This window comes from Dermacentor variabilis, chromosome 1, assembly GCF_050947875.1.
Source record: "Dermacentor variabilis isolate Ectoservices chromosome 1, ASM5094787v1, whole genome shotgun sequence".
Taxonomy (NCBI): domain Eukaryota; kingdom Metazoa; phylum Arthropoda; class Arachnida; order Ixodida; family Ixodidae; genus Dermacentor; species Dermacentor variabilis.
The window spans coordinates 112,821,414-113,398,129 of NC_134568.1; the positions used below are offsets into that span (position 1 = coordinate 112,821,414).

General features: G+C 47.5%; 6 protein-coding genes and 2 long non-coding RNA genes across 11 annotated transcripts in view; 3 read left to right on the forward strand and 5 right to left on the reverse strand.

Annotated features, from left to right (window-relative positions):
• Nucleotides 1–72,725: 72,725 nt before the first annotated feature.
• LOC142583106 (uncharacterized) lies at nucleotides 72,726–368,348 on the reverse strand. 2 transcript variants are annotated; one of them, XM_075693431.1, is made up of 5 exons: nucleotides 363,600–368,348; nucleotides 208,451–208,528; nucleotides 98,155–98,307; nucleotides 96,552–96,833; nucleotides 72,726–74,194 (listed from the first exon to the last, which is right to left on the reverse strand). In XM_075693431.1, exons 1-5 carry the CDS (start codon nucleotides 367,999–368,001, stop codon nucleotides 73,017–73,019), a joined length of 6,093 nt encoding a protein of 2,030 aa, XP_075549546.1. In that variant the 5' UTR covers nucleotides 368,002–368,348; the 3' UTR covers nucleotides 72,726–73,016. The 2 variants fall into 2 exon arrangements, with proteins under 2 accessions (XP_075549546.1, XP_075549555.1); XM_075693440.1 differs by lacking the exon at nucleotides 72,726–74,194 and adding an exon at nucleotides 93,717–93,788 and having other exon boundaries at nucleotides 363,600–368,342.
• LOC142583118 (putative peptidyl-tRNA hydrolase PTRHD1) lies at nucleotides 105,917–106,447 on the forward strand. Its single transcript, XM_075693451.1, has one exon. The coding sequence runs from the start codon at nucleotides 105,950–105,952 to the stop codon at nucleotides 106,328–106,330; it is 381 nt and encodes a 126-aa protein (XP_075549566.1). The 5' UTR covers nucleotides 105,917–105,949; the 3' UTR covers nucleotides 106,331–106,447.
• Nucleotides 368,349–388,581: 20,233 nt separating the features above from the next.
• On the reverse strand, nucleotides 388,582–398,468 carry LOC142580410 (beta-1,3-galactosyltransferase 4-like). The gene is made up of 3 exons (XM_075691150.1): nucleotides 398,445–398,468; nucleotides 392,958–393,336; nucleotides 388,582–389,184 (listed from the first exon to the last, which is right to left on the reverse strand). The coding sequence occupies exons 1-3, from the start codon at nucleotides 398,466–398,468 to the stop codon at nucleotides 388,811–388,813; spliced, it is 777 nt and encodes a 258-aa protein (XP_075547265.1). The 3' UTR covers nucleotides 388,582–388,810.
• LOC142580568 (beta-1,3-galactosyltransferase 5-like) lies at nucleotides 398,286–427,045 on the reverse strand. Its single transcript, XM_075691160.1, has 4 exons — nucleotides 426,662–427,045; nucleotides 416,166–416,404; nucleotides 414,572–414,800; nucleotides 398,286–398,765 (listed from the first exon to the last, which is right to left on the reverse strand). The coding sequence occupies exons 1-4, from the start codon at nucleotides 427,043–427,045 to the stop codon at nucleotides 398,502–398,504; spliced, it is 1,116 nt and encodes a 371-aa protein (XP_075547275.1). The 3' UTR covers nucleotides 398,286–398,501.
• Nucleotides 427,046–430,607: 3,562 nt separating this feature from the next.
• On the reverse strand, nucleotides 430,608–443,336 carry LOC142580727 (beta-1,3-galactosyltransferase 5-like). The gene is made up of 4 exons (XM_075691169.1): nucleotides 443,242–443,336; nucleotides 440,596–440,895; nucleotides 438,563–438,889; nucleotides 430,608–431,030 (listed from the first exon to the last, which is right to left on the reverse strand). The coding sequence occupies exons 1-4, from the start codon at nucleotides 443,334–443,336 to the stop codon at nucleotides 430,682–430,684; spliced, it is 1,071 nt and encodes a 356-aa protein (XP_075547284.1). The 3' UTR covers nucleotides 430,608–430,681.
• Nucleotides 443,337–453,978: 10,642 nt separating this feature from the next.
• On the reverse strand, nucleotides 453,979–569,108 carry LOC142583127 (uncharacterized). Of its 2 annotated transcripts, none has more exons than XM_075693461.1 (3): nucleotides 568,258–569,104; nucleotides 464,966–465,373; nucleotides 453,979–461,161 (listed from the first exon to the last, which is right to left on the reverse strand). In XM_075693461.1, exons 1-3 carry the CDS (start codon nucleotides 568,516–568,518, stop codon nucleotides 460,967–460,969), a joined length of 864 nt encoding a protein of 287 aa, XP_075549576.1. In that variant the 5' UTR covers nucleotides 568,519–569,104; the 3' UTR covers nucleotides 453,979–460,966. The 2 variants fall into 2 exon arrangements, with proteins under 2 accessions (XP_075549576.1, XP_075549585.1); XM_075693470.1 differs by having other exon boundaries at nucleotides 460,983–461,157; nucleotides 568,258–569,108.
• LOC142583143 (uncharacterized) overlaps nucleotides 538,722–576,716 on the forward strand; it is a 92,472-nt gene continuing 54,477 nt past the window's right edge. For both annotated transcript variants that reach the window (XR_012828555.1, XR_012828554.1), the window contains exon 1: nucleotides 538,722–538,820. This is a non-coding gene — a long non-coding RNA (uncharacterized LOC142583143). The remainder of the gene's footprint in view (nucleotides 538,821–576,716) is intronic.
• Nucleotides 568,246–576,716, forward strand: part of LOC142583138 (uncharacterized) — a 10,497-nt gene continuing 2,026 nt past the window's right edge. Inside the window, exon 1 of the long non-coding RNA XR_012828553.1 lies at nucleotides 568,246–568,359. This is a non-coding gene — a long non-coding RNA (uncharacterized LOC142583138). The remainder of the gene's footprint in view (nucleotides 568,360–576,716) is intronic.

The window sequence follows — 576,716 nt, forward strand, 5'->3', positions numbered from 1 at the left end:
GTCGAACACTTGACTAGACCGCCTAGTATTATATCCAGGATACAGACGAACACAATTTAATAGGGCAAGACGTCCTGGGTTACCGTGAATAGTGTTGCAGGAAAGCACCAGGTGCACAGATGTAATCTTGCGTGTATTTACGTAAGATAGAAGTAGATGTAGATGTAGATCCTTGTGATCTTCTGGCACGCACCCATTCTAGGGGATTGGCCAAGAATCAGGTACGTTATAGTCAAGTGTAAAATGAGTTCAAACTTTATAATAAGTAAGCTATAATCGAAAGATAGAGATTGTAGAATCAGCATGATTTTAGGAAACTGAAAATTCTACCATGGACCATGAAGTAAAAACAGTTCAAGTTCAATTTTGGTAAAAGAAGAAGAGGCTAAAAATTTTGTGCTCAAGAGTTTAAATCCCATTGATCCGAAACTAAAATTTTGGATGGCAGTGCTAACCTTCCTCTCTCTGTGCCAAGTATAGAGGCACCCAAAGAAAACACATTTAGAGCAGTTAAATATAATCCAAGAAGTCGAAGGTGTGTTTCTAAGGTTCGTTTTCTTAAGCTAATAAATCGTCGACAAAAGATTTTAAAAAACGTCTTATGGTTTCATCTTTCCCTAGACGCATGACAAAACCGTGAGGGTGCGAGACCACCCCTGTAAAAACAAAAATCTAAGGTATGTGAAAGCGAAGCCTACTAATAGTTATTTCAATTTTTCTCGATTGGCAAGGAGTGCTTTTCCAGGGGTACAATAAGTTTTTAAAATCCGAGGAATTTGTTACAGATGGCACAGAGAATTCTCGCATTATCAATTGCCTCCGAAATCTTCGAGCTACGATCAAGGCTGATGTGGGGAGAATCTGAACGGCTGGGCCAGCTAGCGGCGCTTTCGCCAATGAATCAGCCGTTTCAATTAGAACTATAAGCCTGTAAGGCCAGCTACCCAGACTAAATGGATATTAGTTAAGTGTTGAAGTACTAAGGATTAAAACACCAGCAGAACCCGAGATTCATTAGGTGCTAGCTGTGAGTTAAGTACACAAGGACAAAGAATCAGTTACAATTACTACATATTCTATTGTTGGGCTCAATTTACGAAGGGCCAGTACTACTGCTAAACATTCTCCAAGAAATATGGGTACAAAATCTGGAAGCCACAGGGAAAATGAACAATCGAGAATAGGGCTGAATATACCAATATATACCCCATTTTTTCTTGGTTCTGCGTGGCATCAGTCGCTATGACTATATTTGTTTGTGATCTTATGAAATAATCTTGTAAAGTAGCACTTAACACACGGTAAGGTAGGTGTTTTGCATTGCTTGGAAAAATATCGTCAAATTGTATGTTAAAAAAATTTGCCCCGTCACAAATGGGCTTTACCTCTCTGATCCTAACGTTCAACGAACCGAGAAGCGTTTGTACAGAATTAACTTGAGGAGAGTGGAATCGAGACCAATGTGCATCGACTATAGGCTGGGAAATGAACACGGTTTGGCAACGTCTTGTTGGTGATTCGTGCGCCCTTAAAATGTTTGTGCCACGAGGACACTAACTCGAGTTAAAGAGAAGAAATTCTTGCTTCTAGATACAAAATAGTATTTGCTACAAATTTAGGCAGCCCCATGGATAGCCCTAATGCCTGCTTTTCTAGAAGAATAAGGGGGCGAAGCTTATAGGCAGGCGTCCCAGAGTACAGTACACAGCCGCATTCCAGAACAGGGCGTACATACATATAAGGTATATAGATAACAAGGTGGCCCTGCACATCTCTGATCGACTGTTGCTCAGTTTGTGCAACAAACCCACCACTCGAAAGCCCTTAGTCTTAGCTGCAATATAATATATGTGCACATGCAATGAAAGAGAGCTGCCGTATATAACACAAAGATACTTAACAGCGTCTATTTGTGAAATGAAACCGAGCTGGTACGACTGAGATATACGTACTGGGTCCTTCAGAGAAAATACGAGCATTGAGCACTCGTTCACGTTTAGAGCCAGACGAATGGAATTTAGCCAAGCTTCTATAACAGATAAATACCGTTGCAGGTTTTCGTAAAGTGTTTGAATATCCTTTCCCGTTGTGAAGAATGCAATGTCATCCGCTTACACGTAATTGCACACGTCCTCTTGGTATGGAATGGAGCTCAGTAAAATATTGAATGAAACCGCAGATAGAACTGAGCCCTCTGGAACTCCTTTCGTGTGTCTACACACACACACACACACACACACACGTATATATATATATATATATATATATATATATATATATATATATATATATATATATATATATATATATATATATATATATATATATATATATATATATATATATATACGTGTGTGTGTGTGTGTGTGTGTGTGTACTCGATGAAAAGCCGTTCCGGAAGCAATAAAGTTCTATGCCAATTAAAAATTGCGTAATTCATGCTTGCAAATATTTGGAGAACTTAAGTTCTCGCAGCCGGCTTACCGATGTCTCATGTTCGACGCTGTCATATGCCTTGGGGATATTAAGCGTAACCGCATACTGACCGCATAGCCGCATGACCGCGTAGCCGCATACTGACCTTGGCGCCGTGCAAATTGTATACGACTTTCCAGGTCAATATGCGCCTGCCATATGGAGCACCCCGGCCTGAATCCAATTTGACGTGGACTAAGAAGCATTCTTATAATAATAATATTTATAACGCAAGCATATAAGGCTCTTTCTATCAACTTTACAAAATTTGATGTAGGGGCGATTGGTCTAATGTTGTCTAGGGTATAACCCTCTTCCGGATTTTTGGGGGGGTAACGGCATAATCTTTGCAATCTTCCATTCAGGTGGAATCCAAGGTTCTCTGACTGAATAATTTATGATCTTTAGTAGATTGTCTTGCGACTCTTCATATAAAATTTTTAACATGGCCGAGGTGACTCCACCAGGGCCTGGAGCCGCAGTCGGAATTTTCTATAAGACATATGACAATTCACCTACAGATATTTCCGTAAAATCCTCATCAATATGGGAAATAAGTGTAGGGGGACGAACATTAGAAGAAAAGCGATGCTCCAGCCCTTAAGCTAGAACTTCCAATGACTCTATCATGTCATGTGGGGATAAAACTCTAGATTCGACGCTTACCGGCAACAGAATCATTTTCTGTATCTAAAAAACCCGAATAGCGCTCGTTTGTTATTGGGTTTTGCAAGAAAATCAAAATGCTTTATGTCGTATTTATCTTTTGCTTTTGATAAAGTACATTTAAATGTAGCTGCAACAAATTTATGGTCTGACCAATTTTTCGGGCACTGGTTATGTAACAATTTCTTCCGGGAGGCTTTTCTTCTTCTATAATCCCGAGTCATCATTAAACCAGCGCGAAGGGGATTTATCCTTAACTGAGTGAACCTCAAATTCAGCTTTTCTGCGGGAGTACTTTAAGAGTGAACAAATGAATTAACAAACAAATGATAAATCTGTGGAAGCTGCAAAAATGGAACGACAGTTCCACTGTAATACTTTTAAAGAACCTATGCTGGAGATACTGTGGTATAAAGTTTGTAAACAGGGATGAAGTGCCTCAGACAGGCTGGCCAACGTTTCGATAGGAGGACCTATCTTCGTCAAAGGCGGCCTCGTCATCCTCGGCGTGTTAGTTTTAAAGGGTTAGTGCAGTGACGTCACGTGCGGGTGTTGTCGCTGGCGGCTGGTTTTAAAGAGAGAGATTACAAGAGTAAACAAGCGCTGTCGTCCGACGTCTGTGAGCTTCATTCTCAAGACGAGGGGACAAGAGCGTGAGAGTAAGCACGCGGGGAGAAAAGAAAAGAAATAGAAGCAGAAATAGAAGCAGAAATAGAAGCCGCGTGCCCACTCTCACGCTCTTGTCCCCTCGTCTTGAGAATGAAGCTCACAGACGTCGGACGACAGCGCTTGTTTCCTCTTGTAATCTCTCTCTTTAAAACCAGCCGCCAGCGACAACACCCGCACGTGCGCACGTGACGTCACTGCACTAACCCTTTAAAACTAACACGCCGAGGATAACGAGGCCGCCTTTGACGAAGATAGGTCCTGCTATCGAAACGTTGGCCAGCCTGTCTGAGGCACTTCATCCCTGTTTACAAACTTTATACCACAGTGTGCTATTCCATCTGTCAGCCCCTTTCTTGTTTTATGCTGGAGATAGTATTCCACTAGCAACAACCATCTCCAAAATAAGGTTCTTGAGGACCTTATTAGGCGGAGACGTTCTGGTTCTTATTCTGGGGCGACATGGAAGAAGCACGGTTTAATGGTGACCGGCTACGTTTTTGAGCTCAAGCATCGAGTTCAATGTCAGTAGTGACGTGCAAGTCCAAAGTGTTAGTTTGGTCAGAACTCGCTGAAGATTTAGGTGTCTCACGGCTGTCATCTGATGGAAACAAGCTCCATTTATTGATGTTCTTTACTTCTATTGGAATTGGTAGGTTCGAAGCTACAGAAGGATGAGATGGAGTGCTATTTACCAAGTTAGCCATCTGAGTAATTATTAGCTGGCATAAACATTCTGAGAGAATGGCGACTAACCGATCCATCGCTTTTGTCATTGCCTTTTCCACTGAAGCTTCAACTGTCTGCGCAAAGGTCGTATCCGCGAATGAAGATTGGTGAGCGGTAACTACAGCGTATCCATGAGACATCTTGACAATCGCCATAGCGTCTCTCCTAGAGCACCTCCTCTTGTCAATAATTTCTAACACTTGTGTTTCTTGCACACGAACTAGACAATCTACATAGTCCGCTGTGTGTGCACCTCCACCGAGGCAGCACTTGTCATTTTGTGCAATGCAGTCAGTATTAGAGTGGCCCTTTCCACATATGCAACAGCGCAATCTAGATTTGCATCCACCTGCACTATGTCCGAATCTCCAGCAATTTCGGCATTGTAGGGGACGTTAAGCGAGAGGTTCAACCCTAAAAACAAGATGCCATGCTTTGATTTCTGATGGAGTGATGTACCAGCAAAGGTGTCTATAACTTATTAAGTGGGGAGACTTATATTATCCACAATGCGATTACAGCGGTAAATCGCTACTACTCCGGCCATGGCTAGCTTCTCCAGTGTTTCAGATGGGGTTAGTTGAGAGTCAACTTCGCGCACAAGTCTCTTGGTGCATGCAAGATGTGGTGGTATAAACGAATTCGCCGGGACAGAGCCAAATGACGAGCACTTCAGTAGATCCGCTACGCAAGCCTGGTCTGGCGACCTACACACTATGCCACCGCGACCGAACTGCCGGACATCGGTGATATTCTGGTAGTGAGGTGTCACAGCATGAAGTTGCTCCTGGATTGCTTTGGGGTTATTTAATCTCATTGAGCCATTACCCAAGCGCACCAGCGCGACGGGAATGCTGCTAATGCCGCTGCGGTGAACGGTTTACAATGGTAATGCATCAAGTTTGAGAGGGGCCATCCAGGCGGAACGCCCCTGCCTTGGAGAGTTCATGGACGTCACTGCGGCCTCTCATGTATCACTGCAAATAAAACTGATTCAAGCTTAAATCGGAAAGGAATGAAAACAGGAACCAAAATTAACCAAATACTACCCGATACTTAACCAATCCCGCTCAGAGAAAGGAAAAAGAAAGCAGAAGCTGGCAGGGAAGGCGTCGAACGGCAGTATTCGATGGCGCAGGGGATGCGACCTGCAAGAAATATTGTCTAATCAGCGGCTACACTATTCGTCGTCGTCAGCTAGAGTCAGCTGTTTCGTTCTCTTCACTGCAACACCCCCTCCCGGCGGGGGTAGCTGCGTCCCCGTGGAAGTTACAGAGCAGCACTACAGGCACGTACGTAGGGCTTGAGTCTGGTGACGTGAACAAGTTGGTTACTCTGGGAGGCAATGAAGACTCGCCTGCCGGTGCAATCTCGTACATCACGTTCAAGATCTGGTACGGACCAGAGTAACCAGAAAGCATGCAGTTTTTCGGGCTGGCCGACCCAACGCTAGCGGTATCCAGAGTACAAGAGAACCAGGAGAAAAATGGGTGTCTTGGTTTCGACGACTGTGACAGCACTTCCGGGAAGCTTGCAAGAGAGTGAGGCGATGAAGAGCGATCTGTGCAGTCCACTTGTTTCCTCTCATGGAAATATATGAAAAGGGCTAAGGAAGTCGAGCCCCACACGGAAGAATGGCTCCGTGGGGACTTTAGTAGGTTGAAGGAAACCGGTAGGGGCAAAGCAGGGGTCTTCCGGCGCTTGCAGAGATCATAAGAAGCGACATAATGGCGCACAGAGCGATAAATGGCCCAGGGATTCGAATCGAGTATTTCCCGCATTCGAGGCAGATGCGGAGCCTCTAGGCCACCTTTGCGCTACTACAAGGGTAAACATCCTTTTACTAATGCATTAGCATTCTTAGGGTACTTCACTCACTTTCAGGGGGCTATGTATTTATCTACCCATCTATCTATGCTTGTATGCCTGTATCTAACCGTTTTCCCACCTACGTGGGTCACTGGGTAGTCAGTGGTCGAATGAGTAGCTCATCGGGCTGCTGTGCTGGAGTAAAAGGGTTCAAAACAAACCATCCGACCAACTTGGATCACTGAGTAGTTGGCAATGTCTACATACGTGCCGCTCTTCAACGAACCTCTATAACGCCAGCATGGGTCACTGTGGACGCGGGACTGGGTAGGTTCCAAGAAACTCATTGACGCCGACTTGGAATTCCGGGTATGTGCCACCCGGGCTGTGCTGGTCTACAATGGGCCTCTTTGATGCCAACTTGTGTCACTGCATATGCACCAGTAGGTGTGCAGTGCTTTTAAATGAACGTCTTTGACGCCAACTTGGGTAACTGGTTATGTGCTACTGGGAATGTGCCGCTCTACAATTACGAGAAAGATACCTTAAATTTATCCATTGCTGAGCGGAATCGAGCCCACGTCACAAGTGTTCCTCAAGGACAGCAACTCGACGCATCTGCATACTGCGCTACAAATATGCTGGGTATGTGTCACTTTTCAATGTGCCTCTCTCCAACTTGGGTCACTGGGCATGTGCTACTGAGTGTGCGGCAATCCAGGGAACAATTCTCAGCGTTCGCAAGCACCGGCCCGCCAAGTTTCTCGCCTCGGAAGCCACGCACGGACTTCTCAGCAGTGCCACGAGATGTCACAACGTGTCCAGAAAGAAGCGCGAGAGAAGAACCCAGTTGCCGCATGATGCGTTTCTCAGAATTCGCACGAGCCGGCGCGCCTTGAATTTCGGAGGCCACGCGTAGGCTTCGCAGTGGCGGCACTAGATGGCGCCCTGTGTTCTTAAGGAATTGCGAAAGAGGAGTCCCGCCCGCAGTACACGCCTCATACACAACTCGTTCCGACGGCGGCAATACGATGGGTCACTATATTGATTCAATGCTATAACGCATTACCGTCTGCAGTCATCGTGAGATGGATTCTTCGGCATTTTTGTCACCTTGTTAAGGTCATGCTAGTCAACGCATAAACACCTGGAGTTGTCCTCTTTCTGGATGAAAACAACCGGGGATGCGCACGGACAGCTCGAAGGTTCAATGCGCATCATCTTGCTGACCTCTGCAGCCCGTCCTGCTGCAAGAACGCGATAATGTCGCCTGTAAATGAGTCTGGCGTCACCGGTATTGATGTGATGGGTGAATACTTGTCCGAGAGGGTGAACTTCCGAATAAAAAAGTATCTCGATAACAAGACAGGAGGTGACGACGAGCGTCTGTGTGCTCGGAGGCAATATCGAGAGAAATCATCTTCCAAACATCGTCGGCATGCGAAGAAGACGAACTAGAATTAAGACGGCAGCCTGGGCCGCTATCTTGTAAGCGTCCTAAAAGCCAACGTTCGGTTTCGCCTCACACGATTTGCCTAGATTGGCCTAGATTGGCTTAGGCCGCGATATCGCCGCGGCGTGGAGAATCGCGTGAGAGGAAAGCGGACGTCGGCTTTTCGAACGCGTACAAGATAGCGTCCCAGGCGCCCGCTGGTCCTGGGGTGGGCATCTGAGGCCAATGAAGAGATCTGAAATAGTTCTCAAAGGGTGATTTAAGCCAGGTCAATTCTGTGGGGAAGTGCTTGCGTCACAAAATAAAAAATTAAGATTGGGTAGGCAAGTACAATTCTCGAGAATTCAGATTCGGGAGTGCAATATTGCACGACAAAACCCCGTCAGTCGACAGGAATACGACGTGCTCGCTGTCAAGAACGAGAAAATAAGATGTCAAGAGGACATTTTTAGCGGCCTGTGGAGACAGCTGAGTGAACTTTGCGGACCAGAAGCGGTGTGATGCACTGGGAATGGCGTCGGTATATGGGAAAAAGCAGATCCAACTGTACAACACGCGCGTAACAGTCAATTTGGATGGAGTGTGGAAAGAATGTCAAGGCCGAGAATGAGTCCATGAGGGCATTGTTCGATGACAATAAATAAAACAATCGTGTAGTGGCCATCAGTTGTCACTCTTGCTGTGCCTATTCCCATGATAGATGAAGTGCTGCTGTCAGCGACTTCCACTGTACACGACACTGCGGGTGTCAGAACCTCCCTGAGTCTTCGGCGAAGAGCAGCCATCATAACTGAAAGCTACACTTCTGTGTCGACAAGAGATTTGACAGGAACACCATCCACTTCAGCGTCCAGTAGGCTTCTGCATTTAGGCAGGGACAACAAAGAGAGAGAACAAAGCATTTGTAAGCCGGGTTGTAGTTGCAGCGCCAGCTCCTGTAGCTGAACCGCCTGAGTTAGAAGTGTAGTGACGGGTTGCAGATGGGCACGAATAGCGTTGAACGTGAGGTGAACGGGCCTTACCGCCCTGTAGAGATGGGCGTCTGGATCTCGTCGGAGCTCCTTCGACGTTGGGGCTCCGGGATGGCGTATAACACGAAGAGGGACGAGTGCCTGGCGCGTTGTGGTAGCAGCTCGGCAAATGCCATCGATGGTATGATAAATGGAGCGACGGAAGAGCGCAAGAAAGAAGGCATAAACTCCGTCTGCGTGCCCCGCGCCACCACGCTCTTTGAACCGGCACGCAGCCCGAGGACCGGTGGCGAGGCAGGCGACGCCTGGGGAAACAACTCGAACGCTGGGTTCCAAGCCACATTCCTTACCCGACAGTGCTCCAGAGAAGAGTGGAATGTCACGTATACCTGTACTACCTATAGAGGAAATAAACACAGTTAATTCCCAGTTTAATCCAGCATCCTACAATTCATTCGTACACTTAAACAGGCGACGAAGGATGGGATTGCTTGGGTTCTACGTGGTGTGAAATGTGACTATGGTGATCTGGACTGGGACATCACAACGACGGAAGGCACAACTGAGCCACCCTTAGTTCCACACCCAAATTTAAGCCTACATGTCACGAATCGGGACAATTGGTGAATTTGAACAAAAGGCAGAGTCATGGGCATCATACGGGGAACGACTGGAGTCGTTCTTCGTGGCTAACGACCGTACAAACAAGTGAATCAAGCCAGTGTGCATCTTGCTGCGTTGTCGGACGCGAAACGTACGGGCTAGCACGTAACCTGACAGCTCCAGACAAGCACGCTATCGTCAGCAAGCAAGACATAAGCAACTTCTGCATTTGGGGTAACGGCATGTTGAGCCAAGAGTCAATGTGGCTTTGGAGAGTCCCAAATTTCACCACAGGAAGCAGCTCGAAAACGAAATCATAGTGGACTACGTAGCGGAGCTGAAAGGAGGGTCATTGAAATGTAACTTTGGGGACTCTCTGGATACCAGCCTTCGAGACAAATTTGTCGAAGGCGTTAGAGATACCAGCGTTCTCTAAAAGCTTCTGGCGAAACCTCAATTGACCACAAATGGGCAGTAGACTTCGCGACAGAACATGAACTGGACATAAAAGACGCCAAGGGGGTACAGCGAGAGAATGCGCAGCACATAAATCGCCTGCGAGAAAGCAATCCCAGTAAGAAAAAATAATAAAAGAAGAAGCTTTGGATCACTTTGGGTTTTCCAAATGGTACCATTTGACTACAAATGGATTTCAAATGCTTTAAGCGAAAACCAATTGGTTTTGCGGCAACCAGTTGAATTGTCCAATTGGGTTCGCGTAACCGAGTGGCGTGTCCAATTAGGTCCGCGAAACCGATTGGGGTGTCCCATTGGCTCTTCAAGTTTCAATTTGAGTAACAGAACATTTGTGCTTTCCAGGTTCCCAATCGGGCCGTGAATATATCCGTTGGCAGGTTCATTAACAAAAGTGTTCGTGCAAAATATGTTCTGAGAGCGTAAGAAATTAAACATACGTTGCCTTGAAAAGCTTTCTGCGACATTATTTTAACGAGACTATTTCGATGTAAAGTAATATTTTTGCTGAATTTGTGCGTCGTTATATCTCGTCAACTGCTCTTCGTTTTCTGGAGGTATGTACAACTGATAAATTATCCTAGCTAAATATGTCTGAATGCGTGCTGCACGGAAAAAGATGTTAGGCTAGGCCTATAGAGAATACTTTGCTTGCCTGTTCTTCTTCATTAGACATTGCAAGCCGCCTGGAGCTTCGCGAGGTGCGGAAACCATATGAAGGGGCACTGTTCAATCGCAAAAAACACTGCAAGCGCTCTTTTCTCCGCGTTGACAGTCCCCTACTACGGCGGGACTCATAAGCAGATTGTGGTTTTGGCACGTAAAATCCCAAAATTTAATTTTTGGGGGGTCCATCATTAAAGGGGACGCTGGGACTCGTAGCCTCCGTTGGGTGCCACCGCTGAGCCTCGACAAGAGCGGCAGCTTCGCGTAGGTGCAGCGAGTAACGTGATATGATGCGATATCGCTGCGTGTTGAAAACGATAATGAAGGAAGCGGCAAAGGATTCGTCACGGACTAAAAAAAATCGCGAAGATACTCGCCTGCAAAGCCGCCTCACATGCACCAAGAAACACGATTTTACCATAATAATAATAATAATAATAATAATAATAATAATAATAATAATAATAATAATAATAATAATAATAATAATAGGGGATCCATCTGCCGCGCCGGTGTACGGGTTGCGCGACCATGCAAATCTTTTACCAGGGAAGGCACCTCCCACATTTATTCAGCATGTTTACAGAGTGCACATGGAACGGGAACGTTTGGCAAAATAATTTAGCGTGTGATCCATTTGGGCTTAAATTATACAGGTCAGCGTTGTGTAATTGACGTGGCTCCTCCAGTAGCTTTCATCGCACAAGAAGCCGTGTTCAGCTGTCTCTAATTACACTGTTATCTGGTTAGTTAGATAAGTTACTTATATCTGGTTGGTAAGTTGGTTTAGTTATTATTAGATTAGTTGGCAAGTTAGTTATGTTCGTTACATAGGTTAGTTATGAGTTTATTTATATTGTTTAGTTAATGATCAGCTATAAATTGCTAGTTAGTCAACTAATTTAGTTTTCTTGTTAGTCAGGTTAGTTATTTAAGGTTGTAGTTATAGTTAAATTTGGTTAGTAGGTTATTATTTTGTTTAGTTAACTTATTTAGTTTGGTTATTCAGATGGTAACTTAGCTTAGTTAGGTATTAGTAAGGCATTAAGAGACAGTCAGTTTTGTTACATTAGTTACATCCGAAGTACCAAGGCTTCACCGCAAGTTCACGCCACTTACTGGTTTTTTAGACATTATTCGCCGATCTAAAGTTATAAATCCTACGTAAATCGCCAACAGCGTGCTCGATTCTGTAACTACTAATCACGGGCATTTCATTTCCATCAACGTCTCACAACACATTCTGGCCTTGTCAGTTCCTTTAACATAGTTATTATTCAGTTAAGTTAGATAAAGTAGTTGTCAGTGGGTTTAGCTAGTTTAGTTACTTAAGTTAGTTATTTATCGTTGGTTATAATTGATTAAATAGTTTACTTAGCTAACTAGCTGAGTTATTAGGTAAGCAATTACTTACTTGGTTCAGTTAGCTTTGTTAGTTTAGTAGTTAATTAACTACTTTAGTTAGTTCGCTTATTTCATTATTAGTTATGGAATGACTTCATTAGTAAGTCCACTTTTCAATTACTTAGCGTAGTCCAGTTAGTCAAGTGGCTACTTCAGTTAGTTAGTTAGTTAGTTAGTTAGTTAGTTAGTTAGTTAGTTAGTTAGTTAGTTAGTTAGTTAGTTAGTTAGTTAGTTAGTTAGTTAGTTAGTTAGTTAGTTAGTTAGTTAGTTAGTTAGTGTTGCGCGGAAGTTCCGTGGTCAGAAGACGAGTATTGAAGGAACCCTGGCTGTAGTAATTGTGTTCGTCGAAAACTTATATGCATCACCTGTTAGGAGTGCTCTTTAACGATTCCTTTGACTCTGAACATGAGGACACCAGCACTCCCTCACAGCGAAGGTTGTTTTGGTTGCGTGCTTTTTCCTCAAATAATCTTGCTCACACAGTACGGGAGAATGGCCAAGAAGCCCGCTGTTGGAGGGTTCTTGTATGCGAGGTGCGGTCGAAGAGTGATGTATGAACTTGAATAAGATGGTGAGTAAAAGAAATATTTGAAATAATATTTAAATTATAACTATAAATTATGTGATATTAGATGTAAGTGCTCTTTAGATAAATAAGTTCGGACTGCCCTCATTCTGACGTGTGCAGGATCCTTTAGTTAATCTATAGCTGTGCGTGTTGTGGAATTCAAAATATATTGACAGACTTCACCATGAACTTTGACTCCTCATGTCTAAGTTTGTGTCCTCATGTAAGTTTATGGAACCTTATGATCGCAGCTGTTTAGGCAAAGACTTATGGAAAAATTTTATTATTCAATTCAGCCCGACATAGCATGTGGTCCAAATTTTACAGTTTGAAAATATTTTAATTAAAGAATTATGGTACATCATAGCTATTATGTTTTTTGTGTGTGTCATCGTATGGTGGAGGTTGCCTTGAGGTCACAGTAATAAGTTTCTACAAGTTGTGTAAAACAACCCTATTTGCTGTTTCAGTCATTCAGTAAAAGCCAACGTCGAACGACCTGCCCGATGTGTCGGCAGCGTGGAATTCGAGGTAACCGTTAAACACAAAGTTTCTTTACACCTTCCTTTACCCCCTTTGCCTTTTTTTGAAGTGCACTGGTTTTGTAACTCAATGTTTAAGCCTTCACTGACGAGACAGTCGCTGTGTTAAAGGCTTCTTGCGTTTTTCGAATCGATGAGTCGTCTTGAAGGTCCTGGCTTTGGATTATTCAACCTTTGAGGCCAGAATATCTTCTGCAACTGATGTCACGAGGACGTAGTGCCACCAAGGAGATTTGAGCGAAACCTCTTCTTTTTTCGTTTTCTATTTATTTGCACTGATGATACGAGGGCGAATCAGAAAGTATTTCATTCATTCAAATAACTTTATTAAGTGCGTTGCAATTCGGTGGGGTGGGCCTGGACCGCGCCTAGGTTTCGGCCAAAGGTTGTTGGCCCTTGACGGCTTCTTCGGCTCGCTGGACGGCCCATATTTGGTGCTGCAGGTCCGAGATGAGCAACGCAAACTCCCAGTGCGCGCGGAGGCTGTCGCTGTTTGCGGCTGCATCTCCGTTATTGTGTATTGCACGCGTACATTCCCATAGGATGTTCTATAAGGTGGCTCCAGAATAACAATGTCTGCACTTGTCAATCGTGTATAAATCTGGGTGTATTAGGTGCATGATAGCTGAACTCGGATAGGATCTGGTTTGTAACTGCCGCCAATTTTGGGTGCAGCGGCGGGAATGTGCGACTCTGCAATCTATGGTGTTGTGTAATTTCGTGAAATCTGGTCATTCGATCTTCCCACTCCCACTCGTCGGTAGTCGGCGAGGCGGAGCTAAACGAGGCTCGGTCCGTGAGCTCTCGAGCCATGCGGTACGTCGCCTCATTGCTACCGTCTGGTAGTGTGTGAGCGGGTGCCCAGATGAGATCTACACTGTTGTGGTGGTTATTAGCTAATTTTAGCAGTCGTAGTGCCTCTGAGGAGATTCGACCGTTGGTGAAGTTTCGTATCGCCCTCTGCGGATCGCTGATGATTATGTACGCTTGTGTTTGTTCTATGGCTAATGCGATAGCTATTTCTTCTGCTGTTTCTGCGTGTAACGTGTTGACTGTAGCGTTCTTCATGCATTTCCCCTCGTAATTTATCACCACTGCTCTGTAGGCGCGCCTGTATCTGTATTTAGCTGCGTATACAAATGTGGTGTCCTTGCTGTTACCGAATTTCTTCTGTATATGGCGTGCTCTGCTTTCCCGTCAACACTGATGGTGGGTGGGATGCCTATTCTTCAGCATTGGAGGGACGGTTACCATGTCTCTGATGTGTCTGGGCATATCTACTTTGACGCCATGTTGGGTATGATACCCTATACCTAGGCGATCCAATATTTGCCTACCTGTTTTAGTTTTGGACAGACGTTCGTATTGGGGGGGGGGGGGGGTGAGGGGGGAGTGCTATGCGTTGTGGCTCGATTAGTTCATCCAGTATATTGTGTAGACCTAGCTGCAGTAGTCTATCGTTGCTGGTGGTGATGGAGAGTCCGATTGCTTGCTTGTAGATTTTTCTGATTAAGCAGTCTAATTTGTATTTTTCTGACGGGTACCACGTAGGTACGATGCCACGTATACTATTCTGCTTATTACAAACGCTTGAACTAGTCTAAGGAGATTGCCTTGTTTCATTCCACTATGTTTGTTGGCTATTCGTTTAAGTAGCCGCATGATTTGAGATGTTATATTGTCTAATCTGCGTATGGTCTCTCCATTGTAGCCGTTACTTTGGGTGATGAAGCCCAACACTCTGATCTCGTCAACCTTGGGTATGGGCGTACCATCTGCCGTAGTTAGATGAATTTGCCCATATTTTATAAATCAAATTAGAGCTGTAAATGTGAAGTCAACATATCCATTCCAGCGATGGACTTTTCTTGGACCGGCCCGGCCTTATCTGCCGGTAGCTCTGCGGTACGGCGCTGCTGTCAGTTGTTGAAGATGACGGTTGTGCTTCACACACTCACGGCCTACGAGGAACGAGAGTGTGATTCCTTTTCTATAGAGCAAGGGGCGAATTCCCATCGAAATCCACTGGGAAGTGCAACCCACGTATGGGGAAAGGTGTCTCGCTTTGAGAAGTGTGAGGTGGTGGCATTGTGAGTTCGCAAAAGGCCGGGAAGACTTGCCTGACAATTAGCGTTCGAGGAGGCCGCGTGCATTGCGGACTGACGACACAGGGGCATTTCAAATTTAGTGCTGCTATGGGACAAATGGGGGGGGGGGGGGGGTCTGAACCAGTGTGGAAAAATAGTGTAAGGTACGTAGAATAAATAGCACGTATATTTGTAATTACCCGTATGTACCTTATTTTGGCTAATAAAATATAGGGGCAAAGACTTTCTGATTCGTCCTCGTATATCGAACATTTGGCGACTGCGAATCGTGTAATATGCTATATAAAGGCTATGAGGCGTTGCCGTTGTTACGGCATTGTTGGCAGTGACACCGTCAATGATTTGGGCTTCGTTTTCCCACCATGTTTTCCACCAACTGCCGCATCCCCATCGGCGGACTATGTTTGGGGCTCATCGTCATTGTCATCTGCGCCTCTTTTGTACCGTGGACGCTGTTTTCAGGAGCATGGCGACGAATAATTGCACGCCAGACGACGCCATCTTCTCAACATCTTTTGTGCGATGCACACAATGCAATCCTACTCCGCTACAGTGCTTTTGGTTCTGGCCTCCGAAACACATGCACAGACGCTGGCACTCTCTGTTTGTGTGGAGCGCAATATGTACCGTGCACTCTTTTCCCGCTGAGGTTGTTTGCGCCTTAGCGCAGTAGTTAGCAGGCCAGACTCCCGAATGCATATTCTGGAAAATACTTGGGCTCTAAACCCAGCAGCGGTGTCTGCGGACAACGTATTCTTTCTGTAGGCCCAACATAAATTGTAAAATTGAGCATGACAAGGCTGCCTGAAGACGACAAAATAGAGTTGATGACGACAAGGTCATCGTAACAAATGCTCACGAGGGATTTTTAAATTTATTTACTGCATGAATTATCAGTAAACAAACGTAGAGAAAAAGCACATCACGCAGTCTCGTCCCCAGCTCAAGTAAAATGTGCCGCCAAAATAACATGAGACGACATCTGTGGCGCCACCTCGGAGCGTTTCAGTAAACTTGAGGAGAATTATAGCTTTCGCGGCTCGTTCGATTGTGTATCTGTCGCCGAATGGCCACAGCTGCGCTGAAGAAGCATTTGGCCAGCTGACTACTCCGTTTCAATACGGCATAACAAAGGTTTTTTTTATTTTTGTGGGGTTTCACGTGCCAAAACCATGTTCTGATTATGAGGCACGCCGTTGTGGAGGACTCCGGAAATTTTGACCACCTGGGGTTCTTTAACGTGCACCTAAATCTAAGTACACGGGATGTTTTCGCATTTCGCCCCCATCGAAATACGGCCGTCGTGGCCGGAATTCGATCCCGCGACCTCGTGCTCAGCAGCCTAACACCAGAGCCAATGAGCAACCGCGGCGGGTACATAACAAAGTCGAATCAGAGCGGGATATTCGTTGCTTTAATTAAAGAAGGATCCACTTTATGTAGACGCTTTTGGATCGGGGTATGATTGATATCATTTACAAAACCCTACTCGTTCGGTCAGACGTGGGTACCCAGCGTCCTCGCTCTCACTGCCCTCATCTGACTCAGTCAGGTGAGGTCAATGGCGCAACAGCTATTTCTCGGGTGGGAGCGAGGGGGGAACCTCAAACCATCTGACCCCTTTCTTTCTCTCTCTCTCTTTATATATATATATATATATATATATATATATATATATATATATATATATATATATATATATATATATATATATATATATATATATATATATATATATTGCAAATTGCTATTGCCTAAAGGAGCCTGGAAACACATGTCAGTATTTTTTATAATTCACAGACATAGGCTAAGTTATCAATCACACATGGTGAACTATGGGGGCTCGCACAATTATTTGAATTTGCATATATTTTTCGCAACTATATAGAATCTCAAGATGATGCGGGGACGAAAAGCAGTGAGTGTCTGACAGAGGTCCCTAATCCCGCCCAATAGCAGCAGTACCGGACACATAAAGATTGCACATTTGTTAACAGACGTATCTATTAGGGGGGCAGGGGCAGCACTTGCCGCCTGTCCCTCCACCCCCCACAAATTGAGGGGCAAAGTATGCGGTTTGCCCCCCCCCCCCCCCTCACACGCACACACACACACACTTCTGAAAGCGCGTGCTTTTGGCCGCGCGCTGGGAAGTCCAAGGAAACAACAGCTGAGGCCATATTTTATTTCTGAATACATTAGCCATGTAAGTAATGGCTTTCTTTATTACTTATCCCCTGTTTGGGTAGAGACGATTGTCGTTCGTGCCTCGCTGCAAAGAGCTGTAGCAGACGACGAACAGGGTGCGGCATACACGCTAGCATTGCGGAGAAGACTGGCGCTGGGCAGTTCCCGCCATAAAAGATATTACGTTGCGCTTCCATCATGTCGAGTTCTTTGGAACTGCTTAATCATATTTGAAAACATAAAATTAGCTTGCTATATTTAACCTAAGGCCGAGGGAAGGGGTCCGCTTAAAATATTATAATCAACCGCACTCAACGATGGGGTGCCTGGCATGAAATTGTTAGTCTATCAGTAACCGGCACTCTTGAATATATATATATATATATTTGTGTGTGTGTGTGTGTGTGTGTGTGTGTGTGTGTGTGTGTGTGTGTGTGTGTGTGTGTGTGTGTGTGTGTGTGTGTGTGTGTGTGTGTGTGTGTGTGTGTGTGTGTGTGTGTGTGTGTGTGTGTGTGTGTGTGTGTGTGTGTGTGTGTGTGTGTGTGTGTGTGTGTGTGTGTGTGTGTGTGTGTGTGTGTAGAGGCTGTCGAATTTCATTGTCTACTGACCGTTTATCCCAGATATCTTGGTGAAAGCGACCTTCAAGAATGTCGACAGTCCTGTGCGGTCTTTCTGCTGTTTTGTGTCGTGTTTTGGTTCTTGCTTCATACGTAAAAAAAAAAAAACGACATTTTCGAGTGTGCACAGCCATTACAATATCATTACAACGCAGCCTTACATTATTTTTATCTAGATGTGTCACCTCTGACGTCTGCCCATTTTATTTTTAGGCTTTTTCAACATAAGCGTTACACTAGCACACATTCGCTGGCAGAAGCGTTAGAAGTATATATTTCATATTTTGCGGAAATGGGGACCACTCTGAAATACGTAAGTTACTTATGGGCTTTGAAGATATTTACAAAATACGTGCCTTTTCTCTACTTTAATACGTTAACGAGGCGTTTAGTTGTTTTTCACAGTTTCCTCGGTAAACTATGCGAGGCACCGTGTTTATATTTCGTTGAAGTAGGAACCGTGTTCTCAATGACGAGCGATAGCTCTTTAATCTGTGTGGGCTCATTGTAGTCTTTGTAGAAAGTTACTTATTCAAACATTCCAAGGTGTCATACTGCCGTTATTCGAGATGTTTCCGAGAGTGCTAAAGCAACTGCATGAGCTACACACTTTAAGTTCCGGGAAAATAGAGAGAATTTTTAGTGTAATGCGTTGCGAAATTTTCACGTACTTGCTTTAAATGTAACTTTCTAAATAATTAGTGAACCCTCGTTTTTTCCCCTATGTTTGTTCGTCATACGAGGCTCGCAGTTGGTTTCTCCGATGTCTTCGGTTAACTAAACAAGGCACCTTTTTCATATTTGTGAAAAATAAGGGGCATGGTATGGGTTATTTGTAGGCAACGTTCCAAATAGGTGCATTAAACAGGTGGCCTTTGTAGTTCTGCTAGGGAAACGGGCTTAATTCTGCCCCGTTCGTTAGACACGCTCATGACGCTCTGTAGCACTTCCATAAGTAATTTATTGTCAAAATACCGATTAGCCATACGTTTTGAACTTTGCCTACACATCAGCCATTATCTCCTCCTTACTCTCACAAAGCATAAAGAAGCTGCCTCGTTTAGTTGAATGAGGACACCAGGCGAACCGAGTATTTCATGTACGAAAAAATTAAAACAAAAACAAGGATTCAATAATATTCGTAACTTAACGCTTCTAAATGAGCCAGAAAAGTTAAAACTTCACGGCACATTGCACTAAAAATGCCACCTGTTCGTTCTAGGTATAAAATTTCAGAAACGCAGAGTCCGCTTGGGACATTGGGAAACGTAGCAGCTTGGCACTTGCGAACACTTGCTAACATTTTGTTAAATTTGTATTTGATCAATACGCATTTGTGAGGAATCGCAGTTTGTGTGCGACGCAATACGTCCTACATAACCTTGGCGTAGCGTTCCCCCTACGTTCACATAATTTGACCTCATTTGTGTACTTGTTATTATATCAGGGTAGCAGTCTAAGTTTCACACCACTCGTAAAATACACTAATAATTCCCTGGACCACTTGCATACGTATTCTATTGTGAAAGGCGCATTTAACCCGCCGATTTGGAACATTGCCTACATATTACCAATACCGCTCCGCTAAGTTTAATTCCCCAAATATATGAACAAGATGCATTGTTTATTTCGGCGAAGGCACCGGATAAAAAAACTACATACCAGGCTTCCAGCAGAAGATACTGACATGGATAGAAGGGAAGACACGATATGTCATGTGGGTTCTTTCCTTGCATATATGTCAGTGTTTTATGCTGGAAATGGAAACCTGTTCTTGCAATGCTATAATCGCTCCGTCAGTGTCTGCCATTTTTGCGCCGCTGCCTCAGCCGACTCTACAGTGATACAGACGTCAGCTGGCCCCATTGCACATGGATGCAACAGGATATCTGTGTCAGCAGCAGGCTGAATTCACTATTGGAAAGCGTAAGATTTAATGGTTGTTTGTTGTCGTGCGCCCGTTTTGCATGTGCACCCGCTGAACTGCTTCTAAGGATGTTGCAGTGTTCTAGTACCCACTGGAGCGTTATAACGTGGTTCCTCGCACTATATATGTCTTCGGTGTACATCTTTGACCGTTTCATACAATAAATGTGTACTCAATAGATTTTCGTCTGCCTTTTAACTGAAATGAAAATGAAAGAAACAGATTTAGTAAACCTATAATGGTGACGGCTAGTCGTTTTCACGCAATAATGATAGTAACGAGAAAAATATTGTGCAATACGAAGTAACGCCACTATATAAACGTATAAATTTCTGCAAATCTTGATCGAAGTTAGGCAAGAGAGTAAATAAAGTCTACAGACAGTATTACGCGTATGAAAACATAAACAGACAAAAGGCGAGGACAGGTTACACCCCACACCATGCTGAGTCCCGACACATACGCGCATAAACTGAGTTCCGAACACGTACACGAGGCCGCGATGCAGTCCAAGGGGACCACGCGTACAGATGAAAAAAATAAATATGCACGGATGAAACAAGAAACGCACAGGGACACGACAGGTAAGAACAGGCTTCATCGCACAAGGCGCACAATGATCAGTGTGACGTACACATTAAACAACTGCTAGTGCCGCGGCCGCCAGAAGCCGTGAGCTGCGCTGGCTAACACTCCCAGCTAACCTTGCACACGTGCACAAATCCAACAAAGTCAACGGGAGGATGGCACTGCGGTAGCTTGATTAAATCAGACAGGCTAGGTCACTATTTGTCTCCGCCGCGTTTCATAAGGAATGCCAACCATCATCATCATCATCATCATCATCATCATCATCATCATCATCATCACAGTGAAGCACTGCGTGCGGAATGTGGAGGATGCGGACTGAGCTACCATTTGAGACAAGTTATCTTTTCATCCACTTTCATTTCCTTTTACGTTTTTATACATTTCAATTTAACATGGCAATTAGTTTCGCCTGCCACTTGCTTCATTGCCTGTTTCTTCGTATGGTTGTGCCAAACAAACGATCGAGCCCCTTGGATCCGGCCTATCTTCTCGGTAATACTGGGCAACAAGCGCGCACAAATGCAAACTATGGAAGTGGGATGCGCTTACATAATTCTACCCCGATGCGACTCGTAGAAAAGTTTAATATTCCTGTGTCTTGTTCTCTGTGTTTGTCTATGTTCTGTAGTTACACGCGGGCCGCTTCAGAGTGACTATAACCAATTTTTGCGCGTTCTCTACTGATATCATATAGCGCAGCGCTAACAGAGCAGCAGTAAGTTCAGCGATGGTCGATGGCGTCACTTGGCGATAACCTAAAGGTTTTCTTTAACGTCAAAACCGCTACGATGAATGAGGTAGCAGCGGAATTATTTTCGCATAATTCGTCTGTATACATGTGAATATACTCAGGATATAAGACGCAAATCGGACGCGATGTGCAGCTGTGCTGTGTGCCATTTTATGCGCCTGTACGAATAATTTATTCTATTTAGGGAGGCAAGAGCTAATCGAGCTTGTTCCCCTTGCCTCCGCCTCCTCGGTTATATTACGATGTAAATAAAGGTATTATTATTATTATTATTATTATTATTATTATTATTATTATTATTATTATTATTATTATTATTATTATTATTATTATTATTATTATTATTATTATTATTATTATTATTATTATTTACATCCATCTGTCTCCCGTTACTTCAATATGCCTCAGTGGTGTGTAGTGTTACAAGCAATTCAAATAGCATTTTAGTTTAGTGTGTGCAGAAAACGTTAATGAGTACACATAAACATCGTTTTCTGACCTCACGCACCAGCAAATTTTCCAGTCTGAATAATCATCCTACACTTCCATCACTTAGCTGCAGACGTAGTCTTACCGACGTCCTCCTTTTATGAAAAATAATTCATGGAATTATTACGTGTTCGGATCTACTAGTTTCTGTTTCACTGCGGGTTCCGCACAATATTGCCAGTGAACATAGGCCTTTCCACGTTCCTGCCTCTTTCAGCAGGCACTCTCCTGTCCACAGAATGTAAAATCTTTAAAACTGACTCTTTCACCATCTTAATATCCTTCAAAACATGTTGTCTACTTTCTGTCCCGAGCTTCGCCCTTTCTCTTGAGCCCTCTTTCTAGCTGCGCTCATCTCCTAACTTGTCATAGTTTCTCTCTCATTCCGTACTTGTTTTCCGTCTCTCAATTCCTTGTTGCTATATTGATATTCATGATAAAGCAGTTTCTTGCCGTTCTTTTATTGCTTTTTGTGTTTTCATTTTAATTTTTTATTCTATAACTTCTGCTGTCTCACTTTTTTTTTACATTTTTACCCGTTCTTGTTTTTGTTTTTCTATGCACCAACACCCAGACCTCTGTGTTATTCCTCGGCACATTATTAAAACATTGATTGATTGATTGATTGATTGATTGATTGATTGATTGATTGATTGATTGATTGATTGATTGAAAATGTGCTGTGGTGCCAGTTGCTGCATGCGCGGCCATCGTGAACATATATCTCTCTTACGTATCATTCCCTCTACCGGTAGTTCTACTTTTTTCCGCATCCAAGCAGGGTAACTTATATCTACTGTGCATAATTCAAAGTTCGCCAATAACGTTATATGGTCCCGAACAACCTTTCGAATTTCATTTTTTATCTATTCTTTAATGGCGCGGTTTAGATGCTCTTCATGTTGCGTTAAAATGCCGTAAGCATGTCGACAAGTTTCAACTGTTCTTATTACCGTGAAAGGCGGATGGCGGGCCTCAGCGATAACAAGAAAACTTGGGGATACCTGCGGACGCCATAACAGAATAGAGAGTTTTAGAATAGGGGCCCCAATAGTTTGGGCCTCCAAAGAGCTTTGCGGGTGTTAGCGTTGTGGCATGCAGGAGTGAAGAGTTTTAGAATAGGGGCCCCAATAGTTTGGGCCTCCAAAGAGCTTTGCGGGTGTTAGCGTTGTGGCATGCAGGAGTGAAGAGTTTTAGAATAGGGCTTTGCGTTTGCGGATAACGTCTTGCGCTGAGAGCGCCACTACGGCGTCAAAGAAAAGCTATTAGAAATAATTAAATAAAGTATACCATTTTCTGATAGCAATAGTAATTTTGACTTGCGTGCATTCGCGTTTAATTACAATTCAGAGGTTATTCTGTAAGCAGCAAACAATTAGTTGCGCTTAGTTTTGAGCAAACCAACTTTACGTGCCTTCAGCAGCCAAGCTAATCCGTGTTAGGCCTACGAGCCATAAAATCCACAATCTAATTCGGAATCAGCGGTGTCTAATGAATCAATCTTCATAACACACGCTAGTTGAGAGAAAGCGATAATCGCAGTCACTTCTCCTAGCTTGCAAATTTCACGTGTTACCATGCATCGAACCCAGTTTTGTGCAAAGTTAGAGCCGTCGCTTCGATGGGTGCCGCCATATTTGCTGACGCAACGCTTTTGGGGCAGCTATTTGGGCTGCCGCTAAACCGGTGAAATAGCGTTCCCAACGCAAAACCCAAACGCAGTTAGCGTCTCGCGCATGCGCAGTGGCTTCGATGCTATTTCTTTGGGGCCCCAAAACGTTTGGGACCCCTATTCTAAAACTCTCTAATGTTCGATCTTTAAAGCCACAATAATCAGCGAAGTTGACCACCGCTAGGTCTTGCTTGGCACTCTGCGATAACTCGGTTGTACGGCATGGGCGAGAACGAGCGTAATAAGAGCAACATTGGTTCCAGCAACAGAGTATAAATTGCATGCAAGACTCGCATGCAGATCAGAACTCAGAGCTCATAGTGCCTACTAGAAAAAATCACAAACGGACGCACGCCTATATAAGCACAACAATATCGCTTACCAGGAAAGGAAATTATTGCTAGTCGCATTGTAACCATGTTTCACGCTAGTGCACGTTACGTTCACGCACACAGTAAGAAGTAGCGGAGAAAACGCAACTGATCTCACCAACCAACGCTTGAACTTTCACGATTCTGCCTTACGGATTGCCGAGAAAAATACTTGGGTTAACTGGATTGGAGTTCCACACCACGTGCCACGTATGCGCGTGAGACCATTCGGCAAACGGATCGGCGGACTTGCGATAAAATGTTCAATGTTAAAATGAAAGCAGAAAGTTCACTCGAATCCTGCGCCGATGCCGCTCCTCTTTCTCCGCGCCTCTGCACACTACACTACGACCGTTCTGTCACTTCCTGCTCGTCTACACGACACCGAATCCGTTCCCACGCTCACGGCGAACGCCGGTGTCCGACAACCAGAGGCCAATTGTTCCTCCGGTGCTATATATACCGATGGCTAACCGTATGTCCAGGTGCCCTGTTGAGAGATCCAAATGCGTTGCTCACCTTACACATTCGTGGCACGCGGAACGCACTTTGCTGTTGTTTCCATCATAACAAGGTCAAATTAACGGTTACGGCCAAGGTGCACCTGGAAACACCAGGCGCGTATTTCCACGCTCTGGCCTAGCGAGTGACGTCGAAACAGCTGTGCACAGAGATTCCCGACGCACGGTTCAGTTTTGTGTCCCTCTTCGTTTCTCTTTCACTCTCTTACGCGGCGGAATAGTAAGAATCTAGTAGCAAAATCGAACCAGCGAACTCGCATTTAGGGTTGCCACCTGGCCAATTTTCTACCAGCACAGACGGTGACGGCTCCGGGTTCAACACCGGCATGCCATTTGCCAGTTCACTTTAAGTCGGCACATGGCATCGCAGGCGCCGTTTGGGGCATTCATACATAGCAAACAATTGAACTGTCCCAAGTGGATTCATTCCTAATTCCTTAAACTGCTGACAGTCGTGTTATTCATAGAACTCCATACAATATTTACTAGAGGGAACTCTAGCGTTAGTGTCTACGGGGCTGCAGGCGGGGTAGCTCAGCTCAGCCAGCACGAGAATGATGTGTAGTACATCCATGGATATACTTAAACTTGGTCCTTCTAGACTTGAAAGGGCTTCATAACTTTGTAAACTCGTCATTTTCATCAAATTACTGTGTAATAAACAATGAAACAAACAATTTTACAATTGTCCAGCGGTATGATTCGAACACAATTCCTCGAGCACAGAAGCCCGATATCGAAACCATTGCACTCGCCAACGCATGCAGCGACAAGCGGCATAGCGCCCTTATGAATTTCTTGCGGGCAAGCCAGCGCGTTGAGACACATGGCGCGTTTCAATTTTGCCGCCTCGACAGGCAGAACCGCAGCGAGCATCGATTATGCGTGTTCGCACAGTCTCCTGCCCTTAGGAAAATATATATTGCTTTAAAATTTATGACATGCAATGAAGGCAGATAAATTGTAATAAGACAGACCATAAGAACGTCTCAAGCCACAGGCACAAAGATTAGACAAATCCGTGTGCTGCCTATCATTTCCATAGTGGCTGAGCGATTGCAGCGCCCGAGTTCCTTCTAGTAATCATTTTAGGAAACTCTATGGTGTTATCCGATTTTCTGAGACTCAGTGGTCCTTCGTTTCACTACTATTTTTCCTCTTCGACCTTTCTTCTGCTTCTCCCCGACACACCATTTCGGCATCCGCCCACTGCTGGCACCTATCGCGTGATCTGTCAGAATAGTTCGGGCCACATGCGCGAAATAGACGCACAGTGTATGTTCTGCCCCTACACATCCCTGGTCCATCGAAACGACGCTGAGTAGGCTGTTGGCTTAAGCCGCTTGTTTTATTATTGTTTAAATGTTACACGTATATCATTGTGATGATGTGGATTGTGTAGCCGTGACACGAGGAAGAGGAAACGCGTGGCCACGAGAGCGAGAGCGGCGTGCAGCCTTTAACCCTTTTGGTATGTTGTTGGGTGTATGTTTCAATCTATCAAGTATGGCCAATCCCCCTCGTGGGCTCGAGCCAAGTGTTGAGGGAACAACAACAGCTCGAGCGAATGGAGCGTGGAACGACTCGAATGGCGGCAGCTCGCTAACCGGCGGTTCGAGTCACGGCCGTCTACAACCGGGCGTCCTGCAGCCATGCGTACATGGTGAGCCTGATAACCGCTCTGCGCTCGCTGCTGACCCGGCTACTGGCGACCTGCCGTCATAGCGCCCTGGTGCCGTATTTGATCTGAGGGCCTGGAGGCGCGGCCTGGGACCAAGGAGGCACCCGGCTGCGGACCAGCTGATCCGATGCGCCCGCAGCCTGCGGCAACAGTGGCTGGCTATTGACTTGGCAGCGGCCTGGTGCGCTGCCGGCCTGCTGTACGCTTCCACTACTGCTGCTGCATAATGTTCTGGTAAAAGCCACCTGGGGTGGTGCTGGACTCCCGACCGTCTCGCGGAGCGTCCACGACGACAACCGCCACGGCAACGACGGCGACAGACCGGCGAGTAGGACGGTTGATGTGTGCTATATAGGCGCGTTAGGAATTCCAGACATTATAGTTTATTGTGATTGCCATTGTTCTGTTGTTTGTCGAGCCTGTAAATTATCGTGTCCCTGAAGTATAGTCTGTGTTGTCCGTACAGAGCACCTGAGTGCCGTGTCAATTCTTATTGATCCTGGGCCCGCATTATCTATCATATCACAATCATATTTCATATGAAGCCTTTCAATAAATTTAACTCATGCAAAGTTTGTGCTCGATTTATCGCCAAGTTTGTTTTCATGTTGTTTGTATTTTAGCGTACAGTAATCATCGCAAAAAACGGCCCCCTTCCCCGGTGCCAGTAGATTTTTTTTTCTCGGCTAAGGTGTTTACCTTATCGCAAGTCAAGGCCCGCGGTAATCGCAACCGCTCGCTCAACGCTTACGCGGGTGGCACGGCTCGTGCAAAGGTCGTAAGAGAGATTAAATTTCAGCAATGAATGAAGTCATATGCACTAAAATAGCCCAAACCAAAAGTCTACTTTTTACAGTTTATCCATTGTCAGAGCAGTGTACTTCGCACAGCGAAAGGCAATGGTGTGCACGAAGTTAGGATAACTTTTTTTGTGCTTGTGTGGAAAGGAGTGTGGTAGAATATTTAAGAGCCGATTCTCTCTAATATGTCAGATCTCAACATATTAAACAATGGTCAAAGCACGTAAACATGGGTAAAAAGCTGTTGTAAGCAAACTAACTAGCTTGCCTATTGTGAAGCAGAAAAGCTTCGTCTTAGGTTGTTGGTTTTACTGATGCATGAGCTGCATGAGAAGTGTTATAAACTGAAGAAAGACAGAAATCACCGCCCAAACACTCTGTGCCGATGGTTAACCAGCGAAGCTGAAACGTGCAGCCCTGGTGTTTATCACTGGGTTAATCCCGACGGTTCATTAAACTACGGCTTGGTAGGCTGCCGGATCATCGGCACGGCGTAGACGAGCTCGTTACCGGTTCTGCTCGCGTCGTTGCCGAAAGAAAGCTGCCTGCTACTCAGGAGTACGAATGACGCGTGGCCTAGCCTTTTCGGAGCCGGAGAGAAACTGCTGCACGCGCGCTCGGCTGCTACGGAGAGCAATGACGTCACTACTGCGATAGCTAATCCAACACCACCTAGATAGCATAGGGTCTTTTCACTCCGATCCATGACCCCATGTTACCTGGCCCGACTGCTATAGAATCTAATAGGGATGCTCCCGAGCAGGCAAGAGTGATTTTGACTTCACCGCTTTCATCACGCCAGCCTTGTCAATGGAAATTTCGGGCCAAGTAGCGTGACGTCATGGATCGGAGTAAACACAGGTCAACAAGCCTTGTGCTATTTAGGTGGGGTTGGCTAATCGCGCGCCACTCATAATCTATCTATCTATCTATCTATCTATCTATCTATCTATCTATCTATCTATCTATCTATCTATCTATCTATCTATCTATCTATCTATCTATCTATCTATCTATCTATCTATCTATCTATCTATCTCTTTTGTTGCGCGCATGCGCATGGGGTCGTGCCGGAGGGGCTTTCGGCGTAGACGCCACCGACAGACGTACGGACGGACGGAAGAATCGGCTAGCCATATAAAAAAAAAATGTGCCGAAGTCATCGACGATGATTGTCACTGTAAGCTAATAAATGAACGCTTCTAGAAAGCTATTCACTTTAGTAAAGGAATGATGCACTTGAAGGTGTATGTTGCAGTGAGTATATTTAGGTAGCATTTCTTTATTTGGTTGCGTAATTTCATAGATAACAGAGCTGTTGACCAGAACATCTGCAGCGGTAGTATAGGTGGCTATACGCGTATGCATATAAGCCGATTCTTCATATTCGTGCTCTGGCGCTGCGTTGCTGAGCACGAAGTCGCGGGTTCGATCCCGACGGCGGCGGCAGCATTTTAATGATGGCGGAAAGCAAGAACGCTCGTGTACTGTGCATTTGGTGCACGTTAAAGAACTTCAGGTGGTCAAAATTATAATCCGGAGTCGCCCACTACGGCGAGCCTCATAATCAGATCGTGGCTTTGGCACGTAAAACCCCAGAGTTTTATTGTGTCAACTCCGGTGGCGCAAGCTCCGGCGTGAAAGGAGACTGCCTTTCTACTCTCTCGCCGCCGCCACAGGGGTGAGGGCAACGGGAGAAGAGGAAGGATCTCCTTCCCGAACGTTCCGCCACAGCATCTGAACCGAACCTTCAAACGCCTCCAAAGCTTTCGCGCTACAGGACGTGCATCGTATAGAACTACAGCAGAGTCGGCGCTCGGCAACCAACGCGCTCCGCAGCTCTCTTGCGTGAGAGTGCGCGGCCTTTGCATCGGTGACTTTGTATCAGCGGTGAAAGTCCGACCACCACCAATCACCGACCATTACGAAAACGGGCGAAAGTGCCAAAGAAAGCTATTCGTTTTAATAGAAAAATACGGAACATTCGCCCATATCGTGTTTCGCTTTCGTGTCCCATATGCTTTGTGGCGCTCGAGTTAAGTGTGCAGAAAGCGACAGGCTCGGCGATCAAGGTCACTGAACATCAGGTTCCTAGACAACTGTATGGCAAATTATTCAATTTGGGCGTAAGATACATTATTCAAGTTACTTCCAATGCATAAATTCAGGCTGATTGAAATTAACAAAACTTGTACTCAAGGAAAGGTATTGGAGCCAGCTCGGAAACTACTATGTTCTATAAATCCCTTAAAAGCGATTAACATTCACCTGCACCGCCAAAAGGATTACTGCGTTCTATAGGAGTAGGCAAATCTTTCTTTCTTTTTTCCCAGTTTCCATATGGCACAAATGCATCAGAGGATAATAGGTCTATTCACATAGACATTTAGCATCTGAAGCAACTTAACGCGGTCAGTTTGAGCTTAACCAAACTTTGGCATAAAGTTAAAATGTGGCTTAACTTTAATGGAAGAAGTAAACCCCGAAGAAGCGAGCATTGACAGCTATAGTAAGGTTTAGCGTTTCGCTTGAACTCCTCGGATGGTGTCTTAAATATACGCGGTTGCAACACGTTGGCGCGACGCAGCACGCAAGGCAACTCCTGCTGGACGTGGAAGGAACAGCGCCCTGGCAGGTACCAGGCGTCTCACAACGCTGGAGTGATGAGGAGCGCCGCCAGCGGCGTTGCAGGCGTCGCATCTCGATGTTGCACGCGACGAGACCAACGGGAAACCGCCGGCGTTTGTCGGCGTCGCGTGATGTATTAGATAACGTTAGCTTCACGTCTACCGACTGTTCTGCTCAGACCAGAGCATACGCACATCAGCTTAGCAGTAACTCTCGTGTATACTTATAATGTGCGTGCGTACAACGTTTATGCCCTCAGCGGAAGGCAGAACGGTTCCCTTGCGCCGCCGCCGCGCTTGAGCGTATGGGCCATTTTCGTGGCGACCCCGTGGGCGCCGTCATGCTTGATCACGTGATCACGTGCCCATTGGTTACATCAGCTGCCTCCTTTTCCTCCGTGTTTACAACAGATTTACATGACGCCCCGCGGCGGATCAGAAAACCTCTGTTTCGGCGGTTATCGTGGACGGTGAGTGGCCATAGCTTCGGAGGACATGTAAGCGCTTTCTGAGCTCATTGCGCCTTGTCCAAACGAAGCGAGCGGCGCATACGGTGCTTGTACTAAAACCGGCGCTTGAAATGTATTCCAAGCTGTCCTAACTACCGCTTACGAATTAAATCATGATCAGTGTGTCTTGCTCTTCATTCTTTATTTGCAAACGCTTTGAAGCAGAGGATAGTCATGTTTCTGATTCAGTAATGTTCCTCGGTGCGGTCACTACCCGATTGTTTATTTTCTGCCTAATTGCTCGCGGGTGTGCTTAGTTGCGATAGATTTGTTCTTCCTGTGCACAAAACTCGGAACGTAGATGTTCTGTACTTTGTCGAAGCTTGTAGCAAAGACGTATTATCGCTAGTCACTGGCTTACTCCATGGACCGTCACGAACCGTTCAGCACAGTGGTCTTTTGATTAACGTTTTTTTTAATCAGCACTCGATCAGGTTGTTAAGTTTCTTTCGGTTACTTAAAATACTTTATTTGTGCTACCATTTATTGTCGTTTTGCTTTTCTTTTTATATAAGCGTTACTTTATTGTGGGTTTTGTTCGTGGGCTTGTTTGTTTGTTTTTTCCAAAATTCAATTGTGATACTACACCGTATCTTTTTTATATGTCCCACTACAGTGATTTCACTTTGGTACCTCTTCCTGTGTATAGTTTGTAATGTCTAATGATTCACATTGTTTATTGCATAAGCTTCCCTTCACTCTGCGTCCCGGAAAAACCCCTCACAGACCGCGCGCATGCCCCGCATACGCTGTCGATATTGCTGCACAGCACGAAAAACGGTGGCGGTGGTGCCGATGGCGCGAATGCACATCGAGCGTCCGTGTGATTCCTATCGCGAAAAAAAAAACTACACAGCTTGAGTTCACGTACTCTATTTTTAATATTGCCCTGTTATAAAATTATTCCAGAATGGGGCACCGAAGTCATGCCGAAGTGCAGGACATTAAATGTTGTGCAGGGAGTTGCATGTTCGTGATGTCATTGCTGAATTAGGTTAATCGTCGTTTAGCTCTTATTGAAGCCCTGGGCGCTGTGACTTCAGAGTGCGTCTTTTATTCGCTTCTTTTCCTTTTTCTTCTGATCAGACTTTATTTGCTTATTATTTACGGTGAAATTAATCAAAACACAGTAATGAGGTACGCGATACATTATGCTGTCTACAGGATATATCTTTTAAACTTAAAAAAATCAAGTTAGTAAACGTTGACGCTTGCGTGACCCCCATATTATATTATAACTTTATATCACAAGAAACCTGAAAGTTGGTGTTGAACATATAAGGACGCTTTAGAATAGAATCGAACACACATATAAGAGGAGAAATGGCTTCGATTATGGAATCAAATGCCGAGTGTTTCAATACGTCTAAAAGGACGAAGGCACAGTGGCACATAGGAGCAAAGAAATCTGATTTATATCCTTCAATACAAGCACTACCGCCTAAAAGTGAGAGTACTATAGGCGTGACATCTTGTAAACGCGCTAAAAAATCGAAAGATCATTGTTTCATTATGAGAATGACAATAATAACACAAGGAACTATACGGTGCGAGATGCCCGGTTACAAAACTGTTATATGTGATCGAAGAACGTGACTCTTGATATTCCCCAGCAAAGGAAATCACTCTTATAACAGAAAACTGCGCTCTTAAAAAAACACGATAGTTGTTACTAACATAAGTATACTAACTACATATCCCATAAGTTGTTTTAGTAATGTGCACATCCAGCAGTCAGTATCTAAGGCAAGTAAACTGTTTTTTATTGCTAGAAATTTTAAATCAGCATCCAAAGAAATTAAAGAAAGTTTATTTTTTGCATGTCACATCTATCCTCGATTATGCCTGTATTATTTGGGACCCATATAAGGACTATTTGACACATGTAATAAAAAAACTTCGAAATCAGGCTGCACGCTTCGTCTCCAATAATTACAACCCTTTCGAAAGTATCACTGAAATAAAAGCATTGCTGGGCTGGGAAACGTTAATCACCAAAAGAAAAAATTTAAAACTGAAATTCTTCCACCGTATTTTCTACAATCAAACTGCCATTGATAGCCCCAACTACCTGTCGGAGCCAACCTACGTCTCGACTCGACTCGGCCACTCAAAGAAGGTGCGAGATTTCAGCAGTAAACGCACCGTTTTGCGAAATCCTCTTTTCCACAAACTGTGACAGACTGGAATTTGTTACCGGAGGAATGTGTTTCAATATCTGACAATAGCGATTTTTATTCCCGTTTGCGTTTGTCACAGTGCATTACTGTCCTAACATTGTTTTAATTTTCTGTTGCGCTTGAAAATTTTCACTTATTGTGTACTCCCAGCTTGATGTCACTTTAATTTGTACATTCTTTACTTATTTCTGTGAACGATTTAATACATCTTTTTCTAACTGTCCCCCTTGTGATAATGCCTTCGAGGCGACGCAGGTATTCTGCAAATAAATAAATAAATAAATAAATAAATAAATAAATAGGGATCCAACAAGGGATACCACTGCAGCGAGCCTTTCAACAAGTGATGGCGTTTTAATTGTCGCGTCCCCGTCGTCGCGAGTACTTCTTCCTTGTTTGGACACGTTTTTAATAGGTTATTAGTGATTTGCAGCTACCAGCGCATGAGGTTAATTCATATAATTAACTTGCCAAGCATTCCTTCTGCCTCATGTAAACAACGCCAATTAAAACAATTAACACAGCCATTTTCCACAGACGCCGAACGCTGTCTATTGTATTTCTAAATATCGTTGTTTAAAAATGCATTCACGACTGCTTAGTCACTAAGATCAAAGAAATGGTACGTCATATCAATAATGTCTTCAGGTATGCTTCACACAGAATAACAAATGGAAAGCCGAGGCGGCTAGTGGCGTTTACTAAATGATCGCATCGATTGTTGGTCTCTTGCGCTACTGGGTTCTAGGTATAGTCAAAGCCCTTTGATCACAAGGACTCTCGTATGAGGTTAGTAACATATAGAAAACTTAGCAAATGAAGAAGTTACTAGTACTTTTCCACAACCATTTTTTGTCTAAGAGTGCTGCAGTGTATGTCGATCTTTAAGAAGTTAACGTACTATGCACGCTGACTGTTTTAAGAAGCTTACGAGCAGACAACGCTGTGTGCACAAAATGTGAAACGAATAATTCATTCGATGCTCGATCGAGTAAGGAAGATGTATGTCTCACTGTGTAAAGAGGACCAGGTTCCGCAGTGCTCGCTGTAGCTCATTAGCTGTGCGGCTGCCAGGAACGGTGGATTGGCACTATGAAACACATGTCAGCATAGAGGGCCTCGTTCAACTTCGTCTTTATCCTGAAAGCGTTGCTGTGTGTTCAAATGCCGTGCTTCCAGGTCTTAAATTGAACCCGCACAGGACGTCACTCTTCAGAAACTACAGAGCACTCGTAGGTTGTACGTGGAGCGCTCTACATTCGGAAAATATCGAACAAACTAGGACACAGGTGCCGAAGCCCAGCTGGCATAGCAGGTAATGCTTTCCCGACACAACGAAACCGCTTGTTCAAATCAAGAATTCATTCATGCATGCAATAGCGCGAATCACAAGAGGGCCAAGGAGGCGGAGGCAAATGTGTACATACAGAAATGCACTGTGTTGAGCCTTACAAAAATAATAACAATGTATGTACGGGACACTACACACTTTACACTTTAGGAGAAGTGGGCTTCAGGCACGTACGAACGTTCGGGCTCAGAATAATACTTGTCATTCTATAGAACTAAGCAATGTTGTGCTTAAGACAAGAAAGTCTGGCAGCATGCTTTTTTTAAGGCGACACAATCTTTTCCTCTTGCCCCCGCTTTACAGGTGCTGGCTGCAACCTGCTATCTGCTGCTGTCTTGCACGATTGGCCGGTCCCAGGCATAATGCAGACCGGTACCGGATGTAGTGTAAAGCGAGGCGGCCCGGAGTCGCGTTGATCTACGTGAGCCCAGACGTGAGCTCCAACACAAACACGCCTGCGTCGTCACGCCATCTTCGTCATTTTTTCGTCGTCATTCCTTCATTGAATTCACCTGGAGTAGCTTGTTAGGTGTGACTCCACGCAATCTTATCCAACCTTTATTAGAGAGCCTCTTTCTCTCTTTTGAAAAGGTCCATTACTTCTAGTTCGTACATGGTGGCAGAAAGCATAGAGGGTAAATAGCCATGCCTGGAACGGTATTTGTTCGGAGCGTACATGGTTGTCGGTTTGCACTGTCTTCCCAGAGCATGCACAGTGACTTGATTTGTATTCCATGTTTTCCGCTACTTTTCGATCTTTCAGCTGAAAGTCGGTGTTTGGTTGTCCTTTTCGCTCCTCTCCTCATGTAAGCGGTTTCTACACCTGACTTTTCAAATCGTGAATCCCATAAATCCTTACCAAGTATTGCAACTCGGTGTCGAGGACTCTCGGAACAGACGAAGAGGAGACGAAAAGCTTTACACACTATGTACAGATATAGCAGGTAATAGCATAAAAGTGGCGGTGCCGAAGAGCCCACCAGACCAACGGGGCGACTGGTGGCGACTATCTCTCCTAACAATGGGCCAGTTCTGCCTAAAATCCCTTTGGCGACCCATCGTCGGCAGGAAGGAGGCAGGCGGGTGCTGGCATCAACCGCGTCGCCTTCCTCTTTCGTCGCGGGAGAAGTCCAAGCTGCATGTCATTGGACTCCACGGCAAGGGGTTAGCAGTTCCGTATTGTATGGTATGAAGAACTTTATTTAGGTACTGAGGAATCAATCTGGGACTGATGTGACCCGCTCCCACGTCGGAGTAGAGAAGTCGGGCCCTTCTACCGTCACACGGGCCCTCTGGACAGCCCCGAGTTGGTCCCCCAGCACTTCAGTTTACAGCATCCGCTGCCACCACTGTTCCCCTTGAGAACCATCACCGGGCAACGCCAAGCAGCGCCAAGACGTCTGCTCTAAGTCTAGAAAGCCCCCACACTTACTAAAATATACTGGAGTCCCGCATTCCGGATTAATTTTATTCGTTCGTGTCTGCAGAAGCATTAGTGTAACCGCCTGTAGCCTATTTATATTAGAATGTGGCAGGGGGAATGCCCTGCGCCCTAAGTAAAAGTGCTTGGTGGTCTTGTCGCAGGTTAATAGCTGGTCCCTGAACTCAGGAGAGGGAAATCCAGCCCCTTCAGGGAGTACACGGCACACTAATCCTCGTGCTTCCCAGTGTGCCACCTCGTTGAGGTTCGCGGAACTCCCTCCACTGACCCCATGTGCGCCGGGAACCAAGTAACTTTATGCGAAGTGATATCCCTACCCTGCAGCAGTCTGTTAGCCAGTTCCGCCACAAGTCCCCTCTAGAAGGTTTTAATCGCAGATCGCGAGTCACTAAACACCAAAACTCTTCTTGAATCAATTAGTGCTAGTGCAATAGCCACCTGCTCGGCGACCCCCGCATCTTTGGTATAAATGGAAGCGGCATTTATACCGCTCCCTTTGTCATCTACCACCACTACCGAATAAGCATCTTTCCCATTAATCCATGCGGCGTCAACAAACACAGACTCCTCCTCCTGATCGCCTCTCGCAACAGAGCCCTCTCCTCCGGACGCCTCTCGCAACGGAGCCCTAGCTCTCGCGACCCGCCTCCCTACATTGTGCACGGGGAGCACATTCCGCGGAAACGGACGAACCATGATATTGGCCCTAAGGTTCACGTTCAAATCGTGTAGTCGCGCGCCATCGCGCGACACAGCCACCGATTCTCCAACTGATTCTAATATATACCTACCCGCTGGTGTACCTAGCAACCGCTCTCTGTGTCGTACGCTGAGAGTCGGCAATTTCACCTAAAGTATTATGCAAACCGAGTTGCAACAAAATATAGTTTGACGTACTCACAGGCAGACCAAGCGCGGCCTTAACGGCTTTTCTGATTAAACGTTCCAATTTATCTTTTTCCCCTCTATTCCAATTTAGCATAGCTGTCACATACGAGAAACGACACAGAATAAATGCGTGAACTAACCGCATCGCACCTTCTTTTCCTAAACCCATATGCCTATTAGAGATCCTTCTGATGAGTCTTATGGCCTCCTCCGTCTTTTGGTAATACGCTGAATAGTTCTATTATTCGATCCATTCGCGTCAACTACAAAACCCAGGACCCTGATTGCCTCAACTTTGGGTATCAACGGCCCTTCCCTTGTATGGATTCTAACGCAAGACTGAACTTCCGGTAACCAATCCTTCGGCCTACGACCTATCTTCTTAGATTTGAAGATCAACAACTCCGACTTTTTAGCGGGAACACTTGAGCCCCATAAGACCCAAATACTCTTCTGTAAGCGTTACCACCTCTTGCAGCCTAGCCTCAAGCTCTCCGTCACTACCACCGACACTCCATATAGTAACGTCATCCGCATAGATAGAATAGTCACTACCCTGGACAGTGTTCAGTATATTAGCCAAATTCGACATCGTCAGATTGAATAACATAGGCGAGAATACGGATCCCTGTGGAGTACCACAGCAACACAATTTAAAGACTTCCGACTTTATCCCCCCAAACCTGAGGCATGTCCTTCTATCCGTAAGGAAAGCCTTGACAAAATGGAAAAGCCGCTGCCCCAGATTGAAGTCCGATAGCACCCGTAGAATGGAAGAATGTCGGAATTTATCGAAAGCTTTTTCGACATCAAATCCAATTAGTACCTTGTATCCCTTGTTTAAGCTGATGCTTAATCCTGATCATAGCATCCTGAGTATAGAGACCGGGCCGAAATCCTATCATCGAGTGCGCAAAGACCCCATTGCTCTCAATATAACGCGTTAGCCTATTTAAAATTATATGTTCAGCGAGTTTTCTCAAATACGATGTCAGGGAAATGGGTCTGAGATTTTCAAGCCCTATGGCCTTCCCCGGTTTGGATATCAGAACAGTGGTTGGAAGTTTCCACTCTTCTGGGAAACAGCCTTCCTTCCATTGGCTGTTGATCTCCCGCGTAAGGAACTCAATGGACCTCTCGTCTAAATTTCGTAACATCTTATTTATTCGTAACATCATCCGGCCCTGATGGCGATCGACCATTAAGATTCTGCAGCATCATCCTTATATCACTTTCAGTGAATTCCTCATCCACAACTGTATTCTCATCCCCACTATATTCCAAAATCACGTCAGGGGTATCGGGCCGGGTCTCCAATGGAAGGTATCTTTCAGCCAAATCCTTCAGCAACTCCTGCTCCGTGGAGTCCAGACATGCCTGATGGACCAGCTTACCCATCAAAGTCCTTTGATTAAATTTAGTGTTTGTCTCATCTAGTAAATGTCTGAGCAAACTCCAGGCGCCTCCCCTCTTAATGCGACCATCTATAGAATTGCCTACTTCATCCCATTGCTGCTTGAACCATACCCGAAAATGGTCTTCAATTTCCCGATTAACCACTGGTATACGCTTTCTAAAACTTCTATTCAAGCCCTGACCCTTCCATCTCGCTAACATTGACTGCTTCGCTTCCAATAAATGCGCCAGGTTACTATTCATTTGCTCTGTGTCAATATCGGTCTTAACCTCCTTAGTGGTCGCTTCAACGTCACGTTTAAGTTGACTAGTCCACTGTTCCAAGGTCAGCTCACTTCCCTCATGTTTGATTCTCTGCGCTTTTCGTTTCCTAAATGCATCCCAGTCAACCATCCTGAATGTGCGCTCTTCTTTGTTAGCCCCTGCCAAAGTAATCATGAGTACGTAATGATCGCTACGAAAATCTATATTAGATTTGGACCAGGACGAATCCACCACCCCCCGAACAAAAGTGAGATCTGGTGTCGAATCTCTACATGTCGACGTGCCGCATCTGGTGGTATACGAAGGGTCTGTAATCAGAGTTAAATTCAAGTCTAGTACCCGCTGCCATAGTCTCTCCCCATTAATAGTGCTCTAAACATACTTATACACATGATAGGGTGCATTAAAGTTCCTTCTAATAAGCAACGGCGCACCTTTAGCCAGATTGGCTGCTTTGATCAAGAGAGATTTGAAACTCTGCTTCATGTCCCGGGGGCTACTGCACAGGTTAAGCAGGTAAACGCTCCTTTGACAGGCTCTTTGCCGGCATAAAATTACCTCCACCATAATATATTCATTCTCGCAATCCGCCATGGGAAGATCATGCCTAATATTCATGCCAACTTCCTATTAAAGAGTTGCGAGTCCTCTGCCCTGTTTATTATCCTTAACCACTGCTTTGAAACCCGTTAATGTCATGCTAGACGTCAGTGTTTCCTGTAACATGATAACTTGAGGTTTCACACCATGCGTTCTAACAAACTGCTGCAGGGACGCCCTCTTACGATTGAACCCCCTACAGTTCCACTGCCAAATACTAAATGGACTATTTAATAGAGCCATCTTTGCCATGTAAATTCTGTGAACTTGTTTTGAGCTTGAGTCCACTCGGCGACTTACCCTCCTGGGCTAGCAGCCGAGAGCACTCCCGCTCCATAACAGGGATCACCGTCTCAGTATACATATACTTCGATTTTGTCTAATCTCTGATCCGTGATATTTCCCCGCTCTTTTATCCGCTCCAGCCTACTAATGATCTCATTTACACTTGCCTGCAATGGCGCCATCATTGCTTTAAGCTCGGAATCGACCTTGCATTGAATCCACACCATCCAGGATAGGGCCCTCTTTTTCGGAGCCGGCGTCTCCTCGTCAGCCAGGTTCTCTTCTGCAACCTCCACAGACATCGGTACCTCAACCGAGTCATCATGTTTGCTAGCCTGTCCTAAGCTACCACTGTTACCGGACGGTAAGCCGCTCCTAAGTTCAGCTACCTCGTTGATAAGCCCGTCAATGGCTGCTTGTAAGCTATGATACTCTCTCTCCAATTGCGCATTCCTATCCTTATCCTTATTACCATCCACGTGCTCCTGGTGCTGTTCACGCACTTGGCCGGCGCTGATGCCGGCCTTGGCCTTGTCAGCCCAGATGGTCCGGCGCCCAGCTGCGCCGCCGCCTCCACCAGCTGCATGAAAGCGCACTCGCGCCTCTCTAGAAACAGAGGGGCTACTGGTGGCTGGAGTCCCAGACGACGGCCGCTGCCTCGAGCTTGAACGGCTCCTAGAGCGCGAGCGCCGCTTTTAGAGCATTGGGGGGGGGGGGGGGGCTGCGCCATCTAGGGGCTTTAGCGCCGTCTCGGCTGCCTCCTGTTCCGCCGCTAGCTCCGCCCTGGCTCTCTCCTGCCGTCGAACATGCACGACGTAGGGAAGCTGGTACCGTTGTCTGCATTGTTTATCCGCAGTCAGATGTCGGCTGCGACAAAGCTTGTAACAAGGCACACAGTTATGATCCTCTTCAGTGTTCCGAGCCCCGCATCCTCGGCATTCAAGACAATCGGGCGCCGCACAGGCATCCGCCCGATGTCCAAGCTGGCCACACACATAGCATATATCCACCTGCTTTCGATACAGGAAATACCGTACCAGGGTTGGCTCATATCTGACAAAATTGGACACTCTTAACCCATCGCCAATAATGATAACGGATCCTGTATTCTTGATTCTTTTGACCGCCATAGCCAGCGGATTGCGTTCATTAACGATGCTGTGCTCAAGTGTCGCAGGGCCATCCATAATGTGTGTGTGGAGCCGTCTCTTACGCACGTACTTCAAAATGCTTGTCCGCCATTCTGATTGACCTGAGTCTCACATATCATTCAGCGTTGCTCCTTTCTGGCGTACTAGCCACCGAGATATTTTGCATAAAGTTAGGGCAGATGGCATCTTCCTTAACCTGCTCAGAACTGAGGCCTGCCGCCTCTATGACAGCTTTGCCCACCGCTGTAAGGCTAACTTTCTCCAGGTTAAGTCTACCCCGTGGGCGAATGACTATTTTGATGTGTTCTTCTGGCATCGGTGGCATACGCGATGCCCTCACAATGCGATTCTTGATTACAGAGCCTCCGCGCCGTTCACCTGCGCCCATTCATTCAGGCATCTCGCTTTGTGAACCACCATCACCCAATCCAGGTTTCGTCATAACTCTAGATTTTCAGATGTACACTGTCCGCCATCCCAGGTCTTCAGTAAAGTCCTCCGCCAGGAGCACTTCCGCTTCGACGTGCATTGCTGCCATGCCAGACGTGCGCGTCCCGTCACGTTAGGTGTACCAGACGCTAGCTCTCGGCGAGCTTGACTTTAGCATAAAAGTTCCAGTAAAGTAAAAAAGGGTGGCCCACCTCAAAATCAGGTATCCGCCGAATCCTCTTGTCTTGAAAGATCCGATGATATCAAATTTGCCCCACGATATGACCTAAAAAGACGCGGAAACATTCCAAAAACATGGACCCATAAAAACCCTCAAGGCTCCTTCAAACTTCGTCGTCGTCTTTTCTCAGCAATTCTGTGGAATTCTGAAGGCTGTCAGTGGATTCTTCGTGGTGCTCTGTGCCCCTGGACTCTTCAGTTCGACCCACGGAAAGGGGCTGGCAGTTTCGTGGAACTTTGCAGGTTCTCGCAAGCGAACCACTTTAAAAGAACGAGACGTGAAGGGGGGAGCGCCCGTTGCCCCGATGATAGGCACGCAGTGTCGCCCAACACGCCACTCAAATTTCTATCGTTCTGTATCTTCGCTGAGCATATATTACCGTCAAGGGATGTCAGTTCAGGTTTTTCCTTTCTTTGTTTGTTAGGAACTGCCAAAATTTAGCAGTATTCGTGCAACCAACTCAGCTGAGAGTTACAATGAATACCCTCCTCCGTTTTATTTGATAATTTTACTTTTAATGACATTTACAGATCAGCCATAAAACAAGGTTAGGCGACCCTTGCTTTCTGTTACGTCTTGGTTCACATTTCACGTGTCTTATTTCTGCAGTTCAATAAAACTTGCGCTCAGTTAGTTGGTTCATTATTCTGAAAGAAAGATGCAGAACAGCATAGATAATGACGAGAAGAGAGAGAGGGACGAACTGACGGCAAACTTTTAACTGCTTCTCATTCGTCAAAAGCCGTCAATTTAAGGAAATTTCCACACATGCACAGTGAAACAGGAAATGGACACTTTGTTGAGCACAAAAACAAGTAAAATTTAAGAACCTCTCCTCGCTGCTAAACAAAGAAATCGACGTCGGTATGCGCGACTTTCAAAATGGTTATTTTATTCATTTTAGTTGTCGCGTCGACCGGGAAATGGGCCCCTCCCGTTGTCGCCCCCGTCTCGATTCGTATGAAGCTTCCATCCCGTAAAAATAACTTCTTTACGACACAACTTTTGGCTTTAGTTTGGCTACTTTCTTTTTCTATGTAGTTCATTTTACAGTCATTATGGAGAGAAAGAGAGAGAGAATTTATTTGAAAGAAGGTAGAGGGATCGGCCTGAGCTAGCGCGCTCTAGCCTGCTACTCTGCGTAGGTCTAGGGGGAATGGGGATATAAAGGTGTGATGAGGGATGATGATGACATAGAAAGAGGGATGCACAACGGTGAAAGCAAGTTCAACATTCTGATGGTAAACATTCAGAAATACCATCCATGAAGCCGCTGCCGGGTTCCATATCTTGTCTATTGTCACTAGTTCAAATAAACTATCAGATAAAGGCACTCAGACGAATCTGATGTGTGGGCCTCTCCTGCGTGAGCCGCACAGGCGCCAAGCAAAAGCGTTACAGCATGTAAAGAACTGTGATAAGCGGCTCCAGTACGGCGAGCACATGCAGGGCACTTTTAGCGCTTGGATTCTTGAGACCACAGAGAATCACGTGCATTGACTCTACCAAGTGCTCCAGGATTTTCTTAACTTTATCCTTGTCATTGTGTCCATCTCCTTGCTTACCCGCTGTGTCATCGGTTTCAGTGGCCCTATCATTCTTGGCTTCATGGCGCAGAGGACCACTAGGGCCCGCTGTCATAGCCGTGCATCTAGAGGACAGCAAAGGCCCCTCAGTGTCTGTATCAGCTGGTGGAGGCGAATATTTGGCGCTTGCTCTTACCGACCTTGAATCAGCAGTAGGCGTGGTTACCGTCCTCCATGCACTTACAGGCAGAGGTGGTCGGGGCACCTGCGCCCCGCTATGCAGTTCTTCTGAAATGGCTTTGTGGCGCTTCTTTCGCGAGTGGTGGTCACTTTGGCGAACAGATTGAACAGCTTTGTTACGGGAAGAGTGGTCTGTTGCCATTTTTTGCAGAATACGAACTTTTTGTTGCATCTTCGGGAATTCCTTCGAAGCCGCTTCGTAAGAGCCAGTACAGTTTGCACATTCAAATGAAGACGCATCACAGTCGGCGGTATTATGCTCTCCGCCGCAACGCGAGCAGGTGACATCACTTCTACAAGCAGCGCTCACGTTTTCGATCTTTAGAAATTTCTGGTACTGAAGTAGCCTCGGAGCGAATGATCGTACACGGTGTATCACGTAGCTTGCTTTGACAGACGCTGGTAATGTCGAAGAAGCAAATATTAACTTGATGCAGCGGGAGTGCCCCAAGCGGTGAATCTCAAGAATGTGCACCAATGACTCAGAAGACTAGAAATCCACATACTTGATTTCAAGGACCACGTCGGACATCACATCAGTCGTTGTCTCCTTCCCTTAAGTAATAAAGGAGCGAACGGGGATTGCGCTTAACTGCGGAATGATCGTTAATTTCTCCAGTATTGCTGAATTTTTCGCATCTATCGTCAGGATGTTCTTGCGAGCGTTGATCCTGATCTCGTTGATTTGCCAGGGGCCACAGTTTCAACATATTCGGTTAGAAATTGCCTGCTGAGGGGGTTCATGCTGTGTGATGTCGAGAACGGTACATAAGAAACCATGAAGGACTCCTGCTTACTCTGATTCGACAAAGTCACTTCAGACAACGTATGGCGCATCTTCTTCATCCGGCGGCCCATGGTTATAGTGTACTCGCTGTCAGAGTCCATGACTTCCGGCATTGAGCTCTCCCAGAAATCGAGCTGGTGCGAGCTTCCAAAGGCACGTCGTCCAAAAATGAGCGATGAAGCAGACGACTGAACTTGTTCAGGTGGTTTTGGGAGCGTCTTCTTGCTCATCTTTGGTGAAATACCCGTACCTCTCACGAAAATGGCAAACCCATAAAAAATTGCATAACAACGACAGGCTCAGAGCACCGGTGAGTCCTGGGCACTTCTTTTTCTTCCTCTATGGAGGAAGAGACATTATGGAGGTCTCTGTAGCTCCAGTGGGCTCCTACTTTGTTTGTTTATGGTGGTGCGCGCTCTTCAGAAAGTATACCTTGCTTCTGTCAAGGATCTATTTCGTGCCTTTTTCGTTGTTGCTGATGCCCAGACAACGTGACAGCATCCAGACATTCGTACATCCTATGGATGCCCTGCAGTAATACTAAAAGGCGCCTGATCAAGTTCATTTGTCCGTCCCAATTAGATACTGAGAACGTACCAGGAACATAATTGGAGGGCCATATTAGGATGATATCAGGATGATCCAAGGCGCTACTGTTTGACACCGGAATTCAATGGCAATTAAATATTCATACATAGGGTTATAATATCTATAACGCAGCTTGGATATCGGGACCTATATTGTAGGGCTATGTTTTTATTTTTGTGTGCTTTCATGTGCTCTAAAAGCTCATAAAGTTGGCATTATTGTTTCTCGCCACCACCAAAAAGAAGTACGGTATCAAAGGTCGCACGTTTATCGGGTAAACATTAACCTATTCAATGTTTACCGTTGCGAACACTGCCTCAGTCATGGGACTTAGTGAAAAATTATAAAATTTTAATCTATGCAGGTAGGGCCAGACGTGTCCGCATCACGCAGGAGCTCGATGATATCTGCAACGTATCAGGATAGTTCCAGCAGGCAGGGCTAAGTCTCTTTTAATGAGTGACTGCCTTGAAATGCAACGAGTACGTTGTCACAAGATATCAGAAAACACTTCAGATCCGCAAAAATTATAAATTATAAAATTTATAAAAATTATAAACATTTTATAAAAAAATTTTAAAAAATTTATAAAATTTTTACAAAAATTATAAAATTTTAATCTATGCAGGTAGGGCCAGACGTGTCCGCATCACGCAGGAGCTCGATGATATCTGCAACGTATCAGGATAGTTCAAGCAGGCGGGGCTAACACTCTTTTTAATGAGTGAGTGCCTTGAAATGCAACGAGTACGTTGTCACACGATATCAGAAAACACTTCAGATCCGCAGTTATTGACACAGAGACTAGATATAGACGTGTTGCGGAAAGTTAACATTGGAAATATGATACGACGAGAATCTCGTCCTTTCGTAGAAGGGGCCATTCTTCGGCATGGCTCAGTGTTAAACAAGTTTAAACCTTATCTCTGCCCTCGTTATTTACATCTGAGCTGAACTGTAACATACAAGACTTCCTCTTCGTATCTTGTCTTTTTGCGGAGCATCTTTTGTAACATCTCATCTACCAGAGCCTGTATTTTGTGACCCAGTGACCACATAAGTTCGTGCAGCAGTGTCAAAATGGGCAAGAGATCAGAGCCGGGCATGATGGCTCAATGACTGAATTTTGCTCCTCATTCTTTGAAATACTCGGGGAATATCCAACAGCACTCGGGACTTGGCAGATTGTTGTAGGTCTAACACCGCCATCCTTTAAAGGAAGGCTGCATCGTTCTTGTTACACAACCTAACGCTTTACGTGCGGACACCAATTCGTGGCGTTCAGTAACACTTCTACGTAAATACGGGCTATGAACTTGGAGTTACCATTGTAAGCAGATGTTTAGCTTACTTCCAGAGGATTTAATCAACCCTTATCAAGCAGCTACTGCGCCCGGTCGAACATTTTTTACATATCGCTACATGTCATTTGTCTTCATCCCTATTAACGCTGTTAGCATTCCTTGGGAAGTACACCCAGTTTGCCTAACCTTTTCCGGCCAAATTGTGGCACTGATTCCAATTGGGTCCACGGTCAAATGAGTGGATCATCGGGCTGCTGTTCTGAGGGAAACGAATTCAAAACCAACTGTCGCACCAAGTTTGGTCACTAGGTTGTAACACTAGATATATGGTGCTCCTCAATGGCCCTCATTCATGCCAACTCGTGTCAATGGGTATGTGCTACTGGACGTGTGTCGCTCCTCAGTGAGTCTCTCTGATGCCACCTTGGATCATTAAGTATGTGTCACTAGGTATGTGCCACTCTTCGATAAACATTTTGGACACCAATTTCAGTCCCTGCAGGTTATGTGCCGATCTTCAATGAACCTGTCTGACGACAACTTGGGTAATTGGGTGTCACTGGGTATGGCCAACTTGAATGAAAAACAAATCATTAAAAAGTTTCTCTTTTCCAGGGCGGAATCAAACCCGCGTCGAAATATGTTCAGAGAATCTTGTCTGTATATACACACAAATGCGCCAACTTCGCGGCGGCGTTCCTAAATGCCGCAGCCTGTCGAGAGGGAAGGGCGAGAGAGGAACTTTGTGCATACGCACCTCATACATAAAGCGTCACTACGGCGGCAATGCGGTGTTTCTCTGTACTGCTTTAATGTTGATAGCATAAACGTCGGAATTCAATGCGATATAAGTTCTGCAGGATTTTTTTTTATCACTAGCCACTCTAATACGTGCAGAAGCTTCATTTTCCCGTATATAAGGAGTTTTCCCACATCTGTGGAAGACACTTAATATTTCTGCATGTGCTGTCGACATCTCTTTGTTCCTCTCTAACACCTTAAGTTTCGATTTTTTTTAAATTTTCAACGATTAGTGAGCTATCTCAGGAGCTGTGTTCCAATCTGTCAATGAGTTAACTTGATGGTTTGGTGCCTTCCAGATTACACGCACAGGAGAAGTCTCATTTCTTGAATGAAATTGCTCGGTATTATATTTAAACCAGATGCCATACCACCTAGAGCTTATAATGAGGCTCTTTCAGGTTAAAAAAAACTATAGCTTTTCGGTGTTTAAAAGACATAAAACTAAGCCTAAGCACACCAAATCTTTTGCGGCTGAAAGCTACGCGGAAGCTTATGCGTTTTATGTCAGGCCTGGAACATTCGTGCATTTTCTGTCGTGCTTTTATACGTTCTCATGCAGCTTGCTAAATGAATTATACATATGGATGAAGTTCCGTGGAAGCCACCTGAGTAGCATCGACGTGGCTGTAGTGTGACGCAGTATGCAGAGCATCTGCTTCCACCTGAAATTCGCATAGTTGGCACGAAGCTGTGGAGATTATCAAGCAATTTTTATCTTTGCGCTTTATTCTCTTTAGGGCTCTTGAAACGTGTTCGAAGGGTAATCGACCACCATTTTGAGCATCAGAATTGACAACGCAGCAGAGTGTAGGGCTCACAAATGTTAGAACCACGATTGCGTGTTGTTAACATCCGCCAGCGCAGGTTAATTGACACCCTTTCCACTCGTTTTGAACTGCTCAGCTATTCAAAGTGACTACGCTACTCTCCTGGTCTTTGTTTTTTTACAGGTTTGACGCCATGTTGATTGACAAGGTTTGACGGGGTTTCACGTCCCAAAAAAACAGAGGCTTTATGAAATACATACTAAGTAGGAGGGAGTGGGTAATTTTGACCACCTGACGTTTCTTAACGTGCGGTAAAACACGGCACTGCAGCATTTTTTCATTTCGTCCCATGGAAATGCGGCGGCCGCCACCAGGCATCGAATCCGGCACCTCGTTCTCAGGATGTTCTCAGGACGTTCTCTGGCCGGACGTCCTAGCCGGAGGTCATAGACGAACGCATAGGCGCCGACTACGCGGAGGCTTCGGGGCCCGAGCCCCCTCAAAAATTTTCCTGGGGGGGGGGGGGGGTTGCCCCGGCGATGCCGAAGCCTATGCCCCCCACAATGTGTCATTACCAGAGTTCTGTCACCCACATCGTTTAAGATTTCTTTTGAGTTGCATCTACCTTTTCTTTTAAAATTTCGTTGCGCCTAAAAGCTTACTGCATTATTGTTGGCGCGGACGTGCACGGCGTTTAATTGACTTCGCTTTATTTCCGCAAATCCTGACACCAGCAGGATAAGCACCAGTGGCGGGTACCTCATCCGTTTTTTCTCAATTTAAACATTTTTTTTTAAATTTCCACTTTAGACACCCTGCATAAGCACAACACATTTAAATATATACGCAGGACAATGTTTATTATAGATTTAAACAGAAGAAGGCAACCAACTAACAATTATCTTTAATGGCATGAATAACCTATGCCTATAGAATGAATATGTTGTTGTATGTTCGCCTCACTTCAAATTGCTTTGCATGCTTTTCTGACCATGAAGAAAAAAACATGCATGCTTCAATGACCCCTTCGGCAGAGTCTTCTATCAACGGCGTGTGAAATGCACGAGAATGATATGTGTCCTCAGCGTTGCTTCTCTTCCCATTAATAAACGAGAAATCAGACATCCACCCATTCGTAACAAATGCTACAAAGGAAACCCATACGAATTCCTCGAAAGAAAAGCCTCGCAGTTGAAGAAAAATTCGTCCTGGTGATACTTTCAAGTATCCAGTTTCCAGTGGAAACATAGCCACTTGCATACAGAGGTTATAAATATATATAATTCACTCAGTAACTGAAATGAGGCCAAGCCCGATTCACTAGAAATCGGAATGAATAGCAATCATGCACAGCAGCGCTTATACTCGGACTCAAAGTAAAAAAAAAAAAATGGGGGAAAGAAAAAAGAAAGAGAGGCTGCAGTTTCGCCGGAAAGGTGAATCAGTATTAGTAATCGTGAAGTATAAGACAATTACATGCCGGAAGATTACACCAGCGAGAGACGCCAGATTCTTGGTGGTGCGAGAGGTCTCTGGCTGTGAAATAGAACTCTCTCCTACGATAAGGTCATGGAAGTACTAATATATGGCCGTCACTTCAGTGAACAATTCTTCGAGCTCACAGGAAGTTTATTCAAGTGCAACTGCTATTAAAGGGTAATATATATATATATAGGGGTTTTCTTCAAAGTTCAGCACGCAGGACCCGACGTAACATACGCAGGAAAGAGACGACGAACTTTTTGGAAGACTTCTTTTTCTTAACGTTTTCGGCTGGTGGACCAGCCTTCGTCAGAGTACAGGGATATATATATATATATATATATATATATATATATATATATATATATATATATATATATATATATATATATATATATATATATGTGTGTGGGGGGGGGGGGGGGGGTCGAAAAGCAGATTGGGCCCCAGCCCCTCCCCCCCCCCCCCACCCGGCAAAATGAAGACTTTGCGCCTACGGACGGACACCATAGCACGATGCCATAACCGCTGAAAGCCCGTGGCGGGTGCAGAACTTTTGCCTAACTGTAAGCTTTACAGGTCGTAAAAATGTTAAGTACCGTGCAGCTCCATAGAAATCAGTGTCAACTGTCGGCATGTGAACATTGCTGCATTCAGTGTTCACATGCCCACAATTGCTTCATTTCTTGCCCTTGTAAAAGTGACGAACACTTGCTAAAGAACTATAGCGTGGTTTTGTGGGACCATACTATCCCCCCTAAAGGTGTAATAGAAAACCTATCTGGCGCGATCTTGCTCCAATAACAGTGCAAACGTCATCGATTCCGAGCATCCCTTGGTACTGATATGGCGAATGGCTATGATAGTTCGGCCGCACCTGATATATTGAACATAAATTATAGAGCAACTGCACTTACCAAATGTTCTTTTATGAATCTGTTCTTTCATGTGCTCTAGAGCGGAGAGCCTCTAAAAGCAAAAGAAAAACATATGTACCAACCAAATTAACAATTATAACAAATTAACAAATTTAAGTCGACCAAGACAACAGGGCAATGACTGAGGTTTAAGACAAAGCTGAATAACAGCGAATGTATAGCCGTACCTGTATGAGTCCGTTCCTCCTTCTGCAACGACCGGATCCACATAGAACTTGTTTTCAAATTTCGTGACGCTAATCGTCGCTGCACCCTGCGTGTACTGCGTGGCAGGCGACACCACAAGACGCCAGGCGCCCTCTCATCGACGAGCAAGGACCACACTTCAAGCCAAAGATGTGGGAGGCGTTAAAGACGCACTTTTCGGCACTTTTCGGGGCTGGAACAAGGTATACGTGACCCGAGAACCTTCGAGCGCCAATGCACGATCCCTTCGTGGTGTATCACACCGCTTCCAAACAAAGAGGTGCGCAATACCTCATGAACCGGGGGCAACTTGATAGCGCTGCCCTCTGCAAGCCGAATGCGGGGAGATGATACGGATGCGTTCCCTCGGAGACGACCCTGGCGTGCACCCTAGCGTGCACAGATAGTCTCTCGCCAGGGCCGCATGGAGGATACGCTCCGCTGAGCCCTATAGCGCGGCGCGAGCACGTGTTCGTCTGTGCATGGCAAGGGACAAAGGAACCGAGCAGCAACTTGCACATATGTATGACTATATACCGCTGTACGACCTGGAGGCACGGTGACGTCGATAGCCGGGCGAAAAGGCATGTACTGTACGTGTAGCGTATTGCATTCGCGGCGTTGTACTTGTTTGCTTGTGATTTTGCCCGGCATCCTCGGTATCAATTGTAAGAGCGCAAGAAGCTCACAAGGTGCACACGCTAACTTCGCTGATTAGCAAGAACCATCATATATCCTTGTTAGAAGGTGATGTTATTCAAACGGTGTGGACAAAACAAACCCATATGTCACCGTAGGCGTCAATGTCTTTTAATATACCACGCTAATGAGTTCACTAGCGAAGTGAATAGAAGCTTCTTTCGAGTTGCCTTCGAAGGTTCAAGCTGCTGTTCAGCACTGATTACTGATTACTGATTCAGCACTGATTTTACTGATTACTGTCGGACTATGCTATGACGCCATGGGCCACATTCTGCTATGCTATGAATACATTTTTATGTATTCATAGCATAGCAGAATGTATGAATACGTTTTTATGAATACAAGTTTTTTAGGAAAAAATAGAAGTCAACAACGCACTGCAGCACACCCATTCCACACGCAGTCTCTCTGCTACATCTGCAAAGACACCATCAAGTCGTAGCAGCTGCTTTCACTGTGTGCTAGGCTTTCCTCTCATTAATTAGTAATGTGCCATTTCAGGTGCTGGCACTAACAGCATATTTCGCTATTTTGGTTGCAAAAACCCTATTGCAGTTTTCTTGCTTGCTCGAAGTTTGCTTACTACATCTTTTTTATTATTTATGACGGGCAGACAAGACGCTCTGGCTCAGTAGCTTTCGCGTTGCGTTGCTGAGCACAATGTCGCGAGATCGATTCTAGGCCACGGCAGCCGCATTCCGATAGAGACGGAATACAAAAATGCTTATCTACCGTGCTTTTGGCGCACGCTATAGAACCGCAGCTGGTCAAAATTATTGCGGAACCTTCCACTACGGCCTCCCACATGACCTACTGTCCGGTTTCGGGACGTTAAATCTCGTAAAGTTACGTAAAAGACTGGCAGGTTTCGGAGAAAGCGTGTGCCTTTCCAAATGCGTGCCGCACGAGCTGGACCGGTATTTTGTAGCGATGCCTTTTTCGATGGACCAACGCTGTCTCTTTTCGCGCTTTGTCGCTGGTCATAGCAACGCTCCGGCCCCGTTATCAATGTGAACAGCCGGTCGTGACCAGTAGATCATGCGAATGGCATAGAAACGATCGGAAAACACTTGTAATGGTATGCCGCTTCTGTGCGTTTGTGTTGTCCGGAAATTTGGCTGGATCTTATTTTACGGGCCTCCTACACACAAGGTCCGACCGTTGATTCTTTTGGAGCGAGAAACATAGCGCTTTTGTTTGGCCTGTGAAAATTTGTGGAAAACATAGTATGCCGGTTTTGCCTTTTGAACAAACAATGTTTTTAAGCTCAAAGACTTTGTGATTCATTTTTTAGACACTCACAAACAATCTTCATCCAGAAGCCCGATTTTTTTCTTTCTTTTCATTGGCATCGATTATATATGGCCCAGTGATTTTTGTGCAATCTCCAAGTGATGCACTAAAATTCAATATTCGAGCTATATTTCCAACTAATGATTATTCTGGTTATATTAAAATAATACTGAATAGTGTTTTTACACATTTAACACCGTATTTTACTACCCGGAAGCGCTTGAATTCGGCCTATTTCGTGCCGGTGTTGCCTTTTGAACTAACAGTGCTTTTGAATTTTAGGACATTGTGATTAATCTTTAAGCCACTCGCAAACAGTTTTTATCCAGAGGCCAGATTTTCTTTCCTTTTCATTGGCGTCGATCTTATACGCCCAAGGTTACTATGTGCAATCTTTACAATATCCACTAAATGTGAAAATTCGGGATATATTCCAACTAATTATTCTTTTGATACAAAAATAATACTCAACGATATTTTTCCAAGCAATGCTAAGATACGGCCATCACCATCATCATCAGCCTATTTTTATGTCCACTGCAGGACGAAGGGGTCACCCTGCGATCTCCAGTTACACCTGTCTTACGTAAGCTGATTCCAACTTGTGCCTTCAAATTTTCGAATTTAATCACGCCACCTAGTTTTCTGCCGCCCTCGACTGCGCTTCCTTTCCCTTGGCATCCATTCTGTAAATCTAATGGTCCACCGGTTATCTACCCTGTACGTTAGATCGCCTGTCCAGCTCCATTTTTTTTTCTCTTTATGCCAACTAGAATATCGGTTATCCCCGTTTGCTCGCTGATACACACCGCTCTCTTGCGGTCTCTTAACGTTACGCCTAACATTTTTCGTTCCATCTCTCTTTGCGCGGCCCTTAACTTGATCTAGAGCATTTTTGTTAACCTATAAGTTTCTGTCTCATATGTTAGCATGGATAGTATGCAATGACTGCACACTTTTCAACGACTGTGGTAAGCTCCCAGCACTGACCTGTACTATGTTTTGCTGGATGCTTCGTCGCTCGCCGAGGCGGGTGCCGGTGAAGCCATCGGAAATGCGGCGTCGTGCGGCGGCTTGTCCCGGAAGTAGGGCGCATCTGCTTCACTCACGTGTCGCTTGGTCGGAAAATACTACAGCCGTAACAATTTTTCTTCGTTGTTTACAGCGCTTTAGGGATGTTGTATTTTCATGATTGGTAAGGGCTTTTATGGTAATCAGAACCCGTATGCGATATTTTTTTTTACATAGTGTTTTCTCAATCACCGTGTTTCCAGCGCGCGCTGCTCATGATCGCGACGCTGTCAGCACGGCCATGAAGAATTTTAAGCATGAATTGCGTTTAGCTCCCGTTGTCGACGACCTTCCAGTGACCTTGACCCAAAAGCCAGTGCCGTTATCTGGGCATCGTTGCGAGAACAAAGCGAGATCATCCGGGCAACCATTGAAAACTTAAGAAAACGCGGTCTCTGGCCCCAAACCATTTGTACAGGACCGCATCACATACGCTAACTGCTACCCAAACAAGTCACAAAAAATATTGCTTCTGATTTCTTCCTAATATTTGTTCACACTATAGCTGAAGCTGCATCTTCAGGTACGCTGAAGTTTTATTTGTCATTTCCTATAGGCGACGTTCAAAAGGTGAATACAGGGCACCATACACTTGACTGTCATCTTTTGGCGCTGAGACAGGGTTGTCTGTGCTATTTTCAATGCCGGCGGTCCGTGAATTCTGCGGCGCAGGTTTTGCGCCACCCCCTTCGAGAGATGGCGCCACGCTGCGTGACCAGGCCGGCAGCGTCCGGCGCGCCGCGGATGGTTGTGAGATGGTTATGAGTAGTCGTTGTAATTATTCCAACCAATCTGCTTTGCCTGTAACCATTTCATTCATGCTTGCATCTCCTCTCGATTACGGGACAGCCAGCGTTCTTTTCTTTTTTTTTGTCTACCCACAAGATATCTCCGGCCTTCTTGGGCAGTTTACGGCACAATAGGCATGTATATATATATATATCTTAAGGTGAGAAAAAAAAAGAGATGCCGAGCTCCCGGGCAACTAAAGTGTCGCTAGAAAGCATAAAACTGCCGGCTTCCGGCACAAGGGAACTTACTTCCGGTGGCTTCAGTTCAGGGCGCTCGATGCGCTATCCAGCCCCATAAAATCGACATCAGTGGCTTCCAGTCAGAATTCCGCATCTAATACCTGCTATATTGCCATGGCAGCACTTAACCGCTAAAAGCTGCGTTTGCTGTGTCCACCCATTTGTCTTTTGCCCAGACAAAGGGGTGTGCTTTACTGAAAACTGCTGAGTGCATTTAAGAGTTGAACTTGTGATCTTTCTGCAACTGTTTTATTGAAATGAATGCTGAATTTTTAATGAGATTGTCAAATGATTCAGCAGCCTGTAGAACATAGTTCTATAGCTTCGTTCCTGTTAGTTATCATTGAATTTACAAAAATTTTGAAGTTAATCCAGGACTTGAAACAGTCGTCTAGCTGCGGCGTTGAAGAAATAATTCAAAGCTTTTGAAAAACACTGCAGTATATTCATCTGTCTTATTAATGTACCTATTCACCCAATTTCTTAAAAGTGCATCATTACATGCAGATTGGAAGCCAGGGAAAGTAGTCCCTCGTTTTAATACTGGTAATCCACATTGACCTCTTAATTATATACCTATTTCACTAACAAGCATTCCCTGCAAACTTCTTCAGCACGTAATCTACTCGAACCTTGTCTCCGTTCTAGACTCATTTTTCACTCCTCAGCATGGTTTCCGTAAAGGTTACTCCTGTGAAACACAATTAATATTCTTCATTACCAACTTAGCTTCCTCTTCAGACAAAGGACTACTAGTTGATTGCATCTTCCTAGACTTTACCAAGGCGTTCGGCAAGGTTCCACACCAACTGCTGCTGCTGCAAATCAGTGCCCTAAATATATATCTATAGAACATATAGAAGTGGATTGAATGCTTTCTTACTAACCGTACGAAATTTGTTACTGCAAATGATTCAGTGGCGCAGCATTGCGCAGTTGAATCAGGTGTACCACAGGGCTCCGTTTTAGGACCATTGCTATTTCTAATATATAATAATGACCTCCCCGGTGCAATTAATTCTTCAATTAAACTCTTCGCAGACGACTGCATCCTTTACCGTGTGATAAGAAATTCACATGACTCGTTTCATTGTATTTCAGTGTATTTCAGAGGCTACATCAGGCAATTCAGTAGTGGATGAAGACGGTGTGTGTTTCGAAAATAAGTTGTTCTTCAGAAAAATTGACAGTTTATTGCTTTTTTGCCAGTAATTTGCCACCCTGCACAAAACATTCCTCTAATTTCTATAAAGACAATTAGGTTTAACTTTATCAAGCTCAAACATCTTATTGTCCAGTGCACATCAGTTGAGCGCAGCCATAGTATCATGGGATCATTCTATATGCTCTCCACAAGTTCATTAATGCATCATCAAGATTAAGTGGCCAGGGAGGCTGTGACGAGGAGCGTGTGTTGTGCGATTTCACACCTTAGGAGCTAATAGGAATAAAGGTGGCTCGTGACGTCACGCTTGGGCGCTCACAGCTGGCAGTCCACCAGAGGAGTGGAGGGAATCGCACTGGGGGGGGGGGGGCACGCTATGGCGGACTTGGCAGATTGGCTGTGGCGTTTGACAGGTTCAGACGTCTTGTGAAGGCGCGCGTCTTGGAGTACAGTTTAAAGAGGATGCAGTGCTGTCAACGAGCGGCTTGCGAAGAGATAATGCACACGTATTTCCGTCGTATCAACCAACATATCGACCAATAAGGTTTTGTTATTTTCTTTTTCGTTGTGTGTAGGGTAATACTTCTTTCTGTATACCCAATTCTCCTTGTGGGTATGAAATATGTTTTGAGGCCAAAGACAAAACTAACAGTGCCAGCTGGTTCAACAGTCCATTGTAAGAACCTGCTTCTGTCGCAGTAAATAAGCTCAGAGCCAGAAGACTCGCTGAAGTTCGCTGTTTTTTTTTTGCAATATCAAATATGTGGACGCTCCAGGCGCATTTTTGCCGTCGCCGTGATGTTCCTTATAAAGTCCAAGGGCAATAAGAGTGTCGCCGCGCACCGCAGGCTGTAGGTGCGAGTGAAAGCACGCGAGCGAGCCGACGATTGCGGCTCAATCTCTCGCGCGCAAGGGAGGAAAGCAGGGAAGAAACGCGACGTCTTCCGTCGCGCGAAAGGCCCCGGGGGAGGGGAGCAGCGTTGCAGCGACTGCGTATTGTGAGACCACGCACGAGGGGCGCCGACAATCGCGGCTCAATTTCGCGCGTGCATGGGAGGAAAGTGGGAAGGAAACGCGCCGTCTTCCATCGCACACAAGGCACCGGGCGATGGGAGGGAGGGTGGTGGTGTTGCACTCCGGCAGCAACTGCGCCCAAACTGCTATCCAGTCCCCCATTAAGCGACCGCGTACACCCTAGCTTGAAAGCGATCTGTGTCGGGGGCTCAGTCTAGGTGCGACGGCGACTCATACCTTTGCGCGTGGTACGTTCTCGCCGCTCTTGTGTTGAAGCGATAGACAGCACGAAAGTTACCTCGCTCTCTGCTGATGCCACGCTTCCTCAAGCCAGCGTTTTGGCAGCGAGTGTCCGCGGTCATCGAATCTAATGTGTTCATGTTTGCCTGTGCGCGCTGACACCATGGTTTTTAATTAAGATAGTAAGCGAATGTTTGCAAGTTTATACGGCCGATAAAACTACTATCCTTACTTCACATAGCTGTCTACGTATTTGCTATCGGAATCAGTGGTTCGCCTTTCGGGCGAGACTGCGACACCACTCTTCCAGAAGGGATAAGAGTTCTTCAGGGCGCACATTTAATATCAGAGCTTTCAACATTTGTTCCTTGGAGTAACATAGACAGAGCACTGCCTACTTATCATGCATCCACATAAAGTATTAGTGACATATTGTGTCTGGCTTTCCTTTGGCTGTTCTCTCTGGTATCGCAAATTTTGTCTGGCGATTATCGTTGTGCTTTTCCACACTTGACATGTCGTCAAGGGCCAGTACGCAACGTCAAGGCGTATGGAGGCCCCGGTTTGGGGGCACTGTTTACGGTATATTGACGCCAGCGCTGCTGGTGTCAACATTCCCTTCGCCTGGGCGGACACTGCTTCTGATCTCCGGCCTAGTAGATTCCTCTGTAGGCGCACACAGTTTCGGTATAGCGAGTTTCCATATAATTAGTGACTCCATACAATTATTGACCTGGAGTTTCGAAAAGCAAGCGCTATACAGTCTTCAGAAATTGTAGAATCCTAGCCAGCTCGTCGCAAAAAATAGCAACGGTATACAAAATGGTGACCACGGAGGCTACCCACACTGGGATATAACCCAAGAAGCCCCACAATATCCTGCCGTCTCAGCCGTCGCTCTGAAGCTCCCGTGTTTCTGGTCTACAGACCTACTCTTTGGTTCGCGTAAGCGGACGCACAATTTTCAACCTGGAGAATAGTGTCCGAAGAAACGAAGTTTCATCACGTTATTGTGGCCCTAACACCAACCGAAGCAGACGAGGTACGTGGTATTATCCTCGCCCTTCTAAACGGGCATCATTAGGAGGCGCTGAGACGCGAGCTCGTCCGCCGCACCACCCTCTCCGAGTGGAAGCACCTGCAACAGCTCCTAACGGCGCAAGAGCTGGGTGACCGCAATACCATCGTGGCTACTACGCAGCATGCGGCAACCTTTAGGCGAGAACGCATCGAAGATGGACTACACCCTGCTCCGCCAACTGATCCTCAAGCGTCTCCCTGCATAGTGTGCATGGTTCTGCAAGCGGCGGGGGACTTGCCCCTCGATTATCTTGCAGTTATTGGAGGCAGGTTGTGGCACCGGTGATTTCTGCTTTTTACAGCACCGCAAAAGTGAGTGAAGCTTCTTCCAATTCATTGTCTGAGAATGTCACTGCAGGAGTATGTCGCTAAATGTGGAAGTCGAGCGGATTCAGCGCCTTCTTGAAGCACTCAAGAATCAAAGCGAGAGACGCCCTCCACCCCACGCAATCACGCGTCATCTTCTCCTGGCACTGCACGTATCTGCTGGTACCATCGCCGCTTTAGAGAAAATGCAAGAAAGTGCGTGGTGCCCTGCGCCCGTAAGGAAAACATGCCGGCTACGCACTAAAAGTGGCTGGTGCGCAGGCCCAATGTCACGCCGCTGTCGGAATTTCCACTTCCAAAAAAGTTAGTTTTTAACAGATCAGCAGACACCGTCTAAAAGCTAGAATCCGCCAACTTCACAGAAGAATTTGCCTGAAGTATCTGGCAGATCCAAACCCCGTTTATTTTATGTCGTGGACACAGGTGCCGAGGTCAGTGCAATTTCGGCGACGCGTGTGGATCGCCAAGGCCACGCCACATACATTTACAAGCCATGAACGGCACGCGAATTGCAATGTATGGAGAGCTAGCTCTAATGGTAGACTCTGGGCTGTGCAGAACCTTTCGTTGGGTATTCATTGTGGCGGACGCGGAGCAGACGATTATTTGAACCGACTTTCTTCGCCACTTCGGTCTTATTGCAGACGTCCGGAATCATTGCAACGAGATGCTACAACGCGCTTGAGGTCCACGGCATCACAGCCTTCACGGAAATTAGGACGTCAACGCTCCTTCAAGCGGAACGACCAAATGTTCACCCCGTCATCACGGACTTGTTGAAAGATTTGCCCTGTCTCACATTTCATCTGAACAACACACGCACTTTCAAGCAGAGCGTGGCACATCATACCGGGACGTCGGGACCACCAGTGGCGCGCTCGTCCTTGCCGCCTGCCACCCGAGAGGCTGAACTTTGCCCGACGAGAATTCGAACATATGCTAGAACTCGGTATCGTGCGCTTATCCTCAAGCCCATGGTCATCCTCGCTCCACATAGTCCCAAAGTGGGCCTCCAGGTGACTAGTCCCCATGCGGAAACTACCTTTCCCTCAACAAGGTAACGCACCCCCAAACTGCTATCCAGTCCCCCATTTGCATGGCTTTGTCGGAACACTACACGGAGCTGCTGCCTTCTCCAAAGTTGAAATCAAAGCTTATCACAAGATAACTGTGGAAAAGGCTGATAATCCAAAGACAGCACTCACGACAGCCTTCGTTTTATTTTAGTTCACCAGAATGCCTTTTGGACTCCGTAATACATCGCAGATTTTCCAGCAGTTTATTGCGGAGGCGACCCGAGGCTTGGATTTCTGTTATGCATAGGTCCACGACATCGGTTAAGTGATTAAATGAAAGCCGCTGAATGACCTTCTCTCAACCCCTGGACGAGGCACAGCACCGCCTTCAACACAATCAAGGATCATCTGATGACTGCAGCTCATCTCAGTCATCCGCAGCCTGACACATCGACCCGCCTCATAGTGGTCACTTCCAGCAATGATATGGGTGATATTACAGCAATGCATTGGTGATGAATGGAAGCCTTTCGCTTTTTTTTCTTCGAAAACGCTCTCTTCTGCACAAACCGAGCACCGTATCTACGGACATGAGTTACTCGCTATCTATATGGCAGTGAAATATTTCCGCCACTTTCTGGAGGGTAGGTCATTCTGTATTCTCAGTGGTCGCAAGCCACTGACCCACAATTTCACGACCCAGTCAGGGTGATTGTCAACAAGAGAAATTGGAGAACTGGCACTCATTTCAAAATTCTACACTGATATTCGCCATGTCAATGGCTCTGAGAACGCCGCAGCTGACGCACTCTCACGTGCAAAAATGAGCACTTTCACTTTGAACTCAAGTTCTATCGACTTTGACAAATGGTATTAGAACGAAGAGAGGGTGAATAGCTCCGAGCGCTATGAAATCTTCAAAGACTCGTTTTTCAAGACGTGTCCTTGAAGACATGCACGCGGATACTCACATGTGACATGTCCCCTGGCACACCACGCCCACTTGTACCGAAATATTTGCGCTACTATGTATTCGACTCTCTCCACTCTTTTTCCCACCCGGTAATCCACGCAACGCAAGCCGTTGTGACCACGCGATACCTGCTGCCAGTCATCAGTAAAGACGGGCGAAAATCTTCCCGCACATGCACTCACTGCCAACGGCTGAAAATACATCGTCACACTGTGACTCCATTATCAACCTTCCAGCTACCAGACGCCCGACTCAGAGAAGTCCACATCGAAATAATTGGCCCTTTGCCACTTTCCCAAGATTGCTACTACGTTCTTACCGGTGTCGATCGCTTCACTCGCTGTCGGGAAGCCGTTCCGATGCGAGATATATCTGCCGTGACCGTCGCAAAGGCACTCCTGCAGACATTGATTGCACGCTTCGGAGCACCATCCACCATTACAGCAAACTGTGGACGCCAATTTGACTCTTCCCTTCTCAAGTAACTTCACGTCTCCTTGGCACACATCGTATCCGCACCACCGCATACAATCCAGTAGCTAACGGCCTGGTTGAGCGAACGCATAAACAGCTGAAGTCTTCTTAACTACCTACGGAGAACCATCTCGATGGACCGAAGTGCTGCTGATTGCTCTTCTCGTAATGCCCAGAACACTGAAAAGTGCCTTGCGATGCAACAGCGCTGAGTTGCTCTATGATACCACCTTTCGCTTTTCCTGGCAAGTTTGCAGAAGCTAGCAAAAGCGAGCACTTGCCCGACCCTCTCCAGTATGTTTTACGCTTGCGGACTATGATGGGCAGCCTCCGTCCCCCACCGACTCTAGTGATGGAGACTGCTCTTGTCTACGTGTCTAAAAACCTATGTAACTGTACCCACGTTTTCCTGCGCCGCGATGCTGTGAGGAAACCCCTTCAGCCACAATGCCACGGCATATTCAATATACTTCGTCGCAACCCGAAAACTTTCACAATTGAAATTCGTGGATGATCTGAAGTAATCTTCGTAGACCGAGTGAAACCGGCGCACGTAGAGCAACAGCTCAACGAAACCGCTACCAAGCCATGCCTAAAGCTGGAACCGCATGGCGCGTTTTTCGCGAGCGAAAAACGCGACGGGCGGCAAACGCCCGCGTTGCCGCCGACGCGCGAGCACCCGTACGAAAAAAAGGAGCGGCGCGAAAGCGCCGCGTTTTCCGGGTTGCCAGATAACATAACTCTCAACGACATGTATTGTCTCTGTTAGCGCATATATAATATGCCCTTAAACTTACAGAACACTGCAATAAAAATAATCTGAGTGTAATTAGACAGCGACATTTCTTTCCGAAGTGTATTTATCAAGCTTAATTTCACGCAGCAATATTGTGTGCGAAACTGCGACTATGTACCGTCCGCATGCTGAGAAGCCACTGCTTGTTTACAACTTCACATATAAAAAGGAGGGCCGGCCGCTTACTACCGAGCAGAAGAGGCGATTGCTACTATTAAGGGGGATGCTGATAATGAAGCAAGAAAAAAGGCGGGTCAGGAGGTACATGTGGGTGCGGCCTGCCTGGTTGAGAAGAGAGCGAGCACCACACACTGGTAATATTATTAGCAAATTGTCTTGCCAGTATTAGCGATGAGACGCGACGCTTCTCCACTTTAGTTATTAGGGCCTCGTTGAAGGTTGCTTTGTTCATTTTAGGTGAACACGATGCGCGAACCAACACGATGCGCGAACGAAATCACGGTAGCACACGTTTTCCTTGACGCGCGCGCCAGTTCTGCCGAGAGAAAAAAAATTCCGCCAAGGAGGTTCCGTCGAGGATGGATGGATGGATGGATGGATGTTATGAGCGTCCCCTTTGGAACGGGGCGGTGGCTTGCGCCACCAAGCTCTTGCTACTATGCTGCCTAATATCCTACCTAGGTTAACCAATGAGAAACAAAAAAAAAGACACTATGAACTACCACGTCCAAATTTTCTGATACCCTATTGCGAACTGTGCTTTTGTACGTCTCCGTCTTTTGTCGTTTCCCTACTTTTCTTCCACCAATCCTCCAATCGCCTCTTACTGATGTCTATTGCGGACCTGTTTGCTTTACCATTGCTCCCGCTGAACCCAAGGGCTTCAAGGAGGCCAGTGGTGCCTAAATCGACCGCTGGATAGACGTCTTCACATTCTAATAAAATATGCTCCGTCGTTTCCCTAGCTTTACCGCAGCAAGCACATGCTTCCTCTTCCTTCTTATATCTCGCTTTATAGGTGCGTGTTCTAAGGCATCCCGATCTCGCTTCGAAAAGTAATGAGCTTCCCTTTGAGTTATCATAAATGGTTTCTTTCCTAATTTCGTTTTTTCCCCTTAAGTAGTTACTCATGGCAGGTTTCTTTTCCATTGCCGCCACCCATGAGATTAATTCAGCCTCTCTGACTTTCCGCTTGACCTTCTTTGTTGCTGTGTTGCCCACCCCACAGGCCGCATACTTGCTGGTAAGCTTCCTAGTTCTTTTCCTCCACTGTGAATCAATGTTTTGCCTGTACAGATACCTGAACACTCTCCCAGCCCATTTACTTTCCTCCATATTCCTCAGCCGTTCTTCATACTCAATTTTACTGCGAGCTTCCCTCACTTCAAAACTAGTCCAGCCCATATCCCCTTGCACAGCTTCATTTGTAGTCTTCCCGTGAGCGCCCAATGCGAGGCGACCCACTGACCTTTGGTTCCCGTCGAGTCCTGATTGTACCCCTGATTTAAAGCAAACAACCGCATTTCCAAAAGTAAGTCCTGGAACCATTACCCCTTTCCACATACCTCGGAGGACCTCGTACCTATTGTATCCCCATAGCGCTCTGTGCTTCATTATGGCTGCATTTCTCTTCCCCTTGACTGTTATGGTTTTTTCCTGTGTTTCCATATATCCGTTGCCTTCGTTTATCCATATACCAAGGTATTTATATTCTGTTACCCGAGGTATTTCTTGGCCCTGTATCTCCACTGTCTGTTCACTGTTTTCATTGAACGCTGTCGAGATGCGCAGAGAGCAGGGCCATCTGGTGGCAAAAAAAGAACCAAAATGCCACGTGACCAAACGCCACGTGACTTACCTGAACTCTGATTGGTGGACGCGCCGCGCGACGCGTTTTTTTCTACTCCGAGCAGCAGCACGCGACGGCGCGATTTCGTGACGGAACATGCTGGGCACGCGTCAAAATGACGCGCGCGTTCCACCATCCGCGCGTCAATCGCGCCTGAAATCGCGCCATGCGGTTCCGCCTTAAGACTTGCACATCCGTGCGTCACGCGTTCAGGAAGAACTTCGCGCCAAACTATGCAATTTGGAGCATGAATGACTGTTCGCCTATACTTGTACTGCTTACATCCTTGCCTAATATACTCGCCTTTTCATTTTACAAGGAAGGGGAGTGGTGTGGGAACACACAGTTTCAGTTTAGCGAGTTTTGGTTTCGCTTACGGCCTCTCGCAACCACGAGTGGCCCCGGAATCCCGCCGGAGAGAACGAGTAAAATAAACACAGAGAACGAACGAGACGCTTCCGGCCTGGTAACAGAAGCGCTTGTGGGGCCTCCGCTATGCAGTCATGTACATCTACTGTAATAAATAGTAAAACAGTTCAATGCGACCATATAATCATCCTCTACACCTCCTTTCTCTTTCTCCTGCCTTAGACTCTCTTCCTTTTCTTCGATCATTTAGCGCAAAATTTGTGTACTGCTATTTTTGCAAGGCCGGACGTATACGAAAGACAAGTATGCGAGAGAAAAGACGATAGGTCATTGTGACCATGCCAACATGAGTAATGCGGCGAACTTTGCACAAAACGCGACCTCATTAAACTGTGCATTGAACTTTGCTTCGTATCTGCAGCTGAAAAAGGCACGATCCGCCCATTTTTGCGCTTGAGAGCACGCAGTGTCACCGGCGTTGCAGGAGGGCACTGTGTAGGCTGAATGGCTGCTGCTATATGCCAGTGATAAATATTCTTTGCCGCTTATGTACTGCCCTGCAAAGCCAGAATAAACAGAACCTTAATGGTACAGCTGTATCAAACAAGTCAGCACTCTTGTAATTCTTGTTCTGTCTTGCCAACTTATTCATGTTAACATGGCTTATCCGAGCTCCAGAACTTGAAGCTAGAATGGTTCAATGAAAAAGCTTGATAAAAGCGTGGTATATGATATAAAAGGCTGCACCATATCGCATTTATGCTATTCTAAGCACAAGAAATAAAAGCAAAAATGTTGACATCTACTTTTTTATAAATTCTGGGGTGGAAGGGAAGTTGAAAATAGCTATTTATTTCCTATACGAGCCATGACAGCATGTGACATCTTAATAGAGTGGGTCCACCACGATCTGTGTACTGGTGAAATTGTCTACTGCTTTTCGACGCCTCTGTGCATCACGATATCACAGTCCACTGAATGTCACCCTCTTTATTTTTCTCAAGGAAGTTATTATATATCTACCTGACACTAACGAAAAACAATATGTCTGTTTATACAGATAAAGTATTCTTTAAAGACGATATTTTTGTTCATTTGACTGTAAGAGATTCATTACTACGAGAGACTGAAGGACGAACTTCCTTTTTTTTTTCCTTTGACACCGAAACGTCGGTGCCGGTATGTCAGTATGACGATTTGGAAATCAAAGCATTTTGTCGTATAGGGGCCATTTTGGCAAGCAAACGTTCTCGAAAATTTCCAAGTTCAGTCTTTGGCTCCTTGAGGATACAATACAGTCCATCTACCGATAAAGAATCGAGTAGGCCCAAGAAGACACCAGTAAAATTCATATCACAGCGAGTTGTTGCGGAAACTTAAAAGCAGCATCACCCCCCGTCTTTTTTTCGTGCATTTTTGCGGCTTATCAAGCCTCCTTTCATGGCAGAGCCGCTTTATTGGCATTGCAGAAGCATTACTAACACAGTTCTCTTTTTTTTCTATGATGTCTAATACACAAGCAACGACAACAAAGTTGCTCACGCCAAAAGCGTAATGTTTTGTTCCAGGTGAGTATGCTATTTGGCAATCCAACCCACCATATGATCTCGTCCACATTAAGTTTTAGACCTCTTATAAAAAAGCCAGTTGCCAGACCTCTCACTAAGCCCCGTGATAAATTTTGGTTACACACCAGAGATAGAGAATTTATTGAGGAAACGCAGAATATCCTCTAGCTTGCTACTCTGCTCAAAGGGGAGGGGAAGAGGAGAAGAAAAGACACATTAGAAGTTGTAAAGCACCGTCCAAGGTGCTTTACACCTTGGCGTTATACCGCAAGAGTCTTCAAAAAGAATGAGTAGTAGCCGAGATATAAGCAAATGAAACGCTGGGAGGCCATACTGCGATCAGTGAAGCTACTTTCCTGCATCAGAGGCTCTCTCCTGTTGAAAAAGACGTACATCGACCAAGTAAAACTTGTTAAAAGACAAGGCGTTTTGGCTTCCATACGGAAGCCTTGTTCACAATCGGGCAAGAAAGGTTGAAGTGCCTGTTTAAATAGGCTTCAGCACGTAGTACAAGCACCGCACGTAAGAGGGGGGGAGGGGCAAAGGCGCCTCACACCATGACTACGCACAATACTGACTGGATAAGTCTACTCTAATCAGCCAGGAAAGAAACAGGAAGTCGCGTCTGTACCTGGAGTCCCGCGAGATACAATCAACAGGACACACGCTCAATCGAAACGAAGGAACCCTCCCACCGTCTTACGCCCGGTGCTTGCGCCACATGCTGAAACCTATTTAAACAGGCACTTCGACCTTTTTCGCCCCATTAAGAGCAAGTCTTCTGTATAGAAGTCGAAACGTCTTCTCTTTTAATAAGTTTTACTTGGTCGGTGTACGTCTTTATTTGTCATGTCTTATTCCGACCAGACGGGCTTCCGTCAAACTCTCGATTACTCTCTCCTGTTCCCTCGACCAGCGCCCGCAAGTGACATTACTCTCCTGCCTTCTACGACCAACGCTGAAGACCCACCTCATTTTGGTCCCAATTTTCGCCTACTTTCTTTTGTCTCCCTTCTTTCCTTGCTACACAGTGCACTTCCAGAGGCGTCTTTGTGTGTTCTGCGCTTATCGGTAATCCCCGAGCTGTTCGTCCTGCTTCTTTGTTCGCTGCAGGCGCTAGCGCGTGACGCGGAAGTACCATACATTTGAAGTCATCTTGTGGGTGGGCCGAGAGGCTTCTTTGAGATGAAGAAGCCTGGAATTCTGTGTGAGCTTTCAGCTGTTGTCACGGTGTACAGCGATGTAGTGCTTTGCAGACATCATCACCGTCTTGTGATTTAAGCACCGTGTTTTATTGTTTGCGATCTCCATACCTGGTGGAGTGATTTGTGGGAAAGGTCGAGCGAATGGGAATGGAGAATGAACAAGCACATATTATCCTTCTTTTTTACATCTAAATGTTTGCACTGATGACAATTTATTAGCATGAACTATCTAGGCTAGAGATTACCCATCTTTTTGGTCACTTAGGTTACTTAACGAAGTGGATAAGATGATTGCTGCGGCATGTGACTACATAAATATTAGTTTACGTGCGAAATCAATACTGGGAGCAGTAATTAGCGATTTCCATGACATTGTCCAATTTATTACGTTTTCACCTTGCGTAGCAGTCCTGCACGTATTTCTCGAGTTGGTGGTACCAGGCCATGGACTAAGCATAGTATGTCAGGATCCAGTGGAAAAGCGGTGCATTGCTAACAAGTTCTTAATGGGCATATTAAACAACGCCTTACCTGTCAGTGGTGTGCCCAGCAATCACATATATTTGTCGTGTTTGAGTGTAAACTAAGAAACATTTGTAGGATACCATGAAGATATCCTTCTGTGGAGGAAGAACACTCTTCCTATCAGAAACATGAGATATTTGGTGTTGTCCAGGAACGGTCTAGACACAGTTTTATTTGAAGAGTCCATACAAAAGGAGAGGGTTCTAAGAAACGTTCACAGTGGAAAAGGTCACACCAGCATTTCATGAATGAGCAAATGAGGGCTGCTCGAAATGCATATGGGAGAAAATTTTTTATACACCTCTTGATAGTGTTGCAAATTCTCAGTAACTGCGACTGTCCGCCATTCTCGAAAAATGTAACTTTGGTAAAGCTGCATCTATTTTCTGCGTGATCACTTCCCAGCCAGTAAAAGTTATTCAATTCGCAATTTCATATAAATTCTTGGGGCACACAACACCCACTTAAATGAACGTGTAGTAAGGCCCCTAATCAAATTTACTTGCAGCGATAGGCGGTAATGCTCCGATCCTTGTTCATATAAAATGTTTGTGCTTGTTCATTTTTGTCGTGCCAAAAGAAGCCAAAACCGCAACATTGAATTGTTCTGTTGCGTTACCTCCTAGATGCAGTAATTTCTTGTGAAATGTCCAGATATGTGCCCGTTGTACTTGCTGTGACTGTCACTCAGCTAATGCAAATTTTATATTTTATATTACGCGCATTCTTGAAGTTGACATTTCAGCATGTGAACAGAAGCTTTTCTTTTGTACCAGCTACAGGACTACTTGACTTGAACTTTTATGTGTATTTTTCATAAAATGTCAACAATATTCAGAGGGGCTCAAGAAAAGCAAATATCATTTTTGAAGTAAATGCTTGAAAGCTGAGACTAGCTCAGAATGGGCAATCTGCAGTAAGGGCATTAACCTTTTGCAGTCATGAGCATTGACCAGTTTTGTTGTCGTTCTGGTCAGAAACTATTTCATGCATTTAGACACATTCTAGAAGGAGCACTAATGTGAACAAACTGATAGTAAGTTATCTCAGATGCTTTCCTTTGTTCCTGAGGCCCTCGTAAAGTGTGCAGTCTCCAGCCAGCATAACATTGTGGGTGATAAACAGAGGACTTGTGTTCGATAGTATCCTCATCATCACTTTCTTCTTCAGTGCTCTCATCAGAGGACGCCTCAGAGGAATCCTATTAATATTCACCAAACGCATAATAGTCCTTTCCATAAAACACGTGCCAGGAAAGCGTTCCCCTTAGGTGCACTGTGGCCCCCAAAACTGGATAGGAATCTCGTGAAGTGCGCTGTCAAAAGAATTCTGCCCTCACACACAGATATTCCGAAGTGACAGTTGAAACGTTCCCCTAAATGCACCGCAATAAACACAAAAGACCAGCACATACACACATCTGGTTCGAACCAATAAGTTCGCGCGTCAGGAGAGGCCCGATACGTGACCACAAAGAGATAATCTAACAACATGCCTTAACTGAAGGATGAATGAGCCAACTTGCTTACTGAAAACACAGTTACTTGAAGCTAACACGAAAACACAGTAGTACTGTGTAATTCAATGCCCATAACAGGTGCTCTTTCTGAGTATATCCCGCCTCTTTTTACAGCATAAACGAAGTGACTAGCGTAAAACATTCTCTGCATCGTTACTAAGCAGATATATTGCGTAAACAAACTACAACGGAGTTGATAAAATATAACCGTTTATAACCGTATGACGTACCTTATGTCGATTCACTCAAACAATAATAATTGAGAGCAAGATAACAGAACAATCAATCGGATAAACTGCCAGTCGCATGCTGCCAGTCACATGCCCAAATAGACTAAGGTAATAAAACAGAAGTTTTCAAAATTCGTTTATAATCTTTTTCTCCTTGGTCACTCCCATGGCTTTCAATTCTGGCAGCAATGATCGGAAGGACCTACCCTAAAGAATCAGTACGTTTGTACAAAACCGTCAAAATCGTTTCAGGGTTCCTTTGAGCTTGATTTATGAACACGCTAAAGCACTCAAAATGTTTTCAGGAGATCATGGTAAAGTGGCACTGGAAAGAGGAATGAAGAATTTGGGATTCTTGACTCATGTTTCCCATCCAATGGCAGTCATGCATCACTCGCATGAGCACAAAATGCGCAATGGGACACACTGTAGCTGTAGTTCTTGACGATTGTGGAGCAACAATAGGCAATGAGGCCAAAAAGAAATATGTCTAATTAGTTATTTGTTGTCATTTTCATTGTTAGTTCCATTTGCTCTGAAAAAATCATATACATGTTTCAAAGAAAATCAAAGCATTGGGAAACACTTGTACATTTAGTGATGACAATGCCAATGCTTAGTTTGTAACAGAGGGTGCACTATGGCATTAATATTTAGTATAAACTTTCCTGAACAACCTGACACACAGTATGTCACTGAATTTGTTGAACGTCTGTAAATGGGAGAGTCAATCTGTTCTGGGGCTGATGTAAATGCCATTGAGTACTTTTCACAATAAATTCAGCTCTTCAACAACTTACAAGTAGAAATCTTGATTTCCAGCAGAACAGTCATTCGTCTTCTTCTGCTCTTTGGTGTTGCTTCACAGCATTCTTCCTAGCAATGGCCTTAAAACAGACAACAAAGCCTAGTTCTATGTGTCCCACAATAGGTACTTATAGCTTAACGTTTACAGTTCGCTCCACTCCGACCAACGTATCCTCACAATTTGCACACAGCCACCCAGTAGGAATGCTAGAACACATGCACACAATACTCATGCCATCAGCAGAAGGCAGAAGGCTGCTTGCTCCGCTGCCGAGCCAATAGGGTAGAGCATGACGGTGTATCCGCTTGGCTTCTTTATCCTTTGGAACAAAACTGGCTGCGTGTCACTTGCATCTCTGGGAGACACGCTTACTAAAAATTCAATACCAACGCTGTTCTTTACACTCTTCTAGTGAGTGACGCGTGAGCAGAGTGGACCGTAAGCGACGCGTAGCTAAAACTGCCTTATATTTGCAAGCGCATCAGTGCCTAAGCGCATTGACAGTGTTACCGCTTTGCAAACAGTGACTGTGAAAAATACGTCACCTTCATTCAACATGAGCAGTCATTCCCAAAAATCTTATAAGCTGGTGCATAGGAGACCAGAGTCCTTTTCAGCTCCTATGGCAGGACTCCTGTAGCACTCATTGTAGTTGATTTGAAGTTGAAGTGCTCCACATGTTACAAGAAGTGCTACAGAAATCTCAGCCAACCCACAGCTAACACTCAATCTTCACACCAACATTCCTTCTCAATTTTATAGAGCTTCGGAGCAAGGAAAGTTTTTAACGAGCTACATGAAATGTAAATGAATAATCAAGAAACTTCCCGAAATGACAAGGACACAAGAGAAACACCGACTCAGTTAACATGTGCACACATTGCATACCTCTAAACATCTATTGCGAGCCTACACTGTGTTGTATTTGTCTCACTCTTGTGTCATCAGTTGTCATCCAGCACATTTAGACATTCTTCAGTTGAATGCTCCTGGCTCAAACTGAAACACTTCCTCACAGTAACCTGCCTGGCGATAAAAAAACGTTTTGGCAAAAGCTGCACATGGTTTCCATATAGAGGCAATGTGCCTATTTGACGAACACGTAGCTGAATTCAACAAATGTGCGCACACTTGCTCGGTTCTTCGTAACAACTCTATTCCAGGCTAATTACTGCACACGTTTTAAAACAAGAAAAATTAGCTTGAACGTGCAGAATACATATGTGTATTGGAAAACATGTATATGGCATTCAAACAACAGAGTGATCTATAGCACAACCACACACAGATGCGATAACCCTTATACAAGTCACGGATCAAAAAGTGGCTTTGGGGCAACTAATTAAGCTAATGCCTGCAACAAATGTTTGCTGTAATAATACCATTGCCAAAGGTAGACTTATTTCTACCTGACTGACGTGGAAAGCTTTTAAAAGTTTAGCGCATTTTGTTGATGCGTTATTGTGAGCCGAATGAACTAGGAGGCATCTTCTGCAAAACATGTGTACAAACAGCATGAATGGTGTGTGGGAAGTACGAAGAGATGGCAAAAGTACACATAGGTTGATCAATGCTCTCAATGCTCTAGTGAACAGATAATGAGTGGCACAAAAAATAATATTACACACTGCATACATTGAATGTCACTTCAACCACAAGACAGAAAATGTGCGTTTATACAACTGACAACTTTGATCCCAGACTCAAAAAGAACAGTCATAAAGTGTTGTGCTTAGTTAGCAATTACTGAGTGCCAACACATATTCCCATATGTGGAACCACACCACCACACTTTGGCCACAATTATGACTGATATACACTTTTCAGAAGAAAAAGAAAAGCACAATATTGGCTAAGACAAACATCACATATCTTTGTTGAAAATGCTACATTTGGCACCGGGATTTTCAGACCACAAGGTATGGAACGAGCTTTCTCTGCTTACGAAGTTCTCAACGAACAGCATTTAGGGTTAATCATGACTTCTTCCATCATAAACAGTAGCCTTGTCTGTCAGCACCACACGGGTGTTAATGTCCAGAACTCCATAGCCACGTCAAACAGAAGAATACAGTCACTTACTGCAGAGTTACTCTGCCTCCTTAGTACAGCCATTGTTTCTTCATGCTGGCGTATTTTGCACTAGTAAGTTTCTCCAGACTGGTGCCGTATAAAACTGGTAAGAAAATTGAAAGTCATCTCCTCACCAAGTCTGCGTTGCGCTTTCTGACATAGAGTGCTTCCAATTCCGAAACGTAGCTAAGTGCATGAAACAAACATAACACAGCCTTATGGGTCGCAGGAACAATGACAAAACACAGTACACAAGACATTTCTTTTGCAGGTTTAGCTGCAGCCAATAAAAAAAGGTGTTTCTGCATTAAAATGATCCTCATAACCACATTTGGTTTTGAGGCTTGGTGCATCATCTTTTCCTCTGACGGAACTTGCCTTTTTTGGCACATCTGTGACCTTTGGTCACCAAAGAGCCAAATGTTGATGAAACTGAATGACAGTTTTTTAAATGTCTGTTGTAGATGCACATAAACAATTGGGAGTATTCCTCTTTCACATGCATGGATTGGTGCAGAAATCCGCACAAAGGCACATGCATTACATTTCCCTTTCCGTGATATTATAGCTAAACTTTCTGGAGGCAAAGAAGCTACTGTATTCAAATGTCAGTATGCTGATTTTGAAGCAACATCCCAAAATGTTTACTGGTAATTCAGTCTATTCACAAAGCTGATCTAGCATTCATATCTTTTTATTGATAATTTGCCCTGATCATAATGTACTAAAGCTAACGCAATAACCGGTCATATGTGCAGCATGTGATGCCTCCGGCTACTGTTCATGAATGTTCAGCAACAAGAGCGCATAGCCAGAAACAAAGCACCATATGCACGCAAGTAACACCCCATTCTGTCGACGTAGAAATCACAACTACACATGTACATGTTTCGATTGAAAGCAACCTTCATTTACAACAGCGGAATTGATTTCCCAAGAGGCTTGGCCGACGATGTAGCAGCATGATGTAACTTTTGAAAGACAGTGCACGTTACGCATTTGCTGTTTGCTGCCCCACTCGAGGGCTCTGGCCGATATGAGAATTACGTACCAGTGCAGAGCCCTCCTGCACTTTATCTGGGATTTTCAAAGATATATTTCTGCTATTTGTAATGCAGTGCAGTCCACCTATAACAATAGCATTGATATCAAATCTCAGTAAAGGAGGGTGTTGTCACATAGTACGAGGGGGTGCGAAAAAGTAGCGAGAATCCTTTACTGAATTAGAAAGGTAGGTAATAGTGACCCACGCCGCTAGGCACACGCGCTACACAATGTCCCGCATCAGCTGGCCAAGCAGCGTCCTTGTGAAAAGTTTTGTCTGCTCATATCGTTGCTGTCTTTTGAGCCTCTGTCACCGTCTTCGTCGGTTTTGCGATGGTGGACGTCAAAAAGCAACGTGTGTGTATCAAGTTCTGTTCTTGTTTGGGAAATATTTTGAATCAGATAAGTTCTTCATTTTAAATTTGTGTAGCAAGGTCAGACAATCAACCAGCATTTTTAAGTTAATAGCCAAGCGGTTGCATGATGCAGTTCGTAGGAAAACGATTAAATCTGTAGGACTAAGGCCAGTGGCTTGCGCACTATGACAACACTGCTGCCCACATAGCACTGAGCATGCTGCATTTCTTCAGGAAACTTCTAAATAACGCTACCTTACCTCACTCCACTCTAATTCTCAAAACTTGCCCCTTGCAATTTTCTAATTTCCAAGATTGAAATAAGAGCTTAAATGAAAGCATTCTCAGGATCTAGAGGAGATAATGAAGAAAATGACGGAAGCACTGGGGGTCACCAAAATGCAAGAGTTGCTGAACAGTGTTGAACAACGAATAGAGCGGTTCAACAAGTCCATTGTCTCGGAAAAAGTGTAATTTTAAAGCATTTATCTTTTGAATCATTTGAAGAAATATCAGAATTATAAAAAACAATTCTCGTTACTTTTGGGTCCTGCCTCGTATATCTATAAGGCACAGAAAATCAGCTCAGAGATAACTGTACAACTATAATAATAGAATTTCGACTTCAAATTTTTCATCAGTGTTATATGTAGACTCTGTTATAACGGGTTCAGCTGCATGCAGTGTGGACAGAAGAGGACATGTCTTGATCATTTTGTCATAAGTCAGTACAGAATCATGATGTGATTAACAGTGTCGTAAAGACGACCAGAGAAACGAATGGTGCAGCCCGGGATATTTTTGGAGGGGTGGGGAGCTCGCATTTGTCCACAGGAAGGGGGGGGGGGGCATATCCACGGTGTGCCCTCCGTCTGGCTACGCCCCTGAAAGAAACTAGGAAAACGACACGCGCACACAATGCCAGTGCTTGTGTTGTGTTTATCACTTTCATGGTTTTCTCATTAGACAGTTAATTATATCGCATTTGCTAGCATACACCTTTCACGCTAAAAAGAGCAGCAGATAGAGTTAGTATGTATTCTTTAATTTTGCATTCCTTGATGAATGCTCCGTGTTATGGCATTGCAGCACTGAGGTGTCTCCTTGTGCTGACAGCTGTTCGCATGTATTAGATATATCAGGCTACTCATTGGCTGCTGCAAACACTAAAATATATTCTTACTTTCAGGGGCTTTCGCCCATATCCTCCGAATGAGAGCCAACCCTTGACTCTATACTTGAGTCATGTAATGTCAGTTGTGCATCCTAATTTATATAACGCATCCAACTGCACACTCGAGAAGGACAGCCCCTTAATAGTGGTGTCCTTATGCTGCAAATACGAGCGAAATTCATTAAGTTTGCTCAGCAAAACATAGCGACTTGGATGTTTTATCGTGTGCAAAACAGCAAACCATTTGCAACAGCAAGTCTAATTGTTTAAATCTATGGCATAATCCTCATGCTAACTTTGTCACCAGATTACAGATTTCATAATGCCTTTCCAGAGGGGTACGCGACATACTATGACCGCTCGCATGAGTCTACCCCTTACTCACATATTGAGACGTACACTGACCCATTAAAACATCCAGCGCTTCTTAGCCTTGACAGATGCAGCACTTCGAGTACCAGCCATCCTGTCAAGCAGCTCTTGGTCTGCCAATGGCAACACAACGCACATGAACACCTGGCCTGAGCGTGAGTCCGTGGGGAACATGCACACAGGCGAGAACATCTCTCCTGTGTCAACGAATGCGCGTATCTTGGCATAGAGCTCTGGATAGCAGGCACTCAGGTCGATGCCCCTGATTTCCAGCTGCCTGATGACGTGGTGTAGCCCTTGAAGGCGCTGCTTCTGGGGCGGCAGCAGGCCGTTGGATCCTGCCGTAATCGGCGACGCCACCGGAAGGATAAGCGTCTGCACGTCGTCTTCGGGCAGCGGCCCACTCAGTCGAAGTTTGACCGCCTTGACGACCATCTCGCGCGAGATGGCTCCGGCTCCAGAGGGCGTGACGGCTTCGTACGTCACGCACACGGCGACCAAGAGGACAAACTTGCGCTGGGGATCATACTCGTCGCACAGCGCGCGCACACGCATGTACACGCGGGGTCCCATGTCGTGCGGCTGAAGGTCGTCACGAGCGACGTAGAACATCTGTCCACGCACGCCGGCGTCGCTCCAGCCGCGTTCAAGAAACTGGGCGGCCCTCTGTGCCCCCTGAAAGACGAGCCGTATGACGCCGCGGCCACGGGAGAGGAGGCCTCGCTGTGCGCACACCGACAGGTGCTGCCGCGATACCTGATCGAGGCGGATCTTCTGAAGCACCTCCTGGCACAAATTAGAGATGCGAGTCAGCGCGCAGCGCTTTGCGTCACGGTGCCGGTTGCGGCAAGCACGGCTGCAGAAGTAGCCGTAGCAGGTGGGACATGTGTGAACTCTGATCTTGCCCACTCCCGTCTTCGGGAGAGGCTTCTGGCAGTCGTTCCACTGGCAACGCAATGAGGCGGCTGAAGCAGCCGTGGCGGAAGCTTTGTCGCCGACGCCGCCAGCAGCCGCGACGGCGCGGGGACCGACGGTAGCGAACGATACGGACTCTTGGTCCGACGTGGTCGTTTCGGTGCCGTAGCCCTCAGTCGCCGTAGCACTCACGTAGAAGCCCGGCGGCGGAGGGTTCTCGGAATCCGAATCCCCGTCACCTGTCGCGTCGAATGATATTCGTGCGTCGTCCGCTTGGCTTTGATGTTCGGCCGAAGCGTCTAGAGGGCAGTTTAGGAAGGACGTGGAGAACAATAAGAAGATCGTGTTAGGAGCCATTGAGAGACATCGGCACCGCGCACACACGCGCACACAGACACATACTATACAGTATGTTATAAGGCATAAGGCTAAGACAATGCACGTCCTGTGCAAGTACGCTGCTTTCCCTGGTTTTCTTCTGAGTATTACATTGACAAAATTGCACTGATATGAGCAACAATGTGCAGCTTTAGACAGCACTAAAGTACTAGCACAAATTCTCGCGCAGCTAGCGAAATAAATCGCTTTGTCATCCATTATTCGTAACGCCCGAGCTTACTTGGGACTGGAAAGAAATTCTGGGGGCTTGTTAAAACCTCGCTTTTATGTTTTTGAATTCGTTTTAATTTCAAATGCAGTGTGTCCGTAAAGTCATGGTGCACTTATGACCGGTCACAGGAAATCAACGAAAGAAGATAGAAATGTGAAATCTTCACCAAATAAAACTCTCCAAGTTCCATACTTGTTCAGTGCAGTTCGTTGTGGCCTCCATTTGTTGCCCTATATACACGCATCTAAACTATATTCAAATTCTTCCAGCACACGAAGACGAAGACAGCGAGCGATAGGCTCGCTTCCGAACGCCCGTCTGTAATTTGAAGTCTTTTTTTGCAAGTGTAAAGCTCACTTTTACTCTTTGTGCCTCTCTTTCACCGAACGCCGGTCTGGGGGTCACCGTCCTGCGAGAGAAGCAGAGCAAGCGGCTCCCGAAGCGCACCGGACCGAAGCAGCGCGGCGAGCCTGCGCCGTCGGCCGCCCTTCGTGATGCTCTGATGGCATCCGTCGCAAGCAATTAGCAATCAGGTCAGCATGTTGCTTCTGTAGACCACAGAGAAGATGAGCAAGCAAGGAGAATTAAAGCTACGTGAAGATGACATTGACACAAGGGAATCTGCAGGAGACAACGAAGAGATGGACCAGACAGCCTTCACTGTTGTCTTTTACAAAAAGAAAAGAGCCGCAGGTGTTCCTGTTATATTCAAGCCAACTCAGCCTGACAGCAGCTTATGGAAAGTAAACCCAAATCCTCTGGCTTCTGCGGTCGTGACAACAGCCCAAGAAAACATACTCAGCCATCGTCTCAACAAGGATGGCAGCCTCATGGTGACAGTGTCTACACTTCCTGCAGTCAATCGTCTCCTCACAGTGACAGATCTAGCGGGTATTCCTGTAGAAGCGCGAGTTCCATACTCCTACTCTGCCACGTACGGGAGGATACAGGACGTTCCTGTTGAGTACTCAGATGACGACCTCAAGGAGTATTTGAGCGAACAAAGAGTCATATCTGCTAAAAGGCAAGTTTTGTACGTCCCTAACAAAGATGGCATAGTAACGGAAACCCGAAGATGCTCGGTCATCCTGGAATTCTCTAAGGACGCCCCTTTATCAAACCGAGTGTCGCTTGGGTTCTGCAGTTATCCCGTGACGGAATACATGGGGTCTGCTACTCAATGTTTTAGATGTCAAAGACATGGGCATATAGCGAAATATTGTAAAGGCCCCATCCGCTGCAAGATATGCGCTGGTCCACATACGCATAAGGAGTGTACGTCACGTTCCCAGCCTCGGTGTGCAAACTGTGGAGCTGAGCATGCTGCGTCATACGGAGGGTGTCCTAAAAAGAAATCAGCCACTCTTGCACGGACGATGGAGCGAATCCAAGGAAAAGTGCGGAAACGACGAGAACCACCACCGAATCCGGATGTGATGTATACATCTACAAACCAAAAGCAACACGACACGATGCAGCGCAAGCGACACGGCTTTGAAAAAGTCCTACGCCTCAGTCGTGAAAGAAAACCAGCAAAGGCCTTCAACTGCAAAGAGTCCATCAAAGCCCTCAAGTGATATAACCTCAAGCCCACGACAGCAACAAGTGTCCTCAAGGTCGCAGCAGAAGAACAGGAAGAACCAAGAAAAGTTGATAGATGGTAGCACTGCAAATGAGATATCAAGTATGCTGATTCCCATGATGCTCGCCGAAATCAAGGCTATTCTCCGTGCCAGCCCATCGTTTAAGAGTATCCCTGAGGTAGAGGCCGTCCTGGCTTTGGAACCGCTAGTGGCGTCTTCTTTCACGGCGCAAAGCCGTGATTCTTCGCAGTAGCAACGATGGCTTCGCCAACAATCGTCTCACAAGCGGTGTCCACCAACAAACACTTCCACACATGTACTATATTCCAGTGGAACGCTCGCGGCTTGCGCTCGAAGTTAGCGGACATTAAGCATCTTACGCGAGTGTACCGATTCCCTTTTATGGTCATTTCCGAGTCTCGCGTCGACGAGCAGTTTAGGATAAAGGGTTCTTATTTTCATCATTCAAGGCGACAAAATGGAATTAGCCGACTGCTCGTTGGATTTCGCAACGACATACCTGCCTCTGCGATTGACGTAGCACCACATGACAAGAACGAATATATTTGCGCAACCACAGTGCTTGCATCCAACGTGTTTACCCTGATCGGCGTCTACTTGGAACCAGGATCACCTTTCGACGTGACAAGATTGGAAAACTTGTTGACAAACACTCAGTCTCCACATATTATTTGTGGCGATTTCAACGCACATAACGAGATCTGGGGCAGTTCACATACATGTGCTCGGGTGCCAAGCTGGCGAAGCTTCTTGAAAAATACAATATAGAGCCCTTGAACGATGGCAGCATAACATACCTGAAAAATCCAAAGACTGTTAACTGCATTGACGTCACATTCGTATCAAGTCAAGCGGCCCCTATGTTCGGATGGTGTACAGATTTCGGGACTCGAGATAGTGATCACTACCCGATCCTAATTTCCGCCCCTTATTTTCGGACGTCGCCCAGAAAAGTGAAACTGAAGTCGGTAGACTGGGAAGCTTACACAGCAGCCGTAGACAAAGGAATCACAGCCTCGACTACGAATACAGAAATAATGCCGACAATAGCTCATTGCCTCAAACAAAATACCCACTCTGCCACTAAGCATTGTAATGTACGAACTAACGACGAGGAATTTGAAACGTTATGTGCCATTCGAAGGCGTGCCGAAAGGAAGGCTCTACGTACTAAGAATATCGAAGACCTCAGAACTTGTCGACGGGCACAAAGACATATGCGACGTTACCTCACCAAACTGGACCGAAAAAGGTGGAGGGACTTTTGTGGGACACTGGACATACGATAACCGCTGAGCAAAATCTGGCGAGTCGTCAGAGGCATTCGCAAAGAGCCGCAACAGCTTTAGCCTTTTATCGCCCTCTCATTACATGAACGCGCATCCCGGAAAGAGGTGGCAGAGCAGTACTGCAGGCTCCTTTCCAACGGGGCACAACCTTTGCGGCAAATTGCAAGTCATCAGCCTAGTTCACCTCGAGTTACCCTTCCTGACTTAGAATTACCATTCACAATCGAAGAGCTCACGGCAGCAATCGGCGACGTAAACAAGCGATCATCACCTGGCCACGACGGCGTGAGTTATCAAGCGCTCGCAAATCTATGCCACACATCTCGCCTACGCCTTCTGGAGTACTACAACACCTCATGGGGGGGGGGGGGGGGATAACTGGGGAGGTTTCTACGGAATGGAAGCTTGCGAAAGTCATTCCTATATTGAAGCCAGCGAAGCAGCCAACAAATTACGCCTCCTTCAGACCCATATCTCTGCTTAGCTGCGTAGGGAAGCTATTCGAAAAAATGATCTACAAACGACTAAATTGGTTCCTGGAAACTGCAAAAGTTTACCCGGAGGAAATGAATGGCTTCCGGCAAAATAGGTCCGCAGTTGATAATGTCATTGCACTTGTCTCATCAATTGAAGAGGAATTGGTCTCTAGAAACATACCTACTGCATTATTTTCAGACATTAAGGCAGCATATGATTCGGTCTATCATAAAGCAATACTTGACGCTTTGGAAACCCTTGGTCTTGGAGGACGGCTTTACGCATGGATTGAAGACTATCTTCAAGGACTACAACTTTTCATGTGTACCCCGGATGGCCCCACGGCGCTTTATGCCGTCGAGAAGGGAGTGCCACAAGGAGCTGTGTTAAGCCCGGTATTATTTAATTTAGTCCTCATCCATCTGAGAAGAATCCTGCCCCCTGGCGTCAAAATCACACTGCACTGTATGCGGACGACATCTGCATTTGGAGTGCGGCGCGTACCCGCAGTACTACCCAACAGCGCCTCCAGAGAGCGCTAGCAAATATATCGACCTGCCTAAATCCAAGGGGTCTGAAATTGTCCCCCGACAAAAGCGTTGCCATGGCTTTCACGCGGAGGTGTATGGAAAAATACCCACTAGTGTTGGGTGGTCGTGCCCTTCCATACGTCAAGACGCGAAGGTTTCTTGGAGTGACGATCGATAGGAACCTCACATGGTCGCCCCAAGTGAAAAAACTGAGTGAGAAGATTTCCTCGGCGTCGCACGTGTTCCGGTTTTTAGCCGGATCACAGTGGGGCAGCAACTGTCGATCAATGGTGCTCCTCCATAAGGCCTGCGTCGACGGAACACTACGATATTACCTCCCGATCCTGCACAAAATATCTCCCACAAGCAAGAGAAAACTCGAGGCAGCACGAAACAACTGCCTTCGCGTATGTCTTGGCTTTCCGAAGGGGTCGTCCCGCTCAGGAACTGTAGCAGAAGCTGGATGCCTGCCTCTGGAAGTGCTATGTTCGCAGGAGACACTCCGGATACACCTCCGCCACGTCATTCATACGAAGACTCACTTTTTAAAGGATATTTCCAGAACCCGTGCTACATCTAGCTTTGGACAGGCCGTCGGAAGCATATCTGTTTCGATTCCTGCTCAGGCGTCACAAATTATGCCGCGAAATATTTCACCATGGACACTGTCCCCACTGGAAATCGTGCCATATATACCTGGAATCAGTGCGAAAAAGAAAATGCCTCAAGCAGCGACTTATGAGATAGCTTTGGAATATATGCACAAAGACTACGCAGCCGCAACGCACATTTTCACAGATGGCTCTACAACTCCACATCGTTCATCATGCGGACTTTTTGTTCCCTCTACAGGGCAACGATTCTCGTTTCGTCTTGAGCGAGCGACATCATCTACTTCAGCGGAGCTATATGGCATAAAGGAGGCCCTTGTGTATGTACTTCGACAGCAGCCGCCAAAGACATGGGTGATTTTCACAGATTCAAAAGCAGCCCTACAAAGTATGTGGAACAGGCACAAGCGTCGCAATAATCAACCAGCAGCATTTGACATTGCTTATCTTCACCACAGGGCTAAGATTGCTGGGCATTGCATAAAGTTCCAGTGGATACCTGGTCATGCCGGCATTTCGGGAAATGAAAGAGCGGACGAAGCTGCCAGAAATGGACTCCAATACCGCAAGTTCAAAAGAACATTTTTTACAAAAGCCGACGCTTCACACATGGAAGAAAAATATGGCTATGAAGAAAAAGACCGCATCTTGAATCTGCCGCTTCACCAAGGTAACTTCCTGCGTTACATTGACCCAGAAACGATACCGAAAATTCCACTACCACTTCCTCGACACTTAGAGACATTTACCGTCGTCTTCGACTGAACGTGGCATACACGAACAATTATCTGTACCGCATAGGACCTACCACTAACCCATACTGTGATAACTGTCGCAACTTAGAGACAATTGAGCACATATTACTAGAATGCCCCGCGTACTGCGACGAGAGACAATTTTTTGAGCACCAAATGGACATGATTTGCCACGAACCGTTAACGTTACCGAGCATCTTAGGTCCAATGCCCGGCCCTTCAAAACAGCGACGGGTTTTGGATTTATTGTTCAAATACCTGACAGAAATTGGTCTAATAGGAAAGCTTTAAAAATTGCACACTTCCTATACAAAAGCCTAAATTCACCCGCCATGTCACCTGTAAATATTAGTATCAGGTCCACTCGGACATTTCATATTTATTTTTATCCTCTTTTTCTCCCACACTTTTCTGGAATCATTTAATCCCATTCCCCATCCCTATACAGAGTAGCATGCCAGCGGTTATATACGCGCCGGCAAAATTCTCTGTTTTTCTAATAAAGAGCCCTCTCTCTCTCTCCCGCACACGGTTAAGGACGTCTGGTGTAACAGAATGAATAACGTCTGTGATTCTCTGGTTTAAATCATTAAATGGCGGCGCTTCGTTGTACACGTAACGATATTCACGTTGCACTTTGGTCACGGGTTCGAATTTAGCAAGCCACAGAACACACTGAACTTTCCTCTGTACTGTCCACATCTCGAGTGGTGTGGGCGTGGGCCGATCAGCTGCTGCGCAGTTCGTGGTGCTGCGTCATCACCTGTGTGCGCACACCCTTGCACATCACACTACGGAAGCTTGGAGAGTTTTCCATTTATTTGATGAATATTTCACATTTCTTTCTTGTTTTGTTGGTTTCCTGTGACCGGTCAAAAGTGCACCACGACTTTACGGACACACTGTACATGGCCGGAATATGATGATATTACATTAACTGGTTTGTTCCCCAGCAAACACGATAATCCTAGTAAAACTGCACTGTTTCCCGCAGGAAATTTCGATATAGTTAGAATTTTGTTAAAGTAATTTTCGTCCGTTTTAAATGTCAAAACTTCACAAGCCCTAACGAAATACTTTCGCAAGAAACCGGAGCGACAGTTTCGCGATCAGTCGTGCCAGCCGTCGTTTTGCATGTTATGAGTATGACGAGCGACACCGTCCGGTAGCGTGTAGAAAAGCTAGCTCTGGTGCGCCCACGACCTCCTGCTCGAGCGCGCCGTCAGGTGGAGCTGCACGTGATCGCCAGCAAGCCTACGCCAAACTTAGATTTCTTGTTTGTTTGCAATGCTCTGGCGAAATATTTAGCACTCTAGTAAAATACAGTAGCGGCACGCTAAGCGGCAATATAGGTTACAGTGCTACAAAACGGACATGACGCCATCGGCGGTAACGAAATAAGGAAAGGGTCCCTTCTCGACTTTGCCTTCTGTGGAAAAAGAAAAATCTTTTCCACCGCATGCTGCACGCCAGGCATTTTATTCCGTGGGCTCCAACAGCCACTTGCTTGCACTCGCCGGCAACTTTTGTATGCGGAAATACTTGTGCATATAGTCAAGCCTGTCTCAGCCAAAAATAATCTAATTTCGCATTTTTAACAAGGCCCGGGCACGCACCGCTACATACGCAAGGCCTAGGACTCATTCGCAACAAAACTGTCACGCAGATCGGGAAATAAACATAATAAACAAGAAAATAGTTTAGTAAATTGTGGTTTTGGTTAAATTCAGGTTCGCAGCGAAAGTCGCCACTCACCATCGCATGAAATGAGAATTTCAAGCGCTCTGCACCTTGCCACAACCATCACAAATGATCATTTCGGCTTTCTGCTGACGAATCAGGAAAACGATGCAACCCGCAAATTTGTAATTTGACATGAGAAGGAGTGAAATTTTGTGTATGCAAGGCCCGAGAGGTTAGACTAGCACAGCGATTGAAGCGAATAATTTTTCTTTCTTGTGTTTTTTCGAATACATTTAAAACACCTTTTCTTCCGGCACAAAAAGAAACGTGAACAAAACGTAACGCCCACATCCCCACACCCTGTGCTGGAGGCAAAACGAGTGACACTATAAACAGCTCTAAAGTGCGGCTACGCGATTGCACATTATACGGTATGACTTTACAACAGACGACATATACAAGGTTACGAAAAAAAATTACTGGGGATCTTTTTTGTTCACCGTTGCTTCCTGTGCTTGAAATATGCGTAATAATTTAAAAAAATATTCAGGCAGACGGCGCAGCGGTCTGCGAGTTTGTCAGTCCTTTCTGTAAAGAGAGGCACCTATGTCATTTGCAAAGTTCCCTAATCTTTTGCCTGCTTGAACTAATTTTCAAACACCCTTTCACGGATCCATTTCTAATCTACTCAAGTTGCCTCATCAGATAAAGGCCTTTTTGTTTGCGTAATATGTTTTTCTGTGCCGGAAGCGGATTCTGTCCACTGCGCATGGTAAAACGAAGAAAATGCAGGGATATATCAGAGTGCCAGGCAATACCTGCGACTCGGTGTTTCTCTGAATGAGCAGGACTATTCTAGTGAATAGAGGGCGGCCCCTTCCCTCTGCATAGTGGCAGGTTGTAAGCAAAACACGCTCAGCCAAGCTAAGCAAAGCATCTGAGTGAACTGCTACTGACGCTGTGATCATGTGAGCGCTCGCAATTGTTCAGCCCTGCTAAAAGCAGGCAGCAGGAAGCAAATGGACAAACAGGACAGACAGTGGTGATGACGCTTGCACATGTTACAACAGGCACGCCAACGGAACGTTCCTCACCAGACACGCACCGACGCCTTTTCGATATCAATCGAACTACACTAATGTGCGTTGCGTAAAAAAATAGTTTTAAAAAATTAAAAGGCGAACACTGAGAAACGAAGCTGCCCAGAGAACTAACGACGTCAGCTGCTGACAAGCCTTATGCAATCCAGAGTGCGACAGAGTGCGCATGCCTGCATTGTGTGCTCAATGCAGATAAAGAAGCACTGTGTATGCCATGCAGACACGTCACGGAGCAAGACCTCAGACCTCCCGACACTTTACTGACCTTCCAGCAAGCTACTTTTCCTTTCACGAACACCTTTCGTTTAGTTCTTATTCGGGTGAGTTAAGGGGGCACTAAACAGAAAACTAATCAAGCCAGTTGAGACTGATACAGTATTCTTTAAATATTATGTGTTCATTCGTTTGGTAGAAAGTGGTTGATCACTAATAGAGAATAAGCTAAGCCTTCCTTTCTTGAATTTCGCGTCCGAACCGCAGCAGCGATAGGACGCAAGGTATTTTCTCGTTCTCGCGCTGAAAATTATATCAAAACTTCGAAGGCAGAGTATTTGGTTAATTTATAATGCAATGCATTTGGCGAGAAAACGACATCGATATCCATGACGTCATAAGAAGCTGGCGCAGGAAGTTCAGGGAGGCGTCGATCGCCATCCGTATTTTTTCATTCTTGCGTATTTTTCTGGCTGACCGAGCCACCGCGCAGGTAAAAGTGACCTTTTTTGCTATTGAGAAAGTGTAGCTTATTAATCCAGCTTAACTTAATGCTCCTCTTTAGGGTTCCTCTGAAGTTTCCAACAAACCGCGCTCTTATGCGCGTGCCGACTACGTGTGAATTCGTCCTTAAATACATTGACCTGCGTGCAAGATTACTGACATTCCTGCAACGAGCGTTCCTCAAGCTAAACCTCGCGAAGGGGTGGCACCTTGCTCTGACCAAGAGAAAATGTGCCCACCGCGCCGAATCCTGGCTCTACCACGCTCAGATCACACCGTATATGGATACCGCGCGATGCGACCACCTGCAGATCGCGCTGAAGACGGGAGAGGGGAAAGTATGGGGAAGAAATGGCCTTAGTGTTGGTTGGCAACAACTTTATTTATAGTACTGCAGAGCTGTCGCCTACGGGGCCTTAGGTCTCCCACGTGGGGACGTCGAGGTGTTGCCTCGCCGCCGCCTCGCGGGCCTGCTGGACGGCCCAGAGTTGGTCGCCGAGGCTGGGGCTGCGCAAGGCAGCGGCCCACCGCGGCGGAAGGGTTCCGGAGGTAGCACCGTGCGGGCTTTTGTTACAGTCCCAGAGCAGGTGAGTTAAAGTGGCTATATCAGTGTGGCAGACCTTGCATATATTTGTCGGGTATGTACCGGGGTAGAGCCTCTGGTATTGTGCCGGGTTAGGGTACGTGAGCGTCTGCAGTTGTCTGAGGGCCACCGCCAGCACCCTGTCCAGCTTGTCGCTGGGCGGAGGGAAGGTTCGGCGGACCAGGCAGAGGACCTTGGTAATTTCGTTGTAGCTCGTCAAGCAATCTTTGGTGCTGTCCCACGGACGATGGTCGCCGGCGCGGTTCGCGAGCTCGCGCGCCTTTGCGTGTGCCGTCTCGTTTCGGTTGCAATGGCCTTAGTGTTTCCTGCAAAAATTACTAAATGGAACTCTGGCGATGCGAATGACTGGCATTAGAATGGATTATGTATAATATTCCTGCTTGTGCCGTCAGACATTCTTGTGTTGCTATTTATTGCGATCTAACTTTCTAAATTTCCAATAAATCGTGTTTTTGTATAACCATGAATAACAATAAGTTTCTGCACACATGCATTATCATTGCGGATCGTTGCACGTACAACGCAATATTTCATTCAATATTATCAATTTACAACGTCACAAAGTTGTGTGAGGCTAGAGGGACGTAGTAAGTGAAACCAAATCCACGTACTGACCATCATTCCCATGCTGGCTGAACCACTGTGTTTGCAATTTCTGTAGCGCCAGAGTTCCCTTTAGTAAAGTTTGTAGCAAGCTCTGTGAGAACTGCTGTGTGTCCGAAAGCGACGCAGCACAGGTGAGACGTCTAAAACCAAGCTAATGTCATTTACCAACCATTCCACTCGACTTCCTACCACCTACTTTCTCAATAATGCTAGAGTAGAACTTGCGCCAACTTACAAGTATCTTGGCCTTCATCTTCAGTCTTACTTAACTTGGCATTACCATGTTAACACAGTCTTAGCATCAGCTAACCGAGCACTCGGTCTTCTTAAGCGTAACCTCAAGCACGCACGTTCACACTTTAAAAAACTTGCTTATATCACGCTGATCCGCCCAAAAATTGAATATGCTTCTGCCATATGGGATCCCGATCAAGCATACATAATCAACAACAATGAATCTCTGCAGAACCGTGCTACTCGCTTCATCTTTTCCGATTATTCACGCTTCGCCAGCGTCACATCGTTAAAACAACGTGCCGAGTTGGAATCACTATCACGTCGACGCCAGTTTGCTCGCGTAACCTTATTTCATAAACTTTATCACTATTCCACGCTTCACGATGACTTCTTTTCACCACCCCCTGCAGTTTTCCCGCGCCGTGACCACGCTAACAAAGTAAAACGCATAATGTGCCGCTCATCGCTCTACGCAACATCATTTATTCCTCGCACAATAATAGAATGGAATAACCTACCATCACGCATAGCTACTGAAGTTAACTTACCATCTTTCCAAACTTTGTTGCAAGAAATCGGTTAGTGGTAGCAGATTAGATATTACTTCTAGTTATATGCACATATTAACATATTATGTAAAACGTTCTTGTGTTTTCATGACTAAGTGCATATACCCCTTGTTCATATTTATTTATTTTATGTTCCTTGTGTGTATGTTTATTTGATGCAGTTTTTTTTTTTCTTGTGTATATTTCATGTTTGTGCCCCCCCCCCCCTATGTAATACCCTCGTGTGAGGGCCCTTAGGGGTAATGTAAATAAATAAATAAATAGATACCGGGCCAACAGCGGACACGTTTTGGTATCGGATGAGCTTTATATTGCTGTTGCCGTAAAATGCGGACAGAAAGCTATGTATGCTGGTTACGAAAGCCGCATGATGCAGACAGAACTGGTGGGAATTCACAACCAATTAATTGATCATCAAAGTTCGTTAGCTTATCAACAAATGAGGCGAACGGTACATTGTTCACACTCGTCTAAAGTTGCTCAGACTATTTTTGTCAACTGTAGTTAGTTAGCTGATGAAGCTCAATTATGCAAAATTTTAAATACCCGTTTTCGGGCATGAGCCGCATTTCAAGTGTTGTGAAGCCTGCTCAGAAGCAACCAATGTAGTTGTTTCCATGACATTATCATTAACGTGGTTCTATTTCCCGAGGGTCTAGAGAAAGCACGCGAAGGATAAAAAAAAACGGAAGTGTGCTCTTACGTATCTACGCTCTTACTCTTACTGTTATGCGCTCTTACTCGCCACAGATGCGTCACACAACAAATCAATACGTGGTCAGCTGCGATCAATGCCAACGCCACAAGCGACTTTAAAACGCTCCATCAGGACTTCTCCACCCACTGATTCCGCCGCATACAGCCTTTGAACAAATTGGTATCGACCTCCTGGGCCCCTTTCCGCGGTCATCAAACAACGACCGAGGCACCATCGCATCTGTCTTACTCGGTACGCAGAAACAGCAGCAATACCCTCATCCACCCCTGCTTGCGTCGCAGCTTTCTTGTAGCGTTTCGTCATTCTACGATCATAAGTGACCGCGGTAGGCAGTTCGTCGCCGACGCTGTAAAAGCACTGCTTCGTCTGTGCAGTGCACATTTCCGACACTCAACGCCGTATCGTCCACAGACCAACGGTCTTGTTGAACGGACGAACCGGTCTGACGAACATGCTGGCCATGTCCTTTCTAGCTTCTTTATGCCAGATCGCTGCGGGCCGGCCTTTTCACCATCCTACCATTTTCTATATATACCGAAGATTAAATCACCAAGACACTCTGCCTTGCCGAAGCCCGACGGATAGCACGTCTTCGCGCGGTGGCATAGCAAAACCACTCAAAGCAGCGGTACGACAACACTCATCCATCAGTTTCTTTTGAAAATGGCGATTCAGTGCGGCTCTGGACGTCGCCGCGCAGGCGCGGCTTGTGCTGCAAGTTTCTGTCGCATTATGTTGGCCCGTTCGCCGGTTCAGACCGTTTGAGTGACTTACGTGGTCGCATGCCTTTTGTCTACAGGTCGGCGGTCTAGCAAAACCCAACTTGCTCAGGTTGCGTCCCTTAAGCACTATGATCCCGTCACTGAAAATGACTCCCCCGGCGGGATTCGACTTCGAAACGGGGATCGTAACGCGGCGAAAAAAGGAGCTTGAAGAATAGGAGGACGACGACGGTCCCTCGCTGTGGCGAGCAGCAGCATTTCAACGGCTATCTTCACGATCGATCATTTCTGCCAGCCTTCATGTGTAAATAGACACACAATCATCCGTAACAGCGTTATGCCCGAATGGATTTTCTGTCCATACATCTTTTCCTTTTGCTTTGTATCTTTTTTAAGCTGGTACGATATATTTTTGTTCGGTTACCTGTGCGCCAGTATCAAAACCTCATGGTTTTTTTCTGGGCACATAATCTAAAGCCGGGATTGATTAATTTATTTTCATTGACACCGACGCATTGTTCGTGTTTTTCTCCGTCGTCGTACGGTCGTGAATTCACCTAGGCTTTGATTGATTGTAAAATGTTCCGTTAGATAATTTTCGTTGTCTATTTCATGTTTTTTTTTTCTGTATTCGTACTTCTGTATCAATGTTTTTTTACCGTGCTGCAGCATTCAGACCTTAGGCTATTCCACGGCACGTTAAATAAACATTGATTGATTGATTGATTGATTGATTGATTGATTGATTGATTGATTGATTGATTGATTGATTGATTGATTGATTGATTGATTGATTGATTGATTGATTGATTGATTGATTGTAAGGAGATGTTGGACCCTTGTAGAGACGCCAGCTACTCCTCTGTTCCGACGTGCAATAAAAAGAGGAACAGCGTGAGAAGAACAAAGTCATCGCGACACAAGTTCCCGCAAGTAGTTCCCAAGTCACGACAGATAAGTCACAAGTTCGAAATTCAAGTTCGCAAGCTAGGATACAAGTTCAATGCTGTCCATGGAATGTCATACATCGCGGGTTTTTCTTTATAGCCCGAAGAAGCGAACCAGATAATATATAACGCCTTGAAAACAACTTCTTTGGGTGTTTCTGAGCACTCTGTACAACTTTTTCAAGTGCATCATGTGCCATAAAACGGATGTTTGAAATTTTGCGCAATTACACTTAACAAATTGGCGAACTAATCGCAATTCAAGAAATAGTCTAACTCAAGACGACCACGAACAATATACCGTTGGTTTCATTCGTCAAAGGCGTGAAGCTCTATCTTTTATGTTTCGTTCTAGCTACGTGAACCAGAGGCCTGATGTATAAAACCAAAGCAATCCTTAGCCACGGAAACTCATTTCACTGAATTCTAACTTGTACAAGACTTTGTAATGTCGTGCGCCAAAATTAGCGGTCGATATTTATTTCGCCAATTCTCGAGGCGCTATCTTCAGCAGAGGCTTGGCGCAACCTAAGAGACGAACAGATACTGACCCAATGCGAGGGTATAAACAAATCGGCTAAAGGGAGCCGCGTGCTCACCCACGCGTTGATCAGGTCAAGGAGACAGGATTCGCTACACAGTTCCCCCAGTTACATAATAAGCCGAACTTGAGGCATATTTAGAATAATGCAAAATCAGTTTCCCTGGGATGAGGGTCACGTTCATTTCTGTAATACCAGCAAGGCCTTCAATTGGAGTGACACTAAAGAAGACCGTTGACTTAGCTGTATCGATGAATTGCACTTCTGGAATACCAAAAACCACTATCCCACCGTGAGAGGAGTCTTGCTAGGCCATAAAAGATGCAATAACGAAAGACGAGCTTAATGTTCCCGCACTGGCTTCTCGTAACGTCGTCTTGTTTAGCCAGAGTGTATATGCTGCTGTTCCGGGATATTTCATAGTTTATCCTTAAACAAAGCTTGCATTGCATAGCTGCGTTCTGAGGGGGAAATTCAAAGAGGCGTAATTTGCCCTTCGTTTTCTCCAGTATTATTCAACCTTTTTTTCTAGCCATCAAAAAAATCCCTCACTAGGCTAAGCAAAGTTTGGGATGCTCTTTACTGTATATTTGAAAGGACGCTATAGAGAAACAATGAATAAGTTTAGATTGATAAGGCATTCTTTCGCAACACTTTATTTTTCGCGTAATATAGGTTGGTTGTATGAAAACAAAATGAAAGTCATAATTTCATCTCCTAAAATATCGCATCGAGACCTCAATGCCGGTATGTCAACGTGACGTCACGGATTTCAAGAAAGCGAAATAAATGAGATGCGAAAAGCGGGTTGGTAAACCGGAAGATAAACATAGTTTGCTGTCCTGCTCTGGGGAAGTAAGGACTCACCAAAAGTTTTTGAAGTTTGCTGAGATCAGTAGAACTTGTTGGCTGGGCGAGTTGGTTGAGATCTATTGAATACATTGTTGCGCTAACAGGAAAATAAAAACTTAGGAGGGCAAGTAAGAAACGATAGGTCGAGCGCTCAACTGATTTTACTCTTACAGCAGAGTATGGAGAAGCAACAAATGCGCATGCGTACATCAGTTGTGTCTAGAGCGATTACAGGGACGTTTTTAACACTTGCATCTCGTTGTCAAACAGAAAAACAGACTTATCACTAACGCAGCTCGTGCCTCTCTCTTTTATGTGATATGCCTCCAAAAGTTCCCTTGCTAACGTATCACCACTCCTGCCGATTATCTTAATCTCACGCAGTGGTGGCTGGCATTTGCCTGCCAAGCAAAGCATGCAATGCGCAGGTAAATGCGCATTACCTGTGTTAATTATAGACAATTCATGCTCCCAGGTCCGGTTATTTACACATGTCCCCGTTTGTCCGACGTAGGACTTCCCGCATTTCAGCGGTATCTCGTATACAACGCCCACCGCACATTTCACGTACGGTCTAGCGTGGTTTTTCTGGCATCCTGACTTTTTGTTAACGCGGCTTATGCGCGGACACAGTCGAGCCAACGTGCGTCGCGGGAAAACAACTGGCACGCCAAACCTAGTAGCGACATTATTCAAGTTGTGGGAGAGTTTGTGGACGTATGGCACCACTGCGGGTTTGAATCCTTTTTTGGTCAGAGCTAGGCATATGCTTCTTTTCCCGTCACCTTCTGGAGCAATGTGTTTTTGACACCGCCCCTACGACCGATCTCGGGTAGCTGGCTGTGGTAGCCTCGCCGATTGCTTATCAAAGCTAGCCTGCATCACGTGAGGGCACGACTTCATGAGAGCAAATTCAAGGCAAAGAGTGGCTATTGCTCTTTTAACCAACTTTGAATGTGCCAAATCGTACGGGAGCAGTTCCTTCTGGGCACATGGGCTTTACTGCCAACAGACGTGACTTTTTGTCAAAAATTAAAAATAGATCTAAACACTGAAGAGTCACATGGGAAGGGATTTCATGCGTAAAAAGCATGCCCTTCCCATGTAGTCTAAAAACTCCTAAGGCCTCGTTAATGCACTGGTCAACGGTAAAATTATGGTTATTTTTAAAAGAATTAAAAGAAAACATGGACATGTCTAAAAGCCTTAAGGTAGAATCTATCGTCAAAGGAACTGTGCAGGTCGCGGTCAGTTGACGCCAAGAAAATGTCACACAGCACAGGAGCGACACAGGAAGCAATGAAAATTCCTTGCCGTTGAACATACAAGTCCTCGTTAAAAGAAATAAAAAATCGACTTTAAATAAAATGCCAATAAACCATAATATTGTCAATAGACATACCCACAAGATTCTGAAAATCTACTGGGCTGTTGCGGTCAGTGCAATCCCCAACAAAGGCACACATTTCCTGTTGAGGCACTGAGTAAAACAAATCAACTACGTATACAGAAAAATCGGGTGCGATAGAAGCGTTTCCTTCAGGAATTGAATTACATCTCTAGAGCTTTTAGTTAGGGGGGATGTGTCAATGATCGGGCCCGGGAACATGAATTGTCTACAATTAACAAAGGCAATGCGCATTTACCTGCGCATTGCATGGTTTGCTTGGCAGGTAGATGCCAGCCGTTACTGCGTGAGATTAAGATAATCGGCAGGAGTGGTGATACGTGAGCAAGGGAACTTTTGGAGGCATATCACATAAAAGAAAGAGGCACGAGTTGCATTAGTGGTACGTCTGTTTTTTCTGTTTGACAAAGAGATGCAGCTGTTTAAAACGTCACTGTAATCGCTCTAGCCACCACTGATGTACGCATGCGAATTTGTTGATTCTCCCTGCTCTGCGGTAAGAATAAGATCAGTTGAAGTTCAGCGCTGGACCTATCCTTTCTAACTTGCCCTCCTATGTCTTTATTTTTTCGGTTAGCGCAACAATGTATTCATTGGCTAAGATCAGTCTTTGGATCTTTTTAGAATAAGATATACTGCAGCTTTATCAAAAAAAAGTAATGAATTAGGCCCAAGCATGTAAGACGCGTAAAAATCCATGACTCCGCGGCGAGCTGGTGCGGGAACATAAAGGCGGCGTCGCCGCCCGTCTTTTGTTTTTGCGTCTGTTCTCGTAGCCTCTTATCCGAGACAAGAGCGTTCTTTTTTCTTTCTTTCTTTTTCTGTTAAACGGCTAATGTACTCATACAGCTCAATATATTTTTTATCTTCAGTGTCCCTCTGACGTCTGCACATTGTGCCCGCATGGCCAGATAATGAATCTGGATTGATAGTTTCTGCGTCTTCTATTGCTTCCGCCTTTTCCAAAGATTTAATAGTTTGTCGTTGAACTTGATTGTTGGCATGACGTCTGCTCCTTGGACTGCTGCGAGCTGGGGCAGACCACTCGCGCTGCCCTTCACTCCAAATTTGCACGCGCTTGCTCGGGAGTCGCAACAGGCAACCGGCCGTTCACCATAGCAGCGCATGTCGAGCTGTTTGTGGCTGTCTAACGCTTCTTTGAAAAGGAACTATCAGTGTTTTCTCGCGGTGGGCGTCAGGCCATTAGCACGAAGCAGAGGAAGTGGCAGCGCGAGCTTTATTCACATGTCTGCGACAGTTCAGTGTATTCGTGTTTATTCGTGTTTAACACTGAAAAGGTGTGGAGAGAAGGGAGCATATTTGTAACTTTGATATCTCAGTTCTGTGACATAAATAATAGGTACGAAATATCTACTCAGTTTCTTACATGCGTTACTGAATTGTCTGTCATGAAATCTCACTGTCCTGCATGTACGAGGTCGTCCACACTTTGGACGAAGACCTCATCAGCTAGTATTAAATTCATCATAACTTCGACATTTCTCCTTATTTGTGACAGAGAAGTTGTTTCTATATGACTTCTAATACCGATATCTATCGACGAAAGATTTTTCTACCAGCCTAATTTTAAGTTTAGCTGCTAGAACCACTGAAGTACTATTGATGTGTTTCCCTTAACGGTGAACGGCCTAGAACGCTACAAGTACCATCAGTGATCATAGTCGCTCCGCACGTGACTGCAACTTATGCTCGCGCTTGCTTTGGATGATGCCTCTGACGTAGATGGTGCAGATAAACGCCTGATACAAGCTCTCTGCCGAACGGTATGTTAAAACTGGGAATATTATTATGCTGCCGCTTCATTATTTTCCTGTGCACACTTGCTTCAATATTCAGCTGACATCAGTCCCCGTATTTTTCTCATTCTGTTAATACGATACTTGTATTTTACTACGCGTACTTATTGTAAATCTGCTTAATATCGTCAGCGGGGTACTCTGCATGCGTGCAGGGCCCGTAGCCCTTGACCTCCCTTGATGCCTATCCTATGCAATGCATGCCAGAAAATGCTTTTTTAATTGTCTGTTATTGTTATGCCTCACTAAAAGCGGACAGCATTGCAGAAACTATATGGTTGGGGTCAGCTGTGGCCAGGGATGCCGCCATAGATGACCCCAACTATATAGTTTCTGCAATGCTGTGCAATGCAACAGACTCTAACCACATTCAGTCGAATGGCGACACGTGGACGATATACCTGTGAAACCCTCCCTTGCCCTCGCCGCTTTTCGTTTTTTTTTTTTTTTTTCAGTGGATGTACTTTGCTCTCTATCTCTGTTTTATGTTGGTAGCTCCCCTTCCCCCGTTCTCCAGTGTGGGGTAGCAAGCCGGATATCCTGTTCTGGTTGACCACCCTCCCTTTCTCGTTTTATTCGTCTGTCTTTCGAACCACGCACTGGGCGCTCATATAAAGCGTACTAGCCAAGAAGCTACGGTAACGGGCTTTAACCAGTTAACGCGCAGGGACATTTGCGGCAGCCTGAATGGCAGTGTGCCGCAGCACTGGTTCAGGGCGCGTCTATTTCTTTTTCTTTCCCCTACACAAGTAAATTAACTACCCGCACCATTGCGTCTCTGTGCACCAACTCGCGCGGAGCTTCTCGCGGCCAATTGCGATTGTTCCGGAGCAGTTGTCACAACAAAATGGTGGCGCCGGCGGGCAACGAGTAAAATCATTACTAAATCGATTGAACGATTGCCTACAGCCGATATCGTATAACGACAAAGCGCCAGCAGGAAATTCAGAACTTCAAGCAAGTTGGGCTCGTTTAGGTCATATGTGAGCAATATCTTCACGTCATTTTCGCACTTCTAACACGACCGTTATCTACAGCGTTTTTTGTGACGACGAACGTGTTTCGCCTATTCGAAGCACGGAGCTACTAAGACGCTAGCTGTTTCCTTCGCTAGTTATACATTCGTTGAAAAGAAGCAGCTCTGCTGGAAAGTATCACTGAAGCATTAAGAGGTCGAGCGTATGTGCTGTGAACAACAGGAAGCGACACTCGCCACAAGCAGAGCGAACATCGATAATGCAGAGGGTGTATATTTACAAACGGTGCTCTCTACGCCACGGAAATTGACTTGCACACCGGTGACAGCGTGGGGTCGCACGTGGTGGTGGTGGTGGTGGTGGTGGCGGTGGCGGTGCGACGAAAGCGCAACACAGGGGAGAACATAAAACAAAGGAGAAAAAAATAAGGAACGGGCAACACTTACTCTCCGGAACAAATCATCGGAACGGAGACTTGAGCATGTGCAAAGCGAAGTCACTGAGTCTGGTCAGTTTCGCTGACAGCCAGAAAGAGAGGAGATTCCACGTTAGCAAAATCTGGGAACAGTCAGATGCCCTGCGACAGCTTGCCATGTGCGAATTGTCGCGCACAGAGCACAGACACCAACAGCACTCACACCGCGCCCTTCTTTGTATGCACACCTAAAGAAGTACAAAAGAAGCCTCTCGGAAGAGTATTGCTTGGAAAGCCCCGTTCTCACCGCTGATTATACGCTGCGTGTTGGACTGCTAAGCACGAGGTCGTGGGATCGAATCCCGGCCACGGCGGCCGCATTTCGATGGGGGCGAAATGCAAAGACACCCGTGTACTTAGATTTAGGTGCACGTTAAAGAACCTCAGGTGGTCGAAATTTCCGGAGTCCCCCACTACGGCGTGCCTCATAATCAGAAAGTGGTTTTGGCACGTAAAACCCCATAATTTAATTTTTAATTATACGCTGCGGTATATGTATACAGACACACGCACTGCTCGCACTAAAATACGGCGCGAAGTGCCTTCATGCAGAATCTCCATTCAAGCTGTTCCTGTGAGGCAAAGGGCACGCAAGAGCCTTGCAGGCAAGATGGTATGCAGATTGTAGGAATGGCTCACTAACCTAATTTGGCTCACACAATGGCGTAGCATAAATAAAGCATCCGAATTAACATCAAAATGTTGCGAGCTACATGTCAACGCACAGTCTGAAAGAACGCTGGAGAATCCTTTAACGTGAGTATCTTCAGCTGTAACGTACATATCACACAAAGAGCTTAATGATAATTCTCTTTAACGTCATCCTTTAATCTACAAAAAGCACACATGGTGATCATAAACGTCTAGGCCTTAACAAAGAAAACTCCTCTGGTGAGACCGTAGTGATCGGGTTCAGTTCCCACCCCTCTCTTCCTCTCGTCCTGCCACGTGACTGCACGTTCCACCCTGTTCTCACCTAATCTGTACAAAAAGTTGTACGCAATATGGGCACCTGTGTCTCAGGACTGCATATAAGATTATTCTGTTCCAACTCCATTTCAGCTAATTGCTAATAAATATACTACACCAAGTGGTTTTCTTGGTACGTATTATCCGCCGACATTGTGATCGATAAATAAAAAGAAAGAAAAGATTCCACAAGTCCTAAACTGAAGGAAGGCGAGGCTGTGACTTGCGCTTGACCACGTGCGTCTTACCAAAGTTTTCTTCTTTAGGGGTGCATTTCAACTGCCGGGAACGCACACTCTGCGTTTGTCGCGACATTGTTTTGTACCATCCAGACGCCTGCATGCTAGGCTGTGCTCCTGTTACATTCTTCCTCGCAATTCTTTCCATTCACCAGAGCACAGATAGGCCGAGATAGAATAATCGCGCGTAACTACATGTACACGAAGCTCGTTATATTATTGTTATTAATAATTTTTTTGTAGTACCTTGCGAATGATACGCAAAATCGTGACACATGCTACTGCTGTTCACTTAGCCGCGAAGCTAAAGCATGTAATTCCTTCACATAACGGGGGAACATAGTTAAAATAAGCCTCATTGAAAGCTTTAGCATATACCAGGTGCTTCCTTTTATGCGGAACAAATTTTTTGATAGAAACTGTCATCTCTAGGACCACGCCGGTCTTGCAGATAGGCTTGAAGCCAGCTTGTTCTCTTGGTTGATTGAAGGAAGTATTGCCCTTATTCTATTAGAAATTATCTTTGTGAATATTTTGTACAATACTGAAAGCAAGCTAATGGACCTATGATGTTTCTATTCTTTAACGTCTCCCTTCTTATGGATTAGTATAATGTTGTCATCCTCTGGTGTACTTCAAGTCGTGAGGCACTGTCTATCATATGTGTCTTAATATGTGCTACGAAATACAGGGTTGTCCTGTTAACCATTTGCTAAAAAGCGCGCCTCTAACAATTCCGCATCGACGATCCTAACTGGAACATCGACGCATTTGTTTCAACAGATATGGCAAACAGATATTTCGGAAATGAAGCTAGTCTTAGAATTTCTGCTAAGAAGCCATGACTTCAATAGTCTACGGCTTAAATTTCGCAAATATGTGCTTTAAAGTTAGTAACTAAGAATTTAATGCGTATATTAGTCAGTTAGCGAAATTAACGTTGATATCTTTCTTCCTACTAATGTTCACTTAGCAACGTAGCCTACCTGCAAGAAAGGCAGAGACCTAGGTATAACAGTTTATTTTTTTAAGTGATCCGCATAACAACAAATACCTAATATGGTGGAACCTAGAGGCATTGTTTATAGGTGTGTCTTTCGTAAGCTATCTCGGGTATATGGAAGGACATTACGAACATCCACTTTGAAACAAGCTGTTGGCGCACGCCGACAAGCTCATTTCTGTTTTCGCTTGCCATTTCTATCCCTGTCTAGAACCTTTAATAGCTTTCGTACATTTGGTACAAACGTCACAAATCTTCAAATCGCTCTTTTTTTTTATTATTGTCTGTACAACGAATGAGGTAATGTTTATTCCTCGACCTTGGATAACTTTCGTGTCTGAGGCAGCCGGCCCTTCGGTGGCGCATTTTTTCCAGGATATGATCACTTAATAAACAACAAACAACGACTTTGACAGCATCTATTCTCAGACACCCATACCTTGATATCACGACATTCTAAGCTTCCAGCTGGCAACCCGATTACTGCATGACACTGCATCAAATCGGCCTCTCCGTCAGCATACACGGAACGTGCACACGAGTACACTGCTTCATAGTTATGTGCTATACAGACGCCTTCAGCGCGTGCGCTCACCTTCCTTCGCTGCCGGGTCCGGAGACCTGTCAAGCGACGATGAGCCGCTGGAGAGCGGCACGGTGATCTTGACGTCCCCGGCCGATGCCCAGGCCGTCTGATGGGCTAGCGGGGCGGCCTCGGCGGTGGCCGTAGCAGAGCCCATCCAGCGGTTGTTCTCGGGCTTCAGGATGGAGATGGGCGTGGCGGGACGCGCCATGCCCTCGCTGCAACGCCGACCGTAGGGGTGGCCTGCATCAGGCAGCAGGCCGCCGGCGCCCTTGGAAGGGGACAGCGCGAACGCTGCACGACCAAATACCACTTAGGTGACATCGGGCACGATTCGAGAGCGAAGACTTGTTACTTATGCGCGGTTATCCTGAGCAAACCATCTTAGAACTAGATGGAATTCAAACCATCGTGTCTGTTGCTTGCAATCAGTTGAATCACTTGTGATGAATGCCTGCATCCAAGTGGTTATGCGTCTCGATGCGACCAGGCTCATCGCGTAATTCTGGGAGCTAGGACGGCTCGTGTAACGCTCGAGACAAGGCGACATCGTTTTACGGCGCGCAGACAGCGCTTCTGTCAGGGCCAACGAAGAAGGCGACACATTGATTCTTGCACGCGCGGACACTCGGTGCGTGAAAGCCCGCGAATACACACAAAATTGCCGCGCGTCTGGCCGCTCGAGGCACTTTGCGTGTATTCGGGGGCTCCTTTCAGGCCCGGAAAAACACTTTTATGTAGCACGTATTGAGGAGCAGAAAGCTGTATCGGGAGTTTTTCGTGTCGCTCTACAATTTTCTCATTGACACTTTTCATCTAATTATAATATTTGAGAAGTTGATTTATTAATTAAGACTAATTATCTAATTAGGAGGAATGAGAAAGATAGTTTGAGTATCTCCAAGCGACGGCAAGCAGCATTACCTTTGGTCTGTCCAGCTGCATGGCATTTGCATATTTTTTTTACTCTGGTTAAAATTAGCTGGGACACCCTGTATATGGTTCTCAGCAACAGCGGTTGCGAGACGCACCACAAGATACGTACCAACCAGGTTGTCAACAACAGCAACGCATGCCGGGAACTTGGGATTCCGGAGCACGTGCAGCAGCGCAGTGGTAAGGTTCTTAAGCGAGAACAAAGCAGTGAGAGCTAACAGTGAACATCGTTAACAGGCGCATACACTGCCGTAGTATGGCTTTGCGTCAAATAAACCTTTAAACACCTAGACAAATAATAAAGAGATATAAGTGCAGAAAAGGAAATTCAGGAAGGTGAGGACTGTCCAGTTGGCTCTACCGTGGACGTGGAGAGGGGGAATGGAAGTCAAAGGAACATAGAGGAAAAACAGAAGACGCACTTCAACAGCTCGCGATGCCACCTGAGCGCTTCTGCAATCGTCGGAAGCAATGGGCTTGTGTACCAGTCTATATGCTCACTGCACCTTGTCTAGTTACATAGACTAGCGTTAAAGGATCCAGCGCCCCCCTAGAGGAGCACGTATTCATACCTTAATCTCTTGTATAGTGCACTTAAAGTAGTAAGGAAGAAAGGCACTCGCCCTATAGGCCTTGCTTGGAACCATTTGGTTGAGCCTCAGGTGTATACAGTACTCACAGACGTGGCGTATGTCAGGTGATACGGGGCTGGCAGGAGGCTTCGAAGGCGTGCCGAGGCGCGACTGCGACGGCGACGAGTCGGCTAGCGCCAGCAGTGACGACAGTACGTCCTCCAGAGTGACGTCTCCCTGGCAACTGGGACGCTTCTCTGCTACGAGTACAAAAAAAAAAAAAACGGGAATGCATGTATATCGGGTGGCCATTTACACTGATACGGGGGGGGGGGGGGGGTGTTCTTTATTGTTTATTTTAATTTAATTTTTTTACGTATGTGTATAACAGAAGTTGGGTTGCGAGGGAATCGCTGGTGCGAACAGTAACCATAATCTTCAGAAAATATAGCATATGCGCACTTCTCCACGCCGCTGAATGGCTTCATTTTTACGAAGTAGAGATATGCGAGATAACGCGCACAAGGATCTCACAACATATTTTCAACGGTTATGACCAGGCTGCCGCAGCTACACTCCGCATGAACCCATCGTGTATACAGAGGTTTATTATTATTATTATTATTATTATTATTATTATTATTATTATTATTATTATTATTATTATTATTATTATTATTATTATTATTATTATTATTATTATTATTATTATTATTATTATTATTATTAATGCAGGCACTTGTAACGACGCTTTTAGGCAGGACGCTAAGTCTCCTCTCAAACAATTTCAAACTAAGAACACGCAACCTTATCCAGGGTGTTGCGCGCCGATTAAAATTATGTAGAGCGCATGTACCAACATTCCTGAGCTCTCGCAAGGATCATATGAACCACTAATTGAAACCACGGCTGTGTGTTGGTATTATCTTGCCTGCCCACCCAAGCTTAATTTTATAACTGTAATTCAGACTGTTCATGAGCCCGTCTGTTCCCTGTCTACATTTCCAGTTGCGGCTGGAATGAGTTAACTGGTTCGCGCCTAGGGTATGGTCTATCGGCAGCGTTTATAACTGCTTAACTGATTTCAGCTGAAAACTGCAGATCCATGCAGTTTTTGGTTCGTTCAGGTTGAAAACTAGATATAGCTAATTTGTAACTTGACCCAGCGCGTTTAGTGGGAATACCGTTGACATGGCACCAGCCGGCAAAACCAAAAGTGCCTCTCTGGCCACATTTAACTTGCGACGCCACATTGAAGAAGTCACGATGGCGCGTTTAGGTGCAAATTGTATGTCTGAGAATACTGGTCTAGTGCAAATTATTTAGCAGGTATTGGCTACAGCGGCGTTAAAGATTGTGTTAATTTGATATCATAACCGGGAGTGACGGTTTAAACACTCATAAAGCTTTAATACTTCGATCTTCTTAGGCATACAAATGCAATTCAGGCGTGCTGTGACGGTGCAGTGTGCAGCGGAACACAACGCGCGCGAAACTCAATCAGCATCGCATCGACAAGTCGTTTGCAAGCGGGTGACCGTCGCGATCACGTTTTGGGCAACATCAGGACGGTATACGTGGGGAGCTTGGTACACAACAAATTAATTCCACCCGGAAACAGTTATGTTCCTGGTTTCCCCAATTAACAGCCCTTTGGTATCAGTATTATGCTAATTAACTTTTTAATTACCAGCTTTATAGGAACACATTGTCATTGCGAAATTGAAGCCGAGGACTAGTGAAGCCATGTCTGCTTAGCAGAAATCCTAGAGAGAGAGAGAGAGAGAGAGAGAGAGAGAGAGGGATGCATGGAGGGAGGGAGGGAGGGGGGTAGGAAGGAAAGGTATGGAGGTTAACCAGACTGAGTCCAGTTTATTACCCTACACGTTGGGAGGGGGAGAGGGGAGTAAAATAGAGAAAGAGAGAAAAGACATGAGTCAGTATCGCACTTTCACGTGCGCTAAGTTAGGTGCAGGATGTCTACAGTCGGGCACTTAAGTCTGTTGCCTTCAGGCGCTGAAGAAGCGCTCGAATGGCTTTCTGGGCTAATGAATGGTGAGGCCAGGCGCTCAAGACCTTTGTCTGTGGATGGCCTATCGTCCAAGCTGTTCAGGAACACTGGAGAGCCTGGTGTTGGTTATCCATGAGAGTGACAGTGGCACAGAAGATGACTGATGGTCTCTTCTCATTTGCACTTAGCGCACACCGGTCAGTCCGCCATTCCAATACGATAGTTGTAGGGGTTAGTGGATGCTACTTCTACCCACAGCCGACACAGCAGTATTGCACTACGTCGTGAAATGTTTGCTGGTAATTTCAGTTTCAGTGATGGGTCGAGGCTGTATAAACGACGGTTAGAGTTCTGCAGTGTATGCCAGCCACTGAACGTGATGGTACGAGCGAGTCTGGGAAGCTCTCTTGCAGCGTCGACTCTGGATAAAAGTATAAGAAGTGTCGGTGCTCCAGCCTGGGCACGTCGGGCAGCGTCATCGGCGAGGTGATTACCAACGATGCCAAAATATCCCCGCAGCCACTGAAAGATTATATTATGTCCTCGTTCAGAAGCGCAACGGAAAATTTCGTTGATTTGGGACACCAGCTGTTCGTAATTACCCTGTCGTAAATCTCGCAAGCTTTGGAGGGCTGATTTCGAATCGCAAAGTATTGCCCATTTGCTAGGCAGTTATATTTCAATGTATTCGACAGCAGCGCGAAGAGGGGCCAGTTCGGCGCCTGTAGATGTCGTTACGTGTGAAGTAAGGACCGACTTCATGACGATCGATTGAGATGGTATAACAATGGCACCCGTCGAACTTTCCGAGACCGAACCGTCCGTGTAAACACGGATCGGGTTAGCGTACGAACAATGCAAACGTGCCAATGCGATCTGCTTGAGAGCCATGGTGGTCAGACAAGCTTTCTTCACAATTCCAGGAACAGCAAGGTATACAGGAGTCTTTTTCAAGCACCACAGAGGGCGTGGCGTTCTTGTAGCGGGCGAGTATTTCAATGACAAAAGTCCTGGTTAGCCGCAACTCATCTGGAAAACGCTGTTTTGGGTCTTCTAATTCTCAGGCTAGCGAGCGAGATGGTGGTCAGGGACTCTGCATATATGGCGAACATGCGCCCGGAATGCATCGAAAGCTATATAAGTCGTTATTGGGTGGTCTCTCGCGATGGCAATTGTTGCTACGGTTGAAACACGTCAAGGTAGCTCCATACATTTTTGAAGCAATTGGTCCTGAATGCTCTGTAGGACACGGGTGTTAGTTTCGTTAGCATTGGACAGCACTGGTGTGCTATATCGAAAGTATCCCAGGAAGAGCGCCCTGTATAATTGAAGCATAGATGTCACTTGAAGCCTCTCCTTCAAGTATGAGATGTAGGGGCTCCATGAAATGACTCTGTGAATAATAACGTATAGGAATCGGTGAGATTTTGCATATGAAATTCTTTGGTGGTCAATAGAAATGGGGTACAAGGTCATGGGCTTTTGTGTAAACGCAACTAACACGCACTTATCGGTCGAAATGCTGAGGCCTTGAGCACGCAGCTACGACGATGTTAGGGTCACTGCTTTTTGGAGCCGTGCAAGCACCTGGGGACGTGTCACTGCCGAGGCCCATATGCATATGTCGTCAGCATATATGGAAAGGTTGACTGTATGTGGTAGAACGTCGGCAAGTCCAGGAATTGCAAGGTTAATTGAACAAAATGGGGCTAAGAACTCCGCCCTGCGGGACGCCACAGCAAATGTAAGGGTCAGTGGTCCGGCCATTCGCACTTTGCACAAACAAGGATCTTTTAATAGATAGCTCCGAATCCACCGACACATTCGTCCACCAATTCCATTATATTTTAGGGCATCAAGGATGGCTTCATGCGTTACATCACCATAGACGCCTTTCACATCAAGGAAAAGTGCAACAGATATACGTTTGAAGTATTTTTCTTGTTAGACAGACGTCACGAGGTTGATGACGTTGTCAAAAGAGGAGCGGCCTCTTTTAAACCTAGCCATGGCCTCGGGGTACACTGTAGAATAATTTACACCCTCAAAAGTGAAAAAGGGTGTAAATGTGTCTAAACTCGCACCCTTAGGGTGTGATTTATATAACTGCCACCCTAAGGGTGTGAGTTATGAACACATTTACAGCCTTTTTCACTTTTAAGGGTGTAAATTATCTTACGCAGTATACGCTGTGGCGCTCAAGATGAAGAATGGTTCTCTAGGCGTGTGAGAACCATTCTTTCCAAGACCTTACCAACACAGCTGGACAACGCGGTGGGTCGGTAGGATGCTATAGGTCAAGTGACGACTTTCTAGGCTTCAGGAGTGGTATCAAGCGGATGGTCGAGGTCGACTTCTGGAATATTACAATCATTCATGGAATGATGGCGTCGTTGCTGAGTAGAAATCCTATAACTAGCCGTCCAAGTTATGCGGCCGCATTCAAGATATTCAACCTTAAAATCAGCTACGAAATATACGGGCGTTGCAGTAAACTGTTTCCTAAAAGCGCGCCTCTAACAGTTCGGGATGATCCTAATTAGAACGCCGAGACATTTTCCAGCATATTTTGGGAACGGATATCTATAAAGTGGTGCTAATTTTGGGATTTCTGCTAAGAAGGCAAGGCTTCACTACTCTTCGGTTTCAATTTCGCAATTACTACATGTACCCTAAAGTTAATAGTTTAAAAGTCGATTCGTATGTTATTCGCAAGCTCTGCCGAAATTCAAACTCCAATTCAGGTAGATGCACAGTGTGTAAGCCGTATACGCAGCCATCTCGCGAGGACGGAGGCGCTTAATGATGTTCGTCGAGGAAAGGCTGATGGCAGATGCACGCACAGCAAGCTACTACACGTATGAAGCAACATTTAGCGTTTCTGCACCTCATGTGTCGCAGTGGCGCATACCCATTCTGGAGGATTGGCCAAGAACAGGCACACCCCCAGTGGCACATACCGACTGGCTAAATCAGCGAAAATAAAGTAAATCCAAGAATTCGTGAAATGCAATTCACCATTCTATTAACAGGTCAGTGTGCTTTAGAGATGCCTGTAAGCCGAAATTATATGTTCTGGTTTCATGTAGGAAGTCTCTTTTTTTTTTTCTTTTACGCAGAGCAAAGGTGCACATAGTTGGTAAGCATACATTTGTTTTATGCCATTTCTCTGGTACTCTGATTCGGCGCACATATAACCTTTGTATATAAATATCCACAAATGCGTACGCTGAGATAGCGACCGACCCAATAGCAACCCGGCAGGCGTGCCAAACCAGGGAACGTATATATGCAAAGAAAGCGTCGCTTTAAATAACTGACCAGATTGTCCAAACGTTGGCTTCCACTTTTACTTTGTTCTGCTCATCGTCTTCAATTTCCATCTCCCGCCTTCCCCGCGTTCGACCAGATTGACAGATTGAAGTCATCCGGTCCCAGGTCAAGCTATAGCGTGTGCCAAACTATAGTGGCAAAGAGGTACCACTAGAGGTTTGCCCAACTGGTCCCGCATCAGTTTCGTTAACGGCCAAGTAATCACATTGATGACGTTAATTAGGCCCAGCGTAGCCCCTGCTATAGAATCAGATGACTCCATTTGATCCCAGCTGAAACCTGTTTTAATTCCAACAGGCCTTGAAAACAATGTTTCGTTTAGTAGCGAAGTCTATAACTCCGAATGGATCCTGTCCGGAATCGCCGCCTTTCACCACAACATGCAAACCTATGACATCACTTTACAAGGTACGTAAAATATACGATACGAAGAAGGCCACGGAACAAACTGCTGGCGTCGAACTTACTTTTAATTCGAAAGCATAATATGCCCCATTAGCCGAATGATGGTAGCGAAAATTGCCGACTGCAAAGCCTCATCAAATAATTCTTGAACTGACGTCCACTTCTCAGGGAGGTTCCTGCAAACGAAGTAAATTAATGTTATTGAAAAGAGCATTGGGTAGATTGCAGTCTAGTTGCGAATCGAACCCGGTGGCGAAACGAGCACGCTTCCCCGACGCCACGGTAGCTGCGCTGTTCTGGTTGACTAAATGTGTGCCGAGTGCGTGCGTCGTTGGGCACGTGACGGCGCAGCCAATGGGTTGGAGGTGGCCCCACGTCATGAGTACATAAAGCACTACTGTCCAATTAAATGCCACTGAGCGGTCCTTCGATGTGTGAACTCCTCGCCGGCAAGCGAGCGCGTTGAGACGCTTGGCGCTTTTGCATTTGGTCTTACCGAAGCGCAATTGAAACACAGGCGAGAACTTCCTCGGACAAGGAACGCGGAGAAAAAATAAATAAATATTCACCAAAGCAACTATAATGCTTTCGCATTCCCACGCGTAAGCAGCCTGAAGTGTCTCTGCCAATTCTTTTTTCTCTGTCTCCGTCCTCCCTTTTTTCTCCCTCTCTCTTGTTTGTACGTAGGTATTTTGCAACATGAAATGCCAAGAGTCCCAGCAGTGTACCCGCCTGTGGTGTTGCATCCAATATTCATTCATTCATTCATTCATTCATTCATTCATTTAGTAATACCCCTAAATGGGCCCTAGGCTGAGGGTATTACATGGGGGGGTCAGAATTCATGCAACCTATCACATATATTCACAAAATTATACAATCAGTAACACAGATAACATAAAAGCGTAAACAGAGAACGTATACTAAAAATCTTTGTTGCAAGGTCCTAGGAGCGATTTGCAATACATAAACAAAAGGCAATGTGTTTAGGCCTTCGAGATACATTCATCAAAATAATTCAGTGAAGAAAACCTCGAATTGTAATTGGCCTATAGTAATGGCGAGGCAACCGGTTAAGGGGTTTCGGCTTCATACCAGTGTCTGCTTGTCAACAGCCTGGCAAGACCGCTGAATTGTACGGCACGTGCCGCATTCTTTCCTTATTTTTACAAGCCGGGATGCTGCTCCGAACACCGAACTCTCCCCGCATTCGACCGCTATCAAAGTGGCGGACTGTTGCACCAACGTCCGCTGCAGTATTAAAGTGACGAGCAACACTCTCTTAACTATTCATTTGTCACCATATATGGCGACTGCGGCAAGCTTCTGTGGGATATTGTGACATATTGTTACGCGTAGAAAACTATTTGCAAGATGTATTTACAAATAGGGAATGTTCGCAGAGACTGACGAGACACCAGTCAGACTGTGTCGGCCTTTCGTCGTCTTCGGGACCGTCGTCGTTCTCTTCTTCGCCTCACCATAACACGATCTCCGGCGGAAAAAGCAACGTCCCGGTGCGTCAAACGGGGCTGTCAGAAAGGGCGCTGTAAGGTTCTAGCCGTGCGACCTGAGCGACGTTAGGTAAGGTTGTGCCAGATGACATGGTAGAGCTGACGTAGACTATATCATAGTGACATCAGTCACTTGACGTAGGACGAGATAAGGGCCCGTGTCATAATATTGTCACATTTGCTACGTCACACCCACCACCACATTCGTTTGGCCCCTCCGAATCTCATGCGCAGAACCCACTAGCTACATGGTCAGTTATATTAGAAGTGGTGCATATATAAATTGTACAAAGCCGTTTACTTTGAGCCAAAATGTTACCCCTCGAAGCACATGGTCAAAGTCTTACGGGCTGGCGCACTGACTGCTCGCAATGTTCAAACAGTGTATAGCGGAAGGTATCCATATAAGAACCGCAGAATAATTCACCCAAAGCAAGGTTCTTTCATTCAACGCGTGCCAAACTATGGCGATCTAGGCGTATTTAAAACGACCGCTCGCTGCCGTATTCGTTATAGATTCCCGGCCACCCGAGAGATGGCGCTGCAGCCGCGTCGACTTGCGGGCGCCGTTCGTTCATGTTTAGACGATCTGACGCTAGACTATCCGAAGCCAGCCAAATCCAGCAGCGTTTCATCAAAATGGCGGCGCCCGTGAGTAAAAGCGGCGGAGTGCTCGTGCAATACGTGGTAGTTAGAAGCGATCTGCTCACGGAACTCTCCTGGCCCTTCGGTGCTGTAATAGCGCAGGCGTGTCATGCTTGCACCGCGGCCCTGCACCTCTTTGGAAACGACCCGAACACCATCGCTTATACGGAAAACCTGGACGGCATGCACAAGGTGGTACTGGCGGCCCCGACCGACTCCAAGCTGCTCGCTCTATCTCAAGCGCTGCAGGCAGCCAGCATAGATCACAAACTGTGGACCGAGCAGCCAGAGAACATCCCCACCTGTCTCGCGACCAAACCGTATGCCAAAGCCGATGTTCAGAGTTTTTTCAAGGACTTTAAGCTGTTCAAGTAGCGACAAGTGTCCTGTTACGTCGCAACGGTGCTGACAAACACCCGCCAGCCGGCCTGTGATATGTCGAGCCTGAAATATTTTTCAATACAGGGGCAGTTTGCTGTGTGTACAACAACAGTGCATAGTTTTCTTATTGTGCCTGCGTCAGCACGAGTATCTCTAAACTGACGCAGAGCTTTTTGCCAATTATTGCTACCTACGGTGCATGTCAAATTACGGAGACATTTCTGTCTTGCCCGGTTAATATTTAACCGCTAATGAACGGAAATTGCTTTTAAGATTGTCTAGTTTTATTGCCTATTGTGAAAAATTTGAGGGGAAAAATAAGATAGAGGAACATTGGAGCCGTGCACAGGTAAAATTTACAAGAACCGAGGCTAAACGGTATTTTGGAAGATCGCAAGCATTCTTTCTTTTTTCTTTTTTTCATTTTCACGCTTAAGTGAGATAAAACGTGGCACAAGCGTTCAAGGAAATGAGAGGAACAAATGTCATTCGCAGTGTTCCGTTTCCACGAACCCGCACCAGTCAACAACGAGGCGGCATAGGGCGTGTGTTGTTCAAAGAAAAGGTGGAGAGGAGGACGTGCAGTCTGGGATGGGCGTGGACCACGGCTACGCGTCCGAAAGGGCACCCGGCCACTGGCGCCGCGGGGTCAGGGTGCGTGCGCCTGCGTCCGCTCGCTGTCGCTCGCGCCCGACGCCGGCGCAATCGATACGCTGCCGACGACCCCGGGTGCGGCAGGCAATGCTCTTTTCCCGGTCGCTGGCATTTAGAGGTGATCGGTGCGCTGCCCTTTCTGCTGTGCTGACCTGCCGAGTCGTCGCGCTAGTCTTGCTTTGCGCATGCTCACGCCATGCCGTGTATTTCTTACTTATTGCCAAATAATATTGCCATGCCATATTGCCATGCACAAGCTTTATATGGTTTTGGGAAGGGAAGGCGGGTGGACTTTAGCAGGCACCTCAACGGCAAGCCGACGGGCACTGTTTCTGACGTTGGCTATTTAACCAGTTTCCATTACTTGCTGAGGGTGCCGACACGATTCAATAAAGAGTTTTAGAATTGGGGGCCCAATAGTTTGGGGCCCCAAAGAGCTTTGCGGGTGTCTGCGTTGGGGCACACAGGAGTGATGTTTTAGAATAGGGCTTTGCGTTTGGGGATAACGTCTTGCGCTGACAGCACCACTACAGCGTCAAAGAAATGCTATTAGAAATAATTAAATAAAATATACCATTCTACGATAAGAATAGTAATTTTGTCTGTCGTGTTTTATCGTTTAATTACAATTTCGATAATTTAGACGTTATTCTATTAGCAGCAAGCAATCAGTTGCGCTTAGTTTTCAGTAACCAGCCTTACCTGCCTTCACCAGCGAAGCTAACCGTGTTAGGCCTACGAGCCATAATATGTACAATTGAATTCGAAATCAGTGGCGTCTAATGAATCAATCTTCATAACACACGCTAGTTGAGAGAAAGCGATTGCCGCAGTCACTTAGCTCGCGAACTTCACGCGTTACCAAGAATCGAACCCAGTTTGGTGCTAGGTTAGAGCCTTCGCTTCGATTAGGGGCTCCCAACAACCGAAGGAAGCAAGTAGACGTAGCGGTCTGCGCATGCGCAGTACTGTCGCCCCTAGTTCTTGCGTACGCAAGCCGCTTGCGTCCCCTAAACTAAACCTCTGTACTCTCTATTATGTCTGTCGACGTTTCTTTATTATCCGTTTTCTTCCTTCTTCTTTTCTTTTTCTTTCTTTTTTTCTTTTTAATTGGAAGAGAGGAATGCGATCTGCTGCTTCCGTTCGCGCTGCCATCACGTCCGTCAAAACCCCCGTGATTTGGACTCCCTCCCCATCCTTCTCTCGTGAGTACTTGGTTCGCCATTCGCAAAGCCAGGCAGGACCGTAGCGGCGGTTGCTTGATGGCTTGGACGCACTTTTGGCCAGACGAGAAGGCTGGTGTCACGGTTGCCGGACGATTTTCGGCGTGGCGAATTTTCTCCGAGTCGACGCACCGCTTTCCCTCTTTCCGCCGTGCCCGCGCGCAGTCTCCTGGTGAAGTTCGTCGAGCGCGAAGCTGGCTGGCAAGGCGCCCCGCAGCAGGAAGCCGCGCGCGGTCGGGTGGAAGAGCGAAGAAAGCTTCTCCATCTCTTCACGAGCAGCAGACTACGAGGGTGGCGGCGGGAGATCAAGTGACGAAGGGAGCACGTCGTCTGCGAAGCGTGCTTCCATACCGTTTACAGTGGCTGTACTTCTAGCCCGCTGGCTGTGCGCCCGTGCCGCCGGTGTGTGCACGTTTTCGCCTCGCCGCCGGTGTTTTGCTTCCGTCTTTCGCGAAACATTTGTTTACTTTCGTCGGATTGCCAGTTTGGGTGTCTCTAGGGTCTCTACGTCTGGAAAAAATTACGCGCAGAATCTCCTGTGGGAGTTATTTAAATGATGCGTAAGCATTTCCTACTAATCACCTGCTGTTTCGTCGTCGTATGCTGCTGTGTTTGGTATAACTGCGAGAAACACCGCGAAAGAATCGTGAAACGGAGGAGTGCGGTTGCAACACCGAAATGTTAACCAAGACCAGCCAGCATGAGACGACGAAAAAGCGGCGAGTAGTATCAACGTTCACCTGACCAGACCTGTGAGAATTTTATTCATCTATCCCCCAACATTTACGCCTTATCCGTTTGGTATGGGTACCAGGACAAATGGGACTGACTTTAAACTAGTAAGCAGGCTCACTAGCGGTGGCATCTCTTAAAAGCCTTGTACTGAGGATCCTAAAACCTACGGCTTACGTCATGGCTGCAAGATATTTAAAAAAAATTGTTCAATATGAACATGCCAAGGCTGGTGTATTAAATAACACCAGTTTTCAGCACATTAGATTCCCTTGCCACAGGAGGTGGTGTTCAAGGAAAAAATGTGAAGTTTCATTCACGAGAATGCGTTGCCGAATACCAATGTTTAATTTTTATTCACACAGGCCTGGTTTGACACGTTCCCTCAATTTGTTTATTGCAACGAACCTGAAACTATGGAACATTTCTTTTTGAGTGTCCTAGGTTCGACGTGCACAGAAAACGACTTCGAGAAGGTCCCCTTCGCCAACTTGTATGGTCATTACTCTTCCTATGATACTGTCACTGCAATAGGAACGTATGAGATTCCATATTTAATTTTGTTAGTGAAACAAAGAGACTGCCATGTTAATTTGATCGCCTTACTTGCCTCAATATGAACACAAAAATATTAACTTCATATTTTAAAATAGTATAGCCTTAATATCATTCTTAAATTGCAATATTTTGGGAAAACGCGGGGAAGGTAGGAGATGGAAATTCAAGAGGATGAGCAAAACGAGAAGAAGGTAAAAGGGGAACGTTCTGACTAGTGAACTTGTCACTTTGAAAAAGACAAGTCCACTTGTCGAAACATTGGCTCCCGCTTTTATCTTGTTCTCGTTTTGCTTAGTTATATTTAGGTATTCTTCGCTCTTTACCTACTGGCACCCGTTTTATGGCTGATCTCCCGCAGTGGGTTGAGTCATATACTTAGACAACAAACCTGCAGACCTGTGTCGCGCATTTGCATCATTCGCGTCGTTGCCGGTGAGTGCCTTCATCTCTGCTCACCTCGCTTGCACTAAGGAAATAAAGGTGTCGATGCAGATCTATCTCCATCAGAAACACTAGACAGATTCTCTGGTACTGGAGTAATTGATGTTTATTGATGCAATCGAGTGGTAGACAATAAGAGAGTGCCAATAAAATCGGTGATTGGAACATTCGCAGGAACTTCCTGCCCGTCAGAACTATAGGTGTGGCCCCTTGTGTTCAAAGTTGAACCTCTGTCATCGCGCCCGTTACAATGTCGTAATTGCTGGCGATACGGCCACAGTAGTGCAGGGTGTAAGTCAAGTTAGCGTTGTTGCACATGTGGGGAAGTGCACGCCCAAAGTGATTGTAGTGCCCAAGATGAGCGATGCTAGCTCTGTGGTGGAAGTCACCCAGCCGATTATTCTAACTGCTCTGTTAGGGCTCAAGAATGACAGGTAGTTGAAATAATTAACAGACGCGTTGCTCTACGAAGGAGGCGATAAACATTGTGAAATAAAGGGCGCTTGGCTATGCGGGGCTTACAGATAGACAAACGCTTACCTCGGACGTATCGCGTACTGCAACTATACAGGCCGCTGTGGAGAAGGCAGTTACAAAAGGTATGGAACGGCTGGCAATGAGCCTTGGGGAATGTGCATCACAGGCCTTCTCTAGTCATTTATCTCAGTAGATGCAAGCTACCTGTCTAAGTCCTGCAACAACCCAAACAGATAGTCCTAAGCAACCAACTAGTGATCGAACCTCAGGTACCAATCCTTCCAATGATGGTACCGAACCTTCGACTTCCTCTTCCGTGGGACCTGTTTTGGCAAGCTCGTCGACAAAGATTTGGAAATGACAGAAGTGGAACAAAACGCTCGAGCGTATAAAAGAACAATGTCATCACTCAATGAAGATTCCGCCTCCGGTACTCTCTCAAAAGCTATAGTCCAATGCTATACCAAAAGAAAGCATTCTACAGAAGGCAGTTTCGGCTGCGGCACTTTCTAAACCATAGTGTCGCTGGAAGTGCTTCAGTGGAACTGTCGCTTTCTATATTCTGCTTCAGTAGAGTTATCTTGTCTAACTACTCAACTTAAACCTGATCAATTTCTTTTACAAGAAACGTCGTTAAATTCTGCAAAATAATTTTAAATAAAGCTTTAGAGATCATTTCATCTAGACTTCTACTGGAGGTGGCGAATTAATTACATTTATATCTCAAATTTACCAGAAGGCCAAAATTTAAGCTTTCAACTACTGCGTGTGAAATCCTAGCGATAGTGCTGAATCTACGTGGATGTTGCCCCTTTACCATTGTAAAAGCATATTTTGCTTTTTGGCGCACAGGACACACGCCACTGGATAGGGTTCTTAATTCTTGTGGACGGGACATTCTACTGTCATGCGACTTCAATTCTCACAATATATCACGGAGCTTAAGAACACATTTGTGCGGCACCCCATCATGGAACTCGTCGTTGGACAATGAGCTAACGTGTGTAAACTCCGGAACTATTATGTTTATGCGGGGTCGATCTTACTCTGCAATAGATTTTACATTCTGTGGCCCGAGTCTTTCCGTATCTTCTTGGTCGATTGTATAGTGTATGCGACAAGCAGCGATCATCTTTCAGTAGTTTTTGAAGTAGCACGACCTGTAGCATTTATGAGTGATCAAGTGCGAACTTTCATTAATTACAATATCTTTAAACAATGCTTACGAAGTGTTCTCATCTATGTCTGATGCGTGCACGGAGCAAAAAACCACGAAACCAAAAATCCACGAAAAACCGCTTTGGAAACTTCTCGTGAAAAGTCTGAATTTGAGATTCGACTGAATAAAAGTACCTCATACAGCGCTTGGTGGAATGAAGAATGCGCTCGTGATTACAGAAAGAGAAAAGCCACTTGGAAAAAAATATTACATACTTAGAGTCCCAAGAATTGGAACAATTATAAATTTTTCCGAGACGCCTTTAAATATACAGTCTCAAAAGCCAAAGACGAATACGACTGCAAGCACTTTGATTTCCTACCCAACAATCAAAATAAACGTGCGTTCAGTTTTCTCCGTAGTAGAAAGGTTCTTCCGCGTCCAGTCAATATTGACTCTATAGTCTTAAGCAGTGATGAAATGAACCAATCACTAGAAGAAATCGCGACTTGATTAGACATTAGATTTTCTATAGTTCTGGAAAATTGTTGTAGCTTACGAAGTGCATCAGATGATTTTACAGAAGTTACTGTTAGAATTGGCTGAAAGCGCGGATTCCAGATTCATCTCCCCGCGCAAATTGGGTAACCTCCGCCGTGATCAAATATTTATTTAAGGAATCTCCCGATGACCTTTTAGCTGTTATAAATCACTCAATTAGGTTTCCATGGATTCCGTCTGCGTGCGGAAATTGCTAAGATAATCCCAATTCTTAAAAATTATGGGAAAGGATACACAATAGATAACACTAGACCAGTCGCGCTAACCTCAAGTTTAGTGATATTAATTTTAAAAATCCTATATGTCTGATTAACTTTGTAAAGAACAAAGACTTGCTTAGTCCCTGCTAAATTGGATTCCGACTGGCATGTTCAATCTGGAATGTTTACGTGGACTTAGAAAGTAGAATAAAATTGGCACGGCGTCAGAGGCAGATAGGTGCTATTGTGACAGTAAGACATTTCCAAAGCCAACGATAGTGTAGAATACGTAATTTATTGGATATATTACAAAATCTAGAGTTTTCAAATTATCTTGTAAATTGGATGTGTGAATTTGTAATTGAGAGGGAATTTTACTGCTCTATGAGGCTTTCGAAATTTCGAGTATACATAAACAATTACGTGGTGTACCGCAAGGAGCTGTCACTCCGCCATTATTATATAACGTTCTGATGAGTTCCGTTCTTCGGCATCAAGATGTACAAACATGTGTATATGCAGACGATATTGCTTTCTTTGCATCAGACAGTGATATTCACTCCCTCTTTTATCGACTACCGAACTACCTCTGCGCCGTAGTAACCTGGTTAAACAAGATTCCCCTATCACTTAACGTTAGAAAGTGCTGGATACTAGTTTTTCCTCTTAATAATCCCGTTAAAATATCGCTATGCTACCGCTTCGAGACTATACCTCGAGTGGGGTCGGTGAAGTATTTGGGTGTAGTCTATGACGGTTCCCTCAGCTCGCTTGGCCATATTGACCATACGGTTAAAAAAGTAGTGATAGCAGTTGGCATGCTACGTAAGCTATGTAACAGTCGGTCGGGGATGCGGAGAGGCCCACTTCTAATGATATATATAATGTATGTGCGGCTCATTTTAGAATTTGGATGTGTACTATTTTCTGGCGCGCCAGCTTCTAAATTAAGCCCCTTGTTCTGATTAGCGAGAAGCCCTGCGATTGTGCTGTGGATTACAGAAATTTGTGGCTAATAACGTCTTACATCAAGAAGTCAGGTTGCCCTCAATATTGTGCAGATTTCGTTTGCTGACGGTGAAAGCATTCGTAAATATGTATGAATCCTCTGCTAGAAGATTGGAAAACATATTCATTTCTTCGCCTGCACTATTCTTCGGAGTACACTGGCCTCAGTTTTATACACCGCAGGTGGTCTTGGTACAAACACTAATTAATTCCTTAAATGTACGTATCTGGGAGGTGCCATCTATTTGGAATGTGCGAGAGAGTCTACAAATCATCCATGATGACATCTACCCAAACAACGAAAAAGTTATCTCTCATAATATATTAAATGGACAATTACAAGACCATTTATTGAGCTTAGCTATAAATATAGTCACTGCGACAGACGCCTCACAGTGTGGAGAAAAATCTTACATTGGCATTTTCGCTCCTCAATCATTCCTCCTCCTCAATCGACTGGTCATTCTCAATCAGAGCTCCGGACTACTTATCCGTATTTCTGGCTGAAGTTCTAGCGGCAGTGTTAGCCTTATGCAAACTAAGTTCATCAATATTGACGGTAGTCATAATAACGGATTCTTTATCTTTATGTTCATCGCTCACAATAAATGGTAGGACTAACCTTATACGTACATCTCGTTTTCTAGTGCCTGCCCAGATAAATTTAATTACTAGATTACTTTGAGTGCCTAGACATAAAGGATTATTCCTGAGTGAAATGGCTGACAGTCTCGCGAGAGCGGCCCTCAATCGCTTTGTACTATCATGACTTCCTACATCCGCTTACCTAACTACTACTAGATTCAGGAGATACGCAATTGCTCAAGACTTCTTGAAGCTATAGCTAATTTTTCATATTATCGACACCTCATATTCCTTTGGCATAAAAATTCCTTTCGCACCAGAAAAATTGAAGTAACTTTAGCCGATTACGTTGTCGAACACCAGCACTCAACTTTTATCGTCACAGGGCTGGTCTGGCGCTTTCCCCGCTGTGCCCAATCTGTGGAGAAGATGAGGCTATAGATAATATTTCTTATTCTGCCGCCGTTTTTCTTCTTTAAGAAAAACATTTCAGAATGAACATTAAGACAACTTGGTTTAAACTTTTCCATTCTGAATATTCCTTATCTAGGAGCCTCCTCTCTTGGAAACTACCACAGGGATGTTTGCTCAGCCGTAGAGGAATTCAGTTGTTTCACGCCGATTCTCTTAAATGCTTCATACGTTATTTTTATTCATTTTAGTATTAACTTTTAGTATTAACTTTTCTTTTAGTAGGTCTTAGTGGTAGCAGCATCTTCCTAGTACCATTTAAATCTGGGCCAATCCTGCGCGGTTGGTATGCGCCATCGTAGAAGGAAATCCAAATCCAATGTTCACTCATGTTATATAATGGTACGTTTGGATGATGCCGCTGCTTCGTGGAAGATGAGCACTGGTCGATACATGGTGTAGTACGTCACGTAACTGAACAGTGTCACGTTTGGTAGACCTCGTACGTAGACGTGGTCGATGACGCTGCCTCCTCTCGATGCGAACCATTATCAACTGCGATCAACCGTACTTTGGAGGCGGCTGCCTATGGCGCGGCCGTGCGGGCCCTATATTGAAGTTCATCTTCCATGGGGACAGAGTTCACCGAGTGCTGATAGCTTCGAGAGCCCTGTGTTCGCACTACTTAGTCCGGATTGAAGCGAGAGGCAGCACCAAGGTCGATTCGCTCGCTGCTGCGGGCCCTATTTTGAAAGCGATTGTCTTACGTGACGAACGGACGGGTTTCCTCGTTGGGCATGCATAGAAATGGTTACGCATCTAAAACGCGAGGAACCACGACACTTCTCCGCCGTCTCCCTCTGCGTCGGCTGTGCTGTTTTCTGTGCGGCTCTTCCAACCGTCGCTGCCCTCCCTGCAAGCGGCGTAGCTCAGCTTCCCAGTCATGCACCGCTCTCCTACACGCGCCTCTCATTTTCCGAGGTTCTCCGCGAATTCTCGAGGGACTACAGCTAGAACTGAGAAAATATGATGAAGCTACTTACTTTGGCCGTGATCCCGATGCTGCGAACGTTGCTGAAAGTTTTTCCGGCATCCACGTGCGGCGCGTATCATGAGCTCGTAGGACGCGTTTCGCGTAAGGATGAGGTCGCGCTGATGTACTACGTACGTGAGGACTAATACGCATGTTTTCTCTAGCAATGGCCTACACTATCAATCATTTGCTCGCATCATCACGTCTATGAAAGCAGTAAGGAAGCGGGAGTACTTTGCGTCGAACTGCTCGCCGACTGCCTGTGTGCGCAAGGAAATGGCAAACACCTTGTATATATATATATATATATATATATATATATATATATATATATATATATATATATATATATATATATATATATATAGGATGCGGTTTAGCCTGCCGTTGATTGCACAGGATAGTGAGCCGCCTATTTTCTCACGGCGTCCGTATTCTTCCGAACAGTAACCGGTAAGAAGCACGGAAGAAACACACTGAACACGAACCGACAGTCATTGTCACCTGTATGAGCACCGCAGAATTAACGAAGCAGTATATAGGTGTAATGTCATCTATAGAACGTCGGCGTGCTCAAGCAACGTCACGCTACATTACAGCACAAAGCAGTCAGATTGTACAAGGAGAGCGTTTCAGACCATGTGTACGTATGCGCACACCACGTCCGTTCACAATGTGCAATGTTGACGTGTGGTCTCATGGCGAATGCCACAGGCCGAACAGGAAGACCTTTAGAAGTGTTCTCGCTAAGGCTCGCGCACGCTGGTCTCGGCGTTTACCTACGATGCTGGGCCAAAGCCTGTGTAGGTGGCGTCGGCTGGGCAAGCCCTCCCAAGGACTTTTTGAACACCTAAAACTCCTTCTGTTCGTGCAGTGGAGTTCACCGTTAAATATGTCTTACCAAATCGCGCATGTATAACTTGGTTTTCGATTAACTGACTAGACTGTGCATCAACACTGTGGGATACGAGAATGCCAGAAGTGAGCGCTTCTCATCGTTGCGCAGCGCATCCATTTACTGTCGCCGCTCTTGCTGGCTGCTGAGTGCATTACACACACGACCCACGCACAGATCCACGCACATCAAAAGTGATTGATCGCACAGCAGCGATGCATATTCAACGGGCTGGGAATGGGTCGTCGCTCACGGGGGGTTGCTCTGAATAATATTCTCTCGCAGTGGCCACGCAGCGCTCGGGGTTCCGAGAGTTTCCGGCTTAGGCCTCCGCTCTTCCGTGATCGTTTTCTGCGGCGATACCTGTGCTCTCGCGCTGTCAGTTTCCGAGACGTCGTGCAGGAGTGCGCTGGAAGGAGCGCATGCGAGTGCGTCACATTTGGTATAGCGCCCACAACATTGACAGATAGCTCCTACGTGCATACATTCCGCAGCAGCAAACCTCATCTCATTGACATTCTGGCAGAGAAAAAAAAAGGCCTCTTTCATCGACCTAACGCTACTTGCCAAGGTGCAGTTGCGTTAACCTCTCTGTTTCGTAACCTGATCGCAGATATATGTGTTGCACGGATAATTATCTCGGGCGTGGCATCCCCTGTCAAAGCAACATCGTTCCTGTCTGCCGCTCCCCCCTCCCCCTAGCCGTCCGTAATATAAGATACCCGTCCCCGCCGCGCGAGCGTTCGTCTGCTTATCCGAATGTAATACCGGTGCTCTCGACAGGTGACTCGATCCATTTCAGAGATGGTGACTTGTCGTTGATGAATGTAAGGATGGCTATGAAAGGGGGAACGAAATTATGGGCGGAAAGAGCGGTAAAAAGACAGCACGTTGAAACGCGGAAGAAATATATCTCGAAATCGTAAAGATTCGCGCTTGTTGGTACGGTATGTTTGGTATTGAGCAGCGCAACATTTGATGGAGACGAAATACTCATCTCGTCTCCCTCTTAAGTTACCCTGCTCAATGCCAAATGTGCCAGAATTGCATATCAGTCAGTAAACAATAAGATATATTCCTTTCGTTTTATCGTGCGCGTTGTCCGAGGCGGGCGGGCAGAGTCCGAGACGGGCGTATCCGTACGGTGTATTCATGACTTCCCTTCTGGATCAGCCTCTCCCAAAAGTCACGCGAGCGATCTTGAAGCGGCGCAATCGCCTACACGCGAAACAAGCAGGAGGAGACGATCGTGGGAACATGCATGCCGCCGAAATCGCGTGATGCTGGCACATCATCCGTTTGGCAGTTCCGTTACTCCCAGGGAGTGCGTGCACTTCCCTCTCGCCCTCTCTCGGCGCGATTTCATACTGCGGCGAGCAACCGCGCCGATCGGAGGCTTTCGTATACGGCGCCGAACACCTCGGACGGAAAGGCGCTCACTTGTAAAAAATCGGTGGCACCCCGTTCCGCCCTTGGCCAGCTCAGGCGAGGCAATGTGGGATGAGCGGCGGAATTTTACAGCTCGTACACACTGTCAAGCACGTGCACGCAAACATAGACACGTATGCGAGTTTATTACACGCACACAAAGGTATTCTTGCGCAAGTTGTTGAGCAAGAACGCGGTAGAGTTCGCTACAGTTCGAGCGCGGTAGAGTTATGGCTACACTCCTGGCGCTTTAGCTTATCAAATTCTGATTTTTCGAAAATCACGGGGTTTTACGTCCAAAATATACGATCTGACTGTTGGAGGCACGGTAGTTTGTTTTTAGGTAAGCTTCATTTTTGTAAACAAGCGCAGACGCAAGAGATAAAAAATATAACTTTTGTTATATATTTTTGGTCTTGCCGCTTCAGTTCGTGGCAGCAATAATCAGCGCCTTAGGCAGTTTTCCTGCCCGGCGACAAAAAGCTCAGCCAGCTAAGGACCAATAGAATCCCGCGCGCCTGCCAGAACCAGCAGGTGCATGATAGTGTGATCTGTACGACGTTATGGCCTGGAGGAGGTCTATAGCCTCCTCAGACCAAACATAATCATAGTGGCACACCTCTTTAAAGTGAGTCCTTACTGCCAACCGGTCTGTTGCGATTCTGAAAAAAAAAAACTTATTTTCTTCATCAGATTGCACGGGGACATGCTCGCATCGGCACCTCTATATATGTGGATAGAGAGTCCATTGCTCCAGTTCATTCAGATAAACGCGTCTATTGTGTTCCTGAAAACATAGATACAGGTTCAACACACAAATGGCAGTTCCTCGCCTTTACTTTTCATCTTGAATTGCCGCGACATCTAGTTGCATTTGTATTGTACAATAGATTGGTTTTTAATTGTCGACGACGATGCATGCAGTACTAGTACGTTTCACAGAAAGTAACAATTTCCTCGAGAACCAGGGGCAACAAAATTATTACATGCTTGACATATGGTGTTGCCTCCCTCTATAGCGTTGTGTTAGACCAGAATATTTTAGCTGATCATTCCTTCTTTAACTTGAAAAATGAAAAAGAAAGTTGTTGCCCACGCGGGTGAGCACAGGGTCTGAAGAGGATAGAATGAGCAGGTGTGCACGTTTACCTTACCTTCGATTACTGCGATTTCGGCGTTCGACAGCCGACAAGACGTCCGCCACTCATTTCGCGGCCGGAAAAAGAGTGCAATAGATGGGGCGAACGACGAGAAGATAAGGCGCAAGGCGCCGTGTTTCTGCTGTTACGTTTCGCCTACGACGCGCGGTAAAGCCGGCGAGGATGCAACAGACGCCAGGGCTTCGTTCAAAGCGGCAGACATTTTGGCCCGTTCGGCGCCGCCGCTACGCCTCCCTGCCAAGCGCGTCCAGGCATGTCCCAATGCCACGTGTCTTCATGTGCGTGTGTGAGTGTATGTGCATGTTGGTGCCCACGCTTGTCGAAGCGCGGCAGCCGGGGAGAGGAGCTCCCAACAACTGTGAAGCGAGGGGGTCTGACAGGCGCCGACACGACGTATGCGCCACCTTCTCTTCCCATTGTGCCCGAACGGCGCCGGCACGACGGCTGCGCCACCTTATCCCATTGTGCCCGAGCGGCACAGTCACGTGCTCGTCTATAGAGGGGTTCCTTCTTGCCCTCAACTGCGAGAGTATAAAAGCAGCTGCCCCCGGACGCCAAGAAGGGGCTCCGATTTCTTCTGTTGAGTAAAGTGCACTCCCGTCTCTCTACTTCGGTCAACCTGACCGCCAACTCTTTGCGATGTTAGAATAAACAAGTTGTTTTGTTGTTACCAGTCGACTCATGCTTTGCCGGGACCTTCGGATGCTTCCAGTTGTACCCCAGGCCGCCAGGCCAACGCTACCCTTGGGGCTTGCGACCCAGGTGCAACAACGGGCGTCAGCGCCGAGTTCCCAACAACTCGCGCCAGCGGTGCGATTACAACACTGCACGTGCGTCGCGCACGTTTTCCTTGAGCAGAAAGAAAGGGCGCATACACAGGACGCACGCGGAAGGGACAGCCAACGGCGCTAACAACCAAATGTTTATTCTTTCGAGCAGCATAAGGCAGAGTATCCACTCGAAAAAAGAAAGCAAAGAATTAAATGCAGGAAAGAGAGAAAACAAGCATGCGGCGAAGTGATGAGACGGAAGCACTCCGACAGGAATTATACCTCTCGCGGAAGAAGTGCCATCTCCTTGGGAAGGAGCGTCATTGCCCGCCCATTCCTTACGTCCTGTACATTGCGCTGTTTTCTAGTCAAGTCATGAAGCAACCAGCCCAAATGCGTGCGCGTCATCAGTCCACGTTTTGCTGCCTCAGCGTGAATAACCAGCTCGGTTATTCGAACTCTTCTCACGCTATAGGCTGTTCACAATCTAACCGAACGCGTCTATAGCTACGCTGCTGCGCTCCTTTGCAAAATGCCGAAGATGCGAGAGCCGCACCAGATGGGGGCCGCGGGTGCGTCGCTGCACGCCACTCCGCGAACCTCTGGAGCGTGGAACCGGACGGGGCCAAGACCAGGTGCAATGCGGACGGCGACCGGAATTTCGGGGAGGCAACCACGAGCGCTTCCCCGCCGCCTTGCGTATACGCGCGCCGAGGGCAGCAGCAGCTGTTCTCGTGGGTTTCGAACCGTGACGCTCGACGCGCCAGCGGTCCTTCGCAGTCTCTTAGCGCGGTGAGTCTCTGCGTGGTGGCTGACTTTCGGCTGCACGCGGCTCGCCGCGAGAGGGCCCCGTGTCACACGAGAGAGGTGAACCCCGCGACATCAGGCGAGAAATATTCGCTGTCGCGGTTTCGTTCTGTAATAGCCAAAGCCAGCGCCGGCCGCCCCTGTTTTTCACTTCGACTCTGACTTACGCTCTCCCGGGGTCTCGCCCTCCGCGGCAAGGATGCTCAAGTAACTACTCTCGCAAGCCGCCTGGTCGACGGCGCGCAACCAAAACCATGTCGACCGAGTGCAGGGCGCCCCTTGCTCGCTTGGAGCTTTACGTAAGCACACCCGTGCGTGATCTCATACGCACGAGGGAGACTGGCCACACTGGAGGTAATAACGAGTACACACACAAAAAAAAATGAATAAATAATAATAATAATAATAATAACAATGGCAGAAAGGTTGAGGAACACAAGATCAGCGAAAATTTTCATTACAAAATTTTGAAGTACACAGTCGGGCACCCCTTGCAGTGTCACATTCCGGACGTATACGCTTCAATGAACTTAGGCAGATCAGCTATAATTAAAATTAAATTATGGGGTTTTACGTCCCAAAATCACTTTCTGATTATGAGGCACGCCGTAGTGGAGGACTCCAGAAATTTCGACCACCTGGGGTTCTTTAACGTGCAACTAAATCTAAGTACACGGGTGTTTTCGCATTTTGCTTCGATCATGCAGCTATAATGGACCTATGCCTGGTACCAAACTGACACTCACCAAGCGACAACAGATTTGATGTCGATAAATTTAAGCCGAGATTGTTAGTTGGAAATACATTCTACGGAGGAGGAGAAGCAGTGGCAAGAAAAGAAGAATGGATAGTTTCTGGTACGTTAAAAAAAGAACGGAGGTTAAGTACAGAGAAACCAAATCGGTGAAGGTAAAAATTTTGATGCAGAACTCTACAGCGGAATCTTGATAATACCACGTCGCTGCTTGGGTTCCACAGAAATTGCAAGTGTTTGAAATAATCAGACGAATTATCAGGAATGACAATGCAATGCACTTTAAAAATAAAAGGCGTTTAAATATAGAGCTTGCAATAAACGTGTGCCACTGCTATGTCTTCTTCTTTTTCCTTCCTGGGTACCATGGCTGTATTCATGGGCCCTAAATGACAATTTACATTTTCCGCAAGTGGCCCAGCTCGCTGTTCAGTCGTAAGCTTTGCGGTCTCTCAACACCAGACGTTACTGGAACCATGCTGTTTACTTAGCAGCACCGAGTTCATTTGAAAAAAAAAAGAAGAACAGTATAGAGCTGGACCCATTTCTGGGCCATGCAGATGTAATCTATATCACAGACGGAAGAGGTGCGTTCCGTTAATTGCGGTTAATTTGAACGAATAAGCTTCGAGTGTTCAACATATAAATCCACCTAAACGAGGACAGCCCATCGAGCGAGTGAATCTGGCCTTGACGCACAGTCGGCAAGCGTGGAACTTCCTCGGCGTTTCCATTGAACCAGTGGGCAACGTTGCTCGTAAAGTTCCGGTGCGCTGCCAGAGCGCAAGCGCGGCTCTCGGTGCGTCCATTGACGACCCTATCCTCAGATGGCGGGCACGTGTCTCCGCAGTTCGCGCGTCGCCGTCGGGGCCCCGTTCCACGTGAACGAGTGGCCTTCTCGGTGGGCTTTTCCAGCTGGCGGAGCTCAGCCCACCCGCACTGCGGCAGCTGCCGCAAAGACGTGCCTGCTGAAACCCAAGCACAAGGCATGCTGCTGTATCCTGCCGCGGAGGCGCGCCAAGAAGACGGAGAGCGCTGGCTAGGTGCGAACACTCGCAGTGAGAAGCCGCTGAAGGGGGGGACCCGTCCACCGCAGTCTCCACGAAGCGCGCGTAATTCACGGAGGTAACACGTGACCTGGCCCTGTCGCACGCACGCAAGCATTGCACTTCCGTGGCTGAAAGCGCGCGCACCTTTGCGCTCGACGACCATCGTCGCACTCTCCTACTATTTTTGGTAACAGGGTGTCGCGTGCCATGAAAGTTGAATCGGTCCAGTTGGCAGGAGAACCGGCGGTCGCTGGGCAGGTCGGTGGGCAGGAGAACCGGCGGTCGCAGTGCGCGCGCGTGGCGCAAGCCCGCCACGCGCGCTCGGGCGTTGCAACCATTCTGTGCGATTACGACGTGGGCATTTTGCGTTCTATGTGAATGCGCCATGCGCTTAAATCTCCATGCTGGCTCGCAAAGTGCGCCGCGGGCTGATGCGACGGCGCAGAATATGCGCATTCTGTTTTGTGCCGTGTCGTATAAATTGCGCATCTCGTGAAGCTGCCGGTGGTCGCCCTCTGCATCTTGAACGCCCGATTCGCATATAATTAACAAAATTTATACACATTTAAGCGCGGGGTTCAGTTTCTTGCTGAGTGCTATAAAGTTTGCCTCTGACAGCCGGCAGCACCGCATAATGCGGCATCGAACAACGCCGCTATATATTAACTCAGATCCTGTTAACATCAACGGGCAAGGCTCGTACACTCGTCTCCAGAGCCTTTTTCCCGGCTGTAATAGCTAGAATAGTTAGGCGCAGTTAGCATTCGCAGCATCATGCGTGATTGCTTTCTTCTGTCTTTCTTTTTCCGTTAAGTGAACATTCCGTAACTTTCGAAAACCTCTACAGCATAATCTCAGTAAACGGAAATCGCCTAAATGGAATCGCCGATTAAACACAACAGCCTCTAAATTGGTTGATCTTGTATCTGGATAATGCAAAAGAAAGAAGGCTTTCGTTATTCGGAATCAAAATTTACATAACTCTGTGTAAGTGGAACCACAGAAGCAAGCTCTAAAGGATTTTGTCAGCAAAAGCCATTTACTGATTTTAAATGCTAAGCATTTCTATGCCTACCCAACGAGGAATCCCATCCGCCCGTCTGTCAGGTAAGACGAATCGCTATAAAAAAATGAATGTATAAAATAACAGTATAAATTGGAAAGGAAAAACTTTGGCGGTGAGTTTCGAACCTACGCTCAGGAGCAGAGTGTCTTGTCCTCTGGACTAAACAACCACGCTTGCATTGTGAATGTATATGAACCACATGAACGTCTTGTACCGGCGGTACAAAAAAAATGGCAATGACGAACAGTTTCTGTGAGGCTTCTTTGAATGATTTGGTGATGGTGGAATAAAATCCATCTCTAGGACCACATGTAGACGACTTTGAGCGTTGTAGACATTAGAAAAATTCCGATTTTGCGAAAATTTGATGCCAAACACGCCACATCGCCGATGCGCTTCAGTGGTCTCGCGATGCGCCTTCCGTTGGGTCGTTCCTTCACCGACCGAAGTGCCACCGATCTCAGAACGCTCATGCGCTTCGCGTCGCCCAACACACACAGGTAAGCAGTCAATGAGTTGATAAGGATGATAAGGAGTGATGGGTAATGCTTCGGCGCGGATGAGTAAGATGCTAAAGAGCGATAAGGGCTTATAATGGTCGAAGCAATTCTGATAAGCTTGATAAGGACCGATAAGGATCGGGTCAAATACAATGAGGTTGATGAGTATCGAATCACTTTCGATAAGGTTGATAACGACCGATAAGGGTTGATATGTGTCGGATCGAGCCCAATAAGGGTTGATAAGGTTGGGATCTACTCCGATAAGGTAGATAACGACCGATAAGTGTTGATTAGAATTTATACTGCCGCATCAAATTTGATAAGATTGGTAATGGCACCGGGCTGCGTGGAGATGAGCAAGTGGCACAATGCTTGCGCATACTTGGACAACTCCAGTGGAGTTTCTGCCGTAATTATTATTTCCATTTCTTTTCCTGCGCGGCATTTGTCTTCTATATATAGAGGAAACCATCCTTATAGAGCCCCTCACCAGGTCACATAAAAAAATTTCGGTTATACACTAGAAGTTGTTACATGCCCTCTAGGGAGCGTTCTATGGCAAGAATTTTTCAAATTGGTTTGTTAATAGCCGAGATAGAAATAGTTCAGCGCCGCGAACCCATGATTTCACGAGGCGAGCGCCACCGTCAACATAGGCACTCTCTTCACTTGCCCCGTCTAGCCTCCGCAAGCGAAATTCCGTCCCTGCGTTCTCCCATACCAGAGCTTGAAGATCGCGTGACGCATCCGTCACAGGCCCGGTCTTCTTCTTCTTCTTCTTTCTCCCGTTTTTGCTGCGCCTTGCACTTCCACTGACGGTGTCGCGCGCGAGCTGTTGCGTTTGGCTCGTTTCACGCAGCGCACGAAGTTTGCGCGCTGTGCACAAGAACAACTGACCAGCAGTACAAGTCAGTGCTACACGAACACTGAGGGAGAGACAGGCGGATCACAGAGTATGATCGCGCTCTGGCACATGGTAGAAAATGACATAGTTTCGCTCTCCGTGCGCGCGGCTGAACGACGTGGGAACAAGCAGACGAAACGGAAGTACATGTATCTCTGTTGCTACGGTACGAATAAAAAGAAAAACACTCAGACATTCAGTTTGTGTGTCTTCTTATGTCTCTATACTTTAATTCGTTTATTGAAGTAACAGTTTATGCAGACAACAGATGTTATCTTGAATAATTTTTGAAGACACGTGTCACTATGAGCGCCGTCGCAGCACAGACATGTACGTGGGAGCACTCCTGCCATATACGTCCCCTCTCCGGCTGGGAGCGCGGCGCCCGCGAGAAGGGCGAACGGCGTTTGGTTTCAAATTTCAGCTCTTTCTGCAGCGCGTAGCGATGTAATACTTAGCAGACACGATCGTTAGCGCGCATTGTATGCACCGCGCTTGTCAGCTCAGAATGGCCAGACCTGGTGAGGATGGATGGATGGATACAACTTTCTTGTACGTCCGGCAAGGTTTAACGCGACCCGGGCTCAGGTCTCCCACGGGGGAACGTCAAGGCCCTGCCTCAACGCCGCCTCACGGGCATGCTGGACTGCCCACGTCTGGATTCCGAGGTCTGAGCTGCGCAGAGCGGCGGCCCACCTCGACGACAGGGTCTCCGGAGCAACTGCCATCCTTCCTATAACTACATTGCACTCCCACAGCATGTGTTTGAGTGTTGCTGGTCCTTCCTGGCACAATTCGCACGTGTCGTCCTGATGCTTATCTGGGAAGATACGTTTCAGACGGAATGGTTTAGGGAAGGTGTTCGTCTGGAGTTGTCTACAGGCGACGGCCTGCCTCCTGTTCAATTTGGGACTCGGCGGTGGGTATATCCTTCTGGCGTTTAGATATGCACTGGTTATGCCTGGTGAGGGGCCCTTTAAAAAGCAGTGGCAAGGACTCGAGCAAACAAAAATTGATCGATTCTTAATGCATAGCATGCGCAGTCCGGACAGCTTGAAGAGGCACTGCCACTCGCCCCTCGGACTGGCGAAATAAGAATGACCGAATTTCGGATGCCTTACATCGCCCCCGTTTGATAATTAGACTCCACCAGCACGGCCTCGTGCTAGTCCAGCCACCGAGTCGAGCAGTACGAGCAGCTATTTTTGCTTTGATACGTTGCCGGTGCCTCCTTGAAACCAAAACTAACGAAACATAAAGTCAATCCAGAACCCGCCTACCGCGCCCAAACCACGGGGCTAACTAGGTGCTACATTCACATCTTGATGCCTAACATTTCTTACAGTCTTAAGACGCTATATGGCATGTATGCAGTGCTGCCCTTCTGTACATTTTGCTCAGTTAACGGAACTCTTGTTAAACGGAACATATGTATCCGTCCCTTGAGGTTCCGCTTAACGAGATTCTACTGCTGTACTCGAATGTCCGTCATTGTGCTTTATCGTAGTTTGTATCAGTAAATATATCCCCCATCCCTCATCTTTACATGCACCCGGTACCGCTGTTCCGGGAAACCCACATGCGTACGATGAAGTTGCAAACAAGAGGCACATAACTGACTTGGGTGCCACCACGATCGTATACCGCATAATTCAACATTGTTGTTTGCAGACAAACTTTTGTCTTTCGCTCTGTCGCATGTTCAGGACAGTACTCAGTGGATCACTCGTAGCAAGCTTTTATACAAGCTACAGTGAGTGAATATGTAGTTTGTGAAATTTTTCTTTCTTTCTTTCTTTTTTCTGTGAAAGGAGGGCAGAGCGTCGACCAAGAGCTACAATGTGCCGGAGTAGACTTATAGAAGTTGATGCAAATGAGTATGGATTGGCCTCCGTTGTATATTGAATATTTCTGGTTGCAGCGCCAACCGTGCTTTCTTTTGTGTTTGGACTACGCGCTTTACAAGAAGTAGAGCGAAAACACACTTACAATTGTTAGAACGTTGCATAGTAAAAGTGCATGCACGCGATATTGAATTTGCAACCGAGTTATAAATGGCGGCGCATACGGATAGCGCTCTCAGTTCAATTTGATGAGCTAAGTTTGTTAAATATTTATGCTTTTCGCTCGTACATACGGACACGCACACACAAAATCTTGATATATAAAAAAATTCACAAAGAAAAATCACACACACACACACACACACACACACACACACACACACACACACACACACACACACACACACACACACACACACACACACACACACACACACACACACACACACACACACACACACACACACACACACACACACACACGCATCGGAAAGACAGGCACGGAACCCCGAATAGGAGGGCTTTAGGAAAACTTAAACAAGAACAGATGTTGATAAACGGAAACGCAAAATGTAATTAACACAGCGTATAGGACATATTATTGCACCTAGATATATCGTTTCAGTCTTATCAAGCTCTCTCTCTCTCTCTCTCTCTGAGACATTTCCAGCTCTTCACGGGGAGAATGAAATACCGTAGAAGAACAGAGAAAAAACGATGGGAATGTAAGGCCGTCTTCTCAAACCTCTTACGGTATTTCTTTGTTTTCTCCGAAGTGATGGAAATGTCTCAGATACTAAGTTCCAACTTGCCCAGCTTTCTCCCTCTCTATGTTTCTTGAAATGGGTTTCAGTGAAACGACAGCTGTGTCAAGGAATAAACAAAATCGGCGTCCTAATATTTATTTCATCAATCATTATATCATGTAAGACTAGTTGATGCAAAATATGCTTCCAAAGGAGTTAGGGAAGCGCTGTGTGTGTCAAGATCCAAGCGCTGAAATTATTTTTTTAAAAAAAGAATGCTGGATGCAGACTTAGGTAAAGAGCGCATAGTTGAGGACAACGCTCAAGTTACACATGTGGCGGCCATGTTTAGGTCAATACATTAAATCTCACGCAGAAGGACAGGCGCAGGCACGCGGCAGCCAGAACAGCCGCGCCGACCAACAACCGTTGGCTAGAAAATAGAAAGGAAAATAGGAAAAGAAAATAGAAAGGAACGATTTCTTGTTAGCGCATTTCTCATTCGCGCTGTTTTTCAGATGTTTAGCAAATATGCAAACTCGGCCGTCCGTCTCTTCTTATCCAAACGCTTTGGATTGAAAGCTACGCTCTTCGTCCAGCGTGGCATTCCAGCATGGCAAGTAGAAGTATTGCATTTGATGCTCAAATTGTTATGATTATTCCTTTTCCTTCGTTAATAAATCATAACAGATTTCTTTATTATTATCCGTAAGTGTAAATGTCTCTTTCTTTCGCATAATTAAGGGGTTTTCAGCTTGGCAAAGTCAATGCAATAAATTTACAACACCTTTCTTTGAGCTTAGAATCCGCAACAAATGCCGGGAACACGGTGGACGCCGAGCGTTAAGGGAACGCCGAGCATTTGGGAAGGAAAGCCGATCTGCAAACTCAACTGCGCAAATAACGGCTCGCGGTCACCAGTTGCACGCAGCCAGCCGCGGCTCTGCTCTCTTCGCACCCTTCCTCCTCTCCGCCTTCCTCTTTTGATCTTTCCCAGCTGGGGGTTCGGATCTGAGGCTACCCCGCCTGCTGAGACGCGTATATAAATAGAATATCCTAGAAAAACTAATCCCGGCAATTTTGGCGACTATGGAAGCAGCGAGCATAGCGGTTCAGGCAGCAAGGGAATGATGGGCAGTTCGTGAATTTGCCTAAGCTTCATTCTTCTGGCTTGAAACTGCTTAATGACTTTGCAAATTCATCATATTCAATGAAAAAAATGTGCTATAAGTGCAACAAGGGGCATTAATTATGCATGTGCACCAGAGTCGTATTGCTTCCTGCATTCAGGATAATAGGATTGCTTCGAAGTTTAGGCCAGTAAAGGTATGTAAAGCGTAGTAGATAACGCCACAAGAACGTTGGAAGCAACAAGCACGCAGATCAGGCAAATCTATGTATTACTAACCGCCCTTCCCGCGGAAGCTGAACGATCACAGCGCCAGTGTTCCCTCTGGTAATTTTAGTAGGAAACTCTATGCGTTCGCGATCCCCATGTTGCATGCGTGCATGAGCCTCGGCTCTTCTGTCTCCGCCCCCCCCCCCCCCGCCTCATCTATCCGGCGCTGCCGCCGGCTGGTGATACGGACCTGAGAGCACCACGCCTGCTGAGGCGCGTATATTAAGCCAGCGCGTGACTAAGCGCCCGGAAGGTGTGCGGGGCTATACTTGCCTTGCCCCGCTTTCCACGCACTCGCGCGGCGTCATATTTCACGCGACAGCGCGGCTCAGCCGGCTCGGTGCTTCTGGTGCGCGCGCTGGTAAGCGCTGCCGTGCATTTTGGGCGGAGCACGTGCGACGATTCGATCGGCAGCGCCCGCGGAAATCCGGCCGCCTAATCGTCCCACCGCCGCGTCAGGAACTCGCTATTTCGAGCGCCGAAAACGTCCAAAGAAAACACGCTGGCTCACGGAGAGAACGGTGACTGATCAATTGATCAATGAGCTGACCAACTATCACTGGGTAATTGATCGATCGATTTGAGTGACTCAAGAGGGCGTAACACGCTCGCAAGGGTCTTATTTCGTTTGGAACGTGGATACTCGTTCGAAGAGGGGCTTTGCAACAGCAGTTTGCAAACTCACATAAAGAATACCAAGTGAAGTCTATCCCGCGCCTGGAAGAACGAAAGCGTCGCTTCCGCTATCCTCATCTTTCTCACCGCGACGGAGTGTGTGCTTAAGCACCGTCGTCGCCTTTTTCTTCTTTTGTTACCCTCGTGTACAACGAAGCAATTTCCTTTTTGACGAAGTCATTTCTTTTCGCAAGCAGCAGTAGCTCCTTCGAGCACTATAGGCAGAAACGATAGCGGGAATGAGTAATCCTGGTTCGAATTGCCGACGGCACCTATAGCGCATATATAAATGCTGGGTGTTTCATCGCACGCCTTCAACATTTTTTTTTATTAATTGCCTGTGGCAGATAGCACGAATGCTAGTCCGTGAGCTGGCCTAATCGAAGAGGCGGACATTACTTGCAAAAAAAAAATTGAAATGCACAATCGTCTAATTAAAAATTCACCAATTAAGTTTTTAACTAATGACCTTATGGCGTCTATTGTAATTTACAAATTCTAGCGGGTGAGACTGCAAGGCATATCCACTTGAAAAGAATTGTGTGGATGACACCATTTACGAGATATGCCCCGTCAAACTTGCGGTAAAAATTTAGTGCCGTTCCATTTACTTTCTTAACAAAACGTTGTTTTAAGCATTGAAGCGCAAAAGTAACTGGAACGCCAACGCATTTCTTCGCAAAGTTCGGGAATTAATATTTCGAGGCTGGTGTCATCCTGTGAATTCTTACCAAGTGGAACCACCTTGGGAACTCGCCGGCTAGAATTTGTAAATTGAAATATGTGCCATACGGTAATTACTTAAAATTTAATTGGCAATTATTGTTATTTGTCGATTATGCATGTGCGCCTCTTCGAGTAGACCAGCTCATGAACTAGAACTGTGCTATCTGCCGCAGGCAATTAAAAAAAGAAGTTCAGAAGTGTTCGCTGAAACATCCGGTATATAGCTTTCGGTCCTTCTTTCAATGCTTTACCTTTGCCCTGTTGTCGACGCCCTCTGACGATGTGTTCGGCGCCACTTTCCTAGTTCAGTGGGAATCGCCCAGACTGCAGCGAGGCACGATAGCGGGACACTGCTAGACAACTTTGCTGCGCCGCTGAGCGATCGACTCTCCGCCGCGTCTCCAGATATTTCCCGCAGCGCCGCAGCGAAGCGCGTCAGCTTCTCCCATTGACGCGAGCGCGGCCCAGCTTTATGCGCAAGATGAAATAAAGTACAACCAATTAGCACGAAGTCAGTGAAGTGTGATGCGTACCGTGTTTTCCTACCTATATCATACAGAGCAAGTCGAGAAGGGGAGTTAACGGCCGGACTAGAAGTTGGGAAAAGGAAAAAGAAAACGAGAGAGAGAGAGAGAGAGAGACTGGCGAAATGTGAACCCCAGGCGGCTTTGAAGATGTATGTGGCAACAGACCACAACCTTTGCACGCGGGCCCCACGGTCGGCCTCTTTCTTGGAACGCACACGCGCGCTAACACAGCGCACTAAAAGAGAGGCACAATAGCCGCTGGCCCCCGGGCGAGTGCCGGGCGCCGCCGACAGCTATTGGCGAGTCGGTCTGTGAGGCTGTACTTCGTCGGGTGCGAATGAACCTGACCCCTCCTCGCTCCACTGCGGGCAGACGTGACTCGGGGATCGCGCTGCGGAGTTCTCGCGGAGAAGGGAGCAGCAAAAGCAAAGCGGCCGCCGGTTGCGTGCTCGCGAGTGGAGCTCGGACCGAAGAATGCGCTGCATCCGCTGCGCAGGGCTGCCGCGGCGTTATATATCGCCGACTGGAGCGGGCGCGCGATGCCCCGTCGGCTCTCGCAACGAGGTTGATCGCCCTCTCATCTCTGCGTGCCGTTTCGGGTATTTATCGCCGCTCTTTTCTGAAGCCAACCTTGACCCGGAACGAGGCTGTGCGAGAGCACCGCTGAATGCCGTGGCGTCGAATTCGCCGACACAATGTCCCGTCGCGGTCCCTATTTCTTTTTCGCCTAGTTCCTTCTTTTTTTTTTCTTTTTCTCGTCCATTTCTTTTTCCTTCTTGGATCCTGCCGTTAAGGCCTTCCTTCATAAATTGCGTGCGCGCCAGGATAGAGGAATTACGGATCTCGTGTCGAAATGGGACTGTGACGCTCGCACTAAGAATAATTCTTGCATTGTTACGACGCTGCACCTATCCCTTCCGTCCAGGCTGAAATTCAGCGCTGTATGGCCTTTTAAGGGGGGTTAAAAAAAAAAACAGAAAGAAACCCGGTTACCAATTCGGTCCATTCGTGAAAAGTGCCCAAAAGCGGACTGAACCACGGGTGAAAATAGCTCGGCAGTTCTCTGTTCCGAATAGAGTATAATTTTTGTGTGCGAAAAGACAGACTGATGAAGTTCCTAACGTGCTGCATTCCAAGTAGGCCATGTTTAATTAAGAAACAAACGCTTAAAGAGACACTATAGGGAAGTAGGGACTTGCTACTATAATTTTTCAGACCCAATCAATTACGAATTGAATAGTGCCAGAAGCGAATCGAATCGAACTTCGAATACTGTCGAAATAAGAAACAGCCGTTTTCACTTATAATATAAAACGATGTTCACATCCTATAGTTCTCATAACGTTAGCAAGTTTATGTTATTACATTGGTCATTATGAAGCGTTGTTTATGATGGGACATCAGGAACAAACAATCAGATTGTTCGTATGCACATCAAGTCTGGCTCCCTGAGCGTAAGTTATCGTGTTCTCATATTTTATCTTTGCCCGCTAGAATGGAATTCATTGTATTTTTGCTTCAATTTTATGCTTGGTTAAGCGCACTTGACGTTTTGAAATATTGTGAAGCTATCCGAAATATGGAGAAGTATGGGAGAGGCCTTTGCCCTGCAGTGGGCGTAACCAGGCTGATGATGATGATGATGATGATGATGATCCGAAATATATTCGTAGTTACGATTAGTGACTAGTATTCCATTCGAAGACGGAATAGATTAAAATACTATTTGATTCGTTACTCGGAAATTTCGACTATTCAGTCGAGCTAGTCTATAGTAGATGGTGCTTCTGGAATACAAGATAGGATATAGTTTTACCGTCAGCGAATGATGACGCATTCTGCGTGATTCTGTTCGCCTTTTTCATTGGTGGCGCGTAGCTATAGGTGGACCTACCAGTTGCGCACCTGAAAGGCGGCGCTTGGGCGAAGCAATTGCACGTCGATGCAGCCCTTGTAAAAAAAAAGTTTAAGTCCGCCTACAGTCAGCAATCTCTCCCTGCTCCTCGTCCTCATCCATGCAAGGACACCAAAATGAAACAGGGCTGGTCCGAAACCTTTGCATTCTTCTAGCCGCGTATCGTGATTCCATGAACTCTCGCAGCCTCAGCTGGGGCCTAGGTATCCAGCTGGGGCCTAGTTATCCAGCTGGGGCCTAGCTACAGTTAGCTGGGGCCTAATTGCTAATCATTAGATAATGAACTAATTAATGCTGTATCTTAAGCTCAGCAAAAACTCAACCTGGCAACTTTTGGAAACTTTCCTTGCACAACAGCAGCAGCCCGAATACCCAACACCTCGAAAACTGACGCCACGGACCTGGAATAGTAGTCTGGTGGCTTCTTTTGTTTTTCGCCGATTTTAAATTTGATAAATGAATGTTTATTTCATCTTGAGTACAATTTCAAGAAAGGTGCAGGAGCAAAAGGCGCACAGCGCCTGACAGGGGCCTCTGTACCCGCAAAATACACGTGTATTATACAATATTTAGTGCTAGTTCATTGGCAGTGGGCGAACACTCATAACGTTACATGTTTTCACACATTGTACCCGAGTTTAGGCAGAAACTTAGAACAACAGAAATTGACAAATTATTTGGTTACAGTTGGTTTACTAATATAGACGGTGAAATAATAAGTGTTCCCCTTTTCTCCCTCTTCCCCTGTCCTCTCCCTGTCCACAAGCAGTAAAGTACAGGTTCTACATGTAAATTACCATAGCACACTAAAGGCAGCATATGAACATGAACATGTATATATGTATCATGTAAAAGAGAAAAAAAAAGGAAAAAATCGATTTATAATATATTTATGTTGCAATAATCACTCTCTCAAATGCTGTGTTAGTAACAATTCCTTCACATGGTTTTTGAAGGCGTTTCTAGTCATATTGAAATCACTGTTATCTTCTAGCTTATTACTCTTTAGCATCCTTTTCAGAAGGGCATGGAGTATCGGAGCGGCTAGAGGTGAGGCTAGACGTCATGGACGTCTTCTTCATCTTGCCTTCATCGCTCCGGCACTTGTCAGTAGGAGAGCAACACGTAAGTGTTTGAGGAAGACTGTGACGGCCGCAGTGCCTTCATCCATATGCCGTTCCAGAGGTGCTGATAGGTATCAAGTTGTTTTCAATTAAACAAGGGCGCTGCTTTGTACCCGATTGTGTGCGAACACGCTACGCGAACTAATTGGCGCACATAAACCAAGCTGGTGCGGCTGCAACGGCACGCATTCAAGAAATAAAAGGTAATTATTGAAAAAAAATAATGGAAGCGATAGAGGCATGGCGAACAGCGCAGATTATAGGACGGGAAAGACGGAACAATGACGAGAACGACACGTTTAGCCACGTCACTGATCAATGCGATTCCTTTTACGTTGTCCCGACGTTTCCTTATTTCCGCCGCCATATACCAAGCATGCTCCGTTCAGGCATGCTCATCGTTTCTTCAAATAGCAACACGATTCAAGGCCCGAAGTTCGCCCTCATCTATTGAAACCGTCCCAACGAGAGCCGTTACAGCACGCAGGGATGTCGTTCCAGCGATGCCGCCGCAGACGCGTTTTCCCTCCCCATTCTGACCGCGGTTCCGAAAGCGAAATCTCTTGCTTGTCGGCGCACCTTGTAGCTGGAAACGGAAAGGAGAGAGAGCGAGTCACGCGACGGCGGCCACGCGACTCGTCTGCTGCCGCTGCAGGGGCGCCCTTCAGGCTACAGCGCGCACGCTCGGTCATTCAGCAGAGCCATGTACCTCGGGCCGAAACGCATTTATATGCGCTACGCGTTGCCGCTAATTCCGTGCTGCGTAACCGCATGGTCGCAGCCGCGACCCTCTCATAGGGAGAGAGTGCGTATTAGGACCACGTAGCAAGCTAGCATGCTGCCGCGACTATCATGTTTTCCTGTCAGAGCCTGTTCGTTGCCTGCAGCTCTCTCCGCGAGCTTGTGGTGATGAGGAGTGGTCAAACAGGGCGGTGAGTGATTCCGCTCCAGAGCGGCAATGTCGACGGAACATCTCCTGCCCGATCGCTCACTATACAGCAGTGGAGGTTACGGTCATCAAATCCGACAAGCGCGATATATGCGCGAAACACGAGGATAGAACGCAGAAAAAGGCGATTAATTCTGAGTGGAACAGCACAAACGTGACGAGGGCTTGCGGGGATGCGCGAATGCACGGCTGCTCTTGCGTGTATACACGTCTGTTCCAGGTGACACCCGTCTCGCTTCTTTTAATTCTAGCGCAATATGCACGCTATACTATAACACAACGACACAACGCGGAGCATAACAGTAATCACGGCAGAACATTTATCGGAGCAAAAGTACACTTTGAAAACCCATGTGGCAAGTTCATTCGATTCGCTTCTGTACGAGCTGTCGCGAACTGGGACATACGCAAGAGATACAAAGCTCGAGGAATACGCGCTTAGACTCCAGAGAGCATATCAAAAATGCTTCTAGAGCAGGAGTTATTTCTGTTTGGAAACATTATCTTGGGCACTGTGCACGGAACAGAACGAGGGCTCGAAGCCACCGCTCTGGCGAACTTAATTCGTAATTCCCGATTGACAACGTCGATGTCGCATTACCCTTTACAGAGCGCGGGCAGACGCAAGTGCTATTCGGGGCAATGTGGTTATCGAGAAAAGAAAAAAAATATATAAAAATGATGTACACAGAGAAATCCTTACAGCCGCCGTCCACGTTCTGTAGTGGAGGCGGCGGTGGATGTCCGACGCCCAGAGCGTGCGTGTCTCTCGAAATAGAGCGCCGCGTTTGGCAACATCCGAGGCTGAGCCTTCGCGAGCAGCAGAAGCGTTTTCAAGGCTGCGGGGTTGTCGTGCGAAGGGTCATTTACTGCGGAATCCAAACGCGTGCGCAGACATGTAACAGCAAGAGGACGGCCTTATTCACTTCCACCAAAACTTTTCGTGGTCACCTCTGCCTCGCGCGGAATGCGGCGACAAAATAAGCTCAGGCCCTGTGGGCCCCATTGAATGTCGTCGACGTCATTTCCTACAACTTATTTTCGTCTGCCACTAGACCTATTCCAGATGACCGCGCAATGAGTGGTACTTATACAGGGTGTCCCAAATATCATGCACCAAGACTTAAATATATGCAAATGCCACGTAGCTAAACAGAACCAAGGTAATGTTGTTTGCCGTCGCTTGGGGATACTCAGATTATTTTTCCTAATTCGCCTAATTGTGTAATTGGTCTTAATAAATTAATCAACTTCTCAAATATTATAATTAGATTAAAAATGTCAATGAGAAAATTGCAGAGCAACATGAAGAACTCCCGATACACTTTCTGTTGCTCAATACTTGTTATATGAAAGTTTTTTCGGAGCGTTGAAGGAGCCCACGAATACACGCGAAGTGCCTCGAGCGGCCAGCAGCGCGACTTGGAGAGAGATGGGCTCTTCAGCCAAAACTGTAGAGATCTGCCTGGCGGTACGCCTGGCAAATATACTACTCTAGATGTGAACGATCACAAATGAAATGATACAGACGGGACATGTGATACACAGCACACGTATTAGGCAACATGCAGAACTAACATCTCGGAGAAAAATTAAAAGCACCTTCGTAGCGTGGGACGCGCAGGCGGCACTGTATGGTGTTTCAGCGAACGCTTTCAAAAATTCGTAAACGTCGCCCCTGTGGCAGATAGCACAATTCTACTTCATGAGGTGGTCTACTCGAATCGGCGGATACTACTTGCACAAAAAATTCAAATGCATATTCGACAAATTAACAAAATTTCACTAATTAAGTTTTAAACTAATTTCCTTATGGCCCATATTGCAATTTACAAATTCTAGCCATGGAGTTCGCAAATTCTCAGGATGACACCAGTTTCGAGTTATTAATTCCCGAACTTTGCGGAGAAATGCATTGGCTCTCCAGTTACTTTTGTGCTTGAATGCATAACACGACGTTTTGTTAAGAAAGTAACTAGAGCGCCAATGCATTCTCCACAAAATTCGGGAATTAATATCTCGAAACTGGTGTCATCCTCCGAAATCCTTCGACGTGGGACTCCACGCACTTGCCCACGCCACGGCTAGAATTTGTGAATTGCAATATGGACGGTAGGGTAATTAATTTAAAAACTTAATATCTTTTTTTAATTGGTCATTATGCATTTCAATTCTTTTTGCATGTAATGTCCCCCTCTTCGAGTAGACCAGCTCATCAAGTAGAATTGCGCTAACTGCCGCAGACGACCTTTAAAAACATCTGAAAGTGTTCGCTGAAACACCCAGTATAGAACCCGGCGCAAATAGCGCGAAACCAGGCGCAGATGGACCTTGTGCTCGCCCTTTTGCAGCCTGTGTTATGTCTGGTTTGCGTCTCAAAACTGTTCTGGTTGTGCATCAGACCACTTTGCAGCTCGTACGCTATTCCATGAAGTCTTCGAGGTCTGTTTTGTTTCAAGAGGAGAAGGGCAGCTCCTGGTAACAATCCAGGGTCAAGTTTCCTAGTCAATATGCACGTATAAACAAACGTACGCGTCCGGGACAGAACGAAGCCGAAGTTCTTGGCTTTGTGCAAGTGCGACTGAGCGCCTTACACGAGCAGCTAGAGAAACAGAAGACGAATCAACAAAGCTTTTTTATACTCATTTACGTGTACTGCAGCCTAAATTTAGGGCTATATCAGGAGGTTAGTAAAAACTGTTAGTAATTAGAGGCGCAGCCTTCGCTAATAATAACTTCGCTACCACGACCGGCTCAATCCTGTTCTTAGTAATAACAGCTTCAGCTCACGGAATGTTTCAGAAGTTCGCGCCCATGGACCGAATTTACAATAGAAATAGAAATAGAATCTTTGTTGCAATGGAAAATATTTGAAGGAAGGGTGGTCGGAGCCTCTCAGTCCAGGGCCCCACTGGCCTCTGCCGCCTGCCTGACCTGGCTAATTAAGGACTTTTGTCCTGTCAGGTCGGAGCGGGCGAGCTGTGCCTCCCACTGCTCCATTGTGTTGCTGGTATTTCGCCTATGAGGGTGCTTAGTACACTCCCAGGTTATATGTATTAGGCTAGGTATGCCACCGCTCCAAGGACCGTTGGCCCTATAACGAGTGGGATACATGGCGTTTAGCAATTTTAAATGGGGGAATACCCCGGTCTGTATTTTACGCCAATCGGTGGCCTCTTCCCCGCTAAATTGTGGGTGAGGCGGCGGGTATTTTCTCTGGACTCCGCGCTGATGAGCAAGGATGTCTTTGGCATTTAAATTTGTGGAATTTTGTGAGGGATAGTGCGGGTTGTTGGGGTTAGAAGAAGACGCCGTCGCTCGGTTAGTGAACCCTCGAGCTAACGCGTTAGCCTTTTCGTTCCCCTGTACCCCCGCGTGGCCCGGGCACCAGAATAGGCGATGAGGGTGGTTGAAGGATGTGGGGATTATCGCGAGGCTAGCCGCAATCACATGCCCCTTGAGAAACATGCGACATGTCTCGTGGGAGTCCGTGACCACGACCGAGTCCCTTTGCGAACGCTCCGCGTGAGCGAGTGCGATCGCCACTGCTAATATTTCAGCCGAGGTGGGGGATCTCGCCGTGGCCGACGCGGTAATTTGCTGTTGGCTGATCGCGTTCACGACTGCCAGGGCGTACGTCCTTTGGTAGCGCTGCCCGGTCGCTTCTGCATACACAGCTGCGTCCGTGTAGTACGTGTTGTACCTATGGTTATTAGAGTACGCTGATTGAATGTGTTGTGCGCGTGCTTTGCGCCTTTCTTTGTTGTACTCGGGATGCATATTCTTTGGAATTGGGGCTACTGTAATTTTGGATCTCATCGAAGGAGAAAGAGGTACGGCCTGCTCTGTGAGATAAATGGGGTATGCTGGGATATTGAGTCTAGCCAATATTGCCCTACCAGTTTTTGTGAAGCTGAGGCACTCCCTCTGTCGCATCAAGGTGGCCTGCCTCAGTTCGTCGAAAGTATTGTGCACTCCCAAAGCTAACATGCGCTCCGTTGAAGTACACTTAGGCAGGCCCAGAGTAGCTTTGAAAGCGGTTCGGATTATTGTGTTAGCCTGCTTTTCCTCCTCCCTGTTCAGGATTTGGTACGGTAAGCCATACGTGATTCGACTAACCACTAAGGCCTGTACGAGCCTTAGGGTATCGTCTTCTCGCATTCCCACTTTTCGATACGTCACGCGACGTATCATTTGGGCTATGTTGTGGGCTGTGGATTTGAGGGTCTTGAGTGTCTGTAGTGCTCTCCCATCGCTCTGAAGCCACAAACCCAGGACTCACATCGTGGGTACCTCTCGAACTGATTGGCTCTCAACCACGATGTTAATCGATCCTCTGGATTTGTAGCCTTTCGCGTGTATCCGGATGACCTCAGATTTTTCGGGTGCGCACTTCAGACCACTCCATGTAGAAAGTTTCTCCACCGCTAATACTGCGCTTTGGAGCGTATATTCCTTATCCCCTAGTGAACCTCTGCTCGTCCACAGCGTGATGTCGTCCGCGTAGAGCGTGTAACCTAGGTCGGGTATCCGATCCAGATCGCGCGCGAGGCGACACATCGACATGTTGAAGAGAAGAGAATATAGCTCCTTGAGGTTACAAGATTTTGTTTGTGGGAGCTGTCTCTCATTGACCGTCCATCCTCGTAATGACACGCTCGCCGTCACGATTGTTCTGCGCCTGTTTTTTTGCGAACCGCTGTGCCATTCGAATTGATTTGTGAATATGAGCTCACATACCCAGTTTTATTTTTCACGCTTAGTTTCAGGCCACTGCGGGCACGTCATGACTGATAAAAAAAAAGAAAGAAGAAAACTGCTTCCACTCGTAGATGTGACGCTATCTATACAGTACTGTATAGGGACGGCTATCGATTAACTTCGAAGCGCACCGAATTAACTGACGCGCACCGAAATTTCTTATTCGCATCCGACCCCACCCGAAATCGTCCGCGGGTACCCAACCCGCGACTTGACGCTCAGCTGGCACCGTCGACATAGCGCGCGCGTGTCCCGCAGCGTCAAATGGGCCCTTTATGGGCTGACGTCTCGGAAGACAGGTGCAGCGCTTCCTGAAAGGGCCACGCACCCCCATCGAGGAGATGCGCTTGTCTCGCTGGTCGCATATAGTGCACAGTTTCGCCCGCCGCACGTGCGTGCGTGCGTGTATATTTATACGCGGAGAGACGCGTAGGCTGCTTGTTTTGCTCTCGGCGGAGAGCCCAGGGTCGGTGCCTGTGGCGCAGACGGCGGAGCCGACACCTTTATCTGGACTCCGCCGTCGACGAGGAGGCACGCGGGACAGTGGACCCGCGCCGAGGGCGCTGACTGCGCGTCAGGGTCACTGACTTGACGGGCAAGGGCGTCGGCGCGCGCTGGCTGTGGATCAAGGTCTGCGTGCAGTGAAGTAAACGGTCGTGAGCAGCCGTTCCTTTTTAAAGGGACACACAACCGCCAGGAACATGTGATTTAACCCCGCCGATGGAAAGATTGCCCATGGTATTGGCTAAAACGAGCCCTGTTTTTCTCTTTAAACGTGAATGTATATTTTTGTTCTTCACTGAAAGTCGCGAAAAGTGACTTTTGGCGCCCCACGCGGCGACAACATGATGCATAATTGAGCTATCACGTGACCTTCTACTGTCCGCAGTTCCAGGTCACTTTATAAGTATTGAAATGCAGTCCATATTTTTTTATTATGAGCTTTTTTTTTCGAACCTAGAATGTGCAGATAAGCCTTCATTTGTAGTAAATAGAAAAGTGGCGCTGCATGTCTTCGCCTTCGTTTTCGATTAGTTGCCTTGGCTCGTCTATTGACAGAATAACGACGCCAGCCAGCCATGACGTAGGTGTGTACTTGGGGGAAAACGCGGCACAAATATAAGGAAATCACCCCCCAAGCACTGCGTACAGATGGTCAAACAGCGAAGCTGAAACGTGCAGCCCCGGTGTATAACACTGGCTTAATCCTGACGGTTCATTAAACAATGGCTTAGTAGATTGCAGGATACTCGGTACGCAGTTGCTGCTTGCGCTCGGCTGCAAGAGGCTGTTCTTGTGCCCGGGCTACATTCATATAGGCACGGCGTAGACGGGCTCGTTCCCGGTTGTGCTCGCGGTGTTGCCGATCGCCGTATTTCGCCGTATGACGCGGTATTTCGTATTTCGGAGCCGGAGAGAAAGTGCTGTGCGCGCGCTCAGCTGCGACAGAGAACAATGACCTCACTACTGGCGCAGCTAATCCGACACCACCTATAGATAGCTCAAGGTCTTTTCACTCCAGTCCATGACGTCGTGTTACCTGGCCCGACAGCCATAGAATCTAATGGGGATGCTCCGGAGTAGGCAACAGTGATTTTGACGTCACCGCGCTTTCTTCACGTCAGCCTTAATTGTCAATGGAAATTTCGGGCCAGGTAGCGTGACCTCATGGATCGGAGTAAGCAGGCCTTGTGCTACCTAGGTGGTGTTGACTGATCGCATGCCTCCCTTTTTCTCTTAATTTCTTTTCTTCGCGCATGCGCATAGGGTTGCGCCGGAGCACTTTACGGCGTACAGGTGACCGACAGACGGACGAACGGACGGACGAATCCGCTAGCCATATACAACTTTGCTGTAAAGGTCGGTACAACAACGCAAACTTATTGTACCAGCTTTTCATTTACAAAAGTAGTTGAAAAGATCAAAATATAGGTGGTTAGCCACAATTTCCCTCTCTTCTGTAAAAGCAGAACGATGGGCGTCTTTCACAATTTGCGAGGCGGGCTATCGGCATCGCTCTCACTTCTGAGCGATGCTGGAGTAAGGACTCTTTCTTTTTCGAGGCTGCTCAGATCGTAAAATTCTCTTTACAAAAAATCCACGCGCTTTTGAAAGTAACCGCTGCAGGTGTAAACACTACCGAGGGTGAGCCTTTCGTTTCACCATAAAAAACTGTGTCCTTAAAAATTGGTCAATTGTCAATCCCTTTAAGATCTGTACGTGCCATTCGCGTTAGTTACCACTGAGTTCTAGGTTTTCGTATTTTTTTTCAAACACTGAGTGCGATATAGTGATTGTGACAGGCTTCACGCACGTACCGTGAGGCTCAATATAAATTTATGGGTGAGAAGGAAGGAGCAGAGCATTGAACGGTGAAATAGACGACAGAAAGTAGTGAATCTTGATCGCCGGTAGTAAATGGCGTACAGCTCACAGTTCCGAAGGTAGAAGGTATGCGTTGTTCGCGGAAACAGGCAGGCAAAGATGATTTCAGATACCCGCCGCGGTCACTCTGTAGCGGCGCTATGCTGCCGAGAACCGAGTGGTGCGTTCGATTCCCGGCCGCGGCGGCCATTTTTGAGGTGGGAACGGAAGCAAAAAAAAAAAAAAAAAAAACACTCGTGTGCACGTGCTTTGCGTGCACATTAAAGAACCTCAGGTGGTCAAAATTAATCTGCAGTCCTCCACTGCGGCGTTTCTCATAGCCCACTGTGGAGCTTGGAGACGTTAAACCCAAGGCTTTTTTTTTTAATATTTCCTTTCTGAGGCAAAGATAGCCGGACCGTCCTCATCCGTCGCTGCTGCAAAAAGCAATTCGTGCACTTGTGCAGTTCTCGAAGTACACCGGCCTCAGTGACGGACTGTAGTCTCGCTGCGAAAACTCTCGCGTGCACGCAGTGTTCGCTCTCAACCTCTTTCTACTCCCCTTTCCCTTACGCCCAGTATAAGGTAGCAAACCGGAACACTCCTCTGATTGACCTACCTGCCTTTTCTCTCCTTGTTTTTTTTTCTATCTCTCTTTCAATCTCTCTCGAATGGAGGTCGGCAGGAACGCACTATGTCTCGCCACGTGCGCTAAGATTACGAATGCTGTAGAGTGTTCGCATGAGGAGAATGCAGGTCACAAAATTTCTTATATGTCGGAGAGAGGGCGCCAAGGGTTGTATTCAAGAACAAAAAGAAAAAGAGAAGTGAACGCTGCTTTGCACAGTTATCTTTCATTTCTATGTCTGGAGGATGAAGGCTAAAAGTCACCTTACTTCGGACATGACCTTATTTATTTGGCAGCGAAAATCTAGTTTTTCGTCAAGTGTGACACCAAGGAGTCCAGTGTGCGTGCATCTGTAGATCTTTGACACCTTGAAGAGGGTAGGGGTAGACGTGGATGTTGCCGCTGTGCGAATGAGGGCATGATCGTCGCTGAAGAGCAGGGGACGCTGAAAAAATTGCCATCCCTTCGGGCACGCCTTGATGTATATGGGTGTAGGATAGAAGAGTGGGAGTTCCGAATAAAGTTATAAAGTTATAAAGTTATAAAGTTATGTAACTTAGTTAAAATGGATCCAGAAATTGGTGTGAGTTCTATCTTGGATAAGAGACGAATGTAGTGGATGCAGTCAAAAAAAGGAAAATAAGTGGCAACAGGCGCGATTACATTGTAGAAAAGCGCAACAATGAGTTCGGTTGCAGGCAAGTAAAGATAAAGAGAAGGAACAAACAAACAAACAAACAAACACCCACGAACTCCTAGAGGAAAACCCATCTGTTACATTACGCGCCGTTTACACTCGACAGGACCACCAGGTATACCGTTCAGTGGACGTCGTCCGAGAGGCAATGGGGTACGATATATAGCATGCGTACTCGCAGCACTGAGTGAGATTGCGAATGAAAAGCCTCGAGTTTCTTTTTTTCTCGCGCGCGTGCCAGTGTTTCTCGCACGCCAAAGAGCCCGAAGCATATTTTACAATGCCTCTCCGGAGCAGTATACGGGGATGCGGCTCCCATCTGCCGGTCAGTGCCCTCGAGGAATCGAGGAAGCAGCGCTGGTGATTGAAAGGAAAGTGAAGGCTCGCGAAGGAGAAGAAAAAAAAAAAAGAAGAGCGCAGGTCCGAGAGCCTCCGCACCTGTCGACTTTCCATATCGCCTCCGTCGCCGCTACCGCTGAGCGCGCGCGCGGCAGCTACAGCGATTACGAAACGCCCCCAACACGTCCGCGCGCACGGGGAGAAAAAGATTTACTGCGAGGGGAAAGAGGGGGGGGGGGCAGCTATACCGCATTCCCTCGGAGAGAACGGGCCCGCACGGCCGAGGACACTCCCTCGTTCCTGGACGCCCATAAGGCTGTCCTGGTAATCGCTTGAAACTAGGCGTACTCTACCTGAAGATGATGGCACAATCAGTCAAGCTCCGAGTTATTAACGTGGTCAGTCCGGTACCCGGTATAGTAAACAATGCGCAACGATATATATATATATATATATATATATATATATATATATATAAACTGTAAAACTATATATAAGCGAAAAAACTGGCTGTCGTGTATCTTTCAGATCACTTTTCACACAATATGATACTCAGTGAAGCTATGGATGTGCGTGCATGAACTTAGTGAAGGGCACAGTGGATGTTAGTGGCACGCACGTGATCTGAAATATGTGGGTTACTGCTATAATGTGCAAGTGCGTGGTTTTCAGTGCACCAAGCGCGCATGCATGTGCTCCCGTTCACTCAAAAAAAAAAAGGGGGGGGGGGGATGATAAGTGCTAAGAGGCTTCACTAACTAAGGAATCCCCCATAATAGTAAATTTGCGCCATGTGTATACTTCATCGTCTACTCGATTCCCACGTCACGCGGACCTGCTTACATTGGCCATTGGGACGCTGCTTGAAAATACAGTTAAGGAATCACGAGAAGAATTTACGCGCCAATTATGGGTCCCATGTTGCTGCACATTGCAACAGTGGCGTAGGCAAGAAATGGCACGTGCCTTCCCCCCCCCCTCACTGCAGAAATTTGTATGTTAACACTGCGCCGGATCCCCCCCCCCCCCCCCCCGCTTCAACCTCCTCGTCCCTGGTCAAATGCCTGCCTCCCCCTGTCAGATATTCCTCGCCACGCCACTGTATTGCAATCTGTGTCTGGTTTTTTATACGGCAGTTGTTTTGTACAGGCATAAAGTAGGTTAGCTGGATAATTGTGGCGGCGTACTTTGTTTAAAAAGCTTATGAAACGTTCGCCAGTGTATCTCGGTGATTATTATCGCGCAGAGCAATGAATTTCCCACGGGCGTATTAAGCTGCTTTTGTTGTCTGTATTTTTGCTTTTTCCTTTCCTTCATACCCTGTTTTTTTTTTTTCTGAGATTGACATTTATCAATACGGAATGATCCACTGCGATTAGTCTTTTGCGCATTGTGCAGTACGTACTCGCTGCATTTAAAATGTCTTTTTTGGACAAAATTTTAGTTGCAAGAAGTTGTCCTTGTAGTGTATCTTCTTCCTTCGTCTTCGTCTGTCGCGCTACCTTTAACTTAACAGCCACTTTTTACCCGCCGCCCGCCTTTAGCCAACCAAATAAAAAAAAAGGAGGAGGGGATGGTGGAAGGTGGGAAAGAGTGCAAACAAACATCCGCGCGCATGTGCAGGACACTGTCTGTGGTCCGATTCCTTCATGTGTTGACAAAATGCGCCGTGTAGTGCCCTCGGCGGGAGTGAACCTTGCACGCGTCGCGGTTTTCAGCCTCACAACACCGTTGCTGAGGGAAAATCTCGGGACAGTTTGCTTCCATCGTTCAGTGTGCGTGTGCGAGCATCGACTCGGTGCGGGTTTGCGGCATGTTTTGCGCCTCGCTTGCTTCTTTATTTTGCAAGCCTGGCTGCTGGTAGAGCAAGGGCCCATTTCCCGCTTGGCGCCTCTCTCGTCGTTCCCGTTTCCACTAATGCACTCCCTAGACGAACCGTGCCCGAGCCGGCTCTGTCTCTCTCAATTCCCTCTGCTCGTCGCTCCGTGACACTCGGAAGAAGGAGATTTGGTTGTCTCTGCTGACTTCTAGCCAGGTGATGGCGAGAACGCACACGGCCAGTTCACAGTCGGGGAGACACGCTCCTCGAGTCGAGAATGACCGAAATAAGCTCCAGCCTGTGCTCGCGGTGCCACGGAGCGCAATAAGGCTGCGCCGCTGTCCAGCTGGGCCCCGGCCGGCGCTCAAACGATGCTCGAACGTTCCGCGTCGTGCTCGAGTCAAACGTTTCGCTATATACGAGAGTAAAAGGCTCAAATTAGTGTCGTATATGTTGACCGCCTGTGGCCGAATTCACAAAGCTTTTCGTTCGTAATTGCTCTTTGCCATCGGCTGGCCGCCTTCGCTAATTATGCTTACAACATCATAATCGGCTGGAATTTGCTGTTACGAGCAATTCTTTAACGCAGGAGTTTACTTCTTTACTTTGGCGAAAAAAAAACTAAGAAAAAAGGAGAGGGAAGGGGTCAGGCGAGCACAATGATGCACTGAAGCGGCCAGTGCTATGCGCTCATTTAGCCGTGTTTCTTATTGCCGATCCCCAGTAACTCAGTCGACGCAAAGATTGCAAGTTATCTTTGTTATAAGCGGGTGGCGTGACCTTGCTTGCTTGTTCTGTTTAATTTTTTTTGCGACACTCGGACGCATTCTCCAGTCACTAGCCACGTGCAGCTTCATTTCTTCCCTCTCTCTCTCTCCCTCTCTCTCTCCCTCTCTCTCTCTCTCTCTCTCTCGCTCTCTCTCTCTCTCTCGTCAACTTGGCTTCTCCCGTGTCTGCGGGTGACGCCAGGTTGCGAGCTCTACACTGCGACAGCAGTTTAGTGCCCGCTGTAGTGTCCGTCCATCCTTTCAGTTACGGCGTCAGGTCGCCGACGTCGTCGTTGTGTCAGTGTTGTCTGGCCGCCACCCATAAGCCATCCTCAGCCTTAGGACGAAGAAAAAACAAACGACACTGGTCACCGCCGCAGCGGGGGATCGTGCTCGTGCCTCTCTGATGGAAACGTGCAATAGGGAACCGGGCGTGTTATACAACTGGGCTATCGCGCAACTTTTGCGCTTCGTAATTTATGCTATGAAGGTGAGACATTTCTAAGCATCATCTCTGACTCTCTCTTTCTCTGGAAGATATTGGGCCACGTTATACATCCAACTTCATGCCATCCTACTCCCATTACACTACAAATCGCCCCGTTGTCTATGGAGTTAAGCGATGCCCCGCCGCATCATCGCAAAGCTCGCGCACTCGGCACGTATCAGGGCACAAATAATATTGGATCAAGCGCGAAATCAGAATGATAAAAACTTGAAAAAGTAGAAGAATGAAAATAGAGCATGATCCAAATTTGAATAGTGAGAATGGAGCATAATAAACAGCTGCAACAAAACGCATCCTTGTTACTGCAAACGAATGTTTTCGGCTACTTCTTGGGTTCAACACGGGCGAACGACGAGCCCGCGTGCAATTCTGCACACCAACGATCTCGGCGAGTTTCTACCCACAAAGAGATGTACAAGCTTGCGCAAGCACCAGTCGCTCGCGACAGTTACCACACCCATACTGTATGCTCGCGATAGTCTTCACGAAAAAGAGAGTATTTGGAGCAGCTCTAGACAAGTTTTATGCAATTGGAACTCCTGCAATGAGTTATGAAACCGACTTGAAACTCCAAAATTCGCGTCCCGTGTGTGTGTGTGCGCGCGCGCGTGCACGCCTGTAAGAGAATGCATGGAAATGTGACTCAGATGCTGCTCCGAAATGAGGAACAACGGTATTTTGCTGCAGATCCACTACTTCTGCAGCATAATCAAAAACGTGTCCGTAAAATCATTCGTTGAACCACAGAACACAAGTACTGCTGCGGCAGTCACGCCACGCTGTATAGATGCCGCTTACGCCATTCATTGCTTAGAAGTGTTTGCCAAATGCACTTCAGCACGTTTTTATTATTCTGCAGATTTCCGTCTCGTGATCAGTGCGCCTCACAAAGACGTTCTTGCGCTAAACTTCTTCCTATAATAGCACATGCCAGTCAATCGTGATGTAGCTAATTTTAGTAGCGAAGGCGGCCAGCCATTGACAAAACAGCACTTATTTCAGCGGCTATATATGAAAGAAAATCTTCGGGAATTCGGCAGCAGCTTTGCCCTCGCTATATGGCGAAGAAAGCTTTGCCCACCACGTTCATAAGACAGCGATGGCCACCATGTCCGCTTTGCGAGCCAGCTGCTGTCGTGGTGTACGAGCTCAGAGTCGGAGGAAGTGGCCTAGTCCACAGCAGAAACTGCATGCTACATTCGAGCGAAGCAGCGGCTGGCTGTTCTTTGCGACGGCTGCGTTGTCACAGCAGCACGGCGTCAGCTTTGCTGCGTTCGAGTGATGCCGTGAGCCAGCAAACAGACTTCCCTAGTACTTCCGAAGGGTGCGAAAAGTCGCTTATGCAGCTTCGCTGCCTTTCATGTATGAGTTGGCAGAGCGGCATACATCTGCGAATGATTTTGTTTGTCTGGTTTACCTGAAACCGACGAACCATTGTACAACACAGTCGAAAGCCTCTACCGCGAACACATTCACAGCGAAATGACCCATATAACTAGGTTGGCTTCAGAGGCAGCAATTGAAGTGGGAGGCAAGGCACCAAGGCAACCAGTAGGCAAGCTCCCCCAAGTACGAAAGACCTAATAAAGAAACGACAAAGAATGAAAGTGTCCAACTCAAGACATAATGTAGAATTCGTGGAACTGTCAAAATTGATCAACAAGGTGAAAATGAGTAATATCCGAAACTATAACGTGAGAAAGACAGAAGAAGCCGTAAAAAATAGACGCAGCCTGAGATCAGTGAGAAGGAAACTTGGCATAGGACAAGATACCAACCATGACAACCAGCCACCAACCATGCGATGCACTAAAAGATGCACCATGCACCATGCACCATGCACCATGAACCATGCACTAAGATGTATGCACTAAAACATAAGCAGGGTAATATCATCAGCAATCTCGAAGACACAGTAAAAGCAGCGGAACAATTCTATACTGACCTTTACAGTACCAAGACGACTCAGGAGAGCTCTATTCAAAACAATAATGAACACTACGCAGAAACTCCTCCTATAACTAGAGATGAGGTCAGAAAGGTCTTGCAAGGCATGAAACGGGGAAAAGCGGCAGGAGAGGATGGAATAACAGTCGATCTGATCAAAGATGGAGGAGACATAATGCTAGGAAAACTGGCGGCTCTCTATACGAAGTGCCTATCGACTGCAAGGGTCCCAGAAAACTGGAAGAACGCAAACATTATACTAATCCACAAAAAGGGCGACGTTAAAGAACTAAAAATTATAGGCCAATTAGCTTACTCCCAGTATTATATAAAATATTTACCAAAATAATCTCCAATAAAATAAGGACAACACTGGAATTTCGTCAACCAAGGGAGCAGGCTGGCTTCAGGAAAGGTTGCTCTACAATGGATCACATCCGTGTCATTAACCAGGTTATCGAGAAATCCGCAGAGTACAATAAACCTCTCTATATGGCTTTCATAGATTACGAAAAAGCATTTGATTCAGTAGAGATACCAGCAGTCATAGAGGCATTGCATAATCAAGGAGTACAGACCGCTTACGTAAATACACTAGAAAATATCTACAGAGATTACACAGCCACCCTAATTCTACACAAGAAAATTAGGAAGATATCTATAAAGAAAGGGGTCCGACAAGGAGACACAATCTCTCCAATGCTATTCACTGCATGCTTAGAATTATTCAAGCTATTAAACTGGGAAGGCTTAGGCGTAAAGATTGACGGCGAATACCTGAACAACCTTCGGTTTGCCGATGACATTGTTCTATTCAGCAACAATGCAGAAGAGTTACAACAAATGATTGAGGACCTTAACAGGGAGAGTTCAAGATCGCAAGTCAGCCTCTAAAGTCTGTGGAGGAGTACGTTTACCTAGGTCAACTAATCACAGGGAACCCGGACCATGAGAAGTAAATTCACAGAAGAATAAAAATGGGTTGGATCGCATACGGCAGACATCGTGGACTCCTGAATGGGCGCTTACCATTATCATTGAAAAGGAACGTATACAATCAGTGCATTTTACCGGTGCTGACATACGGAGCAGAGACTTGGAGGCTGACAAAGAAGCTTGAGAACAAGTTAAGGACCGCGCAAAGAACGATGGAACGAAAAATGCTAAGCATAACTTTAAGACACAGAGAGAGAGCTGTTTGGATCAGAGAGCAAACGGGCATAGACGATATTCTAATAGACAGTAAGAGAAAAAAATGGCGCTGGGCAAGTCATGTAATGCGCAGACTAGATAACCGTTGGACCATTAGTGTAACAGAATGGGCACCACGAGAAGGGAAGCGCAGTATAGGACGGCAGAAGACTAGATGGAGTGACGAAATTAAGAAATTTTCGGGCGCTATTTGGAATCGGTTGGCGTAGGACAGGGGTAATTGGAGATCGCAGGGAGAGGCCTTTGTCCTGCAGTGGACATGAATAGGCTTATGATGATGATGATGATGATGATGATGATGATTGCGAACGCCTCGGCAGCGAAGATCGCTACAACACATTTTCCTGCTCAACGAAGAAATGCAGGCGTCGCCGATGTCTGATTAGCTGCTTTAAAACACATGCACGTTGCGGCGCCGCCACTGCCCTCAGTCGCCACCGATGAGCTGCGGCGCTCATAGGGAGCGCGAGCAGTAAAGAAGTCTGCGCTGGAGGGTGCAGTAGCTCACTCCACTCGAGTTTTTTTTTTTTTTTCTTACAGACAATTCTAGCGTAGGAGGCTTTTGCGAAAACGGGCCTGTGATCTGTTTTACGGAGGATTTCGGAGATCCCAAGCGCTTCGTCGTAAAGGTGTTAAGTGCACGTGCAGTGCCATGCAAGTCGTGCCCACTCCCCAGGCACGCTTGCTGCACTCGTCAGCCTTCTTCCGGCGGCGCTCGCGTTGCGGCGCGCCATGCGGCTTCCCGTTCCGCGCAGTGCGCTGCTGCGAAAGTGCGCCGGCGTTCTCGTGCTCTCCGCTGCGATTCTTTTCATCCACCGCGGGGTCGCCGCTTCTCTTCCATTATTCATCCTCTCCCGCCGCGCCGGAGCGCGACAGTCCTCGCCGTTCTGCTGGCGGCCCTGTCACCAGGACCCGCCCCCCATGCATGCTATATAGCCCCGCAGTCAAGTTTTGCGTCCGGCGGCGCTGCTTTACCTCCTTCTCACACGCGCTCACTTTAATTTTGCATAATGTCTTCGCGATACAGCCTCCTTCTTGATATGCCTTTAATAACCTCACACGCCTTCGTAAACTTATTTGTCATCGTGCGTAGCTAAGCGAAAGTGCTCTTGAACTATGCATGTCGTTGTCGTTGTTATGAGAATTTGACTATTTTTTAAGCGCTGAATTTTAAAGCGAAGCTTTCTTTGCCTACTTTCCCGACTGTTGGGTCGGTCGCTATCTTGCCGGATGTATAAATACGAAGGTTATGCGAAAGTACCCGTCAAGTAGCTTATATAGCCCTTGTACCAAGTACGCGCAGATTTGTTTTGCGTAACCAAAAAACTAAGCTCCTGCGTAACACCTGAACATATAATGTCGGCTCACAGGCTTCTCTAAACAATACTGAACTGTTATGGGAATGGTGAATGATATTTCACGGATTCTTGGAGGTACTTTATTTTCTTCGCCTTGACCACTCAGTATGCGGCACTGGGAGTGTTCCCGTTCTTTGCCAATCCTGAAGAATGTCCCACTACGATTCCTACACAAAACTCATCAAACAGAGCCAAACCAGTCATTGTATAGTATCAAATATCGGCATCACCATGCAATCAAAAGAACTTTGTTTCACATGGATTCCACCAATTGCGTTGGATCTGCTCAATATATTTCTTCAACGCTCTGTGCTAGGTGTACAGCATCAAGAAGTGCTTGTTTATTCTACTCATGCTCGCATTGCATGCGTGTGTGTGTGTGTGTGTGTGTGTGTGTGTGTGTGTGTGTGTGTGTGTGTGTGTGTGTGTTTGTGTGTGTGTGTGTGCGTGTGTGTGTGTGTGTACAGGCACGTACACACGCACACACACCCGTGCACACGCTAACGCGTCCTTGTGCGCCTTCATTCTAGACTACAGACTCACTCACGCGCAAGCTCGCCAGTCTCGCTCGACCCGGTGAGTGAAACGAGAAACGGGCCATTTTTAGGCAGGCGCACGCGCTCCTCGCTTCAGCTTTGCGAAGACGGCGACGAGTTCTTTAAGGCGCGTCCCTTCACTTCCTACCTTCCTCTCTTTTTGCGTTTATTTTCTTTCTTTTTTCCAGCAGAGCCCTCCATAGGTGCCCCTTCTCCCCCCTTCCATTTCTGAAGCGTCACGAAAAAGTCATTGCCGCCGCGGCCTGAAAGCGTCGCTGCGGCGACGACTAGCGCGCCAGCGCTCGGTATATATACGAGGCGCACAAGACGTGGGCGAATCCACCACGGTGGAGAAAGCGTTCGTTCGGCCGCCCCGCAGAGAAGAACCACTTTGAGAGAAAGCTCTCTTTTTCCATCGTTCGCCGCGTCCTTTCAGAGCCTCCTGCCTGCGCACGCACGCGAGCTGCGGAACAGAGACTTTTGTGCCGGCCGTGCGGCACATATATACGCCAATATAGTCAGCGTGGGCCATTATACTCCACCGCCGAGCGCGGGGCCAAGCGAAGCGCTTGTCTCCAGTGGAGGCCATGGAGGCGCTGAGCGGAGCCCGAGCGAACGGATTTCGTGGCGCTCTGCGTGGCATGCGGGTACGCGCGAGCACGCGGACGCACACTGCACTGTGGGCCACTGCACTGTGCATGGGGCAGTGTCAAAAGCACGAGCATACTTTCGCCAGCACTCCTGCTGCAGCGAAGACTCGGCTAACTATAATACTTTTGTTCATAGCGAACCGCGCGCGGCCGTTCTGTTTGTTTGTTTGTTTGTTGGTTTGGTACTTCTTGTTACTTCTAAAAAAGAAAAAAAGGGAATGGTGCTGTTTGAGAGAACAACGGCAGAAGAAAGCAGACGACACACAGCGGGCAATGAAAGGGAACTGCGCTGACTGTTCGCAGTCTGAATCGCGGATATATCGACGCGCACTGCGCGCTCTCTCCGCGGTCAGAGCGCGCACGAATATAGCTGTCTCTCTCCGGCTGTCTAAGCCGCGTCTCTGAAGCGAGGAACGCATAGCTTCACGAGCTGTGCGGGCTGATGTACGACGAGCGCTTTGAACACACAGAACTACGAAAAAAATATGTTTCTTTTATATATATATATATATATATATATATATATATATATATATATATATATATATATATATATATATATATATATATATATATATATATATATATATATATAATTTGTGATGCTTGAACCTGACATCGCCAGCGAAATTGCGACCACACGACGCACGAAGGCCTACTCAAAAATAAATAAATAAATAAACATGAACATAATTACGCTATGCATGCCGCCGAAAATTGTCGGTGCACATCGCGGATGCATAATATGAGAACGGCGCAATATTTCAGCCTTAAAAATGAAGCATACATAGTTATTTTCGTCGTTATTGTTTTGTTAACGCTTACGCTGAAGGCAACGGTGCGTAACCTTTATTAACGTCGAAGGAATATTTCCAGCGAACAGAAACGTCAGGAATATCGTACGCTTGGCGCCAATCGGGGACGCACTGTGCTATGGTTTCTATAGCACAACTATAAGTACTCGTGTATGCTTTTTGCTCTCTCACTGTACAGTGCACAACAACTGGCAACCGCCGTGGTGGCTTAGTGGCTATGGCAGGGGGCTGCTAAGCACGAGGTCGCGGGATCAAATCACGGCAGCATTTTGATAGGGGTGAAATGCAAAAGCGCCCGTGTATCATGCATTGGGTGCATGTTGAATTACTTCAGGTGTTCAAAATTAATCAGGAGCTCCCCACTACGGCGTACTCTATAATCGTATCGTGGTTTTCATATCGTTCAGAATCATATGGCGCGCTCGTAAAACCCCAGAATTTGATTCCCTACAACTGGAGTGCTCGCGCTGGCGGCTGAAAACGCAAAATCCTCGCAAGAATGGTATTGGTTGCATCAATTACAATTTTAAGCCTTGATCTGGTGCTCGACATGAACGGAAATTCTGGACATGAGCAACCAGCGCCTCCCGCTGCCGCGAGCAAGAAGCAGGCGCTGCGACGCTTTTCTTCGTCAGTGCCTATAAACACGCGAGACATCTGGGCCAGGAAACAGATTTCACCGCAATGCATCGCAGATGCACAGGTTTCTGTGGTCGAATCCAAGCGCTTACACTGTTTTAACCACGTGATACTGCGGAAATTTATTTGATTTCTGAGTTTTTATGTGCCGAAGCCCCGATTTGATTACGAAGCTCGCCGTATAGTGGGGGCGCTCCGTAGAACAGTTTTGACCACCAGGGGAACTTTGAGGCGCCCACCCGGTTGCACGGTACACGGGCGTTTTTGCGTTTCGCCCCCATCGAAATGCGGCCGCCGCGGCCGGAATTTGATCCCGCCACTTCGTGCTTAGCAGCGCAGCACCATAGCCGCTAAGCCACGTACCGCGGCGCGTACACGTGGAAATGTAAACAAAAATAACTCTATGCGGGGTTTTTACGTCCCAACTCCAAAATTAATGGTCGTAGAGTGGGGTATAAGTCCGGTTTAATTTTGACAATGTGGGGTTCCTTAAAGTGCACCAAACACTCAGCGCGCATGCGTTCTCGCACTCCGCCCCCATCGAAATGCAACCGCGGCTGCCGCAAGTCGAACCCGCGACCTGGCACTCAGCAGCAGAACGCTATATATAGCCACCAACCCAACGTGGCGGGGACTGCTTCAAGTTTGCAAGCTTCTTGTCACTGTCTATGAAATTGTCACGTTGTTTACGCGAGTTTTGCAAAAGTCCAATTCACAAATTATTATGACTGTATAACATGTCAGTTTTGTCCGCTTCAGATGCCTCTATAGAGGCAGTCTAGGGAATTGTAATGGAATTGTTTATTGTCAGTGTTATGGAGTTGTAAACACGATGCCTCGTTTCTTACTTATTAATTTTTTTTTCTGACTCTCGGCAATTTTGTGAAAAAAATGTGATGACTTATATAACAAAATTTGTTTAACAATCGGCGGGTTTTAACATTATCTCTTTTTTTTTTCTTTCTTTCTTTAATGCAACAAGTCCCGACCATCAAGCTCGGTGCAGTGGATTCGGAACAAAATGATTTCTCCATGTAGGCTTGAACCAACCCGACACTTACCCCAATAATGGTGAAACAATCGCGTGAGTTGTGCTCTTTGACTGGACCGCACTGAACATCGCGAACTTTGCACACTGGAGCGACGTAGACGGTGGCTGAGATGTTGAGATTACAAGGCATCACGCTGACGACATAACTTGTCAACTCTCGAGGCTGAGACGGCGCTTGACGATTTGTGACAACGCGCTTGAGTCACTCACTGCATCGGCGCTGGAGCATTCCCTTATACTAGGGAAGCCAGTTGGTGGCTCCCTCCACATCCGCGCGTCAACTCCTTGCCGCGTCGCGGTTTAGGTAAATACACTCTGCACACCACTGGCTGCCGATCTCCATTTGCCACCGTTAGTGAGTGATTCATTGACTTGTGAACGAGCCCCGTGGGGCTCGCTCAGGCGCGCGAACACAGCGCCTAGAGTGTCCGGATTCATTTAACTTTTCTCCTTCTTTTTGCTTCTTCTTCTTGAAGCTGATTACCGTTCCACGTCCGCTTAAAGAGAGTGAACGGCGTAAAAATAGAAATAAAGCACGACGCGTTGACGCGTTTCTCCGTAAGCATCGTCGACTTCGCATCGAAGGCGTCTTTGAATCGTGTCATTGCTTTATGATGTTTGGTGTGTCGCTATGTTTCCGAAATATTTCTTTTACACCTAGTGGTAACTGTGGCGTTTGCCTCTCTCTCTCTGTATCCATGGCTCACCATAGCTCTGAGTGGCGCTGGCTACCACTCCTAGGGCTAGATCTAGTGAACATAGATACCAATGTTAGTGGACGAACTGATAGCCGTCGCCGTAGCATAATTGTAGTGCAACGCACGCGTAATGCGGTGGTTGTGGGTTCGGCTCCCACCGGCGACGAGTTATCTCTTCGTCCACTTTCATTTCCCTTTTCTTCATTATTTTCTACATTCCACTTTCAACCAGTTAATTTCCCCGATTTCCCTTGGCTTCATTGGCTGTTGGCTTTATGCGGTCAGGATTTATGGTCGCGATTTAAAGAAATAGTCTTGGTATGCGAATCAAGGCTCATTCCTTTAAGAAAAAAAAGAAACTCATACGTAAGGAGCATCCGTGGATGACTCGCCATATAGTTCAGCTCAATATAAAAATAAAACATCAGCGCAAGGGAGGAAATAACCTTAACCTCCAGAACCTTGTATGCGAGAGTCCATGATAAAATGCGCATGGCGAAATCGCGATTCTATGCTATCACCTTACCTTCTTTTATGGCACACAGCCCAAACAAATTCTGGCGTTATTTAATTATCAGGAGAACGAAGCTCAATTTCACAAATAAGAACGTCAAGAAAAATGGTCAGTGAACCTGAAAAGATAGCTAATCATTTTAACAGCTTTTTCAAATCAGTATTTCGACGATCAACTTCCCATGCTTCAATAGCCCGTAATCCTTTAGAGCATCACATTACAGAATGAACCATGACTGGTAATAGCGTCCTTAATCTTTTAAGAAACCTAGACTGCGATAATTCTCCAGGACTCGGTGCCATTACGAACACTTCGTTAAGTAGTTACGCAATCTCGGTCTCGAAATAATTCTGTACAATATACACAGTGTTCAGGTGAACCCAAGTCAGCCTGGCGTACATCAAAAATAGCGACGTAATTAGAGTAAATTTTATTGTTTTCCTAAATAAAAAAATGTGTTCGCAGTAAACGAAGAGAAGAAACCGCACTTGATAATTATGTAACAAGAGTTATTGAACAGAAATTAATTCATTTTCATTCCACAATCTCCAATTTGTTCCATCACGGACAGGATCCAGCCGGACGTTCTCTTACGCGTCTCGAATGACCAAAGAAAGCTTAGCCTCTTGCCCCTCTCGGCTATCGGGCACTTTAACACTGGGCTTCCCGAGCAGTATCCGACCCGGTTCCGCATGCCACTCGCATGCCGGGCACGTCCTCAGCAGAAGCGAAAAAGCGCAACCTGCGCCGACGTGCGGGCACGACGCCCGTGGACTGCCACAGGCCGTTATATAGATGCTGCATCCATTATGCATGCGGACGTTGTCTCGAAACAGCGGATTTCATACACAATCGACACACGCAAGGCGTCTGGCGACAGCTGCTCGCTCACATGCGTGGGTGGACGCGCGCCTTATTTGCGGCCGAGCAAGTCTTCAGTGGTCGTCCACCCCTCGCCACTGGACAGCTTCGCAGAGCGTGATACATACGATCGACCGTCCGTGTGTAACAGACATGAGAAGGCATTTAGTTACCGAGAGAACGCAAAGCTGTGTTTTACGCCGTTAGAGAGCAGCTGCGCTCAGAGGAAAGTCGATCATCGTTTCCGCTCTTTATCTGTTTCGCTTATTCCGCGTTTCTCTCTTCACTCGAGACCTTACAGCAAAGTGCAGTGCCCGAGAAGATAGCCGGAGCAAGTCAGCTGAATGAGAAAACAACGGCGGGAATGAACCCATCTAGGGAAAGTGAAACAGGATGCCGCCATAGCTCTTCGAGGCGATCAGGGGCGGGAGGGGGCGGAGCATGGCAGTGGAGCGGCGGGAGATGTGTCGGAGAGACGGGACGGGGCAGCGCAAGAAGAGGGAGAAGGGCGAGAAGGTTTGAACACACCAGCGCGCGAATGTAGAAGCAAACACAAGAAACGAAGACGATGCTTCGAATGACTGCCGCGCAAAATCGCAATCCCGCAGCTCCCCCACTTTCCCAGCTTTCGCCGATGCTCAATTTGAGCCCGCCATTGTTGTCGCGCTCCGTCGTCGACGGCCGGCCGACAGACGGACGGCGCTTTGAGCAGCTCCCACACTTTATGTGCTCTCACAGTTCCGAACAGCGTGAGCAGCGACATTCACCATTGCATCGCGGGATGGCATTGCGGAAGGTGAGCCTTCCGTTTACCAGTGCCCTAAGCGAAACCCTGTGCGCGACACATATCGTACACAGGGCCAGCATTCACGCATGAAGCGACTTCTTGCGTTAAAACTGTTCGTAGAGCAGGTGCCAGCTAATCACGATGTCAGACGTATTATTAGCGAAGCTGGACCGTCAATGGCAAAGAACACTTGCGAACAAAAAGTTTCCTGAATTCGGCACCTCTTTTCGTGTTTGCTGTACATTCCGTACCGAGACAGCAGAATTGACAATACCACCCACATAATCAAGTAATGATTCGAACGCTCCAACAATTCATCTGCCGCAGTAAAGGAGTTGGCTGGTTGTCTTGTTTATTTAACGATTCTGAGAATATCAGCTGGGATATTTAAGTGCATGTATATGAGTCAGAGGAGCTCGACAATTCGAAAATATGACCCGTATTCAGAAGACACTTCGTATATGTTAGAGCGGTTCGTTAGAACAGATCGCAACCAATCGTCTTTGCGAACGTGATATAAACGAAGACGGTCATCCAATGAAGAAAAGCTCGTAAGAACAACAACAACAAAATTTCCCTCAGAAGTGTCGCGCGGAGAGTGCATAATCGTTGTTGCACTGAGTGCGTCATGATCATTGTTCTGCTGGTTACCCAGAACGCCGTACGTCTTATGTACTATACAGCGTGGTCAAATACTTCGGGGAGCAGGCTCGTATCCTGAATTCGAAAAGCTACAAAACAAAAGGACGCATACATCTTACGACGGGCTTAGGTGAATTACAGCAATTCCTCTCTAACGCTGCGCTGCGGCAAACATATGCTGGCACAATAAATTCGATGGCCACAACTTGAAAATGCGTTGGTTCGCGTTCCACCAGGTTATGAGGGATCTTGACGGCGTTAGTTTATTTATCCGCCGTGCTTCGATCGCGGCCGTAAGCATATGTCTGGCTCATGAAAGGCAGATATAGTAGAGTTTAAATGAAGCCCACACGCACAGAAAGAAAGAAAAAAGACATTACCGCAGCTATTGCAAATATTGATTACCAATGTTTACCACAAACATCGTCAAATAGATGCCGCGCCATTTCTCATCGAAGTTGCACGTGTGGCCTTCGGGTAAACTCTTGCACGCCAGTTTTTCCAGTCCACGGTACGTGGCCTAGGAAGACGGCCTTGCTATATACGCGTGCACTTCGGGGCCTATGAGGGTCGCGTCCTATCGCGTAGGTCAGACCAACGACCTTTCAAGCACACCACCTGACTTAAGCGGCACTGCACGCAACCAGCAAGACGCGGTCGGCGTCCGTGAACTCCTATACTTTCCTTCAGCTCGCGCGGCCGGCAAATCACTCAACCGCCCAGCCAGTGATGATCTTCTCCAGTTCTCCCTCCAGAGTCGGACCCGTTGTGTGGTCCGCATACGTCGCATGGTGGAAGCGCGCATTACCATTTTAAGAAAGAGTCCAGAGCGTGCGCCAGCGCGCTTGCGGTTATTCGCGTTACAAAGGGAAGGGTTCACTGATCGGGCGCGCCATGCAGCGCGCGTATGCCCTTCCGAAATAACCGCTAGTCGCAGCGCTTATTCGCACCGAAACCGAAAGGCACGCTCTGGTTCTCGAAATTGAGTTCCTTTGGAGCGTTGTTCTATGTGGTTCGGGGTGCGCGAGCTGTCAGCGAAGACCATTTGGCCGAGGTCGCGGGAGGCTCTCAAATTGGATTTCCTTGTGTGGCGCAGGGGGCTTTCACGCAGGCGGCTACTTACTTGTACGCTCCACGAAAATAAAGGAGGAAAAAGTCGGTGAACACAATGCCTGTCGACAGCCAGTTTTCGCGAAAAAGCACTGTAGTACAATGTGAACGGGAGAAAGGTTTGGTGTTAATTAAGGCGAAGTTCATTAAGGCACTCGAACGAACGACCGAACATGGAGATATGGGCGAACCGGCCATATCTCCAAGTTGGATTCCAATTGACGCCACGAAGGACGAGAGTCGAACCCACTATCTTTGGTGTTAATTAAGGCAATGTTAATTACGGTGCGGTTAATTAAGATATGGTTAATTAGGGCACTCTAACCCACGACCTTTGGTGGCAGAAAACAATAGGAAGTAACAACGCATTAGAATGAAAATCTCAAGTAATGAAATGCTAAACTGACTCAACTTTTCTTCCTAATCATCACATCGTCATCATGAACAGCAACGTCTTCTTCTTCTACTTCTTCATATTATTATTATTATTATTATTATACTTCCAGGCACCAGTCCCTGCGTCGTCCAGATGTCCAAGCCAGCAGCATGGCGGCCGGAAGTGCTTGCTCGAAGGGGCTGGCGAGGGCGGAAGCCGCCAACGCAGTGCCGAGGCAGACACTGCGCGGGAACGGTCTGTAAGGAAGTGGATGCGCGTGACCACACCCCCGCCCATCCCCTGGCCCCTATTTCCCACGCCAGCCAGTGCCACAGTGAGTGGTGCGTGAGCGAGCGAGAGAAACTGCGCCATTGAGAAGTTTTCCGCCACTCCACAAAGCGGATACCTTCGTTGAGCGCAGAAGAGAATGTGAGCCTTCGTTTTGTTGTGAAATTCGCGCGAAGAGAGATAGAAGCGGCTGCGCTTGCAGAGAGAGCGATCGCAAGTACTGTAATGTTGTAACTTAATTGACGAGCCATTCAGTTCGAAATCAAGTGGGAATCGCCAGTATCCTTCTTTTTCGCGCGCTTTTACTGACCAAGACAATATCGACATATTCGAGGCCTTCTCAATGAACTGTGAAAGAAACATGTGTGAGCGCACCTTCAGTGGCATTATGTAAGAAAGAATTACTTTGTCTCAACCAAGGCTTGGCAAGTGTACAGAGGAATGTATGACTGTGTGTGTCGACATAAATTTCCCCATTTGCTCGCCCCCTCCCTCCTTTTTGACCTTCTCCCGCGCCAAGGTGTAGAGTCGCAATAAAGAAATAGCTGAAATTCAGCACTCGTCCTGTTTGTCTACGTTCCTTGCCCAGTCTATCGCGCTGCCAGAATCCGTGAAAAAGTGGGAATCGCCTCGCGCGGTTAACAAACGGAGACTTATTCGGCGGATTTATTTGTAGCATAGTCGAAAAACACAAGCGGCAACGCAATACTAATAAAAAAAGCACCGGGTTTAACGTCCCAAAGCAAAATTACGGGCTATGATAGGCGCCGTATTGGGGAACTCCAGATTGATTTTCACCACCTGGCTTTACTTAATGTGGGCCCAAAGCAGGTTACACCAGCATCTCTGTCTTCCGTACCTATTGGAACGCGGCCGCCGTTGCCAAGAATCGCACCCGCGACCTCCTGCTCAGCATCAGAATGCCGTAGCCACTGAAACATCGCGGCGAGATAAGCGAAATGGTTAAGCCAAATTTTCTGATATGAGGAAATGTGTGGACATTTGGTTGGTTTTACATTGACCCAATTCAAAAAAAAAAAAAAAACACCCGCCGTGGTTGCTCAGTGGCTATGGTGTTGGGCTATTGAGCACGAGATTGCGGGATCGAATCCCGGCCGCGGCGGCCGCATTTCGATGGGGGCCAAATGCGAAAGCACCCGTGTACTTAGATTTAGGTGCACGTTAAAGAACCCCAGGTGGTCTAAATTCCCTGAGTCATCCACTACGGCGTGCCTCATAATCAGAAAGTGGTTTTGGCACGTTAAACCCCATAATAAAGAAATAATAAAACAAAAGAAAATCTCTTACTTATCATGGACCGATAATTCGGTTAAGCCGAACTTCAGCGGCCGTGACTGACGCCTGCTACTCGGCTTATTGAGTGGTCCCGATGGCCGACTTGGAAGATGCGACGCTGTTACGTAAGAAAGAAATGGGTTACAGTGGCCACAAACTACGCCACTGTCTTAAAATGACGTGGAAACAAGCAAGGATGGCACCATAGAAACCTCGAAGAGGTCATCGAGGTGCCTCTGTCGGATGATAATTACAGGTATGGTGAATGCATCGCCCGGGCGGTGTTCACACATGATGCACCTGATAGGTCCCTGGATCCTTTGATGTATATATTTTTTTAACACGAGGACACTGAACATTTTTGAGTGAGCAAGGTGAAGGTGCCAACTTCGTGATAGCGCACAGGTTTGCAAAGCGCGTGAATCAAGGCAATTTAATAAATGCCTATTTTTATACCTGTCGTTTGGTCTTAATGCTGCTTCATTTATTGGAAGCTAAACATATTTTACAGAATTGCCTGTCTGGTTGGGATACTTATTTAAGAATTTAGAAACGCCTCCAACAAAATAGTAAATTTATCGTGTTTTGTCGCGGATACATGACTGCACCAGAAATAATAGATTAGATTTCTTGCATCACTTAGGACGAACCTACGATACAACAAATATATTTTCATGCTCCCTTCGAGTTTGCCTCAAGGCGAGTGAACTGTGCTCGATTGTTTTTATGCGGACGTGTGACTACGAACGTGTAGCTACTTGCCAGTCTTCTTTCTTTCTTACGCAAGCCTCAACGTTTCCACAGCTTTAAAGCAGCCACACACACACACACACACGCACACGCGCACGCACGCACGCACACACGCACGCACGCACGCACGCACACGCACGCACACGCACGCACGCACGCACGCACGCGCACACACACACACACACACACACACACACACACACACACACACACACCGGGGGCACAGAACATAGTCAGTTAAGACAGTTCTAGATTTTTATCGAAGTCTTGTTGGAAACGAGAAGACTACCTCTGAGTGCTCGAAGCCTTCGAATGAAAGGTACGTACATAGACATACGCGGCGGCAGAAAAAAAATACAAATGCTCTTTTTATAATGCTAGTCTGCTTTCACCAAGCAATCGCCAATGTTGTTCAACTTGATCCTGTGTGCAGACCGTGTCCACTTGATTTCCTTTTCCACAGACGTGTACAGCGACTGACATGTCAGCTCGACTAGGACAGCTCGAATCAGCTGAACAGATGGAACGTGTGCGTGCGTGTGTGCGTGTGTGTGCGTGTGTGTGCGTGTGTGTGTGTGGAGCTTCGCTTATACGCACCTGCAGGGCAAACACTGGATTGCGTGCGGCAACCCCTGACGCCGTCCTTTAAACTTGCTTTGCGCGCCGGCTAAAAGAAGCCGTTTGATTGGTGCTGACAGCCGGGACCTGCCAAGCGACTGTATATGCTTGCGTATACGTCTGCCATGGTTCAGTCAGTGCGCAGTCTTTCGGTTCCGTTACTTAGCTTTTCTTGATTTCAATCGATCTTTTCTGATGAGTCCCGGGAAAGCTCCTCCCCAAAGGCTGCAGTACCGGCGGTGTGTCAGTCTCTGTGCATTCTGAGCACTATTCCGGCTGAGATGTTTACATCACTGCGTGTGTCTTTGATGGTGTCCATTTTCTTTTCTTTCGCGCACCTCATCAAACCTTGCTGTGTGCTTGGCAACTCTAATGCCTAATTATAGTGCACGGATATATTGTTTTCTGCAAAATGATTACACTTTATTCCAGCTCCCGATGGCCCACCTTCGATCCGGGAGTAAACGGAATGCTGCCTGTGCTACCGTAACGGTCGAGAGGTCCAGCTCTGTCATCTGTGGGGAAGGCACTGCTATGCTATGATCACTGCTGGGGACCCACATAAAACACGTAGCTGTTAGCGCGTTTTGGACTAGAGCAGTGCAGATTATTATTATTATTATTATTATTATTATTATTATTATTATTATTATTATTATTATTATTATTATTATTATTATTATTATTATTATTATTATTATTATTATTATTATTATTATTATAGCCGGCAGCCTGAGAACGTGAGATAGTGGGCACAGGGCATACTAGGCATTTCGTTGCTAGGGGTGCTGAACTAGCGGAAGAGTTCGTGTATCGCCGGGGTGTTGCTGGTCTCTGAAGAACAATATCCCAGAAGGCCAGGATAAAGAACCGTCAAGGTGGAAAGAGCCTGAATTTAGGAAAAAACTATATGTACTAGATACAGGAACAGCGCGTGTGATCGCAAAGTATGGGTGCCCGTCAACGAAGCTGTTGAGCCAGGACAGAACGACTCAGGGCTATATAGGAGCGCCATGCGGAAAGTATTCGACGAGTGCAGACCGCTTATTTACTACAATTACCAGCCGCCAGGTGACGTTGCGTCAGGTTGCAGGCGTCAGTAAGGTTGCAGTAAGAGGCGATTGGAAGACTGGTGGAAGAAAAGTAGGGAAACGACAAAAACGGAGACGTACAAAAGCAAAGTTCACAATAGGGGGTCAAAAAATTTGGTTCTGGGAGTTCATCGTGGTTTTTTTTTGTTTCTTTTTTAACCTAGGTGGGACATCAGGCAGAGTAACGTTTTTCTTCCTCTCTCTTCCTCCGCCGGGTTCTTCTTTCTTGGTGTTTTCGTTCGTTCTCGGCTTTACCTAAGCCGCTGCACTGTTCTCTGCTTCGGTATTCCGGGACTGAAGATGCTGGATGGCAATAATTTGAACTGAATTTATTTACGGACATACATTAGCGGGGGGGGGGGGGGGTGGGCGTTTACACTGATTATATATTAAACATGGAAAACTGGTTCATATTTACGAATGCGGCTGAGCAATTAAGGCCTCGGTGCAGTCCGTCGCTCCGATCGGGCACTTGACGAGATCGGTCCGTTGTCTCTCAAGCCTCGGGACCATGTGTCCGGGCTGCGTAACTCTCACCGGCGGTGGCCGCCGCTCGAACAACGCGAGCCGCCCCCGCCGACCCGGCCCGACTCAAACACTCCCCAAAGACTCCCTTCTCCAGATGCCGCTACAGCGCCTCGCATGCGCGATTTATGGCGCTCGCAGAACCAGTGCGCGAGAAACGCTTCCGCTCCCGGCCGGCCACCGCCTTCCCAAAGCAGGCGTTCTCTGGAAGCGGCCCGGGTGCGAGCTAACAGCACAACATTGCAATGCAACAGATACACAAAACACAGAGTGGACCCCAGAGAAGTCGAGCAAGCACGCACTGCAACCAAACAAAAAGAATGCACACATGAGTTTAACCAAGGCGAACATTCACAACGACCTTACAGGCAGTATAATAGCAAGAGCTTGGTGGCGCAACCCACCACCCTGTTCCAAAGGGGTCGCTCATAACATCCATCCATCCACCGGTATACGCGAGTGGTTTTTTTCATTTGTAGGAAACACCGGTTGAGACGAGAAGCTATTGCGGCCTTAAGTGCGCAAATGGAAAATCGTGTTGTGCGCTCTCAGATCCCATAGCAACGTTTGATGTACAACGTTCCACAATTCATGTTTCGTAAGCGATACGCACCGTGCGTATATTTATTTTGTATATCCCTAAGAATTATTTTTTCTTTGTAATGTTCGGGACACTATGAAATGGCATAAAAAAAAAATATGGAGTTTACGTGGCAAAACCACAATCTGATTACGAGGCACGCCGTAATGGGGACCTAAATGACATCAAATAAAAGCTAAATTAGTTTAACTGCAATCCAATGAATTTGCGACGGAAAATTATTTTCAAGAAGGTTAAGCTCCCCAAGGCTGTTCAAAGGCAAGAGGGCGACGAGTTGAGGTACTAGTACATGTAACATACCCACCATTCCCATGCAGGTTGAACGGCGATAGTGGCGGCTCCCTGAGGGGACTAGCATCATATTTCTCTCTAGCAGTCTTTGTGTAAAACTTTCCCTCTTACCAATCTCTTTTAGATTCATTTCGTCCTTCTAACCGTGCAGGGTCGCAAACTAGACTTTGTTCTGGTTAACATTCCTGCCCTTCGTGTCTCTATTTCTTATTGGGTGGGAATAATTTATGCGCAGAAAATTACGTGAGAAAATGACTTCATTGAGTGTGAATGTTACGCAATTGACAGCTCTAAATAAGCGTTTCCAAGATAGCACGGTATACATTTGAACCAAAGTGAGCAATAAAAAATACCACAGTGTGATTTATTACCGACGCCTAAATAATCGAGAAATACATGTACCGCCCATTATTCCCATGGTGGTTGAACGACTGCAGCGCCAAGTTTCTCTGTAGTATCATTTCCATAGGAGATTCGGCGCGCGAGGCTCTTTACTCTTGTCTCAAAGAATCGCACGCTTACCCTTAAGGTTTGTCGTTTAGCTTTACTCAGTGCGGTAGTTTTGCGGTAAGTAAGATCGCATGGGTTGATAGAACGTTTATAAGATGTACCTCAGACCGAAACATATAAATGCCGAATTTACTGCGTACACTTTAGCTAACTGTGACAGCACCATGAAGAGACTGAAGTAAAGGCGAGCATTAAGACGATCGAGAGAGAGCGGTTATGCGGTTCGTAACACAGTATACGCAAATCCGAGAGAGTATAGTTGAGAATGCCGTGAGACGTTTAACGAAACAAAGGTTACGGCGAGGGAGAAAGCACCAAATGACGTTTTAAAAGCAAGCGTGTACTTTTCCACCCGTGTCCCGAGTGCGACGCACCTTTATATATATATATATATATATATATATATATATATATATATATATATATATATATATATATATATATATATATATATATATATATATATATATATATATAAGCAGAAATCATCACGCAATCGTATTATAGCGGCGTTTTCTTGCGACCGCGAAAGCCTATATACTATAACAAAGGAGAGCAAGACGCACGAGGAGGCAACAACGTGCACGTAAATAAAATAGTGTTCCCGGCCCCAGTCACCGCGTCAGCAAACGCGTGGCCGATCCGCAGCGCGCAAAAACTGCGGATCGTTCAGCGTGTGTTCCTCGGGAGGGCCATAAACGGCGTTGCTGCGAGGCGATAGGGCGCGTGCGCGCAGGCAGGTGGCCTCCAGGGGTCTGGGAAACCGTACGAGCAGTGCACAACCCGACGCGGCAGATCAGCCGATGGGGAAGCAAATGGGAACAGCGGGAGGGGAAGGCCGGGAGAGGGGGAAGAAAAACTGGGTCGCCCGGAGAGGACGGCAGCGGCCCCCGGGCACCTCTCAAGGTCGCGCTCCGCTCCGCGGCCACCGCGGGGGCTCTCGCGCAGGTGGTGCAAGCGTTATGGATTGTCGCGGAAGCGCGCTGAGGGGAAGCAGGTATGGCGGCGATCGAGGTAAGGAAAGGGGGACTGTTGGAGGGCGTTGTTTTCTCGGGTGGTTGAGGTTAATGCGAGGAGAGGGGCGCACACTTTCGGAGCAGCTGTCTCACTAGAGCACTAATGCAAGATAGGATTATGGCCTCTCCTCATCTCTATTATGACATTTGTTTTCTCCTTGCTTATGAGTCACGCGCTTAGCGGGGTGAATGCGTTCTCTAAAAGAATGTGTGCTTTCTTCGCCTACTTAAAGCTGATTGAAGTTGCAACGAAGTGGTGTATTTTGCGCTTCTTTATTCCTTTCTTTTTGCGCGTTTCGTCAGCATCAGCGCACACGCTCAGCGTTACGGCAATATATGGCGCCGAACACTGCGGCACCACAAATATTCATGTTCGGTGGTGGCTAAGCATGTTTTCGCGACTAATGTCTGGCGCCCTTTCAGTACGTCCCTCACAAAGTTCAGCATCGCACTCGTCTATTCGGCTGTTAGGAGTGCTTCTGACAGCTCCAGCTTTCACAAAGAAATTGGAGACCTTCATTAAACCCTAAAGCTTCCAAGGAAAAGCACAGGATAAACTATACCGCACAATATCATACGGCGATCGCCGCCCCCTCTTGCCATCGAGTTCAGTTTCCGTTTTGGGGCTCGTCGAAGCGCTGCAGATAATTTCCCGTGGCAATCAGCCTAAACTTTTTGGGAGAGAGGGTGTAATATAACGGTGTAGTTGGGTAAAGGAAATACTTAGGCGTGAGCTATAGCACAGAGTTTCATGCAATTACTAGAGGGAACTGTGGCGCTAGTGTCCACGGCAGCTAGCTCAGCCAGTTCAACCAGCATGGGAATGATGGATAGTACATGGCATAAACTTCGTCCTTCAGGCTCTAAATCGCTTCATGACTTTGCAAGGTGATCATTTTTATAGAAGTAGTGCGCTACAAACAATGAAATCAAGATTATTAAAATTGCCCGGGCAGGATTCGAGCACAGTGCCTCTATCACAGAAGCCCACTATTGAAACCATTACACCACGGACGCATGGACAAGCGGAACCACTGCAATTAGCAGCGACTATACGTTGTTGCAGAGTCTTATTACCTTCTGCATTAATGAAAGTATAAGTTTCTTTGAAGTTTAGTCTAATTTAGACCTAGATAAAGCGTGATAAACGAAGCCACAAGCACGTCGGAAGCCCCAGGCACGAAGATCCGACTACCGTTCATGAACTACCTATCATTCCCGTGGTGGCGGAATGATCCAGATAAAGCGTAATAAACGAAGCCACAAGAACGTCGGAAGCCCCAGGTGCGAAGCTCGGACTACCCATCATGTACTACCTAGCATTCCCATGGCGGCGGAACGATACAGATTAAACAAATACAGATAAACAGATACAGATAAACGAAGCCACAAGAACGTCGGAAGCCCCAGGCGCGAAGATTAGACTACCCATCATGCACTACCCATCATCCCCATGGTGGAGGAACGATCCAGATAAAGCGTAATAAACGAACCCACAAGAACGACGGAATCCCCAGGCGCGAAGATTAGACTACCCATCATGTACTACCCATCATTCCCATGGTGGAAGAACGATCCAGATAAAGCGTAATAAACGAAGCCACAAGAACGTCGGAAGCCCCAGGCGCGAAGCTCTGACTACCCATCATGCACTACCTAGCATTCCCATGGCGGCGGAACGATCCAGATAAAGCGTAATAAACGAAGCCACAAGAACGACGGAATCCCCAGGCGCGAAGACCAGACTACCCATCATGTACTACCCATCATTCCCATGGTGGAGGAACGATCCAGATAAAGCGTAATAAACGAAGCCACAAGAACGTCGGAAGCCCCAGGCGCGAAGCTCGGACTACCCATCATGTACTACCCAGCATTCCCATGGCGGCGGAACGATCCAGATGATGCGTAATAAACGAAGCCACAAGAACGTCGGGAGCCCAAGGCGCGAAGACACTACCCATCTTGTACTACCCATCATTCCCAGGGCGGCAGAACGATCGCAGCACCAAAGTTCCCTATAGTAATTATAGGAAACTCCGGGCTCTATTCTCGGCACACATGACGACTGCACGGCCGCCATTATCCGCGATTTGGCTCTCTGACTGGCTGTCGAGAGATCAGGTATATTAATGTTTATGCCAAGATGCGGAAGTATTGCAAAATGTAATATTGCGTTTTCATCAAGACGACGAAACGTGACATAGAGCTGCAAATTTTATTGACTAATACTTTTTTCTGGTCCTTCGCACCTATATTGCCACGTCAGCACTTCGCAAAGAAAGTGGACGGTAGCGTGCAGAAGCCCGGAATGCATCTGCAATTTCGCGAATATGTGTTGGCGGTCCAAGATAGCCGCCATGTCAGCTTGCCGACTGGCTGAAGAAAATTCCGTGAGGATCGTCACAGAAAGTATCGCAAATGTCCATTTGTCGTTGCGTGACGTTGCGCTGGGCCACCATTGTAAAAATATTGCGCCATAAGTTGTGGTGCAACAAGCCGAGCTAATTATGCTAATTAGCGTCCATATGCAATGGTGGCCAAGAAGCACGCGTGTCGCCGTATTTTCCCCGTCCTTTGGGGTTGTGAATTTTTTTTTTTTTCGTAACGCGTGCTCATAGAGCATTACAGAGCATAGAGCACGAGAGCATTTGCATCCTCTCGGGGTGTTGGCATTTCTGTTTTGGGCCATCATTTTTTTTTAAGAACGACACGTTTATTTGAAATAACATTGGTTGAACAATACAAACCTTCTGCGACTGTATGCACTTTTTGCTGCGATCGTATTGTAACCAAGATTAATTACTTTTCATATCATCGGATATGACAACGCCGGCTTTTTAATTTATAAAGAAGTCGAAGTTATTAGCTATACAAAGTAGGGACAGTAGTATGATCGGCCGCCCGAACTTGTAAAAAATTATCTTACTAACTAAATTAACAAGCATGGTGTCGCGCGCGCACAAGAAAACGTGAACACACCTCACTCGATGACTGCGCATCCTCGCTGTGAAAACGCTGGCGTCAGGAAGCGCAGCAGCAGTAGCGAGCAAACTGACCTTCATGCTGCCTCTCGCTCCAACGTGAACTAAGCGGCGAGAACACAATGCGCACGAAGCTATCAGCACTCGGCGCACTCTGCCCCGATCGTAGATCGCTTTCAAGATAAAGGCTCAACACACCAGCGACTTGAGGAGCTCGCGCGATCATTTGCAACTGGCGACAGAAAGCACTAAAGGCGACCGGTGCTCACACCTGCAAGCCCGGTTCAGCACGACCTGCGAGTCGCATTTCCGGAGATTATCGTTTTCAGCGAGAACTCTAGGGATCTACGCAGTTCGCGCACATTTCGCTGGTTTCGCGGTCCTGCATGACCGTGGTCCTGCATGATCGGTTGCGCGACTGAAAAATCGAACAGCGAGCGACTGGCCCAAAATAGTCGGTTTTCGAGAAAAGCGACCATTTGCGACCAAGTTGGTAGCGGGACCGCTGTCAGTCGCCGGTGTGAATGAGCCTTAAGGCCCGCGCGGCCGCGCCACACGCAGCCGGCGCCGGTGTATAACCTCCCCCCCCTCCCCTCCGTACCTTGCGCGCGATAGAAGACGGCGCGCTTCCTACCCGCCTTCCCCCCTTGCGCAAACGAGATCGAGCCACTATCGTCGGCTCACATTCGCACACTTTCACTTGCACAAACAGTATGCGGCGCGCGGCAACGATGTTATCGCACTTGGACTTTATACGGAACCTCACGGCGACGCCAACGGCGGAAATGCGCCTGGAGTGTCCATATAATTGCTATCGCAATGAAATAAATGGACACAAGGCGGCGCCTTGAAGTTTCCTCACGCGGCGCAAACAAGCACTGAAGTGAACAAGAGATGGGAGCGCCGGCGCTTGCGTCGCGCAATCGGATACCTCTGACTAGTGCAACGCTATCGGGGATATTCGGCCGCTTTTCAGCCAGCCGTGTCGGGCTGAGTTACTTGCCTTTCACAAGATAGTGATAACGCGGTCTAGAACGTGCGCTCATCAGCACATGATTTGTCGCGCATGCTACCTCAAGGTAGAAAACAAGCCCGTTGGCGCCAATGCACGATGACTCATTCCGTTTCTCGGGGACAAGCATCCTGGCTAATGAACTAGACAATGGCTTGTACTTAGCTACTTAGCAGTCGACGGAAGCGAGAAGCATTTTCGACGGAATAATCGTAGGGGTTAAGCTAGCTGCTTTATTTTTACTGAGGAGGAAAACTGTTTTGCTTTATCGAGAACGTTACACAACAGCTTCTTAGGCGAAACGTTAAATTTGTGTTACTTTACGAAAGCAAAACCGGGCCATGAGCGCCATCTTGTAAGCGTTGCGCCTACGTCACGACTCAAAGAATGTGGCGGAATGTCCAGAATAGAGCCGTCTATGCGCTATAGAAGCCATATGCGCGTGAAACTGCTGCAAGCATCGATTGCTGAGTGATAATGCTGAGACGTGAAATGTTTGTCCAGCACAACAACAACAAAAAAAAAGCGCAGTGAATAGAAATAGTAGGCTATGGCAATGCATTCCTTCATACGTCTTCCTTTATTTAGTATTAGTTTATTCTCTCATAGTCATCGCGTGCCATCCTAATGCTTTCACAGGACGGGTATTGCGAGTAATTCTGTTGGTTGCGAGCCATGTACTAAGCGTCCCTGATATTATACAGGGTGTGTGCGGAACGCATTAAGACTATTGCGGGGAATTAAACAAACTTTTTTTTTTACTCTTGGCACACAAGCAATCCTTTTTCACAGCGTCTTCTTTTGTCCCCTCTCCCTTTCTCTCGCCTTCTTCCATCATCACCGGCAGCCGAGGTCCCTGGTACGCAATTTCTCAAACTGCCTGGTGCGGCTCCTCACTCCTCACACGTGGTGGTCTTACTCCCTCACGGCGATATACATCTATAGCCGTCATTCCAGTCCCGTATCGAACACGCTAACTCGCCGGGTCAAAAGGAAAGCTCCTGCTCCACTGCGGGGCCTCGCCTCCCCCTTTCTATGACTTCCTGTTTATCCCTTCTCGCTTGAGAGATGGAATGAGGCGTCAAATCTTCAGTCCCACGCTGCCCATCAGTCTCATGCCTTCGCAGTCGAGGCGCCATATTTAGCAACCATAGGCGTCATATTTTTATGAGGTTCTTTACGCCCTTCGTCATTGACTCCCACGATGCCACGTGCCCTCACTATCGCTCTCATAGGCCGTTCGGTGGGACAGATGATAAGAAACGTAAAGAATTGGACGAAAACAATCCTCGCAAGATATGGCCCCAGTTCGCGAAATTCGCTACGTTCGTTTTGATATATCGGTGATGTCAAAGCGTTTCCCTATATTCCACTTAACCGGGAGAAGCGGTCATAGTGAGTAGGTGAGAAAAGAAAGTTTTTCTAAAAACGAAGCACTTACAAGTAACTGGCTTTTGCGTCACAGAGTTACACGCGGAGCGCCGTAGTAAAGCTCTGAATGTTAGTTTAGCTACCTGCGGTTCTTTGACACGTGAACCTGTAAGTATCAGTACATCGGCGTTTTATTATTAATTTTCGACGCTTTCAAGTTGCTTATACTGCAACCTTTCATCTGGGTCGAATCCCTCTATACTGCTGAAATATTTTTTATTGATATGATATAAGGAGATGTTGACGCCCAATTTAAGGCGCCGGCTACTCCTTATCTCTTGAATGGTTCCATCATACAACATACAGGGTACAAGATTAGACATGAAATAATCTTTTCACGGAAGCACCAGGACTTATCCCACAACGTTTTCACAGAAAGACTATGACATAATAAACACACGACACATACAATATACAAGGTAAATGTCTCCACAGTTATGTAGGTGAAAGTCTCAAAAATACAAACGATACTGTCGCCTAATAACGCAGTCTTTAGTCAGCGGGTGATACATTCACCGTGTAAACGCACTATCACGCGTAGTCACAGCAAAACAGTCAACATAACATAATTCACAAATACATGCATATATGCAGCGACAATCAAATGAAAGGAAAAATAAAAGCGTCAATAACGTCCAACAATGCCGCTGTCTTCAAGAAAAGTCTTTAGTGCTTTTAAAGCGCTCTTCTGCAAAGACGTTGTTGGCCAAGGACCCAACAGTTTCTTTAAACTGAAAGGTCTGCGGTCTAATTTAATTAGGGTTGATTTAGGTCGGCATCTTGATGTGTCGTGACGTGGGCAATCTAGAAGGAGGTGATATATATCTTCATCTACAAATCCACAGTCACATTCGGGGGTTTCCGCACGGCCAATTCTGTGTAAGAAATGCTTTGTGTAGGCAGTGCCTAGCCTTAATCGATGAATAAGGGTTTCTATTGTTCTGTCTAATGATAATGAAAATTTGATCAATATGGTATAAGTCCGAGCTCTTGGAATTCTGGTCAAACCAAGTGTTTCTACACGTTTTGAAAGACGTTGTCCTTATAATGCAACGCTGAAATTCATTCATTCATTCATTCATTCATTCATTCATTCATTCATTCATTCATTCATTCATTCATTCATTCATTCATTTTCAGTACCTCTGGAATACAGCCGCTGCGGCCGAGAATGGAAACCGTGACTTAATTGGTGCTCCAAGGTGAAAGCCACAGGCAACGAGGCTAAAAGGAGTGGGAGAAGACGGAAAAGAAAAAGCGAGGCAAAGTTGTTGAAAAGACGCAATTCAGAAGCTGCCTTCACCAAGTTCAAGCTATATTAAAGCGGATCGAGATTACTGACAGCTATGTACTTTTATTTGAAACTTGTACCATTCACTCTTTCTGGAAGAGCTTAATTCACCCTAACAAGAGTTCTCCAGGCATATAGAATATCACCACCACCAGCTGCAGTACATACAGTGCGTCCCAGCTAACGAGGGACAAGCTGTTTAAATTGATTAATGAATTAATCAAAAATAATTAGGCGAATTAATAACTACAGCTATAGTTGCGTGAGGTCAAGCGTGTGTCGGTGTGTTGCATTCCAATACATCACTTTTAACAGTTCTTTTACTCGCTACATTCCCACTAGTTATTTTTCCCGCGTTTCGAAGTTGTGGCCCAAGAAGAGGAAAAAGAACGCGAAGTGAGCGCATGCAGGACCGCGTGCCCCGATCGCGCGACAGCAGCGCCCTCGAAGGAGGTTTCACAGAACTTGCACCACTCAGTGGCTGACTTGATGGCCGCGTGAAGGCGAAAAGGCGGAGGTGCAACAGCAGCAATCAGTGAAAGTGGTCTTTCTGTTTTTTTCCCCTTCGCTTCAGCCGTACTACTTCCCGCCGCCTGTAAGCCGGTACGCACTGTTTCAGAATGCAGCGTCACGCGGCTTCTTACTTGCGGCGGCAGCCATCACCATCTTGCATGTCACTTGTTTTCGTGGTCGCCAAGTCGGCCATTGAGTAGAGTTGGTTGTTTCGAACACCTTCCGGTGAGCGCTGCTGTCGCACCAAGGCTAGGGACCTCGATTCGCGCCCGCTCTTTTATCAAATGTGCATTTATCAAACGTGCAAATGAAACAGAGGAACAATCAACGCAGATATCATACAGACAGTCACTATAAATATAACCAATTACGCTTCAGCCATCAAGAAGGGATGCGAAAGCTGACAAAGAGTCTGCTTGAACGATGCAGCCGCTCAGGTTATTCCAGTCTCTGACTGTTCGTGGAAAGAATGAATACTTTGAAGAGTCCTTATGAGAACGAAAAGGTGTTATTGTTAGTTCATGTCATAGGCGTGTTGAATGACCGGCATAAAATGTAATCCATTCGCTAACATCGACGTTATATTGCCCCTTAACTAATTGATATAAAAATTTTTGACGTCATGAGCGCTTTCTATCGGGTAACGGGGTTAGGTTAGCACGAACTTGTAGTTCAGTCACTGAGCTGCGTCGAAAATTGTTATAAGTGAACTGTACGGCTCTTTTTTGGACGTTCTTTAGTTTCAGAATGTCACCTTTTGTATAGGGGTTCCATATTATAGCAGCATAGTCTAAGACTGTTAGGACAATGGATTTGTATGCTAATCTTCTTACAGCAGAGGTGACCAGAGTTAACATTCTTCTTAAAAAGAATAACTTCCTATAAGCATTAGCTGTAACGTAATGAATACGTTAATTGCACCTAAGATTGTTTGAAATCCATAGCCCAAGGTATATGTATTCAGACACTTCAGACAGAAGCACATTGTTAAAATTGTACGGAAACGTTAAGGGCCTCTTCTTTCAAATGATCCGCATAAAAACAGTCTTGTCGAAGTTTATACACGTCTGCCACCGCTTACACCATGAAGCAACACGCTGAAAATCATTGTTTAACAATGCCTGATCCGATTGATCATTAACCTCCGTATATAGAACACAGTCGTACGCGTACAATTTTATTTTGACAGAGATGTCTTATACCATGTCGTTTATATACATAAGAAATAGAAGTGGCCCTAGGACCGAGCCCTGCGCACCTGATTTCACTGGTAATTGGTTAGACTGATGGCCTTTAAATGCAACAAACTGGTGGCGTTTTTCAAGCGCGCTCGAATCCAATTAACAAGTTGAGAGTTTCTAAGCAGACTATGTAATTTAAATAGCAATTTACCGTGTGACACCTTGTCGAAAGCTTTCGAAAATTCCATAAAAATTGCATCGATTTGTTTTACGTTATTTACAGATACGGCAAAATCATGGATGGTAGCAACTAGCCCTGTACAAGTTGAGTACCCTTTCCGAAATCCATGCCGGAATTCTCTTAAGATGTTATGTGTATCTAAGAAATCCACGATATGTTTATGTATTATGTGCTCTAATAATTTGCAAGTGTTAGAGGTTAAAGCGACCGGACGGTAATTCTTTATACACTGTTTGGCACCGTGTTTATGAAGTGGTATTACTCGGGCTGTTCTCCACTCATTCTGGAGTTGACCTACTTTTAAGGAACGTAAAAACACAATGTGCAAGTATTTCGAAACCCATGCGGCATACCTTTTTAGGAAAGTGGTGGGTATATCGTCTGGGCCTGAACTTTTCTTTTCATCAAGTTTTAAAAGCATGTGGAAATTGTAAATAGAAGTATTATATGGCTAATAAAAATCGGGCCCCTCGGTTTCCTTAATTCTCGCTCATATATATATATATATATATATATATATATATATATATATATATATATATATATATATATATATATATATATATATATAGTAACTTTGTGTGGTGTCTTTCGTCTTAGGCGCTATTATAGAAGGACACTATTTTCTTCTGCAGAATTATTATTATTATTATTATTATTATTATTATTCATTGTGATTTTTGTTTATTTATCCTCCCCCTGTAGTTCTTTTCTGTATTCTTCGTTTGTCCGTGCGTGGCTCGGCCGAACGCGTTCATTCCCGGGATCTCTATATGCAGAGCAAACATGCGCGCACCTCCTCTCCACTCCTTCGCTGCCCTTCCTCCGGCGCTCTGCCCAGTGTCTTCGTCCGTGGCCCGGGCAGGTTAATATCCGGCGGACAGCGTTGGCCCGGACCCGCATCCCGCCCTGCTCGCGGTCGATAACGGGACGCGGTGCCTATGTCGGCGGCCATCTTGGATTAAGCACTGCTCGTTGCACGACGCAGACCCAGTGACGGTTGCTTTTATCGCTACTTTATTCTGTCCTCTTGTTTATTGGCCCGTTATTGGACAAAGACAGGACACTCTTCAGGGTTTTTCCTTTACTGTGTGCGTGCGTGCGTGCGTGCGTGTGTGTGTGTGTGTGTGTGTGTGTGTGTGTGTGTGTGTGTGTGCGTGCGTGTGTGTGTGTGTGTGTGTGTGTGTGTGTGTGTGTGTGTGTGTTTGTGTGTGTGTGTGTGTGTGTGTGTGTGTGTGTGTGTGTGTGTGTGTGTGTGTGTGTGTGTGTGTGTGTGTGTGTGTGTGTGTGTGTGTGTGTGTGTGTGTGTGTGTGTGTGTGTGTGTGTGTGTGTGTATGTGTGTGTGTGTGTGTGTGTGTTTCACTTAAACGGCCGTGACGAGCGCGCGTCTGAGTGCAACAAGTGCCTTCGCCGTTCGCGCATTTCGCTGCTTTCATTATGGCGGGGCTGGTTGCACGGGCAGTTAGAAGTTTGTATCGTTTGTACGCGGTTGCGGAATGCATAACGCCGCGAAATTAGAGAGTACTATCGCGGCGAGTTCTCAGACCTGTGTGAAACCATAGGAACTGCTGAAAAGTACGCTGCTTCTGTGTTGGGATCCATTTACTTATCTTTTTTTAATTATCCTATCGAATGTCCACGCTCGCCTGAAAAACTGCTTTAAAGCTGTAATGCGTTCATTTCAACTCCGCGCGACCGCTCTTTCATCATTCTACAACTTCTAGATTATGGACAAACTGGTGAAGAATCGTTCCCAACATTTACAGTTGCCATACAAATCAATCAATTCATTCGTTCTTTCATTAGCGGCCTCCATGCAAGGTGCCCCTGCTGCGGTAAAGAGTTGCACGCGCGGCCAGGAAATGTATAACTTCCTGCGGAACGAAATGGCAGCCCTTCCCGTTCATCACCATATGCGCTTCGCATAAAGAAGAGAAAGAAAAGGCGGGGTTTTATAGGGGGTTTATACGTGACAGCAGTTAACTGTGCGACGTTTGTTAATTTCGCATGACAAAGGCGCTCGCACTCTCCTTGCCACGTACAAAACTGACAAAGAGGTTCGTGAAAAAGTAGAACTCCAAATCCGGGGCTCCTTATTCACACATGCCTTTCTTTCCCACCCAGAAAATTATCTATTATTCCTAGAGAATGAATCTTCCTTACAGCTTTCGTTATCGACAGAGGGAAAAGATCATCTTAAGGATAGACGGACGTTCTTATCGACCTATACGTTCAGCATCCTCCCTTTGCTTTCGCACTATTCTGTCATGAGTGGTCATTGCAATATAATCAATCGGTCAATCAAACCATACCACAGTGCATTTTTCTCCTAAAGTCACTTTTTCACCTTACTCAAAGTGTCATTGCCTCGCATTTTGAGTGCTTGTTTTACCACTTTGCGTTTGCCAACGCGTTGTCTATTATAAAATATTACTTTATTTATTTTATTTTGCAAGCTGGTCATCTCGTAAATTCCATTTTCTGCTCTCCCCCTCCCATCGTTCTTATTTTTTTATACGTAGCACTTTCAGTTTTAAGCTGGTCATACACTAATGTGCCAAAATAAAATCGGTGACAAAAATCAGCGACGCAAATAAAGGCGTATACCTACAGCCTTTTCCCTGTCGTGTCTACGAGCAGCGTTAAACAAGCCACAAAGCCACAGGTGACGGCGCAGATATTATACTTCCGCGTAGATATTAAGGATTAGGAAGATGTGATGACTTGCGTATATGCTTCTTGTTTTCAGTAACTCCCCCCCCCCTTTGTTTCTTTAGTTTGCGATCGTTGTTTCAGAAGCCAAAGCTGAGGGCCAACGTTATTAAGGGAGCTCTGGAAAGTTATTTTAATAATGACTTATTCTTTGAATTTTTTGCACCTCTTTCGGATCAAACGTGAGGGAAAACATACTAAAAAGCTAATTTGTCTTGAACAGTGTAAACCAGTGCCTGAGGGCCAAGGAAGAATCAGCCCCACGTGAAATTGGCGTTTGACAAATGGAATTACGATCAAAAGGTGCTTGGCATAAAGGAGAAGAGAAAAGGACGAAGGATAGAGGCCTTGTTAAGCTGCCGCCTAATGGATCTGAAAATGGATTGTTTAACATAGCTTCACGTACGGGGAATGCGGAGCCCTCTTCATTATTCATTCAGGGTAGATACAAGAAAAGTGTCAATCGTTCCAGAGATCGTTCCAGTGGCTGAAGGAAGGAAGGTACGTGGATGTGTGGGAGTGGCAATTGCTCCAAATATACTTATAGCTGGTATTAGCCCCAGTTGCATGTATGTATGTATGTATGTATGTATGTATGTATGTATGTATGTATGTATGTATGTATGTATGTATGTATGTATGTATGTATGTATGTATGTATGTATGTATGTATGCATGCATGCATGTATGTATGTATGTATGTATGTATGTATGTATGTATGTATGTATGTATGTATGTATATTCTACAACGGTTAAGAATTAGTTCAGTTTGCGCCACAGCTGCTGAAGTTTGAAGCTGAGCTACCTAGCAGCGCATATATTTCCCACCGAAGGGCTGTAAAAAAAAGAAGACACCCAAAGTACGCTTGTCTGCAATGAGAAATCACTTTGCTATATGATAGCGTCTTGTCTGCAAAATACCATAATTATGGTACGGCATAATGCTCAATAAAGGCTTTCTTTCTTTAAAGTATTATACGGACTTCGAAAAAGAAAGCGCTTTTAAAGTGCCGATCCCAATGAATTGGCACTCTTTGTCATTCCTGGCTCTTGCGCCGAAAGAGCCCATGCATCATCAAGATCCCAATTAAATCCGTGGGTTGTTCTGTAGCGGGAACACCGATACAGTAAACAACCAGAGCTTACCAACCCTTTCTCCAAGCTCCAGAAACGCGCGCAAGGGAAGCAAGCACCGACCTGAAATAAACACGACCCGTTGTCAAGACGTATGCGGTGATTTTTTTAGTTGATCGCTATAGCGGCCGATTTCCATGCCTCCCTCAATGCTCGGGAGGCATTTAGTGAAGATATAGCTGTGGCGGATCAACTCGGGTGCGCGTTTCGTAGTCGGAGAGCTTTGTTAAAAAAGTCACAGTTTGGCCTGAAAGGCGAAGCATTAATTGCTATAGCAAATTAGTGGACAGCTAAACGAAGTAAGGATAGTAGTTTTATCGGCCGTGTAAACTTGTAAACATAGGTATACTAATTAAATTAAGCATGGTGCCGCGCGCGCACAAGCAAACATGAACACATCTCACTCGATGACCACGAAAGCTCGCTGTCAAAACGCTGGAGTGAGAGCGCGGCAGCAGCAGCGAGCGAATCGACCTTTGTGCTGCGTCTCGCATCAACGCGAACTAAGCCGCGGAAATACAGCGTGCGCGGACGGTGTCCCCTTCACAATGGCTTTCAAGGTACAGCGGCCCGCACGGGCAGGCGCGGCCGCCAGGAGTTGAACGCGCCCCCCTCCCCACCCTCCCCCCGGGGCCTCGCGCGCGATGGAAGACGGCGCGCTTCCTTCGCGTTTCCTTCCCGCTTCCCTGCCTCGCGTGCGCTGTATTGAACCGCAATCGCCGGCTCACCCTCGCACGTTCTCACTCGCACATACAGCATACGGCGCGTGGAGCCGCATGGCATTGGGCTTTATACGGAACCTCATGGCGACGGCGACGGCAGATATGCGCCTGGAGTGTCATATAACTGCTATCGCAATGAAACACGGAGGAAGGAAATAAACTAGGAGGGAGCATTCCGTCGAGAAGCCAGCCTTCACGAACCAAATGTCCATGAAGCCATCCCCTCGGACGATTGGCGGCTCCGATGGAGATGTTCAAGACACTCTACAGGCCGCAGCAGACGCCGTCGTGGCTCATGCCCGGGCTATGAATCTCACATGCTCCCCTCAAAATTCCGAGCTACTTCTTCTGCCATCCCACCGGGGGGCCGAGAAACACTTGTCTAGTATACAGGTCATCCTAAACCACATTCCTGTTACTAGAGTGGACAGGCCCCGGGTGCTCGGTTTACACATTCAAAGCAATCGGCTCAACACATATACCCTACATACACTCCCCACCACACTCTATCACACCCTGCGCCTTCTAGGGCGAGTCTCCAATAAATATGGCGGGCTAAAAGAGGCCGAACTTCTCCACTTGATCCAGGCCTTCGTTATCAGTAAGATTACATTCGCAACACCATATCTACATTTCCTTAAATCAGAATCAGATAAGATCGACACTCTTTTACGCAAAATATATAAATTCGCTCCGGGGGTCCCCATACGTACCTCCACATAAAGGCTAATGCTTACTGGCACCTTCAACACACTTACTGAACTCACAGAAGCCCACCTCACATCCCAATATAACAGACTTTCTAACACCGCAACAGGGCGACACATTCTACAAACTCTTTCTATCACTCCCACACCCATCAGCAAGACTAAATACACCATTCCACATCACATACACGAGAACCTCTGCATCCCCCCACTTCCTAAAACATGCACCCTGTGCACCACAAACAGCGCAGGAGGCAGCGAGCAAAGGCTCTCCAAAAATAATTCCCCGCCTCAAAAGATGTGCTCTCTGTTGATGCCGCCGAATATGGGAACAGAAATCATTATGCAATATCAGTCATTAACTCTCATGGCCAGGTCGCTGCGGCCGCCTCCATTCCTGGCTCTTCCTCGGAGGAGGCGGAGGAAGCGGCCCTGGCCCTCACAATCCCAAATTCATAAGTTATCGTTAGCGACTCCAAAGCAGCCATACATAACTTCGGAGCAGCGGGGTCTCCAAGCGAGCCCTTTCCCTCCTCTTGGCCCATCCTTTCCATCAAACTGTGGCATTAATCTGGACTCCCGCACATGCGGGCCTTGCCGGAAACGAGGCGGCTCATGCCAGTGCCCGCGGATTTACAGTCCGTGCTCAAGCATCAGATGTGTCGGACCTCGCAACGGAGGAGGCGCCGTTTACAGCGCGGGATCGGTTTATTACCTAAAAGATATCTGTACACACTACCGATTAGACCGTTTAACCTTTCCGCCACTCACGGGCAAATCCCCGCGCAGGTGTGAAGTTCTGTGGCGACAGTTGCAGACTCGCACCTTTCCCTCCCCTTACCTCCTCCACCGCATTCATCCCTCCATTTACCTTTCTCCCTCTTGTAAATTCTGCGTCTCTCCCAAAGCAGACTTAAACCACATCATGTGGGGGTGCCCTAAGCACCCCCTTCCCCTTTCCTCAAGCAACTAATATCTAATGAGGAGCAGTGGGAGGCAGCCTTGCGCTGCTCGAGGCCCGACCTTCAGGAGGCCATCCTGGAGTGGGCTGAGAGGATAGAGGAGGCCTACTTCAAGCAGTTCCTCCCCCCACCCCCTATTCCGTTGCGCCCTTCCCTTTAAAGAGGAATAAATGAAGTTTTTCATCATCATCATCATCCCCTCGCTTTCTTTTGCAGTCTCGAAAAGTTGGCCCAACACGTGACCCTGCCATCGGCCCATTGGGCTTGGTTCCCGGTAGGTTTTAATCGGCGCGCACTTGTTCGGGTGTTCCGAGAATCGCTCTGCGCACATTTTCACTTGATGTGTTTGTTCAACTTGGGTTGTCTATTGCAGCGTATATACATTTATCGTCTTCGTTGCAACGCGCAAGTGCGCAGCCGTCCGTTGCTGTCGCATCCACTGTCTTTTCGGAAGAGGGTGCCGCTAGCGGCGGTGAAAAGCACTAAAACTTACCGCGATATCACCACGTGTTCGGTCGACGATTTTGTGGATGCGTAGTTTTATCCCGTGATGTTCCCTTCTAGTTCTTACTTTCCTTTATGGCTGGAAAGACAGCGAAAGCTTCCGAATTTTTTTGCCGAATAATTACGTAATGTTTGAAGTAAAAATAAAGGATTAGGGGAAAGGAAACAACGAAATGCAGTTCTTTCTCAGCAGTCTTCCCACTTTCGCATATGCTCGTTCGCAGCTAGGCAAAAAATGCGTGTTTTGAGGCAGTTCCTCCCCCCCCCCCCCAAAAAAAAATGCAAGAAGGGAAACAGTGGAATTCAGTCAACCAGATCCATCTCAGGCGCGAGCGCTTTTACGAAGCGCGGTGGCACGAGGAAGCGCGCATCAACGTGTGCTACTTAGCGGGGCACATGCACCCGTTCGAGCGCTGCGCAGTTATTCCGGTCGCGCTCAAAACAAAAGGGAAGGTCACCGGGGACGTTCTTTCGTCCGTCGTTGTGTCGTATATCAGCGAGGGTGTTCGCTTGCATATATGAGCGACGCCAGTGATGGCCCTTCGCCTCCCCCCCCCCCATGCCCCCCGCAAGGCATGCAAGGCGTGCACGGCGACGAAAATGACGCAGTGGGCGACAGCCCTCGCGCGGTGCACAGCGCGACGTGGCATTGAGGGAGCAGCGCAGCGCATCCCCGCGTAACAGGGGGTGGCGCAGGGGCTGCAGGATGAGTGCGGATGAGCTGGAGCACGACCCTGACTACTCGCTGGGCGTATGCATGGCGCACGGCGACGCCAACGGCAGGAGTCTTTCAACTATTGCCCCCCTCTTCATGCGCGCCAACTCTTGAAGAATCTTTGAAGGCGTTAGAGAGAAGAAAAAAAAACAGTAAGGAGCAGACAGGTGCGGACTTTATCTCCGTTTATCTCCGCGCGGGACAAGCATAAAAGTAGGACGAGAACACAAACGGCGGTGTTTGCGTTGTCCTTCTACTCGTGTCTGTGTTTTGCACTCCTATCTTTCCGCACTACTTTATTTCCGTCATACAAATGGGTCATGTTCCGCAACTCTAAGAAGTTATTGTTAGACACATACTTGACACAATAGGCGCATGACGCCGCATGTCTAAATATTTCTACCACAATAACTCTACCGGAAAACATGCTACATATATACGTGTGGTGCCCAGCCCGCTCAAGTTAAAAGGATTCCACACTATAACCTAGCGAACGGTGGAAACAGCCTTCAGCAGCACATGATGGGATTTCGCGTCATCAATTCCACCACTCATATTGAGGTAGTACATGTGTCCACATTCTGTCCTGACTGGGAACTGGTGTCCTAGAACGCATAAGCGTATGCGCTTCTTCAACGCGCATGGATATGGTCCATAGAGTTTCATACAATTGCTAGAAGTAACTGTGGCGCTGGTGTGTACGGGAGCTAGCTCAGCCATTTCCCAGGTCAGCCAGAAGCAGACAACCTGATTAGGGCGGTGGTGCAGGCGCCTGCCATTGGTCCGCTTCCTGTTCCTTAATTTGCGATAGCTGGTCGAAAATCGTGGCTGCGTGAGACGGATTAACCATCCGTCTCACGCAGCCACGAAGGCCACTAAAACAGATCCTCAGCGAAGAAGAGTTAGCAGGTGGTGTTGTATGTGTGGCCAAAAGGACTCGACAACGTTAAACTATCACACAAAAATTCAGAGAAATTCATTGTCCCCGGCAGCTCGCAGTAGCCAGTGCCAGAGTGATCGGCGGTCAGCCATCTCTTATTCTATTCGGAACGGGGCGGTCTCCGGCTGTTCCGGAAAAAAAAAAAAAAAAGAAGAAAGAAACAGTTTTGCTCGGCATATTACTGCAGCTATAGTGCGTACACGTCACTTTGACGTGGGGCGTTTTCGCGGTTTTGTGACGTCTCATGACAGACAGGCAAAGTGAGCGCAGCACGAAAGATTTTGACCAATAGTGGAACAGTGACAACAACGGCGTAGAATCGCAAATAATTATTTTTCTTTTGTTCGCCTAATCATGCATAATCAGTGTGTAGATGCCATATCATATGGGGAGTTTTCGCGGCTTTCGTGACGTGACAGACATACGAAAACGTTTTGACCAATTTAGGAGGGCTAGTAGCAGAAATGGAACAGAAACACATAAAAATAGTTCTACGTTAATAAGGAGTAAGCACCATATATTCTTCATTCTACTTTGACGCCAAGCCGGCAGTTGCTTGCTTCACTTCATCCTCATATACTATTTTCCTGTCTCTTAGCGTGTTCATCGTCTTTAGCCCGTAACATAGAAACAGACAGCGCTGCGAGTGTGTTCACGCATACTATGATACTGGCATTCCTGACAAAGTATCATATGTCTGCTCAGTTTTTCGTGGAACTGGGTGCATGCCAATTTTCGCTTTCACGATCCTTTATCCACCTTGCAGGCTTTCGGAGAAATGATTTGCCATATTCAGTGTCCCTTTTCTCCGTGTTGTCGATGAATACCCTCTCGCTCTGTGATCTGCTAGCTTGATTATCTCAATGGTAGAGCGACCGCCCTGGAAAGGCGTTAATCCCGGGTTCGATCCCTGCAGCGGGACGAATTTTTCTTCAAATTTTTCTTCCTGAGAAAACCGTTTGGCTTTCCTTCGTAGTTTAGTTCTATACATTTAGGTGGATGCCAATCTCCCTTTCAATTTTTCTGCAACAATCAGAGCCCACAGTTCGACAGACTTTTCCTAATAAGTTCCACTGGACCTCCTCACAGCACGCGAATGGACATTTCTCCAAAAGACTATCCTGCTGATACTCGAGGCGACCGTATCTCGTTCGGAAAGTGGCCAGGGTGGGGGGCTGTTTTCTAGACTCAGTATCTTCCTGCCTAAAGAACGACCAATCGCAGCGACCTTCGCGGACGACGTCGGCTAAGCAAGCCGCACAAGGCGACACCAAGTGCCGTGCACTCACAGGCAGATGAGGACGCGATGCATGGCGCAAGGACGTCGCCACCGATTCCGCTGCCACGGTTCGTGGGCTCTCACGTAATTGGAAGTGTGCACCGAACCCGCTCTCGCATTTACGCGAGTCAAGCGCAACTTTCTATGCATGCAATGGCAACTGCGGGCCGTGTATGCTACATCTGTCGGTGGCCCACGCGCCGCATTCTTTTTTTTTACCCGCGGCAGATGTCCCAAAGGCGCGTTCCTCTTGGACGGGCGCGCGCCGCACACGCGCGTCGTCTACGTGCCCGGGAAACTAAAGCTTTCAAGGATACGGGCGCACGCTTTGTACTCGACAAAGATCCAATTACCGGGGATGCGGGAAGCGATAGCGACACGACAAGGAAGGCGGCGCATAAAGTTTCGGTGGCATACTCGCCTTTCATTCCTTCCTTCCCTCCTTTATTCTGCCTTTTCGAAGCTCGCCTTGCTTTGCAAACGCGCATAGGACAATAAAAGAAGGACGTGCAGTGCCTTTTACGCGTATCCGAACGCAAGAGTGTCGAGGCGCTGCAGCGTAAATCGCAAGACGCACTGATTTGCAAATGAATAGGTTGCTCCGGCTTCTTTGGTAACGCACTTGAGGGCTCGGACAAAGTGACGTGCCTGCTAGTTCATTTGATTACGCGTCAGTGAACATTTACAGTGCAGTACGTCGCTTACGCGTCATTCGCAATTAGCTAGGATTACTAATGTGGATTTCGGGATGTAAGGCGCTCTTTTGTTATGTTGTGCCTTATAATGCACAGGCTGTCGACGAGTCGGGTTCCCCGCTTAATCTGTACCTGTGGGGACGCTTTAATAACATATTTCGCAGTGCGTCAAATACCTGCTTTAGTTTCACTTTTTTGCTCGTTTACCGACTAGTTTATGGAAGTTACAAAGAATTAAAAATTGAATTGAATTCTCGAGTTTTACGTGACAAAACCACGATTTGAATATGAGGCACGCCGCAGTGGATGACTCCGGATTAATTTGGACCACCGGGGGATGTTTAACGTGCCTCCAATGCACGGGGCATGGGTGTTTCTGCATTTCGCCCCCAACGAAATGCGGCCGCCGCGGCCGGGATTAGATCCCGCGACCATGTGCAGCGCAACACCATAATCGCTAAGCCCACACGGCGGATAGAATTACAAACATTAATGCGGAGAGGTGCACCCATATCTACACAGTTTTTCGTTGCACTGAGTTGGCTTTATTATAGTTAAATGATTATACGCTTGCTATCGTGAACTCTTTATTTCAGGCACCGATTTCATTTTTCTACCTGCTGTTCCTGGATTATAGTTTTTATTTTAATTTTCACATAAACTGATGTTTCTCAGGTCAAGCAACCTAGTTGAACTGTGACGTTCCCACACTCCTGTGTGCATGTTCTCCCCCCCCCCACCCTTTTTTTTTATCTTCCTCTCTTTCCCTGCGTGTGCTTTCCTTCTTTCTCGTTCTTTCTTCCCTCTTTCTCTTTCCCAATGCAGGGTAGCAAACTGGATATCGATCTTCCGGTTAACCTGTCTGCCTTTGGCATCTCATATATATATATATATATATATATATATATATATATATATATATATATATATATATATATATATATATATATATATATATATATATATATATATATATGCGCAAAGCAGACTACGATTTCAGAAAATAATTCCTCAAAGAGTATTTATCGAGACAAAATTCATCAAAAGTCCTGGTCTGGATGGCCTTTTTCGCCAATTACACTTCGTGTGCCTTGTACATTTAGTATTTTTTTACTGACTTCGACACAACTAGCGGCCTGATCCCCAAAGTTTGATAGAGCTAAATGAGGGTTCCCACCCCGGAATACTGGCTTCGAAACCGACGGAACTTTTATTCCTAAACTATTTGTCATATACTTGCTTGTACTTGCGTACTTGCTTGTGTTTCTTGTTCTTTGTCTGAGTTTATCAAGATCAAACGACTACACTTTTTTCATCAGATCTTTTCGAGTAAAATGTATTCGCGGGAACCTTTTCTTTTGGAAGCGGATTTTCCCACTTGCGTCTCGGGTCGCGTACCATGCATGCAGCCTTGAACGACGGAATTGAGCGAAATCGTGCCCGTATTCTGCACGTGTCGCCTGTACTGCGCCGTTTCCCATTAAAATGCGTCACGCTAAGCCCGAGACCGTGCCTGGCGGCACGTCCGACACCTTCGTAAGCCAGGCGAGGGCCAAAGGATGCGCTCCATCACCGCACTTGTACGGCGCGCCCGCGGAATAACTTGCAGGGAAAGCAAGAGTGTAGAGAAAACCAATGGTGACTACTCCGCACAATTGGTTTGCGCCCCCTGGAGCTTAGTACAAGGCGAAACCATATATGCAACTGCAGAATGTCGAAGACGTCTCATTCAACGTGATGTAGTGGCATGACGTGACGTGAGGTGACCTATCAGTGCAAACGCAGTCCGGAGCATATTCCCTTATATTTCCGGGGGCTCCGCGAGTGTCAGCCATTCGTCATAGTTGTGAACGTCCGATGGAAAGTGATATGCGATCCATATTTATGAACGCAGTGACTGGGTATATGCGCGTGATCACGTGACTCGATGACGAACCATCAGCAGAGCGCGACCGGTTCGGTCACTCGGCGCTCGGCCAGTTTGACCGGTCAGGCGCTGATTTTCGCCACGTTCCGTAGGCACGTGGTGCGTCCATGCATATATATGGCGTTAACGAGGTTGGCTTCGACGGTTTCCAACAACGCTGTTAAGCAGGACGCTCTTTCTGCAGCGAGGCGGCGTTGTCGGGCGCCTTGAGAGCCCATCCTCGGGCCGATCAACGATGATTTCTGTTTCCTTTCTTTCTTTTCTTGTTATTTCCTTTTTTTAAAAGACGCCCACACAAGACAAGCGAAAGAACTAAAGGATACACCGCTGCGCCTTTCATTTTTTGGTTGCTTGTCTTGCGTGCGGTGCTTCTAATCATGATGAACCCTCCCCAGCTAGCTCAAATGTCGATCCTGACAACTATGAATTTTATCGGCTCTTATTTCTGACTTTCCGGGAGATGATCAGATTGGTCGACATTTATCGCTCATTGATTTCATAAGGACGCAAAGGTGTTCCGGTGACTCGGCGGAGCAAAGCATTCTGCTGCAGAGCGCGTACGTGATCGTTGGTTAGATATAGAGAGCCGGAGCAACTGCGTTGCAGTGCATGGGTCCGAGGTGAAAGAAACAAAAAAAAAAGGAAAAGAAGGACAAAGAAGATAAATAAAATAAAGACGGATGAAAAAAGAACGAAATTTACGCGTGCTGACGTTTGGGTACAAAGTAAGGAACTGCAAGTTGGCATGCGTATTCGTCTTTATGGCTGTCGTTCTTGAGTCCTGTCTCAGTATAACCAGAGTCCTTCCATGTTTCCATAAGTGCTGGGCTTACTGACGCTTCCAAACGACTGCTTGCTAAGGCAATTGCCTAATTACAGTACAGCTAGTTTCAACTGCGCAGGTCCTAACATTTCACGTTCGCCTTAATCCGTTGCTAAAAGCCGCACCGAAGACATTTAGTAGCGAAGTTTGTCTTGCATTAATCCTACCTAAATCTCATTCAGAAATGGCATTGCTTTGCAGAGAAATCTTAAGCGCACGGAGCAGCTCAATTTCCTTTTCTTTGTCATTAAGTATTCTACGGTAGCAGCCCTTTGCAATAACAATTTGATTCTTTTGATCTCCTTATAAGATACTGCCCACAGTCAGAGTCCTTCTCTGCCACAGTTTAACAGAAAGTTAACAGCTGTGCTCGGCAAACAATCTGGCGCTATGCGCAACGGAGAGTTGGCGCTTACTTACTGGTAAGCGGGGGTGACAGCCCATATGTTTGGATCTGGTGATAAGTGGGACCACTGGCGCTTTGTTGCGAATGCGCGGTGTTTAATTTCAGGCAAATATTAAAAAGCGGAGCCCACTGAAGTGTTGAGGCGAACGGCGATGATATATGGAGATCTGGATCGAGACCACCCGGCCATGTACAGAGGACGCATTTCGACGAGGGCGAAATGCAAAACACCAGTTTTTTTTCAATTTAGGTGCATTTTAAAGACATTTAGTAGCTAAGTTTGTCTTGCATTAATCCTACCTAAATGCCACACAGAAATGGCATCGCTTTGCAGACCTTTAGGTGCATTTAAAGACATTTAGTAGCGAAGTTTGTCTTGCATTAATCATACCTAAATCTCATTCAGATATTTATTTACGTTTATTTAAATTTAGGTGCACCTTAAAGGATCCCAGGTGGTCAAAATTAGTCCTGAGTCCCCCACTACGGCCTGCCTCATGATCGTATCGCGGTTCTGGCTCTTAAAATCCCAGATTATTATTTTTTTTTTTTTTGTCTGAGACCGCCGCAAGCTCTAGGTTATGTGCGGCTTTTCTTTCGTCCCAGGCGCTCATATCATGGCAGAAGACGCGCTCAGGCAGTAATTTAAGCATATTCAATGTTAAAAATAGTTACGTGAAACTAAAGCGACGGTTGAGGAAGTTGAGAAAGCTAGAATACCGAGGCTGCCCCACACACAACCACAGCGGTAGCGGCGTTCGCATGCCCTCTCATGCACGGTTGCGCCTCTAGAGGCGGGCGCTGGCTCTATATGAAACTGAGGCGGCAGTTTCGTGACCAGAAAAAAATGGAAGGACTCTGGTATAACTTAGACATTATAATAAGACCGCATTTACAGCTACTGAACCATAGGTCTATAACACAAATGTTCGTCTCTTCTCAGAAGAGACGAACATTTGTATTATAGTTCTTTATACTTATTACAGAAGACTCCCGAAGAGTCTTCTGGAGTCTTCCATGCGACGTCCCCTAAAGGCCACGGTGTGTACAGCGTCGACATGATAGTACATGTTACTATGGTAAGAATAATTTGCTTGCGTGCTTCAGTAACGCTGATTGTCTAGTATTTTCCCTTCCCGCGCATTTTGGAGGCAAAAGCAAAATAGTACTCCTGTGTATATAGGGTGTCCCACGTAATTTGAACCAAACATTAAAGATATGCAAATGCCACGTAGCTGGATATGAACCAAGGTAATGTTGTTTGCCACCGCTTGGAAATACTCATGGTATTTTTCATTACGCCTAATTAGATAATTAGTCTCAATTAATTAACTTCTCAAATAGTATATTTAGATGAAAAGTGTCAATGAGAGAATTGTATAGCGGCATGAAAAACTCCCGATACAGCTTTATGTTGCTCAATACATGCTGCATAAAAGTGTTTTTCTGAGCGTGAAAGGAGTATGCAAAAACAAGCAAAATTGCTGCGCGACTATATATATATATGGCAGTTGCCAGTAGCCTAAGTCGGGTGTCATGGGGAACATGTAAAAGATCTGAACACTGCTAGTGATTAGGGAAGTGACTCAGCGAATGCGCGCTGAACAACCCTCTTACCAACGAGTAATCTATTTAGTCCCCGGCTCGCCCCCACATTTTCTTCTTCGTCGCCTTCCCCGCTTTCGTTTTTCCTTTTTTTCTTTTGGCGCCGTTCTTGCTTTGCTTTCTTTTTCTTTTCTTTCTCTACTTACATATATGAAGAGACTGCGTCAATGTAGTCCTTGAAGAAAGGTCGGTCCCCCGACCGAAACTGTTGGGCCAATAAACCTAAGATAGCCGCGAAGCTGTGCTTCTCATATTTCTAAATACGCTTGGCCCATTAAAAAATCTAGTCACATATAGATAGGTATAAGTCCCGTCAGGCATTGCGTCATATCTTGGACCCTGGCCACGATTCCCTATGTAGAAGATGGAGACGAATTCAGTCCCTGAGACCAATATTTTATTTCTAAATGAAGATGTTCGCACATCCACCTAAATACGCTTCCGCAGCACGCTGCAGAGCGAGATCTATGCAGTTCTCTGCAGATTCACATGAAAAAGTTAACACGCATAGTTTTTCCTCACGCGAATGAAAATGAAAGACTGAATGTGCTGCTAATACTAATAATAAACAAAGCAATTCGCCTCACGGGACTGCGCAAATACGTATGTATACAAGCATTTCGTTTCCTGCCAAAACTACGGGTACTATAGCCGCGACGCCGTTTTATATACGCGAAGGCAAGGCATGTGGCAAGATAGAAGGCCAATCGTATGTACGATATCCAGCGCGCGCATTGTTGTCTGCATGATGCGATTCCGGAAAGTAGCTCAAGTGTGAACTGTCACCTCGACGAAACCTCGGCCGCCGCAGACGAATAGCGCGACAAGCGTCGTCATGCGGCAGGGTAGTCCACGAGTGGCGTTTGATTGACGAGGCGCACGTTTATTATTTACGACCGTGTCATTAGGAGATGAGCCGTCCGCCCGACTAAGACGTCGTCCGCAGCGCGGGGAAGCCGTCGCAGACGGCCGTTCAGTTTTACGGCTTTCCCCTTCGACGGCTCTCGGTGTCACTGGCACGCGCGTGCTCCATGGAGCGTGCGTCTCCGCGCATCGATCGCTGCGCGAAGCAGCAGCATGCGACCGCGTCCGCCGCTCGGCCTCCACGAAGAAGTGGACGCCGAGATTTGCGTCGTTCGCGTAGCGGCGGGTGTGGAATACAACGTTGCTCTGCTTGACGCCGGCCGCCGTGGTTCGCCGATCGCACCGTTGAACGGATTTTAAGTGCGATCAGCGTCGACAGGCCGAGGGGTCCGGAGAGGTGGCTCCGCTGCCTAGCGCGTTTCATTTGACAGCCGATTTAGGCAGGCACTATTTAATGGTAACCCAATAATTAATCGCCGAGGATGCCACGCTCTGAGTTTCCGCCGCTCATTATACAGTGTCGTCGTTTGCATCAACCCGACGGTCGGCTCGAGTCGGGTTGCCAAACCGGCCGGAAATCAAATGATCTTCGGGTTCGCGGAAACGCTATCTAGCAGGCCGGGCCAGCGACCGTTGGGGCAGCCGCAGCCTGCTCTATAGGTGACTGCACAGTTACTCGCTCGACTCCCTGGGAAAGGTGCACGAAAACGCGGTCGGGCCGGTCTCGCGATCCGGCTCTCGCTTGTCGGCTTCAGGTAAGCGAAACTGATGTCCTCTTGACGAGCACAGAGTCGCTCGTAAAAGTTTACCGAATATGAACCCGGGCAGAATTACTGAATACATGTGAGTGAATACGGTGCAAGGTTGTGCGAGACTAATTTATTCAGATTGGTTGTGTCGGAGTAGATACGTAAAATTCAAAAACACAACTCTCCCTCTCTCTACGGCTTAACAGTAAGCCGCTGTTTATTCGCCGAGTGTATTGTGTAACGTCGCCGATCTTCTCTCGCTTCGACAAGAGAATTTCACAGGGATCGATATGAAACTCTCTTGTCAGATATTTCTTTGCGCCCAAGGCTGTCAGAATAATTACCTAGTTTTCAACTACGTCTTTTGTCATCGCATGTATGGTTAGAGCTCCGTTGTCGTCCTCTATAAATTTTTGTAAGGCCCTAACGGTAAGGGTGTTACCAGTGCGACATGAAAACACCCGTAAGGGTGTAAACATTTTTACAGTGCGCAGTGATCATTTCGAGAAAATCAGTCAACAAGAAGTTTAAAAGTTCTCCTGTAAAGTATACACCCCATGCAAGCGATCTCGCTCGCGACAGCGACAAGCGACGCGATGGAGGTGGCTGTCGCGTTCGCTCGTGGCCTACAAGTCGTACCACATGCAAGCGACGACTTCCAGCGACGTCTCCTCGGTGTTGCCGGTTTGGAGGCAGCAAACACGTGTCGTAACTGGCGTGACGCGTGCTTTATTTATTTGAGTTGATGTGTTTTACTGTAAAAAGCAGCATAAATTATTTCTCAAGGTCTTGCAGTACGTTCTCATCATTGCATGTGTAAAAATTAAATCGTTTGCTCGTTCCGTGCGACAATCGGTAGTACTTGAGTGATATGTAAATCCAGTGCCGGCTTCGCGCCATTGGCTAGTCGCTAATAGCACTTCCGGGCGACGAGCGACGAATTCTAGATTTCCAGAACCGAGCGATCGCGCGATCTGTTCAAGCGACGACCCGTTCCGCCGCTTAAGCCGTCGCTCGTCGCCGTCGCGCACAAAATCGTTCTCGTGGGGTTTATTTAGCCTTTATGATCGTCAACAATTTCGGGCTCGTTGCCATCCGCGGTGAAGTTATTTATACTAATCAACAGCCAGCTTATCGATGGGATATATTTCCCTCGTTCGAATCTAGCGCTGCATGTGGGATCAAGTACTTGTTTCAAATCTGCAGGTAAAAAATTGATTGCGCTAAATACCGTTCGTGAAATCAAAACTCATGAGAATTCTTGTCACCACCATGGTATTTTTGTTCCTCTTTGAGCGCATCGAGGGAAATTTTCTAAGCAAAGCTTTATTTAATAGTTATTAAACAATGCATTAGGTTGCTTGATGCTAGAGCAAGAGTACACTTAATGGTAAAATGGTAGAGCGTCATTATTTGACCACAGTGCATGTCTGTCTTTTTTCGAATCGTTTCCGTCATATGTCGGTAACTTTCGCCCTTTCTGCGTCGCGTTTATTTTGTTCAGCTTTGCTTAAGTGCTACATGAAAACTCAAAGCAGTTCAGCAACTTTTTTTCTTCTTGCGTTAATGGCCTGAACAGGGCTGCCAGTGTCAATATATTGAATAATTCGAAAAGAAAGGTATTTCTTCTTGGCCTCAACCGGCAGTCTGTATTTGATTAACGCGTATTGGTCATGAACAGGGATTATTTGAGCAGAAATACTTCGAATATTTCAATTGCACCATGTGAGTAAGCTCGAGCTTCGCCCTTGGCAGAGGCATGCAGCTGAGCGCGCACTTGCAGAACTGGGCCCGTATTTACAAGAATCTCTTAAGTGAGAATTGTTCGTATAAGAGAAAGCTTCAGCCACCGAATCATAATGCTAGACATATTATACGCAAAAGCGGCTGGTCAATGGCAAAGAGCACTTACGGACGAAAAATTTCACGAATTTGGCCCCAGTATCCCGAATAAGCCGCATGCACGTTGCATAGCGCCAATGGAACGCCTGCACGTTTCGTTAGGCACGGTAACTTATTACTGCAACTGAGCTCGAACAAATGAGTTGGCGTAGACTTTCAGAGTTACCATAACGTACGGCCTTCTGCCTCGGCATGTGCGCGACCATATGGTACGCGTGTATCGAGAGCACCCATTATGTTGCGCTGGCAGTGGCAGCACCTTGCGTAAAGCATTTGAGGCCACGGTTGCGCTCAGAGGAGAAGGGGACACAAACTCTGCTATCCTAATTGTGCATGCTTTTGAAGTAGGTACGGTAGTGACATGCTGCGCTATTCGCGTTTCAGTTTAAGCCGATAGCACATGTTCACTTGAGGGGCGTTTGTGGAACAGTTGTGCGCCTCGGTGGTTTCTGTTGCAATACGCGAAAACGCATGTAGCTGTTCATAGCGGTTGCCTGCTGCCGGGAACAGTCGGTATCTCGAATGTAAAGATGAGCCGATACCCAGGGGCAAACCACTGAACTCGCACGAAGAAACAGCAAAATGGTCACAAGAATATATATGTATACAACATAGCGAAGGCGGTCGGCCAGTGGAAAATAGCCATTACGAACGAGTAGCTTTGTGAATTCGGCCCCTAGTCATTAGGTCAAAAAAACGCAGATGTCAGGCACAGGCAGAAAGAGGCTCAAAAGAAATTATTTTGGGCAGAGGAATGGAGCTACTCCTTTGGCCGCCATGCAGGAAACGGCAAGGTATAAGAAAGCGCAGGTCAGCCATTACGATATCGCGTCAAGCATAGAGAGTTGCATCAGATTAAGTTGCAGCTATGTTACGGAACACCACGATTGAGAAGGGAAAGGGAGAAACCTTTATCTGTGGCAGCATGACTTCAAGGCCGTAATAGAAATGAAGCTGTCTCTGGTAACATAGAAGGGAACGCGAAATTTCCGTGGGGTACTGCAGATACCTGGCTGAGCAAAGTGTCTTTGTTTGTTTGTTTGTTTGTTTGTTTGCTTGCTTGCTTGTTGTCGCTCCCTTTTGCAGCTGCTCGTGAAGATCGTCGTAGTCGCCGTTATCGTCTCCACCTTCTCAACTTTCACGTGGTTGGCGGGGTGACAGAATAAGAATGAAATTGCTGGGATTAAAACATCCCGAAATTGCCCAGTGTGTTATGCGGGACGCCGTATAGTGGAAGTCTCCGATTAAGCATTTTTTGCACACCGCCCCATCGGAATGTGGCCGCCGCGGCCGGGAATCGAACCGGCGACCTGGTGCTTGACAGCGCATACGTCGTACCACCACGGACTTGCACGATATACTTTCTTTTTTGTCACTACTGCGCTTTCTTCTTCCTCGCCGACGAAAATGTAAGTTACACGCGGGAGCAGTCGAAAGTGTTTTCGATGCCCGCTTCTTCTGTTCCTCGCTCGGCAACCTTATAGCGCCGCGACAATGCCGGACACTGCAGTGGTCTCTCTGCCTTCTCCCGTTGGAGGCGGCGAGGAGATCCGCAAATGAAAAACACCATAAGTGCTGCTACACACGTCGTATACACATCGCGAGCTATAGGCGCCATAACACCACGACGTAAACCGCCACAGAGGCAACGCGGTTATAAGGCGGCTTCTGTCCTCCACCGCGGCGGTAGGATTTCGATGGGGACGGATAGCAAAAAGTGACCCGTGCACTGAGATTTCGGCGTAAGTTATCAATTAAACCCAGGTAGCCGAAATTATTCCGGAGCCCTCCAAATACACAGCTTTTCTTGCGATCGAGCTGTAGTTATGGGACCAGCCCCCATTATATACCTGCATTCTCCTGTGAAAAAGTTCCTGCGTGTTCCCGTACGGCATGAAAGACTGTACGCCCGATGAGTACGAGAAAGGAACAAAGCGGGAGCTTCAGGATCAAAAACGTGTTCTTTGCGTTGAAAGGAGCAGCGCTTTTGTTGCGCTTGTTAACAGTTGAAAGTAGGAAATGTTGTGCCGTGTCATATTGTACGTTGAATTATACGAATAATCAGATCAGAACGACGTACACAGCAAACGTCAACTGCAGCCTACGCTTCTTGCTTTCGAAGGTATTTTTAACTTAAATCTATAATTCTGCGAAAATGCCATTTTAACGTCTACATCTTCCGCCTGTAGCCTTTGGTGTTCTGTAGTAAGCCCAAACAAAGTATTACTGTGTAAAAACGATCCTATAAACCCTATAGGGGATGATAATTCTTAACTTTTCCTGAATTTTTAATAATGTCGTGTGGCAAAAGAGGCGGACATCACTAGAACGAGAAACCTAAACACATATTCAACTAATAAACTTCTTAATTAATTACGTTACGACACGTATTGCAATTTATGAATTGTAGAAGAAATCCGAGTTGAATAACAAGAAATTTATCTTCAGTAGTTATCTTCGAAATTTAACTTCGCCGCGGACCTGAGGCCGAGACGCAGAACATAAATTTGTTTTGTTTTTCAACGTGGATTTCTTCAAATAAGTATCTGGGGGAAATTTATTCAAAGTGGATACGCGTCGCAAGCTCACCGGCTACAATTCGTAAACTGCAGTATGTGCCGTAAGGTAATTACTTCAAAAGATACTTAGTGTATTATTATTAATTAGTTGAATATGTGTTTAAATTTCTCGTGCAAGTAATGTCCGCCTCTCTGAATAATCCAGCTCAAGGACTAGAATTATGTCATCAGCAACAGGCTATTTTTAATAATAATATTTGGGGTTTTACGTGCCAAAACCACTTTCTGATTATGAGGCACGCCGTAGTGGAGGACTCCGGAAATTTTGACCACCTGGGGTTCTTTAACGTGCACCTAAATCTAAGCACACGGGTGTTTTCGCATTTCGCCCCCATCGAAATGCGGCCGCCGTGGCCGGGATTCGATCCCGCGACCTCGTGCTCAGCAGCCGAACACCATAGCCACTGAGCAACCACGGCGGTAACAGGCTATTTTTAAAATTCCACAAAGCTTAAAAATTATCGCCCTGTATACTTCATGCTGAAACGTACGTTTAGGAAAAGAAAAGTTTCGACGATTTTTTGAAGAAACCTCAAGGTCTCTGCGGTACTTCATTAAAGTTCGATGATACCGCTATTTCCGGCAGATAACTAACTTGACCCAGCTGCAAAATTTCACAAATGAACGGACGTGTAGCATTTTCTTGGAATGAGATATCAAGTTGTTCTAAGACGTATACGCCGAGTGTCCGTTCCTCCATGGTGCATATATATATATATATATACACGCACACACAACACAGGCAGGTACCCAAAGGAGGGGGGGCGGGGGGCCTGCTCCCCGCTCCGAAACTGAGACGCATGCCCCCCCCCCCCCCTTCCCCGCCCCACTCCACCGCTTCTCACACACATTCCTAAAGCGCCGCCAAATCAATGATGAAACTTGACAGCTATTGAGTGGTCAACATTTTCCTGCCTTTTTCATTCCTTTTGGATGGCGGTAGTTATATCGGCACCTCCTGGGGTGTGAAGGCCGGTTTCTCATCGATTCGGTGCCCGCGAGATTAACTCGAGATGCATTCAGTTGTCACCGTCTTTTCGACGGTCACGCGCATCGCTGTTGCTTTGTTAGTTCAACCTTGTTTGTTTAGACTGACCCAGGGACCAGGAAAGGGATTCGGTTCGTTGTCAGCTGGTCTGTATGTACGTGGAACGAGTTGCGGCCAGAGGAAACGCCAATTGCGTTTGACTTTTCCTTTTGCTTCATTATTTCCTTGAGTGACGGCTCGCCGCGACGCTGGCAGATCCTCGGAACCATATACCCGTGATATGGGTTAGATAAGGTGGAAAATAAAATAATGCGAGACAGCATCCATCATCAAACCTTGCAATAAGCCTTAAACTCTTAGGAAATATGACTGTCACCCCTTAACTCGTCTGGTTTTTCACTAACTGTAGAGCTCTTTTCGTGCAAAATTGCCAACTGGAAACAAGAGTCGCAAGGAGTTGAGAAATTTAGCGATCTACTAAGTGAGAGAGCCAAGGCAACCACCAAACAGGAAAGAAAAGCGAAAACTATCAAATTTAACTGTTGTTTATGAAAATATTTATGGATCAACATCTTTTTTATTTAAAAAGGAAGTAGAACAGAAAAAGGGAAGTGGAGAACAGTTCCGTGTATTCTGAATGACGCTTCTACAGTTATCATTCGAGCCGCCTAACGTAGCCACTTCTCTGCTGTGCTTATGTAGGTGTTTTTTCTAACCTTCCGCGGTGGGCGTAGTACGGCTAGAATCGCAGCGTCCTGCGCCCTACGCGGTTGTGCGGGACTGGCTGCCACGCATCGTTACGTAACTTCCCAAATAACAATACCAGTCGGTTGTGGCACTTGGTAAAGCATAAACGAGGGATCCAGAAGAACTGTGATTGTTCAGCAAATATATATTTCTGTATAATTCTTCCAGAGCTAATTCAAAAAACGCTACTATAGTCGGATACAGCTTAACCCTGCAGTGAAGCCCCGCCCACGCCCTCATAACCGCCAGCCACTGTTCCTCCGCGATTCTGCAAATATTTCGTACTTCAAACTTTTCCTGTTACCCAAATAAAGCGGTAACCACAAAAATAAAATTATTAGCGCTTAATTTTATATCTTTTCCCTCGCCTATTATAGTGAAATGGCCAAAGCATAATTCATTACTGGACTGAAATAACATGCTTGCTTTGCTGCAACTATTTATTGTCAAGTTTCACTTCAGTTCCCACTGAAGTTTCATCAGTACAACGGGTTCAGCAGTGAAATGAACGGCACCGCAGACTTTTGAAGAGTGAAATGCTGAGACTACATACACTTTGTCCATGTCTGTTGAACACCTCATTGCTTCCGCCGATGAAAAGACTCTTCAAGAACAGCAGACGCTCCGGAGGTAGCAAGTACGACGCCATTTTGAAAAGACCGCATGACGACGATTTTGTTTGCTTCTGTGATTGGCTGGCGAGGTAACACAACTGCGCGCGGTTTGTGTGCCTTGGTTGCCAACTGCTGTTTCTTTTTTTTGTATTCTACTGAAGTAATCTTTATTTTACACTTTGGTTTCTTTATTTGTTTTTGGCAGTGTTCCTCCTGCGCTTCTTTCCTGCGCAAGTCCATTTGGCGCAGTTCCTTGTTTGCCAAGTAAAGGAGAGGTGTATCGCACAGCAGTGCCTGTAAAATGCACCTTATTTCATTTCTCTTTTGAGGGTTTATGCCTTTTTATGGAGAATGGTGGACGTTATTCACATTTTTATTAGTAAAGGTAACCCCCCCCTAATTTGCATAGAAGTTACCTTGGGTTGCCCCCCCCCCCCAAAAAAAAAATATCCTGGGTACGTGCCTGATACAACATATTCAACATATCACACAACATATTCGATACGTTTTCTACGATTTAAGGGCCATGGCGGCCTTCCATGTGGTAGGTTCATTTTATTGGCACTACACAGTATTGGCACTACACAGTCCGATGTGTGACAGAAACACTGGAGCTCCCAGGTCTGCGAGGTCATTTTTCCTTGAAGCTGCAGCCCATGTGCATAGTGTATGCTGCGCAAGAGCAGCCGCCAGAGCGGATGTTTTTATGGGACGCTTGTGTTTGTCCGCCTGAATATTAGTGTCTGTTCGTGTAGAGCTTTGCAGGCCTTTACGTCCGATTTCCATGTACTTAAAAAAAAAAGGAAAAAGAACAATGTTGCGCGACAGCACAGCGTTTTGTACAATGCACAGAGTTGACTGCGCGTTCACTCCCAAATGCACATTGTGTTACTGACATGGACTCAAATCATGTGGCAATGACGAAGCCGAGGATGACAAGGTGGCCTAACGACGACAAAAATTACGTTGCGTGTCGTCGATGACGACAACGGTCGCCATCAGCGTAACGGAATGGACGGACGGGACAGAAGGATGGACAAGGCAAAACCAATGTTCAGCGTTGGTTGCTGTCGCAGTAAAAAAAGCCGGCTCGAACGAAACGTTCTCGCGGTTAAAACATTCACTGACAATTACGCGATGAGCAATGAGCGCTCTGCGCGAGCTATATTTAAAGCAGTGGTCAACGAGGCTATACCTCCATAAAGTTCAGTTGTACGAGTCTGGACTCCTGCTCTTTTGTCCGTCGCCACTAGCTTTAATTTGAACTTCCCGCCGCACCAGCTGCCGCACCCGGAAAGAACACAGCCGCCCCTTTGTCTTCGTTGTAGAGTTGAACGCACTGTTCACCGACGGAAGCGTGGCCTTAATTAACCAGTCTCGCAGAGGAGCTCATTTGTATCTGGCGTCGTCGAGAGGACAGAACTAAAGTGGACAGCGAGGGAGACTGGGGCGAGGGGGACCTCTCTTTGTCGCCATTGAAAACAGGCGCGCCGAAAGTCACGAGCGGCCGCGCACAAAGGCATCGAAGAGGCGTCAATGAGCCGCCGAGCGCTGCCGAAAGCAGGTCAAGCGTCGCCACCGCGTTTCCCCTCGGTCGCAGCGACTCGGTCGTGTGTGTGGACCGAAGAGAGCCGGCGCACATCCTTAATGCGCATATCTGCAGTGCAGCCAAACGCGCCGCTTCTCCTCCTCTGGCCACCAAACGGTGCGAAACTGCTGATAGAGCTAGGAGAGGTGGAAGGGGTATTGGCTCTTTATGGGGTGTGTGCTGCGCACCGTTCGTTTTTTGTTTTTTTTTTCCTTCGAGTTTGTCAGGTGGCGGCGCGTGACGCCTTCTCTCCAACCTCGAGTAGCACCGTGTGTCAATCTTGCGCTGACGGGAGACCGCGACCAGCAGACAGGCTTGGAGGCCGCGCGCGTGGAAGAGAAGCGCGACATGCAGTCGGCGAGGTGGAAAAGTTTTCTCACTGTAGGCTGTGCAGTCAGACAGACTTAACACTACCCTGGATGTTCACGAAAGCGTTTGTGATGAGAACACACAAATAATAGAAAAGGGGGTGAAGTGTTGTGTTTGTGTGTGTGTTGGGGGGGGGGGGAGTTAGAGGGGAGTACTTTCCGCGTGAGTCAGCATGCATCGGAGTGAAGAGGACTGCTGTTTTGTCCCCTACAGCAAACAGCGCCAGACAAGACAGCGAAAACGACCGGCTTTTTCCGGTCCGCCTCTGTAATTCATTCATATATTCCGCTCGATAACACGTATAAAGTTAAGTTGGCTTTGTCAAAAAAAGAAAAAAAAGCGTCCACTGCTCGTCTGACCGGAGTCGCTGCCAGACCGTGCGGTAGCGCTGCGGTGGCGCTCCGGTTAGCTCCGGTGGCACTTGACTTCCATGGCAGCAAAGCTGTGCAGGGAGAGTTCTGCTCTGCCCTCCAGTACTTTCACTAGGCACGGGAGACAGCCGCAGAACCACTACCCGCCTCGGAGTCAGCTTTGGAACCACGCACTTACGGCACATTTTGTTTCTTCGAGTTTGTGCACGGGTTTCTATTAAAGGACAAAAAATCGATCAGCATATCTATACCGGAAGAAGAAGCACTCGCCCACCTGCTTACGAAGCCCAGTGTTGCAAAACGCTGTGGCGTCAGGTTCCTTCACGAGTAAAAGCTCAGCCGCCCAAGAATACTTCATACAGAACACCGCCACGCGCGAGCCGCGCCCGGTGTGCTGAGCCGCCGGCTACAGTCGAGAACTTGCAAGCAACGAACAATACGTGGCACAAGCTCGAGAAGCGAAATTTCCCAACATTAACCGCAGCCTATACGGTATACAGGGTCTATTTGCGGTAATGGTTCCGTTTGCTACGGGCACCGGGCGCGTTTGCCGGTCGAGAGGAGCGCGCCTTGCGCGGAACTAACGAACGCACCCGGGTGCATATCTCCTCATCCGCGTAAGCGGATGCAGCGTTCATTGAGGACGACAACAACGACGTGGGTAACTAAGCAGGAAAAACGCACTAGGAAGAAAATGTATGGTGAACGGTTGGCGCAACAGGGCGACCCTGATGTCGACGTCCGACGCTCGCGCGCCTCCTGTGGGCACGGACTCGGCAAGCGGAGCTCCACAATGAAGCTCGAAGGATGCGGCTCTCTTTATTCGCATGCTCGCATGCATTGCCGTGGCGCGCTCGCACGCGCGGTTTGTTAGGCGCGCGCTTCCTGCCACTCGCTGTGCGCGCGAGATGCGCTGCCGCCGCTGCAAGCCGCGGCTGTGAATGTCGCAGCGGCGGCGACCGTCGGGCTCGAAAAAGGGAGGAGCGGAGCGTTTTTATTTCGTGTCCGAACGGGAGGAAGTCGGATGCTGGTTTCTCCGCGCCGCTGCCTCCGCCGGCCAAACACGCAACGCGCTCCGGAAGGAGCGGAGCATTGTGCGGGCATAGCTGCGCCTCTCTGCTCAGAGTGCGAAAAGTGTTCGGCGGATCATGGCGCCGCAATGGAGAACTAACAGCGCATGTGCGGCGGAGCTAAATGGCTCCCGCTGATGTGGCACGGAAAGTGACTACGAGATGGCGCGCGGGCGTTCGGACTATCGTCGCACATGCAGTGACTCAAAAATGAAAGGTCCGACTGACCATTCCTCTGCTCTTACCCTTCCCCTTGATTTGCTTTTCACTCGTCAAAGCCGTTATTTCCCGGGACCTTGTGGCAACTTCCCCTGACAACACTCCTTCGACGCAAGAAAGCCTGCTTCGAGCACCGCGCGACTGCAGCTGCACAATACTGCGGGCGATGTATATCTGGCCTGTGGGCAGGTCCCCTGTACTATACCCGCTATTTCAAAGCGATCTTCGCTCGTTTAACTGCCGGCCGATCGACGACGTAATAACCGAGTTGGCTGCCGCGGTTTCGTTGCCTGCTTGTTAGTGAGGGTTGCGGTCCCCGATGTGCCTCGATATGCTCGCCTTGGAGCGACGAAGTGGAACGAAGTTGGCGTCGGCAGCGGCAGGAGGACTGCCGAAAAGCTGCAGAGACGGTGTCTATAGGCGGAGGCGGGATCGAGCAGCGTTTATCACTGAGCGCGCGAAACAAAGTTCTGAGGTATTTTTGGCGGTCGGCGCATGCTACACCTCTCATCGGTAGCCCCGGCGAAGCATAGATTAGACGCGTAATATCGCGCTGTCAGCTATACGACGCAGGCGCTATCGGTGCAGTGCCGCCGCACGAAGCGAGTGTGGCCCGCTAAGGTCCCGTGTTGCGCTCCAGTTTTGGGCTGACAGGGCACTCTAACTTCTGTTGGGATTGAAGACAGTTTGTTACGCAAAGCAGGCTCGATCATTACGTCGCTAAAGCTAGAATTTTCTAGGCTGTTCATAGCAAATTTCACAGTAACTTCAATTATTATTATTATTATTATTATTATTATTATTATTATTATTATTATTATTATTATTATTATTATTATTATTATTATCAGCGTCGTCGTAGTCCCCATTGCTGATGTTGTGATCACTGGTTGGGTTACAGCGAGTGTCTTTTCTTTTCCTTCTTTTCTTTTTTTTTTTCTGTAGGTTTCTTGCATCCTGGAGCGGTTGTAATGGTCGGAGACGCCGTGATCGAACGAGGCGGAGCATTGATTTCTGCCACCTGGTGCCATTTGGCGCGCACCGAAATGTGATCGTGCAAAATGCCTTGCTCTATTCCGCTTGCGCAGAAATACGACCAGAGCAACCGGCATATACACCCGTAATCCCTCAAGCTGGCGCAGAGCACTGGACCACCATATCCGCTGAGATCTCGCGCAGCGGGTAAGCTAAAGTGAAGCTATATACTGCAGTTGATCCCTCCGTACTTTTTCGATGTCCGCTTATTTCGAGGTAGCTCGAAAACTTTGATCCTCCGTACCTTTTTCCAGGTATCTATCTCGGAGGCCACATCAGGCACTGCTATAGCGGGCGAAGACCACCACGTTGTGTGCATCGCCAAGAAGTTCTCGAGAAGTTGTCTGACATGTACTAGCTGATCTTCCTGAGCATCACGATCCCTTTCGCATTAAAGTGGAAAGGTGGGCGAGTTGGTATGCGTTCATAATGGTAACAGCGTGAACAAAACGACGGACGGGGTGAGCGAACACAAGAATTAAGAGCGCTGTTCTTTCACCCCGTCCTTCGTTTTGTTCGCACTGCTACCATTATGAACTCTTACCTGGTGCAGTGAATTTGCCGACCCACGTAGGTTTTAAGTATCCCTCACCAAATTAGGCTGCCGCATCGCCATCTTAAATTTCTACCTACGCAGGTCCGGCCTGATGTACCCCTCACTGTTTTTCTATTTCTATAGTGAGGACATCACTTCTTTTTTATCATTCACCGCCGCCACATCACTGCGGAAATAGAAAGAGAAGAACCTTCCAAATTAAATTTCGCGAACCTGATCTGAGACTGACACTTCCCAGTATCCTTTCATTCGACTCACCGGTACGGCCACACGGATGTTTGCACCGCCGTCCAGGACTTTATTATTGAGTCCAAGCGATTAGCACGTTAAACTTGCTTTCTTTTGAGTTATTATTATTATTGTTATTATTTTAAAGCAAAGCTTTCTCTTTCGAGTATTTCCCACCAAACACACACATTCGTTTTGTTTTTCGTTTGGCATATATATATATATATATATGCAATAACTGCAGGTAAACACACAGTTTGTTGTTTACATGCAGTTATTGCGCGGAGAGGAAAAGCAGGAAGAATATTCATAAGAGAAACTACATTTACAAATGAATAATGACATGTCGCCGCAGAGGTCCATAGGGAGGTCTCCCCGGTCGCATGTGTGGCGTAGCGGGGATGATTGATTAATCACGTGCTCGTCAGAGGTGTTGAAGTATTAAGCACGCATCGCCGTTTCATACATCTCAATACATGCACCTTGGTTCACAAAGGTTCCTTCACCACCCGCTAAACACTTTGCATTAGCCTGCAAGCCATCGCTGCATCGCCAAGACATACCATGAGGCCAAGTAGAAATAAAAATACGAAAAATTGCAAGCATCATTTGTCTCTTTGCAAGAAAGCTTCGCTTAACACAGATTGTAAAAAGTGGTTTAGTATGCCGTGTTTTTTTTTTTTTCTTTAAAGGGACACTAAAGGTTACCAGAAACTCAAGTTAAAGTGGTAGAGCAATGTTCTAGAACGTCTAAGGCGTCAATATAATCGCGAACAGAGCTTTAGTAACCGAGAAATTGAGGTAAATGCATGACACGATTTGAGACCCCCCAGCGACATTCCGGTACTAGCCCGATGACGAAAGGACTCCTCATAATTTGTGTTACTAATACTCAACTACTCGTATTAAAAATATCATTTCATTCGATTGTAAGACGGAAAAAAATGTTACTTGTCCACGTCTATTCGATTCTAAGAAAAAATAACATTTTGACGTTACCCTTCAGTAATATGGGTGTTCGAAAGGTTTCGTTTTCGCTCGACTCTGCGCGCTCGACTCTGCGCCGCGCACGCTTTGGAGTTTCAGTAGTTTCGTTATCGCGTCGTGCTGTGAGGGTTCTGCTCGCTCGCGAAACTTTCATTTGGAACAAGCAGCGAGAATGCCACGTCCATGTGATGTCGTGGGAAGCCCTCGTTGCTTTCCCGCTCCGGAGAGCCGGTGTCGAGGCCGCCGTCGTAGTACGCAACGACGCCGGCAGTGCGAGCCCTCAGCAGCAGGTCGCGCTCGTCGGTGCTCAAATCGCTGAAGTTGAGCCCACCATCGCGAGCCAATCTGTCGGTGTCAGGGTCCATTGCGACGAGCGTCGAAGTTAGCGTCATAGAATGAAGTACCAGCTTATGGGCGTCTTGCGCTGGAGTTTGAGGTATAGTAGCGGCGCCTGGTGGCGGTGCGGGAAACGACATCTGGGTCGTGCCAGCTTGGGTCGTATTGAGCCCTGGCTGTGGCGAAGCACGTTTCTAGGCCGAGTTTTGCGTCGATTCGCACATTTTTATGCCCTGTTGCGAGTGCGAAAAGGCTCGTCGCTTCTCATAGACCACAACGACCACGCTGCGATCTCGCCGCAGCCTATAGTTTAACGAAAACGCACTCTCCGTGTGCCGTGGGACGTAATATGGGACGTAATTCGTTTCTCCTTCCGCTAGCCACCATACTCCCGCTTTCGCTCTGCTGTCGGCTCTGTCTTGGCTCTGTTTCTGGCCGCGCGTTCGCGTTTTGCGCAGAAAAGCCGTAGCGCCGTCTGCGGACGCCGTTCTACTCACCGATGGCGCAATGTCACTATGAGACCATGATGTCAGTACTCCTCGATCGGAGGGCGGGCGATTTGAACTGCGCTAGAGGTACGCGGACGCTTCAGAACGCATTTTCTCTTAAAATAAGTCTCTCCTTGGCACGAAACAAACGTTTCGAGGTTTCTGTGATGGTATTTCAACAGTCTACGTTGACTTAATAGTAACCTTTAGTGTCCCTCTAACTAATACGGCACGTCGGCACACTATACACAAGAGGAGACTGATTCAGTTCCGCGCCTGGATGGACACTCGGCGTGTGAGCTGCAGAGCGCCGCGACAAAACTGCTAAACTGATTTCGCGACCCCCGACCGATCGAGCATCGCGGAAACCCAGACACAACTGTCGCCGCCTCACGCTACCATCTCGCGGAGCTTCACGTGCTCACTTGCTGCCTGCGCGTGGGTCGACACTCATCTGATCGCCAAACATTGCGGGGTGGCACAGGTGTGCAAGCGTTCAAGTATGCGCGAGTGCCTCTCGAATGAGCGTCCCCGCCCACGCGGCGCGTCTCGCACCGTTTCGACTGTTGGGTTTCTGTTTTACGCGAAAGGAAAACGAAAGGCGACTCGAGTACAGCACACGGGTGGTCGGCGCAGGCGCCTATGTGCGCGTGCCGGTATACCCTTATGTTCGTGGCGGCAAAAGTTGTGGGCGGCGACGGCAGGATGGAGTCAGCAGCGTCTCCGGCGTGGGCGTGCCACCGACGAGGACGGCGCGCACGTTGGCAGCCGCCCGTCCCGAGCTCTCTGTCACCGCGCGATTTCCAGGAAAAGAGCGGCGCAGACGCTTGCTATCCTTAGAGCTCACGGTAACACATCCCCGCCCGGTCCCCGGCCCGCAATTGATCGCGACGAGCGAGCTTTAATTGTATTAGCGAGGCTTTCCGATCGCTGCGAATCCGGAGCGTAAACAGAGATGGCGCCGTGCATTTTAATGTGTTCCTACCCGGAAGATTTCGTTAACTTATCTCGAAAATATTTTATTCGGGCTATAGCTAATCAGTGACTGCTAATGGTAACGAAACAGCGCAAAAACACGAGGCTTTGAGGCCGCGCAGCGGCCCTTAAACACACAAGGTATATAGGCCCATATAGCACTGTGTTTGTCTCATAGGGTACCTATATATACCGTATTACACGAATTCGTCTTGTTTTAAGGCGTTTCGTAAGCGTTAACAGTTCAGTCTGAATTTTAATTACGGCGAAGTATATATAACCTCAGGCACCGTTTTTGTTTCTGTCGTATGATGTGCCGGTATCGTATGTCCCTTCTTATCTTGTTTTGTGATGTTTCCTCAACTATAAAAGCTCAACATGAATTCTATAGTCACGGCACGTGGCAAACATCACAAATATAAGGGATGAGCAGACGATGTATTATTATCGCTATGTACATTAGAGTCCATGTCTTTTTACGTATTATAACAAACACAAAAATACAGAGAGAGGAAGGGAGGAAGGAAGGAAAACAAGAAGTGAAACGCAGTGCTGTTAACCTGATTAAGTGTCCGGTTGGATACTCTGCACAGGGGGATGGACAAAGGGGCAGAAAAGGTACGAAAACAAGAGAACGTTAAAAATTAAAGAAAAAAAAAGACAGCGACCAATACAGCGTACGGGATTGGCTCTATCTATAGAAGCTCGTCATCACGGTAATATAAGGTAACAGCGCTTCCACTAGTATAGAGTGGTTCTACGTAGTTACCTTTCTTCCATTCGTCGCATGGCATTCGGACAAACTGCGCATGCGCTACTTCGCCTGCGACGTCGCCGCTAGAGAATATGCTCCGCGCGATCCACGCGTCCCTGGGTTCACGCTTTCTTTCTGAGCAATGAGCGAGGCAACTCGTAGAACTGCTTCATCTGCCGCTGCTGCTAAACTAGCTGCCCGAGCAGGCGCGCAGCGCCGCTGCCGAGAGGACCCTGCCGTTAAGAATCAAATTATTTGCCACAATATGCCGTGAATTCAAAACACCTAAACAGTTGCGCTCAAAATTCGCGTTAGGGAATATCGTAATCATAGGTCTCTTTTTTTTTATGGTTAGACATATGAAACAAAAGTGGTTTCGGACAGCATCAGAAGAATCAATGCAAACATTAAATATATACCACGCTATCGCGTGCGAAATTTTGCATCCCACATCTCGGAGGCACGTATCACACACAATAGGATTAAGACAAGAGGCTTCACGAACCTGTGCAAACTATAGCTTTCTATCGCAAGTAAAAACAGTCTCTTTGCGTTGCTCACCATGTCCTTGTGTCGCCGCCTTGGTTGTTTTCTCGAGGCTCGTAGCCATTTCCCCCTTGCCAGTTCCCGGTTCACCAGCTACACGAAAAAAAAAAATAAAGGAAAAGTTAGATATACTGTACCTGCCAATCCCATCGAACTGTTTGAAGAAATAGAATAACCCTGAAATCAGCACGCTCTGAAATGTTATTCAGAGCAGAATGATTATGTAATGATCGACCTGTGTTGACATTTTAAGAAACGTATGACGTTATTGGTACAGCTTTGCGCGAATGCACTAACGGTGCCCTTTCGGAGGGTCTTAGAAGTAGCGCCCGTGTTGGTCAAATAAATTATTGTTGTGGAGCTTGTTTAGCATGTTACAGCAACAACAATTTAAAGGGCAAGTCAGTATAGTCAGGCGTCTTTCGATAATTTTGCATAGGGGCATAGCGAGCAACAGAGAAGCGGTTAATTTGGAAAGTACATAAGCTGATACGCAATATAAGAATCTCTGTTTACTCTGTCAGACGTTAATCGGTCATCAAGCATCAACGGTCTGGATAAGCCTGAAAACATCGTGATTACTACTTATACCTTTAACATATTACGCGAAAGACACTTGAATGAACACTTGATTTATGCAAGATTTTGAAGCAGGCTAGGAGACGAATTACAATTAAGACAGCGAAGAGGAGCATTGAAACAATGACGAGAAGAACCGACTCGCTATATTAGGCTTAAGTAACGGACTGTATTTCTAAACAAAATAATTAATTACGCCTTTCTGCTGACCGCGAATGATCTGCTTCAAGTGCAGACCCTTGATCTGCTGCCAGAGGTTGAACATTTCGTTGCTTTAGTAAAATATTCTTACGCGAGTTCATTGATCAACACGAAGCAGCGATGCGAGCAACACCAAACTGACATCAATAGGCTTAGTTCATACCTGGTGGGACGCCCTGTGCACCATACTTTAACGTTTTGCATTCACAGTAGCACCGCAGATCACCATGCACCGCAACACGCATCACGAAAACAATGGTCAGCTCAGCTGCGAACTACGCGCCGATGGTGCGGACCAATTGCCGTCACCCCCGCATGGGTATACAGCTCAGACCAGTCTATGAAGGCCACGACATCATCACCGCCACAGAGCACCACTGTGAGTGCAGAACGTGACCTGAATAATTTAAGCCACTAGAGCGTTCACAGTCAGACAGGCAGCACCCGTTTCATGGCCTCGTGCGCCTGTCGATGCCTTCGCGTAGCAGGCGCCGCCAGAGGAAGACAAATCATGCAGCGATGTAAAGCAGTGATTAAATGCAAGAAGGAAGCTTCATCTACTGGTTTCAGCGAAGCAAGAGCACAGTGCGATACGAAACAGATGACCGCGCAATTATAAACAAGCACGGACGAAGAGGCCACAGAATACTGGGAAGGTTTGCATTCGACTGCAAAGATAATTTCTCATTCACGGCTGTAACTCCACGCGTATATATTGTTGGATCTGGAGGATAAACCCAATTGCTGTCCCCCGGATATTGGACCTTGCCGTTGGTTGCGGGAGTTGGCCGAGGTTGAGGAGGACTTTGAGATGAAAACTGGAGGTTTACTTACATTATTTACAAAGAAATTAACAAAGAAAGAGTACAAAGAAATTAACAGTCATAAAGTCATTACGGGCCGGCAGCAACTCGGACGCTGCGGCCCGTGGCAAGAAGCTCGAAAGAGATGAATGAAGGAATGCTCTCTTGCTGCTCCCGGTCTCTAGCTTTTAAGCCTTTCGGTGTCTCGAAGTCACGTCACGTTCGGCCAATCGGCGAGCCCGCTCAGGTGGCGTCATTTTTGGCCAATCGGCGAGTCCGCTCAGGTGGCGTCATTTTCGGCCAATGGTAGGCGCCCGTGCGATTGCGTCACACCCAGCGCAGAGGGTCGCTCCTTGGGCCCCAATTGTCCGAGGGCTTACTTCTCCCTGCGGTATTGCCTTCCTGGCTTGCAACTGTCTTCACAAAGGCGGACGGGGCGATTGCTGCCAGGGCTTCACGGCGCATTACAGCCGTCTTGCCTTGGGACCCACGTTACCTGGAACAGTGCCAGGCTCCCGCTACACTTTCCGGAAGAATCAAGCAGTGAATAGCTCCAGATGCGGCGCACGAGGTGGGGGCCGCCAACTTGTTTGCACGTGCCGCGCCTCGGGAACGTGGTGGATGTGCTTCTGCGCTCCTTAATTAGCTGTGACGCGATTCGATGTGGTCTGGTGAGCTCGAAGGAGACTCAGGAAAAGGTCCCGTATCTAACAATATCTGATGATCATCTCAGAAGGCAACATTGTGTTCCGAGGTCTCCATTCTCGCTATGTGCCAGACGCCTCAGCCTGACTGGGTTCATTCTCACAGGTCCTAGAACGCCTCTTTGTACAGGGAAACGCAGGCAGCGGGCTAATTATTCTGCGTGGTGCTCGGCGCCCCTGGACAATTGCCCAGACAGTTCAGTTTCAAGCTACTTCAAGCTACTACTTATAGGTAGTATATTCTTATAAAAAACAAGTAATTTTAACTTTCAGCTTTCAACAATGCAGCCGTCGCCTTCGATGGCAGAGCACATGCCGTGGGCCGCTATTTTGTAGCGATGATTTGATGTGAATTTACCGAAACATTAATTTCAATATATCATATTTTCGTTCCTCGTGCTCGCTTTCATCATTCCTTGGCACGAATGAGCAATCAGGAAGAAATTTCATATGTGAATAGCACATCCTAATTCATCTGGCAGCCCTGTCGAGCATACATACATACATACATACATACATACATACATACATACATACATACATACATACATACATACATACATACATACATACATACATACATACATACATACATTTATCACAGTTGTACAAAGCAATGACCAGCCTGCATAAGCATAATTACTTGTGTGCGAGGCTGCGCACTACAAAGCGTCGTACAGGCACAATAGTTAAGCCTTAAAACACCTCAGTCTTTTCACATATGTCAATAACAGAAACGAAAAAGAAAATCAACACATTTTCACCGAATGGCTTCCGAAGAGCCGAGAAACATCCACCACTGCTGTCACTCCGTGAGCTGCAACCAATTTTGTGTTGCAAACATGTGCGTCAAAAAGCAAAGTAGAAGCGCACTGTCCAAACCCCTCGAATACAGCAGCTGCGAGCAATTTGCTGTAATGATCGGTGAAACACCGCTGGCAGTTGCTGCAAGCAACTCCGAATACGTAACTCACTCAAGTTGCCTCTCAATGCTGTGGATTAATCTTTACGTGAATGCTCACATGCCAGTTTCGTGCGGTTTCTTGGCTACCTCACTGGGGAAACAGTTGTCGCAAGACTTCTGGAATCACCAGTTCCTGTAATCTCTTGTAACCCTCTTGCGCAAGCCATGAAGCGCGCACTAAGAAACATACCCAGTGCCGCTCACTCATGGTGCGGCCGATGCCGCTGTTGGGCGTAACACTATAGGTAAGGAGATTATCGGCTCAAGGGCCTAAACCCGGGTGCGCCCTTCATCTTGTGTGCCACCAGTTCCGCCAATAAGACCTTTTGTCGTATCGATCGATAGTGTTTGCTCCGCGGGGAGTCCGCTGCTCTCAAGATTCCGTCCCACGTTCTCAACCGATGCGCTGAAGGGCCGAGAGGTGGAAGCGGAGGGCCAGCAGCGGTGTACTACAGAGAACTCGATTGAAAATGCGAGTGGTGGATACGCGACCTACGAACGAAATGCAGCAGTCGAATACCGCGGCTGGCTCCGGCCGTCTGGCAAATCTATATCATCCACATTCTGCAAAGACCCGTAACCGGCATACACAGCTGACGTTCGCACCTCCGAGGCGAAAGCCCGTGAGAGTTGAAAAACAAGAAGAGGTCGTCGCTTTCGCCCGCCTCCCGAATGCGGAAAGACCGCGAGGCACCCTCTGAAGAGGAAGGCGCGTTCGACGGTAACGGAATAAGATGGGAGGTGGTACGGAGTAAGCTGTGTACCGTATGCCCCGAGCGCGACCCATCGGTCAGAGCTTTCGCCAACCGAGCTCTGGTCGGCGGTTAGGGAAGTGCGTCCCGTTCGTTCGCTCTCGCTGCAGCGCACGCAATCTTGCGGCTGACTTGCGGAAGACGTACGTTGCTTCACGCCTAGCTCCTCCGCGTGCCTCTCATCTCAGGGCACTTCGGTTCGCGCTGGCCCCGTTTTCGCATTTCATTGTGTGCTGGCGATGTTGTTGCCGAGGCATAAACAAGCGCGGGCATTGATCTTCCTCTCCTGCAGGTCTGCGAGGTTGTGCCACATTCCGGAGTGTTAGTACACAACTGAGGAGTACACGACCCTTAGAGCCACCTCGTTTAAAAATTACGACAGGTAATATATATGAGGAAACATTATATCTCGTATATAGAGCTGACGTTTTGTTGATAGGCTTTGCCCCCATCAAGGCTGAGGTCAGCTTGTTGCGTCAACATAAGGCCAAGCTTGCGACAGACGTTTCGTAACTGAAATGTGACATTTTTTTATAGTTCGTGCAGCAAAAATGTATCCCGCTGAGACAAAAGATTTTGATCGGACGCTCGCCACGGCGCATGACGAACTGACGACACATGTTTAAATTTGAAGACAAATATGTTGGTTTTGCCTTCGATTCAAGACAAGATGAAATAGTGAGCCAGCGTCTCCTCTGACGGAGTAAACAGTGGAAGAGTCCGCCAAATGATTAGTCTCTCCGTTCTGAAGCTCTGCTGGTATCCACATGCAGTGAGACGGCTGCAAGAGCCTGGTTTGTGCCACTGTAACGGTGTCGTGGTCACGGTGACGAACGCCTGGCCATGAGCAAAAGGAAAAAGGAAAATGTTGGATACGCGATTTGACACCACTGCAAGCAATGCGCGGATGCACACTCGGAAGTATAGTAAAAGGTGGCTGCTTAACCCATCGGCCTCGCAAAATAGAGACTTTGTGGCAGCACACTGCGGTTGTGGGTTGACAACTCCGACATAGGATCAGCCTCTCAGAGCCAACCGCAGACCCGCACCGACAGGCAAGCTGGGCTATCGGCGACCACGAACTGCACAGAAACTGTGTTCCCAAAAGCATTCACATAGAGCGAAGCCCGCCTGAAGTGATGGAATTCGTTGACATTAAAAGGTAACAAGCGGGCACCACTCGCAGGGCCGAAGCATCCTGGAACCCATAGGATGATACCGTGTCCATTAAAGATAGCCTGGTAGAGAACTTCTGTTTTCTCGGATTCTAAACGCTCATGAGTCCTCCGACGCAGGGCTTACTGCACGCTCTGAAGAGCTGTCTTGGAGTCAAAAAACAGGACCAACTTCCGATGTTGTGATTGCAGGGTATAACATGGAGAAGCACGCAGGGCTGCAAGTTCTGTTGCCCTGTAGGAATTGTCGCGTGAGACACCTGAATTTCTCCCCAAACAGAACAATTAAGCAATGGGCGTGCTTTAACATTTGTTTGTGATCCGGCATCTTAATGTGCCTTTGTGCCAGGAGTGCAAGCAACCAAAAAAGATAATAAGAAACTGTACAATTTATGTGTGATTGCTGTCGCTATACCACCCAGTTTTTGTTGGCCTGGGCATTGATGTTGTGGACAGTGTCAGATGACTGATCTTGAACGAAATTTATAAAGGATCTGAGCCGCTATACGATTTACACATCTCCTGCTGGTTTACTCACTCCAGCCGATATTAATACCCTTTGTTACTGTTCAACTGCAGCACGCACGGAAGCCAAAGGAAAAAGGCGGAGTTAACAAACAAGTGCTGCCTGTATCATTCATCTTATATGCGCGCTGCAGTTCAACAATAAATTAATTCCAACTAGCCCAACTTTAAGTTTTATTGCAACCCTTTGACATTGCTGTACTTTTACTTTTTTTGTTGTTTCTTTATTAGGAGGACTTGCCAGAAGACACAATGGAAAAAAAAAGTTAAATGTGCGCCTTGACATCGTGGAGGAACTGCAACTATGTACGAGAACTTAAACTGTTTTCTGTCACCAATCGGGCTTCAGTCTGGCCTTTCAAAACATCTTTAGCCTGATAGCACGCATGGACAAGGCCAAAGCAAGTGTCTAGCTTCTGCGGTAGCTACAGAGAGCCGAGCACTTGGGAAACGTTCCGTCCCCACGACCAGTTCACGGATGGTGTGAGGGCCATCCGAGCCCGAATCCTCGGAAAAGACACGTTCTCCCCGCGTTCGCATAAGGTTACGGGGACGGCATCAGACACACGGGAGGATTAAGGCGAGTGCGTCCCGTATGAGGTTAGCTCGTAGAGCTTAGTGGAGAGCGCGAGCATCGGACGGAAGGGAAACGGGTGCCTCGGATGAAGGACGCGATCGAGCCAATTGGTCCCGCCATGTAGCTGAAGCGACTTCTGTCGTGCTCATGTTGCCAGTGTACGAAAATACTGAGGTGTATGATGTTGAGCCTGTGAATTTGGCGGCAGGCATTCAACGTCTTAGTGACTAGTTTCAGGTCACTGCCACTAAACTAGTCATTGTACATTTTTCACTACTGTGATAATAACTAAAGTGTGGATTTGCAGGCACCCTGCATCGCTTGCAATTCAAGTAGTAGCGGATGAGGCACTTCGGCCTCGTAGACGCCAATATATCAATTTTCCGGCTGGGGTGGGCTCGAAATACGACTCGTCCTTCCCTCTAAAGAGCCGTGGCATCTGTGTACACGATACGGTGACCCTCAGAGACGGTAGTCTTATTGTAGTTCGTGAACTGGAGCACCAATATGGGCTTGTTGGTATTGCATCACAGAGAACTCGACGTAGCGCTAAACGACGCAGGGACAGAAGAACAATCTTCTGAATTAGGGGAAGAATAACAAGGGCGACAGACACACGCAGCAGCCCACACGAAGCGTGTGTGACTCCCTTGTTCTTCTGTTCCTGTGTCGTTTAGCGCTGCAACTAGTTCTCGTTAGTTCTTCAACCTTGCTTGTTCGCGCTGTGAAACCAGATTTGTTATGATGTTAAGCTCAGCGTTCTCGTGCAGTACTGGGGCCGAATTCACGAAACTTTTTGTGCATAAGTGCATTTTGCCATTGGCAGGCCGCCTTCGCTATAATGACATGTCCAGCATCATGTACGATTGGCTGGAATGTGCTGTTATGAACAATCCGAGCGAAAAGCTTTTTTTTTTTAATACGGGCGGTGTGAGACGAGGAAGTGCAGTGATTACTCTCATGGCGTTTCGGCTGACCACTTCCAGACTGGCCCATGGCTGTGCGGCTGTGAGTCTGCGGAAAGATGCCTTATACGTAAAGCGCGGCCGAAGGACTAAATGTACAAGCCTGCGATACATCTCAGTCGGTGCAACCATGCGTAGCCGAGTGCGCAGTCGTGGATGTAGACGACGTCCTGCGTACCTTTAGAAGCCGAAAAGTGTCTTCGTTTGACGGTCAACGGTCAAACGGTGACTGACGGTCAAACGCTGACGGTGACGGTCAAACCCAAGCACCCGCATGCAGTGCTTTAGTAGCCGGTGTGACCGTCGTTACACTCTTGAGTGCGAAAGCAGCCCGAAAGAAAAGTCTCCTGCCGGATGAATTGCTAAAATCTAACAGCAAGACTTTTAGACTGAGATTTATATTATGGCAGTGTGCGCGTATACATGAAAGACGTCTATAGGGCATCGTGTATAGGTATCGGCTCAGGTTCCCATGGATGGACTACAGCGTGACATCATTTGGGCAGATGAGAAATCGGATGCGTTGTATGTCCTGCAGTATTCATACCGACGGTCAGAAAGTGATGTTGAATAGCAGTGGTTCAAGGACAGAGCCTTGACGCACTGCGTGATTCAATGTGCACGATCGCAATCGTACCGATCTTTTTGTCAACTCATACTGAATACACCAATGAAGACGTGACCTGGTGAACAGTTTTCGCCACTTGTAGAAGCATTACAAGACTCTCTGTGTGTCTGGGAAGACTCACACGTTCGATGTTGTCGTGTGCCTTGCCGATGTCCGTAGCACCCACAGTCTGCCCGAGATGGCTCTGAGGCAATACTTGCGAAACCTTGTCTGCTAAGACGGACAGACCGTGCTCCGTGCCCGAGCATGGCAGGAATCCGACCTGAGCCGGTTGGTATTTCTTGCAATATTAGAGCCACCCTGAGAGGAGAGTGGCCAGCGTTTGCTCAAGCAGTTTGCTGAAGGTTGTCGTGAGCGAAATTGGCCAGAGCACCTCAAAAACCTGTAGGACTTCCTCTACTTTGGAGATGGGTACCACAACCGAGTGCCTCCTCTCAGCAAAAAGGCGGCCTTCGGCCCATAGGGTTCGGTTATAGTTTGTAGCAAGGCGGTAACTGCGTTCCCTCCAGATCCGTAAGGAACGTTGCCGTAAACCAGGGGCCGTGTGTCCTCCTCGTTCCTTATATCACCGTGATATGTTTAGCCTGCGTGAAGGTATCAATGAGGACCGGAGAGTGCGCTTGATTTGAGCGCTTGATTTGTCGCTTTTATGGTTGAAACTACCAAACTTTCGTTTTTGTCCCTTTCGTATCCCCTCGATTATCTCGATATGAAGTAGCAATTCTTGCATATGTCAAATCTGACAACTTCAATGTTCATTAAGGTGCTCCCCTCTCGCTCTCGTGACTTAGCGCGGAGGTGTTTTCCTTCGTCGGTCTTGCGTTCCGAGGTGCTTATTAGACTGTTGAGCGGGTTATACGACGAGTAGAGATCGAAACGGTGGGTCACCGGAGACGAAAACTGATCGGGATGCGGAATTATAAATGCGTGGCATCATGCGCACGGCATCGTCCGTTGCTGCTACACACGCATTAAGCGGCGCCAGGCATGCACTATACGCAGGGGCACATGTATTAGCACCCGTGTTTATTTCGGTATGTGACAAGGGCGCAAGAGGCTTGGATTGCGATGCAGATAACCCGGTTCGCCGCCTGTGAGCTGGAAACTGGGCCGAAGTTAGAAAACAATGTGTCCGGAAAGAAAAAAAAGATATACACTAGTATATAGACGACATACGGTTGACACCTCTTGCACTTTCAGTCGCACAATTCCCTTACTTATAACGTCGTTCGCAGGCGTATAGCAGCTTCCGGTGCAGAGCCGAGCACAACTCTGAACAAAGCACAAATAACCATGCTTATCGAAACAAAGCTTATTGCTAGCTGACTGGAACCTGATAATTGTGTTGTGCGCGCCGATTCAAAGTCAGCACTCGGACTTTCGTGAAACACTCAGGCAGTAAAGCACACACAGCTAAGTCATCCTCAATGTCGTGGAGCTTGCTCGCTCAGCACGAACGTGCAGTTATGAGATCGGTGGGCTTTGGGTAGCCAACCGGAACTACCTCTGGTTAACCGCCTCGTCTTTCTATGCATCCTTTCTGCATCTCCCGGTGCACTTTTCCGCGATTCCACGGCGGGGGACGCGTCCGACCTGTAGCTTTCGCCTCTTGACTGTGACGCGACATTTCAGTGGTTCAGGAAATAAGTGACGTCCGTCGTAGCCAAAAGAGCGCGCCGGGGCATCGGCAAATGCTTCATCGGCCCTGTCCGTGACATGAGGCTGTTAAAAAACGCCGGCCAGCCGCGGTCGGCCGGTCAGCCAACTGACGCGCCCTTCTCACATTACACAGACATACGCCCTCGCAGACGTGCTCTTTATTTCTCCACTATGCAACACGTTTTCCCGCCCTCTGGCCGAACCGCACAACGGTACATACGGCAGCGCGAATCGATGTCCCCCTTCCCCTCGGTTCGGACAAGCGGCCGAGCATTCTATGTGCTACCCACGCCCAGAAAGAATCGTGACCTCAGGGCAGCAGCCGCTATATGCGCGGTTTATACCGTTTTGGCCAAATTGGACGACGTGAGCGAAAAAAAGAATGAAAAATACTAAATAAATAAATAAAGGAAGCAAACATACGTCCAAGCTGTGTCCACACAAGCGTGAATTTAATCACTGGGGTGTTTCTCTGCGTTCGTTCGCGTTGATATTTTTCGTTGCAACGACGGTACACAGCATAACCGCTGTCGCTTCATGTATGACGCAGTTTTCTACGTAACTGAGCTGGCGTAAACAGTGGGCGTAAAGCTAGCTTTACAACAGCGCTCAGTGAACATGGTGGAGAAACTACCGCGTTGTTCAAAACCTAGCTCACGCTCAGGCCATGGTGTCGCAGCTCCGTATTGACAGATGGCGAGCCACTGTAGACCGCGTACTCGGGTCTTTTCCGGTAGGTGCTCGAACTCATCCTGTGAAGCAAAACACGCTGGCGTATTGGTGTCATTCAATTGGGCTGCGCGCACGTCATCGCTGGTTTTGCGCCGACTCGGCACATTTCTTGCGCCTGGGCGGCTGTTCTGGAAAGTACGTGGTGGGTAAGTACGCACTGCGGAGTTAATGAAAGGGGGTACAGCATGCATCAAACGGCTATAGCATGCTTACAGTTGTCTTTAGTGAGAGATTTCTTTTAGCATGTATAGTTTTTAAATACGCGTTGTCTTATGCTATGCGCATAAGCTATATGTCCTGTCGGGCATTTGTGCATTGACCGGCTTCAACTGTGCGATTGCAATACGAACCTTAAAATAGGCAACATAAATATAATTAGCAAGACTGTGTTAATTAGACCGATAATTGTGCGCAGCTTGCATTTTCCGACACCCGCTGTTGAAATAGCAACGCATTGCCCCCAAAATCCCCACCTGTTCTTTTTTTTCTTTTTTGTCGTAGGTTCTAAAAATTCCTTCGTAGGAATTTTTAGAAGGAAATACTTGATTTGCAGTTGTCTAGGCTTGGCTCAGCGGGCTTCCCTGCTTCTTTGTCAGTTTCAGGGAGCTAGAAATAAGGCAGTTATATTACCAACTAGCAGAGAAAGAACATGAAATCCCTTTTCAGTGGCTCCAGGCCATTGCGGCATCAAGGGCAACGAAAACGCCGATGAAGCTACTAGGAGGGCTCACGAAGATGCCGTGAATGGACCCATCTCCCTATCAAGAACTGACGCAGCGGCAAAGCTTCGCATACTAGCGCGTGATGCCACAGGATCCATGTGACATACTCGACTGCACCGCCTGGACCATTCCCTCTGACTACGCATTCCATCTGGACTTTCCCGTCTTTCATGAATGCATTTGCTTGCCGCATCGGAATGACTGACAGTGCTACCTGTGATAGTTGCAGAGACAGTCGCTCGTGACGGCGTTGGCATGCCTCGATGACCGGCCGTTATCGGAGCAGACAATCTTGGAGTGCCGGTGTCTGTGTGTGTGTGTGTGTGTGTGTGTGTGTGTGTGTGTGTGTGTGTGTGTGTGTGTGTGTGTGTGTGTGTGTGTGTGTGTGTGTGTGTGTGCGTGTGTGTGTGCGTGTGTGTGTGTGTGTGTGCGTGTGCGTGTGTGTGTGTGCGTGTGTGCGTGTGCGTGTGCGTGTGCGTGTGTGTGTGTGTGTGTGTGCGCGCGCGTCTATGTGCGTGCGCGTGCGCGTCTATGTGCGTGCGCGTGTGCGTCTATGTGCGTGCGCGCGTGTGTGTGTGTGTGTGCGTGTGTGTGTTTCTAATTTTTCCCCTCTTCCACTTTTTTCATGTGTGTGCATTTTTTAAAGGTCCTTCTGTCTCCCCTTACCCCAGTGCAGGGTAGCAAACTGGATATCTATCACCCGGTTAACCTCCCTGCCTTTCTCATCTCTTTTATCTCTCTCTCTCTCTATGAGCGAAGGTTTGTTGAATAAATTTGGGCATGAGCGTAACAATGCTTCAGAAGAATGCGCAAAGAAACGGAAAACGCGTCCTGTTGTCATTCCGTATATATACAAAGTTGCTCGAGCAATTTGTTAAAGAATGCTGCTTCTTGGTACGATGTACGGGTAGTGTTTTCGGCTTCTCGGAAACATTCTTACATTTGCCGTATCACTGCAGAATGTGCAAGTGTGAACCTTTGCTGGAAAACACATGCATATTACGAAAAAGTAAAGATACGGTGACACGGGAACTAGCAGAGGCGATGTATATCAGAGTTTGGTGACCAGTGTACAGCGTTCCGTCATTGTCTCTTCACGAGAATGAATTTAGTTTCCTGGTTGATAGGATATGATTAGGTTTGGTTTCTATCTCATGTGACCTCACCTGTGCATGTTCCTATTGGCATGCCAGCTGAGGGTATATAAGTTAAGCATCGTGGAAAATAAAAATCCGTTGCGAGTATTTGTAAAAATCCTACGATTATATTTCTTACAGATCAGCCACAGATTACGACCAGCCGATCCCGATAATAACGCAGGCGGGGCACCGCTCTAAATAGTGTCGAAGCGCGAAAAATAATGGTATTGGAACAGAATTGTTACACTATCCCGGCCCATGTTTCCGCCTTGACCAAGGCTGTTACGGCGTCCGTGGTAGGAGATATATCCCAGCGTTGATACAAGCACAATATTTAAGGGCGCGACGGGTGTTTTTTTAATCTTTACTGCTCTGTGGGACGACGACTGAGGGGAGCCTAGAGAAGGCCTTAGAAGCGCAGCATCAGCGGTTGGCAGCGTGTGTTGCAATTTGCTCGGGCACCTTGTAGTCTTTGATAGGAGTTTAAGCCCCGTGGCTCTCTCTCTCTCTCTCTCTCTCTCTCTCTCTCTCTCTCTATATATATATATATATATATATATATATATATATATATATATATATATATATATATATATATATATATATATATATATACTTTTGCTCCTTGGCCGCCATTCCCGACTGCTCCTTTGGCCTGTCGTGAATGGCGGATGATAAGAATGGAATATAGCGAAATGAATCCGCGCATTACACCCGCCCTGATTTATCGTATATATTAGTGACAGCTATATGTGAAAACACACACACGCGCGCACGAAATAATCTGATTTGAGCACGTAGTAGGAAAAAGGACACACAAAAAAGAGCACACGACTGTTCCTGATAGGCGTGTTCATGCATACGGAGACCTTGGTCGTGCTTAAAATATACGCCGCGTATATTTTGTCCTAGATTGTTGGTGGCATGTTCTTCAAATCATTCCACTGAGTCGTTCGCGCAGCAGTTGCTATATGTCTACACGAGTTGTCTCGTCACTGTGCTTCATATGCGAGGCTTACGCGGAATGCTTATGTCCTGTGGATCCCGCGTACCCCGTGTGGATGCTACACGCGTTGGGATAACTGCGACGACTGTCGTTGCGTCCTACGATCGCGCGCAGGCTTGTACACTACGGACGGCAGCGCGCGCGGCCGTCCGCGACTGTGCAAGGCGATGGAGCGCGCTGTACCCGGTTGTGCCGAGCATAAAAGAGAGGGATGATGCATCGGCCATCCACCAGCGCTCGCGTCACTGGCAGGGCGTCGCAGGTCGACTTCTTCGAGCGCCTTTCTTTTTCCGCCGCCGGGGCCCCGCATGGCAGCTTCTTCCGTACACACGCACGCCGCCTCACCGCCTCGAAAAGAAATCGCGGCGTGCATCAACATGCGCGGCGTCCGTCTTTTCATTCGCGTTTGCTGCGTGCCTGCTGGCCCCGTTCTCTCCTCCCGTGGCAGAGACGCGTGTTTGCCGTCCATCGCCGAGCTGTTGTTGCGCCGCGGTGTTCGCTGCGGCGGCCGGCTTGAGGCTGACCGCTGGCTTGGTCGAGCACGCCTTTTGGGCCACTCTCCTCCGGCGGCGGGGCGTGAGGCCGCGGCTGAACGGGAGGAGTGGCCGGTTCCTTTTGTCTTCGGCATGCCGCCCGAACGGCGCGTGCCCTCCTGGCTCAAAAGGCGCCGTGGGCTGTCATGCCTTGCTCTGCACGGTCGGCTCTTCTTAAATGAGGAAAGGAAGCGAAGTAAACGAATAAATAAAGTACAGTACGTGGCGAAACCCCCCAAAGAGCCGACGCGAGGTGTGCTGCTCGGGACATGTGGGGCAACGCTGTGGCGCATGCGTAAGAGCCGGCATACGGAGCATCGTGGAGCAGATTTTGCTTGCTCCATGGCGAAACTGTGCTTCTCGTGCGAGGTTACGGAGGCAAGTTATGCTTACGATGCTTGCAGGCAATAGGGGTGTATCTTGACACGTTCTCTCGACTACGGCGCCTGCACGCCACACCGTTTGTGGCGCCAGTGTTGACACGTGACGCCAAGGCGCGCGTAAACATGCTATAGGCGGCTTGTGCGGCCCTTCCGCAGAGAAGCTTATGCTGCGACTCATAATTCTGCACTTGTACTTATTTCGATCGCTGAAAAGTGCAAGGAGTGCCACACGTTCGATAAGCTACACTGGACAATGCGTTGGCGGGCTAGTTGGTGCGAATCCATAAATACTTTGTTTAGCGCAAAACAACGGACACAAGTCGCCTTTCTTGTGTCCGTTGTTTTGCGCTAAACAAAGTATCTATGAAGCTACACTGGGCTCCGGCTTCCTTCGACAAGAGAAAGAGAAAAATGAAGGAGGCAAAAGCCAGGGTGGTCAAACAGATGAGCATCCGGTTTGCTACACTACGGAGAAGGTTAGGGAAGGGAAGAACAGAAAGAGGAAAATGGGGACAGAGAGAACACTGCGAGCACGCGGGACGATGCACTGGAGGGCCATAAACAGTCGCTCAGGCGAGTGTACTTCAAGAACTGCACTAGTGCGCGAATAGCTTTTTATGCCAGCGACAGATGTGGCCACGGTGCGAGTATCTTTGAGAAAGAAAATGGTCTCGAGTCCAGCCGGTTTGAAGTTGTCCGGAGGGAGACGCGTTGAACGTTGTAGTGAGGAGAGATACCCAATAAGTACCCAGTGGTTTCCTTGCAATTACAGGAGTCACATGTAGGGCTATCGGCCATTCCAATTGAAGGAGTTTTAGATTTTGCGTACGCAAAGTTATAGGGGAAGCAAACCAGCGGGGCTTTCAGAAGAACGCGAAAAGTTATACAAAAGAACCCCAAAGGAAAGAGATAGAGAAAGAAATAGAAGAGACGAAAGACGGGGAGATTAACCAGAGGCACGTCCAGTCTGCTACCCTGCACGGGGGGAGGGGTTTAGGGAAAATAAGGAGAGATAGAGAGTAGTTTCACCCACATGTGAAGGTTCGCACATAGTCGACTCACAGTCGCCAAGACCTGTTGACTTGAGTTACTGCAACAACGTCTTCGCGGCTTCCTGTGCCGTCGACGCGTACGGCTGTGGTCCAAGGATCTTCATTTCCGAAAATGGTCAAGAGTTACGCCGGTTCACTGCTGTCCGGGGAGCTTCACGTTCGACGTCGTAGTGGGGACAGAGACATAAGAGTAGGAAAATAACGAAAGCCGCGCGTGGCACTTTGCGTACGCAAAGGTACCAAACCCGTTTGCGTACGCAAAATCTAAATCTTCCTAATACGGTAAAAGTAAGCATTCTCAAACGCCACTCCCAGGCACAAGCGGCACAGCAACATTACTTCGCAACGGGAAAGGCTAGATGGCAGCTGTAGACGTAGCGAGGGGTCCAGCTTAGGCATTAGGCAATTGAAGACACTCGTAGAGCTCCAGAAAACGTGTTTTTTGACAGGCAAGCAGACGACTTTCCCTGGCAGCGTCCGTCTTTGCCAAAGGTATTGGAAGCAACGGGGTGTCTTTGCGAACAAACCAGGCAGCCTTGTCAGCAAAGTCGCCGGCTACGACGCAATGAGCCGGAAGCCACTGAGAAATGGTGTGGAGCAGGTTCCAGAGCCTGGTGGCGTATTTTCCTAATGTTGGATGCCATCTTCTCGTATGTTCTGTGACATAAAGCAGTCTAGAGGCTGTGAAGAGCTGCTTTAGAGTCAGAAAACATGACCCATTTCTGTGCCGTTTCATCGGAGAAGTAGTTCAAGGCAGCACCGAGGGCTGCAAGTTCTGTCTAGGTGTCGCTATGTGTGACACCTTGAACTGAATTGTGATCTGATTCTCCGAAACCACGAAAGCTGCTGCTAAGCTGGTAGGTGAGGTTGAAGCGTCGGTATAAATATGTATGTGATCTCGGTATGGCTGGTGGGCAGTTGTTCCTGGTGTTGAGGTGCATCGAGGTAGCCCCAAACACGTCGTAACCTTGCATACTCTCCAGCACGAATGTTGGTCTTGCATCTATTTGACAAGAGTGGCACACTGCAACGTATTCGAGTTCCAGAAATAATGCTCGGCACAACGGCAGCATAGATTGCACCCGTGTATCCCAAGTTTTCCCTCAGAGGAATTGCAACACCTAAGCAATGGCAGATAACGTCTGCAGATAGGCGCATTGGGGGCTCGACAAGAGATTGCGGTCGAAGATGACCCCCAGTAAGCGATACGTCTTAACTTATTGGACGCAGGTTTACCATTGATTGAAATGGGATACGGTAACATAGATTGGCGCGTCAAGGTAACCAACGTGCACTTTTCTGCAGACACACTGAGGCTTTGTTCTCGTATGTGAGATGCTGTCGTGGTTGCAGGCCGCTGAAGCCTGGCCTTTACTTGAGAGCGAGTCACCGCAAAGGCCCATGACGCAGATGTCATCAGCGTATATTGGGATATTGAGTGTCCACGGCAAGTACTCAGCAAGTCCATACAATACTTGCTGAGTGCAGACCACCCGCAAAGGCGTTGGTCGCGAGTTAGATGCCGCAGAACAGGACGAGTTTTTCTCCAACTGCGAAGCTTGCTTTCTGAGAAACCCGTATGGGTTTCCTAAAATATTATCTTTTTGATACAGTCGGGTGGGTGAAATTTTTCCTTTGATGAGCCTTCCTACACCTTGTGGGCTTCCGCAGAACTGATCTGCTTTAAGCTTGGCGTCATTTCGGTTCCAACATTGCGTTGGATATGCGTGGCGTTCTTTTTATTTTATCCTCATCTTTTTTAGGCCGCAAGGTCCCCTGTCCACAAAAAAAAAATTGCGCTGTAGCAGTTTCTAACAAAAGGTTCTAGCCAATCATGAGCGTGTTATTAGCGCAGGCGACCGCCCACTGACAGTTCTTACGCACGATAGCGGCAGTATTGGAAAAGAAGAACTTCCTGCTTTGTGCTCCAGGTCCTTTAGCAACATAATGGGCAGGAAGCGTTCAAATAGATGGTGATACATTCGCACGAGAAACCTTCACAAGTTCATGCGACACATTACAACAACTACAACGACTTTGCAACCATGTCATTGCAACTGACATTTCCGTCGGGAAAATAAGTACCTTCACATGTAAAGACATCGTTACTCCATTACTTGCTAAACCGGCAATTAATTACAGTGTCGTTACGGGACAGCTTTTGGGTGTAATTCGTTTATTACACCCAGTTTTTCTCTCGGAGCTGTGCACAAAGCACACACGTGCCCCTTCTCATGCACATACACACGTGCATTGCATTCTGTAGCAAAGGTTTGTGCAAGAACAGGCGGTTTTTGCAAACGTATACGTTGATAATACGCTTCAGCGTTTCGAGAGGCTTTTCTGATGGTTTAGTTTGCGCCATCTGTGCACCACAGAACGCAAAGCCGAAAGCGCGCGTATCGATCCTTTCCACTTGCCAACGAGGAAAGGGCCGCCGATATGACAGCTCTCGGCCCGCCCCTGCCAGATGGTGGTCGATAGTGATGAAATGATGAGGCGCCATATGGACGCTTATCGGGGCCAAACGCCGCCTAAGCATCGGCCTGCCTATGCGGCCCTTCGCGGATCGAGCATATATCTCGCGTATACGTATACTACACGCGCAATACACCATAGGCGAGTGCCTGCTATTAAGCGCGAGTGCTCGTGCGTGCGCGTTAGTGCGCATGCGCTTGTGTGTCATGTATTTGCGCGTGCCCGCGCGCGGTCTTGCTCCTCGCGCGCGGACGCGAGTGTCAGGCCCCATGTCTAGCTGGCTGTTTTGGGCGCCCTGGTTCTCACTTGGTTCTCTGTCCACTTCAAGTTCCTTATTGACCCCTTCATCCATACAGAGGCCAGCATGTGCGCTTACACGTCGCACTGTTTGTGGGAGCGTGTGTGTGCGAGCGTGCTTGTGTGTACTTTTGCTGCGCTGATCGTTCCGTAATCGCCACTGCGGCGAATGGTTGCGCTGTATAACTGCCGTGGCGTGGAGCGGGTATCATTTAACGCAGGCCCTGTGGCCCACCGGCGGCCCCTTTGTTCCCGTTGTTCGAGCCCCTTTGTCTGCACCTCGATCGGCTTCATCTTTTGGGCGCCGTAGTTGATGCCGTTGGCCTTTGGCGCATCAAGGTCAAGCGGCTGAAAGTGGACGCTCGTGAGCGTGGCGGCCACCCAACCACGCATACATCTTCCTACCGGCTCCTTTGTTTCTCCGCGACGTATGTACACAGGCGCACAGCAGCCGCATGAATATGCATATGTACGCACGCTTAACACACGAACTTTGAGGTATGCAACGACTCTGATGCATGCGTCTGATTTGTGGCTGCTACGGATACATAAAGAGGAATCAGCGCTAGCATCTACTTCGGTCACTGTATGTAGCGTCAAAAAGCGACAAAAGAAAAAGTGTATTTAGGCAGTTAATGATACACTTTGTATCAAAGCACCGCGCGAGTTCTAGAGTTTGTTAACGCTTCTAAAGGCCGACGGGAGTCGGACCCTCCATATACACGAAGGCGCAGTGGCTGGGAACAACATGAAGCTGGTCAGGCAATAATTCACCGCATTCATCGGCTGAGGCCCTCTCACCACCGCCTTGAGTAGATGACACCGCGTGCATGCTTGAAAGAGCGTAATGCCTCGACAACGTATGACCCGTGACACGCTATCACCCGGAACATCGGTGATTCGCTTTGTAAAAGCGATATATAATAAAGAGCATTCCAAAAACTCAAATCACGTGGCGATGCGCAGCTCGGATAGTGCGCTTATTTAACAAGTGGTTTAGTTCACCCACGATCGGCAGCTCAGCAGAAGTACATCGACTTCATCTGTTGAAGCACGCCCGAAGCACGAAGCTTATATAGTGCTCATATGACCGAACCAATCAGCTATAGAGCCTGAACAAAGAGAAATTTAGAACGGCGAATTTCGCGTTTTTCCTGAGGGTCTCAGCGTAAGACATGGCGCTATACGTTTAGAGCAAGAACGAGGCTTATACAATATGGGAAGCCTGATGCAGCGCATTCTTTCGATGTCAGGCCTTCCAGAGCCGTTATTTCCAGCCACTAAAAACAAATGCTGCTATCGTTGTCCGATTAACCAGGGCCCGCGTTCACAAAATTTACATTCGTAAGCGGTATTCAGCATTGGCTGGCCGCCTTCGCTATAATGATGTGTCTAGCACTACTACTGGCTGGTATTTTCTATTACGAGCGATTGTAGCGTAAGAAATCTATTGTGAATAAGGGTCCAGATTGTCGACGACAGCGTCACGCTGCCTGCACAAATGGTGTATTGCTGAGGAAAGCGGCGCAGCGGCAAAAGAACGCGAACAGAGATAAGGGCGCATATAAATGCGCGGATTTAAGAAATGTGTCATGTGTGATCCTTTTCCTTGTCTGTGCCAGAGCGGTACAGTCTAGAGCTCGCATTCACAAAATCTTTCACGCTAGAATCGGTCCTAAGAGCAAATTCGACCAATCGTATTGTTGGGCATATATTATTAGCGGAGGCGGCCGACCAATGGGAAAGAGCACTTACGAACAGAAAGCTTTGTGAAGTCGCTCCCAGGGCCTCATAACGTGAAGCTATTCCAATATGTGTTTATTTTAATCGCCTGAAGTCAAATTCACGCAATCCATGACGCAAGCATCGGGAGGTGACCCACAGCGTTGTTTCATCAGGCCAATGAAACGCTCTCCTTGTTTATAGGAGGTTAATTTTATTTGCATTTAAAGCGGATAGCGCTGCGTTACATGACAGGCTTTTCTTATCTAATTGACTGACCAGAGGCGAGGATCACGCAAAAGTGGAGAGGGTTTCGGTAGAGCTGGGCTAGCGCAGTGAAAGTAGATAACTTGATGAGGAGGGTGGTGCCGAAGTTTGCGATTGGCCCGCTTCTTGCTTAGAGCTTTTGGTGTCTGGTAGAAAATCTCAACGGCGTGCAACGGAAGGGTAAAAATGCAGCTAAGACACATTTTCAGTGAAAAAAATTTGGTAGAGCGATGTCATGTGCAGTCAACCACGATATTTTGTGGAACACGAGATCTGAGAAACAGCTGAATAACCTCGCAGCCTCACAACGCAACTATAGTATTCGCATTTACAACCTATATCGTCCCCCATTCCCGTGATTGCCGCATGGACCTTCCTTTTACAATGGAGGAGCTCGAGGCAGCACTAGCTCTCTGCAGGCGCTCATCATCTCCGGGTCCAGATGGTATATCATACCGAGCCTTGTGCTATCTCGGAGAATCCGTACGGACAGCATTGTTGAGTCTCTACAACACCTCATGGCAGGAGGGAAATGTTCCTTACGAATGGAAAGTGAGCCGCCTGGTGCCAATCTTGAAGCAGGGCAAATCCCCGCGAGAGCTCACCTCTTACCGCCCAATAGCGGTGGCCAGCTGTGTAGGAAAGATAATGGAACGGATGGATCCTTGGTCGCCTGGAATGGTACCTTGAACACTGCAAGATTTATTCGGATTCCATGGCTGGTTTCCGACGTGACCGCTCTTCTATCGACAATGTAGTTGATCTCGTTTCATATGTCCAGCACGAAAGGTCCGTAAACGTTTATCTGCAGCTTTATTCTTAGATGTGAAAGGGGCATACGATAACGTATTACATGAGGCCATTCTCGACGCTCTTGCGACCGTTGGCCAAGGTGGTCGAGGTTTTGTGTGGATTGCAAGTTACCTATCTGCAAGATCATTCTGTGTGTTAACTGACGATGGCCCAACTACCCGACGCTATACCAGCAAGGGCGTTCCTCAAGACGGTGCTCTCAGCCTCACGCTATTCAACCTCGCTCTTATTGGGCTTGCTGAATACTTGCCCAACTACCACCGAAATTTCAATATACGCAGACGACATCTGTGTCTGGACTTCGGCAGTCACACGTCCTCAGATAGGTGCACGGCTTCAAAGAGCGGCTACTTTGACAGCGAGCTACTTGTGTGAACAAGGTCTCAGCTTATCACCAGAAAAATGCGCCCTAGTGGCATTTACTCGCAAACCAATGACGCCGTGTGTCATCTCAATCAATGTGCGGACCATTTCCTATGTCAGAACCCACAGATTTCTTGGCGTAATTATCGACCGAGACCTCTGTTGGAGGCCGCACGTGGCCTACATGAAACGGCGCCTGACAGCAACTTCCCAGTTGTTTAAATACTTGACAGGAAAGACGTGGGGGATGTCAGTAGACGCAATGCTGAGACTCTACAGAGCTCTCTTTCTCGGTCTTTTAAGATATAGTTTACGTGTACTGAACAACACCTGCAAGACAAATATTCGTGTTCTGCAGGCAGCAAAGCTCAAGCACTCAGAGTTTGCCTTGGTTTGCCCAGATGCACGTCAACTGAGGCAACTATTGCGATTGCTCGGGACCATCCAATGCAAACTAACATCACGGTGGAAGCCCTGAGAACGCACATCAGACATTTTGCACGTGCCCCCTATCAGCACCTTGCAACACTACCTTCAGACAGGCACCAAGCATCATTCTCTAAAACTATCGTCAAGTACAACGACAAATTTCCCTCTGGCTTCACCGCTGCATCTAAACCATCGATACCCCCTTGGTGTTTTGTCAGCCCCACAGTTCATCTCAGCGTACCAGGAATCGGGAAAAAGTCTGAGCTGTCGTCGCCTGTGCTGAAACAACTGTCGCTGCTTCTTCTGCACGAGAGGTACGCGGACAGTGCACATATTTATACTGATGGTTCCACAAACATCCAGTGTTCGTCCGGTGCTGTGGTCGTCCCTGCAAGAGGTATTACCATCAGCTTTAGGACTGACCACCCAAAGACATCTACATCTGCGGAACTAGCTGCTCTTCGCGCTGCACTTTGTTTCGTCAATCGGGAACCACATCGACAATGGCCAATCTTCACTGGCTCAAAGGCAGCCCTGCAATATGTGCTATCAGCTCTGCGTCGCGGGCCATTCGAACATGTGTTCGATATTAGATGCCTACTCCATGCATCACATGAGAAAGGACATAACGTGACGCTTCAGTGGCTGCCAAGTCACTGCGGCGTCATAGGAAATGAAGACGCCGATAAAGCCGCTCGAACAGCTCTTAAAGACACACAGGAAGAGGCCATACCACTTTCACGGTCCGACGCAGCCAGCAGACTTCGAGTGCTTGCACGCGAGATCACGCTCTCTCTATGGTGCACACCAAGCAGCCAGACCAACCGGAGCAATCGTCAACACGACCTGCCCTCCTTGATGCATCTGTATGCCAACTGGACTCTGCCGAAGTGCGGCCACCCTGCTTTATCGCTTATGGCTAGGGGTGGCCTTCACGAAATCTTACTCGTTTCGCATTGGAATGGCCGACAACGCTCTCTGCAATGCCTGTCTTTGCGAGGAGACGCTGGAACACATTCTGTGCGACTGTCCTGAATATAATGTTCAGAGACAGTCCCTGGCGTCCGTTCTAGCGCACCTTGACAATAGACCATTGTCAGCTGCAACTATTTTCAGATATCGCCGACAGAAGACATCGCAGCTGAAGGCGACGAAGGGACTACTTCGGTTTATGAAGAAGACGGGGCTTGGACAAGCGGCTGTGACAGTGATGTCACGTACCGCGCAAGAGTGACAGACTGTAACTAACGATGTGTGTGCCGTGTTATGTGCTCTCTATCTCTTCTCCCCATATAACATTCCCCCCATCCCGCTCCCATGTGTAGGGTGGCGAACCGGTTAAGCTAAACTGGTTAACCTTCCTGCTTTCCGTCTCAACTTTTTCCTTCCTTCCTTATATGTGAACAACATTGTGATAGGCTTTACTGACTACTGTTACAGGCTGCTCGTAAATTAAATGTTTTCTGCGTGAACTTCTGTTGTTGACTGTACCTTCCGAACCGGCTCGAAAACTTAATACTGCCATGCAAATTTCTTTATTTTACGCATGTAAATCCATTCTCCCCGGTAGCTCCGAGTAGCCAGTGCCAGAGCGATCGGCAGGCAGCCAACTTGTATTCATTTCGGAACGGGGTGGTCTCCGGCTACTCCGAAAAAAAAATCAGTTTTGTTCGTCATATTAATGGCATCTTTAATGCGTACACCTCACTTTGACGCAGTGAGTTTTCGCGGTTTTGTGACGTTCAGTGACAGACAGGTGAAGTGGGCGCAGTCCGAAAACTTTTGACCATTTGCGGAGGGCTGATGGTGAAAAAGGCACAGAATCGGAATTAATTATTTTTCTTTTGTTAGGTGCAATCATGCATGGTAAATGTGTACACGTCACATGAGATGATGAGATTTCGCGGTTTTCCTAAGGTCACGTGACAGACAAGCGAAGTGGGGGTGGCCCAAAAAATGTTTGACCAATCATGGAGGGCTGATATCAGAAATGAAACAGAAAAGTTTGGTATAGCTCTACGTTGTAGCGCCCCTAGTTATGCTATCTTATAACCAACCGTTCTCGCATGCGAGTTGCCAACTATGCCCCTAGTTGGCTCACGCCAGCTATATATAAGAGCGTTTTCAGTAAAGTAGAACACCTATAGCAATTTCTAAAGAACGTCCTCAGCATTGTGAAATGTCGCATCCTTTTACGAGCCATCCGTTTATGTCCCGGCAGAATCCAGTTCACCGGCTTTGATCCTTGCTCGTTATATCATGAAAAGGTATTTAGCCCTTCCTATTTCAATGGAGCCCGTTCGTACCGAGCAAATAATAAAAAAAAAGAAACGTGGGGCTTTATAACGTCCCGAAACTGCACACCAGGTTTACGAGTGACATCGTATAGCGGAGGGCCCCGGATTAATTTCGGCCACTTGGTGCTCGTTACGTGCACCTAATCTAAGTACACGAACGCTTTTGCATCCCGCCCTCCACCGAATGCGCTCAGAAATCGAGACCGCGACCTTGCGCTCAGCAGCCGAACGCCATAGACAATGAACCACCGCCACGGGTTTTACACCATACCGGCAGAGCAACACGCTCGCAATTAGCTCCTTTTATACGTCCGATGTTCTGTCCTGCGATAGCGGATATAGTGAAGTGTAGTCGCCTCTCTTAAGCCAGAGGCGACTCCCTTTCCTTTGCCCTTCCCTCTAACTGTCTAACGATGTCTAAGCGATAGCTTGAGAGCTGAGGCCTCCCGAAAAGTGAAACCCCATGGACTCCATGAGGCTACTGGTCAAGAAGCCGCTCCGACGCTATCTTCTCTAACTTATGGTACCACATATGTTCTGCTACGGTTCAATTTGTGCGGCCATGAATGCAACAGATGCCAAACGCCTGAGACACGACGTGTCAAATCGTCACGGTCGTCAACGTGCAAAGACTTGTCCGTCGGGTGTGCGCGACGGGATTATGCACCAGTGCAAATCCTACTCTCATCTGTCCTCCGTTCACCCCCACTACGCAAGGGAGCGGTTTCTCTCCGAATTCCTCTGTGTGGGCTGACCCGACGTGACCCGTCGCCACATCCAGGAGACAGCGCCAACTGGCCGCTACTTGCTCACGAACAAAGAAAGGTGATTCTCCGACTGGAGTTCTCATTAAACTTTTCTTCCGTCCTTATTTACTGCAGCCCTTCATATTATACGGTGCCTACGCAAACGCTGAAGATTACGCCCAGAGCGACCGAACGTGTGGTCTGTAAACTAGTGTCGCGCACTTCTAAAGCCGCTCAGCTGAGACAAGCCTTTGGCGAATTGAAAACAATCAAAGCAAGCCCCTCAACACTAGCACGGTCTCTGTCTCTTTTGTGCACTGCAGCCAAGGTTCTGACTCGTCGCGCCATGGGTTGGCGCGGAGCGTCGTTTAAAAGTGTGCGAAGCTAGCGCAGTGTCGGTGCCCTCGCCTGAGTCGAACAAACAGCCAACAACGGCCGAGGCCGGCGGCTTTGTTTCATCCGAAAGGGTTCGCGAGCCGCCTGGATGTCACTGGGAGGCAATTTGGCAGCCGACAGCAGTGCCTTTCGTGCGCCTGTACGCAGTAGCGAAGACGAGCAAGGACCGATCCTTTCCCCTCATCCCCCCCTCCACTCTCGGTGCGTGGGTGGCCACGTGTCGCTAGTGTGAGGAGAAAAAGGAACAGGGTGCGCTGTGCTCGCGGTTAGAGCCCACGGGTCGACAAACTTGGTGGGCGTATACGGCAGAGGATATAACCTGATCGTCTGGCGCGGATACCGTCCTCTGCCGTCTTATTCCTTTCACAACTCATTCTATATGTTGGTGTCCTTCCATTATTGTTGTTGTTGTTGTTGCGTCTGTAATCTTTCTGTTAAGTGACTTCAGTCACTCGAGGGATTTTGCAACTTCTTCGATCCTGGCCTCGTCCTTTCTTCTCTTGTCCGTTCGTCGAAAACATTCTTTCTATTGTGACACTTTTTACGTCTCTCTTATTCGTCCGCCTGAAGCCCGGCCTCCACGCTGTTAAACACAGGCAACATCTGTGGCTCCGAGCCAATCTCCACAGGTATTTTGCTCTTTCAGGTTTGCCTTTGCATTCATTCATCTTCTCTTTTTGCGGGTGCATGGAGCTAAAGTCTGTCACACTCCTTTGTCCGGCACGGCACTTAACGAAGTATTCAATGTCGTTTTCTTGATACATTCTTTCTCTTTTTTTTTCGCAGCGTGTTTGCGTTTTCATGATTTTCCGCGCTGGCTCTAGAATGGCTAGAAACTATACTGCAGCCTCTCACCACGCCGAGGAGGGTGCATCTAGTTGTCTTTAGATAACCGGCCGACTGTGGACTGCTTAAGCCTGGTTAATACAAATGCAGCTCAGAAGTATACTACATACACACGCATTTCACAGAAAAGATCAATGCAGGACTAAAATAAATTTCTTCTCCTATCCGGGACACTTGTTCTCGGTATAGCGGCATTCACAAAACGTTTCGCCACAAGACACCCCACAGCCGTCGTCTCCACGCGGGTGGAAGGTTTCCACCGCTTACAATTAACGAAGCGAGGACGAAGGAAGATGAAGGAAGGAAGGAAGGAAGGAAGGAAGGAAGGAAGGAAGGAAGGAAGGAAGGAAGGAAAGACGAAGGAAGGTAAATTATCGAAACGTATGTTCCGTTTATTAGGCACTGGTGTGTGCGCGCGTGCGTGCGCGCGCGTATTCTTGCTGCATCTCAAGCTTTCCAGTGCTGCATGACTTTCGTCAATCATTGTGTCCCTCTTGCAAACCTAAATGTGAGTTTAGTGCTTATTGCCTTCCAGTTTTCTCGCGCAGTTCTGCCAGCTATCGCACTCTTGAACGTCGAGCTCCGCCGCGCGTACGGGAGCGCGACGCGGAAGTCTCAATCAGAGATTCAGAGATGCGTGACGTTTCGCGGATCACTAATTCTCCCTCTCCTCGTCCCTTTTTTGTTTGCGTTTTCTTTCTTCTCACTCACGTCCGACTCGACAACTCTTGCTCGATCACATCGCTTCTCGTCAGCACCTAGAGACCACCATTCGTGATTTTAAAGTCCTAGTTTATCTGGCACTAGCAACGCGTTCGGAGGCTGCCGTGAGAGGAAATGCGCTGGCTTCACGCGTATGCTGCCCAATGAGACCGAATTTCTTTGTTTCTTTGTTTCCATATAAAAAGAAAAGAACGAACTGTTCACGCTTGATGGCGCAGTTTTTAAATACAGGTAGGCACTTTTCAATGAATAATCAGAAATAACGGATTCTTCTTTGGCGGATTGATTGATTAATTGATTGATTGATTGATTGATTGATTGATTGATTGATTGATTGATTGATTGATTGATTGATTGATTGATTGATTGATTGATTGATTGATTGATTGATTGATTGATTGATTGATTTAGAACACCATCAAGGAGCTGGACTCTGCCATCTGGGTACTAAGAAATCTAGGAAGATGGCCGTTAAAAAAATTTAGGACTATTTTCATTTCTGAACCAAAGTAGGTTACCGCAATAGCTGCGACCGCTCAGTGCCACAGGAACAGTACAAGCAGTCACAAATAAATGTGCATGTAAATAGAGAGAGAGAGAGAGAGCAAGAAGTGAAAAGAGAGAGCGGTGAACGAGATTAACTGTCCTGTTGGCTACTCTGCACAGGGTGATGGGGCGATCTAGGGCAGAAAAGAAGAGGAGAAAAGAAGACAAGATAAAAAATTATCTGTCAGCGCCCACTATGGTCTTTTATTAATACTGTAAATGAGCAATGAAATGTGTGTTAGCGCGTTAAATCTGTTGATTAGATCTAAATCGCTTGAACAATTAGCCCGGTCCCAGCGTCCCTTTCTCGTTTTGAGGGTCCTACTGGATTGTCAGCTATAGGCTATATCTAGTGGTGCAACCCAAAGCGCTCTGTTAAACTCAAACCCAAAGCGTAGCGAAAGTTTGCAACACCATTCACACACCGTGAATAGGGCAAACGGGTTAGAGACGGCTACCAGGTCGGCCTGAAGCGAGCCAAATGCCGCCACGTCAGGAAATGACGTGATTTCCGTTGTATCCGGAAGTCTGCGACAAAGCTCCAGAAAAAAACGCTTCTGTATTTTAAAAAATTGTAGAATATGAGTTCGTAGGCGAATGTCTACCGAGCATGGATACGCAGTGCTTGAAAAAGTGCTGCGGTTCGTTCATTGCCACTGTGCAATCGGGAGACAATGGCAAGATTTCGCAAGACAACGCTCAGCGCGACCCAACCAGCCAGCGTTTTCCGATCTGAACTGCCACTAACTCTCCGATGCTTTTCTAACGCCTTTCCCTTCTTGAACGCTAGGGTCTAGCGAAGGAAGGTTCCCACTGTCTGGTGCACCAGTCCTTTCCAATGATTGTTCTATAGTCTCCGGAAACACGAGCCGAGCGTTCGATAAGCGGCGTGCTGCCCGTCCCACTGAGCGTACCTAACTTGGATAGATGATCAACAGCGGCATCGCTACGCCTCGGCAAGCATGGTCATACAACGAATGAGGACGGGTTGCGTCCTTCGCGCCCGAGAAGCCAAAACGGACCTATTAAATAAATTTCCCGTTGACAGGCGACTGTTCGGCTCTTGAGATCGCAACTGAAGGGAGGTGCATTCACTAATTCACACTTTTAATGCGTTACCATTACCATAAGGAGTGTCAAAGTGGAATAAATTACTGCAGAAGCTCTCTAGTGGGACTGGTCATTGCGTATATATTCTTCCCAGTCGCTCATATATATATATAGTCCCACAAGTCCCACTAGAGAGCTTCTGCAGTAATTTATATATATATATATATATATATATATATATATATATATATATATATATATATATATATATATATATATATATATATATATATATATAAGCGCCACTGAATTTTTCAAGCCTTTGACGAGCATTATAACATGACGTCATATTAACATGAATACGACGTAAGGCCCTCCAGGAGCCATTTCTTTCTTTCACATTTGGTTCCGCTCTTCCTGCCAAACGTGTCGCCTAGGGATTGCAACTCACACCACAAATCTGGGTCCGTGCTTTGGCCCCCTGAGCAAGGTCCCTTCGTGTGTGTTTAGAAGCAAGTTCGGGTGCGTCCATGTGGCACATAGTTTGCACCGGCACAGCCATGCTCCGGGCACTTCGTGCCCGGCTTGTGGATCCTGCAGTGAAATGCCGGAGTACTTGCTTTTGCAATGCCTAACTTTTAGCATTGCATCGATATGTGCTACTGAGCGAGTTCCAGGAGCTTTCCCAAACTTTCCTCACTTGCCGATCATTAACCAAACGGTCGAACTTGAGGTCGATACGAGGCTCACAAAACTCTCATAGAATTCTTCTAAACTTCGAGATGCGATTCTCGTCTGTATAGTGCGCATACTTCGCCTCTGATGTGTTGTGGTGTGCCTTCCTCTTTTCCATCTTTATTACCTCCTCTTCAAGCGTTTGGGCAAGGTGTTCCTTGAGGAGCCAATTGCTAGCCTGTTTTTCTTCCTCTTTATGTAGTGTTTATATGTTTCCATGTAAAATAACGAGAATTATTAATGACCCGCCCTAAAAAAAAAAAAAACGTTTTCTCCAAGGTTAACCACTCGGAATACAGCCACAACAGGTGCGTGTTTCAATATTATTATACCGTTATATTTTTACTGTACCAGGGAAGTTCGCACAATATTACTTTACGAAGGGAACTTCCGACATGTGCCTCGAGGCTAATCTGTATATATAGGCGCGCCGATAAGAATGTTTACTTCTTATTCCACAAGAAAAAGGAGGTGAACGTGGACTTTACATGTAAGCGTGTATAGGACGCATGGAGGTAGTTTGAATGAACGAAGTTGAAAATGCGCGGCAACTAAGACCCATACCAGTGACCACGTACATTTCTTTAAAGGCGTTTTATAGTCGTGACACGCTTATGAGGTTAATATTAACGCCCGTCATTCTTTCATGATGACAGAAAGAGCATGCAGCGACACCGCCGCTCTTCATTGACATGCCGGGAAAAACAAATTTGACGTGCAAGCAGGAAAGCACACCCGTCGCCCATATCGAGCTTGAGTTGCTTAAATAACATTCACACCCTCTGTGGCTATATATGCTGCGAAGTTCGCGCCAGTTTAGGGTATCTCGGAAAGTCATCAACCAGTCTCTGGAAGCCAATACTGCCCACACGACTGACCGCGGTTTTGCGAGTGCTGGTTTGTTATCTGTCCACGTAGTTCTTAGTCGATATGACCAGCGGTAATTGCACAAAAACATTAACAAGCCAAATTATATTACTTCACGCATTTAGCATGTGTCAGTTGATGTGGATGAGTCCTTTCAGGGAGCCATATATATATATATATATATATATATATATATATATATATATATATATATATATATATATATATATATATATATATATATATATATATATATATATATATATATATATACGCAGCCCAGTACCTAAGCAAGCTAGCGCATGAGGCGGCGCTCACCTGACTTCCCTCACCATCGGTTGCATTCGCTCGACCCTTGTATGCAACTGCGCCTATTACCTGGCTTTCTCCGAAGTGAAGCAGTACTGTGTCGCTTACGCCTGGGAGTTGCATTCACCAAGGCATACTTATTCTTGATTAGGATGACTGATGCAATGCCTGTAGTGGTGAAGAAACTATAGAACACCTTCTGTCCTAATGTCCCTCCTTTGAAAATGAAAGACAACCTCCGCACCCATCTAAACCAGTTAGAGAGAAGATCTTTCTCGTTGGACAAGATCTTGGGACTATGGTCTCGCATTTCACAGCTGCAGAAATTCACAAAAGCACTGCTGCGATTTCTGTAGGTTAGTGGAGCGGGTGACCGTCTGTGACACAGGGCATATCATTTTGCCTACGTCAGCGGTATGAGCACTGGACTTTCTCTCCTACAATTGATTTTTTCCTCCTTTTTTTACTTCCCCCACTGCAGGGTAGCCAACCTGGCTCAGTCCTGATTAACCTCCATGCTTTTGATTTATTCGTATCTTTCTATCTCTCTATTGCACTCCAGCATGCGGACGACGAAAGAACGACGATGGTATGATGACGACGATATGACGAGGATGGTGTGACGACGACGGCATGAACAATGGCATAGCTGTGATGCCATCATGACGAATGTAAGGCGACAATGGAATGGCGACGACAGCATGACGCCGGAGTGACGAGAACAAATTGATTTCGACTGCATGACCAGGACAGCCTGATCACGATGAAATGATGACGATTGCCTGATGACGACGATGACGTGACGACGGCGGCATAATGACGACGACGGAGTAACCACGCTGATGGCGCCATAGTGACGAAGGCATGGTGACGATGGAACGATGATGAAGGAATGACGACGCCAGAGTGACGAGGACGGCATGGTAAGGAAGGAATGACGGTATGACGATGGCTTAATGACGATGGAATAACGACGAAGGATTGATGACGACGGCATAATGACGAAAGCGCGACGACGATGGATTAACGACGACGCAACCATGACGACGGTATAGCAGTGAAGGAATGACGGCGATGATAACGGAGGCGACGAAACTACGACGAAGGAATGACGACCACAACGAGGCGTCGAAGGCGTGTTTGTGTGGCAGCTCACGTCTGCGCTTACATAGGTCACCGACGCGCCCCCAGGCCGCTTCGCTTTGCACTCTATCCGGTACTGGTTTGCACTATATCTGGCGATTAGCCACTCGTGCAAGAGGCCAGCAGCCAGTACCCGAAAAGTCGATAGAAGAGACGAAAAAAAGTCCTGCTTTAAAAGAAAACTAAACCTGCAATTTTCAGCGTGGTGCAGTGCCGACTCCTTTCTTTCTTGCGACAATTAAATCAGGCGTGAGAAATGTGATACAAACGAACGCTTAGTCTATTGCCAATATGACTAGTAAGCGCGGCTTTGTTCCTGATCACGGTAAACTCACGAAACTTACCTTTAATTGAACACGCTGTGTTACGTAGGCATCGTCTTAATCTTTTCAAGATTTCAAGATTTATTTATTTCGGCCATATTGTACAACATGCCCCCGAGGAGAGTCTAAAGGAGGCAAATAAATCATCCCTTCTGACAAGGCCTTTTCCCCGGATTACAAGTCGTGGCACCGGTGGCGAACAGGCAAAGCACATAATTCTCAGGAACGCTGCTCACACAAAAGACAACAAAATGTACACCAACACTAATGATAAAGAACTGCACAAAATATTTAGCAGTAAACGAAAAACAGAAAACGCTGCTGCGAAAACAAAAACATAATTTGTAAATCAGTAAGAACAGAACAAACTAATTCCTGTCAACTTATGTTTTTGTGATTATTCAAAGTGATACAGAAGGAAAAAGCATCTTTACTTTTTTCTTAAACATCGATAATACACTAATACTTTCTACAGCTATTTCCCCAATCGATTAGTACGTATTACACAAGGTTGCGATTTGGGGATGTAAACATTGTTTTCCATGATTGGTTCTAGATCTAGTGGAAATGCGACAATGCGACAACACGTAAATCATATGTTATATCCCTCGACAGATAAGCATTACTGAAAGTATCGAAATCCTGCTTGATTTTATAGAAAATGTAAACTGCCAAACTCAAGTTATAGGAATGAAAAAGATTGTGAACATGACAAGTCTCGAAAACATTTGCTTCGACTACTGGGCCTGCACACAGCGCTCGTAGGGCTCTTTTTTGAAGTGAAAACAATTTAAAGGAATCAGTTTTATTGCAACTATAGACCCCATATTAGGTTGCAGTTACAAGATGGGAATGAACGAGAGCAGAATATAATTTTTCCTTAACTTGTTGTGTGAGAAGATACATCATACGATAGATTACACAAATAGACCTGGCCATATTCATTCTAATATAATTCCCATGATCCGTACACCCTAGGCGGCTGCGGAAGCATACACCCAGAAACCGGCAACTATGCGCTTGTTCAATACGCGAGTTATTGAATTCTAATTTTATATGATGACATAATGGTTTGTGTTTTGGTTGAGAGAACAAAAGCTTCATAAACCTGTAACATTCTACCCACTAATAAAAAATAAGAATGTCTATGAACACTCTAAAAGTGCCTTTTCGTAAATCGGTCAGCCACGATATTTCTTAACGCAAACAATTTCGTTTACTCTGAACAAGGATTTTTTTTTTTGTATAGGCATTTGTTCAGCTATCTGTACTTTGCCTTCTCCTTGTAACCGTGGCCAAAGCTAGTTTTAGTTGTCAAACTAACTCTCCGTGTCATATGAGAACGTAATTTTGTTGTTGTTCCCACGGGGTTGTCATACAGCATATTATAGTCAAATGCTTGCAGGCCTCCGTGGTAAATAAGCAACATAAATGGCCCGTAAAACATAATTAACCATTCGTAACCTGTATACAGGTCTGCCCATATGCCGGCGCCTTTAAGTACTTTCTGTCGTGTGGCCTTTGTACCTGGACACAGCCGCAGCAGGTGGCGAAGCTCCTCTGCAGACGCGGGGGCAGAGTACATTGGGCACTTCACAAAATGCATGGGCTCCAGGTTGCGCTAAGTGTAAGGGCCGCGCACACGCGCGCGGCTTGCCTGTCCTAAGACGTGACAGGACGGTGACAGGATAGCTCCAGCGACGACATCACGAGAAAATAGCAAGCGCTACATGCACTATAGCACGCGCATTCGCACCTACGTCATTACCTTTAATAGTGACGAGTTCCGTGGCTAGTTTTCCAAAAGTTCAACGCAGGAAGGCGAACCTAACAATTAGGATGAGGTTCAAGTGGCCAGCACCTGCGCGAGGACCATGTTTTGAGCGTGCGTGCTGCAAGACGTCGTTCCATTGCCGTGTGCGCACCTAAAGCGCACGCGTTTTCACGTGGCGAGGCAGTGTGAGCCGCTTGTACTTTCGCCGCCTTCGTAGGTGCTAGGAAACAGACTTAACATTTGAGGTACGGTATTTGAGGTACATTTCAGCTTGCAACATTAGTTTCAGTTAGTCTTTACCCGTAAAGCATCTGAGGACGGTGGGAAACTATACGTGAAGAATACCAAGACGATCCCGAAAGCTATACTTATAGCACGCAGCCTCCTCCGTGCCTCTTATCCCGTTTCGTATTCGGCCGCCGCGGGCAGCGCGGGTGCGCGCGCAGATCGGCCCATAACAAAACTCGCAGCGCTTGAACGGCTGAGAAAACAACCGTGCACAAACACGAAGCGGGTTCGCTTCGTCCACTGACGAAGGCGTCGTGACAGACGTCGTCTGTATAAGATGCCGTTGTCCCCGCTAGCTTCCGCGGGCAGACGATTAGGCTCGCCGGGGGTGGAAAAAAAGCGTACGATCCGCCGGAAAGGAGGCAGACGACAAAGTAAAAGTCTGTAGGAAGACGAGGGCTAAGCTTGAAACACGGGTCCACCGAACGACGGAAATAGCTCCGGTCGACCCACGAGGGAGAAGAGCGCGATGAGCGACGCGCTGCATCCGGAGAGGCCGATGCTTTGCAAGCAAGGGCGCGTGTAGTGCGTCCCCCGCGCCGCTTTTTACAGAGGACCTCCTCCTTCCCCACTTCGAGAGCCTCGGTTGCCCAGCCCGCTCGTCCGCGCTTCCTGTGAACTCGGCATCTCCCCTTCTTGAGCATGCCGCGTGACAAGCAGGTGCCGCGCAGATTGATCGCGCCCTGTTGCGCCTTACTACATAGGAGGGAGGATTTGGACGCGTGGAGAGACGCTGGCCGGGCACGTTATAGTCGAGCGGTATAGCTGGCTTTCCGGAAACGTGCCGCACCGAGGAGGTGACGCTCTGTTAGAATAAAAACCATTTCAACGCATTATCTGCTGCGGTGACTGCCTTCGTTTACAAGCGCCTGCAGTCGAAACTGTCATCACCAGAATCGTACACCAGAGAGTGTGCTAGAATGTTGCTGTAACTTCACCGTGAGTTGCCCAACGTTGTCGTCGAAAGTACAAGCGTCGTGCCGTCGTCGGGGTCGTTGGGTCAGCTGATGTTTTTGCGGTTTTACTTACAGATTCTATCAGGTGGCCAATATTGGAGGAACTTCAATATACAGCTTCTTCTTCTTTTTTTTTTTTTTTGAGGACCTGGTAAATCAAATCGGCTGGTCGGCATGGTTACATGTTGGAAACCTGTGGTCCTGAGCGCCTCGTTTTCATCTAATGTTACGGTGAACTTCTTCGCCACGGTTTCCAGTAAATGTAAAAATATTCTGTCCGAAATATGAATACACAATTGCTTCACTTGGTATGAGCGTCAAAACGCTGCGCGTCGTTCGGCGCCTTACGCAGAGTTCGCCTTGCTCTTCCAAAAGATGCGACAACGTCGACGGGGGCGGCCATTAATCAACCCCGTTTGTGCACCATCCGCGCGCGCAAGCGCTCAGGCTCCTGACGGGATGCCGAGCAAGATCCCGGGAGCGCCTGCATACACGCGCATTGTCTTCGGCTAGTTCACCAGTGTTGGTCGCAGAGCGCCAAAGCCGCGGCGTGCCTGAGCCGTTGTCCCGCTTAAAGGGACGCTAAAGAGGCGCACTAAGTTAAGTTAGACGCGCAATGAATAGAACTGCAGTGTTATGACTCGCAGAGCAACGATGAGGCAGCAAAAGCGCAGGAATTCCGAAAGACAGGTGACGACGCAACGCCTCGGTCCCGTACTAGGGGCCCGTAACGTCTTGGATTAGGACCCGGCCACGTGGTCGCGGTGAATTAATATATTCTTCAGAAAGAAACGATTACATTGAAATGAATCAACTCCAAGCTAGCTTTGAGAACTTTCTTCGCTCAGTAACGGCTCAAATAAACGTAAGTACTCTGAAATCTGCGACTTAACAATGACGTAAGAGTGCCGCAGTTTACGCACGAAATTCTAAATGGGAAACGTTGACTTTAATTTTCTCCGATCATAATCAGCCATTCTCCGCCAAGTAAATGGAAACAGCTACTTCAAAGAACACTTCACGATTCCAAACTGACTTCGTGTTGATTTTTTCGAGGCCCTCTTTAAGACATATTTGCGTTCCTCACGCGGCGGCGCTCACGGGGACAAGCGTGCACGAACAGGCACGATGCATTCTCGCGTTCAACGCACCGTACGAAGAGCGTTTGCAAAGCCTGAAGCATTGCGGGCGCCGAGAAAAATATAAGCAAAAAAGAAAGAAAAAAAAAGGGCGACCGTCGGACGGCGATTTGCGTGGCGCGTCGTGCGTGAGTGGAGGCAAGAATGCCGAAGGGAGGGGCACGAGAAAGACAATCCACTGGCAGGCGTGGCACGCCACGCCGCGGGCCCGCTTTGCCACGGGTTCGTCGATCGCCAGAAAGAAGCCCGTGGCGGCGGCACGCGCCTTTTCCCAAAATAGCGGCACGCGACCGACCGGCGGCGGGGCCGCGGGTGCACGGAGCCGTGTCCGCGCACGCGCTTCCGTCGCCCCTGCGCTTGGACGACGAGGGAGCGGCTGCTGCAGCTGCGCTCTGAGCGGCAGCGCATAAGCATCTCGGAACAGGTCATCGTTATCCGCAGTGCGCGGTAGGCCCAGGCGCGTGGCCGCTGTGTACTTCAAAAGAAGTTCGGCCGGGAGACGACACGGCCTGCGAGGCGTATTCGCAAACCGTCTCCTATGTGCCTGTAAGAGCGTTTCCTCATTGGCTGGCATTCAGGCGTCCGGCGCTCTTGATGAACAATTGGTGCGACATCGATTTCACCGTCGTGTCGAAGGCTAACTGCGGACGGAAATTGAATAAGGGCAGTTCGCTGACTGCAGGTCCGAATTCACGGAAAGTGCTTGAGTGCTTGAGTACGATTAGCGATTCGTTGGCGTCTGGCGGCCGTCGCCTTGCTGTCGTCTTCATCGCCGTCACATTTGACGATTTTCATGGGCAGCCAGTAACAGTTGCGTAAGATCGTTGAATAGCAGCTGTGTTTAAGCTCGTTGCAGTCGCAGTTCTTTCAGGAGCGCTAATCGCCTGTCTACCCCAGGTTCCGTCCGGAGAGCGAAATGGGTTTTAAGAAATGCGGAGACATTAGCCTTGTCATAGACATGGCGTTCTACTTGCTGAAAACAAATTGTAGCATGAACAGCCATCTCACTAACATCACATAAAACGAGGTGAAAGTGTTTCGTCCACCAGATCCACCATCAGGATCGACCTTCCGAGCCACCAGCTTTGACAATCCTGTCTCCAGGATGGAATCAGTTTCTCCGAGAGAGGCAGTCGTCCACGCAAAGCGAGGGTGAAGAGCTAAAGAAAGCTTCGCAAAAAGAAAAAGAAAGTAACCTATCCAGCTCAAGTTGCAAGTTCGTGCAAAACTGACCGTCGACGCTACGATAATGAAAGCACCACGCGAGCCTTTCTAGAGAACTCAAGAAACGCTTAGGAATGACGTATTGGATTTATCCAATACGTCATTGAAGCGTTGCAATGTGTGATTGCGGGAATACGTCATCGCACAGTACGTCATTGCAGCCTTTATCCAGTACGTGACTGTGCGCATAGGAATTTCGTCCGAACTAAACAAATTAATTAAATTGCGGGGTTTTACGCACCAAGAAACCGCGATCTAATTATGAGGCACGCCGCTGAGGGGACTACGGATTAAGCTTGGCCACCCGCGGTTCAATAAAGCGCACAGAATGCACGGTACACGAGCGTTTTGCATTCCGTCCCCACCGGAATGCGGCCGCCGCGGCCGGGATCGAACACTTGATATCGCGCTCAGCAGCTGAACGCCATACCTGCAGAGCTACCGTAGCGGCTCTGCGTCCGAACACATAGGTTCGTTCGTTCGTTCGTTTGGCAGTTAACAGAATCGCCCGTGGCAGATGGCGCAATGCTTACTCACGAGTTGGATCACCTTAGAAGGCGGACATCATTTGCACGGAAAGTTGAAATTCTTCATGGAATAATTTCCGAAATATAACGAGTTAGCTTTTTAACTAATTCTTTTAGGGCATGCGTATTGAATTTTCATATTTGCGGCTGGTGAGTTCGCAAGAAATTTTCACTTCCAACGAATTCTGAGGATAACACCTGTATCGAGATACGCGTTCCCAATGTCGGCGACTTAATTCTTTGGTCTTCCAGTTACTTTTGTCCTGCAATTAATAGGCATTTCTTTCTTCGCCATGCGGCGGGGGTGAAGCTGAGATTTACGAGGTGACCCGACGACGGCGACGTAGCAGAAGAGTGGCAGATCGGCACCGCGAACTTACCCACTCAGCTTCTAGCTTTTATAACTGCTGTCTGAGTTAACAAAGCGGGAGGGAGAGAGAGGGAGGGGGGGGCGAATCGGCGCACAATGACATGATAAATGTGCCGCACCGTATGCTAGCTGATATCGTGCATATTTCGGCTCCCTCACTCTCTGATGTCGTCACGGCGGCGATAAGGGATCACATTCAGTAGCTGTGAGAGCTCGGCGAAACCCCATCAAGAGCGCCGCGATATCGGGGTCTCGCCACCGTAGGCTTCCGCTTGCCTCGGCTGTCTGCATCATCCGTTCGTTCGTTGTCGGCGAAGAGGCCAACCGGCCCTTATCAGGGCATCGCAAACGAAGTACTACGCAGGCCCTCTGCTCGCTCTCGACGTCCTCTTTTGAAGGGCAGATCACCGTAAGTATTCGACGTCATCAGACTTTGAAAAGGCACGCAACGAAACGCTTGCGGGGGCACCGCAATGCGTCGGTTGCGCAATTAACACGCTGGTTAGCAGGTCTCATTGTCCTATTTGCGTACCTCGTATAAGAACGCTCCACGTATCGCTGCATCGCGTCACACGTTTTGAAGTCCCGTAGATAGAGAGCACACTGCATTACTGGGCCCATATTGCGAAAAACATCTTGCGCTAGAATTGTTCGTAAGAGAAGACGTCAGGCAGTCCTGATGGTGGACATATTAGCGTAGCTGACCGGCCAGTAACAAACACCACTTACGAACAAAGAGCTTTGTGAAGTGGGCCCCTGATTCTTCGCTTCATTTAAAAGGAACCCTGTATATAGGCTGAAATTGCTGACCAATCAACTAGTGGCCGTAAGCGCTGCTCCGTTCTGCGTAACAAAAAGAAATAAATCCCTGTATAGAAGACCTGAACGTATAATGTTGGCTCACATCTTTATAAAGCACACGGACTTGTTAATACAGACGCAAACCGTTTATTTAACGGGTTAATTCATTTGATTTGCTTTATTTTCTTGGATTTAATGCGGTATGTGGCCTATTGCCATTCTTGGCAAATTCTCCAGAAAGAGTATGTGCCACTTTGACACGAGAGATAAAGAATTCTTAAATGTAGCCCGATACGTACCGTGCTTCTCTGCGCATAAATACCCCTCATCGCCATTCTTCCTTCGACAAGCATTACACATCGACTTCGTCCTCGTGACATCGCTGCGTTGAGATGTCACACTGTGTTGCTGTTTGCGTTTTTAGCATAGCTTGTGAGCGGTGCAGTGCATGGACATAAAAACTGCACTAGGATAAAGTTGTGAACTTTGTTGTGGACAAACGTAAGCATTGTGTTAGATTGCGCATTGCATAGGATGAACGTACAGACAATTTCGCGCATCGGAGTAATTCGTTTAATTAACCTCTCCGCATAGACTCCCACATGTGCGCTAGACCTGCATAATTTTTGACCGTCTATTACAGACCGTACGCGTCCGAAATTAGATAAGCGGTGACTACGCCTCTGCAATTTTTATCCCACAGCTTTCCTATAGTAGCCGAGCAACAGGACGAGGAAAGTGCGCCATTCGTGCAGAAACCCATTACTGCTTATGTACTATAGGTTTGTTAGTAGGAAAATGGAAGTTACGTGGACCGTGAATTTAACCTCCACACTGACATCTATTTTCGGCAATTTCTACAACGAAAAAGAACAAAGAAAGAAAAGGCGGCTAGAAAAAGCTGGGCCGTTTATTTTTGTAGCAGCTATATGGGCCTTAAACTAAAGGTAAGCAGTGAGAAAGTATGCGTGCGTGCGTGCGTACGTGCATTAGAGCAGGCTGAACAAGATTGCCCTCCCTTCCAACCCGCGCCTTCCCCCGACATCTCTTTTTGTTTTCTATATAACAGATCGCGATTACACATAACCGCGGTTTCGTGGAGCAAAATTTCACGGCGTTATAGAAACGTGGAGAGGGCAGCGCCTTGTAGTCATGCTGTTCCGAAGTTGCTTCGAGTGCGCCGTGATCCTTAACTCACGCGCATGCGATAGATCCACCGCTGAAGCCACACTACGGCCTCGATGTCAAGGCGAGTAGAAGAGCGGATAACTGGGCTAGCCTTGTAGATAGATATGGCCTTAAGCACAAAATGAACCGTTTCTGTTCCATCTGCGCTTTAAGCCCGTGAGGATCCCACGTAATCCACTTTGCTATCAGCACCCGCTCGCAATTAGTGACGGGCGAAACATTAATGGCCTGGGAGCCTCTAGAAAGACCGACACGTGGGTCATGGAACACTCCCATCGCATTACGTATATATATATATATATATATATATATATATATATTGTTTGGATCCGACTGCTGGTACGATCTGTTGGGAACTCGGCGCTGACGCCCGTGGTTGTACCTGGGTCGCAAGCCCCAAGGGTAGCGTTGGCCTGGCGGCCTGGGGTACAACTGGAAGCATCCGAAGGTCCCGGCAAAGCATGAGTCGACTGGTAACAACGAAACAACTTGTTTATTTTAACATCGCAAAGAGTTGGCGGTCAGGTTGACCGAAGTAGAGAGACGGGAGAGCACTTTACTCAGCAGAAGAAATCGGAGCCCTCCTTTTTGGCGTCCGGGGGCAGCTGTTTTTATACTCTCGCAGTTGAGGGCAAGAAGGAACCCCTCAAAAGACGAGCACGTGAATGTACAATGGGCTAATGGTGACGCACACTGTCGTAGCGATGCCGTAGCACCATGTCGAGCACGATCTCGTAGCACCCTGTCGTGGCGCTGCCGGTCGGACACAATGACTGTAATGAGAGGATGGTCCCTGCTTTGGCATCGCCTGTTTCGGGCACAATGACTGGAACGAGATCCCTGCTTTGGCATCGCCTGTTTCGGGCACAATGACTGGAATGAGATCCCTGCTTTGGCATCGCCTGTTTCGGGCACAATGACTGGAATGCGAGGATGATCCCTAGGCGGTCGCATCGCCGCAGTCGCGCCTGGAAACACCTGGCGATGAGTGTTGCGGCGACGACGATCGGGCCAAAATGTCTGCCGCCCCGCCGCAGTCGCGCCGGCAAAACCACGTGTCGCAGGCGAAACGCAACAGACCGCCCCGCCGGGGGAAGGAGATCCCGATGGACAGGGGACTGCATCCGCTGTCCGGAGGGATGTCGCTCGATGATGCTCATAACCGAAGTCGGGCGTCCCTCGACGTTTCTTGAGCGCAGCGCACAGAGAAGGCCTCGTTCTCTTGTTCAGGTTCGCACGGGACACTGCAAAGTGACTTCGGGAGAGTTCACATTTTTGTTCTCGTTCCCGGCAAGCGTTAGAACGACGCTGAAACTCAACCGCTCAGTCAGCAAGCACGGCACAACCCTCACTAAGCCCTGCCAGGCTCTTTCCCCTTTTTATACCACTGCCTAGTTCCTTACAGTAGTCTAGCATCACTCAGAACGCGTCCACAAATTGAAAAATTGCACTAGAAAGCATATCATCACTTTGAAACACTAAACAAAAGCAATATGTTAAAAAAAAAATCCTGCCTCAGGAAGAAAACATCAGTAACAAACAATTTTGAGGCTGATTCCTACGTTAGGGGCTTCGACTTAAGCCATCGGCGTTACCGTTGAGACTCCCCTTTTTGTAACGCACCTCAAAGGAATATTGTTGTAAAGCGAGGCTCCAGCGCAGGAGGCGGCCATTTTTGGGAGAGATGGTCTGCAGCCATTGGAGAGGGCAGTGATCCGTCTCAATGATAAACCTCGAGCCGGCTAGATAGCATGACAATTTCTGAACGGCCCACACGAGACATGCACACTCTTTCTCGGTGGCGCTATACGCCTGCTCACGACTGGTCAGCTTACGACTAGCATACAGGACGGGGTGTTCTACTTCTCCATTTTCCCGTTGGCACAGTACAACGCCCATGCCTCGCTCACTAGCATCGCACTGAACAATGAACCCTTTTGTATAGTCTGGCGATCGTAGCACAGGCTGGCTTGTTAGGGCCCTCTTTAGGGCGCTAAAAGCTCTTTCCTTGGTCTCGTCCCAGACGACTGTTTGAGGCTCTGTCTTTCTTAGAGCATCCGTCAGGGGAGCCGCGATATCAGAGTACCTAGGGATGTACCTCTGATAGTAGCCGGCGACACCTAAGAACGACCGAATATCGGTCTTTGTGCGCGGTTGCGGAAAGTCTCGCACAGCGGCCACTTTTATTTCAGAGGGGCGGCGACGACCCTGACCAATCACGTGACCGAGGTAGACAACCTCGGCCTGTGCTATCTGGCACTTAGGAGCCTTGACTGTCAAGCCCGCTTCGCGCAGGCGGGTTAGCACTGCCCGCAAGTGTGTCATATGCTCAGACCAGGATGCGGAGAATATCGCTACGTCGTCTAGATACGGTAAAGCGAATTCTTGCTGTCCCCGCAACACTTTATCCATGAGACTTGAAAAACAGTATGGCGCGTTCTTCAAACCAAAACTCAACACTTTAGGACGGAATGTTCCCATTGGTGAAATGAACGCCGCATACCTACTAGCCTCTTCTGTAAGTGGAACCTGCCAATAACCCCTGACAAGATCTAGGGTGGAAATAAACTGAGCGCTACTAACTTTCTCAAGGCGCTCCTCGATGTTAGGGATCGGATAAATTTGATCCTTAGTGATGGAATTAAGCCTGCGGTAGTCGACGCAAGGACGAGGTTCCTTGCCCGGTACCTCAACTAAAATCAAAGGGGAGGTATAATCACTCTCACCTGCCTCAATAACACCGAGCTGTAGCATTTTCTTTACCTCAGCCTCCATAATATCGCTCTGGCGGGGTGACACCCGATACGCCTTGGATCGTACTGGCTCTGTGGAGGTAAGTTCTATATCATGAGTAAGTACAGAAGTCCTACCAGGCCTCTCAGAGAACAGACCTTGAAACTCTTGTAATAGCTGGTGTAGTTCGGTTTTCTGCTCGGGCGACAGCGGTGCTTTACTGATAAGGTCACTAATGACTTGACCGGTGTCTTCCCTGTTCGTCACTGAGCCTAGTCCTGGAAGCTCGACCGGAAGCTCTTCAGGAACGTTTACCATCATGCACACCACTGCTTCCCTTTGTCTATAAGGTTTGAGCAGATTACAGTGGTAAACTTGCTGTGCTTTCCGCTTTCCTGGCAGACTTACCACGTAGTTAACGTCCGACAGTTTCTGAACAATTCGCGCTGGGCCCTCCCACTGCACGTCTAGTTTGTTGTTTAGCGATGTGCGCAATATCATGACCTCATCGCCAACCTCAAAACGACGGGCCCTGGCTGTCCGATCATAATAAACCTTGGCCCTCTGCTGGGCCTTTGCCATTGCTTCACCTGACAACTCCTGTGCCCTTCTTAAGCGTTCGAGGAGCTTAAGCACGTACTCCACCACGACTGGGTCGTCGCCCCTACCTTCCCACGATTCTCGAAGCATGCGAAGCGGAGATCGAAGCGAGCGACCGTACACCAGTTCAGCTGGCGAAAACCCCGTAGCCGCATGCGGCGCGGTCCTTAAAGCAAACATCACCCCAGGCAGACACAGCTCCCAGTCAGTTTGATGTTCAAAACACAAAGCTCTCAACACGCGCTTCATGACGGAGTGGAGCTTCTCAACGGAATTCGACTGTGGGTGGTACACTGAGCTGTGTAGCAGCTTTACCCCACACCTTTCGAGAAAAGTTGTCGTCAAAGCGCTAGTAAACACTGTGCCCTGATCTGATTGAATTTCTGCAGGAAAACCAACTCGCGCAAATATGGACAGTAGTGCATTAACTATCTCAACTGAGCTGAGTTCTTTAAGCGGCACTGCTTCAGGGAACTTTGTCGCTGGGCAGATCACAGTCAAAATGTGTCTGTACCCCGTGGCTGTTACCGGCAGAGGTCCCACAGTATCAATAACGAGCCGTCTAAAAGGCTCCGTAATGATAGGTACCAATTTCAACGGCGCCCTCGATTTGTCCCCTGGTTTGCCCACCCGCTGACAAGTGTCACATGTCCTCACGAAATGGTCTGCGTCCCGAAAACACCCTGGCCAATAGTACTCTTGCAAGAGACGGTCCTTAGTTTTCTTAACTCCTAGGTGTCCGGACCACGAACCCCCATGTGACAAGCGCAACAGATCCTGACGATAGCATTGAGGCACGACCAGCTGATCGAACTCCACTCCTCGGCGGTCTAGATACTTCCGGTACAGGACTCCACCTCTTTCCACAAAACGCGCAGTTTTCCTGGCGATACCTTCTTTGACATTGCAGCGTACGTTTTCCAGGCTGCCATCCTTTTTTTGCTCGGCTATCAAAGCCGACCGGCTGACTTTTAGCAACCTATCAAGTCCGTCTGACGTAGGCGCGATGAGCAAATCAGTAGATAGCTCTTCTAACTTTCCCGAATCGGGATTTTCCTCTCCAGTATCTGGCGCCTTCAACGCTACAGACTCAATTTTATTCAGTTCGGGCGTGCTCTGAATATCAGCTTGCTGCGCCTCTGACCCTTTTTCGTTGTTTGATAACGTTGGCCCCGCAACTACCGCCTTTGCAGCGAGCTCCCGAACCTTCGATCTGGTTAAGGCCTGAACACTAGCTTCACCAAACAAAAGCCCCTTCTCGCGCAGGAGGTGATCGGACCTGTTTGAAAATAGGTACGGGTACTGGGGTGGCAGCATAGATGACACTGCCGCCTCTGTCTCAAGCGCTCCGAAAGGTCCTTCAATAAGCACCTTTGCTACTGGCAGACACACGCTATGAGCTTCCACGGCTTGCTTGATCCATGCGCACTCGCCCGTGAACATATGGGGTTCTACGTAAGATGGGTGAACTACATCCATCGTAGCTGCGGAATCGCGAAGCACTCGGCACTCTTTCCCGTTCACGAGGAGGTCTCGCATGTAAGGCTCGAGAAGCTTCATGTTCTCGTCAGTGCTGCCTATTGAAAAAAACACAACTTTTGGTGTTGTTTCCGGACACTGCGCCGAAAAGTGACCCGGCTTCTGGCACGTATAACAAACGCCCGCTCGCCTCATCTCGAACCGCTTTCTGCGTTCGGCTTCGGCTGCCGCCGTCTCCTTAGGTTCGGTCGCACTGCTTCCACTCGCATCCGCACTACGCGTGTTCCCCTTTGCTCTCATGGGTGTGAACTTCGGCCTCTCAAACTTCGAGCCAAATTCACCCTTTTGACCGTCCTTAGCTCCGCGAGCTCGACGCGTCACAAACTCCTCGGCTAGCTCAGCGGCCTTAGCCACCGTACTCACGTCTGGCCTATCCAAGACCCAGTATCGCACGTTCTCAGGTAACCGACTATAAAACTGTTCTAGCCCGAAACACTGCAGAACTTTATCGTGGTCACCAAACGCTTTCTCTTCTTTGAGCCACTCCTGCATGTTCGACATAAGCCTATACGCAAACTCTGTATATGACTCACTTTTGCCTTTTTCATTTTCCCGAAACTTCCGACGGAACGCCTCCGCAGACAGCCGGTACTTTTTTAGCAGACTCGATTTTACTTTGTCGAAATCCTCTGCTTCCTCTCTATCCAAGCGAGCGACTACGTCGGCCGCCTCGCCGGGTAACAAAGTGAGCAAGCGCTGTGGCCATGTTTCCCGAGAGAACCCCTGCTTCTCGCACGTTCGCTCAAAGTTAACCAGGAACAAACCAATGTCCTCTCCAAGCTTAAACGGCCGCATCAGGTCAGTCATTTTGAACAATACTCGTTCTCCTGCACCGTGTGCCTGACTTCCATTACGAGCGCGTTCCATTTCTACCTCAAGACGCTTCATTTCCAAAGCGTGTTGACGGTCACGCTCTTGTTGCTCTCGCTCTTTCTGTTCTTTAAGTTCGCGCTCCTGTTTCTCTTTTTGCTCTTTAAGTTCGCGCTCCTGTCTTTTTGACCTCTCCTCAATAGTCTCAAGGCATTCCGACAGCTCGTCATCCTCAGCCTCTAACTCAAGAATAGCCTTTATCAGTTCTGGTTTTCTGAGTTTGTCCGAGACATCCAGACCCAACTCTCTTGCAAGCTCCAACAATTTCGGTTTGCGCAACGACTTCAAATCCATGGCTGCTCTGAATGCTGCTTTCTCTACTGCTTACTATTGTCTTGCCGCAACTAACCCGGCAGCAACGACAACCACAATTACCAGCTCTGTTTCTGACACTAACAAAAGCCTGGCAAAGCTCAGAAGAAGAAAGTCCCGCACTCACCAAACCTCGCAGCCAAGAGTCCAGCGCAGTCGTTCCGCTGCAGGCAACCAGTCATCACACAGGGCTCGTTGCACTGCTCCCGGATCGTCGTTGAGCTGCTCAGCATACAGTCAACTGCATCTCTTCGCTGCTGGCCTCCGTTGTCGCGATCTCACCGCTGGCAGACAGTTGTTTGAAGTCGGAGGTGATCTCACCGCTGCCAACCAGATGTTTGGATCCGACTGCTGGTACGATCTGTTGGGAACTCGGCGCTGACGCCCGTGGTTGTACCTGGGTCGCAAGCCCCAAGGGTAGCGTTGGCCTGGCGGCCTGGGGTACAACTGGAAGCATCCGAAGGTCCCGGCAAAGCATGAGTCGACTGGTAACAACGAAACAACTTGTTTATTTTAACATCGCAAAGAGTTGGCGGTCAGGTTGACCGAAGTAGAGAGACGGGAGAGCACTTTACTCAGCAGAAGAAATCGGAGCCCTCCTTTTTGGCGTCCGGGGGCAGCTGTTTTTATACTCTCGCAGTTGAGGGCAAGAAGGAACCCCTCAAAAGACGAGCACGTGAATGTACAATGGGCTAATGGTGACGCACACTGTCGTAGCGATGCCGTAGCACCATGTCGAGCACGATCTCGTAGCACCCTGTCGTGGCGCTGCCGGTCGGACACAATGACTGTAATGAGAGGATGGTCCCTGCTTTGGCATCGCCTGTTTCGGGCACAATGACTGGAACGAGATCCCTGCTTTGGCATCGCCTGTTTCGGGCACAATGACTGGAATGAGATCCCTGCTTTGGCATCGCCTGTTTCGGGCACAATGACTGGAATGCGAGGATGATCCCTAGGCGGTCGCATCGCCGCAGTCGCGCCTGGAAACACCTGGCGATGAGTGTTGCGGCGACGACGATCGGGCCAAAATGTCTGCCGCCCCGCCGCAGTCGCGCCGGCAAAACCACGTGTCGCAGGCGAAACGCAACAATATATATATATATATATATATATATATATATTCTGAAAAAAGATTAATGCCCAGACGCGGCGTCAGGTTCCCGCGGAAATGCAATCAATCAGGAGGCCGAACACCGGCAGGGACCAACGCCAAGGGATTCGATTAACTCTCCGGCGTTCTTTAGGTCTTCTTGCCTGGCTATATAGCTGTCGCGCGATCGCGTGCCCTAAGATCCGTCGCTATAGTGTCACATTTCATGTCGCACAGAGAGACATTATCGAAGGCAACTGAACACGAAATACACTATTGCAGCTTGGTCCTATTAAGCGAGATAAGGAGCGCCATTTGTGGCTTAGGTCGGTCAAGGCGCTATTGAAGATTCTGTGTTCGAGTGGCCTATGTTGGAGAGACACTGAAACACCCAGGCGTGCCCCATCCCTCTATTATTATTTTTTTTTGCGCGTCTGCTTTCTTAATCCGCTATTATATTTCCGTATTTCTCTCCCTCTTCCCCTTCCTCCAGTGCAGGGTAGTAAATCAGAAGCTTCTCTTTTCCCTGCTTTTCCCATCTCGTTTCTCTCTCACCATTTGTCGGAATAGCCTTCCGCTGCGTACGACCTCTTGAAACAAGGGTCGAAAGTCAATAACGCACGCGAGAGAGTTACCTGTTATGTGAACACAGCCTGGCTTCATTTTAACAATATGGTTTCCTACTGCGTAACTAACTATGCTCCGTTAAAAAACAAGCGACACAAAGAGCAAGCCCATGGGTAACTTGGGAAGACATCCACGCAAAGCGTCATGTAAAAAGGATACGTAACTCTATTAAAAATCATGGATAATGCCCATCCAAAACTAACAAACTAGCATGCGCAGTAGCACATTTTCGACAGACAGCCGAATAAGCCAAGGAACATTATTTTCATGTAACGCTGCCTAACTTTCTGACAAATAGCCCACAGCGATTCTGGAACCATTTCCGCCCTACTAAAGACACGTTATCGGACTTGTCTTCTGAGGAAAAAACTAACAACGCTAATGCGTACAATAACTGTTTTCACTCGAACTTAACAAAAGATGACGGCAACCTTTCAGGCTTTAGCAGCAGTTCAATATCGCGCATCGATCCTTTAATCACATCTGACGCGGGTATCCTTAACATGTTGCTCACCCTTGGCCCTCAAAAATCATGCGAACCAGATGACATTCCAAACCATTTTCTAAAGAGATACGCAGACTGGTGCAGTCGATACTTGGGCCTGATATTTCCGAAAATCCCTATTGCAATCATCCTTGCCCGACGACTGGAAAAATTCGAAAATCATACCAATACACAAAACAGGAGATGCCTCTTTGCTCTCTAATTATCGACCAATATCTCTCACTAGCACCGCTTGCTAGATGCTCGAGCATATCATCCTTAAGGACCTAACAAACTTTCTTGACACTCACACATTTTTTAACGCCGCACCAGCACGGATTCCGCCATGGATTGTCAACCTTCATGCAGCTTACGGAAGTTGCGCTTGACCTCGCATTTAACATCAGCTGTAGCCATAAGGATATAATATTATTAGACCTTTCGAGAGCATTTGATCGCGTATGCCGCAGTAAATTATTAACAAAATTACGAGGTTTTATTGGGAATGGGGAAATTTTAGACTGGGTAACAGATTTCTTAACAAACCGGACACAATTCGTACTATTTCAACATACGGAACCTGCGACAGTGCCTGTCACATCAGGCGTCCTCCAAGGATCCGTGTTGGGGCCAGTGTAATTTTTAATTTTCATTAACGACATAACCAGAATTATTGACTGTAACATCAAACTGTTTGCTGATGACTGCATCATCTACCAAACTAACACCTACGAAGATCATGCTTCGCTTAGCAATTCACTAGACCAGCTAAATTAATGGTGCAAAAAATTGCAAATGACGATAAACACAACTAAATCAGTTTGCATGACGGTAACAAGAAAAAAACAACCGTACAATCTTCCATACTTTATTAACGGTACAATGCTAACAAAAGTTCACCAGCATAAATACTTAATCATCACTCTAACTTCTGACCTGAGATGGGACGCGCACATTGCCAACGTGACCTCGAAGGCATTACGCAAGCTATCTTATCTCCGAAGATGTCTCCCCCTCGCACCCACGTCGACTAAGCTTCTCGCGTATACTGTTTTCGTTAGACCGGTTCAAGGAGTACGCTAACACAGTTTGGTTTCCCCACTCAGTAACTAATATAACGAAACTGGAAAAAGTACAGCGAAAAGCGCTGTGGTTTATTTAGAAGTATAAGCGCACAGATTCACCCTCTAACCTTGCGGCAATTTCGGGTTTAGCGACACTATCGTCAAGAGCGAAACAAGCACGGCTCAAATTTTTATTTAACTTGATTCACAACTATTATAAGATAGACCTAATAAAATTGATGTTTTTCGCAGTCACGATCATCGAGACGTAAGCATGTACACGCTATAACAGAATATTCATGCCATAACGACACATTCATATATACTCTTATTTCCCCCTCATGATAAGGGAATGGAATTGCCTCGATCCTTCAGTCATTTCTGCAGACTCATTATCTCAGTTCACACCACGGTTAGAATCCATATCAAGCAATCAGTAACGCAGTCTTATTCACATAATATGCTTTGAAACTCTTGTAAGTCATGCTGATTATCCTGAAGGTGTTTACTGTTATTTTTGTTCCTGTTTGCTATCCTTTTCATGACGTATTCTCTGTATTGCTGCGCATGACTCTTAGACATGTGATATCTATATTTGTTTTTGTTTTTATGTATTCTTACCTTGTTCTTTTGCGTTTCTTGTTTGGCTTATTGACACGCAATTTGTACCTGCACGTTTATTACCATGTGTTTCAGTTTTGTATGTTCACCTGCTATGGTCCCTGATGGGACTGGCAGTATTGAATATAAATAAATGCGAAAGCAATGCTCGCATTGCCTCTTACCGATGCTAATAGAAGTTAGGTGCGTTCATTGACATGCGCGTGGTCCGAGCGTGTTTAGAAAGAAAGAAACTCGCCAGTGGATTACATCAATGTGTCATATTTTTATTTTTATTTTTTAAGTGTCCTTTGACTTCGCAAAAGTCGGTCATTGGCTATACTGTAAGCTTCTCTCATTTTTTCCCAATCCCTTCTGTACCAATGTACCCGCAGATGGCGCCGAAACGGATGTATACAATAAAGAAAAAGATTATGCTTTTCTTAGCGACATTAGCATTGCGACATTGGCACTAGTAACAAACCTAAGCGTCGTAGAGAGTACGAGAGAGTGGCCAGACAGGGGCCTCACGTTGCCCCATAGATGATTACGAGGTTTAGACTCACAGCTGTATCACGGCCGGTTGTTAGTGCATAGCGTGTGTAACCGTTCGCGTGAATATCGCCTACCAGTGACACACATTCGAGCGAATTGATTATCAGCTAGCTATTGACCGCCATTTACCATGGACAGCCAAGCAAATCTCTGGCGAATCGGTGCCCACTGCCCAGTCAGCCGGAACTGTAGTATAGTATGCCGCACGACAAGTTGTAATACAGCCCCTTTGGGCATGCTAGCATGCAACGGGCGCATTCACGGAAGCACACTACAGTCACAGGCAATGCGCATGGAACTGCATAGACGGTAATTATTTAACGAGATTCTCCGATTCCTATTTTTTCCTTTTTTTCCTTGTTTCATTTTGTTCCTTTTCTTTTACGAGGACCGATACAAGGCCCGACGCTGACAGCGGACGAAACAGATCCAGTTTTCTGATCTGTTTCGCCATTACAGGTAACCGCAGCAGCCGAAGGTATTGTAATCGAGAGCGAGTCGAATGGTCGGAGCCATACGGAATTACTGCGGCCGTGCTATAAGAGCGTGCTCTCATTCCAAGAAGCAACGACTATATTATAGTATAGTGACGGCCGTGAGCGAAGTACCGCCTGCGCTCACGTTATCACCAAAGAGCAACGATCGATGCGTGCCAAGGGGCTCTGCTGTTTGCGTTCGCCTGCTGGCGCAGCCTGTGGCTTCCAGAGGAGAGCAGCGAGAAATATATATATATATATATATATATATATAATGCAAAGAAAATACAGTCGCCGACGTCGTGGTCCACGATTCGGTCGTAAATATTACACGTGGCTCGGTTCTTTCGGCGCAGCGGGAGCCGTTCACGCTATGCGCGGAATCCATCGCGCGTGCTATTACGAGACGACTCGCGAGAGCGGCCAAACCCATGGGGAGTGCGCTTCAGCACGCTTCGCTTGGTTTGTCTGTGTGTCATTTTTCTGCAGCTGTAACAAGTAGGCCACCATAGAAAGCGCCATAGAGAGATTCTCTGTCGATTCGCACTTTCACTGCTCTCACGAGTGTCTGCGTCGTTGAACGGCGGAACATCGGGCCACAAAAGATTCCGGGGCAAGGTGGTTACGAAAAAGTTGCTCGCTCGGGACTCGTATGGCTCAGCATAGGATACGCGGGGTGCGGAGTTTCGAGCCTGGAGAAGAATGTATAGACGTTGTCAACAATGGCGTCCATAATCACAGCCCGCAGGGCATGCAAGGAAAAGACTTAAAATACAGTAAATTACGAATCTACTACAAGAGAGATTCACACGAGGATGGAGGCCTCAAGTTATTAACTACGGTAGAGAAAGGAATGTCACTGAAGCCAAGGCTTCGACCCCGGAACTTGTCTTCAGCAACGCTGCCTGCAGCATTGCTGCCCTGATGAACCCAAGTCTCCTTGTCGAACCGTTGGCTTCAGCGACATTCCTTGCTCTACCGCAGTTAATCACTTAATGCTCTGGTAGGGTTAATGCCACTTGGTCCGTTCATTTCCCCACTTCGGCTCCTTGACTTTGAAATCTTTCGTTCTGGCGGCTTGCCACTTCTTCCGACATGGCCCTGTCTCTAGTCCAAAAAGGCAGCGCCGTCGCCTTACTGCTGCTGTACCTTTGGTCACCGCATGCATGCTCACTACGTTGTTAGTCAACACAGCTCCGTCTTCGCTCTTGACTCTTAGCTGCTGTGTCCGTCACCTCGACCATTTCTGGGCTGTGTTCTCGCACACTGTCTTTCCTACAGTAATAAAACGGCGCATAAGTTTAAGCAGAATAAGCGGCTTCTGTTCGCAAGCGTTCAGCACACCTAGCGACTACGCGTTGCGTATTTTTCTACATGTGTCAGCACAACAGGCGGATGCTCAAGCAATCTCACTCCCGAACAGTTTTGTAGCCCATGTACCCACTCACCTGCACTCACACTCGTCGTCCTCACTCGCGCTCCTATACCCCTTGCTCACCAACACTCATTCGCTTGCATAGTTGCTTCCACTTACACTTACGGGCACCCATTGACGCTCATACTCGGGTCGACTCCAACGCACCGGCACTCACTCACGTACGTGCATACTCGGTCCACTGACGCTCGCCCACAGTGACTCACGTTGATACTCGCGACCTAACTTGCAGGAATGGTTTAATCAGAAGTGTTCTAAGATAGTATATGCCAAAGGTCTTAAATGTCAATATCTTCAATAGTATTTTTCGTTTTGTGCGATATCTTTGCGTGCACAATCGAGAACAAAGCGCTTGAAGGGGTTATTAAAGGAGGCAGGATACATCATCTAGCGGTGGCCGATTATAGGCTCGCTCGCTTCCCCCACCTCATCCTTTAAATATGAGTGTATTCAAAGGATATACTTCAGATTATAAAACTCTGCACGTCAGCAGCTAAGGCAACAGCTTGATACCAAACTAACTGGAACAAATTTACGGGCCCGTTGAGCTGCTTCATAACAACTCACACGCAAAAGGCGAAAAGAAACAGGCAACCCGAGAGGCCCAAGTTTTTTTTTTGTTATTAACAATTGACTATAACCACAAGTAAACAATGAAACCAATGAAAGCGCTAGGGAAATTACCTGTCTTTTCAACTAAAGTGTACAAATAACGTGGAAAAAGGAAGGAAGTAAGCTTTGTCGCCGGCGAGAGCCGAACCCGAAACCTCCCCATGAAGTATGCGATGTTCTGCCATTCGAGCTACACTGCGACGGCTGTCCTTCTGTGGGGCGACAGCGCCACACGACGTGGCTGTCGCACCCATTGTCTGTGCGGAAGTGGTCGCGCTCAGCCCTGAAGCGCCAGACACTAAAACCTACCACGACATGGTTGGGAACTTCCACAGCCTATAGATTGCTGCTGTAATCTAGCATGGCGGTCGTTGAGATAAAAGCAACGCTACCTAGACGTGCACATGTGATGAAGAACGAAGCTATTTGCTCTGCAGCTATTCAGATACATTTTATTGCGCATGTACTGAAGCGATGAGGTTTCTTTTTCCGTAAGAAAAAGATGTCGAGTATATATGTAGCTGCGTAGGAGACTTGCGCAAATGTGTAAGTACTGTAAACGCAGCAGCTTCTCGATTCCAAAAGCGTTGAAAGGCGTTTGTCACTAATAATAATAATAATAATAATAATAATAATAATAATAATAATAATAATAATAATAATAATAATAATAATCAAGCATGCAGTCCAGTGCAATGCAATAACAGGCGAGCTTAATAGTGTTTGATTGCGGTGTATTCCACATCATTAATACTGTTTAGTTCAGTATTAGTCGACGGATGTCAGATTAGACGTGTTTCACCACCAAGTACCTATACAACGGTTCTTCCTTTCTGCATGGCGTGAACTCTGGCGTGGAGAGTGCCGGACCTCCCCAGCAAAGCTGTAGCCATCCGTATACAGGGAGCGCTGAAGCTTGAAGTTGCAGGAACGGTCACGTGAATGAATGAAATAAGCTGGCATCTTAGAAATTGGCTACCCAATAGCTCTACCTTTGTGTGTCTGCATCGAAGCAAGTGATTACATAGTGATTACAAGCAAGTGATTACAGCAAGTCCTTCCTTCTATGAGGCAACGGAAAGTGAAGCGCCTGGAAAATGCCCCGGCGCTATATCGGCCGCTTTTCTGATACAACCACATTATTTGTAGCTTGATAGACGTTGAAAGAGGGAACAACTGCTCAAAGGAAAACATGTCGGGAAAGAACAAAAGCTTTTAATGGGCCGGTACCCCAGCTGCGCCACTCTTTCTCCCGCATTTCTTGATTTTCTTCGTGTGTATGTTGCTGTTAAAATTTCTTTTTTCTTTTTATTTTCTGCCTCTTAAATGCCTCGAAGCGCGCAACTCAGGTCATAAACGCTCAAGAAGCCAGTACTCTAGAGAGAAAGAGAGAGGCAGGGAAAAAAAAACACGTGTGAGCGCCAGACACCGTGTATAAATAGCGAATGAAAGTTCGGCCGGCTGAAAGGGATGGGGCTGCAAAACGACCGGACCATATTCAGGGCGACCAGTTATGGTTATGGCACCTCGGATCCTGCGAACGACAGGGGTTTTACTTTCGCCTGGAAACACTCGCGTCAAGCGTCTCTTTCTGCGCGTTCTAAATTTTTTTTCTCTTTCTTTCTTTTGTTTTTTTCCTTGTTTCAGTTACTTGTATTTTTTGGTACTGTTATTTATTGTTATTTTTTTTCTTTCCCAGCTCGTTTGCCGCACGGTTTCTTTCAGGGTATGAGGGGCAATACGGGAGAGGGCGGTGAGCAATGCGAATACTTGTTGTTTTTTTTTTTTTCGCCGCTTCCTTTCTAGCGCGTCATAAGAAAGTGAGTTTAGCAGGTTGGCCACGCATGCAGCGATCTCTATAGGCGCTCCTTCTTACCCCCCACTTTATTCTCGGGGCGCAATAAACGCGAGTAACTTGTCTGGCGATTCTCCTCGACGCATTGGCCCCTCGATTAAAGAGCTGAGAGAGGAGCTGCATAGGCGAGGTTGAGCGGCCATTGAAAAGGCGGCGACGAGTGCCTCGCCTCGTTATGTGCGCCGCTCGGGGAACGAAAGTGTAGAATTGTATAACATAGCGAACACGTAAGGAAAAAAAGAAAGGCAAGAACAAAAGTGAGTAAAGGAACAGTGCGATATCTTACGGGACAATAGCTAGCTCTGCCCTCCTGCAACTCGACTAAATGCTCGTGTTACCAAATACCCACAGGCCGCAAAGCCTTATGTCTTCGTCCGCAGCGACTTTCCACGCTTAAATGCACTGAAAAAAAAAAAAAAACTGAATCTGGTCAGTCCGGCGAAATATTCTTTCAAAAGTCTGTTTGCATTCCTCGGGCGGAAATGTTGATTGCTAGCGATGAACTCACTGTTTCGAATTTCCCTCCAGAGCTACCAGGCCCTTATACACGTCAATATATATATATATATGCAGACTTCCAATTACGTTCCAACAGTTGTGGCGTCAGAAGAGAATACGGACCTTGACATGTGCTCTGATAAACCTTGTTGTCCCACTAAAACAAAGCACACATCACAGTATCGCCTCAAAGCCGCATTTCCTCGGTGGCTCGTTGTGGGTTTATGAGACGCACAAGAACCCTTGACGTTCCTCAACACCGAATAGCGGCAGTTTTTATTATACGCGGTGTGGTTTCTATTTGACTGAACGAACTTGTGCAAAGCCTCTCTTACTTTCGTCATCGCCGACCGTGCTCCTCTGTGAACTCTCCAAACGACGCGACCGCGAATGCGACGGCCAAATCCGCCACTTTCGCGCCGATGGTTTCCCCCTGACCAAGTCGGTCACGCTACTTTTCCCCGCCGCGATGTGAACACTTTCTGGCGCGCGCTTCGGCGAAGGCACGGCTACGCCACAAGGCGACGGAGAAAACAGCGCAAAAGACTGCGCTAGCGGGGGCCTTTCCTCCGAGGCAAACGTGCGCATGATCGAAGGAGCTACCATATAAACATAAGCACATTGGTGCCTTGCTCCCCAACCAAGCGTCGCGATTGGTTTATCCCTATGGAGGAGGAGGAAAGGAGAGTTTCCAAACTAGACCCGACGACAGCCGCGCTAGGCGTTATAGCGGTTCGGCACTCTCGCTATCATGTTCTGCTGTCTCTCTTTTTACAGCGAAGCTGCATACCTCTACCACCAACGCATTTGTCGTGTCCGTCGACAAAAATAATCTCTTTCGTGGGTCGATGCTGGAGGTCATGAAATACCGGGCCGACCCGCGGCTGATGTGATGTAGGCTTCAAGCACTACGCCCGTAATAATAATAATAATAATAATAATAATAATAATAATAATAATAATAATAATAATAATAATAATAATAATAATAATAATAATTTTCATGTAATTCTCGTGTTGGTGCGTCAGCAACAAAAAATGAGCATGTGGGCCGATCCCGGAGATAGTGCAAATCCAGGCCGACCCGCTGCGAAGGTGAACCAGGTTTCAAGCACTCCGCCCTTAATAATAAAAATAAATAATAATAAACAAAATAAATAAATCAAGATACATTGTTTCAAATAGATGAGTATACTGGAATAGTTTGTGAACACCTTGTCGCGAAGAGAGTGTACCGCGGCCCTCTTTGCTGTTTTTCGGGGAATTTTGTGGGGTCCTTGACGCGGGGCAAACCTTTGTACACAAATGACCTCGACGGCGCCGCGGACAGTGCTGCCGCGCGGCCGCCGCGCCTGACGTCACACCTGCACATGTCGCGTCGTCTTCCCACGCTCGGCTGTCAAAAGCTGATTAGGTATGGTCAGAGCGCTTTTGTGCACAGAGTGTTGACGCGACCATTTCTTGACCCCTTGAACTCTGCCGCTTATTGGATGATGTCGGCTTGCCTGATTGGTCGGAGTAACGAAGTAGCCCATGGGTGGAGAAAAGTGTCTCTTGGATGCTGGGGAAACTTATTTAAGGAATAGTTTGGGGTAGTTTAGAGTGGGCAAGTAGACAGCAGCAGACGGCGCATCTTCACCAGGGGAGAGTCAGGCAGGCCGACGACGACGGGTATGACATCGTTCTGTTTGTAAATATTTTTGTACAGTTTAAACTTACGGCAGATGCCAAGTGAATAAACCTAGTTATTTAAATGTTACTCTCGTCGTCGTACCTGCGGATTTGGACTTTCCCCTGCCAGAGCTCATCCCCATTCATCTTCCGTCTCCCTGGTGAGTTGATGCGTCTGATATCTCACGGCTGCGTCACTTCGCTACAAAGTGGTGGAGTGTGCTGGGTACCGAAGGCCACGCACTAATATCATCGGCCGTGGCAACAAACCCGAAGAACCTAGCTCTAACAGCTCGACCATGACCGAACCCCCTACTGTCCTCGCTACCATGTCCATCCCTCAAGCGGAACCTTTCATCGGACCGCCAGTCTTTAGAGGCACGCCCGAAGAGTCAATATGCGAGTGGCTGCTTTGCTACGAATACGTAGCCTCCCTCAACAACTGGGATGAAGGGACGAAAGTGAAATTTTTATATTTGGCATTAGAGGGCAATGCAAAGAAGTGGCACACCACGCAAATTTTAACGGGTGCCCCTAATACATGGAAAGAGTGGGCGACGTTCTTAAAAACGTCTTTCACAAGTCGCCACTCAGTTGAGATCGCATATTTGCGGCTCCAAAACCGAACGCAGCTGCCATCAGAATCTCACGAAGATTATTATTATGACGTTGTGCAGCTGTGCGCCAGAGCCAATCCATCTATGACGGAAGAGGAGCGGATGCGGCACCTCATGCGCGGATTGCGTCCAGACGTGCTGGAAAAAATTCTTATTGCAAACCCGGACAGCTGCTCTGCTTTCCTCGAAATTTTTCGCCGAATTGATTGGGCAGCTTTTTTGATGGTGCGTGCGTCGCAACCAGAAGCGACCGGCACCTATTTCTCTGCCGGCCAGCAGTCGTGCTACCCATTCGCCTCGGCACCTGCCGCCGGAGTGACACCCGCTGGAGCAACAGTGCAGCCGCCTCCAACATGTCTCGCCACCTGCGCTGCGGCAGAGCGTCACTGCCCGCGAGAGGCCACCGACCGCGACAGGGACTTGAGGACGATCGCGGACTCTATAGCCTCATTATTTGACCGCCTGAAAGGTATCGAACAAGATGTACGTCGTCCTCCAGCACCTTGGCCAGCGAGAAATACCCGTGACGACGACGAGCGACCACGCTGCCAGCTATGCGACCGCATCGGCCACTTTGCGCCCCAGTGCCGGCAATGGCTCCAGGAAAACGGACCCCAGGGTAAGGAGCAGCGCTCTAACTTTGAGCAAAGCAAATCCGACACTCTTTCCCGACTTCCGCATGATTCCGCACCAGCAAGCGAAGAAAATCCCTTACCGTTGCTCGTGCTGGATCATGTGGACATCGGGGAAAAACAGAGAGAGGATTCATGGATGCGAGAAGTAATACAGCACCTAGAGCAGCCGAGTGCGCCCGTTGCCAGAAAAACGAAAAGAACGGCACGGAGCTTTCGCTTGATCGGCGGTGTGTTGTATAGAAAAGCGAAAGGCTTTCAAGACGGTCGCATGGCACTTGTTGTCCCAGGGTGTTTGAGGTCGGAGGTGTTACGGCACTGTCATGTCGATAGCTCGGCGGGCCACCTCGACGTCAGGCGCACCTGGGGGAAAGCTCGCCGCCGTTATTTCTGGCCAAAGATGTTTTGCCACGTCAACAAGTACGTCCTATCCTGCTCCGACTGCCAGAAAGAGCCGCTCGCCCACAGAAAGCCAGCCAGTGTCGCCCCCTTTGTAAGCTCGAAAAATGAGCGTCTACTTCAGGTAGGCCAAGGAACTCAACGCGAAGCCCAGGACGCCAAGAAAGTGGCCCACCGAACAGAGCCTCCTCAGATCTTGCTCGACCAAAACGGCAAAAAACGCGACGCTTTTACTGTTGCGCGATTAGAACCGTGCCACGTCAGACAGTGCTCCGATGATGACGACGCAGACGGTGAATCTGATAACGAACGTCCAAAGAACAAGAAAATGTGTTGTGTTCCTCGCGTTGTTCACCAATGTAGTTCGCGTGGTGACCGGAGGCATGCCCCGTGTGATCGTGTGTGTGAAACGTCGACTAGTGATAGAGGACAAACCAAGAACGCGGACCTGACTGAACTTTACTCCAACTGGAGTACATTTAACTGGAGGACATTTCTTAGGGAGGCTGAGCCTCGAACCATCGCTCCGTACGACACGGACACTGATGTCTATTAGAGCTCAAGCGAATAATCTTCATTGTTAATTTTCTTGTGTAGCGCGCGCGAATGAACTTTGATGTTTCTTGTCTTGTGCATTTTTGTTTCCATTTTGTCAAAACTTGTTTGTTTTGTTTTACGTGATGCTAAATCTTCCTTACGGATACTTCAGTATTTTATATGAATCCCTAATGTGCGCGTTTAACTTCTTGAGCCATGTTTTATTTTGTAGTAATGATTTGTAACGAGTGGGACACTCTTTTTCGTAGGGGGGAGGTGTCGCGAAGAGAGTGTACCGCGGCCCTCTTTGCTGTTTTTCGGGGAATTTTGTGGGGTCCTTGACGCGGGGCAAACCTTTGTACACAAATGACCTCGACGGCGCCGCGGACAGTGCTGCCGCGCGGCCGCCGCGCCTGACGTCACACCTGCACATGTCGCGTCGTCTTCCCACGCTCGGCTGTCAAAAGCTGATTAGGTATGGTCAGAGCGCTTTTGTGCACAGAGTGTTGACGCGACCATTTCTTGACCCCTTGAACTCTGCCGCTTATTGGATGATGTCGGCTTGCCTGATTGGTCGGAGTAACGAAGTAGCCCATTGGTGGAGAAAAGTGTCTCTTGGATGCTGGGGAAACTTATTTAAGGAATAGTTTGGGGTAGTTTAGAGTGGGCAAGTAGACAGCAGCAGACGGCGCATCTTCACCAGGGGAGAGTCAGGCAGGCCGACGACGACGGGTATGACATCGTTCTGTTTGTAAATATTTTTGTACAGTTTAAACTTACGGCAGATGCCAAGTGAATAAACCTAGTTATTTAAATGTTACTCTCGTCGTCGTACCTGCGGATTTGGACTTTCCCCTGCCAGAGCTCATCCCCATTCATCTTCCGTCTCCCTGGTGAGTTGATGCGTCTGATATCTCACGGCTGCGTCACTTCGCTACAACCTCATGGTCTCACGAGCAGGAGGCATTGCCATATACGCGAAGGACAAAAAGTATGTGTCAACCATACACACCTGACTCGCAAGAGGACAATGCCACCGACTGTGAGGTGGTGTGTGCCGTACAAACGGAAGACATAATTGTGATATCCACTTTGTATCTATCTCCCGCCACACCCAAGTGTGATATCGAGAAGGTCATGACCAGACACTTTCGCATGGACGTCATCACTGGAGGCTTCAATGTGGAAATTTCAAAAGCAGACAAGAAATGGCTCACTCAATTTGTGCGAGGATAGTTTGGTTTGTAGTGCCACACCAATCCAAGTCACTCAACTACTCAACAACGGTCGTGTATAAATTTAACCTTGGCCAATATTTTATCCAAGCTTGTAACCAAAATAAGCATTATATATTACAGTAATCACAAAGCTATCGTCACCACCCTATCCAAATGATGAAAATAAATACATATACACTTGTCTAACCCTCTGTGATGTGCTACAGCTTCCTTGGTCATCCACCTTCACAGAGTGGAATGGCTCCTTTTTTTTTTCTTTGCAAGTATTTCTCAATGCAAGGCTGGTCCTCTGCGCTTTTTCTATCTAAGGCCTTAAATACCGCATCGTTCCTGATCGGTGTTTGCGACATCAGTGTGACAGTCGTTTCAATCCGGCTAACCGTTTGCAGAGCCGTTTAACGGAAAGCACATGACAACGGACGCCGCGGAAACTGACGACTTATATAGTCGCGGATATCATTTTGCTGATTTTCACTTTTTTCTATTATTATTATTATTATTATTATTATTATTATTATTATTATTATTATTATTATTATTATTTGTCCTTTGCAGGTCATGCTGAAGCCACCATACGAGTCTGCATGCGGAGAGGCTAAAAGATATCACCCTGCAAGAGAGAGAAAGCGAAATGGCTGGGAGCCTATAACTATAGTATTGCAATATATTTTCTGCCAAATGTACACCGGGAGAAAGTTAGGCGGAGCACGGAGGAAAGGACGAGGAAAAATGACGTCAAGCGAACGCGTGCACATGTGAGCATTTGCCACTCAGTATGCAACGCTCCATGTGTGGATGATGGTCGATTTAAGGGTGCCAGTGTCTCCTATATGTGTTGTGCGAACGGCCTGTCGACCCGCTAACTTAGGCACAACGGAGAGAACGTCAAAAGTCGAGAGAATTGTTCGTTGAGCTTCAATGGTACATGGTATAAACGAAAACTGCGAGAAGGAAGAGAGACAGACATGGCGCTAACTAGTAAGTTGGGCGTTGAAGCTCACGAAATACAAGGCTACTTATAAGTAGCCTTGTACTGGTTTTGTTCTTTCCTTCTTTTTTAACAGTTATTAATAGCAATACTGGTACATCACGTTCCGCCTTTTTGCTCACATCTGAAACAAGCCACACCATTCAATTTTCATAAATCATCAAAAAACTAAACTAATATGCTTCAGGAATCCACATAAGGCGCTTTCATTTAACATGAGTGCATGTTTGCATGTCCCACATTGCAACGCATGTATTTGTCAACCATTACAGTTTGAACGTGTGGTTAAGTATTTAGGAATTTTATTTTATCAGCATCTTACCTGGAATAACCATGTCTTAAACGTTTGTGTAAAGCTAAGATCTGTCGCGGCCATGATGTATAGTCTGCGTGGGAAAGCGCCTATCAGCTTAAGAGTTACTATATATAAGGCATTAGCAGAATCAGTAATTACATATGGTAGAACGTTATATGGTACATGTTCTGACTATAAAAAGCAAGCTATTGATCGCGTAGTCAAAAGAATTGTCAATAGCATAACTTATGGAACCGGACTAGAACAATCCGACAGAGAAGAAAATGATAATATTCTAGGAATACTTCCAGTACAGGAGCTATTTAAGTATGTGGTTGTAATACGCTATTATTATTCAAATTCTTTTAAAGTATTGATAAAAAAAGATGTTGCGTTACGAAAAACAGAAAGGTATGTTAAGCCAACGGTGTTAACAACCTATGGAGAGAAAACAAGAAATTATTATGTCCCCGATATTCTTTAATAAACTTGATGCAAGACTGTACGATATAAATTCAAAAGGTAAAATGAGGAAACAAGTGAGGAAGTGATATTCAACTGTTTATTGTAATATGTGATTTTTTATTTGTATTCCTACGTGACTGGAAAACGTATTATTTATTCTTTGTGTGTTAGAATATTTACTTGGAAGTTGTATAATTTTGAACGGTAATTGTATAATGCTTCATATCTCTATTGAAAGCTGTACCACCTGCTGCTTGGTCTTCTAACAAGCACGATGTGCTTAGATTGACCAGCAAACATGATCTGTCAAAATGTATTTGAAATAAACTCTGATTTGATTTGAGTTGAGTTGAAGTGTCGTTATTCTTATGAAGCGAAAAATTACCCCCTTAAGAAATGTAATTGTTCTGCCGTGAAAATGTCTTACGTTACCTCGCCACCGAAGTAGGCGTTTGGCGATGTGAACAATGCAGTTGAGGGAACGTTTAATTCCTTCATTAACTGCGCGTGTTTGCTCTGGTTCCACGTCAGTTTCTTTTATTTCTCCCCCTTTTCTTTCTTTTTTTTGGTTCTCAACTCCGGGTGACAAACTATAATGCTCGCCTACGGTAAGTAGCTAATCTGCATATATTTTTTTCATTGATTAGATAATGAATTGCGCTCATATCTAACAAAAATTGTGTGTAAGAAGGTTATTCAACTACAATTTAGCAATAGTGTTTTAAAAATTGCTTGATTCCCAACTGACCTTTCAATACATTTAAAGTATTTGCCTTAACAATGCGAAACTTATAATTTAATAATCAAATTATAAGGTTCATTATATATTTAATAAGGAATTATAATTTTTGTTACCATCCGTTCGCACTAAGTACGGTAAAAAACACACCTACATTCGCTGCCATTACACTCTGTAATCGTTTTGCTGCTTCACTTAAAATACTGCCTGCATTTCCTTGTTTCAAAGCTTCGCTAAGATATCTTCTGCTAACCTCTGATAAGCTTACCTAATAAATATTTGTATTTTCAAGTAGGTACTATTACTTCTACCTCATACCCCCCATCATCTCATTGTTTTTTTTTTTTTTTATTGCAATGTTCACACTGCGCCACATTCTTTTTCTTAGTTCATTCTGGTTTGTTCTTGTGCCTTTAAAAATTGTATAATTTTTTACGCTTCCGTTGTTACTTCTGTTACACCACACGACATTAAAGCATTCTTTGTTTGGTTTTCTTTTGGTTTTCTTGTATCTAATATATTATTACGTCATTCACTGCTATGCTGTCAACAAGTGTGCAGTTCTGTTGTAGTTTTTAACCGAGGGTCCCGTTTTTCAGTATTGATATTTTGGGACCCTCGTCTGTATACTAGATTCACATATTTGTTTTGAGTATGAATAAGCTCAAACTTCAAACATGCCTGCTGCACGCATTCGTAGGTATACTCGCGCTGCCCTTTCCGCTCCCGTCAGGGACGGTCATAGCAAGCGCACGTTTAACATTGTGAATGCTGCGTGGTGCTGTATTATATAGTTGGTTCCTAGTGCTTAACCGTACTTCTGAAACTGCGCCCTCGCCCTCCTTTGAGCCGTTTTGCTCTTTCCTTTTTTTATTAATAGTTATTAAAAGCAATACTGGTACACCACGTTCCGCCTTTCTGCTCACATCTGAAACTACAGTGCGCGGCCCGCAACAACTGACGTGACGATATCTGCAGCGCCATACACCGCGGTTGTACGCCGAAGCAAGGAATTACCGCGGGGTGGGTGGGGGGGGGTCAAGACAGACGGGGCGCGCGTTCCGGTCCACGGAGCACGTGGCGTCGTCACGAGCGCGCCAGTGTGGCAAAACCAGCGATGTCGCTCGTGGAGATGAGAGACGACGACGGACTGGCGACTCCTCCGCCGGCGGGTGCATCCCCGCCGCCGCCGAGGCGTGATGGCTGCCGGCCCCGATGAGTGGCGCGTCGCCCCTTCCACGCCTGACTCGCAGTGGCTGGGTCGGCGACGCGGTGCGCGGCGAGGAAATAGAAAGTGGCCCAGCAGTCAGGCGAAGGGATCGACGACGGCGCCGGGACGCCGACGGAAGGACCGCAATCGCGGGGGAAAAGGCAATATTGAGGAAGAGCGAATTACTAGGAAGAGGGGCGGCGATCACGGGGACGGCGTAAAAAGAAGATCTCACGAAAACAGCATTAATCAGCGGCCTCGCCGAAGTCCTAGAAGCACCTCTATTACAGATAAGATTGACTGTCTCGATAGAGGTTAGAGGAGAAAAGAATCACTGCCATGGGAGCTGTAATAACAAGGCCTCCTCGGACGGAAGAAGACGGAAATGGCGGCCGAGAGGAGCTACGAACGATTGAAGACAGCCAAGTGGCAAAAAGAAAGAAGACCACAGACGTCGTCGTGGATCGTCCAATATAGCAAAGCTCCACAGGCAGGGCAATGCCAGTGCTCCGAGCGGAAGAGCAGATCTTGAGGGGCATATACACGGCGCAAGCCGATTCGCGGCGAAGACAACGAGCAGGCATCCGCAGGAGCGAGGAAAAAGAAGCTCTCGGCGCCACTGCCCCCCCCCCTCACTTCCCTCCTCTCCACCCTCAATGTTAACCCCTTTCTTGTTCGCTCGTCGTCTCGAGTGGCCGCGAGCTATGAGCGGTCAAAACAATGGCAGGATGTACGGCTGGTGGTGTATGTATGTGTGTACAGTAAATGTACACACACACGTGCAGAGGTACGCGGCCCGCTTCTCTTGCGCGCAGAAGAATGAAGCCAGCTCAGCAAGGAAGAGCGGCATTGGCCTTTATCACCACCGCCCCTTCGCTTCGACGGCAGACGCGGCGGGCGTACACAAGTCGTCCCATGGAACTTGAGCCAGGATTCAAAAATGAAAGGCACTTCGGACGCGAAATAAACCGAACGTATAATGTTGGCTATAGCCCAGAGTAACTCAGGCTATATCTTATTTTCAGCATAACTGCTTAAGTAATTTCACGTAATTACGCAGCTCGTTAATTACTGGCTTAGCACAACATGTGTGATACGCAAAGTTGTAGAGCACGTTCAGAAAGCACTGGATGAACAGTTTTCTACGTCATATGTCCCACGCAGTTCATTTTTCCGCGTGCCAAAGAAAGCCCGCGAAATACGAAAAGAAAAAAAGAAAAACCACGTGATGGGGCGCTTGCGCACCGCTATTGTGCTGCGCTCAAACGTGCAATAGGTGAACAAGCAAGTGGCCACGGGGAAGTGACAGGGGGCTATATACGCCGGTTGTAGGCATACTGGGCTTCCAGCTACAGCAGAGTTGCGCCTATCGGCGCAAATGCATGCTACTGACCGAGCGCTGCTGAAGCGATAAAGCGGTGATAAAGACACAGCCGGGCTGCGGCTGCACGCTTGAGCGCAGCACAACAACAGCGCGCAAGCGCCCGATCACGTGGGCTTTTTTTTTTATTCGTATTTCGCGGGCACGCGTGAAAAGGAACTACGTGGGACATATCGCGTTCAAAACAATTTATTATGCGTTTTCTGAACGTGCTCTGCAAGTTTGCGTATCACATTTGCGGTTACTCTAGGCTAATGCCAACACTATACGGTCGGTTCAGTTCGCGTCCGAAGTGCCTTTCATTTTTGAAGTCTTGGCTCTTGGAGACAACCTGTATAAGCAGGCAACCCGGGAAACTGAAAGAACACAAACTTATATAGCGAAAACGCCAGCGCTTCTGATTCACATAAGGCGCGCACAACGTCGGTATCGCTCTGGAATCTCGTAACATGCGAGCAGCGTCATTCGCGCTCGAAGCTGCGCAGTCGTGCTTGTCTCACGCAAAGTCTTTCGCTGTGCGACCTTTTCATCGACAAACTACCGTTAATGCCGCGGCTCGAAAAAAACCGCGCGTCGCTAAAGCGAAGCTGGCGTATGAGTCCGTTCTTATATATCGTGTTCGCAGGCGCGCACTAAGACGCGCACTTGGAACCCGCAGCGCGTGCGTTCGCGAGCTGTCACGCCCCGCTCACCCCGCGGGTGGGGTGCACCCGCCCTTGGCACAGCCCGACTTGAAGTGCTGAAAAGCGGATCGACAGCTTTAGACTGACCTAACCAGCGACAGGAGCACGTTCTACATACGCAATCGTTTTGCTTATCCGCAACCCTCTCGACAATCAGCAGCACGCGGGCTGGATTGTGTACAACTCGGCCGACCGGGCGGCCTTCGCGCGAGAAACCTCCAGAAGACGCCGCCAAACTCGGGTTTCTCGCGCCCCTTCATCGGCCTCCTTGCGGGCCGATATACACTCGCGTCTCGCTCTCACGCTGACCGTATTATACGTTAAAGAACGACGGCACCCCTGGCTATCTCAGTCGAGAGAGCGCGGAATTGAATTTCAACCCGATAGGCCGCGGAGCGTGGAGGTCACTATGCGCGCAGCAAAAGTACAAGGACCTGCTTTTATTTTTTTGTCCGCTTGTTTGCCGAGGCAGCTATGCTTCACGCGAGATGCTTGCTGCGGTTGCAGAAATGAAACCGAGATACCACTAGTCGGCAAGATGTGAAACGCGATCATTACTTGCGGCTCTGGTTTAGATCATGCTCCACTGCAACCGCGGAGACGCGTATACGGAGCACGCACACACGTCCGGCTGCTGTAAAAAGAACGCGAGTGGCCCGTGCACTGCGCGGAACTCGCTTCATAAAAAGAAGAGAAAAGATTATCTCGGCACGCCATCACACTGCGCCATCGCACGTGCCGAAGGCCGATCGCATAAGTTATTGCCTTTCATTCGTTGGAGACTGTAACAATGTAAGCTCAGTGGTAGGCGAAAAAATAAGAGTACAGCGGAGGAGTGAAAGGGAGCTGTTTTGTTTAGTGCTCAATGGCGGCGAATAGGCGAGACCCCTGTCGAAAACGCAATGAGCGGAAAGGGAAATGGGTCCTTCAAGGAGCACCCTCGTCAAGACGCGGTCCAGTCACGGAGATCTTAAAACGTTCTTTCGCTGCAAGCCAGTCACTCTGGCCATAACTTTAGTAGGGTAGTCTCCGCGGGGCTTAACTTTGAAGAGATACTTAATCGGAATATCATGTTGAGGTACATGTTTAGGCCGAGTTACCTTTGTAAATTACCGAAATGATTACCTCTACCGCGCGTGGAAGCTCCGTAAGTCAGAAAATACACAAAAACCAAAGTTCATGGCGACGCATTTTTCAATTTCCCGCATCAGCGTTTCTTGACGTCGTGAATCTTGGCAGCGTCTCTGCCTGCCCAGAGGATCTCTTATCGATAAATAAGAAGCTCGCACTGCGCTCTAGAGAGAGGGGAATGAGAAGCGATGGGTAGGGAGGTTAGTCGGAAGACAAAATATTCACTTTGCTGCCGTGCACATGGGTAACGTGTATATTGTTTTCTAAGTGAACCAAACGCTCAGCCGTAGAAGCTTTCTGGATTATTTATTTATTTATTTATTTACTTACCTATCCCTACTTACTCACTTACTTACGTACGTACTTACTTACTTATTTTAATTTTCTATTTTCTTTCCTTCGCTCACATGGTCAGAGTACGAGCGCTTGTGTTTGGTCGCAATATTGAAATAATGTAAGACTCACCTTAAGTTTTTCCGTTAACAGTAGACTGTTTTTTCCATCGAAATATTGAGAATAGAGTTTTGAAATAACATTCCGTGAGCTTCAACTGGTTATGTGTTGCCCCTTGTGTCCCTGTAATATGTGAGAAGTTTGCTGAAGTGGGTCATGTGGTTTAGTATCGTGAAGTGCATACAGTCATCGTCAGACGTTTACGGACCACGAGATCTGAGGCAGCGTTGAATGCACGACATATTGTAACCGTAGCCACTATGGTTGCTCCCATATACGACTATATACAGGTTGTAAGTGCGAACACCGGGTTGCGTACCCAGGCTGCGAAAATATTCAGCTTTTTCCTCAGGTTGGATATTACACTTACTGCGGCATGCCTCAGGGAGGAGTATTGAGTCCCACGTTGTTCAATGAGACACACATTGGACTAGCTGAAGTTTTAGCTAAAATAATCTACCTCTCGATATACGCAGATGACATCTGCCTTTGGACTTCTGCGGTCACTCGCCCTCAGGTTCGCTAAAATAATCTACCTCTCGATATACGCAGATGACATCTGCCTTTGGACTTCTGCAGTCACTCGCCCTCAGGTTCGCCCGCGATTGCAGCGGGCAGCAACTTTGACATCAACATACCTTCAAACACAAGGCTTGACTGTATCGACCGAGAAATGTGCATTGATTGCATTCACACGTAAACCTATGACACCATACCCAGTCTCCATTAATGGACACACTATCACCTATGGAAAGACCCATCGATTCTTGGGTGTAATAATCGATTGAAATCTTTCCTGTAGCCATCATTGCACGTACCTGAAGAAAAAAAAAACTGCTGTCGATTGCTCAGGTACTGAGATTCATGTGCGGGAAAACATGGGGCACATCTGTACGCTCCATGCTTCAGTTGTAGAGCTTTATTCCTAGGGTATCTGCGCTACAGCCTTCCAGTGTTGTCCAGTACGTGCAAGCAAATATTCGCTCATTGGAGAGCTTACAGGGCCAAATATTGCGCACGTGTTTAGGACTTCCTCGCTGTGCCTCAACAACTGCAACAATCATGCTCGCCAAAGATCATCCCATCCAAACATACGTTGTTGTGGATTGTCTCAGGACGCATATTCGTCATCTTTCACGCGCCCCGATCGTCACTTGGCGTTCTTGCCCTCGCAGAGACCTCGTGCAACGTTTTCTGACGTCATAATCACCCATACAGATTGTCTTCCATCAGGATACACACCAGCAGCAAGGCCTTCAGTCCCCCTTGTGGTGCCTCCAACAGCCTCAGGTGCGCTTAAGTGTTACGGACGTAAAGAAGAAGGTCAATTATCTAAAATAGCTCTGAAACAGATGACGTTGCTATTAATCAATGATACATACGAGGACCAAATACACATCTATACCGATGGTTCGGTCTCATCTACAAGCTTTTCAGGTGCCATTTTCATTCCGGCTACGAAAACTACAATGAAATTCAAACTGTCACACATGACAACATCAACGGCGGCAGAGCTTGCTGCCCTGCGTGCTGCTGTCAAATACCTCCTGCAAGAGACACCTCAGAAATGGGTAATCTTTTGTGACTCTAAGGCAGCACTTCAGAGAGAGAGAGAGAGATGAAGAGGAAAGGCAGGGAGGTTAACCAGATACTATTAGTCTCCGGTTTGCTACCCTACATGACGTTGGGAGATAGGGGCTAGAAAGCGGACTTCATAGTCTGCATTTTGCCCCATATCACAGAACTCCATGAGCAGCTGACATATCAAATAAGAGAAGGCCACCATCAAGATGTCGCTAAAGGCCATGAAATTATATTCCAGTGGCTACCTGGACATACCGGCATTGCTGGTAATGACCTCGCCGACGAAGCCGTCTGGTCTGCCCATCTGGATGCTCGACCAGTTCTAATCACCTTATCCAGAACCGACGCTACAAGAAACCTTCATGTCGTGGCTAACGCTATGACACACAAATAATAGTATTTTCCCAACTTCCCGAAGTGTCACCTTCATAGACTTGATCCATCCCTAATACTACAAGTACCATCAAAGCATAAGTCGGTCAAGGCTTTGTTGACCTTTCTACGTGACAGTGGCCTATTAGAAAGACTATAATGGCCCCATTTCATCCCTTTTCATATTTTTTTTTCTCACGCTTTTATTTTTGTCACGCTCTTCTTCCCGTCTTTACTTCCCCTTTCCCTTCCCCTAGTGCAGGGTAGCAAACCGGAGGTTTTAAGTCTGGTTAACCTCCCTGCCTTTCTCTCATTTGCATCTCTCTCCAAGTTTCCCGCTCTGAGGCGACAGTATTGTGCAGCCTCTGGCTCGGGGTGACATTTACGAAGGCCTACTCGTTCCGCAGTGGAATGGGGGATACGCTCATGTGCGACTCTTGTGAAACTATAGAAACAATTGCCCATTCTGCCTCTGTCCCCAGTACAACGTCGAGCGTGAAGCTCTCCGGACAGCTTTGAACCGGCTGAACTCTAGACCATTTTCGGAAACGAAGATCCTTGGACCATGGCCCTTACGCGTCGATGTTACAGAAAGCCACGAAAGCGTTGTTGTAGTACCTCAAGTCGACAGGTCTTGGTGACCGTGTGTATAGGCTCGGTGCGAACCTTTAAATGTGTACGAAACTGTGCTCTCTCTACCTCCTCTCCCTCTTTCGCTCTTTTCGCCCCTATGCCCCTTCTCCCAGTACAGAATAGCAAACCGGATGCGCATCTGGTTGACTTCCCCTGCCTTTCCTCTTTTATATATCGCTCTCTTCCTCAGCTTGAGCAGTCCATAAGCTATTGACACCCACTGTGCAGGCACATCGCAAAGAACGAGACGTTGTTTTCTGCCGCCCTGTCACCGTCGACAACCCAAACGTCTGAGCGCCCTATATAATTAACTGTAATACTCTATAATACTTGTTTTAACAACCAGTTTTGGTTTCGATATACCCAGGAAACTGGTGCATCATGACGTCATCATTAACTGGCTCGTTCCGTTCCTGCGATCTCTTCAGCTGCCACACGCGAGCGCAGCCAGAAAGAACGCGCGCAGTAACCTCTCTCTCTCTCTCTCTCTCTCTCTCTCTCTCTCTCTCTCTCTCTCTCTCTTTATTTTTTTGTCAAAGAATAACAGCGTCATATCCACCCTCATTGCTACACCATGTCAACATATTTTGCCCTATGTTATGACATCACGATAATGCCGGTGAAGGCCGAGCGGCACTTCAAGACCACCTTTACAGTATAATAAATTACAATATCCTCTAAGCGCTTCCCAACTTTCATACCTCATTATCATCATTTATTGTTCCCTTAAAGGTCCCTTCGGGGACATTACATAAGGGGGGGGGGGGAAACAGCGATGTGAAAGTGCCATACATCAGCTAAAAAAAAAGAAGCAAACAAAGGCAACAGAAAAATACATAATAAACTGTAGAAAACATCAGGTGTAAGCAGAACAATGAAAATATCTCAAACTGAGTAGCAATAAATTAAAAGAAAAGTGTACACGTAAATGTGAAACATGCTAAACATTAGTGGTAAAAAAGAAGAGAAGGAAAAATAGGCGATGACACAAGCAAGTCGGATTGCTGGGAGAGGAAACGTGAGGAAAAGTGGCTATTTTGGGTTGAAATGGTCTGATAGTAACTGTCTCAATTTGGAGGGATTTGACTCTGAAGATTGTTCCATTATTTTATGGCAATGGGGAGGAAGGATTTGTTGAAGGCGTTGGAAGAACCACGCAAACGCTGTATGCTAAGGGAGTTAAACAAACGGTGAGATGGAGCGTATCGGAGCATGTAATAAGTTCTCGCGCAGTGCAGGAAAGTTAAAGTATAATTTGTGAAAAAGACAGAGCATTGCAAGTTTCCGGGGGAGTGCTAGGGGTTCGAGTCCGAGAGTCAATTTCATGTCAGTAACGCTGTGCAAAGGTGAGTACTGGGAAGTTATGAAGCGGGCTGCCCGGTTCTGAATGGCTTCGAGCGACTGAATCAAGTAAACCTGGCGAGGGTTCCATGTGGCTCAGGCATACACAATTTTAGAGCGGACGTATGTTTCGTATGCTAGTTGCCTGATGGATGGAGGGGACATAGCCAGAGATCTTCGGATGAAACCAAGTGTTCTGGAAGTGTTAGCACAAAGTTTCGTGATATGGTCCACCCAAGTTAGCTTGTTAGTTATTTCGACTCCTAGGTGCCTGTATGAGTTTGTTACAGATAACGCCGTGGAGTTCAGCGAGTACGGGAAAAGGGTAGTGGAAAGTTTACGTGAAATGTGCATGCATTTACATTTTGAAATATTAAGCTGCATAAGCCAGTCAGAACACCATTTCTGGACTTTGTTTAGGTCGTCTTGTAATGATTCCTCGTCGGTATTATCGGAGAAGCGGCGATAAATTACGCAATCGTCCGCAAAAAGACGGACGAATGACGAAATCCCAGATGGCAGGTCGTTGATGAAAATTAGGAAGAGAAGCGGAGCAAGAACGGAACCCTGGGGAACTCCAGAGATAACGTCAGTAGTTTTAGACGCATGGCTGGCGATGATGGTGAACTGTGAGCGGTTAGTTAAAAAGCAGCGAATCCAGGATAAGATAAGAGGGTCGAGTGATAAGCATGCAAGTTTACACAATAGACGTTGGTGAGGAACGCGGTCAAATGCTTTTCAAAAATCTAAGTAGATGACGTCTGTTTGGAATGAAGAACCTAAATTAAGGTGAAGATCGGTTGTAAATTCGAAAAGTTGGGTTTCGCACGAGAAGCCTGCCCTGAAACAATGCTCTTTGGGAAAGAAGAAAGAATTGTGATCGAGGTGATTCGCAATGTGGGAGTAGAGTATATGTTCGAAGAGCTTGCATGAGATGCGTGTTAATGAAATGGGACGAGAATTAGAGGGGTCAGCACGGTCGCCGCTCTTAAAAATTGGCACAACCTTGCTTGATTTCCAGTCATCCGGAATTTGACTGGTATTGAGGGACTGGGCGAAGATGAGTTGCAGGATTTGGCTTGTGAAATGTTTCGTGCCTTTAAGTATTTTAGCAGGAAAGTTATCAGGTCCGGGTGAAGTGGACGGCTTGAGGTTATCGATGAGCTTTGAAATTCCCTCAGATGTGATGGTTACGGGTGACACTGGAATAAAATTTAGGCTCGGTAAAGTGATGCTCTTATCCGCTGGCTCGTGGGTGAAAACTGAGGTGAAGTAGTAATTCATCGCGTCTGATCGCTCGCAAAGCGGAACGTGCAGCGGCATGCTTGCAAAGTGTGAACCTTTTACGTGCGAGAGTCCTATGGCGAAATTTCTACTATTTGAAAAATACGTTGCACTACTCATTTAGATATCCTGCTTGCACACATTCTTTTTTTTTTTTTTTTTTTTGCCACTGCAGGCAGCGCGCGGTCACCGCCGCCCCAGGTCTGTTGCGTCTACGTAGTACGCAGCGTCTTCCGGCGCACAGAGAGCGGCGTGATGGCGATATCGAACGGAACGGATCGAACGGCGTGAGCGCTAGGGCGGGGTGGGTGGACGTGGTGTGGAAGTGCAGCAGCGGCGGCCCCGCAGCCGCCGCTCGGAGAGGGCACGGGAAGAGGCATGTCCGTCCTCCTCTCCTTCGCTCTGATCTGGAAATTGGGGGAGAGCTGCGTGTCTGCCGGGGTCTTTTATGAGCGGCCGCTTATGGCGGGAAGCGGCACACACGGCGATGCGGTCAAGGCTCCTTTGCCGGGCGCGATCCAGAGAGGGGTGCGCGAGAGCGGACTGGAAGCCAAACAGGAAGCCCAGCACGATGCACTGCGCGCATATATGATCGCCGGCGGTGCTGTTATGTTGCTCGCGGCCGAGAGTGCTGGGAACATGCTGTCAATGGATGCCGCCCTGCGGTGACAGAAAAGGGTGTAAGTGCATGCACGCATACGTGTTCCTGTGTGCGTGTTGTTGCGAATTGGGTCTCAGGACCCCTACGATGAGCTCGACGTTGCGACTTTGGAGTCTTCAATACCCGAGCTGAGACCAATGTCGGGAGGTGAGATACGGAGTCTAGGACTTGGAGAAGACGAAGAACTTTGCACCTATTTATATACAACATACAACCGTGTGTGAGGTGCCCTGATGACAGGAGACCTGTTTAATGCCGCCCCCACCCACCCCGCCTGCCCGAAAATGACGTGGTTGCAGGGGGCAGAAATGGAGGGGGGGGGGGGGGTTGCACGCATAACTATACACATATACAATATCACGTGTAATTTTTTCACGGCTCTCTTCGCGAACCATTCTTTACAACCCTTAGTCATTGTTGGCTCACGCGGCGCAATTATCGTTGGAAACGGCAACTTGCCGTAACAGATGATAAGAAAGGATTAGAATCGAATGATAAGAATCACTACAGTATTGTACCAACGAAATTGGAAGATTGTGGTGAAGGGAGGTCACATGCCAAAATACGAGCATTCCAGCTATCAATTTGTCCAAAAGAAGCGGTGCGGCGTCGCTCACGTAGCGTCATTTGGCCGAAAACACGGATGGTTGGTCATCATGATAGGCCTGAAGGATGCGTCGCTGCATACCCTCTCCGTCGTCCGCGCGGGCGAAAAGGGAATAGATAAAGGAGGTACCGAAGTATTGACACAAAAGGAAAGGAGATGATGGACATTATCAGTGCTTACTTGAGCGTTACGCAGAATTGTTATACGCCAATTCTGCGTCGTTTTTCGGCTGCGCAAAGTTTGTCAAGAAAGCGTCGAAACCGTGTATAGATGTTTAGAGCTGCAGCAACAAACCCGTTTAAAAGGGTTGCACAAGATAGGTTCTGGAGTGAAGAAAATGCTATTTGCGCAGAAGGAAAGAGCGGAGGAAACGAAATTAACTAAGAATCAGCAACACAGGAATGCAGCTGTGCCGACTCCGCGCGGAGAATAGCGGTTATTGCGAAAAGAGATAGCACGAAGATATTGGTGGCTGCGTGGCCCGATGGGACGGTGCCATGGTGCGCTGAAGGAGAGACAGCTGAGCTCTCATATAGATTCGTTTCCTTCGCGTGAAAACACCTGACGAGTGATGGTAAACACAAACATAACGCGGGTTTCTGTGGCGACTGTCGGTGATTATTAAAAAGTAAGCATTCGAGATAACCTAATAAGGAATTCTTAATGGCCCCTCTGCATAGCATTGCCGAAATATTAGAATTTCCGTGATAATTATCAATGCAGTTATTCATAATAAAATTCATCGAAAAATTTTTTAAAAATCGCCTTTGGGGCAAGTTGTAATTGCGAAATTGAAGCCTGCCAGCAATAGAAGCCTAGCCTAACAACAACAACAACAACAACAACAACAATAATAATAATAATAATAATAATAATAATAATAATAATAATAATAATAATAATAATAATAATTATTATTATTATTATTATTATTATTATTATTATTATTATTATTATTATTATTATTATTATTATTATTATTATTATTATTATTATTATTATTATTATTATTATTATTATTGCCATCAAAAACACCAAACAACATAAACACGCCGGTCCAAGCCTCAGTTGGCTTGTAGAACCGTGCCTATGAATAAACTACACATGGCAAAAAAGAAAAAAAAATGCATAAATTGATGAGACATGTAGAATAAAAAAATATAATACAAATGATCAATCGGTCCATCGATCAAAGGTGTTTATTAAAGTGCCCAGGAACAAGCTCGCGGGTCTTGGTGCCGGCGCACTCAACAAAAGAATACACAGGAAGAACAATGCAAGCTCACACACACGTACACACGCGCGCACAAATAAAAAAGGAATACTAGTTTCGCGAATACAGATTTTAACAAAGCATAAAATGTCTACACGAAGAGAATACAAAGCAAAAGTGGAGAAACAGAAAAAGGATTACAGTATGACGGAACACATAACGGATATGAGTGTTTGTTCAGTTACTGAAATCCCTCTGCAGCTCCTTTTAGAAAACTATTAAAATTAGGCCTGAAGATATCCAGGCACCCTGAATAGGCGTTATATGTCGCCTGCACTCTAGATCATCATCATCATCATCATCATCATCATCATCATCATTTGTTATGTCCACCGCAGGACGAAAGCCTCTCCCTGTGATCTCCAATTGCCCCTGTCCTGCGCCAACCGATTCCAACTAGCACCCGCAAATTTCCTAATTTCGTCGCACCACCTAGTCTTTTGTCATCCTCTACTGCACTTCCCTTCTCTTGGTACCCATTCTGTCACCCTAATGGTCCTACGGTTATCTACTCTACGCATTCCATCACCTGCCCAGCGCCTTTTTTTTCTCTTCATGGCAATTAAAATGTCGTCTATACCCGTTTGCTCCCTGATCCAAACCACTCTCTTTCTGTCTCTTAAAGTTATGCCTAGCATTCTTCACTCCATCGCTCTTTGCGCAGTCCTTAACTTTTTCTCAAGCTTCTTTGTCAGCTTCTTTGTCAGACTCTAGATAGAGGGTCACAAAACTCTGAAGGCTGAAAGGCGCGCTGTTTCCTTGTGCCTTTATGCGGAATGTAAAAGCACACATTCGAAAGCAAGTGCGAGCAGCAGATTTTTCCATATATTAATTTTTGGAGAAAAGCACATCCGATTTGTTGCGTCTACAGGTGAGGGTAGGTAACGTGAGTGTCTGTGTTAGCTTTATGGCGATGGAAGGCTTTTGACAGAATCGATGTTTAAATATAGATGTAAACGTTTTTTGCACATTTTCTAGAACTTCACAATTTGATCTACAAGTGAAGCCCCAAGCCACAGAGGCGTACTCAAGAACTGGAAGGGATACGCTATTTTATAAAGTTACAAATGGTCCAGGTTGTTTGAAGTCTCTTGTCACCCGAAATACTGCGCCGAGTATTCGAAGTGCACTTTGCTTCGCCTGTTTAGCGTGGGGCGAGAAATTCAGAGAGCTATCGAAGTACATACACTCCAAGGTCCTTCGTTCCCTGAGCTCTTGGCAGGAGAACATCTTTAACGCCATAGGGAAATGAAGTCCTGTTAGTCTTCCGCGTGAAGCTTACAGCTTTCGTTTTTGATGAATTTATGACCAGCTTGTTTTCAGCGCCTCATGGCGCAAAATTTGTAATGTTCTTCTGAAGAGCGGCGCAATCATTGACATTCTTTAGCGCTTTCAAAAGTTTCGCGTCATCAGCATATGAAAAAAATTGAATAGCTTTAAATGACTGCCGAAACGTCGTTAATAAACAGCGAGAAAAGAAGAGGCCCCAGGACGGACCCTTGAGGAACTCCAACTGTAACCGCACAAAGTTCTGACGACTTACCTTTTACACTAACGTAGCAGTACTGGTCGTATAGGTGGCTTCTTATCAGTGCTGTGACAGAGTGGTGCAGATCAAGTTGTGCCAACTTTTGAAGGAGAATTTTGTAGCATACGACATTAAACGGCTTAGTGAGGTCAAAATAAATGACATCCAGCTGTCCTTTCTTATACACTGCTTGAGAGGCATGCATCATGAAGCTAACGAGGTTGGTAGTTGTGGAGCGCCCCATATGAATCCATGCTGCTGAGGAATGATAGTATTTTCAATAGAGGATGAAATTATTGAGCGCAGAGTTGACTCGAATAATTTAAATGCTGCGCATAGGAGAGAAATAGGCCTGTAGTTACTCGCAGCAGCTGTAACCCCTGACATAAAGACGGGAACGACCCACGCTATTTTCCAAGCCTTTGGGAATGTGTTCATCTTTAAAGCTGAATACAAGTAAGCGCTGGAACAAGCAAGGACCGTACGACTTAATCAAAGCAAGCGGAATGACATCAGGACCACACGAAAAAGGCGGTTTTAAGCGTTTGATGCTCTTAAAGACAAGTTATTCTGAAACCGATAGATTTGAATCCAGTGAACGTTGATCGGAAAGCTCACTAACGCCATCACTACACCTTTCACCGTACACAGACCCGAAGTGTAGGGCGAAGGCGCCTGCGACATCTGGGACAGGTGGGCTGTCGCCGCTAAGTAGAGAGATATCTTGTTTCGTATTGTTGAACGACTGTTCACGAATGTGTCTCCAAAAAGACTCTGAATTTTTAGAAGTCGGAGCTTACCCATGCGCTATATATATGGAATGATCACGCTTGTAAATACATTTATAGAGTGCCCTGTACATTTTAAAATGTATATGCCAGTGTTCCTGGTTTGTACGCTGTGAATTCCTGTGAGCACGCTCTGAAAACAGCTGTAAAGCTGTTTTCAGTTCAACAGAAAACCAGTGGGGAAATTTGGAGTGTTTAGCACCTTTAAGTGTTACAATGTTCTTCATTCCATCGTGAATAATATTCGTGAATGCCGTGACTTGGTCATTAACATCTCTTAGTTCCACTACTGAAGACCAGTCCGCATTACTAAGATAGTGGTAAATCAGATAGTGGTAATCTGCGCTTGAGAAATTAAAAGATTGCTGTATCATTTTATCACCTGCTACTAGGTATCGCGAATTATAATTAAATACGAAGAGGGGGATGGTATTTATCTGGCTTAACAAGAGGAAAATCGCCACAGGACAGATTCACAGCTTCTGCGTTACTAAGGTATAGGTCTATAGTACATTGTCACAAGAGTTCAGAATATTGTTAAATTGGCGCAAATATGTAAAACATATAAGATCAAGTAACGAGTTCCACTTGGCAAATAAGTAAAAAGAATGGGTTGAAATTTTACCAGTTTGCCAGGAAATGCCAGGCGTATTAAAATCGCCAATTATGAGTATTTCGTGGTTAGCATGGCCGATATAACATTTTCAATAGTGGCTAGACTTGTCATGTACATGTCAGCGTTCATATCAGGCGCAACATAGAAATTCCCTTCTAATAGTCTATTGCTATATAAGCACCAAAAATCTCCGCCCAGACATATTCCGTTGCAAATAATAATAATAATAATAATAATAATAATAATAATAATAATAATAATAATAATAATAATAATAATAATAATAATAATAATAATAATAATAATAATAATAAAAACATTGCGCTTATAGCATGAGTTCCGAGAAATGCCTTTGCTGTTCCTGTTACCCTTTTTTCCGTAGAACGTTTTTCCACAGTGTGGAAACGTTACAAGTGGGACGGCAATGCATTTCGACGCAGATTTCGAGTAATTATTTCTCAAAACTGGTGCAAGACATAGAGTTTCAAGCAATAGCTGACGCGGCGTCATAGTGGCTAGGCGGTGTGCTGCTACGCACGTGGTCGCGGCGGCCGCAATTCAATGGGGACAAATTGCGAAAACGCGCGTGTACCGTGCTTTGGGAGTGCACGTTAGAGAACTCTGGATGGCCAAAATTAATCCGGAGTCCCCCACTACGGCGTACCTCATAATGGGATCGCGGATATGGCACGTATATAACCAAAGAATGCAGTTCAAGCGAAACGGTATGGTTCGAATAGTGAGTGATTTCAACTCAGCGATTATACGCAACATGCCCCCTAAAGTCGTCAATTTAAAGTTTTAATTAAATTTAAATTTGCGCAGTTGATAAGCTTGTTGGCGATTATCGCGCAAATTTTTATGCTCGCCTCTTCCGCGAAGATGGGTCAGCAAAAATTATCGTTCTGTCTCGAATCCCCTATTTTTAATGACCACCGACAGTTGTCGTAGGACAAAGGCGCGACGGCGAACACAAAGATGCAGGGACCGATACAACGTACGGATTCCTTTCTCTCCGTTCTATTACATTCTTATCATTAACCACTCACTACCGGCCGATTGCGGTGTAACGTAGGCGAAGCGCCACTCGGGCCATCGACGAAGCACACACACACACACACACACACACACACACACACACACACACACACACACACACACACACACACACACACACACACACATATATATATATATATATATATATATATATATAGTTGTAATAGAATCATAGCATTGTCCCGACCCTGGTAGTTTTGCGTGGCTTTCTTGCGAGTATGTGCGTATGTCGTGCACGAAGCAGCAGAGCAGCAAAGCCGCGAAAACCTTTTGCGGTCTATGGGTCATCCGAACAGAGCATCACCGAGTGAGCGCCTAGCAGAAACATAGCAGCGACTGTGCTAGTGCGAACTGTAAACAGTGTCGAGCTGAGGACCCTGCCAAGCTGCCGGTGAAGCCTCACGTGATGCGAGTCGCGATACTGAGGAGGAATGGTTTCAGGGGCCTCAACGTTCCCGCGAAAATTGCGAACGCGAGCCCAACTGCGAACTAGAAAATTGGAATCACCGGGAGGGGGAAAAAGAAAGACAACAAAGAAATGAAAGAAAAAAAAAGGAAAAGAAAGAGTTACGGAGCGGCCGCATTGTCTCGCGGCTTTCAATTTGTATACCGCCAGTGTCTCCGTTCGCGAGTGCTTGTTTACTTAACCCCGTCGCAGAACAAACTTCATTATTAAAAAAAGAACGTTCCAGCGCCCCCCCCCCCCCCCCCCCACCTCCGAATGTATACAGAAATGTACGCAACAAGGCAAGAAGGGAGGGAGAATGCCACAGCGGGAAAAAAACTCCATGCACAACGAACACGGTCCACTTCGTGGTTTACTGCATGGCGAGGGCCCGGCAAGGCGGTCAGAAAAGAAACGAAAATAAAAACTGCAAAACGGGGTCTACACGCCCCACACAAAAGAAGACGAAGGAGCGATAAGAAAGGTCGCTCTGGGGCAGGAAAAATAAAACAATAAAACAAAGGCGGGGGATCAACACGCCCCTTTAAATACGCGCCCCGCCAGACGATGCGCGAGTGTGCAGGCGTGGAACTCTTGGAGAGAAAACAAACCAACGAATGAACAAAGCGCGGCGAAAAAAAAAAAGAAGAGAAAGAATCTACGAAGGTGAACAATGCACGCGTTTCGTTTCCACGGCCAAAGGGCAAGCCCACGTAATGGCGCCGTACATTCGACTCTCGGTGTGAGGGGAAGGGGGGAGGGGGGGACGCGAGCTGGTCCCTCATTCTGAGACTGCGGCTCCTCCAGCAAGAACGTGCTTCGGCGCGCAGTGGGAATGAACTTTTGCGGCGGTGCGTCGCGTTTAACATCGTTGCGTGCGCGGCGACGTCTGCTCTCCGGTAGTTAACTCACTCGCCGATTCTCGCTATGTTCTTTACTTTTGACGTGTGAACGCTTCTGTATGCGCCAAGTAAGCGCGATGATAAAGGAGCTCCCCAGCTGACCGAGAGAGATTATACAAGCCTTAACATGCGATCCTTTTTGTTTCTTTTTTTCCTCGCTCTCTTCGTCAACTTCATTAGACAGACCGCGGTGGCAAGCGCTTGCGTGCCTCTCGCCAGTGAGCGTGCACGAACTACGCGCATACACGAGTTTCGGGTCGCGGAAGACGATGCTCAAGTGGCCGCAAACTATGCGGTGCTAAATTGAAGTGGTCCCGCTTCAGACAAAGGACGCTAAGCGGCGCGCCGGGAACGCGCAGTCAAAGGTCTTCCTGCACGTGAGCATTATATACACTGAGCCAGCGGGGGACGACCAGAGTTAAATTTTCGCTCGCTGTTATCGCGGTGCTACTACATCGTTCACACTGTATAGGGAGCCTTCGTGCAAGCCGCCGTGACACGGCGACGTTGTGATTATACTGCGAGTTCCAAGCGAGCTAGACAACGTAAGAAAAGAAAGAAACCGTGTCATCGGACTGCGTTCCGAATGACAGAGACAAGAAAAGCAAATCAGAGTTCCCAGGAAACAAAGGCCACGGAGAAATGCGATCACGGATTGCATGAAGACACGCACGACGCACGTCCCTGCGAATTGTTCTTGTTCTCTCGATCTATTTTTTTTTTTCTATTGTATTCGAAGTTTTCCATCTCGGGTATCATTCTCGCGCGTTTTGTATGAAGGTGGAGTTTGAACAAAATGGAAGCCGAAAATACTGGAAATTTTTACCGCACATGAGGTACCTTAGTACCTTCAAACGAAGCACATATTCAGTTTTGCGCCTTCAGTATTTCAGCATTAAATGACTCCTGTTCGACGGCCGGGTCCCGCGTTTAGTCACAAAGACAGACAGCACGTTTGATTAAATTTCTGTGCACCCGAAGTGCCTCCGGAGGTTCGTATACGCCGCCGGTGCCGGGAACATTCACGCCGCAGATTTCGAAAAGGCCAGACGCCGTATTTCTTCTTTTTTTTTCTTTACTGTTCTTGAACTTTTCTCATACTTTTAATTTTGCTCCGGTGACTGAGGTGGCATGCCCCCCGCGACCGAACGAAAGTAAGAGCACTTTTTCTTCCTTCTTGTTTTTTAACACTTGGATAGAAGTACACGCCCCCTGACCGAAGCTAATTCTTCAGCGCTGTCGACACCCAAGGGCAATTGTGTGCGCTAAAAAGCACCTTCATTCCTGCCGTAAATTGAATTTAGATTTTGAACGAAGCAATGGTAATCACCAAGCACATGCGCACCTTCGCCACCCTGGAAAGGTTCCAAGAAAATAAACTACCACAACGTAGAATATATGTATATATATATATATATATATATATATATATATATATATATATATATATATATATATATATATATATATATAGAGAGAGAGAGAGAGAGAGAGCAAATGATAAGGAAAGGTAGGGAGGTTAACTAGGACTGAGCCCGGTTGGCTACCCTACACTGGGGAAAGGGAAAAGGGGACGGAAAGATTAAAAGAAGAAGAGAAAGTCCACCGGGGATATCGTTCAGTCACTCAGTCCGGATCATAGTCGCTGACTCAATCCAGTAGCCTATATATATATATATATATATATATATATATATATATATATATATATATATATAATATATATATTATATATATATAATATATATATATATTATGGGGTTTAACGTGCCAAAACCACTTTCAACTCCGGAAATTTGGACCACCCGGGGTTCTTTAACGTGCACCTAAATCTAAGTACAAGGGTGTTTTCGCATTTCGCCCCCATCGAAATGCGGCCGCCGTGGCCGGGATTCGATCCCACGACCTCGTGCCCAGCAGCCTAACACCATAGCCACTGAGCAACCATGGGGTATATATATATATATATATATATATATATATATATATATATATATATATATATATATATGATATATGTTTCTTTATGATATGATTAATAAATATAGAGCACCCCAGTTTCCTTTCTTCTCGTATATATATATATATATATATATATATATATATATATATATATATATATATATATATATATATATATATATATTGCTTTTACTTCGACGCGAACGTTCATACCGGGGCAATGAAGTTTGATTTCTATGGCTCACCCACCTACTTCCTTTCTTTCTTTGTTATTCATGCAATGTCCAAACAATTACACAATATTTGTTTGGACCCGTAGTAAGATGGCTCGTGTCGGTTCAAATACAGACTATGGTATAAGGGTCTGCAAACAAAACAGCAACGGCTGACAAGACTACATATGATAAGAAAGGCTACATATGATAGGAAAGACTACATATGATAGAACAAAATAGCAATGGTTCTCGGAGGTTGGTGGCCCCAGCAGGAACGTCATAAATGAAAGTGCAAATGCCCTTTTAATTTTTATGTCATCAGGAATTGCATTCCAGATTTGGGCACCATTAAATTCGATCAGTCTTCCACTATGGGTGCCATGACTATGGGTGTTATGACTATGGGGGTTATGACTATGGGCATTATCACTATGGGTGTTATGACTATGGGTCTTATGGTTAAAATTGTGGTTGGTTGCAGCTCTCGTGGTTCTGGTGGGTAGTCTGAAGAGGTCTAACGGAACTGGGTAATGTACTAATGCTGCAGTTTTTAGTACGTATACAGAGTTTGAGGGCAGCGATGTCTGCGATTTGAATAAATGCTCTGTTGAGTTAGTGCACCTCGCGAACGTAACAGTCCTAATTGCTCGTTTTTGCATGCGAAAAGCTGAATCTGGATATATATGAGTGTTACCCCAAGATTCTACACAATGCCTAAGCGTAATGCACGTGGTCACGTACGAAATCCTTCAAAGGAGGTGCAGTTAAAGGCCTCCGTGTACATAAAGCGCGCCCTGAAGGCGGCAGGGCACAAGCGGACGAGGACACAGAAGGGTGCAACGGACGAGACAGCTTTATATAGTGATCAGGCCATGAAAGACCGACTAGTCCGGGCTCGTTTCCACATATAAAAAATAATAAAGAATCCTACGCTAGAATATTTTGCAATATCAAATTCCAGCCAATCCTGATGCCGGACAAAATATTAGCGAAGGCGGTTGGTTAATAGCAAAGAGCACTTAGGAACGAAAATTTTTGTAAATACGGGCCTCGATTCTTTACTAAGTAAAACGGCTGTTTTGTTGTTTCCTGCGCGTGTAAAACAAGATCTTTTGGCTCGCTCTGAAAATGCGTGAATGTTCGAAATTTACACGTGGTGTCATCCGCTCCAGAGTCCTTCTCCAGAACGGGATGTACCGACCATTTCAGGTATCTTCCGGTGTCGAACGCGGCAGAGCCGTGACCAGCGACGACATTGGACTGGCGTCTTCCACGATTTCCCCTCATACCTGCATTTTCCTTTCCTTAAGTAGGCCACCACACAGCGGAGATGAGCGGCAGTTTGTAGAGCTGGAATGGAAACGGACGGTTCTCCCTCGCTGAAGAAACGGTAGAGCGCGGTGTATACCGCAACTGAAATCCTTACTTCGTTCCCTTTCCCCCTTCCCAAGTGTAGGGTAGCCAATCGGCCACGTCCTTGGTTACCCTCCGTACATTTCCCTCTTCGTTACTCCCTTGCTTCTTGTGTATATAGGCACCCATCATGCCCGTGTGTGCGTGCGCATTCACCTGTTCGTGGGCGTATGCGTCAGTGCACCTGCACCTAATGCTCAGAGAGGAAGGAGGAAGAGCGAGCAGTTCCTCTTTGCTTCATTCACCGCACCCACCTGAGTATAGCATCTAGCAAAAAGGCGATGCAAAATCTTAATAACGTCAGTGACTGTAAACATCGCATCAACATTTGCTGGCTCTTCCATTTTTTGTTCTACCCTGCCTTACGCTTACGTTTGCGTTTACAGTTCCCGTTGTACGCTCGCCAAACCTGGATGTGGAATCCCTTCCCGCTCTTTCACTCCCCTCCTCTTGCATCGCGCGCCCTGCGCAGGTCGGGAATCAAACGCGCCACTCCATACATGCGTCTACAGGAACCCGACAATTTCACGTCGACTGTCTAATGCGCCGGACCCACAGGACTCCTAGCTGGGCCGGCTGGTTAAGGCCCTTCTGCATTTGGGCTTGTAGGGGGGGTTCGATTCTTTCTGCCTGCTTGGCGAACTGCACGAAGGCGCCGTCGGGTCGGTCTTCATCAGTCTGACTGCCGACTCGACCCACTGTAGCGTCGAGTTCGTGTAAACCGAAGCTCCCACGAGTGGACAACAGCAGCCGCTGAGCCGCGGCAAGCAGGTATGTCTTTCGTGCTTTGCACGGCTTCGTACAGTACGTGCCTAAGAAAAGGCGGCGCGTGCCTTGCAAAGCGTTACTTCGCAAGTCGACACTCATCTCGTCCGCAGCCCACACAACCGCTGAGTGAACCGGACGCTGGAAGCTGCGCAGGCTTTCATCGTCTTCGCCGGCGCTGACCGCAGGCTGGCACGGCGCCAGCGGGCGCGCTCTTTTGTTATAGCGCCGCTAGCTCCTCTGCCACCGCTCTTGATATCTCTGCGGGGCCCGAGCTTTTGTCTCCGGCCGCCGCCGCATACACCCGTCACATGCATGAGCAAGATGACCGCAGGATAGGGAGGGGGTGCTGTTAGACCTGTTATGTCCCAGCTGGCCATTCGTGCTGTTTCGCAGTTCGGCACCGCGTCTTTGTGCCCGCGCGCGCCATAAAGGGCGCCTCCTTTCGCGCGGTCAACACGGCGGCCAGGTGCTGGCAATCTCGCGCGGAAGTTGTTTGTGCCACGTGTTCGTGACACGGAATACGTAGTACACTATATGCGGCGTGCTGCAAGGGCTTCGCTCGACAAGTGCGGCTGTGTGTGCTGCGGCGCTCAATTAATGCACTCAGTCGGAGGCGCGCAACATTGCAAGTCAAATCGCTCAGAGTAAGCTATATGCGCAAGTGTCTCCGTGCATACGCGGGTAACGAAAGCAGGAAAGAAGAACGGAAAGAGCAGACAAATCAAGAGTGACCTGTTGTTTTGTCTTAGGCCACGGTTGGGAACTCTGTTAACGGTGGCCGTATCCAGGAAAATTAATGCCGACGGCTTGGCCAAATATGTACACTGCAAGCTAATTTAGAAATTGTTCGACGGTAGGACTCCACGTGAGAAACAAAGCGGAACCTGCAGAGGCCGGTGAACTCTTCGTGTATGCGTATAAAGGGGAAACCATGCAAAACTATACGTATAGCTTCGTCCTGAGGTGCAGGTAGCGTTGGACTGTCGCGCTAAATAGCGAACGTGAAACGCAGAACACTGACGAACGGGCGCCGCTTTTTGTGGCTCTTCCTTGCCACTGGAGTAGACGGTGATTTCGTCGACTGCATGATTTCGCACGCGTGCACATGCGCTACTTTTTCCTGACGGTCGTTTTGCGCGTGCGTTTAGTTTGCAAACACCCCGTGTCCTCAAATGCATACAAGCTCGGTCGGCGCAACTCGATGCCCGTTGAGTTGTCTTGCACCAGCGTCCCGCTAACATCGTTTGGAACGTACATTCCCCATTTTGAAGCGGCGGTACAATTTTACTATATCAGGCTTGTTCCTCTACCTAATGGCGAGCGTCGAAACTGCGCTGTGTTCAATGTACTGCGCTGCCATGGGTTTTGCCTAAATGCTCAACATCCGACTCCTAAGTGCGCCTTCATGTGCACACGCACGAAATCTTTTCCTGAACCATCAGTAGTCCCGGCTTCAACTTTTACCACGCCTATCAACAAGCCGTTGCTTTTTTGCACTTCCCCGCTAGCTTGCAGGTGTGGTAGCATTTTTTTTTTTTTTTTTGCGCCTAGCATACCACATTTCATCAATCCTATACGGTGATCTGTGATCATCAATTCCAGGTTGATCCTCTTACGAGTCGCGCGATAATGAACTTCAATTTCTTCGTCGCCCCCCCTCCCCTCCCCCACCCCTAAAATAAAGTGCCGATTGAAACCACCTCCCAGCCTGTATAGCGTCGATAACAGAAGCGAGCGCATTCCAGGCTGTGCTTTCTGATATTTTATGCAAGAATGGTGCTTCGTTTGCTAGACTCTCGTATTTTGTACACTGTTGCTGTATTTTATATTTCTTGTTTATATTTGAAACCCCACTTCTCTCGTTAGTGATTCGGCACTGTGAGTAAATAAATGAAATTAAATGAACCTGCAGGAACGGCACGCCTCAACAATTTTCTGTGCGGTTCTCGGCGATGATGCGAGCGCATTTAGCTCCGATGCAATATTTGGCGACGCCAAAGCCCAGTCGAGTGAACGTAAAGCCTCTCTCCTGAAAGGTACCCACTGCAGCCGCAGGTCGGGGTTCTGTTTAGAATGATGCTCAACGCAACATGAATGACAAGTTCGCGCTTTCCGCTTATTAGCTGGGGACAACACGCAACTGCCTATACGTCCCACAGGTTCTTTTTGTTGAGTCGTCTGCCATACAGCGTGCCCGCGGTTTGCTGCGGTGCACAACCACCCAGACCCTAAAATACTACAGATGGCATGCCAGTAATCTGGCTGAATTAACGCCGTTGCATGAGGCACTATTCATTGCAAAGGAGTGCATCTGCTGCGTCTGCCTTCGATTTCGATCAAGGATCCCTCCACGCTCAACTTTGGCACAGCGCATGACAGCAGTACCAACATATGCTTAGTCATTCAGACATGTGACCAATGTTCACTTCGAAGAATATGATTCCACAGAAGCCCGCAGGCACTCTAGGCAAGCCGTTGTAAGAGGTGCACCTTTCAAGAATAACATTCGTCTTGTGTGCTCATTGAGTATACGGGTCGTCTCTAGCATGTTTGCTCATGCGCCGCAAACGCTGTGATAAAGTGTGCTCGAAGCTTATATAATATCGAGGAAGTATTCTCCGAAAAGTCGGAACTACACTCGAGCGGTGTTATTTAGGTATTAAATTCCAGGCCACATTTAACGGTCACGAATGGCAAGCGCACAGAAGGCACAGTTCAATGTCCTTCTGCTGGAACGCAATGGTTGTGAATAAAAAAAAAAAATGGCGCCCTTCGGTTTCCCTTCTTCGCGCTCAGTGCAAGGAAGGATGTTTCGTGTCTGCCTGTCGCCTCAGTTTTATAAATATTTCATGAATTGTTAACGCATCCTACATGCATGAGCTTCTCGTGGCTAAACCTTATGTTTGAGTGACGTGTGTGACAACCTTGCGTGCTTCCTGTCACGAGCGATGGATGCGTCGACGGTGAAAAATTCAGTGCGCCCTATAAGTTGCACCGCCAGGAGAGAGTGTATAGCTAGCTGACAATTCAGCAGTACTTTCTAAACGAGCAATGGGAACTCCGGAAACGTGCTAGTGGCTCAAACTATGCAGATTGGCGACTACGCGCTGAACACATTTCAATGCCACATACTATGCAAACTTATTCGTGACTATTTTCACGATTAAAAAAATGTAGACCGAACACATAACCTTGATATCTGTGCATGAAATGGATCTTTGTTCTTATTTTTTATTTTTGAAGAACGTTTTAGATGTCCGTATCCGCGAGGTTTTTCGTGTTCCTTCCTTTGAGGAAAGCATAGGGAATATAAATCAAGATCTGGGTAGCAGTTACTTGCCGATGGATGCCCGCACAAGGTGCAGTATGGCTCACTGGCGCGCATTCAAAACCGCGTTTTCAATTATCGCAATCCTTCTGGAATACTGGAATACGAAATACTGGAAGATATTCATAGCGGCTCCACAGCCACCGTAGTCCTCCATAAAGCAAGCAACAAAATCCCAATAAAGAAAGGCGTCAGGCAGGGAGATACCATATCTCCAATGCTATTCACAGCGTGTTTACAGGAGGCATTCAGAGACCTGGATTGGTGTGAGAAGACTCAGGCTGTGAAATTGAACTGTCTCCTACTACGAGGTCTTGTAAATACTCATATAAGGCCATTACATCAGAGAACAATTCGTCGAGGTCACACGAAGTTTCTTCAAGTGCAACTGTTACTAATGTTATATATATATATATATATATATATATATATATATATATATATATAAACGAGAAGAAAGGGGGTATAATAATATATATAATATATATATATATATTAGGTGTAACATTAAGGGATAAGAAAAGAGCTGATTGGGTGAGGGAACAAACACGAGTTAATGATATCTTAGTTGAAATCAAGAAAAAGAAATGGGCATGGGCAGGACACGTAATGAGGAGGGAAGACAACCGATGGTCATTAAGGGTTACGGAATGGATTCCAAGGGAAGGGAAGCGTAGCAGAGGGCGGCAGAAAGTTAGGTGGGCGGATGAGATTAAGAAGTTTGCAGGAACAACATGGCCACAATTAGTACAGGACCGGGGTAGTTGGAAAAGTATGGGAGAGACCTTTGCCCTGCAGTGGGCGTAACCAGGCTGATGATGATGATGATGAAGAATCCTTCTGGACGTTTAAAAAGTGCGCACGTCCTAATAAAAACAGCCAGGAGGATTTTTTGCCGTCTACAGGGAGTACTCGTCAAAGCGAAATTTCGGTTATGCGGGGCGATATCGACGGATCAGCAGAATGATTTACCGCAGGCGTCGTCCAGTATTGAGCAATGCTGAAGAGATTTATAGTGCATAAGATATGAGAAAGAAAGAATTAAGCGCAACAAATTATTCCTTGATAAATGCAACGCTTTACATTTAAGACGGCGTGGATACCGGATTGCGAAGGTACATAAACCAAGCGCATAAACGAGGTAAAATTGAAGTTGTGTGTGGATACAGGCTCATTTGATCATGTATCGAGCAAGACATTATGCGTCACTGTATAACTGCTGGTAATGCATAGCCGGGCAGATTAAATTCATGATTGCCTGTCGGTGCCCTCCTTCAGGCCGGAGTGCACACGCTCGTGCAAGAGCTCAATAAAGTGCACTCATGCGCGCCATAATAAAGCACAAATGCATAAGCAATAGCAATAATTTTGGGCAATAAAATCCTGGGTGACCAAACAGAATGCCAGACAGACAGGCAACGGCTTCCAATTGCGGACACACGTACGGTGCCTGCCGATGTCGTGACGTTTTTGTGTGTCTCAGCGCTTTCTCGTACGTATATCAAGAAGTATAATGTATGTCGCCTGCTTTCAGGAACAGGGCGGCTTCCATATTGACCAGGTGCGCGCTGTTCAAGGTGACAAAACCTAGCCGGTACCAGAAATTGGCTGTATCGCCCAGTAAGATCCAACGTTGTGGAAGCTAGAGCGACTTGGTACATTGCCCGCATCCCCGCGAATCAAAAGTAGTGTGTCGAATATCGGAAAAAAAAATAGCGAGAGTGAACATTATTTACGTGAGTCAATACTAACACCATATGTTGGAATGAGAATGCGGCAAGTTATTACGTAGATAGTAGCCTAATTATCTACAGGTTGCATTGTTTTGTTTTCGTTTGCTGTATTTTTCTCCGGGTTCATTTTACCAGCGTTTCACAACTTATGACGTACATGTAGTGGATGTCTCAGCAGGCGCTACGGTTATTTTGCATTAGGGGATGGGTCTGCGAAATCAGCATACAAATGGCAAAATAATTCTCGATGCGTCTAGGGTGTGAAAGAAATATAACAGCTCAAGACAAGGCGTCAGGAGGCAGCTGAGAGCAAGCGAGCACATTACAGGGGGGCCATTAAACGTCTCTCTGTCCATGGTGAGAATGCCGCACCGACACAACTCGACGCATCCGTAGTGACGACGAAACGCAGTCTGCCTTGGACGTGACTCTGAGGCGACGCGAGTTGCGTGCTGCTGGAGCACAGCAAAGATGTCTACTCCACAATAATCTGTCTGCCACATGCGCCTACTGCAGTGTTGCCTCTGGTTTCACAAATATCTCTTGTGCACAAGAGGCGCCGCGGGGAGTTCGCTATATGGGCAAACTGTCGAGACATTTGCCCATAATAAAGAAAAGAGATATAGAGAGAGAAGAAAAACAAAATACACGCAGGGTGCCGGAACCACGCCGTGTTGATTCATAGATGGATGCCTAAAATCACTTGACCGCTAAACGCGTGAAGTGATGAATTTTGATCACTGTGCTTCTTTCGCTGCTATACCACAGCGTTGCACGTTAGGTGCGAATGGTGGCCAATATTGGGCTCTTCTGTCTACTTCATGAAGTTAGGTTTGCAGTACACAGGACTATAAGTTCGACCCGCGTATGCCGGCTCGAAATATCAAGAGACGGTGCTCTGTAATGTCCTCCACGAGGCCTGAATGATTACTTTCTTTGACCGTCTATAAACTAGGTAGGTAGCCATAATTACCTGCTCCGCTCTTTTCCGCACCAGGACACTAGCAAAACTATCTGGTCCTAAAGGTCGTCGTGCTCCCTCTTGTAAGTCAGCTTTCTTTCCTCTCACGCAACCGCAGCTGATTCTGGCATTAATATCCCCAGTACAGATAACGTGACACCACCGGCCGCTCGCCTCGAACGGCTCTGCGCGCGTCTGGCTGCGGCCGGGCGACAGCAGCCGGCGTGTACACAGGAGGCATCCAAGGCAATACAGGGCGGGGCAGGGCCATTCATACGCTCTGCGCCGTCCTCGTCAACGCGAAAGAGAACCGCAGTGCCCAGAATAAGTGACCTCCGGACGGCCGCCACCACGCGTGCAGGTCGCCATTGTGTCCCGCTGCGCGTGCCAGCACGCAGCCAAGCCAAGACGAAATGGGCTGGACAATGACACCCCACCTGCTCTTGTGCCTGCCTCTGCGGTCAGCGCACGCAGCGGCGGTCACCACCGGCGCCGCCGCTAAGAACGAGCAGAGATCGGCCGCAGCGATCTCCGCGCGGTTCTGAGTTGGCTTCGCGGTCCGCCGGCGGCGCGGAATGCCGGCGTCGGATGCGCACGACGACGCGTACGCGCTGTGGATGCCCGGGCGCATTACACAGGCAGCGCCGGACCAGGCAGCCGCCGGCGTTGTTGTGGCTGTGCTTGCCGCTGCTTCTGCGGGGCCACGGTGTCAAAGGATGAAAGGGGATGCACAAAGGGCACACGCAACACAACGGCCGTGCCCGCGTCGGAAGCGATCCGCGCGCTCTGACGATGGATGGGGTGAAACTGTGCGTCGGCTGCGCTGCGCCGCCGATGTATTGTACCACGCGCGGGACCGGTGTTGTTGCGATTACGCACGGGCCCGCAGCCGATGGTCCCGCGCCTGCTAAATGTTTGGCGCAATGTTTCGTGACAGAGATCTACTGAGAAACGGGCAAGATGGATGTTTCCATTCTTTTTTTCCGCAAGAATTAACTACTTGGTACTGGAAGTGTACGGTTATGAATCGAAGGTCGCTGTCCGGCTAAATTAGCAGGTAGAAATAGATCAGGTGGGAAGGCTCGTGGTCATGGCCTCTACTGGAAATGCTGGTCGCGACAACTTTCGCATGAGGGGCCGAATTCACGAAGCTTTCTGTGCGTTAAAGGGGTTGAGACACCAAATTTTGAGGCTATAAAAAGCATGTTGTAGGCTGCTTCCGTATGCAAGGACACCCAGAACGAGGTATTGGACGCTGCAAACATTTCAAAATAATTTTAATTGAGCTCCAAAGAGTCATTAAAAACTCCTTCTCGTATTCGAGACCCATCGCTAGCGCGGCAGTTACTACGTCACAGAGGAGGAACGAAAATATTGACGTCATAGCACACCAGCACAAAAACGTGACGTATGATGAGTAGCGATGAAATGCCGATTACGGAGCCTGCTGAGCCGAGCAACCGAGCATAGCCTCCACTACGACCGAGCTACAGGCATATAGAAATCCTTTCTTAATGCAAAGAAGGGGCAAGGCGTCCAGACACGGACACAAGAGGAGAGAAGTGCACAACACGAACGCCGCACGCCGGCCCGCGAACGGCAAACTGCGTGCGGCGAGTTGCCCTGCGGACGGGCCTTTACACGTTTGAGTGTAACACTAGCCGGCCGACTCCGAAAGGGACCAGGATATGCGGCGTTCGCGTTGTCTGCTTCTCTCCTCGTATAGTCGCGTAGTTCGGCAGCTCGGAGCGGATTCTCCTTCACTTGGCCTTTCCACGTTACCGGCCCGTCCACGTTCCCGGCACGGAAACTCGCCGCACTCCGTTTGCCGTTCGCGGGCCCCCGTGCGACGGCGGTTTTGCTAGCGAACGGCAAGATTTCCTTGCCGTAGAGAGGACGGGCCCGGGACCCATTTGTGCGGCAGCCGTACGGCGAAGCGGCCAATCAGCGACCGAGGAGTGGTCGCTCTGGCATCGACGGCAGCTTCACCGCCTCGGATCGTTCGGCGCCGCCGATATCGTCGCTAGGCCTTTTCCGGTTCACTTCAAAGCTAATGCTTACGGCGCTTCGGAATGAATCACCGACTCTCACAAGCCGCAATATTTTCTTACCGTTGTTGTCGCTCTTCGAAATAATTATAATAATCGCGACATGCACTTCGAATCGCCAGTGGTTGACCTCTGCTGGCAGAGCACGCATATGGGCGAGCAGACGACGCAGCATAGTTTTACGTCACTACTATTTTTTGTGGGCCACGTGACCAAGCCATGTTGCGTTTCCTCCTCTGTGACGTCATAGCATCCCCCGGAGCCCAGAAACCGAAACCGAAATCGCTCGGTATAATAATGCTATTATTAAATTATTTATCGGATATATATGAATCCCGCTGTGTGTATCGTGCTCCCTGAAGCATGACGCAACGTTTGAATCAACAAACGCATGAACGAAAATTTTGATGTCTCCACCCCTTTAATGTTGTTAGTCATTGGCCCGCCGCCTTCGCCAACGATATGTCCGACATCACGACTGGTTGGCTTCTGCTCTTAAGAACAGTTCTAGCATAACAAATTTCTTATGAATACGGTTTCCGGCACAGAAGAAATAAATACTTTGTGCGCTTGTCCGCAGAAAGCTTGGAAGAATCTGGTAGCGGGTCGACCGCGCCTGACGTAACAGATGTAACGTCACACGAGCTATGCTTGTTGTCTGCAATTGGCCTTCGGCCGTCGCATTTGTCGCAATCGTCACGGATCACACTCGCCTCTGCCACATTCGTCAGAGGAGGAGACCAGAAAAAATTGAAGCTACGCCTCAATCGTGTGTAGGTTAAATCATACCTGCCACGGTCTCCCTAATTTTTCTTAAGCTTTACGAATTTGGGCTCGTTTTACAATTTTACGAAGGTTGCGTTCAGTTTTGTCCAAAGTAAATTCTGTCCGCAAACAAGTTGCGTTCGTCGGTCTCCGACCGTATACAGGCTGTCCCAACTATCATGCACCAGAGGTTTAAAAATATGCAAATGCCACGTAGCTGGGCAGAACCAAGGTAATGTTGTTTGCCGTCGCATCTATGTTGTCACGTGGTAGTGACGGTAAAAAAAAAAAAAAAAAACAGTCAAACTGGGAAAGACGAAACTAGCGTTTTATTGGGCGAACCTGTGCCCACAAAAACAAGCTAAACTTAAAGAACGGCGACAACGGCGAACACAGTAGGCGACCGTCAAAATCTGATCAGCGGGTCAAGCGCGTCGGCTTTTATACATCAGTCGTCGAATGTTCCAGCTTAACCGCTGTGACTGGCGTGTCTTCCACAAAGTTCTACACTATTCGCGTCGCGCATACATGCAATCAGATTACACAAGTTGCGGTGAAAGACAGTGGACGGAACCATCGGCAACATTCCAGAAACTTCTTTTACATGCAGGCGCGTCCTGTGCTGTGCGATAACATTTGTTAGGCGGCGAAACGTGGTCGCCCGATAAAGATAAGTACACGTGTCATTACCACCCTCTTAAAGAGCATCGACCCGATGCTGCAAAGAAACGAAAGTAATAAACAAAAGCACTCGTAGCAAAGAAAACAACAAAAATAAGGAAGTTCGTCAGCGTCCGTAAAAGGGTTTAAGGCGCACCACGTGGACCACTTCAGATCGTGCGCGGCGCCGCTGTGAATGCGAAATGCCGTCTGGCACGACCTCATAGTCCAGAGCGCCAATACGTCGGATGACCTTGTAGGGTCCGAAATAGCGTCGGAGTAGTTTCTCACTGAGTCCTCGTCGGCGTATCGGGGTCCATACCCAAACACGGTCGCCGGGCTGGTACTCGACGAAGCGTCGTCGGAGGTTGTAGTGTCGGCTGTCGGTCCTCTGCTGGTTCTTGATCCGTAGGCGGGCGAGCTGTCGGGCTTCTTCGGCGCGCTGGAGATAGGTAGCGACGTCAAGGTTTTCTTCGTCAGTGACGTGCGGCAGCATGGCGTCGAGCGTCGGGTTCCTGCCGTAAACCAGCTTCAATTGCGTGAGCTGTGTTGTTTCTTGCACCGCCGTGTTGTAAGCGAATGTTACGTACGGCAGGACTGCATACCACGTCTTGTGCTCGACGTCGACGTACATTGCTAGCATGTCGGCGAGGGTCTTGTTCAGGCGCTCAGTGAGACCATTCGTCTGCGCCTTCGCCTTCGATGACGCCTTCTACGTCAGCGGGTGTTTCAGTGCCGACCGAAATAACAATGCTGGAGCAAGGCGGCATGCTCACTTGATCTTCGAGCACACTCAAGGCGTGGTGACTACGAGGGCTATCCGGCGGTATCGCTTTATCTTCCGACAGCGTTATTGACTTCGACTTGAGGTCGATGATTGCGCCGTGTTGGTTCAGGAAGTCCATACCGAGAATGACGCCTCGTGAACGCTGTTGGAGGATAACGAAGGTGGCAGGGTAAGTCCGATCATGAACGGTAATTCTTGCCGTGCAGATTCCAGTCGGCGCAATGAGGTGTCCTCCAGTGGTTCTAATTTGAGGGCCTTCCCATGCAGTTTTAACTTTCTTCAACTGGGCGGCGATGTGTCCACTCATTACGGAGTAATCGGCCCCTGTGTCCACTAAGGCGGTAACTGCGTGGCCGTCGAGAAGCACGTCGAGCGCGTCGGCTTTTATGCATCAGTCGTCGAATGTTCCAGATTAACCGCTGGGACCCGCGTGTCTTCCACAAAGTTCTACACTATTCGCGTCGCGCACACATGCAATCAGATTACGCAAGTTGCGGTGAAAGACAGTGGACGGAACCATCGATAACATTCCAGAAACTTCTTTTACATGCAGGCGCGTCCTGCGCCGTGCGATAACATTTGTTAGGCGGCGAAACGTGGTCGCCCGATAAAGATAAGTACACGGGTCAATATACTCAGATTATTTTTTGCATTCCGCCTAATTACATAATTAGTCTTAATTAATTACTCTCTCAACTTCTCAAATATTATAGTTAGATCAAAAGTATCAGTGAGAAAATTGCAGAGCAACATGAAAAACTTCCGATACAGCTTTCCGTTGCTCAATACGTGCTACATAAAGGTGTTCTTACGCGCGTGAAAGCAGCCCGCGAACACACGCAAGGTGGCTCGAGCGGCCAGTCGAGCGGCAATTTTACGTCTATTCGCGGGATTCTTTCACGGTCGGAAAAACACTTATTATGTAGCACGTATTGAGCAACGGAAAGCTGTATCGGGAGCTTTTTCATGTTGCTCTTCAATTTTCTAATTTACACTTTTCATCTGAAGAAAGCGAGTAACAGCGCTGAACAACAGGACGTGACTGAGACAGACGAAGTGCCGACTTTCAACCAATGCCTTGTTGCGCACACAGCAATAGTCACGCCTCAGTCACGTCCCGTTGTTCAGCGCTGTTACTCGTTTTGTTCACACATGTACCAACCAACCCAAGTTTGCATGTTATCGCACTTTTCAATAATTATAATAGTTGAGAAGTTAATTGATTAATTAATTAAGACTAATCATGTAATTGAGCGGAATGAAAAACATAATCTGATTAGCTCCAAGTGACAGCGAACAACACTACCTTGGTTCTGTCAGGCTACGTGGTATTTGGATATCTTAAATGTTGGTGCACGACAGTTGGGACACCCTATATACACCACCTAAAAGGTGGCGTTGTCCTATACCATCGCAACTCTTCTGATGGGGAAAGGATGCAAAAGAGTACGTTCTCAAATGATCAATCAAGTTCATACACACAAGGTCCTGAAGCAGGCAAAATCGGTATCCCCAATGTCCCTGGAAAAGTTGCTGCACTCTAAAAACGTGTTGCTTGCCAAATGAGCTTTAAGAAAATGCGCATGTCTTTCTGAAGATATGTCTCCTTAGGGGGAACTTTACAGAAGAAATGTTTAACTCACCCTCCCTTTCTTTTTCTCTCTTTAGTTGTTGTGTGCGTATAATTTTGAGAATTTTGGAATTCACAGGTTGGCAGATATGATTAAGTCAACCGAAGACATTAAAGGTGCAGAGTGGGAATGTATTGAGAGGATAATAAAAGGAGGAACATGACTGTCATGGTCGTTGTGCCGTAAGTTACATACTCTTGCCGCAGGCTCGTGCTCTCTTAGTGCCCTACGGTGTTTTCCTAAATCCCCCCCCCGACCCCAAGAGAGACAGACAGACATTCAGACAGACAGACGCGCGCACAAACGCACAATGATACAGAGACAGCGAGCAAAGCACACAAAGAACACGAATTGACGCGAGAAGGCAGGAAGGAGGCGAACACAAGAGGTGTAATGAACGCAGTTGTAAAGCAACACTGCAGTGACTCGGTACTCGAAAGCTGATCACGAGCTATTCATAACAATTAGCTTGAATGGCCGCTTTGTTCATAGCAGGCGCATGCTCCTGCGCGCTTCTATATAAGACAGCACGAGCTACATCCCGCGCAGTGGCCACGTGCAAAATACGACTCTTCAGGCGTTCAAGCCCGAGAAAATATCGCGCCTGCAGCAGACGAGACTATACAGACACATAAGGACCTCTTTAAGGCGAGCCACGGCCGTATATCTGCGTCGACGCGTGCACCCGCACGGGTCCGTCCTTTTAAATTTTCCTCTTTCTTTGGGGCCATTCTATTTTCGGGCACTGCTCGCACGAGCCGCAGTCTCTCTGCTTTAGCAACGTTCCTCCCGCGTGGGTGCAGCAGAGCCGCGGAGTCTGAGTTTTGAAAGAAGCCGCAAAAAAGCGCGCCGCTCTTGTGCCAGCTGCGGTCGTTCTGCCGCGAACGCGGTGACAAACGGCGGAAGTCGCTTTTCTCAAGTTCCGCGCGACGGTTCGTGCCCTTTGCTTTGCTCTGTGCTTCGTTCCGCCTCCTCCTGCTGCTGTCGCCCCTCGCGACGCGAACGAGGACGACACGATGATGCACGCCGCACGAGAATGCCAAACATTGCGGGGCGCGCCGCTTTCTCGGGCTAGAAGGGGTACGGGGCGTTTTTGAGCTGGAACGTCCGGGGCACCGCGAATCCCGACACTTTTGCGATTGAGTACGCGCTTTTTGTCATGTAGTCTGAGCTCCTTCTCTCGCTCTGTCATAGCTGGCAGCGAGATCCGCAGAACGTTGTAGTTTAATAATAATAATAATAATAATAATAATAATAATAATAATAATAATAATAATAATAATAATAATAATAATAATAATAATAATAATAATAATAATAATAATAATAATAATAATAATAATAATAATCTAATTATGGCTGCGATAACGATGAAGCGATTGAGGAAGGGATGCCTTAGAAGAACATTTGTTGAGTGGTGAAGGGTCATTTATATTACTTTGCATATCAATTGGTCAAAATTAAGAGCGACAAATTGTTCCGACACTTCGTCTGCATTCGTAGAAAGCGAAGAGCTAGAGAAACTGTTGATAAAACTTTCTTTAACATAACCACATCGCAACGGCGGAGATCTTGAACTTCGTCAGCACACGTATGGATATATTTCTCGTATTTGCCGTGGATCGGGCTATAATCACAGTTATATAGGAGATAGAGAGATAGAAAGAAAAAAAGAAACGTCTGAGAACCAGGCGCGCATTCCGACAGCCACGTAAGGAAGTCTACAGCAGAGCATCCGTCAGGTAGCCTCTCTTTTCAGCTTCCGGCTCTCAGCTGGCAGGAGACACTGCGCCCCGTCCGCTCGTCGATCAGCGCAGCGCTTTCAAGAATGCGCCGATGATCGCTGAGCTACCCTCCCACTCACTCTCACCTTATTCTTCTCTGTAAATACACCCGTAAACCATCCTCGCAAAGCTTCTTATATCCCAGGCGCTCGCGCAAACAAAAGCCAGGCATATCGCATGTCGCATGCATACTACCTCAGAGACAGCCGGTGAACGCGAAGGCCGTGGGCACGGGACAAGCGATCCCGCATCCGTGCAATGTTTCTCAGTGTGTATACACGCACGCCTCGTCGAAGCATAATCACGCATAGAAGGGCCATGGCGCAGATTATACGAGATCAACGCAGACCAAAGGCCTCACGTGGCAGCCAACGATCAAAGACGATGAGATTGTATAGTCCTACGTCTCGACGATCAGCAGGCTTCCGGTAATTGGAAGGACTGCGTGTTCATACGCCAGACCCGTCCCGCCTTCCAGACCACGCAAAGACAGGGAGGAAAGAAAATGTGAGAAATTATTAGGGCAGGTGACGGTAAAAACGTTGTCTGGGAGAGAGATTATTCTAGGAAAGGGCGCGACGTAACTGTCTCACTAGAAGGGAAGAAAGAGAGTTGAATTGGTTCGTGCCCGCGGGGCGTCGCGAAGTTCTTGAAGGGAGAGGAGGAAGGAGCGCAGCGCGCCGTGGTAGCCGAGCTCGGCAGGGCGTTGCGCAACCCTCTCCGCGGCCGCTGAGGCTGGAACGTGCTCGCTCTCGGCTTGTCAGTCATTCCGTCATTGTTGCATCGCAACAGCTGTGTGGCGCTCCGCTCGCCCTTCGTCCGCACCGGGGAGGGGACGCTCGCGACGCTGGCAGGAAAGCCTCCTATCCGTGCCAAACATAGAGATATGGGTTTCAACATTCTAAGTATGCGAGGCACGCCTGTTGCATGCGTACTGTACGCTTAATCTTCGCGGCGCTGTCGTCTAAGAGAAACTGCCTGCGATGCTTCGCATAGCAAATCGAGATCGAGCGAATTCCTTGCTCTCTTTTACACCCCATACAGCTGTCGTGAATTCCTGACTCGCAGGGATACGTCCGGTCGTCTTTCGTAACACGTGCGCAGTTACACCGCGTCTTTCTGCAACGATAGTATTGCCACGATGAATGATAACTTTTACTCACCAAACTTAGCAGTGATGACGGATATCAGAATTTTCGAGATAGCCGCCAATATGACTGTTTAGTTCAACACGAGTGAACTAATTAACATTAAGTTGATTTTACGGAACATGTAATTGCAGTATTGAAGTCAACCAGTACTCAAAACATTAAATTTTGCTAGAAAACTTTGTGCCTTTCGCCAGTTTCGAGAAATACGGACCAAGCTGCAGTTCAGATAAGTTTGGGATCTTTCAGGCTCGTCCTGCGGAAGTGTTGGGGGAGGATGGGAGGGGGTATTAACCCCTGTCGACGCTAAAATAACAGCAAACATGCATTTCGTGCGGTTACGACTTTGGGTGACGGCCACATGAAACACATTTCTTGCGTGAATTGTCACGCGAGAAATGGAAGAAAAGCAAAGTGGAAAAAGATATTCAGACCACATCCTTGGTGCCTGTTCATGTCAGCGAAGCTTTCTTAGTTTTGGAGAACGGTGCACTGAAACGCACCCATGGTATGTACAAAATGCGCAGGTCCCTTTATTGACGACGTTGTATATGGTTTCGGGTCATTTATGATTTCTTCTTGATCCGCAGCTCGTATTCTGTAGTCTCTTTTATATACGTCCAATGACGTCAATTGCCTCTTTCTGATTGGCTAGTAGTTCAGAGTACTTTTTTCCTGTTATTGACGAAACACAACTGCTCCTGCTGCTGCCGGAAAGTCCGTGCTGACCTGTGAACACACGTAGCGCACAACCTATAGTCAAACGCCACAGTCGACCGGGGCTGATTAGATATTCATGAGAATTAAGGATGCGGAAAGGCTGCACCGTAAGTGGACTGAATTAGGCACTATATATATTAACTGATGCAAGATTATATGACATAAGTATTGACCCCGCGTAGTCGATAGAGGTTAGATGAAGAAACGGACACCAAAGTGCCGGAATGATGCTAAGAAATATTTGATTTAAAAAAAATGATACGAAGCAGAACTGTCAAGCATGGATGTAGACACCCGAACTCCGGTAAGCAGAGGGGAGGGATGGACGCAGGTCGAGAGAGTATCAGGTAGAGTAGGCAGAAAAATGCAGATGTAGACGAGAAGCGGATCACGCGTACAGCCACATGCACAAATCGAAAGCAGTCAGGCTCGTCATTCAGCTCTCCTTTAATGCGAGCGTCAATGCAGGACGGGCATTCCGAGCCGTAAAACGTACTCAGCGACACTACGCTGCAAATGGACCGGAAGACGTTCCGCGCGGTTGCCGCTCTGTACGCACGAACGAAGTTTGTAAAGTTACGCTCCAGTGCGTATACGAAACATTGCCGAAGGCTTGCAACGAGTGCAGCCTGAATTGGTTTTCGTCTTTGTGAAGCTAGCGCACCATCTTAAATGGCGATGGCCACAACACGAGCATAAAGGCCGCCCTCGACCAGAGTGTCGGCTTCTCAACAGCGAAAGACCGTCTGCACCCCTCCCCCTTAGAAAGGTTCATATCCTAATATTCAATAGATCGAAAGTATTTACTAAATTCCGACAGACAACTTTCACAACCCTAATTTTACTTTGCTATACTACCTAGTCAACCTTGTGTCCAACGAATTTGCCTCCGTGGTCGATCGAATACGAATACGTGAGAAAATACACGTACTTACGTTGGTTTGTACCAGCCACAGAACAACATGGAACATCCGATCAAGTGACGGAATATGCAGTGGGAGCACGTTGCGCAGGTCGACGAACGTGCGGCACCACAGTGAGACGCACTGCTTTGCGCGTGCTTCGCTGAGAGCTAAAGCGTGGCGGTGCAAGCAGTGGAAAGCTATGCGCCACAGTGAAAAGGCAAATTTCGTTGTGTGTGCAGCCAGACCCCTCGTGTCATGAATAAGCCTGAAACCCTTGCCATAGGGAATGAAAGTGAGGGAAGTCTCTACACATCGCACTACACATCAGACATTGTAATTGACAGCGACGTGTTGTAAAGTGCTTGCGCAAACGCATTCATCAGAGGAAGTATGGCCTCCCTAAGGCTATCGCCGTTACATCTCATAAACTCGCAAAAGTGAAGTGTATCGCAATTTCTCTCGTGCCCTTATTTCTTCATGCTGTGTGTCGCGCGTGGCGTTAGATCGCCTGACGTAGCCTCATGCAAACTCACTAAATTATTGAACGGTGCGCGCGCGCGCGCACACACACACACACACACACACACACACACACACACACACACACACACACACACACACACACACACACACACACACACACACACACACACACACACACACACACACACACACACACACACACACACGCGCGCGCGCGCGCGCGCGCGTGTGTGTGTGGGGGGGGGGGGGGAACTGGGAGTTGGGACTGCTAAACCTAACAGAAAAAAGTATGTGACTGGGAACACATGGCTAGACGAGACTAAGAAATGTAACATAAAGACATCTGCGGACGACATCGGCGCGGGTTAAGGATGTGCAGACTGCGCGCTCGTATATCACAGCCAGCGGCGGCCACGGACGCATACGAGCGTGCGGTTAGCTCCTCCTGTTCCCGGAGGAGCCCGGCTTCAGTCTGCTTCGTCCACGCGGCATGCAAAGGCAGAAACAGAGAGCGCGGCAGTTACGAAACTAGGCACGCCGCTGGTCTTGGGGACAGTGAGCGTACGCGGCTTTTATTGTTGGTGGGCGGACGAGTGTGGTGCAGGCTTGGACGGCGTCTACTTCGCGCTGCTTCTGCCAGAGCGGCCAGACAGCCATTATATTCCTTTACCGTTCCTGGGTCATGTAATGTAGCGGTAGATTTTCTTAATTCTCTCCTTAGCTTTCTCATAACGTGAGAGGAATTCTGCTGGGCTTGTTTATTTTTTTTTCTGGTGTACACTTGCTCTCCTTCAGATACAGAGTAACCTTGTAATGATTAGCGGGGGGGGGGGGGGAGGTTAGTATCCAAATGTGCTACAGAAACTTAACAAGGATGCCTGAAATGTAACAGTGGTTGCCGCCCTATGCACTATATTTGCACGTTTTACACTGGCACTTCCTCAACCGATGTAGCAATCGTCGATGTTGATCCTGTGGCGACTTTGTCAGTGGACGCTCGAGGTGTGAACGACAGGCGCGCGGACCGACAGTGTGCACGAAACGACTGCGAAATTTTGTGTAGACCACGATGCTCGCGGCAGTGCTTGCGGTATGTACTCTAGGCGCTACGCTTCAGCTGACCTATAATACATTGAAAGCCGAATCATTAAGTTATATGAATCGTGGTATAGTACTTATTTCTGCTACAAGATAAAAGGAACATTTATAAAAGGAGATGTGCCACCACATAGGCTTTTGCGTTGGAGGTGAAGGTCAATACGAAAGAGCCGGTATTTCAATACACCTAGGTCTTGAGTATTAACGTAATGGACGTAAGACATAATTGAAGGCATCTCTTTCTCCCCCTCAAGGACTATAAAGAATATCGCAACATTTTATCTTCTCTGTTTTGACTTGACTCGTCTTTCAGAAAAATCGTAAGGTCATCATTCACACCGCTTAGACCCTTTTCTTTTCTTTCCGTTAATGAACCTCCCGCACAAACCAAGGTTAAAATCACTGAACTGCGCGTTTTGCGTAATTGCGAGTTTTCCATAGCTCTTCCGCAGACAGACACGCGTGTGCGTGAATCGTACAGAACGTTGGCCGCACCTGAATTACATTCCACGCGTCGTCGCATTAGCGCGGCCATTTCACCCTCGAAGCCAACGCTTGAGCACCCTCCCTTTGCCCTCCCCCCCCCCCCCCATAAAGCACGCACACATCCGTACGCGCACCAGCCTCTCCCCATAAAAGGTCTATTCGCAGCCATTTCGGCGTTATAGAGTGACTGCAGGCGACCGCTGTTGGCGAATATCGATGGAGCAGTGCTTTGGCTCCGTGCTTGTAAAGCAACATGCGTGAACTCTGCCTGGGCTGCAGGCACGCTGTATACGTAGTATCCGGACGCGTTAGGCGTGCGCCGAGTCGCTTTTCACTTCCCTTCCCTTTTACCATCGGCGCTTCCCAACGGTATGCAGAGAAAGATGTGCGGCAAGCAAGCAGCAGGGACGAGCGAGCGATATTTTCAACGGGAGGCGCGTGGCGAAATCCCGAGATGGAGAATAATGAATTCTCTCGGGCCGTACACGGCATCACCGGTCAGGCGCACGCGGGCGGAACGACGGTAGGGCCGCGTCGCACGAGTTCGATCTCTCGCCAGCGAGCGTCCGCGTGCGGAGGCGGCTGCAGCGGAGCTTTTAATTAACCGCCAATGCCGGCAACGGCGGCGGCATCGCGACTTCCCCCAACGCCGCTCGCACCCCCCACTCTTCTACGCACGCGCAAGGCACGCGGTATTGCAAGAGGGCTGATTAATTAGTCACCGTCTTCCACGCCGCACCGTAAAGCTCGGCACGACGGCCGCTACAAATGACCCCTTTTGCCTATACAGCTCACTTTCACGCCCCCCTGCCACTCTTCTTCCTGACCTTCTGTGGCGTCTTCCTTCTGCCGCGCTCTCTGCGCTCCTGAATAGAGAAATCGTGTGCAAAAATTACTTATAGGTAAAAACTTCCTTCTTGCCTATTCTGCTTTTTTTTTTCCTGTCTTCTTTTTCTCGCCGCGGTGGCTCAGTGGTTATGGCGTTGTGCTGCCGACCACGCGGCCGCGGGTTCGATTACCGGTTGCTGCGGCCGCACACCGATGGGGGCACATTACAAAGAAAACCCTCGTGTGCCGTGTTTTGTTTGGGTGCACGTTACAACGAACCCCAGGTGGTGGTCAAAATTAATCCGGAACCCTCCACTAAGGGGACCCCATTACCCACTGTCCAGTTCCGGGACGTTAAACCTTAGAATGAATTGAAAGGGATGTGCGTGATGAAAGCGCACTCGCAGTACGCGTTGTAACCGCGTTTAGCGCCGCATTTACAGCCAACACCTTTGCTGCGCCTAATCTTGCGAGTGTGATTCCACATTGAAACGCAGTGGAATCGTTTGCAATCACAGCCGTTTTTTACCTAAACGTCCTGGTTAGTCCTGGTATCCACGGGCAGGCTGGCGCAAAGTTAATACAAGCGTGTTTGTCGAATGCCTGCGTTCGAACTCGTTTTACGGTAGCGGTACCGGTTTCCATATCGCTTATGCCGCATGTGTACCTGTCCAAAGCAGGGCGGGTGTGGAGGGACGAAAAAAAAAAATGTTGTATCTCGCTAAGAACGCGCCAGCCCCATTGGAACTACAGCGTCACTCTATACAGAGTGCGCAAAAGGGCCGCGCGACTAGTCACGCGGCACTTCTTCGTGTTTTGTGGGCTCTCTTTAACGATTGGAAAAAAACTTTTACGTAGCACGCATTGAGCGACAGAAAGATGGATCGGGAATTTTTCATCACTGCCTACAAATTTATGGTAGCCCGCCGTGGTTGCTTAGTGGCTATGGTGTTGGGCTGCTATAGGCACGAGGTCGCGGCATCGAATCCTGGCCACGGCGGCCGCATTTCGATGGGGGCGAAATGCGAAAACACCGGTGTACTTAGATTTCGGTGCACGTTAACGAATCACACAGGTGGTCCACTTTTCCGGAGTCCCCCACTACGGCGTGCCTCATAATCAGAAGGTGGTTTTGACACATAAAACCCCATAATGTTCTGAAAATTTGCTGCGATTATAATGTTTGAGAAATTAAATAAATAATAAATAATTGTATAATTAGGCTAAATACAAAGAATAGTCTGACTTGCTGCAAGCGACGGCAAACAAGATTACCTTGGTTTTGTCCAGCTACGTGGCGTTCGCATATTTTTTTAATTTTGGCGCAAGTTACGTTGGGACACCCTGTATTATAAGCCAAGAGAGAGAGAAAGGATGCATAGAAAGACAGGAAGGTTAACCAGAGGTACTTCGGGTCGGCTACCCTGCACAGGGAGAAGGAGTAGGGGGATAAAAAGAGAAAGAGAGCGGAAGGGGGAGAGAAAGTGCAAGAGAGCCGAGCACAAACAAAGCGCGCACACTATAGAGCGGTAGGGGGCGGCGTTCTTAAAGCCTAACGTGAAGGCCCGTAGACCGCAGGGATCTTAGTAGCGCGAATGAGGCCTTTTGTGCGGATGATCTTAGGGAGCACTGGCCTAGAGCTTTTGGTTCTAATAGTAGACGATTGTCCAGTTGGTCCAGCACTCTGCTCATCACTTAGCACGGGCACTATAGCACGGGCAGACACAGACAACGTGTGCGAGCGTCTCATCACAGCGGCATGTGTCGCACGTACGTGGCGCTGTTGGCCCTTTTCCAATATCGAAGGCATAAGAATTTGTAAATGGTACGCCTAGCCAAAGAGGGTATAGCATGGTCTCCTCACGTCCTGGTAACCCAGGCGGTAGATGCATATGTATACTCAGAGGCTATTATTATTATTATTATTATTATTATTATTATTATTATTATTATTATTATTATTATTATTATTATTATTATTTGATATGGAAACATAGAAGCACACATAGGAAACAGGGAGGGAGCAAGCTGACAACTGCCACCGAGAGGGGCACAACGCCTGCCTGCTCTTCGGGAGGAGGGAATGAACAGAGGAGAAAAGGAGAAGAAGATAGGAAACAAAGAAATAGGAAATAAACAAATGACAGAGACACGGACAAAAGCAAGTAGGAACACGGAGAGAGAGAGAGAGAACAACTTTATTGTTTGCCAGGGATGGGTTCAAGGGAAGGGGAAGAGGTGGGAGATCCTCTTCCGTATTCTTCCCCCTTTAGGCGGCAGCCAGGAGCCCTTGGGCCCCGGCGGCGTCTTCAGCCATCCGGACGAGTCGGACTTGCACTTCCGGATCGGAGCTAAGCAGCGCGGTCTCCCACTGCTCCACAAACCTGACTTCTAAAGGACAGTGATATTTCTGTTGGGCCTGACTACGTTTGAGGGGGCACGACCAAACCATGTGCTGAAGGTCTGCCCTGCTTTACAGATTTTACATTCGGCTGTATAGAGTCCTGGGTAACAGCGGCTGTAGGCTACAGCGTTAGGGAGGGTGTTGGGCTGGAACAAACGCCCTGCCAGCGATTGCCACTTAGTTAAAGTTCTGTGTGCTGCAGAACTTTAACAAATGTTTATAAATAAATGTCTATAAACGGGAGGCCAAATCAGTTTTCTGCATGAAAGTTAGCAAGGTTCTGTGGGCCTGGTCGCGTTGAGCAGCATTCCTTCTCGGAAGCATGCAATCGTCAAGGGTCGCACACGTGAGTACAATCAGTCCATATTCCTTAATTAGCAGTGTACGTTGCGTGACGAATGCGGGACACTCCAGTATAAGTTGTTCAAGTGTCTCACAGGAGCCACAGGACGTACACAACACGGGGAGGGAACGAGCCGTTTGCAACACAGTGGTCTGGATGCTGCTTTGGTCTGGATACGGAGGTATCGGCGGATTAACACACGGGCGTTGCCAATCATACAAGAAAATTCTGGGCAGTCACTCTCATTGTGAGCACAAGTTGAAGCGAACCCACCGTGGCTGCTCAGTGGCTATGATGTTGGGCTGCTGAGCACGAGGTCGCGGGATCGAATCCCGGCGGCCGCATTTCGGTGGGGGCGTAATGCGAAAACACCCGTGGTACTTAGATTTAGGTGCATGTTTAAGCTCCCCAGGTGGTCAAAATTTCCGGAGTCCTCCACTACGGCGTGCCTCATAATCAGAAAGTGGTTTTGGCACGTAAAACCCCGTAATTTAATTTTTTTTTAAGTTGAAGCGAGGCGATCAGCTTCTTCGTTTCCTGAAATACTCACGTGCCAAGGTATCTACTGGGCAATGAGGGACACCCCACGAGAAGTAATTTTGTCGGCGAACTCTATTATACTGCGTAGAATTGGGCTATTGGCATCATTTCTCAACAGCCTGCTAAGGGCAGCATGGGAGTCTGTAAGGATAACGAACTTCGATGTGTTTATTTCTTCCTGTACGTACTTCAGAGCAACATCAATCGCTGCCAGCTCCGCAGTTGTTGATGAGGATGGATGAGGTATTCGAAACACCCTTCTTTTGTCAGTCGAAGGGCAGAAGAAAGCTGCTGCCATGCCTTGAGCGCCGCTGCTTACCGACGTCCGTAAATACTTTAATATGGCCTCCATATTCTTCAAATAGGTGCAGCTGGGCCAACTGGAATAGTGCTGAAACAGGCTGTTCAGAATTTTCGTGTATCTTTGGAATCGAAAAATGAATAGGCAAGGGAAGTGTTCCTTCGAAGTTGTCAGTGAGGTAGTATCGTCTGAACTGCCAGCAACGGCAACGAACAATGGCGCCATTTTCCCCATGCGGGAGAACGGTCGCTGAATCAGCCGTTTAATAAATGCTTGTCCATGTGATGCTCGATGCAAACGCTGTACGTGATGTAACGCTCCCTGGTCTGCTTGCAGCCTCAGAAGCAGCTGGTATGCTTCAGTGAATAATAGAACAGACTTCGCCTCCCGAGGTAAGCCATGAATGGCTCGGAGGGCGACACGATGGTCCCTTTCCAATTGAGAGATCAAACAAGGTGGCACGTACAACACTGGCAAGGCATACATCCCGCCAGAAAGTACAGATGATTGATATACCTGTAGTGCTATCCTATGATCACAGCCGTCACCCTTAGCAGTCAAGGCGGCCACATGTCTGAGTAGGGACTGTGATTCGCGCCGCACCGAGGTGACGGCAGGGCGCTATGATAGGCGATCATCGATAATTACGCCCAGGTAACGGTGTTGCTGTACCCAATCTATCGGTGTATCTCCGAGGTACAGCGGGCTCATGGTTCGACGAGCGCGTTGTCTAGGATGATATGCAATTGCGGCTGACTTAGCGGGTGAAATCTGTAGAACAACTTCATCCATGTACTCTGATCTGACATTCAGAGCTATCTGCAAGATTCCACGAAGACGTGGACCGTTGTGCGAAGGACCGCTGATCCACAGTTCGATGTCATCGGCATAGATTGCTATACCTATTGGAAGGCCACATTCTTGCGGCAACCGGCTTGAAAGTCCAGCAAGCACGCTGTTTGAGAGAAGCGGCGATAAGACGTTGGCTTGCGGGACACCACACTTAACAGTGCGAGATTCACTTGTTGCTCCTCCAACGCGCACTTTCATTTTGCGCTCCGACAGAAGATGGCCCACAAAACGAAGCAAACGACCCGAAATTCCCGCAGTCATAAGTGCGAAAATAATCGCCCTACGTGGTAACGAATCAAATGCTTGCTGTATGTCTAGGAATAGTATTGTTACGAATGATGTTTATTTACAGGGATGTTTACAGGATGTTTATTTATTTATTATATGCAGAGTGCTTGTTTTATCAAGCAGATTCAAGCGATGATACAAGGTCTCCAATGCTGTCGAGCGAGGGCTGAACGATGGCGACGTAAGCCGCTCATGACATCAGGAATGAAATTCAGTTCCCGTAATCTGCTATCTAAACAGTACCATTCGTTCCATCAGCTTGATAACATTAGATGTTAGTGATATTGGCCGGTATGACGAGGTGTTTTGCAGGATGTACGGACATTAAAATAGGTATCACTACAGGTGATTTCAATTCGTTGGGGATCAGACTCATTCGCCACACTCCATTATATTCGTCCAAGATAAGCTGATGAAAGGCCTCATCGATGTTTCGTAAGGCTTGGTACGTGACGCCATCTTCGCCTGGGGCAGTGCGGCATTTAGAAAGGCTAAGCGCATAGCTCCTGGAGAGTAAACTCTGCTTCATCCATCTCGCAAGCAGGACCATAGCGAAAGGTTCTCGTACCGTGACTTGTCAGAGAATTAAGGCCGCCGTTCATGTTGTCTCCTGAAATAGCAGATACGAAAAGGTCGGCAAATGGTTCCGCGAGAATTTTCGGCGACCGGCCGGTTGTTGTGCACAAAGCAGCAGTTGGATTCGTGCAGATCTCAGGAGTTTGGAGAGCCTTCAGTATGCGCCATGCACTTCCGAAACCGCTTGCCGTATGCAGCGAACTACAAAGTGCAGCCCAGCTCTTTCGACGAAGTTGTTTTGTGTGCCGCCGTATAGCTGCATCTGGGCGGTTATATACCGTCCAATCAAAGCTTCGTCTACAGCGCTGTGCCCTCCTGTAAGCGCGGCGTCGGCAGGTGCATAGCCTCCAGAGCTTAGGATCAGAGCTTGGTTTATCTATGCGCCGCCATCGGCGTACTGTAGCTTGTTGTAGACACTAACTCACCAGTTTGAACAGCTTGTCGTGTGATGGCGCCTTTGAAGTCAGCTGGCGGAACTCGTCCCGATTTGTCACAGCGTAGGCGGCAGTCTGGCGGCTAGGAGGATTTTCGTGGACCAACCAAATTGGTAGGTGATCTGAGCCCCATTGGTCAGCTTCACATGACCAGGCCAGGCACAGATCTCTCGTTGATATCGCAAGGTCGATGGTGCATTCCTCCTTTCCTCTGCCGACAAATGCAGGTGAGCCGTCATTGAGGGTTTGTAGATCATGTCTAACAATAAGTTCATTGATCTCCACGCCACGACTGTCTTGTGGAAGATAACACCAGCGAGGATAGTGAACATTGAAGTCTCCGCACAGCAGAAATGATTTGCCGCAACGAGAAGGAGAAGAGAAGGTAGAAGGGAAGAAGGAAAGGCAGGGAGGTTAACCAGACTGAGTCCAGTTTGCTACCTTACACGTGGGGAGGGGAATGGGGAGTGAGAGAGAGAGAGAGAAAAGATGAGTCTATAGCGCACTTGAGAGACTAAGCATACCAGTAATGTGGTGTCTGAAGACCGCGCCGGTCGATAATATATGCTTGCCACAGTCGTCGTTGTATCTCTGAGACTTACAGCAACAGCCGCACATTCAAAATCGGCGTTGCAGGTGTCACCTGTGTTAATAAGTGCGAAATGTAGGTCAGCTCGTACGTATAGCGATGCTTTTGAAGCATTTCGTGGATGCGGGACGTCCGTGCAGTGGAAAGTACCGCATGCTGGCAATATTCATCGAGTGTTACTGTGGACGCCTACGAAGCCTGGAAGTCTGAATTCTTCTTTTCTTACATTGGTTTTTTGAAGCGCTATAACATCTCGCGAGATGTTCATTGCGAGGAGCTGAAGGACTAGATCAGCATGCCGCGGTCGTGGGGACCTGACATTCCATTGCAGCACAAATGGACGAGGCTTTCGACAAGTGTTCATATTGTTTCTAGTGAAGGCCGTTGAGAACTGGAACGAGAGCCTCGAGAAGTTGCTCTGCGGCCAATGCTGTTGGTGTCTGACGAACGGCAATCCGAGAGTGGACAAGCGTCTTAAGAAGGTTGATAAGCTGGGTATCATTGTTGATTGAGACCGTTTAGGGCACCGTATTTACAGTATTTTCTGCTGTAGACGCGGCCTTGGCAGAAGCTGGTTAGGACGCTTTCGGAGGCGTGATCTCTGTAGAGACAGGTTCTGATGCTTTCGATGGAAACGCCGCTCACGATGTCGCTGAGAGGCAGAAGTTCCGCCTCCCCCCTTCCCTCCGATGCACGGTGTCTGCGCTATTCTTCGAACGTGCGGGTACCTACTCAGTTGTGGCATTTGCAACCGCTGGATGCGTGCTATGGCTACGTGTCTTCTCTCATGATAACTTCTTTTTAGCTTTCTTTTTCAGAGCTTTTAGTTTTTCCTTCAGTGTGAGACAGTCTTTGTCTGTTGCCAAGTGTTCATCTTCACAGTTAGGGCAGCGAGATGTGGGACTGTCGCAAGAATGTACACCGTGATTTTTGCCACATTTGGCACAGACCACAACACTTTTTCAGTAACCCTGTACATGACCAACCTTTAGACATTTACGGCACTGTAAAGGCCTTGGTACAAAAAGTCGAACTGGGCATCACACCAGTCCAGCCTTTATATGGCTAAGTAGCTTTTCTCAGTCAAAGAGTATCTTCGCACCCTTTCACGAGCCGAGCCTTAGAGCGCTGATGATTTTGCATGGTGACGTGCAAACGATCATGCTTTTCAAAACGTCGTCTTGAAGTTCTAGGTCAACATCAGATATGACACCAGCTGTTACATTCGCGCCCTGTGGTATACAAGTCCGCGTGTTGACACCACAGAGTTCAGACAGGCCAAGTAGAGTTCGCACCGTCTTCTCGTCTGTTGTGTCTACGGCAATAATATTTTCCATGGTTTCACTCGAACCTCCTGAGTAAGACCAGGGGCGAGCTTAAGCAAAAGTAATGAAGTTTCTGTTTGGAGATGTCATTCAAGCTTACCACAACATCGACAGACACGAAGGCTACTGTCGTATTCAAGATGCTGTTGTATATGATGGTTGCTTCACTTGAGGACGATGTCGAGGACTTCAGTCTTGAACGGGGATGCTTAGCAGGTATGAAGGTATCCGAGCTGTCCGACCTTGCATCAGACTCAGAATCGCCAGCTTCTGATGCCACTGAATAGCTGAGGCGCTTCCTTGTAGCGGGAGGCCTGTCACTACCGCCAGACGGGTACACCACCATCTTCTCCATCGCAAGCTTTGCAGGGAGGGTCTCCCAGCAAAGCAGGGGTCTGGAGGGCCAGTACAAACAGCTGGAACAGACTGCAATTCCCTGCCTCATGACTCACCTCTCCTTGCTTCAACTTTTTTAGAGCCTATATATCTGACTGTATGGTTAGAAATGATGATTACTTATTAACTGTGCATATTGCGCTTCTTTATCTATGTGCCTGTGTTTGGGGCATGTACTCTCACAAAGTGTGTTTGCTTTGTAACCTTGTTTAGTTTAATTATTATATTTTCTGGTTGTAGATTGTAACATCACCATTGTTGCTGACCCTAAGGCATAGTGCTTATTAACAAATGTGTGTACCCACTCCTGCTTGGACCGATTCGGTCTGCAGTATTCTGTAAATAAATAAAAATAAATAAACATTGAGTGTTGCTGATACAGGATGAAAAACAAAATTTGAAAAAGAAACTTCAGTATCAAAAGAAACAACCATCTGAGTGCAAGAACTTCGTCGTCGTCACCCCTATATACAGAGACAATGAACGCAAACGACACATGGTGAAAACGTTCCAGTCCCACAGGGGCAAAATACATTCACGCGGACATCAATCGCAGCCCATTCGCAGCGTCTGTTCGCGAAAGTGAAATCGACATATTGACCAACTTCATGTGCAGATCGGGCGGCTTCGTCGCCGTAGTCATTCCCGCTGATGTTTCAATGTTCTGGAAGCCATTGAAAGATTATGTTGTGTCCCTTGTTATGGCTACGATGATATACCTGCCGAATTTCTGAGGCCAGTTGTTCATTGGCTCCGTGACGCACTGGGCTATGCACTGAACGACTGCTTTGAAATCACTAAAAACTGTCCATTGTTGCGGTGGTTCCTGATTAGTAAGATCAAGTGCAGCACCGAGTGCCGCAAGAGCATACGCTCAAGCTTCAAGTATCCCGCAAGGGAGTGGCGCGAGCAGAGGCTGTCTAATATCGTCTTTACAGAGTGCCCAGAAGACAAACAATTAGGCGTTACATTGTGAATATATTTACGAGCATGTCGCACATTTGTGGAGAGCTCACTGAACTTATTTCTGAGAAACAAAGTTATGTGTGCAGGCGATGAACTGCGCCGAAGCAAGAGCGTATAGACTCCTCTAGCGTTCCACAAACGAGATTCTGCACAGTCTCTGTTCTTGCAACAACCCGAAACCGTCAACGGTCTCATCAATGTAGTGCTGAGGCATTGCGTTCATGAGACCACTTCCATTCTCTACAGTGTAGCTCAAAGCGCCTCAAGATACATTACGTGAGCTAAAATCCCCATTTCTTTCTTAATTCAAGCACAGCGTTCGTCAAAGATACACGGCCCAATTTCCGCAATACCAAAGCTCATGAGCCCTAAGCTTTTAATCAGAGTTACTATTGCACCCCAGCACATGGAAAGCTCTGTAGGGTGAGTGGTGCAACAGCTTGCAGTCACGTGTTTTAGAAGGAAAGCTGGTTTCAAGATATGAAGCCACCGTGTTGATAATAATAATAATATTTGGGGTTTTACGTGCCAAAACCACTCTTTGATTATGAGGCACGCCGTAGTGGAGGACTCCGGAAATTTTGACCACCTGGGGTTCTTTAACGTGCACCTAAATCTAAGCACACGGGTGTTTTCGCATTTCGCCCCCATCGAAATGCGGCCGCCGTGGCCGGGATTCGATCCCGCGACCTCGTGCTCAGCAGCCCAACACCATAGCCACTGAGCAACCACGGCGGGTAAGCCACCGTGTTGAAGGCATTTCCAACGTGCTGTGATTGTAACGCCACTAGGCGCCTGTGCGTAAATTTTATACTATATCAGGGAATTCTAGCCGAAGTGTGTTCCGCGCGGTAATGTGACTGTGTCCTGTGAATGCGGTCACACCGGCGTACAGGTTACGATCTGCAAAGCGACGGTGCACGATAGTCTCCGTATTTTTCTGCTTATCTCGTGAAGTGAATCGAGCAATACCACAAGCGCGTGCGTGCAGGCGCTCGAGTGTATAATGGCCGACCAATCGAACGGCGGCGCCCAGACGCTATTCTGAGATCCAGATTGATAACTCGTACAGCGAAGCTGTTACCCTCTAGTTGGTCGGTATCTTTCGTGGCGTCATCCTCACGAAAAAAGAAGGGGAAATTTTCAGCGATTGAAGTGAAAAGAGCTTACATTCTTTGGTACATTCATTGAAATCACCCACAAAACGCACACAACAGCATACGTTTCAATAAAGAACAAGCTCAAAACGAGCATCCGAACCAACAATAAAGCATTGCATATCCAGCATTGCAATAAAGCCCAGCAAATGTAGTGGTGGTTTCGCAACAGCTTCGCTAAATTGATCTTAATTCATCTTAATTAACACCAAAGGACGTGGGTCTGAGTGCCTTATATAAGTATATATTAATTAGCTGTGTCTAATTAAGTTCACCCTATTTAACACCGATGTTCATGGGTTCGAGTGCCTTAATGAACTCTACCTTAATTAAACCTGCCTTATTATGTTTCCTATCGAACATGATAACCGAGCGTGGATGAGGGTTCATAAGGGTTTATACTAGTCGTATCAAGTTCCATAACATTGATAATGACACCGGGCTGCGTAGAGATGAGCAAGTTGAACAATGCTTACGCATACTTAGGCAACTACGAGAGGAGTTTCTGCGGGAATTTTGTTTTCTTACCAACCCATTTCCTATAGTGATATGTGAACCTAACGTGTCAAAAGCGATAATTCTCTCTGGCTACGAAGACTTTATGTCGTCGACAGGCTTACCGCTATCACCTGTTGTACTAGTTGGGGTCGGGCATGAAATAAGTGGTAGCTGGCCCATGCCGTCGTCTGTCTCATCCAGGCTAGGGACGTTGTTGAAGGGAGGGACTTGTTCTCATGGAGAACGAGGAATATGGGATTTATTTACAGTATCTACATGAAGGGTGGAGAAAGTTACATTTCATCAGTCTATAGCATGACTGAAAAAGAAAAGCACACGAAGCAGCCGTAAAGGCTGCTTAAAAAGCCTCTGCCCTCCCAGATCCCTAGGTGAGGGAAAACTGTCGATCAACTTTCGACCAAGGGGAGCGTCCAAAGTCATCGTAGTCGACCCGACTTTGAGGGGGAGGTGTCATACACTCACTTCCGCACTTTGGTTTCACTGAACACACCGAGGTGAGAGGGTTCTCGTAGACAGGGGTCAATACGCTTGACCCCAAGCAGGCGCGTCTTGATCGCAGAGCTGACCCCGCAGCTAGCCGCTGCACCTGTCCATTGAGTGTGACGACTTCTGGGGCTCGTGAGAAAGCACCGCAAAACACCATTTTCTAGGAGTTATCTTGCTCCAAGAAAACCATGAAGGCAACAGCGAATCAACTAACAATACTCGGTCCACCGAACGTGGCTAGACATGCCGGCGCCTTTCGGCTGTTGAGGAGGCGCATTGTTGTCTTTACAAAGCGAGTCGTCGCAGCGGGCTGGGAAGGGTTCGGAGGTCGCTTCTCCGAAGATAGTCAGCCCCTGCAGGCCGATCGTAACACCGTATACTAAGGTTTCTCGCCGATAAAACGTGGGACACATCCGTGGCATCTATGCTTCAACTATACAGGACGCTCTCCCTAGGATACTTGCGATATAGCACACCAGTGCTGTCCAAGGCTAACGAAACTAACACCCGTGTCCTACAGAGCATTCAAGGCCAAGCGCTTCGAAAGTGTCTGTGGCTACCGTTATGTGTTTCAACCATAGCAACAATTGCTATGGCGAGAAACCACCCAATAACGACTTATTTAGCTGTCGACGCACTCCAGGCGCATGTTCGTCATATATCCAGAGTTCCTGACCACCATCTCGCTTGGTTGCCTGAGAAAAGACTCAAGGCAGCTTTTTCCAGATCAGTTGCGCCTAACCAGCACTATTTGTCAGTGAAATACTCGCCCGCAGCAAAAACGCCATCCCCTCTGTGGTGCCTGAAAAAGGCCTCCTGTGTACCTTGCTGTTTCAGGAATTTCGTATAAGGATAGCCTGATCTCTGCGGCTCTCAAGCAGATCAAATTGGAACTTTTGCATTGTTCGTGCGCTAACCGAATCTATGTTTACACGGACAGTTCGGTCTCGGAAAGTTCGACGGGCGCCATTGTTATAGCATCTCAATCGGTCGTCATCAAGTTTAAGACTTCACACGTAACGAAATCTGCAGGTGTCGAACTGGCCGCTCTTCGCGCCGCTGTCGAATACATTGAAAAAGGACCGCCTAACAAATGGGCAATACTTTGTGATTCGAAAGCAGCCCTCCAAAGCTTGCGAAGTTAACGACAGGGTAATTAAGAACAGCTGGTGTCCCAAATCAACGAAATTTGCCGTTGCGCTTCTGAACGAGGACATGATAAAATCTTTCAGTGGTTGCCGGGGCATTGTGGCATCGTTGGTAATCACCTCGCCGATGATGCTGCCCGACGTGCCCAGGCTGAACCACCGACACTCCTTATACCTTTATCGAGAGTAGACGCTGCAAGACAGCTTCGTAATCTCGGGCGTACCATAACGTTGAGCTGCTGGCATACCCCGAAGAATTCTAGCTGTTGACTATAGAGCCTCGACCCATCACTGAAACTGCACTACCAAAAAACCTTTCACGACGCAACGCTGCTGCGTCGGCTGTAGGTAGGAGTGGCCTTCGCTACTCACTAACTCCTACAACTATCGTATTGGTATGGCGGGCTCACGCATGTGCGCTAAGTGCAAGTGAGAAGAAACCATCGATCATCTTCTGTGCCACTGTTCTCGATTCGCTAAACACCGCCAGACTCTCCAGTGTGCCCAGAATAGACTGGGCGACAGGCCATTTACAGAAGAAAAGGTCTTGGGAGCCTGGCCTCACAGCTCATCAGCCCAGAAATCCATTCTTGAGTGCCCGACATTAGATATGCTGCACCTGGCTTAGTGCATGTGGAAGTGCGACCAAGTCTTCTCTCTCTCTCTCTCTCTCTCTCTATATATATATATATATATATATATATATATATATATATATCCCACGTGTAGGTAGGGTAGCAAACTGGACAAAGTCTGGTTAACCTCCCTGCCTTCCTTCCTCCCGCTTCTCTTTCCTTCTCTCGAACTCAGCATCGGACTCATGTGCTGAGGGACCTTGGTTCAATCCCACCATTGGTCAGCTTTATTATTATTATTATTATTATTATTATTTTGTCGAACAGGCCCGAAATGAGGTGCGGATAGGAATCTATTGACCAAACTGGCGCAAAGAGCCTGGGAAGAGGCAAAGAATGTTCCGCATTAAAAGAAACACACCTTTAGCAGCGTCGGTTCACATTTTTCAGATTTTATTTACCAACCGATCTACCGCAGTTCAAGGTGTCTGTACTAACGTCGCATCGACGAGTGGGACTGCGTGGGGCCACGCGGAGCAAGTGACCTCGTTAACTGAAGTTCCGCCCTGGGCATCCGCTTCAGGCAACCGCAGGTCCTGCAGGCAGCGAAGAAATGCTCCTCGCTACGGCGGAGCTCTCCACGGATCACGTGCCGGCTCTTGGCGGGCGACGACCACCGTGATTATACACGCCGGTTTTGAAAAGCACATCAACGAGAAAGCAAATTAGTGCTCCATCGGCAAGCCCCGATGTGCCGTGCGATGCATCGATGGCGATCTGGGGCTGAAAGTGAAGAACGCTTGTACCCTCGCCTGAGACTTCAGAGATCGTGGTGTTGGATAAAGGGAAGGGATGAAAAAGAATGGAGGGGAGGGAGAGGCTTAAGGAGGCGTGTCTGTGCACGCGGACCCAGCTGCCGGACACGGCTGGCTTCTTTCCACTCGATTTGTGCGAAGCAAGATGCGGTGGTGGCAACGGCAGGAGAAAAATAAGGGAGCTATAGAAAACGATATACAATGTAAAACACGGGAGAGGGAGCGTGCCGCAGATAGTGCGAGGGAGAATGGGCAGGGGAAAAAAAAGCGTTCGAAGAGCGAGCGCGGCACCTTCCGGGATTCATGTTTGCTCTCCACTTTGCGGCCTCTTCCGGAGAAGAGGAAGCAACAGAAAAAGAAGTGTTTCGGCACGTCACGACTTCGATTTCTTAGCTTCTTTGTCTTCCCGCGCACTTTTCACGCGTCTTCTCTTGCTTATTCTTTGATGTCTCACCGCTTGCGTTTCGCTTCGGCTACTTTCCTCGAACGAGCACTGCGGGAAAGTGCTCTCCGTGTATATGGCGATTGGCTGCTTGAAAGCGGCCGGCCCGGCCGGCGAGTGCTATACGGACGCGCTATCTGCAGCAGACGTCCTTATACGCTGCAGTGGTGGCTCGGGAATCGACGTTAGCCACGCGCTCCCATCTCCCGTGCGCCACGCTGCGATAGGCACTTGCTCTCCCCTTCACACTTTTTATTTCTCTGAAGAATTCGCGTGGAGAAAATTAGCGCCACCACCGGCACCAATGAGCACCAGTGACAGGCAGGAGTTCGTCGATACCAACTGAGAGAGAAAACCGCTCGCATACTTATATTTATGTACAGGTTAAAGAACCCCAGACTATCAAAATTCACCCGGAGCATCCCACTACGGCGTGCTTCCTAATCAAATGGTGGTTTTTGTACGTAAGACCCCATAATTTTAATAATTTTATTTTATTGAACTCTAGAACTGTTCGTAAGAGCAGGTGCCAGCCAAATCGCAAAGGCGTACGCATTAAGGCTAAACTCCATGAGAGCGATTTTGTGCGCGACGGCGACGAGCGACGGCTTCGAGCGACAAAACGGGCCGTCGCTTGAACAGATCTCTCAGTCTTGTCGCTCGGTCGCTCGGTTCTGGAAATATAGAATTCGTCGCTCGTCACCGGGAAGTGCTATGAGCGACTAGCCAATAGCGCGAAGCCGGAACTGGATGTACATCACTCAAATACTGCTGATCGTCGCAGAGAAGGAGCAAACGATTGAATTTTTATACGAGCAAGGATAAGAAGCTACTGCAAGATCCTCGGAAATATTTTACGCTGCTTTGTACAGTAAAACACATCAACTTAAATTAATAAAGCACGCGTCACGCTAGTTTCGGCACGTATATTGCTGCCCTCATACCGGCAACACCGGGGAGACGTCGCTCAAAATCGTCGCTCGCATGGGGTACGACTTGTACACTGTAAAATAATTTACACCCTAAAAAGTGAAAAAGGGTGTATATGTGTCTATAACTCACACCCTTAGGGTGTTATCTATATAACGGACACCCTAAGGGTGTGAGTTATAGAGACATTTACACCCTTTTTCACTTTTTAGGGTGTAAATTATTTTACAGTGTAGGCGACGAGCCAACGCGACAGCCATATCCATCGCATCGCTTGTCGCTGTCGCGCGCAAGATCACTTGCATGGGGTTTATACTTAATTAGCGAAGGCGGCTGGCCAATAGCAAACGGAACTCACGAACGAAAAGCTTTTAGAATTTGGCCCCTGCTGCGTTCTCCAGATTCTCGCTATCTCTGAAGACGCCTTGTGCCTGTGCTTCTGTCGGTTTAGGGGCATATCGATAGGTCTTTTGTCTCGTTTTTCTTTTTTCAGGAATGAAGCAAGCAAGCAAAGCAAGAAAGCCTAAGAAGAAAATAATAGTATGAAAGGAAAAGTAGGCGGACGCCGACCGGGTATGCTATTGGAGCTCACGATGCTTCCATGGAATCTATCTGACCGATGAAACCTTTTCTCCGGCACATGAAAGGGGTCGTAGTAGACGTGCGCCGAACAGTTTCTTCCTTCGCGAGGATGGCCTGAAAGAACTAGGAAGGCTTTTATAACCGCTGACCTCCTGTATCCTTCGTGCTCTCACCTGTCCTTTTCAATCGCGCACTGTCTGAATTGCTGCCGATTTGAAGCATGAAGTGTTGTGTAGTAATTCATGTATATTGGAAAGAGCACCGTTTATTGAAATCCAGATCACCATTTGCTGGACAATTTCACTCGCCTCAGTACATTATATATGGCACGGTACCTCTTAGTGCACCTCGCCTGGGAGCCGCTCTCTGAAACTCCCAAAGCGCAAAGCGTTGCTCTCCAAGGCGCTGAGGACTCCCGACAGGCTGGCATGCTTGCTCGTCGAACAGTTGTGCCTGTTGGCTTTAGTGTGCCTCGAAACAAGATATAGAGGGTGAAGAGAGAAAGAGAGAGAGACAATGCCCGTACCAGCTATTCTACTACGCCCTTAAAGCAAATTTTATTTAAAATAAATAAAGACGATAGAGGAATTCAAATAATTACTTTGGTGGGACATTCCATATGGCTGCTGCTGCTGCTGATAACGATCTAGGGCCGTATTCGTCGCAGAAAGCCATTGCAGAATAATTGTTCGTGTGAGAAAATTTCAGCTATTCCTGATGCAGAACATATTATTAACGAAGGCGGCCGCCCAATGGCAAAGATCTTTCACGAACGAATAGCTTTGTGAATACGGCACCTGCGCTTCAGTCTATATTGGGCTTGCCTGAAGAGCCGTGCCTAGATTCTTTATCGCGATGGCGCAGCGTTACCCTGAGATAATGGCAATTTGGCCCCTCATTTCGTGTGACGCAGTGACAGGCTTACTGAGTGGGCACAGACGTAAGGGAGGAATTTAAGAATGCGCTTCGTCTGTCTCGCCGTTTCAAAATCGAACTCGAGGGCTACTATATGGCAAGAAGTGGTATATAGGAGATGGGCAGGGCTGCATGGTTCTACATGGACAGACGTCCACACGCTTGCCTGTAGAGAGAGACAGACTGCAATAATATATTCACGCTGTAGATGTACGCCTCGCTGATGGCCAGAAAGGCTATATACTCCAGGTGCCGGGTGGTAAATATGGTATACACAGTGATCACACTAACATCATGTATGCTATACGCCCAGAGACACTCTAATACACAATAAAGCTATTCACCAAACTTCATTAAGGTCTGCAGACCTTATAGAGACACCAGCAGCACTTTCGTAGCGCGGATCACGCAGGTGGTGCTTCTGCATGGGCAGAGAATGCCCTGCAGCTCTAAACTCGAGCCGCGGTGCACTTGTAGTGCGGCCTTCTGGAGTTGTCTCTCTGACGACTAACGGCATCAGTCACATAAAGCATGCTGTAAGACCTCAGGTACGTCACACACGAAGAGCAAATTGCCGGTTCTGTCCACGGGATAGTTCGCGTTGGCCGGATGATACCTGATGCGGTGAAGACATGCTTGATCTCGCCTATTGAGGCTTGAAGGTACGTGAAAACGCTTGAATAGTGAGCCGCGAACCGAAGACAACGATATCCTTGCGTTGCTGCCTTGTTCGAAAGACTATGCTTGTTGGCAACGGTATAGTCAAGAGACATTTTAGCGCGGTGTCCTGAACCTATTGCGGCTGCTTGAGTATTTCGTTTTATTTGCTTTGTAGCGCGATGCTCGAGCGTTCTAGGCGAGTGTTGCAGCACAGACGTACGAAGACGAGGACACTGCTTCGTAGGAGAAATATATAAAGATGATCGCCTACGAATGTTTCTTTCTTTTTTTTTTCCTAGAGAATTACTTGATAGGGATGAACGAGAAGAAAGGGGGTTAACCGAGGGGCCCGATAGGGATGAGGTATACAAGCGCCATTGGTATATTCTTCGCGCCATCAGGGCCCCAGGAACGCAACAAAAAATCTAACCTTTCCTTGCCCCCAATATCGTCTTTGCTTCGTCCGAAGCTACTGAGACTTTGGGTTGACATCCACGATTGGAGTAAAACTGTGCTGGCATTTAAAGCACGACTTAAGAGGAATATTGAATTCGGTTATGCTAGTATACTAATCATGCTTTCAGAATAGGAGAGCGGCCCCACTCATTGTGACGGAGTCTTGATATGCAGAAAAGACGCGAAAACGAAATACCGGTGCCGACACCCCGCTGCACGCCGTGAAGTGATCGATTTGGTAGCGCATGCTCGGGTATAGTTAACGGTTAATCAGCAAAGGACCAACAACGCTTTCTAAAAGAACCACATACACAACTTCTCAAGTTTCGGTAACATTCCTTTGCTGAAAGCGCTCCGATCGCGAAACGAGAAAAAGGAGGGAAGGATTGAAGGAAGTTTAGCTTTCGTTTTCTGCAGCAATAATCAACCTTTTTTCGCTATTTCGATGAAAATACAGTGGTGTAAGAATACGCATGTACCAGTATAGACGTATATAATGTTGCACTTTAGTGTAACCTTAAAAACTTTCTTTCGACCACAAAAAGAAAAGAGAGAAAGAAGCTAAAAAAAGAAACGATCAATACCAATGCGTTTGCTCATGTATACACGCACACTTACTGACTTCAAGTGTGCCTCACGTGAGTGCTTAAACGTCGTAAGTACGTCGAAGAGTAGTTGCGTAATAGCAAATTTCAGTGCAGGTTGTGTAATACTTTCGCAATGTACGCGGTGAGCCTAGTTTATGCTGAGCCCGGATTACTCGTATATTACAACGCGTCCATGGACTATGCAGATTACGCACATATTTTCATCCCATATTAATAACTTTATTTCTTCATTAAAGAGCAGTGAGTCGCTCTCAAAGCTTACATATTTTCCAGTGAGCGCCTTCCGTCGGAGGAGTGCATCTGCTAAATTTCTAAATAGTCTTTCCCTCTCTAAGGCTCAAGAATGCCAAGCAACTGACGCAAGAATTCTCAGACAGACTGCTGGAGGAGTGACAGGGAAACGACTCGGAACGGTCGCGCCCGAAGTCAAGGTCAAGGTTACGAACACAGCAGTCAGCACTCGTGAGGAGCAGATGGGCGGCTTAGACACGTTAATGAGGCGAGACGCGGATTGCGTCAGCAGTAAGTCAATTAAGATGTATGTCAGAGAAAAAGGAAACGACGGGAATCGGTGGGCGATAGCGTACAGTGGAAGAAAATATCGGCAAAAACAATCAGTATATAAGAATTACCTCATTAGAAGGATTGGGTCCCTGTAACAAGGTGCATCGCCAGGGCATGTGTGCGAGATAGCTAACAGCCCCACAGTCGGAACAAGTAGAGCTAAAAGCCTCTGGAGTGATCGCATGGAAAAGGGCCAGGTTTGGATAGCACTTAGTCTGAAGCATGCGTAAAGTGGACGCCAGAGGTCCAGCCAGTTTGCTGTGAGGGGTGCATAAATCCTCCTACCCAGTTGATGGTGCGTAGTGATTTCGCTTAAAGTAGTGAGTGTCCGTTACAGGGACCCAATCGCATCACGGAAGAAGAATGGAGCTCTGCCATCCAGAGCTCAGAACTTTCACGTCAGACTTGGGCTGTCCAGAGAGCCCACGATGCGGCGGCTAGGCTCGGCCTACCAGTCCCCACGTGGGAGCGGCCCGCAGCTCTGCCCTAGGGCAAAGCGCCTCAGGACCTTGTAATTAAAGTTCTTTGTCTGTCTGTCTGTCTCATTAGAAGGGAGAACTAGAGAAGGAGATAACCAGAGCCAGCAGTATTCGCAAAAAAGTACTTACGCTAGAATTGTTTGTAAGAGCTATTAAAAGCGAGAGAGAGAGAGAGAGAGAGAGAGAAAGAAAGAGAGAGAGAGAGAGCAAGAATGGCCACGGTTGTTCTTGAGAAAAAGGAACACTTTGGTTCCAGGTACTTTCCGCCGAAACGCGTACGCTTTCTGGTAGTTCAGCTTAGCCGCAGGATTTTTCTCGAGCGCAGAAGAGAGAGAGAGAGAGAGAGAGAGAGAGAGAGAATAAAAGAAAAATTACGAAATCAAGAAACAGATTCAGTTACAAGTAATGGCTTCACTCACAAGGCTCTGCGTGAACAGATCCTCCTATACTTACCTCCCGACTTCACTCAACCTCGCTGTAAAATAATTTACACTCCTAAAAGGGGTGTAAATATATCATTCAGCAAAAAGGGTGTAAGGGTGTGAGCTACAGACAATTTTACACCTTTTTCAGTTTTAAGGGTGCAAATTATTTTACAGTGCTCTCAGGACAATAACAAGGAAAGCGCGAAGCGCCGTGTTTCCCACGATTTACGCATTCTCGGTGCAACACTAGTTTTTCGAAGAATCTTAATACGCATACAAGCTCGTCATCGGAAGTACAACAGCATGCCGCGACGGGAAAACGGAGATATGGTTCTTCGTTCATCATCAACGGCATTACGTATTAAGTGCGCCTCAGTGCCCCTGTCTTGTCCCGCACGTTCCGGAGCGTCATCTGTCTTGTTAATCGACACTTCCATCAACGGAAGAAGGACGAAAGCTGAAGCGCGCAGGGACGTGGTTGACTGACGGCAGGAAGGACGGAGATATTTTCAGTTTTCTGACTCCTCTGACGTCCGGACGCCATCCTTTAATAATATCGCTCGCGTATCCAAGATTCCCCTTTTTAAGTTCACATCTGTTCATGGCTACGTTTCTTCGTTCTTTCTTTTTTTTTCTATGACTCAAGCCGAAACTGCAATTTTAATGAGAAGCAAAACGCCCGAAGCATGCTTTGCGTCAGAATTTTCTTTTTCATTTTTTTTTCCTCTTTGTATAGTGGCCTCAAATTTCTTTTTTCAATACGCGAATATGTTCTCGTCTCGAGTTCGGTACTAAGAGGACGGAAAGAGCGCCCTTACGCTTGCACACCGTCGTGATTCGAGATTGAATATAAAGCTAGCACCGAGGCTGGTAGATGACTGACACCAATAAGATATATTTAGCGTACTAGTGTACTGGCAGCCCTCTTTCAATTGCCTGTGGCAGTTGCCTATAGTACACTGAGGAATTCGGGCTTTGCAGCTGCATTATTCGGACAGGCGGATACAACCTGTAAGGCCTGCACGATCTCTTGACTGATAGAAAATTAACTGAGAACCTTTTAATCACCGAGTCCATCGCACGTGCTTATGTTGAAACTTTTAATTACTTAAAGCCCAATTTTTAGTGACGTCATTGCTTTCCTAAATATCAATCAGAGCAGTTAGCGCCAGCTCAACGGCAGATACCACGAGGACTGCGCGCTCTGGCTGCTACATCTGAGTAAGTCTAGCAATTGTTTCTAAATGGTTGACCGACTTCGCTGTTTGTACATTCGCTGTTACGATTGGCCGGCACCTCTTCTTACTAGCAGCTCTAGCGCACGCGGCAGGAACTGCTCCGTGAATGCGGGTCCAGGGGCACAACTCGCAGAACTTTTCGTTCATAACAACGGTTTGCCATTCGCCATCCGCTCGTTGTACCACCGCCGTGGCGTGTCCTTACAAAACGCTCTGCTACGCACCAACTATTCCTGAACACGAACGAGCCCTGGAGCCAACTTCCCAATTGGATTTATGGATTCATTTTGCTCGCACTGTCGGCTTTATATTATCTCCTGCTTTGTGAGTTGAATACCAACGAATAAAGCTTAGTTCAGCTTTTTCCTTTGGTTTGTCCACTTTGTGTAATTTCATAATTTTCATAATTTCATAATTTATTTATTTATTAGTAAAAATACAGATAATTGCATGTGCGTAGTATACATAAGGAGGTCCCATAGTCAAAGACTGTATCGGGACCTCCTTACTCAGGTAAATTTGACTTTGAGCAAACTATGAAACTTCTTGCAAGAACTGTCCGTCATAAGCCGGTAGTATGTGCTAATAATGTGCCCTCCATACTAATATTTCCAGCATCATAATTGGCTGGAATTATCTCTCACGAACAATCCTAGCGTAAGAACGTTTGTGTGTGCGTGCGTGTGTGAATGCGGGGCCTGGGGCAGAATTCATAGAGCTTTTTGTTCGTAAGCGATATTTGCCATTGGTAGACTGCCTTCACTAATTATATGCCCAGCATCAGGATTGGCTGGAACTTCTTCTTATGAACAACTCGGGCGAAAGAGTTTTGCTTCTCTTCTTTTTTTTTACATACCAGTCTAGATTCGTGGCTGGCTACAACCAGTCGACGTAGGCCAACACATCGACAGGTCCGATCCAGCTGGTCGGGCCTTTAGTCTGTCCCATGCGGGCGAGTTGGGCCTGACCCGATTAGCCCGCCCCGCTAGTATTTACATGGCAGGCAAGCTCCACCAGGGCCGCAAGCCTATTCGACTCGATTTTGTATGCGCCACGTAAACGCCCTGCGCGTCGCGGAGCGCCGGAGCTTATCGCTTGTTTCATCGAGACCGGTTGAAACGAAACGCCCGCTCTCTCCCTCATCAATCAAATCCAGGAAGAGTGCGTTGTGCCGCGATTTGCGCCTCCGTATCACGTAACAAGGCGAACTGAGCGCCAGCTTTGACGCCTGATGTTATGAAGCACGCAGTACGTGCTATAGGATAATTGTCCAGCATCCGCTTGCTTCGTATACGGATTTTCCATCAATTTTGTAAAACTAATATATTCGGCAATGTTTGCAACTAAAGCTGCTTTGCAAAATTTGAGCCTGCAAAATGTATCCGTCTGGCAAAATGTTACGGCTGCGACAATTTCAATTACCAAGTAGCTATCACTCTGCGACCTGCTATAGCTTCCTGGGGCCGAATGCATGATGGTTTTTGTTCGTAAGTGTTCCTTCCCATTGGCCTGCCGCCTCCGCAAATATGTTCAGCATCAGGATTATTTCGAATTAGTGCTTACGAAATATTATATCGTAAGTGTTTCTTTTTCTTCTTCTTTTTTTTTTAATGAATAGCTCGAATGGCCGAGGCGAGGTTTCCGGGTTCGATCCGTGGACGCAATTTTTTTCTTCAGCTGCGAAGCTTCCTTTCCGAGAAACCCTCGTGGGTTTCCTTTTCAGCTTCGTGCTATTTGCCAGGTGGATGACCGTCATTCCGTTTCAGTCATATATATCTCCATAATTTAATTTGAAAACTTAACTTTACATACGATGTAGGGCAATAAGAGAAGGTAAGCTTTTGCTTCTGTGCGCACTAAGTACGAAAAGTCCTCCTGTCTATCAACTGGCTCGCACTTCAACTTTCACTCTTGCATGTCGGGATCTTTGAGGCGATTCCAGCACGCTGAGATAAAAGCCATCGGGGGAATCTTGCGTATGGTCAACGTGCATTGGCCTACTAAAGAAACCTCAGATCTTTAACCAGCAGCGCATAGGAAACCGAAGATGATCAACGAAGCAGCTGTGCCATGGTGCGCGGCGGAGTTTGAGGCCGCGATGACACTGTACAGCGGTACACATCTGGGGCCAAATTCAGAAAGCTTTTCGTTCGGAAGTGATGTTTGCCATTGGCAGGCCGCTTTCGTGAATGATATGTCTAGTATCAGGATTGGTTGGAATTTTCTCTTACGAACAATTCTAGCGTAAGTGCTGTTTGTGAATAAAGGCCCTGGTTTTCCTCGTTAAAACCTGCCTTCCACTAGCGTGCCTTCACTCAGACTCATGGCGCCAGGCTGTTTTGTTTGATGAACACTGCATCTAAAAACGGCTAGGAGGACTTCGCCGTCTTCGGTCGAAAGAACACAAATTAGTGGCTCAAATTGTGACGCACTTGTACGCGTTTGGGTCACCATTTTCCACAGCACTGATCTGCCGCCTCCGTTAACACTCTGAAATGTGTCGCAGCCCGTTTTTATACACGTGCAGCTTTGTAATAAGAAAGCTATAGGAGTCACCGCTATCGATAGCACCTTATTTTTTCTTATTTTTTAGTTACTGTGTGCAATATGTGATTCAGCTATCATTAGTGCTAATAGCATGTGAACAGCGAATCGAAGGTAGACAACGTGCGCTGCACGTTACCTAAAGGAGGTACACTTCGAATTGACGCTGATTATTACGGGAGAAATGCGCTCGAAAGAAGTAGCATCCTGGTTGCTCTAGCCATCTTGATTATCCAGCAATTCTATATGTACACCGGAATGTACTGCAATTCTCAATGCTTTGGAGGCAGACGACGCTATAGCTCAAACTACACTGCACAATGACAAGGCCGCAATGTTTGAGAGCGCTTTTGTTTAAAGAGAGAGAAAGAGAAAGTTATAGTCGGCGGAAACATATTCTCTTACGCGCGTTTAAAGAAAACAAAATAGAAAAATATGAAGAAAGAAAGAAAGAAAGAAAGAAAGAAAGGAAGGAAGGAAGGAAACGGAAAATGAACGAGACGATCATCGATACTGATGGGTAGGTTTATTTAATTGATCCTGCAGCAAACAGGGCAGCACGAACGCTGACTGTAAAGAATGGCAAACAATTTTTTTCAGACCTTACCGCGGCCCACCAGAGTGCAAGTTGTAACACCACAGATGCGTGTTTCTGTCCACAGTGGACAGAAACAGAAACAACGATCGCACGTTGCGCATTGGGACGCGAATGTCACACCGGTTCCTGCATTGCAAGCCGCATGTACTATTATAGGTGTACACTGCAACTTGCGCGTACCAGAACATGCAGCAAGTGGTATTCGCTTATACATACTAGCTCATTGGCGGTTCGCGGCGCTAATGCATGTCCGGCATGCCTCCAACGCATGTGCCGATTCCCCTGCAGGTACATATATACACTTCCATAAGGAAGACGCCATGTATACGTCGGTGATCTTCACGTTATTAGCACCTACCGTATACTTACTGTGAGAACACCACTTCGGGAAACTTGAGGGTTTCAGCGGGACGTGCAGTACTGTGGGAGGCTTCAGGGTCTAGCAGCCGGTGTCTAAGATTACAACAAAGCAAGTAGCAGACTGCGAGCTTAAATTAGGAGGCGCATACTATACTCTTCGCTTGATACGACGTGCTGCGTGTCAGAGAGATGGCTGTTGCAGGTTGTGGAACCTTTTGGATCCGCTTCGTGTTACTAATTGTAAGGCGGATCGCACACGGAATAGATTGCCATGTGCCTCCTGCTTAACACTATACTGTTCTTGGCGCAAGTGAACCACTGCATGATTTATTTCCTACTCGTAGGCTTTAACGAGCATGGCGTACGCGTCATGCCAAGCTTCACGCACAGATGACGCCGCCGCCGTTTCGGGCTGTTAACTCGAAAGCTTAACATTAAGCTCCGTATTATTGACGGCATTAAGGCTATAGTGTGCAGACAACAGAGTATAGTGACGATGCCCTGTTTGGCGTTGCACGACCCACGTGCTAACTTGGACCCCTTACGCTCGAGAAGAAGGGAATCATCACGTTAACAGCCGAGTGCTTCCAATAAGGCTGCACTATAGCTCATAGGCAGAGATTAACTCCCTCTCACCCCTACTCTGTGCAGTGCACCGAAAGTTATGGGTCGCGTCAGCCAACGTAAAAGAAAAAAGAAGGGCACCTCCACTGTCCGCCTCTGGTGGCCCTCCGCACGGCTTCGCATGAATGGAAGCGTCACGAAAGGATCAGTAACGCACAGTGGTTGAGCTCTCTGCTCTTCTCGGGAACACGCAGTTGGATCTCGTTATCGATGGCTAACAGGAGCTCTATAGCCTTCGCTGCATCTGATTCAGTTAGTGGGCGGGAGTAGGCTAATTGCAGCATACATTTATTGCTCCGCGCTGTACCGCTATGACGGTCTCCGCTAAACGGTCACTGCGCACATGCATAAGAAGGCACGCGCAGCTATGTTACTTGGGTATAGGCAGTGCGGCAGCGGCAAGGCGATAAACGGTATACTTCACGCTAAGCGTTCTAAAGCTGCTTCAACTAAAAGGGTGCATAGGGCTATCTCCATCATCCACTTGGGCTGTGATTAATGCTCAAAATATGCAGGCGGCGCGGCCGCGGCTACATGACGTCGGGGGAATCATGTTGCAAAACATGTCGCGGTGTCGCAGTCCAACGATGATGGTCGAAGCCGCAGCGCCTGCGGAGCCAGTTCTCCGTCGTGGAAGAAGGGATTGTCGGCTCAAGCAGGCGTTAGAGGAGGAGACGGACCAGGTGACACGGTCCTCTGGAACCCTGATGCGTTTATGCGGGGACTGCCAACGTGCCTAGGCCCTGCCATCCGTCTGTATGTCCAAACGTTAATCATGCCGCGGGGTTAGTTCCTCTGGCCACTCTTACCTTCTGTATTCTGTCGTTGAAGACCAGACGTTCGGGCTTCCTGTGGCCGGTGGTCTTGGACAGATGATGCGGCGATGTTCCATGTTTTTATCTTTCTTTATGAAAAGTATGGGGTTATGTCTTCTTTAGTACTTCATTCTGTGTGTATATATATATATATATATATATATATATATATATATATATATATATATATATATATATATATATATATATATATATATATGCTCGTTTAGCTAGCTAGTTTCGAGTATTGTTCAGTCCAGCTCTGAAGACATGTGCTACTGGCAGCGGAACTTTGGAGAGATCGAAACGTTCCACTTTTTATGTGTTCGATACTGCGATTAACTGTTTTTCCATATGTGGATTTGCTCGTTTCATTGGTGGCCCCTTAATGACCCGTGATTTTTTTTGTGTGTGTTTTTCTAAACGAACGCGCAGTATTGTGGCCTTGAGAGGAGTGTATCTATGTCTATATCGTGGTTAATAGAACACATGGCAGGACTAGCTGGTTCATACCTGCAGGTCGAATAAGCGCACACATTAGACGGGACAACAGGAGGCAGACACAGGACGCTTGTCATGGGTCTGCCTTTATTTTTTTTTTCCAGCTCAGTGTGCACGCTTGTTAAATCTGCCAGTATACATTGTGGCAGGAGCAATAAGCGCCATGTTGAATGGGTGTGCACCTACGTTCAGAACCAAGGCTTTCATAGGCACGAAGTAGATGTATCTTGAGAAGGAAGCACTATTACATTCTTTTGTAGCGGCGCCAATTCACAACAGAACGACAGAAGGAAGGGTGAGGTAGTACGTGCCACAGAAGCGGCGCTAGTCAATTTTCTGCGACCACTGAACATGCACCTCGTTTATTATTATTATTTTTTTTGCTTTCTCTCCCTCCCTCCCTCCCTCCCCCCCCTCTCTCTCTCTCGCTCTCTCTTTTCGTTCTTTTGCCTTTTCTGCTTTTTTGTTGTCTGAGGGGCTTCGATGCGTGGGCATTCTAGAATGTACGGCATTTCATATTTCATGTCGGAGCACGACGACTAAGCATCAGTGAGTGTGTCTTGGTACAGTTGCGACATGGCCATGACAATCCTTGCTTCCCGTGACATCTTTGACGCGCCTCGTTTTGCTTTACATATCTAAAATAAGGAAATTTTGCTATATATCAAGCCTGAGCTTGTTTTGGCGTCTCACGGCAATCCCAACACTTGAGCTGGGTACGGATATTTCAAACTATGCACATTGCTGAACGCTACTAAGTGTTTACACCATATATGTAGGTGCGTTTTCTACCCGGTTTGTGATCGAGATAAGAGAATGATCCCAACTACTGACGCTAAGCGGCGATAATGCGGCTTCGCTGAACCCGTTGTGAAGTTCGTTAGTGTAGCTACGACACGATATCGCTTAAAGCTCTGTGGCGCTGTTAGACGCATATACTGATTCGTCTGTGTTCGTCGCCAAGGACTTCTGAAATGTGATCTCAGCTTCAGGCGAGATAAGGTTTTAGGGGAAAGTTAAGGAACCTCGGGTACGTGTCTTCGAAGCTACTAACGCGAATCGTGGATGGGAGATGTGACGTTGGAACTCCACTTCCAACGGTCAGGCAAAGCTCTGTGGTATATGCCGCATTGACTGCGAACGCCAAAGGAATGAATTTAAGTGATTCACAATGTTTCCACAGAATGACGCGCTTATTGAATATTGTTGAATGCACTGAGGGCGAAACACAGTTATTTCAGAATGTTGAACTCAGCTTCCAGCAACGACGGTCACAGCCTTGTTTACGGTTCACAAGAAACGACTGCTGTGCGCCGAGGTTCCGGTGTGCGTTAAAGAATCCCAAGCGATTAATGCGAAGGTTAGATAACCGTTCATTGTTCTAAACTCTCCCCCGCCGTGGTTGCTTAGAGGCTATGGTGTTGGGCTGCAAAGCACGAGGTCACGGGATCGAAACCCGGCCACGGCGGCCGCATTTAGATGGGGGCGAAATGTGAAAACACCCGGGTACTTAGATTAAGGTGCACGTTAAAGAACCCCAGGTGGTCCAAATTTCCGGAGTCTCCTATTACGGCGTGCCTCATAATCAGAAAGTGGTTTTGGCACGTAAAACAGCATAATTTTTTTTTCTGAACTCTCCTAGTCACTATGGCACTCGCGGACACCTAATATAGATACCAAATAACGCTCAAGTATTCTCCTGTTCGCAAATTTCACTGGCAACTCTACGAGTGGGTACAACTACTACTGCCGGGCCGTCTAGCGGGCGGGTCTTTTCTCGCTGCGGTGCTCACCCTATGCAGATACTGACCATCTTAATCGTCACATCTTCGGAAGTAGCGGCCGGTGCCACTGGTAAACATTCTCAGCGGTCAAACAACTGTGGTGAAGCAAAGATCTGTCTAAACATTTGGCACAGACGACACTTCCTCAAAAGCCCTTATACGGAACACATGCAAAATATTTAATCGCAGGAAATGCCTTCAAGTTGCCCTGACTCTACTGCGACACTTGTTTAATCCGTCAGTGAACGGCAGACTATGGCCTCTTCATCAGCTTTAATTGGCAACAGGTCATTGACTGAGAACGTGCGGCTGGACCCTTGGTCTACCAACAAAGCGAGCCACATTCTTGCAATCCTTGAATTTCGGAGTAACGCTTGCTTATATTCAAGACTGTGAATGGCCCTCCAGACACCAATGTCCACAACTGCATGTTTTCATCAACCCTTCGAATACACGTCCTTTCATCCTCTTACCCCTCGCACATAGTATATATAGTGTAGCAGGACAACCTCTCTTTGCTATTCTAATAAATTTATCTGTATCTTAACTCTCTAAGGGGCGAAAACGCTGAATATTAGCACTACACTTAGAACCATCACCGCGCTTCTTTACCGTCTGTATAGAGCTCTTATACGTTCCGTTGTTCTTGTTTACGCCACCGCAAACGCACACATCTGGCATGAGTGCTCAGCGGCCAAAGGTTGCGGCGGTAAGAGAAGCAATGAGGAGCCTCGACGAAGCTTCGAAGTACGAGCAAGTATACCTGCACGCTGAATCAGCCACACCGCTTCGAGAGTGAACGATGCGTAGAAACGCGAATGACGGCCAAAATGAAACGCGCCCCTAAGCGTCGTATAATGGGGTTTCTGCGGCGAACGCGCATCTATCTATATATATATATATATATATATATATACACACAAACACACACGCCACTACCACTGCTCCGGAGCGAAGGCCGGAACGCCCGACTCTCTCCGTGTTTATCTTTCCCATTGCCCAACTGGAATTCCTCTGCGCGACACGCGCCCCGGACTACTCTCGCGGGGCGTAATTGCGCGTATACGTGTACATGGCGCGCGCAGCTCACTAGGGACCCACCCCCACTTCGCCCGGTCTCCTCTCTTACTCCCGTAAATGTGCGCGCTGGGGCTGCGAGTCTGGCCGATGGTGTCACTTAATTTGGCCAGCGGGAGTCCCTAACACGATTTGCCGTTTCTCTTCCTTCCACTGACGAGCCACACGAACAAATATACTTCGTGTTACTCTTAAAAGAAAACGCGAATTGGGCCATCTTTTTATTCCTGCGTTTGCGTTTTTCTTGTTGCATCGTGGCTAATGATCACGGAGTCAAGTAATGGCAGGCTAGGCTTAATGAAATGGCGCGAGCCGAACATGCTGCAGTGTTTTGCGGGAAAGGGCGCTGTTCGGGAAAGCGAAAGTAGTTTGTGCAAGTTAACCTGACCTCATTACAACGGCCAGCACAAGTGCTTGCATTGTTTTCATCGTCTGTGTTTTTTTTGTTACTTTTTGTTTTTTGATACTACACAATTTGGCGAGGTTAATACGGCGACGTTGGTCTTGTGCTGTGAGTGTGCTTCCTACTTGATATATACGAACAAAAACAATAGAGCCAACCTGATTTTGGTTTTTCATTCCATAAGTCACCAGTAACGGCACTCGTTATCTTTTCAAGCAATGCTTGTAGTGATAGACAACCAGCGAAATGCTTAATGTGCAAGTAATTTCTTTTGTTTCTTTATTTCTCTCGTCTTCTTCTTTTCTTTTTTTCGTGTTTCTGTATACGCACGGCTGGCGCCTTCCCTTTCATGCAACCTCAGTTATTCTCTTTTGAAGTCGTAGACCTTATATGTTTCTATACTATCGCGTGCGCCAGCGTGAGCGGTGCCATTTATGGAGCCATATTTTAGTCTGCGAGTAACTCATATTAACGTATACCAGTACTAAAGAATCCTAACTCGTTGAAACAACGCTTTATCGAGAGCAATTAAGCAACGTCCGCTCCTTCCTACATTCCTACATGTGCACATGCGCATGTCGAGAAAAAAAGGAAAAAGAGAAACGAGCAGCCAACCTTCGCTCTAGAAGCCGAACATCTAAACAATAGAGTAGACATTAACTTTTTTTTCTTTCTTACCAATGATTACTTTCATAAAAGATCGAAAGATAGATAGATTTCAATGCGTTTATCAGTTATGGAAATGGCTGTGCACTATTATGCGGCAACCGAAGTCGACATAGGCGACAGGTGCCCCCGTAACACAAACAAGCCTACAGCGCGCATTCTGCGCTTTCGCTCTCGCACGCATCACGCCGCCTTAACTTGCTGTAAGAAACCGGCGAGGTGGTATAGTGCCATCGGATAACATCTTAATGGGCGTTCCACTACTGGCTGCAAAAACGTACGCTTCCTTGGGGCACCATCGATCGCCGTGGACGCGAGAAACTACACACTCTGTACCATCGGACTACTGAGCCGCGTCCACCACTCTTTTCGCAAGGCGACAGGATGTTGGACTTCGTCTGATAACAGGTTCGTCCCGTTCTTTTATACGGCTTCCCTGCAATCAGCAGGAAGGGAAGGCGTATATAAACCAGGTACACAGCTAAGACTCGTGGCCCTGCCTCTTTACCGGCAGCCGCGAAGCTGTGGCAAGTCGCATCCAAGATGGAAGTAAACGGAGCGCCACTGTGCAGGCCAATAGCAAACACCATCTAAGGTAAGGTAACAAGGCTCGATGCCGCTGGAGAGATGCGCGCCTTGCTTTTTGACGTCGCTCTGAAGACAGAGACGTGTGTCTCTGTCTAGTGACCGCGTATTGACCTATATATAAACATATACTTGACTCTGGTAAGTCAGGCCGGCGTGCAATACTCTCACTGATATGGGGTCGCAGTAAGATTTTGAAAGAAGGTAAATATTGTTCATTGGGCCACTCGCCATCCTGATCAAGATGCATGAAGTTGTTTCACTCTGGTGCTTCACTGCAAAGATCCACAGTTTGTAACAGTAATTGCAAATGTTGGCGAGCTAAAGATGGTTAGCCCCTAAAAAGCCGTGCGAAAGGGTGAGCGTATATAGTATTGCTGGAAGTTTGCAGAAGGCTGACGCCCACTGTCATGAGTATATAAGATGTAGCACGCTAAGAAACCAACGATAAATTTTGCTAGAGGGAACGAGAAATCCAGCATACGAGATGTGAATGCTATACACACCTACTAAACAAGCGGAGAAACAGTTATCATGGTGGTATACCTAGGTAGCTTGCTTCCTCGAAAAAGAAAACGAAATAGGAAAGACAGAATAAAGGGGTTTCACCCATTTTTGAGAGGATGGAACCTCCATCCTCCGGCGAGAAAAATTTTCCTTGGTGTGGGTCATTATAACAAGCGTTGCAACGCCTAGAACAGGACGAGAGTTCGCCTGCGCCGGTTCCCTTTCCTAATCGGGCATCCCCAGCAATGGCCCTTATCGTGCGACCGTTTCGGTCTGAGGCGCGCATTTTTATGCAAAGTGCAATTATCGCCTGCCCACTGCCGCCCCGGTTAAAAACAAACGTGGCGCGCATCATCTGGAGAACAGGAGCGATGCAGCGAACACACAGTGCCCATCGTTTTGATTAGCAAGATGTACGGTAAAGAGGTGAAACACCCTACCGCTCCAATGTTCATGGCATCGCTCCAGCTGTGCAGGACTGGCAGCACCTCGTTCGAAAGCGGCAATGGCGAGGTGTCGGCCGCGCACTCGCGATAATTTTGGGAGCCTGCCTCAGCGTCCTATCATTTGCGTGCGCGACGGTAAATCGCGCCGCACGGCGCCCGCTCTGCGGAAAGTATGCGCTTATCACAGACGCAAGCCTAGGCACAGCATGGCAGAGGACGAGCGAGCTGCATACAACCAGCGCACGCCAAGGGTCGCGCTTACTTGTCTTTGCTGTATTAGCCTTAATATCATTACCCGGGAAATTACACTCCACTCGGAATGTCCCGCAGCCAGAAAACGAAACGTCGCGTCTTTGGTAACGAAGGCCACCAAGCAGGCCAGTGGCGGAGCGAGAAAGCCTTTGCAGGCACTATTTTTCTGCTGCTTACAAGCGACGTACAGTTGCAAATAACTGCATTCAGAATAGAGTGACCTCTCCGAGCTGTTGAATAACATGACAAGTTAGGTAAGAGACTAGAGTGAAAACCGCAAAGCGATGCTCCGTGAGTCATCGGTTGTAGCTCCTCCTCAGACGAAGTGTATACTATTAGTCGTCGCATGAAAATTGCGCGGCAGGCAGACGCCGCTACCGAGAGGCATTAAATTAAGTGAGAGTGCGTTGGTTTCGTAATTCGCCGACTTCGAAGCGGACTGTAATCAATCCCGTTGCTCCATTATAAAGCACCGCTCAAGGCACGCTGATTGCCTCCGCGAACATTTCGCGTACGTTTGCTGTTCGCGTCCCCCATATAATTACACATGCGACGTAACTCGGCCCTTTAGCAACGCTCAGGCGCGGTTTTTTACGTACGTACACGTGATATTTTGTCAATCCCAACGCCTCAGCATGCGGCAACGCTTGGGGGGGTGTAGCCCAGCACGCAGCGCGCCAGCCTGGCAAGAGAGCGGGAGGAGGTAAAAATAAATGAAAAATAAAGCAGAGTACGGGCGTGCTTCAAGGTCAAGGTCAAGCTACACGCAGCGCGCCCCACAGACGTACGCGTGGGCGGTCGCGTGGAACGGTCGGTTTATTTTGCGTATGCGCGCTTCCTGCATGCCATCTGAACTGGCAGCGATAGCTGCTGCTGTCCGCGTCGTCAAACGAAGGGGACAAACTCTATATAAGTACACCCGGAGTAAAATATCACGCGTCGGGCGCCCTGCAGTGCCTAAAACGATACCCAAAACGTTCGCGTTATGGGACAAGGTGCTACGAGCGAGTGAGGAGCGGCACATTTTACGCCCTGTTTGCGATACTCGGCGCTGACTACAGGTGCCGCACGTGACTATATAGGAGGGTCATCAACACGGCGCGCGCTCGAAATGTGCTGCTGAACAGGATGCACAGTGCGTGCGAACTTCCCGAGACCGCGCGCCCTGAACCGGAGTGGAGACCGACTAGAGAGTGAATTACCGCGCTTGCGCCTATATAGAAGCTGTTCGGATGACATCTGAAGGGATTGGAAATCGACACACGGTCCCGAGGCAAGGGCACGGGGAACAGCGTAGTGCAGGCCCTACGGCCTAACGGGCTGTCTGTCTCACGTGGCGAACTGCGGTCGCCTTCTGGATTTCGGAAGCTAGTCAGCGACCAACTTTAGAGGACAAAAAAAAAAAAAAAAGGCTTCTAAACAATGCTGCCTCCATGGAGAAATGGAACAGGAAGTGAGCAGCGTCCTTTCTCGGTGGCATCGCCATACGGTGACGAACTTCCTGGTGAATATACAGCTGTCCTTGTTCGGGAGCTGGGGAAGCAGTTTGCCTCTGCGGTATAACATGGACAGTCTTAACTGAGCAAAGCTAACGTGCGTGGCCGCGTGCAGGTGGGCCTTTAGCAGCATCTAAATTAAGCGTGCGCGCGTGCAGTGTGTTTCTGCTTTTCGACCACGTCAACTCCGGGAACCGTTGATCTTGCGATGTGTGTAAGCCTTCAATGCGAGTGCATGCAGCGCTTCGAAGGCGTACTTTCTCTTCGAAAAACTCAGCCGCAGGAAACCCGGCAGTCCAAGAAACAAGAGGTGAAAGAGAATAGATGTGTGTCGAAGCAAGCCGCCCTATATACAATATTATTTATCTCAAAATGAACCACAGGGCACAGGAAGCACTATTGTCGAGACAGTCCAAATGAAAACTCACCTTGACCTCAGTCTAGGGGAGTTTCATGTGGACCGCCTCTACAAAGCTCTAGTACCATTCAAGACGCGATGATATTCGGTTTCACGGTGAGCACACAATGTTCAAGAGGAGCTGGTATGTTTCGACACGCCAAGAACTTACATTTCTCCGAGGTCAAGTAGCTCCTGCCAGGGATGGGATGCCTAGGTTTCGGGGAAAACGCCGTGTCACTACGCGTTCCATCGACAAGTGCTGCCTTTAGTGCACAGCAAAAGGCAGCGTTCATGAGTACAGAGCTCTGCATCGATTAGCATCATTATTCGGTTGACTGGTACGCCTCGCCGAATTCGCTAAAGCGAGTGGTGAAAAATCCATTAGAATTGAAGCACAAAAGCATCGGGTGGATGTATTGTTAAAGGAATACCCGTTGAAATAAAATGACATGCAAATTATTTACGCCATCATGGCGCCATACGATATCTTACTTTGCCAAATTTATGTTCACTTGGCGTGCATATTGATGGACGCCTTGAGATGAAGGATTCAGTGGGAAAACTCTGAGGGCAAGAAGATTTGTGACCTCACCGCGCAGTGACGATAATATGACCAGGTAATTTTTTTTTTACTTGAAATGTGTCAGTCCACGCGCCACTCTAATTTATCTCGTTCAGGTCCACGGCAATCGTCTTGCGCGAAATGCTAATGATGTTCTGCATAGCACGAGACTCCACAGTTTTCGTAGCCTGCAGCAACAAGGTTAGGAGTAGACGTCGAAATAATAGTCTCAGAAGAAATCGCAATGTTTAAGAAAGTTTGTATGTTCAAGTGCCTCTTATCCACTGCTATTAAATGCCGAAAATCAAAGGAAAAGAAAAAAGAAATACGTGGTACGCTGAAAAATGAAGTTAGCCCACTGATGCCACTTAGTATCTGAAAGCAATAAGAACTCATGATGTGGTGCGTTGAACAATGGCCACCTGGTCGCGACTATACTTTTAATCCTTCCATCCTCTTATCCCAGTATAGCATAGCCAACTGGAATCCGTTAAACCCTCCATGCTTTTTCGTAACTTCCGCATCCTCAGGCGTAAACTCTAATTTCGGGCAGATTAAGCGATTAACAAGTCAAAGTCCGCTGAATAGATTAGTCCAACTGATCGGTAGCCTAACCGAATCGGTCCCCTATTTGAGAGCAGCTTCGCCTGAAAATGTTAAACAAATTATGCAAACTGCGCACAGCCCGAACATGTATCGCGAGCAGCGCATAATACAACCTCCATAATCTCGTGAACATGTGACTTCACGTGGAGTCAAAACACAGCCATCTATGTGAGTGAGGGTCCTGTTTGCATAGAGTAGCGATAATAAAAAGGCCGCGTTACAGTTTCTCCACGGAAAGAAATGTGTCGAATATTAGAGTGGTAAATAATCGCTGGTACTACGAAGCATCTTTATTTTGATCCGGGTGGTCAACAACGTATAGTAAGAGGTACGAGAAAAGCAGCAACAAAAAATATAGAAGGCTCTTCTCGCTAGGGGGTCAGTGCGTGACGTGTACCGCTGTGTTCAGCTCAGTTCCCGTAGTGTGGAGTGGCTTTGTGGCTTCTGGACACGGCGCCGTTGCCTGCTGTCTGACTGGCTTATACACGATCGTTATGTGAACTGTAACGAAATAAAAGAACGAGAAAGAAGGAGAAAAAAAAATCAACATGAAAAAGGAACCATGACCACGCTCTGGCAGTAAAACACCGTAGCAGGCGTTTATAATTTCTTTAAATTTTTGTTGCTATAGTATCTACTTGATGTTTTCTTTTTTTTTTTTTTGAATTCCTGATAATTCCAACGAAATTCAATATATACCAGGTACTCCAATCTAGCGCTATGGTTTTCCAGCAACTTCTTCTTTTAGCTTCATCCCTCTCCCTTTTTAATATTCTTATAGGGCTTTTCACGCTGCGTTTTCTGCCCAAACGATCTGCCGATGAAGTCTCATCGGTGAAATCGGAATGAAGAGCGTCCAAATATCCCACATATGCTCAGCGAAGTGTTGCTATGACAAATCTGTCCGGTAGCGACTCTGGCCTTATAGACCAGGTAAGCTGACTTGCTGAGAAAAAAAAAAAAGAAAAAGCAGATGAGTCACGAATGGAACCTTAAAGTGTTACAACCCCCCCCCCCCAAAAAAAAAAAGAAAGAAAAAACATATGTATTGTCTCTGCCATGACAGCGCGATCACAATCTACTCGCGCGGCGTACAGCCAGAGACACATCGACACCCACGAGAACCCGTAATAAATGTCTGTGCTATATATATATATAAAGTAAATTAAGTTCAGTCACACTGTAAAAGTAAGCACCACAGTAACCTCGCGGGCATGTCTGTGCATGCTTTCCAGGTTCGTGTCGTTGCGGCCGGTCGCGTCAACAAGTTTCGCTTTGATCGACGCTCTGCTACGGGCTACACGTGCTTCGGTCCTCGACCGAGGAAGCACGAACAACATTTCGCCAGACACTGCCCCGAGTGAGACGCTGCGCAGAGCAAAACTTGCGCACGAATGGTCGGCGCTCGTCTCGTTGCGATCCAATGTCCTTCGAAAGACGACTCGCCTTGGGTGCACGCCCATTTCAGCCACCGACGTAAAAAAAAGAAAGAAAAAAATGGGATAGAGCATTGCGCAAGAAAACTGAAGCCAATAAAAGGCGGCCCACCAAGTGATTACGTCGCGGTATATGTTTCAGCGTCTTCCAGCGGCCGTCAGTGCACGCTGTTCCGAAAAGATAACGGGTGCAAGAGAAACGCGCGGCTGCCCCACTCGCACGTCGCAGCGAAGACGATAAGCGTATACAAGGTGTCCCAGCAAAATTTAGCCAGACGTTAAAAATATGCAAATGCTACCTAGCTGCACAGAACTAAGGTAATGCTGTATGCCGTCGCTTGGAGATACTTCAATTATTTTTTTTTGCATTCTGACTAATTACATAATCAGTCTTAATGAATTAATCACCTTCTCAAATATTATAGTTAGATGAAAAGTGTCAATGAGAAGATTGTAGAGCGACGTGAAAAACTCCCGATACAGCTTTCCGTTGCTCAATACGTGCGGCATAAACGTGTTTTTCCGAGCAGCCCGCGAATACACGCAAAGCGCCTCGAGCGGCCAGTCGTGCGGCAATTTTGCGTGTATTCGGGGGCTTCTTTCACGCTCATTTGCACATCTTTAAATTCTGGCTAAAGTTAGCTGGGAGAGCCTGTATACGTAGCCATAAACGAGCTAAGCTGCACAAGCGCATCGGGAGATTATGTGCGCAGAGCGGTTCGCAAAGCACCCGAACCAGTGTGCGTCGACTAAAACCTACCGGGAACCAAGTACAATGGGCTCAGTCCGCACACCGTAGGGACACGCGTTGGACCGACCTTTCGAGAGAGAGAGAGTAAAACATCTTTATTAATAATATCTGAATGGCGAGAGCAGTGTGGGAGGAACCCTCAGTCCACGGTCCCTAAGATCGAAAGGCGAAGGGGATGGCTTCACAGAGAGTTGGCTGGCTAAGGCTGGCTGCGTGACGTAATGCCCACACCTAGTTTGTTTTCTTCCTTCATGAGCCTGGCGCGCGTCCGGTTATACTTGACGAAAGGAGATCTGTCGAAGCCAGCTAGGTAACATTCACGAGAGAGAGAGAGAGAGAGAGAGAGAGAGAGAGAGAGAGAGAGAGAGACAGAGGAGCATCATTCCAGACTGCAGCACGATGCCTTTCTGGTGCACACCAACCTTCTCCCTTTTCGCTCCAGGTATAGCTATAGGACACGCGACGGATCGACTCCCCAAGCACGCGGGTCGATCCCCGGTCAGGGCTGGCGTTTGCGTGCGGCGGCTATACGACAAGGATCGATCTACCGCTCGCAGACAGACATGAGGGAGCGCTGCACCCAGTGGCGCTGCGGAAACGAACAATAATGCTAATCTCGTCCGTTTGAGACAACTGCACGTGACGGCAGGCGTTAAAAAAAAAAAAAAAAGAAGTATGCGCAGCAAATACATATCTCGGCTCCGGCGTAACACGGTAAGGACGCAATGCTAGAATTTCGATTACCAACTACGGCGTTCAAGTAAATGGAGCAGCCATATATAATGCATCTATAGCGAGAGAGCGCGTTACAGCTTAGACGGATTCGCGAGCGGGTGGCGCTGCTGCCTCAAACGAGGGCGGAAAAGAAAAGGCGCGTTGCCGAATATTTTGCTACCAGTCGTCGCTGCCTTAGCGGCGCTATGACCATGGCATCTATGACACTGCGACATTAAAAGAATAGGGATGTCGACAGACACGTTATCGAAATCTTACGCGCGTCTTAATGTGCCTATACTAGATGACTTGCAGTGACGTCATCCTAAGCACAATATTAGAGAACCATCACGATGAGAAGATGCGTCCAGTGACGTCACATTCAAGCTATATATACGTGTTTCTCGCTGCGTCTTCCAACGGCGACAGGAGGCACATACGCTTTAGCGAGAAATACGGGCTCACCACTTACAGTAGACAGGTTATTGGTGTACTATGGCACGCTTTATAATGATATGACGTGCAGAAGTGTGTGCTGAGTGGTAGGTATCGCATCGTGTCGTAGGTTAGCTGACTGAAACAAACCTCTTACGTGACGCGAGTAAAGTTACGATCTTGCTCCAGAAGCTTCGATATTGATGCTAACAATAACAATGAAATACAAACAAATAAATAAATAAATAAAGAAAACTGCGTTCAATTATAAACACCGGTGACCTTAGCACTAAACAAAGGACGGACCATTGCGTATACCAAGCGCTACAGTATGGATGTCATTGGACTCAGAAGCGTCGCACATGCTTCCTGTTTGGTGCGACAGGCGAGTGACGGAATTGATTACTTTAGTGGAGCACGGAGAGGCGAGCCTTACTAGAAGGGCTTGTAAGTTTGAATGGGGATGACTAAAATGAAAGCATCAAAAAAAAAAAAAAAAGCAAGAGGAAGTACTCTTTCTGATCAACACAGGGTACCCACCATACACGCGCCTTTAAACAGCTGAGTATGTTATGCATTAGTTCTGAACAACATAAAGGGCACAACAACAGCACCTGGAACGGTTGTTCGCCCGGCAGCATCACAAAGCACAAAAGGCATTCCGAGCCGTATTGTAAACTTTTGAAAATTGACCCCCCTTCCAGGTGCCCGCGCGAACACGACTGACTCATCCCAAAGTATACGGACGTTGAGCTTTGTGGGCTCAAAGATGCTGTGGCGTGAAGTTGGAATGGGATTTGCAGGATCTACGCTTTGTTTGCTCCTCTTTTGTTCCCGACGCCGTACTCTCGGCGAAAGTGCGCGCGCCAGCTGATGCAATTATTATAAAAGACGAAAGGTTCACGCGGCTAGCTGCGTGCTCTTCAGGCATTCCATGCAAGCGCGCGGGCGAGCGACGAACTAGTTCCCGCCAGCTGGGCGAACGTACAGCGAACTCCACGCATTTTCGGCACGCGTACGCAGCACGCGGGCGGCAAGCGCCAGTAAGCGCCCGACAAATGCGAAGCCAGGCGTCGCGACACGGCGGCGCCTGCTCGCATCGCGGCGCCGCGCAACCTAGACTCCGCTCTCCCCTCGCCTTAAAGCTTAAACGCCTTACAAGAGCCCTTCACCCACTCGCCTCCCTTCTTTCTTCCCATGCGCCAGGTTCGGTGGGGTAGACGCTCGGTTCGTCTGGAGCGCGAGGGTTTCGCGCAACTGGAGACACTTCGGCAAGACTCGTCCTAGCCGGAGTATTTTCTTATTCATTTGCTTTCTCCTTTCGTAAAAGCAAAAGTGAGCTTTGGCGTCACCGTTGCTTCGACGCCCAGCGGCGTTTCCTTCTCCGCAGTTTCTTCTTTTTTTCTCTCTCTCTCCCCGAAGTACGTTGGCGGTGTCAGAGACCGACAGCTGGCTGATGGACGACGCGAAGCACTAAAGCCGAAAGCGCTGTGGACGCAGGCAGACAGACTCCAGCTTGGCGCGCGCACCACGCGTGCAGCGCCCAGTGCATGAGATAGCGACCACGGGCTTGTTTGTACTGCTTGCGTTCTGCTCCGTCAGCCACTGCGTTTTCAAACCGCTTCATGACTATGCCCCAGAGCCGCATCATCTTTCCACAGTGCGCCGGTGGAAGCCAAGGGTCGCAAAGCCGCATGCGTTGCGTGTTTCTGCTCGTTCGAGAGGCCATAAACGAAAAGCAACAGATTAGTTTACAGCTAAACAATAATTGCCAAAATAAACCTGAAATATAGAGTAACGAAACAGCATCAAAAATAGCAAAAAAGGTTATCTTCTGAATTTGCAAAATAAATGAAAATGAGAAAGAAAGGTCACTGAGTGATATCAACGCTGCCTACACCTTAATTCACTTAGAGTCACGGAGAACATGATCATATCATTCAGCTCAGTTCCGGTTTAGCTTCTGAGGGAAATGGTGGATATTAAAATTGGAGTGCGGCTTTTCCATCGGCGTTCGACACCCCACTATGGGCCGTCCACACCCGCATCGATAGCTTTCCAATTTCTCTCGGCAAAGGCGCTCTTCGCATGCAAACGGCAGGTCGATCGGCAGAGCTATTTTGGGGCTGCACGTCGTTTTAGCCGCGGCATGGATCCGACGAGGCGGCGAGACAAGCCACGCTGGCGCAGCAGGTGACACCATGGGGCCCGCCCCGGAAAGGAGTCCCAGAGTTGTATGTAAGGGATGATTAAAAAAAAAAGAGAGATTGTGAATAAAAAAAAAAAAAACGTGTCATGCAAGAACGGAGGCTCCATTATGCGCTCCTAGTAACGAGAACACTGTGCGATATGCGTATATTTCTCAGAGCCTCGGGTTAGCTGCGCAAGGTAACACGTTGATGAACAGAACGCTTTTGCAGACGCGCAATGTGCTGACCCGATCGAATAATGGCAAGCGGCATGCGACAACTGCGTGCGGGCCTGCACCCGCGACCATTCCTAGGCGCAGTGCATCACGGAACGCCCCAGAGGACCTATTCTCGGACGACCACTTTCGGAGATATCACTTTCACTGCGCGCTGATTGGCTGGTTGAGCAAAACTGGTTGATCTGACTGGCTGGTTGAGCAAGACCGCTCGAATCATCCAGCCCACCGTGCATTAGAAGTCACGCGAAAGTGATATTGTCGCCGAAAGTGATCGTCCGACAATACCGGCCCAGTTGCATCAAGTTTACTCGCCACGGCATGGAATGCAGCAATTACAGTGCCTCATCAGCTCACCAGATTATTCACGCCCTACTATATGCAGTGTGCCCCAGCTAAATTTAGCCAGAGTTTAAACATATGCGAATGTCACGTAGCTGGACAGAGCCAAGGTAATGTTATTTGCCATCGTTTGGAGATACTCAGATAAATGTTTTGTCATTCCACCTAATGAGATAATTAGACTTAATCGATTAATCAACTTCTCAAATATTATATTTCGATGAAAAGTGTCAATGAGGAAATTGTCGTAGAGCAACACGAAAAACTCCCGATACAGCTTTCTCTTGCTGAATACGTGCTACATAAAACCGTTTTTCCGAACGTGAGAGCCAGTGAATACATGCAAAGTGCCTAGAGTGGCCAGTCGTGCGGCAATTTTGTGTGTATTCGGGGGCTTCTCTCACGCTCGGAAAAACATTCTTATGTAGCACGTATTGAGCAACACAAAGCTGTATCGGGACTTTTTTATGTTGGTCTACAATTTTCTCATTGACACTTTTCATCTTATTATAATATTTGAGAACTGCATTAACTAATGAAGAATGATTATCTAATTAGGAGGGATGGAAAAAAAATTATCTCAGGACCTCCAAGCGACGGCAAACATTACCTTGGTTATGTCCAGCTACGTGGCATTCACATATTTTTAAAGCTCTGGCTAAAGTTAGCTGGGACACCCTGTGTAGTACGATCACAAAATAACGAGCACTGAGGAGGGCGACGAGTTGAAGCTGGCGATTACGACACCATATTCTTCGTCGTTCTTGAACGCAAGCCAACTAACCCAAATTTGTACTCTCGTCAAGTCTCATCGTTCCTAAAGAAATCACTGGAAAAGGCGATCGCTGCTTAAATGTGCATGCACAGGTTTCGCGAGTAAACGCTGCAAAAGACGTTAGGGAGCGATTCACCACGTACCACACAGGCTCACAACACGGTCAGAACTGGCGCGCGCCTGTGCAGTAAGTGGAGCCGACAAAAACTTGCCCGCGACACGTCCGCGCGCCCGTCTGCCGCACTCAGGGCAACCACACGGAGCGCATTGCCCAAGTACTTCGGGCGCGCAGTGGCGTCACCCGGCGTCATGTTGCGCTGCGCGCACGTAAATACACGCGGTTAGCTTCTTGCCGCAGCAATCGCAAACTGCGTGGGAATTACTTTGGCTGGAACTATAGCCTCGTCGCGCAGCGCGAAGCGGGCGCGCCGACAAGGCGCCGTAATACGACGGAAATGCGTCTCATGTAGTTGCCACATGACACGCGGTGATTGGCGAACATTTATTTTCGTGGCACCAGAGGTCTCTGCTAGTGTAGGTGCGGCCCCGCGCGCCCTGGCAGCAGACACTGTGCTGGGCGCGTCGAGAGGGCGACGCTGCTATGCAGTGAGCTAGCTCACTGTGCCGACGTTCGTCGAGTTTGCCGACCGATCTTTAAACTGGTAAGATGCAGGCTTTGCCGCACTAACACCGGCTACGTGTTCTAGCACTAGTTGGGCTACTTGGTAATTCATTATGTAAGTACAGTATAGCGCAACTGCTGCACGAATGACGGATAGAAAGCGGCGAAGGACACAGCGCGTGCGTCACCTTCGTCACCATTACGTCCGCCAAGCGTGCTGGCCTATACTTCACTCGTTCTGTGCAGAACGTGCCGGACCCAAGGATGGAGAATTTATGCCATTTAGTCCGCTACATGCAACATGTAATTCTGGGAGTCCAAGGTACTGATTCGTTATAATTTTATCGGGCATGTGGGCGTTTCCTAAACAAGTGATCGTAAAAATAAAAATAAATAAGAAATACAAATCACAGATGAATGTGTCGAAAATGCTACACCATTTGTACTACAGTATACTAGAAAGAAGACAACACAACAATAACAGAACAACATTTGGCATCAAAGGACTAGATGGCCATCAGCTCTCGCAGAAACGCATTCTGCATTCACGGCTTCAACAAGTTTCCATGCCCAGCAGAAAACAACACCGCATCGTCCCGGGTTACACCATACTCTGCGGATATCACTCAGTGTACCGTAGTACGTGCATCACCTCGAAAGGTAATGACTCTTTTCCGTTTCTGTACTTCCTCCCTCCTTTCTTTTTGAACGATAGCAAACAGGAGATACCCAAGGCGTCACTGTCGGCTTCCACTTAGCCGGAATCAAAAGAAAATTATACATATAAGTCGAGCGGGCGTAGAAATAGTGCGAACGGATGCGTGTGCAGCAAGTTCTCTTTTGTCACACGACTTCACGACAACAAAGAGAGCATCTTACGCGAACAACTGACGCAGCGGGCCAGAACGTCCGGCATCTGACCTTCTGCCCCACTGAGCCCTTTATTTTATTCATCCATTTTCTCGTACACAGTGCACCTCACGTGGCGCTGTCGTAGAAGTATGCGGAAGGAGCGGCTAAAATACAGAAAGGTAAAGGCGGGAGGAGCAACAACAGATCATCGATGCAGCAATCGGAGATGACAAGGAAATACTACAAGCACAAAACAACGCACAACCACAGGGAACAACAAAACGTATAGGCAAGAGAAAAAATCTAGAAAGGAGCAGAAAACGAAAACAGAGAAAGATAATGTTAACGCAAATGCACAGCAGGGCGCGATGTTCAGCTGGTTACAGAAACAAACGTCCAGTACGAGAAGGCGGTCTAATAAAGATAGTTTGAGAAGAGGGACACCGAACTGCTTTAAGCCAAGGCAAGGACTCCTGAATCTATAACAGGATTACTATGCAGACGCGTTTTCTCGGAAAGTGTCTTAGCAAACATTAAAATATATTTTCGATCGTGTGAACGACACGGTGCGCGAGCTCCAACTAAACGACGAGTAAACACACAGGAAACAAAGTTAGGTTCTAAGGATCGAAGGCACGAAATACATCCTGCTTTGTGGTCATAGCAAGTGACAAAATAAACAGGCCACGTTTATTTCCGTATAGTTTTGTGAACTGCACGGGTTGTCATCATTTCGAGAGCATATTCACCCGATTCAAGCAGAGTCACAAGTCGTGGCCTCGTAGATATGCAACCTTTAACGGCACAATAATTACAACATCATCGGGGCGCTTGTGCGTCTTTCGGCTCTAGTTCAAGGAATAATGAACATTTGTAGTGCTATAAATTTTATGTCGCGTGACAAGCCGAATGTATTAGGTAGCTGTGCCTTCCGACTCGATGCTTTGTAAGTGTTCGAGGATGTGGACATATTGAATAACGAATAGTAGTAATAATTGGTTTGACGTGAGATTCCTTTGAGACTCGTACGAAAAAAAGAAAAGGAGAGGCGACAGTGAAAAGGTGAAGTACGGAAAGCGAGAGACGGAACAAGATTTTAGCGAGACCAGCACCAGAAAACAGGAAACAAATGGGAAATATGGCTTTTATTCATTATTTAAAATAAACAACTGCGGGTATACACGTGAGCAACACTATACTAGGCAAGTTCTCTCTTGCTTCTCTTTCTCTCTCACTCCTTTTTTCTCGCGACAACGTCTTTCATTTTCTATTTTTTTGTTCACTCGCGAAACACGTTGTATATATATGTATAGGTAACTTACGCAGCACATACGTAGAATAGGCCACCAACGTCAACCAGACACACCAGCAGCAGTATACACAACACGACCATCCCTTTTGGCTACACACACGGTGCCCATATAGCGTGACCGTATTGCTTTCGGCGTGGCCAGTGATTAGAACTCGTGCACCTTTATAAACAAACGAATCGCGTATTTCGTTTAGTTATGCAGACGCCAATTACCATCACGTGGCACCAATCGCTGCGACCTCTGATGGCGACTCCACACAAAAGCGCCTTCTGTCTGCTCATTCAACGCGTAGTACAAATACGCTGAAACGGATCTGTGGCCACGCCGAAAGCTATAGCCAGCACACACACATACACACACTACGCTAATAACAGCATCGGGTGCGGCCGAAACGAATAGCGCCATTTACAGGAACATACAGACACAACAGCCAGAAGATAGAAACGGCAAACAAAAACAAAACAACAACAACATGACGGAACAGCTCGTTAACAGCAGACGACAGGAGGAGGTCGAGTCACTGTCCTTAGCCCACACCGTCTCATTCACTTCTCCTGTCGTCAGCCGCCAAGTCACAGCAGGATCAGCACTTCGCAGAAATGTGAACAGTAACGAGAAAACGAGAAGGACGAAACAGAAAGAAAAAAAAAGAATGAAACGTACAACGCGGTCGCAACACAAACAGCAGAAAAGCGCGCGAGTGCTAAGTGCTCGCGGCCCCGTTTTTTTTTTTTTTTTTACCTGCATCAATAGTCGCCTGTTCAAGTGAATGGTCCGCTTGAACAGACGACGGCTATAATTCGTCCGTTCGCTGCTTCTGCGAAGCCACGCAATAGCCCTTGTGGTCACAGAGCTAACGTAAACACGACGCGGACGACGACGAAGATACGACGTCTGAGGCGAGGCAGAAGAGGAAATAAGAGCTAGCGTAGGATGGGCGAGCGCAGACGAAATACGAATAAGCAGTAGTACAAGGGACAAGCCCCTTCCCACCATTAATGCGCCGCCAACGCAGACGACTTAAGCATGCAACGCATGCAAGTGTATACAAGGCGATAATGGCGTCGAGAGTGTTTGTCTTCGGTACGGGAGGAGGTTCGCGTAGAATACGTCATCCTCACCCTACTTACTTCTTCCTTTTTTAAAAAAATCTTGTTCCTACAAGGAAGAGCGGAGTAGCTAAACGGAGGGATATAAGGCTGAAGAGGTTTCGCAAGAACTAAGTCAATAATTGCGACACGGTCGAAGGTTGACTTCCGGTAACATTTCCGGAGATAAAGCACCTTGATAGAAAGAACGCGTGTTCAGGCGTATCCGATATAGACGGCTTGTCTATGCAAATATATGTATAAACAGCATATGCATGTACAAATGTATAAACAGGCTGCCTCTTTCAGAACAGTAAGAAAACGACCTGACTCGCCTTTACGAATTCTTTTTTAACGTCCGTACACAGACGGATAAAACCTAATGGCGTCAGAAAAGGCCGCGCGACTTCATGACACTCGCAAAAAAGATGAGAAAAGAAAAAAAAAAGGAGAAAGAAAGAAAGGAAGAAGGAAGACCCAAGCCACTCCGTGTAATGAAAACGCAATCTCGAAACGCAATCTTAGGCTTGCCGAAGCCCAGTTACGGCAGCAAGGACAAAAGAACGAAAAGATAAATCAAGATCGTGATAAGAGGTGATAATGAGTAAAAACACCGCAAGAAAAGCACGCGAGACGCAGACAAAAGTTACAGGCAACGAGTTCTCTCAGTGCCCCAAATGCAGTTGCATGTTGCGCATCTGACGACAATACAAGAAAGAAAGGAATGAAAGCTAAGCACGTTAAGAGAAACAATAAGACTCAATTTCGAACTTACGTAAGCAATCTTGGCCGCAGGTTTAAGGAACGCAAAAAAGCAGCGCAGAATGCAACGCCGCACGATGCACATTATTATATACATATATATGCATGTATGAAGAAGTTTTCTTTTTTTGAGGTTTGCCTTTTAAGAAAGATAAAAAAAAGATAAACGTCTGCGTTCTCGTCTACATTCCTTTTCTTTAGCCTTGAATGCCTCGTAGCGTTCGCACGCACAAACCGTTAATGGTAGGAGCGCATCCTTGCAGGGCATTGCAAGCTATCGAAAGGAGCAACGTTCTAAAATGCAACGATTATCGACGTTGGCCGGAAGCCGGCATCATATAACGTAACATCAATAAGAAATGTTTACAGATGTACTTTTGGGGTTTGCGTCTTGCAGAAAAAGGCGCCTGCTGTCTTGCGCCCGACCGGTTCAGCCAGTAACACCGCCTAACTCAGTGACACCCCCTACCAACACCAGTAAGAGTGTTGCGTCTTGGGAGCGAGATGGGGAGAGGGAGGAGGAGAGCGGGGAAGGGGGAGCATCTCGCTCATAAGTAAAATGACCGCACAGCGCAACGCGCATCCCATGAGGGTGTCACGTTCAATACAGTGAGACTGCCTTAGAGCGGGCCTTCAAAAAACTAGCGGTATGACAAGCTACGGGGAAAGTCTTCAATCAACGCCGTTGCTCATTTGAGGCTCCAAGACGGGGAGTGGCTACGCTAGTGGTTCGGCGCTACTTAGCCAAAATTGAGCTACACACGTTGAACAAGCGTGACCATCAATCAGTAGCCGTTGGTCTCAAAAGTTACTATACCACGGCAAATTGCGAAGAGGCGTCCTCGACGCTGTTGTGCTGCGGCTGACACGCTGGTCAATCCTACGACGCAGGCAGCGTGCATGATGTGAGTGAGGACAGACATCGAGAAGGAAAAACGGGAAGAAGAAGCGCGGAGTGGATTGAGTGTTATGTAAGGCAAAAGAGGCAGCCGCTTCCAATAGCGTCCACTGTCACGTGAATGACCTCGAGTGCTCCTGACCACTGGGTGACCTATAACCTTCATAAAAAACGCCTATCGAAACACAGCAGTAACTGTTTTGATTACGTCTCGAAACCTGTCACCGCGGTTCGCTCTCAACCTGTGCCTCGAATTACGGCGTAAAAGGGCGGCCTTACTAATTATACTTTCATCTTCCCTGTTAAAAAAAAAAAAAAACACACACACAAAAAAAAAACATGCAAGAGCATGAGGCAGTTGGGGTGGAGAAAGGCCTGGAGCGGGTGCTTGTGTTTCACGCCGTCGACAATCGTCCGGCGAAGGGCGAGAGAACGAACGGCGAAGTATGCGGGCTTATATATATATATGCGACCCTGGAATTCCTGGGGGTTGTAAAGACGCGAGATAAGGTTGTAGAAAAAAAAGTAGATGCGCCGTATAAACACGAAGCTGTTCTACTACTCCTGCTACTACTGTCCCGGAAAATTCACGAGAACAATGAAGGCAATGTGGTAGAAAAAAAAAAAAAAGCTAAATTCAGCCCGGCAGAGGAGGAGCGCTGCTGAAACATCAGTGGTGACGGCTATGACGCTATTGTATACTGTATATGCGTCTATATCTATCTACATATACTTGTTTTGCGTGGAACAAAACGGTTGTGTCTTGGCTCTTTCTTATATGGAACAAACTCTCACTGCGTATACGTGAAAAAACACGTTCAACAAACGTATAGAGTACAGGTAGCTATATAATTTGTCTAAGCGTCTAAAGTAAACTTTCCTGCATCTTACTTTACCGTACTTTACGTTATACACAAGGAACAGAAGCAGCGGACGAGAAAAAAAAAATCAAATAAAGAAGAGGTGGCACAAGCAGACTGATAGGTGAAGGCGATCCGTACGCTTCAATAAATTATGCGCTATAGGCAGAAGCAGGACAGCTGTGTTCAGTATGTACACGAAAGTACGGGGGACAAAAGCCATAACAGATTCTTTGGCAGGCGCGAAACAGCGACAGTGCGTTATATAAGAGACATGGCAGCCACCCAGATCTTTGAGACAAGGTAGCAGTGGCAGGTGGCAGTACAGGAAAAAAAAAGGAAGTTTATATATAAAACGATTGGCGCGAGAAGTAGCGCGCCATAACGCAGAGCCGCCCCTGAATATTGGGAGCAATGCTACATTATGACGGATTCTTTCCTCGTTCAGGAGAAACGCCTAAACAATGCTCATTCACTTTCACCTCCGTCGTTTCTTCGCTCTGCGTTCACTCGCTTTAAAACTACCGAAACATTTCGTTCGAGGCCGTAGCGCGGCGTTTCCGGTGGCACTATGCCCCCATGTAGCTATTGAAAGCAATAATGTATACTCCCATGCAGCAAGGTGTACTTAAGGTCCTGTCGCACATGCGCGAAAGCCATTTACGTAGCCTACACGCGACGTTCGCGGTGATCTCACCGAACTCTTCAGAGACAGTAGGAGCGCCTTATCAGAAATGTGTCAATACGGCGAATGACACCACCAGACGTTAGAAGGGGGAGGGACGCTTATATGGGCTTGCGGACCTCCTCGAACCGATACACATTTCTTGCATTGCGCACAGGCACAGGCTGAGACGTCAGAGGAACAATTGCACCCTTTGCTCAGCTGCGAAGCGAAGAAAAAGCTACGCCGGTAGAAGATCGCGCAGCGTTCGCAATCCCTCGCGCAAGCGCGCCGCTCTGCCTGGCATCGGCGTTCGGAAGCTTCCCGAGCGTTGATATTGGAAGTAGGGCAGCCCTGATGATAGGTTTCGCGGCTAGAAAGGTCGCCGCCACTATCGTCGCGCTACGCAAATGAGTCCCGCCGGGATTGTAGCAACAGGTGTCACACTATGAGAGCACGTCGTTGCCGAAAGAACGTGACGGTTTTGCGGCAAGCCTTGCAGCCGATAGGCGTTCGCGAGCCTTATAATCGTTTCAGAGTCTGCTGCCCATTACTTGTGAACATTTAAACCATGGCCTAAATACTACGCAGAGTGCACGGGCAGCAGTCACATGCAGATTATGAGATTTATTTAACTGCACTAAACACTGCACTTTAGCATACTTTCACAGGGTACAGATAGAACCTCACATAGCACAACTGTACAGTCGTCAATGACAAAGACGCCATAATGCGACAGCGTGACCCTCCAGCACAGGCTGCGGCACGGTGGAACGTATGCCTGATTCTAGAGACGACAAGGAAACACCGCAGTTGCACACTGCCTGTTCACACTTGTCACATTACAGCTCTCCAGCCCACCAAATGTTCGGCGCAGAATATACTGAAGGTCGCGCGCTCGCATTGTTGCGCCCCATTCTTTGATGAGCTGTAGTACATTTTTTCTCCCAATTACGGTAAAAATTGTCGAACATGGCATCAAGCATGGCTCTCAGAATGTAACACCCAGCAGAAGCATGAAACCCTTTCGAGCCGGGCACTCTCAGCTGGATAGTGGAGCCGGATTGATCAGTTATACTGCAAGTCAACAAAAATGTTGTATGGCAGATGTGCAGCTGCAACACATGATGGCATGGATCCAGTAACACCTGCGGAGGAGTTCCGACCCCTCTACAGACGGTTCTGCATCGAACCATCATTTTGTTTTCGGGAAAAGATGTTTGTCGACGCTGCGCCACTTGGAGCAAACCGCGAATGGTCGCATGAAAGAAGCGATACACCTCACTCAAAGTGAAAGAAAGACCTAGGTAAAAATTTTGAAACAAGCAATCAAACGGTGTGAGAGGTACGGCTTTAAGAGGTTTCGTCAGCGCGCTATTCCGGCGGAATGCGAGGCCCAATGCAGATACAAGCTGCGTGCTGGGATTGAAAATAGTCTCGGGCAAATTTCAATACAAACTCAACGGCCAAAAAGCATCATAAACCTGATAACTCTGCATACTCTATGACAATTTCGATAGTGACGGCGAGTGTGTGTAACCGTCGCACCATGCCATGCGAGCGTCTCACGAGGCCCGGATAGCATAGCGCGCGGGAGAGGACACGAGAGCCCGGGCCTTGCGTCGCCGCTCACAGCGTGATGCCGACACTGCGACCGTACTCACCGAGCGCGGGCGCGGCGGGTGACTGAGCGGCCACCACAGAAGATGTTGACACCGGTTTGGAGCCCACGAAAGAAGACTCCATCCACACGGCGGGCCTGGCGGCACCGTTCGAAGACGCGGACGTAGACGGCACACCGATGTCACTGATCACCGAAGGGCAGACGGCCTCCGAATCATCCTCGCGTTCCACGTTCCAACCACCACCGTCCCCGTAGATGCCTTGAACGTATGAGTAGCGGTCCCGAGGAATGCACGGTGACGCTGACTGCTGCTGTTGCTGCTGTTGCTGCTGTCGGTGCTCTTGCTGTTCTTGCAGCTGTTGCTGGTAGTGCTGCTGCTGGTGATGTTGTTGCTGTTGCTGCTGGTTGTAATCGAAAGCTGACGGCGTAGTCCAACCGCCTCCAGGAGACACGGGTCGGCTGCCCGCGGAAGACAAAGGAGTCGTGGTACCGGTGCTGGGAGCGGCACGCCAGCCGAGGTACGGCTGCCGCATGGATCTGTAGGACCAGGCTGCTGCAGGGGCACTGCTGACGCTGCCCCAGCGGCTGAGCGAACCGCCTCCGTCGTGCGATCCTGGGCTGGACGTGAGGGACTCGCGCGACGCATGCCAGCATCGCCAGTCTGGCGCTGTCACTCGTTTGGGGATGACCAGGTTGCGGCTGTCTGGAGTGTTGGCGGCCAGGCTCGCGGTCGAAGGCGTGCGGCTGCCTAGCCCTTGCCAGCCAGATCGGCCGGTGGACGAGACGGAGTCGCGCCGCGCCCGCAGGATGCCCGTCTCGGCCGGCTTGCCGCGCCGCGTGTACCATTCGGGTAGCTCGAGCTTCTGGAGGGATCGCTCGATGCGGAGCTCGTGTTCGGATTTGGTTCGCTGTTCGTCGCCCAGCAGCGGGCAGCCCACGGTGCCGTCCTCGAGGAATCGGTCCATGCTGCGGGTGCGGTTCAAGTAAGCGTCGTCTGCTTCGTCGCTGTTCTGGGCGGTGTCTTCTTCAGCACCTTCGGCAGCGGAAATGGAAGCTTTCACCTGGCGACAACACAGCGTGTCCACGTCGGTCTCGAGGTAGCCCAGGCTCCTGCTACGGCGGCGTTCATCGTGCGCGGGCTGTCCGCAGCGACGTCGTGCGTAGCGGCTGCGCGTCTGTTCGACGAGCCGGTTGAACTTGTCTGGATGCACGGCCGGCGCCGGGCTCCGGGGCGGCAGCACTGCGGCGGTGCCGATCGGTTCGGTTCCTGTAGCCTGCTGCTGCCGCGGTGCATGCTGCGGCTCCGTCGAAGGAGGCGGCCATCGATCGTGCAGCCTGCGGCTGCGCCAAGCATCCGCCTCGAGCGCCGCCAGATCCGGCGAGCTCTTGGCCAGACTCTCGCGCGCCGCCTGCGCGCTAGCGCGGAATCCAAGCAGTCGCTCCGCCGACTCTTCGGCTGTTGTGCCTGGAGCAGCGGATGCGTCGTTCGGGCGCTTCTGCTGCTCCTGCTGCCGCTGAAGGTTCTCGAAGAACCTACGCCGCGACGATACAAGGCGGCCGGTAGCTGGCGACATGTGGGGTTCGGGCAGTTGGACTTGCGGTTTGGGTAGCGTCTGAGCCAGCCGCCGCGCGGTCGCGTAGCCCGTGATGCGTTCGAGATGCTCAGCTGGATCGAGTGGAGACCGGGATCGGGGCGGGGGCACTGGCTTGGGCGGCCGGAGAAGAAGCGGCTGCGATGCTTGCTGCTGCTGTTTTTGCTGCTGAGGGACAGGTGGCGGCTTGCGATGGCAGACTGGGCCCGTTCCTCCGTTGACGGGAAGAGTAGCTGGCCTTTTGTTGCTGCAATGGCCATTGCTGACTTTCGGTGTGCATGTGATGGGCGGGCCATCGCAGTCGTCAGAGTCGGGAATGTTGTCTACGATGACAGCGTTGCTCTTCACAGGAGTTTGTAGCACACGAACACGATCTTCTAGAAGCACAGGAGACGGCGTCGAACTTGTCGGGGGCGAAGTGTCCGCTCGTGTTGGCAAAACGTCCGAGTGAACGTGAAAAGAACGTTGCTCGCAAGGCAGCGGCTCACGTTCCAAGAAAGGAGACACGTCGCCTTCTTTGTAATGACCGTTCACATGTTCCCTGCTGCCGCCGGATTTCTTGAGGTGCAGCGACGAAAACTCCTTGTAACGCAGGGGAGTCGGCAGCCGGACGTCGGAGCGGGCCGATGAGGAACTGGCTTTATACACCGGTGACGACGAGACGGAGACGATGTCATCCGCAGGCTGACTTCGCGCGTGCCTGGCCCGGTCGACGGCATCTTCTGAGCCGCCGACCGAGCAGGCCGTGCGCACTACTACGTCCAGATCGGGTGGCGGAGCGAACTGCTTGCACCCAGCGTAGATTTCGCGCGACGCCTCGGCACTCGCCGTGGTTGCTGCTTTTGCTGTGGCGACGGCCAGCGCGAGGAACGGATCGCGCGACTGCGCCCGCACCGATGCCAGGGCGGACGCGCGGCTGGGCTCTGTCGTGCTGCCCCCGCGGGATCGCGCGACGGCGCGCGATGTTGCTGTCGCGCTCACTGTTCCCGCTCTCTGTTTGTGGTGGCGCGCGGCCGGCGGGCTTTCCAAGTGAAAACTCACATCTTCCTCCTCGAAAAGTTGACTTTCAGCGCTGTCTTCCTCTTCGTCGTCTTCCAAGTCGCAGGAGGTGCCTTCGTCGTCGTACGCGGCAACGGGATGCTGCGGCGTCTTCTGCTGCCTCCAGCGATGATACTCGCGCTGCTGACAGGCGTCGTTGGCCGCACTGGAGACGACGGCTGCTTTCACGCTGCCGCCGACATTCCTTACTCCACCGCCGCCGGCGCTCTCTTTCTTCTGCTTCCCACTTTCCCGCGTTGCCGATTGGCGCCTCTGAGTCCCCACTTCCGGTTGACGCTTACGCGCTCCATCCACAGAGGGCAGCACCCGACGCGTTGGCTGGGGCGGAGTGCTTGTCTTGGCTGCATCATCGGCTTGGCTACACCGCGGTTTTGGCTGCGGTGTCGTCTGCTCTCGAAACACCGTCTTCTCGACATCGGTGCGCTTCCCTAGGGGCGTGCATCGCTCCGTAGTTTCCGTGCTACTCGTTTCACTCCAAGAGGTCTGATTGACGTTGTTGAGCTTAGCAATGCGCGTTCCGTTCCGGTAGTACTCGTAGCTGTCCTCGCGTCTCACGCTCTGTGACACGCAAATCTCTGTCTGCACAAAGCTCAACGTCGAGTTATCGTCGCTGTCGCGGTGCATGCCGTTCATGCTTTTGGTCCGGCGCTCTTCAGCCACTCCAGCGCGGCTTTCACATCGAGGCCCGGGAGGTGAATGCGTGCCGTTTCTGTCGCCACCACCGCCGCTGTCGACGAAGCATTGCTGGTCCGCCGAGCGGCCGTGGCTCTTGCGCGAGCTCGAGCTATCGATCGCCGACTCCCAGCTCAGACTGCTGGGGGGCGAGATGTCGCTCGAACTCGAAGTGCTGTCCCCGTCCAAGTAACCAGAGTCATCCAGGTCAGCCTCGACGTTCTGTTGATCGTCCCCATGGTAACTTGCCGAGTTTCGATTTCGGCCCTGCCCGCTCGAGTAGTCATCGTCGTCGCTACCAGATGACGCTGAGAGGTCTTTGAATGTGACATGCCGCACAATAGATGGCGCGCTGTGTCGAGCCTCTGTCGCGAGCGCGCTTTTGCGGATCGCGGCGGCTCGGCCGCTGTTTACGACCTTGCCCGCCGGTTTCGGAAGCGCGTGGCTGCCGGTGTTCACCTGGTTGTTGCAGTGGTCAGCTGTTGGCGATCCTTCGCCACCGGGGAAAGAGGCGCGGTGCGCCGGCGGTTCAAACGGCTGATATTCGGTGTTCGCTCCATGCTCGGCGCTTCCGTGATTGTTGACGTCGTAATCCTGCGCGTTGTCGTCGCTCACACTTCGCGAACGTCCATTGACACACCGTGATTTGACAGGCCGATCTGGTGACGGAGGCAAAATCACTGCACCTCCGTGAGGATTACCTCCGGGACCTTTTCTGCTGGCGTCGCTGTAGATGACCGCAGTTGCAACAACAGCGTCAACGGGAATTGCCGATGAAGTAGAAAAATAATTCGAAAGCGTCGTAGGTGAGCAGTTGCTAGGTGGCAGTTCAGAATGATCGTGGTGCTTGTTGCCGGCGAAACCGCTGGTGAGTCCAGCCACGGCTCTGTTGAGCTCGACCACAGAGCCACACTCAGACGGGTAAGACCACCAGCTTCCCGAGTCGGAGTCCTCTTCGCCGATGGAAGAGGCCGACTCCAGCCTGGTGGTGTCGCTGCTGCAACTGCCGCCTGCGCTGCCGCCGCTGTACTCTTCCTCCGGCGCTGGTGCAGCAATGCCGACGGCGCCGGGGGCGCACAGAACGTGCGGCTCCCAGCGCGGTACGTCCTGCTGCGTCATGACGTCGCTGTTGACGACGCTGCGCACCGGAGCATCACGGGAGAACTGCCGTTTCGGTGAGCGGCAGCTGCTGCAGTGTCGTCGCGCGCGCTGATCCGGCCTTCACCTTGTTTTTTCGCGACACTTGGGCGACGACGAACGACGGCGGCCCAGCCGGCCGCGCAGCTGCGTTGTTGGTAGAGGCTCCGACGCAGGCGAACGCACGCGCGAGCCACGCGCGCGCCGGCGCTTCTGCGCCGCAACTGCTGCACTGCTGCGTGCCGCCGTCCTCTCTCAGCCGGTGGGAAGAACCGGCAGCGGCAAGCTGAGAGGAGCGACCGTCCGCTACCAACGCCGGCCTGCGTCGCTCTGTCCGTGCGGGAGAACAGCCGGGCGGCGAGTCGCCGACTCATGCGGCGAAGCCGGCTTCCGGAAAGGGTCTGCTGCTCCGCTTTTCTTCTCAGTGGCTGGCTGGCCGCTGCTTCCCGCTCGCCTCATTGTGCGTTGTTCTTGTACGCGCTCGCCCCCCTCGCCCCGCTGCCAGCTGCCCCTTTCGGCGCCCTCTCGATCAGGCCCGACGGCTGCTAGTCGATTCGAACCCCGAGCCCTCCTTTTCTGTGTGTGTACGTGCTTTTTATACATTCTATTTGTCCTTCGCTTTCCGAACACCCAACCCGATTTTTCTGCGAGGGAAAGGACTCCAACTCCGATGAATTGGAGCTGGGGTTCTCACCCCGAGCCAGCTGGGATGTGGGCCGAAACCACTGCCAAGGCTGAAGCGTGTCCCACGACTTGACAATCTCCCCCAACCACCTTTTGGTGTTTGTTTGGTCGTATATTATCGTCTGCTGCCGCGTGCCGCGATGCCAGGCGGATGTAGGGATGGGGAAGCTTTTGTGCCCGCGTCCTGGCCACAGAACAGCTCGTAACTCGTGATGCTTCTTTCGCCGAAGGCCCCGTTCTCTTGTTTTTCGCATTTTCACAGCGACCACTGTTCGGCCGCTGCGAGACGTGCATGCAAACCACCAGATAACTTATACGAGTGCATTTCAGTAGCGAGAGCTGGCTTCTCCGCGCGAGCACAAACCTTTCTCGTTGTAAATGTCCGCGTCTGGACCCTGAGGGCACGTGGACCGTCACTACCGACCGTGATCGCGCGCTTTTAGCTTTGCGAGTGATGCACGTGGTGGCGGTGCGTGCTGCCTCTCGCGCTGTCGTGTAAGGTGGAGGTGGCCTCCGCGCCAGACACACCTGCGACTGCGTCTGAAATCGGCAGCTCCTACTGGAACCAGTAGTGGCGAAAATAGCGAGCCCTGCGAGTCGCAACGACTAAGGGAAGCACAGGTATGTTGAAAGTGGAATGGCTGACATCTTGAACCACGGTGTGATGAACCCAAGCGGATAGTGGCGTGTACTGTCACGTCTGTATTCCCGAGCTAGAACAACTGTCTGCGAATTAACGGTGGCCGTCCACCGAGGCATGGCTGCCGACGGCACCTGCACCGAAGTTGACGCGATTCCCGAGTGGTTGACTTCATTCTTCCCGTTCCCTGACTCTGTTATTTTTCACTTAGCCGCTTTTCAGGGGTGTCCGAAGGGAATCCAATGCGAATATTCGAGAAAAGCGATCTTCAATTATGTAATGGGATACCGGATATTTTCTCGTTTCAAAACGAAGAAATATAAAATCTTGTGCTGAGTCTGTTAAAGAAGAAGAGAGAGATAGCGAGAGAGAAAGAAAAAGGGCTTATTTACATTATTTGATGCGCACATGTAATATCGTTCGCAACTGAATATTCGGCCAATTGAGGCGTTTGTAAATTATAAAGTTGTTTCAGTTGTCTGATACACCATGAAAATGAGAGTAATCTAAAAAGATAATTGAATGTACCACATACACACAGTGTGTTGTGTTTGTTGAAGTAGCTAAACATACAACAGTACTATAACACCGCACGTCAGTTTAACGAGATGCAAAAGGGATGAGATTGGCCAGATAAAGTATTACTGTGCCTAAATCAGGACAAGTTCATAGATTCTCTAAAGGTGAGTCATACTCATTGAATGACTGTTATTTATTGCAAACAAGTCGGCTGCTGCATGCCTTCGCTGAGGAACTGGAACCTCTCTGCCGCATTCGCGGCTGTCCTTCAGTAGAATCATTCGGAACAATCCCCGCTTGGGTCAGTTGTACTTCCTGGGACACCAAGAGGTTTTATCCCTTATACTCGAAGCTATGCGTATCGATATAACTCCGAACAGATGAATACCAGTTCGAGTGCGGATTATGATCGAGCTGGGATGTCATAGAACTACTTGGCAAAGCTCCCAAAAGAATGAAAGACAAAATAAATAACCGGAGAAATACCGGCTGGTCGATTTGAGTGCCAAATAGACACCTGTGGGAGTATGATTTCTTTCGAAACGCGTATCAAGTCCGTCTGCAGTTCGCTTTGTACCACGATTACATTACGTAGCCGCTGCGGTGTGCAGCCAAGGGGAAGAACGCTCGAAATTCAGCTTTCTTCCACAGCTATGAACTTTGGTGCAGCTGCTCGCTCCCTGACTCCCCCTTTCTTTAATTTCCAGCATTCATTGCCTCACAGCACGCGCTTCGTAGTATAAGTAGGTAGGTAGCTCCTCTCTCGCCTCGTTTATGGCCTCTTGAATAATAATAATAATAATAATAATAATAATAATAATAATAATAATAATAATAATAATAATAATAATAATAATAATAAAGAACACTTGTCAGATGCTGGGATCACAACAGGGTTTCCCCCATTTGAAGAGCCCGGTGCTCTACCCATTAGGCTGCAGATGCCTTTTCTTTCTTCCTGCTTCTTAACGTGGTACAAACATCAGTAAAACATTCTTGTTCTCTTAGAACAAAAAATAGAAAACAGAGTAAAGGCAGTCCGCCACCCTATATGGCTGACCTTGACTTTTTTTTTTTAATTACTTCAGGTCCATACCAGGGGTTCCAGCCTATAGGCGGCTAATCAGGAACACACTCTCGCCTTTTAAGTACTTCGATGTAACATTGCCTCGCATTGGGCTAGGCACCTGACGCGTGCTCGATAAACGTCTGCAGAAAAGAGCGCCTCTTCCTCTCCAAGTTACTCTCTCTCTCTCTAATAGTAGCCTACAGACGCATACACACTTCATTCGTGCCAACGCCAACTATCGCTTTGCGATGATTGGCGCGCGCGTCACGTCGCATGTAGCAACGATTCGCGTTAAACGGCGAGAACACGTTCGCGCGCGCTGTACAGACGCAGGAATGGGACGCGCGAATAATTGTGCGCGCGTCATGTCGCATATTGTACCGCGTTCGGGATCGGTCCGGATCGTATAGGAACATGCTGTGATGTTTCTTCGCGAGGGTACAATAAATGACACGTCATGCCGTCGGCATCAACGTTGTACTATCGCCGTCACGTGGCTGTTGGTCCATCTGGTAATGTTTTGCAGGACCGCTCAACGATGACCGATAGCTCGCCACCATCAAAACGCTTCGCATAACACCAGTTCTTGCAGTGCAGGAGATGCGCATAATTTCTTCTTTCTTACTTTCTTTCTTTCTTGTTTATTTTTTACCGCTGGGCACGACTGCTTTTTTGTTTTTGTTTTTACTCGCGTTCTTGTTCCAGTTTTCAAGTTGTCATCTACTGTAGAGAACATCTATACACTCGCAAGTCGTTATGGTCATCACTGCTCTTTTTTACCTTTAATGTTATGGGCCCAGGTTTGCGTATGTACTCAGCAGCGCAGCGAGAAATTCATTGTTGGAAAACTGGAGAGCTCAAATATACCCCACTCTTCGCTTTCGTCGAACGGTGTAAGGGACTTGAACTCCTTCTGCGACTGGCTGACTACGCGTATTGATTGATGAGGAGGGACATGGTCTAGCTCCTCGAGAAGAAGACGCTAAGGTGTGCTGCTCACTTGAGAGAATCACGTGCAGTTTCCCATTTATTCTGGTTGCATAGATTAGGTGCAGAGTAGCAGGTTATAAGGCACACAAGCTCGGGAGCCGACCTCTGTGCCTTTCTATGCATACATTCTACTGCTACTTATTGAAATCCCGGTTTCCGGACGGCTGATTCCGGGTTCGCTCAGGTGGCAGTTCTGCCTCGGCGAGGCGGTGGTGCGAGGGGTTCGATTCGCCCGACTGGGGCGATTTTTTTTCCCGCTCAGCTGTAAGGTTTTCTTTATGAGGAACGCCAACCTTTGCATAGCTCCGTGCTATATATACTCTCAGGTGGACGGCAATGTCTTTCCTTTCATCAAGCTTCCTGCACATAGCTTACTTCAGCGGGATTTGTTTCTTTAGTCTGTTTTATGCATAGTATGGAACGGTGGGTGTAATTGCGCCAATAAAAAACAATAAAGCCAATATTATTATTATTATTATTATTATTATTATTATTATTATTATTACTATTAGTAGTAGTAGTAGTAGTAGTAGTAGTAGTAGTAGTACTCTGTTTGCAGTTCTCTAGCCGCATTCGTGCCACTTGATATTCTAAGCACAGTCGCATTCGACGCATTTAACCGTAGTTTCTCTCTTCGAACACGAAGGGCCTTGCCCTATTAGATAATTTACCCGAAGTTACCACTCTCTTCACATTAAACGCTCCAAGACGCTTTGGGCAAAATTTGCGCGCAAAGCATTGCGAGCCGTGGCATACCGCGCGTCATGAACTTCGCGATAGCTTCGCGGCAGCGAGCTGTGCACGCCTGCTCCCGCAGTGGTGGGAAAGACAGCCGTGCGTCTAGACCGTGGTTGAGACAGCTGGTGGTCAGCCACGTTGCTCTGTGGCGTTCCAATGTCCCAGAGCCGTAGAAGATCGCAGATTCGATTACACCCTCACGTGTCGGGCGCACTTCGGGCGATAGAACGAAGTCTTTCTGGCGCAAGAGTTGCTGGCCGTTCCACGCGGCAGATTTCTATCAGAACCATAAGGAACCATATCAGAACCATAAGCCAGCTGTAAGCGAGCTCCGGCATATTCCCATTTTACAGGGCTGTAGTGTTGCCGACACTGCTGTTTCAGAGTGTGGATATCTTCGGGCCTCTCTAATGCCCTGCGTACAGTAAATCACCTCGTATCCAGCCAGCGCAGCGTTTGCACGGGGCCTAACGCCCGGTCGGTGTGCGAGTGCGCTGTATGATTCACAATTTTCGCGATATATGGTACGTATAAAAGGCTTGTTAGTGAGAAGGCTTTTCCAAGAATGACAAGGTAGTTTACTTCAATGGAAAGAATTGCGAATACGCAGGACGTAATCTAGACAGCATTTTGAAAGCATTTTCGTCATTGTTGACCCCTCTTTCACGATTACTATCGCGCCCCTTCTTTCTCTCCCTTCGCGCTGAAACGTCTCTCACTTCTGCTTTTTCATTTGCTTGTGTGTGTGTTTTTCTTTCTTTTGCCCTGGCTAAGAAATAAATTCGTGCAGAGGCCTCTTTATGAGGGGAAAAGAAGGGGCGATGGGGACAAAGCTTTCCTGCACGACCATCCTCGTCCCAGCGCACACACCAAATTGTCGCTCTTTCTCGCCTCATGGAACCGTATAGCGTTCTTGTCGCGTTTCGCCGAGGGCGACCGAGCGCGCCCACGGCGAGCCACCCGCTTTCTCTCGAATGGCCGCCGTCGGTATGCGCGGTGGAGGAGAGCACCGGAGCCGGCATCCAACCGGACGTGCGGTATACGCGATGCGTGTGCACATCGGCGCCGTGCGTACGGCGACGATAGCGCGCGCGCGCGGCGCAAATAGAACGCGTCCTGCGGTGCGGTGGCACGCGGATTCGCGTTACGCCCCGCCGGGCGCGCTTCCTATATGCGCCCGCGAAGCAGTGCGACCGCGTCGCATCTCCGCACCGAGAGCGCTTCAAGGGTGCCTATTGCCGCCGGCACGGCGGACACGGCAGCCTTGTTACATACGCTTATACGACGCGTGGCAGAGCCGGTGCGCGCGCCGTATGGACGTCACCGCCGAAGCGATTGCGAGAGCGATGGCCGGGAACGTAGAGAACGATGCGTGTCACTGGGCGATGTTGATTCCCCGTATACTTCCAAAGATTCAAAGTATAGGCCCTTTTCCTCCGCGTTGCGGCAGCCAGTGTGCCTGTGTCCCCAGAAAACTTCCGGTCGCATATTGTTGGCACCCAAGTTTGCCAAGTTGGCGAAAGCACTGTGTCATGTAGGCGACTGCATTTGTTCTCGATGCGTTCGAAAATATAAACGCGCCTTGCGCGTCGAGCTCATGAAGCGTATGTAGCTTTCTTGTTCATTTCAAAGGAAAATTTGGTTATCAATATGCGTTTTATCTGTTTAGCGAAATTGGTGCCTGCTTGGGGGTCCCATATATTTGCAGGCTGTCATGCAGTCGACTATAGGCACTTGCTTCTAGAAGCGATCAAGTATAAGAAACACGCCTCGTGCGTCGAGCCCATGTATATAGTGTATGTAGGTGTCTAGTGCCATTCCAATGTAAAATTCGTTTATCAATCTGAGTTTTATCTGTTTAGCAAAATCGGTGCCAGATTGCGGGTCCCATTTATTTGCAGGATTTTGCAACTTGGTATGCTTTTAATGAAAAGCATGATATTTAGTGGGCTGTTGCAAAGGGTACGTGTGTAAACATTAAAGGGGTTTATATATACACATATATAGTCGAGACAGTGCCTGAATCGTAGCTGATATCCAGTGAGGTGTCGTTATGGAATTCAACGGGAAAAACGCTGAGTGCGCCGTATTCAACATGTGAGGAGCATAGTAATACGTAACGCTACAGGACGTCAGCATCTACTGTACATGATGTTGAGACCTCTTGTTTGCCGTAAGGTCCATCTGACGGATATCGTTATTATTGGATACCAACACCACTCTTCCTTTCTGATAGCCTGCAATATTTGATAAGGACACTAAATTGTGGAAGCTGTAGCTGTTAATTGTGGAAGCCGTAGCATCACAAGCGACGCACTAGGATAGAACCCACAGAAATCAGAAGAGAGCAATTTGTAGCGCCTGCATCGACTGCATTGCCCTTCCACGCACCTCGACTTCTGCACGCCAGTGATTGTTTCACCGAAAGTTATGGCGGCCTTACTTCCACGTACTCACCGAGGCTCTTCGATACACTGCTGTGTAGGTTTTAGTTTGTGAATTAGCTCTTGTAAGTTCACGCTCAAGTCGTGTTCGACATTGAGCACAGTTTGCGACTATCTCTGAGGAATTGAATAGCCAATGTGGGCTCATATGCAGCGGCATCGTGGCGCCTGCACAGAACATATTGGATGTGCGACAGTGACTGTTTCGTTTCGATGAGCTCTCGCTGGCGACATTCTTGTTAGCTTCCCATTGCGCCACGTGAAGCAAATAACCTCGTATATGAAGTTAAGATTCTTTAGCCGGCTTCAGAGATAGTGTTCCTATTGTTTTCGTATTTCTTGTTATCGGCGATGGTTGCGACGAAGCGTCTCCGTGGCGCGCAAATAATGTCTTCAGATACAATGCTGCACGTATGAAGCGAGTAATTAAATATCCTCTGCTCTTAAAATCCCTCTACCACGTTGATAGACACTGCAGCCTTAGTTTCAACCTCATTATCAAAGAGGCAAAAACGTGAGTTCATTCAACAGTTTTTTTTTTCATTCGTGTTCCTTTTAAGACAACTGCAACGACGCAAACGATGGCGCACATAGCATACGACCATCCGAAGAAAGCTGCGACCAGCCCAGAGCTTGAGCTCTCGCAGTCGAGCGCGAACAAAGGCTACACGACTGAGTCATTCCCTGTGCGGCGGTATTGAGAGGCCAAGGAACGACGGCGTGGGGTCATCGTACGCGGTATAGTTCTTATAGCGCTGTACAGTTCTCAACGTCAGCTCGCGCGTCAATTCGATTTCATCATTTTGGAGCTTAAAGAAAATGAAAGTTTTGAGGAAAAAGGTGCGGCTTGATGCGAGTACGGAGAACGCTGCCGAGCCGCTCAGCTGCCTCGGCCAGCGACAAGTGCAACACGTGTGCGCAGCTGTGCATGAAACGGAGTCCTTGGGCGTGCCGCAGCACATGAGGCCAACTCTGTCTGCAGCCAAGCAAGCACAGCTGCAGCGAGTCCGCGCGCGTTCACAATATGCTGCTTCCTGCCGCGGCTCTGATGTGGAAAGGCTTTCGAAAAGTGTGCACCGCGCAACCCCTAAAAGATGGGTGCAAATCTAAAACCGCTATCGACTCCAACGCACACCGGTGGTACTTCATTAAGGACGGTGCCGTATCGCGTTTATAACGAGCTGCGTGTAGTATAATTATTGTGCGTGAGCTGTGTGCATGAGCTCTTGGTGCATGAGTTTTGTTGCTGTTTCCTTTAAAAATGGCACGTACATCCGCGAGCGGCGATGGACCACGTTTTGATGCCTTCTTTTTTCCGCATTGTGTACACTCTACTTTCTTTTTCTTTCGCGTCCTCTAAATGTACACGGCCTTTCCTCGACACATACTTATCGGGGCCCGTTGAAAGGCAAGTTATTAATTACTCTTCAATATAATAGAGGAACCATGGACGCCGTTGTCTTCAGAAATTCTACATTCACCCGTACAAGGAAATGACGTGATAAACGATTTCGACCTTACGTTATGTACGTCCAGCAATTAGAGTTATGGATGAGCCTCACATCAAAGATTATAGGAACGCGGCAAGCGTGCCCACATTTTGCTGCGACCGTTTACATTATCTTCACTCTCCTCTTTAAAGGGTTGTGTTGTTGTTAAGGTAGAGGCTGCGAACTCTGCGAACATTACAAATTGGCCTTTGCTTTACTAGGAAACAATATACAACGTATGATCCGAGCTGTCTTATATAGTAGCAGGCGGTTTCATCCGCGATGCCTGCTGCTGCCGCCAGACGGGCTAAATGAAGCAAAGACTCAACCTAGGAAGTTTCGTAAACTTATTTCCGCGCCAAAACGGCGTCCGATGTACAAGAAAATCTTATAATCGTGTCGTAAGAATGTTTTTATTTATGTAGCCGCCAAAAGGTAACGCTTCGCCCATACTGGTTTTCCAGATATTCTAGAAGTCAAACGAGCCTGTAGTATAGGATGGAAAAACGATGCGGAATTTTCTAGGTAAGCCAAGAAGGTAAACCAAGAGGTAAACCAGTACGTTAAAAATAAGTAAATAAAACGGTACAAGCGCTGCGCAATAATCGAAACATATGAAGGTATCTCTCTCACTGAAAGTGCTGACTCATACTACCTTCGGCATTTCTCTTCTTTTGCAGCCATTGGCGTCGAAGAGCTTTGTTCCTTTTGTTCCACTACTCATGTTACGTGACACTCGGGGAAAACAACAGCCGCACACTGCAGGATTGCAGTCGCTGTACCGCTCGCTCTCATCTAGCACTATGGGTGTTTCCGCCGCAACTGGACCTCGGCGGAAAACACTTTGGCCGCAGAGGCGCCAGCTAGGTGCGAGACGGCGGCCCCATCAGCGCAGCCATTTCACGTGGTCGAGGATATCCGATAATGTGGATGTCACGGCCCGCATCTCGTGGGAACAGTAAATAACGGCGCGCCGAATTGGCAGATATACTATGTGCACTTCTATACCGGGTGTGCCAGCAAACACGCAGCAAACAACAACAACTATAACAAAAGAACCACGACCCTTTTAGTGCAGTTGAAACCAGCTGTATGTTAGAATGCAACCTCCGAAAGACGTTTAGTGTTCTTTGTCTTACTATAACTTGTGGTATTGAACGCGCGAAGGCACCTATATAGATCCGCACGTATATATAGTGATTATAATTCATAATTATTAACTTTAGGGCCATAGTGTTAATAAAATGTTGTGCAGATCCCACACGCTGTGCAACTCGACGTTATGCGAAGCATTCTGCACACAGCTGGCTATGAAGCATTTTGGGGGGTTCCGAAAAACGTTACCAGATTGACCACTGTGCTTGTGTAAATCCAGTATTTGCGCGTGGCACAAGAGTATACAGTGAACTAGAGTTAACGCCAGAATGCGTGTGCATGACGACCGCAGCAAGTCAACGACGACGGTAACGATGATTTCATGATTTCCACGAACGATCGAATTGATGTGAACGAGCGGCACAGAGGTGCGAGATGGGAAAGAAGCGCAGATACTAAGTGCTGACTGACGGCACTACGTGGTATCCATTGGAGGACACGAACAGGTGACTTGATGGCGAAGCCGTAGTCTAACCTGGAGCCCGTGTCCTTTTATAGCCATTCGCAAGAGTGGCGTGGTGCAACTGCCCGCCTTGGCCGAGCCGTGGTGACGCTGCCATGGTGGAATTCGATGCAGCGTTGTCGTATACTCGGTCTTGTGAAAGTCCGGCACGAGCTTTGGGAGGAACGAGGAGGCTGCGCGCTGCTCTCCGGCGCTCAGAAATCAACGCTCGTGGGAAACTTGCTTTTCAGTCGCTGTTTGAACAGGTGCAGCCACCATCAGCTGTCGAGATGCCGGGATCTTCTTACGCATGCCACCTGGCTCGAGCGCAGACGGCGCGCGAAAATCAGCGGCGAGAGTCCGATTACGAAGCTGGAATGACGATGCAACTGCACCATCACGGCATCACGAACACGTTAGTTGACAAGTTAGTTCGCAACTTCGTCCTCTCCATTGACAAAAGTTATTTTCGTGGTAATGTCACGCCTTGCACGCGTGCATGTCATGAATGCGTCTCATTCTTGTGACGTATCTCATGACATTCGTGGTAATCATGTCATGGCTTCACAGACGGACCACGGCATTTATTCTAATCAATTTACGATACATGGCATGACGTGTCATTAACGTCACACATGCACATCCTGACATGCGTATACGGAATATATCTTCTTGAAGAAATGCATGAGATGTCATTCAATCCATTATAGCCATTTCACTTATGACATTCATGTCATTTCCATTTTCTAAAGAAAAGTTATAAGGATATCCAGGACATAAATGAAATGACACGTCATGATGTGATTGTCATGAATGACATGTGACACGAGGTGATTGGCGTCGTGGTCATTTCTTCAACTGGATACGTATCATGATATGTGTGGCGAGAAACACGTGCATGGCATGGCATGAATGACGCGGAATCACATGGAATGACCTCCTCATGCGTATCTTGTCATTAATGTCATGTCCTTCATGTCAGGTACACATTGTACCGTTCGGATGCGGGCCATCTTTCCGGAGCTTGCGTAGCTTCGTGTTAAATTTGGACAAATAAGTATGGCCGGAGAAAAACAAAAAAAGCACACGTGCATGGAGACGCGAAGACGAAGAGCGTTTATTCTAGCTTTCTACCGTCACAAAATGTGATGCATCACGTTTAGAGCGCACGACGCTCGACAACCAGAGCTCGCAGCGTGTCACGAACGATGCAGTATAATTGCGATGCGTGGCCTCAGCAAACAGTCTGTTCACTGGGGGGCGAGCACGCAGTGCTGGAATTGCGCATATAGTGCCACACGTCCATCATATCTGCAGGTTTCAACTCGTGCGCCGTGATCAGCGTCTTGTATTCGCACAGATTCCGGACAGCGCGGCAACACACGAAGCACTCGGAGTGGATCTTATCGACGCCGACCTGATATGAAGAGAGAGAGAGAGAAAAGAGGAGGGGTTTACAGTGCTGAGCGGTATAAACAAATTTCACGCCCGTAAGAAAAAGAAAATATGGGATTTAACAGCCCAAATCAACACACGAGAAAATCAACACAATTTCGATCATCCGAGACTTCTTCAACGTGATCCGAAGCACGGCACACAAGTGTTTCTTTTCTTTCTTTTCTTATCTTTCTTCTTTCTTTTTTTTTGCTTTCCCGAACATGGAAACGCGACCACAACGGCCCCTAATAAAACCCGCGGCCTTGTGCTTAATAGGAGAGCCTTCATAGCCGCCGCCTCGGCGCGTCATCAGAGAAACGCACACTTACATAAACGTTTTGAAATGTAGCTGGCCGATGCATTTATTCTTCGCTTCTTCCGCGTTATGTAGAATTCTTCGACACAAAGTGCACCTCCACCAACTTGTCAACAAATATAAATGTTGCCCGTTGTTGATCGAGGAATCTCGGGTCGTTAGGATTTGTCTTTATCACACCACTATCAATCACACCCCCCACTCCACGAGTCGGCGTCAGTCAGCAGGGCCAGCCATTTCTTTCGGCTATACGGCCTAATTAACAGCATCGCCATCACAACTTTCTGACGTCACACGTTTGAGCTTGTACGCAGACATTTAGGAGATTGTGACCTCACGGGAATGCGAGCTAGGGAGAAAGGCAAGAAGACAGATGTTTTCTTAGGATCGCTTGGTAATTACACCTTTCGTGCAGCAGCCATGCCTCCTGGATCAGAAAGCACGAGAGAATACATTTTCACACAGTTAACAGAAATAATATCTAGGCATTTATGACTGAGTTGGCGGATACTTGAAGTGGCTATAAGCAGCCACCATTTTCGTGGGTCTTTACTACCGCATAGTTCCAGAAATCGCAGCACACCGTAAACAAATATTTGCCGCCAATAGGGAAGGACAAGGTAGCTTTATATTACCAATTCGATTTTGAATCTTCCAATATTCCCTTAGTCCAACGCATAGAGTTTTCTTTTTACCGGCTAAAGCAAGTGCAGCACAGTTGGCAGATGCAAACTAGAAATAATTTGCCAACGAGACGAACGGCTGGTGTAGAGCCCTGTATGGCCTGTTTGACCTTCTCTGTGCGCAGTGGCACGCTATAGTTGCATACGTATAGCCGCGCTTTTGCTAATAAACGCGAAGGACGCCTCTAGACGTGACCTTAATTTCTCTCGGTGCCGCCGTCAGGGCCACTACAATGCGGAAGCTCCAACACTAGTTGTACAGCCTGACGTGTGCAAAATATTGTGACGACCAATCCACTCTGCATGCAACCCACAGGCGTCGCGTAAGGGAATGGGTGCTTCAGTTGAGAGACGCCACCTCGAGTAACAGCGAAAAGTATCCACACCATGGTCTCGGTGTGATCGGAATATGGCAATGCTCGGTGAAACACACGTCAGCACTGTCTGCCTATTTCGTTATAATTTCATCATTTTACATGATGTGTAAGCAAATAACAAACAAGATTTCCCGTTCGCTTATGAATCTTAATAGTTTAATAAAGGCGATTTGTGCCAGGTTTGCTGATAACATTTTTTTTACTTCCTAACTCTCTCACTAATTACGGAAAATTTAGCACAGCCTTCGGAACGATCAAATTGTGGAATAGCTTTCCGTCAGTTTTAGAGACGATTTCTTTATTAACATTATACAAAAATTGTCTGAAAAACTTATTATTAAATCCATAAGTTCATGCCTCCGTTTTGTTATATTATCGTATCGATGTACTGTCGGCTTGATTAATTCGCCTCTTCTTGTATGAATATATTTTCACGTTGCTTGCGCTTCAGCAACTTTGCCGTCTTGGTTGCTGTATTGCTACTTTAATTATTATTGTTCTGTTACTTTCATCGATGGTCCCCGTACAGTCATTGAATATGTGTCGCTCCTCTGTTTATGTGTGTATGTACGAATTTTTCTTCAAACGTAATAATAAACGTTCATTTATTGATTGATTCGTCGCAGACAACGAAACCCGAATAAAAGAAAAGTATACCGCCGCTCGATTGCTTGTCATTTCTTGCGGATACCGTTTTCGTTTCCCTTCTACGTCCCTCATTGTTTTTCTCCATCATTCAATTCTGCCGAAAGAAGTTACGAAAACATAAACGTTATAATTATTATATAAACGATGTAGCAGGGGATCACGACACACTGGCGCGTAGGTGCTGCTAACGTATCCACCACACCACATCACACCAATCGTGCGAGCATGGCCAAGCTTTGACGCCACTTTCGAAATATGTCTTTGATCGGCGGTAAGCGTTCTCACAGTTAATCTTCTCTATTGCCTCCCTATACGGGATGACCAGTTCCCCTTACTACAAACAGATTTGTACCAGTCGGTTTCGAAGAGTGGTTCATGAAATTCTTAAATCGCTTTACTGGTTTCTTTATTTTAACTTTGTTTCTTTTATGAACTTGTTTGAATACGAGATTTTTTGTCACTCATTTTTTCTCTTTTAAAGCCCAGCTGCATGGTATACTTATGTGTAGTTTAGCACCAGTGAGTCATTTATGATGGCCATATCTTCGGTCAGCTTGGACTGGCTCATTCGCTAAGATCCGTAACCTTTATCGGAGTCAAGGAGACAAGCCCAAAATTATGACCGTTGGTTACTTCCGTTGCTTCATGCGAGGAAACGCTGGGACGAAAGATGAGCACTCAGCTTTTTGATTGTTCTCAATAAATCAGTCCTTCTAAGACACGCACCGAAATATATCGTAGAGTTTGTAAATGAAATGGGCCACATTAAAGCATATTTTAAAATGAAATGTTCAAGTTGTTTCGGGCTACGTGCACTCTGAAATATTTTTACATCCCTCTAAAGTTGTCCTGTCCCCCCAAAATAGCCGCCATCTGTATTGCGTGCACTTCTTTTACTTAGCACGAAGTTCATGACCTGAAAGTACCAGAAACCCGAAACATTAAAAGGAATAAAAAAAAAAGATAATGAAAGGAAATACACGCAGCCTAGACGACGATTATTCTGGGAACAAGGTAAGCCCCATAGGGTACAAATTTCTCTGAGAATGTATTTTTTTGGCCGAAGAGCGCCCCTTATTCTGACTTGATTTCAGAGGAATGTCCGCTTGTTAGTTTGTTCGGTCTTCAAGCTTCTAAACAACAGCGTCTGGAAAGATTGCAGTCAGAAGCGGAGGCACTAGTCATAGTGCTTAATATATAGTCTAGAGGGCCGGCACTCTAGCTCTTTAGTGTCTATACGGGAGCTGCAACTATGGCGGTCAAGCCAGCATCGGATTAATGAGAATAGTACGTGGATTTTCCTAAACGCTCTCATTTCTGGCTTGACAAATCTTTGTGGATTTGCAAATTGATCCTTTTCGGCACAATATTGCGTTATAAATGCAGCGATTCGGGATTATGACGCATGTATGCAGAGACTATAGTATAGTTGCCCTGTTCTGTTTAAACGATGCTTAGAAGATGAGCGCTTGTGAATTTAGAAAGATAAAGCGTAGTGATGAAAGCCTCAAGAACATCTGAAATCCGTCTTCTAACCATAGTTCCCATGGTAGCTGAACGATTGTAGTGCGCAGTGTAGTAATTTTTGTTGGAAACGCTGAGTCACTAGTGATATTTGTCTCGTGAGACGTGCGGCTCGCTTAGCTCCGAGCAAATTTTATACCGTGTGCGCGGTGAATCGCGTGGACATAATTTTGCCACGTGTATGGCTCCACTTTATTACAACCCCCCCGCCCCCCCCCCCCCCTCACGTCTCGAGGTCACGAATATAGATTTCCGGAACTACGTCGAACTAAAGAACGACAAAACCACACGCGGTGACGTTCATGCGCCAGTTGGTACAAGGAGCAAACCCTTGTCACGTGCGTGCAAGCTAAGGGTTGTATTATTGCATGCATGGAATGAAGAATGCTATAATTAATTAAAATAGTAGGGTTTAATGTTCTGGAATTGAAAAGTGCGTTATCAAGAAGGCTGTACGGGGGGGGGGGGGTATCTGCGGTTTAATTTTGACCACCCGAAGTTCGTTAACGTGCGCCCAGTGCACAGTACACTAGCGTTTTTGCACTCCACCCGATCGGAATGCGACCTCGAGCTCAGCAGCGCAATGCCATAACCACTAGGCTACGAAGCACACTTTGCTATTATAACGAGCTTAATATACGGATGCACTCGGCCGGCGAAAACCGTATAGAAAAGCTGGAGTTGCATAACTGAAGGTGCGAGGTGATGTCTGAAAATTTTCGTCGTAAGATATTCAAAAAAAAAAGAAGGAAAAGAAAATAAACACCCGGAAGTGCATGGAGTCACAGATAATGAAGTAAAAAAAAAAAAAGCTTAGGGGAAATTAACCAATCTTATATATAATTTAAATGTAGATGATAATTTAATCTCCTACATTATTATTTGTACAGTTCAACTAAAAAAACAACAACTAATTTTTATTGAGCTATTTCCTTGGCTCCATTGTGTGTTGGCTTCATATGGTCGTGTATGAAAAATTGAGCCCCTCGGTATCACTGATTATTTGCTTTCACGCCATGCTATAGTATGTATCGCTTAAATATTTGTCATATATCCTAAGACTGACGCCAGCGTCTCCAAATTTTCTTGACGTCACGCTCCGCAGCTTCTTACGTCAAAAGGCAGGCGCGGTAATGGCGCAGGTGAATGGCGGTGACTTCTGTTCGCAAGCTTTTCTTTTTTGTTCTTGACATGAGTTAGAAAAGTGTAACATAAACGTAGAATAGGCTAGTTCGTTCGCACACTGGTGCGCTTGTTACACCTGCAATTAGAAAAGCGTCTGGTGCGGCGACGCTATAGGAGACATTCTTCGACTGACGCATGCGCGGTCACGCCTGGGCGCACACCTTTTGGGCCACGAGTCCAGTGATGAAGACGTCTTCGACGTAGAGGAACGGCGTCACCAGGGCCTCCGTGAAGAGAGGTCGCACGGCGTCGCACGACATGACGTAGGCGGTGCCGGAACCGTACAGAGGCAGGTTGTCGTTGGCGAACACCGACTGGGGCAGGTAGTTTTTGTGCGCCAAGCCGCGTTCGGCGGTTGTGTTCCGTCGCATGTGACTGACCACGAAGGGCCTGCGGAACGTGTCCGGCTGCGCGTTTAGTCGCCGTGAAAGCAGCAGTGGGGAATCGCTATAGCTGCATGCGCGGGCACCAAGCAACGCCTGTTTGTTGCTCCGAGAAAAGCTACTTCGAAGCTGAGGTTCGATCCGGATAAATCGGCTTACAGTATCATGCAGATCACCTATAACGCCCGAGTCGAACTTGGTTTAACTCCTTTTTCGTAGTCGGGTTCGCGCTGAGTCTCTCAAGTTCGTTTGGCACGACCTCTATCGTGCGCTGTCAAAATAACGCCCTCTTACTTTGAACCCGCCGGTGTCGGAGCCGATTTCGTTGTGTGGAATCAGCTCCGAAATTGTGTTCAGTGAACAAAAGAAGTCCAAAGGGCCTCTTGTAACGGATTCGACGCGCACTCAGATTGCGAAGAGCGAGAACGTAAAGTTGAGAAAGGCAACCTGTTGCAGTTGCCATTATTCCCAAATATGCATGACCTAACCCCTACAGTCTCTGGATATTTCGATGAAACGGGCGCTTGAGAGCAATGTTCGAAACAACTGCGAAGCCTGAATGCAAGAGAGCGGTGCATACATTCATGTATAAGAGAGGGATATGCCTAGAGGGCATATCATAAACGGATGTTCGCGAGTCGGGGTGAATGACTTGCAGTACGCCGACCCACCGTTATAAGCTGCTGCCAACGACTTCACGAATTCCGCTCTACGAGCGACTTCTTCAGAGAATGCCCGGTACTGACTGCGATCAAGACATCGACCAACATTTTGTCGACATGTCGACTAATTTTTCTTCAGGGAGCCTCGACGAAAATTGATTTTGACGAGTTCGCGCAGTTATCTCAATGAAATTTATATACAGGGTGTTTCAAGGAACACGTTAAAAAAATTCTTAAAAGTTGCCTGTGACAGATAGCACAATTCTAGTTCATGAGCTGGTCTACTCGAGGAGGCGGACACTACTTGCACAAAAAAAATTCATATGCATAATCGACTAATTAAGAGAAATTCACTAATTAAGTTTCTAACTAATGACCTTATGGTCCATATTGAAATTTACAAATTATAGCCGTGGAGTTCGCAAGGCGGATCCACTTGGGACGAATTCTCAGGATGACACCATTTACGAGATATGCGCCGTCAAACTTGCGGTAAAAATGCACTGCCATTCAACTTTCTTAACAAAACATCGTTTTATGCAATGAAACACAAAAGTAACTGGAACGCCAATGTATTTCTGCGCAAAATTCGGGAATTAATCTCTCGAAACTGATGTCATCCTGAGAATTCGTTCCATGTGGATCCGCCTTGCGAATTGTCCAGGGATAGAATTTGTAAATTCCAATATGAGCCATAAAGTATTAGTCAAGAACTTAATTAGTAATATTTGTTAATTAGTTGGTTATGCATTTCAATTTTTTGTGCAAGTAATGTCCGCCTCTTCGAGTAGACCAGCTCATGAACTAGGATTGTGCTATCTACCACAGACAACCTTTAAAAAAAATTCAAAGTGTTCGCTGAAACACTGTTTATAGCCAGTAAAACGCCTGCAAAAATAGTGTATAAGGACAACTTTCTTGTTTCGCTTACCGACTCTTTACTGAGGGCCGACTATCAAAAAGACAACAACAACAACAACAACAACAACAACATATTTCCGTCCGAAAGTCCGTCTGACGCCATTTGCAAATACTTAAAAACTTAAAAAGAGAACAAGAGAAGCCTTGGTTAGCGTAACCTTGGAGGGGGAAAATCAGTCCGTAGAATGTACACAGTATGCGTGCTATGATCAATCAATCCAGTGCGACATTTGTATCTTCTTTTCGCAGTTTACTTATGCCGTTCGACTTTAAAGCGAGCCAAGCAGTCATATAAAGGGAAGCTGAAAGCTTTTTCAGAAAAAATGAGCGAAGAGCAGTACGTCGTGGTTTTCAACCCTCTGAATTCGAATATCGCATCGAAATTGAGTGAAAGAAAGCGCAAACATATTTTATTTCAACGAAAAGGGCAGCAGCAGACACGCCCAGCTCGCGCGCCACGTTTCCGCCTGTGATTGGTCGGGCGCCTCGTGACGTCAACAATGGTGTTCGTCCAGACCGGCTGCTGACGCTATACACGAAGCACGGTGCAAGGTAGTTTGGCGATGTTTTGCTGAAACGGTCATGGAAAATTTCGAGAGCTTGCGTTTCTCTCAGGAGTTCCGCGTTGAGTACAAACTCCACGAGAGCGATCTTGCGCGCGACGGTGATGGGCGACGGCTTCGAGCGACAAAACGGGCCGTCTCTTGAACAGATCGCTCGGTGTTGTCGCTCGATCGCTCGTTTCTAGAAACCTAGAGCTCGTCGCCCGATGTGCTATGAGCGAGTAGCCAATAGTGCGAAGCCGGAACTGGATGTACATAACTCAAATACTACTGTTTGTCGCACGGAACGAGCAAACTTGAATTTTACACGTGCAAGAATAAGAACCTAGTGCAAGACCTTCAGAAATATTTTATGCTCCTTTTTCAGTAAAATACATCAACTTAAATTGATAAAGCATGCGTCACGCTAGTTTCGGCGCGTATATTGCTGCCCTCATACCGGGAAGTCGTCGCTCAAAGCCGTCGCTCGCGTGGAGTTCGGCTTGCAGGCGACGAGTGAATGCGACAGCCATCGCCTCATTTGTCGCGCTCTCGCTCTCGCGTGCAAGATCACTTGTAAGGGGTTTATACTTTACTCCCTACATGTACGAGCCGATTGCGAAGGGCCGGCCTCTCCAAGAAGCAAAAAATGCTGGTGCAAGCACTGCTTTCCACGCGAACGAAGGCGAAGTGTTAGCATCTCCTTGTATTGGAAATGTTCTTTGGCGAGTATGTTTTTTGCTAAGCTGCGTTCAGCGTTCCAGTGAGTACGTTTCCGGGCAAACAACTGTAGTGTTATGTTCCTGCATGCCTCCTCGTAGAACGTACGCGGTGATGCGATCTTAGGCATTTGTGCGCTGCCCCAAAGCTGTCGGCAATCTACACAGATGGTTTAATTGCGGGAAAAGTTTACCGGCTATTGCAGCACGCGTAGTATAGAACCTTCATCAGCGCGCCATCTGCACGCTACTCGTAACCGGCGAATTCCGTCGGCTACGTGAGATGGTCGGTTTCTCTATGTGTGCGAGAGAAGGGGGAGCGCAGCGTCCTGGCGTGAGCAGGCTTTCCAACACATGCAAACTTTACGCTTGCGCTGCGTTATGGTAGCTGCATGCAGGCTGTTTCACAACACACGTGCGAATAGAAAATTCGCGGCGCTTGGCGATGAAACCTGCGTCAAGGGTGGGAGATAAACATGCACCTTCCGTTCAGCGTGCTAACACGAATGAGAACCCAAAGCACACATTATTGATAAACTCCGGTAGTAATCGTCGCGGAAGTGGTCAGAGCAGAATACTGTTGTTCTTGAGCGCTTGAAGTTGTTTCGCTTCACAGCAGCCTCCCACTTAGCTGAAAGCTTCTTGTCTTGCAGGAACTAATGGAACGTCGGATCATCGTCGTGGCCGCTGGTGTTCGTGCAAGCGTAGGCTGCAGAGAACGCCGGCATGATCGGCCTACAAGTTCAATTGATGCTGCGCACGTCAACTACCACTCCTATACACACACAAATAAAGGAATGTAGGGTCGAGCGAAGCAGATTAGGACGGCACGCACTCAGAAATAAGCCCGTTCAGGCACGGTCGCGGAGACTGCGAAGGAACGGAACACCAGTGCTGACGTCACTACGCCGCGGTTTCCGGTCTCCGCTCGCATCGTCAGCGTCAGCAGCAGCGCGCGGCGCTCGACGGGGGGCGGAGCTACAGCGCAATTTTAACCGACCATTGCGTTGCTCCTAAGTGAAAAATCCTCCCGAAAATTTTACCTGCATGATTTATAAGGTTCCCGCATCCGTATATGAGCGTCTTATTGAATTCGACAGACTCTTCAGCTTCCCTTTAAGGCAAGCTTGCGACTTCGTAGTGTATACGCGTATATGACAACGTAGACAGTATTTGTGAAATGTGGACAGCCCAGTTTTACAAGCCAAAACCTAATCGCAAGCTCAATACGCAGTATTATGCGAGGAAATTGTGGAGAGAACAAGAACTGCTTGCCCTGTTCGGCGCTTTCCGTTTCGCAGTGTCAGTAGAAAGCGCACGAGGTTGTCCACGTTGACGAACACGTCGTCGTCAGTCTTCAAGAGGAATTGAGCCCGCGAGCAGTACATGAAGGCCCACTTCAGCAGGAACACGGACTTGAGCGTCAGGTTCCGGTACGTGTCGCGAAAGTCCGCTTGAATGATGTCACCGTAGCGGGCACTCTCGTTGGCCACGCGCTCTTGCAGGATCATTCCGCTGGGCTGCGCGGGTGCTGCCATGAGTGTCGAATGGTGGTCGTATAAGCGTACGAGAATATACACACGGAGGTTGTTATTTGCTCACGGCGTTTTCCGTCAATTCCTTCAAATTAGTGCCAAATTTTAGCAAACCCTAAGACAATGTTGAAATTAGTGTTCGCCATAGTGAGCCGTTAATCGCAAACCGTAAGAAGGCGTGCGAAAAAAAAAAGAAAAGAAAGTGAGAGATAGATAGATAGATAGATAGATAGATAGATAGATAGATAGATAGATAGATAGATAGATAGAGTGAGAGAGAGAGAGAGAGAGAGAGAGAGAGAGAGAGAGAGAGAGAGAGAGAGAGAGAGAGAGAGAGAGAGAGAGAGAGATGAGTTTACCCTGGAGCAGCGTTCGAAGCTTTAGTGCGCGTCGATATCTTTTTTTTTTTCGTCTTCATCAGGTATACAGACGCAATGTGATCGTAGCCGAACTACCAACGCTTCTGTTATTCGATCGTAAGAACTGTTTGCCATTGGTTAAGCAGACAGGTTCTGCGAAAATGCACGAGGTCTTTCATGAAAGGAAAAAGTTATCAACTCGGAAGTAGAGCACGAAGCCCCTACAAAGGAAATCCATACAAGTTGCTCAGAAAGAAAGGTTTGTATTTGAAGAAAAAATCGTCCTTCTCGGCGATAATGAACCTGATATTAAATAATAAAGTCCCTGAATTTCGCGAAGGAACTAGATCATTTTCTTTTCCATTCGTAGTCCTTGCATCAAGTGATGACATTGTTGTACCATTTTTGTGTGTGTAATCACTGTCCTGCTTGGATTTTATTATTTTGTACTGTAGCCCCTCCTGCATGGGCCTGCTTGGCCTGCAGTATTCCCTAAATAAGTAAATAATAATAATAATAATAATAATAATATTAATATTAATAATAATAATAATAATAATAATAATAATAATAATAATAATAATAATAATAATAATAATAATAATAATAATAATAATAAACTACGTATAAAAGAGCCCTACAATGTTACATGAACAAAGGTTATTTCGTTTTTTTATACAGGCCTCCTTGCTGTACCCGATTAGTGCTCGCTAAGATGGACACTAATTTCAACATGAGAGAACTTCAATATATATTATGAAAAAATGAGAAATTCAGGAAATTCTCATTATTCGCTTTTTTTTTCTCGTTGAGGTGAACAATATGTAGAGTTGTAGCTTAAGGAAACTAAATTCGTGCCTGAAAGCGTTCTTGTAGGTACCAAGATTACAGGTAATTGTCATGCTGTAAGCACGTCTTCACATGAAATTACTCTCATGCATGTCTGGCAACCACTAATCATTTGGCACATAAGACCTAGCGGAGTAGTCGTTATACTCAAACCTGAATTCATATTATGCAAACTATCACCTAAATATGCGACATCAGCTAAATGTGGCCAACAGGAAACGTTTGGGTGTGGCCTTATTTAGAGAGGCAGAGAGAGTGCCGTATTGAATCGCCATCTAGAAGAGTGCAGGCTGACCGGGCACTCACAGCGAATCCTCAATGGCGACCTTGGTTTGAAACTAAACAATATGGCAGTTTACAGACGCTAAAAATGGGAACCTACCGGAGAACTTAAGGTGGTCGATTATTACCACAAAGACTGTTAAATGCTGTTAGTATAGTAGCTTTATAGGAGACGAGAGCCTCGCGATGGGGGAAGAACTCAAGCTGCCCTATGCGACGATGCACTTTAAGGTGACATAGCGTACCTGTGCGCTCACTTCACGTTCCTACGTCATCGAGAAACTTGAAAGTTCGAGCGCAACTGTGACCCGGAATGTGGGGATCATTTTCAATGTTAAGGGGAGGTTCGCCACCATCGTGATTGGACCTGTTACTGGTGGAGTTAATTTGAAACTTCAATCTGTCTCGGGCAAAAATCACGGGCTTCCGGTGCTGAAAGAACTGTCAAAGGCTCTGATCGGCGAATACTTTGCAAATGCAGAGAGCATTGGATCATCGAGTTAACCTTTCGAAATATGTGCCACTAATTTCGGCCGATGTTAAGCTTTCCTTTTCTGCATACAAACTCAGCGTAAAAAGGTGCGCCATGATACCCGAAAATCTTGAAATATTGCCTGTTTGTCAGTGCTTTAAGAACTTTTGCCGCAATGTCTAGTCACTTCAGATTTCAGACAAACCTTGTCACATACGCAACTTGCGTCGTTCCATGTTATGGAGAAAATAAAATGAATTTCACAAACCAGGTACTCAGTAGGCTGTGTTCCTTAAAAAAAATATAATTGATCCTCTAATGCACAGCCGAAGCTGTTTTTAATTGAGCCTATATAGATGCCTAACGGGAAGTACTTGGTGTCTATATACAGGGTGTTTTACGTACCTTGAGCCAAACAATAAAGATATGCGAATTCCACGCGTAACTGAACATAAACTAAGATAATGCTGTTTGCCGTCTCTTGGAGGTACTCACATTATCGCTCCTCTATCATTGACACATGCGCTGCAACGAATAAAAGGACGCGCATCGTAATACACTGTATTATAGTCGCGGCAGACGACTTTCCATGGCAATGAAAGGTAAGCTATAGTACGGAGGCAAACCGCATGCAAGTAAGAGCTCTATTAAAAAAAACAGTCCCCCCGTGCTCATCCGCATTATCTTAAGCTGCAGAAAAAAAAAAAGAAAGAACGAAACAACTTATTTACATCAAGAAAATAAAACAAAATACACCATCGAGTGTTAAATGTGATTCATATTTTCTGCTTTTACCAACCGCGTATGGGCAAATGCGAAACCATCGCGCGTGGAAGCTACGATGATTCAGTATCAGTTCAAAGAAACCAAAAGCAGTGTGAAACGCGGCCGCTATACCTGGCGCAGTAAGACATATGTGCCCACGCTGTACCGTTGTAGCTTTCCCTTCATCACCACAGAAAGTTGTCCGTGGCTTTATATATATCATTCACCTCCTAAAACAAGGCGAGGTCACCGTTGTTAAGTTTTACAGAAATCTTAAAGATCGCCTGCGGCAGGTAGCATAATTCTTGTCCTTGAGCTGTAACATTCGAAGAGGCGGACATTACTAGCACGAGAAATCCAAACACATATTCAACTAGTTAATGAAATCTCACTCATTATAACCTCCTAATTGTTACTTTACGGCACATATTGCAATTTATGAATCATAGCCGGTGAGTTTGCAAGGCGTATCCACTTGGAAGGAATTTCCAGAATGACACCAGTTTCGAGATATTATTTCCCAAAGTGTGGGAGGAGATACGTGGGCGTTCCAGTTAATTTCGTGCTTCAATGCATAAAAGAGCGTTTCCTCAAAAAAGTAAGTGTACCAACAGTTCATTATTTAAAGCTAGTGTGATGGCGAATATCTCCAAACTGGTGCCATTCCGGAAATTCATTCCAAGCGGATACTCCTTGCAAACTCACCGGCTACAATTCCTAAATTGCTATGCGTGCCGTAAAGCAAATAATTAAGAAATTAATTAGTGAATATATGTTAATTCGTTGAACATGTGTTTCGATTTCTTGTGCAAGTAATAATCCAGCTCAAGGACTAGAATTATGTTACGTGCAAGAAGAAAGTTTAGAAAATTCCGCAAAACTTAAAAATAATCACGCCTGGAGAGAGGGCGCGACCGACGAAGATGGATCCTGCTATATAGCATTGGCGCTGCTACAGGTTCTCCCTCGATCTCTTCAGTGTGATTAATCACCGGTCTCCTCACTCCTCCTCCGAGCGCACGCACATACACACACTCCACCTCAATGCAAACGCTGTTAATTAAGCTCAGTTGTTTGCTCCGGAATTAAGGACCACTGCCAAACAGACTGCCCAGCGCGGTCGGAGACAGAGCGAGTGCACCGACCGTGTTGTCGTCAAAGCCGATGATGAAGAAGACACTCGACCTCCTGGCCGCGGCATCGCGGGCCCACGTGTCACGCACAGCGGCGCGCTGCTCGAAGTGATCTACGGCGCTGCACACGACGATGGCCAGGAAGTCGGGACAGCCGGGGCGCGGCAGCGCGGAAAACCGGCCGGGCCCCACCACGATGCGCGTCTGGTCGCGCTGCATGTCGTGCCAGCGCATGTCGCTCATGCAATATCGCACCAGCGCGTAGTTCGCCACGCATACGGCCAGCAGGAACCAAACGGAGGCGACGGTGCGCCTGACGAACCGTTGTACGGGTAGCGACTCGGCGCAGGTCATCTGCGTGGACAGCGCCACAGATGTAAGAGTCCCGGAAAAAGAAAACCTCGTTAAGCCTTCGGGCGCCCGCACATGTAACTTTCCGCTGTTTCTATGCCGTAGATTCATGCCTGCGTTTTTGGTTGAGACTATACCGCAAGCGAGTAAAGAACCGGTGCGCTGCGGCCCTTCTTGCGTTTTCGAGCGTTCTCACTGGCCAGCGCACAGTTTGGCGACGCTCAGAGCGCGACTCCAGTGAGAGGTCTGTAGCCTTAGTAATTAATACCGGGTACCTGAGACAGCGCTTCTCAAGGGCCGAATGCACAAATTCATTCATACGAAGGAGGTAAATAGATTCGAACGTTGCATTGTGCCCATGCTGTTAACAGTCGAGATACATCTTAAACTTCTTGTGCGCAAACAAACAGGGACGAAGAATAGAAGAAACACAAGGACGAGTACTTTTCTTCTATTCTTCGTCCCTGTTTGTTTGCGCACAAAAAGTTTTAAGATGAATCTGTTCCAACTAGGCCGACTCGCAGTTATGCTTCAGTCGAGATGGTTGACGAAGTCCAACCACTAAAATTTTTCTCACGTGGCGACAAATTTGTCACAATGACAGCGTTTACTGTGAGATACACTAAAGGATCTCGCGATAGGCCATAATACAATGTGGTAGACGATATGCTTTGCGTTTCTCGGAAAGATGGCATCAAAGGGAGTGTGGTGGAGCTCTTGCTCACAGCACTTGGTTGCGCACTTAACAGATGTACACATTGAAGAAAATAATCTGACATGTATGCAACTGAAGCTAGGTAACCCCCAATAAAAGCCAGGCCAAGGAATAAACGCAGTATACTACACCTTACCGCCGGGCGTACCGTCGTCTTTCTCTTCTTCTCACATGCGTGCCGCAAATTCTTGAGTGACTGCGTTCACGTGAGTGGCTCCATATCACCGAGTCGAAGCCTAGCTTCGAGGTTCCTTTTATGTAGTTGGAGAAAATAATAATAATAAAGGAAGCGAAATATACTAGGAAACTCGGAGGAGAGAGTTAAAAAGTATCGGCTACCAGGAGCCAGTCTACACGCGCATTCGTGAAGTCGTTCATCATCAACCACGGAAAGCTACACGCTCTCTAATGGTTTTTCCAAAATCAACGGGCCTAAAAGGACGCTTACAGACACCCCGCGTCTACTATGCTGTGCGCGGGTGCTATCTCTCTCCTTTTGCCTCCTCCTTCCATCAATCTCTCATCCCCTCTGTGGTCTCGTTAACCCCCGTGTCTTTACTTGCATCTCTTTCGCTCTCAGTGAAGTCGTATATAGGCAGTAGGTGAGACAGCGAGGCTCCTTAGTTGGCGAGATCAGGGCAGCCAGGTATGTATAAGGTTTAAACTTACACGCTTGAAACGAAAGGACACCTCGGACGAACTCAGTAAAACCTCTCTTGCTGACATGGCGCCTTGCATATCGCTCAAGATGCAACTTTGTCATTGCATGCTTAGTCGTCTTGTCTTGGCTAGACAACAAGGCTAGGTCTTGCCAAATTTTCAATACACAAAAGCATGACCTTCATAGTTGGCTTCTGATACCCAAAGGATCAGTTTCCAGATTGCCAATTTATTTAGTCGCCACTAAGTATTGCCAAGCGGCTCTACGGTTCAACTGCGACATAAAAAAAAAATGCTTGTTTGCTTAGGGACGTGTGCTGCATAAGATGCAATGCATAATTCAAGCTCGAAAATTTGGTGTCATGACCCCTTTAAGGTTCGATTAATGAGGTCAAGCTTTTTATGTCCATTTGTTCTCCTTCCATACCTTGACAACTTGACTTTACCTATTCCAGAGTATACGGAGGGAGAGGATGATGGTGGTATGCATATACAGTATGCAGCGCTTTCACTGCTTCAGAGCGTTTGGTTTGTGAGAGAATTGTGAACCCCTTCCCATCTTTCCTTGCCCTGAGCTTGCGAAGAGCCAGGCGAGCTACAGGAGGCACTGCGGCAAGGTTTGGAAGAAGACGACGAGAACATGATTGTCTGGCCACTCAAGTCCGAGTCATCCCCGCTTGTGGAGGTGGAGCTCAGCGGCACGGTCTGGAGACATACGATGTCTCTCGACGCAGTATGTTAGCTCTTGATACTTACTGCACATTGGAACTTGTTTATTGCAATATACGATAATGGCCGAGCAGAGTAGTTCGTTGTGAAAAGGTTTTAATCTTGATTTGGGAAAGCTATATATATATATATATATATATATATATATATATATATATATATATATATATATATATATATATATATATATATATATATATATATATATATATATATATATATATATATATATAGTCAGCCTTGTTACGCCCACTGCAGGGCAAAGGCCTCTCCCATACTTCTCCAACAACCCCGGTCATGCACTAATTGTGGCCATGCCGTCCCTGCAAACTTCTTAATCTCATCCGACCACCTAACTTTCTGCCCCCCCGGCTACGCTTCCCTTCCCTTGGGATCCAGTCCGTAACCCTTAATGACCATCGGTTATTTTCCCTCCTCATTACATGTCCTGCCCATGCCCATTTCTTTTTCTTGATTTCAACTAAGATGTCATTAACTCGCGTTTGTTCCCTCACCCCAATCTGCTCTTTTCTTATCCCTTAACGTTACACCTATCATTCTTCTTTCCATAGCTCGTTGCGTCGTCCTCAATTTGAGTAGAACCCTTTTCGTAAGCCTCCAGGTTTCTGCCCCTTAGGTGAGTACTGGTAAGACACAGCTATTATACACTTTTCTCTTGAGGGATAATGGCAACCTGCTGTTCATGATCTGAGAATGCCTGCCAAACGCACCCCAGCCGATTCTTATTCTTCTGATTATTTCCGTTTCATGATCCGGATCCGCCGGCACTACCTGCCCTAAGTAGATGTATTCCCTTACGACTTCCAGTGCCTCGCTGCCTATTGTAAATTGCTGTTCTCTTCCGAGACTGTTAAACATTACTTTAGTTTTCTGCAGATTAATTTTTAGACCCACTCTTCTGCTTTGCCTCTCCAGGTCAGTGAGCATGCATTGCAATTGGTCCCCTGAGTTACTAAGCAAGGCAATATCATCAGCGAATCGCAAGTTACTAAGGTATTCTCCATTAACTTTTATCCCCAATTCTTCCCAATCCAGGTCTCTGAATACCTCCTGTAAACACGCTGTGAATAGCATTGGAGAGATCGTATCTCCCTGCCTGACGCCTTTCTTAATTGGGATTTTGTTGCTTTCTTTATGGAGGACTACGGTGGCTGTGGAGCCGCTATAGATATCTTTCAGTATTTTTACATACGGCTCGTCTACACCCTGATTCCGTAATGCCTCCATGACTGCTGAGGTTTCGATAGAATCAAACGCTTTCTCGTAGTCAATGAAAGCTATATATAAGGGTTGGTTATATTCCGCACATTTCTCTATCACCTGGTTGATAGTGTGAATATGATCTATTGTTGAGTAGCCTTTACGGAATCCTGCCTGGTCCTTTTCTTGGCAGAAGTCTAAGGTGTTCCTGATTCTATTTGCGATTACCTTAGTAAATATATTGTAGGCAACGGACAGTAAGCTGATCGGTCTATAATTTTTCAAGTCTTTGGCGTCCCCTTTCTTATGGATTAGGATTATGTTAGCGTTCTTCCAAGATTCCGGTACGCTCGAGGTCATGAGGCATTGCGTATACAGGGTGGCCAGTTTCTCTAGAACAATCTGCCCACCATCCTTCAACAAATCTGCGGTTACCTGATCCTCCCCAGCTGCCTCCCCACTTTGCATAGCTCCCAAGGCGTTCTTGGCTTCTCCCGACGTTACTTGTCGGATTTCAAATTCCTCTAGACTATTCTCTCTCACATTATCGTCGTGGGTGCTACTGGTACTGTATAAATCTCTATAGAACTCCTCAGCCACTTGAATTATGTCATCCATATTACTAATGATATTGCCGGCTTTGTCTCTTAACGCATACATCTGATTCTTGCCAATTCCTAGTTTCTTCTTCACTGTTTTTAGGCTTCCGACGTTCCTGAGAGCATGTTCAATTCTATCTATATTATACTTCCTTATGTCAGCTGTCTTACGCTTGTTGATTAACTTAGAAAGTTCTGCCAGTTCTATTCTTGCTGTAGGGTTAGAGGCTTTCATACATTGGCGTTTCTTGATGAGACCTTTCGTCTCCTGCGATAGAGTACTGGTATCCTGACTAACGGAGGTACCACCGACTTCCATTGCACACTCTTTAATGATGCCCACAAGATTGTCGTTCATTGCTTCAACACTAAGGTCCTCTTCCTGAGTTAAAGCCGAATACCTGTTCTGTAGCTTGATCTGGAATTCCTCTATTTTCCCTCTTGCCGCTAACTCACTGATCGGCTTCTTATGTACCAGTTTCTACCGTTCCCTCCTCAGGTCTAGGCTAATTCGAGTTCTTACCATCCTGTGGTCACTGCAGCGCACCTTGCCGAGCACGTCCACATCTTGTATGATGCCAGGGTTAGCGCAGAGTATGAAGTCTATTTCATTTCTAGTCTCGCCGTTTGGGCTCCTCCACGTCCACTTTCGGCTATCCCGCTTGCGGAAGAAGGTATTCATTATCCTCATATTATTCTGTTCCGCAAACTCTACTAATAACTCTCCCCTACTATTCCTAGTGCCTATGCCATATTCCCCCATATTCCCCCATATATATACACACACACGTCACTGGGGCCCTTGGAGGCGCCGAGGAAAATAGCATGCATACAATGAATTGGCAGTAATGCGGCGTTGCTGCGAATGCATGAAGCTATAAGAAGAAAAAAAGAATGCTACGGTGCGTTACCATATATCAGCTTAAAGTGTCTGTTCGGGCCTCACTGAAATCTGGCTTGATAGCCAAGAGTCAGCCAAAGTGCCCGTTGCCAAGTGGCGCGACTGACAGCTGCTTCTCTCGGTTCCATTGTGTTCAGAAACAGCAGGGCGTGGAAATATAGGTGATCGGATATACGAGATTCGGGATGCCTTCCAGTATCAACTGATGGGTACGTGGCAAACATTTTCCCCCTCATTCTTTGGCAGTCTAAGAGAAAAGAGAGCACGCCTTTCAGTTGCCGCTCACCTTTTCATTCTCTGCTCCCTTCATACACACGCTTCCTTTCTCCACCCCGGACGGCAGCTATGCACGTCGGTTAAAGTCACTAATGCGATACCGTAATAGCGACTCGAGAAACGCGTCTTCCTTCTGAAAGCGCGCATAGGAGCACGCCACCAAGCTATCGTCAGCTGGTGGACACTGGTCGTCGGCGTCGTGAACGATCTGCCACGCCAGCCGCATGTTATCGGGTTCCGGCTCGTGGGTCGAGATGAAATTCCGATAGTCGCAAGGATGCCTGGCAGCGTAGGGGATGAAGCAGCGCGAGTTTGTCAGCTCGATGCCCACCTGCACAGCGGAGAAAGCCATCGCAAAGGGAGACCATATAATTAACGACGTCAAGCACCGAAGCCGTCAGCATGCACGCGAGCGTTGTCTCAGAGGTATTGAAAAAAAAAAAAATACTGCTAGAGGTGTATGCCAATCCGCACGACAACTTATACATCAAAGACAGCGAAGCTGCATATGCTAATTCTCACGAACTTTGGAAATATTAGGGGTCTGTTTGTTGTATGACAGCCTCGCTGGAACGCAGCAGCAGTGCTGAGTTGCTGTTATAGGTTCGAGCGCGGTCATAGCCATGGCTGTTCGGCTCGCAGAACCACGTCCTCAGCTTTCGCCGCCAGAGCCGTACAAGAGCGGATCCCCAACGTGGAGCCAGTCAAACTGGAGGTGAAAAACAATAATTACGAACTACTAGTTAAAAAAACTGAAACTGCCGAATAATATGTCGTTATTTCGAATGATATATACACAAGCTAACTTTAATTTGACATTTACTTATAAATACGTTTCAAAGCAAGAATATTGAACTACAGTTGTTCTTTGATTAACATTTGATACTAAGCACGCTACCACTCTAAGAAAAGCTGTGGAACATCTTTTAACAGCTACGTTGTAAAACGACACGGGACAGCAAGATGTGGATTAGCCTTCTTTTTCTATGCGTCATGCTTGCTCTGTATACCCCTGCAGCAATCAACACAGCCGTCGATGTTATAGCGCAGTCCGCGATGAAAGAGACGACCAGCTTGGTGCGCCCCCCTCTACCCTCCCACCAATGGACGCAACTTGAAAAATGAAAAACAAAGAAAGAAAAGATAGTGTTGTTGGGCTGGGATTGTTCTTAAGAGTCAGCCAATTATGTTGCTGGGCATATTAGTAGCGAAAGTGACCAGCCAATGGCAAACAGCATTTTCGAATGAAAAACTTTGTGAATTCGTGGTCCATGGTGCCTAAAAAACGTGTAAAAAAATGCGGCCGAAACTACCTTTACGGGTATTACCGTGACGAGATGCATTACATAACGGCTCCTTATTTGCTGGTTCGCGATCTAGCCATTCTTGCTTCTTTTCTTCCGTTGGATTAGGGTAGCGCTGCCGATCCCTGGCTGTTCTGGCGCATTACGTAGAAGCGCGCACAACTTCTTTGGTCGAGTCGTGTTTGCTGTCCTAGCAAGAACAGAAGCAGCAGAAGCTCACAATGAAGATAGTTTACTAGCATCCCTTCGAAACGGGGCGGTGACAAATAGTCACCTAGCCTGTTTGAGCTAATCAGGTATGCTATCATGCTTTTTTTATCACGCTTTTGCATACGCATGCGCATTTGCCTCACGCATACTATCACGCATTTTTGTATGCATCTCCTTAATAAGTTTTCTCTTCCTCGAAACTACCCCGTACCGTTGCCTATGCCTGTAACGGATCCGGTCATATGAATCTCTTCCCTGCTTTTTTTCCAGCAATACTCCAAAGGTCTCTTGCTTACATCGACTGCGGACCAGTTGATGCTTCCGTCCACTTTAAATCCCAGCACTCCTAGAAGGTGTACGTTACGTATAGGTCTCACTAGATGAATTCCTTCGCGTTCCATTAGGATGTGCTGAGTTGTCTGCGGATTTTTGCTGCAGCAGGCACATATTTGCAGGCATACTTGCTCCGGTATGTTCTTGTGCTTGAGCAACCAGCTGGAGCCTCAGATGGCGAGGCACTGCTTTTTGCGTTATGCAGAGTTGTGGAGAGTGGCGAGCGGCGCCCGCTGTTCAATCGTTGCCCCAGTGAGCGCGTGCCTCCGCGCCAGACAGTTACTGCGCTGCACTTCATCCCATATTTTCATCCCCCTTCTATAAGAATCTCCTCGCGTCAGCTGTGCGCCAGTTGAGCGGTAGCTGAGCGCTTTAAGGGGCGGGGAGCTTCAGACTTAGTTGCGGGTGATGTGGCCTACGTGCCCACACGACCCAGCACCTCCATTTTATCCTACGATCACGTGAATCACCTTGAGTGAAACCTTACTACACAGATGGATAATTATATTGCCTATTTTCAGACTCCTGAGTTAGCTCATCACTTCACACACCTTCAGGAAGTGGTTTTGGCACGTAAAACCCCATAACTTAATTTAAAAATTTAATTAAACTTCACACTCTTAAAGAAACAGAAGAAATTGAGGATTATTTTAAGTTTAACTAATGACCTACTGCATACATCATCAGTATTACTGCAGTATCGTCAGTAATACTGCAGTTTTTCAGTATTATAGACGTTATTAGGTCTGGTTTAATATTATAGCTTTATTTTACCGGATTTGTATAAACGGAATTATCTTTTTTAAACGTGAACTGAGATATTAAAAATCACCTTGCGTGACGCTGATGAGATACCTATATAATGCTTTGCATAAAAAAAAGAATGGGTGTAAATGCATGTGTACGAGCACATGACACCAGTAGCAAGGCGCACCAAAAACTCAGTGCGCATGAATGCAGCACAACGCAGACCCACTGCCTTGACACTGCCTCTTCTTGTGCTCTCACCTCGCGCACTGATACGAAAAACAAATGGGGAACATTGGTTCAAGTGCCCGGAAGATCTTCAAGGTACAAACACAGACGCCTTCCAAAGCGTGGCCATCGCTCATGCCAAGTGCAACTTAGACGTTCATATTATTGTCAGAACATGGGGAATTCATAAACTGGCTCGAAATCATACGAATGTACCGTTATTCTTGAGGCACCCGGTGGTTGCAAAGTAAGACAAAGCGAATTCAGTATATTTCGCTAATGTCGATGGCGCCAGCATATTTCAGCGGTCAAGTAATTATTAAGAGCAGTACGGTACAGACAAACAAGTTGATCTTTCGGCAGTATATTATTTGATCCTGCAGACAAAAATAAATTGCGTGATAATCGTTTGTTGCATCATTAATTTACCTTAATATTCGCCGACGAACTTTTCAGCCACTCACATTCCAATCGCATCACTTGCGGAATTCAAGCTAGTCGATGCCCAAGACATTTGCAAGACATTTTGGGACTATAGTACAGGTGTTTTTTATATTTCGCCACCGATTCCTGCCAGCAAACATAGACGTTACACAAGGTTTCGTCCTGCCACGTGTCGCACGAGAAGCTTTTTTCTTTCTTTTTTTAAATAAATCGCAGCTTCGGTGGCCGCATATTTATGGGGGCGAAGTGCAAAAACGCTCCTGTATACCGTGCATTAGGTGCACGTTGAAGAACCACAGGTGGTCAAAATTAGTCCGGAGTCCCCCACTACGGCATGCCTCGTAATCATATCATGGTTTTGGCACCTAAGACCCCAGAATCTTTTTTTCTTCGGAAAACGCATACACGAAATGGCAGTGACATCGCCGGAATATTGCTTAGGGACGGTTATCTCAGCAAATGGAAATGTACTGATCGGCTTCTATTCCGCAATTGTAATTACCCTATTGAAATTGAATGAAACATTTCTGAATATTTGATAATTCGTTTATTCACCAGTGATGGTTACAAATTTTCATGTTTGCCGGTGCGAGTAATGTGTTGTATAAAGAAAAAAAAAAGCTGAACTTTACTGCAGTGTTAATTAATCGAGGGGTTTCACGTGATAAGACCACGATCTGATTATGAGGAACGCCGTATAGTGGGAGACAACATATTAACGTTTACCGCCTGGGGTTCTTTAACGTGCACCTCAGTCTAAGCACCCGAGCGTTTTAATGCGATTTGCATTCGCTGGGAAGTTCACCCCATTTGCAGTATGCCTCTATTAATATGTATGTCCATGCCTAACGTCTTTCTGCTATCTTGAATCACTGGGTAGTCTATGGCGAAATGGCTAGAGCAACGGGATGCAGCTCTCAGGGACCCGGCTTCAAAACCAACCGTCCAATCAACTTGGATCACTTGGTATCTAATACTAGGTATGCAACGTTGTTCAATGAGCCTCTTTGACGCCAACCTGGGCCACTGGGTATGCGTCACTGCGCAGGTGCCGCTTTTCATAATAATCATCACATAACTATTATAAACAATTACGCCCCAATCCTAAGATAGTTTGCTAATCACATTAAATTCTTCAGTCGTCTCTCAAGGATAGATCAATGGCGAATTTTTTGCCTTTCGCCCCATCGAATTGCGGCCGCCACAGCAGGGAATGAAACCGTGAACTAGGGCTCAGCAGAGCACCGCCATATAGCCATTGGGCCATCACGGCGGGGATGGTGCCAAAGGGACGTACACTAAAGAGGAATGACGCAGAAAAATTTTGCATCCAACCGACAAGGACAAGAAGATACAAGGGAAACTCATACGGGTTTCTCGGAAAGAAGACGTGGAGTTGAAGAAAAATTCGTCCTGACCCGGGGACGAATTTTTCGCCTTTGGTCATTTCTAGGCGGTCGCTCTACCATCTCAGAGGGTACCGTCAAGGTCATTGGTATAACATGACAAATGGTAGAGCGACCGCCTAGGAAAGCTGTTCGTTTGGGGGTTGATTCCCGGAACCCGCCTTTTCTCCTTTTAAACAGCTTTTGAATAGTGTGCGAAAGCAAACGCAAATGCCTAACGCTCGGAAAGGAAGGAATTTCGCGGCGCAAGCTCCATATGCTATCACGTTTCTGCGGCGTACGCATAAGGGCGTTCGTAAACATGGTGTAATTACGTGACCCCTTCTCCCTTCTTTCAATCTCTATCGCTCTCCATTTTTGACGCTAGCGTTACCGTACGTTAAACTAATGGCATCTTCGGATGGTCGCTGCGATCCTCCGAATACGAGGTGACCGATCCCGGAGGCATTCTGTGTTCAAGTAAGAGATAACTTGCTTGACGGAACATGGCTATAACGACCCGTTTTGAGGACAGGACACTGAAAGAATGCACACAAGTCAGTCGCCGAAATTCAACTCAGGTTTACTGCGGAAAAATTACACGTGCAGCAGTTGCTGCGCAGAAACATTATAAACAAGATTGCCACAACGCACTTTGTCGGCACAAGAGCAGATCATCATGTCTCACTTCACTTCTGAAAGTCCTGATCTGCGCAAGATTAAAGACACATTTCTAACCACGCTATAACACATTCTACGGTCTTCATATCTGCGGACTTCGATACTTATTGCCCAAATATATCGCTTCTTTTCTTGATAGATTGACTGAGAAGGAGAAGGTGTTTTTTTTTTATACAAAATGCCTGAAACAATTCCCTCTCTTTCTGAGCCTTGACATTTCCGAGTATACGCCGTTATAACCATGTTCCATCAAGCCAGCAACCAACTAGCCCATGTAAGTCTGTTAACAAATAACTTGCGCTTGTGCCTACCGAAAAGTCGACTGCTTTTCAGAGCGTTGGAGAAAGGGGGAGGGAGGAATGGGGGAGGGGGAAGCGATAGCTAAGGGGTGCTTACGGTAACGCTGCCAGTGCCGCAATGGCATACCGACTGCGTTTGGATGTGAAACATGGAGGCGATGGCAGTAGAGTGGCAAGTTGGGCTAGTTGGTGGAATTTTATCTTGTAACACTGGGGTTACTGCGCTAAGGCACACGGACAACAGAAGTATAAAACGTACGCTGGCGATGGCAGCCAGCGTACGTGGATGACAATAGTCGTTGCTGTGAAAGTCGATGCGCAACCATGAGAATGAATGAGTACGGTTGCGTGACCAGAAATCGACCATATTTCTTGGCTGCTCCGACAGCGATACTGGGAGCGCCTCTCCACGGCTCTGATCTGGAGTCGGACGATCGGAAAGGAGCATAGAAATATAGCCGGCGGGCCCCTTTTCGACCATCCGAACAAGTTTTGGGAGCGCTTGAGAGCGCTCGAAAACGACCATTCGAATGTTCTATAAGATACATCAAGTCACCGCGCACCCTTACGTGCCACAATCTGTTCGCGTTTAACGCAGGCAAGGCCCCCAGTAGGCAATCCCAAAACACTCTTGTTTCCCGCCAAATGAATGAAAATATGATTTTGAGTGAACGCGCTTTTCTTCTTTTTTGCAAGTATACATTGAGTTTAAGCGTTCCTTTGAAGAATTACTGGAAGACCCTTGCTCTAACAGTCGCTTTAGCGTTTCCCATGGCACCCGCCGTGATCCGTTATCCCCTGGCATGCGCGACGCGTTAACGCTAGATGCGCCCCATCACGTCTCTGTTTTGCCGTGACACTCTCTCTTCTTCGCGCATTCGTACTTCCTGCACTCGATTTGTCTCTCACTGCGTAAGACGGCACTGTTACAAAACAATATGTCAAAATTACAGCTCCAAGGCGGGAACGATGTCGCGCTACATGTAGAAGATAATTCAGGTGCTTTCTCGCTCTACTCAGCTATATACCTTGCTTGTTTCGATCGGATAGTTGTAGCTTCGAAAAGAGGAGCCCTGCATGGAAGTGGTCCTCGACAAAATCGCAACATCACAGTGAACCGCGAGCGGCGATTTCAATCCAATCATGTATTTTACGGGGACAACCTGTCGCTGCGTTAGGCTATTGCGCGAAGAAATTGATTTTATACCAGTTCTGACACAAGCAGAACGTGAAATGCACGTGGCTGAACGCGCTTGAAAACAGTTTACCATCTAGGCCCAATTGTAAAGGAGTTGCGTTTTATCCATATCTTTCTAATCTTCGCATAATATTTCTTCGGATTCGTTTTGTTTGCTCCTTCAAGACAAGACTGCATTAAATTGTGCACTTGCTAAAAAGGCAGCAAAATACCTTGCCACGCAAAAGAAAAACAAACTGAACATGCTCTAGCTTTAGAAAGTTGCGAGTCACATGCATGGTTGAGCGGACAGCATGGGGAGTTTCTCGGGTGAATTATAATCCCTGTGCTTCAGTGACTAGCTTTGGCAATAGTTGAGCTAGAAATTCGTAATCAGACACTTTCATCGCCCACCGAAGGGCTCTGCAGTGGAGGGGTGTTTCTCGAGCCACACATTAATAGGAGTATGCGTACCCACCCAGGAGCGCGTTATGTAAGCGCAGCGACCGCTCCAGGCGGAGGGCGGAGCGGCTGGAGCGTTTGTGAATATAATACTCTGCGGGAGTCAGCTTGAGTTGTGGAAGCTGAGCATATACGGAACGCACGCCAGCACGCGGCGCCTTCCGATTTCCTTTGCGACACGGCGGTGCCGATGCTCATCGCTTGAGGGCGGCAAAAACGTGTCGAAAGTAAGCCCCGTGAATAGTCGACCGTTAGTCGAACGGAGAGTCGAACGATATTCGGGGCACGAAAAACAAGATCGCTTAGCGTGGCACTCACGCGGGTCTGTTGTAATGAACGCGGGTGTTCATATATAGGGAAGATAAGTGCGGATCAAGGCCCGAGTTCGCAAAGCTTTTCACTCGTAAGTGCTGTTTGCCATTGGCTGGCTACTCACGCTGATGAAATGTCCAGCATCAGGATTTTCTGGAATTTTTCCTCATGAACGATTATAGCACAAGATATTGTTGCGAATACGGACCCAGGGCCTGCATTAAAACAATAATTATAGTGAAGCCCTCTTAAGCCATGAATCTGTGTAAGACCAGCTGCCTTTATCCTGCTAGTAACAGCGCAAAATGTAGACAAGGGACGAGACAAGAAGACACCACAATCTGTCTTCTTGTCTTCTTGTGTCTTCTGTGTCTTCTTGTCTCGTCCCTTGTCTACATTTTGCGCTGTTACTAGCAGGATGGAAAACCAACAAGCCCAAGCTGCTATTCCAGCTGCCTTTAAATAGTGATGTTGGACATATAATTAGCAAAGGCGATCAGTCAATGGCAAAGAGCACTTACGAACAAAACACACACGAAAAAAAAAGCCTTTCGAATTCGGCCCTGCATTAATTAGTTGCGCAGGGGCCCTATAAAGTTAAACTATTCTAATCTGACTTTGTTCCAATCTCCTGAGGTCAAACTTATGTAACCGCCCACGTATGCATCGGATGGTGACCTGCAGCGTTGTTTGAACCACCCAATCAAACGCTCTCCTTGTTTAGGGTAGGTTAACTTTCCTTTCAAAGCGAATAGCATTGCCTACCTTGACAGTTTTTGGCTGAAATGAGGCGAGGAGCGCGCAGCAGTGGAGAGAGATTCGGTGGGGCCGAACTAGCGCAGTAAAAGTAGATAACTGGATGAGGCGGGTATTACCAGAGCCTGCGACTGGCCCCCTTCCCTTTGCTTAGCTTGCGGTAGCTAGTGAGAAATCGCGGCCGTCTGCAACGGAAGGTTAAAAATGCCACCAAGACGGATCCTCAGCGAAGAAGAGTTGGCAGAGCGATGTCTCAACCGCGCAGAAAAGGCGCGGCATCAGCGCCACCGGCACTCACCTAAACGTTTGGGCTCCACAAAGCTCTCGCACGACAGCACGTGTTTCTGAAAGGTATGGTCAGCTTCCAGCGACGAACGGTGCCCCGCAGTTATGCTGCGTTACAGCGTAGTTGTGCAAGAGCATGTGCGCCCTTCGTATCGGCAGGGAAATTCTGAGGCGCCACACATGTGAATAAAGACCTAATATAATCAAACGGCGGAATGCGCAGACTCGACAAACTGCAGCTCCTTACTCGTTAGTGAAACAGACGGAGCGCTAACCGCTATGAGTTCGTCCCTCTACATCTCGACAGTCTATACTATCAGCAGTGCAGTTGTATTGTATGTTACTTTACGGGAGGAAATTGAAGAGAAACATGCAGTGCCGTATCTGTCTGTCGCTGTGAAAACACCTGATGCAGCACTGAAGGGAGAGGATAAAAGAAGAGACGAGAAAGGAGGCCTCTCCAGTCGAGCGGAAAGGACGACCACCCGAAGAGGACCCAGCCGTGCAGGCAAGTCCGGGTCGAGATACAACCCCACGGTATTATCGAAGTATGGAGGGCATTCGCATTTGGCAGTGAGCCGCCAAATTACCATCTGCACATGCCATAAACGGTGTATGCCTCGCAATAAAACTTCCGTTGAATGCAGCGCCTGTCTTGTATTCTTTGTTCCGCCATCTAATGCGATATCCGAAGCCGTGTATATTGCAACTAGCCACATCAGTGTTGGAGAAAGTTAAAAATAATGGGGTTTTATCTGCCAAAACCACGATTTGATTGTGAGGAACGCCGCAGTGGGGGACTCCGGAGCAGTTCGGTCCACCTGGGGTTCTTTAACGTGCACCTAAATGTAAGTATACGGGTGTTTTCGTATTTCGCCCCTATCGAAATGCGGCCGCCGTGGCCGTGACCTGGTGCCTAGCAAACCAACATGCCCAATACCATAGCCGGGTACACCTAAACCACGGCATTTTCACCATATGTTAGATGGCAAGTAAAGCTGGTACGCTATATAGTATAGAGCCACAGTAGCGCGCAGCTTTCACAAGTTTTTCTCTGCAGGTAATTACAAATTTACAAATGAACTTTGTGGCACATTATATACAAGATTGTTAATGTTTATGCTTGAGCGATGGCATGGATTTCTTTCTTTTGATATCACAAAAGAGGCGTTTCGTACATTGAGCCAACCTGAAACATGCTTGTTTCTTTGGCGTAGTAACATGTTTGGGGGAGGGGATCGGACACCATAAGGAAGTCTAGAAATAAATATGGCAAATTTGCCTGCAAAATCAAATTTCGCACTTCTTTGATTTGCTTCATTAAAGATGTTTAGTTAAAAGCATCCATTGCAAGCAAAATTACTTAATATTGCTATTGGTGCTGCACGGTTTCCTTGGTTTGTTGAAGAGATAGTCAATCGAATCTCGGCCAACACCCTTGAGCCACCACGGTAGTTTTGCATGTTGCAGTTAGTGCTACCTACGCGCGGTCGTGATGGCACCAATACTGTTGATCTCACATCTTCTTACTTGTTTTGGCAAGTTAGTAGCGAAGCTCACAAAGAAATCTGTTCAAAGTGATTGGAAAATAAAGTAAAAAAAAGATTCGGCAGTGACACTTAAGACTGCTTACGTGTGGGAATGCGAAAGCATTGTAGTCGTTTTGAGGAAATGTTGTCACCTATGTATTCACCCGTACGTATGTCGTTGTGCACGTCGTAAACTTCCACGGCATTACTTTTCGTGTTGCCTCGCTTCGTCTTCTGCAGCGTGCTTCCTTGGGCGACCACGTTTCACAGGTCCCACTGAGGTCGACGCTTCGGAGTGCATCCCAGTAAACACAGCGCCGATGAAATCCGAAGAACAAGTGACGGCGCGGGAGGCAGCCACGTGACGTGTGCAATGACGCATGCACTAGGCACACCTCCTTTTATACGCTTATGATTTGGCGTCGAGGGTGCATCGCAGCAGACACAGCACCGATGAAATCCGAAGAGCAAGTGACACGTGGGAGGCAGTGACGGAGGCAGTGACGTGACGTGCGCATTGACGCACCCACCAGACACATCTTTAGTCAGCCATAACCGTGGAGCCATCGTGGCGTCGGGGAAGCGGGCGCGTCTCGCACTCACCCAGGCCAAAATGTAACAAATTTGCCAAATGTACCAAATCTGCCTGACAAATATGACGCCAATCCGAGCATTTTTGACGTGTTTTTACTTGTCGCACCGTCGGCCATTTTCGGTACCATCTTTCGGTCCCGCCGCCGACGACATCGCCGGATTTTCGCGTAATGGGGCATATATTGCTTTCGAAAAAAAAAAAAAAAAGAATGGAGCGAAAAAGCCAGCATAGCCTGAATAGTATTTAGCTGCGCTAGTTGGTTCATATCTAAGACAAGTTTGAACCAGCTGAACCGAAAGAAATACGGAGGATGTTCAGAATTTTCGAAGAATGTGAAGGAAAAAGCCTAGTTTGACCTTCTGTTGATTTGCTTTTGAACATTCTGCTGAACTTTCTGCTGCTGTGCTGTTAAACTTTCTGCTAATCTGCTGTTGAACGCCATCGCCAGGAGCCTCCTGTTCGTCCACGTCGGTACCTTCACCTCTCAAGGCTGCTCAAAACGCCAACGCTGCATTCCCAAAACGCAAGCGTCGCATTAGGGCCGCATGTTGCTGTCGTTGGGTCGCTGCCGCAGCTTCGTCCATAGCATCTTCCTACCGATGGCGGTCACGACGAGTGGCATTTCGAGCTGCTCTAGCCGATTCCGCCGTGACGTACTTTCTAGGTCTTCCCCGCCCGCGACTATAGGGCCTGGTGCGTCGGTGCGGCGATGTGGAATGAAGCTCTGAGCCCACGCAGCTACGCAATGCGAGAGAGAGAGAGAGAGAGTAAACGTTTATTGTAATAGAGGTTGTTTGGTTATGGTGGGTGGAGCCCCTCCTACGCAATGCGAGCTCGCGCGCCTTGTATACTTGTTCGCGCCCTGCTGTCACTTTAGCATACGCCAAGGAGGGTGAAGGCGAAAGCCTGCGCGCTCAAGAGGTATCCATTAAATTACTTGACATTCTCATGCGAATGTACTGTTACTTCTCATTAATTGTTTTCTCCCACGAAAAGTCGTGGGCTCGAGTGCCTCAATTAAGGCTAACTTAATGAACTGTGCCTTAATCAACTTCACACTGATTAACATCAAAAGTCGTGGGTTCGATTGCCGTAACTCTATATTAATTAACTGCGCCTTTTTTGCCATGATTAGCGGAATCGGTGTGGCAGCCATGTGGAAGAAGCGATGTGGAAGATAACGACGACGAACGCGCGACCAGTGGCACGAGCGCTCCGATTTTCTGTACCTCACAGCGCCACCTTGAAACATAGAGATCTAAGGCTTTCGCCTTAAGAAACAGAGGACTAAGGGAGACAGCGACGTCCTTGTCTGTCTCCCTTAGTCGTTTGTTTTTTTCACTTCAATTGTTCAAGCTCGTCTGAGTATAGTCTGATTTATTTCAGTGGTGGGAAGCACGCTGTGCTGTCTGTTTAAGTACAGCTCCCAGCTTTCTAGTGCGCGCACCACAGGGCGTTGCTCGCACCATTTAGACAAGGCGCAATAAAGTGCAAACTTGGGCCGGCTGGTATATGTTGCATCAAAAAACGAGCAAAAGTGCAATATACAGAGATAGCGTCCGTCTCCTACTTGTGCCCTGCGTTTCGCGCTTTTACTCGCTTTTCTGACGGATATCAGCGTTGCCAACCAATTCTTCAAGGACGCTACGCGGCGGTCGAAGATGCCCTATGTTACCCGGTGGGGATTTCGCCAAGACCTCAAGCATATCTCACTCTACGCATTCATTTCGTTCTTATGTAGTTAAATATATTAGTTAAGCAAAATTAAATGCTTATAGTAAATGACCGAATGTCAAGGTACTCGACCGAAATAGCAAAGCAATCAAAACAAGCAGTTTTGCCAAATATGTTTCAAATTTTGTGACACAGGTACGTTTGCAAGCAGTCTTTTATAGCTAAAATTGAACCTTTAAAGAATGCGCTGCAATGTCGCCTAAGATAATGTTTTGAATATTGTAATACAAAAATAAAAAGTAATAATATTTTAGTATGGTAACAAAGGACTGGACCCAAAGGAGATTTCTTAGCACATGATTCATCAACGCTATAACGAACATGAACAGACAATGAAAGCCAAAATATCTGCTTAACTTCTTTTGAAAACATGACCAAGTGTCCGTTCAGTACATTTCCTTTCGATGTAGTTCGTTATGTCCTTCTTCGACGTGCATATTTACACAGTTTCCAGCTAGTCGCTGCTAAGGCTTATTTCATTGCGAGGACGGTGTTCAGGTTTTTAACTACAATTGTACTGGGCTTGTTTGTTTTGACATCAGCCATACTAGAACAGATCTTTTCAGTATCTGCGTAAGCGCGAGGCAAAGACAATGTGAGCTGAGTCAATTCCGATATATGCTCGAATTCTTGCGTGCCCTGATATGTTTTTATCTCTCCCATTTCTGGCCCAGAATGACGCGTAGACCTTTCTTCTATGCTGTCTTTCACGTGGCAAATAAAGTAGGAAGGGAGGGTTTTCTACTCCTGTTCAATTCTTCCAGGGTCAGGCAAAAAAATTTGCATAACGCTTCTGTAGTATGTACAGCACTTGCGTCTCCACTCTGCAGGGCCTCCGCACTGAAAATATAGGCTGGCAGTATGAACTTGCCCGCGTTAAAGAAAATGGGCCAGAGACCGGAAGTTTTTTCTGTACCTCGCGGATAGTTTTCTGATAAAACTTCTGAGAGTGAACTTGAATGTCGTTTGCTTGCCTGCTTCAACGCCGTGTAGCTGTGCAGCACTTGCAGTCTTTGCTGAAGTGAACATCTTCTAACGGCAGCAAAATTTGTGGGTTCATGGAGATGATATCACTGATTTCTATTGTGTTGGTTGGACCATGTTCTGCAAGAAGACACTCACTCTCTGTTCGGAGCTCTGCTATGAGATTTTCACGGTGCTGTATCACATGAATCTTAATTAGGCTTCAGTGACGTAGTTCATGTCAGTCAGGATTTTCTCGTCCTCTCTCTCTCTCTCTCTCTATCGCACACACACACACACACACACACACACACACACACACACACACACACACACACACACACACACACACACACACACACACACACACACACACACACACACACACACACACACACACACACACACACACACACACACACACACACACACACACGCGCACGCACGCACGCACGCACGCACGCACGCACACACACACACGCACGCACGCACACGCACGCACGCACACGCACACACGCACACATCTGAGACTGAGTGGCAGTTCAGATCGGAGAACTCTGCGTGGTTGGGTCGCGCCAAGCGTTGTCTTGAGACATCTTGCAATTGTCTCCCGATTCCACAGTGGCAATGAACGCAGACTTCCGGATACAACGGAACTCACGTCATTTCCTAACGCGGCGGCATTTGGTCCGCTTCAGGCCGACCTCGTAGCCGTTTCTAACCCGCTTTCACCTTTCACGGTGTGTGAATGGTGTTGCAAACTTTCGCTACGCTTCATCTCGCCTCGGCAGCAAGTGCAGTCGTTATTTCGGTGCTCTTCTCCAAATTCGTTATCTATATCTAATGGTGAATGCCTAATTTACGACCACACACAGGCAGCTCGCGACGTCACTACAGAAGAACGGAGGTGCCATGTGTCACCGCTAAGAAAAAAGAAAGAAAGAAAAAGAAACACGGTGAGACACACCGCGGGATGTGCCACCGTTCAGTTGCCTGAAAACAGCTATACTTTGAGTCGACAGGCACTAGCCGTTGCCTTTGATTGACGTTACATCAGGCAGCGTACGCCAGCATGCATGCTAACCTAGCGCCTGAATCAACGCTCGGACGCGTCAAACCAGTTTTGTAAATATTTAACGAATCCTTAGCGCATCATATACATGTCTGAGCTTCTCGTGTCTAAACTTTCTGCTTCAGTGACGTGTGTGACAACCCCGCATGCCTCCGTCAGGAGCGATGGCTGCATCTACAGCAAGGAATTCAACAGAGCGCTCTAGGCTGTACCACTAGAGAAAGGCTATGGCTGAAAGTCCAGTAGGGCCATCAAAATGAGAAAGGGACGATGGGACCCGGCTAATTGCTCAAGCGATTTAGATCTAATAAACATATTTAAAGCGCTAACACGCATTTCATTGCTCATTTACATTATGAATAAAAGACCATAGTGGGTGCTAACAGATAATTTTATATCTTGTCTTCTTTTCTCCTCGTCTTTTCTGCCCTCGATCACCCCATCACCCTGTGCAGAGTAGCCAACAGGACAATAATTCTCGTTCACCTCTCTGTCTTTTCACCTCTTGTTCTCTCTCTCTCTCTCTCTCTTTACGTGCAAATTTATTTGTGACTGCTTGTACTGTTCCTGTGGCACTGAGCGGTCGCAGCTATTGCGGTAACCTACTTTGGTTCAGAAGCGAAAGTAGTCCTAAATTTTTTTAACAGCCATCATCCTTGATTTTCTTACTACCCAGATGGCAGAGTCCAAAGCCTTGATGGGGATCTAAATAAATAAATAAATAAATAAATAAATAAATAAATAAATAAATAAATAAACAAATAAATAAATAAATAAATAAATAAATAAATGTTGAGCCATAGTGTCTCAAAAAGACGCAAAACTTTCTTTTCTCCGTTGGAGCTGTAATACCTGAAAATCGGCCAGCTGAGCTCGTCGCTTGCTGCTACGGCTGAAGTAACCGGCAAGTAACCCCTGTACCCATACATAGCCGCTCAGTTGGATAAAAGCACAATTATTATCTGCGCACAATTATTATCTCCAAAGTCGAAAAACAAGGGTACGAGGAATAAAAAGACATATATCGTACAACCTCTATACCCTATAAACCGCGGTATTATCCTTTCGGATTCGAAAAAAAACCCATGTTATTATATTAGATAATTGGTTGTGGGAGTTACATGAGGCAGGTGGGTTTTCCTAATGAGGTTGTGCAATTCGTTTTCGTGTCGTAGAATTAAGCGCGCAAAAGCTACCAGGAACGCACGTACAGAAGCGCTGCCCGTGTGTTTCCTTTCTTTCGCTCTCTCTTCGTTTCTGATCGCTGAATTTCTCGAGAAAATGAATCCGCATACCAGCTCGCTCAACTTTGCGTTTTACAGAGATTTTAGGAAATGTACTCCGCAAAGAGTCGGTGTCCAGATAAGACACGTTGGAGTATACATGCAGTCAACTCGAACAAGCGGTACTAAGCGGGGAAATAGCCGCGTCTGCAGGGTAGCAGGCGTGCATAGCGTGCAGCGCTCTGGTCCGGGAAATGACCTGGTATGACGAGCGAAAGCTATGACGTTCACCAGCTGCGTGATAGCCACAGGAACTACACAGCCACAAGGGCATTCGTGTGGCACACACTGTCACAGCCCAGAATGCGACGCGTGCACCAGCGAGCAATCTCGCGCACCTTCTGCGCCACGATGCCCGTGAGGAAGACGTCCTCCACGTACAGGAAGGGCGTCGACAGCGCCTCGGTGAAGAGGGGCCGCACTGCCTCGCGCGACATGACGTAGCCGCTGCCGTAGACGTACGAGGGCAGCCAGTCCGGCTCGTACACGGACAGTGGTAGGTACCACTTGGACCCGGCTTGGCGCACCGCTTTCCGGCCCTGCAACACGTGGCCTGCCAGGAAGGGCCTGCGGGCGTCGTGCGCCGCGACGCCTAATGGTCAGGCGAGGCATCAGACCACCCGCATGAGTGCTATCGGTGCGACGAGGCAGCACAATCAAGGAGCCACACGAGTGCCTACCTCCGCGTGCGTAGGATAACTACTTCCCCGGAACCATGGCGTTATGCTTCCGCCGTAGGTGTAAGTGCGCGACGTTACAACACTTACGAGCTAGTGGAGTGGCATTCTGGTGGTTCAGCGGTTATGGCGCCGCGTTGCTGAACGTGATATCGGGGGTTCAATTCTCAGTCACGGTGGCCGCATTTCGGTGGGGACAGAATGCAAAAAGCTTGGAGGACCTTTAAGCTTCGCATTTAAGAGTGGAACGCGACAGCGTTATCGGGCACCGTTGACGCCGACGCCGACACTGAATATTCCGTGACACGGAGCCCGATAGACAACAATGGTGGGCCGATCCCGGCGGCAGTGCAGGGCAGAGCTCATACCCTCGTAAGGCAGAGGCTACATGCAGAGGCCCGTAAGCAAGAAAACAGGGGCCTGTGTTTGAGTTTCGGTGTAACAGAATTATTTTTTCTCATATATTCAAATTATTTTCTCGTATATTCAAATTACAGTACGACGCTATCATGTCTGTAGGTTGTGTGTAAGTCGGACTTTACAAATTCTCTGGCTCATTTTAGTTTGAGAAATTCCATTAGTTCAGTAGCGCCTCTGCGCCACGCCGAGGGCCTGCGTCGTTGTGGTTCGGGCTGATTTTCTTTATTTATTGGGGGGGGGGGGGATGGACAACGCCGCCGACGCCCGATTTTCTGCGACACGAGGGCCTTAACGCTGTTACGTTAAAAATACCGTTCTATTTATGAGATACGCGGCGTAAGCGCATGTGACCAATATTATAGTCCTGAGCCTTCTACTACGGAACTTATACTTCGCTGATTTGGCAGGTTAATCAATCAATCAAAAAATTATGATTCCACGCGCACATCTTTACGGGGCTGTGGACAGTGTTCTGGATAATATTCGTTCTTTCATTGGAACTTAGTTCTACCTATCTATTGTTGTGTGAATTTAAAACGTAATCTGTTGAAACATATGGAACACTGTTTCTTAAAGTTTGTGATCTTATCTGGAACGCGGTTCCCATTTCATTAAATGGAAAATATTTTCAAAACTTTTTCGCCTTATACTGTTTCTGGAACATAGGCGGAACGAGATTAAGAGTACACGAATTGGTGGCGGGCAGTCGTGACAGCGGGCGAGATGATATCGAAGGCTTCGAAGAAACATATATTCCGAAAGGAAAGGTCTGCGGATACAACGCTTAAGTGCTCGATCCCTGTGTGTAACGTCTGTAGATTGCAATGCACGTTACCGCGCCCGGTTTCCTCCGTACGCCTCGAGGAAGCTTAGCAGCCTTTCCACGTTCACGAACATGTCGTCGTCCGCCTTCAGCACGAATCGGGTGCTCGAGCAGTTCACGTAGGCCCATTTAAGCAGGAACAGGGTCTTGATGGTCAGGTTGCGGTATGTGTCGCGGAAGTCCGCCTGGATGACGTCATTGTGGCGGGCACTCTCGTTGATCAACCTGTTCTGGATGTCTTGACCTCTAGGCTGCAATGAAACAAGGAGAAAGAGAGAGCGGTAATTACGCTAATGTATCATCATCATCAACCTGGTTACGCCCACTGCAGTGCAAAGGTCTCTCCTATACTTCTCCAACTACCCCGGTCATTTACTAATTGTGGCCATGTTGTCCCTGCAAACTTCTTAATCTTATCCGCCCACCTAACTTTCTGCCGCCCCCTGCTACGGTTCCCTTCCCTTGGAATCCAGTCCGAAACCCTTAATGACCATCGGTTATCTTCCCTCCTCATTACATGTCCTGCCCTACGTATGTATGTAGGCTAATGTATGGACCTGCATAAATTGGAATGTATGCATACGAACAGATCGAACCATGTTCAAAAGTGAACGCTCCTTCCCGTACTTCCGAGTTCCGCACTTCGACTGCCAAAAGGGAAACGGAGCACTTTTTGTATATCGCCACCGCCATGACGACCATCGTCGCCTTAACTATTAGCAAATTTATTACCAAAGAAATATGATCATCGGATGACCGTTAGGGAGGTCAGCTAAGTATTTACGACTGCGTCAATGTTAATTATTGTTTAAAGCTTGTATAACTGATTGATTTCTGCCGTTTCCCTTGGGACGGAAAATTATCGGTGATACATAAACAGAAAATGATGGAGGAATGCATCGCACATATCTGATTATTATTATTATTATTATTACTATTATTATTATTATTATTATTATTATTATTATTATTATTATTATTATTATTATTATTATTATTTCTCTAGCGGAGATTACGTGGGTCTTTACCACTATCTTAATATTGTCGACGGGTCTTCAGCAGTAGAACTAAGAGATATTAATTACCAAGTCACGGTCTTCTCAAATATTATTCACGATGGAATGAAGAACTTTGTACCACTAAAAGGTGCTAAACATTCCAAATTTCCCCAATGGTTTTCTCTCGAACTGAAAACAGCTTTAAAACTGTTTTCAAAGTGTGCTCACAGGAATGCACAGCATACAAATAAGGAACACTGGCATATAGATTTTAAAATGTACAGGGCACTCTCTAAACGTCTTTAGAAGTGTGATCATTCCATCTATATAGCACATGGGGAAGCTCCGACTTCTAAAGATTCAATGTCTTTTTGGAGACACGTTCGTGAACAGTCGTCCAACAATACGAAACAAGAAATCTCTCTAGTTAGCGGCGACAGCCAACATGTTCCAGATGTCGCGGGCACCTTCGCCCTACACTTCGGGTCTGTGTACGGTGAAGGGTACAGTGACGGAGTTGGTGAGCTTTCCGATCAACGTTCACTGGATTCAAATCTATCGGTTTCAGAATAACTTGTCTTTAAGAGCATCAAACGCTTAAAACCGCCTTTTTCGTGTGGTCCTGATGACATTCCGCTTGCTTTGATTAAGTCGTACGGTCCTTGCTTGTTCCAGTGCTTACTTGTATTTATAATTCTGCTTTAACGATGAACACATTCCCAAAGGATTGGAAGATAGCGCCAGTCGTTCCCGTCTTTATGTCAGGGGTAAAAGCTGCTGCGAGTAACTACAGGCCTATTTGTCTCCTATGCGCAGCATCTAATTTATTCGAGTCAACTCTGAACTCATTAATTTCATCGTTTATTAAAAGTACTATCATTCCTCAGCAGCATGTATTCACATCGGGACACTCCACAACTATCAACATCGTTCCCTTCGTGATGCATGCCTCTCAAGCAGTGTATAAGAAAGGACAGCTGGATGTCATTTATTCCGACCTCAGTAAGGCGTTTGAATACTCCTTCAAAAGTTGACAAAACTTGATCTGCACCACTCTGTCACATCGTTGATCAGAAGCTAGCTAAGCGACCGGTACTGCTACGTTAGCGTAAATGGTCAGTCGTCAGAACTTTATGCGGTTACAAGTGGAGTTTCTCAGGTTCTGTCCTGGGCCCTCTTCTTTTCTCGCTGTTTACTAACAACGTTTGGGCAGTCATCCAAAACACTTCAGGTTTGTTATATGCTGATGACGTGAAACTTTTCAAAGAGCTAAAGAATGTTAATGACTGCATGGCTCTTCAGAAGGACATTGCGAATTTTGCGTCATGGGGCGCTGGAAAGAAGCTCGTCATAAATGCATCAAAAACGAAAGTTGTAAGCTTCATGCGGAAGACTAACAGGACTTTATTTCCCTATAGCATTAAAGATGTTCTCCTGCCAAGAGCTCAGGGAACGAAGGACCTTGGAGTGTATGTACTTCGATAGCTCTCTGAATTTCTCGCCCCACGCTAAACACACGAAGCAAAATGCACTTCGAACACTCGGCGCAGTATTTCGAGTGACAAGAGACTTCAAACAACCTGGACCATTTGTAACTTTATAAAATAGCGTATCCCTTCCAGTTCTTGAGTACGCCTCTGTGGCTTGGGGCTTCACTTGTAGATCAAATTGTGAAGTTCTAGAAAACGTCCAAAAAACGTTTACATCTATATTTAAACATCGATTCTGTCAAAAGCCTTCCATCTCCATAAAGCTAACACAGACACTCTCGTTACCTACCCTCACCTGTAGACGCAACAATCGGATGTGCTTTTCTCCAAAAATTAATATATGGAAAAATCTGCTGCTCGCACTTGCTTTCTAATGTGCGCTTTTGCATTCCGCATAAAGGCACAAGGAAAAAGCGCGCCTTTCAGCCTTCATATTTATGTGGCCCTCTATCTAGAGTGCAGGCGACACATAACGCCCATTTCGAGTGCTTCGATATCTTCATGCCTAATTTAATATTTTCCTGAAAGGAGTTGCAGAGGAATTTCAATAACTGAACAAAAACTCTCATATCTGTTATGTGTTCCGTCATTCTGTAATCCTTTTTCTGTTTGGATTGGATTGGACAAACCTTAATAAAGGTCCTGCAGGACGCACGTCAGCGCGCAGTGAGCGTCTCCCACGCCCACTATTTCACCACTTTTGTTTTCTATGCTCTTCGTGTACGCATTTTATGGTGTTAAAATCTGTATTCGCGAAATTTTATTGTTTTTGTATGTGCTCGCGCGTGTGTATGTGTGTGTGGGCGTCCACTGTTTTTTTCTGTGCATTGTTTTGTCGAGTGCATCAGCACCAAGACCTTGGAGGTTGGTCCTGGGCATTTAATAAACACATTTGATTGATTGATTGATTGATTGATTGATTGATTGATTGATTGATTGATAGTGGTGGACCGTTGGTGTATGGCATGTGTACTCTTTGTTCTTATTCGTTTGTGTGTCCACCTTTTTACTTGTGAAGGTTACCGCGTGCTTGTTGTCCAGACATCTAGAAATCTCCGTAGATTCATTTTTCTCTCTTATGTGGTACATTTTGTTGTGTAAAGCTATCTTACGCTATCTTATGTTGTGTTGTGCGTGTGTTGTGTTACACTATGGATGTTATGTATTGGAAGCCGCATTTGTATGTAACGTAAGCTTATTGTTTTTGTTGATATATATATATATATATCTGTGTGCGTGTGTTATAGCATTTCTCACGTGCGCCAGTACCACGGCCACCAGCTTGTTCCTGGCAACGTTAATATAATTGATGTATCGAAGAAGTGCTTGATTGATTGATTATGTGCCCTGCTATGTTGATCCCAAGGGCTGTTTTTTAATGGGACTCGCGTAAAACACGTATAACGAGGGGTGAATGCTGTTCGCCTGCCACTGGCGGTTGGTTTGACTGTAGTGAATGCAGGCGCACATATAGACTTTGAGTACGTGCGTCGAATCTATGTAGTTCGAACGGAAGTGAATCGCGAGGAGTGCGGTGCCTTTAGATTTGGTGACTAATTACATGCAGGCACACCTGTACGTGTGCAAGTGCACTGCCATTTGTGCACATTGACGAAACATGCCGCCGAACGGTCGGTACGACGCGCAATGACGCAGCTATAGACCCTCGAAGCATGACGCTGCCCATTCGACGCCTTCAATGCTGTACGTAAGAAGTGTGTACGCTCCGACTGCAAAATGTCGATCGAGCAGTGATCGCGTTCAGACAGAGGATAGACAAAGCGGAGTGTCCCTTCATCGCGAGCACTTTTCTGGCAACTAGCGATCGCAGCTATTACAGTCGCACCTGTTGTAATGCGCATCATATTGTTACGTGGTATCCTTCTGTGCCGGCGCGGACAAGCGAATGCCGGCAGCGCTGAACAGCGGCGACTAGCTGATTACGCTATGGGCGTTTCGCAAGCTCTGCTCGCGTGCTTTCCGTTTATAGAGCTAAACAGTGCGCCAAAGCCGCGAGCCACTGCAATTTCCTGTTTATCTTCTCCTGTGGCTGGATCGCGCGGCTATGTGTGCCTCCCGAAAAATAAACCGCAGTCCTGCATGAATCACACACTGTGGTTTATATTTGCCGAAATGCAAGCGAGTAAACGTCGTAGAGTTCATCAGACCCGCGTTTGACTTTAAACAGAGGGACATAGACGTTTATTAATGCTCAAGAAATAAACAAACGGCGATCCGTGAGGAGCTTTCGGTGGGATGTACCGATTAAGTGGATTGTTTAGCTCCTACGCAGGTATAGCAGCAAGCTGTCGTAGATAGTTTTTCGATGGAGCTCGGTGGACATCGGCATATCGAAGGCAGGGCCAGATGTGAATGTGCTGCGGACAGCAGGCCTGTATGCCTTTCAATGACTCGGCTGTGGAAGACACTAGGGGCGTTATAACGTAAAGCTATTACTGTCTATTTCCTATTCCATTTTGGTCACTAGCCCTCTACAAGTGCTCAAAAAATTTTCACTCCCCACCCACTACGCCTGTGTGCCCCGCGACATCGCGAAAAATGCGAAAACGTCTGCCATGACGTGTGCACATTGATTATGCATGATTACGCTGAACAAAAGAAAAAATAATAATTTTCAGTTCTATGCCGCTTTAGCTATTACTTCTCCGCTACCTGTCAAAAATTTTCGGGCCGCGCCCACTTTCCTTGTCTGTCACACATCACAAAACCACGAAAACTCACCACGTCAAAGTGACGTGTACGTACTAAAGATGCATTAATATGCCGAACAAACCCGAAATATTTTGGGGGATAGCCCGAGACTGGGGGACCCCATTCCAAAAGTAATAAAGGTTGGCTGCCCGCCGATCGCTCTGGCACTTGCTAGTTGTAGCTGCAAGGGAAAATGAATTTCTCTGCGTATAATTTTTGCATGGGAATATAACGTTTTCTAGGTAAATCGGCCCGTATACGACATCACTCTGTCAATTCTTGTTCGCTGAGGATCTGTTTTAGTAACTTATTTAGCCTTGCATTGCACCCCACAGTGATTTTCGACCAGCCACCGCAAGCTAAGCAAAAGGGAAGCCCAGCAATTGCGGACGCAGGCCCCGCCCTCCTCATCCGTTTACCCATACATTCACTGCGCTAGGTCGGACCCATCGAACCCCTCTCCACTTCGGCGAGCTCCTTGCCTCTAGTCAGCCAAATACGAGGGTGAATAAAAAAAAAATTTGTTCCCACTTTTTATTAGCCAAAATAAGGTACATACAGGTAATTACAGATTTACGTACTATTCCACCTACCTTGCACTATTTTTCCACCTAGTCCCCACACCACTTAAGTTATTGGTCACATCGCAGCACTAAATTTGAGATGCCTCTGTGCCTTGTCGTCGTCAGTCAGCGACGCACGCGGCCTCCCCAAACGCTCATTGTCATGCAAGTCTTCACGGCCTTTTGCGAACTCACTGCACCACCATCCCACACTTCTCAAAGCTGGGCGCCTGTCCCCATACGTGGGCTGCATTTCCCTGTATATTTCGATGAGCGTTCATCCCTTGCTCCACAGAAAACGAATCTCACTTCGTTGCTCAAATGCCGTGGACGTGTGAAGCACAACCGCCATCTTCAACAACTGACACCAGCGCCGTGCCGCGGAGCCACGGGCAGGTAAGGCCGCGCCGGTTCAAGAAATGTACACCGCTGGGAATGGATATGTTGATTTCGCATTTACAACCGTAACTTGGCGAAAAATAGGGGGCAAAAACTTTCTGATTCCCCCTGGTTGATCTGAAAAACCTATGATGGTAGGCAATGCAATCCGTAAAAAAAAAAAAAGAAAAACAAGGACCTCCTATAAACGCGAAGAGCGTTTGATTGGGCTGGTAAAACAACGCTACGCGTCACCGCTCGATGATTGCTTCGGCGGTTGCATAAATTTGACTTCAGGAGATTGTAATAAAGTCCGCAGGAATAGTTTTATGTTATATGGCCCTTGAACCCGTACTTCTCATCATTTTTGCCTCTACGTCATCAGATCGTATAAGAGGCCACGCCTCCGCTGTCTCAACAATAGGCCACTGGCCGCGACAAACGACAACAAATACGAGGCCCATGGATAAAGTATACATAAGACGCGTGTACGTGTGTATGTGTGACAGTATACAGCGTGGCGCATTCATAAGAAGCATTTTCTAGTTCGCGATCGCTCATTCAAAGAGGGATAATTCGTGTTGAAGGCGCACCAGAACGGATCAATGTGCCACACGGTGGTGTACAGCTTTCGGAGCAAAAGCCGCTTGGGGCGAGTTCGTGTGAAGGGAGCTTACGCGCGAGCTCGTGTTTCGCGTAAGTATGGATCGAAGCGCCTACAGCATTTCGTGAGGCCTGCTGCGCCGCATACAGCTGATCGAATTTATGGAATGCCTGCGCTAGAAAGCGCAATACGTTATTCTCACATGCACGCAACACGTCTAATAACAGGCGCGACCGTTTTGTTCGAACTTTCCTGGCGGCAAGCCCCAACCGGGATCGGTCACACGCACTCACGCGTTAGACAGAGTGCCAGAAGAGTTTCTGCAGAGTCGCTAAAGGTCTATGCACAACTGAAGATAGAGCCATTATCTCCTTTGTGTTTGGTTTTCTTTCTAAAATATCGTCGCTAAGCCTATAAGGTCTATACTGTAGACTAATCACTGCGGTACCCTAAACTAACTATCGATCAGCTTTGCAAAGACAGGGGGGAAGCGGAGAACGCTCGACAATATGAAAAAGGCCGCGGCAGCACGAAAGAATGGCGCCTTGGACTTCCCTTGAACTGCCGGGAGATACAGCCGTGCATGAATTCGCAACACCGGCACAATGCGGAAGTGCAGTACCGCAGCTTTTCTGTAATCTTCGGGTGGTGAGAGCGAGCAAACGAGCCTGCTCGAGATCTATAGCGCGCACACTCCAGTGCAGGGCAAGATGCAAAACAACCTCGTCAATCCATCGCAATATTTAGCAAAGCTGCACTGCAGAAATTGGTAGTGTCGGATCAGCATACTATTTTGGTGCGGTGGCAAAAAAAAAAATAAAAAAAAATAAAGCATATACAGTGCACACATAGGAATCTATGTGAAGCGAAACTTTCATGAAGCGTGTAATTAAGTGATATATCCGACTGCTATATCTTCTGCCCACGTCTGGCAGCAAAGCGATGACCTTCCTGCGAGACAAGACGGCAAGATGCGCAGAGCCTACAGCTTGCGACCTGCGTGACCACGGATTACACTGTCTTCGGGATTGGCCAACTTTGCTAAGACAATGAGGCTCCGACTGGGGCTTGTTTCTTTCATCTGTTTATTGTTCGCAGGCGCACTTCAAATGTAGAGTGTTCTTTAAGTTGCAATAAAAATTAAAAAAATTGCCTGTTGCATATAGCACAAATCTAACTCATCAACTCGATAAGGCAGCCAAGAAATCGAAAGGCTTGATTGAATTAACATAATTTTACTAGTTAACATTTTAAATAATTAACTTACGGCACATATTTCAATGTACCAGTCATAGCTATAGTTAGTTTGCAAGGCATATAGACTTGGAACGAATTCTGAGGGTGACACCGGTTTCGAGATATGCGCCGTCAAACATGCGGTAAAAATGTAACTATTGTTACGGTTATTTTTCTGAGTAAACGCTGTTTTATGCATTTAATCACAATTACAAAGTAGCTGGAATGCCAATGCATTTCGTCGGACACTTCGACAATTGATATCTCGAAATTCGTGTAGTCCTGAGAATTCCTTTCAAGTGTATATGCCTTACAAACTCATTGAATACAATTCGTAGATTAACATATGTGAAAAGAAATAATTAATAAGAATGTTAATTAGGGTAATTATGTTAATTATTTAAATAAGCAGTTTGATTTCTAGTAGAAGTAATGGCCGCCTCATCGAGCAATTTAGCTCGAGTTAGAGTTGTGCTATCTGCCACAGGCATTTAATAAATATGTGATGCAGCTTCACACAGGTGGTGTATAAGCAAGATATGGTGACAGAAAGTGGACGCAAAACATGAAATGAAAGACCGAAAAGGAAAGTCAGTTAAGTACATCTGATTTCACAACACTATGAACAGCTTCATCTAGTGCTCTTCCATGAATTCAGAAGCTATTTCTCCCAGTGCCACAGAAGGCGTACTGACGTGATTGCCAGAGTAATCTTTAACACAAAATATGCTTCCAAGATATCACGGGCTTTTTTGGAGCTGCAGCGAGCCAAAACCTTGGTTTCGTTGAAGGTAGGCTTGCAGCCGCACAGTGGGCTATGACATTGTGGTCTCCAGAGTGGAAGCCCACTTTACAATTGCACTATCGCGAGGACCAGCCCACTTTATTCGGCGGGAAGCCGACTATGTAGACGCACCGATCTCTGGGAAAGAAGGCGTAGAACTCTCCGTGTTAATAAAGAAATTATGCATTCGAAGGCGATATTTGTTGCACTAAAGATATTCTGACGCTGTTCGTTGTTTCACTACGTAATTCCGCAGAGAACAGAGGCCGGCACATCTGCAGGGGCAGTATACAGAGAAGGGGCTAGACATAAGCCGATTCATTATACAAGTGTTGTCGAGTGTGTAAGCTATTCGGCAAGACGACGTCGACAGCAGCAGCAGCACCAGTATAGTTAGCAATGTCCGGGAGGCTTCGTTAAGAAAGCTTCACTTTAATAAGTGACGGTGTCTCAGCTGCGGGCAAAAGACATGTATAGTTATCACAATTTTTTTTTATTGCGATATCAATTTTATGGACACTCCAGGCGTATTTCCAACGTCCCCGTGATGTTCTGTATAACGTGGCCGCGCGCCGTGTGCTGTGTGTGCGAGTGAAAGCGTGTGAAGGTAAACCGAGGACGGAGGTTCCATCTCGCGCGTGCAAGGAAGGAAGATGGGGATGAAGCACGCGGTCTTCCCTCACACGCAAGGCTCCGGGGAGGGCGTTCGACTAAAGCCGAGACCACACGTACGCTTGCAGACACGCGCAGCTCACGTCCGCGCGCCTAGCGCCTGCCGCGCCTCGCGAGGAATGGCGGTTTGCATCCACAAAAACGCGCGACAGCGCGCGCTTACTGGGCACACACACAGACGGCTTGGCAGGCGCGGCTTCGTACTTTGTTATCGACAGTGTTTCAAAATGCTTCAATATTTGTAAACGTAATTGTTATATTTTATAGCTGTTAGATGAGTGCAAAAAGGAAAGAAGTAATTTCTTGCAGGATATAAAGCTGCTTCACTGAAAGTTGAATGTTCCACGCAGTAGCTGCGTAGCGAGGCGCGCATCTTAGACGCGAGGCAGCCCAAGCGTGCGATAACAGAGATGAGCTGTTCCCCGAGATCGCGCCGCGTTTTGACGCGTACGAGCCATGCCGCACCGTCTGCGCATGCGTGGGCGCGCGGACCCGAGCTAGCACGCGTCCGCAAGCGTCGCGTGTGGTGTGGGCTTATTGCGGCGGCTGCCTATGGCGCGGCTGAGCACGGCCGTGCGGGCCCCATCTTGAAAGCGATCTACGATAGGGACCGCGTCTAGGTGCGCCGAGGGTTGACAGCTTCGCGTGCGCTGTGTTCTCGCCGCTTAGTTCGCGTTGAAACGAGAGCCAGCGCTAAGGCGAATTCGCTCGATGTTGCTGCCGCGCTTCCTCACGCCAGCGTTTTGACAGCGAGTGTCCGCGGTCATCGAGTGCGATGTGTCGATGTTTGCCTGTGCGAGAGTGACACCATGCATGTCTGTTAATTTTGTCAATAAGCGAATGTTTACAAGTATATCAGGCCGATGAAACTGCTGTCCTTAATTCGGATAGCTGTCTAATCATTTGCTATCCCAATCGATGCTTCGGCTTTTGGGCGAAACTGCGAATTATCTTAATGGCATCGGATGACCTGGCTCGCAGCTCCTGCCAAAAGCAACAAGGTGGGAAACTTGCATGGTGCGTCGTGCTCGTACTAATGGAAAGAAATTAAACGCGCTTGGCGCCGCATACCGTGGCATCGGGCTTGCCGACGAGGAAGAACACGCCTGCACCCTTGTCGTCGCCGACGTCGCGGCCCCATGTGGCGCGTATCGCGGCCCGGTGTTCGAACCTCTCCACGGAGCTGCAAACCACGACAGCCAGGTATCGCGGGCAGGCGACGCCGGGCAGCACGGGGAACCCGCGGGTGCCCACCACACGCGGGATGATGTCAAGTTGCCGAGCGTGCCAACGCATGTCGCTGACACACATTCGCAGAAAGGCGTAGTTGAGAGTGAACAGGACCGCCAGGGTCCACATGCCGAACACAGCAAATTTGAGGCGAACCATCACGTGCCTCCCTTCCCACAGGGCCAGGTACGGCTGTGAAAATCCGGAAGCGGTCGCGTGCGACATTAAGTGCGAAATAAACACACGAACCGCAACACACAATCAAATCAAGCGAAGCATAGGGGATGTTAACTTGTCTCTAAAATTGAAATGTGGAATAACGAAAACGCAAATGAAAGTGGACGATAACGTGCAGCCAGGAGCCGTATCCAGGGAAGTGGACGAGGGAAGAAGACCACCGTATATTTGCGGTGCCAGGTTTTCTTTTCGTTCGCCTTTCATTATATATGCTATTTCTTATTAATTTGAGCTAAAATGAGCTAAAAACTATTTTCCCGTGTGCTTTGCTTGGCTTTGTCGGCTTCATTTATGATTCTTGCTAACAAAAAGATCGAGTCCCTCGGTTCTCATTATTTCGTGCGAAAGTCGGCATGCTCGGCGTGTGCGTCACTGAGGCGCGTCCCTTGTTCTCAAAGTTTAATCCTTCGAACGCGGCGCTGATTTTGCGGACAAACGTACACAACATTAAGGCGGATCGTGAGGTGTCATTGAAATGAAACATTCACGCCGACTTGTCGTGGTGTGGTTTCTTTTTTTTCATGCAGTGAAGCGTTCACGTCTTAATCTATGGTTTAAGTGGATAAGAAGGGAGAAAACCCTGTCAGCATTTTGGCTGTCGCCCAAGAGATCTGAAATGCTATAGCGTTTAACGGTGTCCCTTTTCTCAGGTATGCACTCGATTTCTTTAGCAACTCCCCCTCCCACCATCTCACTATACTCTCACCTTTCGCCAAAGGTGCCCTTGTGTGTAGCCCATGTATTCGGGAAAGACACGGTTGCCGCTAAATGAACACACGCAGAAACAGAGGCAAAAAAAGAAAACAACAACACACGTACACACACGCACACACAAGAACACAGTAATCTGCCATAGGCGAAGTGTCTAGAAGTTTTCAACTTTCATTCGGCTAACCAGCTAGACCGTTCGCAGAACACTTAGTCCACTGCCAAGAATTGAGATGAAAATTTCGCGCTACACATTAGAACGGACAATATCGCACGCGCGTTCAACGTGCCCCTCGACGATGTCACGCAATCAAAGGGGGCCCTGGTGCTTCATGGTTCCAGCCATTTCCTCCCATTAAAGACGACGTATCTGGCTCAACAGGTTGTGGTAACGATGAGACTAATGAACACGTCGACACCAAGGTAATGTATCCAGAAAAGACACGCAAGGAGGAGATCGGAGCGTGCGAAAATTTCGCTGGGAAAGAACTATGTTACCTTAACTTCTATGTGTGTTTCTGTGGGTGCAGTCGTATCCATCAACTAGAGAAAATAGACGAGTAGCAAGTTCCCTTGAACAGCACGTATACGAGTGGCTACATACGGCGTTTATACGAGTGAATCGAAAATTTCGCCGATATATAGGTTAAGTTCAGTCGTACGGCCTACACAATATGTCTTCATTTCGTTAGTCTATTCATACTTTTTATATTTATGACTAAGTTGATTCTTACCTCAGTAAAAGTTTTTAGAGTCCAATTTCCTTTTCTTTATTCTTTTAACTTCTTGAACTTGTTGACGGGCCCTTTCACATGCCTTTTACTCTCCTTTTCAGATAGGACTGAAAATGTCAACGTAACACAGCTCGTTATCATTTGGGCTGCCTGCCCATCCGAAATGTTGGCAGAATGCCCGCTGTGCTGACGTCATGACTTACGTTCCCAACGGCGCGAGTAATTCACTCAATGCGCAGCATACATTTGTGACGGAAATGAGAAATATATGGTATGCGTCCTTCGTATGTACATTTCAGGGCGCTCAGACCCATTTGTGTGCGTGCGTGCGTGCGTGTCTGTCTGTGCGTGTGTGTGCGTGCGTGTCTGTGCGTGTGTGTGTGTCAAACCTCTATACAGCACGCGGAGGTTGGACGACGAAACATTCTCTACGCACGATAAAGACACCGAAGCATGTGTGTAGCGCGACCCGAAATGAACGTCTTACAGGAGGAACCACGGATGCGTCGCGTGAGCCTATCAGCCTAATAGTCCTTACTCACGTGCTGCATTGCGTTATCGCCCAGCAGATGCGCAAAACACATACCTCGAGATAAGCCTGCCGCAGAAGTCTCCTGCCCGGCATGTTATTGTTCTTTTTCTTTTCTTCTACTGAAAGGTGTTCGATTCTGACGCGGTCTGGCGAAGATGATGATTCCACGCACATGCTCACAAAGGACGATTGGTAAGGAAGCAAGCGGTAGAACGATAAGAAAAGATAGAGGGAAATGGTAGTAGCAGTAATAATAAGAATACTAAACCTGGCAAAATGTAAAAAAAAAACAGCCTGGCAGAAAAAAGCAAAGACACAAGAAAGAAACACACACCCCACCACTGCGCTCGTGGTATGGTGTGTGTTTTTTCTTGTGTCTTCGTTTTTTTTTTCGCGCAGTCAAAAGAAACGTTTAAAACTATGAACCAACTAGTCCGCCAAGACGTCCTACTAAAGTACATTTCTTCTCCTCTGGGCTCTTTTTTATGTGCGCAACCTAAGCAACATGCAGCAATTTCATGTGTGAACCTCGTCGCTGTGTCCACTTGCCAGTGCCGCGTCCTGGCTTTTTGCCTACTGCGCTCGTGGTGCGGTGTGCGTGTGTTTCTTGCGTCCTCGTTTTATTTTCGCGCAATTAAAAGTAATGAGCAAATAAGATCACCACTTTTAAAAGCGGTCTTCTATGCACCACCCAATACGCTAATGATTTCATGAATCAATCACGCGAATTCTCCACGTTGAAATAAAAATAACCGGCACCAAAATGGGTCAACTAACTGCAACGTCGTATGTCTTTTTTTTTTCTATAAAAAGTAATATCTGTGGTTTAGAAAACTTGCTTAATGCTATGTTATTCGTCATTCCAGGGACACCAATTAGAGCTGTGTGAAAAAATTCTGCGGTTTTACGTGCCAAAACCCCGATCTGATTATGCGTCACGCCGTAGTGGGGTACTCTGGAATAATTTTGGTCACCTGGAGTTGGTTAGCGTGCACCCAATGCACGGTACACTAGCGGTTTTGCATTTAGCCCCCATCGAAATGCGGCCGCTACGACCTCGTGCTTAGCAGCGCAACGCCAAAGCCACTAAGCGACCACTGTAGGTAGAGCAGCAGGATACCTGCGCAAAGGTGTGTGCAGCACTTAGAATGCGTAGTCTGCAATTATCCGTTAGGGAAAACATCTGTTATTTCAGAATCATACAGTTAGTTGTAATTCGTAATAGTAACGAAGAGGGGGCATGAGAGTGTCATTACACAGCGTAAAGACTGAGGACGACAACATCTGCTGCTTGAGCTAATTTAACATTCACGTCAAATGATGGTCACTTGTGTTGCCGGTATTATGTAATGTAATGTAGTGTGTGTGTGTGTGTGTGTGTGTGTGTGTGCGTGTGTGTGTGTGTAATACTAGACCATATTGTAATACTAGACTAGCGCTAACAAAACACCATCCAACTGTTAAATTGTTTTCGCTTAGCCCTGAGAAACAAGAAACGGAAAGAAAACGCCGTTTGCTGGAGACCTACAAATACGTAGCCGCTACGACCCTCCGAAGAGATGTACAGAAACACCGTCACATATCGTCATTTTCTATTGTCGTATAGCGCAACAGCACGAAGGCAGCAATTGCGCGCGCGCGCGTGGGCCATCAGCAGTGGCGGTCGGTGCCGTTGAGCGGAGTGCAGGCCCCGGCCGTCTGACCGCGCGCGAGCGCCCACGCGGTGCGCAGGGTGTCGGGCTTGGCGACTGTGGCGGCCAGCAGTCCGCGGTAAGCGCACGGGTCTGCCAGCTCGTCGCAGCAGGCGAAGCAGGGCGAGTTGAACAGCCTCAGGTGCAGCTTGGACGCGACGATTCCCGTGAGGAAGACGTTCTCGTGGTGCAGGGCGGGCGTCTCCAGCGCCTTCCGAAGCATCGGACCCACGATGGCCCCCGACATCACGTACGCAGCACCGGACAAGTAGACAGGCACCCATGAGCCGGCTGGGCTTCCGTAGTGCCTGTAAGCGCGCAGGGATAGGTGACTTGTGTATTTCGCAGTTGCGGGAGGGCTTTATTATTTATTTAAACGCGAATCCTTCTTTGTCCCAATCCTGCACCTTACGGAAGTACTAGTACACTCAACACAAGTTACAACGCGCGAGCTGTTTGCCACATGCTTTCGCGTTGTAGCTCATACTGAGCGCGATATTACGTATCTCTCCGGCATTGCACAATCTTGGCGACAGGCCCAGTTTACCCAATGCACGCCCTTCCGAATCAGGCCAGGGAGACACAGAGTTCTACTTTAAAGTTTTAAGATCATCATCATCATCATCATCATCATCATCATCATCATCATCATCATCATCATCATCATCTTCATCATCCTGGTGACGCCCACTGCAGGGCAAAGGCCTCTCCCATACTTCTCCAACTACCCCGGTCATGTACTAATTGTGGCCATGTGGTCCCTGCAAACTTCTTAATGTCATCCGCCCACCTAACTTTCTGCCGCCCCCTGCTACGCTTCCCTTCCCTTGGAATCCAGTCCGTAACCCTTAATGACCACCGGTTATCTTCCCTCCTCATTACATGTGCTGCCCATGCCCCCCCCCCCCCCCAATTTCTTTTTCTTGATTTCAACTAAGATGTCATTAACCCGCGTTTGTTCCCTCAGCCAATCTGCTCTTTTCTTATCCCTTAACGTTACACCCATCATTCTTCTTTCCATAGCTCGTTGCGTCGTCCTCAATTTAAGCAGAACCCTTTTCGTAAGCCTCCAGGTTTCTGCCCCATACGTGAGTACTGGTAAGACAGAGCTGTTATACACTTTTCTCTTGAGAGATAGTGGCAACGTGCTGTTCATGATTTGAGAATGCCTACCAAACGCACCCTAGCCCATTCTTATTCTTCTGGTTATTTCAGTCTCATGATCCGGATCCGTGGTCACTAACTGCCCTAAGTAGATGTATTCCCTTACCACTTCCAGTGCCTCGCTACCTATCGTAAACTGTTGTTCTCTTCCGAGGCTGTTAAACATTACTTTAGTTTTCTGCAGATTAATTTTCAGACCCACCCTTTTGCTTTGCCTCTCCAAATCAGTGAGCATGCATTGCAATTGGTCCCCAGAGTTACTAAGCAAGGCAATATCATCAGCGAATGGCAAGTTACGAAGGTATTCTCCTTTAACTTTTATCCCCAATTCTTCCCAATCCAGGTCTCTGAATACCTCCTGTAAACACGCTGTGAATACCATTGGGGAGATAGTATCTCCCTGTCTGACGCCTTTCTTTATTGCGATTTTGTTGCTTTCTTTATGGAGGACTACGGTGGCTGTGGAGCCGCTATATATATCTTTCAGTATCTTTACATACGGCTCATCTACACCCTGATTCCGCAATGCCTCCATGACTGCTGAGGTTTCGACTGAATCAAACGCTTTTTCGTAATCAATGAAAGCTATATATAAGGGTTGGTTATATCCCGCACATTTCTCTATCGCCTGATTGATAGTGTGAATATGGTCTATTGTTGAGTAGCCTTTACGGAATCCTGCCTGGTCCTTTGGTTGACATAAGTCTAAGGTGTTCCTGATTCTATTTGCGATTACCTTCGTAAATACATTGTAGGCAACGGACAGTAAACTGATCGGTCTATAATTTTTCAAGTTTTTGGCGTCCCCTTTCTTATGCATTAGGATTATGTTAGCGTTCTTCCAAGATTCCGGTACGCTCGAGTTCATGAGTCATTGCGTATACAGGGTGGCCAGTTTTTCTGGAACAATCTGCCCACCATCCTTGAACAAATCTGCTGTTACCTGATCCTCCCCAGCTGCCTTCCCCCGTTGCATAGCACCCAAGGCTGTCTTTACTTCTTCCAGCGTGACTGGTGGGATTTCAAATTCCTCTAGACTATTCTCTCTTACATTATCGTCGTGGGTGCCACTGGTACTGCATAAATATCTATAGAACTCCCCAGCCACGTGAACTATCTCATCCATATTAATAATATTGCCGGCTTTCTCTCCTACCGCATACATCTCATTCTTGCCTACTCCTAGTTTCTTCTTCACGGCCTTTAGGCTTCCTCCGTTCTTGAGAGCATGTTCAATTTTATCCATATTATACTTCCTTATGTCAGCTGTCTTACGTTTGTTGGTTAACTTGAAAAGTTCTGTGAGTTCTGTTCCAGTTGTAGGGTTAGAGACTTTCATACATTGGCGTTTCTAGATCCAATCTTTCGTCTCCTGCGACAGTTTACTGGTATCCTGACTAACGGAGGTACCACCGACTTCCATTGCACACTCCTTAATGATGCCCACAAGATTGTCATTCATTGCTTCAACACTAAGGTCCTCTTCCTGAGTTAAAGCCGAATACCTGTTCTGTAGCTTGATCTGGAATTCCTCTAGTTTCCCTCTTACCGCTAACTCATTGATTGGCTTCTTATGTACCAGTTTCTTCCGTTCCCTCCTCAAGTCTAGGCTAATTCGTGTTCTTACCACCTTCTGGTCACTGCAGCGTACCTTGCCGAGCACGTCCACATCTTGTATGATGCCAGGGTTAGCGCAGAGTATGAAGTCTATTTCCTTTCTAGTCTCGCGCTTTGGGCTCCTCCACGTCCACTTTCGGCTAACCCTCTTGCGGAAGAAGGTATTCATTATCCTCATATTATTCTGTTCTGCAAATTCTACTAATAACTCTGCCCTGTTATTCCTAGAGCCTATGCCATACTCCCCTACTGACTTGTCTGCAACCTGCTTCTTGCCTACCTTGGCATTGAAGTCGCCCATCAGTATAGTGTATTTTGTTTTGACTTTACCCATCGCCGATTCCACGTCTTCATAAAAGCTTTCGGCTTCCTGCTCATCGTGACTGGATGTCACGATGACCAGGAAGTCGGAAGTCGGATGACCAGGATGACCGGATGTAGACCTGTACTACCTTCAATTTGTACCTCTTATCAAGTTTCACAACAAGACCTGCCACCCTCTCGTTAACGCTATAGAATTCCTGTATGTTACCAGCTATATCCTTATTAATCAGGAATCCGACTCCTACTTCTCGTTTCTCCGCTAAGCCCCAGTATCACAGTACGTGCCCGCTTTTTAGCACTGCATATGCTTCTTTTGTCCTCCTAACCTCACTGAGCCCTATTATATCCCATTTACGACCCTCTAATTCCTCCAATAACACTGCTAGACTCGCCTCACTAGATAATGTTCTAACGTTAAACGTTGCCTGAAACCTACTCTCCCTTTCCCCCTCTATGCTCTCATCTTTCTTTCCCCGCCCCCATTCCCCTTTACGCTGCGCCGTGCTCCCATATAGGCTGCAGAACTGAGCGTATTTTCCTTCTCCCAAATCACGAAGAAGAAGAAGAAGGTTCAGATTCTAATGGCGGCCTGTCCGGATTTAAGCTAGGGCAGCTTATGCGGTTTTAGACCACACTACGCTTGTCCCTGCGCTACTTTCGTGTCTATGTATAGTTAAGGTGTCGCTGTTTTGTGTGGCTGCTGTACGGCTGCACCCCACAACCCAGCACAGGTTTGACAGCCAGACGTGTGGCTGTACGTGAACTTCGTCGCAAACGTGCGCCTCGCTTTTGTTGAGCATACCAAGGTTACACAACTTGCAGTGACGGGCACGCCCTTTTGTCGCAATACCGAGCACAGGTCCACGGGTGTCCGCGTTGTCGCGAAGCCACAGGACGGTTTTCACTTTCGTCTGTGCGACATCCTCTCCTCACAAGCACTCCATTTACGCATCACCCGTCGCCGCATCCCTCCTTCCCATAGTGCAAACACTGCAGTATCATAATCTGTCCGGATCCAGGAAGAAAGTTGCGCTTTGAAAGCACGCATTAATGTAGAGCATTAGCCAAATATTTGCGGTGAGGAAGTTCCCAAATGTCCATGCATGTATGGAATCGGCCGTCGTTGATAAGAACCCCTTGATCCCTATTAGAATTGCCCATGAAATGAGTCGACCGTATAATCTAATATTTAAAAAGAAGAAAGAGAGAAACTTTTTGAAAAAAAAGAATGATAATCATATATGACGTACACTTGTTGCTCAATACATTGTGGGTTTAGTTAAAATTTGATAAAACCTGGAGATTTATGCAGGGTGTCGAACCAAACTCGAACCGGAATTTTGGGTGCAGATGAACCCAAACCCAAAGCGTTACTTTTTTGAACGTGCCTGAACGCGAACCAACCTGAAAGAAAAAATAGTTGCCAGTTTGGCCCGGAACGGTTCAAGAATATAAAGCTACAACAGATGCTCAATAGTTTGCACGATTGTCTGATGAAATACTACTTTAATCGGCGCACCCTACTAGCGTATTGTTACGACTCACGACTTGGATTGTGTGTGTGCGAGAATGGGGATAGACGGTGGGCGTGTGCTAGTATAACTACGGCGACCTACGCCGAGACGCTCGCACTTTTCAAGTCGGCCATGCCAGTTATGTTTCGCGGCCGAGAAGTTGTTTCACGGGCTCCGCGTGGTCAACATTTCTGGTGACGCACCAAATTGGGCCGTTAGGCCAACTTCTTACTAAAGCTAGACAAACATGGAGAGCGAGAAAGACGACGCCCTCGAAGATGGATATCGACCAGTTCAGCTGTATGACTTATTGCAACCACAAGACTGTGGTCTCAAATGAATGCCGTCACCTTCTCAGTGAGTGATAACCGCGTCTATGAACGGCAGGCGAAATCGGCTTTTATTGTGTGCAATGGTTCAACGCACGTTTGATGCTTAGTCAAGAACATCACAACGCTTTTCGAGTTGGAGAAATTATTCGTTGGGAACAATGTGAGTGCTTTTGACTTCCTTTTCCGCCGTTAGCAAGCGCGAGACGCCGTGCCACGTTCAGGTGCGCAAGCAACATCGACGTATGGCTCAGCACAGTATGGCTCGGCACAAACAGTCCTTGCTCATCGTGCAGAAGCATCGTCGACATCACCTGCATCTCAAAAAGCAGAAAACTGAGCGCAATGTGAAATGCTGGCTTCTTTCTTTGCTACAGACTAGAAGCGTGAAGTTGTAACTTATGTAAAACTATGCCAATTCGCACTGTCTTCGACACCATAGATCACATGTCACAGTTTCTCCACTCCAGTCCTATGGTAAAAACCTGAAGCAAAACAAAAATTAGCTGCTTCTGCTGCTGTCAAAGCAACGAGTGTGGAAGCTACGCATACCTTACGCTGACGAAGGGATTCTCGTTAATTGCCTCAGTCTTCAATATGAATGCATGAAAATTCCCCCCTATATGTGTAATTAATTCGTCAATTTCAGCCTCCTCTTGATTAAACATGCGCATGCACCATAAGGACAAGTCGATAGTACTATGCAGCATATAGCCTTGGGGTAGGATAAAATGGACTGCGCCGAACCGCTTTGCGAACAGGTTCAGGGTTGGAAACCGGTTCGCGAACCGTTAATAATTTTTATTCCCCCGAACCGAAACCCAACACCGGAACGAAATCAGAGCTCGTTGAACCCGAACCCGAAACAAACCGCTTCTTTTTTCTATTCGACACCCTGCCTTTAGGGGCGGATCGGTTTGCTGCCTCCATGTGTTCATGCTTCACCGTCAACGACTGAATGGCGAAAGATGGCGTGACAAGCAATAGGTTACATACACACCAGTCCACGTGTGGGGGAATACCAAACTACAGAACAAATAGAAAAGCGTGGAAAGAACGACAACAGCAGTACGTATATATATATATATATATATATATATATATATATATATATATATATATATATATATATATATATATATATATATATATATATATATATATGGTGTCTCAGCTAACTTTAGCCTGAGTTTAAAAATATGCCGATGCATTCTAAGACGACGCGACCAAATGCATGTTGCCTCAGTTTTGTATGTAATGTGTCCCGCTATCTTTTTAATTTTGCTTAATTTGATAATTCGTCAAGATTATTTAACCAACTTCTGAAGCAACGTAGTTAGGCAAAAGAAAAATCAAAGTAGAAAGTTTTAGAGCGCTTTGAAAAACGTCCGATTAGACAGTTTATGACTTTCTGTTTATTAAGTATTAGTGTTTTTCAGCTTACTGCGGATGCCCGCGCAATACAAAACAAAATACCACGTGATATACCCGCCTGCGCGTGGTGATGCAGCGCTCCCAAACTGTCCACGTAAAAACGAACGTAGCATCTAGCAGGGCGAGCTGCCGCTTAAGAGGCGACAGTGCAGTTACGAAGGCGTTGGCTGCGCGATTTACGCCAGCAATGTGCTTCCCTCGCGGCGCTTCATGATTGCGATTAGCAGACTCAGCGACAGCACACGCGGTTGTGCGCGGAACGCTTGGGAGTAGTGCAATCATGATGCGAAAGCGGGCATGTCACGTGGTGTTTTTGTATTTCCACAGTAAGCTGGAAAACACTAATGCTGAATAGAGAGAAAGACAGAAACTGTTTGTTCGGACGTTTTGCAAACCACTCTGCAATTTTCTAATTGGAATTTTTCCCTAGCTTCGTTGTTTTAGAAGTTGGTTAATTAATTTTGACTAAAGATCTAATTAAGCAAAATACAAAAAACAGCGTGACACACTACATACAAAAGTGAGCAACATGCATTTGATCGCGTCGCCTTAGAGTGCATCGGAATGATGTTAAACTCTGGCTAAAGTTAGCTGAAACATCCTGTGTAGAGTACTGCATAGTACTAAATAAATAAATAAATAAGTAAATAAATAAGTAAATAAGTAAATAAATAAATAAGTATATGTAAACGAGAAGAAAGGGGGTTAACCGAGGGCCCGATTTTTATTGGTCATATCATAAGAAGCCAACAAACACTGACACTAAGGACAACAACATAGGGGAAATTACTTGTGCTTAATAAATGAAAAAGAAACCTCAAATTAATGGAAATCAAAGTGGATGAAAAAACAAATTGCCGCAGGTGGGAACGATCCCAGAACCTTCGCATGCGAAGGTTGTAGGATTTTTACTTTTGACTAAATTTGTACTTTATACGCAGCAGACTACATCATTGTCATAGTAAAACCTTTCGTCAGCATTTAAATGACCTTTTTGTTTTTAACTGTAAGTGTGGTAGCTAGTGAGACCTACTAATCTGCGGAAAATACCACGTTGTGAGCCACAAATACGTGTTCCTGAGACATCAATGATTAAGAGAGGAATAACAGCGCTTAAGCATACGGGACAGAAGGCAGGCAGAGACGAGGATGCGCTAACTTGCACTCGCTACCAGAACTGTAAAATCACACAAGCCATTGCCCACGGACGCCAGCAATACCTCTAATCAGTTCATTGTTTTGACGCCGTACTCCATTATATCTCATCATCATTGTCAAACGCAAACAACAATGATGGATGGCGCGTCTTCATGAGGGTATGAACAGCAATAGGCGAATACATATACTGCGTCTGTTAATGAAGCTCCCTGAAAAACCGGGCTTAATGTCCTTTTCTCCTGCACATGCTAGAGAAAGCCTAAGCTATAGCTGTAGTACGACAGCTGCCGCCACACGCACCTTCGGCGTTTGCGACCGATCGGCCTGCTCTCGTGTCGCTTGCCGAGCAGGAAGCCAGCGCTGTTGCCGCGGCGCGTGTCGTTCTCGAAGGCGGCCTTCTTCGCCTCCAGTAGTCCGACCAAGCCCGGCAGGTCCACGTAAGCGTCGTCGTCCGCCTTGAGGACGAAGCTGACACGCGGACAGAACGTGTGCGCCCACTGGAGAAGGAGCAGTGACTTGAGCGTCTGGTTCCTAGTGGTATCCTCGAAGTCGGCGCGGATCACGTCTCCGAACACCGAGCTTTCGGGGAGAACCGACGAGTCGTCGCTCTGTACCGAGCCGATCGACCTGCATTTAGTTGTTGCCCGACAAACTAAGCTAACAATACTGTGTGCTTGTCATTTTTTTTTACCTCTGCTGCGCCGTAAGCTCTCATGCTTCGTATCTGTAATCAGTGCTTTACTTCCAACTCTTGAGCAAGATGTGGTTGCAACATCAGATCGTTTTGACCTCGCAAGCTTCGTACCTCCTTGTGTGACGGGTTACACAAAAGGCTCCTTGTGTTAAGGAACCTCGTGTGACGCGCGCACGCACGCACGCACGCACACACGCACACACACAGACGCACACACACACACGCACACACACACACACGCACGCACATACATGCAGATACACACACACACGCACGCACACGCACACACACGCGCACACGCGCAGGCATGCACACACACATACGCAAATACACGCACAAACACATGCTCATGTGCACGCGCACATACATCATTAGCGTAGGCGGCACGCCAATGGCAAAACACACTCACGGATTTCTTCGCGAAATCGGCCCAAGATCTTGATGGTGAGCTGGTAAATGCAAATATCAGGGGCCCAATTCACAAAGTTTTTGTTCCAAGTGTTCTTTGCCATTGGCCAACCGCCTTCGCTAATAATATATACAGCATCACGATTAGATGGAATTTTCTCTTACGAACACTTATAGTGTAGGAATTTTTTTGTGTCTGAATACGAGGTCCCATGAGACCAACACGCTTTGAGCAGTAACATCAGGCCAGAATGGATTGCTATTGGCAACACACGTGACGGTCACCCGTATTATCTGAGCTCTCTGCGTTCTAGCTCTATATCTTGCAACTCATGCAAGAATGCGTGCAGCCACTGTGTTTTTCTAGTTCTCTGAGCGCTCAGACATTGGGCTATCGAGATGGCACCACTTTGCTGAGCTAAAGCCACGTACGTGACGCTGGGACACTCTTGTCGCTTAACTAAGATAAGCGACTTTGATAAAGACGATGCTTTATAGCCTACTGTTCAAGCGTATTCCGCAAACATTGGGCTGTTATAATGTCAGCGCAGGGCGCTTGCAAGGTAGTGTATAGCCGGTGAGCAAGTTCCTTCCAAGAAAAATTTGCGCCTTATCGGGCTTTTCTTGTTCCCTAAAAATAATCGTCAATAACCTTAGGTTTACTTACTTGCTGTAACGCTGCGCTACCGGTACTTTCAGATCACAAACGGCATACGCGTATAAGCGTGACAAAGCGTTCCTGAGAGGAAAGCATATAGCGAGAGCAGAGTGTTAAGCAAAGGAAATGTGCCCAAGATTGATGAAAAATATTGGTTGGGGGCCCTATAAACCCTTAAGGAGATAAACATATTTTTTAGAGTGTTGCAACAGCAGTAAACTAGAAAGCAGTGATGTCAATGTTTGGAAATGGCGCCCATATATCACTTCTCAAACGTTTCCTGGAATGAGCTGTTAGTTGACTCAGGAACTCGTGAATCTAAGCAACTGAGCACTAACCACGGGCAGGAAAAGGAACCAAACTCAGTGCGCTTATCAACGGATAGGCAAAAATAGTTGGGGACGGGTGAAAGTCGGAGGCCAGAATAACGAAGCAGTTGATGCGATATAACTCTTGGTACACGAGCAGGCGCCTTCCGCTCGGCGGATACTAGGGTAACACTGGAAGGGGCATTTTGTCCTACGGTGAACTGACAGCGGCGACGAATAGCTTCAACCGTGATTTGACAGTCACCTTTCACGAGCGCTTTTCACGGTCCTTTGTCCGGCGGCATCCTCGGTGTACCGGCCGAGTAGGAAGTAGACCGCGCTGTGTCCCGGCTGGGCGTCGCGGGCCCACGTATCGCGGATGGCTTGGCGCTCGGGAGCGTGGTCGGGCGCCGAGCACACCACTACGGCCAGGAAGCTAGGGCACGACGCGCGCGGCAGCGTCCCGAAGGCGCCTCCGCTGGCAGACGCCAGGAGCCGGAGATTAGCGGCCGCCGCTGTCGCTGCCGCCGGCGGCGGCTGCGACCAGGTCGTGTCCACGCGGCTCCTGTTAAAAGGCAGCGAAACGTAACACCCCATATTTTTGCACATTTGTCCTCTATATGTGTTGCGCAAGCGGACACAGGCCCAAGGTCTGTGTCTGTCTCGTGTTTACGTGTCAATGTCGTCGCGTGTGCCACCTGAGCAGCTCAACTTATGCACCACAAAGTCACGCTATATCAACTAGTCCCCGTCGAAGTGCTGCTGCTGAACGTTATTTCAAGTAGACATTGAAAGCGGCTCGTGCTCCGCCTCCCCTTTATGGAGAATGGAGGGAAATGCCATTTCTCGACAGAAGTGGTCATTAACAACGCACGTCGGCGATTCCCGAGCTTAACTTTTGTTTGCAACAAGGAGCCACTTTCAATGTCTACTACGACGGTGGAGGCAGAGAGCATTTCCAACAGCCGGACGGTGCGCATTTCCGAGTTGAGACGAAACTTCACTTTGACCTGCGGGTGTGGATGCCTGCATTTTTGTGAATGTGCTTTCTGTATAGTTTGCCCCAAAACATGTACTTGATCGGATTCATCACACTCTGCTGTCAAGTGCCAGCTTCCGTCTTTTCCGTGAGTGATCCACGGTATATGCGTTAGAATCTTGTGCAGCCGAAGATAATTAATATCGCTAGGCAAGACAAGTACACATAGGGAATAACTAAATACTGCTAAATTGCGGGACTACAAGCGCTCGTTTCTCATGTTCGACAGCAAGATGTTAGTGAGACTTTGCCACCTGAGGGTACAGCGGAGAGTGCATTGAAGTCTGCAGGGCACCGTGACCGGGAGGTCAAAAAGTGGGACCATGGTGCCTTCGCACATGTGAGAGGATGCGATATCATCAGGATGCCATCAAGTACTGCAAGAGGATGCCATCAAGTGCTTCACATTCTCTCATTGTGTGAGTCCTTGATGGACGGACGCTATCTCCAGTTCGTAAATTGAACAGATCTCGCACTCATGTCATACTGTTGTCTCCTGTATAAGACGGGGAATATGCGCTCTGTCAACACACGCGCTAACGCGCGTGTGTTGACAGAGCGGGGGGGGGGCTGGCTTTGACCTTGTACACAGCGTTCTTTTGCTCTCAATTCGACACGCTAAAACACTTTCCCTCGTTTCCGCGTCCTCCCGCCTCACACCCTCCCCCCTTTAGAAGAACCCCACCTATATATACTGTGGCGAGGAAAGCATATGTCGCCTTGAAGAAGACAAGTCCACTTGTCGAAACGTTGGCGCGTGCATTCACCTTGTTCACGTTTTGCTCGGTGTCTCCTGTAGAAATTTATAACCTTCCGCAGAAGGTTCAAACTCAAGGGCAGAAAAACGAAGGAAAGGGAAAGTGAAGCAAGGCTGCTAAATGCGGAAGGGCATGCGATACCAGCACAAATTAGTGCCTTATTATTTCTAATACCGCGCAGCGCAAAACTTCCTTTAGAACTTGTGCAACTGTCAACGAATGAAACGCGATAATGTGTACGTGCGACATTTCGTTGCATTTGGCACCTCGTGTTAAGCGTACTGCGAAACTTTAAACGCTCATATTTGGATCTCCGAGGGCTAAGAACGATATTCACGTGCTTTTCGCTGTATTTGCTGAAGCTCGTGCGCATCACCATGCCGCATCATATATTTGCGGTTAAGCATGCACATTGTTCGATAGTTCAATTGTCTGCGCTTAAAAACAGAATGATGTAGTTTGACGCGATACAGGCAGTAAACTGAGTTACCAGTTCGTGCTCGTTTTGTCGGTGCGCCCTTGTGCGGGTGGCTTTTCGCACACAGACAATTGTGGTATCAGATATGCCCCAACCAACTCACCAAAATGTGTTAGCACTCGCATTAGCCCATTTCATTCCTTGAAGGCTGCCAGACTAGCCCACAAGGGTATTCAAAACGTTAAAAAAGTATATATATATATATATATATATATATATATATATATATATATATATATATATATATATATATATATATATATATATATATATATATATATATATATATATATATATATATATATATATATATATATATATATATATATATATATATATATATATATATATATATATATATATTGACATTTGAACCGCACAGCCTCAAATTCGCTGACGCATTCCGCTCTTCAGTGATGAGGTTCATACGCTCTGTTGGGCTTGCGCTTAACTACGATGATCGATATGCCTAGAAGTATGTTTAGCGGCGCCCTCGTTCCGAAAACATGGAACTGGCACAGAAACAGATGCGCACGCTCGGGCGCAGGTGGAACCCAACCTCTGCACATCTGTACGCGTCCCCCGTATTGTACTTGCCAACACTGTTGCCCTGTCGCACTCAGTGGCTCGACTCACCTGCGCGCAAGCAGGAAATAAATAAGCAGTGAGGTGAAGCTCAGCCAGACCGCGATGGTGACCCGGCGCAACAGGATGATCAGTAGCTTACTCATCAAGAACGCTCTTTGCTTGTTTGCTCCTCAAATAATGGCACTTACCCACTATAGGATATTAGCCAAGAAAGCGGCGCTAAGTAAGAAAAGAAAAACAGTTGAAGAAAGAAATAAGAAAACTATAGTGCAAATAGTACAAATGGTAATAAAAACTAACTAACTAGATATGTGTTGGTTATAGTGAAGTGAGACGCATGGCTTGCACAAGAAGAACTGATTTGCAGGCATATTATAAAAAATATTTCAATGACAACGATAAAATTTCCGAAGGATCAAATTATAATCTCAGTCAGGATTAACATGATGATCTTCCTGTGCCAAATAAGAAGAAATAAACGGCCATGAAAACACATGTGTATCGCTGAAGGCCGAAGCAGAGAGCCCGAAAGAAAACTCGCTACACTTTCGTTTTCAGTCATGTATTTACAAGCGAAAATAAATGTTACGAGTGGGCGCTTAGAAATAATACACATAACGAAGACATCATGAAAAAATTAAGGATCGCGCACATGCATTAAAGAAAAAGGAAGAAGACAGCGAAACGAGACAGAGGGAGCTTCAGAATTCAAAGAGAAGCGCATGAGATAACGAGTAGCAACACAGAATGTGGACAAATGCTTACGTCCATACTAACAAAACTTACCTTACGTTAGTAAGAGAAGTTTCGCTCTCCAGCTGCTCCCAATCGCTTCTCGAGCGTAAGCAGAGTGAAGTTTGCAAGCACAAACTCATTAGCCGAGCAATCAGCGTTGCTAAAAGCCTAAAATACGCGTATATAAATGTTCACGGCTAGTACAGGACATTTGATGCTGCACTAAGTGCACTCTCGAGGCTTTGAAGCTCAGTGGTACCACGTGTCCACCTTCGGCAAGTATAGGCACGTAAAGAACCAGAGTAGACTTCGTTGCGACTCTCAAGGCACCGCCCTAAGTTTTTATATATATATATATATATATATATATATATATATATGTAATGAACGAGAAGAAAGGCAGTTAACTGAGGGGGCCGATGTTTATTAATCATGTCATAACAGGCCAACAAGAACAACACAGGATAAATTACTTGTACTTACTAATCAAAATAAACAAATTATCAATTAATGGAATTTAAACTGGATGCAAAAACAACTTGCCGCAGGTGGGGAAAGATCCCACGTCTTCGCATTACGCGTATTATCCTCTACTAATAGAGCTACTGCGGCGCCGTTTTCCCATCGACTTTCCGGGGTTTTTATATGTTGCTACTAGAACTAACCCTGTGAGCATTAGCCAACGCCACCACTCACAAGCCGGATGTGGAACATCCTTTCTGCCGCAGGCGTCATGAGTATGTGATCTTTTTGGGTGAAGGCAACTGGTCAATAAACCCACACGTGCTACCTGAAGACATCAATGTTGCTGCATTCAAGACCCTCGTTATGTATATAATGTACCAAATTTTTAAAAATTACCTGTGACAAACAGCACAATTCTAACCCTTGATATAAATTACTCGATGAGGCGGTCACAAATCGAATACTTAATTGAATAAATAACATGATTCCGCTAACTAACTTTTCAATTAATTTATACGCACATGTGTTAATCTGCGAATTATAACCAATGATTATAACCAATGGCATATCCACTTAGAACGAATTTTCAGGATCGCACCAGTTTCACGATATTAATTTTTAGTGTGGGACGAACTGCATTGGCGTTCCAGTTAGCTTTCAATAAAATGCTGTCTTATGCTCTGGAGCACTGAAGTTCAGCTTCATCATCTCGGGCTGACTTTATGCAGTGCTTTGGTACCCTCACTTGACTAGTTCCATTCACCATTATGTTTCTTTCTGTGGCGAAGATGAAAGCACCGTTTTTTTAACGCTTAATAGACACTCATTGAAACTACTGACACTCAATAAAACTATTTAGTTCCCTTGTTTCGTAGGCGTTTTTCTGCATTACAAAAAACAATAGTGTATTAGAAACCTCACTTCGTTGGCTTGATTCGGACATATCTGTCCCTTAAGCCTGCATTATTAGAGTCTGCAACAGTAACGTTTGCTACGCAGTCCGGCGCAGTGTCATTGAACCTAATTGATTACTTTGCTAAATTGTATTTTTTTATTTAGCTTTTCATTGCTTTTTTAATGTTTCCCCACATGCTAAGCGCTTTACATCTACGCGACAAAGTCCATTAAACCGTAACTAGGCTGGCTTCAGAGGCAGCAATTGAAGTGGGAGGGCAGGCACCAAGGCAACCAGTAGGCAAGCTCTCCCAAGCAACAAAGGACCTAATAAAGAAACGACAAAGAATGAAAGTGTCCAACTCAAGAGATAAGATAGAATTCACGGAACTGTCAAAACTGATCAACAAGGCGAAAATAAGGGATATTCGAAACTATAACGTGAGAAAGACTGAAGAAGCCCTAAAAAATAGACGCAGCCTGAAATCAGTGAGAAGGAAACTTGGCATAGGACAAACCAGGAAGTATGTACTGAAAGATAAGCAGGGTAATATCATCAGCAATCTCGAAGGTACAGTGAAAGCAGCGGAAGAATTAAATACTGACCTGTACAGTACCCAGAGGAGCCACGATACCTCCATTCGAAGCGGTAATGAACAGGTTGCAGAAACTCCTCCTATAACTAGTGATGGGGTCAGAAGGGCCTTTCAAGACATCAAAGGGGGAAAGTGGCAGGAGAAGATGGAATAACAGTCGATTTAATTAAAAATGGAGGAGACATAATTCTTGAAAAATTGGCGGAGCTGCTGACTTGAAGCTTGCCATTATCATTGAAAAGGAAGGTGTACAATCAGTGCATTTTACCGGCGCTGACATATGGGGCAGAGACTTGGAGACTGACAAAAAAGCTCGAGAACAAGTTAAGGACTGCGCAAAGAGCAATGGAACAAAAATTGCTAGGCATAACGTTAAGAGACAGAAAGAGAGCGGTTTGGATCCGAGAACGAACGGGTGTAGCCGATATTCTAATCGACATTAAGAGAAAAAAATGAAGCTGGGCATGTGATGTAATGCGCAGGTTAGATAACCGTTGGGCCATTATGGTTACAGAATGGGTACCAAGAGCAGAGAAACGCAGTCGGACGGCAGAAGACTAGGTGGGGCGATGAAATTTGGAAATTCGCAGGCATAGTTGGAATAGGTCGGTGCAGGACAGGGGACAGGGCATAAGATAGGCTGCTGCTGCTGCTGCTGCTGATGATGATGATGATAATGACAAAGTCCACATCTTTAATTCACTTGACATCTTTTGGCTTTCTTTAACCGCGTAATTCTTGGCTTATTCCGCATTGTGGGTAGGTGCCATGTACCTTAAAGGGCCCCTCACCAGGTCTGGCCATTTTGATCTGACAAGCGCAGAGCACATATTGCGCAATAACGATCGTGTCTGCAAAGTATATCATCGCTACGTGCCGCGGAAAGACATGAAATTTCAAACCGAACGCCGTTTTCCCTTCTCCTCGCGGCCGCCGCGCTCTAAGCCGGAGGAGGACGTACACGTGGTAGTGCGCCTACGTACACGTGTTTGCACTATGTCCCTCGTGGTGACACGTGAATTCGAGAATTATTCAAGGCAACATCTGTTATTTGTGTAATACGTTGTTTGAATAGACAACTTAAAGCTTAGAGAAATAATAAGACTAACAGACCAAATGTGTGCATGTGTTGTTTTACTTCGCACCGCAGCAAGAGAGATGTACTTCCGTTTCGTCTGCTTGTTCGCACGTCGTGTAGTCGCGAGCGCAGACACCGAAATTATATCATTTTCTAGCGTGTTCCAGCGCGAGATCATGCTCTGCGATTAGCTTGTGTCTGCCTCAGTATTCGTGTAGCCCTGAATTATATCGCTAGTCAGTTGTCCTCGTGCATAGCGGGCAAAATTGTGCGCTGTGAGAAACGAGACAATCACAACAGCTCGCGCGCGACGCCGTCAGCGGAAGCGCGTCGTGCCACAAAAAATCGAGGAGAAAAAAAGAAAAAATGAAAGCGTATGCGTGACGTATGCGTTACGCGATCTTCGCGGTCCTGTATGGGAGAACGCAGGGAAGGAATTTCGTTCGCGGAGGCTGGACGGGGCAACTGGAGAGAGTGTGTCGTTTGGCAGTGGAGCTAGCCTCTGGGTTCCCGGCACTGAAATATTTATATCTTGGCTATTAATGGAGCCGATTTGAAAAAAATTCTGTGGCAGAACGCTTCCTAGCGGACACGTAACAACTTCCAGCGTATAACCGAAATTTGATATGGGGCCTGGTGAGCGGCCTTTTAAGGTCAACAACAGCAGCAGCAACGCCGACAGCAGTATCACTGCGTGGGTTAAAATTACCTAAAAGAAGATGTTAGGTTTACCCTGTTGTGGGTGCGAGCCATAAGTGTGGATCCTCCTACTCCTCCTGCTCCTCCTCCTCTTCTTCCTCCTGCTCCTCATCATCATCATCATTTTACACAGTGGCCACATGGACGACTTTTCGAAGCCGCTCACTATTCTGCAGGTTCTGCGCCATCGCATAAAACTTGTCCAAAACTGCGACCGATGGCGCGCTTTCGGATCCGCGTGCTCCTGCGACTGGTATTGCTAGTGTGGTTCACTTTCGCCTGTCTCCTGGTGAATTACGTCCGGCTCGTCAAGCGCAGCGGCACGCCTTCGGTGAACAGTAGCGTGCAAGTGGATGGCGGTGGCAACGTCGGCTCGTCTCGCACCTTTGCCTCGACGGTGGGACTGCGACCTGGCTCGCGGAGCTAAATAGTGGCCACTCCGGGTCACTACAGCTTCTATGCTAATGGTCCGGACACCGATCCGAAGTACATCGTTCAGGAGCCAGTCGCACGAGCCAGTCGCAAGAAAGTGCGCCCAACGTGAATTCTATATAGTGCATGTACGCAGCGCTCGTTTCCGTTATGCTGAACCACGCCCATCGGCCATGTTTGTGAAGTCAGCGAACACCGGCAAGACCGGAAGCAGACTGTGGCTCCCAGGCTCGGTCGTCCAACGAGCAACGGGGCGAATGGTTGCGATGAAACGCTATTTTCACAGTGCCCGCTGCGTCGAGCTTTTTGTCAGAGCAGCCAAAATAGTGGTGCACCAAGACACTACCTCATGTTGGAACTTACCTATTTCTTACTTACTTACCTGTTTCTTACTTACTGTGGGCAAACTGTTCAATGAATCCAGCTCTAGTTACGTTTCACTGCTATGCTCTCCAGCCGCTCGCCCTCTCGAGTATGCTTTTGTGACAAGTTCCTGGCAACACTGTCCTGTCTGATCAACTCTGAATCATCGTCCCGTTTCGCCGTCAGTGGGCAGAAATAGAACATTGTGCAATGTTGAATATACTTTCGAAGCGTCCGCTTTCAGATACACTGTCCATGCACCGGCTCCAGGTTTTGCTCAGACGACCAGGCGTATTCGCTAAGATACCTATATATTATTTGAACGACTCCTATAGTCTGAAATCATTGGTCTTTCTAATTTCTGAAATAGCTCTAGTTAAGAGCGTACAGTCGTGCGACTGCCTATACCGCACGACAACTTTACATGCACTTGCCTTGCGTCATAATTCGCACACTATACTAACGCACAGCAAGAACCCTGTTAAAGCGACTACGCGTGCAGGAAAACCCAACTCGTTTTGAACGAAGGTGCCAGTGCTGATTGAGTTCCAATGCACCCTGAGCCAGAGAGAACCGATATAGCGAAGAACCGAAGTCAGCAAAAAGACCAGCAGTCGGGCTAAAATCGCCGAACTAAGAGTTCGTTCCAGGTTTGTACGTAGGGAGCCTTGTGTTAATTGCGGCGCCGTCCTCGGCACAGGTCGATAACTTAGCGGCCGGCTGAATTTTTCTGCTAGCGACTAAGAGATAGACGGGCGATTTTCCAGTAATTCATCTAAAACATATTCCTCAACCAACCACTGCTGGAAATGTCATCGCTACGATAGCAATAGCAATTGGCAGCTTGTTTTTCTGTCAGAATTTTCAACGAAACGTTAAGAAACGTCTCTATAGAGACAATATAGAGGTATGTGTCATTAAGTAGTTATGTTGTTAAATGGACGTTGGATATATATATATATATATATATATATATATATATACAATATGGCACATGATATGAGTGAGTGACTAAACTTTATTGCAGGTCCGGCGAGGACGCGAACTCGTCGCGCACCCGGCTAGTCCCACGTCGGGACCGGCAGGTCTAGCCCACCGGCCCTGTCGCGGTCACGCCGGACGGCCAGGATTTGCTTTTCTAGAGTGGGGCTACGCAGAAGCGAGTCGCACTCCTCCTTGATGAACTGGGGGTATGTCGCACCGCACTCCCAGAGCATGTGCGCTAGAGTGGAGGTCTGCCCGCAGGTCTGGCAGGCGTCGTCGCGATACACGTCGGGGTAAGCCTCGTGGAGAACGGACAGACACGGATATGATCTGACTTTTCCTTTTTGCAGACCATTGTCCGAAACATTTCCTCAGTAGCGTCTCACTCCTGGCTTAGTATTAGGAGGTAAATAAGGCGTGGCTGTGGCCACGTAAATTACAACAATTTGTCAGATGCCGCAACTATAGCGCTTAGTGCCGCAGCCATGGTTGTGTGCACGTGATTGGTACCGTTTGCTACAGGCGAAGGTGGTTCAGCCTTTGCAACTGCTTCTTTCCTTTCTTAATGTAGACGCGTGCCCCTTATCTTCCTTGGTGGAGTTTCGGGATGTGTGTATTTCTTTCTGTTTTTCTTTTGTTGCTGTCTTTGAACTAGCTGACCTTGGGGTTGGTGTTATGCGTACTACCATGGCCGGAATGAAACGTGGATTGTTACTGATGTCCTTTATGTGAAACTCCATGTCTGATAACAGACTGTTTGCGCGAACGTTCAATAACAAAAATAATCGTGATTTTATTACCGCGTTAATAAAGGCTTCCTAGGAGTGGCCCACTTCCTACCAAGAGGATATTTAATTAAGGTAATACCAGTTGCGCAATTACACTTTGAAAGGTGGGAATAAATTCTGCGTAATTCGTTGGGCAGACTTATTGAAGCGGACTATTGATTTCGCCGTCTGAAAATTCTGCAGGAAAACACACTTTGCAGTAAAGAGACTCCTTTGTGAGCTCCTATTGTTTGCTCTTATTTCGACAGGCGCCACGACGTGTGGTGAATTCGTCACATTATTATTATCATTTTCGTAAGTACGCGTGATCTACTTGATGCGATGGGGTGCTTGCGAAATGTTGGAATGATGTATTAAAATTGCTGTGGATGGTGGGGAAGAGTTAGCGCAGCCAATGGCCGTCAGTCGCGTTAACATGGCTTCCAGCCTTAGTTCGCCGTGCACAAATCAACAGCAAAGCTTTCAATGAAACGTCAAATAGATTAGGAAAATTTTTTTACGCAATTGCTTTTACCACGACAGACTACGACGAACTAATGAGGTTATGGCTACTTCAGGCGGGGGAGCAAGTTGATATGTCGTTGTGGACGGTTCCGGCGTTGTTGCAGTATTTTAATTATGCGGGTGTGTTGTGATGTGCGAGAACGTGTGGGTGCTTCAGTCAAGAAATTTCGACAAGTTGCCCAGTGTTGCGGCTGTGTAGCTATAGGCTTACTTGTGCTCCTATTTATATCCTAGCGAAATGAGCTGGATGTGGTGGCGTAGTGGCCATGTCCTTGCGCTACTAAGCCCGAAGGCGCGTGATCGAATCCCGCCCACGGCAGCTGCATTGCGATGGGGGCGAAATGCAAAAAAAGTGCCCGGGTACCTTGCATTGGGTGCACGTTAAAGAACCGCAAGTGGTCAAAATCAATCCGGAGTCTCCCACTACAGCATGCTTTGAAATCATATCGTGGTTATGGCAGGATTTAATTTAATTTAAAGAAGCTGATAGAATGAAGGCAACTGCGTCGGTTTCCATGTAAGAGCGTTTTTATCTGGGTATGGACATATCGAAGGTTAACGCAGCATTCGTGCTTGGTCTGCAACCTTTATCGCCGCCCCGTTAGCCCCTAAAAGAAACAAAGTGCGCCTTGTCGACTACTGCTTGTCGTGATGAGTTGTGTTTGCACGCGGCTGGAGCTAGTCGCATAAACGTGTCTCGCTGTAAGTGTCAGTACACGGTGAGTAAAGCAGCTTAGTTACAGGTGCTATGTCATGTTCTACATCAGAAACTTGTAATACTTTCTTGGGATCGTCAACCTTGCCGCACATTATATCTCCAATATCAATTTGTGTAAGAAAATTACTGACGCGCAGCTATACCCCGTATATATACGACAAACAATTAAATTCTTATTCATCATGTTATCTTCTCTGTCTTTTGCTGCGCAGAGAATCTGACGTAGTGAAGTGGGCTATATCTATTAGAAATAGCAGTGTTCAACAATACCCCCATAGTGCGAGTATAGCTCCACGCTTGAAATTGCAGTTGTACGAAATAACGTTCCATAAAGCTTCGGCTGGGGCTAGTTGGTATGGCATCGTTCTGCTTGCTGCGCCATACTGTTTATACGAAGGACAAAAAAGAGACACACATGGGCGCAAACTTTCAACTGTTTATTATTCGCTAGCGCACGTCAAATCTGTAGACTAAGGGTGACTGTAAATAAAAAGAAAACGAGATGAAAGACAAAAAATAAGCCAATCTACGCACATCTGGTTTAACCGCGACAAGTATGGCTTGATCTGACATCCGTCTATGAATTTATAGGCTGTTTCTCCGGGCGCCACTGATGGTGTGCTAACGTGGTCTCCTGAGTCATTTTTGAGCATGAAATACGCTTCCAACATTTCACGTGCTTTTCTAGATACGAATCTAGCCAATGCCTTGGTTTCTTTGAAGATAGACTTGCAGCCGCATCGTGCGCAATGCGTCGCCAAATGCCCTGGTGACTGTAGCATTTTTGTCACATACTTGTGTTCTCTTAACCTAATATCAATACATCTGCCAGTCTGGCCTACGTAGGATAAAACAGACGTTTGGGCGAGTTGGTAAGACATACTTGAAAGAGAACAACGCGGTTTTCGCGGGGACAAGCAGGGATTTTCCGCACGTGAAAGGTATCTTGTACACAAGGTTGTCGACACAATCCGAAAACCTGTTTTCTTTTGCGTGCTTTATTTCGCATTTGTTTTTGTCAGATTTTGTTTCGTTATTTACTATTTTACATAAGCCTTTCATCTTTAGAGTAGCTGAAAAAACCACGTTGGCGCCGTATGAAGTTGTATGAAGCCTTATGCGATCAAGGCTTTGGTACCAAATAAGTGTTGTGGGGAAGCCGCACTGACGTGCTTATACTCAATTATCATTCCTCGCTTTGTTAGTTAGCGCTTACTCGAAATCTGCCATTCTTTCACGTGCTGTACATGACTTTTTTCAACGGAAGTAGCCAACCTTATCTACTGATCGCGTCTTTTCACGTGAGTAGTAGTGAGTTAACGTAAGGGAAACGTGTTCTCAATGCATATAAAATGTAACTTCATGTTGCAAACAACTGGACCTAAATAAAAAAAATAGTAGCCAAATGAAAAAGCGGTCTACTAAGAAGAGTAGGGCACACCTACTACATGTGCATGTTTATTGCCAATTTACTGTTCACACTAACATTTCGACTAATAAAAGTACACTTTCATTTTAGTCCTGATAAATGACCGTCCAGGCGCTCTTACAACACTCGGATACGCGTGCCAGCCCCCAACAAACAACACACACCTTTGTTTGCTACGCGTGTCCACCCTTTCTGAAGCATTACAGTCGTATCGACTGCTGCGTCAAAACAATCAAAACTTAATTTACTTGTGTTGTCCGCTGGAAGCCATGGTGCGCACAGTTTTGAGGTCCGGTGAAGGGAAAGGTACACTTGACTTGTGCGCACCTTGCACACCCACCTATTCAACAGAACCATGGACTCGGCATGCGCACTTGCCAGCGAGTGCAAGGGAAATAATTAAACAATTGTTTTCCCCGCCACCTCATCGAAAATCTCCGACCAACGCACATGCATCGGGCTTGAGATACCGCACCACTGGTCTTCAAGATGGCGGCATAACTTGTGCAGTCATCAGTTGTAGACACCTGTTCGAGTAAAAGAATAGGCTTGGGCTTATTCTAAAGGGGGTTCATAACTGTTACACATGGCCACACAGGTATGGTAATACCTCAGAGGCCGGCGCTCAGCTAAATACGGGTAGGTCTGCGTCGCTTCGAATCTTCAGGAAACTGCTTACGTGTGACCCAGACTTCACCAAGGCTTGCTGGCATGCAACATAAAGAGCGTTCCTACAGGGAGTTCCAGCGATCTGCCAACACTGGAAACAACTGTGGGATGGACGTACCTTGCAGCCTAGGTACACAACTTTGAGCCTCATATAGGGAACAATGAATAGCGTGCACTATTGAACTTGTGCTCACCTTCATTGCTAAACGTTCTCGCAAGCTGCACCAGGTGAAACCCCAGATGAGATGCTTGGTGAAGCCTGGCGTACTAGGCCGGTAATTGTCACTCACGCTATAATCAGGCGACATAAAACGCTAATGTTGAGCATCGGGAAACGGAATATTGATACCGCGAGCAAACGGCATTGTCATCAACGGCGCATCTTTGCCGAGCGTCTTTTCTGTCGCGTTGTCACCAGGAACAGCCAAACAAACCATTAAAAACCTTTATTAACGTATACCGGGCTTGTACAAAAGAAAGGCCATAACAGAACAGAAAAACAAGGTTCACTTCATTCGTGCGCATCAGCAATGCTAGACAGAACAGAAAAACAACTTAATGAACAACCATATGCGCTCGAAGTAAAAAACAATGCCCTTTACAAGCACAACTAGACTGAAGTCAAGGGGAAAGGTTCCCGGAGATCAGATACGGCCAAATTTTTAACAACGTGGGCTGCTCGTAATACAAGCGTCGGTCGTATCAAACACCTGCGGTATAGATTAATTTATCTCGCATTAGACTTCTTGCAAATAGATTTAGCCTACAGACGCACATGTTTTATTACGTTCCTAAATTTTCTTTAAGGCTCAAAATTTTATCGTTGCAGGGAAAGAAAAGGAAGTGGGGGCGGGGTATGCGCGTACCAGCGCGCAACCTTTTTGCGCCGCTTCCATTGCAGCGACTCTGCAACGACACACGATTGTGATATCAGAACTGCTTGCAGAGGCGGTGTCGATTGCAGTCAATGGCGTATTATTGGGTTTGAGCCAATTTTAAAAAAATGTTTTGGACATCGCATTCAGAACGTTCTTTCCAAAACATTTTGTCTAAGCATGCGAATGTGCTGTGTAAGACAGGTACGGGTAACACGATGATGCACCGCTGCAGAAGCAAGAGTCAAGTTCTCTTTTTTGCCTGTATGGTATTTTCGTACTAAGTGGTTGTTTTTTTCTTGACTAATCTGCAAGTAGTTTCTTCTCTCTCTCTCTCTCTCTCTCTCTCTCTCTCTCCAGTTAATATCTTAGTCGTATCTCTCGCAGTCGTGGTCTCATGTCGTAGTCGAAAAAAAGAAAAAAAAAAGACGTCGTGCAGGCTCAGGGACGCAACCGTATCAGGGAGGCAACCGCACTGGGGTACGGTTGCAGACGCTGCATGGGCACCATGGTATCAAAATTATGCAACCAAATAAACAAGTTGAATTTATTCGCGCACTAGAAAGCTTTGATGACGAACTTATGTTTCAGCGAGTGCGTGGTCTAATTTCGCAATCGTTCTCTGCTGGCTCCCTATTCGCAGTGGGGCCGTTTGTTTTGTAGAGGGTGTTTGGACACTGTAGGGCAAAGAAATGACTCCCCCCTCCTTCTTTCTTTTTTGCTGGTGGCGGCCGAGAGTGCTCTGCGCTGCTCGAAGCCCCGCCTACGCAGTCGTGTAGATGGTTGGGGCTCCTGTGCTTGCGCCGCCTACGAAGACGGACACGCTCCGCCGTGGTCAAAGGGGTTGGATATAACCCCCTGTCTTGCTGGTCGATCGAGTCTCTTCGCGCCATTTTTGGGCCGTATATACGTGGGGAACGCAACGGGGGCCATAGACCAATAAGCGTGAAATTTCTGCAACGAATTGCACACTTGTAGACCTTGTAACTACTCACGAGGATTAGAATGAGTTTAATAAATTTTACCTACCATGGCGGAGTGAGCTCTTTCAAGCACGGCCGTTTCTGCTCGGATGGACAAACGCACTACCGAGCTTGCACCTCTTTGAAAGCACTGCGCGAGGCTAAATTTAGCTCCGATTGCGGCACGAGTGGTGCGAGAACAGCCTCACATCAGAATGCAACACACGCATGATTGAGTAGTGTTTTTTTTTTTTTTTGCTCTCTACACAGTGATACCAAAGGAAGAAGCGTAGATATTATCGTTGCAAAGATAGAAGCGATAATGGTACAACATGTTTTCGTTACATGCGGTTTTAGCAAGAGATCCCCTCGGACCGATTTTAAAGACATTTCCCGTCAAAAAAGAGAGAAGGAACTTTCGGTCTGTTTCATGAATCGTTTCGTTTGTGAGAATGCAAACCGCGCGACTGAATGTGTGAACACCATTTGATTTCCTTGAGGTAGTTCAGCACACTCGCAAAGTGCAAACGTCACTTGGGCGCGAAACCGATCGGTTGGTGCCGAGTTGCACGAAACCATATACTGTTCATAGCATTCTCAGGCTTTTACACAATATAGGATCCTTGCTTGAAGTTACATGCAAATATCACCGACAAAACGTTATAACGTAACTCCTCCAACGTATGGGGACCGTCCTCGCATACAGGGAGCCCTGTGATAAGATAAAGAGGGATATGGTCATCTTATACGTTAGTCATTGCTAAATCTGGCTATGGTTAAAATTGCAAGGATACGCTTCCCTAAACTTACGCGTCTATTTAGTGACAGGCTGTCTTCGCGGAGGCAGAACCCGGGGAGGAGCGCAGTTGTAAACGTATCCTTGACATAATGTGAAGAATAAATGGGTCGCTTGCTCTGAAGAGCTGATTGCCTCAAAATAGTCCTTTCAATACATACCTCTTGTGCGTGTCAGTCGAGTGTATTTGGTTTATAAATGTATAAATTGAGTCCAGAATTAATCCACCACGTTCAATACATTATGCAATCGTCGCAATGCGCGAGATTCTTTCTTAGAAGAATAAGTTCTTTGTGCTTGCTAGTGCTGCTACATCACCTGATGGCGATTTTCATACAAGTTTAGGTCACCGTTAATTAAGCCGTTCATTCTTCAAGACCCCATGCATATATCATGGGCGAACAACGTGCTTACAGAAATGCGCCGATGCTATTTAAAGGAACGCATAAGAACAATCCAGCTATGAACGAAGTCATAGGTGCCTATGGTGGTTATAAGCGCACTACGGTTCACTTTTCGACAGCGAGACATCTAAGCGACGCACCGAATAATTTGTGCTAAATGCAGTGCGCCTTACGCCATCGTCATACAACGATCAACAACGCAGCGGAATGAAAAGATCTCATTGCAGTACTGAATCCACAAAGAGGTGAACCTTCCGGCTCCTATTTCCGTCTACTCTGAGCTGGGGACATGCACTGATATTCTCGCGATATCGGCGGCTTAATGAAGTTAATTGAACGAATGTTTTGGTGGCAGTTATTAATGATCTACATGAGCCATTTTCAAATTAAGAAACAAGAAACTAGACTTTCTTTAACGATTCCCTTCAGCTTCTCGATATAGGTGTATTCCTTAATGTTGTAATTAAAATGTTAATTGGCATTTGCTTATTAAATAAATAAATTGATTTCATATTTTTAAATAATGTTTATATGGACTGGTAATTCATCCGCAGTGATGTGATTCGGGTAAATTTTGTAGGCTTTTTGAAAACAATTGTTCGAAGTAAAAAATAAAGCAAATATCACGCATATATTGTATATACAGGTCCTTAACTAACTTTGCTTACGTCTTTAAACGAAATATTATACCTCCAACGCATGTGTGTTCTCTTATGTGTGTCCGTTTATTTGGCGTCTTTATATTTTATAATGAACAGCTAGCAACAAGCCCAACAGGAAGTGCTCCAACGCATGGTTCGACTGAGCACTCGTGTTTTTATTCTCCAACACAAATTTTACGCACTAAAGTATGGATAAATGGCCTGCAAATATATCATTCCACTCTTAACACATTGAATTGCCTGGATATTTTCGTTAGTGGACCTGTAGGCCACATCGCAGAGTACCAGTCTTCCCTTACGAGAACTGAAGGAGCTGTGATTGTGCGGTTCAGCATTAATTGCTACAATGTGCCAAGAAGCACTACAAACTAAAGTAGATGCATATCTGGGATAGGGAAAGCCTCCCGCAAAATATAAAATAACATATAAGTAATATAACGACATCGTCACGCATACACACGGATGTTTTCGTGAAGTGAACGCTTAGTATAAGAACTTAGGCGTTCTAAGAACGTCACGTAGGGAAAATACGCTACGTTTCAAACAGCACACTGGCGCCCAGAAAAAGCTTTCTTTGGTTTATTTTGTAGGGAAGAAAAGCTTGGGTATGTGCTGGAATGTCTTTTGCAAGTAATTATGCAATTTGCTTGCGTGATATTATTGTTGGTGAGCTCATGTGCAAATTTTGCGAGCTCGTTTCCCTCAGTAACAGGCTACACCTTTATGGTGGGTTTGCGGCCACGTGATGGTGAGCATGCGGTTGCGGCATCCGAATCGTTATATGGATTGCCCTTTGCGAGCACACACACACACAAAAGTGTAGCACCTTGCGTTATAGCCTCCAAAGTAGGGGAAAGAAAGGTTGCCAATAGCCCAGTGCTTTAGGCTCCCTACCCGTATTTAATGCAAATAGGTTCTTACTCTAGAAGCGTTCGCAATAGTGAGTCCAGATCTAATATTATCGTAGAAAGCCGGTCAATGGCGAACACCTCTGATGAACGAAAACCTTTGTTAGTTCGGCCACCTATTCTTGGGTGTATAGGGATGCTGTTGAAAGACGGATGTCCTTGTCGACCAGACCGCCTTATACGACAACAGTCTTCTGAGCCTTTCACAAAGCACAGGGTCCTTGCGCCGATTAGTCGTCGAGAAGCAAATAGCTGACGCCGTTGCAAAAGCTAAAAGCTTTCTTTCTCTGAACTGACAAGTTGAGAGTTTTTCGAAAAGGTATACGCTTTGAGGGGTAGAACTCGTGCGCGTCTTCGCTCCGTCCATGACGTGGGAGCGAGCGGTATATAAGGGTGAACGTATTTCAATAAATTTTGCTGATATAGGTGCGAGACTTTGTGTGTAGGCATAATTCTCGCTTCTTGAAATGGGGAGAAAAAGAAAGCAATGGGACAGGCTATAAACGACTTCGACTATCATGAGCTGTGGTTCTATTCATACGCTCAAAGAGGCAGGCAGCAGTGTTCAGTGTAGGAGACAGATGCCAAGAGCTTAGAATAGTTGTAATATCATGCGCAGAAGCAGGCACATTTTGTGATGAAAACTAACTGGAAGCGCGGCGTCACGCACCGAAAGGAATTGCACGCATATCGTGACACTTAATTCTCCCCGAGCAGTCACCAAGCGTTTAGCATACCATATAGCATTTCGCAAGTAGAAATAACTTCATAAAGAACAGGATATATTGATTTGTCAATCAACCATGCGGTCTATCAACACATTTACTTTCAGTTGGCATACTAACGTCATTGTTTACGTCGTGAAAAAAAAAAGTGACCATATATTGTCCGCCATTGATATTACAATACACGACACGACCGATGAGATCTAGTCAGATAGCTCATCGAACTGTTGTGTTAGTTAAAGCCAGCGACAAAAGGAGTCTTTTGGCATCTACACTTAATCATTTTTTCCTTAACGGACTTTGGCAGCCGTCACGCCACAGGCTCAAGGCAGATGCCAAAACACAACCTCAAGCATGTAACTTTTTGCGACATCGACTTGCACCGGAGGTTTGCCCCATTTAACCCCATCAAGTCGAAGCTTCCCTAGCAAGCGTGTACCACAGCTGTGCGTTTACGTCGTGGCAACGACGTTGCCTTTGTTTCTACAGTGCAGCGCACGCCATGCTCGTCGTAAGTGCTGCGCTGGTGTACGTTGCTGTGTGCTTCGGCACCGTCTGTCGAAGGCAGAGTGAGCCAGGTGCACATTAGCACGCGCTACCAAGCTGATCGTGAGCCTCGCTTTTCATTGCTTTATAGCTAACTCGATCCACTTAATCAGTGCTTCATCGGCTTCACCTTACGCACCAACCGGGCCTTCGCTATCGCCAAGCAGTGAAACAGCCCAATTTCTCATAGTTGCGGGCAACCAATTGCCCGGCGCTCATGCCGTCATCGTCGCTGACGAGAAGCGCAACTATCAATGTGGCTCCCCCGTTTGGCAGCGCGTGCTAACAAACAAAGCTACTCTCGAACTGAGCCTCCGGTGTAGGAGGAGCAAGCACACAAAGAAGCGCACGAGTCGCGCGCTAAAGACAGCCGCGACGGGGGCCGTGTACGAGTCAAGGAAAAGTGACGAAACGCGACATACTTGTCAATATGCGTGAGTATAGTAAAGCAACAAAAGGCGAGCGCTTGTGAAAGTACCAAGCCTTAATGATAAAACCATTAAGCCTTGGAAATATCTTTCAAGTACACTTTTCATAACATAGGTGATATAGTAACAAAAGAGTATGAACATTATTTCAGTACTGCGGTTTCCAGCGACCAAAATGTAGCGCAACGCTTTCTCTGCAGAAGAGAGGAAACTGTAAGCGATACCTCGGAGGGCGCCTTCGTGAACAACAACACACGTAGCGTTGCCACGAGGCCGCGTGCGTACCTAGAGAGGCACAATGCTTAACTATATGGGTGCGATTAACACAACCAGGCAGCGTCAATTCCTGCTCTTTTATTTTTCGTCTCCTCTTTTCCTTCTGAGTAAACGCAGGTAGAACTGCAGCGACGGCGTGTAACATGTTTAAAAGGCATTGAGTGCGTAGCCGTACCTGTCACCTGGCCGAGCATCATTCGTCACTCCAATGTCTCAGACATCAACGGGGACAATGGTGATCTATGTTCCGAGGTTCAAGGCGCTATAGGCTCGCTGCAGTAAAAGTCCTGCAGCGACGCCAATCAGCTGATCTCATCATGCACTCGCGCAGCGGCTTTGAAACTTTTGAAAAAGACTGCACCTGGGTGCTGTAAGTCCGCTTCAAATGCATTCGTATTCTCCTGCCCCGTAATGCGCAGCAAAACTAAGGTCTCCATTCACACTTAAGCTGGGCAACCGCGTTCTTTAGCGCTACAAAATACGAAATCTGACAGACAGCAGACAGGGCAAGCGCCTTGTCGTGTCTCCTCTCTGTCACTTTCTCACGTGAAAGAGCCAAACGTCAATATGTTGACTGTATAGTACACAAACTAGGCCCAGCAGACAGAGCCATTCAGAGCCGGACACTAGTTGCGCTCCAGTAAGGCCGCTGGAATTCGCTGTACGATGTCAAGTATAGGGCATTCCGCAATCAGGGCCAAGGTGCGTGTGCGACTGCATGCCGTGCGAGTGACTGATTCAGGCGAGCATTGTGCAGGGTGGACGATGAATACACGTATAGTCGGTGGGGTGCCAAGGTGCTGGTGACAGGCATCGAGGGCTTTCCGCGACAGTCGGTCACCGAACGGCCGCTTGCTGCTGCACCGCGGTGGTCGTCGCGGGCCCCGCGCTGCGCCAGCCAAGGTACGGCGTCCGTAGTGATCGGTACACCCAGGGCCTGACGACGCTGCGTGACGAGCCCTTGTCGCGGAAGGTGACCCGCTTGGGGATCACCAGATTCCTCCGGTCAGCCGGCAGCGATGTCTCAGCTGTCTGCGAGATGATGAGGGCGAGAGAATGAAACGAACTGTGGCCGGACACACCGTGCCCACCGGCAGCTGTGCAGATAGGCGCACATACTAGCTTTACTGAGTCTTTACTGAGCCTACTGATGGGACAGTCAATGGCCACAGTTATGCGAAAACGTCGCATTGTGAGTGTCTAGTAAAAAAGAGTGTAACGGTAGCTCATCGTGTACCAGCAACGCGGTCCTTCGTGGTTCATGGGCCGAATTCGCAAATTCGTTCGTTAAAATTTGCTCAGAAACGCTCACCCATCATCATGCAGTACCTACTTTGTGATATCACTTCCGGTAATGTGACCGCTCGGCATTTTTTTCACGAACCGCTATGGCTTACAAACTGCTTCGTAAATACACATAATGGCTTAGACTTCTCTCAGAAGTGATCCCGCCTGCCTATTCTATATATATATATATATATATATATATATATATATATATATATATATATATATATATATATATATATATACACCCCTCGCTTTTAGGCGCTTTGTCATCAGCCAGCGCCTTCGCCATGTCGACTCGTTCGTTATTGCTTGAAGATCGGCTCAAATTTTTGCGAACACTTCTCAGATCGCGTCTGAGTCCCGCTTTGACATGTCCGGGTTGCGACAATATGTGTAGTCTCGATCTCATAGCGTAGCGCGATACGCGCACGGCGAAGTACGTGGCTGTGGCAGCACGGAAGCATACAAGCAGTCTCTCTGCGAGGAAGAAAAAAAAAAGTTCTATATCTCGGCTTCTGAGAATAAGGCCGTGTCTCACGCTCGGCTGGCGGGCTAGCCAGCGAGACTCCGTTCAAGCCGAACATGGAGCGCAACACACACACAGCAAAAACGGAGCACGTCTTATGGCCGCAACAATGAAAACTGCTTTCGAAGTTGATTCGCGTATAAAGACGCAAGACACGGTTCATTTCTCCCGATCAAAGGGCATTGCGGAAGCGCAGCTGCCTTACTTCGGGCCAACTATACTTCGAAACTATTTATTCGTTTTCCAAAGATGGAATGTGTAGCTGGCGAGGCTGTAGACTCGCAAATATCGCAGTGAGATTCCACTCGAACACACACTTTCTGTACAACGAGCCTTTCAGCAAACACAGTCATTCATTCCTTGTGATCTTTAAATATGCAATCGGTCAAGTTGTATTCCTAGAAGCGTTGAAGAAGTGAGGCTGGAGGAAATTTTACTTGTTGCGCTTTTTTGCCCGCTTAAGAAGGAACTTCAGAATGAGCGATTGATTCCTCCAATATATGCAGTGTGAGTGAATGAATTAGATAAAAAAAAAATTAATCGCTCCTTAGGTGTGAGTTCGTCGTAACACAAAAGAAGGATTAAAGAAAAGAAGAAGTAGACTTTCAAAATTCTTTCGGCTCTGAACACATTTACTGCAACAGCAGCATTCTTTCACAGTGGAGACCGCCGTCTTATTTGCTTGCTCGTTTGTTCTTTAAGTAGTGGCGCTCGCCCATTTCGCGGGAATGGGCAATAACCAAGCTGCCATAGGGTGGTGTGAAGTGGGGGTGTTGCGGTTGAAGAATAATATAGTATTAAACGTAATTGTGGGCTGACGAACACGGTGAGCCCAGATCTTTTCACCAGTTTACGCATTGAAGACTACTCGTTTTTCAGCTTCAGGACTCGGAAGCCACAACTTATTTTACAACGGACGTCCTGAAGCAAAATGATGCCGTACCACCTACGAGATTTGCCCAAAAGAGTGGAATTTTTTTCCTCTATATTTGCAGTGTCGGTATATCGGGCGCTTTGCCGCTCTGAGGCGCGCGCGCGTGCGTGGGTGTCCATGTACGTGTCTGTGTACTAAAAAACAAGCAAAAAAACAACTTCCAAATTTACCCAAATGACGTCACTAAAGATGACTTATTTGCCGAGGCGAACATCATTTGCCCTGGCGGAAACCCTTTGCAAGATCAGTCAAAGCAATATATCAATTCATTAACTAACTACATTATTTAAATTCTTGCTCGCAAGCTTTACGCCAGATATGTTTACATTTGAAAGTTGAAGATAATCGGGATAAAACTACAGTTCTGTGTTTCGACATTTCGAGGTGGCCATGGAGAGTGAAATATTTGACATCAAATTATTCGTTCAATTCGCAACTGCGAAGCACGGCTCGCGGTGCAACCCCTCGGTGTTGTTGCTGGGCGATGTAAACTAAAGCCTCGACACACCGCGCGATAAAGTGGTCTGTCTCGTCCCTGCTGCTAAAGTGACTCCGCATTGTACAGGGAGGTGCGCAATGCGCCAATCTGCACGAGCTATTGGGAAGCGCGAATTTCACGCCACTCTTCTACGACGTCGCGTAAGGGTTGGACGGCGGCCCGTGCTTTGCGGTGCCGCGCGCGTAATGAGGCAAATCTAGCGAATCATGTGGCGCCAGTTCTTTCGGTCTACGTCGCCCTTTCGTAATGTAGAAACACGAAACTAGACTTTTGGGACGATTCCCATCAACTTTCAAATATAAGCATGCGCTGCAAAGTTTGCAATTGTCGCTTAATGTAATTAGTTTCATTAGTGTATGAGCCGCTTTGGTTTTTCTTGCAAAGTATGTCCGCCTGGTCAGATAACTTTTCTGCAGTTACGTAATTCGGGTAAACTGCTTGGACTGTTCTTACAGAAAAGAAAAGAATGTGTTCAAATTATAAAGAAATGCGCACTGTGTATGAGCTACTATGCAGGTTGCCCCACATTACTCGAGCCAAAGTTTTAAAAATGAAAGGCTCTCCGGACGCGAGTTGAACCGAATGCATAATATTGGCACTGGTCTAGAGTTACTCAGGCTATTTTTTATTTTTACCTTAACTAGAGGATTAGTTATGTTTAACCAATCAACTTTTTAAGTATTGGCTGCAGATCCCAAGTGTGATATTCAAAGTTGTAGAGCACCTTGGGAAACCTCTGAATAAAGTGTTTCCAACACGATATATCTCAAGTTGTCCTTTTTTCCGCATGCCAAAGAGAGCCCGCGAAATAGGAAAAGATACCACGTGACGAGGCGATACCACGTGACACTATGCGCTATTACTTTAGCAGGTCAGTGTCCCTTATAGGTACCAAGGAGGCATATACATACTACGCGGGGATTTATTATTTGATAACGCAGAACAACCATGCGCTATCTGGCATCGCAGTGTATACGTTAAGAGGTTGTTTTACTACAGTACAATCCAGTTTGGTGTGACTTGGATTGCTTGCAGCGCGAGCAGTGTAGTGGTGCTAGTGAACGAAGTTTTGTTTTTCTTCGCGCTATGCAGATGGTGAGGCAGCCTGACGACGATACCATAACGTCGTCAGCGTAACGGCATGGACGGACGGACGGAGCAAATGCAATTTAAAGCTCGCAGTTGATGTCGCAATAAACTCAGCACTTTTCAGCGACTCCTGCGCTGCCATGAACTCTGTATCTATGACAGCAGCGGATTGCAGATATTGCAAGCGGACACGACCAGCTTCGTACGAACAACTTCAACAAGATGGATCTTTTCCCATGCACGAAAATCTTTTTACAGAAATCACACACTGAAGTGTTACCCGTTAGGTGAAGTGTTAGCGTTGTTTGCTATAACCGAGTATAATTTTTTTGTCCTTGTCTGTTGAACCGTGTGTCAAATTTGTTGGCGTACGGCGGGCAGCCCCACCGCACACGCAGATACACGAACAGAAATAAATAGCACGTTCACATGCACACACGTCAATGCATGCAGCCCAGGCACGCTTATGCGCAGACGACTCAGGCAACGGGAACGAACCTGGGAAGGCCGGAGACCTGCCCGCTGCTTGGCGTCTTCGCCCGGAAGCGCGCGCCACTTGGGCCACTGTGCCGCGTCGCCGCCGAGCCCATGATCCCTTCTGGGAGGCCTGTAGTGCTGCCGGAACCAGTCGGGCAGTTCGAGTTTCAGGAGGGCTCGCTGCACGCGCAGGCTGGCCTCGGGAGTCGTGGTTCCCTGCAACGGCTGCAGGCCGCGGTCGCAACCGCGCGCCGACGCCAGAACGGCGGCCATACCCGGAGCAGCCCGGCTCTCCGCCGCATCAAGCTGCGACCGTGGAGACACGCCGACGACGCGACAGCTGTCGCTGGGCCCCTTGGGTGACGCAGTCGGCATAGGGAGCCGCCGGCCGTACTGCGTCGTCGTCGCCGGAGCGGGTACACCGCGCACCTGCGACAGGGGTTCGCGGGAAGGGGTGCAAAACGCAGCAGCGCCTCGTTAAAATTTTCAGCGCGGATGGCGAAGAACACGCGAAAAAGAAAAACAAGTGCGAACACGTACCCGCAACAGCCGCCGTCTGCCCAACGTATATACACGCGCGCTCCTTCGGCCCGGATTCTAAAGAGAGGCCAATTTCTCCGCCCCCCGCTAGAAGAGCTGGACGCCAAGGCGGCACGAGCCGAGCCGGTCAAAAGGCTCGAGCCCCCTTTTGAACCTTAAGTGTGCCTTTGGATGAATGGCGCCCATTTATGGATTATGATGACTGCGTAGGATGCGAGTGGGCGGAAAAGCATAGGCGAATTTCGCTTGCTCTTTTCTTTTTTTCCTGTTTTATTGCTTGTTTAGTACGTTCGCATATCCACCCTGCTGGAAGGAAATCTTTGACTGTCGCTTTTATACAGACGCTTGCTCTCAGTGGTCACGTATGTGTTTCATTTCTTGTGCATGTTTTCCCATCAGTTTGTCATTCTCAAGTACAAGTAGCTCTGCATATAAAGTGCTTTCATTAGCATTCGCAAAACGTCGATACAAAATAAAACAGCTTTCGTTGCACAATCGAAAACGTAAACCTCTGGGCCCGTATTCAAGAAATGTTCTTTCGCTAAAATTGTTCCTAAGAGAAAATATTCACCCAGTCGTGATGCTGCACATATTATTAGCTAAGGAGGCTGCCCAATGGCAAAAATCACTTAAGAACTAAGGGCCGAATTCACAAAGCATTTCGTTCGTAAGTGCTCTCTGCCATTGGCTGGCGGCCTTCGCTAACGGCATGTCCAGCATCAGGATTGGCTGAATTTGTTTCGCGCGAACAATTCTAGCGTAAGAGGTTTTTTGTGAATATGGGCCCAAAAGTCTCGTGGATCCGGTCCTCAGCTCTATATTGTTGGACAACCAAATGCGGAAAAACCGGCGACGGAAACTACCAGCATTTCCAATATCACTAGGTAATCAATTACGCCCAACTCCCTTTACTGTGCTCGATGTGCGCGTATCAGGGCTCATTACTGCGAAAGTGTCCAGGCAGCTGCTTCTCTAAACAACGCCATTAGCGAATCATCAATATCTAGCGCGCATAAAGAGCGCAAAGCGCCGTAGCCACGAAAACGACCTTGCACCGCGTGAGCCGGCTTTATGTGCCGTTGCGGGCTCGCTCACTGGCAAGCCTCTTCCGCTGCGCCGTGTGCGTCGTGATAGAGAAGGGAAGCGCTCATTGTTTTTCCTATAGGCCCGACGGTACGAACAAGGTCGACACGGCTCGTAGCGAGCAGCGCAGCTTAAATTCGCATCACTCCTCTTATCGGCAAAGCATTGTTCAGCAGAGGCGCGTTGAGCACATTGCGAACGAATTGCCGTAACAGGGCAGGGCGCGCTTTTTGATTATTTCTTCAGTAGTGCATAGCGAGCAGTTGTTCACGCAATCCGCTGTTTGTGATGACAGTATACGACAGTCTTTTGCACTTAGAATTTTTAGTACGATTTTATTTTTGAAAGTGTAAGCAACGCAACATATATATATATATATATATATATACGAGAAGAAAGGGGGTTAACCGAAGGGCCCGTTTATTTAATACTCATATCATCAGAAGCCAACACAAACACTGATACCAAGCACAACATAGGGGAAATTACTTGTGCTTAATAAATGAAATACAGAAACGATAAATTATTGGAAATGAAAGTGGATGAAAAAACAACTTGCCGCAGGTGGGGAACGATCCCACAACCTTCGCATTACGCGAAAGTTATGGCGCCGCGGTAGTTCAATTGGTAGAGCATCGCATGCGCAATGCAAAGATTGTGGGATCGTTCCCCACCTGCTGCAAGCTGTTTTTTTCCTCCACTTTCGTTTCCATTATTTTTTTGTTCCTTTATTTCATTTATTAAGCACAACTAATTTACCCTATGTTATCCATGGTGTCAGCGTTTGTTGGCTTCAGATGATATTACTAATATATATATATATATATATATATATATATATATATATATATATATATATATATATATATATATATATATATATATATATATATATATATATATATAATATTAATCAACTTTTCAAATATTACAATTAGATGAAAAGTGTCAATGAGAAAATTGTAGAGCGGCATGAAAAACTCCCGATGCAGTTTTCTGTTGTTCAATACGTGCTACATGAAGGTGCTTTTCCGAGCGTGAAAGAAGCCCGCGGATACACGCAAAGTGCCTCGAGCGGCCAAACGCTCAGCTTCTGCGTAGCTTCTGCGTTCGTCTGCTTTGGTTTAGCAACCAAACAGGCAAACCACTCTTTTTTTCACTTTTTATTCTTTCTTTAACTTTTGGTGTAGAATTCCCGATGCTTTTTGTTAATAAGTGCAAAAATATTAAAAGTGATATATATATATATATATATATATATATATATATATATATATATATATATATCCGAGCGACGGCAAACAACATTAGATTTGTTCTGTCCAGCTACGTGGCATATGCATATTTCAAAACTCTGGCTAAAGTTAGATGGGACACCCTCTATATTCGCAGTAATTTTACATTGATTTCGGTACAAAAACGGAAAGAACAATACGAGACATTGTAGCGGAACCAAACCGTGGGTCTTAACTGTCAAGAAAAATGTGTCCATAAAACTTAAGTTATAGACGCCGGGCAGCAGACTCAAGATTTAGTGATTAACTTCGCACAACTTTTGCCGGCGGTCTGCATTTGGAGACACTGTTTATGACTCAAGTTCGGGCCAGTGCTGACAACTTGCATACCACGCAGATGCATTTGCGAAGGCAGAAAGGTAGACGAGAGCAGCATCATGCTCGTCAGTGGCGTAGCCAGGTGGTGACACACCGGGCACGTGCCCTCTCGCCCTCCCGAAATTTCTGTCTTGATATGGGGCGTGCCCATATTTCCCTCTTCTCCGCCCCTTCATCCTTCCCGTACCCCTTCAAGTTGATTTATGGCTGCGCCACTCATGCTCGTGCATTGCTGTTGTCGGAAGTACATTTTCTGAATCATCGCTGTTTCAACGCCTCGATGAGGTCGTCGTACTCCGTACCAAGTCTTATTCGCAGCACCTCACAAGCGATAAACACATTGTTCTTTCAAAACGACCCGACTGCATGGACGATTTAGGTTACTTGTGGAGGTGGTGTGCTCATTCCTGTCTGGTCAGCTGTATATAAGTGGTAGTACTGCTTGGGTGTTTCTTGCTACTATGAAAGTGACGAAAAATTAATGCGGAACTCCGATAAATGCTGTAAGAACGAAATTGAAAAGCACATAGCAAAATATTTTATCGAAACGTCTCATAATGAGTGTGTGCAGCAATAACGTCGAATAAAGAGACCAATGCAATATGACGTCGCCTGTCAATCATACGCAGCGCCTAGCACAAACTACGTGTGCTTCAGGTCTGATCATCGCACACACGGCAAACGGCTCTCACGAGGAATACGGACGTCCGCTGGTATGCAAGCACGTATAGTCCGCGGCATGCGTTTGCCGCGACCCATGCTGCTCGTAGGTATGTCACGTACAGGTACTCGAACGCGCGATTACGCGCACATTAACTGCATATAACGGGCGACAGTACTGTGAAGGGTGGACTTACTGCGATCGGCTTTTTTTTTCCCTGCCTCGCCACAGCAGCATCATGCTGTCCAAATGGCGATAGTGCACGCTCATACGCATTGTTGCGCTGCCACCGCTCTCTCCTGCTCGGGCCTTGTACTCTGTCGCGACCCTGCAACGCGACCACCAGTCATACTTGCGACTCACTAACGCTTCGCCGCCACCACTGTCAAAATTATCCAAGAAAAAAGAAATGGCGACAAGAGTAAGCTGTTCGTTGTGCTTTAACTTTCGCCTTCGTGTCGCTTGGTTTTCCTTTTCCTCTTCGTTTTTCGTCTGCTCTCTCCCTGCTTTCTTTTCCTTTCTTCCTATCATTATTTTTTTGCGTTAAGTTTCACTACCCCAGCCATTCCCCCCTAGCGGTTCGCTTCCATCTGGAACGAAAAGACACGATCAGCGATGGGGTCGTAGCGTCAGCTTCCGTCAGCGCTGTGGCGGCGCGAGTCTGCTGTCGCCGGGGCTCACCGTTTTTGAAGAGGCTGGTCACAGTCGTCCTCGGCTGTGTCGTATTGCCGGAACAAGAAGAGGGGGGGCCCGACCCGCTCGCGGTCCGAAAGCGACGTGCCAGCTTGACGGCCGGGCTTCCTCCACCGCGACGACCGTCGAGCGTGAATGCGACGCCGGCCACGGGGTGTATTATACTACGCGCTCTGGCGTATCTCGAGCTCGCGGCCCCGGCCTGCGTACATCCTGTATTCTGCGGACGGCGTGCAAATCGACGTAACGCGTGGTGACTCAGCCGTTGCCCTCCTCCTAACACCTTGCTCGTTATTGTACAAGCGGATATGGTCATTCGTCCCATTTCCATCACTCACCTGTACCCCTCTCCACCCCTCTACTTTCTTATCTTATTTCATTATCACTGTTTATCATCTTTATCGCATGTGACATTTTATTAAACGAGGAATTCTATCTCGCACATCCGCCGTGTTCCAACCACTGCTCAATAAGGTGGGTCCTGATAAGGGCACTAATCACCATGCCGTGTGCAAGTTGTCCGATATATTGCACTTTGCGTGTGTTTTATCACCGTACAAATACGAAGCTGGGTATACAGCAGGTGCAAGTGCTCATGCATGCCATTCATGTTGTCCGAAGCGTTCGATATCGACATTGGGCTCAAAGCGTTGCCAAGCGCTGCCTGAAGTCAACAAATTATAGGCCGAAAACAGCCCTAGAAACGAAGCTGTCACCACGTCACTGCCGCAAGGAGCAGTGAATATCGTATTACTCTGATATTAAGGTACGGCCGGTCTAAAAAAATAATAATAAAAATAAAAGGAACGAAAGAAAAGAAAAAAAAGCATTTGGTAAACGAAGTCACCGGAGAACTAAAGCAAGGCGTGGCTGCTCAATCACGCGCTTTCGTGTCCCGTTTTCGTCATTTGAATTTGTGGAACTTTAATGCCAATAGTAACGCATTTCACCTACACCGCTTGATTGTTGTGCAATCCCTCTTATCGGGTATGTGCCATTGTCTTTGAGACATCATCATCATCATCATCATCATTACCACTACCAACCGCACCGCATTCATCATTATCAGCCCTGTTTGCCTTTATGCAAGGAGTGAGGAGGATAATAAGGAATAGGAGAAGAATTGAGAACAGCCGCAGCCAGATGGCGCAATTTCAAGGCTTATGCAAAAACCATCGGGGACATCTTCGGTTTGGTGTGGTCGAATCCGCGGAGAGTCATTCAAAAGTATAGAAGTCGCTGCCTCGTTTTTTCTACCCCTGCGCCGCCAACAGCTGCCGAAATTTTGTAAAGCGGGGCCAATTCCTTGGCACGACAAACAGCTGCGCGTGGAAAACCAAATAAACAGGCTACACTTTCAGCGTCGTCTCCGCGGCCTCCATGGACTCTTAACCATACGCGCACGTTCGGAACGTATAGTGGTGTACTGTATCATTTAAATAATGCAGCCTTGTATGGCTACAACGAGCGTTGATTGTACATTATGCACATGAGCTCCGACGGCTGCAGTCCTGCCGATCATAGGCGCTCGAATTCGCACATATATCACTGTTACTAATGACATTCACGAAATTCTACCAAGGATGGATTTGTGGCGCCATCGAGCGATCTGTGCATAATGTGTCCGTAGAGATTAATAAGCATAACGCTGCATTTTCTGTTTCTTTCTTTCTCTGTTTTCCTCGGTTTTCTTGTGTGTACTGTTCCTATAACACTTATCTGTGCGCATTTGCGCTGTCAAAAGTACTGGGCACATCATTAAGAAAATGTAGAGAAAGAACAGGTTCAACACACATGTTGGAATATACGTGAAGCGAAGCTTTATAGTGAAGCGGTTAATTATGTGCTATACAAGTAATTGCGATGCGTAGAATTATGTTTACTCTCCTGCGCAACGCGTAATCTCATGGAATGTTTATGTTTGGGCACCACAAAGCTCCCAACTTTAACCTCATGCAATTTTTATGCTTATGCATTACACCACTGACAAGCCGCGCCGAAATGCAAATACGAAATCTGGAGGACGCAGAATGTGTGAGACGTCTACACAGCGATGTCACGAGGACGAAAGCGGTGACTGGCGCTTCTCTAATAAATATAATGATAACAGGAGTGCGCACAGCGAAGTACAACAGATATATCTAGCTGCATCTAAAGATTCTGCATGTCTTGTCTAACAGTGGCACACATGTAGTAATTGCTACGAACGGCCGTTACGTAATGGGGGCGAAATGCAAACAAGCTCATATATGGCTCTATTGGTGTTCGTTAAAATACCCCACGTGGTCACGATTAATCGGGAGCCCTCTACCACGACGTTTCAGCCCCTGTATCATTCTGGGCCGTTAAATGCGCTCAGCCAACGCACCCAACCATGCACCTATACGGCTACTCAGTGTTGCACACCGCTTTTGCAGTCGACGCGGGGACTAGACTCTCCCTAGCTACTGCAGTCGATGTCCAGCTTATACGAAGAGAAAACTAAATAAAAAATAAATTCAAGGATGAAAAGGCGCACGGAATGCTGCGGCTGCGGAGGACATGCTGCGTCGAGTGTGCTTTTGTATAAACGGGCAATGACGTACGCTTACGGACTCAACGCCAGACAGCGGGTACAAAAGGTGTCGCACGGCTTAGTCAGTGCCGTCGATGGCTGCGGGCCAAGCAAGGCAAGATATATGCCGTACATACGCCGCGCCCGGGTGCGAGATTAACGCACAACAAGGGCGACGAAGCGGTGTTGTCATGGAGGCGCGGTGGCTGATGGAGCGTTTTCTTTATTTCGGTCAACAATGCAGGCTTGCCTGATAGACACAAAGGAACGTCACGTGAGTGTATGCGTACGTCTAGCCGCATAGTTGAACTCGTCATCCGAAGCGGACTTAGGTAAGCGGCCAAATATCTTGGCGCAAATTCGCAAATTCGTTCAAATTCGAGAGACGGGGCTCCCGCCTGCCAATCGCGCTACGGTAGGTATTAGCCGATGACAAGCGGTGTTTACAATCTGCGCGCTTTTTGCGAGCCCTAGACCGAATTCACAGATCTCTTTGTTCGTAAGTGCTGTTATTCATCGGCTGATCGCGTTCACTAATAATGTGTCCTACATCAGTACTGGCTGGCACGAACGCGTGTAGCGTATATATGAACGCTTTGTGAATACGGGTCCCCGTACCTAAGTGTTCCTTGCCCCATTAGCCGGCCGCTTTCATTTAATACATCCAGCATCAGGATAGAAGGGAATTTCGCCCAACAAACAATTCTAGCATAAGCGCTCTTTGTGAATACGGGTCCTAGCCCTTGGATATTCTTGCCGGCCAGAGGAAAAAACGACAGTGATTAGGAAAATAGAAAAAAGCTAAAGTGGTACACTTGTTGGAAAGTACCGTTAATGTGCGCGCTTTGCTTACGTTCGTTAGACAGCTTCGCACGTGTTTCTGATGGAACTAATGTTTTCAGAATCGGCCAATACACAAACACATTTCTCGGTCGGCTTTATTATTTAAATGTCTTCGCATTGTTTACTTTTAGTGCGTTTATGTCATTCTGATTCTTGTTGTTGTTGTATTTTTTTTTTGTGCAACTTAAGAGTAATGTGAAATTCTCCAACCTACACACAAGGCTCCAAATTGCCGAATAAAGTATACGTGCCTCGAAGCAGCTGTTACTGCTTGGCAGAACCGGTGAACCCTGCAGATACCCCTAAACGGCGTTTGGAAGGTTGCCCACGCAAGCGCACGAACGTACGCTCTCCTGAACAAATAAAAAAAAAATAGCCAAGAAATTATACGAGAAGATAACAAGCTGTGACTGGGCAACCTCATACGCGAACTCAACCCCGGCGAAGAGCTGGATATATACACGTGTTTCGCAGGGGCAGGTCTCGTTTGGTATTAAGGCAGCAATTATACAGCGTATGTGTATGTATATATATATAAAGGGGTGAATGTCCGTGCATAAAGTGCTGAGACTGGGGCGGCGAGCAAATACAGTTCTACAAAGCCAGCAGCAGCAGCACAGGTGCGTAGGTGCCCGCTTTCGCTTCTCAGCCCCTGTGCTGTGCTCTCTCTTTAGTACAATGGCAAGCATGCACGGTGTGCGCAGGGATCGCCAACGTGCACAGTACAATGCTTTTTGCTATGAGGTCCCTCTGTAGCGAGCACTATACACAAACGAGCGCACGGGCCCAACGTTGTGCCCCACTTTGTCATTCTCGGGTTCCCACGGCGTGGGCGCGTAAGCATGCCGGTGAGAATTAGAGTAGTGAGAATCCAAATGAAGAGAAAGAAATAATAATAAAGAAAACATGGAAATAAGTAAGAGTGGACTATTCAGCGAAAAGAAGCTCGCGCTGCTTTTCTGCGGAGGTTTCCTGCTCCAGCTCCCTTCTTCGGCAAGACCCGCGTCAGCTTCGCCGTTTTGACGCTGTTACGCGCATGTCATGTCTGGTGAACAAGCGGCTACATGAACGAGAAGGACAGATAGCTGGAGCGGTAACATTGTTATGTGTCGCAGGGCACACAGTGACGTCGGAAAGTTTGCTTAACTAATTATATGTACGACATCACGGTTGGCGGGCCCCTGTACTCTTACGACGTGTTCTACGTTATCATTATTAGTCATGTAAATATACACAAAAATCACCAAGAGCAAGAAAAGCTCGCTAGGAATTGCCTCCTAAGCGAGACACGCAAGAATCTGAAAAACGCTAAATATTAATGAGGCAAGGTATAGCCAGCGAGGCATTCGTAAGCCAACATCACCCTTTCCTATCGTGTCAATAAAACATAAAAATAATAATAAAGAAACGCAGAATAGTGAATAGGGGTTCTGGTTGTGGGCGGGACACAGGTATTTAATTTGGCGGGGTGAGCAGCAATTAGTCGGTAAAGATACAAAGAAAATAAAAAGAACAAGCACTGTGCGTGCATGCGCCACACCATCCATACTGGTTTAAAACGTTTCAATTCTCAACAGTCCGGTAGACTATTCCTAGGTACTTTTCCACACAAAGGGTTCCCTATCGTCACACGATCGAGGAATTAACCATAAATCAGTTAACTCCGCCAGACTGTAGAAACTTCCCGCACACTTTCGCCGCGGTTACCCGCCGATAGGCAAGAAGGGCTGCGCTGTCGGCTCTCTCGATCATGCGGCGCGTTTTCTTCCTCATGGCGGCCACTGAAAGATCGCGGGACTGCACAGCAAGCATTGTACTAGCCAAGTGTATGCCAGCGTTGTTTACGCAACCTAACGAAGCAGATCACGCTATGCGCCACGCTTTGCAATCCCACACTGTTCTGACGCAACGTGATGCGGCTCTTCGCTGTCCGCGCGACGGGGCGGCATTAACCGCGCGTTAGACCCAACTGCGCGCTGTCGGTTGCGTTTTATGGTGTGTGCCACGTCATGGAAAATTAACTTTGGGGAAAGCCATCAGAAGAAAGGAAACTCGCGTTTCAGCATCGCGGTTACAGTCGAGACTGAAACGACAAGAAGAAAGTAATGATAGTGGCGGGCAAGAATGGAAGTCTATTTTCACTGGCGATGGCAAGTTGGAGGGGATTTTAGTGCTGATCTTGTCACACAGCTGGGGACGCGTGTATGGGTAGGCGGAGTAAGCTATGCGGAGAAAAGCCAAGGTCCAGCGTCAGCGTCGCGCAAGAAAGATGATGAGCAGCGCATGGCGGCCACACTCTGAACATTTTTACACCTTTATGAGTGTATAAAGGGTGTTCAGTTGTCCCAGGGCTAACACCCTCACGTTTAAACGGTAAGATCAAATTGCTGGTGGGAACCAATGATGGTGTGTTGTTTGATGGCAACCGTGGCAGGCGACATAAGAAGTGCATCAAACAAAATTTCAAATCTATCGTTGTCAAATACTCCTGTCGAGTATTTCTGTACGCCCAAGGCTGTCAGAATGATTACATAATTTCAACTACGTCTTTTATCATCGCAGGTCTAGTTTGAGCTCTGCTATCGTCCTCAATATATTTTAAAGGCCCTAACGGTAGGGGTGTTACTCATGGGACAATGCATCGGCAAAAGGTCGCAGCAGAGAGGACCAAGCGCAACGCGCTCGAGAAACAAAAGCTATGAGAAGGAAGCGAGAATTCCCGGCCTATCGTCGACAAGGAACTTTGGCTAGCACACAATGCAACTGAGGCACTGCAGAGATCTTATACAACGTATTCGCCGAGTTTAATGTTGAATTATTGAATACAGGTACATGTTCAATATCTAATATTGCAACAGGTATACGGAGGGACATACGGACGGGCAGATACCATGGAGCCGTCACCTAGCATAATAGCGGACGAGTGTACTGATATATCGTGTGAGTCGCCGACTTCGAAGCGCCACCAACTCATGCGGTGAACAGTGCCCAGCAGATATGGGGAGAACTTCAAGCGTTTCGACTATGCTTAGGGGATGCCCCAGGAATTAAGAAATAACTGCGACGTGACCTACAATGTCATCCAAAGGGACGAAAGCCCTGCTGCACAGCATTTGTGTCCACACCGTATACGCCGTGTGTATATGATAAATTTCCAGCCCAATGTGTATTTAGTAAGGGTGTTCGGAAAAGTGAAACACGTGCCGTGGTGACGTATGGTGGCTCTGGCGCTGCGCTGCTGAGCCCAAGAATGCGGGATCACATGCCGGCCTTGGGATTTGAAGTGCAATGCAAATATTTCCGTGTACCGGGCATTGTGTGCACGTTAAAGAACCCCCAGGTGGTCGAAATTAATCCGGAGTCCCTCCACTATATGGCGTACATCATAATCAGGTCGTGGTTCTCGCAAGTAAAACCACAGAATGAAATTTTTTTTTATAGTTGAGGCTGCCGAATCGAATCGAATACGAATTTTTAGAGAAAAGTATAACCCAATATGGCATCAAATACTGAATACTTTGTGATTCCTAAAACAAGAGGAAATATGAAGTACGCGGCAAGTCCGTATGATTAAAAAAGAAAAAAAAAACGAATTTACATTGGCACGCACATGTAATAGCGTTCACAATTAGACACTCGGACAACTGATTAATTTCTAAATGAGAAAACAACTGTTTTCAGCTATTTGTGGCGCACCACGGCAATGTAAGTAATGAAACATGTCACTCAGATGCAGGTACAGTGTTGTGTTTGCTGAAGGAGAGAATTGGTGATAGTACAGCGCTCCACCTTGTTTTAATGGCGGGATGAAAACATGGTAAGACTGACCAAAGAATAAATCGGAACAAATTTATATATATAACTTGCTTAAAAGAGAGTCGTTCCTATTGAATGACTGTAATTTCTTGAGCAGAAGTTATCCATCTCATGCATTTCGCTCAGGAATGAAGGTCCCTGCGTAGCAACCGCGGCTATCTTGCAGCAGAATAAAAAAAAAAAAAAGCTTTCACATCAATCGTTCTGTCACACTCGCGACTCCAGCAAGTGTCTTTATTTGTTATATATTTCAGAGAAATGAATATTCAACACCTTCGAACAGTGAAATCTCGAATCGAATGCGAATCGAATAGCGGATACTATGCGACTTGTGTTATAAATTTCCAATATTCACACACCCCTATTAGTTAGAAATCATTGACATCTCGTTGAAAGCCAGCGCTGACGATTGTCGTTCCCTTTCACGCTGCCCAATAAAAAAGAAAAGAAACAACAATTATGAAATTTGCACACTGTATAGCACAGAAGCTGCACGTGCACATTACTTCTTGTGCTGCGCGGTGTATTGTACATGTTTGAAACATGTGCGATCTGTCTGGGAGCATGTGCGTGTTAATGGTTTACCTATAGGGTGTTGTGCAACGCACACGTTTCATACTTCCGGGAGCGCATTAATAGCGCTCGGATGAGTTCGTGCCGCGGCGCGGCCAAAATGCTACGCGACGCCACCAAGGTGCCCAACAGATGAACTCGAACGCCTTCAGTTCCTGTTCCACCGCGGTTCGTGTGCCGTTTTTGTGAGCGTGATGTTTAGCTTTGCAGTTTCTCTAATTTATGCGTGCAAGATCTCTTCGGACGTTACTACTAAGGGCAGAAATGCCGACGGCAAGAGTGAGCTGCCGGTCAGGCCTGCCGAGAACACAGCACGTTTGGGGGGGGGGGAGGGGGGGACGCTCACCAGTTTGCAAGAGCTGCCGCCTGCAGCCGAGAGTGGGAGAAGCGGGCAAGCATGGATACGCCGTTGGAGCGTGGGAGGACGTCTCAGAATAGAACAATTTTTATTCTTTAATTTCTGAAACTGGAAAGGAAACAACAAGGATGATGATGAGAAATGAAGTAAAGCGCCAGCAGGTTAATGAAAGAGGAGCAACGCGGACGAGAGGCGTAAATAATTGTAACGCGATGAAAACGCGCAAGGGAAAGCGCGCAAGTCCTGGGAAAGAGGAAGAAAATGAAATTGTGCTCGGGGGGAGAAAACAAAAGGGCCGACACAGAAAAGAAAAAGAGAAGTGAATCGAAAGAAAATGCAGCCGCTGAATCTTGGCAAAAGAAGGGTCGAATGCATGCGACGACAACCACAGCGCGAGAAAACAGAAAACAAAGAAGGATAAATCTTTGCACGAGCGTTAGTCAACTGACCAACCCGTTCCGCTAGCGTGTCGCACTGCGAAGAACCTCCGCAACAAGCTGTCTCGTCTCTCTTTTGCGCGTGCTATGCGAACGCGGACGGGCGAAGATTCGCAGCGCCAGGAATTTCCTGGCGCACTTCTTTTGTACTCGGCGCGCCAACCGAGGCGAGACAGGGCGTTGTGTGTGAAGAGCGCACGCGCAGAGAGAGAGGGGGGAGGTGGGCGCAGAAAGGACGGACGGATGGACAGACGGCGTCGGCACCACGTCCAGGTTGGCGCGTTGTTTGACCACCGACGCAGATGAGAAGGGGGTTCTTTGAGGGGCCCGCGTGGATCTGCGGGTAGAAAACAAGATAGAGGCTATAGCAGCATGAAACAAATAATAAGGAAGAAAACAGACGCGCAACGCAACGACGCTAGCAGCACGCGCTGCTCGCGCCCGCGCGCGTGTGTGAAGAACCACGCGCGTCAAGAGCAACGACCCGAAAGGTGCACCACAAGTGGCGTCGTCCGAACTGTGCTCCACTTTTGTTCCATGCGCTTGCGGTTATAATAAGAACGTTGCTTTTTGAAGAGGTGGATTGCAACAGGGCATGCATGGGAGACGGCATGGCTGGGAGATGCCCGTCTGCACGGATGGTAGCGTGCTCAACTCCAATTAAACGGAGGCCTCAAATGGAGCCGTTGAAACCACCGACGTTGGCCACCTATAGCTCCCGTCTCCTCCTCGTTAGTTCTTTGTTGGCTCCGGAGAACTCTTTATTTATTTTGCTTTCTTTCTTGCCTTGAGCACAGTGCATACCCGGTATCGTGTCTGTGACGAAGGTGAGCTCGCCAGAAAGCAATTGCGACACATTGTTATCGATCGTCACCCTGTAGGAAAAAAGAAAACAAAATAAACCTGGGTTTTTACGTGCCAAAACAACGATATGATTATGAGGCACGACGTAATGGTAGACTCCGGGTTTATTTTGACCGCCTGGGGTTCTTCAGAGTGCACCCAACGCACGGTACACGGGCGTTTTGACATCTCGCACCCATGGAAATGCGGTCACCGCGTCCGAGATTTGATCCATCGCCCTCGGGCTTAGCAGCGCAACACCGAAGCCACTACGCTACCACGGCGGGTGATCGTCGCTGTGGACAGCAGAGAAATAGCAGGCATAAAGGGGGATAATGTGGACGAATCGGAGCTTTCGACAGCCTGCGCTACAAAAAATGGTACTTAGAGCAAGTCTCCCGCGGACATGTTTTCACTGATCGATGATGTGCGTGAACGTAAATGTCATGATGGATATGGCAGCGCAATCCTGACTGGTGGTGGTGGTATGTACAGCATGTAGCCGACTTCATTCAGTCGATCACGCTTTGCAGGATGATGTCAACGCCATACTAATAAAATTGGGGCTGTACTCGCAAAAAGCCCTTATACGTTAGAACGATTCGTAAAAGCAAATTCCAGCCTATTCTGATGCCGGACATGCTAATTAGTGAAAACCAACCAAGTGCTCCTTGCCAATGACGGACATGCTAATTAGTGAAAACCAACCAAGTGCTTGCGAACGAAAAAATTTGTGAACTCGGCCTCTGAAATCATGAAAACCAATTCGACAACGCTTGCTACGCACAGTAATGTGAGTGCGACATTGTAGCCGTTGTGTTGCAGCGCTCTACTCGAGCGAGCTTCTGAACAGACGGGCAAAGGATATGCCACTGAAGCAAATGAATGAAGTTTCGCCCCACCCACAGACCTAGCACAATTGCACGCGGAATGAGCACATGTGTTAGGACAAATCGGTGCTTCTCCAATGCCAAAATTCAAGTTCACCGACTGCTTATCACCACCCCAACTCTCGCATTAATTGGTTTGGTCGGCACACCGTGTTAGCTACGAAATATTGGTGAGCAGAGTACAGCCGGCTAAAGATGGAAAGTAATGACAACGCTGCAAGAGAAGCATTTCCATTTTTACTTTATCTGTGTTTTTTGTTTCTAATACGCGGTGCAGACACAGATCAATGTAGCGGCGCCTGCTTGCGATGTGTTCTGCTGGCGCCGACGGCCCGTACAGCGCTGTCGTAAAGCGGGTTTGCGCGCTCATAATTAGCATGTCAATTTACTTTGCTTCCTTATTTTTCTCCGTGAAGTCTCGCAAGACACAGATCCGTTAGCAACGCCAGGTAATGGTTCTACTATAATGTAATCGTGACGCTGAGAAATGCATCCCCTTGCTCCTTTTTCTTTCTTTCTTTTTAAATTTCTTCGCCTTCATCCTGCAGAAAGCTGTAACTGCGAATGCTGGAAAACGCGCGTGCGTAATATTTTAGGCCTAAATTGGCGAAATATGCTTCATAAGTGTAACAGCTACTTCAACGACCATATTGTGACCCTACGAGAGACAGAAAACACAAGGCGGAGTGCAGGAAACTTGAGCCTTCTAGCGGCGGAATGATGCCGGAGGCCCGGAGAATGCGTTGCGACAACGTGCTGCCGTGCAAGCTTATTTAAATAAAGAAGAAAAAGAAACGGCGCTGGTTTTCGGCCGCCAAGTGAGAACCGGCACTATGCCCTCGGGGCTCCCGTCTCATTTTCCTAACTCGATTTCCTAACCCCTGACGCGAAGTTTTCGCTATTTGTCATCGTGGCTATAAATGGAAAGGAACATGGTGCCCCTTGCAAGAGAGTGCAGGAGGGCAAACACGCCGTCAAAGAATGAAGGTACGATTTTCAACAAGACACTTCGCACGCACATCATGAATTCTCTGCGGGACCTCTGTCACACCGGCCCAAGGGACACTATAGTGGCAATGATACTAAATGAGTTGACTAGGAAAGTGTCCATTATTAACCTAATTTCCTTCGTTTCGAGGCTGGGGGCGGGGAAAGTCGATTATTACTGGAGAAAAAATAAACAGCGTGGAACTTCTCTTTTTTTGAATTTCGCGTCAAGCTCAGCGCTACCACGTCTGCATGACATCGCGAAATTCAATGCATATGTTGTTTTTTCTTTTTTTGTTTGTCGTACTCAGATAGGGCCAGGAAAGGCTCACGAAATTTGCCCGGCCGAGCTTCTGCATCCATTAGATTGCAACGCAAGCGTTCTTTACCGATGATCCATTAACTACACCCGAGTAGACACTGTCATAATCCATGACGCCACAGTGATTATTAGTGCACAGGAACTTCAGGGTAACGTAACACCCCATCTTTAGCCTTTTTTTTTTCTTTTCCCCTCTGTTTTATGATTGTCATCATATCTCCTCTCATGCGGGAGCAGTGGCCGTTTTACTGTTGTAGATATGTATACTTATACAGTTCAACTTAATATTCCCATTTTGCGTCCATATACAAGCTATAGCGAATACACATTCTGTATCGCGTCGCATTATTAAGTTGTACCGTATAAAGTTGTACTGTATAAAGTTGGCTTAGTAATGAAGGCAGCTCACATAGAATTAAAAAAGAAAGTACTTGTTAAAGAGAATAAACGACTGAAGAGAGCGAGGGGTGTTAACCGGACCAGCGTGCAAACGCTTTGCTAATGGGGAGTTGTTAAGATTAATTTTGTTACCCCCCTCCCCCCTTACCGAGGTGTCAGCTCTCTAATGGGCAAATCAGGGCCCGAGGTAGCGCGCCTCTTCCGTGAGAACAATGATTAATTTGCATTCTGTCGAGAAGTCCCGAGAGCCTGCCGGAATTCGCCTTCCGCCAGCACTCGCGGGCGGCCTCAGTGGCAAAGAGCGGAAGATGCGACAAAAAACTCGCTGCGTATATACCCCGAAACAAAGGGCACCGATAAACCTAGAGCGCATTGTACACGGGGAATCGTAACGAGGTTGCGCAGTTTACGTTTGCTCGCTTGCCGCTGGGATGAGGGCCATTCTGGAGCCGAGCTAAACGGTAGAACATATTATAGCCGGTCGCTGAGCTCGAGTAGTAGTATACATATATACGACCTGGGGGGGGGGGGGGGGGGCGCTTCGTAACAGCCAGACCCAACGGCTCGTTGCGTCCGTCCTTCTTCGCTGTTCATCCTCCTCCTCGTAAAACGATCGGCCGCTCGATCGCTCAGTCGCGGCGTGCGCGCGAGACGGGGAGGGGGGGGGGGGGCGGCAAGAAATCGTGACCGCGAGGCTCGGCTGCCCGGCCTCGCCCCGCCACTCGATCCCATTCTTTTCCGCGCACTTATCGAGCGCCAGTAGCACGGAAAACGGACAGAAGAAGAAGAGCGTGTTTTGCATAGAACGGTCTCCGAGCAAGCAAACATCCCAAGACGCCATTGTGATCGAAGCGTGCACTGCGCGGGAGACTGGCCTTGAAACGCCAGCGCAGGAGTGAAAAAAAAAAAAAAAAAAAAAAACGAAGCAAGATAGACTGAGGCTGATCGTCGTTGGGTGGTAAACAAACGAGGAAAGTAAGAGAAGAAAATAAACACGACTGTTTTTTTTCTTTTTTTGGCACTTTGGGGCGCCACCGAAATGGCGCGTGCACTCCGCCCCTTAACTCCCGCCCATCCTTGCCTCTGCAGGATAGTCGTTGCATCTATCCTATCTCTCCTTTCTTTTTTTTCTTTTCTTTTGTTTTGTTTCGCGTTCGCGCCTAACTTATGTTTCTTTATATTCTTTTTTTTCCCTCTGGCAAACGCTCACTCGGTGGAACGCTTATGTATAGGTGTATTGAAGCGCGCGCGATCGCTATCATTGTATCCCCCCTTTCCCAAGGAATGCATCCGCGACGTCTTTCTTTGCGCTGCTGCCTCAACCAGCGGTCCTTTCTTTCGGCGCCGCCGAAAGAGGCTGGGCATCGCACCTTGTTTGAGCAACGATGATGGTCACGCCGGCCGCCGCGCTGTGCATCGCCACGCCGACATTGCTCGAGGCCCGCCCGGATCGGGCGATCGGCAAAGAGGGAAGATTTGGCCCCGACATTGCGGACCTACCCCGGCCGCGCTGAAGCAGCGGCTGGCGAATCGTGCGAGCGGAGCATACGTTGGCGAAAGAAAGGATTCGGCTCGAACAGACACGGTCCTGTTATGTTATTCGCGCTCTCCGCGAAAGGAGATCGTATAAAGAGGAGTCAGAGAAGTGATCGGCTTCGTACAAGATAACTCAGTGGTACGGCGCCATGAAATCAAAAACTATAACAAGATAGTCTTATGTATACATGATTGCGCAACGTCCCGCCCATCCGGGCTTGGCGGCAAAAAAACAAGTTTGCCAAGTTGCGTTTTTCTTTCTTCTTTGTAAATGTTTCACCTTTTGCTCTCTATGCGCCGAGCTGCCGAAGAACTGTAGATCGCGTCAACCACAAGAAGTCGGCGTCACATTCTTACAAGGAAAGGCCAGTTTTCAAGGTAACTCGGTAACCACCACACAAGCGGTCTGAGCTGCTCTGAAACCTTGTATAACTACGCAAACGTCTTGAAAGTGGATTTCTATTTGAACTATAGCCGCGGTGCACCCAAGCAAATATTTTCCTCCTCTTTGCCACTTTTTAAGCTTCTCATTTTTTCGTCAGTGAACGAAAAGAAAGGGAACCGAGGGGCGCGATGTTTTGTTAGACACCATCACATGAATTCAACGGACAATGAAGCAAAGTAAAGCACAGGGTAAAAAACTACCCGGGGTTTTAATCGCAATGTAGGAATGAAAAGATAAAGGGGAATGAAAGTGGACGGAAAAAAGGAACTTGCCGGCAGTGGGAGCGGACGGGGGTGATGCTCTCTATTGGGCTACGGCGATGGCTGTCCTTCCGTCCACTTTCTTCGATGTTTGTGTAACCTGTACCAGATATTATCCTGACAGTGTTAGCCAGAGGCCGTCAGTGCCATGGCGTCGGATATAGCGCATAACTTTAACCGCACGCGTGACGCGGTGCGTGAATTGAAAAGCAGACAAACTCGCCAATGAACCCCCGCATGCTAACTGAAGGCATCAAGGCTGCCAGAGTCGAGATCATCGCTTTTCAATGAACGAGAAGGGGACTTTTGGTAAGTTAAATACGATGTCGAAAGACAGGAGGACGAGGAGGTTACAATAGCGGTGAGGGTAGTAGTAGCCAGTAGTAGTAGTAGTAGTAGTAGTAGTAGTAGTAGTAGTAGTAGTAGTAGTAGTAGTAGTAGTAGTAAGCCGAGATAATTCACTCATGGAGATCGGTCAAGAATCGGATGCCCATAATGCGGGTAATTAAGAAAAATGTAACCCGCCGTGGTTGCTTAGTGGCTATGGTGTTGGGCTGCTAAGCACGAGGTCGCGGGATCGAGTCCTGGCCACAGTGGCCACATTTCGATGAGGGCAAAATGCGAACACACCCGTGTACTTGGATTTAGGTGCACGTTAAGAAACACCAGGTGGTCTAAATAATTCCGGAGTGCCGTACTACGGTGTGCTTCATAATCAGATCGTGGTTTTGGCACGCAAAACCACAGAATTTGTAAAAGAAATCTGTAAACAAAAATAAGTTCAAGAAAACTGGAGTACACAAAAGCTGGCCTCAGTTAAAATTAAAGAAAGCGGAGAATTCACGCTTCTGAAAAAAAAAAAAAGAACGAGAAGACGCAAACTGGACTTAACAAGGTGACCACATGGAAGCTTGAGGGACATCCTGAACAGCTGAAGAAACATTCCTATCGTTGAGCCCAAGGGCCGAGGAACAAGAGGAGAGCAGAAGGGGCACTAATATGAAGTTTGTTTCTTTCTTTGCTTATTTCTTTCCTCTTTCGTTTTCAAATTTCACCAGTGCGATTGTTCATCTTTGCCGTCGCTTTTTGTTTGTGTGCAGTCTCGTGCTAGTCTCTCGTTTAAGTCCAGAAGCGTGTTGTATATTCCACCACCGCCCCCATCATCACTTCCAATGCCACAGTAACCTCCGCTGCCACCACCACCTCAACCAACAAGGTCTTCTACAATCGACAGGTTGCTGAGATATCCCACGCCGATCATCTTACCCCTAATCATTGCCAATCTAGCTTGTTGAATACTTCGTGCAATCAAACAGTGAACAACGTTGGAAAAAAATGCACTTCGCTGCCTGACGCCCATCACAACCGTTATATTTCCGCTTTTTGTGTAAAGAGTTATGGTGCGGAAGCTCAGTAGATATGGTTTAGCGTAATTACGTATGCGGTATCTAGCCTTCTTGGACTATTGCATGCCTCGATGCATAACTGTTTGGACTTTTAGTGCATCTTTTAGGTGCAACAAAACAAACTTTTCGATGTTCATTTTCGTGTCGCTCATGGCCTATACTCTGTGGGGTCCCTGTCCGAAGCGCTCAGACTGGCTACACTAAATAAATAAATAAATAAATAAATAAATAAATAAATAAATAAATAAATAAATAAATATGTAGCAGTCTTTGGCTAGCTTGAACAGCACAGCTTTGTCCTGAACAGTTTTCTTTTTGCCTTGACCAGACTTCCTAAACGCTACAGCGAAATTCCTGCATGAACAAGAGGGCAATAAATTCGAAAGAGCGTCATGGTCGCGCTGTACCTGCCATGAAGCTTCCCCAACTAGCCCAATTTTCCATCTTATTGAAAGAGCGAGCAGCCTTTGCTCTACATGCATGTTACCTTCAAGCCACCGCACTTGTCCCAATCGTAATCACTTTTTTATGGCCTTTAGCTCCACTTTTCCGTTTTTCAGTGCCGAGTGGGTAGCCAGAACTTTCATTACCGCCTACCGTTTCCTTCATTATGGTGCATTACGGTGATGCGATGGTCCACCAGGTAACTCAAAGCAGTTTGTCATTTACGTGCGTCTCAGTTGACAGCACGTCCAGTTGTGTGAACGGCATTATATGCATGCATCGAATGATGTAAATCACCCATTTTTTTTTTACCAGTAAGGCGAACGTTATATTTCGCCTTGCTTAGGAATGAGAAACTATTTGGTTTTCGATTAAAGGTCGTTTCCTCGAATATTCGTATTCGATTTCAAAATTTCGCTATTCAAACACCCACACCTTTTTTTTTTTTTTTTTTTTTACATGCAGGTGAGTTCATGCAGAGAGTATAGCTTTTTCATGAACTACGAGCGATGGCCGTCTTTGTATAAGCAATGTGAAATACGCATCATGATTCGACCACGGACGTAAACAGAACCATTTCTAACAAGAGGAGAAAGAAATACCCGGGTTTACAAACTCACGAACGATGGGATCTCAGCGCGCTGTCTGACTCAAAACATCGACGAGAACCAGGCCGCAAATCTTTTTTTTTTTTTTTTTTTTTTTGCTTGTGGTTCGGACCATTACTAAACGACCGCAGTCGGCGGCCGATGTATAGTAGGCACGAACTCGTGCGTTCTTTAGATCATATTTTCGCGCTCCGTTACTTGCCTTCCACAAACGAAGCCATTTCCTCAAGACTATATACGCGGAAAGATGCTCAAGGATTTGGGGGGGGGGGGTTATGTCGAAATCCGCACGGTTAGCCTTTGTTTTGGGTAATGGGTAATGGGTAATATGGGTAATGGGTTTCTTTCGCCGTAGATGTAGATGACGCACACTTTTATTGGTGCAGAATGGAGCAAAAGAGCAGCAAGGAAGAAAGAATAGCGGGCCACGCGAACAGAGCAAACGATTGTCGGCTCTTTATAACAATCGAAAAGCGGGGTTATACGTAGAAGAGTCGTTCTCCAAACGTTTTCATTTTTGGTCCTTTTGGATGCATCGCTGACATAAAGCGTCTGAGTCCATCCCCGTGTTTCTTCCAGTTTCCTTTTGCCTTCTCTCCGTATGCCAGCTTCCTCGGGTGTATTATAGCCCATTCGCACCTCCGAGCTCGCGAGACAGTTATAGGTCCTCCGCAGGATGGTCTTTCTCTAGAGGCACCCAGGGGCGGAAGTTTCTCATTCTGCCCTTTATTTAAAAAACTTTTAGTTCGTCTTTCGGCAGCGAGACAGGGTAACTAACAGAGAGGAAGTAAAATAAAGAAAAAAAGAAGAAGACAGGGAAACGACTCAATGATGGAACGAAACACAGAGGGAACGCTGGCCGCTAGCGACCATTAACCCCCGCCGGCGGTTCGTGCGTTCGCCTGAGAGAGAATGGTCAGCGCGCAGAGCTACATACACGCACGCACATGCACACACACGCACGCACACACACGCACGCACGCGAGCGCCGAGCGCCCAGACCGTCACCGTTTGCGTGGCTTATTCGTTCGTCGTCGGGAAGGACGAATTCGCCGAGTGTGTATACGCGAGCCTGCGTGCGGCTGTTTAAAGAATGAGGAGGCAGGGGCGTGGAGCGAGGCAGAGGAAGAACTCGGCGCCGCGATTCAGCGAGGAAGATGGAGGTGATTTTGGCGGGGCGAAGCGTTTTAGCGTTTCGGGGGAATGGCGAAGCCATTGTTGTCTGCAGGCGACGACATCATCTCGTCGCTCGCCCCTCCACCTCTACGAGCACACGACGACCCCGTACCACCTGCTTTTTAACGTCGTGCCAAGGCGCAATGTAAGGGTCAACGCGACGAGGTCTCGTGCTTGGGGCTTGGTTAAGTCCGCCGGGCCGAGACCTCGCTCGCCGCTCCAGAGTGCGCGGGACCTTCGTGAACTTTAGGCTGCGTAGCGGTCCCGCCAAAAGCGTTTCTCTGATTCCTCGTTCCCCTTCCTTTCTTGCTTTTAATTTTTCGCTTTTCATTCTCGGGTGAGAGAAGCATCTAAAAGGTGGGTCGCAATGGGCGCGCGCGCATTCTGCCCTTTTATTTCCCATCCGTTTGGCGCTCGGCGTCGCATGCTTCCTCCTCCCTCCGTTCCGGTTGCTGCGGATTGCTGTCACCTCTGCCGGGGTTAAAAGGTGATGGACAAAGTGGTGGCAAGGAGCGCGGTCGGATAAATGTATGGGGGGGGGGGGACGTTGCAGGGCGGAGTGCACTGGGAGCAAGCGCGACATCAGTGGAGTCGACAACCGCATGCAGTCACGCTTTGGCGTCACCTGTAGCTCAGACGCGCCCGCAAAAAAACTCTCCGAAAGCAAGTTCTGACGAAGCGCCGATAGCCTGCCACTTTGCATCGTCCTCCTTTATCCTGTAGACCCGCGCAGCAACTCGTACCGATGCCTTGAACTCGATGTGGCGGGTTGCGACGCTGCAGTGGGATGGTGCCACGCATATGGAGTGGGGGCTATACGTCAGAGCGTATAGAGCTGATAGCTGAAAGCTAGTCTGTTACGGCGCAGCTGGCGCGAAGTAATCCTTTAAGTGGCGAGAAGCAAGGAGGCAGCACGTGAGAAAATATTTAATAGAGACGCATGCGCTTGGACGCGTGTGCTGTTAATAACTATGGACCAGGCAGCACTATAAAAGCACACTGCGAAACTATACCGGCCCATGCCGCACCATTAAACTCGTCAATCTGCGAGCGCATTTATATACGTGTTTATATATAGCTCGGTCAGTAGCGGCAGGACCTATCGCTATCATGCTCTCGGCCAGATATACTTTGTTGTTTACTCACTGGAGGAGAGCGGCGTGATTTATTAGCGGGGCGTTGCAGACGACGATGAGTGCTGGCGCGATTAACTAGGCTTCTTATGGCAACTGGGCGAACAAAGAGCTATAAGGACGGACTCCGCGCACGCGGGTGTTCACGTGCTTACGTAACGAGGGCAGCATCAGAAAGGAGACGCAAGGCGATCGTGCATCGGCGCAGCCAGGGAGACAAAAGAGGCGCTTGCTCCACTTGTAGCGTACCACTGGGCTCGTAAACAGAAGGCCGCGCGCGCGCGCAGGTGGCAAAGGTTGCACGTGCCAGCTATAGCATTGCCGGTGCGGTCACTTGGCTAGCACGTGACCCGCGGGCGGGAACGCGCGGAACCGTGAAGTGAGTGAGCGAGCACGCGCCGGCTTTATTGTCTCGTCGCCATAGCTGCGGTGCAGCCCCTTTTGTCCGAGCAGGTTACAAGAGCGCCGGGCTGTTATTGTCGTCACAAGGCGCGCGATCGCGAGTAACCCTTTGGAAAGGTGTGCACCCGAGGTGTATGCGAGAGATAAGTGCGCTCGCAAGCTGCTGGGTCGCGTGGTTGCCTCCGTCGCTTGGCCACGCAATCACGAAAGGGCACGGCCCCGTGATGGCGCCGTCCGAGCTGTGAGTGAGGTGCGAACGCATCTGAAGACTGCAGCTCGTCTGGCTACACGTTGACAGGAGATCCATTACCCCTGGAAGGCAAATCGCAAAATCTCCCCGCGCTGGCGCCGCGTGTGCTTTGTATCAACAACAAAGCTGCCGAATACGCAATGCCTTAGAACCGCTTTTGCTTTCGTAACAACGATGTTTAGGGATGCGAGAGATAACCACGCTCTATAAGCGGCTGCTGCTCAGGGTGGCGTTTTCTCCTCCGCTGCTTGGCCACAGACGGACCTAGTGCACCTAGCGCCATAAAATTAGGTAATCAAACAATTCATCGTTAGACGTGGATCGATTGAATTTCCGAGTATGCGAATTGTCGGATATACTTTAATTGGAAATAATTTTACAGCGAAACTGCTAGCGGTGTTCCACAGCCGTTTTCATATGACGTCAAAATCCGGCGTGAGATGGCGTGCGCGATATCAAATATTAATGAAAGGACAGCCATATTCCCAAATTTTCGCTTAGAAACCTGTTTTCAACGATTATAAAATCAAGTTGCTTTGCGTATACTTCCCTCGAACAGACCGCAACCTATTTGAGCGGTTCCTTTGCCAGTAATTCGTAATTCATGTTTCTCACGTCGTTCTTTACCGGTTCCACGTTAGAGGTTATCGTGAAGTTTGTATGGCTGCAGCGGTAGAAGGTGATCCTTCGCATTACAACGTGTGTGTGTGATTTTTCGGAAGGATGAAGAGACAAGTGCAGCGCCGTAACTGACTCTCAGGCGAGCTCGCCGCATTGCTGCTGCGTGGCTAGCTGTTGGTATTGAGGTTTGAAGTTGGACGCCAAGTTAGAATCAAGTTGGGCACATTTTAGCAGCTGATTTCTCTTTGACGGTCGTCAACGCTATAGCAGAGTCTCTACGGTAAAAAAAAAAAAAGAAATAAAGCTTGGAGCACGGAGGGCAAGAGCAAAGGTCCAACGACCGAAGGTGAGGCCGGAGGTCGTTGGACCCTACGTGCACAACGTGTCACACAACCTCAAAAAGGTTGTTAACCGTCATGGCATTCCTCTTGCTTTTTTTCTGCGTCCAACAAGCTTTCGAAGCTGTGCTGTCTAGTTTGCTGTGAGAGCAGCCGGGGCTGCCGCCCTAAGCATGAGAAGCCGTTTCTTTAAGTGCTTCAGAGGAGTTGTATATGCCATCCCCCTGCACCTTTGTGGGCAGTTGTACATTGGTCAAACTGGGCGTTGCGGGAATGACCGTTTAAGGGAACATGCGGAAAACACAAAGAAAAAAGGAGGATAATGGCGCACATATGGCGGCTCCTGTTTCCGCGTGTAGGTGTGACACTCGATCTTGTGAGACTACCATTCTGGACAGCAGCAGCAACGCCTCTTCTAGGTTTGCACTTGATGCCTTCGTTATCAAGAAGAACAGCGACAGGTGTATAAGTGAGCCTTCTCTCTCATTGCTTGATGCTGAATTTGACTTCTTGCGCAACTGGCTTTGATGTGCCTGTGCCTGTTCTTATTGCTCGCTATGCGCATGCGTGACAAGAGGATATACATGTACAATTCTATCCTTTCATTAAATAGTTGTGAATAGCGCTTGTGTTTGTCCGTTTTTCTTGTGTCTGTGGTTTTCATTGCGCTAAGTTACTAGTTCAGTCAGGCTTAATCAGGAAACTATACATCGGCCCATTCAGAACGGAACGCGCACCTAAATTACTTGTGCAGAATTTGGCAGATCGGCCTTTTTCTGCGTGTGGTTCCTCATAGAGATGGCTACAACGATGGCTTAGTGGCAGAGTACCCGCCTATTGGGAAGGCGGCGCTCGGTGCGAAACCCGGCGCCGTCAAGAAAGCGCTGTTTTTTTTTTTATGTTTAGACGAGTCCATCGGGTCAGCTGTTTATGGTGGATCGCATCTCATTTTCTGGTTTTGGTTTCTGGCAGTCCCTTATTCATGCACAGAGGGCCCTGTAGTAGCGCATCCACCAGCTGTTTCTGTAGAAAAACTAGAGCATCCCACTGAGAACTAAACCGATAAAATTTATACAAGCGCGCCTCCGGCCATGTACTAGGAGCCACTACGCGCAGGTTCGATCGCGTACCAACCAAGGCGGCCGCATTCCGGTGTTGACGGAATGCAAAAATGCTTCGCACCACCATTTCGGTGAACATTAAAGAAGCCCATGGTAGCCGAAAATTTACACGGAGCCCTCCAAAACGGCGTCTCTCTAATAACCCCCTCTGTTGCTTTTGTATGTTATACACATGCGTAAATCAAGTCGGCATAGGGGGACATCAGTGCTCAGAAAAAGAGGGGGGGGGGGGGTTCGTCTCCAAGCTGAGGGAATCCCCGACTAATGGGCACACGGACGCCCACATGGGAAATTACTGACGTGGAATCGGAGGACCCAAGTTTCTCTTGTTTTTTTGCTTTTGCCCCGTCTTTTGCTTTTGATGTGCGTATATTATAGCGCTGAAATAACGTCAGATGTAAAGGTAATATAGATACGAAGCATGCGCGAATTTCAAACAGCTTATGTTCTAGATATTGCTCTTTTTCAGATGTCTTGCTTTGGAATCAACGTAATGGATCAATCAATCGTTCGAGGTTGATGAATACCAGATGAAAGATGACACATATGCGGGCGACTTTGGCATTCGTATGTCAGTTAGTACGTATTGCAGTTAAAGGCACAACAACGACGACATGATACAAATGACTATTATGCCGGGCGGCGTGACGATTTTGACGACCTGAGAACAACAATGTCGATGACGTCGACAAGGTGGTATGACGACAAAGACACCACGATAACGACTTTTTGTCGAGTGAGATCTAAGGCGGCGAAGTCATTGCGAAAGGAATATTGGGAATGGCTGCTACGCTGAAATTAACACCTCGAATGAACGCGCTTCACTCAGCCTTGCATACCATTCTGGCAATTAGTTACGCTTTTGCTAAATGCTGCACGACCTTGAAACACTGGGAGCCTCCTCTTCATTTCTTCGAGCCTCTTCAGGCCCATTATTATGCAGGTAACTCTTGCAGGTAGCTTATCATAACTATTTAAATGACGCAGCTTGAGTTATAAGTTATGAATTCTCAAATTCGGTTCCTTATTGGTCATTAGTGCTGTGCGTGGCAGAATTGAATTGATGCCCAGCGCTAGTAGTCGCTCATTATTATGCGATTCCCGGTGTCAAATAAGACGAATAGTCTCTCTCTCTCTCTCTCTCTCTCTCTCTCTCTCTCTCTCTCTCGAAAAGAATGAAGTTAGGGTAGAAATTTCCCTCTGGGGAATCGTCATATAGTGCGTAGTAGCATTCTTTGTAATCATTGCTTATGAAGCCTATACTGTACCCTTGAAACGAAGACTGCCGTATTTTAAATCATAAGGAACTGCAAAGAATACCACGCACACTTTGACGATCTCCCCGCGCAGTAAACTTATTTTTACTATGAATCTTGTGCTTGGTAAATAAAATTAGTGTTGCTGTAGTGCTTTTTCTCTCGCTTAATTTGCCTGCCGATGCGCTCGCCTTCGTTTCAATGCGTTCTCTTCAGACGGTTGCAACTGTGGTTGCGAACGCAATTCTCTGATTGCTTGCATCATCCGCGCCTTCCTTGTCCGCGCAAGCTCTCGCCTGCGCTCAACACTGCGCCTCGATGAGGCCGAACCGAAACGCGCCAAGCGTCTCAAAGCGCTCTCTTGCTTGCCAGGAACACTGGACGACTTGCAGAATGGTGCGCGTCCTCTTACGTGCAGTGGCAGTACTGCAAAATTTGGTTGTAAAACGAGGCCTAAGTTCAACCCCTTCTCTGCGAATTAAGTTCGAGCGCTTGCACAGGTCAGGTGCTTTTGGTTTGTTTATGTAAACACTAGGGTTCTTATAAAATAAAAGCTACGTGTTACAGACAAAGTTGTTATCTTCGGGTGAGTATTGATGACGTGATCTACAATAAGATTCGCTAAGACGTTCAGAGTTCATCCTAAAACCAGTAACACAAAGGCACACGTCGACCACGTATCTGTGAGGCAAAATCAGCCGTCTTAAGCAACTTTGGTTGGAAAATACCTTTCTTGCTCATGCGCAGTACATTTCTGCAAATGGCTCATTCACACGGGTGTCTCATGCTGTTTGTCGATGCGTGCGTCCAAGGCGCAATGGTTTCGATACAGGGCTTTTCTACTATAGACGTCGTGTAATCGAATCCTGCGTCGGACAACTTTAATTGTATTTATTTATTTATAAAACCACTTTGTTTAAAAGGACGAGCTTACAAAGTCACAACGCCGTTTGAAGCCAGAAGAACGAAGTTTAGGCAAATATATGCACTAACCACCACTCCCATGCTGGCTGACAAAATATCGCGTCGGAGGTTCGTGCGACAAGTAAGTGGTGGTAAGCGTACAGAAGTTTGAGTATTCACAGAAATTCACCTATACAAGCCTAGATGGTGGTACGGGTCTTTTGGGACAAGAAGCGGAAGAACTAACGGAACGAAGCAGAAAATGACCACGGGCACCTAGCGAAAGAATACTACGCATTAGAAGTACAGCAACAATAAAACAAGAAAAAGCAAAACAACTTTAACCCTGACTGCAAAAAAAAAAAAAAATAACACATTTCACTAACACCTCCAGCTCTGAATTCATTTACTGCGACAGCAGCAGGCCCTCACAGCGGACATCTTTCTCGAGAACAACTTCTTTGCAATGCACACAACATCGTCCTCGTCGTCTACGGTGTTGCTCACTGTGGCCTTCGACATACATGCACAAATTCCGCTGTGTGGAATTTGTGCATGAATGTGCAGAGCCTGTGTGGAGGCGCAAAAGCGCGATCACACTACTCCAGACTCTGAAGCTGTGTGATAACGGCGCGGTTAGAACGTACAGCTCAGAAATGCACATTGCCCCCCCACCGGAGCATCAATGCCAATCCCAGTGGCGGTGGTAGTCTTCAACTTATCTTCGCCTTCGCACTGCAGTTAGGTGGCGATGACTGCCTTCATTGAATTCACCATTTCATCAGTGGACCATAGCCCAAAGAGATAGAGGGAGGGTGTGGTGTTAGTGAGGCCTGCAAAAAATGTGCTGGCATTACTAGCATTCGTGTGACTTGTGATAGTATGTGTAGTGTGTGTTGTTATGATTATATTGATTTCTCTTAATTTAGACCCCTCTTTTGAGTAGTTTATTATTAGATCTTGGGATAGTTGGTCCTAAAGCCGCCTGCCTTCCCAATTTGGTAAATTTAATAAAAAGAAAGAGAGAGAGAAAGGGACGTAATAAAAGGCAGGAAGTTTTACGAAACTTCCGGCCATTTTGCTACCACACATTTAGGGAGTTGGGCTGCTGAGCACGAGGTCGCGGGATCGAATCCCGGCCACGGCGGCCGCATTTCGATGGGGGCGAAATGCGAAAACACCCGTGTACTTAGATTTAGGTGCACGTTAAAGAACCCCAGGTGGTCGAAATTTCCGGAGTCCCCCACTACGGCGTGCCTCATAATCAGAAAGTGGTTTTGGCACGTAAAGCCCCATAATTTAATTTTTTAATTTAGGGAAAGACTACAGTGGAGTAAAAAAAAATAACGACACAGAAGACAAGAGTTCCGACTATACACCTGCATTTGACGAGGCGCAGCGTTTCTGCTGTGGTGCACTCAAGTCTGTCGCTTTCAGGAACTGAAGAGGCGCTCGTGTAAGGGAGGTGTACTTGCGTATGTACCCGATCGCTACCCTATATATTATACTGGAAGAAGGAGAAAGCGACTCAGAGGTGAAGCAGAAATGCAGAACTATGGAGCGGACACACGAAGTACCACGCAGCAGCCAGGCTCGGCCAGCCATTGCAGTGAGTGAAATGAATGGAGCTCGTAGAACGAACAGAAAGACCATCGATACCAGGGCCTTTGGGAAAGCACACGTCTACTGCGAGTTTTAAGCTGCCACTCCGTGCCCCCTCCTTGCTGCAGCCCTTTTCGTGGCTACAGCAAACTACTAATATGCCAATATTTTTTAGAAAATGGCTGCAGATATATTACAGTTATATATATATATATTGTTGCGTTTCGCCTGCGACACGCGGTTTTGCCGGCGCGACTGCGGCGGGGCGGCAGACATTTTGGCCCGTGCGGCGTCGCCGCAACGCTCCCCGCCAGGCGTTTCCAGGCATGTTCCGATGCCACGTGTCTTCATGTGCGTGTGTGAGTGTATGTGCCATTGTGCCTGAACCAGGCGATGCGACAGCAGGGATCACCCTCTCATTCCAGTCATTGTGCCCGAACCAGGCGATGCGACAGCAGGGATCACCCTCTCATTCCAGTCATTGTGCCCGACCGGCAGCGCTACGACAGTGTGCGTCACCATTAGCCCATTGTACATTCACGTGCTCGTCTATTGAGGGGTTCCTTCTTGCCCTCAACCGCGAGAGTATAAAAACAGCTGCCCCCGGACGCCAAAAGGAGGGCTCCGATTTCTTCTGTTGAGTAAAGTGCTCTCCCGTCTCTCTACTTCGGTCAACCTGACCGCCAACTCTTTGCGATGTTAAAATAAACAAGTTGTTTTGTTGTTACCAGTCGACTCATGTTTTGCCGGGACCTTCGGATGCTTCCAGTTGTACCCCAGGCCGCCAGGCCAACGCTACCCTTGGGGCTTGCGACCCAGGTACAACCACGGGCGTCAGCGCCGAGTTCCCAACAACCGATGCCATCGGTGGGATCCAAACATCTGGTTGGCAGCGGTGAGATCGCCTCCGACTTCAAACATCTGGTTGGCAGCGGTGAGATCGCCTCCGACTCCAAACAACTGTCTGCCAGCGGTGAGATCGCGACAACGGAGGCCAGCAGCGAAGAGATGCAGTTGACTGTATGCTGAGCAGCTCATCGACGATCCGGGAGCAGTGCAACGAGCCCTGTGTGATGACTGGTTGCCTGCAGCGGAACGACTGCGCGGAACTCTTGGCTGCGAGGTTTGGTGAGTGCGGGACTTTCTTCTTCTGAGCTTTGCCAGGCTTTTGTTAGTGTTAGAAACAGAGCTGGTAATTGTGGTTGTCGTTGCTGCCGGGTTAGTTTGCGGCAAGACAATATTAGGCAGTAGAGAAAGCAGCATTCAGAGCAGCCATGGATTTGAAGTCGTTGCGCAAACCGAAATTGTTGGAGCTTGCAAGAGAGTTGGGTCTGGATGTCTCAGACAAACTAAGAAAACCAGAACTGATAAAGGCTATTCTTGAGTTAGAGGCTGAGGATGACGAGCTGTCGGAATGCCTTGAGACCATTGAGGAGAGGGAGACTGCAAAAAGACAGGAGCGCGAACTTAAAGAACAGAAAGAGCGAGAGCAACAAGAGAAAAAAGAAGAGCGCGACCGTCAACACGCTTTGGAAATGAAGCGTCTCGAGATAGAGATCGAACGCGCTCGTAATGGAAGTCAGGCACACGGTGCAGGAGAACGCGTATTGTTCAAAATGACTGACCTGATGCGGCCGTTTAAGCTTGGAGAGGACATTGGTTTGTTCCTGGTTAACTTCGAGCGAACGTGCGAGAAGCAGGGGTTCTCTCGGGAAACGTGGCCACAGCGCTTGCTCACTTTGTTACCCGGCGAGGCGGCCGATGTAGTCGCTCGCTTGGATAGAGAGGAGGCAGAGGATTTCGACAAAGTAAAATCGAGTCTGCTAAAAAAGTACCGGCTGTCTGCGGAGGCGTTCCGTCGGAAGTTTCGGGAAAGTGAGAAAGGCAAGAGTGAGTCATATACAGAGTTTGCCTACAAGCTAATGTCAAACATGCAGGAGTGGCTCAAAGAAGAGAAAGCGTTTGGTGACCACGATAAAGTTCTGCAGTGTTGCGTTTCGCCTGCGACACGTGGTTTTGCCGGCGCGACTGCGGCGGGGCGGCAGACATTTTGGCCCGATCGTCGTCGCCGCAACACTCATCGGCAGGTGTTTCCAGGCGCGACTGCGGCGATGCGACCGCAAAGGATCACCCTCTCATTCCAGTCATTGTGCCCGAAACAGGCGATGCCAAAGCAGGGATCATCCTCTCATTCCAGTCATTGTGCCCGAAACAGGCGATGCCAAAGCAGGGATCATCCTCTCATTCCAGTCATTGTGCCCGAAACAGGCGATGCCAAAGCAGGGATCACCCTCGCATTCCAGTCATTGTGCCCGAAACAGGCGATGCCAAAGCAGGGATCGTCCCCTCATTACAGCCATTGTGCCCGACCGGCAGCGCTACAACAGGGTGCTACGAGATCGTGCTCGACATGGTGCTACGGCATCGCTACAACAGGGTGCTACGAGATCGTGCTCGTCATGGTGCTACGGCAGCGCTACGACAGTGTGCGTCACCATTAGCCCATTGTACATTCACGTGCTCGTCTTTTGAGGGGTTCCTTCTTGCCCTCAACTGCGAGAGTATAAAAACAGCTGCCCCGGACGCCAAAAAGAAGGGCTCCGATTTCTTCTGTTGAGTGAAGTGCTCTCCCGTCTCTCTACTTCGGTCAAACCTGACCACCAACTCTTTGCGATGTTAAAATAAACAAGTTGTTTCGTTGTTACCAGTCGACTCATGCTTTGCCGGGACCTTCGGATGCTTCCAGTTGTACCCCAGGCCGCCAGGCCAACGCTACCCTTGGGGCTTGCGACCCAGGTACAACCACGGGCGTCAGCGCCGAGTTCCCAACAGATCGTACCAGCGGTGCGGATCCAAAACATCTGGTTGGCAGCGGTGAGATCGCCTCCGACTTCAAACAACTGTCTGCCAGCGGTGAGATCGCGACAACGGAGGCCAGCAGCGAAGAGATGCAGTTGACTGTATGCTGAGCAGCTCATCGACGATCCGGGAGCAGTGCAACGAGCCCTGTGTGACGACTGGTTGCCTGCAGCGGAACGACTGCGCGGAATTCCTGCCTGCGAGGTTTGGTGAGTGCGGGACTTTCTTCTTCTGAGCTTTGCCAGGCTTTTGTTAGTGTCAGAAACAGAGCTGGTAATTGTGGTTGTCGTTGCTGCCGGGTTAGTTTGCGGCAAGACAATAGTAAGCAGTAGAGAAAGCAGCATTCAGAGCAGCCATGGATTTGAAGTCGTTGCGCAAACCGAAATTGTTGGAGCTTGCAAGAGAGTTGGGTCTGGATGTCTCAGACAAACTAAGAAAACCTGAACTGCTAAAGGCTATTCTTGAGTTAGAGGCTGAGGATGACGAGCTGTCGGAATGCCTTGAGACTATTGAGGAGAGGTCAAAAAGACAGGAGCGCGAACTTAAAGAGCAAAAAGAAAAAGAAGAGCGTGAACTTAAAGAACAGAAAGAGCGAGAGCAACAAGAGAAAAAAGAAGAGCGCGAACACGCTTTGGAAATGAAGCGTCTCGAGGTAGAGATGGAACGCGCTCGTAATGGAAGTCAGGCACACGGTGCAGGAGAACGCGTATTGTTCAAAATGACTGACCTGATGCGGCCGTTTAAGCTTGGAGAGGACATTGGTTTGTTCCTGGTTAACTTTGAGCGAACGTGCGAGAAGCAGGGGTTCTCTCGGGAAACGTGGCCACAGCGCTTGCTCACTTTGTTACCCGGCGAGGCGGCCGACGTAGTCGCTCGCTTGGATAGAGAGGAAGCAGAGGATTTCGACAAAGTGAAATCGAGTCTTCTAAAAAAGTACCGGCTGTCTGCGGAGGCGTTCCGTCGGAAGTTTCGGGAAAATGAGAAAGGCAAAAGTGAGTCATATACAGAGTTTGCGTATAGGCTTATGTCGAACATGCAGGAGTGGCTCAAAGAAGAGAAAGCGTTTGGTGACCACGATAAAGTTCTGCAGTGCTTCGGGCTAGAACAGTTTTATAGTCGGTTACCGGAGAACGTGCGATACTGGGTCTTGGATAGGCCAGACGTTTGTACGGTGGCTAAAGCCGCTGAGCTAGCCGAGGAGTTTGTGACGCGTCGGGCTCGCGGAGCTAAGGACGGTCAAAAGGGTGAATTTGGCTCGAAGTTTGAGAGGCCGAAGTTCACACCCATGAGAGCAAAGGGGAACACGCGTAGTGCGGATGCGAGTGGAAGCAGTGCGACCGAACCTAAGGAGACGGCGGCAGCCGAAGCCGAACGCAGAAAGCGGTTCGAGATGAGGCGAGCGGGCGTTTGTTATATGTGCCAGAAGCCGGGTCACTTTTCGGCGCAGTGTCCGGAAACAACACCAAAAGTTGTGTTTTTTTCAATAGGCAGCACTGACGAGAACATGAAGCTTCTCGAGCCTTACATGCGAGACCTCCTCGTGAACGGGAAAGAGTGCCGAGTGCTTCGCGATTCCGCAGCTACGATGGATGTAGTTCACCCATCTTACGTAGAACCCCATATGTTCACGGGCGAGTGCGCGTGGATCAAGCAAGCCGTGGAAGCTCATAGCGTGTGTCTGCCAGTAGCAAAGGTGCTTATTGAAGGACCTTTCGGAGCGCTTGAGACAGAGGCGGCAGTGTCATCTATGCTGCCACCCCAGTACCCGTACCTATTTTCAAACAGGTCCGATCACCTCCTGCGCGAGAAGGGGCTTTTGTTTGGTGAAGCTAGTGTTCAGGCCTTAACCAGATCGAAGGTTCGGGAGCTCGCTGCAAAGGCGGTAGTTGCGGGGCCGACGTTATCAAACAACGAAAAAGGGTCAGAGGCGCAGCAAGCTGATATTCCGAGCACGCCCGAACTGAATAAACTTGAGTCTGTAACGTTAAAGGCGCCAGATACTGGAGAGGAAACGCCCGACACGGGAAAGTTAGAAGAGCTATCTACTGATTTGCTCATCGCGCCTACGTGAGACGGACTTGATAGGTTGCTAAAAGTCAGCCGGTCGGCTTTGATAGCCGAGCAAAAAAAGGATGGCAGCCTGGAAAACGTGCGCTGCAATGTCAAAGAAGGTATCGCCAGGAAAACTGCGCGTTTTGTGGAAAGGGGTGGAGTCCTGTACCGGAAGTATCTAGACCGCAGAGGAGTGGAGTTCGATCAGCTGGTCGTGCCTCAATGCTATCGTCAGGATCTGTTGCGCTTGTCACACGGGGGTTCGTGGTCCGGACACCTAGGAGTTAAGAAAACTAAGGACCGTCTCTTGCAAGAGTACTATTGGCCAGGGTGTTTTCGGGACGCAGACCATTTCGTGAGGACATGTGACACTTGTCAGCGGGTGGGCAAACCAGGGGACAAATCAAGGGCGCCGTTGAAATTGGTACCTATCATAACGGAGCCTTTTAGACGGCTCGTTATTGATACTGTGGGACCTCTGCCGGTAACAGCCACGGGGTACAGACACATTTTGACTGTGATCTGCCCAGCGACAAAGTTCCCTGAAGCAGTGCCGCTTAAAGAACTCAGCTCAGTTGAGATAGTCAATGCACTACTGTCGATATTTGCGCGAGTTGGTTTCCCTGCGGAAATCCAATCAGATCAGGGCACAGTGTTTACTAGCGCTTTGACGACAACTTTTCTCGAAAGGTGTGGGGTAAAGCTGTTACACAGCTCAGTGTACCACCCACAGTCGAATTCCGTTGAGAAGCTCCACTCCGTCATGAAGCGCGTGTTGAGAGCCTTGTGTTTTGAACATCAAACTGACTGGGAGCTGTGTCTGCCTGGGGTGATGTTTGCTTTAAGGACCGCGCCGCATGCAGCTACGGGGTTTTCGCCAGCTGAACTGGTGTACGGTCGCTCGCTTCGGTCTCCGCTTCGCATGCTTCGAGAATCATGGGAAGGTAGGGGCGACGACCCAGTCGTGGTGGAGTACGTGCTTAAGCTCCTCGAACGCTTAAGAAGGGCACAGGAGTTGTCAGGTGAAGCAATGACAAAGGCCCAGCAGAGGGCCAAGGTTTATTATGATCGGACAGCCAGGGCCCGTCGTTTTGAGGTTGGCGATGAGGTCATGATATTGCGCACATCGCTAAACAACAAACTAGACGTGCAGTGGGAGGGCCCAGCACGAATTGTTCAGAAACTGTCGGACGTTAACTACGTGGTAAGTCTGCCAGGAAAGCGGAAAGCACAGCAAGTTTACCACTGTAATCTGCTCAAACCTTATAGACAAAGGGAAGCAGTGGTGTGCATGATGGTAAACGTTCCTGAAGAGCTTCCGGTTGAGCTTCTGGGACTAGGCTCAGTGACGAACAGGGAAGACACCGGTCAAGTCATTAGTGACCTTATCAGTAAAGCACCGCTGTCGCCCGAGCAGAAAACCGAACTACACCGGCTATTACAAGAGTTTCAAGGTCTGTTCTCTGAGAGGCCTGGTAGGACTTCTGTACTTACTCATGATATAGAACTTACCTCCCCAGAGCCAGTACGATCCAAGGCGTATCGGGTGTCACCCCGCCAGAGCGATATTATGGAGGCTGAGGTAAAGAAAATGCTACAGCTCGGTGTTATTGAGGCAGGTGAGAGTGATTATACCTCCCCTTTGATTTTAGTTGAGGTACCGGGCAAGGAACCTCGTCCTTGCGTCGACTACCGCAGGCTTAATTCCATCACTAAGGATCAAATTTATCCGATCCCTAACATCGAGGAGCGCCTTGAGAAAGTTAGTAGCGCTCAGTTTATTTCCACCCTAGATCTTGTCAGGGGTTATTGGCAGGTTCCACTTACAGAAGAGGCTAGTAGGTATGCGGCGTTCATTTCACCAATGGGAACATTCCGTCCTAAAGTGTTGAGTTTTGGTTTGAAGAACGCGCCATACTGTTTTTCAAGCCTCATGGATAAAGTGTTGCGGGGACAGCAAGAATTCGCTTTACCGTATCTAGACGACGTAGCGATATTCTCCGCATCCTGGTCTGAGCATATGACACACTTGCGGGCAGTGCTAACCCGCCTGCGCGAAGCGGGCTTGACAGTAAAGGCTCCTAAGTGCCAGTTAGCACAGGCCGAGGTTGTCTACCTCGGTCACGTGATTGGTCAGGGTCGTCGCCGCCCCTCTGAAATAAAAGTGGCCGCTGTGCGAGACTTTCCGCAACCGCGCACGAAGACCGATATTCGGTCGTTCTTAGGTGTCGCCGGCTACTATCAGAGGTACATCCCTAGGTACTCTGATATCGCGGCTCCCCTGACGGATGCTCTAAGAAAAACAGAGCCTCAAACAGTCGTCTGGGACGAGACAAAGGAAAGAGCTTTTAGCGCCCTAAAGAGTGCCCTAACAAGCCAGCCTGTGCTACGATCGCCAGACTATACAAAAGGGTTCATTGTTCAGTGCGATGCTAGTGAGCGAGGCATGGGCGTTGTACTGTGCCAACGGGAAAATGGAGAAGTAGAACACCCCGTCCTGTATGCTAGTCGTAAGCTGTCCAGTCGTGAGCAGGCGTATAGCGCCACCGAGAAAGAGTGTGCGTGTCTCGTGTGGGCCGTTCAGAAATTGTCATGCTATCTAGCCGGCTCGAGGTTTATCATTGAGACGGATCACTGCCCTCTCCAATGGCTGCAGACCATCTCTCCCAAAAATGGCCGCCTCCTGCGCTGGAGCCTCGATTTACAACAATATTCCTTTGAGGTGCGTTACAAAAAGGGGAGTCTCAACGGTAACGCCGATAGCTTAAGTCGAAGCCCCTAACGTAGGAATCAGCCTCAAAATTGTTTGTTACTGATGTTTTTCTTCCTGAGGCAGGATTTTTTTTAACATATTGCTTTTGTTTAGTGTTTCAAAGTGATGATATGCTTTCTAGTGCAATTTTTCAATTTGTGGACGCGTTCTGAGTGATGCTAGACTACTGTAAGGAACTAGGCAGTGGTATAAAAAGGGGAAAGAGCCTGGCAGGGCTTAGTGAGGGTTGTGCCGTGCTTGCTGACTGAGCGGTTGAGTTTCAGCGTAGTTCTAACGCTTGCCGGGAACGAGAACAAAAAAGGTGAACTCTCCCGAAGTCACTTTGCAGTGTCCCGTGCGAACCTGAACAAGAGAACGGGGCCTTCTCTGTGCGCTGCGCTCAAGAAACGTCGAGGGACGCCCGACTTCGGTTATGAGCATCATCGAGCGACATCCCTCCGGACAGCGGATGCAGTCCCCTGTCCATCGGGATCTCCTTCCCCCGGCGGGGTGGTCTGTTGCGTTTCGCCTGCGACACGTGGTTTTGCCGGCGCGACTGCGGCGGGGCGGCAGACATTTTGGCCCGATCGTCGTCGCCGCAACACTCATCGGCAGGTGTTTCCAGGCGCGACTGCGGCGATGCGACCGCAAAGGATCACCCTCTCATTCCAGTCATTGTGCCCGAAACAGGCGATGCCAAAGCAGGGATCATCCTCTCATTCCAGTCATTGTGCCCGAAACAGGCGATGCCAAAGCAGGGATCATCCTCTCATTCCAGTCATTGTGCCCGAAACAGGCGATGCCAAAGCAGGGATCGTCCCCTCATTACAGCCATTGTGCCCGACCGGCAGCGCTACAACAGGGTGCTACGAGATCGTGCTCGACATGGTGCTACGGCATCGCTACAACAGGGTGCTACGAGATCGTGCTCGTCATGGTGCTACGGCAGCGCTACGACAGTGTGCGTCACCATTAGCCCATTGTACATTCACGTGCTCGTCTTTTGAGGGGTTCCTTCTTGCCCTCAACTGCGAGAGTATAAAAACAGCTGCCCCGGACGCCAAAAAGAAGGGCTCCGATTTCTTCTGTTGAGTGAAGTGCTCTCCCGTCTCTCTACTTCGGTCAAACCTGACCACCAACTCTTTGCGATGTTAAAATAAACAAGTTGTTTCGTTGTTACCAGTCGACTCATGCTTTGCCGGGACCTTCGGATGCTTCCAGTTGTACCCCAGGCCGCCAGGCCAACGCTACCCTTGGGGCTTGCGACCCAGGTACAACCACGGGCGTCAGCGCCGAGTTCCCAACAGATCGTACCAGCGGTGCGGATCCAAACAGCAGTGTTTCGGGCTAGAACAGTTTTATAGTCGGTTACCGGAGAACGTGCGGTACTGGGTCTTGGATAGGCCAGACGTTTGTACGGTGGCTAAAGCCGCTGAGCTAGCCGAGGAGTTTGTGACGCGTCGGGCTCGCGGAGCTAAGGACGGTCAAAAGGGTGAATTTGGCTCGAAGTTTGAGAGGCCGAAGTTCACGCCCATGAGATTAAAGGGGAACACACGTAGTGCGGATGCGAGAGAAAGCAGTCCGACAGAACGTAAGGAGACGGCGGCAGCCAAACGCAGAAAGCGGTTCGAGATGAGGCGAGCGCGCGTTTGTTATACGTGCCAGAAGCCGGGTCACTTTTCGGCGCAGTGTCCGGAAACAACACCAAAAGTTGTGTTTTTTTCAATAGGCAGCACTGACGAGAACATGAAGCTTCTCGAGCCTTACATGCGAGACCTCCTCGTGAACGGGAAAGAGTGCCGAGTGCTTCGCGATTCCGCAGCTACGATGGATGTAGTTCACCCGTCTTATGTAGAACCCCATATGTTCACGGGCGAGTGCGCATGGATCAAGCAAACCGTGGAAGCTCATAGCGTGTGTCTGCCGGTAGCAAAAGTGCTTATTGAAGGACCTTTCGGAGCGCTTGAGACGGAGGCGGCAGTGTCATCTATGCTGCCCCCCCAGTACCCGTACCTATTTTCAAACAGGTCCGATCACCTCCTGCGCGAGAAGGGGCTTTTGTTTGGTGAAGCTAGTGTTCAGGCCTTAACCAGATCGAAGGTTCGGGAGCTCGCTGCAAAGGCGGTAGTTGCGGGACCGACGTTATCAAACAACGAAAAAGGGTCAGAGGCGCAGCAAGCCGATATTCAGAGCACGCCCGAACTGAATAAACTTGAGTCTGTAACGTTAAAGGCACCAGATACCGGAGAGGAAAATCCCGATGCGGGAAAGTTAGAAGAGCTATCTACTGATTTGCTCATCGCGCCTACGTCAGACGGACTTAATAGGTTGCTAAAAGTCAGCCGGTCGGCTTTGATAGCCGAGCAAAAAAAGGATGGCAGCCTGGAAAACGTGCGCTGCAATGTCAAAGAAGGTATCGCCAGGAAAACTGCGCGTTTTGTGGAAAGAGGTGGAGTCCTGTACCGGAAGTATCTAGACCGCCGAGGAGTGGAGTTCGATCAGCTGATCGTGCCTCAATGCTATCGTCAGGATCTGTTGCGCTTGTCGCACGGGGGTTCGTGGTCCGGACACCTAGGAGTTAAGAAAACTAAGGACCGTCTCTTGCAAGAGTACTATTGGCCAGGGTGTTTTCGGGACGCAGACCATTTCGTGAGGACATGTGACACTTGTCAGCGGGTGGGCAAACCAGGGGACAAATCAAGGGCGCCGTTGAAATTGGTACCTATCATTACGGAGCCTTTTAGACGGCTCGTTATTGATACAGTGGGACCTCTGCCGGTAACAGCCACGGGGTACAGACACATTTTGACTGTGATCTGCCCAGCGACAAAGTTCCCTGAAGCAGTGCCGCTTAAAGAACTCAGCTCAGTTGAGATAGTTAATGCACTACTGTCCATATTTGCGCGAGTTGGTTTTCCTGCGGAAATCCAATCAGATCAGGGCACAGTGTTTACTAGCGCTTTGACGACAACTTTTCTCGAAAGGTGTGGGGTAAAGCTGTTACACAGCTCAGTGTACCACCCACAGTCGAATTCCGTTGAGAAGCTCCACTCCGTCATGAAGCGCGTGTTGAGAGCCTTGTGTTTTGAACATCGAACTGACTGGGAGCTGTGTCTGCCTGGGGTGATGTTTGCTTTAAGGACCGCGCCGCATGCGGCTACGGGGTTTTCGCCAGCTGAACTGGTGTACGGTCGCTCGCTTCGGTCTCCGCTTCGCATGCTTCGAGAATCGTGGGAAGGCAGGGGCGACGACCCAGTCGTGGTGGAGTACGTGCTTAAGCTCCTCGAACGCTTAAGAAGGGCACAGGAGTTGTCAGGTGAAGCAATGGCAAAGGCCCAGCAGAGGGCCAAGGTTTATTATGATCGGACAGCCAGGGCCCGTCGTTTTGAGGTGGGCGATGAGGTCATGATATTGCGCACATCGCTAAACAACAAACTAGACGTGCAGTGGGAGGGCCCAGCACGAATTGTTCAGAAACTGTCGGACGTTAACTACGTGGTAAGTCTGCCAGGAAAGCGGAAAGCACAGCAAGTTTACCACTGTAATCTGCTCAAACCTTATAGACAAAGGGAAGCAGTGGTGTGCATGATGGTAAACGTTCCTGAAGAGCTTCCGGTCGAGCTTCCGGGACTAGGCTCAGTGACGAACAGGGAAGACACCGGTCAAGTCATTAGTGACCTTATCAGTAAAGCACCGCTGTCGCCCGAGCAGAAAACCGAACTACACCAGCTATTACAAGAGTTTCAAGGTCTGTTCTCTGAGAGGCCTGGTAGGACTTCTGTACTTACTCATGATATAGAACTTACCTCCCCAGAGCCAGTACGATCCAAGGCGTATCGGGTGTCACCCCGCCAGAGCGATATTATGGAGGCTGAGGTAAAGAAAATGCTACAGCTCGGTGTTATTGAGGCAGGTGAGAGTGATTATACCTCCCCTTTGATTTTAGTTGAGGTACCGGGCAAGGAACCTCGTCCTTGCGTCGACTACCGCAGGCTTAATTCCATCACTAAGGATCAAATTTATCCGATCCCTAACATCGAGGAGCGCCTTGAGAAAGTTAGTAGCGCTCAGTTTATTTCCACCCTAGATCTTGTCAGGGGTTATTGGCAGGTTCCACTTACAGAAGAGGCTAGTAGGTATGCGGCGTTCATTTCACCAATGGGAACATTCCGTCCTAAAGTGTTGAGTTTTGGTTTGAAGAACGCGCCATACTGTTTTTCAAGCCTCATGGATAAAGTGTTGCGGGGACAGCAAGAATTCGCTTTACCGTATCTAGACGACATAGCGATATTCTCCGCATCCTGGTCTGAGCATATGGCACACTTGCGGGCAGTGCTAACCCGCCTGCGCGAAGCGGGCTTGACAGTAAAGGCTCCTAAGTGCCAGTTAGCACAGGCCGAGGTTGTCTACCTCGGTCACATGATTGGTCAGGGTCGTCGCCGCCCCTCTGAAATAAAGGTGGCCGCTGTGCGAGACTTCCCGCAACCGCGCACGAAGACCGATATTCGGTCGTTCTTAGGTGTCGCCGGCTACTATCAGAGGTACATCCCCAGGTACTCTGATATCGCGGCTCCCCTGACGGATGCTCTAAGAAAAACAGAGCCTCAAACAGTCGTCTGGGACGAGACAAAGGAAAGAGCTTTTAGCGCCCTAAAGAGTGCCCTAACAAACCAGCCTGTGCTACGATCGCCAGACTATACAAAAGGGTTCATTGTTCAGTGCGATGCTAGTGAGCGAGGCATGGGCGTTGTACTGTGCCAACGGGAAAAGGGAGAAGTAGAACACCCCGTCCTGTATGCTAGTCGTAAGCTGACCAGTCGTGAGCAGGCGTATAGCGCCACCGAGAAAGAGTGTGCATGTCTCGTGTGGGCCGTTCAGAAATTGTCATGCTATCTAGCCGGCTCGAGGTTTATCATTGAGACGGATCACTGCCCTCTCCAATGGCTGCAGACCATCTCTCCCAAAAATGGCCGCCTCCTGCGCTGGAGCCTCGCTTTACAACAATATTCCTTTGAGGTGCGTTACAAAAAGGGGAGTCTCAACGGTAACGCCGATGGCTTAAGTCGAAGCCCCTAACGTAGGAATCAGCCTCAAAATTGTTGGTTACTGATGTTTTTCTTCCTGAGGCAGGATTTTTTTTTAACATATTGCTTTTGTTTAGTGTTTCAAAGTGATGATATGCTTTCTAGTGCAATTTTTCAATTTGTGGACGCGTTCTGAGTGATGCTAGACTACTGTAAGGAACTAGGCAGTGGTATAAAAAGGGGAAAGAGCCTGGCAGGGCTTAGTGAGGGTTGTGCCGTGCTTGCTGACTGAGCGGTTGAGTTTCAGCGTAGTTCTAACGCTTGCCGGGAACGAGAGCAAAAATGTGAACTCTCCCGAAGTCACTTTGCAGTGTCCCGTGCGAACCTGAACGAGAGAACGAGGCCTTCTCTGTGCGCTGCGCTCAAGAAACGTCGAGGGACGCCCGACTTCGGTTATGAGCATCATCGAGCGACATCCCTCCGGACAGCGGATGCAGTCCCCTGTCCATCGGGATCTCCTTCCCCCGGCGGGGCGGTCTGTTGCGTTTCGCCTGCGACACGCGGTTTTGCCGGCGCGACTGCGGCGGGGCGGCAGACATTTTGGCCCGTGCGGCGTCGCCGCAACGCTCCCCGCCAGGCGTTTCCAGGCATGTTCCGATGCCACGTGTCTTCATGTGCGTGTGTGAGTGTATGTGCCATTGTGCCTGAACCAGGCGATGCGACAGCAGGGATCACCCTCTCATTCCAGTCATTGTGCCCGAACCAGGCGATGCGACAGCAGGGATCACCCTCTCATCCAGTCATTGTGCCCGACCGGCAGCGCTACGACAGTGTGCGTCACCATTAGCCCATTGTACATTCACGTGCTCGTCTATTGAGGGGTTCCTTCTTGCCCTCAACCGCGAGAGTATAAAAACAGCTGCCCCCGGACGCCAAAAGGAGGGCTCCGATTTCTTCTGTTGAGTAAAGTGCTCTCCCGTCTCTCTACTTCGGTCAACCTGACCGCCAACTCTTTGCGATGTTAAAATAAACAAGTTGTTTTGTTGTTACCAGTCGACTCATGTTTTGCCGGGACCTTCGGATGCTTCCAGTTGTACCCCAGGCCGCCAGGCCAACGCTACCCTTGGGGCTTGCGACCCAGGTACAACCACGGGCGTCAGCGCCGAGTTCCCAACAACCGATACCATCGGTGGGATCCAAACAATATCTATATAAGAGGGGTGTTTTATTGTATGGTTCACAGTTTTAAATCTTTAAAAACCACCCGGGACATACATAGCAAAATTTTACTTTTGAGCTAGATTGCTCTCAGGGGGAGAAATTATTTGCATACAGAATAAAAGTGAATGTCTGAGAAATTACATTTTTTTGCTAATTAACTTTTAAGCAAATTACCTATTGCAATTTCCAAATGCATGGTAGCCGGTGATTATTCAGGTCATATCCACGTGGAAGGAACTCTATGGATGACACAAGTTTCGAGATAAGCGTTCCCAAAACTTGCGATGAAATGCATTGGCGTTCCAGTAACTTTAGAGCTTCAGGGCATAAAAAGGTGTTTTGTTAAAGAAGTAAATGGAACATATTTTTTTTTAATTATGGAGTTTTACGTGCCAAAACCGTGATATGATCATGAGGCACGCCGTAGTGGAGGACTCCGGAGATTTGGACCCCCTGGTGTTCTTTAACGTGCACCTAAATCTAAGCACACGCGTGGTTTCGCATTTGGCCGCCATCGAAATGCGGCAGCCGTGGCCGGGATTTGCTCCCGCGACCTCGTGCTCAGCAGCCCAACACCATAGCCACTAAGCAACCACGGTGGGTAAGTGGAACAATTCATTTTGGCGGCAAATTTGACCGCGCTTATCTTAAAACTGGTGCTAGTTTCAAAATGAGCTCCAACCATGGATGTGCCTTGTGGAATCACTGGCTTCAGTTAACGTATTGTAATACGTGTGCTAAGGTTAATTAGTGAAATTTTGTTACTTAGTCGATTATGCGCACTGATTTTCACTGCAGGTAACGTATACCTCTTCGAGTATTACAGCTCAATAAGTAGATTTGTGTTCAATACTACAGGCGATTAAGAAAATGCAAAGCGCGCACGTCATATGTGTCGTGCTACGAAATGTTATCCGATGCGGTGTCCATGCTTTCTCCGTAACGTACCAAATGCAAGGTTCAAAACTTGGTTCCACAGTTAAAACTAGGCGGTGAAAGTTTTCTTATTGTACTATTTTCTTTCGCTTTTCTTTTTGCACGAACTTACGCATATTCTCGCTGTAATATAATGGTAAGAAGAACATAGGATAACAAAAAAAAAAGAGCAAATATTAGAGTAATCTGGGGTGCTATAACGTAAAGCTATTCCAAACTTTTCTATTCCAATTCTGCAATCAGCCCTCCGCGATTGGTAAAAACGTTTTTTGGGCGAGCCCCACTTCCCCTGTCTGTCACGCGATGTCACGAAAACCGCGATAGCTCACCATCTGATATGACGTGTACACAATGATTATGCACGATTTCACCGAATAAATGAAAAATAGTTATTTCTGCTTCGACGCCTTTTCGCCATTAGCCCTCGGCTATTGGTCAAACGTTTTCGGGCTGCACCCACTTTACCTGCCTGTCACGCGACGTCACAAAACTGCAAAAACTCAGCGCGTCAAAGTGACGTGTATACGCGTTAAAGGTGCATTAATATGCCGAACAAAACTGAATTTTCTTCTGAATAGCCACAGGCTGCCCCGTTCCGAAAGAAATAAAAGATGGCTGCCGCCGATCGCTGATGCATTGGCTACTCGCACCTGTCGGAAAGCATGGGTTTATTTGCGTATAATAAAAGTTTTTGCGTGGCCGTGTAATGTTTTGGAGCACTTTCGGAACGTTTACGACCGCGTTCTGCCAACTCTTCTTTGCTGAGGATCCGTTTTACTGCCATTCTTAAGCTTCCGTTGCATGCCGCCGTGATTTTCGACCAGCCACCGCCAGCTAAGTAAGGGAAAGCGGACCAATCGCAGACGCCGGCACCACCCTCTTCATCCGGTTATCGATACTCAGTGCAGTGGCTCGGCCCTATCGAATCCCTCTCCACTTGAGCGTGCTCCTCACCTCTTGTCAGCCAATTAGATAAGACAAGTTGCTCAGTGTAGGCAACGTTATTTGTTATTCAAGCAAACAAAAGTGACCTCCTATGAACAAGGAAAGCGTTTGATTGGTCTGTTCAGACAACCCTGCGGATGACCGGCCGATACTTGCGTCGGTGGTTACGCAAATTTGACGTCAGAAGATTGGAATAAAAACACATTTGAATATTTTTACGCTATAGGACGCCTGGGCTGGTATTAACAGAAAACATTCAGGCTAGAATCGTTCAAAAGAGCAAGTTTCAGCAAATCCTGATGATGAACATATTATCAGCAAAGGCGAATGGCCAATGGCAAGAAACACTTACGAACAATAAGCTTTGTGAACTCAGCCAATTAAATTTGCGGCCGGATATCTTGGCAAGCGTCTGAGGAATGACTACGTGTAGATATATGCCATGACGACGCGAAGGAGAACGGATTGACACGAAAAATTACCGCTACAGTTTGCCTCCTAAACACCTAACTGGACTGGAAAACTTTATTATGGTCCTGCAGTCCTAAACGCCTAAAGAAAAAGGAAAATAGCTATTACTGCACCAGATGCAGTAAAGCACAAGGCGAAACACAGGTATCTCACCAAATAATCCGGGCCCGATTTAGCAGGCGTATCTGCAAGCGGCGGTAAAGCTTCGTCCGCACAAGGATCGTTATCACATAGACTACGGCGAAGACGACGCGCAGTACACTGTGCTCTATATGTGTGCAATGCGCAACGTGCGTGAGCGTATACCCCATACCGAGTGGATCGGTTCTGGTTTGCGAGGCAAGAATAAAATAAAGACAAACAGGCGCCAGAAGAAAACCACGCGCAAAGATCAATGAAAGCACACCGGCACATCAATAACAAAGGGGCGCAGAAAAAGAAAAGGAGAGAGAGAGAGAGAGAGAGAGAGAGAGAGAGAGAGAGAGAGAGAGAGAGACGGCGTATCGCGTTCACGCGCTAACCATTTACGATCTCCTTCAGTCGTTCAAAGATCGCGATCATCGAGCGCGGCGATCCTCGCGGAGAAGGGACGCGTGGGGCTATTAACGGGTTCCCGCAGCCAAGCGTGACTGTACCCCTACAGGTAGGCGCTCGCTCGCGCGCGCGCGTCCGCAAAGCAGTTCACGCTTGCAGCGTTTAGCCGGCCCTCTTGCCAGCCAGTGGCCTCCCTCTTTGCTCTACAGCTCCGCAACGCTTTACAACTGCGCCGCTTCGCACAGCATTCGCTCGGCAGGGCCCCTGATTCACTCGCCGCCACCCCGCCCTTGGACACAGCGGATGATTCATTGTTCCGATTGCGCGATCGCTCTCTTCAAACAGCGAACGCGCCGCGACTGGCAACAATTGCGAAGTGCCCCCCCCCCCCCCCCCCCCCCGCCTCCGCCCCGAACCCGCGCACACGCAAACCCCTATGTTCTCAAGTGCCAGACTATGCTTAGAACGGGCCCTCCGCCGAGGCCGCGACTTCTATGAAAAGTCGCTTCATAAATAATAATAATAATAATAATAATAATAATAATAATAATAATAATAATAATAATAATAATAATAATAATAATAATAATAATAATAATAATAATAATGCGCATATACGGTAATGCGATAATGTAATACGGTAATACGATAATGCGCATATACGGTAAAACAAATGCATTTAATTCATCGGCACTACCACGTGCCATCCGTCTCTGGAACGACCTCCCTGATAACATAGCCTCCATATCTAATCCCGACACGTTCCGCTCTCAGTTACTCATGCTTTTCCCATTTAATACCGTTAACGAGTGACCAATCTAGTGTATGTTATCGTGCATTCTTGCCATGTTGTATATCATTTTCATAAACGGTATTCCTTGCTCTGTTAACAGTAACAAGTGTTCGTGTGCCTTCATATATTGCTTTGTATTCCTAGTGCCTTCAATATTGTGTAACACGGTAATTTTCTTATAGCACTGTTCCTGTTGGCAATTTGTACTTTTTTATACATTTTACTGTTTAATATGCCCCCCTTACTTTATGCCCTGCCATAGGGCCTGTAAGGTGCTTTTGAATAAATAAATAAATAAATAAATAAATAAATAAATAAATAAATAAATAATAATAATAATAATAATAGAAAGTCGCGACCGCCGTCGCACATGAGGTCGTTTCTCGGTCGCCATTCTCTCATCGGCCAGCGACGTTGCAAATGCGTTTCGGTCCCCTTTTGTCTCGTCTCCATTTCCTTCGTGCGAGCTCGATAAACGGCGCGCCCTTTTCGATCATTCCACTACACTACACTGACAGGCACGCGAAGCAGTGGCGCGCACGAGGTAACTGCGAGTGATTCCGGCTGAGCGCAGTCACGTGATCCTGCACTGTATATGAGCGGCGGGCGTCGTTTGTCCGGAGACCTCATTCAAATGACGCCGTGCGTCTGTGTGCACGTGCGTGGCTGCCTTCAAGCATGCATTGATGGAACCGTGCGCGCCGGTGGCCTCGTCGCGGGCGGGGCACTGCAGACCCGTTATGCGTGGAACCGGAGAAGCTGCGGACCCTTCTAAAGCTTACCTCGAAATCAATACTGATGTTGGCAGCCGCGATAAGAGCGACGGGAACATCAAGGCGGAGATCAACGACCAGCGGAATTATTCACTCATTTGGCATCTTGTGACATTCCTTCCGATAAGGGAGACATAGTGGTCGATTACTGCGTTTATCTATTATTCTTATCTTCTATTGCCCCTTCTGTCGTACAAGTGATGGCAGCTGCTGATTGGTGGCTGAAAAATTACACGACCTCCGTTGTGACCCATACACAGTGCATCAGGGACTAATGGACAAAGCGATATCGGTGCCTGCACCTTCCGCGGTAACACAACAGCAATGCATTTATCAGAAAACATGCAATTAACTGGGAGGCCCATACATGAGAGATATTTATCATTTGCCCTGTTCGCCTGAGAATCCCCCTCAGCCGTCAGCACTTGTAGTGGTGCTAGGCAGTGTTTGCTAACTCTTTTGGGCGCTTAAACTTCTGCACTAGAAGCTTTACTTCAAGGACGTGAGCCGTCAGTTTACATGTGCTACTGACTCGATCCAACGCAAAAGCAGAAAACAATATGCAAGTTTAATGCTATTAAGTGAGAAGACTACTGCTGTTTTTTTTAAGGCCACTTTTAAGTAGGGATATGCTTCATAGATATCGATACTTGAAAAAAAAAAAGAAATAAGTGCTACAACAAATAAGTGTGCCGACTCGTGTGCGTTTTATGGGGGCGTGAATTGGAAACCGAATAGAGAGAAAGAGAAATAACTTCATTTATTGTCCAGCGATTTCGGGGGACAACTGTCCGCCTAAATGGCGCCCAGTAGCCCTTGGGCCCGGGCGGCGTCCTCGGCCACCTGGACAGGAAACCGAATAAGAAAAAAAAAATTACCGAGGAGAACGATACTCCCCAATGCGAAATTTGACCGCAGGTCTATACGTGTTTTCATTTTGCGTGTCAATATTCTGTATTATGATTATATAGGTACACAGTTCGTATTATAAAGAGAACGCTGTGAGTGGCGTGGCTGGCGCGGACAATCTGTCTCGTGTGGCACATTGCAAACGAAGGGAAGTTTGATGCAACTGCCTCGATAATCGGCAGATCGCGAGAGGCAGCGCGTGGATCATGCGTGGACGCGATTCACAGTAGCCGCCGCAGACAAGACTTTTGCTCGTGCCGCGTTTTCTTTCCGTAGAGACGACGCGCGCTACTCTGGCGCCATATCGTAGCCATTGTCGCCGCACAGCCCGACTGTTGCCGCACAGCCCGTCTTGCGCGGCACTAAACTTTCCTTCTCACGCTTTCGTTCCACCAACGACGAGAGCGGCCCTTCGTCGTGGGGAAACCGTGCCACCGGTGTCAGCGGCGACAACACTCAAGGGAGCGCCACATCGAGCCTTATTCGTAGCCGCTCGCCGTCGCCCCTTGCAGGAGCAGTGATCCCCGTCAGACACCCTGGTAGCGCGGACTGACCTCAGCAGCTGACGCCGCGGACGAGCGTAGCCCTCCCCACCTCACGCCATCCTGACTCCCCCTCGAAAGCCCAGTTGAGATCGGCCACGCGGCTGCGGAAGCCATGGACGCCGGCAACTCGGCGCATGCGCAAGTCGCTTCCCTTCCGCTCCTCCTCCACTTTCCGCCTCATGATTTCATTGTAGCCTCCTCATCCACTTTCTTCCTCGTGCTCTCTACTTTTATCTCCCGCTACGCTCAGCGTTCGCTTTCATCTTTCACTGTGCTCGTTCGCTCGGTTACGTAGTACGACGCCGATGCACGCCGACGCTCAACGCAGGAACGGGCGCCTAAGAGCTGCGCTCTAAAATTAAGAGCTGTCAGCTTGAAGTCGAATCTTCAACATGTGACACGGACAATTCCTATCGTTCCACGCACATCAGTAGTCACGATCTGTCACTTTAGAAAAATTAGCGAGCCCAGTCCTAGCAGAGCCACTGTAAATCAACAGGGGCCGATCATTATTTCTCTCTCTCTCTCTCTCTGTCTGTCTATCTTTACCTAAGTGCGCTCACGTGTCAATTCCAGGTGAAATTCATGTGATGAAGCGTGCTTATGAGCAGGTCACATCAGAGGCATGACTGCGCACAAGTTCAGCGTCATTGACCTGACCAGCGCGGAGGCTTAGAGGTTGCGGCGTTGCGCTGCTTAAGCACGAGGTGACGGGTATGATTCCCGGCCGCGGCGGCCGCATTTCGATTCGGGAGAAATGCTAAATACGCTCGTGTAGCCCTACTTAGATTTAGGTGCACGTTCAAGTGACCCAGGCGGTCAAGATTAACACGGACATGCACTACGGCGTGGTTCGAGGGGCAACTAACTCCCGAGAATGTGTGTGTGTGTGTGTGTGTTTTTTTTTTTAGCGTGGTCGATATCATGAAATGGAATAACGCAGTTTTCCACGAAAGGAACTCGATACTGCATGAGCGCAGGAAGTTCCTGCCATCTGCAGCGTGCTGACGTGTTCGAAAAGTTTCCCCTCATGGTTGTAGCTTTTTGAGGCGACAGGTGTGGCGTGATGAACAGGCACTTGTGCGTACATGTTGCCTTTGTTTCTTGATTACACTTGACTTGCACACGTTGTCTTTTCTCATTATTTCCTACTGCCTACAAAAAGAAATTAAAAGAGGGAGAGAGGGAAACAAGTTAATCTAATATAAAAGAACGCGAGACGAGCTAGCAGACTTCACTCTGAAGGCGTAGTGCGTCACCCCTACATGTCGCACGCTTCATTACTATAGCATGAAATCGAGAGTTGGACGAAAACTCGTCTGGTCGGGATTGCTCATATAGTAAAAGGTAAAACGGACGCCGACCAAAACATAAAAATAAAAGAAAACGAGACGCTTCGGCACCCGTACGGGGTCCTATATAGTTCACAACCACGGACAACGATTGTGAACAAGGCCTCCGTATGGGAGCCGGGACGTCTTGTTTTTTGTTTTATGTTTTTGGTCTGCGTCCATTTTACCTTTGACTGCTATATAGTATCAGCGCCGACGGGGCGGCACGATGGCACGATGGTCACAACGCGTGCGGGGGTTGTGGCCTTTCGCAGGCTGCGTATATATTATAATACTGGACACGCTCTTCCTTCGCACGGGTAATTCTCGAAATGCCATCATCGCGAAGCTCCCCCAACGGTATGGGCGAGTGCACTGCCGCCCCAGTCACAGCTACAGGGTATATGGCACAACGTATACCGTTCCCGTGTGTACACACAGTGCCCTTTGTCCGTGATGTTATCTCGCCTTTACGCGAAGTCGAGCGGTGGCAGCGAGGCAGGCGCCGCCGTTTCGCAATCGAACACGGTGATCAAAGGCGTGCGCGCATCTTTCTTCGCCTCCGCCTTGCTCCTATAGCACGCGTACACGCAGCAGCCGGCGGGCGCCGATTGCGGTGCCGTCGTGTAGCGGGCACGCGCGGGTGCACGGCGCGGCCCTTTAAGGGCTGCTGTGCGTCGTGGGCTGCTGCGGGCCTCCTCCCGCTCATACTTTTCGGTAGCCAAGGGGGGGCATCCCCGAAACAGGTTTCGATTGCTATCGCCGCCATTGTTAACCCTTCGCGGAGCGCGCACCTAGGTTGGGGCCGGGCTGCAGCCGATCTATCAGCGGCCGCGCTAAAAGGGCGGCCCCGCGACCGGACGAGGGTTCGCGGGTCTCTCCGTATGCGGGTATGCGCGCTTGTGCGTATACGCAAGTGATCGCGCCTGGCATTCGGCTACGTCCGCCATCTGACTGCCTTTCGAAGCAACAATGCGTCGGTATGTGTACAGATGCAGTCCGCGATTGCGTTTCGAAACGCAAACTTGGGCGGCCTCGCGTTTTCGACAAGATAACGGCAGTTTGGGAGAGGGGGGGGGGCAGCCGGTTCCGGATTAATTTAAACCGCAGCGGGGGGTTCCTCAAGGCGCTGCGAAATATATGAGCTCCGGCAAAGGCCGTCGCGTTTCGTTGGTGCAGTAACGATCGCGAAAAAAACTGAGCGAAAGTCGAGATCGGGTATACACATAGCCTCCGGCACTAGGTGTCCCGGTACTGTTAGCCATTGCGGTGACACTGAGGTATTGTTATATCCAGGGAACCAATGCAGTCCAGTAGACTATACGTGTGGAAGACGGCCACACGCGATTACAGTTGATTACAGTACATGCCAAAGTGCTAATTTTATTTCTTCTTTTCTTGTATGTTGACTTGCGGTTGGTACAAAATTATGGCGTACTCAGGTGGTGCGATGGACATAAGGAAGCTGCTGTACACACAAACGCACAACACACAATATGCTTTCTATTAAACACGGCAATATATATGAATTAATTCCAACAAAGGTCTCCAGGAGAGCTTCGCGCAATCTCTTTTGGTTGAAATGCACAGATATAGGCAGTATTTTGCATTTATTTACTGAAAGCATTCTGCCACGCCAGTGCAGAAAGAAAAACGCAAGTTATTCACTTGAACTGGTATAGACATGTCTGTTCTGATGTTAACTATTGCGTTACTGATAACCAAGAAGAAGAAGAAATCGACTGGCAACTTATTGGAAACAAGGATAAATAAATGTGCATGGCGATTGGCAAAACGAAGAAAATATTAGAGGGAAGGGCGTCAGGGGCCTGAGTTTTGAGCTTATACGCTGCAGCTGTTCAATCTCCACGCAACGTTTTATGATCGCAAGATCTGCTGCAGCGAAACCGGCGACAAATGATTTTTCAGCAGCGAATGAGTGAATGAATGAATGAATGAATGAATGAATGAATGAATGAATGAATGAATCAATTCCTTGTTAGCCCTTGATGAACAAGCCTATACCTGTCTAAATGCCGAAACTGAAGCTTTGACGATGACCGCCATCTTGTCTGTTTTGGCAGCCGGCTCCCCTTGCAGGAGCAGTGCGATGTCGCTCGCAGTCTCAACTAGACACAACTCTTCCGCAAATTCGAGTGTATGCGCTCGCATCGCTGCGCTATTTGCGGAATATGTCACGCACCACCCCTTCACTACAAGGGTGGCTTCTCGTGCACGCGTGCTCGTCCTGTGGTCTCTTTGTGAGAAGAAACCTCCAGGAGGACGGCTATACAGGGTGGGAAAATGTCATTCACACGCACGCAATTAAGTCCACAGAGGAAGTGCTTTGAAATACTACTCATAATTGGTCGTTTAAGCGTGTTGGTTCTTAAAGTGGAATTGCATTGTGTAAACACGGAAGTGCGTTCCGAGAGTAGCCCCGACAAGTAGCTCCGTTTTGATTGACTGCGGCAATGCCATGCTGAGTCAAGCTCGGGAAGGCAATTGACACGACGGGCGCTTTCGTATCTCGACCGGCACCATGTTTGTGAGGGAATCTGACCGAGCTATATGTTATTATCAAGTTATTGCTTTCTCGGTGATGTTATCTGAAAGTATTGTTTGCTAGCCTGCAGGCGGCGCCAATTATTCACACCACTGTTGCCACATACAAAAGGATGTACGCTTTATTTTTTTTTCACAGTATATACTCTTAGTTGTGCCGTTAGACGGTATAGGAAAGTTGCTCACGACACTGAAAGATACAACTGCAGGACCCAAAGCACCGAACCGGCGAAGTACCAAAGCATTTTCTTTGCATTAACGGCTTTCACTCTTCGTTTTTATCAATGCAAGCGCATTGAAACAGCGACTCCTAGGCAGCGCAAGGACTGGAAGCTCAAAACCGCGACGACAGGTCGTGGCAACTACAGCTTGCAAACTATATATAGTTGGCCAATTTCCACGACGTAGCGAACCCATAGAAACGTTTCACAAGCACTTGATTATTGCGGTATGAATCCCATGAAATTAATACAAGAATTATGCGGAAAGTCAAGCGGAGTGATCAATAACTCTTTAACAAGACAGGAAAATTATGGGACAGTGGCAGAAGTCATAACGTGTTTGCCATTGGGCCGCGTCTTTGGCTAATAATGTGTCCGAAATCCCGATTGGCTGCCACCTGCTGTTGCAAAAAGTTCACGCGCAAGCACTTTTTCATGATTACGGGCCTATAGAGCTTTATTTCTGTCGCATATAGTTACTCCGATTTTGTTGATCAATGTTAAGCAGACGCAGCCAGCAGCAATAACATTGGTCGCGCACCCACTTTCCCACGTGTTTGTCACGCAACGCGATCAAATATTAGACCACCATTTCCCGGTGTTGTCTTTCCACAAGAAAGAGAGAGAGAGAGGACGCCATCTGTGTGGCAGGCAACGCTACCCTTGCAAAGGTTCGGTCCGCATTTCGCCTGCATCAGCTCTCAGAAAAGGAAAATAAAACACGTAAATTTGTCTGATATGCGAGTGGCGGACCCCCGGCCAAATGCAACAGGTGGGGCCCCGCATGAAGTGATCGACGTAGCGTGAATAAAGAGAGCAAGCTGCGTGTAGATCCAACAAAGCGGCATAGAAAATCGCAACACAGCGATCGACTAGGCTTAGCCGACGTTGTAAATTCCAGTTAAGCGGTCCTACACAAAATGAGCAACCGCTACCATCCGCACGGCCCGGCGTACACAGCCTTTCATTATTATGCCAGTCTCAGCACTTATTCAATAAATATTTCTCTCGTGCGGATATATCTGAGATTAAAATACGATGAAAAGTTGCTGGCTATAAAACATGCCAACCTTGCCGTCCAAGAGTGCACAAAATTCTTGTAGTCGCTTTGCTGAGAAGCCGCTACTTTAAAATCTGAAAAATAAATAAAGAAGCAGAAAACAAAAGTTCTAACGATTTGCTTTTCGCGCGCGCATGTGTACATGAACGCCTAAAAACGAAACAAAAAAAGAAAATGTGTTACGTGCGGAGATTTCGCATTAGTCATTTTTGTGTTGCCCTGAGATGCCGAACATGTCTTCGCCTCACGAGCAGCCTCCGTGACTTTCGGCACAAAAAGCGTCGAAAGAAGTATACAGAAGGAAATTCCGCGGGATCGGACGTGACCACATTAGGAAACTCGCAGTGGCGTCGCGCCGAACGTGAAGAAACGATAGGGCCTTTAATTAAGCCAGATTAAAGCAGAGCCTCGAGCGGACTCGCCGAGCCACAAACATGCCCGTCACGTCGGGTAAAGAAAACGGGCCGGAGCTGCCGAGGAAGCGGCCTCACAGCGGAAGCGGGCCTGAAGCTAGCTCGCTCCGGCGAGATGCTTCTTCTGCGGTTATTATCCTTCTGAGGACCTCGCCCCCTCCGCAGATCCTTTCCATCCTTCGCTGCACCCTGCCTTTTTGCCGTTATTCTGAAGAGCGACGGGTCCACGACACGTTCCCTTGCGGTCGGGCTGCGTGAGCGCGCGTATGCCCATTCCCGCGCGCTCATCGCTGCCCCGCGGAAGATTGTGAACCCTATTAAATCGCGCCCTTGTGGCGAGATTGCGGCAAGAGGCACCGAGCACCGCTCGGCTGTAGCCGAAGCCTCCCCTCGCCCTCCTCTGTCGACCCTCGACTGCGCAGACGACGACCAATTAGCCGCGCGCCCGAGAAGATCCCAGTCTTCGCATACGCGAGAGAACGAACGGCCGCAGGCTAGCCGAGGAACAGCGAAACAAGAGCCGGTGGGTTGGTCGCTCCTCTAATTGAATCGGTCAGAAGAACAACGTGACTGCGCGACTAATAGTTGCCTCTTCGCAAAGGTCCCCGCCGAACGGCACGCATTTATACGATGGTAGTAATGTTAGGTGCGCTTCTGCGCCCGAAAGCAACACTCTGGGAAGCTGTATGCAGAGGCACCGCGTAGTGGAGACAGAGAGGAAGAGGAAGAAGAGAGGGAATGACAGGGAGGTTAGTCAGTGTATAGAGTGGCTAGCTGCCTGTGATGGGATAAGGTGGTAAAGGGAATTAAACATGATCGGAGAGACGAACTCAAATAAAACAAAACAAGAAGAAAGGAAACTGTACCTAAGCGCGATGTAGCACACCACTACTATCAGTCAGTGCACATATGTTCTCAAGAAGTAAAGGGTTCATTTGTGTATGCCAACTGAATTTGGCCCTAACCGATAAGTGCGCGCGCTTGGCGTTCATCTCTATGGCGCTAAAGGGGGTGCTGTCCATTACAAACATTTGTTTGGTTTGTTCCAACATTTAACGGATGGATTCGAACGATTGGCCTATTGAGCCTGCTCAGTGCACGCCTCGACATTGTTCAAGTGTGAAAAAAGATAAATAAAGAAATTGTCCCTCCTCGGGAAATTTATGCACTGCAAATTACTGGTTGCAACTTTGTAAAACATTTAAATATCCCGGTAATGAATGAAGTTGATTTGCTCTGTATATGATGTTCTATTTACACAGATGTCTCCCTTTTGAATGTTATTAGTGTGCTCGACAGATTTGTGACAATTTGTGCTTTCCAAAGATATATCTATCTTTTCTTTCGCATTTCTTATCTACGATTCGTTTTGCACTGAATGCTTGTAATAAATGTTGCCCTTTAAATTATTTGAAAGTACGTATCTACACTGAAAAAATGTTTCTGCTACTAAGAATGAAGTGCGGATATGCAACGGCCTTTCCCAGTGTTATATGACGCATGCATCCGCAATGCGAAGCGGTTTGAATTGATTATTTTCTTTGTTATCCGTCTCTTTCGACACTTATGATTTCTGTCCATGTCATCGTGTACAGAGATCAGGGTTCGTCAGATTGTCCATTAACTTTTTCTTTCCCGATTCTTTCCGTACGTATAAGTTTATGGAAAATAAACAAGCTCTATATGCAGTGCCGAAGATGGCCCAGCCGTTTTATACGCTTGGCATTTCCTCCGGCGTGCTTGCAAAGGCCATGCTCGGCTCCATCTATGCATCTTGCCTGTCACGTGAGGTCCAGACAAACATGAGCCATCAGCTTTTCATGCGCCCAAGCCAAGGAGGTTATACATTTAGTAATAGCCTCCTTCGCCCAAGCTGACCGTAGCGGATGCAATGCAACATGACAAGCGCCAAAAGAAGGAACAGAATGATAGAAAGGAAAAGAAGCAAGAGAGAGGCGAATTCAACTGCTTTAGTGCGGGGAGTGATCACACAAACGAACGCCGCTTCCGCTAAGGTTCCACATGACAGTCTGAAATTTTCATTCAGCCAGCAATATATGCAAATCGGACGTGGTCACAGAAAGGAAAGCACCATCCTAAACAGCAGCAGCTGGTCGGCTGGCAGGCGGGTTAGTTGTAGCGGTTAACGACGCAAAACAACTGCCCACCTATGAGGGACGCCGTACTACACTGTTACGGATTAATTTTGAACCACGGGGGATGCCTTAATGTGCACGTGAACGTTTTTGCACTTGTTTGGATCCGACCGCTGGTACGATCTGTTGGGAACTCGGCGCTGACGCCCGTGGTTGTACCTGGGTCGCAAGCCCCAAGGGTAGCGTTGGCCTGGCGGCCTGGGGTACAACTGGAAGCATCCGAAGGTCCCGGCAAAGCATGAGTCGACTGGTAACAACGAAACAACTTGTTTATTTTAACATCGCAAAGAGTTGGCGGTCAGGTTTGACCGACGTAGAGAGACGGGAGAGCACTTCACTCAACAGAAGAAATCGGAGCCCTTCTTTTTGGCGTCCGGGGGCAGCTGTTTTTTATACTCTCGCAGTTGAGGGCAAGAAGGAACCCCTCAAAAGACGAGCACGTGAATGTACAATGGGCTAATGGTGACGCACACTGTCGTAGCGATGCCGTAGCACCATGTCGAGCACGATCTCGTAGCACCCTGTCGTGGCGCTGCCGGTCGGACACAATGACTGTAATGAGAGGATGGTCCCTGCTTTGGCATCGCCTGTTTCGGGCACAATGACTGGAACGAGATCCCTGCTTTGGCATCGCCTGTTTCGGGCACAATGACTGGAATGAGATCCCTGCTTTGGCATCGCCTGTTTCGGGCACAATGACTGGAATGCGAGGATGATCCCTAGGCGGTCGCATCGCCGCAGTCGCGCCTGGAAACACCTGGCGATGAGTGTTGCGGCGACGACGATCGGGCCAAAATGTCTGCCGCCCCGCCGCAGTCGCGCCGGCAAAACCACGTGTCGCAGGCGAAACGCAACAGACCGCCCCGCCGGGGGAAGGAGATCCCGATGGACAGGGGACTGCATCCGCTGTCCGGAGGGATGTCGCTCGATGATGCTCATAACCGAAGTCGGGCGTCCCTCGACGTTTCTCGAGCGCAGCGCACAGAGAAGGCCTCGTTCTCTCGTTCAGGTTCGCACGGGACACTGCAAAGTGACTTCGGGAGAGTTCACATTTTTGTTCTCGTTCCCGGCAAGCGTTAGAACTACGCTGAAACTCAACCGCTCAGTCAGCAAGCACGGCACAACCCTCACTAAGCCCTGCCAGGCTCTTTCCCCTTTTTATACCACTGCCTAGTTCCTTGCAGTAGTCTAGCATCACTCAGAACGCGTCCACAAATTGGAAAATTGCACTAGAAAGCATATCATCACTTTGAAACACTAAACAAAAGCAATATGTTAAAAAAATCCTGCCTCAGGAAGAAAAACATCAGTAACAAACAATTTTGAGGCTGATTCCTACGTTAAGGGCTTCGACTTAAGCCATCGGCGTTACCGTTGAGACTCCCCTTTTTGTAACGCACCTCAAAGGAATATTGTTGTAAAGCGAGGCTCCAGCGCAGGAGGCGGCCATTTTTGGGAGAGATGGTCTGCAGCCATTGGAGAGGGCAGTGATCCGTCTCAATGATAAACCTCGAGCCGGCTAGATAGCATGACAATTTCTGAACGGCCCACACGAGACATGCACACTCTTTCTCGGTGGCGCTATACGCCTGCTCACGACTGGTCAGCTTACGACTAGCATACAGGACGGGGTGTTCTACTTCTCCATTTTCCCGTTGGCACAGTACAACGCCCATGCCTCGCTCACTAGCATCGCACTGAACAATGAACCCTTTTGTATAGTCTGGCGATCGTAGCACAGGCTGGCTTGTTAGGGCACTCTTTAGGGCGCTAAAAGCTCTTTCCTTGGTCTCGTCCCAGACGACTGTTTGAGGCTCTGTCTTTCTTAGAGCATCCGTCAGGGGAGCCGCGATATCAGAGTACCTAGGGATGTACCTCTGATAGTAGCCGGCGACACCCAAGAACGACCGAATATCGGTCTTGGTGCGCGGTTGCGGAAAGTCTCGCACAGCGGCCACTTTTATTTCAGAGGGGCGGCGACGACCCTGACCAATCACGTGACCGAGGTAGACAACCTCGGCCTGTGCTATCTGGCACTTAGGAGCCTTGACTGTCAAGCCCGCTTCGCGCAGGCGGGTTAGCACTGCCCGCAAGTGTGCCATATGCTCAGACCAGGATGCGGAGAATATCGCTACGTCGTCTAGATACGGTAAAGCGAATTCTTGCTGTCCCCGCAACACTTTATCCATGAGACTTGAAAAACAGTATGGCGCGTTCTTCAAACCAAAACTCAACACTTTAGGACGGAATGTTCCCATTGGTGAAATGAACGCCGCATACCTACTAGCCTCTTCTGTAAGTGGAACCTGCCAATAACCCCTGACAAGATCTAGGGTGGAAATAAACTGAGCGCTACTAACTTTCTCAAGGCGCTCCTCGATGTTAGGGATCGGATAAATTTGATCCTTAGTGATGGAATTAAGCCTGCGGTAGTCGACGCAAGGACGAGGTTCCTTGCCCGGTACCTCAACTAAAATCAAAGGGGAGGTATAATCACTCTCACCTGCCTCAATAACACCGAGCTGTAGCATTTTCTTTACCTCAGCCTCCATAATATCGCTCTGGCGGGGTGACACCCGATACGCCTTGGATCGTACTGGCTCTGGGGAGGTAAGTTCAATATCATGAGTAAGTACAGAAGTCCTACCAGGCCTCTCAGAGAACAGACCTTGAAACTCTTGTAATAGCTGGTGTAGTTCGGTTTTCTGCTCGGGCGACAGCGGTGCTTTACTGATAAGGTCACTAATGACTTGACCGGTGTCTTCCCTGTTCGTCACTGAGCCTAGTCCCGGAAGCTCGACTGGAAGCTCTTCAGGAACGTTTATCATCATGCACACCACTGCTTCCCGTTGTCTATAAGGTTTGAGCAGATTACAGTGGTAAACTTGCTGTGCTTTCCGCTTTCCTGGCAGACTTACCACGTAGTTAACGTCCGACAGTTTCTGAACAATTCGTGCTGGGCCCTCCCACTGCACGTCTAGTTTGTTGTTTAGCGATGTGCGCAATATCATGACCTCATCGCCAACCTGAAAACGACGGGCCCTGGCTGTCCGATCATAATAAACCTTGGCCCTCTGCTGGGCCTTTGTCATTGCTTCACCTGACAACTCCTGTGCCCTTCTTAAGCGTTCGAGGAGCTTAAGTACGTACTCCACCACGACTGGGTCGTCGCCCCTACCTTCCCATGATTCTCGAAGCATGCGAAGCGGAGATCGAAGCGAGCGACCGTACACCAGTTCAGCTGGCGAAAACCCCGTAGCCGCATGCGGCGCGGTCCTTAAAGCAAACATCACCCCAGGCAGACACAGCTCCCAGTCAGTTTGATGTTCAAAACACAAGGCTCTCAACACGCGCTTCATGACGGAGTGGAGCTTCTCAACGGAATTCGACTGTGGGTGGTACACTGAGCTGTGTAACAGCTTTACCCCACACCTTTCGAGAAAAGTTGTCGTCAAAGCGCTAGTAAACACTGTGCCCTGATCTGATTGAATTTCTGCAGGAAAACCAACTCGCGCAAATATGGACAGTAGTGCATTGACTATCTCAACTGAGCTGAGTTCTTTAAGCGGCACTGCTTCAGGGAACTTTGTCGCTGGGCAGATCACAGTCAAAATGTGTCTGTACCCCGTGGCTGTTACCGGCAGAGGTCCCACAGTATCAATAACGAGCCGTCTAAAAGGCTCCGTAATGATAGGTACCAATTTCAACGGCGCCCTCGATTTGTCCCCTGGTTTGCCCACCCGCTGACAAGTGTCACATGTCCTCACGAAATGGTCTGCGTCCCGAAAACACCCTGGCCAATAGTACTCTTGCAAGAGACGGTCCTTAGTTTTCTTAACTCCTAGGTGTCCGGACCACGAACCCCCATGTGACAAGCGCAACAGATCCTGACGATAGCATTGAGGCACAATTAGCTGATCGAACTCCACTCCTCTGCGGTCTAGATACTTCCGGTACAGGACTCCACCCCTTTCCACAAAACGCGCAGTTTTCCTGGCGATACCTTCTTTGACATTGCAGCGCACGTTTTCCAGGCTGCCATCCTTTTTTTGCTCGGCTATCAAAGCCGACCGGCTGACTTTTAGCAACCTATCAAGTCCGTCTGACGTAGGCGCGATGAGCAAATCAGTAGATAGCTCTTCTAACTTTCCCGTGTCGGGCATTTCCTCTCCAGTATCTGGCGCCTTTAACGTTACAGACTCAAGTTTATTCAGTTCGGGCGTGCTCGGAATATCAGCTTGCTGCGCCTCTGACCCTTTTTCGTTGTTTGATAACGTCGGCCCCGCAACTACCGCCTTTGCAGCGAGCTCCCGAACCTTCGATCTGGTTAAGGCCTGACCACTAGCTTCACCAAACAAAAGCCCCTTCTCGCGCAGGAGGTGATCGGACCTGTTTGAAAATAGGTACGGGTACTGGGGTGGCAGCATAGATGACACTGCCGCCTCTGTCTCAAGCGCTCCGAAAGGTCCTTCAATAAGCACCTTTGCTACTGGCAGACACACGCTATGAGCTTCCACGGCTTGCTTGATCCACGCGCACTCGCCCGTGAACATATGGGGTTCTACGTAAGACGGGTGAACTACATCCATCGTAGCTGCGGAATCGCGAAGCACTCGGCACTCTTTCCCGTTTACGAGGAGGTCTCGCATGTAAGGCTCGAGAAGCTTCATGTTCTCGTCAGTGCTGCCTATTGAAAAAAACACAACTTTTGGTGTTGTTTCCGGACACTGCGCCGAAAAGTGACCCGGCTTCTGGCACGTATAACAAACGCGCGCTCGCCTCATCTCGAACCGCTTTCTGCGTTTGGCTGCCGCCGTCTCTTTACGTTTGGTCGGACTGCTTTCACTCGCATCCTCCCTACGCGTGTCCCCCTTTAATCTCATGGGCGCGAACTTCGGCCTCTCAAACTTCGAGCCAAATTCACCCTTTTGACCGTCCTTAGCTCCGCGAGCTCGACGCGTCACAAACTCCTCGGCTAGCTCAGCGGCTCTAGCCACCGTACTCACGTCTGGCCTATCCAAGACCCAGTATCGCACGTTCTCCGGTAACCGACTATAAAACTGTTCTAGCCCGAAACACTGCAGAACTTTATCGTGGTCACCAAACGCTTTCTCTTCTTTGAGCCACTCCTGCATGTTCGACATAAGCCTATACGCAAACTCTGTATATGACTCACTTCTGCCTTTCTCATTTTCCCGAAACTTCCGACGGAACGCCTCCGCAGACAGCCGGTACTTTTTTAGCAGACTCGATTTTACTTTGTCGAAATCCTCTGCTTCCTCTCTATCCAAGCGAGCGACTACGTCGGCCGCCTCGCCGGGTAACAAAGTGAGCAAGCGCTGTGGCCACGTTTCCCGAGAGAACCCCTGCTTCTCGCACGTTCGCTCAAAGTTAACCAGGAACAAACCAATGTCCTCTCCAAGCTTAAACGGCCGCATCAGGTCAGTCATTTTGAACAATACGCGTTCTCCTGCACCGTGTGCCTGACTTCCATTACGAGCGCGTTCCATCTCTACCTCAAGACGCTTCATTTCCAAAGCGTGTTGACGGTCACGCTCTTGTTGCTCTCGCTCTTTCTGTTCTTTACGTTCACGCTCTTCTTTTTCTTTCTGTTCTTTACGTTCACGCTCTTCTTTTTCTTTCTGTTCTTTAAGTTCGCGCTCTTCTTTTTCTTTTTGCTCTTTAAGTTCGCGCTCCTGTCTTTTTGCAGTCTCTCTCTCTTCAATGGTCTCAAGGCATTCCGACAGCTCGTCATCCTCAGCCTCTAACTCAAGAATAGCCTTTATCAGTTCCGGTTTTCTTAGTTTGTCTGAGACATCCAGACCCAACTCTCTTGCAAGCTCCAACAATTTCGGTTTGCGCAACGACTTCAAATCCATGGCTGCTCTGAATGCTGCTTTCTCTACTGCCTATTATTGTCTTGCCGCAACTAACCCGGCAGCAACGACAACCACAATTACCAGCTCTGTTTCTGACACTAACAAAAAGCCTGGCAAAGCTCAGAAGAAGAAAGTCCCGCACTCACCAAACCTCGCAGGCAGGAATTCCGCGCAGTCGTTCCGCTGCAGGCAACCAGTCGTCACACAGGGCTCGTTGCACTGCTCCCGGATCGTCGTTGAGCTGCTCAGCATACTGTCAACTGCATCTCTTTGCTGCTGGCCTCCGTTGTCGCGATCTCGCCGCTGGCAGACAGTTGTTTGAAGTCGTAGGCGATCTCACCGCTGCCAACCAGATGTTTGGGATCGGACTGCTGGTACGATCTGTTGGGAACTCGGCGCTGACGCCCGTGGTTGTACCTGGGTCGCAAGCCCCAAGGGTAGCGTTGGCCTGGCGGCCTGGGGTACAACTGGAAGCATCCGAAGGTCCCGGCAAAGCATGAGTCGACTGGTAACAACGAAACAACTTGTTTATTTTAACATCGCAAAGAGTTGGCGGTCAGGTTTGACCGACGTAGAGAGACGGGAGAGCACTTCACTCAACAGAAGAAATCGGAGCCCTTCTTTTTGGCGTCCGGGGGCAGCTGTTTTTTTATACTCTCGCAGTTGAGGGCAAGAAGGAACCCCTCAAAAGACGAGCACGTGAATGTACAATGGGCTAATGGTGACGCACACTGTCGTAGCGATGCCGTAGCACCATGTCGAGCACGATCTCGTAGCACCCTGTCGTGGCGCTGCCGGTCGGACACAATGACTGTAATGAGAGGATGGTCCCTGCTTTGGCATCGCCTGTTTCGGGCACAATGACTGGAACGAGATCCCTGCTTTGGCATCGCCTGTTTCGGGCACAATGACTGGAATGAGATCCCTGCTTTGGCATCGCCTGTTTCGGGCACAATGACTGGAATGCGAGGATGATCCCTAGGCGGTCGCATCGCCGCAGTCGCGCCTGGAAACACCTGGCGATGAGTGTTGCGGCGACGACGATCGGGCCAAAATGTCTGCCGCCCCGCCGCAGTCGCGCCGGCAAAACCACGTGTCGCAGGCGAAACGCAACACACTACGCCTCCACTGGTCGGTAATCGAGCTAACTCGTGCTCAGCAGCGCCGCGGCGGGTCAGCGGCAGGTGCCGAACGAAGGCAGCCGACAACGACCGTGATGACACAGTGGCGAGTTAGTCAGTTGAAGCGACGTAAAACACTTCGTGGGTAAAAAAGAATAGCCACCAATCGCTGCACTATAGTCGGTGACAACCTAAAAAAATTACAAACAAGCTCCACCCACAAAGATCCAGTGGGTCTATCCTTCACATCTGGAAAAGAGCCGAGCCAGCAAGAGTTCCCCCACAATTACACACAAATTATATACAACCAATAGAGTTTGATTATTTCCCGGAGGCTGTTTTTTTTTTCATATATATCTGTCCTCGTGTCACTGGTTTCAGGACTACACATGAATGTCTAGGGCAAATTTCATGGATGATCCTGATATCATGGCTCAGGCAAATATAAGCTTGAAACAACGAGCTTTTACTTTCCATTTGGCCTGCATTGTTATTAACCAAGCCAAGCCATTCGGCTGCACGCGCACTACAGCTGCATCGGCTCTCTTCCAGAGGTGAAAGATAGGCGTACGGCGTTTTTGTGGGTGGAACTTGTTTGTAATTCCTGGGATGTCAACGGCTATAGAGACAGATAAATGAGGAAAGAAATTACGTGGGAATGGGAGGAAAATATTCCTTACAATATACTGTCACAAAGCTGTCAAATCTAGTTTGTCAAGGCCGTGCAGAAACTTTCATGCAAAAGCGTGAGCGATATTATTTCTCCATTTTTTTCCTGTTTTTTTTATTACTGCAATGATGAGCGGAAGCGCACCTCTGGTAATGCGCAGCAACCAAGTTTTGTTCGTCTCTAAAGCTTATGGGGTTTTACGTGCCAAAAGTACGATCTGATTATGAGGCACGCCGTAGTGTGGGACTAGGGATTAATTTTGACCATCTGGGGCTCTTTAACGTGCACCTAAATCTATGTACACGGGATTTCTTTTTTTTTTGCGCTTTCCCCTATCGAAATGCGGCCGTCGTGTCTGGGATTCGATTCCGCGACTTCGTGCTTAGCAGCGCAACACCAAAGCCACTAAGCAACCACGGCGGGTTTGGTTCGCCTCTTTACCACAGACATGCATGATCCGGTCACCACGTTCTTCCCCAACTCATTTATAGGAATTGGATTGTTAATCACACTGTAACGATGCATTTATTTAAAAAATACATACTTTTGCCACAAGTTCTGCCTAATAATGGCGTTCAGTCAGCAGGTTATTACTTGTAAATTAAGCCGGGGAATATTTTTACCCAATGAGAGAGTAAGACTAAGTCACTGCTTTAATCATTCAAACAAACTCTGAAGTCATGCCTTTCTACCTCTGCAGTGGATAATTTGTAATTAGCATAACATAATCATGCATAGCATAATCATGCAATACGTTACACTTACGTTCCATGTTTTATTCTGAATAATCTGTATAGTGGTGTTCTGGCTTTATTTTTAACTTAGTTACACATGTTTACGTCTTACCAGATTTTTTCGTTGTGTAAGTAATTCAGGAGTCTCAATTCAATGAATTCACATTTATTGTGTATACTAGATCGCCAGATGTGTTCTTTCATCGTACATGAAGAATAAAATTCAAGTTCAAAGCCAACTTTATTCAGAGAACATGTGCACAGATTTTGCAGATCCAGCATAGCTCGAAGCTGCACCCTAGTATGAAAAGCCCTGTTTGCGTGGGACAAAATACTTACATTCTAATCTCAACTATTTTCGACTGCTCTGAAAAGAAGCTAGCCCTTTATTTATTTATTTATTTATTTATTTATTTATTTATTTACTTATTTAAAGCGATAGCCTTCTGTAGCTACTTTGTCCACTTTGGATGGACGTCGGCCGACCTCGCACAATGAAAACAGGGATGAGAGTCAACTTGGGGCCGCTGGGTATGGGCCCGAATAGACCCGAACTTGCTAGCTGCTGTCTGGCCTAGTATGTGTCAGTTGGTACGTGTGCGAGCAGACAACTTCGGCAGTGTGTACGTGATAATGGTATGTGTCAATTCTCGGCCAATCCTCCAGGAGAGCAAGGCACTTGATTGGTTGGGCAGCGCGAAGGTGATGTCACGCACTCGAGTTACAGAAGGTGAGGAAGTTGCAGAAGGTGAAGCGTGCCAGCTGCGAACGCCCCATCGGCAACACACACGTCCGAGGCCGCTTGATGGAAAGCCATTGTAACGAAGTTTCAGCCAATATAATATAGGGCTAGTGTGGTCACTACGAATTTTCAACTGGGGTGGTGCGATTACTGCAAGGTACACTGTTTTGATACCATTTGGCTTTGTGCTTGGCAGCGAGATTGCCACTTCGTATCTCTGCTCACGTGCCCGTAAGGTTTTGCGGTTTACGGATGACAGGGAGATATTGACGCAACTATATTTGGCAGAACCAATATTCAGCGGGTATGCGCCAGTGGGGACGACGCTGAAGTAGCGCGTGTTTTTAGGTGAAGCGGGGGAAACGAAGAAGACGTTGTTGTTGTTCCCTTGGACGACTGATAAAGTGCGTTTCTTGGCGGTGCTGCTACGCATACTCGTCGATCCCACGTCGTTACACTGGTGGAGGTGTACTCTTGCTGACAAATTTTAGTAGGGAGCGCCGACACATCGTTAGAGGCACTGCTGTCGCCTATTTCGATGAAGTGACAGAAATACAAGACTGCCACTTAGCGCAGGAGTCGGCCTCTACAATCCACACAGCTGCACCTATTGTAGACGTTAATCCGACGTTAACGGCCGTTGAGCGGAATCGTCTGCTTGAGCTCATCAAGCAGTACCAGGGCTGTTTCTCCTCTGCGTCACGAGTTGGTCAAACGCCCCTTACGAAACACCGCATCATTACTGATGTCGACGCCAGACCCATCCGACAAAACCCTTATCGTGTGGCCCCAAAGGAACGCGAAGCGATACAAAAACAAGTGAAGACGATGCTAGAAGATGGCGTTATTCGACCATCTAATAGTCCGTGGGCATCACCTGTAGTTTTAGTGAAGAAGAAGGACGGTAGCCTGCGCTTCTGCGTTGACTATCGGAAGCTCAATCAGGTCACAAAGAAGGACGTTTATCCGCTGCCGCGTATTGATGATTCCTTGGATAGGTTGCGAAACTCGTGCTACTTTTCCTCAATGGACTTGAAAAGCGGTTATTGGCAGATCGAAGTGGATGAGAGAGACCGTGAGAAAACAGCCTTTGTGACGCCTGACGGACTTTATGAATTTCAGGTACTTCCTTTCGGTTTGTGTTCGGCGCCAGCAACATTTCAGCGTCTAATGGACACTGTGCTCTCCGGACTCAAATGGCAAACATGCCTGGTGTACTTGGATGACGTGATTGTCTTTTCCGCAACGTTCGACGAACACTTACGAAGACTGAAAACTGTTTTTGAAGCGATACGCTCTGCCGGTCTTACTTTGAAGCCTGAGAAGTGCCATTTTGGTTTTCATGAGCTCCAGTTCCTCGGTCACGTCGTCAGTAGCCAAGGAGTCCGACCTGATCCGGATAAAATTGCCGCCGTCGCTAATTTCCCGATTCCATCAGACAAAAAAGCCGTGCGACGTTTTCTGGGACTCTGTGCATATTACCGGCGATTTATTGCTAATTTCTCGCGTATCGCATGGCCGTTAACACAGCTCACCCGAGACGATATGCCTTTTACTTGGGGCGAAGACCAGCAGCGGGCATTCCACGAGCTCCGGCAACGCATGCAATCGCCTCCCGTATTAGCACACTTCGATGAGGAAGCCCCGACGATATTGCATACAGACGCTAGTAATGTCGGTCTAGGGGCGGTGCTAGTACAATGGCAGGGCGACAGCGAAAAGGTGATTGCTTACGCCAGTAGGACACTATCCCGAGCCGAAGCTAACTACTCCACCACTGAAAAAGAATGCCTCGCAATGGTATGGGCAGTTCTGAAATTTCGTCCGTATTTGTATGGTCGGTCTTTCACCGTCGTTAGTGACCACCATTCCCTCTGCTGGCTCATTAATTTGAAAGATCCTTCCGGCCGGCTCGCACGCTGGAGTCTTCGACTCCAAGAGTTCGACTTTGTTGTTACATACAAGTCGGGAAAACGGCACGCAGACGCCGACTGCCTTTCTCGGTCTCCTGTTGAGCCGGCAGCACAAGACGATGACGACACGGTTTTTCTGGGACTCGTGGATACTGCCGATCTTTCACGCCAGCAACGGGATGACATTGAATTGCTGCCGCTTATTGATTACCTCGAAGGACGAACCAACCGCGTGCCGAGGCTCTTTGCAAGAGGGGTGGCATCATACTGCTTGCGTCGCAACGTCCTCTACAAGAAGAACTTCTCGCCTAGCGGCAGCAACTACTTACTTGTTGTTCCATCACCGCTTCGACGTGAAATCTTAAACGCCTGCCACAACGAGCCGACTGCTGGGCACTTGGGCTACACTCGCACATTGGCACGGATTCGGCAGAAGTACTACTGGCCGAGACTTACTGCGGTCGTTAAACGCTACGTTCAGACATGTCTGGATTGCCAACGTCGTAAACCGCCATCCGTCAAACCAGCCGGCTTACTGCACCCTGTTGACGTACCGGCCACACCATTTGCACAAGTAGGCATGGACTTTCTGGGCCCCTTCCCAACGTCTACTACTGGTAATAGGTGGATAATCGTTGCCACGGATTATCTCACTAGATATGCCGAGACAAGTGCCCTGCAAAGGGCAACAGCAGATGAAGCGGCACGATTTTTTCTGGAATCCATCGTTTTAAGGCATGGCGCTCCCGCAGTAGTCGTCACGGACAGAGGTACTGCGTTCATGGCCCAGTTTTTAGATATCGTTCTACGTCTAAGTGGTACCGCCCACCGAAAGACAACAGCGTATCACCCTCAAACAAACGGACTGACAGAACGACTCAATAGGACATTGGCTGATATGATAAGCATGTACGTAGATGTAGAGCATAGGAACTCGGACGAGGTTTTACCTTATGTCACCTTCGCGTACAATACGGCTCGTCAAGAGACCACTCGCAAGACGCCCTTCAGTCTCGTATACGGCCGTGAGGTTACAACAACATTAGATGCAATGCTCCCTCATGAATTTGACGACAACGAAACGGGTGCTGAAGAGATAACACACCGAGCAGAGGCAGCTAGGCAGCTTGCGCGTCTGCGAATCCACGAACAGCAGGACATTGACGCCAGACGCTACAATCTTCGGCACAAAGCCGTAACATACAACATCGGCGACAAAGTGTGGGTCTGGACACCTATTCGACAGCGTGGGCTCTCTGAAAAGCTCCTACGTAAATACTTCGGGCCCTACATAGTTCTCCGACGCATCAGTGACGTCAACTACGAAGTCGTTCCTGACAGCTCGCACTGTTCAAAGCGCCGACGACATTTACCCGAGGTCGTTCACGTGTTGCGTATGAAGCCGTACTATGAGGACTGCCAAGACTGCGCAGTTCTTTACCGCTGCCTTCCAAGCCTCTATCATCGGGACGATGATCTTTTCTAAAGGGGGAGCAAATGACGCAACTATATTTGGCAGAACCAATATTCAGCGGGTATGCGCCAGTGGGGACGACGCTGAAGTAGCGCGTGTTTTTAGGTGAAGCGGGGGAAACGAAGAAGACGTTGTTGTTGTTCCCTTGGACGACTGATAAAGTGCGTTTCTTGGCGGTGCTGCTACGCATACTCGTCGATCCCACGTCGTTACAATATGCAGTAGGTTTCATACGAAAGTTATCGTTGACTCACAATCGTCTTTGATGGCTTCTGCCGCTGTACTTTGTATTATTTTCTTTAGCATTGACCGTAAATATATTGTTTTTGTCCAGTCACAGGAGGCCATGACAAGCAACCTTCTTGAAACATCACGCAGTGTCATAATAGATCGTGTGCATCGCAACCAAACACTATGATGGGTCATTCTGACAGTCTGACGTTTTCAGAAATGTCGTTATTTCTGAAAATGCTGAAAGGCATGGTGCGATGAAAGTGATGCGCGCGGGAGAGCGTAGCGCTGAGCGTTGCACCACTATCCAGTGCGTCTACTTCACGTAGGCAGAGGCCAAAATATGTGGCGATCTCGTAGGAAGGGTCACTCGAACCAAGTACGAGAAACATTGCTAGAAGAATCGCGCTATTCACCGCATCAGAACCTTGCCTGATGGCAAAGAATAAGGTATAAGGCGATTACAATCCTTTCACAGCCGGTGTACAGATGGTTCCGAAATTGTTCCAGCGAAACTATGGCGCGACGACTTGCAAACAGATCACGTGGAAGGGAAGCTATAGCGTAAGAATAGATTAAGAAACACAACAGAACACTCTGCAGCGAACGCCTCCGAAATATGTGATTAGTGAGCAACTGTATAAAGATCAGCCTATAATTTCCTATATCGTGTAATCACCAAGCTTTGTTTAACTTTGGCAATTTCTATATTATCTGGAGTCTAAGCTCGGCCCGGTAACCTGCATTTTGCAATGAACAATAAACAACAAGAATGACGACGACGGCAATCACAAATGAAAAACAGAGATAAATTATGGGAAATAGCAGAGTGGTGGGTGCAGGCCAGTTGGTTATTCATGATTTTGGGAAGTTACCGCATTGCAAGAAAACACGGCGACTTGAAAAAAAGGACAACACGAAGCGGTTGTTGTCCCTTTCTTCAAGTCCCATGCTTTCTTGCGGTGACTTCCCAAAATCATGAGTAATTTATGGCTAAAGAACACCGTTAATGGGGACAGATTTCTTGGAAGAATCGCTCTAAAGTGACACTTGTAAAGCTACACGTAGAACTATTTTGTCGCTCCGCTAAGGCGGTGTTGGTTACTATTAAATAACAAGGGAAAGTGCTATGCCAAACTGCGCAATTAAACGCGTTTTTAATAGTCAACCGTGGACCCTTCTAGGTGCCGGCAACAAAAATCAGGAGGGAAAAAGAGACCTACTACCTCGCGAACGAGTTCCAATCGTGCTCTTCAGCGCCCGACTCCTCTACGTTTGTGTCTCGGGCCACACGTATGTAGTATATGAATATTCCTGTATTTACATCGGTTTATCGAAGCGAACCGTTACGAACGTTATCGACGCGGCCTCCCACGAGGGTGTCATGACACTGCAAGGCACTAGAACGGCACGAAGACGCCAGTTCGATTGGGTCAGGCAGAACAGGTTTAGAGTTGAACGCCAGGGAGGGACAAAGAATAACACACGGAGCCGAGGATGCTCTCCCGATAACCTTTTCATAGAACGTAGCAGATTCAAAAAAGGACGTTGCTGCATGCACGCTTTTTTTTTTTTCTATCCAGAACTCCACGTGGAGCCTTTGCATGCCCATTCGTTTCTTTGTCTGCACGGTCGGTGGCATACGCTGTCAATACATCACCCCTGTTGACTCCTACGAATATTCGCATGCTTGCCTCCTTACTGCCTGTATAAATAGTAGGGTTACCGGCTATGGAGCTTCTGTTTTTATTTCGCTGTGTTATCCTTGCAACCTGAAACCACGTGGATGACCCATCTTTCCGGATTCACAAACTTTTCCTTCATTTTCATATTTGACTTGCAATATGAGGCGGCTGTGTAGGCAACGGTGTCACAACGAGTTCCCCGCTTCGTTATGGATGGTACTTCTGCGGATACTCTGTAGGTTGTTTTGTTTCTTTTTCTTTTCCCTTTTTCACAGTCCCGTAAATTATAACCTTGTCATTACTTTAAGGTTACCATTGCACTACATCATCTTTGCTTCTCACGAGGTCCAATTCAAAGTTTCTCTGCTATCAGGACAGCACTTCTTTTTTTTTTTTTCGCCTTAACTATCAGGACGTTCATCGCTGGTGAAGAAGTAGAGTGCTCGAAGCGGCCGAACTGAATCACCTGGGAAAAACGTGATTTGAATAACACTGCAACACCGCTATAACCAAAAACCGTGGGTGGACTGGGCCCGGATTTTGTCAGCTGCCTTGCACGGAGCCCTTATACAAAGCTGTCAGTGAAGCCACTGCAGCACTGGAACGGTGCGGAATCCACTATTTCGACAAATTTGGGCGCACGCGGCGCAGGCGATCTCTCAGAGCCTCTATAGGACCTCAGTGTAGAAAACTGCATCGACAGTTTGACCTTCAGTTACACATTCGTGATGCACAATTCCATGGCAGTCAAAAATGAGGATCAATATGATTGATTTTGGTTTATTCTACCGAGCCTTCTTTTTGCGCAGGTCAGTAGTACGGCTTCAAACTTTCATTTAAAATTTAAAGGCGACTTCGAATGCGACACCAAAAGTATCATGTATATGTTTGAGTGTACGGTGTACAAGAAACAGTACATGGGGCCAGCAAAAGGATCTTTCAGATTGCGCATTAACAATCATAAAGCCCGCGCTAACACGTTGCCGAACCTGCCCACCTCAAAACACGTATACTTACCTGCCACTAATTTGATAAACTGAAGATCACGTCGCTTGAATCTGGGTTCAGTTCGAATTCTTACAGAAAAGCCCGTGAATCTTTTCATATCTATAAATTTGATACCCTCGCTTTTGGTTTGAATGAAAGAGCGGGATAATTGAGTTGCCTAATTTTGTAACTTATCGCTTCTTAGCACGTTGTTTATTTTTCTATTATTCATAGAATGGGGGGGGGGAGGCAATCTCCAATAGAAGTTATAACTGGCTGCTTTTTGCCGGCTCCCCAAAGACTATGAAGGACGGGGTATGAGGGACGGCGTAGTTGGGGTCCCGGATTAACTTTGAACCCCTGTGGCTTCTTTCGCATGGTCCTAAAGGAACGTGGCCATTTGCGCAATACCACCCCTATTAGAAGGCAGCACCATGGCAGGCGTTCGCTCCCGCGACCTCGCACTCAGCAATAGAACTAAGCCATGCAATGGGCCACCGCGCGGCGAGTCGAACGTCGCGATCGAAGCGCCCTATGCCTCAAGAAGGCGGCAGGTTAACCACATTGTGTGAATGGCACATGTTTTTGTTTTGCGAAAGGGCAGCATCTTGGCGGGGTCTGATGTCGACAACCTCGTCGGCACGCTCGCACGTCCATCTGTACGGGAAGAGCGATGCTGCACGCCGTTTCGTGAGCATACAGTGTATGCGCAGGCATGGGACGCAATCTTTGGCGACGAGGAGACCCTGCGCTGCGGTGCTCGAAACGTAAGTAGACCCCCGCAGGCGAGATTTCTTTGCCACAGAAACTGATCTGCATGCACGCGTAATCATCTGCATTGCTGATTGCTAAAGCTGCTGAATCAACGAGCTTCCCTATACTGACCCCAGACGTTGCACACATTCACAAGGTTCAGCTCGCACCGTCCAGCAGGGAGAAAATGTTGAAAAACAAGGACGCAGACACGGTTTAGAAAAGAGCGGTAGGAAGGTGCAGCGGGGAGCGGGAGTGGGAGTTAGGTGAGGAAACAGAAATAGGTTCCCGGCCGCGCTTTCACCCATGAGCGTCTGCTTCCTTTTTCTCGCCCTCTGCGCGATCATCGACAAAAGCACGAGAGCGGGAAGCCGCGCCGAGTAATGAGGCATCGCTGTGGGCCACTCACGCAATTCGTTCCGGCAGTTACATGCACCACCGTGAAAGCCACAGCAGAGTTCGTTGTTGCGAAAGCAGGAGAGCCTCCGCCAGACGACATGCTCCGTATAGTCGTTACCCTCCCCCTCTTCCCCTCCTTTCTTTTCTTCTTCTTTAAAGAGACTAAATCATGGCTGTTACGCAAGCAGCCGTGCCACTGGGAGAGCTGTGCAGTTACCTATGCGGAATTCATGCCACATTTAGTGAGTTCTTGACTAAGTGGTTCGTAACTGAACCCTTCAGGTGATGACGGCGTGGAACATATCGCTGACCCGCTGGCGCATTTTTTCGAGCAGCTCAAGAAGAAAAAAAAAAACTCCACAATGTCCCCCTAACATGAGAGACTAAGTGTACGATGTGAAATAATGCTTAGTTTTGGATGGTGAAAAAGAAACATTAATTGAGCAAAACTTAATTGATAAATATGATAATCTTACAATAATAAAAAGCTTATATTTTAAAAACTTTAAGGGCTAGAAATACCTTTTATTAGCTTATTACTAGTCTTTACTGTGAAAAAAAAAAACACTTCCGAATTACGGCCACTCGGTAGGAAACTCTTAATTGGGTCACCGATCGCACGCGTTAACTTTGGAGAATTTCGTAGCATTCCGTTCCTGCAGGAAATGTTCATAGCATTTCCTTGGAGTGTCCCTTTTGTTTGCGGACAACACTGCGCACGTTCCTCTATAAAGTTGGTAAGAATACCGCCCGTTTGCTGCGTTAGGCGCAATAGTAATAAATCGCGGAATAGTACAGGATGCATTTTTACTATATATATATATATATATATATATATATATATATATATATATATATATATATATATATATATATATATATATATATATATACGAATACGCGTAGCCTGAGAACACTTTTATTATTTTGCAATGGGACCCGTATGTTCTGTTGATAATATATTGCTGTATTTTGCGTAAATACATTGTAAGAACAGTTTATAACAGCCGACTAGCGGTAGTAATTGAGTGGAACTCACTCGTTAGAAAATGTCCCTGGAAAGTTACTTTAGCAGCTTCTTCTGGCGTGCGTTTTCGCATTTCTACTTTTGTACGCTGTCGTAACAAATTTGGCTGATATCATGTTATCTTTGAAACCAACGACATTGGAGTATGAGAGATGCTGTTGTGGAAGTGTCTGATTTTCGCCATCAGCGATTTTTTACCGAGCACTGTCATGAGGCCACAATAAACGGGTGTGTGTAGGCTATTATATTTAATTATACATGTACATGGAGGTAATGGTGCCTGTTAGAAGCGCCGGCTGCTTCTCTCTTCCAATGTGCCAAAACATAACCACAAATAAAGGACGCCCTCGAAAAAGAATACATCGAGCGCGGAATACAAAAACGCAATTGAGGAAGAGGTCGTGTGATCACTGCATAACCATTCGCGTTCATAAAATTAGTTCAGAAATAGTTGTCGGATTCTCGCACTGAAAAGAAAAGTTCGTGCTGACCAGGCTGGAGGGCGACCGCCACTTCCGGCAATCGAACCCGCGACCTCGTGCTCAGAAAATTAAGAGCTTACGGCCATTGAACCATTGAGGTGGCCGTGACGATCGTCACTTTGTCATTAATCACATACAGCATATGACAGGCAGCCGTACTGTCGATGCTATTTTGGTTATCACAAGTCGTTTTCTCGTGCAGCCATCAACGACCTACCGAAACAGGTGGAGAAAATACCCAATTCGTACCTTCGTATATCGACGATACTGTTGGGTATGTTGGGTATACTGTTGGGTATACTGTTGGGTAAGCTGCTGCTCATGACGCCAGAGATGGCAGGCACTCTCAAATCATTCTGGATAACAGCAGCTTACCGGTAGCCTTCAAAGGAGAGGTCTGTAATCAGTGAGAGAGAGAAAGAGAAGAGGGAAGCAAAGGCAGCGAGGTCAAGCAGGCGCACGTCCTGTTTGCTACCCTATATGCAGGAAAAGGTGTTAAGGAATGAAAAGACAGACAGACAGACAGACAGACAGACAGACAGACAGACAGACAGACAGACAGACAGCACCGAAGGTGCGTTCATCCGAAGGTGCGTTTATCCGAAGGTGCTCACAGATACTACAGCCTCTATGTACGACACATGTGTACAGCAACACGTGCTTTGCTCAAGTTCCTGAACTCGACATATCTCAGTTGACTTAATCAGTGCATTCTGTCTGTGTCTATGGGGCCGACATTTGGAGGACAACAAATAAATTTCCGGAGAAGCTATGGGCCGCGGAATGAGCGATGGAAAAAAAAATAATCATGGGGATCCCACGCACTGTGGGAATCTATAAGTGAAGCTTTCTGTGCTGTTTGCGTTAACAAAAATAAGCCTTGATGTTGACGTCGATAGTCTAAGTTCTTGAACGTTTAGTGTAATACGAGAGCGGTGAGTTGATGCTAAACGTTACCTTGCGTGTACTACTGCTCTTTGTCTGCTTAGTACACAGAACATACATCGAGTCATGTTTGCTTGAGGCGCTGTTGTGCGACAGTGTGCACAGCTTCCGACAAGGTTAGCATTGTCATTACCTCACATAGAGTGTCGCATTGTGGCAGAAGCGTTAAGCTTTAATTGAATTATGGGGTTTTATGTGCCGAAACTACAATTGGATTATGAGGCACCCCGTAATGAGCGACTCAGGATTAATTTTGACCACCTCAGTTTCTTTAACGTGTACCTAAATCTAAGTACACGGTGTGCTATGCATTTGGGCCCCGTTCAAGTACAGCCGTCACTTGTTGGGATCAAACCTACGACCTCAAGCAATGGCATAACCATTAAATTACCGCGACGGGCACAGAAGTGTTGATTTGCATGGCGGCTGCTTGCGTAGTGTTGTCTTGACGCTGCGGTACTTTTGAGACTGCACGCCCAGCGTCAGTTGCCCGCTAAAAAAATGTGCATGGTGCTTTTTTTTTTTCAAAAATAGCAGAAACGTACCGTAGTTTTTCATGCCGTACCTTGAATTTACACTCATACAATTTGTGCGCAACTTTTGCCATGTCTGTGGTAGAGTTTCCTTTAGTGAAGGGACGCCAAACGAGGCATGGTTTTTGTCCTCGGCTTTTCCCTCTTTCGCGCTCCTCCCCTGTATGCGAGCTGTCACGAGCGAAGAACAGGGAGGTTGCTATTCTGTCGTTTCCCGACTGCTATCGACTCTGCCCATTCTCTACCTCCTCTCGCTACCTCTTCGCAAGCATTTTGTCTACATTCCTCCTGGACTGTTGCGAGAGTACAAAGGCTAAGTCGCGTGAGTCCAAAGGTAAGCGCTGCAGCTTCTGTGGTGCTTTTGCGGAGGGCTCACGCATAATTACAGCAGTTTGATTAGTATTGTGGCGACGCATTGGAAAGAGCTAGTAGAAAGGGAATTCGTTAGTTATGAGAAAGGAAAAGTTGGCGCTATCTTCTGCAGCTCTTGAGGGAGCAGGGCTCAGCGCGAGCTAGTATACCCCAAACGAGTTTCTGACGCTACTTTACCCTTGTGCTGCACTTATGACATGCATATACGCACTATCAACCACCCCGCGACGCGATATGCTAGACAAGCATATCGCGTTGCGATATGCTTGTCTGGCAAAACAGCAGTGCAAAATAAAAATGAAGATGCAAAAGAAAGCTTCGCTTTAAAATGGTCGCCGTAACGTAACGTTGACAGACAGGAATGTTGCAATAAGGGTTAGACAGCAAATACGGGTAGACGATAATTGTAGTTGAGATGAAAAGAAAGAAGCGTAGTTGGGCAACTCGTGTTATGCGAGATTAGATAACTGGTGGTCTATTAGCATAACAGAATCGGCTGTAAGGGAAGGGAAACGCAGGGGTGAAGTGGTGGGGTGAGATTAGAAATTTAGCAGGCATAAGATTGAGTCAGCTGGTGCAAGACAGCACTTGGTGATATCTGTGCGAGAGGGCTTCATCCTGTAGTGGACATAAATGGACTGATGGTGAAGATGACTTGTATTTACCGCTTTAGCCAGATGTACAGCATGGAGCAATAGCGCCGCTGGTAAATTTTTTTTATGCTTCTAACCCTGGTGCCTATGATGCATGCTTTGTTGTAGGACTGTTCTGCGACAAAGCCGATTAAATATTCAGTTCCGGACACTTTCACTCAAGGAAGGCTCACAAAATTTCTCCACTAGCACTGCAGTCTACGCCTATAACGTGTTACGGTAATTGAGAAAAGGAAACACACGTACGTGTGGCTAAACTTCTCAATTACTAATACTTTCTCGCTATCGCGCTTGCGCACGATAAGATGGCGCACTCGGTGTTGGACCCGTACTGCAGCACCAAAATGAAACGCGAACACGTGAAAACGAACTATAGAAGGCAAATTTCCTTTTACGATTTCACCTCCGTGTATGTCACTGGGGTGATTCACCGAGAGGCATAATTTTGGTAGCAACAGCGCCTTTAGCACTCGGCTGCGTCACCATCGTAGATGTCGTTTTGAAGTAATCGGGTGAAAGTTCTGTAATTTCTTCTTGCTCGGGCAATTCATTCCAGCGTGGCGACTAGTAGTAGGACTAATAGTACGTACAACTGCTCTGATGCTATCCAATTGACACTAAAACGTTGTCTCTTGCTGCACACTGAAGGAGTTTCCAGATTATGAGTCAAATATTGGCCTGGTCGTGGGACGTTAATGAAAACCGCGTATGGATAGCTATACGTCTTATCGAAAACGACAGGCTGTGAGGTATATGTGGCCGGGTCGCTTCGTGTAAGCCGTTTTGCTTTCAGCAGCGCCGCATGCACTACATGTGCGCGATCGCGCTGCACAGAACGAGTGCTTAGAAGCGACATTTAAGCGAGCGCGCGTGCTCAGGAGCCGATCGGGGCCCGCAGCAGGCCGGCTCTTCACGATTCATGCGCTTTCTCGCTGCATCGTGATCGAGTTCGAAGGTCGCTGCGCACGAGGCCAATGAGCGTCGTCTCCCGCGGAGTTCGCAGGCAAACGGGGTTCCACGCAGGCCTACCGCCGTTCCTGTCGCCGCCGCCGCCACCAAAGCCATGATGGCAGCCGCGCGATATTACATAGGTATACACCGCATTCGAAAGCAGGCTCTATCCCGCGAGCGTGACCCAATCTCTCCGCAATACGACGCGCTTTGGTTGTATAGTACGCGCAGAGCGGTTCCGCTGGCGCTGTATGGTAACCCAGTCCTCGTAACGCCAAATTGACAGTAAACTAGTCTCGTTCTGTTCTGTGTGCGCACACAATCTAGCGCAAGTCGGGGACCGCGCATACGTGGCCGTAGGGGAATCGAAAGTGTTATTGCGGGCGAGGGGGGACATAGCTCTTGGTACTGGTTGTGGCCGTTGCTTGTGTCCTTATTGTGGAATCGTGTGGAACACGCGCGCGCCATGCGGAAATGATTATCGGTAAGAGAAAGAAAGAAAGAAAGAAAGGAAGAAAGAAAGAAAGAAAGAAAGAAAGAAAGAAAGAAAGAAAGAAAGAAAGAAAGAAAGAAAGAAAGAAAATTGCCTGATTTGCAATGTCAAACATGACTAAATTACTCACAGATCCCACTGCCTAAGGTAAGAAATGATTCACAAGCCGCTCAGGCAGTAGCAAATGAGCAACAGACCAGGTGGCCGAATGAAAAAATTCCCGCTGAGCTCAAAGCCCGATGTCAAGCAAACTATACCATGGCTACAGATATCCCTAAAAGCTGTATTCAGCGGCATCCGAGCCTATCTATCTTCTTACTTTCGCCGAACGGAAGTGTTCCTGAAGGAAACGCTCCTGCACTTTTGTATTTTCCTTCACCGCTGGCTTTCCAATGCCACGCAATATTTTGCTGCTGACTTTCCAAATCGTCACAGACAGTGAAGTACGTACAGAAAAAGGATGGTCGATGGTACAGCTTTAGTTATTTTCCAGCCAAACACGACACCAGAAATGGACGTTAGCCAGTGGACTATACTTCGCATTTCATAAACATGAGCACACTCAAATGTCTAGCCAATATCGTGAGCCGCCCTGTATTGTTTGTTACAAGTAGATAGCTCCTATTAGTTCGTAGAAACAGTCAGTTAAATGGCGAAATCCCGCGCGAATACACGGAAAGTCCCGCACGTCGGCCAGATACAACAAATGCGCTTATGCTATACGCTTGTGGGTGATTAGCTGGCGCAAGACAGGATCAGTTGGAGATTGATGGGAGAGGCCTTCGGCCTGCAGTGGACACAAAATATAATAACGATGATGATGATGGTGACGATGATGGCGGTACGCCGTTTGATACTCATCCTGGCAAGCGCGAGCGCCCAAATGTCGTGGCTTTCAATTTTGCGACTTGCAGCGTATGCACCAGAGCGTCGGCAAACAGCGTGGTGTTGCTATGGTTCGAGTTCCTTTGGCGCTATATACAGTGCGCGCTGCGTACCGTGAGCCACTGTAATGAACATAACCACCTACTAAACTGTGCAACATGCGCGACGTCTTCATCAGTGTGCGACGAGCAAAACGCTCGGTGCTGCTGCCTCCTGCATATGCAGCGTGCGCAAAAGCAGGATCGCTACCAAGACTATATGGCGCTACAAAGCGGCCTCGAGGCGCCTCGAGCTTGCCTTTCCTTCTTTCTTTCTTTCTTCCTCGTGGCCGAGCGCGGCATCAATGTGCGAGAGGGGAGGAGGCCAGATGATCACGACTTTCCTTCAAGAAGCGACGCCGTCGCTGCATGATCGACTTAACGCGCGCCGTTCTTCCGAGGTCTGTGCGCTACACAAGCCGCGCGCGCCCGTTGACTCGAGACCCGTGCGTGCGCACCAGGAAGGCGCAGCGTGGTGGGCAAATGATCGGCGCTCCGGCGTCCATCTTTTGTAGCTACGTCGGCGGCGCGGAAGGTTTAGCGCTAATTGCCCAAGTATTTCCCGCTCGCGGACGTACATACACGTGCGCGAGACCCGGCCGCCACTCGCATACGCCGCAAGGTTCGCGCATGGCCGAAGCCGCGGCACTCGAGAGCGTCGGGACGCAATCGACGATACACGCTTGCGCGGTGCGGAAGCCTCCCGCCGCTGCCAGATGCCGTTCGGTTGCCCAATTTCGGATTCATATCTGCGCGTCGCGCTGGGTGGTGCACCAAAACCAGCCGGCCTTCAAGTAGACGTATAGAAAGGAAAAAGGTGGCGAGGTTTCGCTTGCCGCTGGGGCTTCTATAGTTAACCTAAGCTGGTATAGTAATGTTTTCAAGTTAATCTTATATATATATATATATATATATATATATATATATATATATATATATATATATATATATATATATATATATATATATATATATATATATATATATATATGCTGAAGCATGAAACGTCTCCATTGTAGCGCTTCCTTCTTTCGGATTCCAAAATAACGACAGGCGGATCGTGGTTTTTATTTTGCTTAAACAGCGTATCGAATCAAGATCTTCGCCAATGACACGTTTCGGCTACACTAACTTTGTATGTTCGGTGCACCCGGCAGTCTCGACTGAGTTCGTCTCATTTCGCCTTTGGTGAGTGAGTGAGTGAATAAATTTTCATTTGGTCCAGCAAAGCGCGATAAAACGCGCCACCGGCTAATCCCACGACGGGACTGACAGATCTAGTCTGCCGGCCCGATCGCGGGCGCGCTGGACGGCCAGGATTTGGTCCTTTGGTGCCACGGCGCACTTTATTGCGCCTCTGCTTATTGTTTCATCCTATAAACTGCCTCACGCATAATCGATATTTGCGGCAAACGCGCCTGATAAAATTGTCTGCGCCAGTGTTGCATGGAACCTATGCTAGCACAAATGCATTTAATAAATAATAATATTTGGGGTTTTACGTGCCAAAACCACTTTCTGATTATGAGGCACGCCGTAGTGGAGGATTCCGGAAATTTTGACCACCTGGGGTTCTTTAACGTGCACCTAAATCTAAGCACACGGGCGTTTTCGCATTTCGCCCCCATCGAAATGCGGCCGCCGTGGCCGGGATTTGATCCCGCGACACAAATGCATTTAGTTCAGACAACTTTCACAAATACGTATACACATAGCAACAGTTCAGCTTTGCTTTCCTTTCTTTTTTTTTTTCTTTTTCGACCTAAACGAGAAAAATGTTACAGATTATTTTGATTTTTTTTTTCCCTCATCATCAAGTTTTCCTGGCTGCATTCCGAACGTGCCACCTGCTTTAGCAGGTCTGCTTCTGATCTCGCGTTCATAGCTGATGATTGCTGTCTAAGCTACAGTGCGTGCATGCTCACTCGTTCAGGGCAGCTCACAGCAAATAATTCTCATTGCCCGTGGGAATTCTACGCCTGTCTTGCTTGGGGCGCGACGCTGTTTTCCACCATAGTAGATCATCTGAAGGTCTCATGAAGTCGAAACCCCATGTCGCAAAGAAGTGTCGTCATTGACCGTAACAATGCGCGTCGACAGCTTCAGTCTTTCCGCGTATAACCGGTGGTTATAAGCGCAGTACGCCTGCTCTGGCTGCACGACGTTGTTTCTTCTGCGCGCACGTACACGTTCATCGAGTCTCTCTCTCTCTCTCTGCCGCATATATCTTAGCCTCTCCCCACTGGAGGGCCGGCAGCCAACAGAACGCTCTTCTGGTTAGCCTCCATGGCAACCCGTTCCTCTTCATAGGTCAGGAATGAAATGCAACCGAAAAATTGTTGTCTTCTGTGACCCTCTAAGCAATATTGTCTCTCCCATAAGTCTGTCTCTCTACGAAGCCCGAAACATATATTTGAACTAGGTTTGTTGCAAATGCGTCGCCCAACTCAAAAATTGTCTTCTCTAGTCGGTGACAACCTAAGTATGAAAAAGTTCCCCGGTGATTACGATACTCGCTAAAGCGAGCTTTGAGCGCAGCTGTTGTTTTGAATTCGCGATATATTTTGGCAAAGAATTTGATACTGAACGACAGGGTTTTCTCGGCGGCGGCGCTGAGCCTCTGCTCGGGTAGCTCGTTTAGCAGCTGCGGCAGACGAAGCATTTCCACCGGTTGCGTCGCTCATTGTTCAGGAAGAAATGGCTGACACTGCTGTGTATTATGTTTATATTGTCACGTGGTAGTGACAGTGAGGAACGACACAGTGTCGAAACTATGAGTTGCAGCTTTAACTCTTTATTGGCCGAACTTGTGCCCAGCAAAACAAAAGTAACACTCAAGCACAATGGTATGGCGAGCGGAGTCGGCGGTCGTCGGAAATCTGATCTGCGGTTCAAGCGCGTTGGCTTTTATACATGACTCGTCGACGGTTACAGTGTAATCGCTGTTGCCTGCGTGGCTTCCAGAAAGTACTGCACAGATCGCGTCGCGCATACAATCAGATTACAAAAAGCTTCGGGGACAACAGCCAACGGATGGAACTATCGATAACATTCGAGAAACTCCTGATACATGCAGGCGCGTCGTGCGCCAAGGGATAACGTTTAGCATTTGTTAGCCGCTGAAAATCAGTGAACGATGAATGATACAGGAGTGAACGGACGATGCGCAGAACTCGGGCGCCATCTCATAGAGATCGTCGCAGAATACGTCTTGTGCGGCACTACGCTTTTCTTCTCACGCTTTCGCCATGCCGCCCTCCCCCGCTTTCCGCCTCACGGCTCCCCTGCACCCTCCTCTCTTCGCGCTCTCTTCGCTATCACCGCCTTTCATTCTTCGCTGCGCCCCGCATTGCTTTCATTCTGCGCTGTTGGGCTCGTTCGCTCGGTTACGTCGACGCCGACGCGGACACTCACCGAATGAATGGGCGCTGCGCTGTAAAACGACGGTCATCTTGACCCTCATTGTACAGATCGCCTTTGCAAATCAAATCTAAATGCCTGTTCAATCGCAGGCCGGAGGAAGGACAAGTGTATCGATTAATCAGGTCAGTCGATTTCAAAAAAGTGAAATAACGCCTGCCTTCCTTCGTATGCCAGCGAAGCATGGAGCCATGGTCCAATCATATTTGTCTTGGGAAATGGCCTACGATCTAGCCAGTTTAACAATGCCCGAAGAATGTTGCGTTCGACGTTATAGCTATGAGAAATCCACAATAAGTGTTCGCGAATATATCTTCAGAGTTGCATGAGTCACCCATGGTGAATCTGCCACTCCAATGAGAAATGAATAGGCTCTTGTAAAAACCACCCCTAGCCAAAGGCGGCACAGTGAACTTGCATCTCTCTGGGGAAAGGTGGACATGGTACTTGCAGCTTCAGTGAAGGATCCAGTCTGTGCAGGCGGCAGATCGAAATACTCGGGGTATTCGAAGAAGTTTGCGTCTTTGTTGAGCAAGGAAATATATCTTCGCAAACCGGATTCCCATGCTTCTTATTTGCTCACCCAAAAATTCCTACTTCTACAAGCTGTCAGGGTACAAATCATTCGTCTCATCGACGTGTGAGGAGCGCAGAAAGGTTGTTGCATATATTAAAGGCTCGAATAGTCGCAGCAACCTTGGCCATCCATGGCTCAGTTTCTTTTTCCACGGCGAAAGAACCATACAGCGCCATGTGGTCTTATAAGTCAGGTACGTACACAGAGGGGGGTCCGGGGAGGCACCCCCCCCTCGAAATTAAGCGGCATACTCACCCCCCCCCCCCGCCCCCACCTCCGACGCGACCACTCCTCACATACATTCCTCAAGCGCCGCCAAATTAACCTTGGGACTTGACAGCTATTCGGGGGTCAACATTTTGCTGCCTTTTTCACTTCTTTTGGATGGCGGTATAGTTATCGGCATTTCTTGGGATGTGAAGGCCAGTTTTCTCATCGATTTGGTGCCCGCGCAATTAACTTGAGCTGCGTTCAGTTGTCACCATCTATTGCAACGGTCACGCGCATCCCAGTGCACCGCAGTAGACACAGCACCGATGAAATCCGAAGAACAAGCGACGCGCGAGAGGCAGCGACGTGACGTGTGCAATGACGCACGCACTAGGCACACCTCTTTTTGTATACTCATGATTTGGCGTCGACAGTGCATCGTAGCAGATACAGCACCGATGAAGTCCGAAGAGCAAGGGACATGTGGGAGGTAGTGACGGAAGCAGTGACGTGACGTGTGCAATGACGTGACGTGTCCAGGCACAACTTTAGTCAGCCATAACTCCTAAGGCGCCGGGGCGTCGGGTGGCGTACTCGGTTCGCACCCAGATCGAGATTTACCTAATTTTTTTCGAAGGCATTTATTTACCTGGAGACAAAGCCGGCAATATCATTACTAATATGGATGAGATCGTTGAAGTGGCTGAGGAGTTTTATAGAGATTTATACAGTACCAGTGGCACCCACGACGATACTGGAAGAGAGAATAGTCTAGAAGAATTTTAAATCCCACAAGTAACGCCGGAAGAAGTAAAGAAAGCCTTTGGAGCTATGAAAAGGGGGAAGGCAGCTGGGGAGGATCAGGTAACAGCAGATTTGTTGAAGTGGGCAGATTGTTCTAGAAAAACTCGCCACCCTGTATACGCAATGCCCCATGACTTCGAGCGTACCTGAATCTTGGAAGAACGTTAGCATAATCCTAATCCATAAGAAATGGGACGCCAAGGACTCGAAAATTTATAGACCGATCAGCTTACTGTCCGTTGCCTACAAAGTATTTACGAAGGTAATTGTAAATTGAATCAAGAACACCTCAGACTTCCGTCAACCAAAAGACCAGGCAGGATTCCGTAAAGGTTACTCAACAATAGACCTTATTCACACCATCAATCAGGTGATGGAGAAATGTGCGGAATATAACCAACCCTTACATATAGCTTTCATTGATTCCGAAAAAGCGTTTGATTCAGTCGAAGCCTCAGCAGTCATGGAGGCATTAAGGAATCAGGGTGTAGACGAGCTGTATGTAAAAATATTCAAATATATCTGTAGTGGCTCCACAGCCACCGTAGTCCTCCATAAAGAAAGCAACAAAATTCCAATAAAGAAATGCGTCAGGGAGGGAGATACGATCTCTCCAATGCTATTCACAGCGTGTTTACAGGAGGTATTCAAAGACCTGGATTGGGAAGAATTGGGGATAAGAGTTAATGGAGAATACCTTAGTAACTTGCGATTCGCTGATGATATTGCCTTGCTTCGTAACTCAGGGGACCAACTGCAATGCATGCTCACTGACCTGGAGAGGCAAAGCAGAAGGGTGGGTCTAAAAATTAATCTGCAGAAAACTAAAGTAATGTTTAACAGTCTCGGAAGAGAACAGCAGTTTGCAATAGGTAGCGAGGCACTGGAAGTGGTAAGGGAATACATCTACTTAGGGCAGGTAGTGACTGCGGATCCGGATCATGAGACTGGAATAATCAGAAAAATAAGAATGGGCTGGGGTGCGTTTGGCAGGCATTCTCAGATCATGAACAGCAGGTTGCCATTATCCCTCAAGAGAAAAGTGTATAACAGCTGTGTCTTACCAGTACTCACGTACGGGGCAGAAACCTGGAGGCTTATGAAAAGGGTTCTACTTAAATTGAGGACGACGCAACGAGCTATGGAAAGAATAATGATAAGTGTAACGTTAAGGGATAAGAAAAGAGCAGATTGGGTGAGGGAACAGACGCGAGTTAATGACATCTTAGTTGAAATCAAGAAAAATAAATGGGCATGGGCAGGAGATGTAATGAGGAGGGAAGGTAAACGATGGTCATTAAGGGTTACGGACTGGATTCCAAAGGAAGGGAAGCGTAGCAGGGGGCGGCAGTAAGTTAGGTGGGCGGATGAGATTAAGAAGTTTGCAGGGACAACATGGCCACAATTAGTACATGACCAGGTAGTTGGAGAAGTATGGGAGAGGCCTTTGCCCTGCAGTGGGCGTAGCCAGGCTGATGATGATGATGATGAATTTACTTCATTCACAGATACCTGCCTGAAAATTTGACGTCAATCGGAGTATATTTTACGTGTTTTTGCTCTCTCCGGCGGCCATTTCTGGTACCATCTTTCGGTCACGCCGCCAATGACAACGCCGGGTTTTCGCGTAATGGGGCGTATAGCTCATTACGGCTGATAGTCTGCTTGCCATCATCCTCGATGACATAATCCTGGCTCCTCCAATCGTCGGCAAGTCTGGCATGGTGACTTTCCCAGCAGGACACATAGAAACGTCATCGACAGCTGCCTTCTTCAGTGGGGAATTCACAGCAGCGCTAGCGGGATGCTGAACCGCTTTCTGCTTTTTAGGCAGGCAGGTTACTTTAAAAATACTAAGTGCATTCGTTTAGATAGTCGCTTTCTGGTGCAGTTTTCTCGCCCACACAGTTCCATATGTGCTTATAGTTTTGTGTCCGTGCGTTATGACCTCATTTAGTGCGTGAACAGTCTGCTCTTGAGCGGTGATGTGGAACTGAATCCGGGGCCTCCTAAGCCCAGCAAGGGTAAAGATTGCCCGGTGGATGATACTCGTTTGCGAAGCTCGTCCGCTGCCGATGAAGCGGGTACCACAGATGGCAAGGATGTTGATTTGTCATCAGTGACTCAAATGCTTTCCGTATTAATTAAGGCTCACAAACGTATATCACAAGAAATCGCAGACATCAGGGACTTTCATCAGGCTGTTAATTCAAGGTTTGATGCCTTAGAGACGCGGGTCTCCGCATTGGGATCTCCCCGAGACACATTTCCTTCTACCGCAAGCAATGGTAACATGAATAGCGAACTTTAGCAGCTACAAATGAAAATCAAGCAACTTGCCTTGCGTAATGACGATTTAGAAAATCGATCTCGCCGTAACAACTTGCTGCTGCATGGCTTTACTGCGACACCTGCTGAAACCCATGATCTGCTATCTTAAATTTCCGCGTGGTTCAAAGAAAAACTTCAAATCGATTGCCCGAGTATTGAAAGGTGCCACAGGATTGGTCGAAGGCATGCCGATCGCCTACGCTCCATTATCATGAAACTGCTTTACTATCGCGAAAAGATAAACGTCCTTAAAAAATGTCACAAACTTAAAGGTTCTAACTTCCGTATTTCCAATGATTTTTCAATGTGCGAACGATCAATCAGATAAAAGATATAGGAGCATCTAAGCCCTTTCGGGATAATGGCTCCAACATTCACTTAAGCTTTGACCACGCATTTATTGATAAAGTTAGGTACAAATTAGGACGATGATACTAACACCCTCACTAAGGTTCTTTCTCACCCAACAAAAGCTCTTTCCAACGTCTCCACTATTACCCCCTTACGCCTCAGCAACCAACCAAAAGAACCCCTACGCATCTTAAATGTTAATGGCAGAAGGTTCATTAACAAGTTCCCAAGTTTTCACTGATATCCGCCCACTCGCCACATATTGCTGGTGTAACAGAAACATGGTTGCATGATAGCATATACGACTGCCAAATAACACCTCCAGGTTTCACAGTTGTTAGAATTGATAGACGTCATGGAAGAGGAGGTGGCGTTGCAATATTTTTGCTGTCTGACATTAAATTTTCTATAGTCCCCAGCCCACCTGATACCGAATCAGTTTGGTGTAAGGTCTTTTTCGGAAGTATTTCTAGTATTTGCTGTTATCTACCGGACACCGTCATCGAACATAGCTCAGCTGCTCGCTTTAACGACGGTTTTTCACGAGCGTATCTCGTCTACTTCAAAATTGAACTGTCTTAGTGATTTTAACGCCCCCGAAATTTTATGGCCATCTTTACGCTCACCGGCTATTATGTGGAAATAAGCAAAGCGCTTTTAAATTTTTCATTATATTTTGGTTTAAATCAAATTGTTCAATCGGGCACAAGAGGCGCTGCAGTTTTAGACTTAGGGCGCTATAACGTAAAACTATTCCAAACTTTTCTATTCCAATTCTGCAATCAGCCCACCGCAATTGGTCAAAAACTTTTTTGGACCGCCCCCACTTCAAGACCTGTCTGTCACGCGACGTCACGAAAACAGTGATAGCTCCCCATCTGATATGACGTGTACACACTGATTATGCATAATTTGACAAAAAAAAAACGAAATTAGTTATTTCTGATTCGATGCCTTTTTGCCATTAGCCCTCGGCTATTGGTCAAATGCTTTCGGGCTGCACCCACCTCACGTGCCTTTCACGCGACTTCACAAAACCACAAGAACTTACCGCGTCAAAGTGGCGTGAACGCGTTAAAAATGCCTTAATATGCCGAACAAAACTGAATTTTCTTCTGAATAGCCACAGGCTGCCCCTTTCCCAAAGGAATAAAAGATGGCTGCCGCCGATCGCTCCGGCACTGGCTACGCGCCCCTGCTGGGGAGCATGGATTTATTTGTGTGTAATAAAACTTTTTGCGTGGCCGTGTAACGTTTTCGAGAACTTTCGGCACGTTTACAACCTAGTTCTGCCAACTCTTCTTTGCTGAGGATTCGTTTTAGCGTCATTCTAAAGCTTCCGTTGCATGCCGCCGCGATTGCCGACGGGCCACCGCAAACTAAGTAAGAGAAAGCGGACCAATAGCAGACGCCGGCACCACCCTCTTCATCCGGTTATCGATATTCATTGCAGTGGCTCGACCCCATTGAATCCCTCTCCACTTGAGCATGCTCCTCACCTTTTATAAGACAAGCCGCTCAGTGCAGTCAATGTTATTCATTTTTCAAGCAAACAAAAGCGACCTCCTATGAACGAGGGGAGCATATGATTGGTTTGTTCAGGCAACCCTGAGGCTGACCACCCGATGCTTGCGTTGGCGGTTACGCAAATTTCACGTCAGGAGATTGGAATAAAAACATATTGGAATAGTTTTACTTATACGGCCCTTAGTTTTTGTTAGTCCCCGCCTTTTAGATAATGGTTTCTTATGCGAAGCTGCAGATGATATTTCAGACCACAAGGCCACTGGTATCTATTTCTGTTCCGGTTGGTAACAATCCCTTTGTTTATTCTACTTTCCCTGATTTTTCACACGCCGACGATGCAGCTAATATTGATCTTTTATGTGATTCTTTTCGTGATTTCGAACGTCTCAGCGAATCTAATGACGTGAACTTCTTGGTGGCTTCTTTTGAAGAGACTGTGGCAAGCTGCATCCAACGCTTCGTCCCTCGGAAAAAAAAAAGCCTAATCTTTCCTGGATATTGCGTGAGATACTTCACCTGTCGCGTCACGTTACTAGGTTAAGGCGTTTAAAACGAAATGGTGACGCCCTTAAAATAGCCGAATTTAACGTAACCAAGGCGGAACGTCGCCTCAAAATTATGTCATCAATTCATTCAAATAATAAAAAATTCGCCTTTATGCTGACGAGTGTATGCTGTATACCGTAATTAAAATACACCTTCACTTAAGGATTCTTTTACACAATTTTGCAGGTGGTACGACAAATAGCAAATTAATATAAACTTTGTAGAAACAGTCACTTTATCTTCGAGTAAGCGTACTTCTGTTTCTTTGTTTGCGTATTCGTTTAATGGCTCTTCCCTTAAACGGGTGTCTGAATACAAGTACCCTGGCCACATCTTCACACCTAAGAAGTCATGGTCAAGGCATATCTAATACACATGCAATAAAGCACTGAAGAAAATAGGCTATCAAAATCGTACATTGCGAAAAGCCCCGCGTGAAACAAAATTGCTTTCATATAAATCGCTCGTCCGACCCATTCTCGACTATGGTTGCCCCATCTGGAACCCTTATAAGGTATCTGACATTAACAGCTTCGAATGAGTTCAAAAGAAAGCAATCCGTTTCATATAGCGCCGTTATGACTGGGACTTCTCACCCTCATCTCACCTTGTGGCACTACGTCTACAACCTATGTCCGAGCGGCATGATTGTGAATGCCTTAAATTGTTGCACAATCTCATTAACACCCCACGCTACTCATTGAAGAACAACTATCTGTCTTCTGATCAATTGAAACCTACTAGGAATAGCCAGAAACCTGACCTTGCACCATTTCAACCGCTTACTAATCTATTTAAGTATAGCTTCTTTCCTCGTACAATTGAAAAATGGAACTTACTACCAGTTGAAACTAGGTCACTGCCTTTAGAGGAATTTTGTATAAGTTAACTTGATTCATGCTGTGTTTATTATTACTCATTGTATGTTTTCTTTTGAAGTCATCATGATTTGTGCAGAAAAACGTTTTGTTATATGAAATGTACAAACCCACTCCTGCGATAGTCCAAATGGGCTGCAGTATGTGTAAATAAATAAATAAATAAATAAATAAATAAATAAATAAATAAATAAATGCTTTCGCATTAATAAAGTGCTCAGTGAAGGGTCATTTAGGTACTGACATAACAAACTAACTGTAGCACTAACTGTAAACGAAACATTTCAGCTTGAACACGTGGCTTAGAACACAACACAAACAAATACACCTAGCAACAGCATTTACTCAATCCCGGCACCTTAACAATTTGTCATTACCTTTTCACGTAGCATACAAAAGAATCGGCCCGAAAGATGAACGGTTCAGTTACAACAACTCGCCGTAGAGCGAGAACGACAAGCCGTTATCGCTATTTACGGCGTCACAGATTCCTCACAACAGATGAAAACGATTAGTCGTGTTATTTATATTACGCCCCATCGCACGCGATGGTACCTTCATCAGATCACACATTCAGTCTTTAACTGCACCATCTCTCTCACCTACGCTGCTGCATTACGTTACCGTACCGATACACCTGGCCCCCTTTAGTTCCTGCCGCTCTTCCAAGGCTGCAAATCAGGTTCCCACGCGCTGTTCTCCGCATAGCCATAGCGGGGCTGAGGATCCGTTTCCTATACCGAATGCGTGGCTCTCGAACTGCGTCCACGGGCGCCAACGAGGGAAAAAGAACAGTTTTCGGATCTCATCTTGGCAGCGTGAGAGAGCAGCGGCACGAAATTGGCCTCCGTCCGACCCATAGGGGAAAAAATTAAGAAAAATGAAGAACCGATCTGGGTGACGGCGGTAGCGCAGGCCGGGCGCGGAAGCTGCTGTGCGATCCATTACGGCTTTACGACCAATTAGGCGCTTTTCTGCCCGCGGGACGACGACGTCGCGTCTGCTGCGCTCGATCGCGACGCGCCGCACCACCCCTTGGAAAGCGGCGCTCGTGCGCGTGAGTGCGCGCGTATGCATACTACGCTGACGGAGAACCAGAACTCGGGCGCGCCGACAAATTGCTTCTGGACGTTGTGTGGCGGAGGCCGAGCCACCGGCGCGGTTGTTCAGACTGCAGCTTCCGCCGCGCTGTAGTCAGGCCCGGCCTTGACCCGGCTCCGCTGAGGCGATCCGGGACGCGGGATTAATTCCTCCCCGATGGGCGGCAATGTGATCGGTCGCCTCCGTAGTGCGCGCGCATGCAGAATGTATACTCACGCCCCGGCATTGTACGGCCGCGGGCGATGTGTGGCGGCCCCTTCCTCCGCAATTTCCTTGCCTGTATAAGCAGGTGGGATTCGAGAGCGCGCCGTTATGACGGAGCTGGCGCTGCTTCCTGGCTCGGATTGCGCGTACACCGCGCTCGATGATGATGGGAGATTTTTTTACGTGCTTGGACTCGTCGCTCCTCTTAACGCGAGCGCAGCTCGGAGAGGTGTCGTCGAGACGGCGCCGAGACAGCGAACAGCCGGGGGCTAAATTGGGCAGCGCTTCGCCGACCGAACAACCATCTTCCCGCGAAACTGCGTCCTCTCACAGCGTCGCGCCGTTAAACCTTGCAAGCGCTAGCTGCGCAGTAATTGAGCGTGCGACGCCGCGAGTCGTTGCTGCGCACATTTCTTCACGCTCTATAGTTTTGTCATGCGTATGGCGGCAAGTAGAAATACTGTCGATACCAATATGACCCGGCGTAGCGCATGTAGGGACCTTTCGTTAAATTCATTAGTTAAATTGTGGGGTTTTACGTGCTAAAACCAAGATATATGATTATGAGGCACGCCGTAGTGGGGGGCTCCCGAAACCTGGACCACCTGGTGTTCTTTAACGTGCATCTAAATCTAAGTACACGGGTGTTTTCGCATTTCGCCCCCATCGATGTGCGATCGTCGTGGCCGGGCTTCGATCCCGCGACCTCGTGCTTAGCAGCCCGACACCATAGCCGCTAAACAACCACGGCGCGTCGGACCTTTCGTTGAGGCGCGTGTTTCACCGTAAGCCGTCGGTAACTGCCCAAACTTTAATATACGAGGGGAAAGAATAATTTGCATAAACATGGCGAACATTGTTACTGAACGAAGAAATGAGGACGTCAAACGTTGTAGCGGCGTCGTTAATGACACGATATTGCGCAAACCAGTACCAACGTTGAATCACAGTCCAACGGAAGTATGAAATATTACGTTGTTCTCATATCAAGAGAGGAACATGAGATACAGTGTAGGTGAACCGAAAGCTGCTATAGCGGACTTCAGTGAACTGCAATTCTGCAGCTAGTCGGGAAGAAGAGTTTTTCGGTTGTTAAAGCGCTAATCGCTTGTCAATAACGTGCCGCTTGAATCAAAAGCGAAATGCTATTTCACAATACAGAAAACATTCGAAAGTAATTAACTTTTTTTTTCATAGCTTACCCTGCATTGACGTCTGTCGAGTTGAACACCAACCAGTGTTTGTCGCATTGATACTTGCGCAGTGTGCCAAACAGAAATGCGAGAAACGGCGTTCCTTTCATAATCGCGTAGTCAAAACACGTAAGTTGCTTTCCGCATAAAAGTGGCACTAATTTGGCGTAAAAGCAAAAGAGAAATCATAGTTCGTTGTAGCGTGTATTAATTAAGCCACTCGCTTCCTGTGGTTACATTAAAGGAAAACTTCATTCAAAGGCCACATAGAACAGCCTTCTCCTATGGGTAGCGGCTGTGACACACGCAGAATCATGGTTGATGGCACACTTCATAGAACTCAATTGAAACACCCGTCTGATTTGGACATTATCGCCATGTCAACATTTTTTTTTAAAAAAGAAGTCGTACAATGACAGCGTACCTTATCATCAGTAGTTGTAATAAGGTGGCAAAAGAAATGAGGTTACAACTAACTGCACGTTGCCTTAGCGGTTGGCAGTGGTGCGAGTTCGAGCTCCTTTGTGGTGGGCAAAGTTGCACATGCTGCTGCTGACGATTACTAATGGTATTCCTTTTAGATCTGTGTGGTGATAAGTAGTAACCTAGCATTTGTAAGCTACTTACGAGATACTCTATCGCAATCTAGCACCTCGCCTATCAGTTTTACCTCGTAAAGTTACCTGTGCCCTGTGACGATCGCGCCCCACCTCTTCTGTGCCCTTTTTTTTACACCCACACTCCAAACGTCTCTTGGTTATCTCGACTTCTGACCACTTAACGCTGCCATCAGCTTTGAACCCCAGCGCTTCTGGAAGGTGGACGTTCCCTGTGGTTCTGGCTGGCTGAATATCTTGATATTTTATTGCAACGTGCTGAGGAATCTCCGTGTTCTTTTTTTTATGTAGCAGACAAATGCCTCACCCTGCTGCGAATATTTGCTCTTGTATGTATTTGTTCTCATGCAGTGAGCCTGCTCGGTCCTCTCAAAAAGCAAGACACTGCCATCTGTGGTATGGTAAAAATTTTCTTTCCTGATTTCCTCTTTCACCTAAGGTGTTTCGATAGCAGCGCCGCCATTCACAGTGGTACACTCTTTGACCAGCCCGTGCCACTGTGTACCACAATGGCGTCCCAGACAATGCTCGGCGTGTCTCTTTGTGTCACTGGTTTTAGGATGAAACATCTTGGCAAATAGCATGGGAAATCACGATATCATTAATCTACCACATATAATATTTTAGCCCGGAACAACCAGTTTTAACTTTTCAATAAGGCCAAAACTTACTTTCACATACCAAAAGCCGTTCAACTGTGACCGGCTTCCTGCTAGCGTGGTACTTATTCAAGGGTCAAGTAGAGGCGATTGCACCTTCCATTTAACCGCAAGGGCGCGGCTACGCGGCGGGTGTACCTTGAGCGTACGAGAATGGCGAACGTGTCACCACCCTAAACAGTGAGAAGCAGTACTATCGAGACACCCTACTGTGATGTTGATTTCTTACAATCCCCTTTGAAACGGACCGGTGACCTACAGTCACCTAGCCTGCTTGAGTCATAGCTAGAGCTTGAGCTATACAAGCTTTTCATTCTGGGCTTTTTGTATACACCTCTTTAATCTTTTTTCTCTTCCTCAAAACTTCCCTATCTACCTTGTGCCACTCTATGCCTGTAACGGATCCGCTCGTATCACTCGCTTCCTTGCTTTTTTTTTTTTACACCAATACTCTAAGGTCTCTTGCTTATCTCGACTGCTGAGTGGTTGATACTTCCATCCACTTTAAGTCCTAGCGCTTCTGGCAGGTGTACGTTACCTACCTACGCGTTTCGCTGGGTGAATCCTTTCGCATTCCGTTAGGATGTGCTGAATTGTCTCCAGATTTTTGCTGCAGTATAGACATGCCTCATCTAGTTGCGAATATTTGCGTGATTCTTCGCAACTGAACCGCCCCATAGCGGCTCCTCCTGGAAGCTCTCTGGTGCCACCACAGTCGCGCAATGTTTTCAAGCATTGGGTCAACTTTCACCGGTTATATCGGGCCGCACCTTGCGATGAGGTCTTACACCCAGCCCGAGCTGTTACGTATTCTGCGTCCTTGCGGTGATTTGCGTGTTTCCTGCACGCTTTCCTTTGAGCATACTATAAGCCTTTGCTAGCCGCGTTTATATGAATGCGACAGTGGCACATCGCGTCGCACGTCTAGCGCATCGCATCCATGTACACAGTGGCAATGCGCTAGTAATGCTCCAGTAATCGCAGTAATGCTCCAGAAGAAAGTAGACTGAAACGAGTAAGTGACTCAAGCGGTGTATACATAGGCTGGTGCATCGAAGGAGGTTAAAGAAAAACTGATGGAGTGGAAATGATATCCCGAAGGTGACGCCGCACAGGAGGGGCACGATAAAACTATAAATAAACGATAAAAAATGGCGAAGAAGCGCTTTTCACACACTCCCACGAGTTAATCAACCTCCTTGTTTAATCACGGCGTGTATTACCAGACAGACACTTACCTACGTGCATCTCTGCGTCTTGGTGGGAAATCTGAATATCCTGGCATATTGTATTGGGAAGAACGTCATCAATATTCAGAAAAAATTATTATTTTCGTTGGAAACAACCAGCTTCTATTTACTAATCAGCCTAGCATTAAAATAACAGAGCCAGATCACTTAATCTGTAAGCGGAGATCACCTAGCAAGGCGCTATTTCAGGTGAAGGAGGGGCAAACATTGGCTTCACCTTTCCTGATAAGAAGCTACGGGAGCTTCCACTCCAGAGTAGTTTTTCTTTAACCTCCTTGGGCGTGTCGCATCGATGGAGAGAGGGAGAATGAAACGGTTGCCGAGTACGTGCCCCCCCCTCCCCCCCGCCCCCCGCTCCCGAAAACCTTTAACTCTCGAGCACCAGTGGTAGTCGTCCTAGCTGTTCGTGCCAATATCACCAAAGACGGGTCCTACTCGCCCAGGACACTGCTTTCTTTTTTTTTACCTCGACGGAAACTAAGCACGCTCGTCAGTCCATTTCAGGGAATGCGAGTTGAGCTTGGGCATGCAAGCTTAGTATTCCGTGATTAACATTAATTTCGCTAGTGTGCATTAAGACAGGATTAATTGGGAGGGAAAGTTGGGCGGGAAAGCTTCGTTCTCAACGCAAGCCTTCTTCTTTAATGTTACACGAGAATATAAATAGATGTATCACACAGGACTTTCTTTGTAAAGTAGATCCGCTAAAAAAAAAAAAATAGGAGGGGGGAAGAAATTGAGTGCACTTTTTTTCTTGCAGCGAATCCGTGAATTAAAGGTTTAAAGCAAGAATGCAAAACACCCCCCCCCCCCCCCCCCCCCAATCCTATCACAATTCAACGTATTTTTCCCACCTCGTACACAATCGGGCAAAAATACGCTAACCGCACGACCAAAGGGTTCAGCGCACGGCTATCTCTGTCGTTGCTTTTTCGTCGCCAGCAGCCAGGAAACGCGGCAGAAGTTGCGCGGAGGAGCGGCCCGGGCGTTCGCGCACGAAACACCGTAGAAGCGCCGACCAAGTGATGCGCCGTTCTTGCAGCGAAAGCGTGGGCTGTGCGACGCATTCTGGCGAGCGGCGCGTCGACGTGGGGGCGGCAGGAAATGTGAACGACGCAGTCCGCCGGCTTTGGACGATGGGGAGTCTCACGAGTGCGCATAGCGCTTGCCGTTTGAGCCATGCGACGAGATCTTCATCGGAATAGAAAGTTAACGGAAAAGTCAACCACGGGCATTTGCGCAGCAGAACGCCTCGCATTATTCGGCAGTCGTCCCTCCCATTAACGTCCGAGGGATGATCACCGCGGCGAACTAAACACACTGAACAAGATTAGTCGGCAAGGCGCCGGTAACTCCTTCCCCCTTTTTCCCTCGTGCGTACTGAGAGTATTCTATTATAATTTTTGTTCTTCCTGCCTGTGAGATCCTTTTATTATCGTAATTATTTACTTGAAAAGGAATGAAAGAAAACACTCAATGACCTTGGTGTTGTTTTCTTCGTTCACTGCTGCTGAAATATCACGTCCTCTCTTCCACGTCCGTCATGCGCGTAAGTTTACTCATTATAAGCCGTCAATAAATAACCCTCGTGGCTGCTAGTTTCCAAAGCAGTTGTCGCTGCGCGTCTGGGTTTACTCGTGTCTTCATGTATATTTTATTAGCATCATTCGTCTCCGAATAACCCTGGAAGGTGACCGCGGGCGCAAGACACTTGTGTAGGGCTCGGCGGGCGCTTAAAAGCGGCCCATTTCCGATATGCTCTCAGGGGCTGTGCGCTGCACGGCAATTTCGATGGATGACAAAAAAGAAAAAAGAAAACGTAAACACATGAAGCGACGGACGTTTCAGTGAGGATCCTTATCATCAGTTTTCTTCCTGTACGAAAGCAAGCAAGCCGGGAAAAAGAAGATGTGCGTCCATGATGATGAACTATAGGTGCAGCGTCCGGTAAGTCAGATCACGCAACCAATTTGCTGTTTTCTACACTTAACCCCCCCCCCCCCTCCCTCACCTCTCTCATTACGCTTTGTGCGCGTTACAGTAAAAATCGTTTCCATCGCGTGAGAAAAAAAGAAAATGAGGCGAAATAAAAAATAAAGCATTGGTGACAGAAAAGAAAGGCAAACTTTAGAAAGAACAAAGTTGGTCTTTTTTCGAGATCACCAGGCGTTCTTATTGCGCGCGGCAGCTCCTTTCAGGGGCCGGTCAGCATCTTATTACGATGCTGAATTGGGCGTCCATAATCAACTGCTATTATGCAGAACAGTGGCATTACACCACGTTATGAAAACGAGGTTTGTGTGTATTAGTGTAACGCTGACTCCCCTAGCAGCCACCCGAACTGAAACCGGAAGCTGCTGAGTCGGTGCGCAGCACTTGGGATAAGTACGCCTGGTCGCCTAATTAAAGGCCCATTTGAACACACGTTCTGTCAGTTGAATTTGCGTTTAGGGCTACCTCTAAATGCCTGTGTTGTTACAGATATTATATATATATATATATATATATATATATATATATATATATATATATATATATATATATATATATATATATATACCAACCTTGCGTATAGTGCTTTCATGGTTTTGCTTTTCGGCATACCTGAGCGTTTAGTACACGCGCTATCGAGAATGCATCACGCGTTAGTGTGAATTTCATTTTATTCACCTGGTAGCACTGGATGGCTACCTGTGCTAAAATCTGTACAGACAGCTCAAAAGCGGCCCAGGCAGCCGTTACAAGGGAGATACAGCAGCCAAGCAAGAAGCAAATGCAAGAAGAAGCTGATATAGAAACGCAAATGTGCTGCTAACAGGGGGCAGCATAAGTAAAAGACGAAATGAACCAAGAAACCGCATGAAACCGAAGGACAAGAAACAGATACAAGTATAAGCGACATATATCAAACAACTATCATAGCATTTTAAGAAAATGTTCTCGCAGTTGAGGTTTCGATGTGTACTGTGTTTGTTTGATTTTGGATTGAAGGAGTGAACATCGGTGGCTGCAGCAGTTGTAGCTTGTAGTGCGTAGAAAACGTGATAGACACCACATGTCCATGCTGCGCGTATATATAACAGGGATATGTTCATGTAAGGCCACGATTCTTTCTAAAGACTGCCTAAAGTTTTGATTTGAATGATAAAAAGACGATAGAACACGATCGTCATACATGTTTTTTTTTTGCTAATCATGTTAAATACTACAAAATCGTTAAAAGTAGATACATGACATTCAAGGCTATCTTGAATAACATTGTTTGCATTATAACTTTTTGTATGTTTGATTTAGTTGTTGTTAGCTAAACTAAGCTACAATAATTAATTCGAGAGATGAACAATGCAGTGAATCACGACAATATATCTGAAGTTTAACTTTTAAAGGAAAAAAAAAAAACTCATGGCACCACGACATTGCACCCCTGGCTGACGCCAGACTTTTACAGAGATGTGAAATATGTGAATCCTATGTAATATTTAAAGAAAATGCTACACCGAGCAAATTTATGTTTCTGAAGCCTTTCAGTTTCATCATCCCCACATATAATGATATGTTCTGTCCTCACTGCCTTGTTTCTGCATTGGAAAAAAATACACAACTTTAGTTTTTAAGAGTTTAATTTTAAGTGAGTTGAGCAGGCACCAGTTAACAAGTTTATCAAATATCTGGTTACATTCAATTGCAGTTTGTTTGTGTCAGGATCAGAAAGAAGCATTGTGCAGTCATCTGCGGGTATGACGAATTTTACAATTGAATAAATATTTACAATGCTCTTTATACATGTATAAACGTTAAAATAAAGCGGTCCCAACACGCCTCCTTGCAGTACGCCTGTTGCTATTGGTAACAAAGGTGATTTGTGTGTCGCGATACAGACATGTTGAATTCTGTCAGATAGGTAAGACTGTTCCGTGCCAATAATTTACGTGCCAATATTTTATGGTCAAGCGAATCAAATGCCTTACTAGAATCAATAAATAAGGCTAAAGTTATTAGTCTGTTCTGAATATGTTCTTTCGCATCTAATGATGCGGATTATGTCGATCTCCCCTTACGAAAACCGCATTGTAAATCTGAGAAAAGTTGAATCCTATCGAGAAAAAGAAAAGAAATTGCTAAACAGATAATGTACGATTTTATCAAAGGTTTTAGCAGAGATAGGTATGATAGATATTGGTCAATAATGAATAAATAAGCCACGACGTCGGAAAGGCCTGGAGTCTTTACCATAAGAAAGGAAGCTCTTGGAGCCACGAACACGGTTCACTAGCACTATTGTAGCGACCAAGACGGGCTGGTACACCAGTGTACCCGTTTACCAGACGATGCGGAAAATGAGAAGCCGTAAGAACTTAACGAAAACGCGTCACAACAACGGGGCAAGGACGTTGTCACAAAGCGGAGAACAGTGTCGACACGAGATTGCACAGCCCGGAAAACGCTATACGGGCCCTGCAAACGCGAAGGCAATGTCGGCGCAACATGTTCCGACGTGCCTGAAATCGCTATTCGCTGTAACATTCGGTTGGCTGTCGACTGTCGTAGTTTTCCTTATCCTCAAATACTTGACCCAACGCGATAGTCTTCTTTTTTTTTTATTGAAATTAAAATAAAAGAAAGAGATGTAGTCACCTTATAGTGGTGACGGCTACTCCTTTTCGCATATCAGAAACAACAATATAAAAAAATATATGTAATAAGAAAATGAAAACAAACCACGTCATAGGGCCAGAAATTCACAGCACACAGTCCTACACACCTATGAACATATAAATATAGAAGGCAAATGTAAGTCGCACCTCAACGAGTTTGTAAACAAAGTCACAAACACACACATGCGGCCGTGATGTAGACTGGGATGAGCATATAAACAGATGAGGAATTGCACAGGGTTAAAATAATGCACGCACAGAATACAAAAGAGTATAACACGTTGCCTGTCATCCTGGACTGAAGCATTTTGCTATAAAAGTAGGAGGTTCACGCCACACTGAATGAAGCACAAAAAACAGAACTTCAGCTTTGGCTGATAAATTATTTTTGTTGTTAATAGTGTTGTATAAGGCTTGTGGAGTTTCAGCACGAGGCTTTTGATCACCATCTTCGAAAAAAGAAAGGAAGAAAAGCTCAGATTTCGAAAACAGAATATTCATCCATGGAAAAAAGAATTAGGTGTAGAACAAGAAAGAAAAAACGCAGCCCACACTCCACACATAGGTATTAAAAAAGAAACTGTCATTCAGGGGTCTAACACAATACATGCATTTCTGTGCTATCTTGTTTTCCCTAAAAGAAATAGAAACAATAACATCTTATGAGCTTCCTTCCCAAATGTCCCGAATCGAGCTCTGAGTTGTCGATAGGTGTGGTTTAGTGCGCACATAGGGAGGGGGAGGGGGCGCTTAATTTTGATCACCGGGACGGGAGCGGATTGGTGCCGGAGTTTAACGTGTTCCACCGACATAAATAATTAAACTGCATTAAGCTTCGTAATTTACCGCTACATGAGGCAAAATAACAAGCCAATAGAATGCTCTCAACGTATCCTTTAAGCATGGAAGCTACCCTTACCCCAGCGATTACCGTTAAGCCTGACTTTAGTGCAACTGTGTTCAATGCCATAGTATTCTACACTTTCACGAGTCAGCGCTGCTATCCTTTCTCGTATTCGAAATTGAACCTTGCTCGATTTCATATCAAGGACATATTTCCCCACGTTTTCAGAAAGCGCCCTAACCAAGTTTAAAAAGAAAAGGGGAGGAGGGGGGGTCGGGGAAGAACGGTAAAAGCGTATCCTATGTCCACGTTCGTCAGACAGTTTCTTGTAATCACAATGTACAACATGAAGCTCGACCAATAGTTTCGCTAAGAAGCCATCATCAGTAGATTCAGAGACGGCCGTTGCTCCTATCAATTACAATTAAAGAAGAGACAGAAAGAGACGGAGAGAGAGACAGAGAGAGAAACGGAGAGAAGTGAAATGGGAAAGGCAGTTATGTTAACTGGAAGATAAGCTTCTGTGTTTGCTACCCTACAGTGGGGGAAAGGTATGGAGGAATACGAAAAGAATAGCGCATAACGAAATCAAAAGCAGGAAAAAAATTAAGAAAGCGAGAGAGCATTATTTCGCGTGTTTTTCGCGCGAACAGCGTCAGACACCCTTTCCAATGTAATAGCAGTCGGAGAAATTCAGTTTATGGTTGGCACAAACCAATTATTTACAACTGTATTCCACGAATGTGTGCTGCCGCAATCCGCTGTTGGCGTCACACGCGCATGCACAGCCACAACGAGAACGTCATCACGCACTATATCGCCCATTCGCGCTACCGTCTCTCGTTTGCCAGTTTCTCGCGTGCACAAGACTCCCTTTCACAACGCAGTTGCCCGCGGCAGTAAGTTTGAGATTTGCAGGTTCCTTATCCATTGTTCAGTGTATTTTTATTTTCAGGAGTGTGATTTCTCTATTCTTTCTCTGTAAATGTTAGCATTGCGGTAGCAACGCTAGCTTTGTTTGGTCTTACAACTATGCTGCCTTTCTCCCTATCAGTACACATCAACTGAGCTAGCTTACGCGCATGCCAGCGCACAGCACCTAAACTAGCTCGACGTGTAGACCGTAAACTGATATCAGCGCAGACGCAATCAGAAGCGTACGCTGCGAAGGAGCCTCGCTCAAGCACTGGCGTTAGCGCCATGACAGAGCGCTATCATTGCACGCGCATGATGTGCGCGTGAAACCAGTATACTGCTGAAAGCAGCTAAGGCTATATCGGTTATATAAACTGCTACCGGCTACGACGTCGCCAACGTCAAGCTACTGAGTCATTCATTGCCGCGCATGCCCTTCCTCCTACCGGCGACGTCGCAAATTAAACTACGCAAAAGTGCGCTCTTCTACGCAGTGTTTGGGGGGTGCGATTAGACGCCTCCAAAAAGGAAAAGGGGGAGGAGGAGGGGGTGTTCTGGCGGGAGAGAAGCGCCTATGGTACAGAGGCTTACTGCTGCGTCAGGTACCGCCGCCGGCCAGCGGCTGTGGCTTCCGGGGCCCGAGTGGTTTCTGTGGCGGAATGCACGGCGGCTGAACGCATCACGAGAGCTCAGGTAGCAGTATTCTTGGCGGTCCTCACGTTCCGGTGGCGGCTGGCGGCGGTGCTTGGAGTCGCTCGGCGAACTCCAGTAGACGCCGGCACAACTTCTGACACCGACGCAGGAAGGGCCACGTTCCGCGCCGCCATGGCTGCTGCCGCATGCCTGTATCATGCTCGCCCGACGAGCAGGGGGTACTCGGCGCCGAAAAAGGTCGAAAACTTGGCGTCGCAAGCTCCGCGCCGCGCGGTTATTGACACAGGGCGCTCAGAGGGCACCAAGAAACGCAGGCGCCGTGAAATGTGCGAGCGCTTACTCGCTTGCGCGCTCTTGACTGGCGACGCAGCGTCCAGGCGCCACTCGCGCGCAACGAACGCCGAAACACGCAAAACGTGTAGGCGTGACGCGTATGAACTCCACTACACTATACACACGCGCACGTACACTGACGCACCCGCGTTGCCCCGTTTGGCGCGCAGAGTTTCGCTGTAGTAGTGCTCGCGCTGGTTAACCTGACGCGCACCGCAGAGAAAGACACGCGTTCGCCGTCGTAGTCGCGTGATCGCGGCGTTGTTCTGCACCGGCTCGCCACTGGCGCGCGCGTCACGGCCGAGGCAACAGCGGGCGGCCACGCGGCAGAGCGACAGGCGGCGGAGGAGCATCGGCGCTGCGCCATGACGGCGGCAGCCTTGCGGGCGGCGTCGCTGCGGGTCCTGCCAGGGAGCGAGGAAGGACGCAAGATACAAGCAGAAAGGAAACGAGCGACAATAACAAAGTGCGGCGAATGAAGGAATAGGAGAGCGCCGGCGGGCCGCTAACGCCGACACAATGCGTCCGGCAACAGCTGTGAGCGTGTTCGAGGGCCGCCGCAGTCACGGTCGTGGAGCGCGTGCGTGTTTGCGACGTAGGGGGCAATTTTTTGCTTCTTGCGCACAACATGATAATTAACGGGGAAAAGCAATGCGTCTCTCACCCTCTGTCCCATCTTTCCAAATAACGGTTGTTTGCCGCTTCCGCGGCTATAGTGATTTCGCTGCGAGACCGACGTATTGTACTGGGGTCGTAGAGTAAATATTTCTTAAAGCTAACTGCTCCCCTTGCTTATGTGCTTTTTTCATATATTTTCCACAGGGCTCTTCAGGTCAGTTAGGGGCTACCTGCGAGCATAAAGTGTTGATTGCCTGAGTGTCCTTGATCCGGATGATTGGTGGTACAGCTTCACAGCTGCTGCACCCACGCAGTTCAGTGCACTCCGGAATTCTGGGTTTCGTACTTCTATTTTTTTTTTTGGTCGTGTGCGCATAGCGCGATGGTCAAAACAAAAGCCTCCTGGGGATATATCTACAAACGGCTCTTGCCTGTTATAACAACAACAGCTTTCGCCTGTTGGAGAGACAAGCGTTCGTCATCGAGCTGAAAATTGCGCAGCTGTTCGGAAAGAAAAAGAGAGGCGGGGGCTGCACATATCGCTGCATATTGCGCTGAAGGCCTCTACTCATAAGTGAAGAAGGGAAATAGTTCAGCGTTAGGTGGTGGTTCGGTACTTTGTTGAATTGACACCATAGCGTAAACTCGTGTGTGGTTGTTTTCTCCAACTGTTCGTCGTATACTTGACCGCCTGTTAACGCTAATGTTGCACGGGATAAGGCTTCATGCAATTTTGTGTGTACGTTTATAACATCGTTTTTCAGAAGGTATAGGATACATGGAGTAAACGGAAACTGCCTGCTTTCAGACATCCACAATGGCTGACCCACGTAGCTCTGCCTATCTGCAAGGGGCTGCTTCCAATAACTCTTTAATCGCAGTACAACAACAACAACAACAACGACGACGACGACGACGTTGCTGCTGCTGCTGCTGCTGCTGCTGCTGCTGCTGATGATGATGATGATGATTAGGAAGCGCTTCTGCTTTATATTCCCTCACAAACATCGCTGGGGAGTGAACTTTGAAGTTTACACCAGCCGTAAAGGAGGACAAAGAAACGGACGAACGAACAAAACGAAAATGTGACAGACGAGTCTCGCGCATCCATTTGCCCCTTTCAATTACTCCGTACCAAACTCCTCTAATACCAGAAAAAAAAATACAGTTAATGTTCGCCTAGAAGTAGCGGGCAAAGACCTGAGCAACAACGGAAACATATAGCAGCATTTGCAAGTTAGATTCGACCTGTTCCGTGACAGCGCTGACAGTATTCTTGACAGCCCCTCACGTGCTGCTGCTGTAGTTGCTGTTGGTTCTCTGCTATAATATTCATTTAAAGAACTCACGTCGCTTTGGTTACAGGCCGACGTTCGAGTGCCAATGAACTCTTCCTGTTGTTAGGCCGATAAGGACAAAAAAATGTTAAATAAACGCAGCTAAATAAGAATTGGCTTAGTTCAACATACAGTTAGTATAGGGAGCGGCCAAATATAGCAACCTTTTGAGCAGAGAAGAAACTCAAGAGAAAGGGCGGGAACGACTTTTCCATGTCTTTTTCTCTTGTTCGCAGTAAATGTACCTTCGCTGAGAGCTTGAACGCGATGTTTGACGGCTAACGCAAATGAAAGTTTCAGGTGGACGTGTCACAGAAACAAAAAGGCCCTCTAAGGCCATGACGTACTTAAAAAAAGAAAAGAAAGAACGGAACGCATAATTGCCCCGACTAAGCTTCTCCTCGACCTATTTTTGAGCCGTTTTTCTTTTTCTTTATTTGCACTGCGTTGCTTTGTGCTCGAATTTTATCTGCTGCACCAGACCATCAAGGATTCGGAATTAAAACTTCTTTAACGACAGTAAACTTGCACACGAAATTAAATAGCATATGCTTGAGTGTGGTTGCGCTCGCCACCAGCCCGTTTCAAAGGGGAATCCAATCATCATCATCATTACCATCCTAAGAAACTCAGTATCCAGAAGCAATGTCACTGCAATAATGGTGAGCCTACATGGGCTGATCTGCGTAGACCATTTCGCTAGCATGGTAGATTGACAGAGCACGAAATAGGGAATATTTTAGGGAATATATCAAGTAGGAAGATTGCGGAGGGCACGCGAAAATCACGAAAAGCTTTCTTTCTGCGCCACGTATACTTCGTGCGCTTGCGCCCTATTGAAAGATAAAAAAGGGGGCGGGGGAATACATGGATCCCGCTCTCTGCAAGCGAGATAATATTAAATACTGTATGCTAAAATAGCATAAATAAAATAAATCTAAGATTGTGTTTTATTTAGATAAAGAACTAAAAACCAAGCAGCGGTTTGCCGACATTTACCTTTATGCGCTGGTTTATGCATGTAACAAGATGCAAACTTTTTGAGAGACGCTGCGACTTTTTTCTTTTTCTTTTTTTTTTACAGCGAAGCTGTATAAGGTTAGCCGATTCGTTCGTCCTTCTGTCCGTCTGTCGCCTGTATGCCGAAACTCCTCCGGCGCAACCCCATGCGCATGTGCGGAAAAGAAGAGACAGAGAAACGCCCTATTGGCTGCGCCAGTAGTGACGTCGTTGCTCTCCGTCGCAGCCGAGCGCGTGTGCAGCAGTATCTCTCCCGCCCCGAAATTGGTAGGCCACGCGTCATACGTACTCCTGAGGAGCAGGGAGCTTTCGATCAGCAACACCGCGAGCAGAATTGGGAACGAGCTAGTCTACTACGCACCGATGCTGCAGCCCGGGCACAAGAACAGGGTCGTGAAGCCGAGCGCAAGCAGCAATTGTGTACCGAGGATCCGGCAGCGTACCAAGCCGACGTTTAATGAAACGTCGGGATTAAACCAGTGATAAACACCGGGGCCGCACGTTTCAGGTTCACTGGTTAACCGTCTGTACTGAGTGCTTGGGCGGTGATTTTTTTTCTTGCTTTGCTCGTTGTAATACCCTGCCCTTGGCAAATGACAGATTGGGGACTCGAAGAGCAAGGTGCAGTGACAAAGTATTGCGTGCCTGTGGATCAGCCAGGCTGGCGAAGGAAACCTGCTTTCAGATATAAAACTGGATTAATTACGTCTTGGTTGGCTTGTCCTCTAGCAAACATTCTTTCCTACCCTTCGTCTTTGTTTTAACGTCCACGGAATTCTCACCTGAGCGCCAGCCTGAAACTGGTTAGCTTTAGTCTTGATAACTTTATTTATCATCATCATTTATTTACTGTCTGTTAAGAGCCCCAGGTTTGGACATTACATAAGGGGAGGGTAGCGAAAGAAACATATATGCGCAGTCATTTTATTAATTAATGAAATGCAAATATCAATATTAGCGAGAAAGTCGCTAAATTGGGCGAGTTCTTAGTGCCCTTAACGACAACTTTGCCGTCTTGTAGTCTCATCGACTTCAATAGGGACGTAAATAGCCAGTGAATTGGCCTGGCAAAATTTCTCATGGGACTTCAGCTAAGTTGAATGCACCACGTGCCCCCCATTTTATCCCAAGTTGAATATATGCGCCTTCACTTGTCGCTACTTCTGAATACTTATTAGTAATGAGCTTATTAGTGATCCATCTGGTTGGCTGCAAAGCGGCTTTTTTGCGCAAAGCACGAAGAGATCAAGCACCGTTTAAAAAATAGCGGGCTCTTTTTTTGTTTTTTCATTCCGACCGTTGACTCGCCACTGTGAGGGATAATTTCAATCTATGGTTTAAAAAATAACGAAGTTATCTAAAAGAGGGGGGGGGGGAGTACCGATAAAAGAAAATGAACAAAAAAAGAAGTCATGCAAGTCATCATCCTCACGACCTGGCAAATTTTCGCTAAATATGTAGTGTTTTGGGCCTCGACCTGGCCACATTTAAAAAAAGAAGAATTTACAGACACTGGTTAGAATCTTCAGTCCTACGCCCGTTTGTACACGTTAGCTTCTAGTTCAACAAAGATGACAACACAGCGCGCTGCGTCGCCGTCGTCACCGTCACCTTCGTAGGCGCGTATGTTGTGCTGAAGCTAACATGTATACAACTCGCACCAACTCGACCAACAACGCGTACTGATATACTCCGCTCCACACTGCCTTTCAAGCAGTTATGGTCGGTCTGGCACACACACCATCCATGATGCACGAAACGTAGCATCGCAGTTACATACGAGGTTGAACCACTGAGGCTCCTGGGAGGCCCCATGGCCCCACGTTTGCGCGAATGCCGCGTGTGTGTTCATAAAAGCGATGTTCGTCGCAGTACGTCGGCCGAGAAAATCGGAAACAGATCGCTCTTTCGCCACAGGCAACGCGTTGGGCGACGCTCGAAAGCACGACCGTCGCAGTCTGCCGTAAACAATCCTATCCAATGACCGCAAGTCACCGCGCGATGCGTCCGTTTTGCGAGCGCCGCGACAGCGGGTGGCCATCCGACACCGCGGGCATGTCGAACCACGGAGTTCCGTTGGTTGCACGTATGTGTAGCAGCGTGAGCTGGCGTTCCTTTTTGTGTGTTTGTGAAAATTCTCTGCCTATTTGTTCACTCGTTGCGCAGTTGTTATTTTTCTCTTTTTTTCCGTCTTTCTGGGAACGTATATACTATAGCGTGTCGTCGACGTCATTGCACTGCACACACTCGTTGGAGTGTACGGTCACATCCGGGACGCTGCGTGCTTGGCGTGCCTTTCTCTCTCGCGTACGGGCTGCGTGCATTTCCCCGCACAACTCGAGGAGCACTTTTTCCTTTTGTTTTTTTTTCTTTAACGCGCGACGAACAAGCGTCGCTGCGGCGAAAGCGACACGCGCCTCTCGATCCGCGACTCGTCCTTCCGCTGTTTACACTTCAACAACGCCGAAGACCCAAGTTTTCTCTGTTCCTTTCTGGGATACCCGACAGTCGCGTGCGCGAGGGATTTCTGGGCCGCTGTCACGCCGTGTTCACAGCAGTTATTCCCAACACGCACTAGCGACAGCGCCATGTGTCAACTGCGGCAGGCACGGAAGAAGTGGGACGGGCTCTTTGAGGCCCTCTTTGCTTTCGCTGGTCTAGTTCACCCTGTCTTCTGGGCTGTTCATTCCTTCGAACCAACATTCCAAACAGTCAACCTTGTTGGCTCAAACATTGAGATAGCCAAAATTTTATTCATTCATTCATTCATTCATTCATTCATTCATTCATTCATTCATTCATTCATTCATTCATTATGCGCTTAACGCCACGATAGTAACATTCTCGTTTACTCGATTAGAATTATGCTTCCAATATTAAGGTCCTTATCGCATAAAAAACAAAGAGAAATTCGTAAGCGGGCTTTTCCGCACATTACCTCTTATTGCGGAGATGCCAACTTTGGTGAACGCTCCTTAGCTAAAGCTGTGCAGACACGTCTGAAGCCGAGCTTTAAGGTTATGTAGAGGTTATGTAGAGGTCTTAAGGTTATGTAGAGGTTATGTAGAGGTTTTAAGGCTATGTAAATATTGTAATAGCAAACATTGATGCCTCAAAGTGGTGAGTTGGGCCATAATATAGCTCCACACTAACAGAACTACAGAGAAAGTCGGCACCGCAATCGTTCGGACACCTTTGAATTGTAGGTAGCACATGCATTTTTCTATACAAGTTGGATTGGATTCATTGAGAAAGCGCACTGCGGTGTCTTCCATTGCAATTTGGGCTTCGATTGTGTTGTTCGGTAACATCTTAACGTTTCCTTAAATCAGTCAAGTAATGTACTCGTTCACTCATTTGCTCGATTGCGTAATTTCATATTCATTCATTATACAAGCATGTCATCACGTTGTCATATCTTGCAATACCCCCCCCCCCCCCGTCTATCACCATGTACATAAGCGTGTTTTCTAAAAGCATTAAACAAGGTGTTAGTTCGGGCCACGTACGCCCACTTTTTTTTCTCTCTTATGCGCGTTCTATAGTCTTTCCATCAGTGTAATACTAAGCGCAATACAATGATGAACGTCCACCAACTAGCCGCGTTCATTGCTTTACTAAAAGCATGGGAAGGCAAGCTACATCAGCGCCGGCGATCCCGAAATTTGACATTCGTTATGACGCATCAATAAAATAAAAATTAAATAAGACGAAGCAATACAAGGAACAAAAAGGAAATGAATGAAGAAAATGTTTATGTGAGAGATCTATATTACAGTACTCCTAGTGATGTGTCACCCACAGACAGAGCTAGTATACAGGGTGTTTTCTTTTTTTTTTTAGCTGCACCAAATGTCTAAAAATTGCCTGCGACAGATAGCACAATTCTAACCTTTGATCTAAATTACTCGATGAGGCCGCCGTTACTTCTAAGCAAGATCAAATTGTTTAATTGAATGATTAACATAATTACGCTAATTAACTTTTAATTTACTGTTTTACGACACATATTTCAATCTACGAAATGTAGGTACTGAGTATACAAAGCATATCGACTTAACCAGTTATGAGGATGGCATCGATTTCCAGATATGTGCCGTCAAACATGCAGTAAAAATGCACAGTTGTTCCACTTACTTTATAAAGAACGCGCTGTTTTATGCATTTAAGCACAAACGTAACTGCAACGGACACATTGAAAATTAATATCTTGAAGCTGGTGTAGTCCTGACAATTCGTTCCAAGTCGATATGCTTTGCATACTCACTAGCTACAATTCATGGATTGAAATATGTGCCGTAAAGTAAAAGTAAAAACTGAATTATCGCAATTATTTTAATTATTCAATAAAGCATTTTCATTTCGCACAGAAGTAATGAACACCTCACCGAGTGATCTTGATGAAGGGCTATCTGCGACAGGCAATATTTAAATATTTTAGTGCAGCTGAAAAAAAAAAAGCACCCTGCATAGGTCTCCTTCCTGATGCGACCTCCTTTGATATCCCACCACCAGGCTGGAGGACATGTGTGCGCATTAGCGGTGAATAGCCGCACGACCGCAGCTTACCACATGCCACGGCAAGTGCTCAATAGATAGCCGAATGTTATATAGAGGCGGATAAGGCTCTCAGGAGAGGTTGCCCCCAAGCATTGAGGACTGCGAAGGCTGGGCACCTGGCCAGGAGCACTGCTCCTACATATTTTGCCACTAGGTGCCCGGCAACAATGATTTACCACATTACTTCGCCTTCCACGTCATGGTGCATGTCCTGCAGTTAATCCACCCGTAATTTGAACAGGATGAGTGCCCAGAGACCTGGAAGGAAACGTGCGAAACCTTCGAATACCCTCGACAGGACACCCTCGAACACAGGGACACCTCTGCCTCTTTATACTCTAATATGTTTATTTTGAAACCTTATGAGTATGGTGAGTGGGTTCACAACCAAAAAAAGGAAGATGATGGGGGGTGGACGGGGAAACGGGATTATCAAACTTGCAAGCCGGAGAACAAGCCTTTCCCAACGGCTTCACGTCCTTTCTCGCCTGCCCGCCCCGACGTCAGCAAGCACGCAGCTGCCTATGT

Excerpts from the sequence above, each read along its gene's own strand:
- LOC142583106 (XM_075693431.1), bottom strand. The coding sequence starts at position 368,001 with ATGACGCAGCAGGACGTACCGCGCTGGGAGCCGCACGTTCTGTGCGCC. Across the intron at positions 208,529-363,599 it reads ACCCGCCGCGCCCGCGCTCG|CTGGTGAACCGGGAACTGGC; the intron begins GTGAGTACGGTC and ends TTTTTCGTGTAG. Across the intron at positions 98,308-208,450 it reads GGCGGCGACACAAGGACATG|CAGAGAAGCGTCCCAGTTGC; the intron begins GTGAGCAACGCA and ends TTGTACTCGTAG.
- LOC142580568 (XM_075691160.1), bottom strand. The coding sequence starts at position 427,045 with ATGTCGCACGCGACCGCTTCCGGATTTTCACAGCCGTACCTGGCCCTG. Across the intron at positions 416,405-426,661 it reads TCGGCAAGCCCGATGCCACG|CCTAGAGGTCAAGACATCCA; the intron begins GTATGCGGCGCC and ends GTTTCATTGCAG. Across the intron at positions 414,801-416,165 it reads TACGGAGGAAACCGGGCGCG|GCCCTTCCTGGCAGGCCACG; the intron begins GTAACGTGCATT and ends CGACGCCCGCAG.
- LOC142583118 (XM_075693451.1), top strand. The coding sequence starts at position 105,950 with ATGGCGGCGCCCGTGAGTAAAAGCGGCGGAGTGCTCGTGCAATACGTG.
- LOC142580727 (XM_075691169.1), bottom strand. The coding sequence starts at position 443,336 with ATGAGTAAGCTACTGATCATCCTGTTGCGCCGGGTCACCATCGCGGTC. Across the intron at positions 440,896-443,241 it reads TATTTCCTGCTTGCGCGCAG|GAGCCGCGTGGACACGACCT; the intron begins GTGAGTCGAGCC and ends GCCTTTTAACAG. Across the intron at positions 438,890-440,595 it reads GTGAAAAGCGCTCGTGAAAG|GTCGATCGGCTCGGTACAGA; the intron begins GTGACTGTCAAA and ends AACTAAATGCAG.
- LOC142580410 (XM_075691150.1), bottom strand. The coding sequence starts at position 398,468 with ATGAAGGGAGCAGAGAATGAAAAG. Across the intron at positions 393,337-398,444 it reads AGGGAGCAGAGAATGAAAAG|ATGACCTGCGCCGAGTCGCT; the intron begins GTGAGCGGCAAC and ends CTGTCCACGCAG. Across the intron at positions 389,185-392,957 it reads GTCTCCGACCGCGCTGGGCA|CAAATAACAACCTCCGTGTG; the intron begins GTCTGTTTGGCA and ends AAACGCCGTGAG.
- LOC142583127 (XM_075693461.1), bottom strand. The coding sequence starts at position 568,518 with ATGATACAGGCATGCGGCAGCAGCCATGGCGGCGCGGAACGTGGCCCT. Across the intron at positions 465,374-568,257 it reads CGGCGGTACCTGACGCAGCA|GTGCGCGGTGTACCCGCTCC; the intron begins GTAAGCCTCTGT and ends CCCCTGTCGCAG. Across the intron at positions 461,162-464,965 it reads CAGGTCTCCGGCCTTCCCAG|ACAGCTGAGACATCGCTGCC; the intron begins GTTCGTTCCCGT and ends ATCATCTCGCAG.